Here is a 552,397-nt window from a genome sequence, read left to right as displayed (position 1 = left end):
GGATCTACCGAAAACCATTGATTCTAATTCCTTTTTGGGCGTAACCCGCAGTTTAATCCAGTCAGACAGGCGTGTCTGGGAAGAGCAGAAGGATGAAGCAAAGGCAGGTTTTCATGATTAGGCCCTGATCTTGTGTTGAAATCCATCAACGTATATTATACTGTAAAGCACATTTCAAAATGACCCGAGCAGCACACACGTGTCTCTCGAGGCCTCGACCCGCTGAAACCACCCTATGTGGAATATTTCGGCGGCCTGTCGTGACGGTGACAGGCTGGTGATTTGCACTTTTACCGCGGCTTAATAAGGATGCCTGTTGAACCAGTGGGCGCAGCTTCCCCCTGCTTTTGCTCCAGCGGCTCAGGTTAAGTGGAGGTTAGACAAGATGAGAGCGGGGAGCAGAATTCAAATCGGGCCGCTGCGTCTGAGCTGTAGCCGAAGGAAACGCGCCGCAACCCCACCCCCACAGGGTTCAGACAGGGAGACATGACCGTTCACCGTCACCACGAAGGAACGTACCATCGCGTTCTCATCCTTCCGACAACTGTTGCTATCTGAAGAATCAGAAGGAACCGATGCAGTGGTGCGCAAGTGCAGCGGTGGGCTTCAGGTTCCTGCCCGCCAGCGTGCTGGTCGTAATTAAAATAACCTTCCTCCGGCTGCTGTCCGGGACCACTCTTGTGCTGGGGTGGACAGGTTAGAGTGGGCTAGATTCACCTCACATTTGCCCTTGTAAGACCAGACAGCTTTAAGGTGCTTCCTCAGAGGCTGAAGGTTGATGTTATGCTAATAATGAGGTGCTACTTTATTTCCTGTGGGTCTGGACTATGGACTCCACTTATTGACTGAGTGTAACTGTATCAAAGCAGCGATGGCGCCTGTAATTCAGTGTCCAATTGAAACTTTGTTGAACATCTGGTGATATGGAGTCCAACAGGTGATTGTCAATGGTTCATGTTCGCTGATCAAATCTAGCAGGCGTAATAGTCATCATGGTCTACCTTTACTGTTTTAAATATATACAAACTGGCTGTGACTCTACAGGCTGCTGATGACACGTATTCACTTCCTCATTTAATAAACTAGCGAACCGTGTGCTAGCTGAATGTTTGTCCTCATTTAGTCATTTGGATCAACGTGCAAATTTGCTTTACTGTCCCCGTAGAGGCTAAAATATCCCCCTGAAAAAAGAAAAGCTGGCAAAAATTTGCGCCTCCGTCTCAGCGAAATAAGCATCATACAGGCGTTTACACGCTGGAGGCCACTTTTATGAGCCACGCACTCTGGGCTGGATTACTGGCTCATTTATCACCACAGGACCTTGTGTTCAGCCGCAGCACAGGCCCAGACACACACACACACACACCCACACATACATAGACGCACATACTTTCTGGACTGTTCTTAAACCAGCAGAAGGTCACCCAGAAACAGTCCTTTTAATGAGTGGGGGGGTCAGAGTAAACATGGACATCTACTGAAGGTCTCGGGTCAAGGACTAATCCCAGCTGGGAGAAAAGAGTTTATGCCTGAGAAACCAAAGCACGTCATAGAAATGATCACTCCCGCCTTCCTGAATAAATACCCCAGCAGTGACTTTGAATTCCAGGCCGTTTGTCACAATGTAAATCAGTTCTCTTTGACCCTTTTCTGCCTTCTCGTCTCCCAGAGGGCTGGAAGCCCCTGGAAGTGTGACATCTGCCCTTTGGTGCGGAGAGCAAACAAACCTTCAACCTTTCGGTGTCGACTGAAAACATTTACTGTGATATTCTGTGTTCAGGCAGCTCTCGTGTTTCTGAGACGTTCGCTGGTAAAATCATCCAATCGGCTGCTTCTGTGCAGCTGCCTGGAATTCCAGGTCCCAGTTTTTCCAGTTTGACCCGCAGCTCTATGTCTGTGTCCCGTTCTGCTGTTCTGACAGACATTAAAGTTGAATAAGAGTTCAGCCCGTGGTTGTGTGAAAAAATCTCCTGCTCTGTTAACATTTTTGTGTGTGTGTGTGTGTGTGTGTGTGTGGGGGGGGGGGTGGATCTCTCACGGCAGTCGCAGGCGTGATTTCAGAGCGTCTGGGATCCTGGAGGCGCCACCTGCGGAGAAAATCGAGAATCCAAAGTGCACAGAAACCAAAGTTAAATTGAATGGAGGGCAGCATGTGTGCTATTCTGAAGAGAAGTCTCCTCAAGGCGCATTTTCTGGGGAGTAATTTCAGAGAGCATCAAATTTCCTGCGAACAAGCGTGGGAAATGGGAGCTCTTTACAATTAAGGAAATCACATCAACTCTGAGTCCTGTGTGGTTAAGAGCAATTAGGTGGGGTGTGAGCGGGATTACGACAATTTAACGGGCTTTTTGATTTTCCTTGTTCATTGGTTGACGATGACGCACACATTTCGAGGCAGGAGTCCTCTTGAATATGTAAGGGACATTTTGGTGCTACTGGGGGACTTTATTGAAATCTGCAAATGATTTAATTATAGGCCAAGCTTCAAGTTTGTTTTCACGTGCATGTAGGGAGAGGTTCCACGTGCGTGCTCAACTTGCTGAGCAAAAAGCAGTTTTGTGTTCAGTGAGGCGACTGAAGGAGATCCTTCATCGACTGGGATGAAACATCTAGCAGGCCAATTGTGTCACCTTCTCCAAGAAGAGATGTTAGCATCGTTAGCTGGAGGCTAGCTCTGCGGCCAGTCTGAGATATGAGATTTTGCCTCTTTGTTAAGCCTCTTAAAATGAGGACGACTGAGGGATGAAAGTCGTTCACTGCAGATTTAGTCGGTGCACTTTATCATATTGAGCTAGGAGATGGGTCAGGGTGGGGGGTAGGGAGCCAGAGCCGCTAAAGGAAGTGTTTGTTCACAGGCTAACTCTGTTGGAGAGCGTTTCCTCCCCAGGTTCCTCACACAAGGCAGACGTTGACTCTCTGCAGCGCCGGCTGAGCCCGTGCGGGAGCTGCTCTGTATGCCTGTCAGGGTTCTCTTGCCCCAGATCGGCACAAGGAGCCAAATGAGAGACAGGTGCAGCAGACAGCCTGTGGATAGGGAGCAAAGAGTCAGGCTTTTAATTACAGCCACGTGGGTTATGCAGCAATTTTTCCCCTTTCAGATGATTAAGCTGCTCCCTAGATGCCAATTTAAGATCAGGGTTGAGTTTCACTCTGCTCAGCCACACAGAAACCAAGATGTGCTAATTTATTTATCATTCTTGAAAGCATTAACCTGAACAGTTCATTTTATAAATCCACGCTCACAGACACAAGATTATTCATTTAAACCCCTGTTCACATGTCTTTTAAATCCAAAAGCATGAACAGAAGCATGATGAGGTCCTATTGAAAATGCACCAAGATGGCATTACAAGACTTAAATTTAGCCTTTTAGTTCAGCCCAGGAATGGCCTTAATTCAGCCCTGGAGAAGAACACGATCAACTTGAAAGAGCTTGATTGACGGAACCTGAGGATGAGGATGAAGCTGAGATGAATCTACTGCCGCTCCACTGTTGTTATGACGCCTTGATACCACCTTGATGAATACCTGAAAGTTGTGGAATTACTGCTGCCGCTGATGAGGCATCATTAACTGTCATCGAGACCCTCGGAGCCCAACCGGCTCAAGAATAAACAGCCTCGACGCCATTTAACGGACGGGGGGTTTATGGCTGAAGGAGATAAAAGAATGACACAAAGTAGAATCTAGAAGTCTGAAGCATCGTATGTAAATGTTGCTGAATGAATTTACACTGAACAGAGATAAAATGCTGCTTAGCAACAGGTGGACAATAGTGAGGCTGTGATTAACATTCACAACTGTGGACGTTCACTCAAAAGGAGCTCTACTCCAATCTAAAGAAAGTAGACAAAATTGGATTTTTTTTAATGAAAATCCTTTGATTTGTCTGTTTTGCTCCATCAGAAAGCAAGAAGGGCCTTTATGAAGCACCGTTGTGCCACTTCCTCCTGTCTGTTGTTGCTCTTTTCCTGGTGAAACATTCCTCCTCCAGCTCTAAGCCCCAGAGCTCAGTGTGCAGCTCCCTCTCTTGTGGTACTGATGCCATTCAAAGGCTATCTGTTCCTGGCTTCATTCATGGGAGATAAAAGCTGCACGCATGTGAGCGGGATCTTGTCTTTGCCCGCCCGGCTGCAGTAAAGGTCGGATGATATGCAGGGCGGCAGTCGGGGTGGTTTAATCAGCCAACCATCACGCGGTGGAAGGATCAGTGTCCACAGCAGATGATGGGCTGTCCGGAGGCTCTTCCTGCTGCTGCTGCTGCATCTATGACCAATCTCTTCCTGTTCTCTTCACTAATGTGCTTACTGTCATCTTTGGCCAGTAACCTATCTGTGATATATCATTTCCCTACCCTTGACAAACCAACATCTTTTTTTTTTAGTTTGTTAAACAGTAAAATCCTAAGAACTTAGTCATTTTAGTTTTCCTATCATTGCTGCTGATTTTATAAAACAAACATTCAGATCTTGTAGATCATTGAAAACCTCACTTCAAGCTAAAATATGCATGTAAACAGCAACACATTATTGTCCTGCGGGACTAAATTTGGTTTTAATTCCTGTGTTTTGCCTTCGTAGTTTTGACTGAAGCTAAACGAGATGTTTTCCCTCATTCCAGCACTCGGAAGCTTTCTTCTCTCACCATTAGGCTGGTGCATGTCTGTCTCCTCTGTGAAGTGATGGCTTCCTTTCATATGGACAGCTCATGGTGCAATAGATGTTTCCTGTAGTTCAGAGAGCTTCAGAGGAATGTTTTGAACCGAGGCAGTCTGCCTCATCTTCTAGCCTTAAAGCATTTTTGAGCAATCAGACTGAGGCCACGGCAGCCTTTTTGAGCAGCTGTTTGAAGACTGACGTTCCATCATCGGAAGAAATTGCAGCATTTTTTGCTTCGTTAGAGCGTGGCCTTTCCTACTAGGATACAAGCAGGAACAGCAGGTGATGTCGCTGTTAGCATTTATGAGGTTTTGATGGCTCCTGACAGACACTATCACCCACCTGTCTTCATCGCCACTTATAATCAGGAGAAATTTCCTTTTCACGTTGCTCATCTTGCGGAATATTTTGATTGGCGCCGGTTACGTAGTAAAGCCAAGCATGGAAACACCAGCTGTGTGGGGTAGGACAAGGTGAATGCTGGGAATTTTTCTAAACTTTGGGTAATTGGCTGAGACAGCAGCTAATGGAATCTGCCATTTAATAGATATTTTATTCATGCTGTTGTCACTTGACTGCTGCCCTAGCAAACACATTTGACTACTTTAGCCAAAATATACTTTTAAGGAATTGTTATGTGCTAAATGTCAGTTTTTGCATCCATCGAGAAGAACCAAGTTCAACGGCTGAAAGAATAGATCAAAGCAGGAATCAAAGTAATAGTTAGATGCTTAATTTTCTCAGCAGGCTTAGACATCTTGGATGTCCCGAACACTAAGAACTAAACTGCATCAGTTCTGGTCCTGACATTTATTCCTCACGTTCCTCTCATGTGGTCTGTTGTCAAGATCCCCATGGGGATTGTTGATGGCCATCCTCCAACAGAGCCGTAAAATGATTCTCGGTGGGAATGAACAAACCTGCTGGAGCTCCTCGGCTCACTATAGTCCAGCACAGCAGGAAGAGCGAACGTATGGAGGGATGTGACCAGGATAAGGCTCACCGGGACCACCACTTTGCCGATCATCATGGAAGCAGATGTATCTGTCAGAACACGGCAGCAACATAGACAGATCAAAGGATGGGGAAATATGTTCCTGGCTGTTGGTGGAAGAAAACTGGAAAGATGCTGTAATGATGGAATTTTGGTTTGGATAATTTGGGATGTAATGAAACCATTTTGGAAGATGGATATATATATATATATATATATATATATATATATTTTATTAAAAAAAACATTCCTTGAAGCTTGATGACACCTTGATTTTTTTTATTCTTCCCTTCTATTATTCTCTTTTTCAATTGTGCCTCTCAGGGATTTTTTAGTGGCATACATTTCATCTCATGACGGCTCGGATTAGATGGCCATCAGTGATATTTCATCTTGATTATTTCAAACAGAACGTATCAACTTTTGTCGGGTTGTCTCTGTGTTGGCTCTTGCAACAGCCTTTGGAATGTTTTTGGAATAGTCAACTGTTAATTAGCCATTTTGTTGCAGGCTGCTTGGTTCCCCGTGCATTGCGCAACGTGTCTGGAATAATTAGTGGTCGGGTTGACTGATGTGACAGCCGGGTCTTTTCCTTCACTAAGCCTTGACCTACAGAGTCCTGAAGGACACTCTCCTGATCTCTATCGGGTCCAAGGACCCTGCAAAGTGAAGGGAGGTTTGGTGGCCTAGAGGATGCTCTTTGAGCTGGCAGCGCCACAACTCAGCAATTTAATGGCCACTGTATGGTGCTTACTTGCGTCCTCTCCGTCAGACATGATAATAAAGAGCTTATTTGAACAGCACTCTGCTCAGATGGGCTTGGACAGGAGCCAGCAGAAGCTGTGATCATGGTGCCGGTAACAGAGCTGTAAATTACAACACAGGCCCCCTTACAAATCCATCACAATATGTCAAAATCCAGAATCCAGTCAGGATTCAGTCCTCCCGAAGGCTCTTAGTCTCCCTATAATAGCAGGTGAAACACTTGCTCTGTCATGAACATCTCAACCGTGTTTGCGGGTTTGTGTAGAGTGCAGCTATGCAACCTTCTGTCGTGGCTTTGGTCCAGCTTCTGCTTCTGCAGGAGAAAGCTGCAAAGCCTTACTCCAAAGACTGGACAGCAGTTTAGATCGGTGCTGTAATCAAGTCCCTTTAAATATTTCCAGCTCGCTATTTCATTAATCCCCAGAAAAAAATATTTAGTCGAGGAAAAAAATGACCACACTGAAGAGCAGAATTGGGATCAAAAATTTAAAAAAAAATAGTATATGAATATATCCTGGTAGTCTGTTTTGTGACGCTACAGATGGAACCGGTTCTTATCGTAAATAGGACACAACTGGAGGGCAGATTTCTATTTGACGCAGGCGTCCAGTTTCTGCCTCAGGGCTCTATTCAAACTCAAATTTTGACATAGTGGGACAGGCCATGAAATCAGTTTGTAAGAGAAGAAGAGTTTGTCTGTGTTCCTCTGCAGAACTCCTCTTCTTTCACCAGCACTCCTAAAGCGATCTCTCATGGTTTTGTGCTAGTGATCTCGTGTACTGTCAGTGTGATTGCATCTGTCCTGAGGACAACGTAAAGTCTTTTTTAATTAGTGTGATTGCATGAACAGAGTCAATATAAGAGCAGGAACAGATTATTAAGAGACGATAAACAGCCAAATCAAATCATGCCAGCGGAAGAAATCGACTTGTTCTGCGTCTCGCTGGCATGTTATATTAGCGTGCAGCGTCCAGCGACAGCTGCTGAGAGCCTGAACCCACAGCAGCAGCACCGATCCAGCGCTCTCTGTCCGCACGGCAGACATAATCTGCTGTCGGGCAGATTAACAGAAGACCACAGCAGCATGGAAATGAGGTTAGGCAGCCAGCATTTCCAAGGCTGCTCATAATCTGCAAATCCCTCCATCGAGGTCACCGGGGGGAAATGAAGGACCGATGGCCGCCCCGCGTCCGCAGACGCTGCGTTTCCAACGTCCTCGTTCAGGTGGCACACGTTAGGGGACACGATTATCCCAAAGGTCAAGTGATCCGATGACACGTAAATGAACTTAACATCGTGCTGGAAAGTGCGTCCTGCGGTCGCGTCCAGCTGCTGGACACGTGCGCAAATGCACGTCGGGTTTGCTTTTAGGGGGAATAAGGAAGACGGAGAGAGTGCTATGAATTCCAGGTCTTCCATCACAGATCAGGGCTCCGTTTGTCAGCCCACTCTGACTGCACAAATGCGATCGCCATCTGTTCGCCAAGATTACTCTGTCATCTTCTCTTACTGTCTCTCTCCATTTTCTTTTTAATGCACTTACTTTCCACTTCCGACTTTTAAATATGTATGACAAATAATCCTCAGCTCTCCATGGAAATGAAGAGAACAGACCTTGAAGATACGCTGTCCTCGTGTTGATTGTCTGTCAAACACGGGTGACATCAGCAGATGCTGCTATAGTCAGGCATTTGTGCCCATGTCAATCTTGTAAATACTTAATATACGTCAAATATATATAGAAGAGAAAATTGGATTGATTGTTCAGGTTTTGCAGTGGATCCTGTTAAAAATACCAGTTAAAGTAGATATAATGTCAACTCTGTGTCTGTAGCGTGGTCTGAGGTAAATCACAGCACCAGCTGGACCGTTCTTGATGTGAAACATCCGTTAGGTGTTGCGGTCTCCAGCTAGGAGATGTTCAGGAGATGTTTCTGTCGCCCACCTGCATCTTCACAGCCAACAACAATTTTTGGGACATTTTGAATGTCGATGGGACACATTGAGGACAGGATAAGGAGGCTTCTTGGACTAGTATTTTACAAATGTGACGACGTTCGTGTCTCATTTCTCAATGAGCTGAAAGTGTCCGTCTTTGGGGAATCCTTTTCCTAACAGCGACTTGACTCGTGGCCCGTTTGTCATCAGTTAAAGAGACCACTAAAAGGCTTCATTAACTTTAATGATGAATCACATTTTCAGGTCACGCTAGTTCCACCCCATCTTCTCCTCCTGTCCTACAAGCAGGTTGTGTGTTTGAAATATATATTTTGCTTTGCGTAGAGCGTGGCATCCCAGCGGAGTATTTGCGCTGTGTTTTGAATATTAATAATGCGGAAAATGGCCAAAGCGGAATGTTGGTGTCGGCGTGGAGCCTCAGTTTTCTGATGATGGTGATTAGAGAGGAGAGGGAAGCAGAAGCAGCAGACTGTGTTTGCTGTTGCCTCACTTCCAGCTCTTTAAATGCCTCATCTGGGCTGGCACGTGGCAGCAAGCGTGCGTTTTTACAAGCTAATACAGAGCTTGTGAATACAGCTTTCTCTTAAGTTAAAAGTTCATCTTCCTTCATAGAGTTTGCATTATGAACGTCAAATTACATGCTCAATCTTCTAGAACCAGTTTCTCTTTTAATGTATAATGAGGTAAATGTTTTTATTAGTATAGTAGTATAGTTGTAGTATTAGTTTTATTAGTATAGTATTAAATTTATACCTTTTAATTGGGATTTTTTTTTAAATACTAACACAGCGGTAAGGAGCTCTATCTTTACTGTCGGCCTCAGTAAGTAATTAGGTCATAATTAAGTGAAGTTCGCTGGACAGCCTAGCTGGCATTTTAATTAACGTAACTGTTTCTGTGGAAGCTGAGATGTCAGATTGTCAAAGATTGTGCTGTTTGAATAGAGCAGTTGGTGCATTCTGTCAGCTCGAGAGAGTCAAATGGCTGCTAGAGGAGAGTGTGCTGTGATTTTAAGGCTTTCTTTCATGGATTCCTCTTAGCCCACTTTCATTACACACAAGTGATCGCTTCTCCCATCTGTTTCTCAAGATTATTCCATCATCCTTTCTTAATGTCTCTCTCAATTACTTTCACACACCCACGTTCCGCTTCCGCAAAACCAAACACGAGCGCACATTAGCTGAAAAGTTTTCTCTCCCCTTGTCTTGTTTTTCAAGGTCTTGTTGAGCAGCGAGAAAAGCCCCAGAGGAGTAGCACGGCGATGTGCGCTGCAGTTTTAATCAGGGGGAAATGGGGCGGCACTGTCTTGTTTCTTTTTAGTATAAATTTGCACAGATGGACTGTTGCTGCTTGTCAGGTCCGTGTGTGACAAAGTGCGGATGCCTCCCTGTGAGGGCGACGAAGGCTTCATTACCGCTGCTTTTTACCTTTGACATAATTGAATGGAAAACAGCAAAGGTCTGGACCAGATGGCCGCAAAAATGTTGGCTGGAACAGTAGCTTGTATCCTCACACTCAACAGCAGGATGTGCTTTACATGACTTTGCCATGTTCCTGTAACCGTGTTTGAATAATAATCCTCAGTATTTCATACAGTCATTTAGGACAGTGGGGCCATTTGTATTTAAAGTGTTCCACTAATTGCCTCCTCCCCCTCCAGCTAATTATTTCTCCATTGTGCTGTGATCCTTTAATTCACCATGCAGTCATTGAAAGTCACTCAGCATCTGAAATAACTTAGCGGGAGAAGCTGCCGCGTGTGTGTGCCGAGGTGCAGCCTCCCTGTATGTGTATGGCCACCGCGGAGCCGCTCGTCACAGCATTGATATTCTCCTCACAGGCTCGTCAAGCATGAAATAGAAGAGCACACTTTCTATGGATGAAGTCTCTGCAGAACGCTGTCGGATAGCGAGAGCCTGATGCTCTGGAGAAATCTCTTGTCACTGATGCTGACAGCGTACCGCAGGAAAAAAAAAAACCCAGCCCTGTTGCGTAACAGCTCTGAGGTGCACACCGGTGGTTCTGGGAAAAAGGGCAACAGCTAACAGTTTGCTTCATTATTGCATAACCGCTGCCTGTTTTTGTTCATTGTTATCTGTAAACTCTTACTTGAGCACATTTAGAAAAAGGATTCGTAAGGGTTGAGGTTATATAGCAAGATTTGAATGACAATAGCTGAAATTCCTTTAGCCCACGGAGGTTTGAGGGCGGCTCGGTGTTGCAACGCGGTGTGATTGAGGGTGTTGACCTTAGAAGGGTGTGACCGTTGTTTTTCTTATCATTGTTTAATCATTTATCTTTAACCTGTGATGGGGTTGGCCAAAAGGAAGCTCGAATACATTTAAGACCAGTGGATTTTGTCTTTTTTGCAGGGTTTTCAGAAAACCATGTTCCACTTGACAGGATAATTAAAGATGTAAAGAATAGCTGCTTTTCCAAAAGGCTTAACAGCTTTGTTGCTTGGATACCTTTTTAGATGTTTCATGTAGAAAAGACTTGCAGAGGTTTGTGGTGCTGATATTTTAGGGATGCTGATGAGAGGAACGCTTGCTTGTCAACCTTTTTTTAATATGTGATTACAGGAATATTCTTGGAGTCCCTCCCAGACAATCAAGAGGAACCCTCCTCTGCTTTGTCCTCATGTTGGTTTCTGCTGCTGTCTGTCCTAACAGGGGCTGAACCGGGTGGGGAAGGACTCTCAGGTTGGACATGACGACGTGCGGAGGAGAGACTGGCACGACTATGAAGCAATCAGAAGAGATTTGTCTCGATCCGGTAGGTTCTCATTCTGACACGGTCACCGGCGATAGCTGCATGATGTATGAGCTTTCAGTTGTGAGCGGAGAGGATCCGCACATGCCCAGAATCATATTTCCCTTCCCGGTGCTGTTGCGTTCCAGCTTTCAAATGCAGCTCCGCTGTCATACAGTCAGCTTTCATCTGCTACAATAATCAAGCCAGTTTTATTTTTCCTCAGGAGGCGCGAAAACAGGGCACATTAGTCAAATTTCTTCATCCTTAAAATGAGTTGTTAAAGGCTGACAGTCGTTTTCCACAGTTGTTAACTCAAGGAAGGGAAAATGGATCATTCCTTTTTAATGAAACCTATGAAAAATGAAGGTTGTTTTTGTTCTGTGGGTAGTTACAGGTCCCTGCTTCCTCCGTGATTAATGCCAGCAGTATGAAGCTGCAAAAACCTTCATCTTTTAGAGGCAGTTAAGCCCTTCACCATTTTTTAATCATGGTTCCCTTGATCCAGCTAAACAAATATTGGCTGTAGTTTGCATTGATGTTAGTTCTGCTTTTTGTGCACGGATCAGGAATATGACCCTGGTCTTTCAGTTAGTCTGGAAGTGGTGGAAGTGCTGCTGTGCTCATCAGTTCATCTGTCCGGTGCAGGTAACGGTGAGCAGGGGAAAGCGTTTCCAATGACAGACGCCGACCGGGTCGACCAGGCGTACCGGGAGAATGGCTTCAACATCTATGTCAGCGATCGCATCTCCCTCAACCGCTCCGTCCCGGACATTCGGCATCCCAAGTGAGTCCTGAGATGATTCCAGCGTGCTGGGCGCTCTACCTCTGTCTGACTGGATTTGTGTGATGAGATTTTCTGACCACACCTAAAAAAACAATAATCACATATTTGGATTTTACGAGACGCAAAAAACAACAACAATGGTCCCAAGAACAGTGACTGTCCTGAAAGTTCGCAGTGAAGTTCCCTGATAGGAAAAATGAAAGAAAACAAATGTGGTAAATTTCTCCGAAGTGCTTTGTTTGGAAGACCCTTATATATGGTCAACACATTCCTTTCTTGTGAGCTCGTGACACAATATAGCCAACCAAATGGTATAGAGTCCAGTCTGTTAGACGTGAACCCAAGAGCCTGTGGACCCCCTGAACTCCTTCACAGCAATTCCACTTGGGGAATAACAAGACATTAAATCACGAGCACAGAAAAACATAGATGACAGGACACAGATAGGACATGTTGAGATGGTGCCAGGATGGCTGAAGAAGAAGATAAGATCTCTAAAGCTAAGATCCTCAGAGGTCAAAAGTCAGGATCTGCTAGGGATAAATACACATTCTTCAGACACTACACAAGTCTTTTGCGTGAGCATTTTGCTTTCTTCCTGTTTGCGTGAGCATTTTCATCTGAGTAAAAGGGCAGAGGGAGGCCGTGGAGGACCATGCATCTGCAGGTTATCGCTCCAGCCAAAGAACGCAGCAGGTAATTTTGCAGATTGGCTCTCCATCAACCAGAGAGGAAAAAATGAATCAGTTGGTGCCCTTCTGGTTGGATTGAAAAGCAGCAAACTCCCAACACTTCAAGGCAGAACATTATTTTCCCTCCCAAACTGAAGTTCTCTCTTAGAAAAGAAGGTAGAACTGACGGAGAAATCTTCAGGTTTCTTATTTACTTTTAGGAGATTCAGAAACGTGCTGGTGGGCCGAACAATTAAAACATTGTTTACCTTTTTTTTCCCAACATGCTGGATCCGTCCCAACTCATTATAACAAGCACTGCTTGGAACAATTGTTCCAATTATCAACCTGCCCAGTCTTTTCTCTGGAGGGAGGGCCCTCTACAAAGACTGCAGCAGATTACGCGCCACACAGCACATATGTTCCGATAAACTGTGTTCTTGGAGGCAATTATCAGTGTCATTGTTCCGCTCTGCGTTCAAGTTGTGAAGAAGTGAGACATGCCGGGCTAATTCTACACATCTTCACGTGGGGAAGTGTGATAAGAGTGGAGGTGAATTTTCCTTCACGGTTCATTGCCTTGCGTAACGACCCTGCATTGTCACCATCTTCATTGAATTTCACAATATAAGACGTTTGGGTGGAATAATTCACACACTCGCAGTTCTGTTGCCGCCAGTTGAGTAAAAGTTATTTGGTCATTAAATTCCAATTGCTAAAACTACCGTTGTTCTCCTTTAATCCTGGAACTCCCTTCATGCTTCGTATTAACAGCTAATGTTGCAGCTCCAGTTTTGAAATATGCTGCTCCAGAAATGTTGAATGGATTCTCAAACTTGACCTGAGTGTGGATTCCTATTACCCACCCCACCAAAGGCCGATTTAGAATCATTTACTTTTACATGCGTGTCATCTGTCTTGGCGCACACTCTTCCCACTTCCTGTGTGCGGCATCAACAACGATGATGAATTTCTGCGGTAAGCCAATTTACGCTTCAGTCCTTATCGCTGGGCGGGAAAATTAGATGGCAGCTAAAATTAGTGTCTTTGTCTCCGCGGCAAGAAAAAAAGGCTCTGCCTCAGGCACTGCTGTGTGATTGTGTTGAGGTGGTTGAGGAGAGGAGACCCCGGGGCAGACACAGCACATACTGCAGGCATATGTACGCCTCCTGGCCTGGAAAGACTTTAGCGTTCCCTCGGAGAAAGCTGCAGGATATCGGAGTAGCTACGCTTTCAACCACCCCAGATTAGTAGCACCAAATCAGGCCAGGCCGTGGCCCTAACAGGTGGAGAGCATGAGCCACACGGACCTACAGCTTCACCGAAGACTGGCCGTCTTCCAGCTTTCATGAAATCACAAAATACTGAAAATAAATACGCCAGCAGAAACACATGCAGTCTGCGGCGCTATTCTTTATGTCCGATTCAGATCATGCCAGCTCCTGACCCTGCTCACGTCCCCCAGCTGCTGTCACACTACGATGCAATTGTTGGAAAACATAATCATCAAAATACTTGGCTAAATTTGACGTATTTGTTTAACCTTCAAAGCATTTTAAAAAATGCAAACTGCAGACAAACGCGCGTCTGTGAGACTTTAGAAGACAACCGGAAAAGAAGAAAAACAGGAACTAAAGAACCAAGTTTTTTTTATGTTTAGGTTGGCCTATGCAAAACTTTCTAATATAATGCATCATTAATTTTGGATACTGTGGCTCGGAGACATTTTATCTGTGATTGAAAACAAACAAGGAACGCAAATGCTGAAAATGCACTTTCCTTCTTAAAAAACTCCGCTCTGAAAAATGGAAGAACCAACCTCTCCCATCGAAATGATGTGAAATCCCCCAAACGGCGGGGGGCAGGGAGTCTCTAGAATCTCTTTGTGCACCAATTGTCTACACGAGTGGGCATCTTTGACCGGTCAGAGCGGCGAGTGTCAGGCAGACAGGTGCTCCCCCATTCTGAATGGGGGAGCAGTCAGGAGGGCTGAAGGAATCACACGTAATTACTGTCTAGAGATTCTGAGACAAGAAAAGATGAAGGCCAGGAAAGCACGTGCGGCCTTCCTTTACAGCTCACTAAAAAGTAGCTGAAAGCAGCTCCCTCCAGAACATTCTACATTATAGATTTTTTTTTTTAAATGTAGCCATTTTTTTTCAATTAATCCTTTATTAAAACGTCTGTTTGCTGTTTTGTGTGTAGCTGTAAACAGAAGCTGTACGCAGAGAAGCTGCCCAACACCAGCGTCATCATCCCGTTCCACAACGAGGGCTGGTCGTCCCTGCTCAGGACCGTCCACAGCGTGCTGAACCGCTCCCCCCCGCAGCTCATAGCGGAGGTCATCCTGGTCGACGACTTCAGCGACAAAGGTACGGAGGCCGCTCGGGTGGACGCACACACCTCCAGCGCTGCTCCACTGCACAGATTAGATGCTGATAGTTTCTTCTGAACCCTTTCTTCTGAAGCCACAATTTGCACTTCACATAAAAACAGGATATTGAACCTTATAACAGATCCAAGCAGAATTAGGGTGCGTACAGTTACCATGGCAACATCTCAAACAGGCCTTCTGAGGAATAAAGAGGGGAAAATGTAGCATATATTTGGTCCAGTAGGAACCGTCATCCAGCTTTTTTAACTTCTGTTGTCATCAGCAGAAATGACCCATTTGGTTAATAATAATAATAATAATGATAATAATAATTGTTGTTGTTACTATTACTATTACTATCATCATTATTATATACCCTGCAGGTCTTTGTAGACAGCAAAATGGCATTTGTCCCTCACTCATACAGCTGGTTCAGCCTTAACTTCCCAGTTAATATCCAGCTTTGAGCCCTTTATGGAATAAATCGTGCCACAAGCGTCGATGTTATCATCGGGGAGAGAGCAAGATATTCATCATTAAGCCTGATTCGCAGCCAAAGTGTGAAGCATCATTTCCTCAGTTCAGTTTTCCATCTCCTTCGGTCTTCAATAATGCACAAACATATATATAAAGGGGATAAAAAGGAACTAGATGGAGTACAGCGTGTACATTTTACATGAGGGGCACAGACCTTTAATTATTCTCATCTGAGCGCAGCAGTTCAGCTGTTCAAAAGGAGCCTGGTGAGGATAATAGGGGTGGCAGCCAGTCACACTACTGGTCTCTTTACTGGGAGCTAGCTGGAGCTATTACCTTGATGATTTTGGATGGGAAAGGAGGAAAGTCTACTTGTTTTCTGATATGAATATTGAGGTTAAAGGATTCACATTATCAAATCAAAAGGTTATTTAGGGATTGTGTCATTATGAGCCGGACAGACGGGCAGAGGATTGAGTTGGCAAGTGTGGTGGTGTCGCTCGGACTCTGTAATCGCTGCGCTGACGGCTTCTGATTTGTCTGTGTTATCAGTGCCGCTGCCTTCTGATGCTGCAGGGATTTAATGAGCTGGAGAAAGTTTCCAGAAGCAGCAGCAGCAGATAACAGACTCTTACAGATGCCTGAGACTAATCAGCTCAAGCTTCTGTCCTCAATTAAACATTTTTATTAATGCTGACAATCTCAGATCTTAATGCCATTCAAAATGTCATTCCTTTATTGTTAACATTGCAATTATACTGGTCAGTTTCAGGCTACTGATATGAACAATTCATTCCAAATGGAATATTTGCAACCGGATAGAGGCCAGCTGTAGAGGCAAACATGGATGTTGTAATTAGTAATATTTCTGGATTGTTGTCTAACTGTCAAGGACTTGTCGGATAAAAAGGCAGAAAAAATCTTTTAAAGTTTTGTAATAATACTTCATGACAGTTGATGTTAGTTGATCTCGATTATCCGATAAAAGGAAATTTCCACATTTTCCATGGCAGTTTGTGGATAATTAACCCCATTAGTCATCATATTTATTCAGTATTTTTTGTCATTTTGTCCTCATTTGCTTCCTAACATGGAACTGGAAGTTGCTGCTTGATGTCAAAGTGTGACCGGTAGCATGTGACTCCTGGTTGGAATGAACGGTGGTCAGAAAAATGACTTTCTTGATGCCACCAGACTCAAAGACAAAATCCATTTGAATAGGAAGCGAACGGCTGAGGGAGCCGTCTGTAAATGTTGTTGCACTGTCTCGTTTCATGAACCGCCTCCGTTTCCTTGCTGCTGCCTGACTGCCTGTTTTGTTTTGGCGTCTTGCAGCCAACACAGAGGACATTAACAATGGATGAGGTGCACTTTTACAGCGCAGTTTTATTTTCCGAGGTGTTAATTAGTACCCGGCTCCAAAGTCGAGTAATTAAAGCCTCGCTGCAGAGCTGCATCTGAGGAACAGCCTCCTCTCCCCTTTTTAAAATCATAATTAATGCACATCCTCATGTTTAACTCAAAGGCTACCTGATGAGTTATATTTGACTTTGTGTTTTATTTAAATTTGTCTCTCTGGATTGAAGAAAGCCTCCAGGGAATCACAGTTTACCCTTTCAGGATATCCACACAAACCTGTTTAGCGTGTACTCCTGCTAAATTCCTCGTGTGTTTTAAGTAGAGCAGGCTGTCTCAGTGTAGAGAAGCAGCTTTATTTATGTACTTCCTGCTTTATCCTGCTTAGTTATACATCTGTCGTCAACTATTTTGAGTAGAGACATTGCGCAATGCAAAGCTGTCATTCATTATTACTGTAAGTTGCCCAAACTGCCTCATTTGGTTCGTTTGGAATATTTGGAATATTGAATAATATTGCAGGAAATCAAGACCTCATCGCTGGATGAGGGATATTACTTTAAAATGTGCTTTCAGACACACTGTATGTGACAGAACAGCAGTAATGTGGGTTGTCTGTGTCAGGGTGCGATTACAGAAACCCCTTTTGTGGTTCCACCACGGGAGTTCTCTCCTTTAGCCTGTACAGCATAAATGCACCTAAGAAGAAAACTTTTGTTGTACTCACAGCACAGCAGCATGTAGCCACTCAGCAGAGAAAAAGGCTTTTTTAAAGACGTGATTGTGAAAAAAACCCTCTATTTTTGAGATTGTAGGAGTTGTCTGAATAAAACGGTTTGTCACAGGGTGCTGTAGCAGCTGTGGTGCAGCAGCGTGGCGCCGGGAGGAAACGCTACCTGTAATCAAAGTGATCATTGTAATGTGTGTGAAAAGTATGAAATTGCTTTGAAGAACATTTTCATCTATAATCATCCCTTTTTTTCACCCTCATGGGGCAGTTTCAGCCTGCTGGTCTTCGGGGGGAGTTCATCTTTTTCTGTCTCGCCCACACTCACCGCTGGGATCGTCATGCAGACACGACAGTGACACACAGCCAACGCTAAAGCCTGCTGCTTTTATCTCCCCTTATCTTTTCATTGATCTTTGCATCTGTGAATCCCCTTTTCTTAACCTTTTGTTTCCACCTCTTCCAGCGCTGCTCCTCTGCTCTGTCCTTCCTCTGCCTGCCCTGCTTTTCCCACTTTCACACGACAAACATTACAAATTCCTCCCTTGTGTTGTAAATATTCCTGAAAATACCAGGACGAGGTGCGCGATTCCTCTAACGCGGCTTCATATTTTCCTTTCATATCTCATCCCTGCCGAGTTATTGGGCTCAGACTCCTCATAGCGAGTTTCATTAAAGCGGCAGCAGTGTGGGCCCAGATGTATCCATCACGGTTAACTGTGGTGGCTGACAGGGACGATCCCTCAGCATGGCCGCTGAGGCAGGCCGCAGCCTCCCCTCCTGTGATGGAAACCTGTCACGGCCTCTAGATTGATTGTCTCATTATTCAGTCAGTCACCAGAATCTGATGGGATCAATTAGACAGCTGTCTGGAAATATAGATATGGAGCTATTCCATATGGGTGTTTCAGGGGGATTGATATGGGGGGAAAGCATTCTGGTTTTATTTTTATATGTGAGTCCTTTAGACTCAGTGCTGGTGAGTTATGTTTTCAATGGCAGCTCTCACGAATTGGCAGGAACACGGAGGCTGGTGATCAATTGGCACCCGTAGTAAATGTGGTCACCAAGTGATAAATGAAACAATCAACGTTATTGCAGCAGCATCCGGGGGTGTGGAGCGATGTTAGTTTTTCACCTTTCCACTTCATACCATAACCACAGTGTCTCTGACGTGAATCACTTCTGAGGTACAATTAAAGGTAACAGCTCAACCTAAATATGAGACAAGGCTGGGGCAGGTTTTAAGAGGAATATTTGAATATTTGGAATATTTAAAGTACCAACCGGACTCAACTATAGATACATCGCATGGCTCAGGAAGTAAAGGAGGTATGGAAGAGGTAGATGCTGTGGTACCCCCTCCTGGCACCATGTGGACATGGTGAGATGAGTAATTTCAGTGAAAACTGGTGTAATTTGATTCACTGAAAATGACTAAAAATGGAAAAAAGATGAGGCTGCAGATGGACTTCTAATGCATGTACAGACATACAGCAATTTGGTTTTTCAGTGTCTTTCCCAAGGACGCTTTGACACGAGGACTCCAGGGGTCGGCAGTCAGTGGATGACCGCTGCTCCTCCAGAGCCAGACTCCTGTCTTATAATTTCCAGAGGAAGTAAAACAAACCCACCAGTCAGAGTGAAAGCAGTTACATTTGCTACCCTTGACAGCTACAGTCCATGATGAGCTTCAGCAGAGGGAGACAAGGCAGGAAGGGAGGGAGGTGAAGGAGTGAGGGGAGGTCAGCTCACTCTTCATTAGGTTGTAATTGAATTTCCACAGCCTGCACAGGAAGGATGTTCAGCCCTCACTCTCCCTGCAGGGGAGGTTTGGCTCGCTTCTCTCCGAACCTCCCCGGTAGTTTCAAGGTTAGCTTAGCTAATAGGCTTCTTGCTCTGCAGAATTCTTTACCCACCATCTGTCATCTGCGTGTCTGAATATGTAGGCGCGCATGTATGAAAGTAAGTTGCACGGTGTGTTACGGCAGCAGGCGTCGTGTTTATGACGGGTCTCATGGTTTATGACGCCTGTATCAGATGGAGAACGTGGACGTCAGTTCACCTTCGTGGAGCAGACGGTGGATAATTACAGCAGTCTGACACAAATGATGGAATTAGCATAGTTACGACGTGCTCTGTGTGTGGTACTTTATTGCTGGCTGTAAGCCTTCCACCATACCTGTCACGATGTGACTGTTCAGTGAGCTTTTTTGTTTTTAATAAAGTGAACTTTCCTCACACGTCTGATACTGTTGTGGTCCTCCGCTAAATTTATTTCTTGGAATCGAGCTGTGTTTGTAGTGCCGGGGGTTACAGAGCTGTTGTTCCATAAGGGGGAGCATGAAAGCAGTGGAGCACATTATCATGTTTTAGTGAGTGTTTATTTTTCCCCTCCTTCTCTTTAATTGGAGTGTACTTTAGAGAGCAAAGCTATTCTCCTGGGAGGCTAAATTAATTAGCACCTGTAAGTGTCCAGGCATGTTCCTCCATCGGGGAATGATTGAGAAGCTTGATGTTACTGATGTTGGCTGCTATAAATGCTTCTTTTACTATTCATGAAAGTCCAATGAAGAATCCGTTGTCCGTTCAGCTAACTCGGTCAGTTTTAGTGTTAAAACAATATAATTTGACCCCACCACCTTATTGACCTTGTCACTAGGACCTTATGCTCAGCTCAGCTGCTGATCACTTGTTTATGTGCTCCTGAGGTTTTTACACCTTTCAACATGAGAACACACGTTCACACTCTTTTTCCCTCAACGTCTCATAACACGAGCTTGTGCACAGCGTGTGAGGGAACTTGACCTCGCAGGTCTGAGCTGCACGGCTGCTGCTCTGATAGACAATGACGGGCCCAAGGACTAACAACCCCTCCAGAGATATTTTTACAGCGGTTGACAGCAGCAGTTTGTGGGGCAGCCATTCAACATGACAAGGTTGGGAGACTTAGAGTGAACGCCAAATCGGCGGCGTCATGTTAATGGTGAGTAACAGTGACTCCGGCTGTGTTCCTGTTCTGTCTGCAGGTTAGGCCAACTCTTATTTGTTGTCGCTGCTTCATCTGTTTTCTCTGGGGATAAATATTGGTTCATACACACACACACTCACACTCACAGAATAAATGAGTCATTCCATAACACACTCCCTCAGAATCCTTTTCCTAAATGAAGATTGCAAAAAAAAAGGCAGCCCAAAATTCATCCTGGCTCTCAGGCAAAGAGAGCATATGCGATGGAGTTCACAGGACCGGCTGTAATATTTTGGGGAGTAAATCGCAGCCTGGCTCTTTTGATGCCATGCCATTGTGGCTGGGCTATAACCCAAAACCTGGAAAAATGATCAGATTTGGATCCACTGTAATTTGAGGTTAATTGAATTGAACACACACACACCCTTGCACACACTCACAAAAATAGCTGTGGGGAAACGCTGAACTGAACTAAGCAAAACAGGCAGAATTTATCGGCTTCACATGATTTCAGAAGCAGAGTGAAGCCTGATAATGTTAGAGTGCTGCTGGCCACACTGTTTGTAATTATTTGGGAGATCTGTTGGATTCCTGCAGAGGGGTTTATGGTAAATAGGCTGTGCGGAAATGATCCAGCCGTTGATGATGTCTGAGCCCTCAACATGTCCCAGACTTCACATCCTAATAGTGACTAATGTGTTTGCAGACATCAGCCTGCTCTTGTTGGGGTGATTTATTGCCTCGCCATTGTTCAGAGGAGCCCCTGTTCCAATTTATTCAGGTCAAATTAACCATTCATAATTAGACACAGTAACCTTTCCTGCTCCGATCTCCTCTCGTTGACTGTGCTGTACATGCCATGCAAATGGTCAGTGTTTAATCTTGCCGGCTGTCAGTAGGCAACTCTCTCAGAATCGGCCCGTGTAGGGCAAAAGCCTCGCCTGAATCAATCTCCTAATGGTTACCAGCTAATGGTTTGATTTATTGTCATATTATGAAGGTGATGGCGTGCTCTTCACCTGAGGGGTGGCTAATATCCTCTGCAGCCCTCTGCTCAATGTCAAAGCCCTGCAGCAATAGGAGGAGTTGGTGTATTCAGTTTGGTGTATTAGCTAAAAGCAGATGGTCCTGAGGACTGGTCTCAACAGGACACCCTGTTTTAGATGGTTGACACTGGGAGTATGGGGCTGTCATATGCAAATTAAAAAAAAATAATCAAGATGAGAGAAGAGAGAAAAGTCTGGAGGCCTGCTGGAATTGGTTTGTTGGCTTTGGCTGGAGCTGATGTCTTTGTCTCAGCTGTCCCTTAGGATCAAGAGAGCTTCACCAAGAGGCAGCTGCTGCCAAACAACATAGAAGCAGAGGGATGGGTTGAAATAGGGTGAGGATATGAAGAGAAAGAACAAAAGAGGGATAGAGAGAGACTCGACAAAGCCCCGAAATGAAGACATCTTGTATTCACTTTTGCATATTACATTATCATTTAGAAAGAGAGGCTAAAGAAACTTCTCTGGCCAGTGTAATAAGTTTAAAGTACCGGTACGAGTTTTCAGATCCTTTTTGCAGTCGTCTCGCTAAAAATACAGCTGAGGATCAAATTATCTTCGATTTACACCCCGAAGTATCTCAGATTCAGAGCAGTTACAGAGAGACGGATGGCTCCTCGCGGCTGACGTCTTGGTCTTTTCTCCAGCGCTTCGGTGGGGTTGTGAGTCCTGTCCGAGCAGGGTTGATCTGTCTCGGGGCTTTGCTCCGCGATGGCTGACGGGGCCTGAGTGAGGAGACCTGCTGACAGGGACGGACAGAATGAAACATGGCCTTGAGTCCTGCAGCTTCTTTATTGACCTGTCAGAAGTGACTCTGGGTTTGAGCAGAAAGATTTACAGTCTCCATTTACGGCAAAATTGATTCCTGTCGGTGGTAGCTTGGACAATAAGGACGAAAATGGATCGCTCCGTGTTTGACTGATTCATGTTTTCGCTCATTCTATGATTCATGATTCTTTGTGTATCTGTATGATTTTATGTCCTTATTGGATTTTTTTTTTCCCAGTAAACAACCAGCCAGTTTGTTGATGTGTTGAATTCTTTTAAACAATAAAATAATTGTGTAAAAAATATGCACGAAAACATCATTCTGATCCCAGTTTAGGGTGGTGTGTTGTGATGTGGCGGCCCAGAGGGACAGCTTGGCTCCGTAGCTTGCGGCCCTGGCAGGTGCCTCCTCTCTTTTGATCACCTGTGTGAGCGCTCTGGCAATTTGGCTGCAGTTTTGAAGCAGCGCTTTCATATCAGTGCAGCTGAATTTACCTGATGTTTGCACAGCGACGTCTGTGCTCCTGTGTTTGCCATCAATCGTTACAGCTACTGTTTGTGTCTCCTCAGAGCATCTGAAGGTACCGCTGGACGAGTACATGGTGCGGCTGCCAAAGGTTCGCATTCTGAGGACCAAGAAGAGGGAGGGGCTGATCAGGACCCGCCTGCTGGGCGCCGCCAGGGCCAAAGGAGAAGTCATCACCTTTCTGGACTCTCACTGCGAAGCCAACGTCAACTGGCTTCCTCCGCTGCTGGGTGAGGACACGCGTCAGCATCATCGTGTCCCTCTTCTGTGTGTTTTGCTGCTGATGCTCAATATTTTCAGAAGACAGATTTCATTTTTGCTTCTACCTTCTCTATGCATATATTTTACGCAGATAGAGGCATCCAAACATCTACAGTAATTACTTAAAAGCATAATGGGCATCACGTTTTGTACAATAACTTAAAACCAGTTAAATGGGATATTCAGGGTTTTTTTTTAAAAAAATTAATCAATAATGTTCAGCAGAAAACGGTAAATCAATAAATGCAGTAATGAAGTTAGCTAATTTAATTCTATTTCCACTTCCACACAGAACATCTTAATGTTCCCCTTAAATCACCTTGATGTTCCCCTTAAATCATTGTTTGCTTATCTAAACAAAACCTACCACCAGGATTTCTCTCCCCTCAGCCGTCACATCAGAATTCACTGCACTCGTCTGCACATTCACAGCCATCAGCATAATTATATCTGGGGGGGGGGGCATCTTAGGTTGTAGGGCTGCTTCTGATTGGATGAATATATTGACATATGACATCTAGTTGAAATAATGCCCTGCTGTGTATTCATACGTTGCTCTCAACCTCAGCCTGATCTCCGGGGTGTTTAACTCTGAATGAAGCGTAACGAGAACATCTTTGTGGGGCCCTCAGATGCATGAGAACAAGAGCTGTGCATTGAGGGAAATGTAAAGGAAAGATTTAATCTGCAGGCAGCTAGAGTAAAATATGTAAAGGTCACAGAGAAGGAGCTCGGCATGAAGTACTGCTCTGAGGAGGATCTCTCACACTGCTTGACATGAATGTCTCCTTTATTAGTCTCAAAGGAATCTGATTAATTTACTTAATCAGATGGTTGGGCCTGGAGGGGAGTGACCAGAACGGTGACTTAAACTGACATTTCAGTTGGGCTGTAAACCAGTCAGTGGTCCCCACCCTGGAGGGTATCCACATTTAAAATATATTTACTCCGTCTAAAAAGGCGTCCTTTGCTCACATTTCTCAGGCAGATTCCATCTGCAACGGTAGCTTGAGGCATCATCTGCTGTCTTTAAATGGCCCGCTCTCTGTCTGTCAGACCGAATCGCCCAGAACAGGAAGACCATCGTGTGCCCGATGATCGACGTGATCGACCATGACAACTTTGGTTATGAGACACAGGCAGGAGACGCCATGCGAGGGGCATTTGACTGGGAGATGTACTACAAGCGTATACCCATCCCTCTGGAGCTGCAGAAGGAAGACCCCAGTGAACCCTTTGAGTGAGTTCAGCAGCTCATGACACATCTTTGTGTCGCTTACGCGGGTGGTCCAGTGGGTTCTCTCTGCATCATCTGTGAAACAAATGTCATCAGAAGCGTTCCACCTGTTACTCTTTGGGAAAAGCAACATTTCAATACGATATCAGCTCAACTGCAAACATGACTCAAACACACAGTCCTTGCTCAGTTTGTATTTGCAAACAGATGACAGATTGAAGTGAGTACTAGTGTGACTAAATAACATCCCACACGTGGCTATTCGTAAAGTCACGGACCTCTGCACATGATGCAAGATGTTGTTTTTCTGAGCCTCTCTTCATTTTTTGTTTGGATGCCAAACACTACTTGTGTGTTCCAAGGTATACAGTAAAAATCATCGAACAGGGAGGGTGTGTGTGTGTGTTCTGCTCAGAGATACAGAGGAGAGAATGAGTTGCAGAATCAATCCTCATTTTGTGAATTAGGCCCACTTCTTTCCCAATGAAATGACCTTCATCAGTGTAAATCCAATTTGAGTTGCAAAGATTTTCATTTCCATTCTGATTGACATTACCGCAGCAGCGAATGAGGCGCAGCGGGACGGCAAAATCTATTCTGGAGGTGCATGTGATGTATGTGTGCATCGCGCATGACTTTTTCCTCCCCTGCATCTGTCACTGTCTCTTTCATCAACGTCTTCGCCTCTCTCCGTCCCTTTCCCCGCTCCTCTGCTCTCCACTGTTTCATTTAGCAACGATCACAAGCCTCCACTCATTCTGTCCTCAAGGTCGATAGACTGAAATGGAGAATATCAACTTGAGCATTTCTAATTAAATGTAAATTCCGAGTTAAAATATTCAGAGGTCATTGGGTTGAAACACTTTCCCTGCAGTGGACAGACATTAGCCCAGGACGAGCCACCAAGAAGCCCCGGAGGGTGTGTTCAGCTGCAGGGACTCGTACTGCTGCTGGTGAAGTTATTAAATTCTACGTTGATAAGATCAGGTTGATCATTAGGACCGACTTGTTAGCACGGTAGCTGTCAATCATTAGGAGGACATTAAGAACAGAGCTGGCTTTACAAGGGCTACAAATCAAGAGTCAATCATAACAGTGTAGAACTGGCTTGAAGCACGTACACGAGGCTTTGACCTTGGCTTTTGAACTCCTGATTATCCTTTCAGGATACAAGGAAGCAGAAGTAGTGTCACTGTTAGATCGGCAAATATTAGCAATAGACTTAGAATAAATATGTCAGCGTCACAGCATTTAGTTTTATTTGTTTAGCATTTAGAATTGCCCTCTTTGTTGGTTCAAGTCAACGTTGGAGAAGCTGTTTCTGTTGATCTTGCTTTTTCCTCAGAGTTAATGTTTGACTCCACCTCCCTAAATGCAGGCTGTAAGGCCTGTTTGATACCAGACACACACCCACACACACCACCCTGTGTTGAAATAGCCTCTTTGTGAGCACCTGAATACCAGGTATGTTTGCTTTTGAAACCTGAAATGAATGGCATCCCATCGCACGCATCCATAAATTGAGAGATTAATGAAGGTGGCTGCTGAGTTACTGAGTCACTGAAAGACCTTTGAGGCTCCGTGGCCTCATCCTGTTGGACTAAAATCAGCCAGGAATCGTGATTCCTTCTTGTGTTGGTGCTGTTGTTTTCCAAGATGCAGCACTGCTGTTTTCCACCTTCTGGGTTAGTCACACTAACATGGATGTATTCCCTGTTTGCCCCCCCATCCATGTTAAATGCAGCAGGCAGAGCTCAGCGTGACCCCGGTTCACATCCGAGCAGTTGCTAAAGTTGAGTATCAGACTTGAAAACTTGCCTCAACCTACTTAACGAGAAATAAATAATAAAGAAAAACAACAGATAAGCAACATGAGTTAGAACCCCTCAAGGCAAAGATTCCTGTAATCTAATGGATTATTTTAAGCGTACAGGGTTTACAGGCTGGAATTGCCTCGAGCTTTTAAACCTAAAACGGAATCTTTTGTGTTTAAATGACCCTCGTGTTCCTTCTCCTCTGCAGAGATGTGCGTTATCGGTGTTATCATCTCTGCTGCAGGAAAAGTGAAGCGCGTTTGTGTTTCCGCCTCCAGCCAACAACAGCTAGACATCTCCCTCGACAACGGTGCACGTCTGCCACGCACTCCAGCAGCCGCGCACCGCCTCTGCATGCCGGAACGCACCACTCCTCGCAGCCGCCGTCGTTTGCCTCCCGTCTCCCGTTGCGGTTTTATCCGCTCCAATTCATTTTAGCGGGGGCCAGATGTGGAAGTGGAGCTTTGTGTGTGTGTGTGTGTGTGTGTGAGCTTGTGCTAATTTGAAGGGCAGTGTTTACACCTCTTCTTAGCCCTAATCCAACCACAATGGAGTCAAAGTTTTCTGCAGATTTAAACTGGAATGAGAAGAGGAAGGTCCAATAAATCTAAAAACAAGAGAGTTTGGGACATCTTATGGCTGCAGTCGTCCAGGCAACCTGAACCCAAACTCAGTCAAATGCCAAAGCCGAACAGGCCCCCTTGATTCTGTGGTCAGAACATCGATGCGTTTCTTTTTAGAAATCAATCTGCGTTGCTTTCGTTTCATTTGATGTTTTTGTATTATTAAACTTGCGTAATTTTAATCAAGGGTAAAATTAGATTAATCTACACTCCCCGAGGCATCAGTGCGTGTGATTCCTGGATTAGAATTTGCATTATCTTTTGTTTTCGTGCAACCTGTGTGTGACGTTAAAATGAAGGCATTATAATTGTGTCGTCCCATCTCCAGCTATTCACAGAGGGATTTTGAAAGTGTTTTGTGTCTTCAAGGTCACCGGTGATGGCGGGCGGACTGTTTGCCGTGGACAGGAAGTGGTTCTGGGAACTGGGAGGCTATGACACGGGTCTGGAGATCTGGGGAGGAGAACAGTACGAGATCTCCTTCAAGGTACAAGAATGTTCGGATCATATTCGTTTTTTTGTGTGTCATTTACAAATTAGGCACAATCGTAATTTAGAACAGATTTAGCGCTCAGATGCAGTGGAAATATCTACCTTGACCTGCATTTATTTTAGTCCCTCCTTGTGATGTTCCATTTCTTCATGAGGAACTCTGTAAAGATGTAGCAACTGTCTGTGGAGCATTCCTCATCGTGGTTTCATCTCATGTTTCAGTCATTTGAGCCAAATGGGCTCTGCTGCATGTTAAATGATGCTCTTGTCTGGTACTTCAGTCTCTATTATTCTACAACATCTCCATAACTGCTGCCAGTTGTTCAACATGTGGAAAAACTCTCCCCGTCTCTTCGCTCTGAACAGACGCCAATGACGACCATAATAATTAATTGATCACAGCTTTTTCCTCGTCTCGCTCAATTAAGCAAATGTTGCTGCCGGGAGTGTGATGTGATTGGACATATTGCTGCGGTGGGATGTTAAACAATTCAGATTAGAAAGAAACTTGCAGCAAACTAAATCTTTTAAAAGTATTAAAACGACTCCACCTGCAACTTATTGTAATTGGATTCAGAATTGGATCTGGCTGTTGGGTTAATAAAAGCCCAGGGATGCATCTGTGAGCTCTAAACCTCTGGGGGGGGGGGGGGGGGGGGGCAAAGACCTGGAATTTTCAGTAGTAACTGGAAGCAGAGGCAACTTAAGCTCATCCTATTTTTAAATCATCATAATAATTTTTTTTCCCTGTAGCGTGATGCTGTTCTGCAGGAAAGCATCTGGATTGACTCAGAACTTGAGTTGAGGTGTGTTTAAAACCCGTGAACAGTCACTGGTTAACCTCGGGGCTCTGGACTCCACTTGTTGATCCCTTCGGCAGCAAAGCGCGCCGGTTATTAAGCTCAAGTGTTTCAGTGAGGGATAAAGACGATTGGAAGGGTTCGTCAGAGGCAGGTCAGACGTTCCCTACAGCGAGATGTGGAGGAGGTGGATTCGATCAGTTACCTCCCTCAGACTGTGTTGGTTCCAGCTGGAGTGGCTTCAACAAAGTCGACAAGGAGTAATTGAAAGGAAATAGCAACCAGCTGATCTCCACTGTGGAGGCTCACTTACAGGACATACAGCGTATCACCATAGTGGAAATCATCTGCTCCGTCTGTGGGGAAGGGGGCAACATTTTCTCCTATATTACTTAAACTCAGGCCCCCCTGTGACTGGTGCATGGCTGTCAATCCGAATTAAAGCACCACAGTGAGAAAATGAAATTGTGAAAGTTATTTCCCTACAGTACACCTGAGAGATTCGGGGCTCAACAGGACAGGGAGTCGACTATAAGACCGAGGAGTTCAGAGAGGAGGGTGTGCTGTGAGGTGGCAAGAAGGGTCAAGCAAAGAATGAATAACCCAGCGTGGTTGTCGTGGCACAGTAAGAAGCTTCCTGCATCAGAGTATTTCTCTGGACACTTCTCTAACCTATCTAACACACATAAATACCGCCCTGGGCTCCCCCGTGGTTCAACTAAAACAGGGAATTAGGGCAGACTTCAACTGTGAGTTCGTCTTGAATCTCGGCAGGTTAACCATCACGTTCGTTCGCATATGCCGTCAAAGTCAGCCTTGCAAACAGCAACAAATTGGTAATGATATATTCTTCACATCAACACGCCGCTGACAGAAGTACGCTCAGCCAGTGTAGCCTTGAAAGGTGCCTCTGCTTCCCAAAAGTAGCGTAACAAATCCAATTCGAGTCTTTGTCGTCTAGCTAAGTATGACTGACTCGTACGTGTGTTTGCAGCCTGCAGAGGGAACATCAAAGGGCTTGTGAGGAACCTCAGCCGGAGGTTTTATTAATAGAGATGTAAAAGCTGCAGATGCTAACTGCGCACCTCCACTCTGGCTTTTATTACCACTCATCTTTGTCCGTCCGTGATTACACTCTATCTCAGCCATCCTCTCACTCATTATGTCCGCGGGTTCATGCTCCCTGTCTCTGCTTGTTTGATCCCTGCGTCGCTGCAGGTCTGGATGTGCGGTGGTCGCATGGAGGACACCCCCTGCTCCAGGGTAGGACACATCTACAGGAAGTACGTCCCCTACAAAGTTCCCGGCGGGGTCAGCCTAGCCAGGGTGAGTCCCTAGCACATTTTGTGCTTTTTATGTTGAACACCTCGAGGTCCAACGTGGTCGTGTGTGTGTGTGAGTGTGTTCAGGGAAGACTAAATCAGGGTTGAACAGGGTTCCCATCAGTTGGCATGAATCCGCTTGGTGTGTTCCGTCTGTTGATGCTGTTTGCGCAGAATAAAGAAGAAGGTCAACAGAGGAAATCTCAATGAACTGAGCAGTGAGGGGCGAGCGTGTGTGCGTGCATGCTTGTGCGTGCAGAGCTGCCTCATTTTCAAGTCTGTTTAATATCGCCAGTTCTGAGGTTTGACAGCTCGGGGGGTTAGACCGGGAAGGTTTGGCTATATATACTGTATATATATATGGTATCATCTCTAGACGCGATCAGTTGTGGTTGTGCTTTCTTTGAGGAGAGGAAGATTATTGGATTCCAGAGATTCAAACAGTCATGATTATTTAGGCATTTTTAAACTCAATTCATCGGTTTCCTACTAATAGACTTGAAGTTCCAGGTGCTGCCTATGTAATGGTGCCATGTAATGAATTAGCATGTGTTTATATTATGTTACGCTACAACACCTGCATCAGGTAAAGCTGGTCCAGTCAGCGTGGAAAGAGTTGGCGTCGCTGAGGTTCACTTCACCTGACAGGTGTGCGTTTTGCTGCAGGCAATAATCTCAACCAGACGTGTGTGTGTGTGTGTGTGTGGCTTTGTAGGTGCATAGCTGGAGGGAATTTTCCCTCTACATCTGTACCAATGGCCAGAAGATTTGTATTTCTACTTTACTGGGAGGCTCAGCGCCCCATTTTTTTCTCACTTATTTCCCCATTCATTCCCTCCCAGCTGCTAGCATCTGTATTCTCAGACACGGTGGCTCTTTTTTTCTCCTTCTTTACACCTCACAGACTTTAGATGGATAGATTTCACATTGCTAAAGCGTAAATCTTTTATGTTCGCAATTGTCTGAGGTGAAATAAGCTGTTGAAAAAGGCGCCGGCGCTTCTTTGCTCATTGCTTACACTTTCTTTCTGCCGCTACTCTTTTTCAATCCATTCTGACATGACGTGATTTCACGCAGGCGGAATGAGCCACTCAGGGAAAATGATCGACGCTTTCTTGGGACTGAGGAGTCTCTTGTGCACAAAATCACCCGCTAAACAGGAGTTTGAGGTTTTGTTTTCGTTTTTTGCAGAACACATTTTGCGTTGTCCCCTTTTTTCCCCATTTTTGAAGATTTACTGAAGATAAGAATGACACCAAAATGTGTGACACGGTTGAGAATCAAGTCCTTTCTTCTCCCTGTAGTTTAAAAGGTTCTATCAGTTATGATTAACATGTGAGAGAGCATTACAGAAAGGAACAAGATTCTGAGGAATTTCATCTTTTCTGAAGCCGATCCGTAAATTGAGTTCAGTGTTGTAGCCGCTTCATGATTAGAGACAAGTCACTTCTATTTTTGCTCTCTCTCCCCTTCTGGGAGAGGACGACGGGTCCTGTGTGACTGGCCGCCTTCCTCCAGAGCCGCTTTGATCACTCTGTCATGTCGGATCAGTCAAAACATGAAGAACGGCAGGATGTAGCGACGGTGGCTTCGTCTGTGTTTCAATAAATAGCAGGCAGATCTGCTAACAAGCCGGTTTGACTTGTAAATTTACACTCTTCGCTGCTTCCCCCAGTCGCACAGTGGCGTCTACAAATACTGCTGCCCACAAAATATAAGTGGGCTAATTACCATGTTTAATCGCTCGAGGAAAAACAGGGATCCATAAAAATCAATTTTTACAGTGGACACAAAAAAGGCTCGATGACGTGTGGATGAAATGACTCAGAACAGCATAAGCCGAAGAGGTCGTACAAATGTAAAATAGAAGCTGTGTGTGCGGGTGTGTGTGTGTGTGTGTGATTATTCTTTCATTTTCTTTGATTTTCAGAACCTGAAGCGGGTGGCTGAGGTGTGGATGGACGAATACGCCGAGTACATCTACCAGCGCCGGCCTGAGTACCGCCACCTGGCGGCGGGTGACATGGCCGTCCAGAAGGATCTGAGGAGCCAGCTCAACTGTAAGAGCTTCAAGTGGTTCATGACCAAGGTGGCCTGGGACCTGCCCAAACACTACCCACCGGTGGAGCCTCCCGCCGCAGCCTGGGGAGAGGTACGACCGCCTCCTGGTCATTCTCCACCTCGCTGTTCACAAAGTTCACGGTTCAAAAATCTGATCTTGTAGATCCGTAACGTGGCCAGCGGCATGTGTTTGGAGACCAAACACTTTGCATCAGGAAGTCCCGTTCGGATGGAGAGCTGCCTGAAGGGGCGGGGAGAGGGGGGCTGGAGCCACGGACAGGTGAGCTGGGAAATCTGGCTACTTTGTTGTCTGCAGACTGCTGCATCACCCCTCCTTGGTCTCGTCTCTCCCCCCTCCTCAGGTGTTCACCTTCGGCTGGAGAGAAGACATTCGGGTTGGTGATCCCATGCACACCAAGAAAGTCTGCTTTGACGCCGTCTCCAACAACAGCCCGGTGACTCTGTACGACTGCCACGGCATGAAGGGAAACCAATTCTGGCACTACAGAGAGGTAGGCGACGCCCACAACACTGCTGTTTCCATCACCACTTTGTAGACGTTGGTGACGGGTGTCCTCTCCTGTCCTCTCCTGTCCTCTCCTGTCTCTGCAGGACAAGAGTCTGTATCATCCAGTCAGTAACAGCTGCGTGGACAGCAACCCGAAGGAGGGGCGGGTGTTCATGAACACGTGCAATCCTTCCTCCCCCAGCCAGCAGTGGGTGTTTGAGAGGACCAACGCCACCGTGCTGGAGCACTTCAACCAGGGTGCTCACTAAGGCCCCACAGCCCCTCCCCCACACAATCATAAATACTGTTGATGCCGACGACCTGCTGCTGTGAAATGGCGGTTTTTACATTGACTCGGAGCAGCCCGGAAGACAAACACCTGCCCCTCCAGGGACAGCTGAGCAGGGAGTCAGAGCGAGGCATGATGGGTACCACCGGGGGGAGGCTGGTTAAACATATCAGTCACAGGAAGTAGAGCTTTGATGTGAGGAGACTGTCTTATAACAGCATTTGCTTTGGATGGTGGTGGGTCTGTCTTTGATTTCACCTTTAATTGGAGTAATTCTGCCTCTTTTCCTCAAGCCTCCGTCTCTGCTTTCTGCCCTTCCAGCCCTCGTGTCCCATTTTTGCGTGACTGCGCGTTTGCACACCTTCATTCTCTCTCGTACACCTCTTTTGCCTCTGTCATGCTCCCCCGGGGAAGACAGGAGGTTGGTTCTCCTGCAGATCCGAAAACACGGATTTGAATCTGCTCGTCCGCCTCCTGCCGTTGTGTCTGCTGCTCCGCCCACTCCGAGTTGGAAGGTGACTTAGAAAAAAGGCGACTTCTGGTATTTCCCCATTAAATCCTTCTTTGCTTCAGCTGGGTTGAGGCTTGTTTGTTGTTATGGTGATGCTGCTGCTGGAGGAACTGCTGTCACACCTCTGATGCACCCTCACCTGCTAATCGGTCGCCGGGAACGACCTCGTTGCGCTCGGCCGGGCTGGCGGAGGTCACGTCATGGCAGGAGGCGCCTGGCTTTCCGGCTGTCCGAGGTGACTGATTCACCCCATCTGCCGAGCTGACACGTTGCTTTTAGCAAAGAGCAGGTGGGGGGTGGGGGGGTGGGTCTGTGGGGGTCCGGACACATAAAGTACTTGTAATGATAAACTTGAAATCTGGGTGCCTTGTTGGTAGCTGATATGCGCGTGTGTGAGTGTGTGTTCGTTCCAGTGATCGTTTATTCTTGAAACCTGCTGAACCTCTCTGAAACATCGGCTGAGCCTGACTTTGGTGCAGGACAGTGAAGGCACCACTTACGTGAGCGAACATGTGGACACGCTCAGACCTTGAAGGTTTTTCTCTTTCTTCCTGAATGCACTCCAGCCCTGTGAGCTGATGCTCATGACAACGCTTCTGTCTGTCCTTTTCTTGTTTTGTCCAAAGAGTTTAATAGGAAAGTTTATAGTCTGTCCATTCTGTCCTGTTTTCTTTTGTGTTTTATTGTCAGCGTTCTCGGTTTTAAAGATTACTGGAGAATGTTTTCTGGTTGCAGCTTGTTAAAGGTGACAGTTTGTCTTTTTTTGAACAGGAACCTGAAAAAACAAATACTTTTTTTGTCAGATGTGTTTGTGAAGGTACATGTCAAAGTTTCAACTATTAAGGATAGAGACACCAGTAGCTAATAAACTAAACCTACACAAATGTCCACATTTGCTCATCGCATTCGTAAAATCACACTTTAGTGTCATTCTTGTGGAACGGCAACGTGTTTTTGGCCCTATTATTTCCCAGCTCTCCCTGAGGTCCACTGAGTTTAAGTTTTAGTAGCCAAACAAATGCTACAGAGTTTCTTTATTTGATGAACTCACACAGGCATCAAAACATGGTTTCATTTTTATGGAACCATAGGGTCCAATCCTGATGTGAACCACCTTCAGACCTGTAGCTAGAATAAAAATAGGATCGGCAACCTGACATCAAGAATTTGCATGGATACACACACAATAAATAAAAGCTTGTTAGCTTGGGACGAGATTGTGGACGAGGATTCAGAAACTGAGATGTGTGAAATCACAGAAGGAAATTTCTGAACGCTCATCTTCTGTCCTGCCCTCATTTGTTGAACTGCCAATCAGAATCATCTGTTACTGCCGCTCCCGCTGCCAACCGAACATGTTGAATGAACGGAATTAATTGGTCAAGATGCTGCCAACACACCAGACAAATTAGAGCGGCAGACGCTCCGATGTTCCTGCTAGCCGTTTGTTCCGTCCCAGTCTGTTTAAAATTCAATTTCACAAAACTGGAAGGCCCAAAGAATGGACAAAATGAAATCTCTAAACTAAATTTCTTCATCTTAGCCAAGAGGCGAGCTGAGAAAAGGCAACCAGACATGTTATAGGGATGGTGATGAGGATTAAGCCTTCCTTTTTATGGTTAATCTGGATTTTTTTTCAGGTTGTTGCAAATGTCTTCTGCCCCCAAGTGGTCAAATCGTTATCATCCCTTTTGGGCTCCAGCCTGTCAGATTGCCTGTCTTTAGCATAATAACTATGTTATTGATCTCTCCGCCCCAGATGTCTGCTGGATTTTTAAAGTTAACTCTACATTTTGATGTTCCATTGCCCAGAAGGAACCCCGATGTTGCTCACACACCAACACGTTTCTGTCCTGAGAGCGCTTGTCTGTACAGCAAAGTGTGCAATTTCTTTTTCATAGACATGACATCACACACGTTTGTGCACATGTGAGTTCTGGCGTGCTGAAAAATATGAATTTTGTACCTGAAGCAGAAAAATGCAATTATTTTTTTCTACTGACGTCCAACTGTAAAAGTGTATTTAGATATTTAACAAAGTGTGCAATTCAAATGGAAAGGTGTGATATTTTTGCTGAGACTGTACAAATAAAAGGTTTCTATATTTGGAAGAAACTCCAAAAAGCTCCTGCGTCATCTGTAAACACGTCCCCAAACACATCACAGGGTTCTAAACCTGCTTCAGGCAACAAAATGTTGCAGATCTCCTTCAAACACTGATAAGCCTTCAAAACATGCACCTGTCTGGAGGTCTGAGGGTTACCTCGGCGAGGCCTGGAGGCTGATGCAGGGCTTCTCACCCTGGTGGACCAGACTGATCTCATCCCGTCATCTCTGCTGATCACCACAGCTTTCCAATCTCCTGCTGTTGTCACTTCCTGTTTGCGTCACTGCGCTTTCGAGTTAATCCCGCCCCCATTTGCCCTCCAGCAAAGCTGTTAAAGTCTGAAAGTTTGCACTTTTCCCCAATTTCTTCAACAGTGACCATTTCAGCTTCTCAAACAGAGATGATCAGAGGTTTGTTTATTTCCATGTGTTTATTTCCAGGTAATTGCCAAATAATCAGCATTCTGAGACATGTGAGCTGTAAGTGGGACCAAATTCAGGCTGTTACATTAACTGAAGCTATCCATTAGTTCCTTTAATGACCCCAACTTCATTAAAAAGGAAGAATAAAGCTAATCCAATTGTGTTCCCTCTCTGCCCAATCCGCCCTACAATTACACCACTAAATGGAAGCAGGTCTTAGTGGCGGCACGTCAGCGTGTGTTTAGCTCCGACAGCTGAACTGGTTTGACAGGCTAAGGTGCCTTGGAGGCAAAATTACACGTGCGCCTTTTATTTTGATTCATTTGTTGCATTTCTGCAAGTTTGCAGCAGTCAGACGGGGGCGGGGACGTGACCTTTGACATCACAATGGCGAGAAGCCGCGGTTTATCTTCAGGCTGGAGCTCGTTCTGGCACAGAAATGTTGACCTGCAGTTTAAATCCGCTGAAGCAGAAAACAGAACCTGCAGGATTTGGAGTTGTTGCATGTTCAGTTATGCTGGAGCGCTTCTGCAACATGCAGCGTAGTTCTCCAGAAACCGAGCAGAGTTGGAACAAACTGCAGCTTCTACAAAGAGCTTTCATTTCCACTAAAATCTCAACTACTGCCACTGATACCTGGATCGAGTGGAGACCTTCATGACAGATTTGTGAAGCCAGATTAACTTATTTGGTCTTTTTTATACCTACAGTTTCCACAGATATGCAGTTTGAATACATTAAATACCAGATGTCATGGAGATGATTGACCTGAGGTGTTCTGATCACCTCCTCGGCCACAGGTGTAGAACACCAGGCAGCACAGATGCTTCCGTAACGACCGGGTTGTTCTCAGGACCTCCACCAATTCAGTCATGGTGTTGTGAGAACTCTTATAAGGAGAGGAGGTGATAGGAGGGAAGGACAGAAAGGGTAGAGGCAAAAACATCCCGCACGCATAACCATTATGGTTTTAAAGCAAACATCATTGCAGGATGGACACAACGTGTTAAAGAATTCAAATGAACCTCAAAAGCCGCCTAAACCTGGCTTATGTGTGCAAACACTTCAGTTCATGTCAGCCTCCCAACAGAATTCAGGTGAGGACCTGCTGGCACCCAGATCAAGCCAATTACCTGCAGCTCCACTCATCATAACACACCTCGACCTCCAGAACACACACACACATACAAATGCGGATGCCAGTCAGTGTTTGACCTGCTGTCCTAAGTAACAGAATAGAAAACATGTTAACCGAAAGGTTAAAGCTTAAAGCCTTGCTTATGAAGCGTCCCCTGATCACATCCATCAACACACTGTTGAAGACAGAAGAGCAAACATTCATTGGGTTATACAGGTGACAGACAGAAGCTATTACTGCAGAATGGGGGGGGGGGGGGGGGGGGGGGGGGGGATGAGCGGAGGTGATGAGAGGGGAGATAATAACGAAGAGCTGAGAAAATTAGGTGTGGGAAGAGGAGATGGAGAAGTTGGGCAGCCCGATACGGCGCTACGCACAAACCAAATATGTGAGGAAGAGGAGGAGTGAGGTTTATCTTTAATTACAGGAAAGTGAGAATGTCGTCCAAAACCCGCACGGAAGACGTCAAAACTTTTATTCCAGATTTCGGATGGATCCTGCAATTTCTATTCGTGGTTCAGAGTCATTTACAGTCACGATGTGTCGATTTGCGTAATTCATGATATATTTGTGAAAGCAGCGGCCTCAGTAACACAAAAGGAACCAATAAATAGGAAACCCAGTTTTATGATAATGATCCTCCGTTCCAAATATCTGTCAGCCTTTCTGGCGACAGAACACGGTGAAAGATGATACTTGTCTTCATCTGTTTATCTGGGTTGCCATGGCAACTGTTCAGACAAGCAACAGAAGACCCCTATAATTCCTAATTGTGAGCAGTTTTTTCCACGAGAAGTAGAAAGGGACGACGGCGAGGAAGCTCGACCCTGTTGCCAGCCTGCGTGTGGCGGTCAGACGCTCAAACGCTTCAGCTCCGCTGCCTCAGCTTTATCCACGCTCACCTATATCCACACCTGTCATGTGATGTCCAGAAGAGCCAGTGAAGCTCTGTCGGGGGTCGTTCATCAATAATAAGACGGTTATAATAAGATAATAAGAAGGTTTCAGGTGCGAGTTAAACCCAGACTGGCAGGAAGATCTCCCTGGGCACAACCCAGGAACCACCCTGGTGTTATCGCTCAGAGATGTGGGGGCCACGTGACTCAAACCGCCGCCTGTGACTGATTACCACTGTGGGGAGATCCTGTCAGGTGATTACAGGCCCGGCGCCGCGCTGCTCCCCCTCTGAAGACAGTGATGAGCAAACTGTCAGACGGCTGTCACCCTCATAGCCGTTTGTCTGTCCGCCTGTCAGCCTCAAACCTGCATCTGCCCGACGTTTACGTAAAAATTCACCCGTCTTATCTGTATAAATCATGGGGGGCGCACATCCCTTCACTACTATTAGGGGCAGAGAATAAATACACAAGTCTTCAGATGGCAAAATGGGAGATTCGGATTAAAAACTGAGAGGAAAACAAAGCAGAGAGCAGCAGGTTTTTGGTCTCTCTGGTTAGCTTGGATTACAGTCAAGGAGGAAATAACAGCAGCGATGGTCTCTGTAGATTCTGTCTGAGGATGAGAGGCAAAGTTTTAGGTGAATTTCAGAGAGGGAACATTGGATCGAGCAACTGATTCTGAGCAGAGAGGGAACAAAGATGTCCAGAAAAATGAAAGTTTCTGTTACACCGAGGAAATCCTTTCAATGTCGCTGAAGGTGTTCTGGCTTTTTCTGTCTGTTATCCACAATGCTAAAAATGTGCTGGTCTGAAGAGGTTTGGACACATATTTTCAATATTTTTGCAGCACCAAAATAAATTACTGATCAGACTGATTGAGGCGCCGTACATCCGCTGTTCTGAAGAACGTTCTGCAGCAGACTTTCATCCCACGGACGATGAGATGAGCAGAGAAGAGAGGAGACGGGTGTGGGAAGCAGCGGGATGAAGCGTGCATCTGGAGGAGAGTCAATTCCCCTGGAACATGTTGGTTTGTTCTAGGTGCAGTTTGTGTGCAGGAGGAAGATCTCCCTGTGAGTCGAGTGATGCACGCCCACAGCCGAACCTGACCCGGCCAGCATGAGTCAACGTTGGACCTTCACACCTTCCATGTGAACACCCAACTCGTGGATTCGCCTCTTCTGGCAGCCAGGCGCAGGCGGCCCCGCTCCTGATCCTCATCTGCACCACACTCCAAAGTGAAATCTGAATAAAAGCAACTCATGAATAACAATTTTCTCATTTTCTGTTGTCCCTGGTGTTTTAGGTATGAAAGCTGTGGAAAACTAAGCATGGCTTCAGCCAAAATATTTAAAAAAAACAAGTCCGTGAATGATAATCAGATCGTTGCACCAACGACCATCTGATTGGTTTGATATCCAGCTTTAATTAGATAGAATTTCAAATTCATTATTTATACATTTCTCTCTTTTTTCCCTTTGTAGCTGAGGCCTCTGAAATCTTGATCTGTGAGAGAAGAAGCTTTTTCAAACATCACACGACTGCAGTCGTTTGATGAGTTTGAGGTGTTGAGATCCATGAACAGTCAGTTGAATCAGTGAAAACTGCATAAATCGGGTCCAAATTACGCATTTCTACACAGAAAAAACTGTAGTTGGAGTTTTAACAAAAGAAAATTGAACAAAATAGTGTTCTTTCCTCAGGCAGAGAACAAGTTTTCCAGAACTTTTTTGGCCCTCTCGGCCTCAGAGGAGGCGGCGCGGCTAACCCGCGCCTTCGGCCGCTCGGTCCACTCTGCCAGACGCTTCCTAAACTGATGCATAAGCTGCTAACAGCAACAGAAATAATTAAGGCTTCTGTGTTTCCCACTGTGGCTGTTGGTCTTTGTCCCTCTCAGCTGCCGTTCAGGCCCTAGCACAGCGGGCCGGATGAGCCGGACGCTCCATTATCCTGCATTCAGCTCCTGCCATTATTCACCAGCATTGTCAGCAGCTCCCTGCGTGCTTCCATCCTCCTGAATTATCAGTGTTGACATTGTTGGATTACATTCGGTGGCACAAGTCGGACCCGTCAACATGGAGAAATGATGACCCAAAAGGTAGATTTAAGTGTGTTTTTCAGGGTTCCAGTGCTATCTCTGCTCCACACTCATGTATGAGAAGCAGCTGCAAAGTTTTACGTTAAATATGATTATTTTTTACTGTCTGCGGTTGTTACAGATTTGTACCGATGTTTAAAAGTCCATGTTTAATTTAGAATGAATGAACTTTAAATATTTTTTATTTTAGATAGAAAACACCAGAGGGAATCTTTGAACTGTCTTTATTAATATTTCTGGGATTTTTCTTAGAAAGTCTCAATAATATTGCCTTAATTGCTGCACTTTAGATTTGATATTAATATAATCCACGTATTTCTAAGGTGAAACAAAATGAAACAGCTCTAATTTCCCTCTGATAAGATTTCCACTTAAACAAAAAAATAATACTATCCAGACAAATGCTTTGAATAATAACCAGAAGAACTGAGCAGAAAACACAGGAAATGGTTTGGACGGTTGTATTTTTGTTGCATTAGCGTGAACAATGAGATGAACATTAATCCTCGTGTGCAGCTACCTGTCGTGTCACTGTCGTTGCTACGTTGACAGTGAGATGTGATCAGGTCAGCAGTCAGAAAGAGGAATGATGATAGTGTCAGAAGGTGCCAGATCTGTCAGACACGGGGGAGAAATCAGCGTGGCAGCGCCACCCCGAGGCGGGGAGGGTGAACAACACTCAGTCACAGGTGTAAACAATAACATCAATGGCACGGCATCATTTATTTTATTATCTTGAATATTCCTGACTGTACCAACAGGATTTGAGTTCAGCAAGGAGCTGGATGATGATACTCCACGTGATTCTGTCCATGCATTGATGCTACAATCATAAATTTCAAATAATTTTCTGGAGTCACACAGGCTGCAGCCAGGAAAAACACCTCTGCTTTAGTTTTTTTTTTACATCCCCCTGGCTGAATGCTTCCTGAAAACATTGTACAACTGCTCACTCAGCTGTCAAAATAACAGGGAAACCACAAGCACGTCAACACTGAACAGATTAGACTTCATGTGATTTGTGCTTTCACACTGTGACCATCTAAATTTCCAGGCAGCAGCAGGGTTTACTTCAAGGCACTGCTGCCAGTCACTGGAGGGCAATTTGGACTGCACACAATAAAGTTAATGCCACATTCAGTGTTTTTTTTTTTAAATGAATAAGAAGCCAAAAATGTCTGTTTCTGAATTCTCTTGAATCTAGAGACTTTACGCTTCTAAGAGAAGTCACACAGATGCTTCTTTTATATGCAGTTACTGAGTCCTGTTCTTGAAGAGAAGAATTTATATTTCTATTTAGTTTTCATTTAAACCTATAGTGCAGCCAATGTAAAGCAAAATAAATACCTGCCAGCCGGTCAGTGTGACCGGTGTCATTGCAATACTTTGGTAAATTCCACCATGTGAGGATCATTTAATGCTAGAATTGGTCTTTTGTGTGGAAGAGGTGAGTGGAAGGATGGGTTGTAAAGACAAGGCCAAGGAATTCTTACCAGCAAACCAGTGTAAACGCTGCAGTGTGCCTGTACAAGAATATTGAATTATCTCACATCTGAATCCGAAGGCTGCAGATTTTTGTTTGTTTCCTTTTGCTGTATTTTTGCTTGTAAATCTCTGAAATTTTAACATTAGCTTTCATGGCGCCACAATTATATATTAAGGGGCAACAAAGGCTCTTTTTACGGGTAATAAAAAGAAAAAAATCAAACAGGAGGATGAATTTTTAATCGCCTAATACTTTGGTCATAATCTCATTCGTGGCTCCATCTGGTTTTTCATGTCACACAAACCCTGGAGACAAATTAAGACTTTCATCACCTCATCTGCCTCTCAGGGAGAGCCAGAGGGAACATTTAATGACACAATATGCCACGCAACACCATCTCCTTCAGGCTGCATTCAGGCTGAGAGTAAACCCCAACATCACGCGGCCTGAGTGTGAAGCCTGAAAGTAAAGGTAGAAAATGTTGGTTTTTGCAGTCTCGCAGGGTCTGAGCTACTGCAGTCGTACTCACCGACTCCTCCGCCCGAGACAATGAGAGAATCGATCAAACGCAGCAACAGAGAGCAACAGATCTGAGAGCAGGCTGAGTTTTAAGGCCCATTGCTGCCACGTTTACGTGTTAAAGCTCAGCTGCGGGGTGAACGCCGGACTCCAATCCGTCGATTAAAGATGCCATGCAATTATTTCTGTCACATTCCATAATGTCTCCCACACCGGACAAAAGCACCGCGGTTATTCCAGTTATTCCGCAAGGATTCTGACTCCGTGGATTCGATGGGTTTGTAGCTGTGTGTTTGTGTGTTATTCCGTGAATAGGAGCCTTTTTTGAAGCGGGGTTCCCACCCAGGCAGGTGAGCATGTGTGTGAGCTTGTGACAGCTCACTGCCTGCACTTCAGTCCTGTTGTCTTCAGAATTCTATTGAAGCGCTCCAAACACAGCAGGTGTGAAAGCACCTTGGATCCGCGCTGGAATGGATTAGAACAGTCATTCAGACAGAAACAACGTGACCACACAATGAAAATACCTGCAGGTTTGGGAGACTTCTTTCATTCTGATTAGCTTCTATTGATTCAGAGAACTATAATTTCTTTTTATTAGATTTAGTCTCTGTGTTTATTGGGTCCAGGAGCCTTTTTTTGTTCGAAGGTTTAAAGCTGTCCTGGTTCTTTTTCAATCACATTTTTTGATTGAGTTGTTAAGCTTTTTCTTCTTGTTTAGAGCCCCTAGGCACCTTGCCTTTTTCTTATAAATACATCACAGGAAGGTGGGCTTTTGTTCTTTTAAACTGAGTGAATGAGAGTTTCAATACAAAGCTGAAATGTTGCTGAAAGCAGAGAGAAACTCAGAGATTGTCCGAAGAATTCGCATATGATTGACAGGGTGAATCACAGGCCGGCAAACTGGTTTCCAGTCCATTAATTTGCCTGGAGGGCTGCAGGAAGTGAAAAGAGCAACAACAAAAAAAAAAGAGGCTGTGGAATCATCAGTGTGCTTGGCTGTGTTTTGTGTATTTTTATGACCCACAACCACCCACATTGTTTAGATCATGGACTTTTAAAAACATAGCAGCAGCTATTGTTAATGTTTAATGTATGAGACCTTCCTCTTGATCCCACAGATAGGCCAAGGTCATTTGGAAGGTCAACTACAGCCGACCTAAAGAGAAAAACTAAAAAAAACATTAGCAAATATCAAAAACGTGTTGGTTTTTAAAAGACTATAAATTGTTCAGTTTCCAGCTTCAGGACCACGGACAGCGATCAGAAACCAAAAAGGAAAATTCAAAACTCATCTGGAAACGGAACGAACCATCTGAGTTGGGACCTTGACACAGCCGTTCCTTCATGCTGTCTACATTATCAGAGTCGTCTGAACAATCGTCATCTTCCTCCCGATAATTCACCACCATTTCCATCAAAATATCATAAATGACATTAGGTACTCTTTTCAATTCCACCAAACCCCCTTTCATCAAAATAATGTCATTCATTTCTGATTATTTGGCCGATAAACCAATCCAACAGTTAAACTCCCCTTAGCGCTGCGCTGCAGGAACCCTCGGACAGAGAGGCTGCAGAGCTGGTCTGTCGAACGCGTCCCGGAGGACTTTCCAACCTTCCAAACTGACGGCGAGTGAGTTTAACGAGACGCGGCTCCCGACGAGGATCGTCTCATCTCTGACAGAGAGAGTGGGCTGCAGGTCACGGAGAGTTCAGGTGAGAAAAGAGACATTTAAGTGTGTCTGACAGCACATTTATCTTTTTAACAGCACAGACGATGGCACAATCAGGCACAGATCAGAAGAGGAGTGGGAACGGTCTTAAACTGGGATTGCTTGTCTTGGAATGCGTACTCTCAATGATTAAAAAAAAGGGTGTGGTTGATCGCGATGGTCTAAATTTATGGGATACTTTCTTAGATAATAAAGACAAAAAAAATGGATCGGTCGCAATTGAATAAAAACATGCATGACAAATCACTGGAGGAATCACAGATGTTTTGATTCTGGTCCCTGCACTGTAGAAATAGCAAGCTTAGCTTGACAGGGGGTTTTTGGGGTGTTTTTTTTTAGCTATTTTGTCATATCAAAACTGAGTTTCAACAGGGTGATTTGAACTTGTTCAACAATGTCCTGTTTTAGTTTAAGCAGCCAGATAAACTGAAGTGAGACTCTCATCGTTGTTACATGAGGATAGGCTGAAAACACAAATGTGGAAACATAAAGAACATTTAGCAAAATAAAAATAATAAAATACCACCATATTGGGAGTGGGTGTGAGCAGTTTGCCCTCCTGCCATTTGTGATATTCATATCAGCATCACCACTTTAAAAAACCCTCTGTAAATGAGGCTGATTGAATCTCAGTTAGCTTTGGGATTTGGCTCTTTCCGCTACGATTCAAGTGGGCAGCAGCGTCTCCTCTGAAGCTCCAAACTCCAGTTTTACTGTAACTCCAGCAGTAATGAGGCCGAATCATGAGCCATGAAAATCAATAAGGAGCCCCCGCTGTGGGCCCTGACAAGTTGTTTTTTCTTTTTCATTTAGTGAAAAGTGTCTGCTATCATCATCATTTGGAAGCCGAGGCGGACACAGCAGAGTCTGCGCGTTGTGATGTGATGAATCGCAGTAATAATCTTTGTAAACACTTCTAAACTAACAGCTGTAAAATAGTAATAACAAGGACAGCGTCATCATTCTAACCTTGGGCTACAAGGGAAATAATTCAGCCAGGAGCATCAGAGCTTCCTCACCATGAAGGTTAATGAAGCCCAACTAATGGGCATCTGTGGGGACATAAAAATAAATACAAATAGATTAAAAAAGGCAGAGATGTCACTGTATTGTTTGAGTGATGGCAAAAGGTGATAATGTTCAATGTTTTGAATTGCTTTTTATTTGAGCTGTCCAGCAATTAAATTTCTCCAGTGAGAAATTGAGAAGTTCTTAAATCTTAACTCATATTAATAAAGAGTTTCAGTATACGATGATTGAGCCTGCTGCTTTTAGTTACTTGAAAGCTAAAGAGGGTCTTTATTAAGAAGCCATTCAGCAGCCGCCTCTTAGGTGAGGAGAGAGACGGAGCTCATTGATCCAGTTGTGGAAAACGCCAGAAGGGTTGAACAACCCCAAACAGTTTGTTGGCAGCAGGTAAAACAGGTTCATGAGGTGAAGGAAATGAACATTGCTCATTAAATACAGATCATTAAAGAGCCACTAGCTCATTTTAGACAGTATTGGGATATTTTGTTTTCAATATTTTCATACCTGAACCCGCCTGCAGCTCAGTGTAAAAAACGCCTCTTTAAAGTACCTTCTGACCGTTTTGCTGTTGGATCCAAACAGAATAGAGCTGTGACTTCATATCAAACTGCAGATTGAGGGTTGAAATTGGGTGAAATTGCTGCACTTTCCACTTTGATGTGATATTCAGCCAATACTTACCAAAGTGTGGTGGAGTGTTGGGAGATTTTAAGTTTCTCAAAGCTGAAAAGTGCCTCTGTGGGGGCTCCTGTCTGAAGATTGAAGCCTTTTTAATGCTCCTTCATGGTGTTCTGGCTTTTTTTTTTTATCATGACACTGAATTCACGAGAAAAACCACGTTTAACGGTCATATCTCTGGTTTCTTTGGCTTTATCATCACCAAACAGCCCAGATTTAAGCAGGTACTCCAAATGTCTACAAATAGTTGTATAATAAGTGCATTCGTGCAGAATCGGGACATGGGGGTCATTGTGAAATTGCTTCCTTTAAACATTAAATGACAGCTCGCGGTTGCTGTTTTCCACGAGGAGCTCCAGCGACAGGCTTCCCCTGATCCTGTCAACTATGTCCAGCAGCTGAAAAAGATGAGAAGGACATTGATGAAGGCAGTGCCCCTCCTTTTGTGCAGCGTTGAGCCCATCTGCTTCGCTCTGGGTCTGACTGAAGGAGCGCCATGTGCCCACTGGGACCCAGAAGCCTCTCATGTAACTCCCCACTGAGGGAGAAGGTCTCAAAGAGGAGGGAGATTTAGCTTAGGTTGCATTATCAGTGTACCAGCTCAGTTCAGAGAGGGCTATTTTAGTTCAGTGCCTTTAAGGATTACAGAGAGAGCTGCAAGAATGTCTCCCCTTTTTTCCCTATATTTTAAGCCACTAAAAGAGGAAGAAGAGAGGAATGTTTTTAATGAAAGATAGCGGAGCACGTTCAGGCATAGAGATGAGCTTTGCTTAGAGAGAGGGCAGCCATGGGTTCTCTGCTGTGAATGTTAATGAAAAATAGATTTGCTAGCAGAGAAATCTGATTAAGAGCCTGGAAGAAGGGAAAGAAAGGAAGCAGGAAATAGTAGCCGTGATCGGAAAAACACAGTAATGTTGATTTTTCCGCTTACAAGTCTAACGTTAAAATGATGGAGAGAGAAGGGAGGGATCCAGTTTAGCCAGCAGAAAATTCTAAATTCCACTTGCGACCCCTAGAAGCCCGTGAAAGTGGTGCGAGCGCTGTTGTGTCTGACGAAAGTCCGCAGAGTTGGAAACACGAGGAGGCGATTTGTGCTGCCTTCTCCACCAGTAGGCCAGACATCAAAGACACAAAAGCACAGCAGATGCAGGCACTCGTGCGGACTTTGAGGGTGGAAACGGTGAGTCCCGTTAGTTTCCAAGGAAGCTCCAAGTGAGGCTTGTAGAAAGAGAGACACAACAGAGCTGTGAGTTCAAGCTGATGCACTGAAAGGTGGAAACATCTGACAGTGATTTTAAGATCCAGATATCAAAATTATAATCAGTATAAAATTCCAACAGAGCAAGAAATGGAAGGGAAGATGCTTCTCCTGCAGTAAATCAGCATGAGTTAACTTTCCGAGTTCTCAAAGTCTTCAGATGAGATCTCCGGGAGCATCTGGAGCTCCGGGGACTCAGGCTGCTGCGGAGACGTTAATTGAACCTCGTCTCCGCTTCCTTCTTGTGCAAGATGATCGAGGTCACAGTTACAGCGGAGTCGTGTCACGGGTAGCAAAGGGGCTAATGATGTGGTAATATCACAATTAGCACAACGCTGGAACTAATTGCATTATGATTCACACGCGGACGTGCACGGAGAGGCTTCGTGCAGCTGCCCAGACGTCAGCTCACATCTTGGATGATCCTAATCAGACAGACGATTCCGCTGTGATTGACAGGTGAAAGGGGACCAGCCGTGGTGTCGACACCACACCTGTCAATCGACAGGATGTTTTACATGAGCACAAAGGAAATGTGACCTGGGTTCTCCAAATAGGTCGGTGCTGGTCAGCCCAGGACCCATTAGACAGGCAGGAACTTCAGATAAATGAATATTGATGCCTACCATCACTCTAACCTCAATTTATCTCCTGCTCTGAACAAATTAAGGTAGAGGCGAGGCAAAGATGCAGGTGATACACACCCACTGGAAACAGGAAGATCTGAGCCTGAGCCTTTTGTCTTTTTGTCCCACTTTATTATTTGGGTTTATGATTAATTGAACCCGATTTCCTGTTTGTTGCTGTGAATTTTTCATAAGCTTTTGATTCATTTCACGCGGCTGTTTTTATTTTTATTTTCCTGGCTGGAAAGTTTCAGAGCAGTTTGTCTTCCGCCGAGCCTGCCGACAGCTTTTGTATTTTTAATCATATTTTGATGAACCTTTACACCCCCCCCCCCCCCGCCAAAGATATGTGTTTAAGGAGAAAACAAAAACAGAATCATTTCACCAATGACAATAAACATATTGTAGCTCAAAGGTTTTTATCAGTTTCTTTGCGAACGTTAGAAATCACCCAAATAAACTGAGAGCTCCTTAAACTTTTCTTAAATTCTGAGACGAGTCAGCTGTCGAGGGACCTGACAGCTGATCGTTCTCTTCATGAAAAGAGAATGACCTCGGCTGACCAGTGAATGAAAAATGGTTGATTAAAACAAAACGAAGTAAAATTTTCAACGTTAGCGCATGGCTGATCGAAGGCTCTAATGAGGTGGGACGGACAGATGGACGAGTGTCCTCTCCATAAAAGTCGCTCCTTTGCTAATGAGCCAAAAGTTCTCTTTGGCTAACTGACAGAGGGGACGGAAAAGCAGTTGCGGATCCTTAACCTCTCACACATGAAGGAAACTGCTATAAGACTTCTGAATCTAACCTAAAAGGCAAGTGACCGAGTCAGAAAAAAAAAGCCCACTACTGAATTTAAATAAAACACAAAACAATGAAAGGAAACAAGAAAGCAAAAAGGACAGAGGTTTTACAACAAACAGGTTTTACAGTTTTTACTTCAGAAGTCGTCTTTAACTTTAATCTGGGGTGGGAACGTTTAAGAGCTGATTTCTGTCACTTTGGAGGGAAAGCAGCAAAACCCAGGTGTTTTCTTTTAATCCAGCGAGCACCGTTCCTCTCCCAGGAGCAAAGCTCTCCCAGGCTGTTTGTAAAAGCCTGCTAAACCTCCTTGTTTATACCCATTAAACCTTCATGAGTCACCTTCCTTCGAGGCAGAACCAGACACAACAAGCAGATAAATGCAGAGACGGACAATAAGAAGGAGGGAAATAAAAGGTGGAAAGAGGAGGAGGGATAGAAATGAGCAGACCCGGCGCTCCGGGCGGAGCTCAGCAGAACGCCACAGAACTACAGTAGCTGTTTGAACCCCTGACCCAGAATAATCCCTTCAGTTGCTTGACTGGGTGTGGAAGGAACCTTTCTCCTCCCAGTTTCCCCTCAACAAAAATCTCATATCGGCGTGAATATTAGCGGTTTGTGTTAGCATAAAGTACAGCTTGTCTTCCAGGCATTGGACACTGCAAAGCGCTCATCAATTTTCATGGATTTTAAAGCAACGGCACCCTGAAACGCGGGCTTCACGCAGCTCTGCATAACAAAGGAATAGGCTTCTAGAGAGAAAAGGATGCAAAGATCCTTCCTTTTGCTACAGTCACAGCGAAGTACCGCTGCAGAAGAACATGGCTGAAGGACACAAACTCCCTCAATATTACAAATGTAGAACACACATTATTGGAAAATGGATTCAGTTCAGTGACCTTTTCTCTCTTCTCAGCATCTTTTTTGTCATGTTTTGCTGGGATTTTGGGTCATGTCAACAATCATATGTGGCCTCCAACAGCCTTCAGGCAGTTTTCTGGGCCGGTTCTTCCATCTGCTCACATCATCTATTCTGATCAGTTTTATTCTCAGCATCCTGCGTTTTGGACTGAATTCTTACACCAATAAAATTTTATTGTCACTATAGAATCTTGCAATGCTGCTCATTGGGATCGTCAGTGGAGACTTTCTGCAAATTTCTGGAATGTTTTTGAAAAGTCATTTTCTTCCCGACACGCGCTGCGGGCAGGCTCCCCACGGTGTCTCTGGGTCACCACCCTGCGGAGGACTTTCAGCATTTCCAGCATGGAGGAGAGCCTGAGGCAGGCTGAGAACATGAATGTGTGATGACTTCTGCTCCAGGAAGAGCTGGTGGAATGTTCCCTGCAGGCTTTCTCTACCACAACCAGGACAACTGATTTAGGAAAATGTTTCTCAATTCTTTCTCTCTGTCTTCATTAATTTATCACTGAACCGCCATTTTAGACTGGATGACGATGAATAATTCTGCACAAAAACACATTTGTAGTTTAGTTTCGTAATGAAAATGAAAACATTTCCTTCCTTTAAATGGAAAACAAGCATTATCCAAATGCACGAAGGAATAAAAACAATGGATTGATTGACGAGGTTGTGCCCAGTCTGGGGCCGCATGGGTGATTATTTTCCTGGATAGTTCCCTCAAAGTTTGTTGTCTATGGCACCGATGCGTCCGACCACCTGCTGTGATCACAATGATCTGCCGTCAGCAGGATAATTGCGCAACGACAGAACCATGAAACAGATCTGCAGCTGTTTCCTGCAGCTGTTTGGAGGCAGAAAACATGCGCATTCATTAGCCAATTAAACTTTACCGGTCTCCCGGTAAACAAGTGTTTTTGCATGAAATTAATCTCAAACAAACGGAACAAAACAAGATTTTTTTGGAAAAAAGTATGCCTATCATGCTTTTTTGAGTGATTCATCATCCTTTTTCCAAAAAAAAGGCTGGTTATTTCCTTAATGAGTCTAAAGTGCACCCTACTGTTTGTTTGTTCACATAAAAAAAGCACAAAATACTATCTGAGATGCTGATAATGTACTCCTGGAGTAGAGGAATAGGGATGGTACGCGATTTTCTGCTGCAAACTGAACTTCAGCTTTGTATCCTTCGAAGAAGTTACCATAATTTAAACAAATCTATCCGAAACCAGATGAGAAAACTGGTTTTATAAACAATAACAGCACACAGCAGCAAGCACTGCTGAGAGCACAGGTTGTGGTCTGGGGATTTGTTTGCCCTTGGTAGTTCATAAACTACAAAGCGGCAGCCTGGACACATCAGGCAGGTCGTAATTTGATCAGCTGGAGCCTCAAGCAGCTGTTTTACATGCTGCTTCTCCCCGGCGGCACGAAACACAGCTCCTTCCTATTACTGGAGAGCACATCAAACATGGCAGCCGCACGTTTGTGTGTGTGTGTGTGTGTGTGTGTGTGTGTGTGTGTGTGTGTGTGTGTGTGTGTGTGTGTGTGTGTAGTCTGAGTGCTCCTCCATCGTGTCCTGATGCATTTGTGGTTTTGTTACTGGCACGCTTCCAGACTGAAACAACATTTGACAGCACTGGGGTAAAGTTAAGTGCACACAATCACAATAAATGCAATTACGCTTTATTAACCTTGAGTGAAACACCGTTTGGGCATCAGCGTTTGTTTTTATGCTCTCCCGTCTCTCAGATGTTAAAGACAGCAGCTGCCTGTAATTGAAACATGATAGCATCCAAATAACCAGAGCAAAAATGGTTTTAGTTTTTAAAAGCACTGGACAGTGGACAGTTTGTGCACTCCTGAGCAGATTGATGATTCTGTATTTCCATCCGTATATGTGACAGTGTATAGTATAGATCTGAGTCTCACAACTTCATTCCTGTGACGTTTAAAAAAAAAAAGACAGATATGTTTAAATGGAAGAAATGAAATAATGATAGAGTAAATATTGTCCATCTTATTTCTGTTTGCCGAACACGCTCGTGGGCAGCAGTTTGTGTAGTTTGTGCAGGTGAATTCAGGAGGAGGCTTTTCAAGCACAGATGAGTCTAAGAAGACTGCTTTTAGGGAGCCTCTCTTCATCAGGGGGATTCACGACAAGAATCAGTGCGCGCACACACACGAGTGTGAACAAGGCTTCTCAGCCTGGAGCGGCTGACGTGTCCCGCACAGTCAAAGACGGACGGTGAAATTTGATTTGATGTTTCTGCAGTGACAAGGACATCTTCACAAAGAGTCTCTTCTAAAGAATATATTTGATTGGATGCTTATACTGAGCAGACCTCTTCGGTTTAAATTCAGGGCAAATATCCTGTCTGCTTTCACAGCAAACGTAATTTTCTTTCCGTTTGCTGTGGAGCAATCTGCAAGCTTCTTTCTCGACCTTGTCCTGACAGAGCATTAGCTTTACACAAGCCTGCAAACATATTTCATCAAAAGAAATTCAAACCCCAGATAAATAATTCATGGGCACAAGAGACGTTAGTGTGTTAGACAGCTAAACAAGCTGTAGATAAATTAGGAACCAGCGCTTTTAAAGGGTCAGAGTTACAGGAAAAGGAAACAGGAAGTAGGAGAGTCGAACAGGAACAGGAAGTAGGGGAGTCTAACAGGAAGTCACTGCTGGACCACCATCAGCCAATGAATAAAATCATAATGCAAAGCAAATGCTGAAACTGAAACACTGACTTTTGATTATTGCTCAAATTTTACACCAAAATATATAAATTATACTGTTAATACTGTCTAACATTGGTCAGAATTTATTCATTTTATAAATGTGTCAACAAGTGAGCTGATAACCAAAATCTAGACCATCATTAACATGAGGAAAAAAACACCTCCAAAGGTTTTCCCCCTTCTCATGTGAACAGGAGCTCAGCTCTTGCTGCATCATCCTCTCTGATAAAGCTCTGATACAACAGGAAGGTTTTCTGTAGACATCTGGACCACATCCTGAATGCTTCCAAGGTCATTTTCAGCTTGTTTCAAGCAGAACGTTGACTGGAGGTGCTGGCCAAACACTTAAACTTATATAGATTTCATGTCTGAGTGTCACAGGCTGCAGATCTGTCCAGGAAGGAGATTTTCAGCTGCATTTGCTTGCCTGTGCTTCCATTTTTGTTCCATTCCTCTGCTCTTCAGTGACATCCAACCAGGCTTTTGTGCCAGAGAGGAGAATCAATAACTCAACAGAAGTTGGTTAGGACAAAATGACGTGTCCTGCAGTGCTGGTGCAGCTCAGGTGATTGGATTTGAGTTATTTTCTGACTAAATCTGAACAATTCACCTCTATAAACTGAGCCCAACAAGATAAATTCAGCTAACAGTTGCACCTTACATCAAATTCATTCCTGCAATAAATGTTATCATCTGTTTGGATTGTTTACAACCATAAAATTACCTTGAAAGGCAGAAAACCAAAAACTACATGACCTAATGTAGGCCAGTGGTTCTTCAGTCTGTACTGTGCTGATTCTTGGGATATACAGGGCAGAACAAATAACTGGGCCAGCACCAGCTTAAAGGCTTACCAACACACACCTTTGGTCAAAAAGCAGCTTATTTTAGTTCTGAAAGTAGAGCATGGACAGGTGGTTTAAAATACCTGCCGTAAGCTGGAAAAAGAGCAGAAGACATTTTAAGAATGACATTCAATCTTCCCAAAATATAAAAACAAAAACAGGCTTAACTGTATAAAGCTGTGCTGGGGACAGATTCCCTACCTACAGACACAAATTAGGACATTTAAGAACCCTTAATTAATTGATACGCCTCAGCACTTGTCACTCAGAACAGGGTCGAAGTCTGAGAAGGCTGTGAAGCGTTGATCAGAATCAGAATCAGAATCAGAATCAGATTTATTGCCATTGTTCATGTAATACACAGTATTACACAAGCTAGGAATTTGTCTTGGTGTGACGCTGCGACATTCAACATAAAGAAGACAACAATCTGATCATTTAACAATCTGATCTGGACCAGGATCAAAAATGGAATAAATTAAGGTCCATTTATGCCTCTATGGTGGCCTGTAATGGCGCCTCACAGGGACAGTAGGGAATGTGACCTATAGGATCTATAGGGAATGTGATTAGATGGTGTTGGCGCACCTGTGTCTGGTCTGGTTATTTATTATTTCCTCAGTTAGATGCAAGTTGATCACCTTTATCTAATGCTTCTGTTGTATTATTTAAAGGTAAAACATTATATATATATATGTATATATCGTGTGTGTGCGTGCACTATATATATATTGCCATTAGAGTAATTGTTACTTTGACTTTCGTCACATTCGCATTGAAGTAGCTGGATAGCTCTAAAGCTCACAGAAATGTTTTAGAAACACTTGGCATCGTCTTACAAGAACCTTCAGGTCCTTCGGCATGAAATCCCCAGATGGAGCCTGGTGGTGTAATAAGCTTAAGCCTTTGATTCACACTTGCGTTTCTATGCTATTTATGAAATGCCCGTCGCGCTCACACTGCTGGATGAATCGGTTAAACTTTTAAGGTCCTTGGCTGTGAGTGCAGCTCTGGGGTGATCATTCAGTCTGGCCTCTGACAGCCACAGACGGATCCTTTGATTTTTCACCTGGTTTCATTTCCCTCTGTTCATTTTCCAATTAAGCAGTCCTGGGTCCACCTGCGCTACGGGACAGCAGCTGTAAATTATTTCTGTGGTCTGTCCAATTTATCACAGCAAATGAACACAGTCAGAGAAGAAGGAATTCAAGCACCAGTAACAAAAAAGTGATGAAAAGAGGGATAATAATAGATTTGAGACCTTTCTCAAGTGCCTTACCCCATTTTTAACACAATTGTAGTGCTGGTGAGTGAATCAGACCTAAGGTTTTATGAGTATTGATCCATAATCAAGGTGATCTTGATTGAATAGTAGCTTGAAAAATATTGTTCAGCTTTGTCAAAGCATCAGACCATAAATTAAAAGTTATCTCAGCTTGCCGACTCTAAATCTAAACTAATGAGATTATAAAGATTATGAAGCTTTATATCGTCTATATAAGCTTCTGAATACACAACCACACCTGCTGATTGTCCTCGTGGGTCTTCATTTGACCCAGAGGTATGTTTTAAATGGTTCAAAAACAAGGTGTGTATGCTATGATCATGCTATGTAAATACCTAAGAAGAAGAATCAAGAAAAGCATCTGGCCAGTCAGTACACCGCCATGACAGCTTCACCCAACCTCATTTAGTTTACGGTAATACACCCATGTGTATCTTGTGTGAAGTGGTTAATGAGCTTAGCTGTGTCACACATCTGTTGTATCCACATAAAGAACAGGTTCATCTGTTCCAATGGCCTTTCTTCTATTTTCCTCCACATCTTTTTCTGAGTGAATCTCTTTTAAAGTCAGACATGTGCACATGTAGGTGTCACAGCAGCCATGTGTCAAATGGAGTTATGAGCATTATTCACACAGAGATGGCTCTCACAGATGAAGCAGCCCATCAATGTTGGCATTTCTTCCTTTTTCTTCCGTCAATTATCTCCCGAAATAATTATATTCACTTCCTGGCTTCAGCTTCCCCTCCTCGTGTGTGTAAATGTGGCTGTCTGAGGCGACTCGGGTGCCATCTGCGTAGCAGCCGGCGAGGTGAGATGATTGAGGAAGACCACAGGAGAGGTTTGTAATGAGGCAGAAAAACGGAGCTGGAGCAGAGGTCGAATAAAATGACCCCGAGGAAGGACACTTACAGCGTCCTCCATCTGGAGCCCCTCGAACCATCCTCACCAGTAAAGCTCCATCTGCTGGTGGAGAGTTCAGGATGTGGCAGAACTTCCCTGCATGCACCAACACTGCAGTCACTCATGCACTGATTTGCTTTGACAGCTATTGTCGAGGAAACCATAATTTCAAACAGAGCATTTTTGGCTCTTGAGTCACCTTAAAAGCCCAAAATATGAATTCAGTTTTCTGCATGAGCAGGATAATTTATGTGTATGTGTGGGGTCTAATTCAATGTGAAAGGAAATCAAAGTGATTGTTTTGGAAGCAGATGTTCTAGAAAATGTGTTCCAGCTGGCTTTAACAAGGTGAAAGCAACAAGAGTGTGATTAGAAAAACACGTCATAATGGAGTCCAAACTTCTCCGCGCAAAATAAACTGTTTTCATCCGCTCTGAATGAGTCACAGAATCCTTCAGGAGGCTGGACATGTGTGTCAGGCCAGTAACTGTGCTGATGTCAGTGGAAGCAGCCACATTTGTTGCAATTACATGAAATTCTGAAGATAAACACTGGAAAAACATGTTTTTCTTCAATAAACTCAAAATTTCTCCATGTCCTGTGGTGCTGTGAAACAAACAGTGATGGCTACTGACAATCGATAAAAACAAGTCCCTCCCTCCGTGTCTACTGCAGCAACTAAATCATGTTTGCAGACAAAAGATGTGTGAACACAGGCGATGTGGCCTGGTCACACTGGCAGGAAGTTGTGTGACGAAATTTAGACTTGAGCTGACATTCAAACATGGGGCTAATAGGAGCCCTAGTTACTTTAAAAAAAACAGTGTTTTTTATATCTAGATTTCAAAGAACTGACAGCAACAGCAACCATATAAGGCTGGCATAGCATTTACGCTACAACACCGTCTCTAAAAGATTGAAAATAAATTCAGTGACATCATGGAGCGATCAATTCCATCTCATTCTGGATCAATTACAATGTGATTTATCTCTTGAACTAAATGGTATCAACCCCGTGTCTCTCTGGCTTGGCTGACGACCAGCTGCTTTGCTGAGCCAGTGATGTATCAAAGGGAATTTTGCACATCATTTAGACGGGCCTGGGTGCCAAGGATGCAATTTGTATCTTCAGAAGAATATCTAAATACCTTCTATTCTGGAGATGGAGGGAAAAATACATCGTGTTCATCAGCCTGCCATAACTAAGGGTTCTGGATGCCTGGCATTGATTTCAAAGAGGGATAATAGGATGTGTGCAGACATCAAAATGAGGCTGAGGCACAACCAGAGCGCAAAGAAGAGACAAGTGACTCCAAAACAAGGTCTATGATCAGCAACATGCAAATAACAGATTCATTTCAACTTGTTCAAAATAGCTACAAATGAGATTGAGCCAGACTCAGGACTATTTCATCAGTAAGGAGAGGTTTGCTCGCCCCCAGTCAGAAAATACTGTTGCTTCAGTTGAGGACTCTTAAGGATTCTCAGGATCAGGAGAGGAAAAAAGAGTGACAGATGTGCATGTGGAGCTTCTGCAGTGAGCTGGATGCTATAAACGTCTGCTGTGGCAGGTCGCTAAAGTGCTAAACCAGACCTTTTCGTCTACGTCATTAACTGTCGTTGACTGGAGGTTTGGGTTTGGGTATCGCCTCCTTGGGTATGCCTCCAGGCATGTCGAGCCAGAGGAGGGCAAGAATGCCCCACCAAGTCGAGGACTTTAGGTCCTCTTTAAGATTAGTGCAAGTCATTAAGTCATGGACCAAAACAACTTAATTGCTTTTTAATAATTTACTGTAACAACATAAATGTTTTAACAGCAGCAGTAGAACCCTTTTGGAAGCCATGGCAACACATTGCTTTGGCATTTTGGTGAAGAACATGACTTTAAAAGGTTTATTGATTATAGACTTCCCACAAGTATCTTTCAGAATAAAATTCACCATTTCCTTGTAGAAAATCATTTTCAGGCCTATTACTGGAGAATCTGCTGGACAGAAAAGTGCCCAATCTTTGCTAAGGCACTTACCAAAACAGCAGTCATTGACTTCATAGAACTAGAAAGTGAGCGCTCCACCGGTCATTAGAGCCTCCATTCTGGATGGAACGGACAAACAGTCAGATTGCATTTTCAGCACGAGTGGTGTTGCTATAATGGATACATCTCATTTCTTCTTGTCTTGCATCCCATTTGTTTGCAAGCTGAGTGCGTTCAAGGTTTTTTGAAATCTTGAGCACACTGGCAGCGCTTAAGGCACCGACTGTGCTCATAATAACAAATTAAAACTTCATTAGGAGGAGCTAATTGCAAGAGGAGAACATTTCTTTGACAAGTTGGATGGTTCTGGGACATTAAATGGAAACAGGGCAAGCATATTAAAACACCAAGCTGCCTGCACGTGTCCCCATATGTCAATGTTACACTCAGAAGTGACGTGTATGTTCACACAAATCACTTCTTTGTTTCTTTTTTTCCCCAGACGCACGTATGCAGCAGACCAAACATTTTTTTGACCGAAGAGGCAGGAAAAATTTAAGAATTCAAAACAGGAAATCTTCAGAAAATGCTTAGATTAAATTTGAGCACTGAGCCCACACATGAAGGACATTTAGTGTTTACTTACATGCCTCAGTGTTGCGAAACAGATGATGCAATTAATGCAATCATCTCTGATGGTCTTGTGGAAGAGTGCCCTTCTGGGTGACTGATTCCACCTCTCCTGTATTAATGGGAAGTCAATGTCACTCTATGGAAAATCTCTGCAGTGATTTATATCAATATCCTCCAGCCACGGTCGATAGCACAGAGTCATGTACCAAATGAAATGACACCAACAATGAAATTATGCCACAGTTCAAATTAAGCAGCTTGACATTCAGGAGGACACTTTATTCTTCTCACGCCACGTGGAAAAAGTTTGGAGATGAGACGGGGCAAAGTTGTCCTGCATTGCTGCTCACGAAAAACCAAGCGGCAGGTCCATGGTTAAAAAACACATGAATCAGTCTGCAAATTATATTCCCTAACTGATCACAGACTCCGCTGATGGTTCACATTGTTTTATTTGCATTAAAAAAGGTCGTTTTGCTGACAATTCTGCAATAAGGAGCCAACAAGTGCAGATATCAGGCCCTGCCAGGAGCTGGTGTCAGCCATAGGTGTGAGCGTGCAGATCAATCTTCATGAAGCCTTCACAGGAACGAAAACATTTGACCTGAATGAAAGCCTGCTGCGGCGACACTGCCACCGCCAAGATTTTCCATTATCGCGTGACAGCGAGGCCATTTATAGCACCAAAGCCCTGTGGAGAAGCATGTTAGCTGTAATTATTCAGCTGATAGGTTATGAGGAGAGCAGCAATGCCATAGCTGCTCTCCTGACACCCTGGACCTTGTTGAAGACCGGAGGAGTGTTTAGTCACAGTGACAACAAGCGCTCCTCAGAGTAGAAGAGCTGGAAGAGGAAGGGCGGTATCAGAGCTTCAGAATGAGACACGGCTGCTATTTAATTTGACTGCAGGCTGAACGGCCTGCGTGTTTGTGATAACCAGCCGCACCTTATCTCTCACCTCATTTATTTGACTAATATTTCTATTAAACTAATTTGCTCGTGTAATAATAAACCGCCCCCAAGCATGTTGAAGATGATAGGCTGGACAAAGGCTGACTTTGAGGATGAAAAAGTTTTGTCCTCACATGCAGGACGAAAGCTCCATTATGTTTAATTTCATAGTCACATCTATTGTTCTTTCATTTCTCATGTTATCAAAGCAAATGGCTGTACCTTTGCGGGCTCAGACTATCGCAGTCATTTAGAAAATACAAAAGGACAAAAAGCACAAGTACAAAAGCAGCCACAGAAAAGATAAATTCAATGTAAAACCCCAAAATTGGAAGCATGCATATTGACTTTTGTCATCTGAAACATCTGGGGAACATTTCTGTTGTGTTGCAACGTTAAATGTGTTGGTTAATGGTGATGATTCTAAACTTTCTTGACATCAGAACTTCTTGAACAAAGGATGTCACATTATCAGGTGGGAGCTTGGCTGAAGAGCTCACTGTTCTCTGATATTTTTCTTCGTTACTTGTGTTTGTGGTCAGCTTTTTGACTTTTTGTGGAGCTTTTTTTGGTTGACCTTTTGTCATAAATTCCACCCTTTACATCTCTTTCTTATCTCTTTTGCCCCTCCCCCCTCATAATTGCCTGAAGTCTTCCAGCTGCTCCTCCTTGTCTCACTTTTTTCCTTCTGTGCATCAGCTGTGCTCACCTTCCCAGCTGACCTCCATCTTCTCGTTTCATGTGGCACAAAAGATGTTTCTTTGCATCATTATGTGACAAATGGACAGCATCTTAGTAGTGTGGTAGTATGTGATTGCTTCCTTGCATCAGTTAGCACCGGCTGTAACTCAAGATAAGCAACGTCGCATTTGTCGATTAGCAACTTTTAAACGATCACTTCTGCTCCATTTGTCCTAAATCAAAAGGCTTTGACGAGGACAGCTGCCGGAGGGCTTTGTGACCTGCTGCAGTTCCGTTTTTTTCTATGATGCTGAGTGCAAATGCATGACGGAATAAACTTCTCTGTTAGATGAGAGTAATTACGCTGCCAGTGCTCCCAGCTGTTGCACTTCTCTTGTGGAGACGTGTGGACGATCAATGCTCCCATTATGAGTTCCCTTTAATATCTTTATGAAAAGCTGACATCTGGAACCACAAATGTTAACAAAGCTGCCTTCGTAAACACTTGAGGGTCTTCTAGCACATTGAACAAAATGCTATTTCAGTGCAGTGGCTACATCAAAAATGACAATTATATATATTATATATATATATATATATATATATATATATATATATAACATTCTTACTCCAAAATGTGTTATTCCAGAAAACAAATAAGATTCATCATGCATCACCCTGAAGCAGGTGGGTTTTCAGTGTTTAAAGTATGAATATTGAGATGAAGCCCAAGCAAAATACCAGGGATGAGAGGGGCATTTGACATTTTACTGGCTGTCAAGTCTTCCGACAGTCATCCAGCTGTTATTACTGCAACCACACTGACATTACCCACACGGGAAGTCACGGCAGGTGGATCAGCAACAAATATGTATTCCTCATTATATCTTAGTCAGGAAAATGTGGAAATAGCTCTAAACCCTGATTACCAGTGGCTGGATAAGAATGGATGATGTGGCTGATCTCCAACACGGCGACGCTGCAGACTGTCACAAGGACAAGTGCAACGCTGACAGCTTCTTTAGGCACAGACAATTTCACACATGAAAGATTTACACCCAAGCAATAGGAAAGCAATCCATCTGCAGCCTCTGAGGTGTAGAGGAGTAAAGAAAAGGAGGCTGTCAGCTTCTGAGGTAGCGACGCATGTCTAGGAATACAGATGGCAGCAGCCTTGGAGGCTTTAGGCGGTAGAAGAATGAGAAGGTAGTAAGAGCCTTCCAGGAGAACACAAGTCTGGAGAGGGATAAAGTCCCTGGACACTGTTGACGGCTCCGCAACTTTACTTGGACTGAGCAGCAAAGCTTCACTTGTTCAGCTGATATTAAGGCTAATCAGCAGCAGCATCCACAAATGGAAGATTCTGGAAATATTAAAAAAAAAAAAACACTCTCTTCAAAAGGACATGCAATAATCCAGAATCCAGAAGTGGTAAAACCCAAGTCTACAGTTTTATAACAACCATTGACTTGTTAGCAATGTGCAGAGTCATTAACCTTCAGTTATTCACTCATTAAAGCACGTGTGCTGGTTTTAAACTCTCTAAAATCTTTTAAACTACATGCTGTTTTTGGTTCCACGCAACTGAGTTAGCAGAAGCTGTCACCTGCCTCCACAGATGACATCCCAGTCTTCTCAGAGACCTTGGTGACATCAAAGTTCATGTTTTATCCAGTTGATAACATCCTGGGATTAAAGGAACAAACCCTCTTTGGTTCTTTGCTGCTCCGAGAAGGCATCAAAGCAGACATGTTAACATTTCTGAGAACAACTTCTTGCTGTCACGAAGACTCTGAAGGAGTTTTCAGGTGAAAACAAAAACAGCCTGAAAGCACAGCGATCACTCCTTTTCCATCTGTCCTGGGCTGCACTGATGCTGGGAAATAGGTGAAGCCTTCTGCCAGTCACACCCGCCTCAAGGAAAAGACATTTTTTACAAGAGTTCAGTGAGAAAAAAAAACAAAACTTTTGACTGTCTGGGCTGTTACTCCTCTCACTGCCTCCAATACAGTCTGCTTTAATTTTGCATGGACAACAATGAAAATGCAACTGTTTGTTGTGCTCGGTAAAACTGACCATTTCCATCCCAGTCACGTAATACTCTACAATTATAATTAGAGGTCTGAGCCCACAGGTCACACATGGAGTTTCCCAAGGCTGTTGGTTATCTAATTAAACTTGAACAAAACATGTAACAATGCTCATCCTGACCATATTTTGGACCCAGGGACTCATCAGAATCTGGAAGAAGATCTTTTCTAAATCACTCTCAAAAAAGGGCTGATCATTTCTATTCCTTTATCTTACTAATTCTTATGAAACTAAAGCCCCATAAAAGGAAAATAATCACAAGATTTTGCACGGATCTTTAGAAGTTATTTTACAATTGCGCCACTTAAAGCGCTTGTTGTTTTGATGTTCTATTCATTGAACTCCCATAAATTTCCTTGAGCCTCTATAACCAATTTCCACCAGTGTTGAATTTTTTTTGTTTTAAATAAGTAAATAAACAGAAAACCTGCTTGAGGGGAGGAATACTAAAACTGCTGATCAATACTCTTCTATCTCTGTCAAAAAGACTCAAACTACACCAAATTGGCAATAGCACAAAATGTAGAGAGAAACTATATGTGTGCAAATGTTTAAGACCTGATTATTTTAAAGCCTTCACATTAAATGTTACACTTTCTCACAGAATAATTGAGCTGTCAGTCGTTCACATCCTTCCCCACTATGAGAACTTCAGTTTCTTAAAAATGCTTTTCTGTTATTTCCCAAGAGATGTTCCCTCATTCTCAGCTCTCAGCTTCTGAGGAGATTCTTTCATGACCCCTGAAGAATAACTCTTGTTTCTAGAGCGCTGTGTCAAAAAGTCAGACATCAGAGAATGAGGTGGTGATGGCGGCGCTGAGGCATGAAACAAAAGCTGTAATTTCCTCAACCAAATTTAGCTGCGAGGTTCGCTTCCTATGTAAATAAGGGCGCCTGTATAAATGTTTCATTCAGGCTTAGCTGCAACAAGGGTCCACTGAACATGAAATATACATCACAACTTTGTGCGTGTGAACCCATATAGTGTACGTGCATTCACAGTGAGTTCTAATGAGGGTGACCCAGCAGTGAGGTGATATCAGAGCAGTCCAGCTTTCTTCAAGTCAGGAGGAAACAGATCATTCCAGGTAATGAAGGTGTTCTGAAGCAATGTAACGCAATAACTTATGCTGAGCCAAACCCAGACCTCTCCATCACCATCTGGTGGGAGCCGTTCGTTTTTCCCTCTTCACTCCCTCTCCATTAGTGGTTTGATAATTGTCCCTCATTTTCAACTTTTACCTAGCAGGATTTTAAAGATTTTCAATTGTTAAACCAACACAAACTTGTAACTTTAAAGGTCCACCTTTGCTCCGGCAGCATGACTTACTGGTACTTGTTTTGTATCAGGGCACATCGACATAACGTTTGAATCTAAAACTCTTCGACAACGGCCTTCGCTGCTAATTCAGCATCATTAAATTCCTTATTGACTTATGACCCTTTGTGCTCCTCTGAAATGGGTCTGCTTACAGAGAGGATCACTTTCTGTGACACTGGAAGCACAGACGTCGCACAAGTGCACACGAGAGGCTCAAAGCACAAAGTTTTGCTTTTATGAATACTTTTGACAATAGTTTTACTGACACAAAGGACTATATTTCATCTGGATTCATACTGAGCTAAACTGGCCTCCAGGCGTGCAGCAGTGACCCATCTGCACATCCATCTGATCCCTGCGGCTTGCTTTGCTGCAGAGCGACCGGGATGTGTGTGTGATGCATATGTTTGCAGAAGTGTGTCCTGATGAGAAGCTGCTCGGGCAGGAGCTCCCTCTGCACCCTGAGCCCAACACCATTATGTGGTTCAGCAAAACAGAGCTTGTCACACCAGGCGGAACCACTCAGAATACTACAGAACCAATTAACCCAGCAGCACCAGAGTGCTGGAGTCTCAAATAGTTATAAAGACCAGAGTAGAGGTTAGAGTCTGCAAACATCCCAAGGCTAAATGTAGCTTCTATGTGATGGGCGAGGAAAAACCCGAACAAAGCATTTAAAGTTCATAAAATACTCCAGATGCCGCAGAAACTTTTTTCTATAGCTCTCTTTACTCATCCGCTGGTGCAGCTTTCTCAGTTTTGAACATCCTCTCAAGTGTGACAGACCTAGTTTTGAGCTAGTGATGTTCAAAAAAAGGCTGATTTGGCTGAGTTTAGTTCATGAAACTGGGGACAAAAATCTTCAAGTGCAGCTTGTTTGATATTTGGGTTTCATTTTGGCGCTAATGATTGTGTATATATATAGACTTTTTAATTTGGTCCCTCTGTGGGGAAAGCTGTAGCTTCGGTGGTCAGTGTAGTTGGAGTTCGGACCACTCCGAGTCCTCCTCAAAGGCTTCTGAAGTGTGTTTGAGTTCAGGCGGGTGGCTGTATGAGTGGGAACTCGATAATTTGGCTTTGTTTCCATTTGCCGCTGCTCCGACCCTACATTATGTCACCAGCATAGGATACAAGCACACAGTTGGGGATAGTGTCATAATGTTTTTGGTTAATGTGGAGCTTCCAAAGGCCAGAGCCATAGAGAAAGTAGAGCTACTCCTCAAATGTTCAGATTTACAGATTTACCTGGATTTACTTATAGTAATTTCATGTTAATATTGAATATTGGTTATTGGTTTTCAGGCCCAGCTATGCTTGCAGTCATCAGACATTCTGCTGTAGTTCCACAGAAAATACTGGATTTACAGTAAATGTGACTGAAATCCATGTCCTCCATTAATATTTCAACTCGTGCATCAGTCATTTAGACTAAATAAACTTGCTGGGCTGAGGACTCCTCTCATCCGTCATACTCCAAAACATATTAGCTTACCTCAGTATGAATTATTCAATGAGCTATTCATTATCCTGGACTGGTCCTGTGCACAGAGGACAAGTTCCATCAACAATGAACTCCCTGCTCCTCTCCGAGGACTTGGGAAAGCTCTCAGAATAATTGAACTGTGGTTTGAAGGATTTGGGGCTTCTCCTTCAATCTCACTGTACTGAGACGAATGCAGCTGACCGCAGTGATGGATGCAGACGGAGGGTTTCTTTGTCTGCAGCCAAAGCCTGATCAGGACAAACAAACCAGATCAAAAGATGTAGGGGTTTACTTTAGAAGAGCAGAGTTTTATTGTCATAAATATTATTTTCCTCAGGCGGTGAAAAATAATCAGATGTGCAATGATGAAGGTCATCTTTGCTGGATATGAGAAGCACAATTCATAAAGGCTGATTGTGGTGTTGTGTCGCTCTCCTTGTTTACCGTCTCTAACGGAAGGAGGTGTGTTGATATCTGGCACCGCTCTGGAGCGCTCACAGGAAACCATATCAGAACTGTTCCTTCTTACCCAGCAACCAAGCCTCCAACACAGTTAAATGGAGACAATCAACAGACATTCAACTGCAGCATTAAATCTGTAACCTTTATTTAACGGTAAGGAGACAATGAGACAGAAGGAGGAAGCAGAGGGGAGGACAGTATGTAGAGCTGAGAGATGGTGGACAAAAGCACATTTATTTTATACAACCATTAATGCAGAAAACAGAATGGAGACAGTAAAGCATTGTGTTTAGCAAGAAATGAAGCAGCGCATCATTCTGGGGCACCTTAAACTCCTAAACAGTCATTCATTTCACAACTGAAGGACAGGAACAATAGAGACACGTTTACTGATCCCAGGGAAAAAGCACACGTATTCTGTTTAGGGGCCATTCAAACATAATGAAAATTGAAATAACCTTGAGAAGAGTTTCACATCTTTTCCAGTTGTGCTTTTGTCTGTATCAAATCAAATCAAGTGTTTGTTAGGCCAGAATTTTCTCTGCATGGCTGAAGAAACGTGGGAGAAACGAGGCAAACAACAGAGCAGCCGTCACCATGGACACGCTGCACCTGGCCGCTCGGTCAGAAGGTGAAGTTGTCATTAGAGGTTCCAAACTTTTCTGTCAGAGTTCGACTTTGTGCTGTGATTTGAGCGCCGTCCCTCAAATATCATCTGCTGCTGTGACTGTCTGTCTTTGTGTTAAAGTTGGTTCAGCAGTTCCACAGCGCGACAAACGTCGCCCACGGATGGTTTCATCTGGAAAAATGAAAATATGGAGGTGCCTGGTGTGAAAACTCTTTGGAAACATATGAATGAAATTTGGGCCCTTTTTTGCTTTAATGTTCCCTAAATAAAATGCAGCGTGGATGTAAAGAGGACTGGATTTCAACAATGACTCGTGGTGTTTCCACAGAAGTCGGCTCCTCTGCGTCCTCCACATTCTCCTCTGAGGAGAATGGTGCTCAGCAGCCAGAGGGTACACTCCTACTCAGTGGCAGACTGGGAGAAGAACTCTTCTTCTGGAGCTGCTTTGTTCAAACATAACTCTTCCCCCCCCCCCCCTCTTCGCTCTTATAACTGAATCATCTTCTCGTCGGTGAAAAATAAAACGTCAGTAAGATTTCGATTTTAGATTAGTTTGAGAAATGGTTGAGTGACACGACAAAATGTCCCCAAATTTGAACTTGCGGTCCTGCGCAGGTCCGACCCTGAGAGGTGAAAACAGAGGAATTCTCACATCACAAATTCATTCTGCATGTTAATGAACTAGAAAGGGCACAGTATCAGATGTCACCTCCCACACATCCCTGCAGGTATCCAGTCTGTAAATAACAAGTTCCAAGCCTTTTAGTTTCTAAAAATGAAGAAGCTAAAGGGATTTGATTATCCAAACGGAATTCCAAATATGATTTCCCTCCTAAAACAGGCACGCATTCATAAAATATGCATGATTATTCCAAAGAATCTGACTGATTCTGATTAATGTAGAGAGATTTTAATGAATAAATGTTGCAGTCTGAATCTACTGCCTGTCTTTATTTCCCTTTTAAGCTCTTTATTCAGAAGAACCTGTACCTTTAAGTTTGAGTTTTGTTTGAACCAACTTAAGTTCAAAATAAAGGTCAGAATCACAGGAAAAAAAACATTTAATGCAACAAAAAAGTAAAAAGCTGCCTCGCAAAATCAAATGTATTTATCTGCTCCGAGCTGATTTAAAACAGGCTGCACAGTCACAGTATGGCGGGAATAAGTATATTCCCTCTTATGTCACCCATCAGAAGCACCAATCAAATCACCAGTGGAGATGAAAAAGGACAACATTTTCAGATGGTGAGCTATTGGAAGGAAGGATGGTGGTTCAGGTGTGTGGAAGTTGCTGTCTGCTGAAGGTCAGTGATGGAGCTAATGCTAATGGAGCTAATGGAGCTAACTTTAGTCCCTCAGCAGAACCTTCTGTCCAAAGCGAGACACATTGTGTCCAGAGACACAATCAAGCCACTATGCCTTTGAGATCAGTGTGACTAAAAGACGAGCTAACAGTCTGAAACAAGTCTGGTTCAAGAGCAAGTCCAAACTACCAGAGCAGATCCGTGGAGAGGGAGTGAAGAGGGGCATAAAGAGGAGAGAAGATGAGTGGAGGTGAGCGGAGAGCGGGGTGAGAGGAGGTGAAAGATAAGTGCTCTGAGATGGGGTGCTGCCAGCTGCAGCATTCAAAGCACATCATTTGCTTAAGTTTGTGTGAAGAATCAGCTGAAAAAGTTTAGGAATTCTAGCATTAAAGATCAGGAGTGACTCACTGGGTCATTTCAGTGAGGCTTAAAATGGGGACTGAGAGTGAGAGTGAGTCTCTCTGCAGACAAACGGGCAGAGAAGGGCATAATTACCTTCTGAAGATTCCCTTCAGACGTCTCAGAGACTCCGACTAGGAAGAGGCAGCCAGGAATGAGCTGAAATATATAAAGGAATTAAAGATGAGGAGAGTGAACAAGAATAAGTGAGAGGTGCAGGGAGAGAGACATCAGTGCTAAGTGCCGCGGTGGTTAATTTTCATTACCCGTTATTAAAAGAGCCACATATTATCCAGGTCAGGGCAGGAGAGGCCCCCACACAGCTGGTGCTGAGAGTCCTCTGGGTCCTTTTAAATTTAAATGGTCTTCTGACAGGTGCTGCAGACTGAGCCAAAGAGGGACCGAAGGCGATGAGGTTGAAGGAGCACGAGAGTTTATAACTAATCTGTGGAAATGATGAGGAAAGATTGATGGCTTAGAGGTCAGGGGAGATGGGGAGACTGACAGCAACTAATGCTGCTTGTGAGATGGAGGGAAAAGTTCACTGGCATCTAAAAAATGCAAATATAAAGAAACTGCACAGGCAATGTGGAAGTTCTCATAAGGGCCCCCTAACTGCATCAAATTCAGGTTTTTATGAGTTCTATTTTCAGGTTATTTGCATCCAGACAGAGCTTCCCTGGCTCCACTTGGCTACAATGGGAGGAGGAGGAAACACATTGTCCATGGCACTTAATGTTAATGGTCAACTCCTTTTCTCCTCACACACACACACACACACACAAACACACACAGAGTAAATGGAGCTGTGTCATTAGGCTGAAATCCTCCCTTTTCCATGGAAATAAAAGGTACTTTTAATGGCTCACTTCAGCGATGAACTAATTTAAGAATAATTTGAAAGCAGGATTTAAAACTGAATGGATGCTGATTACAGTAGATTAGCTGCTTTTTGGACCTTAGAGCCGTAATCAGGAGCATTGATTTGCGCTGCTGCTGCAGAGCAACAAGAGAGAGCTGGAGGTAAGAAGGTAAATTACAGACACTGTAGGGTCTCTTCCTGCAGTCTTGTTAAGATTTTCACTCTGGTGCTCGGTGTTATGCCTGGTGGTTACTCTAATTAGTGTTTATGCATACCAAGACCAATTTTACATAAATGGAGGTTGTTTTCTACATTTTAGAGCGTGACCAGGGTATTCAGTGCATGGGCCTAAATGAAGAGTGTTAAAATGACCGAATTCATGTCACTTTAGCTGAACAACAGACAAAATGGTGAGAAGAGAGATTCAAAAAGACACTCAGACTTTAAAATTGTTATAACAAATTTCGAAGGTAACACACCCCCAAAAAAAAAAACAGTTATATGAGTTTAACTGGGTGACTCTGAATGATGAGATCAACACACACGCACACACGCATTTGCTGTGAGACTGCAGCAGCATTTCACTCCATCTGATGAGTTACTTTGACTATAAAGCTGTTGGGACTTTTCTCAGTCACATGTCACCATGTTATCTGATGATGCTGATGAGTAAAAATGAAGATGAATTTAAAAAAGGGGGGGTGAAGTTTTTCTTCATTTTGGAAAGTACCTGTTGGTTCACAGTGGTTGGTTTTCCTTCTCGATCCCATTTCTTGTACTGGGAATGTGCCGCCCATTAGAAAGTGAGTGGAGGTTTCTCACACAGCAGCAGAACAAACAATTTCATTTATCTCCCAGAAAGCTGTCCTAAACACTCACCATTAATAACCAGGGAAGGGAGCCGGACACCACATTAACCCCAAACCACAATGTTGTGTTGACTTACTCCTGTTAGACTTGGACACATTAGTCTCTGTGGTTACAGAGCTAGCCGCTAATGTGCTGCCCTCTGTGTGTTCAGTCTGAGGAAAAGTCAATGTTTTGAGGTTGTTGTCATCCATGAATACACACCAGTGCCTGTGAAATGGGAGGTGACTTTTGATTGGGAATAAACTGGAGTATAGTGTGTTTTATGGAACCAATAGAGAGATGAAATTACATTTTCCATGTTTCTGCATTTCAAACCGTTTTGGTGAACCTGCAGGCTGAACAGAGGAACAGCTCCATGACAAATCAGTCTGTGTCATGTTTTATTCTGATGACACTCTGAGACGCAGACAGGGATTTAAAAAGGAAGATGAAGGCAACAAAGAAGTAAGTGGGTGCTTTAAGACAGAATGTTTCTGCCCAGAATGAAGAGCTCACCACATCCCAATAGACTTTTCAGCTCGATGGCTTAGATATTTGTCTGACCTTGATATTTCTTCAAAACAAGTCAGAAAAAACATCATTGCAGCAATGACAAGCAGATGAGCTATATCCAGGACTGGCTCACAGCCTTATAAGGGTCACGGAGTGATGGACAGATGAATGGTGGGAACTTACAGCGTAAACCATTCAGCATCAGGCACAGATGTTCATTTCTTCAATCTTATAAAGAGGGTTTATGTTGGCACACCAAGGCTAAATAAATGGGAATTGAATGCCTCATTGCGTAGATCCACCACAGACATGCAAACTGAGGCAGTGAGGTGACCAAAGGTTAGACTGCGTGTCTGTAAAGGAAAACTGTTGGGCTGTGTTCCTCAAATTCATCTGCAGCATCTTTTTACTGGCTTAGTTTTCTGTTTGAGATGGTCTAAATTTAGACAGCATGTGCCACCAGAGACAAACGTGTTTATAGTTCTCCTTGAAATATTAGAATGAAAGAAATATTCATACCACCCTTGAAAAGACTCCAGAATAAGAATTTCTGTTTCTTTCCTAAAGTGCATCCTCTTCTTTGTTTTTAAGACTCCCATTGTACCTAGCCTTCACACTTCCCTGACCAAAGACGGGTGGTGGGTCCAGGCCTCGAGGGCCACATTCTAGCTGGGTTTTCTATCCTACCAGGCAGGAAAATGTCTTTCGCCATTGCAAGTGAGAACCCAGATTGAAGAGTTGTCTAGGTCAGAAAACCTTGGTGGATTGCGGCCCTGGAGGCCCGTGTTCCGCCACTACTGCACTCTAGAGACATAATCTGATCTGGTGTTCTGTAAACAGAGCCAGTCAGCACACATGGGCTGCGTGTGGTAGCCACCTAAGTAACAAAAGTGAAGCTACTTGATTTTCTATCTTTTCTATCTAACAACACCAGCAGAATCGAGGTGAGATGTGTAAATTCCCTCTACATTTAAAGGTCGCCGGTTCATTTATGATGATAATAATCATAATAATAATGTAAAATGGAACAGGTCTGTTTTGTTTGTGCATCACTGAGATGAGTGGATCCCCTCAAGTCAATGTATTCAATAAACACTGCTGCATATAGATGAGGAATTTTACTACTGCTGATATGCCATTAACCCTGACCTTTGACCCCTCGATGGAAGAGAATGAGCCACATATGTGCAGGTTCTTAATCCCAAACATGCCTCCTGTAAATCACAGCCTGCTCAAATGAGATTAATTCACAACATTGATATTTGTGTGTCGTTATTTAACCTTCATTTAACCTGGAAAATCCCATTGACATTACAGATGTCAAGGGTGTCAAAGTCAATCAGGTCAGCAGCAACTGTGGAAACAAGAGTTTATTTTCCTTGAGCCTCGTTTACAGATAAATTACGCTCGGATTTATCGCATAGAGAAAAAAAAAACATCGGCCAGGAACCAAAGAAAAGCAACTCTGACCAGATAAAACCAGTGAGGTAACGTTGTGAAAACTCCACTCGAGGCAAGAAACTAGAAAAAAAAACCTTTCTTTACAATAGGAAATGGATGGATTCTTTGCAGCTTGCTGTGGAAATCGCTACAGCAGAATCTTCAGATTCTTAATTTCTATTGAACCTAGTAAAACTGAAGCTTTTCTCCAGGTTGACCTGGAATAATAACCAGAAATGGTGTCAGGAGTCATGCCACCAATGCTGCCTGAGCCATCACTGTACCAATAGAAACATTAGATATAAAAGCATTTTTATATGATTTGTTCACTTGTTAGAGATCAAAAAAGCGGTGGGAGGAGGTTCCAGGGAGACTGGCCAAGATGACTTTTCCAACATCATATTGGTCCTTAATTCACTAAAAGGGCAACATAAATGTGCAGAGTTAAGGGCACAATCATTACATTCTCACACAAAACACACACTTGGTCCCTATTCACTCTTTTTAAAATCTGTGTGTCTGCTATTGGAGTCTAATTTCACCCAGTGGTTTACCTGGGACAGGTGTGTGACAGGCTGCAGAGGGGGTGAAGCATGCGGGACTGGGCCAGACACTGTTGTGTCGTTTTGGTGGAGCAGTTAATCTGAATCAAAGTGCTGCCGTCTCCAAACATCCATGCATTTGCATGTGTGTGTGTGTGTGTGTGTGTGTGTGTGTGTGTGTGTGTGTGTGTGTGTGTGCAGTGTCTGCCTGCATGCTTACCCTTTACAAATGCCACCAAAGGTCAGAAAGTGATAAGTCAACGTAGCACCACGCCTGGCAAGACTACCTGATACTGAGCACTTTGCTAAAACATAACAGGTGCCTTTATCAGAGGGCAAACACAAATGAAATGGATGTGATTTAATCAGAGTTGTTTGGGGTTTTCTTGGCACAGGTTGGATGGAAGAGCTCGGGCCTGTACAGCTTCTGTGACCCGGCATTCTCGAGGCTGTAAACGGGTCACAGGTGTTCAGACGAGTATTGATTCTCCCCTTTGTCCTCGGGTCAATATTTTATTCCTTTGATTGTTTCTCTAAATCAAACTCTGTCTGACATCCTGCAGGTTGGCGAGTGAAAATCTGCTTCTTCTAAACTTGACATTTACGGATGAGTTCTGTCAGTTCTGGCAACAATGGCTTGGAGCACATCTGAAGCATATCTCAGCCAACATCTTCAGAATGTCATTAAAGTTTCTAAAGCATCGAAACTCCATGTTAACATGAACTTTGAGCATCCACTCTCTCAGCATATGAGATCGCACCACTGCAGGTGTAATATTGCAGTAGCAGCGTGTTTTGTTAATTATGTTGCCATGGTGACAGACAGAAGCCCATTACCCCACTTCTGCAACACTGTGTCCACTATGTCTCCATGGAAACTAAAACACATCTGTCATATCTCTCCAACTTTTCCAATCGCCTCTGGAGTGGACTATCAGGACTTTGGTCACTATGGCGACACAGTTGCTCACAAATTTGCACACAATTTCACATCAGATCAACAAGTGTCTGCAGGACATATTTGTGCATCGCTGTTATGCAGATCTCCTCCAGTGTTTTCGCAGTTCCCTGAATTAATCCTGACACATTTTCCTCAGTGCCTGCTGAATTACCTTGGAGTAGATTCACACTTTTTTCTGCTCCCGTCTGAGCAGATCTGTCTTCATAAACGGTGGAATAACTGAGAAAATGGATTAGACCCGCCACGCCAATATTGGTTTCTGTCTGTAATAGTTTTTCTCTCCATTTCACTGCCATCTGCTTGTATTTCTTTCCCTTCTAGACATGGACTTTCTCCGCACACTCTGGTTACATCTGTGTTTGTTTGACATTAAAAATGAACATTTAAACGGCTGCAGTTGTCTCATAAGTGAACATGCTGAATGTAAAACTGCTTTTAGGGCGTCTTTGGACTTGAATTATAGTTCCTTTTTCACTAAATTCTTCACTTCACAAAGGTCCAAGCAGCTCCACAAACAAGCAGACCTACATGAAAAAAAGATGTTTGAAATTGACTAACCCTTCTCAGAACCCCAGTTAGAAAGAGTTTCCACACGTCGCCAGACCTGTTTGTCCTTTCATGTTCTGCGGTGTGTCGGAAAACATGTCAGAGGTGGATATTTTCCATTTGCCTCTTTGACAGGCAAGATAATTGGCTTTCAGTCACACCGAGATGTCGGAGGGTTTGTGTTTTTTTCTCAGGTTTTAGATTTCATGAAGTTCTCAGCTTACAAGGATGCAAATCTACAAATACTTCAAGAACCACAGGAATTAATGGATTAATATGGTTCAAACGAAATTACACAATGTCTTTTCCAAGTTCTTTTTTCAAGTCCTCATCAAACAAGCCAACATGGTGCTGATTAGGCTGATTTCTGTGTTTACACTTGTGTTATTTCTGTGATTAGTGTGTGTAATAGTTAGATGTGTGTGCAGCACCACACATCCCTCATTCTGGTCCTCCCTGGTTTTCCCTGGTGAGAATACGTATAGATTCCCTCTGGGAAATTGTGTTTCTATCAGGGTCTCTTTCCAGTTATGTGTGCCCAGAAAGTCTCCAAAGGGAGACGTCTGCCAGGAAACGTCCTGATGGCTGAACCACCTCGATAGGCCGGTCTGACCTCTGTGACCTCTCTCTAAGGCTAGACCCTCCTCAGAAATCCTGGGTCATCCACTCATGTCCCTGATCTCATTCTTTCAGTCAGTACCCGCTGCTGAGGGCTGCAGGTGAGCGCTGGAACATCATATGATAAATGAAGAGCTTTGCCTCACAGCTCAGTGTCCTCAACACAACGGTTCTGGACAGAATTAGAGCTGATGCTGCATTGTTCATCACTCAGATGCACTTGAACTCTTCGGCTCAGGGAAGCAACTTTCTACAAACTCCGAGGGAACGAGTTTCACCAAGGTTAGCAGGCAGCAGGCCAGTGTCGCGCCCTCTTTTGTGAAACGTAGCACTCCTACGAATATGGTCCTCCATGTTTAACGACTTTAATCGTCTGTGTGAGTGATGGTGCTAAAACACATTTCAAGTAAATGTTAATCTCATAATCATTTCCGCTGACAACACACAAGCTCGGGTAGCTTTTAGCCAGAAGTGATTTATTCATGGATGAAGTCTTATTGCTCCTCGGTGTGGCCCATTTCCTTCGTCTCATGGGATGTCATATAATGCTCAACTTGTCATTCTGGCTGGGTGAGAGAGCTGTGCACAGCAAGTACGAGCACACCGAGGCCACTCCACATGTTATTACTGCTCTGAGGCATCTCATACTTGATGAGAAAAAAACCCAAAGTGTAAATTGTAAAACCTGTTAGTGTTTTGGCACTCTGTCACTTTCCACTTTAAAAGTCAATCTGTCAACATACAATCAGCATTTCCCTGCACTTATGAGCCATGTAGCCATTCTATTTCCACGCTCTACTGTCAGAGATAGCCATTAAAGAGTTTTTATTGGGCCCAGCTCCACTACCAAGAGAAAAAGGTAATGCAATTGTCTTTACTCTAGTTAATATCATTTGATGGTGTCCTCACGTCATTCTCTCCCTGTTGTGTTACACTCTCATCTCGGCTCGACCATTAGTCGGGCATCATGGGCCAGGCAGTTTGCACGTGAGAGCAAGTAACACATTAAACAAATGACAACAAAGAGTATCATTATTCAGGCCACATAATGCAGGCAGCCAGGCATTCGAGTGCTTTTAAAGCTTTCTCATCTGCCTGGCTGCATCCCCAAAATTAAAACTCAGGATGTGGCCAATGCAGCATGTTTCAACAGCCTCCACTGTTGAGTGAGTGTGTATTTAATTTTCAACTTTAGGCAAACTATCCCTTTAATAGATGCACAGTGTATGCACTGGGAGTGCAGGGAGAATGGCCCTGCATTTCTGCATTAGGGAAAGGAAATGTGCACATTCAGATTATGATAAGATATTGTACTTTTTACCGTGATGTCAGGTATTTCAAGTGAAAGTAAACATAATGTCTATTGTTTTCAATAGATTTAAAAAACAAAACACTGGAATAGGAAAAACAGTTGACGGGAAAATTGGTTAAAAAAAATCCTGAAAAGAAATAAGATGAGAAATCCGTTGAAATGAGCTTTGCTGCACTGTTCTGGTTCTTCGTGTCCCACCTTTATTCATTTGTTGGGCTTTGGCTCCCTCGTGTGGTCACAGAAGGAACCATACGTTAACTACGCAAACACAAATGAGAACGATCCTGTTTCATTTAAGCTCGAAATCATTTTTCAGACAGTGTGAAACTTGTTAATATGAGGTTTGTTTGATTTTTTGCCAATGTAACTGTAACACACTGGCAGATCCTATGTTGTATCGTCATGCTGCCAAATAACACGGTCAAACTGTTCAGTGTCAACAGTCGGTAAATGTGAATTTTCTCTAGAATAGGCTGTATCGTGTTACTTTTCCTTCGCGTGCAGTTGCGCAATGCTTTGGCGTTTTATCGTGATTTGAATCCATCGCGTCCAGTGTGCGCTTCGGCGCAGCAATTTAAAAGTACCTTCGACTGACCGCGACGCCACCTTTAACAACTATTCATAGAAGAAAACATGACGCTGAGTAATACAGGAAGAGCCACCAAAAGACTGATGTTTCTTTAAGCCAATAGCAGATCTGCAGTATCTACAGTAGTCCCGCCTTTTGTAAAAACTGACCAATCGCTGTTCGAGATGAGAGCTTCCGCCATAGCGTCGGAGGACGTCCATTGTACGGAGCTTTCTGAAAGAATACCGCGATTGTTAAGGTGCAGGTTGTTAAATGCGAGATTTCTTTAAAGTTCTGGCATTCATTGAAACTTGCTGTCGCAGAATTTAGCTCGGAATAGCACGCCTTTGTTGTTATATCTAGATTTAACAGACACTTGGTGGTTTGTTGCAGGGACCGACAGTGGCGGTATCACCATAGGAATTTGTCCGTTAGCGGCAGCTCAACCACCTTGCGATCCTGTTAGCATTAGGGGCTAGTTGACGTTAGTGCCGGGCGTTTTGTGGCACGAGTCCATGAACGCGTTAATATGCCCTTAAACAAATTGGTTTGCGTTTGGAAGTGAGTCGTTGTCGCCATCAAGTGCTGTGGGTTCGCTAACCCGACACGTAGCCGTGCTAGCTAGTCAAGGCTACCGGATTGTCTTTCACAAAAGGACAGCGCGTGAAGAGAAGTGCTATTTAAGCAAACACGGACTCCGGTGCTTGTTTTACCGTTCGAGTTCAGGCCTCAAAGAGCATTAAGATCGTGCAGAATGAATGGCTTCAGCACAGAGGAAGACAGCCACGACGGACCGCCTGCTCCGCCGTTTTATGGACAGAGCTGTTGCTTGATCGAAGACGGGGAACGCTGCGGACGGTCAGCTGGAAACGCCTCCTTTAGCAAGAGGATCCAGAAAAGCATATCGCAGAAGAAGCTCAAGCTAGACATCGACAAGAGTGTAAGTGTCAGTCATGTGTTTTTGACATGCGATGGCGAGTTCACGCTCTAAGTTTGTCCTGCGGGGCTCTGCAGAAGTTCAGGCTCCGCAGCTGTCAGCTAAAGTGAGTTAGCCGGTGTGTCACGAACCAACAGGTTTCATTTTAAATCCTAGCCTCGTCGATGTTCATGCTACTGCCGAATGTAGCAAAGAAAGTCAGAGTGCTTAACTGTCAGCTTATAGCCAGCCATGGTGCAGGAAACAGAACCAAGAGCTTCGTGCTGCCGCCTCCGCAGTTGACCCTAAAATGGCTGTTGCTAACAGTTGCTAAACACGGTTAAACTGAGCCACCTCCGGCTACCAGGAGTAGGGGCTTGAGTTTACAGATTACTTGTATACAGCTTTGTGCTCTCGATCTGCAAAGGTTTCCCTTATTACCCAAACGATTGATAGTTTTAGTCATAAGTCATCACAAGAAAAGTGAGTCATCTCCAAATAATGACAAAGCAGGAGGTAACAGAGCAAAATGCACCACCGGACAATCACAATATACAGAGAAGCAGCAAAACGCGATCTACAATAAGAATTATCTAGTAGAGAATTTTGCTCAACTCAAAATAATGTCTCTGTTGTCCCAAATGAAACATCAGATTTGGTGGTTTGTCCTCTCCAAACATGTTTTGGGGTCGCGGGGGGAGGGATTCAAATGGATTTTGAAGCTCTGGCAGTATCTTTCCGTGCTTTATGAGAGTCCTGTCAGTATCTGTTCCTTTTACTGGAGTAAATTAACTCACCACAAAGGCTCAGCAGGCTTGGGGGCAGGCTCATTTTCCTGCCATGAGTAATGTACTGTGGACCCATAACTGGGTACTTAAGGCAGCAGGATGCACACACAATGCACAAAGAGGTTAAGGCCTTTCAGCTCAAACAGCCCTGTGGAAAAGGAATCATGAGTATGAGCAGTTTGGGGGCTCTTCTCCAGGATTAGAGATCACACATGACAAGAAAATGGTCCAGAAGGTGCAGCTGGACTCTGCAGTGAAAGGAAGATGTGAAGAAATGATCCCTAGCAGAGCCAAACAAGATTTAGTTTGCTCCATTTCCGAGCTGCTGTGTTTGGATTCTAGCGTTGTTTGCAGTCTTGTCTCTGTAAATATCTGCCTGTATATTTGTCAGAGGACTTGTCCTTAAACTCTCCTGGATTTGTTGACGCTGTAGGTGCGGCATCTCTACATCTGCGACTTCCACAAGAATTTCATTCAGAGTGTCCGCAACAAGAGGAAGAGAAAGACCAGTGATGATGGAGGAGAGTCACCAGACCACGATGTGGAGGTCCCTGAGGTAATGTGGGCTGGAACCTGCTGCTCACCTGTGTGGTGGGCCATTCCTTTGACTCTATCTTTGGCCTTCGTTGCTTTAGGTGGACCTTTTCCAGCTTCAGGTCAACACGTTGAGACGCTACAAGCGACACTACAAGCTGCAGACCAGGCCTGGACTGAACAAGGCCCAGCTGGCAGAGGTGAACACACGCAACAAAGTACAGACAGAAGCCCGTTTGAATTTGGGGAAGCTAAAATATTGTGCAGCACATCCGAAACCCTCTGAGGTCCTGCTTCTCGCACATTTACTCTCAGATATGTAACATTCTCCAATGGTGGGGTTTTATCTCTTGTTGAAGGACCTCTGCTTTTGTATACTTGGTGCAGGTCGGTGATCCCCGGGTTGTCCACCAGGTGGTGCTGTTTGCTAAAAGTTTTCATTCCGTTCAATAAGGGAAATAATACTGATTTAAAACATCTTCCCACAGTGTTTTATTACCTCACCCTAAAACCTCTTATGGGACATAGTCTTGACTGACTGCTGGGATATATGTCTACACCTCCAGTAACCCTAATGGTGAATAAATGGCTGTGAAAATTGAATGGATGGAAGGAACATTGAAGACTATTGAGCGGCCTCTCATTAGGTGTTCCTCTAATGGCAACACACATTGTGCCACAGGCTTAAACCTGTTCTACAGTAATTGGTCTCGGTGAAATTACGAAAGTAATTTGTGAAATCAACAGGTGGACTCGATGCAGCTGGCTCGGGTCTCACGCCGACAAATACCTTGTGTATGTATGTGTGTTGGTTTGTGAAGGGTAGGAGGGACGACCGGATATAACTCCAACAGTCAACTTGGTCTACAAGTTAAATGTTTCCCCAGACTGTGGGGCAGGTACAGGCCCTCCTATTAATGAGACCGCCACGTCATTAATAACAAACCAGTCAACGGCACACAACCAGTTACAGCTGTCCCAGTGTTCAGCTGCCAGGATGTGTGGGTCCCCCCCTCTGCTACATAAATCTAAAAGCCCAATTGATCTTCAGTTAAATCTAGATTAAACTCGTTCCACTGGAAAATAACCTAATTTCAGTGTCTTCTCTGGATTGGCCATTGCTCCCATGAGTCTGTGTGAAGGGCACTGAGCAGCAGCGGCTAGATGTCAACTAGCAGCTGACATTAGAGGTCCTTCTGTGGCTGGATTATAATCAGGACCACATGAAAGTACAGGTGTAAATATATTCAATATTTTGAGGTCATGTTGTGTTCTGTTCTGGCAAACCACTTCTGAGTGCAGTCACATGCACTATAGCTACATTAACCTGCGTGTGACTCTATGGCTGTTTCCGAAACCACCCCTATACCCTACATAGTGCGCTCAAGAGTGTGGACGCCATTTTGAAATAGTGTCCGAATTGTTAGTGAGCATCGCTGTACCCTATCTAGTGCACTCAATGTATCCCACAATGCACTGCGAAAAGTAGTGTACAAGCGAGCACCCTAACTCGGAAAATGCATCCCATCAGCCGTTACGGTATCCGTAAAGGCTGATGGGATACATTTTTTAACGTAATTTCTACTGTGCGGTTTGATATATGACATTTTTGGAAATAAGACATTTTTTTTCAGTAGGGGTCCAATATGATCATCTTAAAATATTACAACATAAATGTGTAAACAAAAAAAATCAATCTTCACTGATCACTTAAAATTGTTCTTCGGAATTGTCTGTTGCTCACCAGGCAACAGAATCTCAGTAAAAGAATATTTTCAAAGATGAAAAGTAGCTCTGGATCCATTTTTTGATTAAGAAATTGCTTTATTAAATGTTTTCACTACAGCAGAATATGACTTGAGAATGTGCCATTGAAAATGTCAAGGGACACTAATTATTTTAGGTATTAAGTAATTATTATAGTATTAATATTGACATTAATATTTCATTTTATTATATAAAGTTAATTATCGGGTAAAATGTTGCATTTCCATAAAATGACCGCTGAATGTATTTCTGATGGGTTAAAATAATTAAATGGACCTGGCCACTTTTCCCGGCGACCGGTTCGTAATTATTATGCGACACCATGACGTCACTTTACGTGTGCCGTAAATGACGCCGTTGTCCGAATACTAGCTTTAAATTGAGTGCGCTACGTAGTTCACTCAATCCATGTCCGCCGTGTAGTGAGTAGTGAACAGGGAACGAGTGTGTGGTTTTGGAAACAGCCGTTATCTGATGCAGGGTGAAAATAAGAGCAGGACTTCACAGGAACTTCACGGTGCTTCTTTTGAGTTTGAACGGAAAATGAACTGAACCTTCAGTTGTAGCAGCGCCTCCTGGTGGCACACTGGTGTTAAATCTGTATTTATGCGTGAGACTGACGCGATGCCCAGAATGTTAGTTTTAAGATCCTTGCAATAGAACAGTAAAGGCTGCATTTAGAGGAGAATAAGACATAATGTTGAGCAATGAGTACAAACAAGCCTATATTAACATTAGCTGTGCTCTCCAGCTCTACATGCAGTATATGATGCATTTTGTGTTGTGATGAGACTGACTTTTCTTCTCTGTTTCAGACGGTGAGTCGCCACTTCAGGAATATCCCTGTCAATGAGAAGGAGACGCTGACCTACTTCATTTACATGGTGAAGAGCAGCAAGAGCCGCCTGGACCAGAAAGGCGACAGCGGCAGCAAACCTCTGGACTAAAGCTCCCGGTATCGCAGTAGCAGTAGTTCAACAGTAACCGCAGAAACTTGGACGTACTAAACAGCAACAGCTCCTCCCACCCCACCCCCACCACCACCCCCACGCCTGCCCACAAACTCCTGTCCTGAGAGGACAGTTATCAACAGAGGAGCAGGACAGGCTGAGAAACCAAACCCAGCTGACTGTCCTCCACCACATTCCCTACAGACTGTTGAGGATTAGGACTCACTCTACGGGTTGAACCTACCGTAACGTCACTTGTCAATATGTACAAAAGAACAGCGCCTGATCTTGAATGAATGCAATGTACAATATATCTGCCTTAAGAGTTAAAGAGAAAACATCTGGTTGTTATTGTTTCTTTGCTGATTTGACTGTTAATACTTTCACCATGTGGAATGCTCGTGCCAAATCTGGAATTGGGACATGAGAAGGTTTTTTTTTTTTTGTTTTTTTTCTAAGTTGGTAACTGAATGTGTTTGGGAAGGAGGAGTCATCAGGACTGGAGAGAGTTCCAGCCAGGGTCGAAGGTGGACGGCGGTGAACAATGTAGCGTCATTCTTATTTTCAGGACATGATTTCATCATTTTATTTGTAACTGCATCTCTTTAGTTCAGCCTTAATTTGTAGCTGATTCATCCTCTGTGTGTGCGAGGGAGCGGGGAGTCAAGAGTAACTATTGGCATCAATTTAAAAAGAGCAAGAAGACTTTATCGGGCCACATGCATTTCATAGGGCTGTCTCAAGGACTCGCAGAACTTTTAAATAATAAAAAGCAGAACCTCTACCATGATTGTCAAAAAAAATCACATTCTAGCAGCTCGTGGTCTTAAAGTTTTAGATGTTCGTTTCAAAATTTCCGAGTTCTGCTCTAAAGCTTCAGCACGGGTCAAATGTGGTGCCCATAAATGGAACATGTGTTCAAAACAGCCCCAATTGTCACTTTTAATTAAAGAGATTGGGAGGTTGTCTGTGTCTTTAGGACCGATTTCAGTGAAGAAGCTCGGGCGTGAATTTTCCAGGTTCTGCTGCGATCTCCTGGAAACTTTTGGGTTTGGCTTTTTTATCAGAAACTCTTAAAACTCCACCTCTGTGCACACAGCGTTTAAATCTGCTCTGTCATGTTTGGTTCAACGCTGTTCTGTGCATTTTTCTTTTTCAACGTCTGTTTCAGTTTTATTTGTAGTTTTTGTTAGTGTCATGTAGATAACACCAAACTTTATTAACATAAAGGACCGACCACATTAACCTAATTGTTTTATGGGTAAAAGTATTTAAATATGGCTGCTTATTGCTCATGATGATAATGATAATAAATGTATTGTACAGGATCATCCGTCTTTTCAGTGGTTGCACACTTTCTACTTCCCTGCACATCCACGGTTTTCACCAAACCCAGAAAGAAGAATATTTTATGATCAGACACTGTCTTGATTGTCTTAATTAGATCTTGCAGTTAGTTTTATTTTTAAAAAAGGAAACACTTAAAAGCACAAGTTGCTTCGAAAATTCTAATCATTAATAGATGCTGAGGTTTTTGCAAATCTCCACCGTTTATCGAGAAACTCTAAAAAAAAAAAAAAAAAAAACTGCGATAACGGTGAATGTTAAATAAGTCGTTAAGAATTTTCACCTCTGAAGATGCCACTTGTACGTGCGTGCACATCTTAACTGTGTCTGGTTCCAAACAGATTATTTAAAGCACTCAAACTTCAGGAAGAAACATGCATCGAAGCAAATTCCTTAACCAGAACTAAACTTTGGGTCAGTTTTATTTATAAAATGTAGATTTTTAATGATTTGAAAAAGTTAGCCTCTTCTATTTTGCGGAGTCAATCAGTGCTCTTGATTAAGTACTTTTTCATTTTACAAGTTTCTTGTTCTTTGGATCAGCTTGGTGAAGTTATAGACAAAAGATGAAAACACAATCTAATGCTGCTTTTATGTACAACACTGGAACTGTCGGAGCTGCAGAATGAAAGTTCGGTCTGATGTGTGAAGCTTTAAAGCCCTCTACGTCCCTTCTGCTATGTTTTTGTAGTAACACAAAGTGACCGACGGGTGTCGCTGTAGCTACCATGTTAGTTTTGGGGCTTTCTAAAACCAGACAAGAAAAAGAAATGACATTATTTTTCTTATTTTGTTTTAAATATTCTAGACCAATCGTGGCACCAGTCAAATGTCCATAAATTTAAGAATTTCAAAAGCCTTTTAATATGCAAAAGATTATAGAATTACCAACATTTGGCAAAAGAAGATAGACGCATAAAAGTAAATCGGACTGCGTGAAAAGTCTGGACGATTTTAAATTTAAAAGTCCGACGCTGGATCACTTTTAAAAGTCTGTATTTTCATGAGGACATCCGTGAATTGAACAAAATAACTGAGGGTACTTTTTGATAAATACGATGGAGTGGAAAATAAATAAATTGATTTGCAGCGTTTCTATGAAAACATTAACGCGAGTAACAATGTAGAATAAACACAAAGATTATATAATTTATTAATCTTAACTATTGTACAGAACTGTTTACACCCATTATATGCTTATAGTCTAATAAGAATTAAAATAACTAAAAGAAAAACAATAAAAACCTTCAACAAATCATAAAATAATTCATTTATTAACGGAACTATATAGAACTTCACAAAGATTACATTTCCATCCACATTTAGCACAGTAAAACACCCCTTGAAATCTTGTTTAATTATTGTTTTCTTTTTAATTATTCTAGTTGTTTTTCTGTTGTTGTTTGTCTGTTTAACATCAAAGATGCGCCTCAACATTCTATTGGGTGTTTTCAGAGCGGACAGTGACAATTAATTCATTTCTTTGAGGTAGATTCAGAAAGAAAATCAATAATTTTCTACAAGAAACAACAACCGGCGCTTTTATTTTACAGTACAGTAGATTAAGCTGAGAAAACGACGCGCCCAACACGGTGGGATGAAACCGAGTCTTGGCTTTTGTTTATTTATAATGTTTATTATGGACTTTAAATTTAAATATCACATTTACCGAAATATTGTTGTTAAAAATGTCAAAACAGATCATTATATTTCTCGGCGCCATTAAACGAATATTTCAAAGCAGCCGAACTGCGTTGCATATTGTCGTGTGATTGGACTAAAACCTGCCAATTAACACCTGGGGAATCAACAATCAAACACGAAGATGTGAAATTGTGTAATTGGGTAACATATAATTTACCAAACACACCAGCGCCCTAAACAAATAACCCATTCTGCACCCTGGTTGTTATCAGAGTTTAAGAAATAACAACAACAAAAAAAAGTTAAACTAGGATTCCTTCATTGAACGTTTCTTCTGATTCATTTTTTTTTTCTGCTCCAGCGCCAATAAATGCATAAAACACCAACTCGAGGACGGATAAGTCGCTTTTTTCCCCCTTCCTTTCTTTTTTAGGGGAGACAGATGTTGTTGGACATTGTGGCAACATCTGGTCGACAGTACTGGAGGACTGGAAACATTAAAAAAGCAGAAACTGCACAAATATCAAACAGTCAGATGTGAAGCTGGAAACCACACCAGAACCACAGGAAGGTCAACCAAGTGTCCGCAGCGCTGCTCTCCTCCGCCGGTTACCTTCACTGCGTCTCCACGGTCCAATCTCTCCAAACATGCGCTCCGTCGCACGGACGCGGCGCTGGGTCCACTTTCACCCAGACAGTGGTTTTTATTCTGATCCCAGTCTCTGTTCTTTCGTTTTAGCTTAGAGAGGAAGCGGGTCACTGGTTGAGCTCCAGAGCCCAGACCTGCTGCGGCCACCCGGTCCGACCCTTCACCTTCTTCTCGGTTCCTAAAGACTCCTGCAGGCCGTCAGTCTGCGATACCAGAAACACACCAAGTTATCATCATCAACAGCAGCAGCAGCAGCAGCAGGAGGCCACAAACAAGCCTCAGTCTGTCTGGACTTTCTCTGCTTATTATTACTACATTTCCTGCTACAGCGCAGGACAAACGAGAGCCGAGCAGGAAAATGTGGTCGACTCACGTGATTTTAGTAAAAGCAGCGATACCGCAGGGTCAAAATAATCTCACACGTAAAATATGACCTCAGCAAAGATCGTAGAGGAGCAGCATCAACACACAGCTGGAGCGGGTTTATTATCCCTTGTTGGCACAATCACTCGCCTTGCGCTGTTTTTATAAACGCATCTTTTTGAATTTGTAGCTGCATTCATCTATAACTAAACGTGTATGAGGTTTTAACCGACGTCTAGGAATAAAAGTGCTAATTTAAATGATCAGAACCCGCCTGAAAACTGTCCGAACGCTGCAGCTTAATGAAATGTGTTTTACATGAAATGGAACAGAATGTTTACCAATTATGCTCTGATACAGAGGCGATGATAATATTATATGGAGCACGTTTTATATTGTGCAACACGCTAATTAGCACTAAATGTGTTGTCTTATATATAGTGATTCAAAAACTATATATATAAATATATGCATGTGTTAAATGTTCTACTGTTTATCGTTTTAACGCGAATAAACTATTTGTGTGTACAAATGGGGTTTTTTTGGAATATTGTGATAAATTTATGAGGCGATGAATATAAACCCGTGTAGCCTTTCTTCTTGATCAAAAAATTTTTTTTGCATATTTATACACATAGATAGATAGATAGATAGATAGATAGATAGATAGATAGATAGATAGATAGATAGATAGATAGATAGATAGATAGATAGATAGATAGATAGATAGATAGATGCATTACTACTATGAAAACTATTGTTATTATATGGTGAGAGTGTATTTTATAAAATTGAACTTTAATTCGTGGGTAACTCTTTGCGTTTTTTCTGGCTTCTTATCGTGAATAACATGAATTATACCCAATTGGAGGCTCCTGTTTTGGTTCTGTACGTTTACAATTTTGTTTCTGGCTGAACTTTAGATATATTTAAATTATAGTTTATATTTGAAGCGTGTTTTCGAATGTTGGAGTTAGAATAATTAAGCAGTTACGTTTTCAACACGTATCTCATTTAGAACTTACCAGCTCTCGTTTTCTTTTTAGATCCCTGTTGTCATATTTCTTAATTTCGGCTTTAAAACCTTCTGTCTCCCCGGAGTCTTTGGCCAACACCTCCATCAGGTAGGCGATGTAACTGGTGGCCAAGCGTAGAGTTTTGATTTTAGACAGTTTTGTGTCGGCCGGGACGTTTGGAATACACTCCCTCAGTTCGGCAAAAGCCGTGTTGATGCTCTCCGTCCGCCGTCGCTCCTTCTTCGGCCCGGAAGTCCGCCTCTTCCCCATCCCCGCCTGCAGTCCCTCCAGCCGGGCGTCGTGCGTCGATCCTGGGGCGCCGAGCTCAGCGGGTGGGTAGGGCGCCTGAATCTGAAAGTCCGGGGGCACCTCGCCGTGGTTAACCACCCAGCTCTGGAAGTAGGGCGCATCCTGGTGACACCGCTGGACGAAAGGGAAGGGTTCGTGCATTAAGTGGTGGTGATGCTGGTATCCCCCGATGAGGTTCATATTGTGCGGAATAATGAACGTGCTCGGTGCCGTGGTGTCCGTCGATCTCCGTCTGTAGCTGCCCCAAAAGGATGTCTGCTACGAGGTCCGCGGGGAGCAGAACTCATTCAAAGCTTCAGCAAGAATCCAAGCACACACTCTCCGCTGAGGTTTACATCGTCGACATTGTGCTGCGGCTGAATTCTGGGTGAAAATCTTTGTAAATCCTGAGCGCAAACCTCGGCCTCTTTTTTTGAGATCGTTCTCCAACTAAGCTGCTTTGATTTGCCTTAGAAATGTGACCCGGATGGAGGTGCGAGGGCCCCCCGGTTTATATGGTTTGGAAGTGAGCGTGGAACAGAGGCAGCCAATAGAGGACGGAGCCCAGAATGGGAGGAGTGTCTGGAGAGCTTCTCAATAACATGTGCCATGGTGCAGCAGAGGTGCGCAAGGAGAAAATACCTGCGCGCCGTTTATTACACAGATGTGCATATAGGACTGGAGAAATCAGGCTTTAAAACCGAATTCACAATAATGCTCGAAGATAAACAGGCAGACCTTTGTTTTGGAGAGAGTTTACGCAAAGACTTTACGCACAGTTGGCGCTTCATCCGCGCCTTTGTTTACGCGCGGAAGTTAATTGGCCACGTTATTTTATTTGTCAGCTCGTGGTCGATCACGTGGACTCTGTCACCAATCTGATTTAAAATCAGCAAATTCAGTTTGAGTTTAGAAGTTGCACCGTCAAACCTGAAGAAGCAAAATAGGGAAAATCGGATCCTCCCAGTAATTGACAGAATAATTCAGGTACGGACGGGATATGACGAGAAACCGAAATGAGATTTTATCTCTGCACTAATCGTCGCATTTAGAGCGCAATCAAGGAGTTTAAAATTCAAATTACGTCTAGATTTGAATTCTGATTTTGAATATTCTAAAACGCAGTTTGTCAAAATTCCACCCTACATAAGCACCTTGCCTCAATTATAAAAATACTGATGATATGATTTAATAATCTGCTCGTTTTTCTTCTCCCCAGAGAAGCTGCTGCATTTCCCAGATTTTCATATTTTCGGCCCATGACGATCTTTATTATTTTGCGCACTATCACACGATTCCAGTTTCCAGCAAAAACATGAGGTCAGCGGGTCGTGGAAAGTGTAAATGAACATTTGGATAAATTATATCGTTGTGGGACAGACGTGGCCTGCTGTCATCATACCTCAGCAATATAAGGATAAAGCCAGTGTGTCTGCTTTAATTCCACATACACACACTGACACACACATATACACACACTAGAACATCATCTTATCTCAATCGCCCCAAAACATTATCCCATTACATTACACGAACTTGACGCTATTTAGGAACCATTTACGGCCGCGTCTTATCTAAATACTGCCATAAATCAGGAGGCGTCACCCTGCAGCGCGCTTACATGATTCCATAAAATCTCTGCTCCTGTCGGGATCACTGCTCACAACACGGCCGCGCACTTCCACCGTCCACCCGCCTCACAGCAGATACCCAAAGATCACATTTATATTCACCAAAATGTCCCTTTAAATTCCCTATTTGTGTTTTTTACACAGCTACAATGCGTTCTGAATTCTGTTAACCAGCTGCATTTATTATACCTAATGAAGTTTCTTGAGCCTCGCGTTACAAAAGAGTTGGAAGGTGGTCGAGTTGATTTTATTAATCTGTTAATCTCTTATTCTATCTGTTACATATAGCTCCCTTATTGTTTTAAAAAATGATGACACTAAATTCAAACGTATTAGGACGGAAGAATTTTTTTCAGCCTTTATTTCTATCCAGTACAATAAATAAAATCAATAAATGTAATAAAGAACGACGCAACCTCTGCGACTACACCGGAATATGCTGAGATATTATAGTTATTAAAGGCTTGTGGTTCTTTCTGATATGTGCTGGCAATATAGAAATCAAAGCTGTTAATATTTCCGCCTTCTTCCTAAACACACACTTGCAAACTTGCCCACTTCTTTTTTTGCCCTAACGCGGATTTCTCTCCCCAGTTTGAGGTCGCAGCCTGGAGCAGCTCCAAGGCTCCAAAATTCTGCTCTCACTTTAATGCGTCATTAATTTCACACTCTGAAGGGAGCCATTAATGAACACTGCGGCGCTGCAGCGCTGCGGGACCGACACCTCAAACCAAAACCCGCTTTCAAAGAGCAGCAATGTGTGAATAAAAAGGGGAAAAAACCCAAGTTGTGCAGCAGTTTTCGGGGGAAGAGGTCAAACGGGAACGTCAGGATGGGCTGCGTGAACACGATTTCACCTTTGCTAAATTTATCACTCAAATTCGGCATGAAGATTCGAAAAAGAACTTAACGAAACGCCAAAATTTCCACATAGTGTGTGCATGTCTTCATATTTATTTATTACACTTCAAATGAATCGAATTTAACACTAAGAACACATGAAGAAATTATAAAAATAATTATAATGTAATTTTATTTTAGAATTCTGTAATTTCATTCGCATTCCGCACTGCACATATTAACTATGCAATTGAGTTTAGAGACTAAACATAATTCTACTCCTTTCCTTATTACAAATACTACAGTATTCTTCTATTCCATTAATTTTTTGTTTGTTTTTAAGAGAATGTATCTCATTACATGGATGTAAAAATATAAATTGGGAGATTTAAATTTATGTGGAAATAAACACTCACACTTGTTTCTTCCCATCTTCCACACAGAGGAGATTTTGAGATGTATACGTGTCCTAAGTATATAAAAGTATAAAAGTAATTTGAGAAGTATATATATATACTTCTCAGAAAAGTGGCTTTATACTGGAACCACATTCCCAATATCATTCCCAATGTCTTTTTCCCCCTCATGTCTCAAAAGAGAGCTGAAAACAAGAGTGGAGCAGCTCCAGTGCGCATGAGCTCACATTATTTCCATATTTTGATGCCCTGCTGTGTCGTTTGCCACTCACTCTGCGCTGTCAGCGTGAAATACACCATGCTGCCTGCAGAAAGAAAACCTGACACTGTCGATTAAGACATCCACTACGCAGAGATGAAATACAATCCTGCACACATCCCCCTCTTCCTTCTTTTCTCTTCCTCTATCACTTTCTGCTCCCTTCTTCCTTTCACGTTGCACCGAACTTTTATCCAGAAACTTTCATCTTTTCCTCGGCATCATTCTTTTACCCCGCTATCGCCGGAGGTGCTGAAAGACCCCAGCCTCCACCAGGAGCCTCATCCTATATTGCTCTCAAGCCCCAATACTTAATCTGTGTCTCCCCACTTTCTTGATGACTTTCCTGGGGCAACATCCAAAATAGGTCATAGTGGCGGCCATCTTGGCCATGTTATGAATTCTCCTCATAATTGTTTGTGTCATCGCATAGATTTTTCAATAGACATTGCTTCCCTCCTCTTCAGAGTGCTTAGGCTCAGCTCCACATTTCCAAACAAATATTCTCCCCCGATTCAAAGCCGAGCACGCTCTGCACGGAAAACGCCGCCGAGCACGCTCGAACCCTCGTGTTTATCATCCGGTTCCCTATTGCTCACATGCATTTATATATATTCACGTCTGGCGTTCATGGACGCAGGCACGCAACGCTAATTAAACCCACTGTGGGTACGATTAAAGCCAGAGGCTCCTCCTCCTTCTGGGAAACGTAGGTCAACTAGGTCATGCCACGGTGGCTCCTGGAGGCCCCAGTGCATTCTGGGAGAAAAGAGCCTTCCTCTCAATTTCCTGATATTCTACTGCATTTACAGCCACACTTAGGCCTCGTCTCACGACATCAACACGTTTAGATATGATTCCCCTACATGTCAGCATGTTTGCAAACCTTTGCCCGACGGTTGCAGCCGGTCAGCTGACTTCCCTCCATGCACACGCAGAACGAGAGAAAAAAGAAGGATTTTTATTTTCAGGTTTTAGATTTGTCTTCATCCCAACTTGAGCTGAATGTGATTTAATGTGCGCAGCCTTCACTCCAGCAGTTGACTTAATGTTAACACTATTGCAACCTTTTTAAACACTATTAAACAGTTTACTAGTGTTTGTGGATTATTCATTTGACAGCACGTTCTGGTTTGTTTTAAAATCCCTCTGAGCACTGAAGTGTTGATATTTCAAAAACAAAAGATACCATGACAAATAAAGCTGCTGTGAGCAGACTGTTCACTGAGCTGCTTCTCCAGACCTCTAGCAGGAACTTTTCGAGGAACTCTGCTCTTTCAGGGGTCTAAATTTAGTTCTGGGGTGGGTTTTTTTTCCCTCTCTCTCCAGAAAAGTCCTTGCTCGGAGATTAATGCTTTCCAAATGTTCCAGGGACTTTGGAAACATTTCTGATTGGCCAGACCTTTCTTTAAGATGAACGAGGAAGTGAGCGGATGGACTGACGAGGTCCAGGCATGGAGGACGATATCTAATGATATCACATCTTCATTATGCCTGCGGCCGCTACATCAGCTCTGATGGCGGCAGCAGCAGCAGGTAATGGCGTGCTGACCCTGCCCTTTGCTAGCCGTGCCACACACTGGGAAGGACTTGGACGGGCTGTGAGATACGTCTGCTGCTACAGCACAGAGGCGATATCAGAGCACCCTTGCTTGGGTTTTGCACGCTGCCATGATGAATGTGCGTCCCTGGGTCTCGGGGTTTGCTTTGGAATAAAATAAGCTTCCTAGAAAGAACTGCTCTTATTTCTTGTTTCTTGGTCAAATGTCCGTCTTGGTCTGCAGGTAGAACACACGAGGTGGCCGTGAGGTCATCAGTCCTGTCTCCTGTTAGCAAACAAATATAAATCTGATTTTCGGGGGGTTTATTTAATATTTTAAGCTCAATATTTCAGGGGGGGGGGGATCTGCCTCTCTTCTCCGAAACTGTACAGACTTCACAGACACTCAGGACATTAAGCAGCTTTACCAGATCATTTACTTTTACAACAGCCACTTCAGGGCACTTTTTACTCCCCCCCACCCCCTGCGCTCCTCCTGTCCTCATTATATGAACACAGAAGTTTCTCTTCCTTGCCTCTTCTTATCTCCTTACATATTTTATTCCGCGCTGCCATGTGTCCTTTGAAAAGTGGCCGTCGTCTCTCCTCTCTGGTCATCTGTGTGTCAGAGTTCCACAAACTGTCCTCCAACTGCAGCAGTTCTGCCCGTCCTCAGCCAATAAAGATAAGAGCAGGACGGCTGGAATGTGGAGCAGAGAGGTGACGGAGACGCGGTGGGCCAACGTAAACCCACATAAAGTCCAACACAACATTTCTGACTCTGTTTATCTCTGTTCATCATCCCGAAGGTCGCGGTTACTCTCCCCGACAATGTCTGCTGCTATTTCCTGAAGACTTTTACCTTTCATTTACATCAATCAGACAGTTTTCGCCTGGTAAATACCAGATTATGGTATTATTGTTATTATTGTGTGTGTGCGTGTGAACAATATTTATTTAGAGATTGTTGATCCTTGAGGACATTTTATTGTTCCTCTTTAATCCGTCAGGAGGTTTTGTATTGATTAAAAGATCATTCTTGTAGGTTACATTTGGTTCAGAATTATGTCAATTCATGAATTAATGCTGCATCAGTCAAATTCAATTTTCAATAAATATCTGAAATACTACACAGCACAAACATAAATAAATACAAACACAACACAGTAATGTTGTTATTAACATCAAATCAGTTTTTACTAGTAAATAATTTTCAATTTATTATCATAGCAAAAATTGATACCATACCATTTACTAATAATATATTTTTACAATGGTGGCATTTTCTTTTGAAACTTTTAGTATTTCTTCATATTTGATTATGTATAAAATAATAAATATTCCAGTATTCTGGTCAAATTTAGATTTTAAACTTTAGTCTTGAGTGTACAGTCTCAACCTTTCACAAGTCATCTCATGGCACATAATTAATCTAGATTAAAAATTTTCAAGGATGAATTATTGATTTGTTTGCCATTAAAGATGAAATTGAATGGAAGAGAATAAAAGATGATGAGAATATTTTTGGATGGTGAATGGCGAAGCAGGAGGAGGATGTAAGTCTCAGTCTCAGCTTCCAGGTTGATCCTCTCTTTATGCTTAGGCTGGGCAGAATCATCAACCAGGCCTCCCCCACACATCCACACACACACACCCACACACACACACACACACTCTCTCTCTCTCTCTCTGAGGGTGCTGTGCCCTGGTGGACCACCGGCGGGCTGGGCTCTAATGATTTCACAGCAGCAAATTTAACAGAGGGCGGCTGCTCTGTGTCAGACGAGCCCAGAGGGTCGAGAGCGGCCCACAGTCAAAACATCGACATAAAGGTTTGACCCTGAGGAAGGTGGAGGTGCAGACGGTTCAGACAGAGACTCCTCTAAAAGCATTTTAACACAGGAGGCTGCAGCCCTCCGCTGGATGAGCCAGTTTGGGATAAATGCGAGAGTCTGACCTGTAAGACATTTATGATCACTTGTATCAATAATTCCTTTTGGTGATTCTTTCCTGGTATTATATTTTAGATTTCTATCACCAGCCTATTCAATTTTCTTCTAAAATATGCAAATAATTCAAAGCTTATATTAGTATGCTTTCAAGGAGTAATGATGGTTGTTATGTTGTCTATATTTATGTGCACAAAGACAGTTTTTAACGAAAGCTGTGTAAATATCACATTATTCCTATATATGAAATCTCCCATTAACAACCTTTGTTACAGGGTGGAAAGTAGTTGAACCCCCAAAAAATCATGTACATCAGACTTTCAATATAACAATTAGCCAACAAACTAGTAATTGACACAAACATTCATGCCAGTTTCTGTTGAACCTACTAGGTTTTGGACTGATGATATAAATTAATTATTAATTAATAAATTAATCTTCTGTGTAAATTTACGTCTTGTTGGTATCTTAGCTTAGCTACCAGGCTGCTAACTCACTATCAATAGTAGTAGTTTCAAAGGTGGAAACAAGATTTTGACCTTTTAAATTCATGTGACAAACTAAATTCAATTAAATTTGTTTGATAATTTATTATATTGATTAATTAATTGACAAATTTCAGTATGATCTGTTTGATATCCTTGTGAACCAGGATTAATGATAACACATTTGAATAAAAATGCACGTGTGTGTCGGTTGTTTATAGAAACATTCTGTCGCTGTGTTTAGGTCATTGTGCTTGCACGTATAATTGGCCCACAGGCTCATAATGACAGAGGCAGCTAGTTAAAGTTCCTGCTTGTCCATTCATACCGGCCTCGCTCTCCAGCTCATTAAACTGCAGAATGGGCCACAGATGTGGAGTCGCCCATTAGTTTTACCTGGAAGGCGCTCTGGGTGAGGTGAAGTTCGGAAGTGAAGGTAAACACCAGGGCGAGGGCTTCGTTTCCCCGCCGTGGCCACCCAAGCTTTGCTCACTCTGCGCTCTGAGTTTGATAAGACGTCGTACTGCAGGTAGGGCACAATAAACACTTCTTATTGGGAAACTTTGCATTGCTTGGGAAGTGACATCATTTATTCCTGCTTGTTAGTCACCAATGTGATCTGAGGTGGTTTAATTCCTAAATTAGCCAGATGTAGATGAGGAGAAGGGCGTGAACGTTTCAAAGCTCTTCTCTGCATCGATCCCGAGTTCACTCCTGCTCCTTTGCTCTTTACTCATCACATCACCTGACGTCTGTTGGTCAGACCTAAAGATGGCGGCAAGACTTTGCACACACATGTCAAACACGCGACAGGCGCGACTTCTGCAGGTCCCCATCCCCGCTGCGGCGGTTCGTCTCAGCTGCGGTCAAACTGCCTCCTATCTGTAAAGGTCCTAAAATAGCCTGCTGGCTCTGTCCCGGCCAGCTCGGGCCTTGGTGATAGTGTCAGATCAGCCTGTGGAATGCAGCCACCGGCTCTCAGACCCTGATTGGATGCTTATCACGACCGTATCCTGTTGTTGGCTGACGGAATGACCTTTACGCTATCAGCGTGGCATGTAGGGCGAGGCAGCAGTAAACGAGACTTTCCCTCGTGCTTTTTTCACACCTTTAGGCTCCTTCTCAGCAAATATAACAAAACATCAGCTCATAAAATGTTTACTTCTTTTTTTTTTTTGGTGACAAGCACACAGATGTGTGGCTTTATTGTTTCTCGTTGATCCAGAAAAACACCTCCGAAGACCATCAGGGGCCATCAGAGACAGGTCCCAGGTGCCGGTCGGGGGGAGCAGAGGGAAATGCATTGCGTGCAACATCACCATGGAACACAAACAGAAGTCATCAAACCCTTTTCCACCACAGTACACACCTGGAGACCAGCTGACAATTAAAAACCCGTAAAAAAAAATCAAGGACACCTAGCACTACTTCATGAAGGCCCATCCAGAAAAATGCATAGATGCCTGATTTATTCCTGGGTGGAAAATGGTGTTCAGCTGTGCTAAATGAATCACAAAGCCTGGAACCGTACGCAGGGTGTGATGGAACATATGGTTCTGTTGGTCCCGTCCAAGTCCCAGGATTTATTCCTGCTCCACTCACCGTGAGGGTCCGGCGGAGCGGTGCCAGACCGACCGTCCTCGCTGCTTCTGTAGCTGCGTTCCTGTTACGGATGCACGCACCGGTTCTGGTATGACGTGTTCTGACCCGTGACAGCTGCGTGTAGACGTACGTGTTGATGTGCGAGCTCACCCTGCTGGAGACGGTGAGTTCCAGCCTGCGCGGGGACCTTCATGGATGCTCCACTCGGGCTTTCTTGCAATCCACATGTTTAATTTTGAGTTTTTGAATGGAGAATCTTGGGTTTGGCCACATCTGTCCCACCTCTTGTTGTGGTTGCGACATGGGCTTTGAGCTGTCTTTTTTTGTATCCCATTTTAGCAGCATGATCTCATCCTGAAGGATGTCTTTTAAGCTGGAAGGTGAATAATTTCAATTCTAATATCTCACTTGTATTTAGTGGGTGTGTAAGTGTGTTTTCAAAATTGTTTTTTCTGTTTATTCTTAAAGAACGTCTACTGACGCCTCACTATCTTTTCCCAAACATCTAATGATTGAATTCCTGATAAGACAGAGATCCCTGGAGAATTGTTGGGTGTAATTCTGAGGTCGGGACATAAATCTGAACATGAATGCTTTGCTGCTGCTCAGGTGGGGCCTCCTGTGGGAAAAATGCCGACGAAGGGCTTGGGGTCAATCTGGGCTAAGCCTCGCCGGTGCCAGTGGACCCCCTGGTTCCCCTGAAGAGCCCGAGACAGTGGTGACGTCAGGCCCAGGTCAAATACCCTGGAAGGAAAGGACATGGTCTTTGTCATCTCAAGAGCTGATGACATCAGGTAAGCTGTCAGAGGGCACAAACTCGCCCGCATTCGGCTCAAATCTGTCGGCGAGATGAATCGAACCCGATGACGTGGGTGCTGCCGTCGTGGCAAAAGAAAAGAGACAAAAACCAAAAAATCACCTGCGATCTGAGCTTTGCACATTGTTAATTTGATCAAAGAGAATCACAAACATACACTTAATCGGCAGGAAGTCATGAAATCGTCCTATTTTATTGAATTTACAGCTTTATGTTTATATTTATTTTGTGCAGTTTTAGAAAATGTGAAGTCTTTCAAAATGTTTTAATTGACCTGCAAACAATTCCTAATAAATGAATAAATACTATTTCCAAGATCTTAACCTGGAAATGTAAACTTTTAATGCAAAGTCAATAATCAGTGTCTTGTCACCAGGTAATTGATACAATTGGAATTTATCCATTGGCTATGGGGGATTTTCCTACTTGATGCTAATGCTAACATGGTGCTGCAGCCGTGAGTGGAGGTTCAGGTTTGGATTTGATCAATCTACAACGACTTTTGATGATCTTCATCCTGTGGTTTTTCTTCGGTGAGCTCGTGAGAGGAGCGATAATTGAAAAATGTCTTGATTTTGACCTCTGCTGCCCAGTTCCAGCACAGTTGGCTCCATCATAACATCTCCTCTCATCCTTCTGCAAGCGCTGACCGTTTGGCAGAGTGGACAATTATGAGTTTCTGTTCTTCTCATAATTGTTGAAAAACACGTGGAAGGTCAACCCCAACTCAACTAATAACTGCAGAAATTGTGAGAACTGGGTCTAGTAAAACTAAGTGCAGGTTTTTGGAGCTCGATTCGAGCGTGCTGCAACCTCTCTCTGCACCACTCTCCCATTTCCCGGCTTTTCCATGTCGACTTCGCTCTGCAGCCTCGTTCCTGAAGAAAAACAGACGCCTCCTCTACCACCGCCCTCCCCCCTCCCCGCCTCCGCCGGCTTTCTTCTACCCCCCTCTGCCCCTTGGGCTTTTTTTATGGCAGGGTTTCTAACACATGACCTCTGCCATGCATTAGACTGCATGTACACATCTATACACAAGCAAATAAAACAAGAACAGATAAAGAACCCAAGGATTTTTAAATAGGCCGATTGTGGCTGAACTCTCTGTGAAGTCGGTCCACCTCAAAATCCTTCTCTCTGTCTATTTTCAGCAACAATAATAACAGCATGAAGATTTACCCCTTCAAACACATTTGCACTGTAATCCAATCAAACAGCAGCAAATCCATCTTTGCCTCATGGAAATACCGATTTGGCTCCGTGACCACAGCGACAGTGTCGCCCTGAGTGGACGAGTGTTTCCTGTGGATCGTCCGCCTCACCGCTGTTATACAGGATGACAAGCTGTAATTCGGAGTGCACGTTTCTACCTCATTTGCATGTGGTGCATTCGTGCCGACCGCCACCAAACGGAGCGAGTTTCAGCAGCGGTTATTCTCAATCTAAATATCGGAGGTTGAATTGTGAGCGATGCTGGGAAGTGAGGCGCTCCGCACCACAGAGCTGCTGAGGCCTCCAGTGACGACGGGTTCGGGACTCTCAGGTGAGTGACATCCATTCTGCCTCCCAAACATCTGCGTCATCGCAAACTGGAACAAGAGAACAAACATCTGAGTTTGTTCTTCATGAGAGAAGTTCCAAAACACTCCGTTATAAAAACAGGAAGGAAACCGGGAAAAAGCATCCTTTGGGTGCGGATAAAAAATGAAAATAAAAAACCTGAAGATTCACTATTTACATAAATTGAAGAAAACACACAAATGTATACAATAATGTAAAAGATGAATATTGTATTTGCAATATATACATTTACTGATTTAGCCTGAGCTTTTAATGCAAAATTCAATCGCTACAGGTGATTATATTATATCTTTTAAAGAAATAAAAAGGTTGATCCCCAGAAGGGAAAAACGGGACAACCAGACGTGCTGGAAATGTAACTGAATTTATAAACTGCTGCTGCTACAGAGTGTCTGGCAACCCAAACTCCTCAAATAAACAATGATTTAAAAAACTGGAAAAGGCACTTCTGCAGGCCTTTTAGTCTGACACAAACAGCTTCTGCGAGGGGAAATTTTATCGGTCTGAGAGATATTAACAAGCATTCGATGCTCCATCAAACGTCTGGCAGAGTGAGGGGACGGCCGGCTGCACGCCACCATTGTGTTGGGCGACCTTAGAGTGGCTAAGTTTTCTTCTTCTCTGGTTGCTCAAATTTGCACCTCAAAGTGTTGCAATAAATTCTCCAGTCAGATTGGATCTTGGTGGCGGTTCATTTTAATGTAGCTACTGCCATCTACAGCACTGCAGCTTACTGCAAACTACAGTTCTGAGGTCATAGCTGCAGCCACAGAAACCCGGAATATTAAAGACTGTCAGAAGCGGACGGGAACTTCCTGGATGACGGCACTGGCGTCTTTCACGTGAGAGGTGGAGGAACGTCCTGGACCGCTTATAGTAGAGAAAAGATCCTAAGATCTTATTGGAAGTTTAGTATTGATCATGATCCTGTATGTAAACAGCAAACTGGGTGGGGGTGGGGCTTATTGCTTATTTACAGCCAGCTCGGTAAAAATGTTAAAAATAGATATTTAATTTTCTTAATTATTAAATTAAAATGAGCAAATGTGCCCACAGCCATACCCCCACTTTGATAATATTTTAGTGTGGTTTGAAGCTCAAATCCACAGTTGTTTTCGTTGTGCCCCCCCCCCCTCCTCAGCGTGCACACCCTGGGACCTCCCATGTCCGTGTGCAGCCCTGCATATAGATCTTGGATTATTTCGCCTGCCAGAGGGCACACGCGAAATGAAGCTCTATGATAAATGAGCCTGCGCTGAAGCTCAAACACACATGTGCCTGGTACACTTGAAATCCAAGCTCAACTCCCCCCACAAGCATTTTTTTTACAAATTAATCCAAGAGCACCATGAAACACAGCAGAGAAAGAAAAACACCAATTTTCACTTCCTGTCACACTCTCATTAACTAATCAGACTAATCATCTTTTCCTATTTGCGCTTTCAAATTCTACCTGATGCTGGTTTTTGTGTTCGTTTGGGAATTTATTGACACTAGAAAAGGTTCATTTATAAGCTGTTACTATAAACAACCACTCTTTTTTCACTCAGTAAATGAACAACATCCACACACACATACAGAGTTTTTAAGAAAATTGAGGTTGAAATAATGGTTTAAAATCAATTTTAAAAACTTTAGTGGTTTGGCTTTGTCCTCTCTTTAATTAAGGTCAAAACATAAGAATTAATGACTGATTCAGGACAAAATTATGGATGTTTCTGTAGGTTTGCACGACAATAATCCCATTTATTACATTAAATCTGAATTGTAATAATTCTTTAAAACCTATTAGGAGACAAATAACAATATAATACTAAATATTAAGCCTTGCTCCTCCCTCTCCCTCCCTCCTGTTGTTTTCTGTTCTTATATTTTTCTTAGCATGTTTTCTTGCATCAGCTCTGGAGTTTCCTCAGTTCTTTGGGATGCTGAGGAAAACGATTAATGGTCACTTTTGCTCTTGAATGTAGAGGCAGTCCAGCATTTGCATTTAGGGTTGTTTGGTTTAGGATTAAGGTTAAGTCGGTGTTTCTTAAACAGTTGTGTGCACAGACATAACTGTGACCTGCTCACGACGTCCACTGGCTGGAAGACAGACGGCCGTCCCTCCGCTCGTCCCCCCAATCTCTACTTTCTCAAATCAGTTTGCTTTCCAGACCTACAGTGAATCTATAAATTGTCCCTCCCTGTGCTCTCTGCCACTCCCGCGTGCTTTTAACCACGATTAAGTGTGAGTTCATGAATCTGATGAATGTGAAGGCAGTAAGCTGCGTTGCTACCTCGCTTCACGCTGTCGATATTTTTCCTGCCGCGGCATTATTTCATTCTGGATTTGGTCTCTCTTACTGCCTGTGATGGAGCGCCGGGACCTCATCTGCGTGTGCAGATGTGGAAGCGACTGTGTGTTTGCCTGACTGCCTGGCTGCATGTGAAAGTGTCTCCTCCCTATAAGCCGCCTCGCGAGGGTTATATATCGTTTATTTGTGAGGAGGATTACAGCGTTTTGGAGCCCATAATCCATTCTCGGTTTTAAACACACCCACGCTCCTCCTCGAGTCTACAGCCTGTCCTCGGGCCTGAACTCTGAACCCGCGGGTTCCCCTTCACTTGTGAGAACTTAGCAACCATCCAACCCCCCAAAATATCTCGACCGCCCCCGCCAGGCAGCAGTGGAGATGGGGTGCGTTGTTTTACGGTGTGATCCGTCTTGTGTGTCCCAGCCAAATCCTATTTTTACGGCTTGCTTATACATTCCTGCCGCAAATGGTTTACATACCAAGGCAGGGAGCCGTTCTAAATCAGCTGGCAGCTCCGCGCAGCTGGGACAAGGTGGAAACCCTGTCATCAGCCAGCCTCACCGGCGATTAATGAACTCCAAATTAAGATAATAACATCTCGGTCTGACCTGGACCAGCGGATTACATCACTTCTACGGAAATTCAATTTCGACTCTTGTCGCTCTCAGTCAGGCGCTGTTTACCCACCTTGTTTTTCACCCCGCCAGTCCTGAGAGCCCATTCATGAAATCGGTGGCATGTTTTTCCCATTCTCATAAGGTCCTTCAGTGCCGAACAAACACCACTGAGTGAAGCCGGAGAGGTTGTATAATGAGGAGAGGAGATGGAGCGTGATGGCCATTCAGAGCCCCCAGCACAATCCACACCAGTGTTTGAGACAGAGACCCTCAAGTGCAACCACACAAATCCTCTGTTACCTACTCAGTTTTAAAACCTTGTTTCATTCATGTTAGCAGCTCATAAATGGGCGCCCACCGCCTCGGCAAAAACATGCTGAGGCCCTCCACTTTCATAAGATGCAATCTGCTGCAGGGCCCTGATCGTTACCCTGGGGTATTTTCTGAATAGTGGACGCTTTGATTTGAGCAGAGCGCTCGGCTGTCAATCATGACATGTCACCCCGTTTTATGGAATCTAATAAATAAAAGCAAACCGATCGGAGACGTGGACACATCCTGTTTCAGCGTGGCTGTGTCCACGCTAATCTGGTTCTGTTCCACCTCAGAATTCATCTCTGTCTGCACGAAGATGCTTGGAAACGCATCCGTCACGCTGGCCGACGAGGCAAATATATGAAGATGATGGCTGATTCCATATAGGGATGGACGTAAAGATGGCCGAAACATTATTAGCGTCCTGTGATTGTGTGCATGAACGAGTTTAGATGTCCAAATGTAGCAAATGGACAACTTTGCCAGCAACATTTGTAGATTTTTTATGCTTTAGGTTAGAAAGAATCACACAGAAAACACCAACCATTCAGGCACAACACCATCATGCCTGTGGACATTCCTGTTTGATTACGCGTGCCACGTAATTCTCATGATCGCGGTGCCGAAAGATAACATAGTTTTCCGATGTGATAATTTTCCAGCCTTGTGAAATCCTGTCTGGGAGTGTTGGAGTCCAGCTTGTGGTGTTCTGCAGGCATCTGATAAGGCTTCAGACACATCATTTCTGACTCCAGCTCAACTTCCTGAGTCAGAGCTCGCTGTTGTGACCCGTTACCTCCAACCTCTCTGATGCGCCAGCTCAGTCTCTGCTGTGGGCGGAGCCTCAATGCGGCATCCACGACGTCCGTGCAGAATCAAAATGGCGTAAGTCGAACCTGCATGTGAGGTTCATCGCATTTGCCTGATTTGCAAATGTAGCGAGCAAAAATGATAAATCCGCCGAGAGAGGAAACTGTTTTACTGTCAGGGTCGATTTCAAATTTTAAGGCCCACACACGTGTTTGACCATAAATCATGCTCGTTTCGACTGAAATGGCTTCTCTTTGGTGAGGTGATATCAGCTTTTTCCAAGAGCCTGTTTTTAAAAAAAAAAATAAAAAAATCTGCTCACAGCTGTATTCAATCTTGGGGATGCAAACATCTGTATGTTGCAAAACATTTTCTTATTCTTTTTAACCTTGTTAAAAGTAGCAACAAGGCTACGTTCACTTTTCCTGGATGATTGTGTTTCGTCAGTTACTGGTGCCTAAATTTGTTCAACCCTGCCGTCTTCTACCTGCTCTCCTGTTGTTGAAACATCAGCAACGATGGAGGAAAGTACAGAAGTCAGATTTGGGATTTCACTGATATTTTAGGAAACGTAACAACTTAGAAGGACGGTGGGTTACATTCAAGACTACAAACGGTCACAACGAGCTGCCTGCAGTTTCAGTGGGACGCCAGAAACACTCTTGTTGTTGCGTTAGCAAGTTGCTGTTTTGAACCGAATCATATCCAGTATAACGCTGCAAAAATGTGGAATGAAGCGGAGTCAAAACAAGCAAATGTAATAATTTATAAGCAAATTTTTATGTAGCTAAGCAGCATAACTCTTTTATGTATAGTTCTTATTTTCTTTAAACCTCTTTTTGATTCTACAAGTTGCCCAGAACCCCACCAGAAAGTGCTGTCAGCAATTTTCCCACGAACTGCAGAGATTTAAAACTGCAAATCATTCCATTCACATAACTGAATATGGCACCGTATATCACGCTGCGATGTTTGCAGTGCTGTTAAATTATTAGCCCATTTTTTCATCCTCCCTCTCACTCCCAAAACTCCCTTCTGACGGAGTTGTTTCAGTGATGTGAACAGAAAAATATGTCAAATTTCTACATTGCGCATCCGAACCTCCCTGGCACACGCACACACACACACACACACACACACACACACACAATCATCCTTTCCTTGCTTCAAAAAATGTTTTTTCTTACATGTGGGAGAAGAAGAAGAAGAAAAAGCTTCTTAAAAGTCTTTAAAAAAAGGATGTTACCTCATTAAAGAAGCAGCCATAAATCTGTCTCCCTCTTCAGCAGCACTGCTCCACATCTGGCCATTCACTGCAGCCACTCATTGTTGCTCATTCTTGCTGAGACCTGGATGGGATTTATGGTTCCTTCTGCTCGTGTCACATGTTGTTTAGTCCTGTTCCTCTGTCAGCGATCTCATGCTGGTACCTTCCCTGCCTCATGTTGGGGATTTGATCCACAGCCCAAAGTTCTCTGTCCCTGAAGCTCCGACAGAGCCGGAGCTGTGAAACATGCTTATTTGGCTCAGCCATGAAGGTGTGAACGTCGGCTGTCTTCGATGATTCTCCCCTGGAGATTAACAGGAAGCATTGGATTAATAATATCTGCAGCAAAGCTAAAGGGTGCTTCCTTTTCTTCCAAAATTTAATTTGAATGATGGTAACATTTCACATGTGGTGATTTCAGTCAAAGTCTTCAAAAACACTCATATAACGTTGTAATAACGCTGAGTTTAAAGGGATTTCCAAATGAGTTGTAGGTCAGGGGGCAAAGTTATTTTTATAGAATGGGTCTAAAAGGCCTGTACCACCTTATTTTATTAAATCTATTTCTGAGGTAAGTTCTTCGTTATAAATATAATTGTTGCCCTTTGGCTAGTTTGTAAAAGTTGCTGCAGAAGCAATAAACAACTTTAGTTCAAGGGAGAAAAAACTGTTTTATTTGTTTAGTTTTAAATTTTATGTTGAAAAATAAGTGAATGCACACGGCCGTACCATCTAAAACATTATTGCATCAATATTCACAGTTGTGTTTCTTTTTTTATTTGGGATGTGGGTACAACTCACATACCTTTAAAACAATATAACATTTAGCTTAGCCTAAATTCTTGCATTTACAAACAACGATGCAAACCTCTATACGTAAATAGAATTACAGTTGCGGCTTCATCGATTAATTATTTTTTAAATGTTACTCGTATGTTGGTTCGACTGCTTCAGAAAAGATTTATTGCCTTTAGCCACCAACAAAATATCTTGGTAATAATTAGCTATACAACTGTTTAGCATTTTTCGGCTAACAATCGCCACATTCTGATTTAAAAATAAATAAAGGAACATTGCAGTAAAACCCAGTCATGTCAGTGTAACAGTATATAATTCCTTTGAAAATACTAAAGAGCAGAAAAGCAATATGAAGGTAATGCTATTATTGTAATATATATGTGTGTGTGTATATATACATATATATGAATTGTTTGATGTTTTCCAAAATGATAAGTGAACACATGTCCTTCAAGCACCTTCACAAATATCTTCATGGTCACTCTGTTACGCAACGGAACACTACCTTATAAGGAGGACAAAGATGCTTGACCAGATTTTGTTGTTTTGTTTTTCCATCTCTGGTTCTACTTTATAACCAAATGTGGAGGATCCTCCTGGGCAGGCAGGCATCCACTGTCTTCTCCCACGGTCCCTCGCAGCCAATAGATCAGTGTAAAAGCAAAGCTGTGACGTCGGGTCATGATATACTATGACTGGTCTTTGAGAGTGCGTACAGGTCGGAATCTCTCTGTACGTGTAGACAGAAGCACTGAGGTCGCGGGCTGACACACACTGCCAGACGCTTCCAATTACATGTGTGTATCTGTCAGGGGGCCCTTCGAGCTTTGCCCTTTATGAAAACAACGAGCGGCACCAGAGCACGCGAGGCCGGCTGCGGTCTGGATGTCACCGGGCTGCCCGGCTCGAACCCAGAGAAGCTTTCTGCACTCATCCAACAGCTTCTCCTTGCATCAGAATCACTGCGATGCAGTAAATCTTCTGAAATTAAAGTGAACATCAGAGAACCCTTCAAAATTAGTATTAAATAGTATTTTCTTTTCAAATCCTTATTTTCTATCATGTATGTTTGAAGGCGATGAGGCAGCATATGGTTCAAACACTGTTTAATGGAATGATGGTGACCCATTAAACAGTTGGAAAGTTAACAGTGTGCTTTTTAAAAGTTTCTCATCTCTTTAAATGATCACGCATCACTTCAGAAATTTGATTTGTCCTCTATTTGGTTCAATTATTTCTGCCACTAACAACACACTAGCTAGCAAAAATGGGTGACTAATAATAAGTGACCTCATGTTCGCCCTCTGGTGGCAGGATGGTGTCATCTGATCCATTAAAACTGGGAACTGGGAACACCGACAGGTGTCCTCAGTTGGTATTAAAGTGTTTGGACTAACTTCATTTTGGAACAAGATTTTAAAGGAATTGGAGGATCTCGTCGCTCCTGCCAGCCCTTCAGCTCTACATCCGCCACAGACTCTGGCTTCAGATGATGTCACCAGGGCAAAATGGCGGCACTCATTTCAACTGATGGAGCGCCATTTTCTGTAAAATGGCAACACATCCTCCAGCTTTCGCCAAATCAATTAGCTCATTGTTGCTCATTTTAAAAAGAATCATGTGGTTTAGCAGAAGCGTGGATGAAATTCAAAATATTTCTTGACATTGTTGGCTAAAGATGCTCTTTTTGGAGGGATTAATTTGACGCGTTCTTGTTCTTCCCCCTTTGTCCCGTCAGATAAATCCCGTGTTCCTACCTCACGAGTCCACGGTGCCATTTGAGCAGCAAATATCCGAACATCTTCCTTCTACTCTCTGGGTTTTAACGGACTGACGGATGATCTCGCTCCCCCTCTTCACGCTCTGACTTTCATAAATCTGAATTACAACCAAATTGACTTTGCATTTGCACCAACATGTTTTTTCCATCACTGCTCAGACTTGGTGCGGCCTGTTGGAGCTTCACAGATCATCATCAACGATGACCTCAGCTCAAATGATTTTTTTAACAACTGAAATCAATTCTTTTTTTTTTCTTTGCTTTGGAAACGTACACACATTTAAATTATGGTTTGCATGACAAGAAATATAAGGATTTTCTTGAATTGCATCCATGCGGTGATTTAGATCTTACCATTTATTGATTTTCCTGGGTTGTGGGGAGGAGTGGGTGTTATCCAGCCTTCTGCAGGAAAACAAAAGAGTTTGATGCTTTTTTCAGGCACATGGTGCCACGGCGGGCTGGACTCCTACCTGCTCAGCATCAGCTCGTAAGCTGGATACCTCATAAACCTAAATAGAAGAGTGAATTCTTGCCAACCTCAGCAGTATTTTCACTGAGGCAGGTCTTGAATCAAAACATGTCTGCTCCGATACACACTGGGGACCATTTTACACTCAGCACACTGACCCGTCATCACAATAAAAACCAGTGCGTCACCAAAGCGTACTTTTGCGGTTTCTTTCATCCACAAAGGTTCCTTTAATCTGCACCACGTGGTTATTATTGTAACCGTGATTCCATTTTTCCATGTCATTCCCCATCTCTCTCATCATTTCCTTTCCATCAAAGTCAAAACATTGCACAAAAAAAATACACAACAAAGATGAAGAGGTCAAATAAAAAGGTGTAACTCACCTCAAATTGTAAAATACAATGAAATAATGGAAAATCAGGCGAACCGATTCAAGATTCCACTTTGAATTTAAGATTGTTTTCAAAATTAGACTAAAGCATAGTCTAAGTCTTGAATAAAGCAAAAATATTTCTGGTTAGCACCATTTTAAAATCAAGGTTTTGTTCTTCTATTTTACAGCAACACACACATATATAAATATATATACATTTCCAGACAAATTAGTCTGCTTTGAAGCAGGTAAAAACAAACAAACTGCAACTAAAGATTGTTCCAGAATGCATAAAGGGTGTCTTTGCATGAACCTATAAAAATGTGTGTGTGTGTGTGTGTGTGTGTGTGGGTGGGTGGGTGGGTGGGTGGGTGTTTGTGTGATTTCCACAAAATGTGACCAGATAAAATAAACACACAATAAATAAATAGAAAACTATGTTCAATCATCACATCAAGAGTAAAGTTTTTAACTCCAAAATGACAAATTTTTAGAACAAAACTTCAACATTCATATTTTACCTCACAAACTACACAGTTTTAAATGAAATAAACTACGTTGGAAGCCATTTACTAATGAGCTTGATCAATTAATAAATTTAAGAATGATTTAGTTTTATCTAAAGATCAGCCTCTCCTGAAGTGACCGCAAACGTGATTTTGGATCCACTCCACCCTGTTTTGGGGTGTCTGACCCTCTTCGTGGAGTCCAGTTGGGCCTTCTAATCACCTGCACCAGGAGCCCTTTGCTTCCTCTCCACGGGGCAGGAATAAACTCCTCGCTGGCTGCAGCTTTAATCACATCACGGCACCTCCGGTTCAAACAGGCCACGCTCGTGCTGTCAGCTGCCGCGCTCTGAGCCCATCAGCCGAGGCTCGGAAAACTGCGACGTGCTGCGGCTTCAAAGCTGCTGCTCGTCTGGCTCACGCCACAACCAGTTACAGTAGTGCAGAGCAGACCGCCGCCGCACAAAGGAAGCTTTGCTTTAATGTTATCAGAGGCTGATCCTCGTCTGTAATGATGCTGTATTTCCCTGCCTGTCTGACAGTGGCCTTATGGCTTCTATAAGCAGGCCCTAATACAACTACACACCATTAGAGAGCCACTTTTATTGTGTTTCCAGCCCAACAGAAGCCCATTCATCTGCTGCGAGATGGATGGCTCTTGTTTTTTCTGATCATCAAGATGAATGAGTTTATGCTTCCCTCTGGCAGCAGGAAAGATGGAGGGCTGAGCATCATTCTGCATCAGGGCAAAATGCAAAAAATCTTTTATCAGAATCGACTTTTTTTTTTCTCTGTCAGGTTGCATTTGCAGGAAAATTTGAACTCTGATCAAATAAACTCTGAAAAAAGACTGGTTTCTTTTATTACGCTTCGCGTTCTCCCTGTTGTCACTCTACCGACCACTGATTCAATACAAATATTCTCTGCCTTCAGTCTTTCTGCTTTGAATTCAGAAACCAGCCAAATAGGTCAGAATTTTCAGCTTTTTACTAGAGGTAAATCCAAAAAATGACAAGTCTTCACCTGCAGACCTGTAGACAATCAGAGCAACATTCAAACCCCAACCTGGAAATTATTATTCCCACTCGCACTGGAAATGTCATAAATCCTGTCAGCTAAACCAAATACTAACCAATAAAAACAGTAATATAAGAAATGGCACATGATTTTATGTGATTCCATGTATGAAATCATAATTTATGTGCTGATACCACTCAAAAGCTCATGGCCAGAACAAGAACCGTGTCAATCTGTTATCACCTAAAAGATTGTGACTAAAATAAAAGTAGATCTCTTCAGCTCACTGTTTTATTAAAAACATATCATACATGGACGTCTGCTTTTGTCAATATTGGTTTGTATTTATGGAACACACCCTGCCTTTGGGGTCATCATATGAAGTCAAAGTTAACATGGAACACGAAGCAGAATCACACGTGGTTTTTCAAACTTGTGAGCTTGAACGCACCCCTGTGAACCCAAGCCACCGTTATATAATCGGAGCAAAAGAAGCCTTCTTTATTTTAATGTCAGGTTGGGATGGAAGGTGTCAGAACGTGTTTTATTATTTCCTTTTTTCCCCTCCATTGCAGGAATAAATAATGTACAGGGGCACGTCCTCATCTGGAGCTCTGATAGTGAAAGTGTTTGCAGTCTGTTCAGCGCTCCCTCACACATCTGAGGACACACACTGACAGTTATGGCATGTAGCTCTTTATCCAGGACTAACAGCTCCGTCTGCTCCCACCGTAAAGTCTTTATCAGGATCATTCGGACATTCCTCTCCCCTCGGCTCGTCGGCTCTTTGGTTTATTTGAAACAAGAGTTGTAAAAATGTTCTGAAGCCGGTCCTGCTGCGGGGTCAGACTGCCTGACGAGGCTTTGATGAACAACTGTAATGGCTGTGCACCACCGCCACCATGCCCCCATCCTCATCCGTATACCCCACCAAGAAAAAAAATCCCTAAATCTAAACGGGGGCTTTGATGTTCCTGGATGGTGCCTGTTGTTATTGTTTGAATCAGGCCTTATCACTGCAGACCCCCACCAACACCACCCACCCGCCCCCGCACCCTCTACCCAGCAGCCCCCCTCACGCCCTCACGGGCACCCAGGACTGTGGGCACAAGTTTGTCAGAGCTGATTTTATTCCTTTGATTTCCATTAAGTAATCCTTTTTGTTGTTCTTTCTTCTTCTTCTACTTCTTCTTCTTCTTCTGTCCGCAGTACAGCCAGGCTCCCTCTGATAAGGATGATGGATGGGGCAGAACTCTGGCTCCAGCCAAGACCGGCAGCTTCCTGGGAGCTGAGAGATACTGAGGGGGAGGTGGGGGAAGGAGGGGTGGGGCTGTGTTGGGTCACGGGCAGGAGGTGGAGGAGGTGAAGGGGGGGGGGCTCCTAATGATGAAGGGGGTTGCTTGCTGACAGTGCTGCTCGTATACTTAAATATTACTTTACATTTTAAAACACAAACAACTGAAAAAAAAATTCATTTTAAGAAGCATTTTGATAGCGCGCGCTTGTGTGTGTGTGTTTGTGTGTGTGTGTGTGTCTGTGTGTGTGCGCGGGATGTGCCATCAGGAGGAATTTAATTTTGTATGTGCATATTTTTTTTGTAAGACGGTAAAAAGTGAGATAAGTTCAGCCTTTTGGGTTCATTTGGACACTTGCTTATAAAACATGTCAGCCAGAGCTTCATAGACAGACAAGATCAACGGTGTATTTAAAATGGAAAATATTTTGGTTTGCAACCTTTTTAGTTCCTAACGGACTCTCCGTATCCAACATTTGCATTCTCCCCCTTTTGTGTCTGTCCAGGAGTCACAGATTGTGGACGACAGTCTCGCATTAGGACGATTTCTGGAAAAATAGGTGGATTCACCAGTGTGGAATTTCCCTTTGATGTTTCTTTGATCATGTGACATCGCCAGTTTTAACCCATTTTTCATGAGCTGAACACGATTATGATTTGAGTGAGAATCTGCATCTAAATTTCACCTTAAAAATCTTCTTCTGTCAGCTTTTTGTGATGGTCCAAAGGTTGTAACATGTTTGTACTTTATAAATCACAACCGGGGGTGGGGGGGGGGGGGGGGGGGGGGGTTGTCATCATCCATCGAAAACAGAAAGGAGCCCCTCTGATGCACAAGGCCTTGATTTTTATTAATATACTGCTCTTGCTGGAAGACCTGTTTCTTTCTTCTGCCATCAGACCTTAAAGCTTCAAAAAGCCGCTTTTATTCCCAGAACAAAAAGTCCAGAGGCGATGACGTCCGACCTCATCAGGAACTTTATTTTAGTGCCTGACTCATGTAGTCCGACCGGAACAAACGCAAGTGCATAAACTATCCTGAAGTTATGTCCTGACTTGCCTTTTTTTAAAGATGAGTGATGTTTGGTTTACTTTGCGCGGCAGAAGCGTCAGGTCACATGGCTTGTTTGTGGAAACTATCCGCTATCTCCTACTGTAACCCTGCGGCCACACGTCTCCAGCCCGCTGGAAAAGTGCGGTAATGATTTGTTTGGATTTTCAAGAGACAGAAGGGCGAAAGCCAAGCAAATATACTGTCGAATTTAAATAAAGTATATCTAACCCCTGTTTGTGTCCCAAGCAAAGACAGGCATTTGTTTTCATTACGACACAGACAAGATAACGTTTCCCACAGAATTTTGGATTTTTCTGAATTTCTCTGCGGCTTCATGTGAAAGCACGCGCTGATCCGTTGTCTCTGACGGAAACCCAGTGGATCCGTCCACACACACCTTACACTTGTCATACAGGGGCTGAAGGACACCTTTTCACTTCCCAGAATTCCTCCATTACCCCATAAGGTGTGCGCTCCCGGCTCATGATGATGATTTAGGGTTGTTTATGTTCGCTCACTTAAACATTTACTTTTCAGCACAAGGTGAAGCTGAGAAGAAAAATGTCTGAGGACGGGATTCAACACCAGCCCCTCGCCTGCTTCCAACACCGCTGACGTTTACAAGACGACCCGTGACGGCACCCGAGGAATCATGGGATATACAGTGGAGTCGGTGGCGTGCGAGCGGGCTTTGTGAGTTCGCTCGCGGAAGTGCAGCGCGCTCCAGTTTGATTGCCGAATTCATGCCTCCATTTTTCATGGCAGCACATTGTTTTGATCCAGTTCCTCTTTTTAATGACCCGTAATACTTTACTGTAAAACGGCTGGACGGAGATCCAAAGACCCCTGCTGGGTGACTTATTATCAGTTTATATTTTAGGATGGAGAACGAATATGCGAGCGTTTCTCTCTGCGCCTTGAACCCTCACCTTTTTATGTGCTTTCCTGAGATTCTTTACTCCTTCTCTGACATTTTATTGCTCCTTTCGACTCTATTTTAAAAGTTCTTTCTTCACTTCTCTTCAAACACCCTCTCTCTCCACACACACACACACACATACACAGGCATGCACACACACACACACACACGCACACACTGCTTCACCTCCTGCACAAGACCAGGGATATTTGCTCCATCATTTCCAAGACTCTGCAGTTTCAGAGAAATGACTCCAGAGGCGCCACGGGGTGTTAGACTGAGTGGACGCCCGACTTTCTGTTGCTCCATTTAGAACCAGGACGTGGGGGTCGCTGGAGGGGATGGGGTCTTAAGTAGGGCCAGATCAGGGTCAAAACTGCAATCAAGTTTCAGTGATTACTTTAAAGTACTTGGAGAGCTGGATGTGCTGGATTAACTGGAGTAAAAAAGTGGAGTTTGAAACATTTTTAGATTCAGAAACCTAAAACAACTTCCAGATTTTAAATGACGCGCGTGCGTGTTTGTGTGTGTGTGTGTGTGTGTGTGTGTGTGTGTGTGTGTGTGTGTGTGTTTGGGGGTTGGGAAGGTCCCAGTAATGACAAAATTTAGCTGAGACACATTAGGACATGTGGAGGGAAATAAGGTCAAGCATGATTAGTGGCCACCTTAATGGTATAATGTCGCCTCTATTTTCAGTGTTCCTGCAGGGGAAGAGTGTGTGTCTGTCTGTCTGTGTGCGTGTGTGTCCTGGGGGTATGCCGACATTGACAACAATGCGTGTGTGCAGCATCAGCCACTGACGCCAATGCTCAGAGATCTTATCATCCTTTATATATATATATCTACAGTAGTGGCTCCTGACTGAACGAAACTTCTGCTGCTTTTGTTGGTCCTGTTCAGCAAAACTGCAGATAAACAGAGAATTTAACACAGTGGAAGAAAACTGGTGGCAATAGGTCTCAATAATCTACAGAATGTAAATTATGTCATCATTTATATTAGGTCTTAAATCTAAATTATTAATTGTTGTTGTTGTTGTTGTTGTTGTTGTTGCTAACATGCTATTAGCTATGTAAGGTATCATCATTTTTTTCACAGGAGGTCCTGATGCAATTAATCTTGACCCTTCTTTTTTCCATCATGGGTTTTATTTTTGTTAATGTTTTGCTTTTCATTTATATTCAGTGTTTAATCACTTATTTAATCAAAGCAAAATTACTGTAATGTACAGTTACTAAATATACAGTATCAGTAAAACCATGTTGCACAAAATACAATGCATTGAAAAGATACTTGCAGCATAAATGTGCAAAAGCTCAAACAAAAAGCAAATGATGCTCCAGAGTTCTTACGTTTGCGTACCGTACTTGTTTTTGCAGGCGTGGCCGTGGCGCTGTGTTTTTGTTTGAGATCTGCTTACCAGATGGACCTACTGGAGACACATTTACGGTTTCGAGCTAATGTGGTTAAGAGCGGTTTGGACAATCAGTCGTCTCTGAGTGCATCTCGGGGGCATTTTCAGCCATATTGGCAAGATTTATCTGATTACACTGCAATCAAAAGGACAATGCTGGACCTATAATTGATGATTGATATATTACTTCAACCCTTCCTCCGCCTCCTCCGCTGTCAGTGCCAGGCTTTCTGTGTGTGTGTGTGTGTGTGTGTGTGTGTGTGTGTGTGTGTGTGTGTGTGTGTGTGTGTGTACGTGTGTGTGACAGACATGGTGTCTGCTGACAGCAGCTTGGTCTTATCTGCACCAAAGGAGTGACGTTAGAGGACCAAAAGGATGAGAGAAAAACAGAGTTAAAGGTATAGGTGCATGTGTGTGTTTCTCTTTTCAACGCACACTTGTCACAGTGTTCACTTGTTCACTTTTCCCTCTCCTCTTCTTTGACACTTTCTGTGACCACTGACACAAATGGCTCTATCTATGTATATGTGTGTATATAGCCAGTATCAGGAGTTCAGTGTTTCTCTGTGTAATTAGCCCCAAAGCAACGATAGCATGACATCACAGGTGGTGATGTCATCTCGGACGCAACAGTGGTGTTTCCATAGCATCTTAATCTAATTCATTTTTAACTAATCTGAACCAAACTTGAGCTCACTGCTGTTGATGACCTTGTGCAGGTCATTCAAGATAAATGACTGGGTTAAATAAGATTCAAACAATTTAATTTAATCAATTATAATCCTAATTTATTGTGCGAAATGATACATTGATTTTTTTTTAAAGTCAATATCATCAGTACTCAAAATGACCACTTTATTTATTACTGTTTACTAAACTTAAACCTTAATTATTTGACCACGGTGTCACCAAGGAGACGGTGGTCAGAGACCTGTAAATCACTCCTGCTATGTTGCGATGAAACACAATCGGCCCTTTCTGAGGTGACAGATTGACCTGGGAAAGAGCCGCCATGGGCCAGAGCAGGACATTTTACATATGTTAGGAACATGGGGAAATAAACATATCATATAAAACTCAAGAAAAATGAAGGTCATTGCTGGGAGACAAGGAGCGAGGAAAGGATGATGGAGGGGTCGACTTTGACGAGAGTTAGTGGAGGTGATTTGAGACGGAGAGATGACAAAGAAGAGGGGTCATGGTGAAGAGAGAAGACAAGGTGAGAGTCGTGGGAAAGAGGAGAGAGGGTGATGTGAGCAGAAGAGTGATTAGAGAATGGAGGGAGTGGCGTCCACGCTCAGCCTCTACAGGTCACAAGGTGCAATTACACCCTCTGTCCTCCTGTGCTCAATGGCGTCAGTCTCATTTTTAGTAAAATGGTAATTCATTCACCTGGAAAGTTTTGGAAAGTCTTTTGAACACTTTAATACCCTGGTGTCCTGCTTGGAAGCTTTTCTGGTTTGTTTGATTGATTAATTGATACATCTGACTTGGTTTAATGAACTTGTAAACTGTTGCAGTATTAGTGTGCCAGCCACTTTCCTTTTCTTTTATTTTGTGATTGAGGTTTTGCATGCAGTATTAGTGTGCCAGCCACTTTCCTTTTCTTTTATTTTGTGATTGAGGTTTTGCATGCAGTCTAGGTTTCACTTCTCATTTCTTCTGGGTGCTAAAGTTCCTGTTTTTTGTTATTCCTTCTCTTTTGCTTCCTGCTCTGTGCTGATCGCCTCAATTCCTGATATCTCACTTCCTGCCCTCATGTATTCTCCCAACATTTTCCCCTCTTTTGTATTACGTCATGTTGACTCTTTGGACCCTGCCTCTGCCTTGAATACCTCTGGCTTGAATTACTTCCATGTATAAGGGCCTCTGCTTTGATTAAAATTGCTGGTTTTTGACATGCCACTTCACAGTATTACTCCACACCTTGGCCTTTACCGGACTCTTTTCTTCTCTTCCACTGCAAATACTTGCTTTTCAGTGTCTTTGCAGGGGCTTATATAAGCTTTTAGCATTGCCTTGGGTCCAGTAAGAGTTCCACTTAAGTGTAGGTGTTTCCTGGAAAATACTGACAGTCCAAAGCACCTCAGCTGTTGCAGGTTAATCCAAACATTGTAATGTTAGCATGCTAGCACTGGCATTTAGGGCAGACGGTAGCAAGGCTGCGCACTCTAAATCTTCCTCATTTGATTCAGCTTCCAAACCTTTATCACGATCACAGATTGGGCTCTTTGTTTAAAGGAAACGATTACAAATACAAGATTTATGAATGAAAAGCAAAAACAGCGAGTCACAGAAAAGCTTTGAGAGCGATAAGTCAGCAGCGAAACATCACCGCTGTCATGGCACTGAGCCATTTTCAACAAACAGTGGAAAAAAGACTAAACATCTGCGCAAATGGCGGTTTTAAAAGAACTGTTTACTCTCGTGAGCGCAACCTTCTCATCCAACATGGAGAGAAAACGGTTCCTACATGAAAATGCTGGCAACAGGTTTTGAGCTCGGTGGTGACAGAGTCATACCAGGACGATGTGCTGATGGCGAGGATGGATTTAAAAGCCGTGTTTACGTGTGCAAAATTTCTTCCGTCTGATCAAAATCACTCAGCAGTCGGCATTTGGAAGGATGCTAACGAAGCGGGTGTGATCATGATGTGATACTGCGCACGATTTACGCTTCTAATCAAGACAGAGCAGAGAGTTTTCAGGAATAACAAAGAAATGCCTTTCATTTCTAAAACGAATCGACTGCTGTGCAGCAATCAAACTACGCTCAAGAGGGACCAGTCTTGATTCTTTAAGCCTGTTTATTTTTATTGGTATTCATAACGGGCTTAGTTTCACCCACATTCTGAGGTTCAGCTGGTTTTCCTGAACCTCCCAGTTCTGCATCGCTTCCACCAGTCCAGCGCTCCACAGCCGCACTGTCATCCCCAACAGACTATAATCCCAGAGGTTTTATTTAGTTTAAAATGAAGATTAATCCGGGCTGATGGTTCCTGGCCGATCGGTGCTCACTGGTGATGTGGAGGACGTCTCGGTGGAGGCAGCTCAACCCGAGTGCCCCCTCTGAGAGGGGCAGCTCCAGCCACTTGTTTCTGTTTACTTCAGTCTGGTGCAGCCCGTCTGATGGGACGGGTATCAAAGAGGGGACGGACGCCTCGGACGGGTTGTTTTTGGATTTCCTCTCATTTGTCATGTTTTTTCTCTTCTTTTTTCTCTTCTTTTTCCTCCGTCTCCATAACACAGGGGGAACATGGAAGCCGTGTGACCCCCCTGGATGATTTATCAAGACATTTTTCTACCCATCACCCCCCCACCCCCACCCCCCTCTTCTCCCCGGGTAAAGTAAATGACTGGTATGTGGAGAGGCCACAGCCACCACTGCACCCCCCCCTCATCTCTTGAGCTATTAGGCCTCCCTTCGCCTCCCCCTGTGGAGAGAGGCAGATAAGGGAAAATTGAAATGAAGAGGGAAAATAGGGAAAGAGACATCACTGCATCCACAGGCGGACTCTTGTTCTCCTCCACTATCTCTGCCTCCCCCCCTTTGAGCTTGATTAGCCGCCGAGCTTAAGAGGCTCGTTATCAACCTTGGAGACGATGGAAGTTCATCGGCCACAGGACTTGACTGATGGAGATGGGGATGGAGGCTTTTTCTGAACGTGTGTGTGTGTGTGTGTGTGTGTGTGTGTGTGGGTGTGGGTGGGTGGGTGTGTGCATTGAGGAAGTGGCGTATATCTTTTTGACTGATGTGGAGCCACAGCAGAATGCCGGCAGTTCACTCGTATCCGAGGCTGCGGGGACTCCAACATGTCTACTGGCTGCTTCTTATTTAGTCACATGGCTCCTGAGAGCTGACCTCTGTTTTTTTTTTAAATAAAATGTTAAATGCTTACTTATAAACAAATATTCCCAAGAATGTTGGAGACAGATGCAAAATTTTCTCTTGAGTGCCGGCTTGTTTTCCTCGCTCCTTGGCATCAGCGAAGGTCTTATCTCATCCACTGGAGAGCTAAAAAGCCCATCCATTCTAAAATTGTATCTCCACAGTGTTGATTGCAGTCGTATGGAGGGTCGGTGGGAGGGGGCTTCTGGGTTTTTAGATCCCCATTATGGTTAGGTTCACAGAACTAAAGCCGGGAGCTTACCAGACATCTGTAGCCGCTCCTTATCTCTGCTGAGCCCAGCAGCTGGAAACTAGAGGGGCTGCTTGTCACATGTAACATCTAAATTCAATAAAAGCAACAATAGCTCTGGTTGTCCTGCCCTGATGCTGAATTCAGTTTTTCTGTTAATTGACAAGGCACTCAGGGTGAAAAGAAAACATCAAAACAACATAATGTGGTCACATGAGGTCACAGCAGCTGTGCTCTGTAGATTATTTCAAATAATCACCACCGAACGACAAATGTATTTTAATTCTATTTACGTCCACTAAAAAGTCCAATCTGGTTCTGCTCAAACCTGTCTCCAATAAATCTCTGTAATATTACCACATTAAATAGATTTGGTTCATCACAAAAGGAAATGGCGATCTGCAGCCATTTGCAAATGTTGTTTCTGTCAGTGTGCCAGTTTCAAGGCGAAACCGTCGGGTTATTCTGAACAACTGGGCCAGTCAGCACCATGATGCTTCTCCTGCTTCTTTCTCCATGTGCAGCTGAGGTTCTGCTGCATTACGGCTCAAGTCCCACCATGTTTTGTTTAACAATGAAGCGGTTTGATGGTTAGTGTACAGATCTGAATCGTGCAGAATTCCTCAGTGGGTAAACGACGGCCTCTTCCAGCACATTTCCAGGGTTCTTCTCTTTGGTTTTAACTGGAAAAGCGGCGCTCTAGATGAAGCCTGGTGTAAACTGAAGCCTGATATAATAGAGAGCTTAAAATAAAGGATGATGCTGCTGCTTTTGCTCTGCGTCGTACAGTATTTCCTTCCAGCTGCTGTCATTTTGCACAGTGTTTTGGTCGTGCAGTAAATCCCTCTATTTAAAGTTCTTTTTGATTAATCTTCTGTCCTGTCGGGTCTGTTTGCAGAACCAGTTCCACTTTCTGATGATCTCAGACTTGCAGTGAATTAAAGGTGGATATCAACAGAGGATGCGAGCCCACCAGTTACTGTTTCAAGCCCTACAAAGGGGGTCTTGTGTGGCTGTTGTCCTCCTTTTGATGAGAATAACTCATAATTGGAACAAAAGGCTTCTGTGGTGGAAACAGCGGGCTGGTGTACAGCGGCTGTTCATGATGCCGATGCCATCTTATGAGAATTCTGTTCCGGCTGAGGAGTCGACGATCGCTGTCTCTCCTCTCTGACTCTTGCCGAGGCCTCAGAAGGGCGACTGTGCCGTGTAAACATTCCCAGCTGAATCTGTCTGTCTGCCGCGGGTGATGCATCTATCCAACCCGTTTGTTTACCTGCTGAAAGAATGTTAAGAACATCGCCCCCATCCCATCTCGTGTCCATGGGCGTGTGCACTTAAACTAGAGCGTGTGATCAAGCCCCCCCGCAGAAAAAAGGGGCGACGGGGTGTTGTCGAGGGTGCCTGGCGATGCAATTTTTGTTTCCCTTTTGTATCGACATAATGTTGTGTAATGATCCAATGGGATGTGGATCTGGTGAATATTGCGCGGTGTTTAGTCTACCAATCACCACGGTGACAAAGAGTCTAGGTTTGGGGGGGGTGGAGGTGGAGGCAGGGGCCGGGGGTCAGAGTAGTTAGCGGCGTCGTAGGTCAGGAGAGAACAGCAGTGAAGAAAAAAAGTATACACGTATAGAAAACGCGTATGCTGAACTGTAACGTGATTATTGATTTGTTGTTTGCTGTTTCCTGCAGAGAGGAAATGAGAAATTCTGAATTATGAAGGCAAAAAAAACCCATCACCACATAGGTGATGATCGAGCACTGCCTGCAGTCAGAGAGAGAGAGAGAGAGAGAGAGAGAGAGAGAGAGAGAGAGAGAGAGAGAGAGAGCTGCCATATGTCAAAGCAAATACTACCATGTGTCGTCTGTAAACTGGAGGTGCTCCAGTCTCAAGTCTGTGGTCTGATATTACGAAAAGTTGCTGAAAACTTGATTTATCAGGGAATTAAAGATCATAGTTGTGTTGAAGAGCAGCCAGCAAAATCTGTTTCTTTAGCAGGAATTTTAAAAAAGATGCACCAAAAAAGCTAGCTTTTGATCATTTCTGCTGGTGCTGACGGTTTTATAAAGCATGAAAGTAAACAAGCTACAACTAAACGGCTGCAAAGTGCCCAAGAGGTGGCGGTCAAACACAGTGACGGTCCAAATAAAGCAGTTTAAGACTAGGAATTCAGCTGTGAATCAAAGATGGCTCCTAAAGTTTTATAGTTACCATCGCATCTTTATAAAGGGAGAAAGGTGTGTTTATGTTTTGCAAAATAAAGAAATAAATTTCTTTCAGGTGGACTTTTCCAGGATGTTGTTATGAAAGTGGACAGGAGTCACCCTCACACACACACACACACACACACACACACACACACACACACACGCACACACACGCAGCTCTGGACAGTTTAAACCTGCTCTGACTGTGAAAGGTCAGCACTCTCACCGTAACATGTTGATTTTCAGGCGTCTGGCGTCGCCGCTGGATGTAACATGTTTACTCTCAGAGCTTCGATCAGGTTTGACCAGCTCCACTTTTTGCATTATTTTATATTTATTTTACCCACAAAGTTGACAGACAGCAATAATTATTCTCTTCCTCCTTTGTTGCAAGGAAAAATACACAATATGTCTCAAATTCTTCAATATCAACTTTGCAAATGCTGAAAACTAAAATGGATTTTTTTTAAAATATTTATGTATAGGACAGAAAAGACCCAGTTGGTCCTAGCATGCACGCCCATGAGTGAGGTGTTTATTGCACCCTGACGATTGTTTGGTTGTTGTGCGTGTTCGGTCACTCCTGCACAACAGCCGAGCAGAAGAGGTGTCCACTCAAGAGTTATAGATCTTATTCACCCTTTAAATGAACCTTGAGATGCACTTAGGGGCTTGTTTCTAGCGGCCGTATATCAAGGCTAACAGCAGAGATCTACTTCGTAGGAGCCCAGCATGAGTCTCCGGTCTGCCCTCTAGAGGACTGAACCTGCTGCTATATGAATTTAAAGTCCATTTTAGAGATCTCAGTGAGTTCCTGTTTACTAAATGAACAGGCTTCAAACATGAAATGCAAAAATGTTTTATTTCTTTCTGGGAAATTCACTTTTTTATTGAACAAAGACTGAAACAATCGTTTATTCGACTGAGGGGGAGACGTAAAGTGAGCCCCCGGCCCGTCAGGCGTGTGTGTTCGGTGTGTTTGCCGGCCGTTCGCTATCTGAATGACAAGGTTCAGTAATCAAAGAATTTGTTGACCCTCCCTCCTTCGTTCACCTCTCCTCTGCTGCCACATCCTCCCGTCTCCGCTCTCATCCGTCTCATTTGTGCGTCGCCAGGCTGCAGCAGAAGAGTCCAGCATTTCTGCTGACGTGTGAACGTCCTGCAAGGCTTTTATTCACGGGCCTTGTCTCCCAACACACTATTTCAGTTATATTTAGGGACTAACAAAGCACCGTTGTTCTGCATGCATGACTTTACACTTTAAATCAGTGGTCTAATTCCCTTAATTGTCCGTCTGTAAAATACTGTATTAGATTCTAACCTATAAAAGCAAGTGAATTTACTCCTTGCTGCTACATCAAGACTATTCAGTGAGTTGAAATTATGCTTATGTTATTCCTTTAAGGATTTTTTAATTTTTAAAACAATAACTTTAAAGTATTACTCGTAGTTTTGCCAATTGAAGTCAACGCATTCATCTGATTCTATTGTTGCTACATTCCAGGACAGATAATGAAGGTCTGGAGCTCAGTGTGAAGTCAGATGGGATTGTTGATGGAGATGTCGGCTCCCACAGGGTATCAGATTTTAGTGGCTCTCTTTCTGATTTTCCAGCTCATCGAGGAATCAGCAACAGCGTCGTCCTGACTTGTTTATGTTTCTGACCCTAAACTCTGGTTGCATTCAGGGCACCAAAAAATGATCAAAAAGGGATCAAATAATCAGCTTACTGGATAAAAGCTGATCTGTTTTGGGAAGCTGAGTTTTCTTTAATAGTCATAAAAGAAAACAGCGAAGGTCTGTTCAGCCAAAACAAAGAAAACTTTTATTTTGGTCCTTGAAACAACCCTCATTTTTAAAGAAAACTACCTTAATAGACAATTAGACAGCATGATTACCAGAGGATCAGATAATTCCTGCCCTGCATGCCCCTTTGGCCCTGCTCTCTGCTCCGCACACACACACACACACACACACACACACACACACACTCTCCTGCACCATCGCCGACCTCCACCTATCCGTCTCTCACTATCAGCTGCTCCCTGCTGCCGTTGTTTTCAGAGGTCAGAGCTGTTTGTTTGCTCTGAGGCCCGCCGTCTGATAGCCGTGTCGGACTACGGCCGCCCCTCCCGTCCAATCTTAACCTCAGCCGTTATCAGCCGACTCGCCGGCAACTCCAACCTTGTCTTTTAAAAGGAACACTTCCCCTGGAAATTATGGAGACACTCTGGAAGATACAGCGTCTCTATCTGTCATGAAGGAGACCTCTGGACAGACAGGATGACAGTCTCAGGGAGTCCTCCAGGTTCAAATGCATCTCATGACCTCTGGTTATCCACACGCAAGTTCTTCACTGTGGTCAAGCCTCATGTTTTCACTTCAAACTTCTCTTTCCAAATGATCGCATGAATGAATTTGTTAGACCGAACCGAATCAATAATAAATGAGCAAAATGGTTTTTATCTTACAAAGGAGATGGCACAAGGAGGACGTTCGATACCAGGATCCCTGGGGTGAATTCCCCAGTACAACATGGCCGTCTGTGCCCTCACTGCGGCGCCACTTTAACTCGAGAACATGGCGGATTTTTTTGAAAGTCAGTGCCCCTCGTTCCCCTGGCTCGTCCCACGCCTTCCATGAGGTCATGATGAGGAGACGGAGGCATGCTAGCAAGTTTCTGATCCCGACAAGTTGTGCGGAGGTTGTGAGTCACATGTGCTGGAGAAACAGAGCAGGAGGTGGTCTTAAATCAACTTCTGATGCTTTTGTTGTAGCTTTTTCTAATCAGCTGCATGACCAACATTCTTTTTGTACATCTCAGTACTGATTTTAAGTCTGTCTGTTGCCTCCTTTGGTCACCTTGACAGATTACACCCTTAAAGACCCATACAATTTATTCTTAAATAACATTTCTTCATAACTTAATGGATCACACCGCTGCCCCACACCTTTATCAGAAGTGTCCCTTTTTTGTGAATGTAATGCCACCAGTTTTAGCCTGGTTGAAATGCTGCAAAATTGCCCTTTAAGCTAATTCAGGCAGATGTATTTGAAGCTAACTCCCCAACAGAGGAAGAGCTAATCATAGAGGACAGAGTATCTGGCTTCTAGAGATTCTTTTCAGGAGTCAAGACCAGTGGTGGAGTCCTCCAACATGAGGTTTATAAAAATAGGGAAGTAATAAGCTAATATTACCTTGTGTTTGGAATATGCTAATTTCTTTAACCGATAATTTGAAAACATATCCAAACTGTAAACGTCTTCACTTCGAACAGCGACGCAGCCTGTCCCGGGCAGGGCTGCAGCGGTCAGACTGACCACAGGCGATGGAGCGCAGCGGGGAGGTGAGTGCCAACCACCTGATTAAGCAACATGGAGGAAATGAGAGAAGCAAAAGGGTTCCATTTTCTTCAGGAAAACCCCAAAAATTAAGAATGGGAGGGGATGGACGAGGGGGGCCCTAGGTGGGATAATCTGTGTACATATGTGTGTGGTGGCAGGGGAGGATGCTGGAGGGTGTGCGGGGTTAAAGTCACAGATTTTAAATCAGTTCTTTGGCCTTTAACGGGCACAACAGAAGCTCAGTATGAGTGAGCAGAACAAAGAGGGCAGCAGTGGCCTCGACCAATTAACATTCCTGCAGCCTTTATGAGCCGCCCGGACCCGCCCCTTCACTCACACCTCATAAAAGTCACCAACATCAGTTCTTGCAAACCATAACTGTCATTATAATCCCATTAAAAACAACCCACTGAGCAATTTACAGTGAACACCAGGGCCAAGTGTGCCAGCAGAAGAGAGAGAACTCCTCAGCTGGAGCACACACCAGCGGGAACATTTATTGGGAGTAATTTGACTGTGATACAACAGTGACTCCATGAGTTTATGTTGCATGATTAGGAGAAAATTAGGTTAAATCTCTCTTCTTCTTCCTGCTTTCCTTATTTAATCTGAATGGCTCAGACATCTCTGACTGCTGAATGCACTTATTAGGTTGCGCCAAAGAATGCCTTGGCCACCAGAGGGCAAACATGGGGGTCGAATAAGAAGCTTTTTATTGTCGTTTCATAATTGTACAACGGATTTTTGTAGGTCAGCTGGAGGGTCAGTCCCGAGCCGCTGCAGTTTCAGCAGTGCCGCCACTGTGGGCCAAAGGAAACCCACCCAGACACAGAGTGAGCATGCTAACTCAACTAACTCAACACAGAAAGGTCTGTTATAGCTGGGGATCGAACCCACGACCTTCAGTTAATTCACCAGTAATTAACTAGGCCAGCCCTAATTGCTAAAAGGATGAATTCCAGTCAGAAACAAGAAGAGGAAGCAGCAGATGAGAGAGAGGAACACACACAACCATGTGATTGTCTTTTAATGGACCCCAGAGTGGCTCCATCTCCATAAAGAAACGAGACTGCAAAACAACATTATGGACTCGTCAAATGGTTGTGCCGTGACCCTGCATGGCCTCGACCGTGTTGGCCTATTTTCAAGAGTGCAGCGCCCTCTAGCGAATATCGTAGGGTTTACATTCATCGTCTAAACTGATTTGCAAGCTTATCAGGTCTTAATAAAAATATCTTTGTGTGAAGTTGCAATTGAATTTAACTTAGGAACCAAAGCGCTAGAATTGGCATATTAAATATTCCAACAACCATCTTTTATATACATGTTTTGCCCTATTTTTTGCCCTAAACCAAAAACGTCATTTTTCAAACTTTCAGAACTCTTTTGGGTTCAAATCAGGCGGGATCCCCTAAAATTATGTTTTCAGTCACATCAGCCATTTCTTCCTCCTGGCTTATTCAGCGTGGTCAGAACATGGCATCCCGGTGGTGACCAATGTGGTCACGAGTTCTTGGCACCGACGAGAAGCACTTGAATGTCCCTCTTCCTCATCTCTCTGGACATCTGGCACCAGGAGCAGGCGATGCAGAAGGTGGCGAACAAACAGTCTCGACAGATGGTGTCCTGCAGCGGACACAAACGTTATGTCATCAATCCCCCAAAAAGTAATAATTAGAGTTCTAGTTTTTTAAACAACTTCAAAATAAATGCCCATTTGTATCACTCGTGGAATGAAGAAGAGAAATGATTTTTCTCTCGCATGGCCTGTAAGTGTCCAGATTGCAAATCCAGGTTTAAGTCCAGTGATAAAGACAGCAGCAGCACTTAAGGCCTTACTTTGATGCCGTAGCGTTCCCGCATGGAGACCCTCATGGCCAAGGTGATGGGGGGAATACAGCCGATGTCCAGCAGGGGGAGACACAGACATTGACCGTACTTCTTGGTGGTTATACAGGCGAAACAAGGTAAGCACCAGAAGGCAAAGCAACCTAAATCAGATATGAGGAAGATACAGCAACAGGTGGAATATGACACCAGAATTATTTAATTAATGTTGAGTTTAAAGCAGACAAATGTCTTATTCTGCAGGTTGAATAAGGTTTTTCATTCACCACTAGCTGTCATGATATGAGGTCCAGGGACTCACACTCAGGTACGTCCTGACGGCAGTCACATATGCCTGACCCCCACTCATCAGACTCCAGGGAACTCATCACCGGCTGAGGCTGCCTGATGACCAGCGTGGAGGACATGGCGGCGCCTGGGAGATATCAGGATGTTACATTCGTGTTTAATTCAGAGCAGAAACATGTGCTGCTTGTTTGTTTCTTAAAGGCACCTCTGTGGTACTCTCTTTTTGTGGGGGATTCTAAAGTATTTTCTCAACACAGGTCCACCAGAATGTGTTGGTGCTTCTTCCTGATTCCTCTCAGTTTACCAATTAAAATGTGCTAGATGAAGCCAATATTAGGTCATAACAGGCCATACGCCTTAGAAAATAAAACATCTCAACCAGGACCTTAAAAGTATTTTAATAGCTATAATTAGGGGCTTTGAACAGATCTGTGGACCATCACCCCAGTGCTCCCAAATGCTTAGATTGAGTTGTCAACTGGGATCAACTGGTGGTGATAATGACACATTTGGATTGGTAAGGACAGAAAATAGCCTGTGTACTTATGATGTAATTAGGTCAAAATATACTTTATAAGCTTTTAATGGTGGTAGGAGTCACTGAAAAGAGAAAATTAATGTCTCTTTTCTAGTCTCACAGAAGGAAATAAAACACTTCTCTTAGTTTGTGACCACTATATAATAGCAATATTGATAATAATGATAATAGAAAACTCACCTGAAATAAATGTGTGACAAATAAAGGGTGAATAAAGCAGTCAGTGCAGCGTCCTCTCTGTTGACGTCTCTCTCTGAAACATTCCCAGATGGCAGAAACACCTTAGAACAAAAGAGAACAAGAACAAAGTGGACCAACAAGTCAGTCCAGAAACAAGTCCATCCTATTAGAGTGGTGATACACTGGAAGCATGTAGGTGCGGTGATGACATCATCATCATTTATTGTGACGTATCTCAAATCTTTTTTTTCATTTTGAAATGACTTTTTATGCTGCAGGACTTGCTAAGTAAGTCTGTTTTAGGCATTTTAGACTATGAGGAGACGGCAGTGCCTCCATGTCCTGCAACACATCCAGTCATTAAGCGAGCAGAACCATTACCAGATGTGTTCTGCTCAATCTGCTCAGCTCGCGGCAAGCGTGCGTTTACACCTGCCATCCAGACGGAACATCCCAGTGTCCCAGACCCTTTCATCCAAACGTGAAGCCAGCAGGCCAAACAGGGAAGTCCTGCCCCTGGGATAGCCCAGGACAGATGAGACACTGGCTTCCTCCCAGGATGTATGCTACCTCACTGGGCTCCTTCATGATGGATCTCCTCACAAGACCTTCAGGGAAGAAACATCCCGATGTCAGACGTCCTCATCTCTGCTCAGTTTTTGGCACCAAGTATCACTGACCTCATACTTATTGCTGTGAGCTGTGATTCTCCAACACCAGCCTCCTGCTGTCCACCCCTCACACTGGTGATGTCATTCCTGGGTCCACTCACTGTCCAACCAAAGTGGACGTTCGCCTCATCTGGGCTGCACCTGGACGTGTAAAACAGGGGCACTTAGTTCTTTAGAATCAGCGTGAATTAAGGAGACTAAACACACATTTAAAGTCAAAGAACTGATGGCAGTTATTGATGTGGACCACCTGTGAGTCTTTCTTTAGGAACAGAAATGCTCATTAAAAGACAACTAGAACAACAAGTCTTTAGCTGCAGTGAAGGGACAGGAAAAGGATTTACTGGGGAATTACTGTCAGATTTACTGACTTGGGACAGGGAAAGGGGTGCGATGGTAGTACTGCTTTAACCTGTTAGACAGGTAATTAAATACCAAGTGAATTATCTGATCAGCATTATCTTTGTGATGCTCGTGGCAGATTCTCTGAAACTGAAGATCACAAACCTAATCTGAACTAAAATGCTGAGAACAGACACAAAAATCTCCTCAACATCTGGACGATAATGTGGTGCAGTTATTTTGATTTCAAATACCAAATGTATGGCACAGATTAATGACACACGTAAGCGGTTTGATTCAAGATTGAAACGTGAGGCTTCGAAAGGCATCTTAATCAGGGTGTGACAATAACTGGAGCATCACCTAAAATCTAAACACACAAGGCAACAAGATACTGCCAAACTTCATGTCACTTGCAGATGTGGCAGGAAGTCCATGACCTTAAATTCAGAGAGGTCATGCTGTCATATCCATGGTTACATGGTTGCAGTCAGTCTATGTGGACTCAGAAGGACATAAATCTGCTGTTCCATCACGTTCTTGTGATGATGATGTTGCAGTTGGCCCCAAACTACAGGATTAAGTTTTTAGGTGAGGAATAAAAATGCCCTGTGGGGTTTGGTTAACTACAAATTCATGATAAATGCCTATTTTGTAGCTTTTTCCTTTGTGCTTTTAATGATTTGGCAACAGCCGGGAATGTGGTTTGCCAGACTGGAGAGTTTTTGCTGCCTGTATTCCAGGAGTTTTCCCATTCCCTTTGACCCAGATTTCTGGCTGACCCAGGTTGCTCCCCCCCTTCTCTGCTAACTTTGTTCCAGGAATCTCAACGAATGAGGAAAGTCCTGCACGTGAGCCTCGGCAGTAAAGCCTCCGTGACCACATGTGTGCAGAGAAATATAGTCGCTCTAACAGCTGTAGAAATAAGTGGTTGTGGCAAACACTTGTGCTTTAAAAATGCAAAAGATGGCGGGAAATCACACACTGTGCAGTGAGGAAATGCTTTGATTTGACACCATAGAGCACAGGGAAAGATTTGTTTGAGGATTTAATTGCGTATAAATTCAGTTTGCTCTGGGGTTGTCCTGCTATTTGCCAAGCCAGATAAAGCCACTGAACTCACTGAAGGTGGTCCAGAGCCTGAGCAGAGCAAACAGACAGCGGTTATGCAGAGGTTACAGTCCAATGTCCTTGGAAATCTGCCTGATCAGAGGTAGTTGAGTTCAGTGGGGGGAAACACATGAGTGGCAGAGGTTGCAAGAAAAAAATGTACATTTGCTTCAAAATATCAGAAGAATTTAGGTGACAAAATCATGTTTTCAGTGTTTTTGTGGCTGCCGTTGATTTCTATGGCGATTAGTTAATAAAAACTGCTGAAAAATAAAGGCTAAAAATAGTTGATTTTAGCAACCACAGAGACAGCACTGAGCCACCAGAGAGACTTGATCCACATTCTGCCCTTCGCTGATTTATAAATTATCGTGTCACAGGTTTGATAGGATGTTATCAACATGCAGCATCAGGAAAACCTCAGAGATCTGTTGGGGCTGAGATACAGTGAGGGGGTGGGGGGGGCTGTGAGTTAGAGGGGGAAACAAAAGAGGGAGAGACGGGGTGAGAGAGGGCAGAGGCAAGGGAGTCCGTCTGCACAGGAGCAACCACAATCTTACTGGAATCTGCGGGACAACCACTTAAATCCACAACTTTGTGAGTTTATTTTATACATTTATGGCCAATTGTTCTGTTTGCACTGCTGTTTTTAACATGTTTGAGATTAGATGACAGCAGAGAATTATCTCTGATACTTTTACAGTAACTAGGACATTTCCAGTGATATATGGAATGGATATCTATGTTTTCCACTTTTTGTTTTCTTGCATTCAAACTTTTCTGTACCTCCAATGGGGTGCTTCAAGATCCATGCAACTGAATTTAAGATTAATTCAGTTTAAGCAAGCAAATGTTTCCACTGAATACTGACCATAATCCATTAAATGTGTGTTTTGCATACACTGGATCTCCATGAAATCATTATATTGTGTGTCCTGTACTCAATAGCAGCATGTATACAGATCCTGTTTAGCTCCAAATCATTTCAGCCATGCACTAAAAGTGATTGCAAATACCTAGTTTCAGTTTCTTCTTGTCCTTATACAACTGACATATCTTCTGGAACACCTCTGAGAAATCACTCCAACTTTTACTGCTACATCCTGCATTTTCTCGTTACTATACACAGCTGATGAGCATAGCTAGGCTCCTGCGACTCGGGTTCACTGAAACGTGACTTCACACCAAAGATTTCAGGGAACAAAAGCTTGTTTGACACGTTTCCTTTCACTGGGGAACGGTATGTCTCCCTCTAGTGGTTATTTTACAGAATGACAAGAGCCTACTTTTTTTTTTTTTTATCTTATCTTAACGTAAAATGTCCGTATAGTTCATATTATTCTAAAATTTGGAATGTTTAAATAAATATCTGAAAGCCAAAACACATTGACATTGTATATTTTCTGTATGATTGATTAGTGACCATTAACATACTGCCTTCTGGTGGTATACTACAGTAAAGTCCCACTTTCTCTAATTTGGTCTGTTCAAGTCTTCTAATTTATTTTTGAGGCCATAAAATCATGACGCTACTGTTTCACAAATATATTGTCCAGGATACTTTAATGCTTTGAATCCAAATTAATCTAATGTGTTTACTTATGATTCACAGGAGCCTTTTCCCTTCAGATGCAGTAGTGGAGAATTCGGACAAGAGCGCAATGGAGGGCAGCAGTAAGACGGAACCTCCCACAAAGATCATGTTTAGGCCTCAGCTATCAGATGGTCTGAAGGACCAAAACAGCCAGACAGACTCTTTCCTCACAGCAGCACGGCTCATTCGGAATGGATGGAACAACAAGAAGAATGGAGGGAGACAATTTCACATTATTGACCGCTCAGTTCATCAGCCAGCTGTCTCCAAGCTGAACCCAATATCTGCTGAGATTATCCTAAAGGCATCCAGTATCAGGCTGGTGGCAAACAGCAGGAAGACAGAAAAGGACCCCTCCCAAATAAATCAGACTTGCAAGAAGGAATTCTCAGCTAAAAAGCAAGGAGAGATACAGATGGGCCAGGCAGGCATTGCTTATTTCCAGGTGTCTGGCTGTCGTGCTGCATGTAGACAGTCCAGAAGGTTCAAGGCTCCATTACTTCCTGTCATTGCTGAGATATAGAGTGAAAGGAAAATAAACCAGCAGAAACTGTGCTCTTGTGCAGGTTGCCCAAATGTGCATGTGGTCTACAACTAGGCTATAAACAGCTTGATTCTCTGTCATATATTGTCTATTTCAGTGCTGCTGTGGCCTCATCCACCATGAGGGAAGTTGCATGTTTAGTTAATAAATGCCCTTCTTTTAAGTGATTATGTTGTTAATAAAGGGTGGTCCCCTCCAATAGTCCAGCGGTGTATGGCACAGGCAGAAGAATCAGTCTCAGACTGCCACAAAATATTTACAATGCGTTACCTTGGGGAAAATGTATTAAGTAGCTAAAATCGTACTACAAATATGTCATAAAACTATCATACTGGGTAAAAACTGCCGAATCCATCGTCTTATTCCTTACATTCCTTTTTATTTACAAAGTAACGTTTTTATTAACTATTGACTGCTTCTCACCTGTTGAGCAAAATAATATATTTTTTGTTCAGTTACATTCGTTACGTCATTTATTTCCGCCTCCTCCTCTTCTTCTACTACTACTACTTCTTCGTCGTCGTCTTCAAAGTCGCACATGCGCAGCATTAAGCTGTTAAGAAATAATGGCTGTTGCGATGCAGATGGAAAATATTCCTGCGGGGCTGGCGGAGGGTATAGTTTATTTATTACTTCAAAGCTTACTATAAAATACCGCTGCTGTGATGCACATGGAATGACCCGGGAACTAGTAGCTTTAAAACACCACTGTCGCCGTTAGCTCACTCTAAGCTAATGTTAGCCGGCGTTGCGATGTGATGGCAACAGTTTATGTGCTAATAGGCTAAATTGGACTAGCTGCAGTCGTTCTGATTCCAAGGTCGACGAGAGCATGTCTAAGTGTGATGCAGAGAAACACTGGTTTGCGTCTCGACTGGTGTGTCTGGGGAGCACTGAAAGCAGAACAGACCGCTTTTAGGTTCGGACAAGCAGGCATGAGCGATTTAGGCGAAACAAGTCCTTTTACTTGGCTGCAACTCAGTCTTAATCCTACTGCAACAATAAGGCATTAAAACCACAGTCTTTTTCTTTTAAAGTTGTACTGTAGTGCTGAGATTAAACTGGACATGAACGTCAATCAGTTTGATTTTGTGTCTTTGTCTTTGCATTTGATCAACTTTGTTTGAGAGCATTATTCTTGTAGCTCTGGATGGATATGATCAAGAACTCATCTTTGGAGCGGAATATCTTTAGTTTCATTGAACTCCATTTACAGTAGACTTTTTAAGTTTTTAAATGTGAAGCATTTGCCATTATTGGTTGCGCTGGTGTGTGAGCCAACACAAACTGGACTCACTGGCTCTCAGCAGGTGGTGCAGGCGAGAAAAGTTAACCAAAAAACACACTTGACTCTAAACCTGCTGGTACATTTGGTACCTTTGTGAGAGGAAATGGCTCCTTACTGACACATTCTCCAGCAGCCATCTATAGTGGCACAGCCTGGTTTCTTTCTTTTTTTTTATTATGGGCTAAAGAACTTTGGGTTTCTGGGTTTGTTCGGATTTCTGGCTGAAATTGAAGAGTTACTCTTTTCAAACTTTCATGCTCGTTCGGTTCGTGAAAGGTCCAAAACCATCACGATGTGATCTCTCAGACCCAAAACACACACCCATCTGTCAGTTTAACACGAAGAGATTATATCGTAAAACAATCACGTTAATGAGATTGTTGGTATTAGACTAGTATTATTGACAGGAGCCTGTTAGGCTTTAGATGAATGTGGAGTCTCCCAGGGGATGTTTTAGAACTGGACTTCACTTGTAACCTTTGGACAAACCTGAATGTTGGCTAATTTAAGTCATCGTTAAATGGCGTCATGGTTCAGCCATGGTTTGTGAAAATTAGAATCTTTTTATGTCGCTGTGGTTTAACATTGTGTTTTCCAAAGAGGGTGACATCTCTCTCTGTCCCTCTGCTTGTGCGCAGTAAATAAGATGATAGAGGAGCACAGCGACCTGTTTTCCGACACGCAGTGTAAAATCTGCAGCGCTGTCCTAATTTCCACGTCTCAGAAGTTGACTCATTATCAGGTCAGTGAGTCCATTCTCCTGTTTCAGTGTCAGGAGACTTCATATTTGATGCTGTTACTATTCTGGGCCATACAGGGGATGTTGCTTAATTAATAATAAGTGCTCTTAATTAGTTGGATGCAGAATTTAAAAGTAATACTATGTTGTGTTTGTTCTTGTGCTTTCAGAGCAAGAAACATGCGAACAAAGTGCGCCGTTATTTTTCCACCCACATCCAGAAGGAGCCTGAGCTCAAAAAGATGAAATTGTCGACAGTCGACAGTGTGAGTAAAGTCCTCCCACCCTGGTTTTTACCCTCGTTACAAAAAGAAGAGTATATGTCTCTTTGCATCCATGGAGGGCTCATTTTGTAAACGGGAGAAGAAATCCTTGTTTTAGTTTGTAAGAAAGTGGCTGAAAAAGCGTACAGCTGAGCCTTGGCAGCAAACCATTGGCTGACCCAACTACAACGTGATCTTGCTCCTCTAGACATTTAAATTTACATTTCTCTGCAAGTGGTGGCAGAGTTTTTCTCACTTTGTACTCCTGATACTGGCTTTTTTTTTTTTTTTAAGTTCAGTATTCACCATAAAGAACTAAAGTCTGTTTGTAATGGGTGAATGGAAAGCATGGTTGCTTCATGGTTTGTGGTTCCAACAGTCAGACTGCAACAACGGAGACACGGACAGATCTAAAGTCTGTCAAGTGTGTAACATGAAGTTCTCCTCTCCTGTGGTGGCCGAGTCGCACTACCAGGGCAAAGTTCACGCCAAGAACCTGAGACTGAAGTCCGTTGGTCCACAAATGCCACGTGTGTACAACCAGTCTCTTTCTGGCATCTTTGTTTCCAGTTTCCCTACAGAAAATCAGAATTTTGAACATTTTCTTGTTATTCTTGGTCTCCAGTAACCGTTCAAACACCAGCAGCCGTTCAGCCCAGGAAGAAACCAGCAGAGGATCCCAGCGGCACAGCGGGCAGCGGCGGCGGCGGCGGCGGCGACGATGACGATAACGACTCCAACCGTTTCTGCTCCATGTGCCAGGCGTCGTTCAACAATCCGCTCATGGCTCAGCAGCACTACGTCGGCAAGAAGCACAGAAAACAGATGACAAAGATGAAGCTGATGGAGACGTACGGGCCGGCCACGGCTCCAGGTCAGAACACACGGCTGCCACACGGAGGTCGCCTTGGCACAATTCCGTATCCTGATTTTCTCCTGTTGTGTGAGCAGCTTCCACTCTGAAGGGCTACCCATGCACCATCTGTAAGATTGAGCTAAACTCTGTGGAGCAGTACCAGTCTCACATCAGTGGGGCCAAACACAATAACCAGTAAGTACACACACGACACAGTATTTGATGTAATCGTCACATTTTGATGCATCTTTATGTCTTTTATTTTTGAAGAGTGAAGAAGTTGAGCCTGAACACTACAGGAAGCCAAAACCCTGCAGAACAATCACAAGGGGGCAACGACCAGTACACCAAAACAGAAGGCCAGTTTGCTTCTGAGGGTAACCAGTACACTAACACAAATAACCAGTACCCAGCTGGGGGGAACCAGTACACCCCTGAGGACACGCGGTACTCAGAGGAGTATCACTTTACCTAAATGCACACTGGGATGGACCTGGAACTAGAAACAGCCCCTTTAAAACGTCCTCATTGACCCCCGTGGATCTGCAGTCTCTTCTCGGAGTGTAAATATTTTCAAACTGGTTTGATATGAAGTCAGACGAGTCACGCCTCTCTCAGCAGCTGCTGTTGGAGACCCCGACGGTGTAGCAGCATCAGGCTTCAACAGGTGGTATTTCTCTGAACATTCCTTTTTTTTCTCCTTTCTTTTACGTCAAATCACTATCATCTGAAAACGTAGCTGACTGCTGCTGAAAAATGTCAGCTTCACAGGTCCGAAATTACAGTCCTAGTCAGAAACCGTTAGTTTTGAAGATGCAAATGGTAGGTACATGTTGCAGGATGACATTTGAAAACAAGTAATACGACACCAGCTTGCAAACCTCCTTTTAGCTCTGGTCACGTCCACTGGGGGAGCGATGCTTAAGTTGTGTAACAAACTGGGTTGAGCTAATAAACAAAGTTACTTGTCTATCTTTTCAGGTTCCACAGGTGAAGGTTTAGAAATGTGCTGCTGTCATGTAATGGTTTTGGTACGATTTACTGCTCTACAGTAGATTTATGTCAAGAAACGAATTAACAAATTAATTAAGGAACAAGCTTAAATTACTTGATACACTACAGTGATCAAACTCCAAGGTGCCCTTAAAATGTAGACTTTATAAAATCTCTACAGTGTGTGACGAAGGGAACCAGGTCTATCAAACTGAAGCCCAACTGCTCTATCTAGCGGCGGCTTCACATTAACACCGTCTGATATCTTGTTTTAATAAAGCGCCTTATTTTAGGCCCGATGAATGAACCAGTATCATTGTGGTGCAGATGTCTGGCATCCGTTATCCTGAAGACCTGAAGAATACTAGAGCGGATCATAATCTAACAAAAAACACTATTCTAAAGTATAAAACTATATTGTTGATGGGAATAATTTCCCAAAAGTGCAGAATGTTATGAGGTCAGTTTTTGTTTGTTTTTATTTTTCGAGTGAAGGTGTGAATAAAGGTTCTGCCCCAATGGATGGTGGCGCTGTAACCAAACTGACCTTTTTTGTTATTTTTAAAAGAATAGATTTCTTATTTATCCGCTGGTGCAACGCTGTGACAGTCGCTCTAACAAGAAGCTGCTAATGACAAACTGTGGACACATCCCACTTGTTTGCATCATAAGAACGTTTAAATTCTAATAAGTTTCCAGTATTACTACAACTATATATCAGTACTAACAGCCAGATGTGAATGAGTCACATATCCAAGTCAGATTTATAGAAAAACAGCAGCCAAGTTCCTGTTAGCAGCTAACCTGAATGTTGTTGTGAATTCAGATTCTAACTTTGACCAGATTGTTTTCTAGGTTATGATGTCATTTTTTTTTAAAGTATTATTTTCAACTTTCAAGCTTTTGGAAAGTGTTACTTCAATGGGAACGACACTAATTTGATTCCCTGGAAATCTGAGCTTTTTTGTACTGGTTAGTTTGTTGAAGAGCTTTTAAACATTTTCAACCCTCTGACATCATGAAAATGGGGCTTTTTAGACTCTAGAGGAGACTTCTAGGAGCTTTCTGTAATTACTGTCAATAAAGATTGTGATGTAAAGTGCAGAGATTTTCAAGATTGATGTCAATATTAAGATATTTGGGTTTTTTTACTTTGTCCTTATAAAAGATTTGGTTGACTATTTTAGGGAGTGAATGTCTGAGCTTCTGAATAAATGAGAGAATTTATTTGGATGTAATTTATAACTCGGTGTAAAATATGAGAAAAGAAAATGGCCTTTTTGTTTTCCCTCTTTATGTGCTTGGTGTTCTGTGAGTTCCTAAGTTGTCTAAAAAAAGATTTTTAAATATGCAGCAATCTGTGCATTCAATAAAACTTTGAAGAGATTGCCTTTTGCCTTTTTGTGAATGTTTGAAAATACAAAGCTGCAATAATATGAACAGATTTATTTTGGTTACCAAGGCCAGTGGGACCCAAACCCAGCTGGATTGCGACCTTTGAGCTCTGGGTTCCGACACCCTTGGTTTAAATCAGCGGTGCCCAGATCCAGTTTTTGAGGCCTGCAGTGTGGCCAGGTTTTCTAACCTATCAGGCAGGCAACATTAAATTATCAACCATCCAACATCCCTGAATTAAACCTTCTACAACTGAACTGAAATATACAGGCTTTGAGACCCAAAAGTAATTTTTCTATTTTCGAGGCCTGATTGCTGGCGTAGCCTCTTGCATGAGCCGAACACCTTCATTAACGACATGTTCAAGCGCATCTAACATGTTCGGTTATAATTTAATATTCAACTGTTATTTTTAAGATGTCTCCTTTAATGGCGTTGGAAATGCATTCCCCTTACTGTCCACCAGAGAGCGGTATCGTTCACGTAATAAAACAGGACACATACTCTGTGATGTTGAAGAAGGAAAAATTACTTTGAAATCACGTTAAACTTAGCAATGTCTTTTGGGTACTGTTTTCCAAAGTGTTAAAACAGCACAAACTCAAATAACCACCACAACGTTACGTTCTTTATCTCACACGCTCACGACGCCCTCAATCGGCGCTACCCTGCCATTACAGTCATAGTGAAGACGCATTGAACGATGGGTTCAGTGACATAAAAACCGGTTTAAGGTCATCTGTCCCGTCGTAGTTAAGGGCTGTAAGGTATGAAAACTTTTCATTTTGGTTTTTTTAACACACTAGATTAAACTAAGAGACATCACAATGCCAACTAGAGTTTATTTCAACAGGGGATTAAACCCCAGGACACAACCTTGTCATCAAATGTGCTCAACCTCTGTTTAGTCCAACGCTCTAGAAGAAAAAAAGAGCCCACAAACAGATGTGCCAGAAGAATTGTTCATGTTTATATATAATGATCAACATTAGAAATACAGGTTTTTTCCAGTAATAAGATTCAAAAAAGAGATTATCTTAACGAAACCTACTGTAATGATTTAAAACTTATAGCTGGAAGAATCCTTGAGCAGAGCCCAGCTCAGAGGGGGATCCATGCATTTCCCTGTGTCATGGCTGCAATTTTAAAATGATTTTAGTCTGCAGAGACGTGCTTCATATAGCACTGGAAATAGATTTTTGTCTCACTCTGTATCACATGAATGTTATTAATCTTGAAAAATGGCTCCTTGGCCAATGACTCACCACAGCCATAGTCAATATGATAATGTGGGATACTTTCCAAGACAAATTTCACATTATTCCCCAAAAGCAGCACATTCAATCAGTGAATATTTAACATGGCTTTAGGAATTTGTGGGAAAGTTAAACATGTCAGCTCGGTGGAGTTTCTTGGCCATGGGGAGGAAGTGTCGTACCGCTCAGCTCTCCGTTACTCTCGTGTCTTCTTCTGTTTCTTCTGTAAGCCACGTGTTCCTGAGATCTAAAGAAGAATCAATCCCATGAAGTCACTGAAGGTTTTTGTGGCGTCTGATCTTTGCCTCATCTGTTCGAAAAGAGTTTCAGGTTCACATCTCAAATGTAGACTAAAAGGAAACATCACAGTGTCGGAATCTGCTTTAATCGGACTGAAAGACAACACTCAGGAAGGAAAGCTCATGTAACATAAGATGCACAGAGGGGGGAAAAAAAGGTCTTTTTTAACAAAATAAAAAGCAGATACCACAATGCTGCTCAAACCTTATATAAACAGGAAACACAGTTCCCAAAGTACTCTTGGATAGAGATGACCTAACAATAACAATGCACAGTGTATGCTACAGTTAGCCTGTAGCTGCGCTTTAATCAGGCAGGACTTTCTGGGGAGTGGATTCTTGTCTTACTGCAGTCAGCCAACAGGGGGCGATGGAGGCCGTTTCACAGGTTGTTGTTTTTTTCATCCATCTTTACAGTTTATTGTGGAAACACAGAAAGAATCTATCTCGTATGTCTTGTCAGACCACAACATTCTGAAATGACAATGCTCTGTTGTCAGATCAAGGACTTTTGTTTTACTGGAACACGCTCGTGTTTCCGCCTGTTTGATGTGGCGAGACGGTTTCCGGTGATCAGCAGTGATGACGCTGCATCTGTTGTTTGATGAGGGAAAAGTCAAATGTGTCTGCTTTTCTTTTTCAAATTAATCTTTGGATTTCTCTTTTTTTGGATTTCATTTTTCCAATAAGTGGAAGACCAAGTCATGGACAGCCAGTTTGATGCTTCATGGAGGCCTTTAAAACCTACAAAAATAAATGCAAAATTTAATTTGCTAAAACAAATATAATTTCAACCATATTCTTATTCTTTTAACCCAATTCAATGATTAGTGTATTTACTCACCAGCATTTCATTGTTTTACCTGCCAGCTGCAACAGTTTAGTTGTGACTTACAGCAGCTCAAAGGTGAGTCCAGCACCAGGTCAGGAACGGTTTCCTGATAACCGGAGGAGCAAAAATCCACACTTAAGGTCACATTTAAATGCTGAGAGGGCTCAAAAGTCAATATTCATGCCTGGTGCTTTCTGCAGGGACAGGACCCAAGGCAGGTGGGCATCTAGGCTTTCAAGAGGCTCATTTCCCATCAGCCATCACTCATTCAGGCACTTTGTTACTGACAGGTGGTCAGAAACACAAACGTCTGCCGTCTGCGCTACCTGATGAACACAAATCTGTGCGCAGTCATCAGGTTTCAGGAGCTGTCGGCTTGAACTTTGAGCTTTCTGCAAAGTAAAAGGATTCAATGAGCTGCATGAAATACCAGCGTACAGGAGTTCGCTGAAATCTGCAGAGAGCAGCAGGTATCTGTGTTTGTTCTGTGTCAACATTCTCTTCATTGTTCCGATGTGGCGTGTCACACACACGCAAACACACACAAGCACAGCAAGAGAGAGAGAGAGAGAGAGCGAGAGAGAGAGAGAGAGAGAGAGAATGGTCTTTTTCTCAACTGCCTGCTGCAGGTGGACAAGTAGTCATATTACAAGTGAAAGTGGTACATGCTCTTGTGCACACACACAAACACACACACATACACACAGTCACACGTTACCACCGTCATTTCTCCATCTGTCATAAGAATTAAAAGTAATCCAAAGGAATTTTCAGATGTCATGGATGAAGATGTGTGTGTGTGTGTTTGTGTGTGTGTGTGTGTGTGTGTGTGTGCGTCTGTGTGTGTGTGCATTAGCAGCTGAGAGCATGAGGTAAAACCTGTAGCTGACCAACCAGCAGGCTGCTGCAACAGTTGGACACCTGTTTAGACCCCCCACCACCACCAGCCCCCACGTCCTCCCCCTCAGACACTTGATATGTGGGAGTCCTGGAAAGGGGGGGTTGGGGGGTGGAAGACAGATATGGGAGGAAGGGTAGAAAGGGAGCAAACAGCTGGATCAACTGAATGTTTCCGTTTTCTCCTTCCCGTCACAGATTTGGTGACCTGCAGTCTTAAAGGGCAACCTGCAACATTTCACCATCTTCTGCAACGTGAACTCATTTATAGGGAAATGTGCTCTGACCATTTCGTTCACATCGTTTCTCATTATTTTGTATTTTTTCCCATCAAAACCAAGCAGCAGCAGTGACTATGATTTGGTTGGCAGCAGATTTAGTGGAAAGCAACAGCCTATTCATGAATATTCAATTGAATTAAAAAATAAAGACTATTTACAGTTATAAACACGCGGCCTGTTCTCGCTAGTCTTTTAGCTTTTTGGATCCATTGATTTAATTCATTTTAGCCACAACGGAATGATTTAGTGAGGTATAATGTCGTGCATACATGGGTCGAGCTGTTTCCTAAGAGTTTTAACTCTAAGAATCTCCCTCAACACGCAGCTGAACTTCATTTTCTGCATGTTAACGAGACTCTTGAGGGAACTCTGCTTTGTTCCGCTGACTGGAGTTCAGCATCACTCTTCAGGATTTATTTGGTGTCAGAATGCTCACGATGAAGCCTCCGACCGCAGCAACGCACCAGCAAAGCTGCAGTCAGACAACAGGTGAGTAGTTACGCTCTCAGGCACGTCTCATTGATATTCTAACCTATTGCACTTTCCCAGAGAAAGGACTCCCCAGTGGAAACATTACTGCCCCCCTCCAGGCTTTGATCCCACTGGCATGAAGCAGATCGCAGCCGAGACATGACGGAGGCAGCTACGAGCGGCAGAGGATCAGACGTGTGGAATTTCTCTGCGTTTGAAGTTCTAATGTTGGACCATGATTTGCTCAGACCTGCAGACAAACAGACCAAAATTCGTACTGTAAAAGCAAGATTGTTTAGACTTTCAGACCAAAAAAACCAAAACAGAGCACAAACCTAGACATAAAATGTTTATCCTGTCACAGAAGTCCTTTTCAGTCACGCGTGCACAGGTGCTTCTTGTGGTCCAGAGGATATTAAAGTCACAGGCATCCCAATACCTGTCCCTGTCCCTGTCCCTGTCCCTGCCCCTGTCCCTGTCTCTCCTCTCCTCTCCTCTCCTCTCCTCTCCTCTCCTCTCCTCTCCTCTCCTCTCCTCTCCTCTCCTCTCCTCTCCTCTCCTCTCCTCTCCTCTCCTCTCCTCTCCTCTCCTCTCCTCTCCTCTCCTCTCCTCTCCTCTCCTCTCCTCCCCTCTCCTCTCCCTACCCAGCCGGCCATCAGCAGGAGGGTCCCCCTACATGAGCCTGGTCCTGCTCAAGGTTTCTTCCTGTTAAAGGGGAGTTTTTCCTTGCCACTGTTGCTTGTCTGGGGTCAGGCCCTGGGATTCTGGAAAGCGCCTTGAAACAATTTTGATTGTAAAAGACGCTATATAAATAAAGACTGATTTGATTTGGGGAAAGGAAGTTCCTGTCAAACTATATAGTGCAACGCACCAAATGTGAGAATATTAAAAACAGAGATGAAAGTGCAGGAGTTGCACCTACCCTTTGTTCAGAAGCACGGCAGCAGAGAGTGAGACGGATAAAAAGAGCGCAATGACTTCCTTTCAGGAGGCTGCAGGTCAGAGCTCAGCTCCCAAAATGGTGCAGCGAAATCAAGCCCTGCCTGAACCCAACACCTCTGTTTTGGTTAACCTCTGCTCATTTAAAGAGGCACGGGTCACTGTCTCCTAGGACGGAGTCACCCCTTTACCTGGTGCTGAGAGGGTTCGCCACTCAAGGAAACATGACGAGGATGCTGGATTACACAATATCTGGAGAAAACACTAAACACGTTTTGCTCAAACGAGAAAGGATCAATGTTCAACTTGACCTGGGAACCATTTGGCTGTTCAGTTATGTTGAAGTAGGAATTAAACTGGCCACATACGACTGGATGTTTCTTTAGAAGCTCAGAACCTTTGGATCACCCTAAGGCAGCGCAAAGAGGCTCCACTCCCTCCTAATTCTAATTCTGATTTGGACAGATGAAGACGGAGCTTGTCCTGGATCCCTACGTCTCCTTCAGAGTGACTCTCAGGACAGCTTTTGTGTTACAAATCAGGAGGGATGAAAGAGGGAGCCTTCAGGGTTTCAAGAACCAAGGGATCTCATGCTTTTGGTGCCAATAATTGTCAACTTCTCAGATTTCCCCTCAGTACAAAACCCTCCTCTCCTGTGGGTTCCCAACATAAATTCATTTTAGCTGAATGAGATTTTTAGCTTTCCTCAAATGTGGTGCACATTTAGTGTCTTTGTTTTGCAGAATGACATCTCTTTTATGGTTTATGAGCTTATTCGTGGCCTGTTGATTAGAGGCCTGTGTCTTCACAAGGAGGAAGTAAAGGATGATGAGATGGGGAGAGGAAGGGATGGCAGGAAGGAGGGAGGAGAGAATCCCTGATGCTACACTCCTCAGGAGATCAGAGGCCTCAGGAAACCAAAAGTGGGAGGATCAGGGAGGAAGACTAGAGGGAGGGAGGTCACATCCTCCACTTAACCACCATTGTTTTTTTTAATTAAACATACAACTAGTGGGACTCAGGAGACAGCATTGTTTGTTCATTGAAATGCATAAATAAAAATTTGATTTTATTTCAGCTCAGCCTGATGTTTTGTGGCAATTTAAGATTGCAGCATGATCTCATTAATTGATCGACGCTGCACAAATTTTCCACGATGGAACTCTGGAGAGCTGCTACCGAGGACGTCATGGACATTCCTGGACAGGACTGAGAAGCAACGGGTGACTCAATGACTCCAGAACTGTATCTCTGGAAATGTGCGCGATCCAAATGTGAAAGTTGTTCCACAAAACCACTACCGACGAGTCACTGAAAATCATTCTAGGAATTAAATCATCTCAAAAACACTTAATGTCACATTAATGCTTAAGCACCCAAAGGTCACGCAACGTTCTCCCCCTCCTTCACTGACCTCAGCTGTATTAGGCTAAACGATCAGATGGAGGTTTGAGATGTCAGACAGGCCGACCGTGTGAGACAGCCAGGCGGTCGGACCATTAGGACGGCAGACAGGCTGGCGGTGGACGTCTCTCAGCTAACGAGGCCTGACAGCTTCCATGCAGGCTCATGCGACAGTGAAAGGGAAGATTGGGTCAGATTTAGGCTGTTTGATGTTAGAGTGGCGTTCGTGTTTGAAGATAGCGCTCGGATTGCCCGTGTTTGCTTTTGTAAGCCCTGGTCGGTCAGCGTGCCTTAGCCACAGAGGCCGTCTGATCTTTCCAATAACTGACGCTGGCCACTTTTCTACTTGTCCGTTTTCTTTTGACATCCCATTAAATGACACCAACACCAGGAGTTTCCAACATGCCCTTCTTTTTGGCAAAAATGTAGTTTTCTAATTCTTTGGGCAGCCAGAAGGTCTGATGATATTTTTTTGTCAAATAAGCCAGGACATCCTGGGTTGGCGTGCTGGCCTGGACGCCGAGTCCATTGTCTGGCCACTCGCTCACTGCTCCCATTGATACTCTTCATCCAGCTGTAAAATCTGGTGTGCTGCTGAAATGTGGGAGTGCATGTGGGTGGAGGTTATGTGGGGGTTTATGCAATCCACTCTGAAAACAAGATGTCCCCCTCCCCAGATGGGTCAGCGTAGGGTAGGAGTGTAGAAGGGCTGGCACTGAAGGGATAAAAAACATGCCGTGTTTGCTTCCTGTGGGCCTCCTCTGTGCTCCGTCCTCCTCCCACTTGCTCTCTGCAGGCCGGAGCTATAGGTTTTCATCACACATCCACCGTGGACGCTGTCCTGCGAGTAACAAGGGGGTCAGATTAGCATAACAGCCTCCACAGGAACACTGTCAGCATTAAAACACACATCCTCTGGAAGTGGTTTTCTGCATAATCTGCCCCCCGAAAAAAAAAAAACATACGAGTAACACCACTCCCACTATTGCCCTTCCAACTCCATCTCTGTTCCAATTAGCAGCAACATCTGGTTTGTGACTGAGAACCAACCATATATGTAAATAAAGGCATTAAAATCAGTGCAGACAATCAGTACAATTCTGTTCCAGCTGGGCCATAATTTACTGTTGAGTCTAAAGTCAGTTTACAGTTCAACTAGCAACCCAACATAAAATAAAATAAAACAGTAGAGAATATTGGAGTAGATCTTATGGGTCTTTTGTCAAATGCTTTCATTACTTTGCTTCCAAGCACAAAGGTTCCTGAACCACTGATAAAGTGATGGTGGACACGTCTGTAGTTTGATTTGGGTGCTGATGATGTCTTTTAGAGGCACATTCTGCACAGCAGTGAATGAAAAGCCAATCTGTGGTGTCTCAGCTGTCAAACATGGTGCAGCACGGAGAAACCGTCACCACAAGAAGGTTCCGAGTTTGTTTCTAGGGAGAATTTATGATTCTTTCGGAATGGAGCGCGATGACTTACTGCAGGAAAGTGAGATTTATGCAGCTTAAACAGAGTGCAGCAGGAGGAAGAGTGTGTTTATGGAATCACTCATCAAAACATAAGAAAACAAAGCAAACAAAACCAGAAAAGAGCTCGTCCTTTGTTCTCTCGCAAAATTTCAGCTCTGCCACATTCCAACACTAAACCCACCCGGACAATACCGAGACCGACGGCTCTGATTAAAAAATGTTTTCATAGAGGAGTCTTCCATATTCTCACGTTCCCACATCCGGATCAGGAAGCAGCACTGAGCACAAGCAACAGGTGGATCCACTGTCCAGACCACTGGAGACGGATACAGCCTGAAATAAATATGTGGACCACTGGAGAGAAAAGGCTTCAGCTTCTGTTTATACCTCCATGTTCTTCATTCTTTTCCTGATTTAGTACTCCATTAAAAATTAAATTACTGAAATTAAATATTTCAGTATATCTGCAAAGATGAGGCCACACTGACTTACATGAACACTCCACATTCGCCATGATATATGATAAAAAAAAAATCTGTATATCTATAATCTCTGATTTAATATTTAAGTTTTTGCCTAAAATTTTCACCTTGATGATAAACTACGATTTATTCATTTTTACGGGTTGATTAGAGATGTCAGGACTGCTATAAAAGATGGAAGCTCCCTGTATTTCAGATAAATCTTTAGTAATTTTTGCTTAATTTAGTGTGATACGTTCTGAGCATTCATCATTATTTCACAGCAGATTTTATTAGATCCATCTCAAGACTAGGTGATTAGCAACAAAAGTAAGGCAACATTAATTACTGACAAAATCAATACAGTATCAAACCTGATACTGTTTTACAATGGTCAGAATTAGGGTTGAATCTTAATTTTCTTAAAGTTTAGGAGGTGGTAAAGGAGAGTAAACTGGTCAATTTGTTGAGTTGAGAGGGCAATACAAGTATTTAAAGAGAAACTCAGAATAAAACTGACAATTTAGTGGAGCACAGTAAGAGCTTACACACAGAGACAAATCACGCATTGTGCCAGAAACTGAGAGGAAACAGATTGGCGAAATGGCCCATTGCATATTTTGGATATCAGATCAGGTTTCAGCCCCTCAGCCCTGCAGCACCGGATAGATTTGATTACGGCAGCAACCACAGGCAAAATCTAATTAGCACATTACTCACAGCAGGATGTCAGTCTTGTGTTTTGGCAAAAACCACCACATTTATACTATTTCATGGTCATCGGAAGGAAGCTTGCGGCCTCTTAGCATCGTGCCTAATAATGTTTGTACTCCCTGAAGAGGCTGTGGGATTTAGAAGTTTCAAGATGTGAATGTTTCTGTATGGCTTTTTTTTAAAGAAGTTACGTCACGATGGGCTGAGCAAAGTCTTTTTACACAGAAATCTGCATGAAAAGTGAATAATAACTGTCAACTGAAAACTGTGTGCATCTGCATTGTTTTAAGCTTGCTTTCAGATCGTTTGGAGACAGCCAGTAACACAATGGTGGACAGAAGCAGGAGACAGAAGCTGGAGGGACAGCACGCTGACTGAAGAGTGCCTAAATTGTCATGACGTCGGCGTGAAGGCAGAGGAAGTGTCTGCAAAGTTGTCACATTTGTTGCTGCAGCACGAGGTTGTGAATGCAGCTTAGATTTAACCCAGCGGGCACAGCGGTGTGGCTTTCCTGCTTGACTTGGCCATATCCTGACTGAAAGGCCGGTCAGAAAGAGAGGCTGTGTCACACAAATGAATCATTTTGAGGATGTTTGAGGGATTTTGTTTTGTTCATTGTTCACTTAGAACCCCATGGCTGGAATTAACTGCTTTGGTTGGACTTGCACACATCCTATGGGTGAAGCTCAAGACCACCCAGACATCCATTAAAATACAAAAGGTAGTCTGATTTATGCTTAAAAAAGTCTCTGCATCAATATTGACATTTCAACACAATTTAAGATCTGATGTGGATGGAGTGGAATGATTCGTGCTAAAAGCTGGTAGCAACTGCAGGAGACCGTTTATCTGGGACATATAAGATGAAAGTCAGTAACATCATACAAGTTACATTTTTTAAATTATTTTTTATTATTATTTAAATATTAAATAGCTTATCGAACTAGAAGTTTTTTGATTATGGGCTCATTAAATGAATTGCCAGTAAGGTTTTGGGTGTATCTGCTTGGATTCCACAATAATAATGGGGCAACAAAAATTAAAAAGTAACACATCAGATTATTTACGTGACAAATTCTACCCAAACCCGTGATGTGCTGATGGCCTGCGGGAACATAACGGTGTGCAGACAAGAATAAATCTTGACGTCTGAGCTTAGCTCACAAGGACATGTGACTTTGTACTCGGGTTCAGGGTCAAAGGTCAGTGTGGCTGACTGATGGGACTGACCTTGTCACTGATGCAGCTCAGGCTAATCTGTCCAACTGGGTCACATGAGGGATTGATGGAAACAACTTTTAAAAATAAGGAGACGATTAGTTTAAACCGGCTCACCTGACACAGAATTAAACAGGTGCAACTGTCATTTATAAAATGTTGTCTTCAGTTTACATACAAGTAAGTTAAAATTTAAACACTGGAGGCAGAACAGGAAGAGAGAAACTATGAAAATCAAACTTGGCTTCTCAGGAGGTCGGTCTGGGTTCAAATCAAGACTATAATTCAGAAAAGGCTAATCCATATTATTTAGAAACATTCTGATGCCAAAGAGAAGGAAGAAAAACATTCAAATAGGAGAAAACTGGAGTCAGTGGAAGGAAAAAGATTTAATTGACATACTGGGAGAAAGGAGCTCATTGGACACAAGTAAAAAGAAAGAAGACACAGGTGGAAGTGATCAAGACAATCAAGAGGGAAACCTGAACAAAGTGGACCGGACTTCTGCAACTAGCATGTCCTCATTTGTACCATATTCTTTATGTTTTTTTTACAGTAACACACATCCATATTGGGGTCAGTAAACTGCTTCTCTTCTGAGGATTTTCCATTTATCTTAAAGCTTATGAAATTTTAGAACAGGTCTGGGCCAAGATGTAAAAAAAAAAAAAAACAGGAAGTTTGCTGAATTAAATGTTGCATGTGTCATTTATGATTAATATCTGATGAAAAATGACTTTTGTGTAAATGAATTGTCTATTACATAAAATCACTAGTCTGTTATTTACATGAAGAACTGGAGGAGAAATGACATTTATAGCCAGGAAGAAATTCTTGCACAACTACAAACGCATGTGGAGGTCAACTCTTGGTCATAGTTCTTCATTTGACCTGATCAGTTCTGGGCCACCGAGGACATTTGACCTGTCAAAAGGTCAAACATACGAAAGTGTCCTAAGCCAACTAAACTGTGTCTCCCTCTGATTAATTGATGACAGAAAATCTTGTGTGTTTTGTGTACTGATATGGGTTTATTCCAAAACCTGAAACCAAGCATAAAAAACACATACATAAATAATACAAGTAAACAAATGCAAAACTGCATGAATGTCCTAAAATTCTCCGACGTCACTTATTTCAGTGTCAATTTCCACCTTTAACTTGAACTTTACATGAACTGATAGTGATATCATTTCAACCTCACTTAAAATAAATAATTCACAAAAACGGAACACAACCTCACTGACTTGGTTATCAACACAGGGATGGTATAGCGTCCTATGGAGTATTCCTTGACATGTCAGGGAAAAAAACTTTTAAACACACTTATTAGATAGAAATGACGAAACAAACAAAAACGCTGTCACCTGTATTGTCCGTGCATATAAGAGGTCCCCCTCGAAACCCTTGCGGACATATAGTTCCGCATCAGTTGTTGGTGTAGTTGCTGTCTTGGGAACCACCTGCAAACACTTACATGAACGGTCCATAAAAGTGTGTAATGGACCTTAAAATGTTTAATGTGTTGGAAATGAGGTGGCCGCTTCAAACATGAATAAAGAGGAATAAATAAATAAATTCACACAAAAATAAATCAGAATTTACAGACAGTGAGGCCAAAACATCACCCTCTGCTGGAAGGCTGCAGGATATAAATCATTTGTTTTAATATTTTAAATCAGAAATTTGCTCTGTGTGTCTGGGAAAAGCAGAAGGTGGGTGTGTGGGTGGGAGCGCTACCACCGTGTCAAAGTGTAACACTGCCCGCTAACTGAGAACACATCGTTGTGCTGTCCTGTACTCTCTGTCATATGATTGAAGGCCTCCCAGCTGCCCTGTGAAATCACGGGCCTCAAGTATGGCTTCCAGGGACATCTGACCTCTCGGTTCAGAGCTCAAGGTTCAGGCAGCCCAGGCTCACCTTTCCTTTCTGATATTGAGGACAAAGCTCATATTGAGTCAAGGTCTTGGAAGCTGAGGGGATCTGAATGTGTCTTTCAGGGTTTAGCGATGTGCTGTCACAGAAGTTCTGCTGTGCGGCTAAAGAAAATATATGTATGTTTTCTGTAAGTACAGAGAGCCTCTATTCATTCATTCGTTCGTTCATTCAGGAATCATTACTCAAAGTAGATGAGGGATGATAATGACCGTCAACCACACAAAGTAAAAGTTTATAATATGAGGATCACAAAGAGAAACATTTACATGCCAACAGTAACAATAAGTGATCACCTTCACAATGACGCCTTTTATCCAGACTAAAGATTTCCCAGGTCCTGTCTGGGGCCTGACCTACGGACCCTCTGTTCACAACCTCCAAAACAACAGCTGGCATTGGCCATTGGTGGGAGATAAGGAAGGGAGGAAAGTAAACCAGTGAAGAGGACGGATGGCCAGAGGAGCTCTGGAGGAGGTGAAGAGGATTCCTTCTGTTAGAGTTATAGATGAGACATGTGGGAAGCAGTGATTCATCCAAAATGAGCACCTTGAATTTGTTGATGCTGCAACATTTAGTAGCACAAGGCTCTAGAGAAGCAAAGCTGGCTCTGCTGTTCTTTATAGGGTTATTCTCATATTTATAACTGCAAAACAACATATGATGTTTAAATATATTTAGGCTATTCTTCTAAATCACAAAACAACACATGGGCAGGGCAACAATATGTTGCTCTCCCCCTTTCTCTCTCTCTTACAAACACACACACACATACACACAGAGAGAGCCATGGTTCAGCTTAAAGATGTCTTCAGCTGTTGCTGCTGGGTGTATAAGTGATTCTTTGTTCCCCAAGAGGTTAAGACTGCCCCCCTGCCCCTTATCCTCCTGTATTACCTCCTATCTACCACCTCTCTATCTCACCCTTCACCTCCCTAAACCTAATCTCCCCCATCCCCCTCCTGAACCCCTCGTCTTCTCCATCATTACTTCCTCTCAAAATAAAACCAGTCCAGCACCGTTTTCCTGCATCTGGGGTGTTTTTTGGTGCTGCATTATTTGGGTGTGAATTTGTTTCCTGGCATAATAATCTTTTATTTAATTCAAATGCAAGTTATCAACATACATATAAATCTATTGTTTAAATGTCACATATTTTTGTCCATAAACCTATAAATAACTTTTGGAATTAAAGACATTTGTGTCAACAGGTTGATGTGTTGTATCCTGTCACATACAGAAGAATTATGGAATATTTTTACACTGTGACAGAGAGAATAGAAGGAAGCTGTTGACAACTTGTAAAAACAGTTGCTATGCAAGTTGTTAGGAATCCACAGAAAGAAACTGAGGTTTGTAGATGTGCAGGACTGCTCCTGACAACACTGGCTCACATTTACAGTTACAAAGACAAAGTCAAATTCTGACAGGCACACATTTTCAACACTTTTTCCCCTGCAAATGCCGACATCAGAGCACACCTCCAGACTACGTGTTGATGTATTCTGATCAGTGTCATCGACACACAGGCACAGAACACTGGTTTTTAAATACATGTAATACATCACACTAATTTCAAACCAAACCCAAACCGCTCCTACTAAAAGTGAAACTGTTGTGGCTGAGGTGACATTCCAACGGGCAAGTTTAAAGAAACCTTAGGCGCACTTGCACATTGGCAGACCTCCAAACTCTTTGTATGACCGTCCGTCTTTCCCTCCAAACCTCCATTGTAGCCTGAGCCAAATGGTGGGCTCGAGGCTGTGCAATCAGATCCTTGGATCCCTCCTGGCCTTTGTTCCCCCAGCTTGTTTTCACTGTCAACACACCACTTGAAAGAATTAAGCGAAGCCAAGTACCTGGAGCTCTGGAGGTAATAAAGTAGTCAGAGCACAATTAAACCTTCAGAGACAAGTTGAGTCAGGCTGATTTCATTTCCATTGGCAACAGAGGCTCACGTCTGAGGGATGCATGTGTGCTGATCAAGGACGTTGTTCTAAATCACACAAGAGCTGCATTTCAAAGGAAATGTTTATTAGTAAAACCCTCAATTCTCCGCTTGTTTAATTCTTTTCCTCCTGCGTAATCGCCTTCATCCGATGTTAAAACTCGCAGGGCAGCTTTCACGCCCCTGTCAGATTCCGTGTGAGGGTGAAAGAGTGACTGTATCTGGGTGGGAATCAGCTCGAACCCCTGGAACCCTCCACCATGAAAGCTGCTTCTGTGCCTGTGGGTGTGTGTAATCTTCTGTGTTCATAAATGGTGCCTTTAAATTCATGACACCTCTGAGAATTTTAAGATATTAATTCACTTAACTTTGATACCTAAATGTTAAAATAAAATAAAACTTGTGGGCTTTATTCTGCTCTATATTGTTAGTATAAAACCCTCTAAGAAAATAGAACCATACCTACACAGCAAAGGGCCCAGCCGGTCAGAAAATGCATCCATTGTAGTTAAATGACACATTTGGAAGTTGACATAAACAATAATCCTAATTCTGAGTTTGTTCAGATCTACTGTAAATAAAGGTGAATATAAGTGATGACGTGTTTTGAAGAGGAAGTTACTTGTTTACTTCTCATGCCAGCAAAACATCACCAGGAGCTTCAAATGTCTCACCACATCATTATGTCTCGCTCTTTTTTTATTCGATCTGTGTCTTACTTGTTGTTTGTGTGTCTTTGTGGTTCTTGAATGGCATGAAAACCTTCGTGCACGTTCCATCCATACCACATTTAGCTTTAAACCGAGGCAAAATTAAATATGCGGAAAAAGGGGAACATAAACAAAACAGTTTATGAGAGCATACATGAAGGAACGCATTTAAAATTGGCTGGATTGATTCAATGTAATGATCTGTTTAGAAAGTTTCATTCAGATAATCCTTTTAAAACACCACTGCGTGGTCATTCCTGATGTCGGAAAACAATGAAATGAGATATTGTAAATATCTGCTAAGTGATGTCTCCGCTGTAATTTGGCAGGAGAGCAAATAAATAATATCTCATATATCACTTTCTGCAGGAGTCAAAGTCAGAAACAAGACGGCTTCTTCATTCTAGAAATATCTGAGGGATGGCGCAGCGAGGAGATCCGACCACAGAGAACATTCGGTGGTCACATGGAGACACTGGATGTTTGTGATGATGAGAGCGAAGCCCAGCCATCCACAGCCTCGGTCTGAAGGACGTGCTGAGAAAACACAGATCTCTGGGTAAGATTATGGGATGCCAATAAATGATATTTTATGAGACAGCTTTTGTTTTGTTTTCAAGCAATCACTGAGCGTACTGATTCTTCCATTCTAATGTAACAGAAACAACATAAACAGTAACAGATGTGGCAAAAATAGACAATAGATCGGTCTTAAAGCTTAAGAAACAAAAGCAAAATTCAGGAGACTGCAGGAGTTGCAGAATCAATGGGTTTACATTTATTTCTGCTTTGTTTTTGCCACAGTATAGAATTTTCATTTCTTATGTTTGCAGTTTTTCCTTCATCTAAAATCTTCTTAAAAGGCTGAATATACAAATTAGTTCATCTTTCTTATACATCTTCTCCACAATAGCATTTTATTACTGTTTTTTTAGTAATTCTGTTTTAGGTAATGCATCAATGCAATAGTATTACTTTAGATCATAAACACAGATACCAGCTGCAAGAATCCAGCCTGCACTGAAAATGGTTCACTATGTATTTTATTTCCTACTAAAGAGAAACAAACATGGGCAGAATCAATGTTTGCAGAGCAGATTCACCAACACATGTGTATGAATGACCACCCTGGTGTTTGCTACCTGCGGATGATATGACGTACGTAACTATAATTCCAAATTTGGTTGGGTGGGTCTCAATATGCATTTAAAGAAAATGCGCCCTCCATTTCCTCTCTAACCTTACGTCGACCTCAGTCGACCTCTGTCAAACGCGGAGAGGAATCCTCTCTCTTCTCGATCCTCTGGCACCAGTCGGAAACTTTAGTGTGAGCTGATTTGTAGCTTCCAGCTGATTGGCTCGTTCTGCTCTGTTCTGCAGTGAAGAAACACCACAGCAACAGGAGCCACCTGTGCTGCCCTGAGGTCATGTGAATTTGTCATTAGATGTGGTCCTTGCTGCCATAAATGGTTTCCATAGAAACATAGTGACGGGACCCTCCCTAGCAAAGCAGGTGTCTTTGACCGTAGAATTGGGGCCTCTATTAATGATGTTATTGATCAATAGCTTGGAAACAAAATTAAGCATGGGGATTTTAAATTGGGAGAAATTAGCAAAATCTTCATTACACAACTAAGAAAATAAGAAAAGGTATCTTCAGCACGCAGTTGTGCGTGGATCCCGCTGCCTCAACTCTCGACCCTCAGTAATGTTTTTTGACGTGTGGTTTTTCTATAATTTGCCGATTAATGCGAGGCAGATGCATGTAATGCTTCTGTGTGCAGAGCTGGCTGACCTCAGAGGCAGCGGGAGTGCTCAGGCTATGAGATAATGCCAGAGAGAGGCCAGCCTGGGACTAACACTGCTGTTGCTGTGTGTGTGTATCTGTGTATGTGTGTGTGTGTGTATGTGTGTGCGTGTGTGTGTGTGTGTGTGCGCGTGTGTTCCGTGTGGTGTGTGGATACACAGTCGCAGTAAACCCCACCAACGGATGTTTAACATCCCCTTTCCGCTCAATTACCGCCTCTCAAGGTCACAGATATCTGTCCAAGATAACTTTGTGTGTTTTCTTGCCTAACTGCAGCCGCAATCGCAAATAATTTTTTAAGTGTTGTTTGGCATCTTGGTATTTCAACAAATATGTGAGTCCCAGGAGACTGTTTGTTTCCTCCCATAAAAGGCCATAATGAGCACCTCTTCCTCCTAATGACGTGGTATGAACCTTAATGCAAAATTGTAAACATTTCTGTGGTGTTCTTGGCTGCAGTCTGAGGGACTCATTGTTTCTTGCCTTTCTCCTCATCGTACTCGCCCCGTGACTTTTTAATTAGATCCACCTTTCGCTGAAGGCCCAGCTGTTTGTGCTATTTGTTTGCTCATGATCACTTAATGGGTTTTAATGGGGATGGAGTGCCTGTGCGCCTCAAAACTCTCTCTTTCTGTGTGCGCACACAAGCACGCGTGTGTGTATGTGTGTGTGTTTGCACGCACACACATTCCACCCTGCATTTCATCCGGCCTCTCCGGATCTCAGCGCAGCGCGTTACTCTAATCCTACCTTCCTGTTTTCCTGCAGAAGAACTGAAGTGGAGAGGAACTACAGATCTGATAATTAGCCTGATAACAGTCACACTCACTTTACCTGAAAAGCAGCATGGAGGAAATAAAGGAGGCTTCAGCACAAACTTTATTTGTGGCAATCTTCCTTTTATCGGTTGTAGACAATGTCATGTGATAAGAGATTACCATCTAATTGGATAATCTACAGACCATCTAATACACTCTGTGCAGCTTTGGAGAGCCCTGCTTCTGTGATATAGTGGAGAGGTTGTGACCTTTCCTTGTGGCGCCTTGCACTTTTATAAGTGAAGCTTTTATTTTTATGTATCTATTGTCTGCCAACAGCTTGTTGGCTGTTGGAAAGACCTTAGAAAATATATAAATGTGTTCAAAACCATGGGACTCTTTGCATTGTAACCCTGGAAACTATTTACATCAGAACTTTAAAAAAAAACACATGTTGATAAAAGTTGGGGGGGAGTGTAGTTGTTCACAGTTCAGACACAGTCATCATCCTACAACCCAAAAGGGTTTAATTTAGTTTACTGCACCTTGTTTGGATTACTAAAAACTTTATAGGTCATAAACCATGACAACTACAAGCTGTTTGCACTCCCCAGAAAGCATTTTTTGTTTGTGGGCAATTTTAGAAAATGATGTGTTGTAAAGTTTGACCCTGTATACTGATAAAACACCACCTTTAGCTTTTGAGTTGTTTTATGCTCCGGCTTCTCTCTTTCTTGCTCATTCTTCTGTTTTTACACTTTTCTCCTAAAGCGTAAAACTTTACGTTTGTGGAAACAGCGGTCATCGGAATGCCTTTGGGATGCCTAGACAGACTAAAATAACTGCAACTATGGTCAAATTTACCACCTTCTCTGGTCCTTGTTGATTCCACAGAGTAAATGAATTTGGAACACAGAGGAGGAAGCCTGCTGTCATCAAAGGCACCATTTCCAGCTGCTGTAGCCTATATCTCTTCAGACATGTTGTCACATTTTTCAGGAAAGGCGTAAGATCCAGTCCGTCATTCCAAGTAGGAAAACACACAAATGTGAGTGCTGTAGCACCTGCTAATTTACCACTTTTTGGGGGGGCTCCAACACATGATTAACATGAGCAAAGTGGAAAAGCAGAAAAGCAGAAGCCAAAATCCAAACTTTGCACATGGAAATGTGCACATTTATTTACAAGCTGTGGAGACAAAAGGTACTATCAAGCTGGTTGCAGGATTCAGGTATTTAACTACTTATTTACCATACTGTCAGATATCCTGCAGCATATCAATACATTAGTGCCAGCAGGTATGTCACTCCTACCACTCCTGCAGGGATGAGATGGGCAGATTATCTCAGATTAAAAGGAACTGTTTCTTCATAAAAATGGAAGCATAGGGCAAAAAAAAATCACTGTAGGGTAGCTGACGCAAGCTTCCATATTTAAGCTGGCACCATAAACTCTTGAACTCATATTAACATTGACAACCTATTTTTTCTGGGCCATCATAATCCCACATTATACGTCCACTGTGGTGAGAGGCTGGGGTGAAAGGCGAGTTTTAGATGGTTTGTTTCTGCTGCTCTGACAGTAATGAAGTGTCTAATGAGGAACTGTCAGCAGCTCAGAGAGACCAGAGACCTCGAGACAGTGTGGAGACACAGTGGGTGCACGCGCACACACACACATGCACACAAACATCCCAAAGACATACAAACACACCCGCACTGTGACGCCGAGGCAATTACCACCCACCGCCAGTTACTGCCGCTCACACATGGCCGCAGCCCTGAAACCTTTCTGCCATGTGTGGATGAAGCTGTGATGTGGTTTCCCAAGCACTAACAGAAAAGAAGCAGAGTTTCTGAAAACTGTGGAGCCAGGGATTTACGATGTTGCGGACTCAAGATTTATTAGGGTCATTTCTGTTTAATGCCAAACTTTAATTTTTGTAATTTCAAGGTTGGATGGACACAGACATTGTGTCGTTAATCCTCTTTTCCCCTCTTTTCCCAAGTTCATCAATAATAGCTGGGATTTTTATATTCAAGGTAAATTTTAATTGCTGTATTCATGAATGCAAATTTAATTTCAAGACTTTAATAACATTGTGCTTACACAGTTTATACCTCCTCAACCACAGTAAGATGTTCTTTAACTTCTTAAGAAACAGAACAGTAGCATCAATGCGTCTTCCAAATCATGTTACATAAGAATAACAGGATGGGAGGAATGAGACAACCCCCCTGTCTGGAGGACATCTGTCATTTACTACACTCCTGAAATATCAGTTTCCTGTTGTTTTTTCCTTATTTGGAATTTTAAAGTGTTATTTGTGTCACACAATGGGCAGATCTGTAGGTGAATGAGTATGACACAATAACCTCGGCCGGGTTATTTATAGCTATTTCTGTTATTTGAAAGGGATTCAGACAGAAGTGGAGAAGCTGGCGACAAACAAAGAGAACCGGCTGAAATTCAGCAGATGATGCGTCTTGTTAGAGAGTCTGACTGTTAAACCAGTTGGCAACCAGATGTCCTAATTGATGCTCTAATTTAAAAACACAGTGTGTTTTATATTACTCCTTAAAGTACTGAAAATGTAAATTCAAAGCTCAGCCACCATGACTGTTACAAGTGGCATTGAATTACTTTAGTGTTTATATCTGCGGCTAAGCAGAGTCAAAACTGCGGCGCCTCACTAGTTCAGCTACAACAAGTATTGCGGAGAAGAACTTGAGATGAACTTTAATCAGATTGCAGCCAAAGCCACACTGAGCTTTTTTGTATTTTCTTTTTCTCAGATGATGTTTTGTCAAACAAACTCATTTGCAGTTGCAATGTTCAGGTGCTGTTGAATACTTTTACTGAACAAAGAGAGAACAAAATTACTTTATGTCTGTGATGTGACATTACACAGCTTTTTTTTGGTTTGTTTGTTTGTTCTTAAAGACATTGGCGTAGCTAAACCAATTCTGTGTTTAAAAGATAAATAAAAGTCGCCTAAAAGATATGGTGGAGATGCCGGGGATTGAACCCGGGGCCTCATACATGCAAAGCATGCGCTCTACCACTGAGCTACATCCCCGGTAGCTGACGTAAAGATTTTAATCATAGTAAATCATTGTACTAAATAGTATTTACTTGAGGTCTGGTAAAGTATCCCAGGTCTTTATTATTAATCATGTAGTTTTCTCTTTATATGGATCAAATTGCACCAGTGCATCCATCTCCAGTTTGTCTCCATTTATTTCCTTTTTTAAAACTGACAGACACGAATGTTAGGTCAGGTTAGACTTTTCTCAGATTTTAATAACTCCGTTGGACTTTGACATTGTTAAACCTTGATTATCTTTATGTGTGGCTCATTCCAGAGGTTAAAAAAATGTTTATATGCACGTATAAAATGCAATAACGAACCTTTTACATGCCCCTGATACTGCACAAAAGCCAAAATATGTTTTCAATGGAGCTTTAGCGGAGGTGTATCCCTTCAAGGGAAGTTCTCTTCCTGGAGGCATGTCATCCTTGTTTGACAGGTAATGAACAGAGGTTGATGACTGAACAACTATCAGTCCTGTTTCTACATCCGTAAATCAGTATTTTAAGGTCTGAAAGAGTGACGACCAGTCGGCCTTGTCACGGGGGTGACCGTCAACGAAGGCCTCTTGTATTTTCTAGTTTTCGAGTGTGTCATTCAGATGTTAATAGACCCCCGCTTGCCATTTGTAGTGTACTATATGAAATAAGTTATTTCTCCATGTTTTAAATCTAATCTACCAATCACTGGATTGTATGTACTGTAAAATTCAGATTTAAGTCAGACAAGAACATTTTACTGTTCTTTAAGGATGACAAAGGCTTTGGAGGGAACATAAAATAGCATATTTGCCTCAAAGCAGAAGGTGGTCATGGTGATGGAGGGAGATTATTGGTCTCCCACCATCCCCTCACTGTCCATCACATCTAAAAGGCAGCCTGAGGTGGGAGGTCTGCAGGGTGTAACACTGTCTCTTGAAAGCCTTCTGTTGACAGACCATCTGCACTGTAGTTCATTGATGCGATTTGCATCGAACAGGCTGATCTCAGTCAGTTAGTGACCTTTACTAAGTGTCGTCTGGGGGATAATTGAATTGAAACCGCATTTTCTGTTCTGTAAGCTCTTAGCAAGGAGCTATAAATTGTTGGAATCTAATGGAGACACAAAGCCACAAGCCAAGTGCTGCTTAGATTAGCCAAAGTATGGCGCTCTGTGTCTCCAATCACGTTCAGTCTCAATTAAAGACATTTCACGTTTCATTTATGTTCAGGCTAAACGTTCTCCAAAACAGACAGAAAATGTGTTTGGCTCTCTCTCTCTTGGAATATGCTTTCCCACAGCTTTCCTGTTTCTTTTCCATTTTCAGTTTAAAAAAAATCTCTGAGTCTGAGTTCAGCCATTCAGTTTCATAGCAGATATTTTGAGTTTATCAAAACTAGCATCTGATTGAGCATCTAAATTAGTTTAAATAAACAAAGTAGCACCGGCAGACCAGTTCCACTGCTGAACAGTAGTAATCTGTCACAGGTATGATACCATCTGCCCTAACTGGAGTGTGAGGGTATAAAAATATATATTTCTGAATTTTCTGGGGGGTAAAATTCATCCAACACCACAAAAGAGTAATATTTTTGCCCTTTTGACACACACATCTACTCCTCTTCAACTACATTACCATCACATTATGTCTTTCTAAAACACATGTTTCATATCTTTTCACTAACACTTTCTTCCGCGCGCACACACACACACACACATACACACACACACAAACACAGACACACACATACTTTCCTCCCTCTTGCCTGACTTCCTTCCTCCCTGCAGCCTGAAAGCTGAGCCAAATCAATTAGTCTGCAGAAATTACAGCGCAATAAATAACGAGGGCCAGTCGGCAGCGGCGGAGACAGGCGAGGGGGGGTTAACCAGAACTATGGGGCCCCTTCTGTCTGCATGTACAGCTCAGGATGGAGGGGCCTCCTAACATTATCACAATATGAGCTCTTTATGTGTTCAGGGCTCAGTGTTTGTTAAATCACCAAACCTGGTCTGAGGAAAGTTGGAGAAGAAATAAATCTTAAATATAGGTTATAGTTGATACTCATATGTGCTCCATATGTCCATCTCTTTGCCCTGCATGGTAATTTTAGATTTTTCTTGGGAGGGGGTTGCAATAGTTTATGGCCAGCCTGATGTTACCTGATCCAATCTGTTGCGAACTATCACAGTCAAATCATCTCCAGCAGATATATAAAATAACCAAAGTTTTAGTGGATCCCATAGATTCTCTTTACAATTACTGGTTAAAAAAAAGAGTTGAAAAATGAAAGAAAGGCAGCAGAGAATTGAAGAATTACTGCTGTAAAGTTGTTGTTGTAGTAGCTCAAATCTGTATTGATTACTTCACTGATATCAGGTGCTGAAATCATATTTAGGGGTGAGTATCTATCCATCTATCTGGGCCATAATGATGTGCTCAGTGGGCTGTGTCAGCACACACCAGTATGGATCCACCACTTGTGTTTTGGCTGCTCTCACTGTGATAATCTGCTTTTGTGTTGTCCCAGTGTTAACTCTACATCCTGTGTACACACTCTCTTCCTGGCCTTATCACTGGCTGTGTGAGCAGTGTGAATCACAAATACTTCCGGAGGTCAGTAGACAAAGTGAGTGACAAACAACACACACACAGACACACACACACACACACTCAGCAGCGGGCCGCTACAGCTGTAATCTGTGCGGATAGTTCAGGGTTCAGGGTGCTGTAACAAAGTGGTTAAACATTACACACACATTAACAGGGAGGTTACTTCATGTCTTTGGTGTCCCATTTCTGTGTACCTCCTGATAAGATATTCAGATGAAAAAATTCCATTGATTTCCAAATGTCCCACGAAGAGAGAGGTCATAAACACTTCTGTTGGTGCCATCTACTAGACAATCAAACCATTAAAATGCAGTTTCTACAAAACTAAATGTACAAAACATATAGAAAAATATCCATAAAAATATAGATTTTTCAATGCTGTTTTTGCCTCTACATCTTTTTTGCTCCACCCATGAGTGTATGTAAGTTTAGCCCTGTCATACAAACAAAGCGCAGAAAATGATGTCATTTACTGTACGGAGAAAAATTTAATATTTAGGCTACTTGCGCTTCTAAAATACCTATGATGTTTTAAAGATTGAGTAGGAGGAAAAACAATGTCAACAGTCCCGTTTATTTCATAACCCCTTATTTTTCCATTGATGCTTTCTTGCTTTTTAGAGGATCAAAGTGTCTAGACGTAGTGCCTTCATAACAAATCTGATCCTTTGATTACTGAAATTTACCAAGTGATGATAACCGCTGTTGATTCAACAAATACAGGATGGAATTTACTGAAAATGTATCTGGAATATGTCTTTCTCTGTTGGTGGCTGCGGATGTGGGTTTAAACCCACAAATAGTCCACTCATGAGCTGCAGTTCAGTCAAACAGGGAGGGTTTTAGCCTTGGATGTTCACCAAAACAGCTCAAATACGTAGATAAAGCCTGACGAAAAACTCAGTTTAACACAAACTCAGAAAGAGACAGAGGAAAAGTAATCAAAAGGCACAATTATGGGTAATCAACTAATCTTTAAATGAAGTGTTTTGTCTTTTACCACTATATTCCAGTGGTATTCACATTCGGATAGATTTTTTTTGCATGAAAATATACCAGTATGACGACTGAAAAGATGTATAAGGTCTATCTTATCTACTTTATTAATATTTACTTTTTTTTTTCTCACTGGTCCAGCTGCTAATTGATGTGAGCTAGTTTGTATCTTGTTGCTCACAGATGACAGCCTGGGTTCAATTCCATGGTACCAGATCTGGTTACTAAAGATAATCCGCAGATCTTGTTATGAGTTTCATGTAGGAACTGTTTCCTTGTTCCATCTGCATCAGGTAATGTAACATAAATTATGTCATTGGTTGGCATTGGCTTTTTGGACTGAAATATAGCATAAAACCAACTGACAGCATCGTGTAATGCATGCTAATGCTAATCATTTGTAAGTTGTTGCAAAAGTGTGACAGTGAGGTTCTGTTTTTGCTGACCCGTTTCCACTCATTACATCTGAAGTCCTCTCTTATGTCTTCAGGATGAGTCCATGTCTCCATACCTCACTTATCTAAACTGTCACTGAACCTGTACTTCAACAGAGTTTACTACTTGCTTTCACGCAGCTCATCTGATTAAATGAGAGCCACATTAGCAATCGTACGCCGCAGACTGGACTCTTGTCTTGACACTGAAATCTAATTACTCAGTCAGGTTACTTCACATGCCACATGGCCGCAGTGCTGCCAGTTCTGTTCCAGCTGGGGATCTTTGCGACATATAATGTTCCCCACCCTCTTCCCCATGTTTCCTGTCTTAGCTGCCAACACTGTCCCCTAAATACAAAGGTCTGTTGATTCAGGATCTGAGCCTTTAAAACAACCAGCTGGAATCTCGAAAACCGGCCACGGAACCGAGTGATTGCACAACAACGGGTCTATTAAGGTTTGGCTCTCAATCAAAGATGAAATAGCAAATGTTATATAATCAGAAATATGACCAATGTGTTCTTTTGTATTAACAATGAACATAAGATTGACTCAAATCTTATCACATTTGTAAGTTCAAGTAACACACACAGACACACACACACTTCTAGACACAAATCCTAGACTGAGACTTTTATTAGGTCAAGCAAGAGAGGCCCTCAGAGAGATTCTGTGGGTGATCAAGATTTATTATACATGGGAGATAAGACAAACACATATGTGAAGAGACCACACACCATGTACACAGAATACACGCGCGCACACACATACACACACAAACAAACTTCAAAAGGCTGGAATGACTGAGATCATCCTGCCCTTCTCCACCCTCCTCTTGACCTTTGACCTCCATCTCTTCTTTCTTGTCTGGTGCACCATGTCTGTCGCCGTCTTTCGTCCTTCTCCTTTTCTCTCCATTGTCATTTTCTCTTATATCTTCAGCACTTCCGGTGTGAATTGCAGTTTGCTCTCTTCAACATGAACCTAACCTTCAGCCTGAACTGATTACACAAACTTCTGCCTTGTTGACATCCTGTTTGTCTGTTTTTGCTGCCCTTCTGAACTTGGATGCTGGTTCCAGGCATCAAATGTGAATTTATTGATTTCAATGACAAATCCTGCATGAATTTTGCTCCAGAATGTTGGGAAACTTCTCAGGTAGACCTGAAGCTCAGTGGGTTGTGGAAACGTTTGCAAAAAATATGTTTGTTTTCTAATTAAGTGTTATCAGTTTTGGCGTCTGCTTGTCTGATTTTTCAATGTGCAGTCAGTGTGACCGAGGAGAAAGCAGGCCACATATCTAATCAGTGTTTTCTGCGCCCATAATAGTTAGCGTGCATTGAGGATAAAAATGCATGCATTGCATGCTCACTGATTTATTTCCACATGAAAGGACAACTCCCCCTTCCTGTTTTGCACATGTATATGTAGGTTTTTCTTGGGTGGAGTTTAGTTCTGGAGCTAAATCACATGTTTGGACAGATGTTTTGATTTCTTCTCAGTCCACATTTAGCTCAAAAACCATTTTAGAAGCAGTGCAGTTGTAGTAGATTCCCAGTTTCAGTCGTTTCTGGGGATCGATTAAAAGTTTAAATGTTAAGGAATGTTGTAAGTTTGCTCTGTTTTGAGTGCACGTTGCCCCAGAGTTTGTATAGGTTCTCTCTGGGCAGTCCAGCACAAAGATTGTAGAGTGTGAAGCTGCTGCAAACAAACAACCTTTCTATTATTTCCATTATGATGAATCAATGAGGATGTATTGCATAAATATGTTGGAATACTCCCAAAGAAATGGAGAAAAAAAAATTCTAATTTCTAAAATGCACTAATCAAGATGATAATTACTGAGACTGAGACTAAGTGGACCTCTCCCTACTTACTAAAGAGACCAAACTGTCCCTTGAGTCTAGATTTGTTCAACCCTGATTAGAATTGCTATTTTTTTTTTTTTACAAATCCACAGCAAGACTGAGCCACACACCATCACATCATTTTAAATTACACTTTATTTCATATAAAACAAACAACAAATAAATTAGAAATTTCTAAAATAATTATCTTGAGGAGATGTGATATTATATCTGGGAGAAAAGCAGGCAGATGGGGTGTGAAGATGCAAATGACTTTGTAAATGTGACAGAGCTTCAGTCCAAAACCAGCAGCACCAACTGGATCATTGTGCTGGTGCTGGAGCCCGCTATCTGCTTGACAGGAGCACAAATATTTATTTTGTATGTGTCGAATATTTGGTCTGGTCAAAATCTGGTCTCACTTGGCATCGTTGCCCTAAATAGAAATTTGGTGCAGCTGGTCCTGGTGGCTATGGATCAGCGCCAAATGTGAATCCAGATTTGTAATTTGAAAGATGGTGGCGACGGGAATAAAGATAGGGACGTTTGGGAGTGAAGAGTAGCCATTATCATAATAAGAGCCTCATAATTTGCACACAAGCTCAAGCTAACCCCCCCTCCAGGAAAAAAAAAGCTCCCTCTGGTCTGTAGTCACACCCTTTACGTCTGCAAGGGCTTCATTGTCCAGCCAGGCTGCAGACCTGAGGACCCCTCACCAACAGATTGGGTTGGGTGAAAGGATACGGCCAGACAAAGGAGGGTCCCTCCCCCTTCTACTCTATTTGAAATCAATCACACCAGCTTTCACATTCAGTATCTCCCCCCAACTCTCCGCCCTCCTCTTCTTGTCAGCAGTGGCAGTGGGCTTGGGCCAGCTCCCCAACAGAGTCCCCTCATGCTGAATTGCCCCCCCCCCAACCCACCACTGAGCCAGTGTCTTTGACAATGCCTTCATGTTAGAAAAGGGCTGAGAGAGTGAAGCTGTTGTTAGAGGAATACCACAAAAATGATGTCTCAGAGTTGTTGTTTTTGGGTGTAAACCTCTGGGACTTGGAACATTCCCTTCAGAAAAGCATTGAATGACTCGAAACATTTTGGTGTTTTTTATCCAACAGTAACAAATCTGGACTCCTAGTATGTAACCGAAAATTGCTGAGTACAACAAATATAACCTTTACAGGCCCCGTTCTTTTTTAACCAGATAAATTTTAGGTTAGATGTGGTCGAAGCGATTGTTTTTTTTTTACAGTAAATTTCTTCTGTAGCTTTTACCATCCTCTAATGTGGTTCTTTGACTTCATAAAAGTGGGATGATGCCATTTTACCTTAACATACAAATGTGAAGAGAGTTCACTTCCTCGTGTGGCTTTTTCCTCAACAGCAGCCAACCATCAGAGGGCAACGAGGCTCTCTTGATTATATATTAATGTTATTGGCTCATAACTTAGACTGAAAACATCTCGAGCATTGTAGATACGACGCACTTGAAACACACAAATATCCCATTCTATTGCCTTCAACAACCTTCATTTCATTTTATGAATCAGTTAGCAACTTATAATTTATTAAAAGGTAATCGTCTGTTCTGCAGTTTGATATGTACATACAATATCTTAATATTCTAATATATTCACAGGAAATCATAAATTCAGGCACTGTCTCTACAGCATCTTTCTAACAGAGAGATCCTGAGATTTAAGACCACTGTTTTCTTTTTAAATAAGTAACACAAAAGTAAAATAATCTTATATAAAGAGATTTATATTTAACAATCAGCTTCTTCTGTTTTAGCATAGCAAAATAAACTTTTAAAAAATGTCTCTCAAGCCCTGTGTTTTGGGTTCAGTCTGTGTGGAGATCATTGTCCATCGCCCTACCAAAGAAAGCATTTTGAAGAGTTTTGGGGTACCAGGGTCTCTTCTGTTGTGTTTAGTGCCGCAGGTTTTTCAGCTGTTCTCAGGCACAGGGCCAGCGCTGATTGTCCGAAGTACCGCATCTTGTTTGTCCTTGTTTCTTTAAATCACAGAAAAAAATGTCCCCATTGCCTGTTGAAGCCCACCAGCCTCAGTGCTCCACGCGAGTACATGTGTGAATAAATGCCCACCTCTAATCTAAATAAGGGCTTTTTTCTGGCACCACGATGAAGGTCAAATGGAAATCTAACTTTAGAAATACAACCATGGACGTCCAATATGGTCCCAGTGGAGGTGTCATGTCAGCCCCATGCAGTCATTTGCCTGTAACATCAGTGTCTTTATGGTGGCCTTTCAGTCTACCGCAGTGCCGTATTAATGTCCATCCGAGAGCGTACGTCGTGGTAGCCCAGCAGGCAGGGCTCGGTGGACAAGGCATCGTGAGTGAAAACGGAATCGTTATCAGATGAGCAGGAGCTGGAGGTGTCCTCGCACGATGGGGAGTATTGCTCGAAGGGAGTTGACAGGTCCAAGTACTGCGTGGGAACAAGGAGTTCAGGAGTTAGAGGAATTTCTGCTATGATTGGTGACACTGATTTACAAAACACTAATTGGAATTAATAAACAAGAGCTATTAGCTGCTGTAAGAGAGGATGGAGGTCTGTAACGGTGGTGATCTTAATGCCACTGTTCACAAACTCTGGTTTCTTCTCACCACCGTTGATGGCAGATCGCACATCTGGATGGCAGATTTTACCCACCAGTAGAAAAATGCGCGCATGCATCCTTATCAGCGGTGAATGAAAGTGTGTGGGACCCACCTCATCAGAGATGGACAGCAGCACTCTGTCCAGCTCTTCCACCAGCTGTTTGAAGGTCGGTCTCTGACTGGGAACAGCATGCCAGCACTCACGCATCATCATGTAGCTAGAAAAGTAAGAAAAATGAGGACATTATTTCTGTCAGCTTTGCAGAGGGTGATTTGTAATATCACCACGCAGACGTTTACTGTGGAGGTTAACGGGCAAATTCCCACATACAGTTCATGTGTGCAGTTAGAGGGTTTGTCCATGCGGTGTCCTTCCTTCAGCAATTTGAAGAGCTCCTCCACGGGGATGCCCGGGTACGGTGAGCCACCCAGCGTAAAGATCTCCCACATGAGAACACCGAACGACCACCTGAGAAGAGATGCAAGTGAATCAATGAGGCTGCTCAAGTCTGCAGTGTAAGTGATGGAAATGTTCTTTCTTCAAGCACACGATAAGCTACACTTACACGTCACTCTGGTGTGTGTAGATTCTGTCAAACAAGGCTTCAGGTGCCATCCATTTCACTGGCAGCCGTCCCTGCAGGGTACACCACACATTAGCCACATCTTCAATCACCACACTCTCAGTTGATGTGTTTTTCAACCAAGTTGTACCTCTCTATGCTGACCCCCACCCCCACCACCTCCCTGTCTGTCTCAACCCTTTTCTAATTAAGTCCCATTAAGAATGCTGCCAATCAGAGAAAATATCAGACATCTGCCTTGAGGAGTTGGTCGGAGCCTGGTAGCTATGAGCTTTAAACAATCATAGACTGAGAAAAAAAACATTCTTTCATCAAATCAGATCACCAAAAATCTACTTTAAGGATACTTTTGGTTCAGTAAAAATAAAATAAAATCATTTCAGTTTTGTTAGTGGGGTTCTAATTAGAGTCAAAAACATCTGAGTGAGAAACAAACACTCACATTAGTAGTTTTCTTGTAATAATCGATTTGATGGACCCCCCTGGCCAGGCCAAAATCAGCGATCTTCATCACGTTGTCCTCTGTTACTAGGACATTTCTTGCAGCTAGATCTCTGTGAATACACTGTAGACAAGACATAAAACAGAGAAAATCAGTTTAAGGTCAACAGCAGGGTTTCCAGATTAGGTTATAATGCAGCAAACTCTTAGATTTATGGAAAGACTGGAATTATTTGAGTCTCCCGTTCCCTCTTTTTCTTTCAAAACTGTCACACGAGCTAGTACATGAGAAGGATAAACATGATTCTTGCATTTTCCCCTGTAAAGTTACCACACAATGAAACAACGAAAACTGAAAGGCCTTTATATAGAAATGCTGAAGGTTTAAGTAAAAACAACATTCTGTGTGGAAAAAAGAAAAGCGCTGTTTCCCCACACTGAATGGATGTCATTATTTTTATTTTGGTTTTCATTTTAAATAGATGTGGGATTTGTGGGGATGCACAGAATGAAGCAGTCTTGGTTTGTGGGTCTCCCTTTAATGAAGGGTTAGACTCAGGCTCCTGCATTCTTTGGAGGCCGTAGAGCCAGAAACCTAATGCCTGCCTACATCCAGACGAGGGCTCTGCTGTCTGTTTGCTAACAGATTTATGGAGGCACTAAAAAGGACAAAGACCTGGGCTGAAGGGATGGACAGATGGATGGAAAAGAGTAAACAGGACTGAAGGGACAGCGGCTAGTTGGCTGAGACACCAACTAGCAGACAAAGAGACGTGGTGATAAGAAGCAGGCAGACAGACTGGATGCTGGGTAAATGAAAGGAACAAAACAGAGTGGGTGGAGAGGGAAAGACAGAGCCAACCAGCAGTGAAACTGGACCAAAATATTCTCCCTGAAGATGATGTGCCCCATGTAAAAATCACACACTAAGCCGTCTTCTTGACGTCAAAGCCAGATTAAAGCAATGTTGATTTTAGTCTGCTAAAAGATTTGAAGATGCTCGCCTTACCCTTTTAGATGCAAGGTACTCCATCCCTCTGGCAACCTGGTAGGCGCAGGAAAGCAGGTCTTTGAAGGTGAGCTGTTCTTCAGGCACCTTGGTGACATCAAAGGTGTAGTCCATGCCCGGGGGTCTCCGTGCCCGCAGGTATTCCCTCAGACTACCTTTAGAGGCATACTCCACCAGAACATAGAGAGGGCCTGAGGGCAGGGAGGAGAACGCAAATTAGACAAGGGGACTGCTACCATCCTGTTTTAGCCTAAAGGTTTGGGACCACCAACTCTGAGACACCAAATTACACTGTTGTTGTGATTCACATTAAAGAGAAGATCCAGGATGGAGTTTAAAGCATTGTTTTGTCACAAAGTAAGGTGCGTAAGAACGTGTGTCAACAAGAAGGAAAACATCCTTTAATCAAAGCATTCCAACTACAGATCAGGAACCTACCATCTTGTGTGCAAACTCCGAGCAAGTTGATGATGTTCTTGTGTTTATCCATCACCTTCATCAGCTCCATTTCTGAGATGAGGTCAGCCAGATCTTTGTCCGTGGCATCATCTATAGGACACAGTTATCTCGTAAAACAAGGTCCCCTGAGCTGACAGTGTTTCTTGTTTATGTGTTGTTTGCCTCCTACCTTTGAGCATCTTAACTGCCACAGTGGTGGCTTGATCAGGGGAGTCCTTGTTGATACCGTAGGCCTCGGCTCTGACCACTTGTCCGAAGCAGCCCTCTCCTAGAGGTTTGCCCAGCGTTAAACTACAGGGAGAATGAGTGAAAATCAGTGAAAATAAAAATGTCTAAATGAAAACTACACAGAACTATAATTTAGGGCTCTTGTTTCTTAAAATACTAGTCGGGGAAGGCAAAAATGGGTTGTGGACTTCTTTCTTTTTACATCCCCACATTATGTGACCCGAACATTAAAATGAACCTACATTGCTAAGGCCAAACCAAGCTCAAAATACTCTCTTTGCAAGGGGCAGGAATTTTAATAATAAGTCAGTCTTGTTGAAGCCCACAATTTCAAAACCCAGCTCTTTCACCAGACAAAATTACTTTCCATCATTTTAAAACGTTGAGTTTCTTAACTGCTGACAACTTACTTCTCCCGGGGGAACTCCCAGTCTGGGTCATAGGGCAATTCAAACTCCAAGACACCAGCCAGCATGGGCGAGCAGCTGGATGAGAGACGGGCCACCCTCATTAGTGACGCACTGGACTTTCCCGATGAGTTGGACTCCACTGAATACTAAAGAAAAGGAAATGATGTTTAGCTCTAGCGCTGGTGTTTTCACTATGTGCTAGTTGCAAACTGGTCCCCTTACCTGTCTGCGAAGGGGAAACTTGGACAGTTTCTGCACTGGCAGAGCATCAAATGGTTCTCTTCTGGGCTGCACTTGCATCCGACACAACACCACAATAATAGTGGCCATAATCAGAGCCAGGAAACCACAAACATAGATGATGATGTCAGTGTACTTGGTTTCCATGGTGTCCATAGAGTCTGCTGCTTCCTCTTCTATTGAAATAAATGTGCATCAGCATCCAGTAAACACCAGGTCATTAAGAATTCAAGCCTACTCTGCACAAAATCCACCCGGATGTTGGTTTTTTACCTGAAATGACAGTGAGCCAGGCAGACTGATGGGCAAATCCAATTGAATTTCCTGCCAGACAGGTGTACTCTCCTGCATCTTCCATGGTGACTTTAGACAGGTAGAGCACCTCCACATCGGACATGTTCAAACTGCCAGTCTATGCAACACAAATTCAGAAGAGACACATGAACCACCAGAGCAACACAAGTGTTTGGCATGTTTCCTGAAGGTTATTATTTTTTTCTGGCTGTGCCCAAAACCAACCTTGAGTATCTGAACATAGGGTGTTCCATCAGGGCTGTAGCGGCTCCCGTTTCGTTCTATGTGTTTGAGCCACTGAATGTGAGGCTGAGCATCGCTGTAGACCTTACAGTGTAACTGGACATCAGTGCCGACCACCGCTGTGGTGTTTGCAGGCAGTCCAGCCTGAAGGATTGGCCGGTGTGGAGAACGTTCTGTAGCAGGAAGAAGGAGGAGATGATTGATCTGTGCCAGGCTGACCTTTACAGTCAAGGATATAAAGGTAATTAATAGACAGAATCATATTTAAAGCCTAAAAGAAGGAAGATATTGAATATAGGACATAATGATCCAGACATTGTCTTCTTGGATTGCTGGCAAACATCGCTGTTGTGCAAACAAACATCTAAAAATGGCAATTGTGCAGGACATTTTTGGGATGAAAATCTGTTCAATTAGTGCATCTCTTTGTCTGCTGCTGAGGGAATTTCCTTTGATCTGTGGCCACTTTCATTCTCTGATCTTATTAACCATCTCGTTAGTCCTCTCCCCCTTTTGACTGGGACGGAAACTGACCTCGCGGTGGACAGACAGTGAACAAATGAACAAACAAACTACATTCTTCTGTCAAACTGAAAACCGGTAACGATGCATGACCATCCACATCTGACTCACTGTCACACTCCCATCTCCTCCCCCACCTATGCCATCTATCATGCTAGATAACATCCAAAAGAGTGTGTATGCACCATTGCATGCATGTGTAAACTGATGATTTAAGCTAATAATTAATCACTTTTACATTAGTCACTTTCCTGCAAAGAATAAATATGACAAGTAGTTATTTAGGTTGAAGAGACCAAAATACAAAAATTACCAAGGACATCGAGGACATAGCTGTGATAGATGGATCCATATTTGTTCTCCACCACGCAGGTGTAGTTTCCTCTGTCTGAAGGTACCACACTCTCCATTACCAAACTCCAATGCTGATGTCTTAGCTTGAGAAAAATGGATAAGCAGGATTGTTAATAGACACAAATATTAATCATCAATTTATCTTCAGAATAAGGCAACAGACTGCTTACCTTGATACCTCCAATGCGATGCTCTCCCCTAAATTCGCGCCCATTTTTGAGCCACCTGATACTCGGCATGGGACTGCCCATTGCCGGACAACGAAACTTGACTGTGTTTCCTGCTGGAACAGCGTACAGCTTCTTCTCCATACGCTGGATATGTGTCCAGTAGGGACCTGTGGACATGCAATATGTGCTCAGCCAAAAGTCTCAGAAGAAGCCGGGAGGATAACTATGTGCTAATTACACATAATGTCAAAGTTATCCTTATTACGGACCTTTGGAGATGTAAACCTGGTCGTTCTCTATTTCTGCCGATGAGTCCTGCAAGTCATTATCCTCATCGTCGTCACCTGACCCCATTGAATCTGGAGATGTAACAAATGATTCATGTGAATAGATTTTAATTAAATTCATCACAATGGAACATTTATGACCAAATCTCCTTTAATTAACTGTGCTTTCCTCACCTGCCACAGTGATGGTGAAGTTTCGATTGGGTTCTTTGTGCCCCCTGAGGACACAAACATAAACTCCAGAGTCCTCGTATGTCACATCTGCGATTTCTATGACAGGACCACGGATCTGAACGCGGGGCGTGGGCAGAACCCGGAGGCCATCCTTGTACCAATTGAAGGCCATGCCGGGTCTGGTGTTGATGTCACAACGCAACTTGAGAACATTCCCCGGCTCCAGCACAAGATGTTCTGAGGTGTCTTCGTTCAGCTCTTCCAGAACATCTGCTGAAACATGGCTGCATTGTGAGCATTTTGACCATTTCAGCTTTGATTAATTTACATTACTACTAGCAAACCAGTTATTCCTTTATCACCCCTTTTAGAAACCCTCTCAACTGTGACCTTCAGTTATTGTCAGAAACCCACCCCCACCAACACACAATGAAATTACCATGGAGACCAGAAAGCCTAACCAACCCTGTCCTCCTCCACACACACCCCCTCAGCTCCTCCTAACATAGCCCTGCCACTCCCCCCACCCCACCCCACTCCAAAAAAGGAGAAAGAACGACTGGAGCTAATGAACATGTTGCAGCGTGACAGTGGACACAGGGTAAATCTGAGAGGCAGTGAAGGTTCACTGAAGATCTAAGTGAGTGAACAGAGGAAATACATTAAATCCAGCATTTGAGCCCCCACAGATGGTCACCATAACATCTTCAAGAGTCTCATTATTGAAATAAATGTGCATCAGCATCCAGTAAACACCAGGTCATTAAGGATTCAAGCCTACTCTGCACAAAATCCACCCGGATGTTGGTTCTTTACCTGAAATGACAGTGAGCCAGGCAGACTGATGGGCAAATCCAATTGAATTTCCTGCCAGACAGGTGTACTCTCCTGCATCCTCCATGGTGACTTTAGACAGGTAGAGCACCTCCACATCGGACGTGTTCAAACTGCCAGTCTATGCAACACAAATTCAGAAGAGACACATGAACCACCAGAGCAACACAAGTGCTCCATGTTCGGCACGTTTCCTGAAGGTTATTATTTTTTTCTGGCTGTGCCCAAAACCAACCTTGAGTATCTGAACATAGGGTGTTCCATCAGGGCTGTCGCGGCTCCCGTTTAGTTCTATGTGTTTGAGCCACTGAATGTGAGGCTGAGCATCGCTGTAGACCTTACAGTGTAACTGGACATCAGTGCCGACCACCGCTGTGGTGTTTGCAGGCAGTCCAGCCTGAAGGATTGGCCGGTGTGGAGAACGTTCTGTAGCAGGAAGAAGGAGGAGATGATTGATCTGTGCCAGGCTGACCTTTACAGTCAAGGATATAAAGGTAATTAATAGACAGAATCATATTTAAAGCCTAAAAGAAGGAAGCTATTGAATATAGGACATAATGATCCAGACATTGTCTTCTTGGATTGCTGGCAAACATCGCTGTTGTGCAAACAAACATCTAAAAATGGCAGTTGTGCAGGAAATTTTTGGGATGAAAATCTGTTCAATTAGTGCATCTCTTTGTCTGCTGCTGAGAGGATTTCCTTTGATCTGTGGCCACTTTCATTCTCTGATCTTATTAACCATCTCGTTAGTCCTCTCCCCCTTTTGACTGGGACGGAAACTGACCTCGTTCTGTCTGACGCAATATGCAGTTAAACCCCTGGATAGTTGGTATTTCAAGTATTAGGGGAGTGTCCCCACAAGTCTCAAGCTCCCACCCATTTCCTTTTCTTAGGACAACTACCTGACAGTTCGACTGATATGAACTATATAGTTGTAACTTGTGACTATATATGACCAAAGGTTACAATGACTGAAAAAAGTACCTGGGGCCCTTTTAAGATCAGCCAGGTCCTTTGTACTGGAAACAACAGTAACTGTGGAAGAGGAGCAATGTGGTTACAATTGCATTCATTTATAAAATAGGGGAAAAAAACACAGTGGGTTCCTCTGTTACATTAGCATCTTAATTAATGTGCATTTGTATGAAAACCCTTTTAAACTTACCAGGCAGAACTTCCAGCCATGCGGACTGCATCGCCTGGCCTGTGGGGTTCTTGGCCATGCAGATGTATTCTCCAGCGTCCTCTGTTGTGACGTTGTGCAGGTGTAGTGTGTACATCTTTGATGCATTGCTCTGCAGAGCCTGCACCAGAGAAATTATTTTAAGGAAGAGTTCCAAATGGGGAAAAGAGAATCAGAAGTGAGAGCTTGCTCACAGTCAGTTCCCGAGGGCGTGGTGGTCCTTCTAGGGTCTGTCCAGACACGCTGTCCTCCTTCTTCAGCCACTGAACCTTGGTGGACAACGGTCGATGGACCTTACACACCAGCTTGGCCTGGCCACCGACCACTGCTGTGGTGTTTTCTGGGAAGCCTGGCACCATCAGGGGCTTGAACACCCTAAGATCTGAGCAAGAAAAATAGATTTTAGCTATTTCTGGAAGGAACATTTATTTATTATTTCGTTTAGAGTAAATAATTCCTTCTACCTCACCACAACTGAGATAGAAATTGTAGGAAAACACCTCCTGGTGGTTTCAGTTTACCTGTGAATGGTTTACTGAGGGAGGTGCACGATGTTCCTCAACAACCGTTGTCTTTTAATGCTACCATGAATGAGTGCCCAGATAACCCAGCAACTATCGTGTCACCATCAGAGACAGTGCCATCCATTCAGTGGGTCACTTGCCCATTCATGTGCTTGCACACTCGCTCACTGGAGCATATGTGTGCCCTGGCCAAGGACCTCACTTACTGTTCAGTCACTCAGAACGAGCAATTTTCCAGGGCAATTTTCTGTCTGATTGCTTCCTACAAGTGGTTACAGAATAGGGAATCTGTCCTGGCTCTGTTTTATTTTTACTGCTGGAGCACATGTAGAGATAAGGTACATAAATGAATACAACGATGATCTTGTCAGAGGAAAAAAACCAAACTGGAGGGGAAAAGGTAAGGGAAGAGGCTAGTGTGACTGTAACCATCTGAATGAATGAAATATGGGCGATCTGAACATCAGTACTAAACCAGTAATGGACCACTGCTAATGAACCTTTGAGGAGTCTGCCCTGGAGATGAACTTGCGGCAGAGTGTGAATTGTCACCCAGAGGCGAGGGGGCAAACAAAACACAACACAACACAAACAGACCACTCAGCCTGTGTGAGCCAACCAGCCAGCATGGCCTGCCATCCGGCCGGGCTGGCAGCTGAGCGGAGGGCTCTGTGAAGAACCGCCAGGATAATGAGCCGCCCCGTATTGTGAATGTGGTGCTGATGCGTGCATCCGAAATAAACCGATTGACTGATCCCATCAAACAGGTGGTATCAACTCAACAGCAGTCGACCGAATCAATCATTTTAGTAGATGCTGGTCCATACACTAACAATTAAGTACAAAAAAGAACAGTTTTAATAATGTGACACTAAATTCAACTGTAGATCTAGTAAGATTAGAAATGTAGTCAGTCTAGGCTGTGAAGTTCAAGGAGATGCTTTTGGACAATGAAACCTTCTCGTCTCTTGCTTCTCAGCATTGGGACAACTGGATAATGACCAGGATTACTCTTGCTATGGGTTGAACTGCTCCATTGTGAGGTCAACTTCAGAGTTTTAAGTTCCGCCAGTGACTGATTTGTATGAACAGTTGGATAAAAGGCCCTCTATTGTGTAATCTATCATTAGCACGATCTTGCATTTATGCTATAGTTTGTTGGCAGTCAGTTAGCTGCTCGAGTCTGACCAGCAGATGCACTCCTTACAAAAATGCTAACCCAGTTATCCAACGCAGAGATCAAAGGAAACAGTGGCATTTATCTGGCACAATGTCAGACTCTGGGACAAACCAATTAACAGTCTTTCTATTTTTGTGACTAAAGATGCTATGAGTTGGTGTCAAAAGGAACAATTAAATGGTCAATAAAAATTGAAATCACAAAACAACAGTCTTTGCTAAAACGTTGCGTCCACAGCTGCGGATGTCACGTTGTGCGACCTTAAGATCTCGATTCTTTGTGTCACCCCGCTGCTCTTCTGCTCTGTAAATAAACCTTAAAAGCCTTTTCTTGCTGAGCCCCAGCAGCAAGCCCTGGCTGGCCTCGCTTGTCCCTACAAAGTGGGGGCCACAGACATAGAAGCAGACAGCTTCTGCGCGCGATGCCTCTGGGGCACCAATCCACATTGTCTTTCATCATTTCACACACGTCCCGAGAAAAAGTGTCCTGCTGACGCCCTTTAATCCGAAACACCAGAGTTTGTTTGTCTAACACCCTGATTGTAATTGACAGTTATGCTGTTTATAACATTTTAACAGAAAGTACAGACAATGGCTGACTTTTTTGCTGTTTGTCTGTTTGTAAAGCGTGGATGAAAAACCCCTCTGGTCCCCCTCTTCATCCTCTACAGCTGGCACGCAGCCCAACAGATTTACACTTCCGAGCCTGGGGGCCTCAGATGGATCAGGTAGCACAATTTACAGCAGCAGAAAACACCGAGAACTTTTTTCTACACTCTGTATTCGGACCACAGAGTCCTTCTTTATGACTGAGCCTAGTTCTAGTTAAGTGCATCTTTTGGGGGAAGTTATAGATGAATCTGATTCACACCAGACGTGCCATACCTTTAGTCCTTCCGTCGGCGATGACACGAGCTGAGATCCTGTCCATCAAACACAGCAGGAGAGCGTAAAATGTGACCCTGGACATCTTCTTCATTTGATGTGTCTTGTGGCTAGAAGGCAGCAGTAGACCCTGGAAGCCTGAGATTGGCCTCACACCCTGGACACAGGCATCGGAAGAGCCCCAATGTCACAAAAGCCTGATCCTGCGGACACCAACAAGGCATTAGAGATGGTTAATTCTGCTGACCACAACCCAGATTTGGAGGTTTGAGCTCAGCCTTTGCAGTTCTGTTGTAAGCCAGGTGGCAAAAAACAAGCAATGGTTGGAAGCAGCTGTCCTGCGAACTGTCCCACTAATGTGCTTTACATTGTCCAGGCTGGTCTGTGTCATGAATAAGAAGCAGGGTTGTTACAGCCTGTTGTTTGTCAATGGACAGTTCTTAATGTGCTCCTGGATAATGGCCACTTAGAAAAACGCTCAAAAACTGCTAGTAAGCTACACAATCTGAAATGTGTCACTATTAATACAAGAACCCTAAAATCCTCAGTTTCGTGAGTTTGTAAACTGACTCCGTCTAACAAACATGTTCATACATAAATGTTACAACGTCCTGTGATTTTAATGTCAGATATATGGCCCGCGACAATCTCAACATTAATTGAATTCCAGGGGAAAACGACCTGTAATTATCAGATCAATCACAAACTTCAAATCCGACCCTTGAGGCCACAGAACAAGAACATTAAAGGAAAAATGTGACGATTTCGCTGCGGTGATTGAGGCCGACAGGCGCCAGAGTCCCGGTGCGTGCGCTCCACGCACGAAGACTGCGCCCTCGCCCACTCACACACACCGTTTAGAGAGACCAGCTCCCTGAATGAAACGTATTCTTTGTCAATTAAGCGCTGAAGGAAAAAGTTTTTTTCTCCTGCTGCTGTTAATTCCGCTGGTGCGCCTCTGCGTTCAGCTGGAGCCAAAACACTTGTACTGTACACCGCTCCTCACCTCAAGGCACACTGGAGCCTTTTCTTTCCAAATCGCTGCACATACTGACACGCAGATAGCACTCCATAAAGACGCCAAAGTTGTTTTTAGTCCAAAACAAGTAAAAGCCAGTCCGAAGCGCGTCTGCTGCCGCGAGTCAATCACCCCGATCGATCCAGTGCTCAATAAAATGTGTGTCGTGTAAAACGTTTGGCATTTGGCAAATGTGATGTTTCGCCCAATGCATATAGTTTTCACAGTAACCTACTGTAATTATTAATCCTTCATCGGGATGATTGAGACGTGGTGTCAGACTAAAATCCGCTCGCACCGCCTCAAACTGTCTTTTAAATAATCATTGTGGAGTTCAATGTCTACAAAGTGTTTTGCTCCTCGTGTTGCAAAATACAACAAAGTTATGCTGTAGTGCCTCTCTGAAAAATCACAATTTTTCCGCGTGTTATAAAAAGTAAATACTCAAAAAACACTTTTAAAATGATTTCATAAAACACTGAAATTAGATTGCAGAGCAATAAAATCCCCCCGACTCATTTTGGGGTTCGGAGTAAATGAATGGGTGAAGCTGAAATTGCGTGAATCTTCCACATTTACCAGCTGTCTCAGTCTGTTTTCACCCACCTTTTCCCTCCTGGTTCGCCCTCGCAGTGGCGACTGGCACCAGGCTGAGAGTTCACACCTTGTCCCGGTCAACGCAAGCGAATCCTGAAATCCTCATTGGAGCTTTGCCACCTTCCAAAACAGTCGTGATCTTCGGTTGTTGTGTGTATCCAACCGAAAGCCTTGTATATCCAAAAACGACACGAACGGCAGCTACCGGGCTCTTTCTGGCTGAAGGCAAGAGCAACTAAACCCCTGCGAGCAAAGTCCACTCCGGCTTTGGAGTGCTAGATCCACGAAGAGAACGAAAACAGATCCAACGTGGCGAGGAAGAAAGAAACAGATTGTGTGAGGCGAAGGCGGGTGGCCCACGACTATTCTTGAAAGTTCTCTTTACGCGCGTCTTTACGCAGCGCTTGTGCCAACTCTCCTCTTTCTCTGGGAGTCCGTCCTGGTGAGATCTGAGCTCTGTCGCTGGAAATGTGAAGCTCAGCCTCTTCTCTCCAGTTCTTTAGCAGAGAGGGAGAGGGGGGCGAAAGAGAGAGAGTGAGTAAGTCCTCCTCCAACACACCGCTGCTCTCCGGACGGCAGTCACAACAACAATGGCCTGAGAGCGGCCAGGGGAGCAGAAGGAGGAGGGAGGCGAGAGGGGAGGGGTGCGCTTCTCTTACCCCCACAAAACACCCCCTCGCCTTAAAAGCTGGCAAATAAACCGAAGACAGTCCGTATGTCCTCCTGTTAAAACACATTTCTGGAATTCGGAGGGGGGATATGAATTAAAGTTATATTGAATCCTTTCCCCAGGGACGTAAATCAGGTTGTCAAAAAGGTTTTATTTATGACGCCCCGATTTGTGGCGGTGTAATAGCCCTTTATGCAAACACAACATCAAGGCTCCTTTAGAGGACGCATTCAATGTTGTTTCAGAGACGTGGCGCAGTGAATTACCGCCACCTTTTAATTGCATCATCGTAAAAAAACAAACCCCATAATCTCATTAACTGAAGCAGAGAATCAAGATTTAACATTTTAAGGCTCCAAGTGGCACTGTCGCGCCCTGAGATCGGCGATTTTCCACATGTGACGGATCGCATCAGGGAACGTGTTCAAAGTTGGCAAACAATACATGCAAAGTACATAAGAATTTGAAGTGTGGTGTAACAGCTGCAGGACAAATAAATGCATCTGAGCCAGGGGGAAGAGATAAAGGCTGATTAACTTTCCTTCCCCAGACATTTGTAAGTAGTCCATCCTCTAAATACCGAAAAGAGGTGGAAATGTGCTTATTTGGGTCTCCAAAGAGGCCTTTGACATTCACCAATCTACATATGTTTTCATTCCTTGGAACTTGATGAACATTGAACAGTTTTACTTTTGGACTAATTTTGGTCATGCATGACATCTGTCTGGATCAAAGTATTAATGGATTAATTATCTGTCTCAAATGTCCTTATCTTTAAAGATTCTGGGAGTAAGGTTTAGCAGGTCCTAAAATGTGTTCGGGTTTTATTTCTTGCTGCTGGACAGAATTTTTACATGAAGAGAGACGGGAAGTTCCGGGAATCAGAGGGGAATCACAACATACAAAGGTCCTGGCCTGGATTCAAACAAGGTTATGTGATACCTGCCTCAGCCAAGTGAGAAAAGACCCCTGCAGAAGTTCACTACTAAAACTGGGCAAATAAACTCCTGCTGCCCAGAAACTAGCCAAAAATAACTTAATAAATCACAGAAATAATCCTTTGGCTTTTATATGCGGGTCAAACTCCTAATGTGGACTTGTTATCGATGAGTTCAGCTGAAATTTATGTGATGAAATAAATTCCAGATTTGACCTTTGACCCTGCACAGTGGTACTTCGCGTCACAGGGCGCTTTACAGCGAAAGTCAAAGTACACAAATAAACGCAGCAGAGCGGAAGTCATAAAGCAGATAAGGACTGAGCCGATGCCAGTCGGCGCTGCGTGAACCGACCACTGACAGATGTGTTTGTGTCATTCTTGGCTACATGTGAGTCGACACTCATTATTGGTGATGTGCATCTAGAATCCTGCAAATTTTACATTCAAAAGTACTTATTAAGCCACTCAAAGTCAGTACGTTGTGGTTTTCCTTAAACAAATGATCTGAAGATTTTTATCCTGCACTGATTGCAGGAAATCTGGAGGAAATTATGGAGCGCTTTAATTTCCCGCATTTTGAATCGCAGCACACTCGTGTATAAAGATGTAACATTTGGACCTGGACATTCTTCTCATTCACAGCTGAACAGCCAGGGAAGACACTAAAAGTATGTGTGTGTGTGTGCGTGTGTGTGTGTGTGTGTGTGTGTGTGTGTGTGTGTTGAAGGTGCCTGATTATGAGATACCTGTGTTTTGGGAGGAGACTGCAGTGTTAATGTTATTGCACTTTGTTGTTGTGCTAATGAGAGCGAGGTGGGATTCCCGGCGCCTCCACTGCTCAACGCAAACACCTATATTCAAAGACCCATTGACACACCCCTCAATTAAGCATTTAAAGTAAATACACTGTTTTTCATAGCAGTTGATCCACTTACCATCGACTTACGTGCCAGAATTAGTGGTGATAAAGAGATCGCTTGACTCCTGTACTTCATGAAAGGCTTCAGTCGACAGTCAGAAGCCGTCGGCTCCATTAGAGACGGGACATTTTCTGACAGCTTAAAACACTTGAAGTGTAAAGAAATGTTCATAAGTAACAGACTTGGAATCAGCTCAGTTCAGTCACATGACAATCTGCAGCAGGGAGAGCAACCAAGAGCTGAAAGATATCCGAAAATTGGACTCTTAAAATGTAAGATAGTGGTCCGTTTCTGGCTTCTCTGCATTGATGATCCTAACTGTAGATTTTTTCTTTGGTCATCAAATCTATAATTTTTCCCTTTCAGCGCTGAGCAGACATGTAATTATTACTATGGACAAAAGACACAGCATATGTGAGATGTCCTCTAATCATAATCTGGATTATTGGAGGCCACTGTTGTTCATTTGAAAGAGGCAGATTAAGAATTTTTTTAATCTCTCACTGGTAAAGCAATAATCTGAAGCTTCCGTCTTAACTTTCGACCCGACATATGACGGGTTTGTTAATTTTATTTCTAAATCAGTTCTGTTTGATGATGTCAAGGCTGAGAATAAGGATCTTATTCCTAATCTTCTTTTAGTCATACCCGACAAGAATAAAGTAAATTTTCCTGAACCCAGCAGAGTTATTCTGTTCTTCCGGAGCAAACTTGTTTCATCTGTGTGCTATGTGACTGATGTGCATTCTTGTCTAATGTAGCCTAATTACATTTTTTTTTCATGGGAGGGGGTGTTTTTTTAATCATCCTTCCCATTTGGGGCTTTTGGGAAGCCAAAAATATTTTATTATTATTCAGTTAAGTGTTTTTTGTTCCTGTCTGCGTGATGGGGCGTGCTGGAGCCCATCCCAGTGAACACACACGTAGCTCGCTCACACACTTATACCTTGGGGTAATTTAGAGTCTCTAATCAACTTAATGGGCACGTTTTTGGACTGTTGGTGGAAAACCAGAGTGCTCGGAGAAAATCCGTGCAGACACAATCAGAACATACAAACTCCTGTTGACGGACACAAATCTAAGAAGAAACCCTGGAACCTTTGGCTCCAGTATCACCATTAAGGCCAGTAAAGATGGTCAAAATGGTGGAGAGTAAGACAACAACGACACAGAGCAATGAAAACAATTCTACTGTACTCTTTGACTGCGAGACCAGGACGAGACCTTCTGTTCCACCTCTTTATCTGATGACATCAGAGATATGGGGGATCCCTCCCGAAGCCCCCAGGGTCCAGATAGCATTGATAGCCTGCTGCATACTGATGTTATTGCAAATGAAGAGAAGCAGGGCTGGTTGGTGCCTGACAGCTGATAACAGATTGGGGAGGAGGGGGGAAGGGCCACGTTGGGGTAAATGATAATCGCCAGGGTGAGGTGAGGTTAGAGGAGGGAAAGTGAGGTGGACTAAAGGTCAGAAGGAATGCGTGAGGCGTGGCTGGTCGCTCATTAGTCAGCCTCACAGTGGGGACACATTTTAGAAACACTGACTTTCATTGATATTGAAATTTTACACAGTTGAACTAACAATTATTTCCAAGAAAAAGACACATGAGCTAATGTGCAAATTTCACCTGAAAGCCCATTTTTTCTTAACTTGCTGTTAATATACATAAACATATAAATCTTTGCCCATTGCTGGGAGCTACAAACTGATATCTGACAGTGAACGATTGCTGGAATTTGGGTAATGTAGAGGTCAGAACTCATGTTTGAGCTTCTGTCAATTTCACACCTGCAGCCAGCCAACGGCTGCGTGGCACGATGCACGTCTCAGGACGCTTGAGTGTGTTTTAACCTACATTTAAACAGTCAACCCTAACAAGAAAGGTTTATTAAGATGATCCCTAATCTACACATGCAAAATGGGCTCCGTCTAGGTTTGCTGTGACCAAATCAACTACAGCTAAGAGTGTGTGTGTGCTCCCACGCTGCTTGGCTGCCGCTCCCATTGTTGTGTGTTTGTGTTAATCATTACCTGTGATGTTTGCAACTCAATGGGACGAGCTGGCAGTGCGGGCTTTGTGATGCGGGGGGGGAGCCATGCTGCCAAAACACGGGGCTAAAAGAGAGACTGAGCCGACAAGGCCAGCGGGGGAAGGAGGGACCAAAGAGGACAGGTTAATGGGGAGGTTCTAAAGATGCTGAATATGTCGGGTTGAATTTACAGGAGCACAGATAAACATGTGGACTCATAAATATGGCCTGATCACAGACAATGTGTAAGGCATAACATAAGATTTGCATTCTGCATCTGTAAATACATTATTTTAAAATGTCTCAAACAATAGAGGAGGTTTATAGCTTTAATATATCTTTAAAGACGCCATTATATGAACACAAAACAATGAAGATTCAAAGCTACATTTAATCACAAACCTCACAAGTCTGAACCAACTGACCCAATCTCACATACGTCAGCACAACTTTCTCAGAGTTGAAGCTCAACTCTTTCCAACTCTTTTGTACCATTTAGAAAAGCTCCCTGGAATCTGTTTTGATTCAGGATGGTGCATCATCTGCACACATTATCTTCACATTGTTTTAGCTGCTCTCCAAATATGTGGACTTCACATTTTACAATTGATTTGTGGTTCATTTTCTGAGCATTTGTCTCTTTTTTACAAGAAGAAGAAGTAAACTGATATGAAATGAAATAACAGTGGAAGAACAGGCAACAGCATCTGTGCAGGGTTTAAATCTTACATGCAGTACTCTTGTAATTTGGGAACCAGGTAGGTGTTTCTGCCTTAGTATAACCTTTCCTTCTTTGTTAATGTGGGACATTAATGCTCATCTTTTCACTAAGACACATACGCACCCTCCTACACACACCTCTACATACCCAGCTGTTTGCATGAAGATGGATATCAATGACAGCCACTGTTTTCTCTCGTACTCTTCTCCCTTTCTTCTCTTTGGTTACATAATCACATCCAGCTGGGGAGTCCCGGGTCCCCCCTGACCAACACACAGAAGGCTGAACCCTGCTTGAACCCCGCTGCTTTAATTAATCTCACTGACTTTGTTAATTATTTGTTTGGCTGGCTGACTGCCTCTCTCTCGCTCTCTCTCTCTCTCTCTCTCTTCCTCTGTCTCTCTCTCCCTCTCACTCACTCTAGGTCTGCATGTGCATGTGTGTGACCGTGCCACCTTCACCTGCCACATGAATGATTAAAACTTTAAAGTAATTATTTTTGATAATATTACTTGTTTTTATATCATTAAAAAACATCCAGAAATCCTTCGCCACATTTAATATGCAAGGCTCTCCTTTAGCCCTGCCCCTCTCGCCCCGTCACACACAATTTGACCTAAACGTTATTCATTTTTAATCCAAACAAAATTTAATTCTGGTCACTTTTATCGAGCAACTTTTGGAGCTACACGAAAACTCCCTGCGTCAGTGAAGCACGTGTTTATAAAAGAATATATTTATTTGGTGTATTGACACATGTGGAGATAGTTGGCTGGCAACAGAAGGTTCCACAGCATAGATACATTCAGGATGTACACGCAGTGTTTGGTTAACCTCAACACTGAGGCTTGAGCGAAGGCAGACCCCCGGCTGCAGTATTCTTGAGGAAATCCGGTAACGTGTTACATATGGAGGGTATTATTCATGATTACAGTTCAATAAACAGAGAGAGAGGATGGAAAGGGATCCGTGCGCTGAATCCTTCCTGACTTCCTCTGTTTTCTCCCATCTTCCTTCCTGTCCTTACCTTTGTTCCAAATATTATAGCACTTATATACAGTGTGTTATTCCTGTTGCAGCCAGTCCTGAAATATGTGAATTCCTCCACGATTCATAAATGTTGACAGAGAAAAAAACTTCAATGTTTTGCTTTTAAACTTAACTCTTTTTTTTTTTTTGGCCTCCATGGCTGCAACATATTCAACTTCAACCACATCTGCGCTGATGGGTGAACCATTACTTTTTCAGTGCAGAGGAAGAGAATCCTTTTTTCCCAGTGGCGCAAAAGGAGGGAGACCCCATCTGGACACCCCAGGTCTCTGGTTGGTCGCTGCTCCGCCCCTGCAGCCTGCTGCTGTGAGGACATCAAAAGATCTGGAGTGTCCACAGTAGCTTCTCCTAATGATCCACCCTCTCTGATGGGACAGGAAGGAGATACCTCCTTTTCACATTAAGAGCCATGCAAAGACAAACCCTCACACACCATGTGGTCTCCTTTTGGCAAATACTAATCCTTCAAAAGAAAAATCAGGGATTTAATTGTTTTATCAAACTTAAAATGTGTAAGAATTGTCTTTAAAAAGCAAAACAAGCAGCCAAATATCCACCAAATTGTTTTAAGAACAGGAGAATCTTTCAGTAAGTTTTCAGTGAGGATGAGGTGAAATAAGTCTATTTCGTGGTCGGTAATTATTTGTTTTATGGTGATGACAAAGATGTCCTTTCTGCAGCATTCACATGTTTCCGGTGTGATTCTCCAGTTGCCGTTTAAACTGCACGACTGACTGGCAACAGGTGGGAAATCACTACATGATACTGCTGGTCGGGTTCACGAAAACACTCAAGAAAAAAGATGAGGAAAGAGTCAATTATTCCATGGATGAATGTGGAAAGGAGATTTCAACTAAATAACATCTGAGTATTGTGATGAAAAAACTGCATGAAAGTTTGATTAACTCGTCACTGATCATCACTTTAGTGTCTTTAGCTTCCTCCCAGTCCAAAGCCATCAGCATTAGATGGATCAGACTGTAATTGTCCCCTTTCGTGAGCACATGTGTGAACGGTCCTGCTTCAACCAAGCCTGCTTAGCTCAGCCTGTGCTCATACTGGCTGTAGGTGTTGCTGACTGGTCAAGAAATCACATGTTGCCTCTGACTTTACTTAAAAGGTTTGACATAAAGGAATGTGTGAATGTGGACCAAGCACAAATCAGGCTCAGTTCTCAATGCAAGCTGAAAAAATGTGTCCAAAGTTTGTGCTCAGATGAGTTACTTTTATCAGGTCCTGAGTTTTCCACTGTAAATTTAAGTGATATCAGGTTTGAGCAGCTAAAAATACTGCAGGCACTGAAATACAAGTACCACATAGCTTTATGTAACCAGACATTTTCTCCCTCTGAAATGAAAATACAGTCTGGGCTTTCAGCGTAATTTCCCCACATAGGTGCGTGGAAAGATGCTATCACATTGCTGAAGCAACGGCTCTTAATGGGGGATGGTAGAATTTGGAGGGGCCTCAGGGTGATGTTCGGGTTAGGAGGTGGGCATACACGGGAGATGAAGGGGGTCTTTAGATGTTGAGATGGTGTGTGGCTCCTTCTCATAATTAAACTGAAAAATAACAACTATAACTGGATAAATTCCCTGATGGGAACCAGAAGAGCAATCATACAGGTCAACGTAAGTTTCTTCAGAACTGAAGAAGCATTATGGATAGAAGGCGAAACGTCTATAAGAGCAGAAAAACAGTCCAGTTGACACAGAAAACCTAAGAGTTCCTCTCCCTCTCTCCCTCAAACTTAAGAGTTTGGATAAGCGTTTGGATATTAAAACCACATTTATGCTTTCGGCCTCTTACAAGTCATTTTCCGTGTTTAATAAATAATGTCTTATTGTCCCCGAAAGCAACTTAATTAAAAAGCAGAAATCATCAGGATAAACACAGCTGGTGGAGTCAGAGACGATGGTCGGTGAAATTAGGAGCTCCATCTGCTGCAGCATCACAAATCAGCAGAGAAAACTTAGCATCTTTCTTAAAGTACACCTTCCCATCAGGTATTTGTTGTTGGTGCCCGGATGCTGGACATAGCATTAGCACCGTGCTAACGTCTACAGTAAAACAAGAACCCGGAGCCATTGATCTGAAAAATGCACTGTTATTTTTTAATTCATTTCACTCACTTACTCCATCCTTCCTCCTTTATCCCCCTCTCCCCTCCTCCAGTGCAAGCAGTCCTTCTCTCCAGGGCAGATCTCTCCCAGTAATCCCTTGGATCAGGCCACCACCTCCCCCACCATTCCCTCCTACTTATTAGATCATGCCCTCTGTCAAAAAGCAGGGATCTGGGGTCTCATTGTTTGGCCCCTGATTAAGAGCTTCTCACATTGGAGGATCAGGCTTTAACTTGGAGCGAAGGAGAAGGAGCAGAGGGAAGAAAAGAGAAGATCTGTCTTTCTTTTTGTCTGGAGGGGTCTTATTGGCGACATTGTTGCAGAGCTCAGCAAAGGCTTCTTTTTAAAGGTGGGTTGGATTTGGAGACAATGGGATGTTAGACGATGAGGATTTTAAAGCTTAACCTCCTTCTTTCGGAGCCCATGGTCGTGCATTTTGTCCTGCAGCTCCAGTCCATCTATAGATGTGGAACCATCTCACTGATCACATCAGGACATCTCAATAAAACGATCAATCCTTTGGAACCATTTCATTCCAAATCCATCCACACTCATCATTTTTAATTTTTGAAGTGTAACGATTAAAAACAAACATTTACATGCTGCTTCGAAAAAATGTTTGGAATTCCTCAAAAGCTTTAAAAGATATCTGCTCAAGATCAACACAACCTATGAAACTTGTATCCAAAAAACACTATAACCATATAGGAATTAAAGGGCACCAATTTCTTTGAAAAGAAAACATACATTTTGTCTATGAATTTATCAGCCTCACAGGAAAAGTAGTCTCACAAAAAAAATCTGCATTTTAAGATAATTAAAATATCCCAGGGTTAAAAAAAAAAGATTAAAGCAAATAGCTGTTTAATAATAGATGACTTAAAATTACCTCTTGCCTATTAGCAACAACAGATGCTAAGAAAGGGACAGGAATTAATATTTAATATACATAAAATGGTTTGGAAAGAGCAGGAGACTCATAAATTCTTTGTTTTTAATAAAGATGTTAGTGTGAAAAGACAGTGATGTGACATTCCAGAGGGATTGAGAGGCCATGTGGGAAAAGCAAACCGAGGTGTTAATAACAACAGAGTAGCTCCGCCCACCCTTCACGTCCCATCATCCTCCAGGAGCTGTGGGGGTGTTCTTAATCCTGCAGCATCAGTTCATTCATTCCATGACATGAGCCATGTCCTATTCACCATCACAAAGGGTTAATTAAAGCTGGTCAAGCTGGAATGGGAGCGACTGGACCCCAGTCTATTAAAACACAGTCTATTGATCACTAAGATAGTCGGATAAATATGGAGGTGGTGCTAAAATGTGTGCAGTAGACTGGACCAGGCAATCTTGGCTAACTTTATGATTCCTAATACGTTTCAGCTCTGATCTGTTGTAGTTATGGAAAAATTCATTTTGTTTTTTGGCCAGAGACAGATATTCAGTTAAAACATTATAACATATTCTGACCACTAGATGCCTCCAAATCTTACACACAGGACCTTCAGACGCTGCAGACCAATATGATGTGGGGCGATGCTGATATATGGTGGCTTAAGGTAAAAATGTAGAAAATAGAAAATCTACACAGGCATCAGGAGAACCTACAAACTCCCCAAAGAACCCAGCAAGTTCTTGTTATGAATCAATCCTGCTGAACCATCCATTTGAAATTGTATGACCACATAGTTCAGGCAAACTTGGGGCAGAACCAAGTCGGCACAGCAGGTGAAACACTGCAATAAGGCTCCTCCCAAATCTGCCCTCTCTTCACGCAACCATCAAAAATATCTCATTTCAGGAGCTGACAGCTCAAGCTTGATTCATTTCCACGCATGTACATATTTGGATTGGTTCCCTGCCCAAAACAATTGCAATGGTGCCCCCCCACCCAGGAGGTCAAACCCCTCCCTCCCTCTTGAGAGGCGTCTGCTGTCAAGACTGCTCGGATGATTTTCTGGAGTTGGGGTGTCCACATCTGTGCCTGATTAGCACAACAATAAAGACCCAGCACCCCCGAATTAATGAGAAAGGCATCTTTGGGCTGAGCTCGAGGACCCCACTGACAAAGACGCTATACAACCACGGCACAAGTGTTTTCCTCCACATCCATTAGGCACCAACCTGCCATCGCTGCAAAAGTACCAATGAAAATGACCAGGCCAGCAGTGATTCTCATATCCAGTCTGTGTTTGTGCGCCCACCTGGGGAAAAAAACTGGAAACTGGAAAATAAAATAAGGCCAGACATGCAACCAGGAGAAAAAGAAAACGTTCACCCGCTGCCAAAATGAGAGGGGGAACCTACAACGAGGTACCAGCGAGCTTCTCATTTAATACTTCAAGATGCAGTTAAAAACTTTCCCATCTGGGCAGACTGTTGTTATGGTGACCTCCCCAAGGCACCGGTTCTTTAACTGTACAATAAAATTACACAGGGGACGCGGTCACAAATATACAGGCGCAAACTGCATGTTTAGGTTCACTGACGCGTACTTTCAGAGCAGCTCAGACAACAATGGCTGTCATTATCCCCCCCGCTTCTGCTCACACAGTATATGTTTCTATCACTGTGAGGACTCCTTCCACCGTTAGCGGCAGTTTAAAAGGTTGAGATTTGGGGATCTGGTCATGGTTGATCCATCTGCATGCTCAGACCTGGATGGTTTAAATCATGGAGTCAGAGATGTTGTTCAGGTTTGCAATCATTCACTTCTCAGAAGGTCCTATATGTGAATATTTATTAGAATACTATTGGAGATTTACTCTGAGATTTCTGTACTAACTCTAACCCTTAACCCTGATGTCATGACGGGGACCAATTCTTTCGCCATCTCCTGACCCAGATTTGCTCCATCACCAGCTAACCTAATGTGTTCCGCAGATTTTATTTTTACATTTTCACAGGGACCTGAATTTCCATGAGTATTTTTATTTTTTCCTGTGTGTTTCACTTTCTATCTGCATGCTATTTTCTAATGTGCTGCTGGGATTTTTAAATTTATCTGAGGGAGTCATCCCAAAGGGATCAGTAAAGTTGAGTTGAAGTTGAAGTTGTTGTTTTATTTGGAATGCTGTTTTTTATCTGTAAACCTCATCAGAGCTACATCAGAACTGATGCTGCAGCTACGGCTCTAAAGTTCCTGAACCTACTCATAACGATGAGAAGCAGAGCTGGTTCCGCTGCCTTCACCTCTCATCTACTCTGTAGTTTCATTTCATCCACTGATTTGCTGTTGCACAGAATCTGCAGCAAAAACAGCACGTGGAGCCTCAAACCATCTTAACAAGCAACGATGTCATAATTTAAAGAGGAGCGAAACCAGTTTGTGCTTCTGATCTCCAGCAATGCACTCAGACCAGCACTGACTTGTATCTGCAGGAACATTTGATCCCATCCAGACAAACAAGTTCTGTGCCTTGAATGGTACATCAACATTACTCGCAGCTCAAATTTTGGGTGCTATAATTATGGTTCTCTAATCAAGGCAGAATTATTAGAATTATTATAATTGTAAATGCATTCTGAGCTCAGCCTTTGAAGTCCACAAAAGAAAGAAGCAGCTTTCTTGTGACGCGGTGCATTTGAACATGAACATCAAGACTGAGGTGAACAGCAGCCCAGTTTACCCAGTCTGCCTCTTCCTCTGTTGTAAATGGTCAGTTAATCTATCTCTTTATTGGTCTTCGTTAGCCAAATGAGCGGCGACTTCTCCTCCCGTTTTGGGCTGTAAACTGGAAAGAAAAGGGTGTTGGAGAATGAGACTTGCTGATTGGCGTTGGCGCCCTGTGTGGCCTTGGAGGAGTGGAGGCAGTTGTGTGGGGGTCGGCCCCTCTGTCAGAGGGGAGTTTTATGAGCCCCTGTAATCACCAGGTGTTAAACTCAACAATTAGGAGCTGCTATTTTGTCGCCATTTTATGGCACGAGGCAGGCACAGTCAGTTGGGGGAGGGGGGTGGTCTGGTGAAGGGCATGGAGGAAACGTCAGGCTCCAACAAGAAGGGAAAACCCTCCAAACAAACATCCATACTTTCCCAGAAGGCTCTGGGGATAAATAACTGTTTCTCAATGTCCTCAAACCTAAACTACCAGCAGCTTCTTGTATACATAGGTTCTTAATTAGACAGCTGTTTCCAGGTGTGCAGCAGGTGAGGGGCGGAGCTTCTACACACAGAAACAGGTGTGGCATTGATTGCCCAAAGCCTTTTTTTAATGGAAATAAGGCAACATAATAAGCTTAAAAATGTGTTAAATATTGATTTATTATTTTTTGTTTAGATTTAATAGTCTAAAGCGGCCTGGTTTTGTGGGCACACGGGTGGTATTTTCCTGTTTTTTATCGTCAAGACTTTAAACTCTTGTCCAGTTTGTTTAGGGTTTGGCAACACAGGTCCTTTGTTAGGTTTATGCAAAAGAAAAATACTGTGTTGCATTCAGGAAAACATTGTGGTTTGGATTGAAAATAGGCTCTCTCATAATGTTTAACATCTGTATCTATAATTTTCCCAGAAAGAAATCTTTGGGAATAAAATAATATGATGGGAAATCTCCTAAACTACCTCCTCAAAATGCTTTGTGCTGCATTCATCAGGTACATTTTGTAATTCTGAGTTTATCTTGTGGTTTTCAGCTCTGCTACACTCTTAGAAATAAGGGCCCCTGTCTTTCCAGATGAAAGATTATCCAAATCACACGCTTGTCTCAGCTAGGTTGAGGTTATCAGGGGTCTGGAAGATCCCTTTATGTACCCCTGACACCCTTGAACTACACAAATGCCCAGAGCAGCCCAGGGAAGTGCACCGCACTCTCGATCTGAGCTGCCAACAGTGTCATTTGCCAGTGCCACAAGTCTCTCATGTGTTGTCTGTGTGGTGACATAAGTGATTCCAGGCCTGCGTGGCGGAGCAGCCAAAGCAACTAGTCAGATTCACTAAGTGGTTCAAGAACGCAGATTTCAAAATAAATACACAAAAAACATTGTGGTCTTTTACTCCTTAGTGGCTTTTGTTGTGTTGATCCATGCTCTCCCCTTTTCCCTTTGAATTGCCATCATTATGTTCATTAATTACCTGTGAAATGGTTTTCAGGCTGAGGCAGACTGGCTGCATTCAGCTGCCAGCAGGCATTTGGGGCTGGCGAGGAGCCACCAGGCCAGACATCTAGAGCACCGCACGTATTCACATTTAGACTTTATCCTTCGGCCAGGGAGCACACAAAGCAGTCAAAGCATATGGTGTGTAAAAGCCTCTCATAATGTGAAATATTTTTTTAAAATAGAAGAAAACTGCAGGAGAAATGCTTAATAGATTATTTAGTCATTATTGTCTTTAATTTGGAATAGTAGAAAAACAGGGAGAAGCAGGAGAACAACGTGAGCACAAGAGTCAGCCTCAGCTCCTCACGTCACATCACCTTCACTGCCTGGGATTAGCATGATAATACAGGCACTGTAATATGGATTATAATGGTGATACTTTGTCTCTGTGCGTGTCTTTTGAGTAGATGGGCCCCTCCCAGCATGCAGTTCATTGAGGCCCCCAGCAGCCAGCATCCTCTCTGTGAAAGAGCGTCCAGGTGGAGAGGCCCATTCACTGCAAACTGACCTTGACAGAGTTTGATTGAAACCCACTTCCTCTTGCCGTTTCCTTCCCTGCTGCCTAGACGGCGGGAGTCTAGTCCCCCCTCCTTCTCCTCCCTCCTTCATTCACAGCCTCAGACTGACACGGCCAATCAGTGTGCTTTTTGTTCCCGCCCTGACAAGTTTCTGTCACTCTTTCGCTCATTCCTCTGTCCATCGTGTTTGTCTCCGCCAGCTTTTCTCTCTCCCTGACCACTTTCTGTTCCAAAAACAGGATGAAGACATTTGTCGTGCTCTGCTGAGCCCCTTTGTCTCCTGTTTGTCTCTTCCTCTCCATTATCACAAAGATGAAGACATCTGTTGTGCAACTGCTTCCTCTCGCGTGTTTTAATCCTTATTTCATCAGATCCATCCTTCAGTCTTCAATTCTAAGATCTTTTGGAAATGTATTATATAGACATCAAAATTTACATCACAACTGTAAAACTCTGCGGAGCACACTGATGGCATCATGTGGAGATGGAAGGTCAGCTCGCCGTGGACCATTTGTCCATCTGTCCACGGCTGTGGTCCATCCCCATGGTTCCTTGTGAAAGTTGCCGAGCTACAAAATAAGCTCATCATATGTATTTTAGATCATCCTGATCCTTGATGACATCCTGGAGAAACCCAGTTCTAAACTCAACCTTAAAACCACATCTTAACCCAAACAGTCCAGCCAAAAGGTCCTCACTTCCTCATAATATTCTCTCATTGCTAGAAGAATAGCGAGTTTGGTACTCAATGTGTAGCCAGTACTAGAACACACACACACACACACACACACACAAACACACACTCTCGTCACTCTTCACGCGGCTAATAGAGCATGAATCCTGAAATGTACGCTGTCGTCAAGAACCTGGAACAGAGTTTCTCTCCTGTCAGCAAATCGGGATACTGAACAGTCAAACACACACACGCACACACACAGACAACCACTTTCATAATATGACTTATATTTGTCCTCTTATCATTAACACATGCTATGAAAACATCCAAGCTAATAAATTATTTCCTACACTGTGTGCCAGCAGCTCCCACTGAATGAGGAATTAGGATGACTTTCTTCTCAATCACAACACATTCGTTGGTAGAAAACCAAGTTATCAACATAGTAACTGGTGTCACCGGCACTGCAAAAACATTGTATTTGGACCTAAAACCTTGCTCACTGATGCAGTTTGAGGAATGTTGGCCTGTTTGCTGAAGTCCTGATGTGAAATCATGTGGTGCTCTAGGAAACTGAGTTTTTGTGCTGTTGCCTCTGTCAGATTGTTTCGCTTTAAGCTCAGTCCTGCGTGATGCTGCTGATGGACTGCAGCTGCAGGAACAGTTATCATGAGAGTCGTGCGCTCCTCTGATGTGGATGGATGCAGGGAGTAGATCTGGACCGTCTTTAGGTGGATTCATTTATCAGAGAATGTGGGAGAAGGAATTTCACAACTAAACCGACTCTTTTAGCTCTGGAAGTCTGAAATCTCTCACTGAGGGTTTAAAGATGTGACACCATCCCAGAGAGGCCGAAGATTAAAAAAATTCAGGCTTGTTTCTGCAGCAGTGGGATAAATAAACAGTTGCATGGCCCGGGCAGAGATACACCCCAAAACAGTGATCTTTGGCTTCTTTGATGCTTTTCACTGTTGTGCTGCAGCTTCCAGACAGTACTAACAGTTTGGACTCTTGTGTAAAAGCTCCAAAGCTCTTTTGGACTGCAAAATATATTCTACAATAAAATCATATATTCATTTCATGAAATATTGAAATATCAAATTGGTTCGTGAGCCAGAGAGTAGAAAAATGGGTTGAACTGTTAAACTAAAGGATTAAATCTTGTGAGCATAGTGTGAGATGCACCAGGAAGAGGCCTGCTACTCAAGAGATAAGCTGTCTCTCACACACATACACGCAAGCACTCACACTCACACACACTCACACATTCGTACGCCCACTCAAATGACTCCCAGCACTGATAAAACCTCACATTTTGATCTGACTCCTGCTGTGGAGGATAAGTGATTGCGGAAGAAAGAGAGTGACTAGGAGAGGGGGAGCAAAAATTAAGATTACAGCAATAGCTTCAGGATTCTGTCTTAACCTAATCCCCCACACACACACACACACACACACACACACTAACACACACACTCCAGTCAAATCTTTATCAGTCGACCTTCATCTTCTTTCCTTTCAATTATTAATAGTTTAGGTACATACAAATGCATCAAATTTATTTTCAACCCAGTGATCTCAGAATAAATCTATTTTCAAGGTGCCCAAAAGGAGTCTTTAAAGGCCGTGAAACTAAGATTTTCTTAGATTATTTGTGATCTTATTTTAAAATCTTACTCCACTTTGAGCTCAAGTTGGTTTTAAACCAGAAATACAGATGTCTTCAAATGTGTGTAAGGACCAAAAACATTTACTTTGCAAACAGAAGTGAAGTTGTCATGTAGTTTATATGGTAACCAAGCCAGGAATATGTCTAAGGCTGACAATATCATAACCTACAAATATGGCATGAAAGCGGTGAGCAGCGTTCGCCTTTGCAAAGGCATTTCTGTGATGTGAGTACATATGTGTGGTCGTGGCATTAAACTCGCAGTCTCACACCCTGGGACCAGAGGGTGAGTCAACACAGTCAGCAGGGTTTCCTAACCCTAAACACCAAAGGGTCGAAGCCCGCTGGAGGCCTGTGTGGTGACAGGAGCTGCTGGACCGGAGTGATTTACTGAGGCTCGGTAAGAACTTTGCTAATATTATGACACAGCAGGCCGGGTAGTAAGCTGACGTAACACAGTTTGCGTGATTTATCGCGTGCAATCAACAAATCTCTTACACACACACACACGCACGCACACACGCACGCACACACACACACAACATCCACACACACTTGTACAGGATGTTATCTGAGAAATTTGAGTATGAGTATGAGAGACAAAGAAGAGGAAGTGAAAGTGTGTGTGTGTGTGTGTATGTGCGTGCGTGCGTGTGTGTGTGTGTGTGTGCGCGCGCACGCGCTCATGCACGCACACACGCACGTGCCCGCTTGTGCTTCCTGTAGGATGTTATGCTGTGACCTCTGTGGCAGAACCTACATGTCTGCAGATTCGTCCTGAGGATTGGAAGCTCTGAAAAAAGCATCTGAAGTGGAAGGAAGTACTTCAGCAGACCCAACTGATAGCTGTCTGTCTGTCTGTCTGTCTGTCTGTCTGTCTGTCTGTCTGTCTGTCTGTCTGTCTGTCTGTCTGTCGAGATCTTGACATTACCTGAACCTTTTATATTGTGGGAGTTATTTGTTGTTTTTTGATGCTTGAGTTGGAATGATGGGAGTAAATCAAGAGTCTGGCACTAATTTTCCACACTGTCCTGCTCCTCCTGTGGCCCCGTCAGCATCTCTGCTGGCAGGAAAAATAAACTTGACCTTTGCTTCCTGATGAGAGGTGACCTCACCACCTTAGCAACTCCTAAACACACACACACACGAAAGTACACACAAAAATTTTCTTTCTTCCTGAAATGATAGATAGATAGATAGATAGATAGATAGATAGATAGATAGATAGATAGATAGATAGATAGATAGATAGACAGACAGACAGACAGACAGACAGACAGACAGACAGACAGACAGACAGACAGACAGACAGACAGACAGACAGACAGACAGACAGCTGGGTCATTTTGGTGACGGTTGGATGTTTGTAGTTCCGGTTGTAGCACCAGCAGACACATTGGAAAACACTCAACAGAACTTCCAGCTGTGCTTGTGGTGACTCAAGCGGATATTTTCTACAAGACAAGGGAAGAGCTTCCAACCACACTGTGGCAACAAATGTCATTTTCAGATAAATAAATCTCTTTTTCATCATAACAAAGTGTTTTCCTGCTAAAACACCAGGATTAATTACAGGGTTGTGGCAACAATAAATTAGAATATAAACACTTTCACTATGGATGACAGGAAGAGGACAAGCAGGGAAGAAGGTTTGGAAACTTGTTGAGCAGTTAGCAGGATGGAGGGGAGGATGACGGGAGGAGGTGGAGGAGAAACACAACAGCAACACATGGTCCCAATTTCACAGTTGTGGAATGGAGGAGTGGCGGCGGATGCGGGGGCTGGAACAGGCCTTCAATCAGGAGACATTAATACCTCAGTAATAGTCACATTCACTTCCACAGCCAGGAAACTACAGCTCCACACCGACTCTGCGCTCATACACATGTACAGCAGTGTACCATTCTGTACTCACACACCCTCTCTTAACCAACTTTCATAGGTTGTTCTGCACACACACACACACACGCAAGCACACACACAAGCACACACACATACACACACACATGGATAGAGCAGACCATAACAACGCAGTAAAAGGCGGCAGGGCAGAGCAGGACACCGAGCGACTCACTTCCTGTGCCTCCTGGTTTTCCTGAGCTCTTAATGAGACCTGTTACAGTAAACCACCACCTGGTCCGGCCATCCCTCCTCTATCTATTCACAAACCCTCCTATGCATAATTTTTCCCCCTCATTCTTTTCCATCATTTCCTCTTCTGGCTTTTACGCTCCAAACTTCTGTTGAAGTATTTAAACATCGTTGAGCATCTGATTCAGTCCCACTAACACTCACACAAAACACAAGGACAAGAGGTCCAGCGTCCAACGTTTTCCACCCTCGCACATTTTCGCTCCATCTAGGTCATTTTAAGAATCCTGTGTTTTTTACGATTAAACATTGCATTTGATAAACATGCAACAAAATCTGCAATGGGAGGAATTGCTGTCCTGTATAAAGCCCTATGTTACCTGATCAGATTTTTGCAAAATCTGTGTCTGAATTTAAGTACAAGGGAGCACAGAAAGGAGACTTTTGGACAGAACTCCTTTAAAAGTTATCAGAGGTAAATCATACAGAAACTAAACATCTCCAGGGACTCAAAACGTCGGATATCAAATGGGTCTTTGTTCGTCACTCGACTCACTTCCCCGTAAACACGCAGACACACACATCGACTCAGTCAACACTCTCGCCACTGTGTGTTTTAACTGCAGCTCCTGGACTTCAGCGGAGGTGTTTCATCACTGTCAGGGCCCGTCTGAAAACGTCCTCTGTCAGGCCACACCGGCCGGGGACTGTTTGAAAAGGGCCACAGACCTGAAGACGTGCTGAAAGAAACCCTTGGTGGGTCAATGGACCGCTCAGAGTGAGAGGGGAGAGATGAAGGGATGGTGCTCGCTGTGAGTAGGAGGGGAGATCACTTTGATAACAGCTTTGAGGGAAAGAAACTGCCTCATTTTCTCCTGCATGAATGTCCACTTGTCTCTACCAGATGAGAAGTAAATGCAACAACTCTTTAGCCAATTTCGGTCCATAAATCTGTGAAATGAAAGCACTCAGTACTGCACAGACGGCCGCCAAAGAGCCCAACAGTCCTCTTAAATTAAAATTCCTGCATTCCTCAACTTTATCCAGGCTGGCACCAACGTTTAGTGGCACCTTCCTGTGCCAGTGCTTAATTTGTACATGTGGACTGACTGTGGTCATTAGACAGTTGTTTATAATCGCGTTTGTCCTAATAAATCCGAGCTCCATCAGCACTGCAAAGACAGCCTCCCTGAAACAGGTCACGGTACCACATCAGCTCGGCCCATATGGCGTCCTGCATGCTCCTAGTACGGACCACAAAGTACACACTGGGCAACAGTTGCTCTGTAATCTCCCTGCCGACACACGTGCACGCTGCTGCGGTTCTGTGTCTGCCTTTAATGATCAAAATAACCCATGAACGTGCTGCAAAGTTCTGCTTTCTCTGGTCCAGAAGTCTACCAGAACAAACATTTACTTTCATGGCACTGATGACTTTCTTGAACATGCGCTGAAACAGCTCCACAGCGTTCTTTATTATCTAGAGCAATAAAAACAGAATCCAAGGCTGCTCAGACCAGTGCAGGAAATAAATCAGCAGTGGAGGACGAGGAACTATGACGTGTGGAAAGAAGCCATTTGAGGTAGTTACTGAATGCTTCCTTGACGCCTCTTTTCCAAGTAGTTCCAGACAGTCACTGTTCAGAGTGGATAATTCATGGAATACCACCAGAAGAATTGGGAAAGCTTTGACCTTGAGTCAGATTAAAGAGCGTGTGTGGTTTCATTAGACAAATAAATTAACATTGGAGAATTGTAAAAATCGACATAAAAATGGAGAGCGAGGTGGAAAAAAAGGACTGAAAATAATGTGCGTGCAGAGGAGGGAGTGATGAGGGGGGCGATGTCTGGGTCGAATTTATGGCGCTAATAAATCCCTCCTCTTTAGCCTCTAACCCCTGAATCAGCCAGTCAGCTCCCTAAAATCTTCATCGCTCCCCCAACGGCCCCCTCCATCTACCCACATGGGGCAGGAGAGAAAGGAAAGAGGGCAAACAGTGGCCATATTATTCTGCTGTAAAAGCCAATGGCGTCCTTGTGATCACCTGACTGCCCCATCAGCCAGTAACACAGCCGCTCATTCATTGAGCTGTGTGGGCTGTCTGGCTGATTGTAGACGCCACAACGGACAATGCTAATGAAATATAACTTGTGTAATTTATGTAGTGTTTGAATGGCTGGTTTTGGGTTTGCCAACTGGATTTCTCCCTTTTCTTTCAGGAAATCAATCCAGAGCATTAAAGTTTCTGTGCTTTGTCTCGTCTCAGTATTGTTTCTATCGTACACACTCTTGCTGGCTGTTTACCTGACTGATGGCGGCTCTGAGCAGACGGCGTCCAGGACCCTGCCCTGTCTGGCCCGCCAGGTCAACCGATCCGTCTGCCGCTGTCAGCTCGGCTCACTGACTGAACTTGCTGACTGGCTGACCGACTGACTTGTTTCCTGGCTGGCAGAGTGGTGTCACAGTAGATTTATGTTGCCGGGCCACTGTGATAACTCAGGGCAGACACACCGAGCTCCCCGCGGGGAGGGGCAGTAAAACCGCTCATTGTGTCAACCTGTTTCCCTGAAACTGGAGAGTTACTGTCAGTCTGTCCATGACTGATGCTTTCATCAAATATCTTATTTTGAAATTAAGCAAAGGTGGATTTTAACCAGTTTAACGGCCTCAGTTTGAGTGTTGCTTTTGTCACAGTTTGGAGACTGAAGCATCAATTCAAGACCTCAGTTCGCATAAGAAAGAACAAACCAAACAGCCACCCTGAATGTGCTGTTATTTTGTTTTCAGGGTCTGATGTTTGGTCTAGTGACTATTATTTGAATGAAATATTGTTTGAGGTGCTGCTTTCTGGTGTTAATTATGTCACCAGCACCTTTCAACACAATTCTTGCACTTAAATTCTTCCTTATTTAATGCCCGTTGGGCATCATGTGCCATAAAGGATACATATCAGCAGGTAGGACACTCTGATTTTGTGCCGTAGAGGAAGTGTTACAATAAAAGCGGAACATTGGGTGAAATGTGGCACCCTTGCTCACTTTGACCTTCTTCATCTGGATCCAGTCCTCCACACTCAAGGACAAAAACACAAAGGATGGATTTTAAGAGCAACGGGTGTCTGAGAAACACTCGTTGGCTCAGACTCCACAGACACTCTTCTGCTCCTGTAAAGACAAAAGGGGACGGCCTCATAAATCACTCTTCTTTGAAACAAAGAAGAAAAAAGCGCTCTCGTCCACGTTTAACGACAATGAGAACCACTTCCGTCAGAGGAACCACATTCAGCAAATAACGAGCCAGGATAAAGATTCTTTAGCCAGTCAGGGAGTTTACCAGACAGCAGCCAGACCAAAACACCACCACACGCTGGGCTCCATGTTTTCATACCATCACATCTCAGCCGTCTTTTTCAGTATGAATTACTGGAACTGGTGTTTAGGTTAGTTTACTGTGACTCACGTACCTAAATTATCTTCCACAGTTTGGAACAGATACAGGTGTGTTGTCGTTGAACGCGGACCAGTCAAACACAGGTGAAAATGAGGCAGAACCAACCCATTACCTGTGCAACATACATCAACATTAACAAGTTACACACGTGCAGGCGAACCAGTCAAAGGTAGCTAAAGGCAGTACAGTAGAAGGCATCAGGGTGGACCCCCTGTTTAAAAGCAGCAGCTTCTTCTAATAAAGTGTCACGTCTTAAACGCCAGGTTGTCGCAGCTCTTATAGGCTCATTTCTCAGCCGATGGGAGCGATTACCATCTGCTGCAGCTGAGCAGGCCTGTAATTGTTCGTGCATGGAGGCCTGAAACGGTGACCGATTAAGTCAAATGTGCGTCAACAGACGCGGAGTGAACTTATTACAGCTCTCCTCCCTCCTGTCCTGACACTGCACCCTCCGCTCACAGAAGAGCTAATGGGCCAGAAGACCCAGCTGGCAGTTTATGCCTCAGAAGATTTAAGCACTTGATTTAAACTGTACGATGCACACGGGGACCTGTTGAACCTGGCATTAAAGCTTTTTGTGACTTGACTGCAAAACACTCAAAGTCCAGTAAACAGAGTGATCTTTAGCAGGCGTGTTGGTCAAACAAGGATTCAGGGGGGCTTTTCTACCCCGCTCCAGCAGGGAGGGAGTGGGAAGCAGCAGCTTCTACGCTGAAGAACAAACAGAATCTCAATAGGAGGTTAATTAAAACACATCAGCAGCTCTGATGTACACACAAATGTGAATAAATCAACACGGCTGAAAAGGCATCACTTTGGTAACAGATGTCTTCTGATACTTTATCGTCTGGTGCACGAGTCAATCCTCCTCAACTTTTAATAGCTAATTTCACCCAATAGCCTTGTTAATTGGGATTTAAATATATGTAAACATGTTTCACTTGGAGTCAAAAACCTCTCATTTATGTTCTCAAGGATAAGGACAGGCGGACCAAAGGTGCCAACTTTTCATTCCATCTGTGCAGCTTCGGCTGAAAGAGGGTGGCTGCAGGACAAGCATGTCACATGTCTTTGGGGAGGAGAAAAGGGTCAAAGTGTGGTATTACAGTGGGGATGGACACATTTTGATAGCATCTGACAGATGTTTGTGACTCTGACCTCTCTGGTATGTCGGTTGTGGTCGTGTTTGTACCACTGATGACAAATCAGCGCCCCCTCCTTCTGTTTGCTGGCCTTTGTTTTGCTTACAACAACAGAACTTCAAGCCGAGACGAGAACCAGCTGTTGTGATCAGGACAGCGGGACGGCGGAGAAAGTGACCCGGAGGTCAACCGTGAGGTTTGTTTTGACATTGTTACATTTTTACGTCATTATTTTTCAGCGCGCAGTCTTAGATGCTCTCAAAAGAAGCAAGAGCATCAACTTCTGATGCTGACTTTTTATGGTATAAACGTTCATCCGTGGCTTTAAGCGGGAGAACCTGGAGGTGACCAGCATGCTGGGGAATATCGCCATGCTCATGATCAGGCTTCTTGGAATCACTGATCATCTCCTACAATCCCTCTACCTGTAAGCAGCAGGTTTGTGTAAAAACTGAATCCTTTTCATCTGTTATTTAGTTATTTCCTGCTCTGGAATCATCATCTGTCACATAGATCCAGTGGCACGCTGAAATGACAACATCGCTGTCCAGCAGGCCGTGACAGTGGCATTCAACAGTTGGTGGCTCTGAAGCGAGCCGTAGGCTGCAGGCACCTGACTGTCTCCTGCGCCATGGGGCTGAGACAGTCTGGCGAGGGCCCCCGGTGACCATGAGGCTCAAACTGTCACCGGAGTCTGACCACACAGCTACGGGTCAGCCTACACAGACCTAATGGGCAGGGTCTCCTCCAGTAATGATCTACAGACAATGAAGTGGGCTTGGGATGAACACTCAGGACCATCATCCTCCGTCTAAGCTAACACAATTACAAGATGGTGATTTATTTACAGGTTGTACTGTGTTTTTCTGCTCTATTGTGAAGAATTTGAGTGTGACGGGCTTTTAAAAAAAAGGGATAAATACAGATTTCTGCTCTCACAGTAAAGTAGCAAGCAGAGCACTACTGAACTACGGTGTAGCTAAAGTTTAAAGATAGTTGGCCGTGGGCGCCTAACCCACAATAGAGCCAAACAGAACAGGTAAGTTCTTCTTTAGCAGAACGAGACCTTTCTTTCTCACTTGTGAGAGGGGGAGCTCGGAATACATCCTGAGAGGATGGCGGCTACACCAAGCTATTAAAGCCCCAAAGTCATGGAAGAGCAGGAAGTAAGGAGCCGAGGTGCCCCCAGCACCCAGAACACTCAGCTCACTGTAACACAAACGCTCACTGTTTCACATGCGCTCCTCCTGTCCTGTTTACTTTTAACCTCTGCTAGAACGGGCAGTGCAGCATTCATTTTTTTGAACAGGTCAAATGCAGTGTAAAAAAATATGGCACGTATTCATACAGAAAAAGGATTTTCTCTTGGAAAATTAGCCTTTCAATTCCCACAGTGTGTTCAAGGATTGAAAGCAACTTTTGTTTCTGACAATGAGATGAATTATCACAAATATTTCCATGTGTCAATAATCAGTTTGAGTTATTAAGAAAACTCCCAGAGAGATGCTGCAAAATTCCTGGATGACACTGAAGTTGGATGATGGGGTTCTTATTAGGAATTCTATCCTGGAATTTAACAGAAGGTAACAGAAGGTCATAAAGGTGCTGCTAGTCTGCTTGCAGTCGTCTCTGTTGATGGTCTGGGGAAGTTTGTAGAGAAAGGAGACAGTGGAGCGTCTCGCAGCCGTTTTTGATGAGGCTAGATGAGACAGTTCACTCACATTCCTGGTCAATCTCCTGGGCTGCAGCTCGCCACATTACTGACTGCAGTACAAACAAGGCAAGTCAGGACACTCTTAAAATTGAGGAATCCTTTTTCACTCCAGTCTTTTTTTCTTCGTTTACTCACAAAAACAAAGTCACTTCACATGATGTGGTTAGTTGTTATTGTCGCTTCAGACTTCGTTGAGCTGGAATCTGTGCGCGCGTGTGAAAGAAGGTTTGTTTCACCGCCACTGACTCGTTTAAACCGACCATTTCACCGGCAAAGCTCCTACAAACCTCTGAGCCGCCGCAGCTCAGTAGCTCAACAACTGTGTCTGTGAGAAGGCTGCAAGTTGCATGGTGTAAAATACATACCTGGAATTGAAGGTCAAAGATAACCAAGGTTTATTTAGGTTGATAAATTCTGCTGGAGTTTCTTCACATGAAATATGTCTGTGTAGATTCTCAATCATCCAGGTCATCGTTATCCAAGGTAGTTTTCATCAAAACAATGGATATAAAACAATGTTTCACATGAAAACAAGCAGATCTCACAGAACAGGTTTTTAGAACCTGATGTGTTTTGATGTGCGAAATAATAGAATTCAAACAAGTTAAAAACATCAAGATTCATTTTACATGGTAATCAGAAATGTTTTTACAGTGCAACACTAAAGGAAATTGTCTGTTTCAAGAAGTAATTTTCCCAATAATGAATAAAGTCTTGGCCTCGGTCTCTTTTTCTTAGTGGCTCGAACACACATTAACTTTCTCCTCATGCAAATCTTCTCCCCTTTGCCTTCCCTGTCATTCACTCCAGCTTTGAATCTCAAATTTGAAGACAGAATTTTACATTTTAAACAAATTGTGGTATTCTCCAACCAGATGGAGGAACTGGACCGTATACTTGTGGTCTGCAAACCTATGAAAATGTCACATTGTTATCATACCCCACACACACCCTTTTACCCAGCCTTTCTGACTGTCTGTTTGATTGTTAGCAGTTTCAACTGCACAAGTCAAATTCATCAATTTTGTTTAAATATCGAAACTGGAAACCTAATTTACAGATGTTATTTTCATATTTTATGGACTATATAACTGCATTAAAGGGCTTTGTCCATCTACCCACAAAGCTTGTTGCCAGTAAAATGTTCTGATGTTCGTTCAGACTTGGGGCTGAAAAGCTTCAACATGGTTGTCAAATTGACATGTAACCTCTGAAATAGAGGAGTGAGTTCATGTGCTTGTGTGTGTTTGTCTGTAGTCTGTGTACCTGCTAAATATTGAGTACCGATATTCCTCCAACTAGCAAAGTGAGGACATTTTGGGGAAGTAAAGACATTTTGACTCGTACTCATAAGTCTTTGAGGTTGAGGCTTAGTTTTAAGATTGAGGTTAGAACTGGGTTTAGGTCAGGGTCAGGGTCAGGGGGTTCACTGGGATGGCGAGAGTTGGGGTGAAGAGCTGGGTAATGCATTATGTCTATGTAGGTCCTCACAAATATAGAAGTACAATGACGTTTGTGTGTGTCTGTGTGTGTGTGTGTGTGTGTGTGTGTGTGTGTGTGTGTGTGTGTGTGTGTGTGTTTTGGACAGAGATGTCAAGTCATCGGTGAAAACAATGCGTCTGGTGCGAAGACAAAGGGATGGTGTGATAGGTGAAAGGACGCGATGGAGTTAAAGGCCAGTGGGCGGAGCTTCGCACCACGCCACCTTTGTTCGCCAGCACTTTGTGAGACACTCTTGAATGGGGGGGGAGATCGAAGACAGGTGCTCAGTTACTGCGGTCTGTATTTAGATCCCTCCATATTTTACAAAATGCTCATTGCTGCATGTAAAGACTGCTTATGATGGCTCCTTATTGTTTACATGTAGCTAAACTGCTCATCAGCTAAACTGCAAGCCAGTGTCCAGCAGCTAGACCATCTGCTGCCGTGGCACCACAGGGTTTGCTACTGGGGACCAGTGGGGGTGTCAGTCAATCCCCTCAGAAGAGAAAAGAGAGGGAGGTAATTTAGCATTAGGTCATCCCCACCCCTCTGGGTCTCTCTGACAGGTCCGATCATACTGGAGACCTGCCGGGCCGATTGACAACTCAATGAGCCGAGCAGCACCGGCCTTTTACAAGCACCATTTCACGCTTCAGTCTTTGAGTGACACCACCGTACCCTCTCCTCCATACAGACCCAGTACAGTCTCTCCCCACAGGCCTTTTATTCTTCACTGCACAGCTCTTCTTCTTCTCACTGCTGTCCTGTGAGGCAGGAAGAGTTCCACTCACAAAGGCTGAAATCACTACTATAACTACAGTATGTCAGGTGTATCATAGCCTTAAATAAATGCTACATTAGAGAAAAATATTTAATTATCTCCTCACTGGACATGTTTGATTAGTGGACGGAGTTGGGTCTATAATTACTTCAATATTAGTCCATATTATTTTGACAAAAAAGAGTTTCAGCTAAGAGTTAGTACCTGTTTGCACAAAAATCCAACTCCAGTGAAGTTTAAAGACAAGTCTTACGGCAATACGACAGTATTTTAGTGCCAACTACATAAATCCTCCCACAAAAGTGCTGTAAAGTGCCCCAAAAAAAAGGAAAGCCGTGTTTTTGGTTAAATAAAGATAAATGTGGGCTGGAGATTTAAAGCAAACTCTGACAGGATGGAGGGAATGGTGCATGTAGCAAAAGGGAGGGGAGAACGTTGGGAAGCATGAGAGGGGAGGAGATGCCGTCACGCTTTGGTGCCTCTCAATTGAAGTCTGAACACCGGCCACAAAAACCCAGCTCGCTCTATATACCTCATCTTTGCATGACAAAACACGGCTCCTTTGTCCCAGGCTAACTGCATATTTAACCTGTCTGGACTGAAAGAAAAGGGAAGTTTCTCTCCAGCGTCCCCCCTCTGACTCGCTCTCATCTTTATAAACCAATTAGCTGGAGACTTCTTCTTCATCATCTGCAGCCAAACAGTCAACAGGCAGCAGCCCAAGAGTGTCTCTGGGCCAGCTTTCCTGCTTGGAAATGACCGAAATATGTCACTTTCATGACTGCATATGAGAGGAATGAGCAGCTCTCGCCTTATTCTTTCACCTAAACCTGGGTTTTCATGTCTTCACCATGGGGGGTCCTATTGGGCTACGCAGAGTGACGTATTTGCATGCTCTTGTGCTGGATTTTAAGCAGGTTTTTTTGCTTAAAAGCCCCCAGCAGGTGCGACTGTCAGCGTGAGTTTAAACGGTCTGTCCCCTGACGCTTCCCAAGGAGCCACGTCCCAGAGAAAGGACGCCGTCTCTGTACCTGCGGAGCCGCCAGAAGCAGCCGCCCAGGGTTTGTTTGTGTCAGAGTTGAGGTGAACCACAGCGAGAGCTCTTTCAGTACCAAGCACGACGCCGCGGCCCTCAAAAGCTCTGAGGTTTCACCAAAGAAGGACGGCTGTTAGAGCGACTCAGCTGGGGTCCAGGGGCCAGTGCCGGCCCCAAAGACCTGGTGCTGGGAGGCCCAAACTGTGTCCTTTCAGCGTCCAGAATATTTACATAGAGACTCAACCGTAACAGCAGTGACTGGTAACGAGATGCAAGGGATCATTTTTGGTGCCGTACAGTTGAGTAACCGAAGCGGTGGTGGGTTGGGGCCGATAGTCTCCGCTTGAAAACCCACCCAGGATTTTAAAACACGTATTTGGCGATTGTCCGGTGTCTTCATTAGCGTCCCGAAGCCCCAGCATGTGAGGGGCAGGTGCAGCTTTACACGGCCCAACATTTTTTCCAGTGAAACCAGGGTGGCAGGTTGTGATCCTACATCTCATATACATAATACAGGAGGGCAGGCGGGCCCCCGCTCTCGTTGAATATGAGGTGGGGGGATCTCTTCGTTCTTCGGGGATGTTTCGGCGCTGAAAGGAAACCCTCAGTGCCAGAGCTACCGGGGGCCCGTGGGCACAGTGAGAAAATGAAGACCTCTGCGCCCCTCTAAATCCCCAGGAATTTCTCATTAAGCGAGGGTCCCGGGCTGCCGAGGGCCCTCAGCCACCCCCTGTGAGGGGTCTCCCTCTCTGGCGAGGAGAATGGAGCTCTCCACTCCACTTTGTGCTGGCTGCCGGCAGCTCGGGCCTGTTATTCACCTTCTGCTTTCTCACCAGCACAACAGCTCTCTCCCAATCATGCTTTCAAAGCCCTCAGGACTTCCTCTCCCATTTATTCACCTTTTTAAGGGTGCACGCACGCGCAAATGTGCACGTGCGATGTCCAATAAGACCAAAAGAGAGGAATAAAAAGGCATAGTTAAATTTGACATTTTTCGATGGTGTCCTGAGATATTTTTGTCTGCCAAAGCCAGGGTGAAGCGGACTCGCATTTCAAAGGATGTTTTTTTTCACACATTGTTCGTGAGTACAAGTAGGATTAAAGAGGATTATGTATATGAGGGGAGGTAATGAGTTTTGATGAGAGTAGAGAGGATATTTAGTGTAAGATTTCAAAACATGGCAGAGAGTCACCAGCTGCTCCTGACTTCTCCAGCATCTCTCTAACGCTCACTTTTTTCTCACATTTTACCCAGAAAATCCTCTTAAATGTAAAAAAAAATAAAATGTAAATGATAAACGCACACTGTACTGAAACTACAGACTGGAAAATAAGGTCTTGTCATTGGATTTTGAGTCCTAAATTTTGGTTTCTTTCAGTGTATGGATGCTAGCTTTCTTTTTCAATCACGCAAATGGTCTGAGTGCAATTTTGATGCTAGATAATATATAAAAGTTATCATTAAGGTATAAATCTGCTGAAGTATGACAAAATAAAGATCACTTAAAATTTTATTTTCACTTAACTATATGAAAAAAACAACAAATGCATAAAGTTTCACAGAAATATCCCATTGCACTATGACGTGGTCATGCAATGTTGTGTCCCAAAGTGTGTGTAAATAGAGGAGAAGCTCTGAATATTGATCCAAAGAGCTTTGGTTCAGGAGAGAAGAGAAAGTTATCCAGGCTGGGACAGCTGACAGCTGGGTTCAGTCAGTGTCAGAGGTCGGGCATTGGCAGCAGTGGGGGAGTGTAGAGGAATCTAAAAACAACAGGAAGACACACACACACACACACACACACACGCATACACACACACACACACATACACAGGAGATGAGTGTGGGCCTCTGAGACTCTGTGACAGTTGACTAAACTTCATTAGTAAACGCTTCCCCTTGCGTGTGCATGCGTGCGTTTGTGCTCCACGGTGCAACAGGCTGCCAGATTGTCCAGATGTGCGGAGCTGATGATCCAGAGTCTAAACATTTCTGTCAAGCATTATTTTAATTTTACACACTGAATTCTCATAGTGTACGTGGATAATTGATTAATCCATAAAGAGTTTACCGCTTGAACCCATGACTGGATAGCAGATGTGACAGTTTCAGAACAGAGAACCGCAACATCAAAATTTACTTCAGAAAACTATAAATGAAGTGCTGGGGACAAAACACAAGATAAGACTTGACAAAAATTCTCTGTTAGCATTTGAGTTATCTGGCTCCACTGGGAATTGAACCCAGGTCCTTCTGCGTGTAAAGCAGACGTGATGACCTCTACACTATGGAACCACGCCAACAAGCCCTCCAAAAGCTGGAAATAGGCTGAAAGGCCTAAAAGAACAGTTATTTTGGAGATTATTTTAAATTCAGTTTACAATATTTGGGTGAAAAAGAGGTAATTCATTCAAGATTGTGATAAGAGACATTTATGACGTTTCAGAAAGGGGAGGTCGTCCTCCCTTCAATAACGAGGGCTCTACTGCCCTCTCGTGGACATATGGGGGTATCGAAAGGTCAGAATGGAGAAGAACGTAAAACACGCTTATCAAAAACTTCCCCGGGCAACAGAATCACCCAAACAGGAATCACATGGCTTCACTGGGAATTGAACCAAGCACCCTCTGTGTTTAAAGCAGACGTGATGAGCACTACACTATAGAACCACAATGACCTTACATTGTGATGTTCTCTTATGTTGAAATTGCTGAGAGTAAAGAGCAGACTTTTTTGTCTCGCATTAGACTGACGTCTGCCATTTATATTTTTAAGGGTGACAAGAAATAAGAAACATGTGCAGTTGGTGTTGAATATGAGCACATGAACCCAGTGATGGTCAAACCACTTGACTGACACTAGAACATAACATCAGTAGAAAGAAAACTAGCTGGATCTAATCAGAATTCATCCAGAACCTTCATCTTTGTATAGGAAATGACCTCTAAACAACTAACAAAGGTCACCGGGACTCTGACAGCTGGAAGCCACTACAACATGCTGCCTGAAAACGTATGTCTTTGTATCCTTTTCAAAATACAATACGGAACTGTTTTTGATGATAAAAATCATATTCATGGTGTTTCAGGTCAGGAGCCGGTCAGTCCACCCCACACTCCCCACCCCAGGAAATATGCTGCCCTCTTGCGGAATTGAGGATTACCTGCAAAGGAAGGTCAAAGTGGAGAGAACAAATCAACTCAGGTTCCGATTCAGATAGACTTTCAGATGTCAACGTTTTAACTTTTAATAAACATTTTTCTCGGGGGGACAGGACATGAATTCTTGTATTGAAAAAAAATGTCAATTCATGAGCTGTTAGAGATCATTTGAACAAACCAAGAAGTATAAAGTGAGCAGCGAGTTCCAAACAAAGTGAGGAGCCGTCCGTTACACCTGTTGCTGAGTAACTGGAATCCTTTCCAGCATCCCCAACAGCCTCAAGTGGGTGAGCTGAAATGGACAACAGTGGCTCTACTGGGGATTGACCTGAGGACCTTCTGCTAGCCAAGCAGATATAATTGGTCCTGCACTAAAGAACCACAAACAGGAGAAAATGGTGTGAAGTCTGTGAATAAAGGCTATTGGACGCCTTATTCAACATTATCAGTGTTCCAACTGGTGTTTGAACCCAAAACCTTCCGCACCAACGTCCTCCCACTCACTTTCCGTTTCAGGTTTTAAAAATCAGAACTCGAGAGAGTCTGCAGAGTGGCACACCAGCACCAACTGTCAGTTGGAAAGTCTGCGTCATTTCGTGGAAACCTGTGCCTGTCAACCTTTGCGCAGAGCTGCCGGGCGGCGGCGCTGTTCTGCGCTCCGCGGACCCGCGGTAGGCCCCGTCCTGTCCGCCCGTCTGTCCGCTCCTTTTCTCCCCCGTCTGCTTCCAAATCTCCCCCCCCCCCCCCCCCCCCCCCTCTCCATTCCGCTCATTTCCCTTCTCGCAACACGTCGCCCGCCAGACTTTCAGTCTGAAAAGCAGAAAAATCCCGAACGAGCCGCGTTCCAGCCAGAACGGAAGCGGCAAACAAGGGCGAAAGTGGCGAGCAGAATGAGCCGAGGAGCTGCTGCACAAAGCTGAGCAGCCGTGTTGCTGTCGTCGCACTTTCGCCTTGCTTTTATGGTTCCTCTCGTCATTAAACCCGTAGCGGATTTTCCAGACGGGGGATGGGGGGGGGGGGGGGGGTCTGGTCACAGTGTCGATCATCTATGTCCTATTTGCGTGTGGGGAGGGAGGGAGGGATTGTTTCACCTGAGACCAATTCTCAGTACAAATGCATCGCCTCGGAATCTGCCCATTTCCTCCCCCCATCAAATCCAGCCCCTCGCGTCTGCTGCTTCCACCATTTCGCTCTTCTGAAAGTAAAACGTCAACCACAACCAGCAGCAGTCGACGCCCGAGCCTGTCAGTGTTCTGGTGTTCAGCTGTGCATTCAGTACGCACACGCACGCACTCAGATGAGCCGGTGACTGCCTCGGTCCCCCCCTGCCGTGGCACAAACATGTGCATAAGACAGTGACTTTGGGAGGCTCAGCGTGTCAAGGGAAATGTTCCTGCCGTGGCTGATCTAAGAGCCGAGAAAGCTGCAGGAACACCTCCAGGACACGGCCGAGGTGCTCTGGGGCTCACTCTCTCCGTGTCTCGGTGAACTTTACATCGGGCATGTATTAACACTTTGTGGCCTGTTTTTTTTTCTCCCCCCCCCTCCTTCTTACAGGCTGGAGGACTCCATTTTGTGGGGACCAGAGTCTGCACAGCAACTCGTTTCTGGAAATAAAGCCCGGCTGCTCCCGCACCGTTCCTCCGCTTCTGATGGGACATATTTGACTCCGTCTTTGCAGATCTGACGTCTCGGCACCAGGCGCGGGTGCGAAAGAAGGCGCCATTTGTTTGGCACAAGTTTATCACGTGACATGTCATTTGTGATGGGTTAATTATTGACGCTCATAATTAAGTGGGGGTGGGTGGGGCGTTTCGTGGAGGTGGCGAGCGCTACGTTTTGGGCTTTTTTTTTTATTTTATTTTTTTTTAATGTGCGCATTTTTATCCTTGAAGATAGATTTACGGCCCCCTTTCTGAGCTCCACGCTGTGGTCCGGCTGGGGAGGGAGACGTCGCTGACGACCGGCAGTGCGCGCAGCACAAGGAGAGGGAGAGGGGGCGAGAGAGGCTGAATTTCAAGGGACAGGAAGACTCTGCAGGCAGGAAACGCCAAATTCAGTAGAGCAACAATCTGGAGGATTTCTAAAGTTGTAATTATCACTGAGGGAAAGTCGGGGAGTGGAGGTGGAGGAGTGCAACAAATTTCTATTCCGAGGGCCGCTGGACCAGGCTTTAGCGCATGTGGAGGGGAGGAGGGAGGGAGGCAGGGGGAGAGTGAGCGAGGGAGTGAGCGAGTGAGTGAGTACATTTCACAGGATCCGGGCCTAGTAGTATTGCTGCCGGGACTCTCCTCATCCGCTTTCAAAAAATCGGAATTTGGCGCATTTAAACGCCAAAATGAGCCAATTGAGCCTCACTTTTATGTTGGCCGACACCGGAATGGTAAGATTCTCGCGATAGATCCCGTGTCATTCGGCGTTTTGTCCGTAGTTTTGCTGTTTGATGCCCGCACACCGCATCTGTCGGGGGGTGGGAGGGGGGGGGTGGGGGTGGAAGTGTGTGTTTGTGTGCATGCCCTCGTATGTGTGTGTTGGCTTGTTTTGACGTTGTGTAGCGTTTGTGTGTCGGCGCCGTTGAGGAGCCACAGCACACGACACTCACATACATGTCTCTGCACACACGTATGTGGGCACACGCACGCGCACGGGCGCTATTTCTTTATTTAATTATTTATTTTCTGATTCACGGCGCCGGCAGGAATTATTTCCATTTATTTTGACTGCATGACGCGCTGGTTTATTCCCAGTAGCCTCGCCGTGTGTAGCCGCTACATGCATGTACGGGTGCCAGCTGAATGGCTGCTGACCTTATCGTACTCGATGTCATTTTCATCCTATCGCGATAATTTTGCGCTTTTCGTGTGCAGCCGTGCTGCGGCGTTTGCGCAAAAGCTCGCAGGCAGAATAAATGTCACATCGGGTCGAGCGGCTGCGCCGAGCGCGATTCTGAAAGGCGCAGTTTTGTTGTGTTTTTTAAGGATTTGATGGCGGGGATTTAAATGATCTCATCAGCTGCTCCGCTTAATGAGAGATAAGCCGCCACAGTCCGGTGACACTTTTTAAAAACACGCAAAGCTAAAGACGAACCTGAAATCTTGGGTTTTATTTTGAAAGACAGAATTAGTGAAAATGTCAAAACATTCTTTTGGTATTTTGTGTTTTTGGGCCACACTGACACCCTCATGTCCATCTTCCAGGGAGGAACCATGCCAGCATGAGTGGGCCTTACACAGGCCCCAACCAGTACAGCTGCCCTTTGACCTCCGGGGCTGACCTCTCTCTCTCCAGATGCCATGACCACAGAACCAGCCTAACCATGTCTGCCGTCACCTCCTCCCTCAAACACCCACCCGTTTATGGCTTCACACCACGGGAGCACTGCTTCTCCTCCTCCTCGTCCTCTTCTTCCTCTTCTTCCTACAGTCCTCTCAGGAGGCTTCAACATCTCACCACCATGGTGAGCCAGCCTGACCTGGTGCTCCCACTGAGGGAGCCAGAGAGGAGCTGGGAGTGGGGGAGCAGTCAGAGGGAAATGGGCCCTGCAGCTGATTGCACCGGCAATGTTTATTCCACCACACAGAATTTAAGGAAGGAGGGGAATTTGGGAAAATCCACCGGTGGACAAAAAGCTGCTGCCGATGGAAAAAGTCAGGACAAGGAGAAAAAGACTGAGGGTGGTTTCTCAGGCCCGTCTAGTCCTGCCTTTTCCCTGGAGAGCAACAGCCCCTTCGCCAATGGCTTCCTGCACTTTGAGTCTTCTTTGTTTGAGGATGAAGACAACAGTCAGGAGCAGGATAGTTCTGGGGAGTCACAGGACAAACAAGAGAACGTCCCTCATTCTCATCTCAGTGTTTCAAATTCGGACTCCAAGACTTCGACCTTCCCAACCACCAAGGTCGTCACTCGGTCCCAGTCCTCGGGGCAGCGGCGGAGGTACTGGGATGGTTCGGACGACGAGTGGGACAGTGATACCGAGCTCTTTCTGCTCAGCGATAGTTACTCAAGGCATTCAATGGCAAGTTTCACCTTTACTATATCATAATAGCTTTTATATTTGTTAAGAAATAAGACCAAAGAACTTGTTGCTTCTAAATACTAAACCTTATACTTCTTGTCACTTTTCAGAATAGTGTTCATAAGCCTTTAGTGCCGTTAGTCCCTCCAACAAAGTGCTCAATGGACAATTTTTTTTTAACCACACCTTATTAATTAGTTGTAAACCTGGAATTAATGCTAACATTGCTTACGGTGTTTTGATGGAAGCTGTGCCACATTGCATAAAAACAGGAAGTTCAATTGTTGCATCTATACCATGATGTGACTGATGCAGACTCCTTTTGTAGCTTTTACTGGTATTCCAGCAAAGAGCTGCTGTTTTTGGTTGTTGTTCTGCCAAACTGGACCCAGCTGAGCAGCAATGCAACGTCTGATAGAGCGTCAACAAAGAAGTTAAAAACCTGGCAGCTGAATTAATCTGAATCCTGCTTTAAGCCCTCCTAATTTATGAAACGTTATGACACAAATTCATCCTTTTGTTTCCAATTAGGTAAATAAACGTTTTAGCATTTGTTGAATTCCACATTTCTGCTGTATTTGCACACACAAATATTTACTGAGTGCCAATCCAGCTGACATGCAGGAAACCTGTCTCTCTGAAGTGTTTCCACCCTGGCCATAACTGAGGTGTGGTTGCTGTAGTTCGGCTGTGATTGCCACAGTTTCCACACGTTCTTCAACCTAAATCTAAAGACAAAAGAGAAACCAGCGCACCCACAGCTCCATCTGAGAGAGTTTGTTGCTTCTTCGTGAGTAGCAAGGACTCAGCATTCTGGATCCTGCTCAGGGATTGTTGCAGAAGGATAAGGAGGCAGCATTTGAGGTTGATTCTGACACAAGAAACCACATTCTGGTCTGAGGTTAGGTTTAAAATCAAAGGCATTTTGGTCGGGGAGACGCTATTTTCAGTTGAATGGGATGAAAAAGTGAAGTAAATGGGTTGTCAGCCAGCATTACCGTACATCTTAAAAAGCTGAAATGCTGTTTACAATATAAAACGCTCCAATTAAGAAAACAAGTGTAATTCATCTGGCTTGCTTTTCCCCATATTTGGAGTTCATTTTAGGAATTTCTCAACCTGAAACCATTAAGATCATCATATAAATGTTCTAACACACTTCAATGTATGCAGATACATTCTAATCACCTGGCTGTAAAAGCTTTCTTCATCACAATCGCAGTCTTCTTCACTGTAGTTGTTTCCTTCTGTTAGCTTAGCACAAAACATCAGTGTCAGGTTAACGTGTCATCCCGGTATATGATGTCACGCACAATATGCCATGATTTTTGCCACGTGTTCCTCACACAAGGTTCATTTTAGAGATATTTGTCCAGTCCTATTTGCAGCACTTGACAACGTACCAGCTATCTGTTTATGCCTACTTGCTTCTACAGCACAGAGCTAAAACAGGAGAATTACAAGGACCCTTCCCTAGGATAAGTAAGACAACTTTGTTGTGAGATTAAATGCTTTTTCTTAAGTCTCACTGCACTTTTTTTGTCGTTTTCTTGTGTTGTTGAGAGCAGAACAGCCCCAAGAAAAAGTCTTTGCCCCCTCTGAAGTTTTTAGAAGGTGAAGTCATTTGGGCAAAGTTCAACCGAAGACCGTGGTGGCCCTGCGAGGTGATCGTTGACCCCGCGCTGGGAAACTATCACAGAGTCAAAGGTGGGCCTGCTGCATTGCTCAGGCACCATGACTACATGGGCTTTTGCATTGGGCTGCAAATGGTTTAATTCAACAGTAGGTTTAGATTTGGTTATGTTCTATCATTTATTTTGATGTGTTTTTGCTGGTGTTTTAGAGCCCAGTGAGCGGCCATGTCGGCTCTACTATGTCAGGACCTTTGGAGAGCCTGTGGAAGTCATGTGGGTGGAGGATAAATCAACTCACACCTTCCATGGAGGCTTTGAACTTGAACATCTCCCCCTGTTGCGCAGGAAGGGAAAGCAGAGGGAGCAGAACTACAGATGCACTGTAATTACACTGTCATTCTGTTTCTACTTGCATGTCTTGTTTCAATGTTGATTTTAAGGCATAAACAGCATTGTGAAGATCAAGAGCGAGTTCTGTAAAACAGTTGAATTCTATTTTTTTTTGTCCTTGTCTAGATCCCAAAGCGTTATCATAACTCCTGGAACTCCAGTGTGGCAGAAGCTGAATCTGTTCTCCAGAAAAGACCCAAAATGGCGTCCTCTGCTCTTTTATCGATAGAAGATGCCTTCCTAGAAAGTTCTGCCCTAGAGGAAGCCAACAAGGACCAAACAACTGTTGCACCATCTTCCCCGCCTGCTGTTCAGGAGACTACGCCCGACACCAACGGATGCATCTCATCTCCAGTACTTTCATCCCCCACAATGACTCCTGCAAAGCCAAGCACTTTAAAGAAATCTGGCAAGAAGAAACCAAATAAATCCTCAAAGCAGCTGAAAAGTAAACACTCTAAAATGACATTCTACAACAGCTTTGACCAGTGTGACAGAGACAGTGAAGAGTGTCCGTATTCTGACCTGGAATCAGTCCCTAAGATTCTGTGTCCTAAAGCCCTTGAACGTCAGCAGAAGATTCCAGCTCCGATTCAGACATCTGTGGCCGCTGTCAAAGAGGTGAAGAAGCAGCCCGAGGTTCAGAGTGGTCTTTGGTTCAGCAAATCAGGCAAAGACAGGCGACCCAAAACAATCAGCCCTGTGCCAGACCGCACCCTCTTTAGTAAGGTCCCCTCCAAGAAAAAGAACTCGCCTGTTGTAAATAAAAAATCACTGGTTCCTGGCAGCTCCTCTGGGCGTGGCGACCTTTCAGGGTTGCCTGACAAGCCTAAAACTCCGGTACCAGCTGAAACAGAACCACCATCTGAACAGGCTGAACACTTGAAGTGCAAAAATGGACCCGCTGCTAGTAGGACCTTTGGTAGAGATAGCGATCCCGCTGAGAAGTCCCCAATTCCCGTTGAAACTGTCAGACCCCCTCACAAGGGTGGTCCCTCAAAGGGACGACACACCATTGGTGACACAACCCACAATGTGACCTGTGCGGCACCCGATAACTCTGACACGGAACAAGCCCTAAAGCCCAACACAGAAGGTATTTTGAACGACGAGTCCAAGATTTCAGAGAGCGTTGAAAGCACCGCTCACACCGAGCAGTCTGAGGCTGCTAAACATACAAAACCAACCGACAGTAATTCCGAGGGTCCTGAAGAATTAGAGGCTGATGACACATCGGGAGACGGTTTAGATGTTAACGCTACTGAGCGAGAGAAGCAGGCGAGACTGAAGGCCAAGTGTCGGATGCCCTTTGTGAAGTTAATACGGAAGGACCTTCAGTTCAAGAACTCCAGTGTAACGGTCAGTTCCAGTGACCACCCTGAATGTACTAAAATTAAAAAAACACTAGATGCAAACGTGGCTGACGCCCCAAAACCATCAGACAGCGTAGACAATATTCCCAGTAGTTCTGTGGGTCAGGAGACCAAATCAGAACCCGCCACAGTGTCGGTCAAGAAGATGAAAGCGAGTGGTGGGACAAGTATTCTCTGTCTCTCGGCAGAACCTGTGAAAATTATCCTTTCCTCTCACATATCAAGGCTGTCTGATGAGACGGGTAGCCCAGAAGAAGAAAGCATCCATTTGAATGTCAGCCCAAACACTGTGGCTCACCCACCTCCTCATCCTTCTCCTCCTCCTCCTCCTTCTCCTGGAAAATCAATCAATTCATCTGAGCGCTCGGACATCTCTGGTCAAACTAGTACAGCTAATGTACCATCTCAGCAGCCTGTGACTTTAGGCTTTACCAATGTCCTGTCTTATGAGAGTTCCAAGGAAGTCATCCACAAGACAAAGCGGGCTTCGGGTAAAGTGGGCAAGCACGTACTCCCCGAGCAGCCTGCCCACCTCCCGGCCAGCAGTCGGTTGATGACCAGAGCTCTGAAAGCCATGCAGGAACAGGAGAAGTCAGGGAAAGCCAGAAAGGCGCACAGGCAACAGGAGGATCTCGTAGTATGCACTTCCAAAACTTCTACTCGGCACCCTGAGACCAAACGGGATCGCCCAGGGAAAATGAGCACTCACAGTAAAAACAATGGCGAGTTGGATGAGGATACTTTTTCCAGCTGCAGCACACCAACTACTCTTTCCTCAGAGACGGCTGACTTTGAGGGTAATGTCAAAAGTGAAGATGAAGATCTCTCAATATCATCAACCCCGCCCATGGACTTCATACCTCTCACCTCCAGGGTCAAATCAAAGAAGGAAGACCATTCTTCTGAAGGGAGCTCTTCATCTTTAAGCTCTTCCCCATTTTCTTTTATGAATGCCTTTAAAAATTTGGAGGAAGTATCATTTCAGTCCCTGGCAAGTGAGGCTGATGGTAAACCAGTCTCCTTCAAAGCAAACAAAAACTACAAGTTTAGCACTTTTCTTATGATGCTAAAGGATTTGCATGACACAAGAGAGCGAGATGGGACCCCGTTAGAACTACAAATTGGGCCAGCAAGTGCACATGTTAAGAAAGAACCCTTGGTGATGCCCGGAGAAGTGCCAACTGCAGGAAAACATGAATTAACTGAGCACATTGGTGACAATAATAATTTGAATCCAAACAAATTGACACAAAATGAAGACAGGACATGGTTGGTGTCCAAAAGGCCATATATCCGTAAGGCAAACTCCAATAGGATCAAAAAGAAAGCCAACCGCAGAGTGCCTTCACAGCCTAGCAGGTCTGGGCCTGGTTTTCCAGGCCTGGAATCCCCACCAGCAGTGGATTCTTCAAGAGTGGGGTCTCATATCCAGTCTGTGTTGGACATAAAGTCAAACAACTGGGAGAGACTGACAGGAAGTCATGAAGCAGTCACGCTAGAAGAAACTGCGAGGTGGAGCAGAGTAACAGAGAATCTGGAGAACATGATGCCTTTGAAGCAGAGGACGTGCAGCTCTGCGCTGGTTCTGGAACAGCCCAATGGGCTTCTTGCGGACTGCAACAAGACCGGTCCATGGTTGATGCGAAATGTTGGAGACGGAGACAAGAGTAGGACAGGTAAGGACGAGTGGTTCAACAGTAGACGGGAGGTAGAGATGATGGTGCACTGAACGCTACCTCCAGGTTGTTTTGGAGATTGGACATCTGATTAAGGAAAGTCCTATCAAAACAGTTTTATTCACATTTTTTCAGGAGCATATTTTGTCACCTTGGAGGATACTCAAAATTGCAAAAGTAACTTTTTATGGCTCAGTTCCTGTGGTTCACTGCCAACAGGAGCAGCAAACAGCCTGTTTCAGGGTCATTAAAACAACTGATTAAGAGGGTGTTTTATTGTTTTATCAGCCCATAAACGTGTGAGAAAACCGAGCAAGAGGCTGATCGAGTGGAGCGAAGAGTATGATCAGATCTTCTCCACGAGGAAGAAAAGCAAAAAGCCTCTACACATGATTGGAAAGGTAAAAGAATCCGTCTGATTTGGCGTCTATATGCGTCATTAGCTGACAGAAAATTTGTTTCCCCCCAGGCCGTTCAGCCCGTTACCACTACGCCCGACCTGTTGGCGATGGACAAGGACACACATGAGCGCCCATCCTTGAAGTTTATCCCTGAGATACAGACGCCCCCTCCTGAAGAAATTACTCCGACCCAGTCTGAGCTAAAAATTCCCTCCACTGAAAACTCCCAAGATGCACCAGTTGACACTGTCGACACACTCACTCCTCCCCCAGAAACAGATGCCTCCCTGCCAGAAGGCTTCATTAAACACCCAGGTAAGGAGGCGCGTCACCTTTAACCTGCCGCCTTCCGTGAACGAGCACTACCATGACATTCGCGTGTTATTTTGCTTGTTACTATGATATGACAGGAAGTGCTCCTTTGCTGGGGCGGAAGCGGAAGAGGAAACCCACACAGAAGATTCTGGAATACTGTCTGGAGGCTGAGGCTTCAGCTGGACCCAAGAAGAAGGTAGAATCTATGTTTATTCAGCAACTGATAAATCTAACAGCATTTGGATTACAGTGATTTATAATTCTTTTCTGAAACCACTTTTTTAAAATAACTTGGAATGCTGCACACACTATGTAATAATCTAATAATGATCATTTCTTCTCCCAGGTCAAAACACTGAAAAGCATTTCAAATCAGTCTCTTGAATCAGGTTTGTGAGTATGTAACATTTTTTTATTTGTGGTTTTTGTCTGATTCATTGTTCTGACTCATCTTTTAGATGCAGATTGTGCACCGCCATCTGTAAAATCAAAGACCAAGCTTCTGGCACCATCCAGCTCCTCACTGACAACCACAGAAGTTTCCAACCTTGGGCCCAGTCAGGCCAACCTGCCCCCTATCTGTCCTGGACCCTCACCTCCAGTACCAGCCACCCCCAAACCTGACCATTTTGAGCTGCCATCAGCAGACATAAATGCTCCTCAAGCAGCAGACGTTAAAGCTCACGTGATCAGAAAGGATGCAGCAGAATCAGAGGTTATTCATCTTTTCTTCGTTTACGTTTAGACATGTTCAAGGTCACTGTTCGAAGAAACAAGGTCATCATACACCCAGGCGCATTTATAGAAAATGAGCAGTTGTATGGAGATGGACTCAGTTAAAGTCAGTTCACATTGACAAACCTTTTGGAGTATGTTGATATCACGCCCGCTATCTTTGACATGCAAAGCAGTCAAACGGCATTTGTGCAACTTCCTCTGTTGAAGCTCTACATTCCAGTGAGGGAAAACTAAAGTTAATCCCAATGTTGTTTCATCCTCAGCAGGGTTGTCACATTTAAGGTGACAGGCAAAGTTTCCCTGTTGTTCCAAGGGTGACCGCTGTTTATCTCCTATAAATATGAGGTCAATGGGCAATATTGACAAGGATGTATAGATTTTACTCTGCACCCTTTATTCTGGATGTTTTACTAAATGTATGGTCTCCTTTGAACCAGCCTGCTCCAGCCTGTACTGGTAGTGAGTGCAGGCTTTAACCCTGCAAGTGAGTTCTGGTTTTCAGCGTGGTTGAAGGGTCGTTGACTCGGGCAGAAAATTGATTTTGTATTTTACTGATGTATTAATGCAATGGCAAATGGGTCATTTGTCATCAGGCACCAGGGCATGGAGCTCAGGACTGGTTGCTTTCTCCAATTTCAAATTTCTAACCATTGCTGTCTGGTCACATTGTCAGCATTGCTCTCCAAAGTGTAGCTTTCTTTCTGTTTGTAGGTAGACTGTTGAGTTCCCCTCTGTAACAGGGTCATCTCAAAGCCTGAAAGAGTGGATCCTGCTGTTCAAACACCTGATTAACCGAGCAGAGATTTTTCTCTGTGAACACCTGATAAATTTGGACCTTGACTTATTGTTCTGTTTTCATAAGGGTGAGCAGTCCAGCTTGGATCACAGCTTTTCCTCCATGAAGGATGAGCTCTTGCTTTGTGATGACACACTTTCACCTTCAAGGAAGATCATAGGAGATCGAGGCGGCCCCGCTTCCATGAAGGAGAACATATGTCAGGTGAGCTTCGCTGCAAGCTCTGTTTAACTGAGAGCTCTTTCCTGGACACTATTTTATATTTTCCAAGCTATGATTTAAATCAGCTTTAATACTTTGTATATGGAATGCGCTTGTTACTGTTGTTCAGGTGTGTGAGAAGACAGGAGAACTTCTTCTGTGTGAGGGTCAGTGCTGCGGAGCTTTCCACCTCGCCTGCATCTCTCTAGCCGAAGCCCCAAAGGGGAAGTTCATCTGTCCTGAGTGTAAATCAGGTGCGTCAGTTTAAATCCGCATTGTAAATGCAATTCAAGATGTTACTACTTACTTTTAACAGTGTCTCTAATGCAATAATGTATAAATAAATTCTACAAGTTCCAAAGGAGTGCAATTGGTTTCCTTTTCTAGGCATCCACACCTGTTTTGTGTGTAAAAAGCGCAGTGAGGATGTGCGTCGCTGCATGATTCCAGTCTGTGGGAAGTTTTACCACGGGGAATGTATCGCTAACTTTGCTCCGACGGTCGCTGTGAATCGAGGCTTCCGCTGCTCGATCCATGTGTGTCTCACCTGCTTCATTGCCAATCCCAACAGCTCCACCATCTCTAAAGGTGAGGCAGGACACATGCACACACTTCTGCATTTCAAGTCTGTGCTTCTTCCACACGCTGACCCTGCGGCTGCCCTTAGGTCGTCTGGTACGATGCGTGCGCTGTCCAATAGCCTATCATGCTACAGACCTGTGCATGGCAGCGGGCTGTGTCATCCTCTCCAACAACAGCATCATCTGTCCCAACCACTTCACTCCTCGTCGGGGTGTTAAGAACCACGAACACGTTAATGTCAGCTGGTGTTTCGTCTGTACCGAAGGTAGGATTCAAAAGCAGAAACTGAGCAACCAGCAAAAGATTCCAAGCAGCAAAACTCTTAAACAGAATAATTAATCTACACTTTTGCTAATAAATGGGGGCGGCATGGTTGTTCTGGAAATGCAATCCTTTTTCAGTCTGCCTACATCACACAACTGTAGGATAACCAGAGCTCCTGTCAACTGTCAAATCTAAGCTGAAACATCTGTGTGTGTCATTTAATACAACTACAGATGTTGCACAGATGCAAAGTTAATCTTCCCAAACATCTTCAGTCTAATAGTCTAACTCCATACAACAAGAATTCAACAACAGAGATATAAACTAAGAAAGTGTCAGGATGTGTCAGGATGGCCGAGCGGTCTAAGGCGCCAGACTCAAGGATAAACTCCTTCCGGTTTAACGGGGCTTCTGGTCTCCAAATGGAGGCGTGGGTTCAAATCCCACTTCTGACATAAATTTCTTAAGTTTAGAGCTGGACCAAACTGCTTTTTTAGTCACTTTCAGTGAAGCTTTCCAGCATTATAGGTTCCTGGCTGTGCCTTTACCTTCACTTAATGAATTAATATGCATCTGTTCTTAAATAAGCTACCTAATTTATTATTTAACAATCACAGAACATTAAGTTAAACTAACAGTTTAAGTTTAAGATGTTAACAGATTAAACTGTTAGTAGTTAGTTAAATACATTTGGGAAGTGGGAATAATGCTGTTCCTCCTCCTCTGCTCCAGGGGGTAGCCTTCTCTGCTGTGAGTCCTGTCCTGCTGCGTTCCACAGAGAATGTCTGAACATAGAAATGCCAAAGGGCAGCTGGTACTGCAACGACTGCAAAGCGGGGAAGAAACCACGCTTCAAGGACATCTTGTGGGTGAAGGTCGGGAGGTACAGGTCAGTACCACCACTGGCAGCTAACCCGCATCCATTATGCTACAGGCAGATCATATTCCACCAACATGAATCAAATCCCACAAGACAGTTCTGCTCCTCACATGGTTCATCCTCTTCTCGTTTGCACAGGTGGTGGCCTGCAGAGGTCAGCCATCCCAAAACAATCCCAGATAATATCCTGCGGATGAGACACGATGTCGGAGAGTTTCCTGTTCACTTCTTCGGATCCAACGACTATCTGTGGACGTACCAGGCCAGAGTCTTTCCCTATATGGACGTGGATGCCAACAGCAAAGAAAAGATGGGAAAAGGTGTTGACGCTACATACAAGAAAGGTAATCACTTTGTCCAGCAGTGTTTTCCTTACAGTTCCAGAAATAAGAGTAGCTCACACTGATTTCTCCCATCAGCTTTAGAAGAAGCTGCTGTACGATTCCGTGAATTACAGGCAGAAAAGGAGCTTCGCCAGCTTCAGGAGGACAAAAAGAACGACAGGAAGCCGCCTCCGTATAAACACATAAAGGTCAAGCAAAAGACTTGTGATGTTTATGATCTTTTTCCACTCTAAATCTTATTAGGATTCTTCAAAAATAGCGTGTATGGTTTAGTAGTGGATGGTTTGTTTCAGAGGAGAGAAGTTTACCTTTCCAGCTATGTGTTCAAACTTTGCAGGTGAATCGACCGATAGGAAAGGTTCAGATCTTCACGGCCGACCTGTCGGAGATCCCGCGCTGTAACTGCAAAGCGACAGATGAGAGCCCCTGTGGGATGGAGTCCGAGTGCATCAACCGAATGTTGTTGTATGAATGCCACCCCCAGGTAAGGAAATCCCTCCATTACACTCCTGCCACTGCATTCACTGGCACCTGAAACAGATTCTAATCTTCCCAACCTGCAGGTTTGTCCAGCAGGTGAGCGTTGCCTCAACCAGGCATTCACCAAACGTCAGTACAGCCAGGTGGAGATCTTCAGGACGCTTTCTCGGGGATGGGGTCTTCGCTGTGTCCACGACATCAAGAAGGTAAACACGCAGCATTCGGTGACAGTGGGCCGCAGCTGGCGATGAAAAATGCTTTTCCCCCTCAGGGTCAGTTTGTGAGCGAGTATGTGGGAGAGGTGATCGATGAGGAGGAGTGCAGGTCGAGGATCAGACACGCTCAGGAGAACGACATCTGTAACTTCTACATGCTGACCCTGGACAAGGTACACATCACAGCCTGTGTGTTAAGTAGTGAGGATATTTTGGCTAGTACTCATAACTTAAAGGTTAGTGGGGTAAGACCTGTATTTAAGGTTCAATTAGGCATTTAGATGTGATGCTTGTGTTAGTGTAAGAGGTGGGGAAATGTATCGTGTTAATGAAAGTCCTCACAATGGTAGAAATACCAGACAAACGGCCTGTTAGACTGACTGACTGACTGAGCAAAAGTTTGTGTCCCATTGTGCAGCCTGATATTATCAGACAGGTTAACTGGTAAGTAAATCAATAAATCATGTAGAAGACCTCTGACCCAAGTACATGTGTGTCAGGATCGAATCATTGACGCCGGGCCGAAAGGGAACGAGGCTCGATTCATGAACCACTGCTGTCAGCCCAACTGTGAGACACAGAAGTGGACGGTGAGCGGAGACACTCGGGTGGGACTGTTCGCTCTTGTTGACATCCCTGCAGGTGAGTGGGCAGTTTTTAACAGTCTTTAAAACCCCCTACTTGTAAGTCGTACTCAGACGGAAGTCAGCCTGAGTCTCTGATGTTGACTTTTTGTGAATAAAGTTCAAAGGACAACATTGGAATTCAGGAGATAAAGTTAAGTCTGTGTTTACAAACTACCATCAGGAACCCAACAGGTCACTCCATCCCAGTCTGAGAATATAATAATGTGTTTTCCTGTTCAGGCACAGAACTCACCTTCAACTACAACTTGGAGTGTTTGGGAAATGGGAAGACCGTTTGTAAGTGTGGCGCGCCAAACTGCAGCGGCTTCCTGGGCGTCAGGCCGAAGGTACTCGCCATCCAGAAGTGGTTGTTGCAGGTTGGAAAGTTACTGTGCTGAAGTTGATGAACTATTGACTGATGAACCTGTATTCCAAATCCAGAATAACCCACCGTCCGAAGACAAAGGTCGTAAGAGGAGGGGCCACGGCAAGAGGAAGAAGAAGGTAGTCGTGACCAAAGAACGAGAAGACGAGTGTTTTAGCTGCGGAGACGGAGGACAAATGGTTTCCTGTAAGAAGCCCGGCTGTCCTAAAGTTTACCATGCCGACTGCCTCAACCTGACCAAGAGGCCTGCAGGTCAGAGTCAGCTTGACTGAGTTTCGAAAAGTCAAAACTCGTATAACAGGTTGACATTTGTGTATTTATCTACAGGCCGTTGGGAATGTCCGTGGCACCAGTGTGATATATGTGGCAAAGAAGCAGCGTCCTTTTGTGAGATGTGCCCCAGTTCCTACTGCAACAAGCACCGTGAAGGCCTGCTCTTCATCTCCAAGCTGGACGGTAAGCTGTGCTGCAGCGAGCATGACCCCTGCGGGCCGGAACCGCTGGAACCTGGGGAGATCCGGGAATACAAACCTGAAACCTCGGGATTGGGCATGGCTGTCATCCAGTCCTGCGCTTCGAATTCTACAGCGAGCAGTGTGATGCCAAAAACCAGGACAGACCGCGAGATCAGCGCCGGCGCTGGCACGTGTGCTCCTGAGTCACTTCCTGCTTTTTCCATCCCTGTTCCTGTCACCGTTCCCGCCGGCACCTCCGCTGGCCCACGTCCCCCCGTCGGCTCGGATTTGCCCAGCAGCCCACACGTGTTTGACCTGCCACACTACTCCCCCATCTCCTCATACGATGAGGAAGAGGAGGAGCTGCTGGCGGAGGTAGAAGACGACGAGGAGTTAGTTGAGGAGGGTCAACAGAAATCGGATGAAGAGGACGAAGAGGCTGTATATCTGGAGGAGGACGAGGAGGAGGAGGACGATGAGGAAGAGGAGTGACACATGGGGGGAAAATGGAGGCAAATGAAGGTGATTACACGTGTAGTCCAGTCTACGGGGGAATTCTTTGGACAAAATTAAATCAACCCATAAATTGAGTAGTTTTCCTTAATTAACATGGAATTGACATCATAATTTAGAGCAGAGCCAGAACGAAACACTGCATCTTTACAGGAAAATGTTAACAAAACTTAGAACAACAAACTGCCACATGTACGACGATGGCATTAATTATTACATTGTGAAGCACCTAAAAATACAGATTTGGCCTTGACTATCCAAAACCGTCTGCTCAGAGAGCAGTTAATTTTAGTTAGTTTTTGTTCTCCCCTCTGAATGTGTTCAGGGTTGCTTTAGTTTTGTCCTCACTGTTCCTAAACCTCTGTACATACGCGCTGTGGACACGGATCGCTGCTGGGAACAAAGCAAATGGGAAAGGAACAATGGCCACGGAACATTGGGGAGTTTCCACCACCTTCCATTGTGACGCGCCCGTGTTCTCCCACTTTGACCAGCTTCACTTCCTGGTTTGCTTTGGGCTGTTTTTCTTTCAGTGTTACACCTGTTACATCTGCAGCACAGGTACAGCTGGATGTCACCGTGACGACTGACAACAGCCGGTAACTCTGGTAACAGTAGTGTCAGCATCTGTCACACATCAGCTGTAACCTCAGGGGTGCACCAATCTGATGGTTTTGACACAGACGATCCCACGCCGTTATTAAAAAAACAGACCGTCCGCTACATTATGGCACTTATTGGAGTTTTATTCCCATAAATATAAATGAGATTTTTATTGATACAAAGGTGTGTATAATGGTATATAGAATGATTATGATTTGATTTTATCCTTCAGATGTTTAACTTTTCTCTCTACAGTATTATTTAACATACAGGTAAAATTGGTAATAAGCACTTTATGCACTGCATACATGTAAATAAATATAACTTATTGCATTTTATTACCTGGAAAAAGTCAAGAACAATGTAAATTTCCTATCAGACACTTTTCCCAAAGGTGACTTCACCTTTTCCTTTACTTGAGTTTTACCTTTTTAAAGTATCATTTTCAAAAGTCTCAGATTAGTGCATCCCTACTGTCTAACAGTGACAGTCAGACACCATCTGCTGCTACTGGAACCCGTTTTAGTTGATTTTTGGATGCATTTTTGTATAGAAGTCTCGTTTTTAAACGTAGTTGTTTCAGATTAAGATCTCAACCTGACGAATTGATTTGATCCTGATTAAGATCTTTCCCTGCCTGAGAAAGTGTTTTTAGCGCAAAGAACTTTGACCAACATGAGTCTGCACTCTCTGATGGACGGTCGGTGCGGATGGGACTACGCTCACATCAGTGTTCCATTCTTTTACTGTTTTGTGACACACAAATGGTGGCGAGGAGATGGACACCTTTACCATCAAACGGATGCCCTGTGCTTAAAATGTCGGACTCACACGAGGCTTGCACCTGCAGTATGTCTTCTTCCCACTTTTCTCTCCGTCTTTAAGCTAAATATTGTCTGTGTTATCTGCCAATGCCTTAGAGCGTGAGGAATGATCGTGGCACCCCGGACTCTCTACTAAAGCCTTTTTACAGATGCCCAACAAGCAGCGCTTCATTCCTGTGTTATCACGATCCGTTAGAGCCCAAATACTGACCCCCTTGGAAAAAAGTCTGCTATATAAATATGTATAAGAAAGAGGAGTTGTGAAATAAGAGTTTGTTCTGTCTCCTTCTTTTCTCATTTTCCAACCATTTTCATGTAGTAGAAAGAAAACGTGGAGCTCATCAGTGACCTGAAGAACCCTTTGAAAGAGACATGATCAGCTTTTAAAAATGGGACTAGGTTTGGGGACCACCTTTGTGAATCTGAGTATTTTGTTTCCTCCAAATTTAAGTCAAAACATCAACTTTGATTCAATGAACTGGTTTGATATTGGAGTTGAAAGGTCATGGTTGCAGCCTCACTGCGCCGTGCTGTAGCGCACCTCTCGGAGTTTCTCATTTCATTTACTGGACTCAAGATGATTGATTTTCAGCAACATGAGATACAGACTGATCACTATAAACCACTTTTAATCGTACAGAGCATGTTTGTACGTCACAACAGTCTTTTGTAAACGTCCCTCCATTAAAAAATATTGTGCGCCAAAATGTCAACACTTGGAACGCCAACACACAAAAGCAGCAGCGTGGAAAAAACCAACATCCCGTCTATTTATTTCCCCACATCTTTGTGGCAGCACAGCTTCAAAATAAAAGGCAATAAATAAGTGATGTCCTTCTCATAAATACAGATGCAGATGCTGTTGCAGTGGGTTTTGTAAGAGATTACAACATTCACAATGTGCTTTCCTGTGTTACTGAAACTTGTTTCTCCACACCAACGGCGCTCTTTGATCATTCCCTGCTCAAAATTGTCAACAGTAAAATTAACGGCCACAATCTCATGGATGGACATTAGATTTTTAAATCACATTCTTAAATAAGAAATTTGGAGTTCCAACACAAGGATGGCCTGAAAACTTAGCCGAGGCTGTGTAAACTACAGATGTGAACTTTTGCCAACACAATAAAATCAGTCAAGTTGTCTGAATTGCAGTGGGAGAAAATCTGATCTGACCAGATCAAGCTCCTCAGTATGATCACTATTAATCCATAAAACACATTCTGACATTTTGGTTTTATGGGGACCATCTGATGTGGAATTATTGATATAGATCCAAGACCAGAACAATAGTGTAGTCAGCTTTTGTTCCAAGTCAGAGAACATTCCTGATTAGTTTTAAAATTAGCAAAGCTTCTTTACACTGAGGGGAAGATGACCAATGTAAATCAGACACCGACAGCAGTCAGCATTCAGCTGACAGCATTTTATCCAGCCCCATTAATTGTACCCATTGTGACCTTCGCATGGCCAAAGTATTGATGATGTCAGAGGATTGTTCTCATTTCAACCCAGATTTCCAAATGATCAGAAAATTCCTTTAACTGGTTTGTTTTGCTCCATCATAGTAGCTTCATATTCGCACTCTCAGCAAGGCTGCAATGAGTTAGAGGTAAATTCAGAACTATTGTAAACAAACCATTCCACCTCAAAGGAGCCGCAGTGCAAGGTTGAGTCAAGGTTTAGGTCTGTTCGCTCCCCTAGTCCAGCTTGGAGGCTCCAGAGGGGAACTAACAGAATATAACTGGGTGAAAATGTGTGTATGACATCAGATCCCTCTTCACCCAGTAAGAACTGCAGAGGATCCTCTTCTGGACAGTCTGGCAGCCTTCACTTCCTTATGGCACAAAAGAAATAAACATATCTGGTAAAGCATCAAGAGTACAGCTTTGACATTTCCTTGGATTGTAGATCCACAGGTGATTTGTCTGACACCCATCCAGCAACATCCAGGTTCTGCTCGAAGTCATGTGACCTGATGTCCCATCCTGCCGCTCAGCATCAGTTGTTGTGGCAACAGGAGTAGAAATATGAGTCTTTCTTCTGGCCCAGGTCGACGCCACTTTCCTCTGTTTGGACAGAGTTTCATATTTTAGGAAACTTCACAAACCATATAACCACACATTTTTTTATTAACCTTTGGTTCTGTGACACTTACATTAATTACAGAAAAATGCATCATCATATCATTTGGATGAATACATTTTAAAATGCAATAATGTTTTTACTATGTTTAAGTCTTGAAACAGTCATATATTTCACATCACTTCAATCAGAGGGCTGAGGCCATCCTTTGTGACATTGTAACCATGGTGTCTCACCTGACATAAACTGGAAGGCAGCATTGTTGTAGTCCTCAGCAACTTTGTGGAACAACTCATCTGTCCAAGAGGGAGGAAGAGAAGTCTGTCAGCTTCTTCAGTCACTTGTCAATAATTCTGTAAATGTGCTAAAATGGACTCCGATCACCTATTTTTTACTCTGTTCTGGGGTTGGATACACTCCTACAGTCTAAACACCATGTATAAATACAGCTGTTTGGGACAGATCGAGTGTTCTGAGCATGACAATGTCTGACTCACCCACATTGTTTCCTGTTTTACTTGAAGTCTCGAAATATTGCGCTCCAATTTCTGTCAGAGAGACAAAAAATACATAAATAACAGTATAGTAACCATATTTAGGGTCTTTCAAGCAATTTACCGTAGTTGGCCGATAACATTCAATGAATAATGGTGACACCTAGAGTTGGGTTAAACCTTTCTTTGTTCAGTAAGACGGGATGATGTGACTACAGTGGAACTAAGGAGATAGAAAACGCACTGCTTGATGGATTAGCAATACCAAATTAACAACACTGACTTGTTTAAAGAAAATTCTTTTGCTAAAGTTGCATTAATCCTCTGTGGATGGATACGGCTTAACGCGAACGGCATGACAGCAATGTACTGCATTACCAAGGTACAATGGTGACTTTGTTCTGTTAGATGGACTTCCTCTACAAACACCAGGGAAGCGGTCATTAGTTGATGTCAGTATAATGACCAGTACAGGCTGAAAATACCTTCTGCAAAGTCCTGGGCGTCGTGGTAGTCGATCTGGCGTAGGCTCCGATCCGCTGTGATGAGGTCGTTCTTGGTGCCGCACAGATAGATTTTACATTGCTGTAACGCAACAAACAATATTGTGTGAAGTCTTGGTCCATTATTAACAGATGACAAAAAAAACCCGACTTTTAAAGTTTCCCATTTTAAAATGTGATAGAGAACATAGAGAACCTGCTCAATCACCTCCTCACAGTTCTGGAGCTCCTTCACCCAGAATCGAGCTCGTTGGAAGCTGCTGCTGTCAGTCAAATCTGAAAACACAAACTCATTCAGCCACCAGCAGCAGGCAGATACACACAGTCACACCGAGCACAACAACACTGAAACTAAAAGAACTCTTCATCCAAAACAGCAAAATCACAAACTATTACAAAAGAAAGTACAAATCTGGAATGAATTTGATGCAAAGAAAAGTTTTCAAAAAAGCTATTTAGAAGACTGGTGCGATTCATTTATTCTATTAGTGACCTTGAACAAACACTTATCCAACATGGCCTGATTACGCAAGTGTTTCTGAACAAATATTTGCATAAACTACAATAAAATAATAATAAAGTAGCAGTCATGTGCTGTGTGACTGAAGCACTGTGAACTAAAGCATGACAGTCAAGCAATGTGAATCATCTCCTGGGAAACGCTTACAGCTATTAACCAAGTTCCCCCTTGAGGACCAAAGAGGTGAAAATTAGTCAGAAATGGTGGCAGGACTGTGAGTAAGGGGATCATGTTTTGTAGCTACTAACAGGATCGCCTGCTGCTGGTGACTCTTCATGTTTAACACCATCGGTCTTGGACACTCCTGTCATTTTTCTCCACCACTGAATGATAAACTTGTTTCTCATCCAATTGATATCCTCATCCGATTGAACAGCATCTACCTGTTGTTGCATGTTTCTTTTCTTACTCTGATGCCGACAATATTTTTTTCATTTACATTATTCAGCACTGAAGAAAAGTTCAAGAAAGAACTACTCCTAAACTAAAGAAGACACAGTCCAGTTGTGTTTTGTTTTAAAATTAGGGCTTTACATGAGCTCACTATTCTAAAATCTAATCCATTTTCTGCTAATTAAAACGTGCATGGCTGCAAGAATGGACTCGGGTAACTGTAATTCCCTCCCCATAAAACTGAGTAAAAACAATTGTACTGTCATACCTTAACTGAACACGAAGTCTAAGTCTAAGCTTACATGAATCCATATACCAGTTAAACACCAATGAGCTGTTAAGTAGAACAAACTGAAAACAAAACATCAAAAATGACGGTAACATACGTTTGCACGTTTGTTTAGCACTGTGTAAGTGTGAATGTCTTACCGTAGCAGACTATGGCTGCTCGTGCTCCTCTGTAGTAGATCCTGCTCATGGCTTCATAACGCTCTGATCCAGCAGTGTCCTGATTGAAAGAGAAGCTGTAAGATCATCTACAAACAATAAAGGCAAACAAAAAGAAAACAGAGGCAACCACAGGACTTACTTCAGTTTCCTGTCTGGCCTTGGAACTCAATAAAAGTAGCATTCCTACAACAACCACCACCACCACTGTATTTCTAGATGTACTACATTTTTCATATGTTCTCCCATCCCCTACATATTGCTCTCTTTGCTATGACTTTGAAAAAATAGTCAAACAAGGGGCATATGGAGTATTTTTACACACTACAAAATTGATGTAAAAAAATGTAACCCCAGTTTGAGTGAAAGGCTAAAGAGAACAAGTCCATGTCATGTTATGTTTGTTTTGAAAGATGCAGTTTCATGGTGACCCATCAACCCACAAAAAGAGTAAAAATTAACCAAATTTTCATTCGGACAGGCACACTCTCAGATTAAGCAACTCACCCATATTCCCAGTGTGACCACTTTCTCTCCCAGCTGGATTGGCTTGGCAACAAATGCAGCACCGATCGTCTATGCAGGGAATTAAAGTCAGTAATGCATCAAACAACCACGAAGCAAATTTGAATAGCCTCATTCAAACCTCTGTCACTTAAAACAACTTTGAAGTTATAAAGTTGTATCATAAGACACAAGAAGCCGGCAATTACTTAAACATGACCATGTTTGTCACACACAACTCATCCTAGACTGGTGTTACCATGACTTTCCTGAGGCTGGGCATTAAAACACCGCCATTCAGGCTGGGGGGAATCAGCTGACACTCACGTTCTGATAGGGGCCGACCAGGAACCGGTGATGGACATATCTCTCGACGAGACTGGTCTTCCCCACACTCTCCTTTCCCAGCATTACAACTTTGGCATCGACTCGGATGGTACTCATGGTCACTGGGTTTGGAAGAGCCCAGGATCAGAAAGCACCAGAGAGGCAGAAGTGGGGGGCAATTTACAAGTTATCTGTGTGGTGAAAAGATAAACAATGAATTTTGCTTTTCTGCCGAAGAAGAGATCGAATCTCAAAAACAACACTCAAATCTTTGTAAAATATCAATCATATCTTCTATAGATCGTATTTTTCATCCTTCGTCATATTCATATAGTCGTTTGATTCTACACTTTGGTTCAATCAAATTTGAATTTAAAGTAATATATACAATCATTAAGAAGCTTTGAATGATAGCGATAAAATAATAAATAAAAAAGAACGTTTACAAGTAAGAAACGATAGGAAAGCTAACACATAATGACATAGGGAAAAACAAGTTGAATGCATGCTAGGTACTGTAAAGAGGTGTTAGCTACAACCAAAACTGTAAAACGCACCTGATAGCGAGCCTGACTTAAGAAGTATTTCTTATCATCTGGTCTTCAAGTGTCGGACAATCTAGAGCTTTCATGCGTGCCTGCCAAAGTCGTTCTTAAAGGAGAACAGCCGAACCGCTTGTCATCTCCGGCCCAACCTTGCTAAACACCGGCTGCTGTTTGGATGCCCAAAACAGACGGCTAGCTAGGAACGTTATTGCCGCCCTTGCGCAATCACCAATCTTACGTGCAATACCTTACAGAAAAAATTCCGTTGTGGTTATACGATTTAACAGGAAAACCGTGGCTGAAAATGTGACCTTAATTCCCATGTAAGTATGGAGCGGTACAATGAGTTTTGGTTGAGAATCAAAGAGGCGTAGTATTCTGTTTTCAATGTCCGGAAGTGTTCGAATTACATGAAGCAACCACCGGATGTATCAGAAGGTAAACAAAACCTTCAAAAAATTAGTTTTGAATGTCTTGTTCAATTTTCGGTCACCTATTGTTTACTATTACATGATCTCGACTGCAAAGATATTGTGAGAAAAGTGATATTCAGATACAAAACGTCCCCATCAAAATATTTAAAAATATGAAAATGCATAACGTTTTGTGTGTACTTGGCAAAAAATTGTACTTTTGGAATTAAAATAAATGAAATGATTAGATATCTTATGCAATTTGTTCTGCAAAAATCATGTTACTTTCTTATAGACAAACAATTTCCTGGGTTATAGCAATTAGCTGACAGTAATATTTAATAAGGACGCGCTGCGATTGGTTCCGGCTACATGGCGCCCTTCAAGTCCCTCCCACTTAGACGCGTGCAAACACACATGCGCGTGCGTAGGGAGAGAGCGAGAGACAAGTCAACATGGCTGAAGCAGAAGCAAGCGAGACAACTTCTGGGGGGATTTTGCAGGAAATTTTCACCTCCCCTCTAAATCTGACTTTGCTCAGTCTCTGCTTGTTTCTCCTCTACAAAATCGTACGCGGGGACAAACAGCCGCACTTCGCAGAAGAGGAAAAACCGCTGCCGAAAATGAAAAAGAGAGATTTTACCATCGCGGAGTTGAAGCCATATGACGGTGCTGAGAACCCGAGGATCCTCATGGCTGTGAACGGGAAGGTGTTCGATGTGACGAGGGGAAAGAAGTTTTACGGGCCAGGTAACGTTCCCATAACTTAATGTTAATCGTTGGTACGACCCTGCCCCCACCACCCTTAATATTACGAAGACAAAGTCGTCATCGGCCGATCCCCTGTTAATAGCTGTGATCGCACCCGTCAATTTGGATGTAAACGCTATTAAATGATATCCTAAAATTTTAACATCCATAAGATCTGTTGCTTTAGAAAGTTCTAACGTTACGCCCCCAGTTTAGTCCCTGATCTCATTTCACAACAGTTCTTTAGCCTTGGATCGAAGATCGTCACTGGACGCAGATGTGTTACTCTGAATATGGAGTTTACTATTATTTAACTCTGGTTATTAGATATTTAATTATCCCTTAAAACGTATTTTGCATTTTTGAAATTCGTTCAAAAATACAAAACTAAAGGACAAAGTTTGAGTGTATATATACAATACAGCGTGTTCTCTTTTTTAATTGTTGGTAACAGATTTTGAATTGAAATTCTATAGGTCATAAAGTACCTATATAAAGTGTTATTTATCTGCACGTTGAGAAGAAAATATGCAAGGTCATTTCAAGATACCAATGTGACAACCATTTGGTTATAGGAAATGGTGTCAGAGGTAGACTTCATTTATTTTAGTCTTATCTCCGACTAACCTGTGGCACCTGTAACCTCTGGCCAATGTGATTGCTCAGTGTTATGTCTCCTTTGATGCAACATTGTTTATTTGATTCAAAGTTTGCCTGTCAAATAATTATTTTGTGGAATAAAAGTGGAAAACAACATATACAATTTTTAAAACACTTACTGGCCATATGCAGGATCGATTTGCTTCTCAAAACATCATATATTTTACTGTAATTATTGATTATAGAATGAGAGTTGAAAAGGCTGGAAGAGACTAGCATTTGTATTGAAACGTTCTAAAAGTAAATAACCATTTCATGCCGACTTGGCATCAGATGGCCCTTACGGGGTGTTTGCTGGCAGAGATGCATCAAGAGGTCTGGCTACATTCTGTCTGGAGAAAGATGCCTTGAAGGATGAACATGATGACCTGTCTGACCTGAACGCTTCCCAGTGGGAGAGCCTGTCTGACTGGGAGGCTCAATTCACCTGTGAGTAGAGATGTAAACTGTAAAAAACCCTCTAAATGGATGGTTTTGATTAATAACCAAAATGTAATAAACATGTAACATGGTAATTATATGAACTAACTGACTTTCAGAGAAAAAAAGACATTTATCCTAAGGACTGTATGTGTTGTTTTTTTAACAGTCAAGTATGACTACATTGGCAAGCTTTTGAAACCTGGAGAGGAGCCTGCGGAGTACACAGATGATGAGGAAGGAAAAGACAAGAAGACGGATTAGGAAATATGCCCTAAAGAAGAAAAAAGATGCCTGAATGATGCCTAATGTTGATACGGCATTCTTGATTTTTTTGGACTCACACAATCTTTTCTTTTGACGACACCTGTGTGTAAATACTGTAATGTTTGAAAAGCATTTACAGTGTTTTTGAGGGTGTGTAGAGCCATTAAATGTATTGAATCAAAACAATACATGCTTTGGAATAATTCCAGTGTTTTACAACCCTATTTATGGTTGTACGTCCCATTGGTTAGGGTTAGTTTGTTCATTTCACTTCCCTGCCAACCTTAGTTGTTGATACATTCCTTGTACACATTCCTTAAATTCAACTTTCAGTTGTGTTCAAAGTTCTTATAAGGAATTATTTTGATAACTCATAAATAAACACTAAGTTGAATTGATTCCATGAATGTACATACTGAGCTGAAGTAATTCCTCAAAAAAAGGGAATGAATAGCTAACACTAAAGATTGCAAGCACTTGAGTTAAAGGTCTGTGTCAGTAACATCTTTAACCTAATTTTGGGATTTGGTGATATTCAATTTTGTGTTTATTTTTTATGATTTAAGTTAATTTGTTTTTGTTTAGGAATGTATTTTAAATCAGCCAATGTTTTGTTTTTTTCATATCGTAGCAACTTCCCATAAAACACGTTTAAAAAGGGAAACCTTTACATATACATGCTTACATAAGCTAAATGTCATTATACTGTTGTAATCTTGAAATAAATCTATTTTAATTCAATAAAGTGAATGTTTAAAAGAGCGTTTGTCACCCTGCCCAATATCTCCTAATACATTTACATAAAAGCTGAAAATTTGTAGGCTTGAAAGCTAGTGTATTGACATTCAGTAAATCCGAATTTAATGCTTTCGAATTCATTGTCGGTTCATTTACAGTATTAGCCTTAGCTCTTTTTTAATAAAACTGTACACGCTTGAAAAGAAAAAAAAAGGTAGTGTCAGAAGTGGGATTCGAACCCACGCCTCCATTCGGAGACCAGAAGCCCCGTTAAACCGGAAGGAGTTTATCCTTGAGTCTGGCGCCTTAGACCACTCGGCCATCCTGACACGATACGTAATGCGGCCCCAATAATAAATTTATTTCTTCATTAATTATTATCTCACGTATGGTGGTGGTTGGTTATTTATAGATTGACTGATGCTCAAAAAATCTGATCGCAGTCAAGTTCAATTTTATTCTCCTGCCTCAAATTCAACTGTCAGTGTAGTTTGACGCATGCGCAGGTCAAACCATCATAACTTCCGCTGTGACTACGTGCGGCGGCCATATCACACTTCCGTTCTTCAAGGGTACCAGAAAGCACTGGAGTAGACAACATGTATCGTTTTGCCAAATCTGCAGTCAATATCTCCAGTAAGTAGTCGGATTGTTTTATCGTATAGGTTCTGTTTCTTTCCACCTCCATAGCACAGTAGAACATTTCATATAAAAATTTGACCGACCTTGCTTGGGGTCCATGACCGACTGTGAGCTGACAGTAGCTTGCTGTTGCTAACATTAGCGAAACCAAAAATGACTGTCAGTTTGACAAATAATACATTTTTTTTACAAACACCACGATTAAGTTGTAGTGGGCTTTTTTTTTTTACTTGCCCAAATTTTCGGTTGAAACCATTTATTAATCTTTACTTGAATCCCAATTAGCATTTTCTCTATCACTGAAGTCATTCACGTCGAGTTTCACAATGATAATTTTGAAGTTCTTTATTGTGGGTGAGAAATTATGTAATGGCTAGTTTTAGATTATCTTCTTGGATAAACTCTACCAGTAATACAGAAAGAATTCTAAAATATTTGCTTTTATTCAGGTCAGGCCGCAAGGCAAGTGAGGCATGGATCCTCTGCCCCGCAGGACTTTCACCACAAGTATGGAACTGGAGTAATGGTCGGTGGCGCTGTCTTCTGCACAGCTATATGGTCATATGTAAGTCAATTTTTAAAATAAGTAGCTGACAAGGATGCTGAAATTATTAAGTTTATAGGCATATATACTTTATGTATCTTGAGATATTATGCACGGTCAGGTTGTTACCCAGATTTGTCTCTTGTCTCACTGTGTGTGATGCTACATGTTCTGCTGATGCTACATTTACAATAATTGACAAACACGCCTGCTAAACAATGAATAGCTTACTATACAAGAGTTTTTCTGTCCCAGATGGAAAGCATCTTTCAATGTTTTCACTGTGTTAACTTTGTAACCTGTGGTCCTTCTTATGGTAAGATTGATTTTATTTTCTTTATTTTTTTTGTGCAGGTTTTGACTCAGACTGGCATCACCTGGAATCTTTCTCCCATTGGGAAGGTCATGCCTAAGCAGTGGAGAGAGGCTGAGGAGTAAAGAGTCGTCATGTGTCCCACCCCATAAACCTTCTGGTTCTACAGATGATCGATGAATATGATCCTCATTCAGACAGTGAGATCCTGTGTTTATTCCAACATGTTGCTTTGTCCAATAAATTAAGTTTAATTCTGGTGATCTTTTTGGAGTTTTATTTTATTGACCATTTTATGTTCAAACAAAATCAGCTATTCAGAATAGTATATGGTGCAAACATGGGCTTATGTCTTTAAAAATGCATTTTTAGGATTATGAATTTGACCAAAATTTTATTAAATGAATCTTATCAAATCTTATAAAATGTGATAAAATGTTTAAAGGTCTGAAAACTACATTCCCACCAGTTTGTTGGAACAGAAGCTGCCTCTTGAATGAGAGGTGAAAAGTCCAGTTATCAAGCCAAGAATTCTCTGCGACCTGGATGACTGACAACATTCATCGGCATTGTCAAAGATGGTGTTTCCATATGCTGATAGCAGTTTTATTAGATTAGATTAGATTCAACTTTATTGTCATTACACATGTCACAAGTACAAGGCAACGAAATGCAGTTAGCATCCAACCAGAAGTGCTTAAGTAGCGAATAAAACTGTGATGGGTATATACAATATATACACACAATGATATATGTTTATGATATCAATCTATATGTTTGTATTTACAGAGTTCACAGATATGTAAAGGATATATAAAAGTCTTTGCAACCAAGATAAATATATATACAGGCTGTAACTATGGTGCTGATGTGCAAAGTATGGAAAGCAGTGCAAGTAACAGATGTAAATAGTGCAAATAACAGATGTAAATAGTGCAATTATTGTAACAGATGTAGTCAGTGCAAATAGCGTGAATGTACAATCAGTCAGTCCAGACGGGGTTATTGTGCCTGAAGGGAGGTATATCAGATACAGTATAAGGTAGTTTGTAATCTGGCATTCATGTATATTTTGATGCCAGCCTGAATACTTCAAGGAATAAAAGTCAGAATTCTAAAAGTAATTGAATCTATTAATCCAGAAGCACATATTTATGAAATCAAGCTAATAGATCCAAAACAATGCCTTGACTAAGCTTAACGAATTCAGCTCCATTGAAGGAAACCAGTGGAAGGGCGTGACCAAGCGGCAGCGAGTGACTGCCATTAGCCAATAGAATGAGAGAATTTCCGCCCGCTGTAGCCAATTATTTGCCGGGGGTATGTTTGACCCCGCCCTCGTTGCTGTCGCTCCGCTCTGCATTAAGGTCACCGCTGTCATTCGGTAGCTAACCAGCCGAAGGAAGCGGAGGAGACCCGGTGAAAAGGAAAGTACAGGGAAGAACCAGACAACCAACCAACCAACCAACATGTCGCTGTCTAACAAACTCACTCTGGACAAAGTGGATGTCAATGGGAAACGCGTCGTCATGAGGTACGCCTCTTGTTTCCACCCGACGCAGTTAATCGGATGTGAGATTTATTTGACGCCTGTTACCTAACTGTCGTGAAGGAGGTGATTCCTCAGACATTTACCAGAAACTTTTATTCCTATAATGCTGACGAGAAGACGTCGAACGTACGGTCAGCAGTGTGTAACCTGGTTGCGAGCACCGACCAGGCTACAGGAAGTGAATTTGTCACGTTTTCATCCATGTTACGTGCCCGAGAGGAGATGCTGCATGGATGCAACGCAATGATGTGGTTTTAATACATTCTAATGTTCCTTTTCCTTTGTGTGGCACCCCATCAATCCTCGGTGAAGTTTCGAAGCTTTACATACTTTATTTTTAATTGATTTAACGGCAAAATCTCAAATTAGGGTTGTCGGGTCTATCTAGATGCGATATGAGTTTAATAAGGTTTTGCTGCATGTAATACCGATCTGCATGGAATCTGTAGGAATCTCTTTATCTGGAGAGATTTTCCGTCTGATCCTAAACTAGGATTCATAAAATAACATGAAATAGCACTGTTGGTTTACTGTAGATAAGTCAATTTTGAAGTTTGATTGCTGCAAGTCTCTTCTTGAAAAACTGCAAAAGTGCACATGAAACTGACACCAAGTGTGGAAATGTCAAAGGGCCATGTTGGTTTGGAGAAGCAATGGCAGCTAGGCAGCACAGGACAAGGTTCACAGGCCTGCAGCATGCACAGCTCAGTTAGCACTGGGGTAGCACACCTATTCAGGCAACAAAATAATCACTTCATGTCACTCCTTGGGCCTGTCGTGGCTTGCTAGCTGCAAGTGTGCGTTGTGTAATTTTAGTATTGGAGAGCTGATTTTGTGAGCTGCAAGACCCGAATTCAAAAGATGGTCGGCAGACTGTTGCTGTAGTGCACCGACACCAGAATAAGTTCAGCAGCTACAGCCAGTAGGGCCCCAATCTGGGAAAAACATGCTGCTCTATTCCTTTGTCACTGTAGCGTGATTAAATGAACCAGACCTTCAGCACATGAAAGTTGATCTGATCTGTATGTTGAGATCCAGGGTTGATGTTATGGCAGCAGGAGCGCTGTGTGTTCTGTCCATGTGCATCAGGTCTTCAGACACCGAGTGCAGTTATGCAACTGGCTGGAGAATGAGGAATGCTGCATATTCTCAGGCAAATGCTCCTGATTTCCTGATGAAGCTATTGGGATAAGTCTAATGGCAGGATTTAAAGGGATTCATTGAGAATTTAAATTCAATGTGTACCTCAACATAAGAGGGTTATATGTTCACTGTATTTGTTTATTTATAGAATCACAACACTTCATTCATGCTGTTTTCCTCTTCTCAGGGTTGATTTTAATGTTCCAATGAAGGACAAGCAGATCACTAACAACCAGAGGTACAGTCTGATGGAATCTTGGTGAATCTTTCTTAGTGAAAAGAAGATGTTTGGACTAAGCATTTAATATTCACCCCCCATCCCCACACACACACACACACACACACACACTTTTTGTAGGGTTAAGGCTGCCATTCCCAGCATCAAACACTGCCTGGACAACGGAGCCAAATCTGTAGTTCTGATGAGCCACCTGGGCCGCCCTGATGGTAACGTCATGCCTGAGAAATATTCCCTGCAACCTGTTGCTGCTGAACTCAAGACCCTCCTGGGAAGGTCAGATATTTGATTTACTTTTGTCTTCTGGCTCATCCTGAGTGATATCCGAGTTTTATAATTGCAGTTCATTCCAACCGAAATTACTGTTTGGTGTTAAATACTTCTATGGACCCCCATAGATCTACTCCTCATAGATCCTCTCTGTCTCTGTAGGGATGTCACCTTCCTGAAAGACTGTGTGGGTCCTGACGTGGAAGCCGCCTGTGCTAATCCTGCCACCGGGTCTGTCATCCTTCTGGAGAACCTCCGCTTCCATGTCGCTGAGGAAGGGAAAGGCAAGGATGCCTCTGGCAACAAGGTGAGTTTTCGCTGTCATTGCATTTAATTAAATTCCCTTTCTTAATATAGTGGTAGTTGATATGTTTTGGATAGTTTTTTCTGTTGAGGGGGGTCAGGACTGTTTAGACTAAGGCATCTGTTGAATTTGCTGAGTCATCTGTAGAATAATGCACCGTCACTCCTGCTGCAGTGTCCTTTTCAAAGGAACGGCCAGGTCACATCCTGATGACATCATAGTCTGTCACATCTCCAATTTCACATTATTGGTTTTTCTCAAAACCTGTTCAGCCATTTGTGTTTGGGGTTGCCACTTGTAGAGTGACCACAGAATTCTGATGAGACTGACTGTAGACCTGACTGTAGTGGGTCAGAACCATTCTTAGGCCCACAGTAGATCAGCAGTTCTGCCCTGCTGGAATTTATCCTGAAGGTCACTGGTTTTCCCAGCTCGATGTTGGCCCAACTGGAATGCAGCCTGTATTTGGTTCCTACTGTACTCTGTCAGACAAGAACCTCTATTTATAGATTATTAGTACACAACATTTTTTGAGTGACAAAACTTAAGAGAGTAAAGCGGAGTGTAGTACAGCAGTAGATGTACATCATATAGAACATGCTATAATTTCAATACAGCACCTTCAAGCTGAAGCTCTAGTCTGCGTGTGGTTGAGGAGGGAAATGGCCAAATGTCATTCGGATATTTCAGCTGCACTCGACACTTCTCTTGACCTTTTCCTGTCTTGCTGTCAAATGGTCACGACCTTTGCTTGTTAAAGTGCAACAGTAACCTGATCTATAATCAATCGCACATTTAAACAAGTCCATCCAGATTTGTGAGTTGCTAAATTTTATGTTATCGTTTGGAAAATGATAAATAATGGCGGAAATAAGGTAAACTTGTTACTGTTGGTCATATTTTACATTTTCCGCTTCAGACTAAGGCCTCTCAAGAGCAGATCGACTCCTTCAGGGCGTCTCTGTCCAAACTGGGAGACGTTTACGTCAACGACGCCTTTGGCACAGCTCACCGAGCCCACAGGTGAGCAGGTATCTGATGTTATGATATTAATCATATATGACCTCTTCTGACCTCTTCTTCCTCCCTGCTTGTCTCCCTCACTCACAGCTCCATGGTGGGAGTAAATCTTCCTCAGAAAGCAGCTGGCTTTCTGATGAAGAAGGAGCTGGATTACTTTGCCATGGCTCTGGAGAAACCTCAGAGGCCCTTCCTGGCCATCCTAGGAGGGTGAGAAATCCGCTTTTCCTCATTAGAAATCAGAAGTGAGTTGGAACAACGGAAGGAGCTCAGTTGGCAGCTAAACTGCAACCCCGGAAATCCAGCTTCAACAGGAACAGCGAACACATCACGATAGACATGCCGGTTTCTGGGGCCAGCAGTGGCCCCTCGAATGAGCCCATCTGTGGTTGTGTACTGTAAGTCTGGCTTTTGTCTGCCACTAGACAAAAGGAAAGCTGACCTGTGCCCAGGCACCATTTCGACGTGTCAGAATAAAAAAAATTCAAACGCATCAAAGTTGGAAGCGTAGCATCTAATCTAAACTAAACAGCAGAGTCATGCAATAGCAGTCAGTGCAGAAACCTGGTCTCACCAGAGAAACATGGCGTTATCACCACACAATGCTCCTTTATAAAACACCAATTTAACCAACCAAGAGTAAGGGCTCTAAGCTTATTATACAACCCAATACTCTTGTGTTTTCAGATTTGTGTAGCGTTTTGGCTTCATGTCAGAGTCCATTTCAGTGTGACGCCACTCTTGCTCGACAACCAACCAGCAGATGGAGAATGCTGACCATTAATATTTAACAATGCTGCCGTGAATGTGGATAAGATTATAGCTGTGTTTGTAGTCCTGGTCGGCAGACTCCAACATGTTCCATCAGTTCATCTACCCTGAACTGTTTGTCATTGCCGTAGTTACTCATCAATAAAATCGCCCTCAAGTATATTTTTGTTGGTTTGATATGGTCAAATGAGACTGAAAGTTCTTGGTGTGTTCACATTGTGTATATCCTTATCAATTACTGATGTTTCTGACTGTTCTCCAGAGCGAAGGTGAAAGATAAGATTCAGCTTATCAATAACATGCTGGACAAGGTGGATGAGATGATCATCGGTGGTGGAATGGCCTTCACCTTCCTGAAAGTCCTCAACAACATGGAGGTGAGGAGGATCAGGATCTCTGGATCAGTCTCACTTCATGGCTGTCACAGCTTTAGACACGGTCAATGTTTTCAGAATGTAATCTTTTCCTATCTCAGGCCAACACTCGAACTCCGTCATCGTGCTCGAGCCGCTCAGATCGCTGTTGAAACAGTTGTGAAACTACTTTTTTCTGTTAGTTTAAAGAAGAAAGTTGAGTTCCTGCCCTCACGTCTGACCTCTGAGACAATTTTTAAAGATAAGCTCATGTTTAAAAAGCCAGTTCACTCAAATACTTATTTCTTCAGTCAACTATGACACTGAGGTGCTCCTGCTTCATTAAGCTCAGACTAGTTTGTGGACTTCCAGATTCCAAAAAAAAGCATCAAGTCTTTATATTCGCTAGAATCATCTTCTTTTTTTTCACAAATTTCTCCTAAAATCAGGAAATCATTGGCATCAGATTTTCTTTCAGCTTTCTGTGGCAACCGTAATTGGAATTAACCTTTCTTTAATCTTATTACATTCATCCAGAGACAGTTGGATATGAGTAGTTTACATCCAAAAACTCCGTCTGGGTAGTTCTGAATGGTTTTATTGGAGCTGTTTCAGTGTGAGTGTTCTGACCCCTTAGAACCACAAACTAATTAGAATTCACCTCTGAATCCAGTGAAAGGAAACATTGACAAATAAAATAAAACCACCTTCCTTCCAGTCAGACAAGACTCTCATGGTGTCTAACCAAAGATAAACAAAATAAACTGAACACAAGTTCAGTTGACTCTGAATTTATTTTGACATGTTTACATTTCTGTTAGATCGGTACGTCGCTGTACGATGAGGAAGGAGCCGGCATTGTCAAGGACCTGATGGCCAAAGCAGAGAAGAACGGTGTAAAGATCACACTGCCCGTGGACTTTGTCACGGCTGACAAGTTTGATGAGCACGCCACCACCGGCACTGCGACCGTGGCCGCTGGCATTCCTGCCGGCTGGATGGTGAGACACTGTTTCAAGCAGAGATGCTGGCCTCATCCAGGCTGTTTATTATAGTGGTCGTTTACACTTCAGGGTTTGGACTGTGGACCAGAGAGTTCCAAGGCCTACGGCGAGGCCGTGACCAGGGCCAAGCAGATTGTGTGGAACGGTCCAGTCGGTGTGTTCGAGTGGGACAACTTCGCCAAAGGGACAAAGAGTCTGATGGACAACGTGGTCGAGGTGACCAAAAAAGGCTGTGTTACAATCATCGGTAAGAAAGGCATTAAATGCGGAGAGGTTGTTTTAATATTAGACGTTTCTTCCATGTGTTACGTGCTAATATTATCAGTACACGTCTAGAGGAATGTGGACCTGTCCTTTAAATAATGGGTGGATATGTTTGTGTCCAGGTGGGGGCGACACGGCCACCTGTTGTGCAAAGTGGAACACAGAAGATAAGGTCAGTCACGTGAGCACTGGAGGTGGTGCCAGCCTGGAGCTGCTGGAGGGTGAGTGGCACAAAGCACACGCGTGGGGAACATTAACGTTTCGCAGTTTTGAAGCTCTGTGGTGACAATGCCACGTCTCTGTGTTCCCAGGTAAAGTGCTGCCAGGCGTGGATGCTCTGAGCAGCATCTAAACTTCCATCAGCTGAAGTGTGTGTGCTTGTGTGGACGTGTGTGTTTGTCACAAGATTCCTGAGAGCTTCTCCAAACGCAGAATGCAGCGGAGCCCTCTGCCTTATCACAACCTGATGATGATTCCACTGATGTGGGGGGAGGTGGACACTGTTTTTCCAGGTTAACCTGCTGACTGGTCACCTGATGGTCCCAACACCTGAAACTGGGTTTGATCTCCGATGTGTTTGAAGTTCTACTGCTCCTTTTAGAATCTTCACTGGCTCGCGTGGGTGGGTGTGTGTGTTTGTGTGAGAATGAGTATTGCTGTGTCACTTATGCATAGTTGTTCCCTGAGTGTCCCTGCACCATCTTGCATACAGTCTGCAAGTATAGAAACGGTTTATGTGATGTATGTAATCGTCTCTGCTTGGCCATCTGCTCTGGTTTTTGCTTCCTTCAGACCTGATGATGTAGGCTCATCTGCGCAGGATAATAAAAACCTCTCCATGTAAACTTTTTTCCTTTTTCTCGCTTGATTGGAAGCATAACATCAGGATGCAACCATGTCCTAAAGTAGACTACAAGCCACCCATCAAGGTTGTGTTCCTTCTTCACTCCTTTAAAAATCTGTGGGCTACAGTCGACTACTCAAATCGAGGTTTGAATGTCATGAATTTCAGAAGCAGAACAACAGGAATGTGAGATTGATGATCAGTGAGGTCTGAGCAACACCACCCATAAAGTCAGGTTTTATTATGTGGGTTGGCCTAAAAAAATGTACCGGTAGCTTTTGAAAAACTTTGAGAATAAACTGACTTGTGTTCACTCAACTCTAGTTCAGGGTCAACCACTGAATTAGATAAATGCCTCTTTATGTTAACGTCAATTCGATTTGTACAAAACACATCGCGTTCTTTTAGGTTCACGTGTAAGTGTATGTTTGACCACTAGATGGCGGCATCATCCCTCACTTATAAACATTTTATTCTCACATATTGAATATCTCCATTTGAACATTACTAGTAACAATAATATTACAATACGGTAATATAAACACAAATTAGAGTGTAATCTTGCTTTCTGGTCATGTCACCAATCCCCGTTTGCATTCACATAATCTGGCTCCTCTGTCAAAAAAGAGAACGGAATTGCATGACTTGCATTACTTGATTAGTTAATATTCAAATTTTGAGATACCGAAAACTAAAATGAAAATTAAAGTTAACTGGTGAGTAACGTCAAGACCAAATTTAAGTGGCCATTTTCATATAACATGTTGAATCTATTTTTATCGGTAAAGACCTCCATTTCTATGAAATGTCCTAAAATAATGTGAGCATGTACCGTTTTCTTGCTTCTCCTCAACTTCATTCAGGTACTCCATGTTCTCGTAGTCCTCGTCTGTTAAAGAAAAAGGACCTGATCCAGATTTCATAAATGTATTGAAATTATCATTCCATTTTTAAACTTACCTTCTTGTGAAGGTGAACATGCAATGTTTCCGTAGACTCCAGGAGTCTGATCCTCCTCTATAAAACAGCATAATAGGACTTAATTGTTCAAAACTCATATTCTAAAGATTACCTTTACGAGGAAAGGGAAATAAAACACCCACCGCTCATCTTTTTAAAATGTTCTTCGTTTCCAGGTGTTATAACAGGCAGCGGTTCACTGCAACACGCACAAATATTTCAGATTTTAATGTTTTCGTGCAAAAACATTTAACTGGGATGATTATTGAATAACGTGACAGTTACATTTTTACATTTATTTTTATTTAATGCAAATGCAAATATGACTAAAAAGTGACATAAGTATTTCTATTGAAAAAAATTAGTTAAAAAAAAAACTCTTACATGTATGCGTGTTCCGTGCTTCCTGTTTGAGCTGCAACAGTAAAAGAGTTTTAGAAACGCAATTTAAAACACACACACACACACACACGTACACACACACACACACACACACAAGGATTAAATGTGAATTGATGATTTGTGCTGAGTGTGTGTAGAATTACCGCTCATTACGTTTTCATAGTCTGACTGGTTCTCTACAGTATCTGAAACTCAGAATTAATAAATTTCAAAGAACATTTTATTCCAATCTGCAACATCAAAATAAATTTGTACTGACTAATATTCAGACAAGATGATTATCCTACCCGTTGAAATATTGAAACAGGGTTCCCTGAAACACACACACACACACACACACACACACACACACACACAGAATATTAGACATTAAAAATAAAAATGAAACTAATTAAGTCATTTTTGTCAAATAAGCTTTAATGTTTATTGTGTATTTAAATGTGGCATGACGGTACCAGAAAGATCACACACACGTGCACGAGGGCAGCTGACCTGTGCTGTGTACTGTACTCACCCAGAAGCGATTTGACTGGCTCTGATGACTGAAAATATATGTTAGAGCAGATCAAAAGTAATGAATTAGCATCAATCCAGCAGCCAGCAGCTGATCTTTTACCTGTTTTTGATCTAGTCACAGCAAATATGCTTCCACCGTGACGGCTTCCGTGATAGGGGGGAAATAAGAACTGATCAAATAAAATGTAACAAAAATGTAGAAGTTTAAGGAACAGGTGCTCACAATGTCCGCGGGGGGTAAATTTGATGATCCTCTTGAACGATCTCTACAAAAACACACGGCAATACCTCTTCAGCCAACTGCAGCATCATATGATTTAACTTGATGTTGTTCCTTCCTCCTCTTATGAGTAAAAACTCTTTGGATGATAACACACGCCTTTAAGTGTATTTAAAAAAAAATAAAGACAACCTGATACTATGGAAATGCATCATACAACATATTATTTTCAACCCCCTATATTCAAATAAACCCACTAATGCTGCATTACACTTCAAATTTTATCATTAAAGAGGCAGAAATGGCAGACCAAACCTTCACAACAACAATCACTGTGAAACATTGCTGTCGGGCTAAAAAAGCAGCCAGAAGCTGCCTGTATCAGCTACATTCCCCATGGTCCAACCTGTAATAGACATACTTACTGGATTTCCTTTTGCACCATAGACAAAGAAGAGACATTAGACTGAAGGTCAAAACCGACATAACAGTCAAGACTGCAGCTGTAAGACCCAAGTTTCCTCTCATGCCTGAAAGACACAGAAGAACTGTGATATTTCAGAGCGGTCCCACAAGGCTGCTGCACAGTGAGCGCCAATAGAGTTTACGATGGTCAACGATAATCAACGTGTGGTTGCCAAGAAAGCCACCTTTGACAGGAAGTGGTCTCTAAAAGCAAAACTGAAACGCTGCCTGTATACATGACATTTAAGAGGACTCGTCAATTGCATATCTGAATGCCAAGGCTGAGAATCATTGAAAGGCAATTTAAATAATCCAATATAAGTTTCTTATAGACACATGCACTTTTTAGTTTACCTTTATTGTGCTTTTCAAAATTGCTAGATTCTTCAGGTTCCACCAGGTAGACATTAATTAAGGGCTCTTTGTGACGTTTGTGGATGCTCTTTCTTGACTGTTGTCTTTTACGGCGTCTCTGATACTAGTTACTGTCATGGATCTTGTGTCGCACGTCTGCTCATGTTAAGGATCCACCTCTCACATTAGGCTGACAATGCTACATCAAGACAGATCAATGTTGGTGCGACGCAGAAAATGTAGGTGATAGCTCACAAACCAGCAGATGCAATAATGTTTGACCTCATTCTCCACCAACATGACAGGGGTTTCATGATGTCTGTCCCACATTGAAGATGGTTGCTGTTGAGATGAAATGCTGAAGCTGACAGGAGAGTGTGGGAACCTTTATCAGAAGACTTCAGCTCAAAGCTAAGATTTAATCACAATTTGAGCTTTTATGATCGTCTACAAGAGGCTTTTGAGGGGTGCCATATACCAAATAATATGTATGTGTAAGATGGTGTCGGCTTGTAACCTTTATGTTTAAACCCACAACCTCCACTGAGATGGTTAGCCACCACGTACTGTGAAAACTCTACCTCCAAAGATGTTAAATGTGATTCTACATAGAAATGGGTTACTCTATAATTATGTCTAAAATCATATTGAAAATCACCCGAGCACCAATTATGCCTCCATTTAATATTCAAAATATCTTTATTCTGCAGCATTCTGTATCATCCTATTAAGCTTCCATATAAATTACATCTTCTTTTTACATGTTTACAACATTCAGTCAGTAGATTTACAATCAAACATATTTTCCACTATTTCCATCAGCTCAAGTGTGCGTGCTTGTGTGGAAGAGTGTGTTTATCACAAGATGTTGTGTTTAAGTAATTTCATGCATCATTCATAATTCCATTTAGAAACTCCAATAATCCTTTTTCCCTCCAATTCATCTTGGACATTTTTTGTTTGTTTTAGTGTCAGCTGTCATGCACCAGATTGTAACCCTTCTTTAAAAGAATAAAAAGAGGGGTGATTAACATATTGAATTTCATGTGTTCATTTATCATTTATTCACTAGTTAAGATTGTTTTTTATACTGCATAATATAAGGTGTACGGGTAGCAGTAGCTCAGTCCGTTGGGAGCTGGGCTGAGATGTGGAGGGTTCAGGCCCCAGTGCAGACAAAACATAGAAAGTGTTTTTGTAGTATGAGAAGTTGCCAGAACACCTTCAGAGCACTGCCAAGGTACCCTTGAGCAAGGTACCGAACCCACAAATACTCACATAGGGCCCTGCAATGAACCGGAGACTCATCCAGAGGTGGACCTGCCTTTGCCCAAATGTGTGCCCTCCCTATGACCCCAAAAGGGATAAAGTAGTCCCAAAGACTGATATAAGGTATAATTATTATCCCTGCAAAAAAAGAAAAAGGAAAAGGAAAACCTTTGGCATTTAATGCAGTAGCTAATGCTTTTAAATGTAAGTGCTGTAGGAAAAATCCCAATGAATTGCTCCTGTTTTTGAGTTCATTTAATAATCTTGATCCTTGTTTATCTGTTTGCATTTTTTAAGCTAGACAATGCATAAGTTAAGCTGTACAACTGATGGTAATTTTCCCAGAAGCCTAAACAGTAATAAGGTAGAAGCCAATATCTGAAAATGATGTGAATTCTTTACCTCCACTGGTCTGGCTGTCTTCATAGTTCTGTTGCATGTTGCTGAATTGTGCTTCCTCTTTTACTATCTCGACATATCCTTCACAACCAGGAAGACTGCGTTAGTGACCATTGTTCCTCTTCTGTTACCCGTGCTCAGTTATAGATATAAATAAATAATCATATCTGACTTGCACAACCTGCTTTTTAACGCATATGTCAAACCACTGCATTTTTGGGAGAGATTTTATATAAGTTTGGTGTAAATTGGTCTAATTTTTTTGTCTGTCATAAAGTTTTATTCACAATAGATTTATGGAAAAATTATTAGACGAACAGAAAGTTGTAATCGCTTTAATATAGATGTTCTGTTATTTAGCATTCTGTAATTTTTTGCTATCTACAGTACTGTGTGATCTTAACGAAATTTACTAATTACTCTGCGTGAAATAAAAAGTTATAAATTATTTACATTTGCGCAGCAAAAGGGTGTAAAATTTTGAGATTTCAATTCTTGGAACCGATTTTAAAGCTCCTGAAAGTATGTTTTGAAATATATATGAAACAATATATAGATTTTGTTATTAGATTAGAATTCGTGACAGTATCTCCATTTATTTTGGCAGCTATGTTTGTCAGACGTCACTATATAGTATTTAAAACTTTTGGATTCAACGCGTCCCTTGACGTGATGACGGCGCGCGCCACACCACTGTCACGTCATAGCACGTATAGCGGACAACCTCACGAGCCAAATCTCAAAGGCGAGCCGATCAATTATACCGAAGTATTCCCCGGTTCCGCGAAGCTTTGGCATTTGTTATAATACTGATAGCGGAAAATAGCTACTTCCGCCTTGTGCTGCACAGTGGGGTGTGTTTCCGGAAGCTGCTGTCGCGCGACCCACGGCTCCTGCTTTGTTGTTGTTCGCTCTAATCGCGCGCTGTGGCTCGTGGCCCGCCGCGCGCATGCAGCAGAATGGCTCGAGCGGTTCGAACAGTTCGGACGGCTCCGGCAGGGAGCGCTTGGCCCTGTCATTCAGCCCGCTGCCAGCTGCCACGACGAGAGTGAGGCGGTTCATCCAGGAGAGACGGTCGCTGCCCCTGCCCAGAGTGATGGTGGTATTCTCGGCCACAGGTGACACCGACAAAGCAAATGATGCCGACGCCATGTCCAGTACGGACCGCGCGGAGGACCACTTACGAAAGCCGGCCTCCCCACCAGCGGGCTCCGCCGTAAGCAAGCCGCTCCGCCCCTCTCTGGACGTCCAGGAGCAGGAGGTAGGCAGATCCAATGCTCTGTTTACTCATCACACACAGGCTAGCAAACAGGAAGATGTGTCAGATTGAAATTCGAGTTATTATTATCGTCGTTGTTGTTGTTTTTATTCTTATTATTATGTGTTTTATTTGAATAAATAGAACAATGTAAAGTTTACTTTACTCATCATATCATAAAGTGTAAAATCCTAGACATATTTAACTATAAGGGTAGATATTCAGTTGATAATCTAAATATATAATTTAGGTTTTACAATAACCTACAGGATTCCTGTTAATATGAGGCAATGCATTTGTTTGGGTTTTTCATTGAAATGTCAATATTTGCTGATTTCTTCACCCTTCTGTCAACTCAATCCGAACTTTGTTACCCAAAGACCAGATGGTGTTGCTGGAATCCCGCTTCAGGTGCTCCTTCCCTTTATATGAAGCTACAACTGAAAAAAACACTGGCCCTGAAGACTAAAAGTCATCACACTACAGAATATAAAAATGTACTGATTGTGTTTTTTGATAATATTCCGTCTTTGGACCTATAGCTCCATAGGATATTGTCTTGTGTTTCCTGTTTACTATCTGAGGCTGAGTTAATACACAGGTGTCAAATGTTGGCCTACAGAGTTGATTACTCATTGGATGGTCAAATGTCACATGATGAACATGTGAGCCTGCAGATGGATGTAGCATGGTACAGCATGGTAATCCTCTTATTGGATCATCTCTGGCAGTGAAGCTGCTCACAGACTTTTCAGAAACTTCTCCAGTGGGGAAAAAAAACACTACAAAACTTTGGAATAAAATGATTAAGTAAGTTAAGTGTAAAAATTAAAAAACGGTTATCAACATTGCTTCTAATAGCCAGGGTAAATATTGACATATCCAAAAATACAGTGAAATTGTATGATTGCAGTTCAGGAGCTCCTAGTAGATCTAGTAGATCTAATCACCCTTCTTGTTCAATGATTGAACTTATAGTTTAATGAAGGTTTGGCCCTCGGACATAGAGAAGCAACACCAAACTAAATTATGTGTAAATATAGTCTCTGAAAAGGCAACCAGCCAGCAGGACCTTCCTGGTCCCTATTAAATTAAGGCAAATTAATCACAAACAAGGTTAAAGCAGTGCAGCACTGGACTTGGGAACATTCCATCTAAGACACGGAGGGCTCTCCCTATGTTATGTAACCCACTCCAGACTTGTATATGTTGTGTTGTAATCTTGTGCCTTTTCATGGAGCCTGAGAAGCTCCACAGAACTACCATTTGCATATTGGCAATTTTTAATAAATACACAGGTCTTAAACATCAAGCAGTCAATTTTAACTGTGTAAATCAAAAATATTGTTGAATATATATATATATATATATATAGAAATTCCAGAGCTGGCTCTAAATGTTTTAGCTGTTTCTTTTTCCGTATATAATTGCTGTTCAGCATTTGCCTCCATTCTCATTTTACAGTTTCCCGAGGTCATCTCTCTAAACGTTGGGGGCATGCACTTTACAACACGCCTGTCCACGCTGAGGCGCTACGAGGACACCATGTTAGCTGCCATGTTCAGCGGACGGCACTACATCCCACGCGATGCGGATGGCCGGTACTTCATCGATCGGGATGGAACATATTTTGGGTGAGCAGCGCTGTGTTATCTGCATGATGACTCAGCGGGATATCTGCTTTTGATTCACTGAGAGCAGCAGTTGCAGTTTTCCATTGGCTGGTGGTTAATTTTATTTCAGTGTTAAACTCACTGGTTTGCGTGTGTGTCATGTTGGATACACTTCCACAGATTACACAATGGCCTTTATTGCAGTGTCATTCGGTGCTGTGGAGGAGTGTAAAGGCCAAGTGGAGAATGATGAGACAAGTCAGTGGAAAGTCACTGAAAAGATAATGAGCCCATTACAAATAATGATCTGTGTGGGCTGCACCTCCATCATGGAACTCAGCAGTTTAACAGAACTCAGCTGACAATCTATGAATATCCTTCACCCAGCACTCAAAGCCCAAAATGCTTATCTGGAAGGTTAAACAAGATGCTTTGTTTTTTGTGCTTTTTTTTTGGTGTTGCCTCCGAGTAAAAATACATCAGTATAGTTGCTTGTGTTTTTAACTGCGGCAGCTTTTCCTCCAGGAGTTTCTCCTCCTCCTTTGTGTTGAAAGTCATTCCAGGTTTTGCTGCAGAGTCAGATGAAAACTCAAAGGCCGATACCATTCTGTGAGTCCTTTGGTCTACCCGCAGTTTAGATATTTTGGCTCAGGTGGGACAGCTTAGGTGGGAAAGTTAGTTTTATAGTTAGATATTGATCCACAGGCCCCAGCAAAACTACCCTTCAGTGTCAGGACAGTGTTTTAAAGCAGAAGGGTTGTGTTTGAGCACACTTTCAATCCTAAAAATCCAGTCAACGAAATGCATTTTAATCTGTCATTTACAGCAGAGTCTTGCCTGGAACACCTGGGTTTTAAACAGATAGTTGTCCCTAAATTAAGCTGTATCAATAATGTTAAAAATGACAGTTTTGTTTCCATCCTGAAGGGACATCCTGAACTTTCTACGAGAAGGTGAGCTTCCTCACAGGGACCGAGTGTGTGCGGTGCACAGGGAGGCTCAGTATTACGCCATCGGCCCACTGCTGGAGAGCCTGGAGGACATTCAGCCACTGACCGGGGAGAAGGTGCGGCAGGCTTTCCTCGACCTGCTGCCCTACTACAGAGGTACCCGGAAACGATCACTGCTTTCACCTTTAGCTCTCAGCATTTGCAAATAGGGAAGAAATATTCTCCAACTTAAAGTTGAATATCTTGATGAACTTAAACGATCTGTGTTTTTCAGACAATCTGGAGCGTATTGTTGAGATTGCCAAGCTGAGGGCCATGCAGAAGAAGGCCAGGTTTGCCAAGCTGAAGGTCTGCGTCTACAAGGAGGAGATGCCTATCACACCCTATGAGCGTCCCCTTTTCAACTCCCTGCGTTTCGAGCGCTCCGAGAGCGAGGTCAAACTCTTCGAGCACCACTGCGAAGTGGACGTCTCCTTCGGACCCTGGGAAGCGGTGGCGGACGTTTACGACCTGCTCCACTGTATCGTGAGCGACCTGGAAGAGCGTGGCATCTCAGCCGAGCAGCAGTGCATCGGTGTCTGCGACAAGCACCTCATCAATCATTATTACTGCAAGAGGCCCATCTACGAGTTTAAAATCACATGGTGGTGAAGCAGGAGGGGCCACCGTCCTGGCTCTACGCACATAGAACAAAAAAAAATTACAGATGCTGCTTCTTTTCTATAAATCAGCTCAAATTGATTTTTATATCAATATTTTTGCGCTGATAGGTTCAAGCGCGACCCTTTAAATTACGCGTCCAATGTGGCATCTGGACCAGAGAAGACTGAAAGTCTCCTCCACTCCAAGGTCTCCTCGGCAGGGTGTGTAAAGAAAAATCTTCGTCGATAGTGGTCGCCCTCTCTTCTCCGCTGTAGCATTACGTAACAGATGAACGACCACGACCACAAAATCTTTCTTTTTATTCTGACAAAAGATCTCAGAACTCTGGGAAAATTTTTAGTGGAAAAATCCCAGAAATCTGTTGTTCTATTTAGATACTTCTGGAAGAGAAACATTGATCTGAGCAGTAACTTTCTGACTGGACACACGATCAGATGTACTAAATATTCAAGTACAAGTTCGATCTGTATTTTTTCAGGAGTGAGGTCTGTTTGAGAGCACAGTTTAATTGTTTAGTTTTGAGAAACATCAGGAATGTGTTTAGATTATGCAACCTCCTGTGGAGTGTTTGGTTAGGGTAGGGTAAACAGTTGATGGTGTCCAGTTAGTCAGTTTGGTAGCAAAATCCCAAATGCAAATTTCCAAATGTTTTGTTAAATCTCTTTATATCTTAACTGTTTGACCTTTTTCTAATGTAATGAAAGGGCCCAAGTCTCAGCTAAGTTATGCATCACCATTTTGGTTGTACCGAATGAGGTCAGCTTGTGAACGTTACCCGTTTGTTTTTTACCTGAAGTGAAAGCTCGCAAATGGCAAAACGGTGCCATTTTATCTTCCCTCACACAGACATTGTGCTTATTTTCACATTTTTATCCAATATTGTCAGAGTGCCATCCAAACACCCCAAACTCATCTAGACAGTTATGTTGAAGTAGCTTTTATAATGTAATTTATCCATTTCTGTTAGCTTCTAGGAAGCTCTAGTTGTACAGTATGTATTATTTTGTAGTGAAAAGATGTCATTTTTAATATTTATGATAAAAATTAAAAACATACTTCTACAATGTTGACTTATTAAAGATGAAGGTTAAAAAAGGATGCTGGTGACTAATGCAATTCAGAAAGCACAAGTAAACAAATTTCCCCAAATTTGCTTTCTGATCACTTAAGATTAAGATATTTGCTTAAATATTTCCTCTGCTTGGGTAATAAAGTAGCTTTAGCAGCATTCTACAGACAACAGGCTTGAATGCAGCTACCATTACTCTGGTAAACTGGAAAGGTCTGAGATGAAAGGCAGAGGAAGAACAGAAGCTTTGATCGGAAAAACCACAATGGCTGAAACTGGGAGATTGGGGAATGTTTCTGATGGAACGTCCGCGTGCGTGTCACTACACCGTCTGACCAGCAGGTGAAAATCAGGCGCTTTATCGGGGCGTTAAATCACCAGTTTAAACTAGTCCCAAAAACAGGCCGTAAATGGGTTAAATCAGCCAACACAGATGAAGCACATTTACCCTCTATTTCCTGGGCATTAAGTATTAAACGATCACTTGATCAAGCTGATGATTGCGTGTGATTGCATCTTTGATTTAATCAAATCAAGTGTAAAATGTGCAAATGGGATTTTATCTAATTGAGGCTATAAATCCTCTACAGAGACCTGCTTTTATATTTTTACATATATATAACTCACAATGCCAGCGGAATCATTTCGATAAAGGGTTTATGAATTAAACAATTATAAATTATAAACAAATATTGCCTAAATGTTAATATCGCTTTTCATCAACGCTCATTTCCCCCTCCTCTCTCTCTCTCTCCCTCTCGCTCTACGTCTCTCTCTCTCTCTCTCTCTCTCTCTCTCTCTCCTTGCAGTCTTCACCTACGTCTCTCGTCCATCTGAGGGGTGGAGGCTGTCGGCTGATGCCTTTTTCAGAGGAGAAGGATGGAGGCAAGAGAGAATTAGGAGCTATATCCTTCCACCGCAGCAGTTTGATGACCACCGGCTGCTCTCTCCGCGGAGCTGTTTCCTTTTTCTTTTTTTCATGGCAGCAAAACGGCTTGAAATGACCCGGAGAGTGAATCTGCCGCACAAGGTGAGCACCTCCGTCTCTCCTCCGCTGATCCCGCCGCAGACGCGGATCTACAGCTGCTCAAAAGCAATCATCTGTTTTACCGGGGGACGGGGGGCGACGGTGGGGGTGGGCAGTTACATAACAGTCAGAGGCGAATAAGACATTAATTGGGAGAAAAGCGCAGTCAGATGTGGGTTCTCCTGGCTGAGCCGTGAGGAAGGAGCTCGGTAGATGGAAGAAGCTGGAAGGGGGAAATGTTACAGGCTGAGGGAGCCTGCAGGCCTCACATCACTGCAGGAGGACCACCACTCAGCGGGGCTGCCAAACGAGCCACCCCGGCGCTAATTATAGACGCAGAAATCCAACGATACCATTAACAGGCTTTTATTATTGTCATTATTGGTCTTATTGTTATTATTGTGATCTGGATCAACCTCCATCTCCATGGAAACGGGAAATCTCTAGCCTGCAGACACAGCTGATCAACAGTACAGTAAGAATGATAAAGTGATAAAATACTAGTTTAGATTATTCATTGGGGGAGAAGACTATCTGAAAATGACTGGTGGAATCAAAGTAAATTAACCCAACAAATTACCAATTACATATTATTTGATAATCTAAAAGAAATGTTTCCAAAATGTCAAAATTTATTTTTGTAATCCATATTCCGAATTAAATTCTAGCTTTGAATTTTCACCAACAGCATGATAATTAAATCAGTGTTTATTTTTCTCTGGTTCTTTTTCCTACCCAAAATGCATTTCTTTTCCCCTTTTTAGTTAAGTCCAGTTTAATTCAGATTTAGCAGAGCTTGAAGTTCCTTCGAAGCTTTTTTACACCTCCTCAGTATGTCTGAAGGCTCGTTGCTGCTGGGCGTCCTGGTCGTAACCATGACGCTGAACTGTACCCGGGTCACTTTTAGAGGATGGACTCAAATGAGGTTTATCTCGGTCAACAGCAGATATCCACACTCAAAAAAACCCAAAAACATCTGTTTGCTCTTCAGACTATATCTGGATACATGAGAGGACACCCACAGGTCTGCTTCACTCATCAAAAAGAAATCTATTAGATGTTAGCGTTGTGATCTAACCCATCATCTGACATATGAGCCAGAATAAAATAGACTGATTATAAGCAACCTTGGATCTCTGCATACCTACATGGAGAGACTGTGTTCATTTTTTACAGCAGGGCAAACGGCAGGTTTTAGCGTTGGATGTGACAACTTGTCATACATGTTTATGAGTGACTGCAGCCAGCCAGCAGGGGGCAGTTGAGTTGCACTTCACATCACTGTTGTTTGTTTATGTTATCTCAGCATTTATGCACTGTGATTTATGTTTTTTGTACAGTGATTTTACCTCATCTTAGATGCCATCATCATCATTATTGAGAGAATGGCTTTATAAAGTGATTTTTTTTTAATTACATTTTTTAATAACATAGTTAAGCCCTTCATAAATGCAAACCTTGGGTGTATACATATACTTTAACATTCATGTTTGCTTGTCTTGTATCTTCTATGTGTTTGTTTTAGCAGAAAATTCCAGTATATTTTATCTAAAAATGTCATTTTTCCAGTTATTATATTCCAATTGTATCAGTGCCAGTTGGCCACTTCTCTGTTATTACCTACCAAAAGTTGCACCACTTTTGAAGTGAGAATCATTTTTGTCGCCTGACCGGGAACAGATAAATGATTTGTGCCATCGTTGCCGTCTGTGCTCAGCTGTCCTTGAGCGTGAAAACAGCATCGCCCTCCCTCGAGACCTCCAGCCAATTTTGACCACATCTGGTTTAAACCCACCTGAAAATCTTCTACCACAAAGTGTGAAAACTGTTCGACAAAGCGAGAAGCAAATGTCCCGCTTTGTTCTTATGCCCTTTACGACCTGAGGCTGGCATATATTTAAAAAAACATATCCAATTATTGTTAAAAATATGAACACTAATATTAAATTATTGTAGGTAAAGGATCTGATTCATTAACTGTCTGTTATGTTTTTAATTCAGATTAATTTTTACATCATCTCTGCCCCCCCAACCCCCCCCAAAAAATGTCTATTTACTGTAGGTGTGCAAAAATATGTCGAGATGTCCGATTTAAGATAACGACAATTACAAACATGTTTGAGGGGCAAAGGTGTGTCAGAGCAACGACCCCCCAGAGGGCCTTTTATTAGATTTTTGTCTTGTAAAGAACACCCTGGAGGGCACTTTATTGCATTTCGTTGACCGGAAGGTCACCCTAGAGGTGTGTGTTCTGGCACAGGTGCTTCCAGTGAAGTACCTCCACAGATTCAGTGCCTTGAGACGGGGGTCTCAAACAAACCGTTTCCTTGAACTGCAATGCAACTTTTTGCAAAATTGTCATTTGCATTTTAAGGACATGGTGAAGAATGGTGCAAGTAACCGCCACATAAACCAGTAAAAACTTTGGTGTCCCAGCAAGAGGCATCGCTAAAGTGCTCTAGTTGACATCAAAAGAAGCCTTTTCAGGAGTTCATCTTTCACAAATATGCAGATGTTGCGTTCCGAAATCCAGCGATGTCGGTTATGATGTTATTCGGCATTAAATTTGTCTTTCATCTTTTATTCCTGCATCGTCTGCTCCATCATCAAAAGCAATAATTGCTGCCTTTCATATTCATGTGTAGAGATAAAAACAAAACTAACAGCTTCTCCCTGAATGACACTTTCATTCACTGAGCATTCGGCACATTGTTCCACCTTAGGCCACCTGAAGCACACAAACGTTATCCAATCCCGTGTGGCATCACACATTCCTGCTATATTGTGAGCACTTGGTGGACTGAGCTGCATGTTGCCGTGGAAACCTGCACTGCACGAGTTCATATTCCCCCATGAATGAAGAGCAGAAGAGCTTTAGCAGATATTTGTTTCAGTGGTAAAACCACAGGACACACAGCATGGACAAGGAAGGATGTTTGTCCACTGCAGTCCCGCCATGACCTTTGACCTCCACGATGATATATCTGGTCTTTACGTTTAAAAAGAAGGACATTGAAGTCATATTTTATAAGGTTCATACTATAGCACATTGGATGATTTCAAATAATCCTCCATCATCATCATTATCAAAGGAACCTCTAACCACAATGTTTAGGCCAGCAACAGTTAGCCTCCCCTCCTCCATTATTTAAATTAGCAGATCCCCCAAAAACATCACAACAGAAATTAGTTGCTTAATTCACATTTAAAGTTTAATTTTGTGTGTTTATATATCTGCACTGGATAAGTTGCCTTACACTTCAGATGCGGTCACATCATATTTTGATTCCCCCCTACCTCCCCCCATCCCTACACACACACACACTCACGCACACACCGGCAAAGCCAGGGCAGCACAGCTTCAGGCTGAGACTATTCATACTGCAGATCTGCATAATGGTCTTTACTCGTGTGGTGGTGGGACAGAACAATGGAAGTAGGAGGTCCATTGTCTCTGATATTATCTGCATTCAGGCCTGTCTTTATTAATCAACCTGACAGAACCTCCACAGGCACCAATTCAGCTCGTATTTGCCCAAACGCTCCAGTGTGTAAATCCAAAATAGGTTTTTGCGTTACAGATTAGAGTAATGGACGAAGTATTGGGACGATGCTCGCAGGATCAAACAGAACTGTCCACCTGCCTGACCAAGATGCTGCACTTCCTGCTCGGAGTGAAAGCAGAAACAGCAGGTCTCCTGATTTGCACTTGCTAGTTATTACTGTTTCCCTGCGTGTTTTCTCTTCCACAGGCTTGAATCCACTCAGAATCGCCCATGGAGCAGGATGTGGAGAGCCCGGCTATCATCAGACAGCCCAAGTTGCCCAAGCAGGCCCGCGAGGACCTGCCTAAGCAGCTTGCAGAAGTGCACAGAGTCAAGAAGATCCAGAGGTATGTCCAGAAAGACGGGAAATGCAACGTCCATCACGGGAACGTTCGGGAGACGTACCGCTATCTGACAGACATTTTCACCACGCTGGTGGATCTCAAGTGGAGGTTCAACCTCTTCATCTTCGTGCTGGTGTACACTGTCACGTGGCTCTTCTTTGGCTTCATGTGGTGGCTTATTGCATATCTTCGGGGCGATCTGGACCATTTAGCAGATGACAAGTGGACTCCATGTGTCAATAACCTAAACGGATTTGTATCAGCCTTTCTGTTCTCCATCGAGACAGAGACCACCATCGGGTATGGATACAGAGTCATCACGGACAAATGCCCCGAGGGGATACTACTGCTTTTAATTCAGTCAGTGCTGGGATCTATTGTGAATGCCTTCATGGTGGGTTGCATGTTTGTTAAAATTTCACAGCCTAAGAAACGAGCTGAGACTTTAGTGTTTTCCACCAACGCGGTGATCTCCATGAGAGATGGGCGGCTGTGCCTGATGTTCAGAGTCGGAGACCTCCGAAACTCGCACATTGTGGAGGCCTCCATCAGGGCCAAGCTCATCAAGTCAAAGCAGACCAAGGAAGGGGAGTTCATCCCTTTGAACCAGACAGACATGAATGTGGGATACAATACAGGAGATGACAGGCTGTTCCTGGTGTCTCCGCTTATTATCTGCCATGAGATAAATGAGATAAGCCCCTTCTGGGACATCTCACAAGCTCACTTGAGCAAGGAAGAGCTGGAGATCGTTGTGATCCTGGAGGGGATGGTGGAGGCCACAGGTGAGTCATCACACCTTTTACTGCAGCTTTGTGGGGATACATTGTAGTGTATTTTGTGTCTTTTGTAAAAGCTGTTTCCACTATAAAAAAAAATCTCTTGATGTCTTCAAGACTGGATGATGGTTTCACAAAGAGGCGGCAGCAGAGTCTAAACTTAAACATGCGCCTCGTCTATATGTAGAAAGAGCCACGCAATCATTTCCCAGCGCTAATAAAGTCAACAAGTCATGACTGAGCCAAATATTTTTTCAGCAGCTGCTGGAGAGCCGCAGAAGGACATTCTGTAGCTGAAGATAAATTTTACACAGAAACAAAGCTCGACTGACAGGGATTAAACTCACCCTTCCCCCTGAAAGAGAAAGATATTGTCAGCAGGCTTTAACTGTAATGTGATTGTCAAATTTGCAGAATTATTACATGACAGCAAGAGAGACCACGAAGGAGGGAGAGAGGGAAGAGAGAACAAGATAGAAAAGAAAGAAGGGTGCAGGTGTTCTGGAAATACAACAGGAAGTCTGTTATTGTAGTGAAGGCCAATCAAAACCTCACACACCTCAATTCAAAGTCCATCCACTGCACACTAAGCTCAGTTACATCTGAACACACACATGATTTCATTATTCCCAGATTTGCAGTGAGCTGCACTTCCTGACAACGTCACCACCTCACATGCATAAAGCAATCTAGTGCATGAAAGTGTCGATTAAATGGTGAACCTGCAAATAAATATGTCCCCATAAATACAGTTTATATTTTACTAACTCTTTACTAATAAAATGAGATATTACTTAGCTTTTTCAACTATGTTAATTAGTTGTAAATTCTTTGAGATTCTTTTGAAATGAACTGTTTTTTGCAGCACATTTCATTGTATGGATGTCAGGACTAATCCATTTCATGCAACTGCAATATTGTATCGCGTCCACAGGCATGACATGCCAGGCCAGAAGTTCCTACGTCAGCAGCGAGATCAAGTGGGGCTATCGATTCACACCAGTCCTGACCCTGGAGGACGGCTTCTACGAGGTGGACTACAACAGCTTCCACGACATCTATGAGACCAACACACCTCCCTACAGTGCCAAAGAGCTTGCTGACATAGCCAACCGCAACCGTTTGCCCCTGACCTGGTCGCTGGGCAGCAAGCTGAGCCAGCAGGGATTGCCCGAGTCCGAGCAGGAGGGACAGGAAACCAAGACAGAGTTGGAGGGCCAGACCCAGAGCCAGCAGACTGAGAGGAATGGGGACATTGCCAATGCAGAGAGCGAGTCCAAGGTGTGAGAGGAGCCAGTTTTAGAGATTACAACTGTGTACTATAGGTCTAATCACATATAGCACAGGTGAACATAAGTGAGAAGAGGACCAAGAGCACAGTACACCAACTCTCCCTGCACCAACAACCCTTTTTTCTCACTTACGTCCCTATAAATGTGGCCCACCGCTGAACTGAGAGCCACCTGTGGCAAGTGCATGTTTCAAATATAATGTGACTCCCTCCTGATGAGATTCCTCTTATTTTTTCTATTAAGATAGGGGCATTTGCATAAGTATTTTTGTATATACTATAAACTGTTTTGAATTCCTTGTTTTCTTGCAGTGTGAATATTTGACAGATGTTTGATACTAATATCTTTAGATTAGTACTGTGTATATATTATCTGCCTTATTCTGTGTATAAAGGTTTCTTTATTTCTTCATTTTTCCAGGACTATATTGGCATGTATAAACATTAACTGCATTTTATTTAGATTGTATTGTGTAAATACAGTTTGAAAATAATGTAACATCTCTTATGGATGCAAACTAGTTTAAACCAATGACAATTACTTCCCAGAACCGTAAATGTTTGTTCAAAGTAGTGCTTACACGATGAAGAAACAATTCCTTGAGAAGCCATGACATGCTGTTGGCAGCTGTGTGACTTCAGACACTGGCCCTTTAAAACTGCTTTTTCTCACTTTTGCACATTAGAGGCCTCTGGTGGAAAAAGTTGTTATTGCAGTCTCCAGAAACCCCTCACATGTCACCTAACAGCATTAGAATTAATAAAATAAAATAAATCACATGTTATCTCCTGGTGTTGATTTTCTGAGTAACATCATACTCATTATGTGATAATATTCTCATATGTTGTGTCTTATTTCAAAATCAGTCAGTACTCATGTAAATTTTAATGTGATCACAGAAGCATAAACCGCTGCAGGGCTTCAGTCAGGGACCATCTTGCCATTTTCCAAGTTTTCTGATGTATCCACAACGCTATATCTATCTATCTATCTATCTATCTATCTATCTATCTATCTATATATTGATTTCTGGCCATATTCTCCAGTCGGTGCATTGCGACATCCACGATTCCTTAAAACAGTGAATCCGTGAAGCTTTTATGTAACATGATATTTTTTATTGAATATCACTAAAAAATGAAAGACAGAATTCAGTCAGTTCTGTCCTGATTGTTTTCACTACTGATGATTCTGAAAACTTGAACAAATACTGCAAACACACACAGGGTCAAAACCAGAGAAAACAAACAGAGCCGTTTCAACCATGATCCTGACGGGTCGCACTCTGTGCCTTCCCTCTCCTGCCACGGTCCAGGAGCTCTTCTTGGTGGCTCGAGATGCCAGCATCCTTCCAGACATCTCCCTAGATCCTGTCCTCACCACCTTCCTGTCTCCGGATTCTTCAGCAGCCCTGCAGCATCAGTACGGCTTCCTGCGGCGGAGCATGAGCAGCGAGCAGCAGGCGGCGTTCAGCCAGAACCTGACTCAGAGGCTGGGAGGCAGCAGGAGGGTCACCTACGGAGGAGTTGGGGTCGTCGCTCTCGCTCTGTCCCTGATTTTTGACCAGGTTTCTCAACAAGTGGGTGAAAGGTGTTTGCACAACAGTAATTCTGCCTTTAATTTGCATTTCTATTTTTTATGTTAAGGCCATCTATGGTGTTTGATTAATCTGGCGATTTAAAGCAACTACATTTACAAAAGTAGATAAAATCCAGTGGGATTTTTTTTTAAATAAAAAGCGACAGGATCAGTGTTTTCAGCTTCAGATGGTGAACTGCTTGAGGGAAAAAAAGATTGTTTTTTTTGTTTGTGGAATCGACTTTATTGGCATCACAAACTGTGTACAAATATTAGATGCTTGTTTTTCTCCTCTTAAACTCAAGATAATTCTCAAGATTACATGATCCATCTATCTGGCATTTCCAACCACTGTAAAGACCAAGTTTTCTTATCTTTACCAGCCAACAGTCAGTTTCAGCAGGATTAAGACTGGATTAAGACTGTCAAATGTTCCATTTCCCACCAGATCCGAGGAATTGACCGTACAACAGGAAGCCCCCAGAGAGCTGAGACTCAGGTTATTTTTGGAATCAGCAGTTCCTCCAGAATTGGCTGGATCATCCACAGATACCTTCAACTCATCCCTGGCTTGGCCAATGATGAAGAGAAGATGGCTGAGACCACAGAAATCTTTGACGAACTGCTGAACTTGGAGCTGCTTGATCATTATGAGAGGATGACTACAAAGAAGAGGATGAGTACAGAAGCCATGCAGCAGTGGTTAACCGGAGCAGCGTTTCATATGCACATGAGAATCCATCAGGTTGGCAATTTTTGACTGGTTGTGTGCGCATTGTTTTCCAAAATATTAGTGAAGCCAAACCACTTTAATCCAGTTTAATTTTACCCCTGATTTTATAACGAACTAAGTCCTATTAGGACAATAAAAACTGGAATAGACGTCATCAAGTTAAGAATCATGCTGTGAATGGTGCATAAATTAAAAATGAAGGTATGATGGAATTCTGTTTTAATAGGTTCGTCTGAATTCCATGCCAGTAGGAGCAGCGGAGTCACTGCGCCGATCTTGCAAGTCAGAGTTAAATCAACTGATCGTGGATTATAAGGTCTATCTCCGCAGAAACATTCGTGAAACTGCAGCTCCAAGGCCTAGAAAACGCAGAAACAGGCAGTCCGGTGTGTTAAGGCAAAGTAGCACATTCAACCAGACCAGCCTGACCTGGTCAGGCCCCAACCTGATCACTGCAAGTACCGCAGCTGGGAAGATCAATGAGCCAACTGCATCAAATGCAGCTGCTAACATTGGCAGAAAGTGTAAAATAGAAGTATTAAGTGACAGTTCTGGAGGGAATGTGACAGAAGTTGATGATAAATCAGCTGTAGGGACAGAAAAGAGAAAGAGGCTCAGCAATTCTTCTGGAATTAATGCTATGGGTCTGTTAGTCATCGAGCCACTGAAGAATGTGAGTCACAGTGTGCAGCATCACCAGTGTGAGTCTCCAGCCATCCAGCACGCTTTAGTGAGCCGCATCATGGATGCTCTGGACATGGAGCAGAACAAACACTTTTTCCAGTACCCTGAAAAAGTCTTGTATAGTCTCCTGAGACAAGAGGATGACTTTGAGCTTTAGACATTAAATTAGCATTTTAAAATTGGTTAACTTTAAGTCTGAAAACCAATCTGTCAATGCACAGTCAACACCAACTGACTGTCACCCTCACGATGACTTGGAACCTTGTGTTGGTCTTATTGTTTAATTCTCTTATTCCATGTGATAGCAATGCTTTACCCTCAGTTTTTTTCAGCTATTCTTTTACTCTGGGGTTATTTCATATTTGCATTAAAAATGCTAATTTGTCAAACACACAGTCACAGATTGGGTGAAATATCTGAACACGAACTGAATACACCAATGGCAATGTAATTGTTTAATCTATACACCAATTTACCTGATTTGACAGTGAATCTATGAGGATGTCTAAACCATGTTCTAGTAAGTATGCAGTGTAAATAGTAAATAGTGATTTATAGCAACATCTATAAATCTATATCTATTTAGATACAGTATCTATACAATCAAAATATATAAAGGCCTGTCCAAACAGCTGATACAACTCCTCTCTGGGAGCCACAGTAAAGGGCCAGTTAATAATTGATCAGATTATGTGCATGTGCACGCATTAGAAAAGAAACCCAAACGTAATCGTCACATCGATCTATCTATCTATCTGTCTGTCTGTCTGTCTGTCTGTCTGTCTGTCTGTCTGTCTGTCTGTCTGTCTGTCTGTCTGTCTGTCTGTCTGCCTGTCACATTCTAACTTTAAACAGCATTGCCTTCGCACTGTTTCATGCCAACTGTTCCTTGATTTTTCCATGCAAATGATGTGTTTATGGTTGACCAGCAGATGTCGCCCTTTTGAGTATGTCAAACAATTTAAAGACAGTTCTTGTTTTGGTGGTTCAGAAAGCTTAGATTTCGCCTTCATTATGAAGCAGCAGTGGTATGATCTGCATCCTTGTAAAATAAATAATAAATAAAACGCAGATGATCTGAAAACAAAATGAAATGGCCGGAACCTGACAGGGCACCGGAAGTGCGTAACGAGTTTCTTTTTCGCACTACATTACCGGAAATACATAAGAGGAATAGATTTTCTAGGCGCCCGAATAGCAAGAATAATATTTTATTGAAAACCCAACAAAGAGTAAGATCCAAAGAAGTCAAAGCTGCCAATAAAGATTCAGTTTCCGCAACGTTAGAGGCTGGTGAGTAACCGTAAGCGCCTTAGTGGCATTCTTAGTTTCCAGTTCTTAGATTCGCTTCATCAAAAACGAGAGTGGCATGTTGAATCCACATCATGAGTAAGTAGATATAGTATTAGCTCAGATTCGCTGAAAAAAATGTGGAGTCTTTAATGTGCCCACAGTGGACGTAAAAGCAGTCCCAGGTATACTTCATATCATAGTCTAAATTGGTACATTTGGAACATTATGAGCCAAACACGGAAGGCCGTGACAAAAGTCTTGGCAAAGTTTCAGTGTGGACGTATGCGAATCAAACTCCCGGAATTCCACTTCTGCTGAAAAACATTGATCGTTGACAGTGATTTATGAAAAATGTTCTTGCAGGTTTAGACAACGTGATGGATTCAGACTCAGATTCTGATCTGGGTGAAAGAGAGAATTGGGTAAGCTAATATTTTCTTTACCGACACTATGAATTGAAATGAAAGGATGATTTGGATCTCTGAGGTGATGACGAGTCCATCTAAACTAACTATATACTAATTATATTCCTCTATATCACGGTTGACATTCAGCAATGGTTGGGCCATCAAAACCTGACCAGTTCCAGATCCAAACATGAAGGTAAGCGACTCTGTTTTGTTTTTAATAACGTATTTTTAAGGACTACTGTTATTTTAATCGTGCATATCATTCTTTTTAAATGCATTTCATAAATTGTTATCTTAAAGACGATAAAAATTGATTGTAATAAACATATAATCAATAAATATATAATAAACAAGCTTGGTTCCAACAGACATTGGACAGTGTGAAGTCTATAGCTATAGCTTATAACTAATAAGTAACTAAATGTTTTAACTCTTTATAGAACTCAATATCAAATATAGGGCCGCACATCGAATGAAAATTTGTTATTTCTGGCTGCCCATTCTTCTGCAACGGGACGAGAGGCACGAAGCTTTTAGATGGGCTTTACACATCAATCTTATTGAAAAAAAGTAAGTGGATATAAAGCCCAGAATTTCTCCACTATTTGCATTGTGTAACAGTTTCCTCCCTTTTGCAGAGAAGATCTAACCATCAAGCATCTTCAAAAGATAGAAACATTGGAAGCAATCTGCAGAGCCTTGGAGAGAGGAATTGTAAGTAAACCCTTCAGTGTCTGAAACTGTAACCAGTTGTAACCCATGTTAGTTTTCTACAAATGTAAAATCAAATGCTGACTTTTGTTCTAATATGCCTGTTTGTGTCTCTGCTACAGTTGGACCCGGAGCAGGCGAAGGGCGTGTTATGGATAAGCAACATGTTTTCCTTGGTGAGTCAGTGAAGTGATTATTGGTACTGATTAGTATAATTTATGAGATAAGGCTTGTGTTGTGTTTCATTTCTGACGTTTGTCCCTGGTGTGATACAAATTCAGTTGTAAAGTCGACTTTGTTAATCATGTGTGGCTGGTGTTAGACCACCTCAGTAAATAAGATTAGAATCTCAGCCTGTCCTTTCACAGTGATAGGTGATCATCCCATTGAAGATGAATGTGTTTACAATATGTCAGTACAGAAAGATGCTTCCTCTTTTAAAAGTTTTATAAAAACTATGCATGCTCTGTGTTTTTCAATAGTCATGAGGTGCAGGGGTGTTGTGAGGTCTTCGTTGGTTATTGAAAACTATTTTCTGTCCACGAGCTTTTAAATACACTTGAATTTGAATCGTCAGGGTTTCCCGATGCTTTTTGCGGATGCGGTGCACTGGTTGACGATTTTTGGAGAGCCGGATATGGCGGATCGGATCAAGATTTTTGGCAGTGAACAAACTTGCTTCATGGTCCTGGACTTTGTCTTCATGCAGTGTAAGCTATAGTTATACAAGCCATCATAGATGCTCCAACATTTTTTTCCCATAATGTTATTCCTGAAGCATCTCTGTGTTATTGATGATTTAAATGGTTCTTGTTCTAAACTAGATGGCTCTTTTATCAAGACCATGTCATCTAATGTGAGTGCGATGTTGGACAGCTTGAAGACTATACCCTCTTCATACAACATGGAGGTAAGAAATAAAAAAAGTGACATTCAGTAATGTTTTCTATCATTCAGGTGTTTTCTGCTTCCTTTTAATTATGTTTTTACTTCATTGAGGGCATCTTTAGGGTCTTTATTTCTTTTCTTTTTTTCTCCTTCAACCAGAAAAGTGAAAAAATGAAGGAAAAAGGAAATGAGTATTTTCGGAAAGAGCAGTATGAAGAAGCTGTCAAGTTTTATACCCAAGCTATTAACAATTGGTAAGTGATGAGCATTGACATTTTCTTCCTTCTTTCATCACTGACATGCATCAATCAAAATAGAATGCTTCTTCAGAATGACCATGCTGTTTCACAATCTTTTTTTTTTCTCCCAGCCCTGACAACCACTTAATATATGGAAACAGGGCCCTCTGCTATATCAAAAGTAAAAAATATCTGTAAGTATTTGTTATGACTCCTAGAATCAGTTTTTGGCACACAGTTTATGCATAAGTTTACACATGAATTTCTCCTTTTTTACTTAAGAGACTTACTGATGCTTAGATGCTGATTAGAATGTTACAACTCAGATGCTTTATTCCTAAATTGAAAATTTCCTTTTGACAGAAAAGCTGTTTGTGATGGAAAACGGGCCATTTTGATAGAACCATTTTGGCCAAAGGTGAGATTTTTTTTCAGATTCCTTTATTTGTCCCACACGGGGAAATTTACAGCGCAACAGCAGCAAAAACACACAGAAGATAATTGAAATAAGAATAGAAAATATATTAAAAAAAGTGTGTGTGTGTGTGTATATATATACACTATATATATATATATATATATATATATATATATATATATATACACACACACACAATATACGTATATATATATATATATATATATAGGTTGAAAGTTACAGTATTGTGTGAGTCCAGTGGTAAATTTAGACATTTATTTATGTCCACTAGTCTGCAGACAGCGGGCATTATGTTTATTGTGCAGTTTGACAACACTGCCTCTTTGCTGCAGTGTTGCAAAAAATTGAATGTGAGGTTTCTTCGCAGGGTCATTACCGCTACTGCGAGGCTCTGTTCTCTTTGGGAGAGGTCCAGATGGCGATCTGTGCCAACAGTCTTGCTATTAATCTTTGTCAAAGTAGCGAAGACGGAATCAAAGACCTGGAGAAGCAGTACCTGAAATTCCATTGTCAAAGTGGAGGCTTCAAAGGTATCGGTCAGATTCCTTCTAAACATGCTGTGTCATGTGTCATTGACCCATAGTGCACATGATCTCATTATCACATGTATCAATCAATAAACCAGTATAACGTGGTGATGACTGACTGCTTTCAATTCACAAGAGTACACACACCCATTTACAGTGTATTGTGTCAGACTGGAGAAAAAAAAAACAGTTCCCTGTTGCTTAGAAATGAAACTAATGTTGTTCTTTCACTTTCAGTTGAACAACCAATGAAATCACAGAAGAAAAGGTAGCTGCGTGCTGCCGCGAACAGTTACTGTTTACTGGTTGGATAAAAAATTTCTCAGCTGTTGTTTTTCTTTGTGATTCTCACCTGATAGGTTAAACAGGGAACACACACCAGAGTCAGGATCAGGAAATGACAACACTTCCAAGAAGGTCACTCCAGCAACGAGCACAGACGCTCCAGCAGCAATGAAAGAGGCTCCAGCAGCAACTGCAGCTCCACAGAAAAAGGTTAGTATCCCAGTTATACCATGTAGTAATTTATACTTATACTGAAATTTAAAATATCCTGATCTATAACTGTAGTTATAATGCTGAAAATAGCTGTTGCTGCTCTTTTGATTGTGACTTTCGAATCACACATTGTCATTTAATATGAAGTTCTTTGGGTTTTTTTTTAGGTCTCGCAGAATAAAATGGGAAAGAAAACAAGTAGGTTTGCCTCTTTACACTTAGCATGAGTGGTTCTATGTTCGGCAAACATGACATTTGAATTTATTACATAATAGCTACTTTTTTGCAAGTTGGCGACCAAGTGCAACATTTTTTCTTCAATCTCTTCAGGAAAGAATGAGAGGGAAGTTCTTGAGGGGAGCAGTTCTAAAGCCTGTGAACCCACAGCAAAGTCAGTAAAACAATCTTTTTGGTTTAGTTTAATTTCAGTTTCAAGTAATTGGGCTGAAACAAAATGAATTTGAAAGTATTTTTGAGGGCATTTTATTTTATTATGATGTTAAACCTTCATTTGAATGCAGTTAAAGGTATTTAAATCTTTAAAGTCTGATTCTTAAAGACCATGCTGTCAAGTTGATTTGATTTTTGAATTTTTAAGTGGGATGACCTCAAAGACTCAGCGGGTGGAAACAGGGAGTCTCGCAGGAGCCAGCAATGCCACAAAGAAGATGCCAAAGGCTAAAAGCTCTGAAAATGAGGTGAGATTAAGTTCAACTTCAGTTTAATCTTCTGTCACATGAATCTTTATTTTTTAACACTGTTGTCAGTGTTACGATCAGTAACCTTAAGAATTGTATTTAAATCTCCATTTTTTTCAATGCATCTGTCTGACCTTCTGTGATGTGTTCTCGATGCAGAAGCAGAAGAAAGGGGATGATAAAGTCAAGCTGTGTGTAGAATTGAGCCGTATGGTGCAGGACGCACATGCAGCTCTGACCGACCTCCGCAGCTACGACGCAGAGCAGGCCTTCCACAAAGCATTGGTCTTACTGGGAACCACCACACCCAAGGTTGTCAAAATTGGTTTGTTGAGAAGCTAAAATTAAAAAATAATAATAAATGCCATGTTTAAATAAACTGATGCTTATAGACATTTAAAATCATGAGGTGGATGAGTGAGAACCTTTATGGAAATCTTGAAAAATAACTTCATGTTTGGTTGAGCTGTTTGTCTTTGTGTTCTCTCAGGATCTGGGTCTTTCTACTCATGACGTGCTGCTTTTACTTTACGGACATGCATCAGCGCTCACAGCTATCGGCAAGCAGGAGGTGACTCATCTACCATTTTTCCTGTCCTTTTAAGAAGGGTTTGTCCTCAAAAATTAGAGGCGGGAGTAACATTTTTTTGCGGCCTGTTTGTTAAACACAGAAACTTGCAGAAGCACAAGGAATTCTGAAAAAGATGGAATCATATGAGGAAAGAATGTTTCAGTGTCTGGTGTTTTATGGCATCGGGAGGGTGTTTGTACGCGAGAACAGGTAAACAGATGTTTTCTATTTTACTGCAACTTCCTGTGTTTATCTTCATGGAATACACGCCTCTACTCTTTGGACAGGTTTGCAGTGGCCCTGCAGCCATTTCTAGACTCTCTTCATATGGTCCAGAATCATATAATGCCAGGTAAACTCACCTGGCCTTTCACAAAAGAGGTTGTCATGGAAACACAGCCAGACTATTTAAAGGTGTGTGGGTCTTTTGTTATGCACATTTGAATTAAAATGTCTACTTTTTTGGAGCATGTGGCCATTTCAAAGTTTTACACTCCTATTGAAAATGTCATTGATTAAGAATACAAATAATTGTAAAAGATAGCACCGTAACACTCATCCTTAGGGTCTTTGTTTTGCTCCCATTCTTGTTATAATTATGTTGTTGCCGTCCAACTAATTTCTCTTGTTTTGTTTTTTTTTTACCTTTTTAAGGGACTTTTGGAGGATGCTATATCTTCGTGCAAGTTTCCTCCTAATCCTGATGCCATTTGTCGGTCTGAGAAGTGCCTCGGGAAACCTGAGATCTACTTAACAGATCCAGATTTTAAGGCAAGCCAGCGATTGCGATAAAGTGTTTTTTTTTATTTAAAATTTTAAAAAAAAACAACCTTTAAAATATATGTGCCTGTTCCTTTAGGGCTTTATTCGGATACGCTGCTGTCAGAAGTGTGTGGTAGAATACCATATGACATGTTGGAAGTCTTATAAGACATTGTCCTCCTGTGAAAAGAATGAAAAGGTTAATTTTAGCTTCACCACACTGCAACTTTATCTCCAAGCATGCCTTCTCTCCCCCTGCCTCCAGTGTAAATTTTCTTTATACCATGACTTTACAGGAGTTCCTCCAAGGACCTTGTTTGACTCCAGATTGCATCGGACAAATCTGCAGTGTGGAAATCTTTGACCACATAGGCAAGGTGAAATGTAAGGTGAGATGATTCTCAGCAGGTGACATGAGATTCTAGAGTGCCTGCTTGCAGCAGAGCTAAAGTCTTTTTCTACAGTTTAAAGAAACCATCCTGAAAGCAGAGAAGCAGAAGAAGCCAAAGTTGACTCAAAAATGTAGCAGTTTGAAGAAGCTGAAGTCTAAGGAAGAGCGTCTGATCAGGAGGAAACAGCATAAGCAGGCGCGTCAAGAATCACAGGTCACCAACAGCGAAGTTCTGCAGCAGGAAGAAGATTCTGCATGTCAGGCTCCAGAGAAAGGTAGCTCACCATACCACGTCCACAGTGTCCACACATGGACTCTAAAGTCTGCAGTTTCTCTGCTCTGGAAGCTGGTACCAGATGGGCAGATTGGTTTTTAAAAGTGAACAATAACAATTTTTCTTTTTGATAAATGGCCTTTTCAGCATGGCTACAGTACAGGGATCGAGTCCTTCTGCAGATCAGCCAGAAAATGGAGCTATTTAGAGAGGAGAAGTCCCTCTGTGTGGCAACATTTGCCAGTGCGCTGAAGCCGTGGCTTAAACTGGACTTGAGCAGGAAGAACCAGCTAGCTTTGAAGCTACTGCATTGGGAGAAGGAACAACTGGAGACCCTTGGACAGTTTGCTGAAGTTCTGCTGGAGAGGAAGAACCGAGTTTGGGCTCGTGTCTTCATTCAAGTCCTTGGTACCTGTGCGGGTATAAATCCAAAACTCTGCAACTGGGCTTGCGCGCTCAATGAAACAGGTTAGCTTGTAGAATTTGCTCTTGGGTTTGTTGCTGTATCTGAGGAAGTTGGATGCTGAAATGATCGTCATTTTTGATCCTTTCTTTAGGTCTAAATGCTGCAAAAAGTTTCCTTGAGCGTTTCTCCAGAGAACTGGAGCAGCTCGACTTAACTGTTTTGCTGAGGTTTGAGCCATTCGAGGACATGATTAAAGAAAAACTCGATGCTAAACCCGAACTCTTCTTAAGTATCGGCTTGAGTGTAGCTGAATACCTAAAGCAAGCCCCACCGCATGATACAAGGCTTTTTATCTGGGCTCTGGAGGAGCACAGGGACCACTATGTCCATTTCCAGTCTATATTGGACGAATATTTTGATGTGATGGGTACGTACAATATATTTCATTACTTTTCTGTCATATAATCTGACTAAAAATACATGATTATATAACAACCTGGTCTTTGTTTTTCAGATGGACGTTATTCGATCATACAAAAAACGAATGAAATTAAAAATGTAAGTTTTGTGCAATGTAACAAAATTAGAATTTAACGAAGCTGTTCAAATTTACATTTAGTTTCCTGGCTATGAGAGTCAACCTGTTATAACAATGAATCATTCCAAAAATGTTCTTCACACTGGACAGAATCTGTAGGTGTTGTAGTTTTGAAATGATTTTTGATGTCTGTCCTGCAAATCCTCATTTCAGAATTCCCCTATTAAAAATCGAGTCCGGAAAAAGAAGCAGAAAGAGCCAAAGATCGTTTTTCCCGTTCAAGGTGCTATGTATCATGGGAGAGGAGGGGTAACGTCACAAGAGGACCATGAGTTTTTAGAAGACGAACCTTTGTAAGTTCCATTAGCTGCGTGAGCGTAGTCACATAAGACCTGTGGTTTTTGACATTTTATGCAAACGCCAACAGGTCTTTTCTTCACTCTAGTGATCCGTTCCATGTACCGAGTCACCTTCAAGAGCAGGTGGCAGATTTTGAGTTGCAGTACAACAGCACCAGGCACCGTGGTCGAAATGATGTTTTGGAGAACATTCGCGATTCAACAGAAGAGGCTTTGTATAAGTATGTGAATGAGAACATCTTTTGTCAAATAGCTGCCTTTTATTGTTTTTAGTGTCTCTATTTATGATACAAATTCAGGGATGACAAAAATGCCATTTTCTCCATCAGCTATTTTGCTCAAATCCTGGAGGCGTCTGGCCCCCTGGACCCCGAGAATCCTCTGCTGGTGGGAGAACTGGACAATTTTCCTCCAGATGCTCAAAACAGCATCAGAGACGCAGGCGGTCTCCAGACTTTCCTCCTGCAGTCCCGTCATTTTATAAGGGTGGGGAGTTGTATCGCTTTGGCCAAGAATGCTGCTACCCTGCAGCAGGCTGAAGGAGGAGCCGGCCTGGACCAACTGGATGATTTTGAATATCACGATATGAATGCAGTGTCTCCTTATACACATGCTTCTGCTTTCACAAGTTATAGTCCTGGTTACTTCTCGGCCACCAATGGATCCGAATGGATTCCAAACACCAGCCATAATTATATGTACCCTCCTGCTCCGCCCCCTGATGTTACCCATTCATTTACTCAACCTGCAGTCACAGAAAGTGGTCTCTCATCTGAGGTGGCAAATATTGACACTCAGCAACTATCTCCTTCCTTGGTATCTGTTGATGAGGAAGTGGATCTTTATTCCTCTGAAGACAACATTGTTGTTGAGGAAAATGGTCCGTCTACATCTTCAGTGGCAGATGAGGAAACTGTTTTGTTTGGACCTACAGCAGTACAGGTCAGTTTCACCATGAGAAACGGCACCAATACCCAGAGGAGAGCTGTGAGGAGCTTTAAGATTGTTTTTATGTTCTTAAGGTTCCACAGGAGACGAGGAGGAGTGTTGCAGTGAATACTGAGCTGCACGAGCGTTTTGAGAAGCAGCTGGTGGGTTTGAATATTCACATGGAATTTTACAAATCTGGAATTCAATTGACAAGTTTTACCCACAATTTTCTCATTTCTAATTCCTCAAGGGTGACATCAATAAAATGCAAAAGAGCATCGGGTCAATGGAGGAGCAGATCGAAAAAATATCAAGTGGCTGTGAAAAAGTCGACGTGGAGGATCTAACTGACCTAAAGGATGAGATTCAGAAGATAACTGCAAATATACAGGTACAGAGCAGTGGCAGTAAAGTGTCTTCATCTAAATAGCAAGTCTTCATCAGTTGCATCTCTTTTCTTTTCTAAGGTTACCAATACAGAGCTGTCCCTGTTCCAGCAGAAGCTGGAGGAAGAGGTGAAGAAGGACCAGAAGGAGAAAAAAGCCAACCAGGAGGTCCTGAAGTCCCTCAAGGTGAAAAGAGAACAATTGATGGAGGAGCAAAAAAGGTACATATCTGTTTAAAGATATATTATCAAACATTTTAATGTAATGAAACCAGTTTTGTCTGGGTTTAGAGACTTACTGGCACTGGGTCCACACTGTACTTTCCATGAAATGAGCTTCATTAAAAGAGCACAACTGTGCCGTTCAGACTTCATTATAGTGAAGCAGAACCTTACATCAATCAAAGGAAATGATAAAACGTTCATTCGTTTTCTGCTTTTGTCTTCTCTTCCATCCACAGTCTTGCCCATAAACTTCGAGAGACGAAGGCCAACTATGACACAGTTTTAAGTGATTTCCTTGGTTCGAGGTGAGTCCTGGGAGATGACGGTGGGATGTCCACTTTAAGGAAAGACACATTTTTCATCAGTTGCCTGTTTTTCCCAGCAATCGGATTGCAGCAGAGAAGAGTAGTCTGGAGGGTAAGATCCAGAGCTGCAAGACCCAGTTGTCATTAGCCACCAGAAGGTCTCACATAGCTCAGGTTGGTGTAGTTTCCTGATTTTTTTTTTTTCACTTATATTGGGTGTTAGTGATGCCACATCACTTTCCAGCCTTTTACATCTGTCTGGAAGCTACAGTATGTTAAGGTACTTGCAGGTCCTGGTTTGGGTTTCTGGAGGAGATTGGGTGTCAACTATAGCACTACAACTCTTAGAAAAGGGCATAATTTCACCTGTTGAACTGTGTGTTGCTTCATGCGTGCCTATTTTCAAAGATCTGAGCTCTATATCTGACCAACTCTCTCGTCCGGAAACCTAAACCAGGACCTGGAAATAGCATAATACTGCTTCAGAGAGAGTGTCAAAGAAACAGAAAAGAAAATCTCTTCTATAGGGTTGCAAGATCACTGAGTACTGATGCTTAATGAAGATTGTCCAAAGATTATTGGAGATTCTCTCTTTGATCCACAGACTTTGTACCAGGAGAATATTGATCAAGAGAAGAGCAGGAGAAGAATCACCGAGCAGCCTTTTTTTGGCACCAACAACCTGCCTGAAGCTCCAGCAGTAAGTTTGTTCATTGAGGATCTTTCAAACTTCTCAGATATGTGTAGGAGAATTGCCATTTGGACAGGAACAGAGAAGTAATTGCATCACATTTGAGGGAACATTTCATTTTTAGTCTATATGATCATGAATGTTTCAGATATGTGGCAGCAGGCTAACCATATGATTTCCCTGTTGTTGCAGCCAAGTGGAACCCGTGGAAACCCTGTGCCTTCATCCTCCCACAGCCCTCCTCTATATGTGCAGCCCTCTGCAGCCGAGGCAGGAGCCACTGCAGCGCTGGTGCAGCACAAGCGTCCAGACAGGAATGTGGAGCACGCAGGCAGCACCGTGTTTGACAAAGTCATGGAGCAACTGACTGCCATGTTCCCCCATCACACAAGGTTCATTTTATTATAAGTCTGTAGCAGTTTGGGGTTGGGTTTTTTTACTAACAATCACACATTCTTTGAGTATTACTTTGAAAATCTGTTTTTTCAGGTCGCATTTGATGAAATTTATTCATGAGTTCCGTTCTTCCAACGGTGGAACACTGACCAGCGTGCCGTCTCAGGAGATGGTCGGAGGAGTGGCACAGCTGATCCTGGAATCTCAGGTGAGTTGGACAGAGTGCAGCATTTTCCCTCGATTTTGATTTTCTTGAATATAATTGATGTTAAAACAGCTGTACAGACCTGAAATGACTTGTTTGGTGAACAGCACCAAGGCAGACAACAGGTTGTTTATATTTGTCCTCTCAGGAGAGGCAGAACTCCACAACATTGACTAGTGTGGGAAGCGTGGCTCAGAGTACTACTCCTCCTCCTCCTGTCTGGCAAAAACCTGAGCTCCAGGAAGCCGTACCGAAAAAAGCTGTAAGTCCAGGCACGCATCTTTGAAAACCACAAGCGAATCCACATCTCAAAATTTCTAGTGATGTTTAATGTTGTGCCAGTGAGGCACAGCCATCAGCTCAGACTTGACTCAGTTTGCTATTTGCAGCTAAACACTGAAGATCCCTGCATCATCTGTCACGAGGATATGGTTCCGCATGAAACGTGCGTGCTGGACTGCAGACACAGCTTCCATAGCCAGGTGAGTAGTTCCCAGTTCAAAACATAGTATTTGGTGAAATGAAATGAAATTGGGTGATTCAACGCCTCTGTTTGTGTTCAGTGTATCAAGCCATGGCTGAAGGGTCACAACACCTGTCCAACCTGCAGAGTTCATATCTTGTTGCAAGAGGATTTTCCTGCACTGTCTACCAAAAGACGCAAGGCTCCATAACGTCTCTGTACTCATTCATTTTAGTTTGATATTTTACTGCCTTTTCGCTTCAAATCACACGAGGCCTGACCTTGACATTTTCCTGCACTGTCTACCAAAAGACGCAAGGCTCCATGACGTCTCTGTACTCATTCATTTTAGTTTGATATTTTACTGCCTTTTCGCTTCAAATCACACGAGGCCTGACCTTGACTTTAAGATTTTTACTAGTTAGTTTTAATAAAGAGTTTGTGTTTGAACCCATCTGTGTTACTGAGAATTAACATGCAGACACTTTCAATGTGAAACCACAGCCTTGATTGTCTTTAACAGTTCAGGACTTTTCAGTTCTCCACCAGTGATCTATTATGAAAACCAATGAGGATTTAAACCCATTTGTGTGGAACAGTGGGTTAGCAGTCCACCACAGTCCTCTGGTGAAATCTACAATTAAGAAGAATGATCATTTCTGAGACTCATCAGGTGATGATTATTGTGAATCCTAAAGACAAAACCCTAATGAGGCTAGGATTTGAGCTCACAATTGTAGAAGCACAGCAGATTAGCAGTTCACTACCTTAACCTCTCAGCCACCTCAGCTTTTATTTGAAGTGTAAGATCATCCCCAACACACACACACCATGACATTTTTGGTGTTTCTTCTTTATAAATACAATTTAACTACCTGGGGCAGCAGTAGCTCAGCCTGTTGGGGACTGTGCTGAGAAGCAGAGGGTCACTTGTTCAAGGCCCCAGCATCAAAACATCATGGAAGGTGTTCTGGTTGGTGCAGAAAGGCTTCACATTTTGCTGGAGGTTTCACCATCTGCCTTGAAGACCATCAACAACTTGATTGTGTTAACACTGGTGCCCTCATAGAGCACTACCAAGATACCCTTGAGCAAGGCACCCAAATCCACTTAACGGTGTGCAATAACCTGGCATCTCATCCAGGTGTTCACACCCCCACCAAAAGGGGACAGAGCAGCCAAGCTGAAACTTCTGTGTTCAAATAAAAAAGTAATGTGAACACCACAGTTGAGCTGGAACTAGGACATTTATGCACCCCCACATACACAAAAATCTCTTTATTTTGAGCCACAGACCCTAGAGCATCTTTCAGTGATCTGACCTAGTTCAACTTGATACAGGGAATCAAATCATTCCTACAAAAAACTTTATTTTCAAAGATGCAGCACAGCTGGTGGTGCAGGAGACCCACTTCCAAATTCAGATTCTGCACAGCTTCAGAGGAAAGTTCTCCGTGATCAGATGATCATCCTGGAGCACAATGACAATGTTGACTTCAAATTCTGAAAACGGCAAACATCAACACATGATCACAACATGAGTAAACAAATTACTTTTACTTCTTAGATTTATTAACTTTGTTGACAACTTCACTGACCAACTTTGAAGTTGGTTGTCTCTAACGTAGGACAGGTGAAGAGCCTTGGGAACACCATGTAGATGGGAATAGGGAGGCTGCGGCAGACATCACCTTCAGCTATCTGGATGTTCTGGATCTCTGTGGCATCTCTGGCATATCCTTCAGCACAACCTGAACATGAAAAGCAGGACTGTGAAACTCTGCGCACCTGCTCTTCTGATCCTCTTGCAGCAGGTGCTCACCACAAGTCTCCACTCGCACCAGCTGCAGTTCAATGCTCTTGATGGGCACGTCTGAGTTTTCCACCTGTAGCTCTCCGGTCAGCGGCTGGGTGATCACGCAGTTTGTGGCATCTAAATGTCCTCTAACAAGAAACTTTGGCAGCGAACTTCTCTGGACACATGCAGAAATGTTTCCACTGTGAGAGCAGCTTTGAACAAAAAACAGAACTCTCTCGCCGATTGCGTTTCTCACCTCCCGGACATTTTGCATGGTATCTGGTGTGATGCTGAAGTTGACTGGCATGGGGACAACTTTAGCTTTCTGTGGCTGGATATTAAAAGGGACACATCAGTGTAAGAATATATCTTATATTACAAACAAGTCTGCATTTCTAACAGGATGATAATTTGCTCACCTGACAATGCACAATAAACTCGCAGTTCTTACTCAGATCTTTGGTCAGCAGGGAGCGTTTCAGGTCACAGCGGAGGGTGTACTGAGGAGAAAACATAAAAGACCTAAAACTGATTAACAATGAAGCTTTCTGTATGTATACCAGAAGCCCAGGAGTTTCTGTGCCACATTTAGATGATAAACCAAAATGGTTTTAAAAGACATAAACCACCTATGATGCATAGTAAGAATTCTTACAGTCGTGGACATTTGTCTTGCTCACCTGAATGTTAACAAAGACGCCATGGTAGGTTTCATAGAGCACTTTGTTGCTTTTGGTGTTCAGAGGGAATTCAAATGGGATCTCGGTCTTGCCTGGTGGAACTTTTCCTGCCTTGGCCACCTCAATATTACTGCTGATTAGCTGGATGGGCTGTAACATGGGGCAGAAGTGTTGGCTCATTGTTCTCAGGCTAAAAATGAGACATGACTGTTCTGATGTTCTCATGACTTTAACCTTGACAGAGTTGTAGAAAGCCTCAAAAACACCAACACTCTTGGAGCTCAGCTGCAGGTTCACCAGTCCTTCCATGCTCAGAAAAATGCCGTGATGCTGCACAGCTTCCTTACAAACCATTACAATCACACCAGAAACTACCTCCTGTACATAAACAGCAAATAACAAGACATGATATGATATGACATGACAAGACATGATATAACAACATCTACTACCTATATTGGGTCTGGAATCACTGATACCGCAGTAACCGCTAAATAATATCATTAAATGCAGTGGCTAAGAGTGTTACTGCATGGCAAAGATAGGCAATATTACATTTTTGGGATGTTAATACATAGTTGATCCACAGGCCACCTAGCAGCAGTGACCCTGGCCTTGTAACCACATCAACAGCCATCTGATCAGCTGATGGTCATGTGCACAGAGGCCGGCACCTCCTACCTTAGCTTATGCATTCATAAAAAAACATTTTAATGAGAGCTATGATCGAATATTCCGCAAATATGCACCCACACAATAATGAACGCACCGTTAATTGATGACATACTTACGCCTTCATGGTAAACTTTGTTTGCTCTTTTCAATCTTATGTCCAAATTGACGCTCATGATTGCTGGTTGCAGGTGGGATAAATGAATTTAAAACCGGTCTTCGAGAATTTCCAGCTGACACAAAGAAATAAGGCGATATACACCCACATTTACTCCGAAATTTCGTTTTGTTCGCTCGGACGCCTGAGAGCTGATTTCCGGTTCACTTAGAATAAAAGTGAGGTTAAAGGCAGCATTTCACTTGTGTTGCTCTCTTTTGCTTCTCAATGTTTGTAACGCTTTCTTATTAATTCACCAGTTACAATTATTGTCCTCAAATAGTTCAAATTCAACACATCAGAGTCATTTTAAGGAGCTATGCCCGTCTTCTTCCCTCCTGCCAACGGGCAGCTGTTGGTGCAGCACTGCCCCCTCTTGCTTCGGAAGATTTATCCAAGCCTGTCATCATTATATTTAAAAGCTTTTTAATGTTTTAGTTTCGAACGTTGAACAATATTTTATCTTGCTGAAAATGTTCCACTAGTCTATTTATCACCTTTATGTTAAAACTTTTTTAAAAGTGGCTTTGGGTACCAGTTCATCCATGGTGACATTCCTATATGCCAAAAAAAGAGCGTGACATTGACTCCCTGATTCACCTCAGCAGGATCTACAGCAAAGATATCGGGATGGCATTGGGACTAGATAAATATGGGCGGATGATATCTAGAAAAGGAAAGGTGATCACAACTGATGGGGTTGAACTATCTGAAGGGAACATTACGGATGTGCAGGACAGTTACAAATACCTCGAGATCCCACAGGAAAATGCTGACCACGAGGAGGTAGCTAGGAGGTCAGCAACAGCCAAATACATACAGAGGTTAAGAGTACATAAGGAGGATGGCCCTCACTGACCAACTGCTGAGTGAATGCCTCAGGCAACACAAGCCCACCAAGGAGGAGGAGCCTGGGGGGCTATCATGGAATGATAAACCCCTGCATGGTATTGTGAGGGTGAAGTTTTGATCACCCGTGCTGTTCGTTCACCAGACTCAGATCAACCACGCAAACAACAGGAGTTCCTTGCAAGGGAGAGCTGAGCAGCAGTTCAAGCTTCCTCTCTCAACTCCGCTCGTCTGCTGCTCACTCACCTCTTTTATTTGGTGCACACAAGATTCATGTCAATCTGACCTCACGATTCCTTCTCTTCCTATCTTTACGACTTTCTCGTGTCCTTGAACATGGTACCTCTAAGTGCTGGGTACATAACAGCTCCAATACTTGATTCAAACACTCATACATTCCTTTTCTTAAACACTCCTTAAACACTCTAAATCTACTCACTATAGCATTGAAACGATAATAGTAATAACAACAATAATTCTTCTCACAGTATGTACCACTGACAAATTGAGGAAGTGGCTGATATCAATAAAACATACCAGTGGCTGGAAAAGGACAGCCTAAAGGCAGCACAGAGGCACTAGTCATGGCCGCACAAGAACAGGCCCTGAGCACCAGAGCAATAGAGGCCAGGGTCTACCATACCAGACAAGACCCCAGGTGCAGACTGTGTGGAGATGCCCCTGAGACAGTCCAGCACATCACAGCAGGGTGCAAGATGCTGGCAGGCAAGGCATTCATGGAGCGGCATAACCAGGTGGCTGGCATAGTGTACAGGAACATCTGCACTGAGTATGGGCTGGAGGTCCCAGAAACCAGGTGGGAGCCACCTCCGAAAGTGGTGGAGAACGAGCAGGCCAAGCAGGATCAAGCAGGAAGGCCTGTGGGACTTCCAGATCCAGACTGACAAGATGGTGGTGGATAAACACCGGAAGACAGTGGTGGTGATAGATGTAGCAATCCCGAGTGATAGCAACATCAGGAAGAAGGAACACGAGAAGCTGGAGAAGTACCAAGGGCTTAAGGAGGAGATGGAGAGAATGTGGGGCATGAAGGCAACATAAATATATATATATATATATATATATATATATATATATGCATATATACATACACATACGCACACTCGCATATACTGGAAAACATTTTTTAAGAAGAGTCTTAAGTCTGAATACATGGTAATGCTTTAACAGTTTATTGACATGTGGTTCAATGTCGGAATCATTTACAATGGGGGTCATAATAATGATGCTTAAAATGTTTAATTTCATAAGATGCTCTTATTACCCTTTCCATGGATTATTTATTCTTTGCAACAGTTTATTGGGGACAATACCACACACGATATTCATTTTTCACTTTTTAAATGGGGAAATTTCACAGCCTCAATGAAATAAAGATGGACAGTCGGTTCATCAAAGCACATTTACATATTCCTGCATTAGCATATAGAGAAAACATAGTGACAAATACAACCCAAAGAGCTTCTGTTGTATAAACAGACCTTCATTCTGGGGTAATATCAAAATATTCTGATTAGCTACAGAAACCATCACGGTACTGAACTGTTCTACTGGACCTCTGAGTCTTAATGCACAGAGCACAACGAAAGTCAACACCTAACACAGCCTGGGTGTTTACCTTGTGGAATTTTGGTCCTATGAGATCTGCTCACTTACTACTTAGACTGGCTGGGTGTTGGCAATGTCATGAAATATCACACAAAATCAAATATGGCATCAGTCAGTGATGGCATTTAAAGCACCTTGACTGAACCTAGTGGACAAACAAGGAAGCAGGCAGAGGTAGACAAACAGTAAAGAGGAATGAATTCTAAGGTTAATGGAGCTGCATGTAACAAAGCTGCAGTGATCAGGCCAATGAAAAACAATTTTAATCTGCAATCACCTTTTTTAAAGGACAATGATGAACACCAGCATGTTAACAATTAGCAGGTGCTGGTTGGAGAAGTATTGGGTCAAGATTTAAAAGTCTGAATAAGACAGTACCAAGAAGAAGGAAATTTCATATTTTTAACAATTGTTCTGTATTCTTGTCAGTGCTGATGGTACTCCAGAATCACCCAAAACTGAGCTGTTTAATGACCTTCAACTCACAAAAATAGCCGTGCAAAAACATTTTCGATTAAGCTACAGCGAAAGTCAATCAAAACAACAGGTTTTAACCATCTGCTGTAAAAAATTACTGCCTTTTAAAGTCAGAGCTGGGAGTGGACACAGATTTACAACATTGAGAGACTATGATGGGGATGGAATGGAAGCAAAAAGCAAAACTTAAGCCAAAATCCAGATCTGAGGGGGAATTAGAGGACTGATAAATGTCTTTATCTGCCAAAATGGAGAAAAACCAGACTCCTCAACACATTTATAAACTGACATTTTTCTTTATGAGAGAAAAAACTGGCCAAGTAGTCGAAAGCATCTCATTCCTGTTTGGATTCTCTGGTTTTGGCAGTTGGCTGCAGGTAGTAGATGATAAAACGCTGCTGTCAGGTTGAAGCAGAGATGTTCAGCGTGTGAGCAGGTTCAGTTCTTCAGCACAGAGTCGTACATCTGATAGATGTACTGGGAAACCTCAGGGGCCCGACATTTGAGCGACAGCTGAGGAGAGGGACAGTTAGAGGTTACATTCCTATTAGCCTGTACAGGATAGATTAACAATGACCATAAAGGTGTTTCTGCAGAATAATGAAGTCATAGTCTGCCTTTTTTAAAGGACTATACCGTATAGTTGGGATTCCCCGGCTGAATACGGAGCTCAGCTAAGATCCAAATGCCGTTGGTCAACTTGAGGGACTGATAGAGCATATCCTGACCTTCTACGTTCCTCTTGGCAATGGTGTAGATGTTGTTATTCTGTAGCTTCCCTGACACTGTGTCTGTAAGTACAGAATCTAAATTAATTAAAGAACTGATTTTTTCATACTGAAAACACACACATACGCACAAAAACAGGTTTGTAACCTAAAATCACGTTCTAGTCAACAGCCAAAGCCAACTCAGAGAGACAAGCTCAAGTGGGTAATCTGAAACACTGGAACCAACTAATAACAACCAACAACAGCGCAAACATTTGCTGCTTCTACAAGCAAAGGTGCAGCAGGTGTCCAACAGATAGAGATGGAGGAGTAATGATGAGGTGTCCAGAGACGAGCATGCAGGCAGAGGGAGAGAACAGACAAGTGTAAGAGCTTTGATTTCATCATTCTGGAGTGATGCTTGTGTCAGAGGAACACAAAAATTCATTCAGGTATCAGAGAAGTACTGTAAGAGGAGAGCTGAGAGAAGGGTGAGCCAGTTCTACACAGATATGTGAAGGTATGGAAACTTTCCAAAATAAAAAAAGAATGACTCCAATCACAAAGACATGACAATGATAAACAAATTCAGTTGATATTTAACAATCAACCAGTAAGATTTTAAAACTGATACTGACCTGCGTTTAAGTGGCAATCTTTGATCTGGTACTGCAGCTCATTCTCATTGGGAATGTCTTTCCAGGTAGCCAGAAACACCTGACGCTCTGAAACACGCCAAAAACACAGACGGTCACACAAGAGGAAGCAAATAGAGACCAGTCTGGCCCTTTGAAAGAGTCACTGTTCTTCTCTATAATCCATTAAAATCATTTCTCAAACATTTGTGCTCAGTCCTAATAATTGGGGCTGATAAAGAAACCTGTTTAGACACTTTACAGAAACAGCTTTACTTTCATTGAATGGTGCTGTTAGTTATTATTCTTTAGTAATCAACAATCATCTTACCCATTTTTCCATCTTCAACAAAGAAAATATTGAGCGGAATGAGAACGCTGAAGTAGAAGACGTCAATGCTGTTCTTGACAGCCACCTGTGTACAAGTCAACAGAGGGGACGGAAAACTGAATAAAGTTCAAGTCTTTTTTAAACTAAAAAATCATTTTGCAAAACATGAAGCATCTTTAAATACTGTTAAAAACCTTATTTAATTACACAAAAGACTAAACTGCTCTTGGTTGTCAAAGAATAAGTTCGCTGCATAAGAAAATTTTCTTAATGAAAGAGAAAAACAACAAGACAGCACCAGCCAGAGTAAAGTTTAAATGATAAATGCTGGTCTTGGATGGTCTGGTGAGTGTTTCAGCACCTGCAGGTTGTTCAGTGGGTCCATCTTCATGACAGGACCAATCGTGTTGAGAGGCAGAGAGACCTCAATACTCTGGTTGGGCATTAGTGGGGTGTGAACGGGCAGAGGGCTGGTTGGAATCATCCCAAAACTGATGAATACAAGATACAGCTGGTCAGATTGCACAGCCAATATCTAAAACTTTTTAACTTTTTAATTTACTCTTTTAAAAACTCTTTAATTACTAACCTGTTCTTGTTGAACTGGACAGCAAAGTCAGTCATGTGCTGCAGAGCCTTGTTGGTGAAGGTCATGTCCATGTACATGTGACCTTGGCGGCGAGAGAAGGTGCCAGAGATTTCCAGGCCCTTTGCTTTCACTGCCGGAAGCCACACCTGATAAGAACACGATGTGTAATCAGAACTGCACACATTTCAATCCATCTCTAATCTCTGTTGAGACAATAATGGATAATTAAGAGTCTTCAAACCAGCATAAACAATATTCACATATTCCAGAATCACTCTAATAATTTCTAATCTGCAAATGAACACCACATTCATATTTTCTGCCTCTGCTCAATTCATCTGGGTAATGTGCTCAGAGAAAATTCTGCGTGGGCTCACTGCTTTTGGGGGCACGTATCCCCCGGTGGTGATGGCCATGCCTGTGGAGAGCTCAAACAAGTCGTTCAGGCCGCTGCTGGCAGCCGGGGGTGCTGGTGTCGGTGACGGAGCAAAAGTGCTTGGAACAGATGACGGGATGAAATTCTGACCCACCTAAAACAATCACAGTCAAACCACCCGGTCAATGTTAGGAAGTAGCTTTGACCAGCTGGTAAACTGTATGAACCTACAGAGAACCACACAGGAAATCTGAAGTCATGCCAAAGAAAGAAAAGAATGATTATGAGGACACACAACTTTAAAATACAACAAATACACTTAGCATAGCAAGCTATAAGACAGCCAAGCCCTCAGCAGAGAGTGTGTGGACATGCTCGGAAGTGACATGAATTTAAAAATCAACCCAAGCCTGGAGTTTTGTGAGTTTTAGCCCATTAACTGCAAGACAATCAAAGTCCTTCAGGTTTCAATTTTGCTCCAAATTGTGTACTATCGAGACTGTCTGGAATGGCCTTTTCCAGACCAGGAAATGGGCTAAAACATGCATGTTCTAACTGAAAAAAACAATGAGCTCAACACAGAGAAAGCGGATGTAAAAACGGCGTGAAAAACGTAGAATTTGAGGCGTGCAAAGTTAAATTCATGAAGCATGCAGACAGAGACACTGCCAAAGAGAAGGACTTGACTTACTGCTGGACTTCCCCCAACACCTCCGCCCAGGTCTCCCCCCAACTACAGGAGAGAGGAGATGCCCCCACAGACACCATCCAAACATCGCAGACAGATTAAACACACAAACACAGAGAACAGACACGTTCTTAGAGACCGCATCCCATCCCGACGACCCCACATTTTCTCAGAAAATCGCAACATCCTGCGGTACATGACACATTTAAAGGATAGAAATCTCAGCAGCAGCATAAAAATGACCATAGATACCACATTTACCACACGTGTAATCTATAATCCTGCAAACATATTCAGACATATATTTCATATGAAGCCAACAATGTGACAGTGAGTGCGTGTGTGTCTGTGTGTGCTTTCAAGCTCACCAGACTGTCCAGGCCGCCACCCAGAAGATCCACGGCACCCATCTGCATGGAGGAGACCTGGGGCACATTGACCGGAGGACCCAAATCCAGGTTGAGCAGGTCACCGAGCAGGTCACCCTGGCTGGGGATCACGTGATGTTGGTCAGTGGCAGCTGCCGGGGCACTGCTCACTGGACTCTCTCCGGTATCGATACTGTTATGGAAGGAAACGTTGCTGCATCACTTTGACGCCACCTTCTCTCTTGATTACTTCAATTTAAGATTGCAAAACTTGGAAGTTTGTAATTATTAAACACGACTTGATAAATTTAGGGGGGGATGCTCAGAAAACAGACCTGCTGTGCTGCACCGGAAGGTGTTTCCGATGTATTCCATGGCTGCCTTCCACAAAGGCACTGGGGGGTTTGTGATAGACGGACGCCAGCGAGCCGATGTGGCAGATGAGCTCATCCAGCAGGGTGGGCTCAATCAGGTCCGTCTCCTCTGAGATCAGCGGCTTTTCTGACAACACCACCTCCTTGGCGGTCACAGGGTCAGTGGACAACAAGCGCCAGTAAATGTATCCCCTGTCACGCAGGTCTGGGTTATCAGAGTCCTGCAGAGGAGCAAGAGTGAGAATTAGCTGGTGATTGAATTTTAACAGCTTCAGAATCCCAAAAATAACATTCACCTGAGTGGCCAGACTGAGGACCTGCTGCACCAACTCCTGCGTCTCTGACGGTTTCTTGAGGAAAAGCTTGACGATGGCAGTCAGCAGAGTGAGCTGAACCTGAAAAACAAAGCGGAACTTTCTATATGACCATGTTGTCCCTGCGCAGTATTCCTGCCGGCATGCCGCCCCCACCTGTGTGCTCTCATCATGGAAGCCCTCAAGAAAACTCTCCAGCAGCTCATCAGCGTTGTCAATCCTCTCGGCGTATTCCCCGACAATCCAGATCATGGCGGCACGCGCGTCAGGTTCATCCAGAGAGTCGAGATTCTCACACAGTGTAGCAATGATGCTTTCATACCTGAAGTACACCCAGATCATCAAAATCACACTTTACACACAAACCCAGTATAATGTATCACAGCCGTCTGTTGGTACATGAAGCAAAACACCTGCTGAGCAGCTCTCACACGTTCGGGAGGAAACCTACTTGTTGGGGTACTTGCGGAAGATGTCCCTGATGACCACAATAGCCTCCTGGACCACATAGTTGACCTTGGTCTGGATCAGATCCAGCAGGGTGCTGACACAGCGCTCAGCCGATTGCTAAAGAAGGTGGACAGCGTCAACCAAAGCAAAGAAAAAAAAACACATTTACTAAAGTAGGATTATACTTAATTTATGTTGTTTTTTTGTTTACCTCCACTTTGATGGCACAGCGTCCTATGGCTCTCACAGCCTTCCGCACAAAGTCAACATCCACCTCTGTGGCATATTCTTTCAGCTCTGCCAACACCTGAGTGACACACATCAGTTCATCACACCCAGCATACATGTCTGGATCGAGTCCTCAATGTTGAGGACCAATCTAATACAGCAGCACAAGAGCATGAGCCCCCCAGGATCTACTAGTCAGTACCTGGGCGATGTTGGCCTGAGAGGCCAGGCGGATCATGATGTCCAGTTTCTCCAGTTTCACATAAATTGGGTCATTGTACTTGACAAAAAACACTTTGATCTCCTGCTTGAGGATCTCAGGCCTGAACAAAAACAGTTCCATGTGTTTACCAAGAGACTCAGAAGGTCCATTACATATGAATAAAATCATATTGGAAGGTAGTGAGATCACTATATAAAACAAACAAATATACACCTTTTCTGGACGATGAGGTTGATGTTCCTCAGAGCCACATACTGGACCTCAGGCTCTCCTGACAGTAAGGTGACCAGCGGTGGGGACAGCTTTTTCAGCAGGGTGTTGTAGTAGTCTGAATCTTTGGGCAGCAGTTCCAGAAACTTCATCAGCACTTTAACAGCAGACAGCACCACGGCTGAGTTGGCGTGGGACAGCCGGGGGGTGACGCGCTCACAGATGCTGCAAGAGGAAAATGAGTAACAGAGAAAGAAAACGTCAATGAGAACCAAGATGGCCTACCAAACAATCAATCGCTGTTATGAGAGTCAATCAGGAGCTCGATCAATACCTTTGGGCCTCTCTGTCGTCCTTGGGGTTGTAGTTGGACAGGCAGTCCAGGATGAAGATCTGCCCCCACTCTGTGCACTCATTGAGTGCCGTGAGCAGCTTGTTGATGTTCTGTGGATTCAGGTCCAGGAGGTTGCTGTTGGGGTGCGACTCACTGATTTCAGACAGAGCAGCGACTGCATTGGCCACAACCTGTAAGACAGTCGTTATGTTGCATGTGAATAAACCGCTGAAAGAGGTTAAACATACTGGACTCTTGTACAGAGGATATTTGTTCTAAATCAGGTGAAAAAGACATGAAACCCACCATTGGGTTGGAATCAGCAATGAGATCTCTGAGAGAGTCCAGGAAGCCCTGGTCTTCCACCATCTGGGCATTGATGTCATGAAGTTTAGCCACACATACGGCTGCCGTCTTCCTCACGTAAGGATCCTCGTCTTTCAGGCATTTCCTCAGTGGCTCACATAAATACTCTGTGATCTTGTCCACCCGGATGCAGCCCATTGTGCGGACTGCCAGAGCTCGGATCAGAGGGTTGGGGTCCTCGCAGTCCTGGAGGGAAAAATGATTCCTAAATGATCTAAAAAGCTTTTGTTTCCAAAAACTATGGATTCTTGTTCATTGCTCTGCCCTTACAGCAGTTCTTTAGCATTAGTTCAGGTGCCCTAAAGGAACTTGGACTTGCCTTGACGAAGCTGTTGACAGCCATGATTGCCATGTCAGGCTGGCTCTTGGCATAGTTCATCAAGTAGAGATAGACCAACTTCTTCAGCTCCAGGTTATCAGTCTGCATACAATTAACCACATCTGGAAAAAGGGAGCTGAGAGAAGACACAGGCAGACATTTTGTAATCAGGCCTCACATCATTTTTTATAAGCATTTACATGATTTGATGTACAAATCTAGTTAGAACTGTTGGTTACCAGCCATCAAAACAAGCAGTTACAAAAATCCTATTTTTGAAGCTTAAGGACAGTTTCCTGATGTGATTTGCAATGTCTCCTCAAAATTGCACACCCTGTTTAGAAGGGCATCATATTTTCCGTGCAAAAGTTCCCATATTTTAAAGCTTACCTGACATCTTTGCCTACAGTCATGGCAGCGATGACTTTTTTCACTGCCTCTTTCCTCTTCTCCTTCTTCTCATTGTTCAGCTCTGCCTTCAGCTCAAAGATCTCCCCTAAAACATGATTGATAGGTGTAAAGTATGATCACACCATCAGTGTCATTAATGTTAAAAGAGATGCAAAGTTTAAAGCTTTGCTGCACTACAACTACAGCCTTATTCACCTTTTTTGTTAGTTGTGAAGTACTTGGAGTCCGTCATGATGACGCAGGTACCTTAAATCTGCACAGTGGGGGAAAAAAAATTCTTTCATGATTGGTGAATAACACAATGCTGGTTAGGGCAAATATATAGCACAAACAATGACATATTAAGCGCTTCTCGATCATACTTTTGTGCTCGTACTTTATTGTCTTGTATTTTATATAAAGCTGTTCACGCTTGCCCATTTTTGCACCACATAAAATAAACCCATCAAAAGTGACAGCAACAGGAATGTTACAAGACATAGACTGGGGACAAACCTGACCTACTCAATTTGAAATAATCCAACACCTTTTCATGTTGCTAGTTTGTGTCACCTATTCGGTTTGTGATGCGCTGTAACAGCTGATCTAACGCGATTCCTGGCGATCTCACTTTAGCGCAAACGCACCAGCAAACATCTGCAGAACGGGCTCAATCATTGAAGCAATTTCGAGCCTTAAAGGTCAACCTAATAAAATGTATTGCTTTCACGGGTGTTCATATGATTACGGAACACAGAGATTAACAGTGGGGAGATAACAGCTAATTTCAAATTGGCTACGGTAAAATGAACTGGAATCACAGCAATGTCAGTTGGCTAACGTTGGCTAACTACATGCTAATCGGCCAAATAAATCCCGCTAACGCTACATCGAGCTGGCTAACAAACGCCTGCGCCCCGAAAAGCTACGTTGCTGTTCAACATTAGCAAGATTTCCATGTCTAGTGTCAATGTACAGGTATTATTTCGATCCTAACATCAAAACAGAAGAGCGATCAGGGGCCCAGTTTTTGCTGCTGAGGACAGGAGTTGCCTTTGCTGGTTACTAGCTGCACAGCACAGCTGATGAATTATCGAGCTCACTGAACCCAGTAGACCCGTGACATTATAAGAGTTTAAACTGTAAAATATCTCAGATACCTGGGTGAGTGTATGTTAGCGGGAAAATAACAGCGGCTTCCCGATGCAGGATGGAGCCTTGCCTAGTTTGAGGAAGATGGATGAAAATGGATCATAATGGTACGTTCATGGTCAGCGGAATCTGAAATACTTCTTAGGTACAAGAAATTCCAACCAATTAAAACCATAAATGTCAGTATGATAGTGAATTCAGATTTATGACAAGTCGATTTTTTTTTCAATATGCGAGAATGCTTTTAATTTTCACGATTTGGGTTTTACTGGTCATACGATTTTTGGCGTGACTGAAAGGTGTCCTACACTTTTGGAGTACTTGAATGCCACAGAATAGGAAAGCGAGGTGAGTCGAGGAAGAGATAAGAATCACGAACATCAACACGAGTCTTGGCCAACTTCTGTTGCCCACTGACGCAACTGCCACTACACAACTTCCAGCATAGTCTTCTACATTTAGGTTTGCAGCAGACGGCTTATTCCTGGTTGTATTGTGGATAAAATAACCATTGGTTGGTCATTCCCAGAACTGAAAACGCTTGAAAGGTGTGAAGTGAAGGTCCCCACTGGACACAATCTTCAACGTTTCTATTCTGCTGCCATCAATGCCAACACTAAACTGATGTTACTAACAAAAGTCAATGTGCAAATGTAGGTTTGAGAACAATGAGCTGGATTTGATCAGCCACCGAGGAATTAAGTTTAAGGCACAAAAGACAGTGAACACATAACTTTCCATCCTGAGACCGCCTCAACAGAATAAAGTTTACATTTGCTTTCATTTATTTTGTGTGAAAATTTCTGGACTGTACTGGGAACAATCTCTTTTCCTACATAATAATTGGTCAGATACAGAGTAATAATGGCCCCATCCCTCCTGATATTTTTCAGCAAGAAATGATTTGAGGCTAAATGACTAAATCAGTTCGACTTCCCTTTTTGCATGCCCTTTCCAGTCCTCAACAGCTTTAAATATGAACATTTTAGGCATTTTATTTCACATTGTTTCACAAAAAGAAATGATACATTCATGGTTAAAACATGTATTTAATGTCAATGTCCAAAAATACTTTTTTACCAAAATACAATATATAGATATAATCCTAAATTGGAAAGCATAAATAACAAAAAGCTTTTTTTGTTTACATTTTATTCCCACATTATGACCACAGGTGGTCATATTGTCTTCAACTGTGAGGAGAGCTCGATCTGGAGTTGAGAGGTGCTGCTAATGAGATCTTTGGGAAGATTTTCCTGGGCTTCTTGCATCTTTTTTCTGGCCTTCTGGAAGGCCTCTGAGAGATAAAACACATATTAGCATTTTGTTTTAAAACTACAATGATATGTACACCTTAGAAGATGGTAAACTACATCTGCTTCTGAGTAATGATCAGACTTCAGTATAGTGGTGTTTGGATGTGATGGCTTTACTTGCTACAACAGGAGTTTGATTATTTGATCATTAACAAAGTCTCTTTGGTCTCAGGTCTTTACCCTGGACGGAGGAAACTGCTCCCTGCTGACTGAATCCCCCCAGCTGATTTAATACTCTCTGCCTCTTTTTCCTCAGCATGTTGGCATCCACAAAGGATCTAAAACAAACAGAACAAGGATGGACCATTACTCACACCATAGTAAATCAGTCAGGGGGTCAACAGTCTCCTACCTGGCTTGTTGCATGCAGTGCAGGTTAAAGGTGACATTTCCTGTGGTCTCACTGCAAAAACCAAATCGACTCAACCTTTCCCCCTGCAGAAATAGAAAAAAAACCTTTATTGTCATTATTGAAGTTTACCTAAACTCAGAAGCTACCACGTGGGAGTTCAAACAGGTGCTTCTTTGCATCTTTTTCTGAAACAGATGACAGGCCCAAAATGTTGAGGATTACCTTGAATGTTCCAGGTATTCTGACATAGCTGATGTCTTCGAGCTCAGGGGAACCTCCAATAAAGAAGCGCCTCAGTGCAGAAACTGTCCCTGTCTGAAGAGGCCTCCATGTATGGCACGTTATGGTATGTTTACCTTGATACATATTATAACATAATTATGGCAAATTAGGCCACTGAACACCTATGCTTATCACAAGGTATTTTTTAAAATCTGGATGAACTATTATTGAGTTTTTGGGATTGCCATAATTCTTTTATGGTATATTGAGGCACACATAGTTTACCAGGTATGGCAGGAAAAAGCAGATATCCGTAGCCTTCTGTTCGACAGCGCTGCCATGAGTCCAAAGACAGAACCTTGAAGTACAGCACCGGCCACTGTAAAAGTGTTCCTGCAACACAGAAAAAAAAAAAAGGTTTATCCATGAACCTGCAGCGTATGCGTGAACCACAGCTCCGTGCTGAAACTTACCTTCGCTCTCTTTGTCACATGTGTAGGAGGCCTCACAGCTGAAAAGGTGACTGAAGAAAGCAACGTCCTCCTGTTGGCAGCCAATCAGTGGAAAGTTTACAAGAGAACTAAGCTCTAAAGTTGTTCACTACTTTTACTCACCTTTCCCATTGGTTTGGTCCGGCAGGTGTGAGTAACACCTGAGAGACTCTGATTAGGGGAGCCTGACCAATCTGAAAAAACAAAACAGACAAAACAAAACAAGTTTTGTATTAATTTATGTAGGCTGGTGGGTACAACATCATTAAAATATCTTATGTGACTCACTGGTGGGCAGTTCGATTGTGAAGTGGATGTATAAGTTATCGTATTCAAAGCCTTTGGCAGAGACTGGAGGAGCAGAAGCATTAAGAGGGAGATTTAAGATACCAATGATCATTTTACAGTGATGATAACAGGTGTCCTGCTCACCTATTTCACCGTTCAACAAGTAACGCAGAACCCCGACAGGAGGCTGAATGAGACATGTATCAGATTAAAACACTGATAAAAACTGAGCAATTCCACAGGTGTGACTGTGCCACTGCCACTGGCTGATTAAGGCACATGTTGTTTACATGCGCATCTTTAGTTTTGAATATCTGACCTTGTTGAATTTTGGATTTCTTTCCATAGGCGCTGACTGGTTGAAGTTAATCAAAGCCAGCAATATAGAGGGCAGTTGTGATGCCATGTTCATAGCTCTAAAAAATATATTGCTTTGAATCAGAGGGTCGTTGACCTTTGATCATTAAACATCAAATGTAAAAGCTTCTTTGATCCTTAGACTGTTCGATCTCAAAGATTAACTCCTTGTCTCCCACATATAAAAATGACATGTGCAGGTTCCACGTCCACCTCAAGTCTCCAAAGATAGAGTATTTTGTGCAAAATGACTCACCATTTCAAAATCCTGCCCCACAAGGCTATTCAAGTAGTCCATGTGTTGAGTGTATAGCTACAAACAGAAAGGAAACATCCATTATGATAGTGAATGTTAAATACTTCATATAGACTATGAGCACAGAGAGAAAATGTCACAGGCGAACTCACATCTCTGTAAATGTTTTGCTCCCTGTCTTTCTGCTCTGGTTTCATCACTGTGGACGCATTCTCCACAGTGAGGCGCCAAACCTCTTTCTTTTCTCCTGTCACAATCCTGCGGAACCACCCCACCCAATAACTAGCTTCATTTTTGCAGATTTGAAACAAGAAAATCAATCTGACATGATGAAACACTAATTAAATGCAGAGCTGAAGTCAGAGTAGTGAACCCACCTGTAGGGCTCTCTGCCTTTGTTGAAGTCAGGTTTTACGATGACTGTTCCGCTGCCGTCTGTCTTTATGGTGACCAGCAAACATTCGTTCTCTTTCTGGCCAAGTCTGAAAAAGCAAAAGCACAAAAAAAGGCAAATGAGCCATAGTTTGGCCCTAAAGTGAAACATACTATTAACACTGTTGAAATTCATTAATGAGATGTGCGATACTATATACCACATTTATTCACTTAAGAAATTGCCACATTCACCCAGCAGACACATATGCAGATCTAAAATAGATTCTGTGGGAATGCTCATACTTTTCAGGGGGACCCAGATCTGCCATGATGTGCATTGTCTGCATGACGTTATTCACCACATGAGTGTTCCTCACAAACTCTTCTGTGGGCTCCCAGTTGATGATCTTTGCCTTCGGGACACCACAATCTCTGCAACAAATACCAGACGGTTCGTGATAAAAACATACAGAAATTACAGGTGACACCAGTAAATGCTTAAATTGCAATCTGAAGAACTCTGTAAGATTAAACTGACTTTATATCACCTACATCTTTTGTTGGTCTTGTCCTCTCTGTCTTAGGCTGGTCATCCTCTCAGCCAGGAATGTGGGCCATGATTTGCTTGTGTTCAGTAATATAGATGAGTACTGCTTTAATGGGGGGATGAAGATATGAATTGTAAATCACTTTCCACATGTGAAACACTGGCAGATAAATGAATGGGTGAACTTACCAGTTGGTTAAATGGAAGAGAGTTGGTATAACGATCGTGGTCAGTGTAGGTGAAAATCCTGCGATTACGCCGGCCCCTTGCCTTCTTCAAGGCCTTGACTTCAAGATGGTACTGACGTTCAAGAGGGGTCTGACATGATGCCTCGTTCTCAAATAATTCCATCTCATACTGGGAGGACACACACACAGGGACATGCTGAACAAGTGCGATTAATACAAAACAAAGTGGTTGGTTTTTAAAAAAAATACTTTTATATTTTGTTAAATATGAACCACACAAGGATAAGGTATTTGCAATGATCACATGGATTTAGATTAAAGAATGAAGTTTGTACCTGACTGAAGAGCTTCTCCTGCCATCCAACCACCAGCTCCTCCTCATTATCACCTGGTGAGAATATAGATAAAATATGCGTTATATACTTACTCCTTTCAGTCCTGCTGTGTAATAGTAATAGTACTTTCAGTTGGATGAAATGACACATAAATGGACTTTGTTCTAATAGCTTCAGAAACAGCTTCTTCCCCACTGCTGTCTCCCTGCTGAACTCCGACCCCTCTCACTTTACCTCCCTTCAGGCACAATAACCCCCTCTGGACTGACTGATTGTACATTCACGCTATTTGCACTGATTATATCTGTTACAAGAATTGCACTATTTACATCCGGTTATTTGCACTGCTTTCCATACTTTGCACATTTTACCATATTTTATCACTATTGTATAGTTAAAACATTGATCCTGTAGGAAATTCAGCACCATAGTTACAGCCTGTATATATATTTATCTTGGTTGCAATGACTTTTATATACCCTTTACATATCTGTAAACTCTGTAAATACAAACATATAGATTGATATCATAAACATATATCATTTTGTGTATATATTGTATATACCCATCACAGTTTTATTTGCTACTTAAGCACTTCTGGTTAGATGCTAACCGCATTTCGTTGCCTTGTACTTGTGACATGTGTAATGACAATAAAGTTGAATCTAATCTAATCTAATCTAATCTAATCTAATCTAATCTAATCTAATCTAATCTAATCTAATCTATACTGACCAGAAAATGGGTTTAAAATCACTTATAATTGCGAGGAAATTTAGAGGTTCTAATATGCATGAATACCTTTATGCCCTTGTGAGGTCAGGGTCTGTAGTTCAATAGCCCCTCCGTCCTGCTGCTGAGACAGGACCTGGTGCTGGAGGTGCTGAGACAGGGCAGCTGTGGAGGTCACTTTCTCAACACGGACCCTAAAGTGGACACAAAAATAGGACCTGTCACTGAAAACACAATTCAAATGTGCAAACCCGACACTTTCAGGTTTTAAAATAATAGCCAATAGTTACTTTATCCTCAAGTTTTTGACCATGTCCCGGGTGCGAAACACAGCTTCCCCGTTGTCTGTATTCCAACAGTCTGTCATTATTATTGTCTAATGTTCAAACAGTCACGAATCGAATTAGTTAGCCAGTACAAATGGAACCAATGTAAGGGAAGACACGTCGGTGAAATAGGTTAAACAAACGCGTACGAATAAATCCAAAAACGAAACATCTTGTGAGTTGCCATAGAAATCAAGCAGCTTATTTTTCAGTTTTACTTCCTATTTAGGTTTCGTGACCCTTCTGGAAAGCAGCCGTCGTCACGCGCTACCGCCCCCTGCTGGCCGGGAAATGCGTTGAATGGGAAACTTGTGGGAGAAAACTCTCCCAAACCATTTTAATAATTTATGCCATGACGTGTGTTTTACTCGTGTTAGTGAGGAAATAAAATGCAATGTGACATTTGATGGTACTCCAGGGGTATAATGCACCAATTAGTCACTAACTATAAAACGGGGAAGAAGACGGTGGCGATGTGGGAGTAGTCTAACTTCGATTCCTCTCGTAGCCAATCGGGCAGCCTGGCGGGTTTTGGTTGTTGATGCTGACCTGCCACATCTTTCTTCAAACGTGAGAATATACCTTGCCTTATGGCATCGTTTGTGACCGAAGTGCTTGCCAGTTCTGGCAAACTGGAAAAAGAGGATCTGTCCGGAAAAATAAGCAAGATGTCACGGAAGGTGGAGGAAACTAAGGTACTGTAAACAACTAGCTATCATAGCATTAGCTGCTTTTAGGAAAGTTTGAACTAGCATTAGCCGTTAGCGTTAACAATTTCAAAAGGCAGAAAACCTTTTAGAACATTGGTTTTATTTTTAAACTGCTCACCGATCTAGCTTTTAAGCACATCTATATAACCTCAGCCACACCATTAGCAAATGCACCGTGCAGCCGTTGATAAACACAGGCATGTTAGCAAACTCTTGGCTAGTCCAAAGTGGTGACACTTGACTACGTGGCTCCGTTATTTGGACGATTTAAAAGCACATTTAGAGCGTCTATGAACACACACAACAGGTTTATACTGCATGTAACTCGGCAAGCGCTTTGGGACAAAATGACGGACTTAAGTTTCTGTGTTGAGTGACCTGAAATTATTAAATGTTGGTCAGGGATTTTTAACATTAGTAACAGAATTGAACCTCAATGCAGTTGGACACTAAAGTCATTGGAAGCCATATAGGTAAAGACATGCAGCTGGACAACAAATAGAATTCATATATGGTATGGAGATGCATGTATTGGTTGTATGTAATCTTGCTGTCACGATTTAGATTTAGCCTATGTCTCTTTAGCATTAACCTCTTTGCTTTCAAATACTGTTTAATTTTGTATAGGAGGAGCTATATGAAATGATAAACAAGAGGTATGCTGACTTCCTACCTAGTCTCCAAGGCTCAGAGGAGCTAATGATACAGGTTGATGAGGTTTCCAAAGAAATGGATGCGTTGAAAAACTGCATTGAGAATGAGGTATGATTGCACTTGGAACCCACAAGCAAATATTTACTGTAGTGCTTATTTTGTTTGTAATGTCTTTGTGTTTGTGCATGCGGATGTAGGTACAGCAAAATATCCAGGTGGCAGTGACTGAGTATGCAAAGCTGAAGCAGCAGCTTGAAAAAAATACTGTCATTATAGAAGTGCTTGGACACCTTAAAGAGGTACAAAACATGACCAAATACTAGTATGTCATGTTAAATTTAATATGATCTGAATTCTTTATAAATTAAAGTATTTCTTCAGGTATTTTTGCAGATTAACCAAGGAGTAAATATGTAATTTTGTGACGAGTTTTTTTTTTTTAATAGTTTCATAATGCAATGGAGGAGTTCAACAAAGCTTTACCAAACAAGAATTATGTTGAGGCAGCCAACATGCTTAAACAGGTAAGAGCACTTGGATCATGTCAATATGAAGCCTGAACTGGGAATGAGCATATCACATTCAGTAAATTTCGCTCTGAGTCGTGCATATATGGTAAATGAGATCAACAAACATCTCAATCTGCAATAAACCAATTATTATCTGTGATGCTCATTATTCATTTAGTGCTTTTGTCCGGTGGGTCGTTGTTGTAGGCAAGGGCCAGCGTGGATTCACTTAAAGTGTGGAAGCTCTCCCAGGTGCCGCTGCTCGGTGCTCTGAGCTCAGAATTAACAGTGCAGAGAGAAAATTTGATTCATCACCTGGGAGATGAATGGAAGCGCCTCGTCATCTGGAGATTGCCACCTTCAAATGGTACGATGACATCAGAAACCCAGCTGAATTATTCTTTTCAAATTTAGCCAAGTTTACAGAGCCATCATGTAGATTTAAATGGAATGCAGAATGTGAAGAGGTTTATTCATTGAATGGAGTTTGGAGGGTACAAGTCATGCTTTTTAAAAACAACTGATGTTCTGTTGGGCTGCCCAATCAGATCCTGCAGGTCCGAAATCTTTCCTGAAGGTGGAGTTAAACCTGAGTCGTGCTTGCAGTAAGGACATCGAACCAACACCAAGTGCTCTCCTGTGTTGCGTCTTGCAAGCTTTGGCCATTCAGGGAGAGCTTCAGAACAAGATCAAACTCTTCAGTAAGTGCACATACTCATTAATTTGATCAATTATTAAATCTCCAGGACCACAGGTAATTCGCCTCATCCTTTTTTTTTGAGAATTTCAACGGGCAGATAAACTGAGCAGCAGAATGACGCATGAAACTGGTGTACCTGTATAAGATCATGTTTGTTTTACCCATAAACAAGAGCCCTCAGATGTTTTCTGCTTTTATCGTGCAGGTCAGGTGCTCGTGAAATTCATGCTGAAGCCAGTAGTCATGTATCCGTTCATCTCAGTGACTGTGGCTGAGCAGCAGGAAGAGGGAATCATCTTGGCTTTACAGGGGTTGGAGAAGAGCCATGACGAGAGATCCACTCCTTCACAGGTCTACAGCAAACTGCTGATGGTTCTAAAGACGCTGCACAAACATCTGCTAGGTACAGTGTTGATGGAGTAGTGGCCAGAGATGTCCATATCATACTGGGAGGCTGTTGTCTTTAGTTCAGACATGACCTAGTACTCCTGAGAAAAGCGTGTCACATGTCTGGTTTTTTTTAGATGTTTCGATCGGTGACAAAAAGCTTTCGGCCATTTTGGGAGAGCTGATTTGGGAGGAAATGTCCCGCTGTATCATCCACGAGTGTCTGGTGCACTCCATCCCCAACAACAGCAGCCAGCTGGAGAACTACAGCACTGTATGGCCCGAACAGTGTTTCCACTGTATTAATACAGTTTATATTCTGTGAACAGTTTTAGATGGATAATGATTGGTGGAGATTCCTGTTTTTATTGTCTTGTTTCAGTCTCGGTAAACTATAAAGTTGCATATTCCAGGTCATCAAGCAAACGGAGGAGTTTGAAAAGTCACTGAAGGAGATGGAGTTTCTGCAGCGTGACTCCACAGATCTCCTCAAGTATGCTAGAGATGTCAACTGTCACTTCGCCAGCAAGAAGTGCAAAGATGTCATCGTAGCAGCACGCAAGCTCATGACATCCAAGATGCACAACACAGTCAAAGTAAGTTGCCCTCAGACGTTTTTAGCTTTGAATCTACATCATTATTTCTGCCACTCTAAATTCTTTGAAGTTGTCATCCATTCAATTTCTGCTTGGAATGAACTGGCTCTCCACAGGAGTGTAAGAGATGGATTTAAAGCCACCTAATAGTCCTTCCATTTCCTTCTGTTAGATCACACCAGACTACAAAGTGCATCTTCCTAATCTGCCTATGCCAGGTCAGGAGGTGAGGGCAAAGCAAGAGGTCACAAAAGAAGTACTGACTTTGGAAAATGCAAAGCAGCTCTCGGCGTGGAGCCTGTGTCTGCCTGCATGTCGGATTAGTGAGTCGGTGCAACAGCTGATGGATCTCGCCATCAACACCCTGTGTGAAGCTATCGGAAGCTCCACGTATTGGTACGTTCTGGTGCTGAGAACTCTGATCTACAGTGTTGATACTGACCACGTGACCTCCGAGTCAAAACATCAGGTTTACTTAATAAAGCATTTTAATGTGTGTTAGAGATGGATGCATAGCAAATGACTAAACAATGGCCTCTTACTCTCTGCAGTGCATTACAGCTCTTCTTCACTGTGAGGAACATCTTCCAGCTCTTCTATGATGTTGTTCCAACATATCACAAGTAAGCTTTTATTATTGTTGTCATTATTATGTGAGATGTTTTGTGATGTGAATTTAACACAGCTCCTCAATGTTAAAAAATTTTTTGGTTTCTTTGTCATCCAGAGAAAATTTGCTCAAGTTCCCACATCTGGCGGCTATACAGCACAACAACTGCATGTACCTGGCGCATCACCTGCTCACTCTGGGCCACCATTTCAAAGCTCACCTGCCGCAGCCCCACAGTGAGGGCATTGCCACATTTGTTGACATGGTGCCAGGATTCAGGAGGCTAGGTAAATGAAGACTTGATCTATTTGATGGTAGAAAACATATATTCTGGTCAGCCATTTGATACTCAGGTTTTAGGCTAACATTTCCACTTCCCCACCCAATTCTGAGCCCTTGGTTTTATTTTATTTGTTTGTTTTTTTTTCTTAAATTCTAGGTGCTCGGTGCTTCTTGGCACAGATGAATGTGCAGAGAGCTGAACTCTTGGAGAGGCTGTCTACTGCTCATAATTTCTGCAACCTGGATGATGAAGACAACTACATAGCAGCCAGCAAAGCAGTTCGGCAGGTACACGAGGCATTCAAACCCAGAGTTTTATTTTTTCATACATACACTGCTTCTGACAGTGTTCTGTCTTGTTGGACTTCAGGTCATCCATCAGCTGAAGCAGTTGGCCACAGTGTGGCAAGATGTCCTTCCAGTCAGCATCTATTGTAAAGCTATGGGCAACCTCCTCAACACAGCCATCACTGAAGTCATAGCCAAAATTATGATGCTTGAGGTTTGTCACTGTTCATGAAGTTACACAGAGCTGTACGAGTTGATGTAGATACGTCCTTGTGCAGAAAATATTACAAGACTCTAGAGAAAAGGATGTGAAGTGATCATCCTTTCTTTTAATTACCGTAGTTTCTGGACTACAGAGTGCACCTGATTAAAAGCCTCATAATCTAATTTTAGAAAGAAAATCAATTTTGTACTTATACAAAGCGCACCGGATTTTAAGCCGCAGGTATCCCACGTAGTACCGTAATTTCCGGACTATAAGCCCCTACTTTTTTCCTACACTTTAAACACTGCGGCTTATTTATGTTTTTTTTTTTCGTGGCCCACTATCACAACTATTGTGAATCAGTCATTTTTACTGACCCTCATCCACATGGAAAATACCAGAAGAAAAGCATATGATGCGGTTTTTAAGTTAACAGCGATCACTCTGGCGGTTGAAGAAGGAAATTGAGCTGGCGCACGTAATCTTGGCATACATTACGGTAATCAATGGGGAGAAGGTGGAGACACCCGCCTGAAGAACTGATCCAAAGCAAAAAGACAACAAAAGCTTTTAGACGTAAACATCGCAGGTGGCCCAAGCTTAAACTTTCTGGAAGACTGGGTCAACACACAGAGCAGGCGGCCGCGGTGTTTCCGCTGTACAAGACTGAAGGCAAAAGCAATCGACACCGCGATGAAAATAGAAGATTTTAGAGGTGGGCCATCGAGGAGTTTTAAATTGTTTATTGTTTGAGCAAAAAAAAAAGGCATAAACAATGTAATTTGTGTGTAGCTGACACAAACCTATATATCAAGGTAGCTGCATTACAGACAGTTAGAAAAAAAAAAAAAAAGCATTTACCGGTAGAATATATTTGTTTATGTTGCTAAACGGATTAAATTAAAAGAAATCTTGACATGATAAAAATTGGATTTAAGGTCTGTATAAACATACAAGTGAAAAGAGTGGCTGTTGTTTCTTACCTGGCTGTTTGTCACTCGTCAGTGACTCGTCTCTTACGGTAATAAAAACATATACCTGTACTGAATGTTGCTTGTGCCACGAAAAAAACCCATAAATAAGCCGCACCGTAGAATAAGCCGCAGTGTTTAAAGTGTAGGGAAAAAAAGTAGCGGCTTATAGTCCGGAAATTACGGTACTCATTCAAGGCATCCTATGGAAAAAAGGAAACAACACTCAGAAGCTGCACTTTGGTCTTTAGAAGCTCCAGACAAGTTTTACTCAAATCCTGCCCCATTTTTACCCCTATTATGCCTGAGGGCAAAACATTCTTCACGGGGTTCTCGGCTTTAAGTGTTGCGTAATTCATATTAACTCAGTCTGTGAAGGTAAGAATGTTGAAACTCAAAATTCAGCACTAATCTTAAAAATATGTACATAATAATACATAAAAATACATTGCTGATAATGTAAATTATTAAATGCATTATGAGCTCTCTAGCAAGCATATTTAGGGAACTCCTGGACTACCTCCTGTATTGAGACCAATGATTACATCATTAGATTCGTTTAAATTATTTTAATTAAATTCCAGGATATGTGCTGGTAAAAGATGCTGCCAAATGTGGGATTATCCATACAAATAAGACAGTTCTGCAACTTATGGTCTTTGCTTTACATGTGTTGGTCCACAGGACATTTCCTCTGAGGGTGGCGAGCACCTGCACACCCTGTGCCAAACCATCATCGAGGAGGGTCCGCTCGTCTTCACTCCCCTGGCTGAAGAAAACAAGAATAAGAAATATCAGGAGGAAGTGCCTCTCTATGTGAAGAAGTGGGGGACCTTTAAGGAGCTGGTCATCGTGTTAAGGGCCAACCTGCAGGAAATAGTGGACAGGTAAGAAATTGCTGCAAGCTTCTCTTACATTTTTTTTTTTTTACCTGCTTTCTTTCATTTTGGTTTCCTCTCATCAGATGGACCGATGGCAAAGGTCCACTGGCCGTGGAATTCTCTAGTACGGAGATCAAGAATCTCATCCGGGCCTTGTTTCAGAATACAGAGAGGAGGGCTGTGGCTCTGACTAAAATCAAATAAATTTGAAAGCTCTTCTACTTGATTGGGGAAAATAAAAAGATTACTGCCTTTGTTTATTTCCATGTTTTGTCTGTTGTCAGTACCATTACTGCAGCCACAAGCTGGTTGGAATCAGTCTGTGGGATACCTTCTTCCTCAGGCTGCAATTACTCTCGCAGAAGATTGCATTTAGATTTCTTTTAATGGTGGTTTTACACCCTGCTGATGTTGTATAAGCAGCTTCCTGCCATCTGTTAACGCGTGATGATGAATCCAGGGATAACTTCACTAGTGGTGGTGGTTAGCTAGTGGAGTTCAAACTTCTCTACTTTATATTTCAGCAAGAGAGAACTACATCTGGATGACCGTGCAAACTCAGTCACACAATCTGTGGCCTCGGCAAATTCTGCAAAATATTTCTAACACTTGTACACACAATTGGACTGAACTCCTGTATGGTGTATTTATTGCCTCTTTAAAAAAATAAAGAATGACCCTCTCCTTTCATAACTTTGAAATCGGTGCCCGTCTCTTTGAAAATGTGTGTGAGGAACTGACTGTTGGCTCAAAGTTGTCCCAGCAGCAGAGTCGTGGGGAGGAGTCTGCACAGCTGGACACATCAGCTCCTCAGACCTCATCTGATCCAACTTTACCAAGGACCTGATGTTCTTCTGTCTTGTGTCCTATTCACTGAGGTATGTGACTTCATTTCTAAAAACTTGAAATCGAGCAATAAAATCACTTAAATCATTACAGTTTAGTTGTATCTCACTGCATAATTGTTTTTTTTAAATAATTCCTTCCAAATATATTTTTCTTTGCACTGAGCAGCCCAGAGAGTCAGGAGGCTCCAAATTTAGAGGGAACATAAAAGTGTGAAAGTTCTCACTTAAAAATATATTTCATTGAGTCAGTCTTTAGGAGGAATTTTTTTTTTCTAAACCGAGGATGAATATTGATGCAGTTTTTTGTTTTTTTTTAGGTAACCTCTGTTTCATCTAATAGATAATTGGTAGATACAGAGAAATAACCAGAAATATCTTTGAATTGATCTACCCGCCAGCGTGGTAGCTTCACTTGTGGCTGGATGTGTTTACTGTATCAGACACAGACAAGGATTCCCTTAAAACCTCTGACAAAGACGTTCAGTAATCTCTTCAAATCCACCATCTTCCTTCATGTATCTCCACCGATTAATTTCAGGGATTACTGATAATCCCCGAGTTTCTGATGAACTGGTGGTGGCCACAATTCTGATCAGCACGTTTGACACTGTCCAAACAGCAAGTCATGAGGATGAGAGGGGCCCATTTAACACACCACTAAGGGATCTATAAATGACAGAAGTTCTCCAGAAATCTCCAAGAGGATCAAATAGATTTTTATTGGCTGTACAATTGTCAGCGCAGAAATTGAACTCTTCCAAAAGGAAGGTGGTCGTTCAGTTGGGTCTTTAGTTAAACATATTTTTAATGGCTTGCAACAAAAAAATAACACAAACCCAAAACCTCAACCTTCTGACAAACCGCCCTTAAAAAAGAAATAAAACAAATTAATCTTAATTTCACTGAGTTGCAAAAACTTTAATGAGAAGAGCAAGGAATGGACTGTTATCAAATCAATATCATGGAGGATAATTTACTAAAGATTAATAAGATTGTAGGTCCCCATCAAGAGACCTGAGTATTATTTACATCCTCTGTAAATTTAAACCTTGTGTCAGTGCGTAGAAGACCCAATTTAATTATTTACTCCACTCATATTCATCCAGATTAACTAATTTAGTTGACATGACCTTGACATCGAAACACCTTCTGTTGTCTCAGGCTGAACATGTCACAACTTTCAACAAAACTCATTTCACCTCTTGCTGATGTTATTTTCAGGTTACAGCTAAAGGCATTGATGTTTCTATGATGGAGTCAGAGGGAAGCTACAATGGTTCTCTTCCACCTTCTCTGGAGGCCACTTCCTCCCTGGTCGGGGACCCCCACAAGCAGCCCTCTCAGCATCTGACAATGGCCAAACAAGAGCAACACAGCATCCAAGTGGCTCCCCTGGAGCCAGTGGAGGAGAACCCAAGGCCTCAGCGCTCACATCGCAGCAGAAACTTCAAGCGTTTCAGCTCCAGATGGCAATCCAGAGGCTCCAGTGGGAGCTGCAACATTCACTTTTCTGGCATGGAGAAAATGCATATTGGAAAAAGCCACAAAAAGCGCTGTAAACTGCTTGGCGATGAAAGCTCTCCGCACATCATGGCCAGCAATCAGCGTCAGCGATACGTCACCAAGGAGGGCAAATGCCGGGTCAATCTTGGACCCATTGAAGACAAGAGCCGTTTTCTATCAGACATATTTACTACATTGGTGGACCTGAAATATCGCTGGTTCCTTCTTGTGTTCAGCATGGGCTACATTCTGACGTGGGTGGCTTTTGGTGGAATCTACTATTTTGGCGCGTGGTTGCGTGACGACATTGCTCATGTTGATGACCCATTATGGCAACCATGCTATGAAAATGTAGATGGCTTCCTTTCAGCCTTGTTACTGTCTTTGGAAAGCCAAAGGACAATTGGTTATGGATTCAGGATGGTGACAGCTAGCTGCCCAGAGGGACCAGTTCTCCTGATGATGCAGTCCATCCTTGGCTCCATTATTGACGCTCTGCTGGTCGGCTGCATGTTTGTAAAAATCTCTCGCCCACAGCAGAGGGCCCAGACTCTGATCTTCAGCAAGCAGTGTGTCATATGTGAACGAGATGAGATGCTGTGCATGCTCTTCCGTATTGGAGATCTGAGGGAGAGTCATATGGTTGATGCTAAGATCCGAGCAAAGCTGATCAAGTCCAGACAGACCCAGGAGGGTGAGTTCATTCCACTGGAGCAGTCAGAAATCAACCTGGGCTATGACACTGGGGGAGATAGGCTGCTCTTGGTGGAACCTCAGACCATTACCCATGTTATCAATAAAAGGAGCCCCTTCTGGGAAGTGGGATTCGACCGTTTAAAGAGGGAGAGCTTCGAGATCATTGTCATCCTTGAGGGCATAGTCGAAGCATCAGGTTTGTAGACAAATATTTTTGTTCTCCTGCTATACTGAGTTTGATTTTCATTGTAAATTAAACCGTAAGAAAGCGTGCAATGACCTACAGATTTTCAAAGATATATATCAGTGCTGTGTTGATATTTTCTTGTTGTTCCACTGAGCTTTTGTTGTGTTGCAGGAATGACCTGCCAGGCAAGAACCTCATACACTGAGGATGAAGTCCTCTGGGGACACAGATTTGAGTCCTGCATTTCCTTAGAGAAAGAAGCATTCCGTGTGGACTACAGCGCATTTCATAAGGTCTTTGAGGTGCAAATGTCCTCCCTCAGTGCAAAAGACAGGAATGCAGCAAAGGAAAAGAAGGAAATATTTTAAAAGTTGCATTTAACATCCGACAAAGCTATTTAAAAAAAATTATTTTGAACATTAAATATACTAAAGTTTCATGTGGTTTCAGGGCACTGTAATTTATTGTTATATTGTGGTGGGGATGCAGGTACCTCTCACCCAGGTGGATTATGGGTTGGGGTGGCGTGTTCTGTTTTCGGCGCACTGTTAGCATTTAGTCAGTTGAGTTTTTAGGTTTATAAAGAAAACAAGGAAAAACTGTTCTGAGTCTTTCTTCGTCTTGCCACAAATTAAGTTTTGTTGGAAATTTTAGTCTGCGTTTGTATTGTATTCCATGAATGGTTTTATATTGTGTTCATGTATTCAAAAAATAAAATCATCAAAGTATTTCAGTTGTGTTTCTGTGTATACCGGTAATGGCAAGAGGTTTTTAAATCTATTTTAAGTTGCCCACATTTCTCCGGCCCACAAGATGGCGCTAATACACGCAAATGCAAAATAAATATTCAAACCTTGAAAAGAGAAGAAGTATTGTCAGAAGCGCGGCATGATGGGATATCAAAGTCCTCCGGCGGCGCGTTACCGCCATGTCGCCTAGAGAAAAGCATTTAGCCATCCTCTCTGCTTTAGGCCTCGTTACTTTAGCGTTTTATTATATTCCAGTGTTTCTCTATCTTATTTTATTTCTCATAGTTTGTTGCATTTTGTGGTATTATCACAACGGTGAACTACTTCCAGCCAGGTTGGGCCTTTATCCGCGGGTGAAATTAAACGTCCCATTTGGGATCCGGCGCTGGCTGGGGGGTTGGGGGGCAACCGGCGTGTCGGTTGCACAGCGGAAAAGAAGTAAGAGTAGCAAAAACAAGACCGCGGTCCGGGAGCCAGAGAGTAACTTTGGAGTAACTGGGGTCTACCGGAGAGAATCGGAGACTGAATCATTTATTTTCAGCCCTCGGGATTTTCTCATGGGGAGTTACATCGGTAAACCCGAAAGTCCTCCCGCTGCCTCCGGGAGGCCGAGAGTGATGAGAAATCCCCGAGAACAGCTCCGGGAAAAGCTGTCCAGACCGAACCATGCAGTTTATACTCCAAACCGGAGACTGTCATTTGCTGGGTACGTACTCATTCACTCAATCAGTAACGTTTCCAACACGAGTCCCAGACCCGCGATAGCTTCATGTGGCGGACAACGTTCGGTTTCCGAGCGGGGTTTAATAAGAAAATGTGAATTTTATAGATTTATAACATACTGCTACATGTTCTCGGACCTACACAACACAATAATCGAAGAGTCAACACCTAAAGTTGTGTTTGGTTTTTAAGGGTTTTCGTGTAGTTTCCTTTGTAGTGTTTTGGTTCCGTAGAGCAACAAGTGGACTATTGTCTGCTATAGAATCTGATGCTTCTGCTAAAATGTGAACAGAAATTCGATTTTGTACAAACGACGCCAGAAGTCAAATAAGTTTCGTTCAATTTTTCTTAGTTTTGCTGAAAAGCACATGTTCAATGTCAATATTATTATATGACTAAGAAGTCCAAGCGGATCCCTGCTTGAACTTCTTAGTCATATAATAATATTGTAATAATATTGTTTGGTCTCCGTTAGGTTTCTATTGTATATTTACTGTGGGTGAAAAAAGAACTTGGATCTAATATTTTAGATTATTCCAATGTAATGCAACATTAATATAGGTTTTGGTGTGTTTTTTATAAGCCTAATTTAACAAAAAGAACCAGTTGAAATATGTAAACAGGTGTGGGATAATAACTGAAGAATTATTAATATATGCAAGAATTATGCGCCCTCACATTGCATGTCTTCTTGCAGGGAGCCTCCTGGAGTGCCAGCTAGGTTCACCATCACCCCACAGCGTCACTACCCCTTGCAGCAGCCGGGTATCTCATCAGTGGGTGTACTACCGCCTGTAAAATGGGATGGCTTCAGGAAGAAGAGCATCCTCAGTCCTCGCAACTCTATGGGTATCCTCAGCCCTGTCACAGTGAAGATTGCAAGGCCTGACCACCACAGTAGCCCCAGGTCTATAAATGTTGACTTTTTATTTGGCTTTAGGCATTTTAATGTTCAGAATCCCGCAAAGCTACATTTTTGCCCCATTAAAATGTGTCTTTGCAGCTTGAGTTACAAAACTGTTTTGTTTCCATCTCTGCATGTAGTGTAGACCATTTGAGTTGTGCCGGACTCCCGAAGAGCCCCGTGGACCCTTGCTCAAGAGAAAGCGTCCTTAAGGTGTTAAAGGAAAGTCGTAAGAGAAACGTAGAGGATGAAGACAGAAGCTTTACAACTGAGCAGAGGAACAAAAGAAGGTATTGGTTTCAAAGGGATGATGAGAACCGACAAAATTCCCATATCGAGATTACTTTTTTGTATTGTAATCCTGATTGTATATCATAATTAGTGTGTTGCTGTCAGTAGTTCGATCATATGTTTGGTTTTACATTTGATTATATTTTCTTAGGCGTAATGACAGTGGTGGGAGTGCACACTCTGCTTTTGAACCTCTCTTACCCAATGGAACACCATCACAGCTGGTTCCCAAGTGAGTTTATCTTAAATTAATACACAGTTAAATCTACGTGTTGATCTTTGCGTGTAAGATTTTCCTTCCTTGCTTTAGACCAGGAAGCCTAAAAAGAGGAATGACCTCCCTGATGGAGGAGTCCATTATGAAGAGGTCTCGCACATCCTCTATTAGTTCTGGCACTGGATTCCATGCACCAAGAGGAACCCCAGGCACCACACGAAACCCCATCCACAGCTCTTACAGCTCTACATTGGGGCTCAGCCAGGTATAACTTTGCTCTTAGCACCTTTGTTTGGCCTTGCTTAAGTTAGATTAAGATCTCACACTTTATTCAATTTTTCAGAGGAAGAAAAGGTCAGCACCCAGTCCCACGATGTCCAGCCCTGGATCATCTCGCTCACAGACTCCTGAGGGAGCCTCAAAAAGATCCAGGTACATTGCTGTAGTTTCCTAATGATAATCTAAGTAAAACCTAATGTATCTTTTTAAACTTCTGATCTCATTAATAGAGAGGAAGAAGGACAGTCTCCCAGTTCAGCATCTTCTATGAAGTCAGACCAGGCAGCCTCTGAGAAAGCAGCTGTAACTTGTAAGACACATTTTATTAAAAGAAAACATTCACTTACTTGAATTGAAGCCTGTTCTACGATACAAAGTTTAAAAACAAAACAAAAAACATTCTTATCTTTATAATTGCTGTTGCAGCTGACCTGACCCCGGTCCCCAAGGTCCCAGTCACTACCTCAATCAACTCAACGGGTAGTGGCGGGAAAAGGAAACGGAGGATCCAGTTGATATCCAGCCACAGAGATGATAACATATCTTTGGTAAGGAGTTGTACACAGTCATAGACGTGTTGATATAGTAGATTTCACTAATATTCATTGTGTTTGTTCTTTTGCAGCCCCCACCTCCGGAACTGGGCTATACCATCACTGTGAAGGACCTTGATGATGAGAAGAAGGCTGCCATCAACAAGATCCAGAAGATCCTGGAGACACCTGGTGGGTATCAACAGTGGTGCTGTGGTCGATTCCCAACTGTGACATATGACACGTGCGATTTTTATTTGATTTTTCCAACACCAGAGCCAGAGAAGTCTGTCTCTCCTTCCGATACCGCCCTTTCCCAGTGGCCTTCTACTAACTCGACCACTACAACCATTCTGAGCAGTCTGCTAGCAGCTCCATTGCCCACAACCTCTGCTGCTGCCATCCCAGTCATCAATCTAAACCCAAGCCCCGTGACGAGCGTGGCTACATCCCCAGCAGCCTCTAGCCCACTGCTTGAGGCTCTGAAAATGAAGAGCAGCACTCCTATTAGTTCTCTATCGACTGTCAACTCAACTACAGGTACATTAGTGAACCAAAGATGCTTCCACAAAACTATCTGCAAACAGTAGAGCTAATGAGATCACTGTTGAATAATTATTTGATTTTCTTCTCCTTAATTTGATCATTTCTGCAGTTGTGACACCACCCTCACTGGCTAAACCCATTGGCTTAAAGCTGAATGTTTCTTCAGTGACTCCACAGTTGACACCTGTGTCCCAGCCTCAGTCCTCCTCTGTTGGTGTCTCGATTCCCTCTGCCTTTACTCAGCTGCCAAGCCAGGTGTCTGTGGCGCCCAGCACTGCTCCGAATGCTGGAAAACCTGGACTTTTTGGGTTGTTGGGCCAGAGTAGCACCCACACCTCTGCTTCCAGTCCCACCTCTACTGTTGCCTCTACCAACAGCAACTCTGCTTCAGTCACTAGCAACCCTCTGTTGGCTTCAGGGTTCAAGCCCATCTTCGCCGTCACGCCAACAGCGACCTCATCAACTATGTCGACCCCGGAGATCAAACCTGTCCAAACATTCAAACCCATCTTTGGCGCCACCACTGCAGGACCTGGGTTTCAGTCTTCTCCCATTACAGCTACAAACCCAGCTTCTACACTTTCTTCCAACATTACATCGTCTTTGTTTGGCTCCATAAGCAGCACCACAGTTGCTCCATCCATGTTCTCGAGCATGAGCAGCACCGTCACTGGCACAACCTCCGCTAACTCTGTCGCCGCCACCCAAAACGCAAACCAGCCAGCTTTGAAGTCACTCTTTGGAAACTGGACCGCACCAACTGCAGCAAGCACCAGTTCAGTTCCAGCGCTGGTCCCTAATGCTGGAAGCACCTTTCAGTTTGGGGCCACTACCACCACCGCCAACCCGGCTGCAGCAGCAGCAACAGCGCCCGCCCCCGCCCCCGCCCCCAGTGCTGCTACCACAAGCTCTAGCAATGGCTCCTTTACATTTGGAGCTACACAACCAGACCCTCAAGCTGCAAAACAAAAGGTATTTGCATTTGGCCAGGTGGCGCCAAGCCAGAATACAACTGGTGCATCTTTTGGGGGGTTTGGCACAGTGAGCACAGCTGTGACCACAGCTCCCACCACTGCTCAGCCTGCTTTCAGCTTCGGAAAGTCGTCATTTCAAGCACCAACCACACAGTCAGTGTTTGGCTCGTCATTGACACAGGCAACATTTGGCTCTTCACCGTCACAACCTCCCAAACCGTTCCCGTTTGGAGGCGGCGGCACGTCATCCACGACTGCCTCAAATCCTGCTCCATCCCCATTCACCTTTGGAGCAGCTGCTGTCACCACGACAACCAGCTTTGTGACCCCGACTAAACCAGCGTTTGGGGCCAACTCTACTGGCTTTGCATTTGGCACCAGTGCAGCAGCAGCGGCTCCTGCTGCACCGAGCTTTGGTGCGTCATCTCAGACTCAGAGTGCCACCTCTGGCACATTCTCATTTGGTGGAGCCCCTCCTCAGCAGACGCCCTCTGCCCCTGCTCCGGCAACACCCAGTGGATTTAACTTTGGCGCTGCAGTAACTCAGTTTGGGACCCCAGTTTCTAATAATGCTGCACCGCAGATGGGAAGCTTCAACTTTGGGGCGGCTGCTGCTACTGATAAGCCAGCATTTGGTAAGAGAATTATTAGAGAATATTAGAATTGTTTCATATCATTCTTTATGCTTACATTGACATAAGGGCCACCGTTTAATGTCTTTCTTTAAAAATCAGAGCTTTTGTTGCTTTTTTTTCCAGGCACACCTACACCAACCTTCGGCCAAAGTGCTGCCCAAGGTCCAATACCCTTTGGAACTCCAGCTCAAGGTTTCAATTCTGTACCTTTTGGTAAGTCATTTAGATTATGTGTATTATGTATGAAAATTCCTGGTTTTATCACCTGTTAAGCCCAATTTAAATGTAATTATTCTCTGCTGTCAGCCTTTAGGCTAAACAACTAGATTCAATCAATCAATCTTTATTTATATAGCATCTGTTAAAATCCAAATTGTTTCTATGCACTTTACACAAACCCAGGCCTGACCCCAACAAGCAAGAGTAGCAACCTCGCCTTTAACAAGAAGAAACCTTGAGCAGGACCAGGCTCGTATAGGTGGAGCGTCCTGCTGATGGCCGGCTGGGTAGAGAGAGAGGACAAGGGGGAGGACAGGTAGAGGAGAGAATAGGGAGAGATCAATGAAATACATTAATTATGTTCATTATAATAAACTGCCGGTAGAATTGAATGGGTCAGAGGTCAGTAGGTCAGCATACACCTATGAAGGCCGAGATATCAGGCATGTCAAACTCAGTCCTCGAGGGCCACGATCCTGCCGGGTTTTCTATCCCACTGAATGCATTTTCAGCCTGGTAGGACAGAAAACCCGGCAGGATCGTGGCCTTCAAGGACTGAGTTTGACACATGTGCTGTAGATGAATACGGGGGGGCAGAAATGGAGAGGCGAGGCAGCTGTGACCCCTGCAGGGTGACAGAGTTCTTTTTCAGGTGATCATGTTTCTGGACCCCGGCAGCCTCGGCCTATAGCAGCATAGCTAAGATGTTAAACTAATGATTAGACGACCCCCTAAGTATGATAATTTGTCTGTCTATGATAATAACTGGAACAACAGAATTAGTAACTAAGCTTTTTCAAAGAGGTATTTTTTTTAAATCTGATCTTAAAAGTAGCGATGGAGTCAGCCTCCTGTACCTGGACAGGGAGCTGGTTCCATAGCAGGGGGGCCTGATAGCTAAATGCTCGGCTAAATGTCTCTACTCCTAGAGACTCTGGGAACCACAAGTAGACCAGCATTCTGAGAGCGGAGCGGTCTATTTTGATTACGATATAAGGTGTCACTAGCTCCTCCAGGTAGGAGGGAGCTAGGCCTCTGAGGACCTTGTAGGTCAAAAGAAGAATTTTAAAAATGATTGTAGCTTGATGTCTCCAGACCTATTTAAGATTTGAAAGAATTTCAAATTGAATGTGTTTGCTTGGGTCAGTCAGTACTTCACAATTAAAGGTGTGATGCAACAAGCTGAGAGCAAAAGACCCACCTGAAAAGTTTGGCTATGTGATTATCATCCCTTCTCTCTGTCACAGGAGCTTCACCAACTCCCTCTTTCTCCATTGGAGCTGGATCAAAACCCTCTGGGGCAAGACAGAGGCTGCAGGCACGGCGACAGCACAACAGGAAGAAGTGATCAGCTCCATTTGTCCAGTGGGGCTTTTAGGAGAACTTGGCTATAGTAGCTGTGGTTAATCTGGCTAACATTGCTCTATTCTAAGCCCAACACCCCCCCCAATGAACCGTGCTCTCTGCTTCCTTCCCCTCCTCCTGTGGGTTGTGCTAGACGGAACGTGGTGTTTGCAGAGGAGTTGGAAATGACACACCAAATAGCTGAGTTCATGCTGCCTGGATGAGTGTAGGACTCAAAGAGGGAATGTAGCAGTGAGGGGGAAGAACAATGTGCTAATAAAAGTGAGAAAAAGACAGTTGAGTGTGATTGCGAGCAAAAGCATATCCAAAGTTTTCTTTCTTTTTACAGTATGTGGATATTGTTCTGGGTTTGTCTTAAAGCGGAAGTTGATGTGTGGTGAAGATGGAGCATTTGCTCACATTTATTTTTGTACATGGAGTGTTTCCTGGTTTGTACATTACCCAATATTTGAGTACAGTACCCGAATGAATGCTAGTCAGATGAGGTACACAACACTGCAAATGTAAAGCTTTGCAATGTTTGCATTTTAAATTATTTTTTTAATTGGCTCTGTGACCCTGTAAATGAGATGTTTCTGCACTTAAAGGTCAAAGTAAAGTACATCTTAATATAGGTAGTGCATACCTTTTATGTTCTTGTTTCTTCAGACAATGCAAGCATTCCCAGAGTCCTGTGGACAGCCTTTTACTTTTCTTTTTTGTAACTGTGAATGCCAACACTGATGTAATTATCTGGTCAGTATATGTTTAGGAGGAATTCCTAAATTGTGCTGAAGAACCAAAGCCTAATCTTCATTTCATGTTTGTTAATAGAACCTTTGATCTTTATCCTCAAAACTTGGGTGGTTTTTTTTTTCTTTCTCGGCCTCTTTTTAAGACGGCAAAATCAATATTGATTTGGCCCTAAAGTACTATTGGCAAAAAAATTAGCAAAATTTCAAAAATTTAAACATTGTCACTTTGTTTTCTCTAAAATCACTTTTTTTTAACAGATATTCTCACCGATGATTATCAGTTCTTATGGAAAATTGAACATATGCAGTTTTTGATGGTTAATTTTTTTTAATTATTAAAAACCTAATCCTTTCAAGAATCCAGCCAGAAGATAACATTCCTAAGTTCCATTCTAGTTTTTATTGTGGCAACAAAGCAACCTTTTTAAGTCGGGTGACCATGCACGCTGGACTGACAGGATCTACTCAATGTGTACCATAGATTTATTTGCTAATAAATGAGGTCACTTTTAAACCACTAGAATAAATTTGCTACCACAGAAAGAACATTTATTGTATATTTATTACGGGCACCTGTTAGCTTAAAGGTATTTTCCTTACAAGCAAGTACCTTTAAGATTACAGGTGCCGTCGTGTAAAGATCTGGGTGAAGCGTCTCTTTGCCTTCAACCTCCACTCCATTAGGGAGCAGTCGTGGTGTTTACGTTCCTTGAGTAAGTCACAGAAGAAGAGGTTTGAGCACGCGCAGTCCTCCAGCGTCGAAGAAGACGCTAGCAGTGCAACCTACGTGGCGCTAAGATTTCGATATGGAGTTTGCAGCTCTGGTTGCCTTGTCTTTGTTACTGGGTGTTCTGGTAATTTTGGTTGCATTTGCGGTGGGCAGACGGAAAGAAGAACTAAATGAAGAGATAAAGCAGGCGGAGGAGTTTTCCGGTAATAGCCGCACAAGCTAATGTAATTGTAGCCGGAGTGGTGAGTCACCAACTCACCGCTGGTCTTTGACACACGAGTTCATTCATAACCGTTGACAGACATAAAGGTGCATTAAATCTCATTCTACGTTAGTTATGCACACTCCTATCATTAAAGGCTAAAGTTCCATTGCAAAATATTTTCTTATTCTGCTGAGCATAATAATCCTCATGCTTAATGAGCATGTGAAAAAACTGTTATTTTTCCAATCACTAGAAAATGAAATCAAATCTTTTTCAAGTTATTAGTGAAGATGAAGTGTTTGTATTTTACAAGTCAGTTTTCAGACATTAGACACTGTGATATATTTCAGGTGCAGTAGAAGTTTGTGCAACTGGTTTTAACCTCAGTATTGTCATTGCAATCGAAACGTTTGTGTGTTTTCTGTTCCATATTTGAATTCCAGTCACCTTTAGTTGTTATTTTGTCTTAGCTGAAGGCACTGCTGTGAAAGGCCCTGCATCTAAGAAACAGAGACAAGAGAAGCATCGCAACCGCAAGGAAAAAGGATCACAGCACACTTTCACTCATCAGCTGTTGGCGAGCACACTGAAGGTATTGTGCAACAGGACGACCATGATCCCATTTGTGAAATGCTACATTAGGATTTTTGTGTGTTTTTGCATCTTGAACAGATGCTGACTGGTTTGACTTTCCTCCGCTTACCTTTCAGAGCCACAGTGGAAATGTGACATGCGTTGACTTTAGCAGTAATGGGAAGTACCTGGCATCGTGTGCCGATGACCGCACTGTCCGAATCTGGAGCACCAAAGACTTCTTGGAGCGGGAACACAAGTGTCTCAGAGCGAATGTGGAACTGGATCACGCCATACTAGTTCGTTTCAGTCCAGACTCCAGGTCTGCCCTCCACCGAACAAGAACTGATATGTTTGGTTTACTATCTTATCCAAACAAATATTTTGACTTGGCTTTGTATTTTAAAATTAGAGATTAAATTAAACTTTAAGATAACAATTTCACCTAACTTGTTGCTGCAGGGCATTTATCATATGGCTGGCAAATGGAGACGCCATTCGGGTCTTTAAAATGATTAAAAAGGAGGACGGCACCTTCAGCTTTAAAGCTGCGACTGAGGACTTTCCACAGAAACACAAGGCTCCCATCCTCAACATAGGAATTGCAGAGACAGGTACACAGTTCCCAAAAGTGTTGAACTCATACTTTTGTTGGTCTACTTGTTGAACTTATTCTCATGTCTTTTATAACCACTGTGTTGGTCTTCTGCAGGAAAGTTCATCATGAGTGCCTCCACTGACACCACCATTCTTATCTGGGACCTGAAAGGGGAAATACTCTCCTCGATTAACACTAACCAGATAGTTAATTCTTATGCTGCCATCTCACCATGTGGCAGGTCAGTTCCATTCCTCCATCCCTACAAACCTTTCACTTAAAACAAGTTTCTCATGGATCGATTTTAAATTGGTTATTGGGCTCTTTTCTGAGCAACGAGGACATCTAATGGCGGACAGATAGTACTGCAACAGTCAGTTGGGTTTTTTTTTTTGCTTATTGATTAGACTCAGTTTTTTAACGTTAATGAGAATGAAAACTATTTTTGCAGTTCTTCATTTTGTGCTAAGAATATTCTGTGTAAAATACAGGTGTGTCATCTTTATTCAGGTTTGTTGGATCGTGTGGCTTCACCCCTGATGTGAAGGTGTGGGAGGTTTGCTTTGGGAAGACTGGCGATTTCAAAGAAGTGACACGAGCTTTTGAGTTGAAGGGCCACTCTGCGGGAGTTCACGCATTTGCCTTTTCTAACGATTCTCACAGGTATGCTCTGTCATGGTGGCAGCAGATTTTAATGTGAGGTTAGCGTGGTGTTCTTGGAGTCGTCGTCAAGGAAACACTGCACTGAACTATTTTCTTACCTCTTATCCATTAGAATGGTCACTGTCTCCAAGGATGGAACATGGAAGCTGTGGAAAACAGATGTGGAGTACAAAAAGCAGCAGGATCCCTACCTCCTCAAGACGGTCCCCTGTGCTTCCTCTGATGGTACCCGGGTGGCCTTGTCTCCAGATGGCCGGGTGGTGGCCATCAGCGATGGCTCTAATGTGGCTATGTACAACACTGCAAATGGCCAGTTGGAAGAGGAGCTGCATGGTGTTCACAGCGGGGAGATCACGGACCTTAGATTTGATATTAATGGCCGCTTCTTAGTGTGCAGTGGTGACAGAGCAATCCGAGTGTTTCACAATGCGCCAGGCTATCGGGCAGCTATCAGCGACATGCAGGACATGCTGAAAAAGGCCCAGAATGAGGGCATGAAGCAGAGACTGCAACAGCAAATCAAAGAGGCTCAGAGCGCTCTGGACACTGTTCTAGCAGGTTCTGTCAGTAAAAGAACATAAAGATCTGTGCTCTAATCTGGATTTTTGACAAACTGAATGTCTACCAGCATCCTCTCCCGCGCTGCTCCTAAAACTGATTAGTAAAAATGAAATGTGCATGCAGTTTTAATAAAGAATCTTTTTATGCAAGTCCAAAATGTTTGAGTCTGTATGTTTTCTGGCCAGTAATGCTGTGGTTATGTTGTTATTTTATTTCTCAGTCTCCTTCAAACCAAATAGGTTTTTTAGCATTAGAGCTTTATTTTCCAGATTCATCATTTCAAAATCACAACTTTCTCACTCTTTTAAAACCAAAAATTTCAGAGCCATCTGGTGAATTTATTATTTAATTGTATGTAACAAAATAGATATAAATAAAATCCACATATTATTATTCTTTTACCTGACAAGCTGCTACTCAGTTAGTGACCACAAGGTGGTGGCGTTTACCAGTACACAACATTGGAAGAAGAAATGCCGGAAGTCTTGACCCGGAAGCAGTAGCTACAGGGCTACGCACGTTTTCCTCCTGAACAGCATGGACATCAGTTGTGGTTGTTACAGGAGATGTCTGTAAAAATGGTTGAAATGTCCACGAAAACAGTGGGACCGGTCCGGTCGGCCGGGATACTGCAGCAAAACCGTGTCTTCCTCGACTTCTTCTGGGATTTGGCGAAACCGGATCAGGAGGTTCGTCTGAAGGCGATAGAAGACCTGATTCAGTATCTGAAAGCCAACAACAAGGCAAGTCTACACTGTCACAGAAAAGTTCTGTAACACATATGAAATCAGTGAAATAAATACAATGTGATGTCTTCAAATATTTAAATAACGGTATTCTCTCTATAAATGTCTTGTTGTAGTGTCGTCCTACTTGGTATGATTTATATTAGCTCAGTAATGTTACTGGTAGAACCCTGTTTAAATTACAATAAAATAAAAATGTAAATTGTGGCTGCCTTGTATATACTGCAGGCAGATGAGTTGGAGTATACCTTTAAAAGGCTGGTGGATGGGCTTGCTCACAGCCGAGAGGCTGCAAGACCTGGGTTCAGCTTGGCTCTGGGACAGGTGAGCAGATATCAGAAGGCTGTCTGCTGATCTCTGATCTGCGTTTGGCTCTAATCATTCTTTCCATACTCATGTTTTCAGTGCTAATAGCTACATGTGCTTATCTTTATCAACTGGACTGTTTTATGTACAAAGTATAACAATTTGAACCAAAATCTACCAATTACTTAAAAGTGCCTTTCTTTGGCAGGTGTTAAATGCCTTTGAAGACGTGACTCTGCAGAGCACACTTAACAGAATCAAACAAAAGCACAATCTGCAGACAGTGAAAAAGGTGAGTTGCTTCATCAGGCTGATTGATATCTATTCAAGTATATTATTTCAGAGGTGTTTGTTAGCAGTTTAATAACCCCAACTTAACCTAATACCGGTCTGAAAACAGTGATTCAACTCTGGTCACTCTGATTGACCCCAAATTGTTAGCCCTATCCAGGAAATAAAAATCTTATTTTCATTTGTTTTTCTAATAAGTTTAGACACTTAAATGTTTTTCTTTCCTGCAGAACCTGATCAGAAATGCTTTGTTTGGGAACTTTTTTGGTGTACTAGCCCTACAACAGTCTGGCCGTCTCTCTAAAGTGAGTGTTCATCATAATTTATGTATGTGCTGTATCCAAATAGTTCAGAACTGTGACTGTTTTTTGATAAAGCGACACTTTTGTTGGCTGAGCTGCTGCAAAGTGCTGAAGAAAAGTGATTTAATGTTATGCCTATGTTATTTACTGTTTTGCAAGCTGCATCATTGGTCTCTGAGTTATTTGCTTCTGTTCCTCCAGGAACCACAGGTAGTATTGGGATGTGTGCAGCTCCTTCAGAGTCTCAGTCAGCACAGACAGCACCTGAGGGACCTGCCCAATAAAACCATGATGGACATCCTCAATGAGGTATCTTTAGCTGTTCAGCCACAGCTTTAAATACATTTAGACAGTTGTTCACTTAAAATGTTTGAGTTTGTCACTTTAATGATTCTTCAGTTTCATATATCCATAAGTTTCCTCTGTTCTTTCAAATCTGCACTTCAGATATCGGAGGAGGTATTTGAGGAGGTACTGCTCAGTGCTCTTCAGGCTGACCTGGCTGCAGCCTTCAGGACCCCAGAGCAGCTGCAGCTGCTGCTGGTGGCGCTGCAGCGCTTCCCACAAACACTCAAACCCCAGAAGCTCAAGAAGCTTCTGGGCTCCTCAACCATCATCAACACTGACAACATCCCCAAGTATGATCACTGTCATTGCTTCTGGCTTTGTCTCTCTACATTTTAGTAGAGTGCTGTTATCTGTTGTGTTTGCCTGGACTAGGAGACCATATGAATTAAAATGATATGATGCCCCACACTGGAACGGTCAGACATCACGTCTAAAACATAAAGAAAAGTGTAAAATTTTTCTGATGTTTGACAGGTTGACCCAAATGTTGAACACGGCTGCCCAATCATCAAAGAAGGACCACGTTCTTCCGGCGGTGGCTCTGGACCTCCTCAAGCTTTCCCTGAAGGAAGGCAGCTTCCAGCTCTTCTGGAACCATACGATTGTTAAGGGCATGTTAAAGGAGCAGCAGGGTCCTGCACAGTGAGTCCCGACAGACAATCACGGGCTGTGATGATGTTGTTAGCAACTTGCTGATGAAATGTTCAGTAAACCAGGTTCTGTTAGCACAGTCCTCCACAGATATTTTCCTGTATTTCCAGTTACCTGTGCTTCCGTCTGCTGGGCAGCTCCCTGCCTTACCTGTCTATAGCCCAGCTGAAAGAGGTGCTGAGAGGCGAAGTGATGATGCACTATGGCGAGCACGTGGTGTCTGCACAGGTCAGAGCTCTGATCCAAGACCGTCCTTGTACTCATTTTAACAACACACTATAATGTTTGCTTAAAATCACCTTAAAAACCAGAATGGTGACAAGAAATTTACAGATATATTAGAAAGGCTTGTTGATTTAATCTCATATTCCTGACATGTACGAGCTGTCCTCTTTAAAATCTTGGATTTTCTGCCCATTTGTGCCGCATTATTACCGGTATTACTAATATACTAGTTTTTACTTTATTATTGATGATTTATCAGTTGTCCCCATTATGTTTTCAACCATTATCTTGTGCTGTTACAGCAGTTGTTCTGTCCCATCTTCAATTATTTTCTTTTTTCCCCCTATGTAGAACCTTGATCATGTTGTATTCCAGTGATTATTCACTGGAATCCAACTATTATTATCCACTATTATTGAATCCACACATTGTTTTTGTCTCTCAGAAACCCGACAGGTTCAAGCTGGCCCCGGAGATGGAGGTGTATGTATCAGACTTCTTGCAGGGCTGCCAGGACCCTGACAAACAGCTGGCTGTGATGGTCAGCTTCTCCTCACTCACCAACCAGGGTTATCCTGTGGTACCATCAGTGTGGCGGGTGGTGCAGCACCTTCAGCCTGTGGCCCTGCAGCAGTACGTGGCCTGGTTGAAGAAGATGTTCCTGCAACCTCAGCAGGATGAGCTTCTGGACATCAGCACTCACAAGCAGAAAGGCAATCAGGAAGGAAAGGAGCAGTGAGTGTACATGTCTGCTGTGTTGGGTGTAATACCATGTTGGGTGATGAGCAAGATACTTGAATGGAAAACAATAGAAAATACAATTTACTTTACAATCTACTTACGAACGTCTCTACATGCGAAGGTTACGTCTCAACGGAAAACATTTCCTCTTGTTACGAAAGAAGTTTCAGGATACGAAAGGCAAAAATACGCTACCGCTGCTATTCGCAGCTCGCGGAGTTTAGCGAACGCAAACATGCTTGTAGCTGCTTTGCCATTGGCTATCGCCTAGCATCTTCCTGTAATCCCATTGGCTAGGAGGGACGTCAATATGTACATGTTTGTGTGTATCCCAGCGTCGTCTTCGGGATTTATTGTGGGTATATTCGTATGTTTGTCCATTAGATGGCGGTGTTACCACAAGTGTTAACGTTCGTTGCTAGTAATGACGGCTAATGTAAGATTAGCCTGTAATAAAGTTCATTTTGTTCCTGGAGAAGCCTTGCACTGAATTCCTACATTTATTGTGCGGTAATCTAATCATAACATGTATTTGTTACATGTTTTGATGCATTTTTATGATTTATAAAAAAAATTATGTCCGAATTTTTGGGTGCTTGGAACGGATTAGGGCATTTACATGGAAAACGCATCTCTACTTACATAATTTTCAGGTTGCGAAACAACTTTTAATTTCGTAAGTAGAGGTCCCACTGTACATGTATCCTTTTTTTTTTCAGGAAAGAAAACTCTGTATTCCGGCTGAGGAAGTGGCTCGTTGCTCGCCTCTCCTCAATTATCGACAACTACCAAGTGAAGCGGCAGGAGGATCTCATCATGGATGTGGCCAGGTGAGTCCCACCTGCGGCTTAGTGATGATTAAAAAAAAATGTCCAAATGAATGATGTCACCTTCCAATCTACTGTTACTGTTTCAGGTTTGTCTTTTTTCATGCCTTCTTTACAACCAAAAAGCCCTCAGCGGACATCCCAGAGACGAACAACAAGCTTTCTGTCCCACTGGATGATGGAACCAGAGGAGTGTTGATCAATTCCTTCTTTGGGTGAGTGTCTCATAACCATCAGCAACTAAATTGTGGTTTATTTTTGTTAAGCCTCTTTTAAAAAAAATGTACAAAGTATTGTTGGATGTAAATAATTTAGTTGTAAAGAAAAGTTATTTGTTTCCTCCTGCTCCTCCCAGCCTCCTGTTGTCCATGCACCACATGCCTTTGGCCGAGGAAGTGGGCGAAGGTGCATCTGTAAACAGTAAGCGAGTGCTGGGAGTTACAGCCGATGGGACCATGTGGATCTACCACCTGGTTCAATATGCTCAAGTCCTGCTTAAGCAGCCGAAGCACGTTGAGTGCAGCCAGCCCTTCAGCCCGGAGCAGCGGCAGGCCTGGGACAGGTGGGGCTGACTGTCTGACAGGATACAGATTAACGGTTCATTCAAAGACAGAAGACTTTATGTTTAATTTATGTTCTTTTCAACTAAAATCCACACTCTAACTCTAGATTTAGTTTGTGCAGTCCTGCATTGATTCATTCACCAGTTAAATTAGATCTGAAGGTAAGATTTGTGGTCTTACAGCATGCTGGAGTCAGTCGCAAACTTAAAGAAAAAAGCCAAGAAGGCATCAACTGCAGAGAACTCTGCCTTCCAGCAACTCTTCCTGTTAGTCGGCATGCATCTTTTCAAGGTATGTATGCTGTTATTGTCCAGTCATTATAAATGTGTCCTGCTGGCAACAAGACTAATAACCTGTGTCTCCTGAAGGCCCCTGAAGAGCTCCTGGATATCATGAAGGACCTGCAGAGCTGCGTGGACAAAGCTCAGGAGAAGAAAGCCAAGAAGAAAAAGAAGCAAAGTGAGTTGGAGTTCATGATAAATGCAAAATAAGTTGCATTATACATTTGAGAATGCCGTAACAGAGGTTCAGACACCAAATTAGGAAGAACTCACAACTTTCAGAATGAGACATTAGGTTGACAAACAAAATACACCTACTTCTGCAGCCGCGGCCCAGCAGGAAGAGGAGCCTGAGTGGGTGGAGGTGATGGTGGACATCTTGTTGTCCCTGCTGTCTCAACCAAGCAGACATATCAGACAGGTCTGCAAGACGGTCTTCTCCTCCATCTGCCCTAATGTTACCCCGGCGGCTCTCAACGCCATCTTGGATGTAAGTGAAAGGCTGTCTGTCTCCGCAGGTTCTACAATAAAACTTGGAAATATCTTTTTATTCGTGGGCCAATACGGATTCTAAACAAAAATACACTCATTTAAGATCGTGCATGTTTTGCTCTAAGTTCCAATTGTTTGCGTAGGTTCTGGATCCTGAGAAAGATGATGAAGAAAACAGTGCTGTGGTGATCACAGATGACACCAAATCTCTAAAGAAAGAAGATGAAGATGATGAGGAGATGGAGGTCAGGTTTTATGGGCACTTATCTACATTCGCTGTTAATTCGGTGTCTACAAACCACATCTGTGACCGTCCAGGTTGATGATTCTGACGCGTCTGATGATGATGACGACGACGACGATGATGATAATGAGGAGGAGGAGGAGGATGACGATGATGCAATGGAGGACGATGAGGAGGAAGAATTGGAAGAGGGAGTAGTTGACCAGAATTTCCGTCTGGAGCTGATGAAGGTGCTGCAGCAGCAGAACGCTCTGGTGGGTTTTGAAAATGAAGCCTAAATATAACCTCAATGTCCAAAAAATTATATAGTGTAATACAGTAACTGCTGCAAGTAGATGTTGCAGAGAAGAAGCCTTCTGGTGTTTGTAACACTCGAGGTCATGTGCCTTTCTCAGGCAGAGGACGCCAGCAGTGATGAAGATCTGGATGATGAAGCCATGATGGAGCTGGATAAGAACCTGGCAGCAGTGTTCTTAGAGCAGAAGAAGAAGACCCAGGCAAAGAAAGATGAGAAGACAAAAATCATGAAGGAGAAGACGCTGGTCCGGGACTTTAAGATTAAGGTGCCTTATTCATGTGTGCTCATGTTTAGCTTTGGTAAAAAGACAGGAAGATGACTTTGATAAGCTTTGGTTACTTTGTGTGACTGCACTAAAGGTGTTGGACTTCGTGGAGGTATTGGTGGGCAGGCAGGCCGGCAGTCCTCTGGTGTTAAGTTTGGTGGAGCCTCTGCTCCACATCATCGAGAGGGGAATGAGCTCCGACAGCCAGCAGCAGGAGCAGGACTTCCTCCGCCGTGCTGCGGATATCTTCAGGTGACACCCCTTTTACATACAGGTTTCTGAGCCTGGACGTGTTCTGTTTAATTACTTTATTTAATTCTCTATTTGTTCATTTTGCAATGATTTGTTAAGGAACATTCTTATTTGAATACAAACCTGAACTTCTACCATCTGTTCCTGGAGCACATTAATCATGGTATTATTAGCCACACGGGATAATTCAAGCATCTACAAACACAAGTCCTGGATCTGTACATTGTATTTTATCCAGAGTGAGATTTGCATTCTTTCTTGGACCAGTTCCCATCTTCACAACCAGTTATTTTAAAATAACACAAGCCATTTTTGCACAATACAACTGAGAGTTGGGAGTAATGGGGTGTTGCAGCTCCATCACATCTCCCTGCCGTGTTCAGTTTTGGGTTGTAATCATTTTTCTGTGGGATGTTTCAGGAACCAGCTGTGTAGATCGAAAGTTTACTGCAAGACCGTTGGAGACAGACAGGGGGCGCTCCACGACATGCTGGAAAAACTGATGAGTAAAACCCAGAAACTGGCCGACTCCTCTGTTTCCCTCTATTACTTCAGGTACAGGTTAATTTTTGAAAGCACATAAAAAAATTGAACTACATATTTACTTGTTCTTTTCAGAATTATTTTTCAAGCACCAGTTTCAAATTTCTCATTCAATTGCTCAAATAATCCTGTTGAAAATATTGTTTAATGGGATGATCTCACTGCAGCTAACACGAGAGATTTTTTCTGCTTAGAAAGGAGTTTAAATGTATAAGTCTAAAGCTGCTGATTCTCCTAATGCTCAGTTTGATGTGATTCCTCAGTTCTTATCAAATCTTTAGTTCTTACCAGGACATCTTTAACAAAAGAATGGGAAGAATGAAGCTCCACCACTCATTCTCATGCTAGCATAATAAGTAACCTGTCATTCTTGACGTTAATGCATTGTGCCCGTAGGCTTTCCTTATCGCCATGATGACGTGTGCGTGAAGTGCATTTATATTATTTCCGCTGGATGATTCATTCCTTCTAACCGTTTCCTTGACTACATGATGTTGCACTGTTGGTAAGGTTGATAGGAAAAGGAGGTAGAGGTCAAATACAGCCAAAAAGTATATCAATAAAGTACTCTTGAATTATCAGATGAGAGTGTGCACGTGGACGCCATCTGGTGGCTGAGTGCAGGAATATAAGTAGCCATTCCTCCCCTCATTATTTTTAGACAGTACTGTTGAAGAGGTGAGTGTAAAAATATCTGATTTGAGCAGTTTCCTGTCTGGTCAGTTGTGTCTCATTCATTAAATAATGGCTTCTGTTGGTTTCAGTGCATCTCTGTATGTGGTAAAAGTGTTGAGAGGAGCACCACCTGCTGGCACCCAACAAGAGAATTCGACAACTGCCGCTGACGTAAGTTCACACGCATTCCTGTCTCAACTGTAAATGAGAAAACCTTCCTTGGGACCAAGTTTTGTGTAGTGGACAGATGATTATTTATACAATTTGAAAAGAGGCTTGTGTGTTTGTTTAGATCACTGATCAGCATCAGCCTGTGTGTCCGTGTGTGTATCTGTGGGTGTCTGTGTGTAATATACCGATACTAGAGATGGTACCAAACAAAATCATATCTACACATCCAAAACCATGAAACCAGATGGATTCAACCAATTTATGATGTCTTGTGGTCTAATCCCTGGTGTCTGCGTACGCAGTTGAGGTTTACGGGCAGCTTGGATATGGACCGGGTCACTGCCATCTTCAGAGAGGCTCTGAACTCCTTCATGAGCAAGAGGAAAAGCCCACTGACCACTCAGATGTTCACAGACTTGTTCAACAGGTTCCCAGTGAGTGCAGAATTGAGAAGGCGATTTCAGATCAGCGTGAGATGGAAGCCACCTCAGTAATGCCGCCTTTTGGATTATTTCCAGGTTTTGGGTGTGAATCTCTTGGATGCAGCCGTGCAGCACATCAAATCTGGGGTCAGGGTCCATCAGCAGGTAGAGACGTGACTTGTGACACAGATAGGATATCTGCAAATGTTATCCTGTTAAGATCCACTCATTGATGTGAAACAATGATTAGATTATTATGACTCAGAAAAAAAAGACTACAGTTCTCCAGCACAGGGTGAAAGATTAAATGGGTTTGATGTGTATTTCAATCACTTTCTGCTCTTTAATCTGCTGGGAAGCATCTGTTCAATCAAAGATTTAATGAAGGAAAAAATGCTTTCAGATGATGATTTAAATATAATAATTAGGTGGCATATTAGGATACCTGCTAATCAGGTGAAACTGCTGTACTTTCCTATGTTTGTGTTCAGGGCCAAGCATGTGTCCTGGTGTTACGGGCGATGCAGAGCAGAGAGATTCAGCAGCTGCTGGGCGGCCCAGCGTGGACGGATCTCTGTACCAAGGTCACGGCTCAGCTGGCAGCGGTAGGTCTGCGTGGCTGTACATCATCACATCACCTCACTTGTCACGCTCTCCCCCAGCATCTGATAAAGAGCCGTTACAGTGCAATAAAATGGGAGACGGTAATTTGGGAGCAGTAGGGATAATTAGCTCATCTACTACAGCTCAGGTTGGAACAATCCTGCAGTTTCACACACTCAACGACTGCCTGTGAAAGAAAATGTGCAGCCAGCTCTGATTTCTAAAGGAAATGAGGGATTCATGTGAACCGTTTGAGCGGGTGAAGACGTCGGGTTCACGTTTATTAAAAATCTTTATATGGAACACATCTCGAGTCCAAATTCAACCAGGGACTTTGTTGTTTCCCTAGCAACAGGCCTGCTCTAAAAGTAGATCAGAGAAAGTGACTTTAAGGTTAAAAAATACCCCACAAGAATACAAAAAAATTGAAGTAACGCAGTGACAAATTCCATTGTTTCTTCTGTCAAAGATCCAGCGTGAAAGATTTTTAATAAACTCCATAAATCAAATCCAGTGACCATGCGCGTGACGCAAGCGCACAGATGACTGTAGTTTCAAGTAGAGAGACCCTTCATGGTCTCACGGTTGCTCACTCTCGACCTTTAACACACACCAAACATACCTTATCATATAGTACTTGGCTTCAAAGTACTTATAACACATTTGTCAGGTTCTAAACTAGGGTTAGAAAATTTACAACAGGAATAATCATTATAATCTAGTGATAAGTGCTGGACTACAGAGAAACTAAAACAATTAAAAAAAGACAACTGCGATTATTTGAGTTTGAGTAACTAACAGCACATTAAAAGGATGTAAACATGCTTGTCACGTCTTCTGAGCTTATTAACCGTCACGTTTTATGCACAAGGTCGTAACTGTACCTCCATTCTTTAAGTCATCCTGTTTATTCACCAGCCTCCTATAGGCTCGTGCACACTTTAATGACGTCGTTCACGGAGGCTTGTTAAATCGCAGCATTCGGTGATAAATGACTGTGAGAATCGATGCAGCACTCGCCGTCATCCACGTGTCGGCTCAGGGTAAAGGCATGCATAGGGGTAATTTCATGCTTCTGCAGTCTTTCACAGAAACACTTCGGCTCTGCGCTGCTCCATTTTTGTAGCTGCTCTCGAAACAAGCGGAGCTGCTGGAGCACAGAACTCCTCTCTTAGTTAATAATACCTTATCACGGAGCTCATTTTCGAGCTCTGCTGAGCACAATAACGGCTCGGATCGCGCCGGGCTTCTTTATTCCTTTGTGACGAAAGCTGCCGCTGTGCTGGAGAAATGGTGTGTGTTTGTGAGATTGCTGAATCACTGTTAGATCGTGTGGTGAAAAGCTGAAAAGACTCGTGCAGATCATAACAAACCTCTGATGGCCTGAGGGTAGCTCAGTGTCTTGATGGATGCTTGAGTAAAACTAGTTTTGCTTGGATTTATATTGAGAGGGGGACGATATACAACCACAGATGCCTCATTTTATGACTCTGTTCTAATAGCAGCTCAGAGCTACTGGGGATAAAAGAGATTAGCAGACTGGCTCGGTCAAGAATATAAAGTCTGATTATTCATCAGCAAATTTAAGCTGATTTCTGTCCCATCTGCATAGCAGCAGTAAAAAAAAAAGTGTAACGGAGTTCATAAAGCTGCTCTTTAATGATAAGTTTGTAACCATAATTATGTTTTATTGTATATTTTTTTCAAGAGTCTTCAGCAGGTCGATCAATTAGACAACAAGCTGGTAAAGGAGAAGGTGGTGAAAACTCTGGAGCTCTGTCAGTTCCTGGTCAAGCAGGTTCACCAGCAGGTAGGTGTGTGGAGGGAACGGCTGTTGCCAGGCGAGACCACAGTCCCCCTCACGATTGTGCTGCTGTCACTTGCAGAAGCTCTCCGTTGACTTGGAGCCCCTTAAGAAGGCCCTTGAGGCCCTCCCTAATGCCATCACTTTCAACAAGACGGGCAAGCTGGAGGACACCTACTGGGCTGTGGTGAAACACTTTGGAGTCACGTGAGTTGCCGTGTCATCCGTGAGAAAGTGGCACCTAGTGGTCAGGATGCAGAGTGTGTCCAACTGAGGAGGGCTCCTCTATCATCTTGTACCCTGAGTCTGAACCTGTTAGAATGATTATATTTGGATATTTACAATGTGTTTTTGCTTCAGTAGAAGCTACGGGGGCTCATATCTCCTTTTGTTTGTCCGCGTTCCACCAAATACAATAAAAATCAGTCAGTAGTTTGCATACTTTTAATTACACCACTGTGTCTCCTGCTGTGCTGCCATCTAATTTTAAAGTTGTTAGATTTATCAGCTCATATAAATTTGCTACAGAGCCTTTAACTCAGGCATGTATCTTATGCATTCTGAATCATGAAAGTAATAAGTAAGAGGAACCCTATGAGGTTTAAATGATATTGAATATTCAGTTATGCTACTGTAGCAATATGATGGACCCAAAAAGGTATTTAAAGTTGTCACCTTTTTTCATCTATGCATGGCTTTAAATAGCCTCCACACCCTGGTCCAGTGATTGAATAGGCCAGACTTTGTCTTCTACCTGCCGTTCAACTGCAGTTCACAGACAGAAACCTTCTCAAATCCAGCAAATTATGTAAAATGTTCTGTCAGCATTTGAAACGAATCATCATATAACTTGGCAGGCTAATGTTGGCTAACATTATCTAGCATGCTGCAGATTTATTTGGACACGGTCAGCGGATAAAACCCAAGGAGAATTAGCACGCCGTCCGGCCAACACGTTGGCTGCGGCATGCCTCATCATCCAACATGAACAGATTAGCTTGCAGAATATGTTTTTGGCTTAAGGGTTCCATGAATAATGGCTGATTTATGATTCCTCAGCACGATCTTTGTTTGTATATCATAAACAGCAGTTTGTGTTTTCTTAAATTATTATTTTGGCTGAAAAGAAAATGAATAAATAAAACCAATGTTGGCTTTGAAAGCTCAACGATTTCGACTAAACATGCCTCCGCCGTGGGTTTCATAATGAATTTAGCTGCCTGCCAAAAACAGATAAACAGCTGCACCTGGCTTCTCTCCGTCACTGCTACACTGCAGTCCCAAGTCACCGGCAGCTTATGTTGTCTTAGCACAGGAACGAATGCCACAAAAGCATTAACGACAAGGTTAGAATGTCTTTCAGCTGACAGAAACAGAACGCTTGTTACTCTCGTTAGTGTTCAGTCACTAATTAGCTCATGAAAAATACACAAATATGCCAGTAGAATCCTGGAATATCCATCATCCCGATCCCCTGAGGTGATGATTATGCAGTGTTTACTAAGTAAAAGCAAAATAATTTAGATCCTCTTAAAGGCAGTCTTAGTTGTTGCATTAGCTTCCCCCAAACCCCGACATATGTTGTTAGGTGTATTTGGTGTATTGAACGCCCTGCAGATCCCACTTATTTTTGCTCCAGTCTCGACAGAGACGAAGTCCCAGGATCACTCCTGCATGACCTTTGTGTTCTTGTTCACTTAACAGGAAACCTAAAGTCGAAAAGATGAAACCTGACAAGGAGGCAGAGCCGCAACCAGCCCAGAAGAAGAAAAAGGGTTTCCTGCCAGAAACAAAAAAGCGTCAAAAGCGCATGAAACCGGTTCTCGAGCCTGCGGGAGAAAAGCCGACCTCCGTGGATAACGCGGGAGCAGAGGGGGAACATGCAAAAAAGAAAAAGGACAAGAAAACAAAGCGGAAACCAGCGACAGGGGAGGCGAATGACGCTCAGCCGGGCTCAGCCAAGAAGAGGAAGAAGCAGTCTTCAGCCCAAAGGAGCAAAACACCGTCTGACAGTAATCCAGCCAAGAAGAAGAAACCCAAACAGAAGAAAGAGAAAGCATGAGAAAAGTAACACAAACCCTGCTGTTAAACTGTTTTTTTAACAATTGTTTGTTAATGTCCACATTCTGGACAAAACCTTGTTCCAATATGAGACTTGAAATGAATTAATAGACTGTTGAGCACCAAATAAATATTCTTTTCATGTGTCATTTGACCGTTCGCAGAATTGAATCTTTCCAGCTCATTTGATTATCCCAAGTGAAGGATTTTGCTCTTAACTTTGCGCCTCAAGTGATGCAGTGTTCTACAAATGGATCACTGTACAAAACCTGAATCTGTGCCGCCATAAATCTGCAGGAGTGCCAGTTGGGCGGCAGCCTCATCCCTCAGGTTATCCTCTGCAAGAGCCTTAGCGTGTTACCGGGGCCGTTTGTTCCAATAACACTTAAGTGTTGATTCTGCAGTTCCAAGAAATCAGATTTCCCCCTGAAAGCAACCGTTGTTACTTCTATCGTGTTGATCAGAATGGCTGCTGAAAACATTTTCCTGTTAGTCCTGCTTCTGTGTTCTGCTGCTTCCTTTGACAGAGCTGAGGTGATGGTTGCAACCACGCATCAGCTGTTGCCACCAGCCCAGGACCAGTACCGGCCAGGAAGGAGCTCCAGCAGGCTGCAGGTTCACTTCTGTCTTGCAACTTAATCTGCACCCTGAGGTTTTGAGAGCACATTTATTTATTGAGTATGTTTATATGTATCTGGGTGTTTTCCACCAGTGTCTGAAAAACATTTTATCCAGGACAAATGAGGTAACTCAGTGGGTCCTGCTGCTGGAGGGGAAGACATTTGTAACGTGTCCTTTAAACACACTAAAGTACAACCTGGTTACAGCTGAGAGGGTCACTTTTGCAGGTCATCGCAGTCCCGTTTTTTCCTGCAGCAGCTATTTTCAGAACATAAAAATTGTGATGTGTATGTTCAGCAACATCAGGCAGAGATTAGTTGCTGGGCTGTGATGATGCCAGATATGTTCTTACCGCAGTTAATATGCCAAAAAGCAATTAAAATCTTGGTGTGTAATTACCGGTATGTGGTCCAAACAAGTCCACCCGGGCAGCTTTTCTGAAGGGCTCAGGTTATCTTTCAGAAAATACAACATTCATTCTCGTTCTTTACTTGTGTGTTTGTCAAATTTCACCCCAATTTTTAAATTCTAGAAAGGTGTTCAAACCACATCATTTCTTTTCCGTCTAACCGATCATGAGAACAGCGATGAGTGTAAACGTAGTCGCAGTCTGAACCTGCAGCAATAGACGCTGTAAACAGACACTGAAGGTGACAAATCCTTCACCTCCAACCCTGACAGCAGGGGTGACGGCAGGAGCGGCGGCATCACCTCATCCTGACAGTCAACTGTCACTTGTCAGTTGAGTTATAGAGCCTGGAACCAATCTGCTAATGCAGCTCAGAGGAATAAGTGGGGGTGTTGAGGGTGAGGTCTTGAGCATATGTTAATCCTCATACTGTAACAAAGCATTCTGTTTTTTGCTGTCTGGTTGATGCAAGATGTTTGTGCTTTTTGCTCATCTCAGATTAAAATTTTATTCCTCCAGTAATCAACACCTTATGATGGGTGGATTTAAAGGTATCACACACCATGTGATCAAAATTAAGGATCAATATCGGGGTCAGACTCATAGAGTCCATAGAAAACTATAATAAGAAACCTCAGAGGACCGAAGGAAGCCGGCTCCTGTCTGAGGATCAGGACTGCTGGGACAGCAAAACCCCGTTAACTGGCCTCATTAATTCTAAATTAGGCTAAACACAATAAGTAGGCTATTCCCAGAGCAGACTTCCATCCCACCATTTTCATAAACTGCCTGGTTTGTCAACACAGATAACTGACCGCTTGGAAAGAATTTCTGAACGACTCCTGACTGCCAGTGCGGAAAAAAGATTCATTTAATCCTGAATTTCCTCTGTTGACCTCCATCTATTCCAAACTCGCTGCATCTGTTCCTAACCGATGACAATGTTCATTTAATTATTTTTTTTTTGATGTACCTCCATTCTGAGCTGCTGACCTTCATATTTTCTGCAACTGCCCATGATTCATTTCCACAGATCCTGGGGATCCTGTGTTTACACCGACTCTGTAGGTTAACTAAAGGATTTATGGTAGTTGCTATTCTGTCCCCAGAGAAGCAAAAGTCTATTTTAAACCATTAAATCCAGACTCAGGGATGATCTGCTCTGGGCTCGAGTTTTGAAAAAAGCTATTATTTTTTATGACATATTTTCCTTTTCCCGGCCACCCACTTTCACAGGATTTTTAGCTGACAAAACCTCTAATATAAGCTGCCACCACCCTGTTTATTCCTTGGTTTGACCTTGTTTGAGGCTTCTGATTCCTTGAATGCATTCTCCTGCACAAGCATCCTTGAATTTAAAACACTGATCCATTCTTTGCTACCCACTTTCAAGCACTTAAGCCTCCCTCCTTCCTCATCTAGACGTTAAGTTACATCTGCTAGTCCATTCTTCAACACTAACTTCCATTTATTCATCACTAATGAGCACCACCGAGCCTCCATCCTCTCCTTGCCACTTAAATCTATCCGCTCCTCACTCCCGACCTCCACCTGCTCATTCATCTCTAAATGCCGATATCTGTCTATTGGTCTTTGACCTCCATCCTGCCAGATCCGTTCTTTACCACTGACAGCCACTCAGGTTCATCCCTCCTGCCCCGCTGCCACAATAGAACTGAGCTTCGCATCTTTGTTTTCTCATCGGAATAGAAGGATTGTGAAATTCCCTTTACGTTTTTGTAATTATTTGTGTCACAGCTGCTCTGAGTTTCATCAGGCAAAGACATTTATGGGATTTTTTTTTTTGTGAAGGTTCTCCTACTGATACTGTTTTTGCTGAAGTTACAGCACCTGGGTACACTCTGTCACTCTGCCTGCCATCCACCTCTAGTTTGAAGGAATAACTCCCCCAAAAGGCCTTTAATATGGAAGCCAGATTATTAAATTTCCTTCCTAATTGCAGAAATCACGTGATGTTGAGTCTCTGTGGATAAATTGTTTGGACAGATGTGATTGGATGTAGAATGCATTAGTCATCCTTCATTGGCTCAGTTTCCATTGGTAAATAAATCGTTTCATTGTGTTGCACTTATGCCAATGAGATAAAAGAGCGGAGCGTTCTTTCAGTGCTTCTTTCAGGGCTGGACCCTTGCCAGACTGCTTCATATTCCTGAGCATTTCTTGCTGGGGACAATTAGGAACATGGTGTCCTGGTACCTGGCCAAAGCATCCACTGATGCTGATTCACTTCAGCTGACCTCCAGCAGGAGGGAGGAACCATTACAGGGAGACGCCGAGACGAGGACCAATCGCTGACGTCCGTGCCAGTAAAACCCAGCGTAAGATTGATGGGGTCTGTGCAGCAGATGCAAGTTGTGGATCTGTTTGTGTATTCACACATGATCATTCACATTCGTCATAGCTTTGGGTAAATGCCGGTGGCTGGACCTCCTCGGAGGTCATTTCTGTATATTTAATCCACTGTGCTGTAAAACAACCTTAAATACTACACTCAAAACCCAGTAAGCTACAATATGTTGCACAATAGGTCTAGAAGGTCACTGACACTGTCAAAGGATGAACATAATGCATTTATTTATAAACTTTGAATATTACACATTTCCCTCTCGTATAAGGCAGATTATATGAACTCCAGAAAGATGATGTTACGGCAAAACATTCCAGCTCTCAACATTTACAGCAAACTCATGAAATGGATTACAATTTACTATATACTATGATGGAGAGAGATCAAAAATACTTGTTTGAATGGACAGTTTCTACTGGAAGATACAAGTCAGTTTCTATTACATTATAAATACTCCAAAATGAAAATACTCTAGTAGCGCTAAAACTTACGAAACAATCTTGTGTGCATAAATACAGCAAAAGAGTCTCAACATCCCGTCAGGTTATTGAGCTACCTACAGATGTCTTGACGTTGGAGGACAGTATTTAATGCAAATACGCTAAGTCACTTAATTCAAGGAAAAAATACTACGCATACAAATAAGCCATTTTCTACAGCCTATTTTGCAGTTTTGCACTGCCTAAGAGCACCACAACATCCATTATAGTCTAACTACATACTGGTAGTGTGTCAGAGGACATGCCAGGGAAGATCAGCGAGCCATTATTGTCTGTGTGTTGTCACCAAGTCTTAATAATTCATCACAACCATGTGTCACATCCCAGGGTGGATTTAAAGTTTAAACATGTTTTAAGTTTAAACACAGCTGAGGAAGAGAGAGAGGTCCAAAAGTCAAAGCAGGCATTTATACTTTATACAGTATACTAGAATACTAGTGTACTAGGAAGATGTGTCCACATGGCTAATCCATGTCACACTGGAGATCTAAAGGCTATTCTGCTCAGTATTCTGCCTTTTTCCTACTGTTTCTACGTGAACTACAAGCAGCAGATGTAGGTATGGGAGTTCTTTGTGCCTTATTGCTTTTCCTGTTTATTCCATAGTCTCATTCCCTGAAGTTGCACTAACAGTCGACATCAACTGTCTGCTGCGGCTCCTGGTGGCCGCGTGCCACTCCGCTGACCACAGCGCCGCTCCTCACGCCGTCGCGCGGCTCTTTCACGTCGCATTTCACCGGCCGGACGATGACGCACGGCCTCGAGGGCTCGCCGCTCGCCCCGGCGCGCGCGGGGCTGCGACTGTCGCGTTCGTATTCCTCCTGCGCGCGCTGGATCTTCCTGTTCCGGAGCTTCCTCTTGTGGAAGTGAAACGTTGCCAGGGAAACGAAGACGATCCCCACGAGCACGGCCACCAGCACGAGGAGCGCGAGGGTGGAGGAGAACGGCGGGAAGAGGCTCAGGTGCTCCGCGCAGGTGTCGTTGATGTGGGCGCCGTAACAGCGGTGCGGCGGGGGCACCGGCACCGACGGTCCAGAGGCCTCAGAGGTGGTTCTGGTTTCCATTCGGTCCATCTGTCGTAGTGCTCTCCGGGCTCAGCGCGGTGACACCGGGCCGCGCATGTGGTTTACCTGCACCACGAAGGAAGCACATGAGAGAAGAGCTTAACCAGGGAAGCAATACCCCGCCCACCTGCACTCATTAACGTGCTCAGGCACATTAAAAAGATCGATTTAGGACGATTATCTCAGTGCAAATAAAACAACCCCAGTGCGTAATGGTACCATATGAACAATGGTATCATATGAAACCGACAATGGATACTAAGCAGAAGCCGAGACAATAGATGATTCTAATTAAAGGCCTCCGTGATTTATCCCCATCTACTCTCACATTTACCCTCATCTCTTCCCGCACTGCACGCATCAGCAGCATTTTACCCAAAACACAACAACCTACCGATTGTGCCGTTAATTAACGCCGCAGGCGCTTGCGTTTGCAGTTAAGCGTAAAAAGCATTCCTTACCGGATGGTCAGTGCGCGGAACAGTCCGTGCGTGGAGAGCCGAGAGGTGCAAATGGGAAAACCGGATCACGGTGACGCATTTCATGCAATGTGATGCTGCTGAGCTCCGATCACCCAGGACGCTTTGACTGCCGCAATCCTCTCAGCCTTCAACCAGCACACACCCCCATTCAGATAGAGCACGGTAAAGCGACAGTAAATTCCTTCAGGGTTTATGTGCAGGTTGTTTTTTGTGGTTGTGATAGAAATGCGGGAGGTTTTCCCTGAAAAGCGTCCCTCCTCCGGCCATCCGCTCCTCCGCTCAACATCTGAATGAAGAGCTGCAGCTGCATTAAAGGTCCCGTATACCAGTCAGCCGGCTGCTTTTCCTTTTTTCTTCTTGTTCCTCGTCGTCGTTTTCTCCAAATCAACCATCACATTGTTTAAATTTCTCATCACCCAAGGAATCTTTGCCACTTCGTTCTTATGAATAATTCTTGAGGGTGCGGTCTCGGTTTAAATGCTTCAGGTCCTAAACCTTTATCTTATATGAGACGTCTCAGATTATGAGAGTTTTATGTCACACACAAAAGACAAATAGAGACGTCAGTCAAATTTCCCACAGAACAAAAGTAAATTAAATGAAAATAATTCATCTTGTATTACCCTAGTTTATCACACGAAATCTAATTTTTAGGTCTTTTAAACCTTATATGGCCCCTTTTGGATTTGTAAATCCTCCTATTTTTTAAACTAATTCAGGGAGCGTCGTGAATTCTTACCTGAATGATCACAAAAGTCTGCTGTTGGACTGAGGAAAACTGTGTTAAGCACTCATTTACTCATTAAAATTGAATAATATATCGTGCAGGCTCTTGCGTTTGGCAAGAACGATTATATCTTTTATTTAAAATGTTTGTGTTAAAAAAATACCCAAAACATTAATTTAGACCATTTAAGTAGTTCATCTCCTTCCAGACAAGAAGATGCAGGCTGGGTGACAAGAACTCCAAATATAGACCATTGAAGGAGAATGAAGGATACTTTAACCATGAGGCCAGACCTGACCTACAAGGCTCCAAACACCGCCGAGACACCTGAACGTGATCTACGTTTGCCTAAGAGAGATGGGATTTAAATGAATACAATTAATGTAATAAAGAAATTCTTGTCAAAGGCCAACTGCTGTTCCCTTAGCTTCCCTGAAGGATTCTCTTCATCTCCAGCTACTCCTGGGTAGCACATCTGTGCATGTGGCTGCAGAAAGGTTGGCTTGGTCTCCCAGCACAGCGTCTAGAACATTACGGAAATAAAGCAGCGGCTACACAAGGAGAGCTTGACAGGACATGCATGTATGCATGTACTTCTCAAGGCCTCACAATTCCCTTCTGGGCCATGCCCTTCCACACATGGAGTCAAAAACTTCTCATTTCCATTTGAAATGCTTCAGTCAAGCGTGGCTTCTCCCTGAGGTTTGTTTTGACAACAACTCTTTAGCGGAGAACGTTTTGATGCATCGGAATTCCCCCTAAATATTTCCATATTTGAACCCACGTTGTTTGCTGTGAGGTTTAAAAGTTCACAGGTACAATAATAGTTTCATGCTTTTGATGCTGTCAATGTTATCTCCATATTCATACGTTTTCACAGCGGTTCTGTAGATTGCCATCCTGTCACTTGTGTAAAACACCCTACATAGAGCACCGACTAACCAAAACAAAAGGAGCTGTTTCACCAGATAAAAATCTCTATGATTTGTCTCCCACAGCCCTCCTGATTCTCATGGTAATTTCCCCATCCCGCTCATGGATGGGCTTCATCACCGGCTGGGTCCCATGAAAAATGGATGCCCTTGGAGGAAGTGCAGGTCCCTGGGTGATGAACTGTAGATGAGTGCATGTTGAAAGATTCATACAACTATTCATGCACAGTTTAAGGCTTGGCATATGTTAGAGAGTTTAATGGAGAGTGATTATTGTGCCAAATATTCATGAGAGACCCCCCTTTCCCTTTAGCCTGGCTGGTCAAACTGACCCACATTACAACATAGACAGTCAGAGAGGGCAGCTGTCATCTTTCATAACTTGTAAAATCCATGAAACGGAATGTAATGTTGTAAGAAGGAGATTTTGATACATGCCTACATGAATGTGCTCTAATTTATTCCCCTGCCTCCAGAGCCTTTTGTGTACCTTTGCTGTCACAGGGTGACAAACCGTCCAATTGGAAATAACGGTGCGCACCATCCATCTTTGACAGGCCTCTGTGGCTTTGTACTTGACTGTAGTTGTATGAGGAATGGCAAAAAGGGAGAAGTTGAAACCCCAATCCAATTTCACACCTCTGCACCCTGTAAACTACCTGCACGACACCGAACTGCAGCTGCATTACTGGTGCTTTGTTGTTGCTGTCTGCTGAGGCTGGAGACAGTGCTGAGGAGAGGAAGAGGAAAACTCTGGTCCCTTTAGATCTACTGGAGAACAATATCCTGTAAAAATATCTCATCCTCTGAGAGTTTGATTTATGATATCACCAGCAAAAATCAATGCTTAAACAATCCCATTGTTATGGCTCCATATGATTAAAACAATTTTTGGTAGGAGTAGTTTTCGTAACTTGACATTTAAACAAAACTATTAATTTATCATATTCATATGTATTTAAACAGTAAAACACATTTGATAGTAAATTGTCATCAATTTGTTCTGAAGGAAACTGGAGGATAGAATTGCAGGGTCTTATTACTTTCTCATCACTGTCAGTTTCATTCTAACCCCAAAACTAAGACAGGAAGTATACTTTCCTCTTTCTGATTGACACTGTTCATTATGTGGTAGATAATTATTGAGTCACATGGCCAGAGGAACTGTAATGAGGTGTGTGTATGTGTGTGTGTGTGCGCGCGTGTGTGTGTGTGTGTGTGTAGAGAGAGAGGCATTGTGCATCTCCAACTGATATCTTGAAAGCTGCAGGCCATCTCCGTTCAGGAGAATCCTCTCGACATTCCCTCCACGCTCACACATTTGCTGAGAGTCTCTGTCAGCAGAATTTTAAATGAATCGCACAAAAGCCGATTTATCATGCGTGCACTCGTGCATGCACTCATATACAGGTGTGCATGTGTGCATGCGTGCCCCAAACTGTCACCTCCATCTTTGCTGTTGTGCACCACAGCATTGTCTAAAATCAGGTAAGTAGGTGGGAAACATCTCTCCTAAATTGATTAATGTCTTTCTTTCTTAATGGTTATGGTGTTGCACCACCATGCGCGCATTTATTCCAGGAGACCTTTGCATTTCTGTACGTAAAGTGAAGCTGCATATTTAGAAGGCTCTTCTTGGATTGTGGTGGATGGTACTGTAGCAGAGTCAGAGATGCAGATGAAATATGCAATGAAAACAGCAACCATTGATTAGAATATGATCCTCAGACTGTGCTGAAGTGCTCCATTAGTGAACCCACTCACCCACACCTGTTTGTAGTCTGAACGCATCCATCCTGAATTTGTGGTCTGGCTCACTTGAAGCTAAACTGAGAAGAAGCTACTGAGGAAAACGCTGAACCGGTGCAGGTGAGAGCTGCCGTTGCAGCTGGGTCAGTGAGGTGCTGATTAGACAGTTGAAACGTGCAGCTCAAATATGCTGCAAACAATCACCATGGAAACAAATTAATAAATAACAAAAGGAAGTTGCAGTTTTATAGATGTGTTTTAAAGGAGGAGCCCTGTCTTTACTCTCCTGACACTGTTCCAAATATGTTATTACACTACTCAGCTTCCTTTTTAGATTTTCTGGAAAGACTCTGCTGTGGTGTCATGTCACTGCAGGAAGGTTCCAGGTTTAAATTTTTCCAGGGCCAGGGACTCTTCTGCATATTTTCCCACATATCTGCTTAGGTTCTCGCCTTCAGTTCAGCTAGTGGCTCTAAATCAGGCATGGGCAAACTACGGCCCGGGGGCCACACGCGGCCCGTTAAACGTTTTAATCCGGCCTGCCAAAGATTTTATGACTTCATATAAAAGGATTGTGACAAAAACATATTGTGAAGCCTGAATAATGTCAAACCATGTTTAAAAAATTGCATCACGACCTTTTAAATAGCCTCTATGGATCATTTCTGCTCCATTCTGATAACCGAACATTTACGAAATCCGTCTCATGTCATTAGCTCTCGGTCTGCTTATATGAGATTACAAATCAGGGCCGACTCCTGGGGCTTCCAGCCTTGATGTTAGTGCTGTTCTATCGTGAGCTCAGTTCACTGGACTTTCCACCACATACCGATGCCCTTTTATGCGTCTCGTTCCAGTCAAATGATTTACTATTTTTACTTTATTTTTTCAGTTGTTAAGCTTGATTTCTGCAACACTCAGCTAAACTCTTTGCTTATTTAGAAATCTCTGCCTGTAAATAACCAAGAGTAGAAATAACCAAGAAACTCAGACTGGTCATAGCCAATTTACTCAGCTTTACATAAGTGAGACAAAACTCTAGTTATTAATAATTCAAAGATTGCGTTTTTTCAGCTGTCATTTTAAAAAAAAAAGAAAAAAAGTTGTGTTTTCTACAACAGTCCATGTACCATGTACCACCCTATTTCCCTTTTATTATTATTATGAGAATTATTATGGTCTTATTGGCCCGCTTTTCCTTCAGAACGCTCTTGAAGACTCAGCTCGCCTAAACGGTCCTGTCCTAACAGAACTTTTACCTCCTCTCTCCTCCTCTCCTCTTTACTCCCTGCATCTGTTAAATGACTAAAATGTAATTGTTTTGTTTATTGGATCTCAAAAATGTATTAAATAGTTGATCTTCATGCCACCTCCAGAACTTCTCTGACGACTCCGCTGCTGTCGGCCTCATCACTGATGGGGATGATACGGAGTACAGAGGACTTATTCAGGACTTTGTGGACTGGAGCCTGCGGAACAACCTCCAGATCAACGCTGGCAAAACCAAGGAGCTGGTGGTGGATTTCCGCAGGCGTAACAACCCCCCGCCTGCACCAGTGAACATCCTGGGAACGGACGATGACGTTCAAGATTTCAAGATTCAAGATTCAAGAGTACTTTATTGATCCCTTTAGGGGGTGTCCACCAGGGAAATTAGCATCTCCAAAGATCTACAGCATCTACAAAATTTCCCACCACCATTTCACCCCATCAAACCTATTAAAGATAATAAAAATATAATAAAATAAGAAATAAAATAGAATAAATTAAAAATAGAATATGAATATAAATATAAAACTATAAAAATGTTCCAGTTCTCCTGTTGCCCCCCCCCGTGAGGAGTTGAACAGCCTGATGGCTCGGGGGATGAATGAGTTCCCCAGTCTGTTGGTCCTGTACTTGGGGAGGCGCAGCCTCTGGCTGATCAGGCTTCTCTGGCTGTGGATGACAGTGTGCAGAGGGTGGCGGTCATTGTCCATGATGCTCCGCAGCTTGTCAATAGTTCTCCTCTCTGCCACTGTCGCCAGAGGTTTCAGTTTCATCCCCACCACCGAGCTGGCCCGCCTGATCAGCTTCTCCAGCCTGGAGAGGTCCGCTTTTGTCGCACTCCCCCCCCAGCACACCACAGCGTAGGACAGGACGCTGGCGACCACAGACTGATAGAACATCCAGAGGAGTTTCCTGCAGATGTTGAAATAGGACGTTGTGAAGTCCTATGATTACCTGGGTGTTCACTTAAACAATAACCTGGACTGGACACACAACACAGAAACCCTTGTCAAGAAGGGCAATAGCAGACTGTTCCTGTTCAGGAGGCTGAAGTCTTTTGGAGTGCAGGAACCACTCCTCGGAGGACTCGGTGGAGGTGGTGGGAAACGGGAGGTTGATGGCTAAGCTGTCATCCATGTTGAACAACACATCCCACCCCCTACAGGACACCCTGACAGCACTGGGCAGCTCCTTCACTGAGTGGCTGCTCCACCCTCGCTGTGTGAAGGAGAGGTATTGCAGATCTTTCCTGCCAGCTGCTGTCAGACTGCACAATAAACATAATGCCTGCTAGCACAATCTGAATATTACATATTCTGATATGTATATTGTATTCACCCTCTGTACTATGTACAGGTATACAGGGGCCGAGTATCCATTTATCTGGATTACTGTAAATATACATCCTCTTTGTGTATGTATATGTATATATTTATATAATCATGGCTGCACAAGAACAGGCCCTGAGCACCAGAGCAATAGAGGCCAGGGTCTACCATACCAGACAAGACCCCAGGTGCAGACTGTGTGGAGATGCCCCTGAGACAGTCCAGCACATCACAGCAGGGTGCAAGATGTTAGCAGGCAAGGCATGGAGCGGGCATAACCAGGTGGCTGGCATAATGTACAGGAACATCTGCACTGAGTATGGACTGGAGGTCCCAGAAACCAGGTGGGAGACACCCCCGAAAGTGGTGGAGAACGAGCAGGCCAAGATCCTGTGGGACTTCCAGATCCAGACTGACAAGATGGTGGTGGCCAACCAGCCTGACATAGTGGTGGTGGATAAACACCGGAAGACAGTAGTGGTGATAGATGTAGCAATCCCAAGTGATAGCAGCATCAGGAAGAAGGAACACGAGAAGCTGGAGAAGTACCAAGGGCTGAAGGAGGAGATGGAGAGAATGTGGGGCATGAAGACAACAGTGGTCCCAGTGATTGGGACACTAGGGGTAGTAACACCCAAGATGAGTAGATGGCTCCAACAGATACCAGGAACCACACCAGAGATCTCTATCCAGAAGAGCGCAGTCCTAGGAACAGCTAAGATCCTGTGCAGAACTTTCAGACTCCCAGGCCTCTGGTAGAGGACCCAAGTCTGAAGGAAGGAGGCACCGCCCAGGAGGGCGAGGAAGAGATTTTTATTATTTTTTTATTTTTTTTATATTTGTATATTCCGAATTCTATTCTATTCTATTTTATTTTTATCTTAATTGTTTCTGCGTGCTCTTGCTGTTGTTGCGCTGTAAATTTCCCCGTCTGGGACAATAAAGGACCTGAATCTGAATCTGAATTAGGTGAAAAATTGCAAATGCAAAAGGTGACATATCTAAATTTCTGGAACAAAGGCTTTAAGGAAATTTACTTTCTAAATTTACCTTGACTAAAATCTCTCAAATTTTATAACACTAAAACATTCGCATCAAGGCGTCTAAATAAATTGTTCAAACTGAAATAACTTCCAGCTGGAAAGAACATTTAAAAATATTACAGACAAACCACATGTACAGTCATTGTTCTATTGATATTTTCTTGAGCTGGCGGATTTTACATCACCAGCAGTTCACCTTGGTCACCTGCCTTCAGGCAGCATGAACATGATATGGGCCCTGCTACAGCATTTGCACGCGGGTTCATGTGATTAAACCCACACCATGCACAGAAGTGATCACACCCCCATGTTGATGAACAATTCTGTTCCTTAGCAACTGGGCCCCTCTGTGCAGGATCTGTGTGTTTCCTGTGAGTCTGCGTGGGAATCCATCGGGTGCGCCACTTCCCTCCCACAGTCCACAGACATGCAGTTCAGCCTGGGGTGATCACTTGAAATTACCCTTGTGTATAAATGTGAGTGTGAGTAGGTGGTCTGATAGGATGGGCTGTGTGTGTGTGTGTGAGTGTGTGTGTGTGTGTGTGTGTGTGTGATTTTTGCAAGTGGAGGCATAAAGTTCACTCAGATTCTGAATTAAATGGTTTATTTTTCTGGTTTTCGAACACATGTCTTCTTAAAATGTAACAAAGTACATTTATTCAAGTACTCTTTCCTGAGTGCTTCTGATCTCTGCTACTTTACACTCATTAAATATTGGGTGAATATGAAATCTGTCTCGTCCAGGCCTAGCAGGATTTTCAGAGGGGCTGTACTCTTAAAGGGAGTCTTTATAATTGTTCTCCTGTCTGATAACCAACCATATGAACATGCCAAGTTGAGCTCATGATCCAGACGCTCGGTTGGTTGATTGATCAGTATCACCTGTTCTGAAACAAACTTGTTTGTTTCCTGTTCTCTCTTTAATAGTCGCTCCATCTGCTTGTCCTGTACTTTTTGTACTGTTGTTGATGCCACCTTCTTTTGTCTTGAGCTTGAAGGCTTTACTACTCTTGGTAGGCTGCTATAGGTCCCACTCTTTCTCCCTCCTGCTACTATCAATTATCTTAACAGCAGCCGGGAGCCTCCTGTAAGCATGTTGCTCTATTTTCTGACAGCAAACCTTTCTGCTGTTACTTTATGACCTCTTGGAGCATTATCACGCTGCACTGGTAATCTCTATTCTACTCCAGGCTTTGCTCTGCTGTCCAATTTGTATCTTAGACATTTTCTGGTGACAATGAAGTATTTTTATGGTCGTGCTGATGTCATCACATCTCTGTTTGTCCCTCATCTCCTGGGGCAGAGCTTACAGGAAAATGAATTATACAACACAAAGGACAGGGTGGATGTTTTGCAGTCAATATGAGGCCAATTTGCCTGGACAGGACTTGGCTGGTGCTTCCAAATAACTTTACAACTGCAGGGATGGGCTGCCAGCATCTTTTAACAATAATGTTTTCCTACTTTCTTTCCATCTTGTTAATTATTTACAATGTCTTGACGGTTGTGGGGTCATGTGACATTTCAAGCTTTCCCTGATTGGCATAAAGGCCCCCAAAAAACATGGCGGGGAATCATCATTATTCATATTCAAAGCTCTGTGGTCGTATAAGCGCACGCCATGTGAATACACTGGTGAGGCTTAAATCATTCATTGATTTAAGTGAACAGCTCAGGCAGAAATACATTAGACAGGCAGCACTTGTGCATGCAGCTGAAGGCCTTGAGCTTCCCACAGGGACGGTCAGGAGGAGCCAATTATATTGCACTTCCTTGTTTGTTTGAGCAGAACACCTAAATACACCAGTTGTGTCAGATTTTATCAATATTAGAATGAATAACTAGTTAATAGCCATGTCTCTTGCCTTTGTAATGACCCATAATATCACGACAAATTAAATCATATTTAATTATATATTTTATTTCAAAACTGAACTTAAAAATAATCAGCTAAACACAAGTCCATGCCATGGTTGGCGTAGTAATTTTTCCCTTGATAAGGTATTTTATTGAAATAACAGCAAGTTATAGACAGATTTTCTGTAATTGTTTTGCCTGAAATCAAAACTTTTATTCTGAAGGACACGAATATGTGCTTTTATTTAATAGTCTGCTGCCGGCGGATATGACGTGTGTCTGTCACGCTTAGCTTTGATTCAGATAAAACTTTCGCTTTACTCTGCAACTTTAATGGCAACCTTTTTCGGAGAGGTTTTGTCGGTTTTTTCTCGGGCTGTTGAGGAAGATGAAGATGATCTCAGTGATAACGAAGAAGATGAACAAATCCGAAGAGAACTGGAAGAAAAGAGGTAAAAAAAAAAGCACGGATAGCAACGAAGACAGCCAGGATTACTAAAACGTGGGCTATTTAATTAAATGCTATAGGTTCTAACTTTGTTTATCCTCATCTTGATCTTTAATTGTAGCGGTAACGTCACGCCACGCATTGGTGTATTGATGCTTGCTGGGGCTTTTGCGTTAGCTAGCTAACGTGACACATGATAATAAGCTTTAAAGTCAATCTGGTAACGTGTAATTGCACGAGTCACTATTTTTTTTTAGTAATAAAACACAAATCATAATAGTAAAAGGTATTTTCTTATTTAGTTTTTAAATTAAAGTAGAAAAGCTGGGTAATTTTAATTCTAATTGCGTTTTATTTGGTTCTACGGCGATCCTCAGTGCCCAAACTTCATTGGTTTTAATGTGCGCAATTTTAAAACGAGGAAGTTCCTACTATAAACCTCAGGATAGATTTAAAAAAAAAAAAAAAAACTTATAATGTTTCTATACAAAATTGATAGTATTGTAGTACTAAACTACTGGCCAAATGTACGACATACTTTGAAATTTTAAAAATTCAGTCACGAGTACACATGAAGAGAGTGAATACTACAGCAAATGCACACTACAGTACTTGCAAGGATGGACGTTTATTAATGAGATAAAATAAATGTCATCCTAAATAAGTAAATTATATGTATGTGTGTATGCCTGTATGTATATATGTTTATACCACAACAAATCAGTTTATAGCTACTATGCTAAGTATGTGTATGAATGCATTAGCATAAAATATTGTTCCACATTATTTTAGTATTTCAATTGCCATATTCCATATTTATACAATTGTAACTCTTGGCCTTCTTCATTAGGGTCGTGCATCTGCACTGGAACCCCGAAGTAACCGAGTGTCTGAAATCTGGAAACAAATTAAAGTGTTCAGACTTCATCCTCGCTGTGGGACCCAACGCTGCTCGTAAGTTGCTCCAGGCTGAGCCAGCTTCCACAGTCACCTTGTTTGTTTGTTTTTGTTTTCTTTCAGCTGTTCACAAGTATCAAAAATTGAAAGATCTCATTAGGTTTTTTAACAACAGTGTTTTTACCAGCATCAAATATTATACTTTACCCACAATAAGTAAAATAAATATTGAGAATCATAACATCCCAGCCAAATTTATGCACCAACACTCTGGTGTCAGGCAACCTATTTTGAGAACTGAAAAGCAATAAATACAATAGACATGTTCTTAACCGTCCACCCAGGGTTTTTGTCTGTGCACGCTCTCACCTCTGCAAACTGGGACACAGTTGGACATTCATCATTGTGGAATGAGAGGAACCAGACTACCACTGGACAAACATCTGTGGAGCCAGCATGCGTTTTCCACAGACAGAAGGACAACCCCTCCGTGAGTGACACAGAATGGTGATATACAGGACTGCAGTAATCTCCAGGTCAAGGATGGTCATTCTGAGTGTATCATTTCATAAAACTTTAGTGAGTGGTAAAACAGCAGTGAAAGTATCTCTCGTTCTTAGGCAGTCAGTGAAGGTGATATTCTAGTTATAAACTCATCCATCCTGTCATCAGAACAGTCAAACCTATATGAGCACTTCTTTAATGAGCCATTTATTTTCTTTTGTGTGCAGGTTTTGATTTGTCAGGTGACTTGCTACATTGCTGAAGACCAGCTCTTTCAGTGGACAGAAAAGGTAGATTATATAAAAAATCAAATGAATATTTGTTCAAGTTGTTTGATGTGATATTGTGCACTTTAATATGAGCTGACAGTGGATCCAATTCTACCTTGCTGGCTGACTTTACTCCTTGGTCTGATGCAGGTATTTGACTGTCTGCAGCACAGACAACTTAACGTCACTGTGCTGTCAGACAGCTCTGTGGCTGAATACAAGGCAGCAGACTATCTGCACTGTAGCTCTGCTCCCTTCCTACGTTCTCTTCATAGCAGCACTTACAATGGAAAGTCTGTCTGCCCGTCACTGGAGCAGCCCAATATATTCACAGGTCTTCCAGCTGCCGGTAATGATTGTGCATGTAAGAATTTCTCTAATGCATACATCAAAACTAGCTTTGTGACATGTCCTTTGTGTTATTTTTGTTAGTATTGAGCCACTGTGAGGTGCACCGTATTCCTGCAGTTGTTTACCAGTGTTACAGCGACGTCCTTGGTGCAGACTCTGTGACCATGGAGACATACAACCCTGTGCTCACAAGTCTTGGCAAGTCCATACAGGTGAGCAGCTTTTAATATCTATGAAAACTTTAGAAAGGTCAGCGCAGCCATAAAAATGATGCTCTGCTCACAAAGTTCGTCAAGCTTTATTTAAAGTGTATGCAGGAAATTGGATCTTAGGTTTTCAACCACAGAGAGGCTTGAAATGTACTTTTAAGCCCTTGCCAAAATGGCTTAGAAAATGCTGATGAAGCAAATAGTAGTGGCATCTTTATATATGTAAGGTCTCTGGTTGTACCCAATGTATTTACATTTGTTTTTGAGTCTTGGCCAATGATTCTGTAGCAGAAGCCAGTTGGCAACAGAGCAAATTTATACTACATATGATCCAAAATTGAGCAGTATATTCACCTTTCTCCTTTCATGCAGGCTGGTAAGAAGGAATAAAGAAGAACTTAAAATTTCTGCAAGATCTTCTAACTTCCAACATTTTAATCTCCTGGGTTTTTATTTTCAGTTGGACCCAGCTCCCAGCACGGATGTCCTGCGCAAGTTTTCCAGAACCTCCAACATTCAGAGTAATCTTTATATCTGAACATTCCCATCTTGCATGCAGTGCAGGATAATTAGTATTTCACTCTGGTAAAATATTAACATTTTTAAAATAAATAAGATTTAAAAAAATATACAAATGGCATGAGTTTTTTTTGTCTGCAGCCAGTCTGGTAAATTCTACTTTCCCTGAAACTTTGGCTATTTTATAGTAACTAATTCCATCCAGTCCTTCCCTCTTCTTCGACATTTCTTCCAGGTAAATCCTAAAGTGCGCTGCCCCCCCCCAAAAAAAAACCTCACCTGGGAAGTGAGGAGATATCTTGATTAGATGCCTGTGCCACCTCATCTGGCTCTCTTATGAGGCAGAGGAGCAGTAGTTCTCCTTTGAGTTCCTCCTCGGTGATTACGCTTCTTTCCCATTTCTAAAGGAGAGCCTGCACACCTAGCAAAGGCATCTTAATTACCAATGTTCTTGTTCTCAGTCATTACTCTTAGTTGGACTATAGTTGGGCTATAGTTAGATTAGTTCCTGTTTTACCAACCTTGCACCAATAAATCTGCATTGCTGCGATGCTGCACGGATCTGCCTGTCCATCTCCCACATTCTTCCCTCACTCGTGACTACCAACCAGCTGCTACACCAGCAAAAGCAACAAGTCAGCATGTCAATAGCAATAGTTGCCTTTGTTCTGCTCTTATTTGCTGTAAATTTTCCAACAGTGTAATTATTTTTAGTTACAGATTAATACCTTGTAATAAAGAACAATGGTAATGGTAGATCATTCTGTAGGGGACTGGCCTGAGAAGCGGAGGGTTCTCTGTTAAAGTCCCAGTGTGGATAAACCTTGGGAGGTGTTCTGGTAGCAGGGAGGCAGTGCCTTCAAAGCTCTGCTGAGGTACCCGTGAGCAAGATACTAAACCCCAAATACTTTCATAGGCCCGTGGATGAGCTGGCAACTCATTCAGGGTGGACCTGCCTTCACCTGTGTGCATAAGCAGCTGGAATAAGCTCCAGCATCCTCCCCATAACCCTAAAAGGGTCAAGAAAAAAAATACCAATCACAACAGTGTTGAGGAAAATTTCTCTCAATTTGTTTCAAGCAAGGTCTTGGTTTGTCTTGAAGTTTGTTTAAGTTTAACGGACTGTTCATCCTAGTCTCTTCACCTTGTGAACTGGGACACCGCTTTCCTTGTGATGAGTTTGCGGTGAGGTTGGTATTTCACATTTAAGTTCCCTAAAGAGTTAAGCCAAAAGTGTAATCTTGAGCATTGACCATTTTTAGTCGAATTATACCATGTGTATTGTTTGGCATTGGGATTCTCATCAGTCAATTAAATTTCCTTTAGAAATACATTCAGTGAATTTGTGCCCAAGGAAAACAATCTATCCAGGTCAGGGACTAAATTACATTGTCAGTTGTATAGGTCACGTTTTGATATAAATAAAGACAGGTGGATCCAGTCAAAAAATATCAGCAAACATGCGCATGCGCAGAAGTGACCTTCCGGTCCAGCACTGATATGCGCATGCGCAGAAGTGGTGTAGCAAATGGCAATTCAAAACAGCTATTTCGTTCCGTGATTCTTTTCCCCAAATATTAGCTAAATTAGCTCTTATAATAGTATCACGGCAACAAAATCGCCATTACTTCATATCTTATATTATATCACTGAGAAGATCAGGCAAACGCTTTCTTAATAAACTTGGTTGACGTTACAATGAATCTGAGGCGACATTTAACTCCGACAATTGGCTGGTGCAAATCATCCTCAGGTGGAAAACAGGAACACAGGTCTTCCAGATCCACTAAGGTGCTCGCCGAGAGGAACCAGGCGGTGGTACCGGTGGGAGCCTGGGTGGAGGTTGAGCATGATTTTCTGGAGAATCCCGCTGTGAGTGTTGGGCGGCAGCAATGTTTCCTCTGTCGCCAGGGTGTTCTGAAGGAGTCCGTTAATAACAATTTGAGTAAAAATGTGTCCCTATATTAGGAGTGTAGTATTTAAGGTTGCATATCAATGTGGGAAAAAAAGTTGTTGACTGTTTTGTGTAAGGAAGAGTAATTGAGAAAATACGGTATTGGAGATTTTTCTATCTCAGTGAGTGAGTACTGGACTTTCATGTTTCTTTTTCTTTTTCAAGTCAAAGTGTTTCTAAAATAGTTGCAACATAATTGAGTTCATTATTCTGCGAATACCTTGCCATTAAACCCCCCTGTATAAAATCATTGTTTCCATGGTGTAGGATGCTGCTTTGCTGGCTGAGGAGATCCAGACTGAAAGGATGAGAGAAACTGAAGAGAACCTTCGACGGTTTCAACGAAAAGTGCGCCACCGTGTGGCACAACACGCGCAACTCACCAGGAAGAGACATGTAATTGTAGACATAAGTGTTAATTAGTTAAGGACAGTTCTGTTGGGTAAAATTGTCGACAGAAAAGTTCCCTTACAAATTAATTAAATATAAAATCACTCCCTCTAATTTTGTATACCTAAAATTATGGAACTATTAGAAATTGTAAGTCATCAATTACTATTTTTTTCCATTGCCTTAGAACCAAACCCAATTATATTATCTTGATTTTGACCGTTTGTGATAGTGGTTCAACCATGATTAAGCTTTCTCCTTTTTCAAACTGCTAAAATTAAACATATATTATGTTTCAGCTGAGTCCAGAGGGCCTAATTCACCATGAACAAGTCTGGACCCAGCACGTTTGGGCTGGTGAGACTCTGCTCTCTGCAGGACATGCTGCTCAACACAGTTTGAATGACATCCAGGAGGTGAGTGTGTATCACATTACATTACATTTAACTAAATATACTTGCGTCTTTTGATTTAATCAGTAAAAGTGTGTTTTTCTTCTTGGTTTAAGTGTGGGTGTGGGGGAGCAGCCTTAAATGATATGGCTTAGATCAGTTATCTACACCTTATTTCTAACAACAAATGTTGTAATAGTATTATTGTTGTTATATTGATATTGTTATATTTGAAAAAGACATAATAATGTGATAAAATTGAGCTGTTATTAATCTAGAAAGTTATTCATCTCCATGGTTTTCCAGTCAGGTGAGGACATGAGACAGGTCAGACTCAGACTGGCTGCATGTCGGGTAACTCCCTGTGAGGAGAAGGCGTCTCAGCCTCCCGGAGAGAAAAGGAACATCGCTTCCAGTAAACACGTGAGTGTCTGTGGCTCACACTTCCTCTTTACAGTAGGCTTCTTTGTTTCGCTGCTGGAGATCAATCAAAATGCTTTACCCCTCTGTATATCACAGAAATCTGCTTCATATATAAATGACGAAGATGAAGAGGGAGGAGAAGATGTTCAATCCCTCACCACTCACCATGACTGTCTTCTCGTTAAGCAGAAGGTTGCTCAACACAGCTCGCATGACAGAAATGACGCTACTCTATGTGTCTATAATGCACAAGAGAAACTCACCTAATCCAAATAATAATAACAATATGACAAGTTTTAATTTCTTTCTTAAACAGACATTAATTTACTCGTAACTTAAACCTGAAACCTGAAGCCTGATAGTTTAACTTAATATCTGGTCACATTTAAGTATTAATGAAAATCAGTTATTTGTTGTATAAGTTCAACAGAACAGGTCTAAATTTGTAATTTGAGAGATTTAAAGATTTGTCAGATTTGACCTGACAGCTTGAAGGTCACTGTGGTGTCAGGCCTCTCAAGCATGATCTCTCCTTTAAGAATTTTCCTCAGTAAACCAGAGCTGTGATGGAAAGTTTATTATAACATTTATCTCAACTATTTCAGGTAATGAAAATGAACACCATCCTAACCATTCTCTTATTAATTTTCATTTCCTTGACCAACTAAAGTCTTTGGTCATCCTGGAGAAAACAAACACATCACACATCATGGGCTGCTGGACTTTATCAAATAAACGTTATGACCTTTAAACTGTTGACAGACTCTAGCAGGGCTCTGTACTGGTTCACTGGACCACATCAGTTGATGATGCTTTTTGTTTCTACAGTGGTAATGAATTTGTGACACTATCATATCTATGTGACACAGATTTCAGGACTGACCTTGAAACACTGCCTCTTTCTGTTTCAGCTACCTGGACAGACGTTGTGGGACTCAACAGCACAGTCTAAACAGGAGTCTGATCCCAGTTCTCAGTCTTGCATGAGCACAACAAAGGTCCTTTGGCCTCTGACTGACCATGAAAAAGAACTGAAGAAACAGGTAGGACCCAAATTGTTCCCAGCCCTATTTGTGGTCACGTGACCTGTTTGTGTCTCTGCAGCGTCAGTCTCATTTCCAGATGCACCGCCGGCTGTGCATGAATGTTGAGAGGAGGCAAGTGAAAGAGAACGAACAGCACAAGAAACATATGAAAAGGACGGCGAGGTGACCACATAATTTTCTTTTTATCACTTCCTCTCTTTGGTGACAGGTTCCTTATATGCAAATTCCCATTTCAAGTATGAAATAATTTTGTTCTCAGTTGTAATAAAGGATGTTATGTGTTATAATGTATTAGTGACCAGTAGGAAACACAAATAATGTTGATTTTGGTCTTACCTAAAGCATCAAAGCAGAGAAGGAACGACTTCGTCTGGAGGAAGAGAGGAGGTTGGAGAGGGATCTGCAGCTGGGGGCAGAGAGAAAGAAGCTGCAGGAGAGAGAGCAGCTAATTCTGGAGAGATTGAGGCTGGAGGAGGAGGAGAGAGCTGCAGAGCTGCAGAGGAGGAAGCAGGAAAAAGAGAAAGTAGATGCAAGGTAGCTTTGAAATATACTCTTTGGCTCTCTTTTTGCTTTCTGGGTCACTCTCCTGTCTCGTCCAAGAGCTTTCTGACCTTTATCTTCTACTCAACAAATTGTACATTATATGAGATTGCTCAAGAGTGTCTTAAAGCACAAATAATCAAAATTACACAACATACAACACAAACAAACATTTCCATTGCATATTATATAGTGTGTTTTAAAATATATACTTTACCAGAGCTGTGTATATGTTGGTGTTTCGGTGGTTTACACCTGCCTTGGTGTGTTCTATCCTCTGGAGGTTCATCCAGGCTCTAAAGGCTCGGCTGAAGGAGCGACTGTCTCAGGTCCACATCGAGCTCCCCCCTCTCTGCTTCTGTGCTGCTTCTTTCTGGGACACTCACCCTGAAACCTGCGCTAACAACTGTGTCTTCCACAACAACCACAAAGGTAAAGACGGCACATTCAGTCACTGTAGAAGGATAAAAGATGATTAACAGCAGCCTCTCATCTCTTCCACAGCGTACGCTAAAGCGTTGCATTCAACGATGCTGAGTTTTGATTTGCAGTGAAGCAGGAGGACAAACAGGCCTGGCTGAAATGAGCATCTCGCTGCCTGTGAAAGGGACAATCCAGGGATTTTAAACACACCAGATCAGCTTTTTTAGGATGGGATTATTGTGAATTTTCTTCAGTCTGAACTACCTCTGCAGCAGTTATGACAGCTTAAGCGGCAGTGACTTACTGGTCTTTTTTACTGGTGTACCACAAACAGGTTCCACTCATGCTGAAATGTTCTCCGAAAACCAGATCAAAAAGCTCACTGAAATTATTTCTTAGATAGTCTCAGTTTCATATGGCTCCCAATTACAGATCTTGTTGTCACACATTCAGACCCGAAAGAGGAACCTGTGTTTTTCCACAGCAGCGTTCTGTCCTGATTATATCTCACACACATTGGGTGTTGAATCACAGCTGAGTCATGTTACGATCTACAGGAGTGTGATGTCTTTCAAAAGCCGGCTCTCATTTAAATATTATTTAAGAGCTGTTGGAGTGGCACCATATTCTGGTGATGCTCCCTCAACGATAACACTGAATTTTTCAAGCTTTATAAGTTATTTTTCACAAATCTTTGTCAAACATTTGCAGTTCTGTTATAAAACAATTTCCCCAACTCATAAACCTAAATGTTATCTGCTTTATTGAATGATCTAACAATATACAGTATACATACTATCCAAACACTAAGTTATTGTTGGTTAATTCTGATTATAAAGATATTTAGCTTCATTTCAAAGGAAGTAGCAGTGTGCTTAAAATATCCTGGAAAAACAGCATTTTTGTTGTAGGTGCTTCTAAACTATAAACTCTACCCACCATTCATTTGCATTCATGTTTTTGTGCATAAATAACAAGGTGTGATATTTATACTGGGGCTTCTTAAAGTCATCTTTGTTTTGCATTTTTGTATCCCAACAATTGGTGAAATCCTTGATTTGTTCTTACATAAAAAGCTGTTTTTTTTTGCTCAAAAATGCATTTCCTGTACTTATTAAGAGCATTTTCGCTACTTTTTGACTATGCTGTGCATAAAAACAAATGAACCAACGTATATTTACGGTGGTAAACAAACGTGCTCCACCCTTTTTCAACAAGTGATGCGCAATTATCTGGACATTTAGTCCAAAATGCCCGGCCTCACTCATCAAATTATTATTTGTCTGCCCCCCCCCCCCCCCCCAGTTTCAGGGATCAGCTGTTTCTGACCGCTGCTTCCTGTTGCCGTGACGTCACCCAGACGGTCACGTGGACACCTGGAAGCGCTGGAAAATCTTGGGAATAACTCGTAGTCTAATTATAATACGTTTTTCCTTCCTCCTGCGCGGCAACTTCCGTGCGTGTATGCAGCTCGGCGGAGGCTGGTCGGACCGTCGGATCGCTGATATAAAGTCGCCCACAATGGCTCGGATGTTCACGCGCTGTGTCTCCCAGCAGGAGGCTACCCGCTGGCGGTTTCGATCTTTTAGCAGCTAGCGGTTGTTTTAGTTTTAATGCTTCCCTTCTTCAGACGTTCTCTTTTATTCGCTGCCTTCCTCACGGTACCGTAGGGCGTTTTTTTTTTTTTTTTGCTGTCATGCGTTTTTTGGCTCCCGCTGCTCTTAAGCAGTAGCCGGTTATATGTTCCCGTTCCATTGTAATAAGTTAGCTAATAACCTAGCCTTTGTAGTCCGATAAGAGGGGAATGTGTCGATCAAGACTCTGAGCGTTTATCAGTTTCCTCCTGATTTTTCCCCCCATAATTACACAAAAAATGAAATCACCGCTGGCTCCTGGGGTGCGTTTTCTCACGTCGTTTTCACGAGATTCTTGGTAAGTTGGTGGCCTGTTTGTCCTGTTTTCCATTCCTGTTAATAACACCCTTATTACAACCGCAGCCAGCTGTTATCACCATTTGTAAATGATTGGCTTAACCTCACCGATAATCTACACGCTGTTGATTTGAATACTTGTGAGCGATCGTGTTTGTTCCACAGGGCAGAGCTGCAGCCTGGATCCGGCTCTGCGACCCCCAACATGGGGCAGATGAACAGTCACTTTAGCGACTCCTGACACATCATTGACCTTGATCGAATCGATCTCAGTATTCAAGGAATTTCCTTTAAGAAAAGGTGGACTTTATATCTATAACTGCATCTCTGATGTTGGAGAATTGCAAGCTGACAAAAGTCCATCTGCAAAAAAGATAAACCTATAAATCATTGCATAATTTCTTGTAAGGTTATTTGGCCTGTTTTTAATGCCTGTAGTTCATTTTGAGTGGCGCAATTACTTCATTATAACTTCCTGTAAACTTGTAGCTGAACATAATTTAATGTTAATGTGGTTCTTTTGTCATATCTATTCGTGTCTCTAATGTTCTGAATAGCTGAAAGACTTTTTAAACGGAATTTGTGACGTTCTGCATTTATTTCCTGATAATTAAATTGCACGTCACCTGATTATTTTCTGATATTGTTATATTTCCCAATTAGTGAACAGCCTCCTGAAATCCTTACTTTGAGTGATGGAACATGAAAGCAGGTATCCATTGTTGTGTCCCGCAGGTATCGAGGTTCCATTCTGCTGCTGACCTTCCTCTTCTACACATCCTACCACCTCTCACGGAAGCCCATCAGCATTGTGAAGGTGATTGGAACAGTGTCTGTTGGCTTCCCACGAGCATTTGATGTTGAAAACTGATAATAATTTGTTTTGATTGGTTTTTCTGTATTTGAATGAATACTTCACACTTATTAGAAAATGTTTTCTAGTCTTTTCTAGACCATCTCCTGGGATGGTTCCACTCTGGTGTAGAAACATTAGCATCTTTAAACTGTATCTTTAACTGTGCTTAACTGTGAGTTGTTTCTGTTTTTCCCTGATAATCAGAGTCAACTGCACAGGAACTGCTCTGAACTTATTCCTCCAGCAGGACTGAACATATCTGACAATGAAACCTGGTGTGACTGGGTCCCCTTTGGTACGTTTCTGTATCTTAAACCTTTCTAAAAATTGAAAGTGTAGCCACAAGTCTAGAAGGAGTTTATTTTATTTTCATGATTAAGCAGAGAAAGGAGGCCGATCTGGACATCAGAACTCCTAGAGATGAATATTTATACAAAATATCAGTCGGCCGTATCAGGAACAAATAGTTCTACAAATCTACATAACTGAAATAGTGATTTTCTTTTTGGTGTCTCCTCTGTAGATCAAAGCAATTATAAGACCCTCTTTGGCATTTTGGATAACTGCTTTCTGGTGGCTTATGCTATTGGCATGTTCTTCAGGTATGCTTTTCACATTTTTACCCGGTTGTTTGCTTGTTTCTGGAGAATTAAAAAAAGAATGACCTGTTTTAACAGTGGGATCTTTGGCGAGCGTCTCCCTCTGCGCTATTACCTGAGCTTTGGAATGTTAATGAGTGGACTGTTCACTTGTCTGTTTGGCCTGGGCTACTACTGGGAAATCCACTCCTTGCTGTTCTACGCCTTCATCCAGGTAGAGATACACCTTTAAAATGGACTCCTTCAGCATGTCTTTGTCCCCAGGCGTGTGTTGTTTTAAAACAAGTTGCATCTTGTGCAGAAAAGACTCTAACGTCTCATCTTTGCAGCAATTTTACTGTTTTTAAAAGGAAATATGCTGTAAATTCAGATATTTTCGGTCTGGACAGTCACAAAACCGATCCTAAATCCTGAACAATAAAGGATTTATCAGTGAAGGTCTAAGACAAGAAGAGTGAGATAAGAGTGATACAACAAAGTAGGTCAATGTGAAAACCATTATGTTGGCTGGCTGCCAGACCTTTTAGTTGAATTCAATGTTAGAAAGTATCAATAACAGAGCAGTACAGTGACAACCCAGAGCCTTTGAGGAGACCTTGAGTGGTATTTTCAGGAGGCTGTTATGTACTTCAAACCCACATTCTTCAGCTCATATTCACCTTTTACCAAACCAAAGATTAAAAACAGAAGTTCAAGTGTCAGCAGCATCAAGCAAACCTCTGCGGTCTTCGCAAATGTTCTCATTATCTTGTATGAACTTGTCTCAGCTGTAGCACAGCAGCAACATCCCATCAATAGTGTTATCGCCGCGTGTCGTCCAACTTTAGAAATTGCACTGCATCAGCAATACGAGGCCCTCACATGGATTTCGATCGGCAGTGAAAGTTGTTTGTCAGATTGACTTTTTCATCGTGGCAGGAGTTGCTGGTTCTAAATCCACAGCAGTGTAGAGCTGGCTGAGGCTCGGAGAGGTGATGGGAAACAGTCTCCCACCCACTTTGACAGACCAGGATTTTTTTTTTTTTGCAGACAGGAAGTGCAGAGACCAGAGACCTATTGCTGATTCACCAACAATTGCTGATTCACCAACAACAGCAGCAAAATTCAATGTTTCACTTCTGTTTTATCCCGTAGGCCAGTAAGAAGTGCAGATCCAATCTGAGAAACCAGTCATACCCACTAGGTTACATCACTGTAGATTTGTTCCGTGGGGATGAATAGAGTTTTATAAAACATTTGTATATCCTGTAATTTAAAATTGATAAATAAACCACAAGTATTTGCTTAAAAATGCAAAAAACAGGGCTCATTGAACAGGTTTTCCATCACAGTCTTTGTTCCACCTCCTTCCTTCTGAGATCTCACACTAATTTAGTCAGACTTTCCTCAAGCATCACATGACTCACAGCTGGCTCACAAGACTGCGTGACTGGATCTGGGATTATATAGAATTGATTGTGTGGGAATTATTTAGGAATGTCCAGAGTCAATGTGCACAGCTCTGGGTCTCACCACCCTTTCATGGTCTTAGGTGGTGTTTTGGTAACACCGGCTCTCTCTCTGTCCCTTCTGTTTGCACTTTTCCTGCAGGTCATGAACGGGCTGATGCAGACCACTGGTTGGCCAGCAGTGGTGGCTTGTGTTGGCAACTGGTTTGGAAAGGGGAAGTGAGTAGCTCATGGTGCAGGAATAGATTATTTTTGTTATTGGTCGTCTAATGCATCTCATACCGGTTAGACGAGGGTTTGATTCATGTCAGCCATGTGACCAAAGGACAAACTGTAAACATGAAACACAGACACACGCACCCACTGAATATTTGTGTTTGATGTAGATGGCTAGGATACTTTTATTTTGAGTATTTCAATAAGAAATTGTTTGACTGTCTAATAGTCTATGTAGTTTGCATTAGTCTGTCTCCTGGCTGTCAGCCAGGCTCAGAACACATGACACTGGTATGCTCATCTCATCATGAGACAGACTTATACAACACGCTTTAATCCATAAATCTGCAGCTGTTCTTAAACCTTTATAATCAATACAAGCTGCTTCTGTGGCAGAAAAGACTCACTTACCTGACTCTTTTTCTAAAATTTCTAGAACTTGCGTTGTTTTTAAAGCAACAGACATGAAGCAAAAGATGATGAATTTCCTCCAACTGCTCAGTAGGGTTAGAAGAGCACGTACGTGATGGCCCTTCTGTCCGTGTGTGTCTGCTTAGGCGCGGGTTCATCATGGGCGTTTGGAACTCCCACACCTCAGTGGGAAACATCTTAGGATCGCTAATTGCAGGAGTTTACGTCTCCTCCGCCTGGGGGATGTCCTTCATCGTTCCCGGACTAATCATTGCTGCCACTGGGGTCATCTGCTTCTTCTTCCTGGTTGAAAGTAGGTAAAATGTCAACGTTTCAGTCACAACAGTTGATCAAGCCTCGAACAGCTGCTGAAGAGTAGTTTGTTGATGGTGTTAGGTTGGACCATCTTGTTAAATTCCAGCTCATATAAACTCCAGTTTGGTCTTGTGGATGTTCCTCCTTAATATAAAGTTGTCTTTTACTTCTCAGTTCTGTAACTTTTGCTGGTTCTCTTGTTTCCTGTCTGTCCTTCAGAACCCGAGGATGTCAACTGCTCTCCTCCTCAGCACGTGAGTAAAGCAGTCATTTGTTTTCTTGGTTACACCTGTTAAAAAGGCTGCTCAAAATCATGAAGTTTTAGTTTATAGAGTGATCAAAAGCATAGTGAGACGGAACCTCTTTTGCAGAACCTGCGCAGTAATGAAGGAATGATTAACGGCTCCGTCACCACTGAGTCTGCGGAGGTGATTGAGGAGCACGCTGAAGCCATCAGTTTTGTTGGAGCACTCTGTATACCTGTGAGTGAAATCATCATAAACCCATTAATTGTATGATCTATGGTGAGACAGAATTATAATAATACTTTTGACTTGGTCTGTTGGAACAAAGACAAAATGTGAGCGTCATTAGGTAATGCACATTTGATTCATGTTTTCACACATTTAGAGAATCTTATAACTCACCAAAGGCAAATTATTTAACAGACATTCATTGTAAGAAATACCAGAATGAGGAATGTTGATTTTGATTAATTAATGCCCCAATGAATCTAGGTTTATAAAACCTCTTTAGTGCCATCTAGCGACTATAGCGGGAATTTCACTTTAAAAGCTCATCAGTGTTTTACACCATTATAAACAGTGTAGTTTTTAAACTCCAGGAAAGCACGTGTAGTATTGTGCATGGACAGTCAGCAAATATCTGGTCATGTCTTATTAACATAATAGACCCTGTAATATTGTAACATCCAACCTAGCTGCAAACAAGGAGCTAACACTTCGCAAACACCAGGATGTTATGGATGATATGGAGTGCTGAATTGCCCGACAGAAACGGTGTGTGATGTCTCTCACAGGGAGTGGTCGAGTTCTCCCTCTGCCTGCTCTTCGCTAAGCTGGTCAGCTACACATTCCTCTACTGGCTTCCTCTTTACATCTCAAATGTTGGTCAGTCTTCACACATGCAGACAAAGCGTCACACTTGAGATGCTGATACAGATACTTTAACACTCCTCTTGTTTCCCATTAACAGTACATTTCGACGCAAAAGATGCAGGAGATCTTTCAACACTGTTTGATGTAGGTGGAATTGTCGGTAAGTTTGAGGCATCAGCTGGTCAGATTTTATTTTAGAATCCCCTTTCAGTCTAGTTTTAGTTCAGTAGATTTAAAAATACAACACATTGAGCTGATTCGCAGTTCTATTGGTTGTATTCTGCACTATACTTATTATCTGTACCGGTAGTCTGCAGCAGACTCTGCTATCTGTCTAACGCCATCTGAGCTCCACAGAACAGCATCTTTCGCATATTTTGCAAGTTCAGTTGTAAGTTTGAAGTGATAAATAGCTACAAATTAATTGTGTTCTAATCTATAAACTGAAACTTTGTAGAAGTTAAGGTTTAATTTGGTAAAACGCTGCCCTCCAGCGGATTGGAGGCCTCGCTGTTTTTTCCTTGGTCAGCCCAATTAATCTGTCAGTTTCCATTGCCCATAATTAGATTAGATTAGATTAGATTCAACTTTATTGTTATTGCACATGTACAGGTACAGAGCAACAAAATGCAGTTTAGCATCTAACCAGAAGTGCAAAAGAAGCAGCAAGTGAGGATAATAACTTAATAAATACAGTATGTGCGGTTATTTTTACAATCGTTTACCAGGTTGTGCTATAAACATATTTTACAGATGGTGTTTACATTAAATGCCTTAGACTATAAGTGCAGGAGCTATTTAGCTATTTACATAAGATAGAGGAGATGTGCAAATTATAAATTACGTGTATACAGATACAGATGATAAAGTGCATGAGTGCGCAGGACAGGTTTAAACAGTAGCTACATTGGTTACTAAGCTAGTGAGTTGTTGTGTAAACTGCTGTAGTGTAGTGAGGTGTGGAGTATGTAAGGGTCAGCAGGAGTTCAACAGGGACACCGCTCTGGGGAAGAAGCTGTTCCTCAGTCTACTGGTCCGAGTCCTGAGGGTTCTGTAGCGCCTCCCAGAGGGCAGGAGGGAAAATAGTCTGTGGGCGGGGTGGGAGGAGTCCTTGAGTATGCTGCGTGCTCGATGCAGGCAGCGCTTCCTCTGGACATCTCCGATGGCAGGGAGTGTAGTCCTTGTGATGCGTTGGGCAGTTTTCACCACCCTCTGCAAGGCCTTGTGCTCAGCGATAGTGCAGCTTCCATACCAGACTGACACGCAGTTGGTCAGGATGCTTTCTATCGCACAGCGATAGAAGTTCACCAGGACAGCCGAGGATAGCTGGTTCTTCCTCAGTGTCCTCAGGAAGAAGAGGCGCTGGTGAGCCTTCTTGATGATGCTGGAGGTGTTTGTGGTCCAGGACAGGTCCTCTGAGATGTGGGTCCCCAGGAACTTGAAGCTGGAGACACGCTCGACGGCCATCCCGTTGATGTGGATGGGGTCCTGTGTGCCTCCTCTTGCCTTCCTGAAGTCCACGATGAGCTCCTTGGTCTTGCTGGTGTTGAGGACCAAGTTATTGTTAGCGCACCATGTGGTCAGGCGCTCTACCTCCTCTCTGTAGGCTGTCTCGTCGTTGTTGCTGATGAGACCGATCACCGTTGTGTCGTCTGCAAACTTGATGATGGAGTTGGATCCATGTACAGGTCTGCAGTCGTAGGTGAATAGAGAGTAGAGGAACGGGCTCAGCACACAGCCTTGTGGCACACCGGTGCTGAGTGTGATGGTGGTGGAGCGGCTGTGACCTGACCTAACATGCTGTGGTCTGTCGGTCAGGAAGTCCAGAGTCCAGTTGCAGAGGGAGGGGTTGATGCCCAGGTCTCCAAGTTTGGTGATCAGCTTGGAGGGGACGACGGTGTCGAAAGCTGAGCTGAAGTCAGCAAACAGCAATCGTGCATAAGTGTTTGTGTTGTCCAGGTGTGTGAGCACAGAGTGCAGTGCTATGGAGACTGCATCATCTATGCTCCTGTTGCTGCGGTAGGCAAACTGGTGTGGATCGAGTGTGGTTGGGAGGCAGTCCTTCAGGTGAGCCAGGACCAGCCGCTCGAAGCACTTCATGATGATGGGGGTGAGTGCTACCGGGCGGTAGTCATTGAGGCAGGTTGGTCTGGAATGCTTCGGAACTGGGACGATAGTTGTGGCCTTGAAGCAAGACGGGACCACTGCGTGGGCGAGGGACAGATTGAAGATGTCCGTAAAAATCCCGGCGAGCTGTTCTGCGCATGCCCTGAGCACACGTCCAGGGATGCCATCAGGACCAGCAGCCTTGCGTGGGTTGATCCGGCTGAGGGCTGTGTAGACGGCGGTAGATGATAGTGTGATGGGTTGGTGGTCTGCTGGGAGAGGGGTCCTAGTGGCAGTGTCCTTGTCGTCCTTTTCGAAGCGAGCATAGAAGGTATTAAGCTCGTTCAGGAAGGTGGTGTCCATGACTGTGGGGCTGGAGTTGTTGGGTTTGTAGTCGGTGATGGCCTGGATGCCTTGCCACATACGCCTGGGGTCAGAGCTGGAAAAGTGACCCTCAATCTTGCGTTTGTAGGTGTGCTTGGCCTTTTTGATGCCCCTCCTCAGGTTAGCCCTGGCTGTGCTGTAGGCCTGGGCTTCTCCTGATCTGAAGGCAGTGTTGCGCGCCTTCAGCAGGAGCCGCACCTCCTTGTTCATCCATGGCTTCTGATTGGGGTATGTGGTGATCCGCTTCGTGGTGGTTATGCTGTCGATGGTGGTGGTGATGTGGTCCAGGACAGTGGAGGTGAAATTGTCAATGTCGGTGTGTGTGTGTGAGCCACAGCTGCCCCGGGGTGTAAACATACTCCAGTCCGTGTGTTGAAACCTGTCCTGGAGTACGGAGTCTGCTCCCGCCGGCCACACCTTGATGGTCTTCATCAACCTGACACGGACTTCATCAACCTGACGCGGTTGATGAGGGGTGAATACTTGGGGGTGAGGAACAAAGAAAGGTGGTCTGATTGTCCTAGGTGGGGGAGGGGTGTTGCCGTATAGGCACCAGCCATGTTTGTGTAGACATGGTCCAGAGTTTTGTTTCCTCTTGTATTGCAGGAAACATGTTGGTGGAATTTTGGAAGCACAGTTTTTAAGTTTGAATGATTGAAGTAATATCCATAATATTTATCTCTGAAATTAAAATATTGACCTTTATCAATTTACATCCTTCAGTGATTGTTTTAATGATTGTGAATGCGTCCTGTTTATATAGGAGGCATCCTGGCAGGCCTTGTTTCGGACTACACTGGCGGGAGAGCAACAACCTGCTGTGTCATGTTACTTTTTGCGGCCCCTATGGTGAGCTGTGGGCCACGTTAAAAAATGTTTTCTTTGGTTCTGACATGCTGATTACTGTGACCAGTCTCAATTATACACATTTTATACTTCAAAACCAGAAATATAATGCGAATTAAAATAAATTATTGCTAAACGTTCCAGCTTTTCCTCTATAATTACATTGGACATAGGAGCCTCGGGACTACAATAGGTAAGACTTATTCATTTATATGTATTGTTCCTATTTAAAGGAGGAAAAAAGATGATTTTGAAACTAACCTCTAAATTGATTTAATCTTGAAGAAGCTGTATTTATTTTCATTAAGGATTGTTTTTCATGAACCCTTTGTCCCACATGCAGGTATGCTGCTGTTGTGTGGAGGTCTTGTAAATGGACCATACGCCCTCATCACCACTGCTGTGTCTGCTGACCTGGTAAGAACAGAATCCTCCTGGGAAGCCAGTGGGTGCAGATTAAAGCGCATTCTATCACTTTACACCAACAGGGAACACACGAGAGCCTCCGCGGTAACTCCAGAGCATTGTCAACGGTGACGGCCATTATTGACGGGACTGGTTCAATTGGTGTGTATGGAACATCTGAAATTGATTTGTTTTGCTTTCATAACTCACAAAAGAACCATTCAGCTAAAAAAACACTGGTATGCCAAATTACAGTTGTACCAGAAATGGACAATCTGTAATTAATATAAGTAGCGATAGAGGGTGCTGTTCGTCATTACGCGTGAGAAAGAAAATAGACCTCTCATATTTATTTTTGTTTTGTTTTAGAACTAAAGTGATTAATTTGTTTGATGTTTAAAAGGTTAATAAAAGCATTTAAAACTGTGAGGTTAGAGATTTGTAGTGTAAACATGCAGTTTCTGTTCACTGAGGTTGATGCCTTTGCTGCAGGGGCTGCGTTGGGGCCTCTCTTTGCTGGTTTGATCTCCCCATCTGGCTGGAACAATGTTTTCTACATGCTCATTTCTGCTGACATCTTAGCCTGCCTGGTCAGACACTACTTTATTAGACTTTATTAACCATCAGCCTTACCGTCGATGGCAGCCTCACCAAGTTGAAGATTCAACTCATTGTTTTGTTTTTGTCCAGTTTCTGTCCAGGCTTGTCTTCAAAGAGGTTCAGGGTTGGTGCAGAAGCTGTGTCCCCCAAAGCAGAGGGTAAGCATCACCTGTTGTAGGTTGTAATCCAGACATAAAAAAATCTTTACCCTGATTTTTAAAATGATGATTTCTTTTCCCCCCACAGGTTCAGAGAGTTTTGAAACTAGCAATCACACAAAAAAATGGGTATCAGTTCGACAGGTGACCTCATTGTACAGAAGACAAACTTCAGTTTCAGCTGAATGGAAACAAGATTTATTGAACTATATGATAAATGTCTTCTTATTGTAAAAATGATTGTTCAGAGATCATGCTTTTTTATGACTAATCTCCATATTCTCTTTTAGTATTCTTTTATCATTAAAGTGTATATACAGTCCATTTTCCCAGATCTTGTTGTTTTCTGTTTCTCAAGTCTTCACGGTTGATGTTTGTGAATATGAAATTCATGAATGTTCAATGTCCCAACAGTAAATACAAAAATATGCAGTTTAGCCTGCTGGCTAATGCTAACAACCTGAAAAGACATCGATGACATGTTATTTTATTAAAGAAAATATGGGGTAAACTATTACTGTACACAAAGATATTTCAACAGTTGTGAATGCAAATAAATTAATATATATTCTTAAACCACGTGCAAGATTTTCATGCCTACAGTAATGAGATCTGTCGGGGTCAAGGGTCAAGGTCTATGAATTTTTCTGTGAAATCTTTTAACTTTTATTTTTGGTGATGAAGGGGACAAATTCATGCTGTCATTACAATTGAATAGTAAAGAGCTGCATTATGACAGGTTCTTATATAAAATGCATTTTCATGGATTTAATTTTTAATAAGCAAAAGTGCTTTAGTATTTAACAGCAAATTCTACATAAAGACATCAGAATCATCTTCAGGAAATCATTCCAGATTTCCAGATTTGACATCATTTCTAAATATTTGCTGCTAAAAAGAATATTTTTCAGCATTTAAACTTTTGGATAAACTCTCAGATTGAGTTTGAAATCGTTAAGGTGAGTGAAAAACAATATAGTTGAACCATTTCAATGAATTCCACCTTAAAGAAACATTTTCCTGTCTTAAATCTTCGCAAACCAGCAATAACACGCTTTCAATTACAAAGACCAGAAATTGAATAATTTCTTTATTTAAGAAAGTACCTGCTGTAGTAGCATGAGATGGCATCATTTTAAGTCCCTTTGGATAATGTTTTTATCACTGCAAAACAAGTCTCCAAACGAGCATACAACATAAATCAGTCACACGTTAAATTATCTTTTAAAAACCTACCAAAACAGCTATTGATAATAAAAAATATGAGTATTATAATGAGAGGTCTTGGGGGGAGATTTAGAACATAAGTGACAAAATAAAGAGTAGAAACTCCACAATAGAGAAGGTGTGCAGATCTTGTGTATATGTAAAGGACATATTTTAATGGCATTTGTTGACACAATGTCCTTTACTGAGACAAAACTAGACTTCTTTTATTTTTTTTATTTTTTTACATTTTTTAAATAAATGCAAACATTATGCAGTAAATACAGATGAACAATTGACCTGAAACTTGCCAGGTAATGTTTAATGTTCTCTCACTACACTGACTAACCAGAAAAAAAGTTTTCCTTTATTTAAAAACCAATCTTGTTATCTTTTTGCTTTTCCTTAAAAATGACTTCCAGTGAGTAAAAGGTCTTCATGGGTCAAAAACAGTTACAATCAGTCACATTAAACTTTCAATGTCACATGAAAAACACCAGTTTTTGGAGGTGACACAGAGCCAAAGTATGTTTGAGCCCCCCCGGTCCCCCCCCCCCCCCCCATCCCACCCAACCCACTATGAACCAGGGAAGGGAAGTCAAGGACTGAAAATATCCAAAATCAAAGTCAAAAGTGTAAAGAAATGGTCTATTTTTTATTTGTTTTTAGCTTTTAGCATTTTTTTTAGTTTTTCAGGAGAAATGTCAGACTGTTCCAACGACACAAGCAGACAGGATGTAAACAAACCCTGCAGCCACTCAAAGCCGACTTTAGGAGAGGAAATAAAAGTGGGTTTAAAATGATTAACCAAAGTGTTCACAGTTTACGGACAGGCTGAGTTTAATGTAGACATACTTACCACAAAGTTATCATACACATTGAGGCATAGCTGGTTTTGCAACCTAATTAAATTATCTCAATAATAAGCACAAGCTGTTCAAAGCGAAGGTCAAAGCTTATGTACAGTCATGAAACGGCAGGAGGAGAGGTTTATACCTTCTGCTGTTACACCCACAGGCGTATGAATGTGCCATTCCTGTGACACAAATCTCACTAAACTACAGACATGAAGATATACAATAATAACAAGGTGGGAGAGTGTAAAGGAAGTGGGGTGTCATCCATAAAACAGGTCTGCTTTAATGGCTAGAAAGTGCTACTGAATGAGACCAAAGGTCTGAGCCTGAATCCTTCACAATTCAAAAGAGGTTTTTTGGGTTTTATCACGTAAATTATATAATAAAAAGGAAAAGTTCCATCACATCACACTTCAGCTGTTTTTCTTTCCTATCCCATTTTATCATGTTTGCCTTCTGTGTGCGTGTGGATTCTTCATTTTTTTCAGATGATATTTCACAAAGTAAAGAGTCACATGCAAATCCAGCAGCTGGAGGCTGTTGACAGGCGCTCAGATAATTTCAGCTGCTCTGCAGTCTTCGAAAGGTTTGGCCCCTTCCATAAAGCTGCACAAACACAAATATTTGGACCCCTCGCAAAAATATGTAAAATAAAAAACTTCCTCCGATACAGTTTGTTTGAGGTCTCAGTGATGATATGCAGCAGAGTTCCACGTGCGATACCAGGACCTGAAGGACAATATTGTTGTTACTAAAGACAAACATCACAGAACTTTTATTTTAAGACGTTAACTGAAACTGAAGATATGCAAAGTATGATGGCTGTAATGTCCCTCTGTGCTTAGATTTGGAAATGATGCAAATAGAGACACACTTACCCCGCTGTGTTGTAGGAGGCTGGGTTGATCTGAGATGTTAAAGAGGAGGAGATGGCCGATAGGGTGTTGGGCGAAGCTTCACGACTGATGTTGTTCGGAGAGGAACTGGAAGAAACTGAAAGGAAACGGTAAAAAGGTGTCACTCATGCTTCCCTGCAACGGGAATTCAGAGGAAACTGCTGTTGAAAGGTTGGGGTTGAGAGGGATCGTGACTCACCTCCACCTGGAGCCATCGGGCTGTATGGTCGCGATGCCGAGGCCTGAAACAAAGAGGACATGAAGCCAAACTCGCACTAGAACTGCAGAATTTATGTGTGAGTTCATCTGCAGCACATTCAAAACTTGTAAAATCACAATCCGATTCTGGATGAGCTCTGATGACGAATCAAATCATCAAATGATGAAGAGGAAACAAGTCTGCAAGGGCGATGCTGGAGTTAGCTCACCATCCTGGAGTTGTAGTTGTGGGATTTGACCGACAGACTGGTCACTGGGCAGTAGATCCTCTTCTCCTTCTGACGCCGATTACAGAACCAAACTCGAACCACCTCCTTTTCCATGGAGAGCTGCTCAGAGATGAGCGTGATCTCCTCAGAGTTGGGTTTCGGGTTCTGGAAAACAAAACGGTTGTAGTCTAAGTTGCATTTATGTATCTTTAAAATTGAGAATGTTGTGATAAATAGAGTCTTAAGCATCCAAGTGTATGACAGTCAGGTTAGTTCTTCAGAATTATTTCCTATCATCACTGTATTAGACTGCCAGTGATGAACTGCTAGCATGCTAATGTTTACTTTCTAGCAGATAGAATAGGAATCACCATTCTATTCATATGAATAATTTAAATCATAACCTCTAGCTTTGAATTTGTAAATTAATATCCTAAAGTCCTCTGAAATCCTCCGTTTTTTTGGACACCACTATCAATACAATTGTTTAACTTTTTCCTAAGGGGACAATTTGTTTTTGAATAATGAGAAATTTTGCCTGCAGTTGTTGGTGCATTATTGTAAAGTGGGTATCGGCACACACTCACACACACACACACAGACACACAGACACACACCAATACACCGCCTGCCAACACAGCAGTATTAATAGTAAGAATAGAGAGTCTTGAACCTACATCAAGGAATCGTTTCTCCAGCGTCAGCTTGATGTTCGTCTCAATACTCGTCCTCTTTTTCCGTTTGCGCCCGTAGCCCTCAATGAGAGGCGGCATTGTGGTCGGGTTGCTCATGGAGTCAGACGGTGAGTTTTCTAATGTGACATCAAGGGAGAAATCAGCAGGAGGAGAGCGGCTGCCTCAGAAGCAGCACCACCCTACTCACCTGCATCACTCAGCCATTTCTCCAGCAGAGGTTTGAGCTTGCACATGTTCTTGAAACTGAGGTTGAGCGCTTCGAATCGAGAGATCGTCGTCTGGCTGAAGTCATTCCCGTATAGTTTCCCCATGGCAAGGCCCACATCTCCCTGCAGAAACACACCGTAAACACATGGATAGGTTCTTGGCTAACCCTGCAGGGTATCTTTTAGCTTTGCAATGAATGAATGCTCCTCCTAATTGGTCATTGGCTTGTGTGCTTTGTCACCTGGGTGAATCCCAGTTTGATGCGCCTTTGCTTGAATGCTTTAGCGAACTGCTCCAGCTCTTCCAGATCGCTGGGCTCCTCTTGGGGCGGTACTGACATGTGCTTGGGCATCTGCAGGTGGGACATGTCCATGTGGTTCTCCATAGGTGGTCCGGCCAGACCATTTCGACTCATAGCCTGAACCATGCAAGAATATAAAAATGATTCATTATTTATTATTATAAATTAGTCCAACATGCAATTTTTAAATGCAATTTTGGCAAATTTCTTATTGGTGAGGTTTCTACAATGTGCTTTTAGTTAATTGTCTCATTTTTTAACCATTAAAAAATGTAAACTTTCTAATCTTTAGCGACCGCCGAAGTAGCAAAGGAGAAAGACATGACCTTGGCTTCATCCTTTCACTCAGGGGCCTATAAAAGGTGATCTAATAGAAGGTCAGAAAGTACCTGTGGGGTCAGAGCCAGGCCAGGCTGGTGCTGATGAAGGAGTCCAGATTGACTCTGGCCAGGAATGGAGAGCAAATTTTGCTGTAGAAGAGCTGTATATAAAAACAAATGTGTGTTTTCATTAGATAATTCAGTCTGAATAAAGATTCCTGGTGTAAAGACACTTTGGTGAGACCCAGAGGGACACATAGAAACTTCTTTAAGGACCATAGAGCAACATAAAATGAATTAAAGAGACTTAAAATCCCCTCGTAAAAAACTCTATAAATTCAAATTTACAACATCTATAACACACACGTCTTTTTCCTACAGCTGCAAGGCGCCTTGTGTGGATTCCCATTAAAATCTTTTGCACATGTTTGTTTTTAAGTGAACTGAAACTACTAGATGTTGAAAATGCCTTTGACTTTTAAATGTTTTTCTCTCATCTACCCAGTCTGACGTCAGCGCAGACAGAAAAACCTGATTAGGCATATCTTCAATGTCAGACCGAAACGGGGAAGCCTCATTTGAAACAGTCTCTCGTGAATATTCCACACTAGACCCGTCCCAATACTAATGAGCTGCCATTTCAGCAGAGTTTGAGCGGACCTTGGTGGCTGCTGGGGCTCTGGGAGAGCAAGAACGGGGAGGGAGACGACAGGTGAGATGGCGGCATCAGAACCAGCTGCTGCATGGTGTGGAGAGAGCTGAGCTCCTGGAACCACAAACACAAACATGGTTAGTTCTGGACCGTCCAGGACCAGCTACAACTACAGAAGTATCCATTTCACATGGCCCACCGATTCTGAATCCATAATGTTTTTTAAACTTAACTTTTGAGTGTTTTTTTTTTGTTTTTTTTTGCTGCTAAATCTAAAATATTAAAATAGAAATAGCCAAACCGATGTTTTGTTTTGGTTAAACAAAACCCAAAACATCTAATCATTTACTCATATGTATGTTTGTTTTTCTCATTTATGAAATTAAATCCATTTTGAGTCCCTAATTTGGGTCCCATTAGTTTGGCTCAGGGAAAGAAAATGCAGTTTTTTAGAGTTGAAGCGAGAGCTCGGCCCTGCGTCAGCAGCTTACGACCACTTTGATTTGTGCTCAGCTCTTGCGGTCATTTAAGAAAGTCTGCGTTAGTGTTTTACCCCGGTCAGCTGACCTCCAGGCATGGGTGCGCTTTGTGTCATGTGACATGTCTTCAGGGAGGCGCTGGAGTGATGCGAGTCGTGGATGTCCTCTGTCTTTATCTACAAAAGCAGGCGGTTATTGCTCCTGCTTCTGATGAAGGCATGAAAGTACACGTTTGCCCATATTGTCAGTAGTGCATAATTTTTAGGAATGGGAGAGCGTGTACACACACACACACACACACCCACACACACACACACACACACACTCACACACTCACGCATTTACAGACTTATTTGCACTCCAGGACCAGTTTAGTCACTAAACACGACACAAAGGCTGATAGACTCCCTCGCTTCCCTTGGGTGAGCCATTATTCAAATACCGCCTCCCTCCTCCTCCTCTTCCTCCATCGGGACACACACACACACAGACACACACACCGCCCCCCCAACCCCCGAGAGCTTTGTCACTTCCTAAAAGCACAAGCACAAGGCGAGATGTCGGCCCATGCCAGAATGAATGTTTGGACAAGTATCTAAATAGCCGGTGGCTGTTTGAGGAGTTTCCTGGAGATGGCAGCCTTTGTTGACATCATCAGGGAGAGCAGGTAGTTTATCCCCAGGATGTTAGCCATTTAAAAGTCAGTTGAATCTTTTGTCCCAGGTTAAGTTTTAGTGGCATGCACATGCCTGCAGGGTGTTTGTATTTCACTTTCCAACTGAGCTCCACAGTCTTCTTTTTTTTTTTGACAGACTTGAGGTTATCTTATGAAAACCTGCGGAATTGATGCCCCTTGTTTCGGTGCCGTTGTTGCACCTCAGATGTTATCCCAAAAACATTTATCTAAACACACACTGGCATTTACATGTGGATACGTGTGAATGAAAATACACACTCAAGAAGAAAATGAGCATTACTCTGCGCTAAAAATAGTACCAAACTATAGTGCTGCAGATGAACCAACAACCCTCTGAGCAGCATCATGATCATTATTTCCTCATTTGTGTCTGTAAAGATTGTTGCTGTAACTGCAGAAAAGAAACTGCAGCAGTCAGTAAGAGACCCTGGACTCCTCCATCGTGCACATTCCTGCAGCTGCGACAACAACAACGTAATTTCCCACAGTCCAAATGTGCTGCAAACTTTTGGAAACCCCCATTTAGTAGAAACGTGGCTTCAGACAGAATGACGAAGATGATCAGATGAGATCAGATCCTGTTGGATTCGTCATGTTTATAGGAATAAAGGGTTACTTTAAATTCCCTGATCTGACTTGCATTTCCATCTCAGGGTGTGTAGAAGGTACAGTCACCATGTCCCAGTAAACCCAGTGACTACACTGGTCATGCAAAGCTGATGATTCTCTCGACCAATCAGATTGCAACATGTCTAACATTTTTTGGAATTAGGTCACACATGAAGGTCATAAGGTTACTACTTACATGTCGATTGAAGTCAATTCCGTTATGACCTAAACACCAGAAGAGAGAAATTAGAAAGGTTTCAGAGGGTTGCTGTGACCCCCCAGCTATGATGAACACAATGAATCAAGTGAAGTTACGCCTCTTTCAGATTCACCTTTCATTAACGTTTAGACTAGGTCTTCATCTTGAGGATTTTTAAGATAAAAACGTATATAAAAGAGGAAAGTTCACAAAATATTAACAGCATTTTATATAATATGAAATGTGACAAAAACACAAAAATTTTACAAAATTGGGCCAACATAAAACAAGTCACTCATCATAAAACTGCACAAGATTCCACTGAACATGTCAGAAAACCAAAGGTTTCAGGCAACAGCCGTCACAAAACATTGGACACAGCTGCATTTTTACAAACCATAACTTCACCAAAACACAGAAAGGTTAGTGTGCTGCAGACAGACTGAAGACAGAATGTTTGAAATAAGACTGTTTGTTCCCAGGAGGGCAGTTTGACAGCAGCATCATTCAGTGCTGCACACATGGGAAGAGGAGGAGAGCTCAGAGATGTGCAGGATAAGATCCTGAAATTTGAATGTCAAATCAAGCTCTTAGGTCTGTGTGTGTGTGTGTGTGTGTGTGTGTGTGTGGAGAAAGAGAGAGAGAGAACAACACAATGAGCAACTAGAATCACACCATGCAAATACTCCCAATATAACACAATAACACATAGACACACACACACACACAGATACACACACACGTACACACACATGCCCGCACACCTTCTCCAACCCTCCCAACACAACCAGCTTCATGGCCATACTTCCAGTATGGAAATGACCAAGACATGCAAATCAACTCTGAGGGCAGGAAGCCTGAGCTCAGGCTACACCCCCCTACACACACACACACACACACACACATATAAGTTACAGAAAGAAAAAGTTACGACATAATTTTAACCAGATGTTTTTCCCTGAGGTAAACATCCACCCAAAAATAATGAAATATTGCCTGCTTAAGTTGTGAATGATCTCAACAATCTATTGTTCCCTTTTTTATATGTATATCATCATATCATGTTTTACCCAGTTAAGATACTCTTTCATTTTTTTAAATGTCATTTTCTTCACCTCTTTATCCCTGTCAGGTTCATGGGGAGCATGCGTGGCCCCTGGATGAGTGGCCAGTTCATCACAGTGCAATATGTGAGCTATTGTGCGTTTAGGTACCTTGCTTAAGAGTACCCCGGCATTGCTATGAAGATGTTCTGGCACCTTCCCCTACTACCAGAACACCTACCATGGTTTAGATGCACCAGACACACACACAGACACACACAGACGCACAGACACACACACACACACACACACACACACACACACACACACACACACACACACACACACACACACCACACACACACACACACACACACACACACACACACACACACGCAGACAGGCAGACACAGACACAGACACATACACATACACAGACACATACACAGACACATAGACACAGACACACAGACACACACAGACACAGACACATACACACAGACAAACACAGATACAGACACAGACACACACGTTCAGGCGTTTGGTGTGTGGGAGGAACCGGGCGGACGGACAGATGTCCACGCTGCCACCTCGCTGTCGCACCTGAAGCTGAATTTCTCCTGACCAGTATGTTTCACTGGTGAGGTCGTTGCCGCCCCCAGTCTGAGGGTGGCTGCTGACTGTTAATATTACCACCTTTAAGTGGTAAAGGTGCAGCGTGAATATTCCTGTTCACCATTTAGATCCTTAAATCTGGCCTCTGTTTGCCTTCAAGTGCAACATGTAAAGCTCAAAAACAGCCCACGTGTGTTTTAATGTGTTCCAGGATGTTGGATGAAAATCCTTTTTTTGGCAAAATACTCTCTAAGCTATACTCACTGCTGTTTATTAGTGTTTAGGGGAGAATAAAATATTCTGGGAATATAACATGTTATGCAAAGCAGCTGCTGTTTTTGAAACTGGCAGCAGTAATATAACCAATCCCAGAAATATAGTCTGATAAGGAATTCTCCAGCTTCCTGTTCTATGTTAAGTTTATCATATAGACAACAACAAGTGCTTGGCTATTTAAGAGAATGTCGATGTCACAAGGCTCAGTTACTGGGGGAATACATGAAACGGTCAACAGGAGCTTGGAAAATGGACCCTGCATGTTTGGCAGCCAGACAAGAATAGTTCCCCAATCAGGCTGGGAATGCCACCATTTTAGGGGAGCTCAATGTGGTATATATGCTGTCTGAATTTTCCCTTTGTCGAGGCACTTTTCTGACGTACACCTGTTCTGGAGTTTTGCTGTCTCCATATTGTGCAATATAAACTTACTTCCCGATCAGTGTTTTGTGGCTTTTCATTTAAAAACGTATCCAGAGTGCTTTTTGGACAAACTTTTCCATAACATGTCTTAGGTATTAAACATCACAAAGGGAGAAAAAAATCAGTCCATATTTGAGTTTCCATGAGTGGTCTACAACCTGAAGAGCCCTTTTCCCCATATAGACAAAGATATCCTTCCTGCTCTTGTTAAACTGTAAATGAGGACTAAGACCAGCAAGATGTGAGAACAATGTAACTCTCTCTGAGACAGAAATTAAACTGCTAATTAAGAGAGACTCAACCTCTCTGAGGAGGGAACTAAAACATGCTCACTTTAACGTTGCAGTTTAATAATCACCTATCTAATTTCTCATTAAAATAAGGCCAAAACAACAAAATTTCCTGTCTTCTGTGAGCAATGACGTGTCAACACACTGAGTGGCTATGCAATGAAAATAGTGTTGTGGTTTCTTGTTAATGTAACTAAACATCCCTATTTGTTCTTTCTCAGTAGACAGGACAAATAAAACCAAAGCTATCTCTGTGCAGCAGCTAACAGGAGAATTAAGAATTATTCAAGCTGTTATGTAGAATCGACCTTGTTTCTGGACCAAACGTTGTCCATCTGATGTACTTGTGAGAGCAAAAGTGAGGAATTTAGTGCTGTCACTTCTCTCACACAACAATGATCACCAGAAAAGTTCCACTTTTCTCTGTTGTTGCTTCCTGCTTTTGCTCCGTCGCTGGTTGCTTTCCTGAACTCTGAAGCAGCCCAACATTTTACAGCAAACAGCCTCAGGGGCATCCTGGTATGGTAACCAACTGCCACATTGTCTCTCTCTCTCTCTCTCTCTCTCGCTCTCTCTCTCTCTCTCTCTCTCTCTCTCTCTCTCTCTGTCTCTCTCTGTCTCTCTCTCTCTCTCTCTCACTCACACACACACACACACACACAAACACGCGCGCGTGTCGCCTTGCAATTTTCTTGTTGTTCACATTTTAATTGAGTTTAATTAGTAAGCGGTTTGGTTTACTAAAATAATCCATATGTTCAACAGGTGTCAGAGCTGTGAAAATAGACATTTAGTCTCAAGGTATTTTTTTTTTTAAATCTGGCAACTGGTAGCAGTTCATTCAAGACATTGTTGGGAAAAAAAACCCTGCTAATAAACTCATCTCCAACACTTTCTCATAAAATCCAGAAACTCAACCAAACCTACTATAATAAATGCAGGAAAATGAATACTTTGACAGGTGAAACTCTTGTCTAAAATCTAAAGAAACTCTCCTTTTGGACACCCAGCACAAGCAGAATCAACAGTTTTACGAACTTGCCTCTGTTGAGCCGTTGGTTAGTTTTCTGTGTGTAGAGACGGTTTTGACAGCATTCATACGCATAGTTAAAAGGAGAATTATCCTTACCTGCCTGTTCAGCTTGAGGATCTGACTGCTCCACCGTGTCTGTGCTCATCTTAATATCTGTAATGATAAATATAGCTGATTTTCCTAAAGTATTGTAACTTTCACCAGGACAATGATGCACTCAGGCCACCCAGGAAAATGATCTTGAGTTTATTCTAATTTGCCCTCCCCTTCACACCACCACTAACTGTACACTCTCTTCTCTGAGCCCTAGTTGTAATATTCATAAGTCAGTCAGATGAACTCCCTGCGGTCTGAGCTCCTGAAGTCCATCCTGTGATATAAGATTATAAAAGCCAGTTATAAAAGCCAGTGTAAGAGTCACTCACCTCAGGAGATTCACTCTTGGATCTGTCTCAAACTGCTGAGCTAAAAAGTTTAAGGAATCTGCAGCTACTTATCAGCATTTTCCCAAGTGGAGAAACGTTCACCTCTTCAGTATATCCTGCACTGCCTGATAGGCTTATTTGCATATGCCTCAGTGCGTCCTATCCAGCTTCAGACTGTTTGCATAAAACAACAATGAGGTTACTGCAAATTACAGCATGAATTGTGATGGGGGAGTAAAGCATCGTATGACATCTCCTCTGGCTGCCTTCAAAATTAAAATCATCCACTAAGAGCATCAAATTTAACACAGATGCAATGTTAGATTACCCAACATCAGGAGTTGACATAAATTAAACTCAAAAACCAAATTTTGAAGTTGTTAGACTTGAAAAACATTTAAAATAAATAAAATAAATCTCACGGCCACCAAATTAGGCAAAAACAATTTCAATGCTGAATATGGATGAGAAAAATAATAATAATTTGAGGCACAAATCCCCCCACCCCCCCAGACAGTCTTCGTATGATCACAAATTGTAGTTTTATTCAGTTTATAAACATATATAAATGAATTAAACTTGTGATTATTCAAGCACATATAACCTTGTGTAGATATTTGAGATATATTAGATAACAATGTATGAGGCCAAAGTACAGTTTAACAGATTACTCTATAATTGAGTTGTAGATAAAATAAATTCCCATCTCTACAAGGGATTTATGAATATTCCTGTCCAGGTCACTCAGCTGCCTGTGCTCTGGCAAAATTTGCAGCTTCTTTGTAATGTGGTCTCGCCTCTCACTTGGCAGCAGTCATTTTTCTTCTTTTTAAATTCTGACAAAGTGGTGAGAAGGCTGGAAAAGGAGTAAAACACGTCAGATCCAACAATGCAGCATACTAAATTATTTGAGATTGCGTGTGTAACCACATAAAAAGATTAAGATTGGATTTTTTTTACAGAAATCATAATACAAATTTAGCAGGTAAACCCCCTAAAATTTAAAATCACATCTGCTCTAATAGTGGACCTGGGTCTGATTCCCAAATTAGGGATTTTCAGAAACCCATTAAATGTCCACCAAAAAGGCATATTAATCTGATTTTTCTTTTTTCTTCATGCATTGTTGTATTGTTGTTAAACCCTGTTTTCATGTTAACATTTTGCCTTTTCTACAGTTTTGTGCCTTGCACCCTGGATCAAAAACACACACTACCCAAGGACATACTACCAAGCACAGAATTAGCGTTATAAGTTGTGACATGATTGTGAAAACATCTATTCATTTGAATACTAGTATTCCTCATTGAATACTAAAAATATGACAGGAAGTTGCAGGTATGGCAGGTCCGCATGCACAATGACATTTGAGTAAAGTTCCTTGTAATAGTGTCCCTCAATTATGTAAAATCTACCAAGAAATTAATTAATATTTATAGTTTTCTTTTATTATTATTTAATTAATTAATTATTATTATTCTGAACCGCTTTATTGCAATCGAGGGCATAATGGGCCAATCCACGAGATGGCGGTAATACGTCTCAATCTCTCAGACAGACCAGGAGAAAATAAATCAAGAGAAGAAGAAACGGAGCTATTTGATTGGTGGATAGAGCGACTTCTTTAGAGCAACTGCAGCTGCTACTTCATTAATTTGATGCTTAACCTTTTTGTTGTTGTTGTTGAGACACAAACGTTTTGCGCTAATTAGAGCATTATAGCTTGACATATATAAATATTAAAACACTGATAGATAAGCGCTGACACCTCCCGTGGGCTATTGTAAATAATGTAGCTTCGCGGCGTTTTAGCCGTTTGTCAGGTGTGTCAGACGAAGACGAGTGTCTGCAGAGGTAAAAGCCGTGCAGCAAATTAACCATTCTGTAGAACATCTTTTCTTTTTATGTCGTTGACGTCCGTGTGCTAATTATTGTTATCTAAGACGCTCTCCATCATATGTAGCTATTGTTCCGTTTTGCCCCCGGGGGTTGGTTGTTATCTAGTAACTGTTGGGCCTTTAATTTTGACGCTACTGCTGTTACAGAGAAAGCTAGAAAACTGCTCAAGTTGTATTATCTGGGGTGCAATTCGACAAATATAAATGCCAGTTATACACGTTTATTCTTAAGGTAACAGCTTTATCCAATACAACCCCCTTTGCAATCCCAGGAAAATGTTTAAAACTACTACAAAAATAGAAATGGTGCATTCACAAAACAAGAAATGGGACAATGAAATAAAAGTCCTTTTTGGCAAGATGTGAGCATTTAAGTTCTGCATAATAACCATGACTTCTATGTTTCTCATCGAAAGACATCTATTCTGAGATGAAAACCCAGGTCAAGATAAATGATGGAAACCCTAGAATAGTATAAAATGACCCACTCTGTGAAGCAATTGCCTAGAAAAACACTTTATTTTGAAAAAGCTTGGACATTCAGTATAAGTAGACATTTTTAGGGTCAGTTAGAAATAATAGATTTTTCCAGTTCTCTTCTCCAAGCCGGATGTGAAATGCAAGCAAACATACAGACGTCTGTGTCTTCTTGGATTGTTAATTCAACATTTGTCTTTCTTTTTTAGACCTCTGGCTACTGCTGCTGATTATATTCTGGATAACAAACTCAAACTGGCTGAAATGGATGAACAAAGTGTTGAGGTACTGACAGCAGTACAGTTGGTGAAGGGTCAAAGGCTGATCTTTCACCAACTGAGTGTTACTGAGTTCTCTGCTGATGAAAGCAGGGCCGTTGTGCTTGCAGCAAAATTTAAGTTTAATGAGGCTGTGGAATATTGAACTGGGCAAAAAGGTTAACTGATAAGAGGTGACAACATACACTTAAGTTCAAGTTTGCCTTTGTTCATAGGCAAAGACACACAGAAATCTGAAGAATGTTACTACATTAGCATGTTTTTTTAGGTTTGTAAATCATCATTGTTTGAGGATGTTCATGTTTGTGCAGTGCAACAGTGGACCAAATTGTGCTATTATATAAAATTAAAAGTCATCAGGTCATCTTCCGTTCCTGTGCAGAGTATTGCTGAGGTGTTTCGCTGCTTCATCTGCATGGAGAAACTGAGGGATGCCCGTCTTTGCCCTCACTGTTCGAAGCTTTGCTGCTTCAGCTGCATAAGAGTGAGTCTCCCTATTAGGCAGGGATGATATTGTTCAGATCCTGTAAATAAAATGCTGTCTGTCTGTCTGTCTTTGACAGCGTTGGTTGACAGAGCAGAGGGCCCAGTGTCCACACTGTCGGTAAGTACATGCAAACTAATATCTGTAGCTTTAATCCTACAAGCTATTCGGCGTTCATTAATTTAATTTGAAAATATATCCAGCGGAGTAGTTACTTGTCAGTGAGCGTGTCGATGAATGTTTAGCAGGTTTCTGTCCTTTTTTTCTGTGTGCAGAGTGTATTGTATGTAGCATTAACGTAATGTTGCCGTCAATATTCAGGGCACCGCTGCAGCTGAGGGAGCTGGTTAACTGTCGATGGGCTGAAGAAGTCACCCAGCAGCTGGACACCCTGCAGCTCTGCAGTCTCACCAAGCATGAGGACAATGACAAAGACAAGTGAGGACCTGCTCCTGCTCTATTTTGTTGATTTCTCTTGTTTTGTTCAACACAGTGTCGCTGCTGAAGTTCAGGAGAGTTTTTGCTGTGCTGCTGGACAGGCATACATACACCGAGGTGGCGGTTCCATGTTGCTCTAAAGGAAATGGGCTGTATTTGTGGTTTTTAAAAACAGCATTTAAAGACCGTTCCAAAAGCTCTGCCAACATGTAGGACAACCACCAGAATACAGGAACGTGAGCTTTTGCTCCCACTGTGTCAAACAAATGTTCTCAATGGAAAAACCTTAGTTAAGGTTCGCTGAAAGGCTGCATGACCTTGAATGGAATTTCACTTGGGTTACTGTTGTGGTCCATCGCAGATGTGAGACCCACCATGAGAAGCTGAGTGTTTTCTGCTGGACATGTAAGAAGTGCATCTGTCACCAGTGTGCTCTTTGGGGCGGCATGGTAACGTCTCTCTTCAGGTTTTTCATGAATATTGGTTAGAACTGAATTTAGTAATAAGGAATTTGTCATAGCCTCTTTTTGAGATGTGTTGAACAGAAATATACTCTTCATATCTTGGCTCGACATAAACGAATATATTTGGTGTTTTGTGTATCCAGCATGGAGGACATACTTTCAAGCCTTTGGTGGAGATCTATGAGCAGCACGTGACCAAAGTGAAGGAGGAGGTCGCTAAGTTGCGTCGACGCCTAATGGAGCTCATCAGTCTGGTGCAGGAAGTGGTGAGGACTGCGTGCTGTGTTCATGAAACGCATATTTTAAATGACCACAGCCATAATTTGTTCTGTTTACATTCATCAAAGTATAACATCCTTCTCATTTAGATGTCTCCAAACGTTCTTGGAGGGCCACTTTCGTGCTAAATACCCGCAAACTCGGTTGAGTTCAACATTACATGATAATTTAGGAAACTTTTCTTCCTCTGCAAACATGAAGCTCTGTTTTTGAGCCATATGCTAAAATATTAATGGTATTTTATAAAATGTGCCTCTATCCTGTTTTTGAGGCAGCCGATATTATTTATCTTTGTTACATTTACACATGAACAAAAAAACATTTGTTGTTACCAACCAGGTTCAGCAACAAGTAGTTAAACACATAAATAAACTAAAATAAAACTATACTACACCCAAGTCATCAAATTCGAGGCAGGTAAGACTTTAGCCTAAGAGAGAAGTATATTTCTGCAGAACTAGTAAGGCCGCAGCCGTGTGTAAACATCTCTGCCGTGGGGGGGCATTAATGAGTTGGAGCCTCTCGCCAGCCTCTGGGAAGAAGCTATGGATCAGCCTCATACTGGAGGGGGGCAGCTCCAGCAGTTTGTTGCTGCCTGGGTGGGTGATGTCCTTCACGAGGTGTTTCAGGCTGCTGCTGTTTTCTGAGCAGTTTGCTCCGCTCTGTGACAAGAGGGTGAAGATACGCTTGAGCTACGTTGTCATTCCTTCTGTGTTATTATGCATTGTTTGTACACTCCCCAGTAGTCACAATGCCCCCGCACTGTCACGCGCTACTATTATTGTGGCAGATTGTTTCATTGTCCAGCATGGGCCTTTAGAACATTTTTGTTATCAGTTCAGCTCTAAGATCCTTCCAGATGGAAGAAATTGTGTTGAACCATTACACTTCTTTACACTTTAAAGAATGCTTCAATAGACACAGGACATCAAAGTAATACTGAAATTATATTTATTAGATTTGTAACTAAAGTATTGAAACTATGACATCCACTAGATGGCACTGACGAGCCTCTTCCTGCTGCAGTGATGTTTTGGTTCATCTGGTGTGTGTTATGTCATGTTTCAGGAGAGAAATGTGGAGGCCGTCAGGGGTGCGAAGGACGAGAGGGTCAGAGAGATTCGAAACGCCGTGGAAATGATGATCGCTCGTCTGGACAACCAGCTGAAGAACAAACTCATCACACTCATGGGTAAAATCCACCACTGCATCACTTTCACGGTTTAATGGGGTTAAACAATTTTTCACTCTGCTGCCTTTGTTTTAATACTCTTTTTCCATCTAAGTTTGTGTTTTCTTTGGAAACTGGTGTTTCCTCTTTCTCTCAAGTGCCAGCAACACTCTAAATAGTGACGATAAATCATTGAAGATGTAGCAAACTTCAATCGATAAAAATCACTCTGGTGTTTAAGATACTTTATGACGCAGGAATTCTTTAATTACTAGAGTAAACACCTTTTTTTGGTAATATCCCTAGTTTTTAATGTCTTGTTCATAAGTGGAATTCCTAAAGGTCATCTAATGTCTGACAGCTTTTTGAAACACCCTGCATCTGGAAATGCACTGGACAGATGAGTTTTCTCTCAAATTTAAGAGCCTGAACTCAAAATACACACATAGATTGGTCTTTTATATATCTATTTGTAATATTGGGTATGAAAAATTTATCTGGCCTAAGTGGTTGGATGCACTTAGAACTCACATGCTGCACAAACATCCACTTCAGGGCTGATATTCAGTACAAGTAATCTGAAAATAGAAATGTTCTTCTCACCAGGCCAGAAAACGTCCTTGACCCAGGAAACGGAGCTACTGGAATCTCTCCTGCAGGAAGTGGAGCATCAGGTTGGTGAACCTAAATTAGTCTTGAGTCAATACTTCTCTGGTGATGTTCTCATGTTCGCCACTTGTAAAAGTGTTAATTGTATTTTTTTCATAAAAAGACATGGCAATTGCTTTATTTAGGCAAATACAATTTGATATTTCGGTAATTTGTTGTGTCTGACGGGTTTTTTGTGTTTTGTTGGTGTAAAACAGCTTCACTCCTGCAGCAAGAGTGAACTGATTTCAAAGAGTCCGGAGATCCTGCTCATGTTCCAGCAGGTCCATCGGAAACCCATGCAGTCGTTTGTTACTACACCAGTCCCACCAGACTTCACCAGGTAACCACAGCTCATTATGTAAAAGCATTATTTCGACCTCCAGATTTCAAGCAATGAGCAATGCAAGTTGACCATCGTCTGTGAAGGCCGTGAAGGTCACTGATGACCTCTGGCTTAAGACTTTATACCACTTGCTTGAAAGATTGCCTGATGCATAGATTTGCTCATAATGTATGTTAGTTTAAGGCTGTCTGTATGGATGGAGCAGTAGCTACAAGCTGCTCACTAGCTAAAGACCAGTTTGTTTCCATGTGTGAAACCAGTCCTCTTTATGATCCCAGTGAACTGGTTCCAGCTTACGACTCCAGCACATTTGTTCTGGTCAACTTCAGGTAATTTCTTTTTTAGTTACTTTTGAAGTTCAGTAACACCTTTTTGAGTGAACTGTCCTTTCAAAGGATTGCTTAACCCTTGTGTGGTGTTCGGGTCTGTGGGAGCCGTTTTCAAAATTAATTAATTTTATCATTTTTCTTCATTTTTCTTTTAATAAAAAGTGAAAACGGGTCCCACAGACCCGAACACCACACAAGGGGTAATTGAATGAACAATTATTGGTTTTAATGTTTTCATTGAAGCTGTGACAGCAGTTTTTAGAGTGTGTCTCCACGTGTGTGTTTGTAGCACTCTACGCCAACGGGCTGACCCAGTATATAGTCCTCCTCTACAAATATCTGGGCTGTGCTGGAGGCTCAAAGTTTACCCGGTGAGTTTAATTTACCAATGTGTTCAAGGCTTTCCACTTGCAGCTAAACTAATTGTGTTTTACTTTTTTCTAGGATGGGAATGGGGTGGTACGGGGGAACTACCTGTCTGTCTTCCTGGAATTGTCTGCAGGTCTCCCTGAAACATCAAAGTATAAGATTGTTTTTTTCCGTTTTGTTTTTTGCTCAAAGTTAGAGAAGTCTGATTTCAGTGTCCAAAAGCCATATTTATTAAATGCACCCACTTATCTGTTAGTCAAGTATTATAAACGTTTCCACTGTTATCTCCTCACATATTAAACATCATGTAACCCTCGTCCTCAGTTGTCGACTCGCCTGTTGTTGTTTATCTGATGATGTTCTTCTGGTTCAGGTATGAATACCGTGTGGAGATGGTCCATCAAGCCTCCAGCGATCCTACAAAGAACATCATTCGGGAGTTTGCCTCTGACTTTGAAGTTGGCGAATGTTGGGGTTACAACCGATTCTTCAGATTGGACCTTTTGGCCAGTGAAGGTTACCTGAACATGCAGACTGACACGCTGGTTCTCCGGTGCGTTGACACAGATCAACATTGTTGTACATCCTCATCCACAAACGTCAATGTAGAGTCTTGAGTTTAATAGCATTTCTCATGTTTATGTGCAGCTACCAGGTTCGCTCCCCTACTTTTTTCCAGAAGTGCAGAGATCAGTACTGGTACATCAGCCAGCTGGAGTCGGCCCAGAGTGGCTACATCCAGCAGATCAACAACCTGAAAGAGGTACTGTGAGCATTTAGGTTGCTCTATAGCAAGATGTGATCAGTGTTCTGAACCTTTTTGTATCACTGATTTCAGAGGTTGGCCATAGAGCTCTTTCGCCGTCAGACATCACGGAGCTCCTCGCCTCCTGACCTGAAGCTGGCTGCAGGAAACACTTCCTCAGAAAGAGATCCTCGCACGATGAAGTGTGATGACGACAGCCAGACCACGATGAGCAACACTAAAAAAGGCGAAGAAGAAGAAAGGACGCAACTGGATGACTCTAATGTAAGACTGGCCATCTAGAGGTTTATGTCAGTTCTGTCACTGCAGAGCCTGTAGAGGGGCCTGGTGTGCTCTCCTGGAATATCAGTTTCATATTGATTGACAGGGAAAAAGCAAATGTTGGCTGATTCAACAGATTGATGTATGAATTTCTGTGATTGGGTCATCACTTTTTGTTTAGGAACTGTCTGATGGTGATTTGGACTGTCTGACGGAGGAGGAAGTGAACCCGCTGGATGGCAGCAGCACATCAGGCAGCTCCACTGCAACCAGTAACACAGAGGAGAACGACATTGATGAGGAGACGATGTGAGCAGAGCTGCAGCATAGCTAATCATCATTTTCAGTCTTTACAGTAGTCTGGGTGGCCTATGGTATTCCCATATCTTCACGTAGGTCTGGAGAGAATGATGTAGACTTCATTGGCAACCTGGAGACAGAAGAGGGAGAGCTTCTTGATGACCTGGCTGGGGCAACAGGTAAATCAAGCATACCCCCAACTTAGTTTCCATGATTTCCATTAGGAATGTACCTAGAAAATAATAGTAAATTCTAACAAATTAAAAAAGCTTGGCTGCACTCAGTCAGGTGACTTCACTACACCACACTAGGGTGTTTGCACTACTACTAGTGATCTAGTGGTGGGCCGCAGCAGCCCCTTCAGCATGTTTCAGTGTGTTGGTGTTGAAAGGCATGAAGAGGATGAGTCAGTTTTGGTGTGCTGATATAGAAACACTTGGTGTCTGTATGTGTGGGGGGTTTGTGTGTGTGTTTGTGTGTATTCACTGTGGAAGCCAGAAAAATGGTTCTTTGCTCTATTTGCTTTTTGGTCCAAGAGACATTTGGTATTCTGAAGAAAATATTAGGCTGACTCAAACAAAAAACTTCTTCAGGTGGATCCAGTATTCGTTGTTTACATCGCAGCGCTGGAAGCGGCGCGGCCGGTGGCGCTATCGGTCCCAGTAACAGCAGCCTTCTCGATATTGACCCGGTCATCCTGATCCAGTTGCTCGACCTGAAGGAGCGTAGCAGTGTGGAGTCTCTGTGGGGTCTTCAGCCTCGGCCCCCCGTTTCTCTGCTGCATGGCCAAGGTATGTTGACACCTGCACCAACCTAAACAATAACCTGGACTGGACACACAACACAGACGCCCTTGTCAAGAAGGGCAATAGCAGACTGTTCCTGCTCAGGAGACTGAGGTCTTTCTATGACTCTGTGGTGGGATCAGCCATCTTTTATGGGATAGCCTGCTGGTCCAGCAGCATCATGGACAGGGACAGTTGGAGGATGGACAGACTGCTAAGGAGGGCCAGCTCTGTCCTGGGATGTCCCCTGGACTCAGTGGAGGTGGTGGGAAACGGGAGGTTGATGGCTAAGCTGTCATCCATGTTGAACAACACATCCCACCCCCTACAGGACACCCTGACAGCACTGGGCAGCTCCTTCAGTGAGTGGCTGCTCCACCCTCGCTGTGTGAAGGAGAGGTATCGCACATCTTTCCTGCCGGCTGCTGTCAGACTGCACAACAAACATAATGGCCGCTAGTCTGCAGACTAGTGGACATAAATAAATGTCTAAATTGTATACACTCTCTGTACTATGTACAGGGATACAAAAGGCTGATTATCCATTTATCTTGGATTTATATATATATATACTGTATATATACACTGTATAGATCTTTTTTATATATTTTCTATTACTATTTAATTTTTTTTCTCTGCATGTTTTTGCTGCTGCTGTGCTGTAACTTTCCCTGTTGTGGGGCAAATAAAGGAATCTGAATATAAACAGCTCATAGTAAATCTATGCAGCAGATTTAAATATCCTCAAATAGAGAGAGGCCCATTCTCTGTGAAATCAAGCTTTGTCTTTTCAGCTTTGTCTTCTCAATTTTCCCCAGCCCACTCACACTCTCGAAAAGAGCGAGAGCGGCGGCCTCAAGTGGTGAGGCGGTCTGTTCCGGACTCGGGGGTGTTAATCCGCCTCAAAGCTCAGATGGCTGAAGTCCGCAGCAAGATGTCCACTGTAAAAAGTCAAGTGATGGAGGTCCGGGGGCCTGATGAGCCCAGGCCGGGCCCATCACGGGGCTTCGCTGTGGGGGAGGTACCCTCTCATCATGCCGATTCAGAGCTGTCAGCTTGTCATAAGCCCAGCGAGCTGGACCTGCTGGGGAGAGCAGCTACAGCCCGGTCCAGGCCCTGCTGCCCCGGTGAGCACTCCTTCACTCTGGACACACTGGGGTCTTTATTCACCCTCAGCTGCCCTTGTTGACACCATCTGAGGCCTGTCACTAACAAGCTCCGTCCCCATTCAACACACTACCTGATCATTAATAACTCTCTTTGAACGAAATGATTAAATAATTTACCCTCCTAGGGAATTACTCCTGGTCCCTCGGATATTTGGAGTGACTGACAAATATACAGTTTGTAATATTTGACTGCAGTTTCAGACTTTAACGGGAATTTCTGTGTTCAGCCAGGAAATCTTTGTCCCCCGTCCTGGACAGCAGTGGTTCTGTGGTTAAGAAGCGACGGAATCCAGAAGAGATGGAGATGGAGCTTAGAGGAGATGTGACCACAGAGCTCAGTCTCCCTCTGAAAGAGGGAAGAGGAGGAGATGGTCAGTCATTTTGCTGTTCTTGTACCTCCTGTGACTCGGCTAATTGTATTAGATTGAAAGTTTTCTCGTCATAATTAAAATAATTTTAAAATGTGGAGTACTTGAGGGTTCCAGTTTGAGATCACCCATATTGTTGCTAACGGTAGTTAGGTTTGTTGTTTTTGTAAAACACTCTTGCCTCATCTCTGCTTCAGCAATTTTGAAGGCCGACAGCACGCAGCTCCAACTTTTATCTCTTGGGAGTTCCTCGTCAGAACAGGCCTCCACCTCCAGTCAGCAGATCCCTGTTGACCAGCCATCCTATGGAGCTTCGGGAACCAGGGAGAGCATCTTCTCCCTGGCGGGACCGGGCTACGTGACACCCAGGCAGAACTGCAGCAGTCGCTCGCTTGGGTGCGTCTCAGATTAAAACTGTATGTTTTTGCCTCTCTGCTTCCACTCACGTGCACTTTCTTCCTGTCGCAGGGCGGCCATGTTGGACTGTGAATCTGATAACTCTGGAAACTCCCATCAGTCTTTGCTGGAAGGAGCTTCTGTGCAGGCACAAATAATTGAAGGTGAGTTTATTCAGTGCACCCAACTGCGCTATGAAAGCTCGTTTGCTACTTTAATTGTAATTGAAAGGAATAAATGAGCTAATTCATCATCTCTTGACATTAGATCCGTCGCCATCTGTCCTGGTGGCAGCAACAAGCAGTGACAGTGACAGTGATGATGAAGCTCTGCGCAGCAACAACTCTCGCTATGATAACCAGACTCCCCCATGCACAGGTAAGACCCCTCTCACACACCCATCTGAGGGGCAAATGTTTAAACTGAAGATTGATTCGTCCTATAAATGTTGAGCCCAGGTCAACGTGGGGAAATGGCTCTTTTTAATCTTTTTCATTAATGAATATATTTTACTTTGCATGATTTACAAGTCATTTGATAAAGGAAGGACGAAATCTGCTCAATGTGCTTCACGGATAACAGTGACAACAAATCTCTGACAGATATTTGGGACATGTATTTTCAGCCTGATGATAAAGTTCAGAAACAGCAGGTGAGTTTTTCTCCTTTTCGTTCTTGCAGGGGAGCAGCTCCTGTCTGACGACATGAGTCTGCCAGCCGACAGGTGATTCCCATCCGGATTCTGAAAGGCTGCCACATGGTCAGAGGTGTCACTGAGACTGAGTCTGTGGATGAGGTCAAGGAAATGTGTGTCTGCTCAGAAGACCATCAGCCAAACATTCCCCGTTTACACATTTTCTCACTTTCTCTGCGTAAACTGCTCTTGCAAATCTAATTTAACACAAAGCTGAACTGTACATACTCTTTTATATCAGCTTGCTTGCTGTGTAAGTCAGCCTTGTTCTGGGCTCTCCTTTTTCACAGCGACTCACATTTCTTCATTTAGCTCCCAGAATTGGTGCTAAAATTTCTCTTCAGCCATCTTCAGTGCAGCTTGTTGCATGGAATCCGCTGTGTTGATATATAGGAGCTTTTCTTCTCAATATCTTCTTTCCCCTCTGTGGATCGTCTTCTGAAACTGTTCTTGCATGCAAACTTGGTTGCACATTGCAGATATCATTCTGGTCATTTGTCCAAACAGGTCTGGATATAGAGCTACCTCATTGCACTTAATGCACCACAAAACAGGAATTCAGCCATTGTTCTGTTAATAAAAAACCCAGTTATCTCAGCCAAGAGACTGGTAATGATGAGTAAAATAAACAGGCTCACCTGTGGAGATGCTGTTAACAAATCTTTCTGCTCTAGTTTAAAAAGAAAAAAACTTGTTCACAACAGCAATCTCTCCGCTGATTGGGTGACGATCTCACCATTCTTCAGCAGCTTTCAGTGTCTGGCTTGTCCACACACAAATTGTCAGCAGTTCCTCGAGTTTCAAGACCGGAGAAATTGTTGTAATATTTGGAATCCTAAGCAGCGGATTTGCGTTTGGCACTTTTCCTTTTGGTGTGTTTTATGGATGGAGTCTCATCACTGGGAGAAAAAAAGATGTTATATTATATTTGCTACTTGAAAACCAACGATTTGATCTTGGTCTGATGTTTGCACGTGATTCATAGATGACCCCGAAGAGTGATGTTGTAGGAATCTCAATTCTAGTGTGTTTAAATAATTGTCTGATTTTACACAAGATCATTCAATAGTAATGTGATTTAGCAAACTGTCCCTCTCACTGTCGTCATGGCGACCAGCTTGACGAACTTCTCACAACTTTTCCTTTTTAAAAAAATCTCAACGGGGAGTTTTTACTAATCTGTTAATGTCGTTGATTTTTCTTTCCTTTGACTGAATCAGCTGAAATTTGGACGCTGCTTTGTTTCGTTTGAGAATCGACATTCCTTAATTAGCATTTTTAATCTTTTGTTGGGTCTACTTGACTTTTGGATCAATGAATCATTTTACATTTAAATGTGTTCTTTTGTTAATATTTAATTTTACAATGGGTAATTTCACTGTGCATGTCTGAACGTGCACGGTGATGGAGGCACACGTTGGGCTCGGCCAGAGTCTGGCTGACTTAAATTTGTGCTTGTGTCAAAAAGCTGCTTTTATTTTAAGTGTTGATGCACTGTCATTACTTGATGTCACGGTTACTTCTAGAATAAATAATCCTGAAAACATTCTGTTTTTTGTCTTGATTCATTCTGATGAAGATTCAAGGAAAATTGTCCTCATTGACTTGTCCAACATGGATTAGATTTGAGTTTTAGTGAAGCTGCAGATCAGCTGCCATAATGGTATGAAAAGAAAATTAAAAATCATAAATTTTGTATTCATGTTTTTTCCTAATTGTATCTTCCACATCAACTTCAGAGGAACTTTTTCAGTTATCTGTAATTAGGTAAGCAACTCCAATCACATGTGCTATTTTTTAAGTATTGTAAACTGACATTTAATCAGAAATGTGGCAGATTGAGGACCCAAGTAAATATTGTTCATCAGTAAGTTTCAGTGCATCAAAATGGACAAAACATTTTTAAATGTTTAATCTACAGATCATCCGGTCGGGACTGGTTCTGATAAGATCAGTTAGCATATGTGAATATTGTGGTATTAAAGCACCAGACTGGTGAGAAATGTTCATATTTTGACTCCTGAGGCTGCCACTGGGAACTTGTCAGTTTATGTTGAAGCTTGTGTCCATTTGTCCTTCACTGTGACCTTCATCTCCTCTCAGGCAGGAAGAGCCCCGCTCAAGGATCCATCTTGGGTGTTTCTTCTGGTCTCACAGTTCCACCAGCCTGTAGACCAGTCAGATGGTCCTCCCCTCCGGCTGCTTGAAGCCATATTATGAAATAAACGTGACGGGATGATCTTTTTATAGAAAAACTAGAGCACTGCTCAATTTTTGCAAAGCTGTTTGTCACCGTTGCCGACCGAGCAGCAGTTCCAGCATCGCCGCTCAGCCTGAGTGACGTCTGACACTTCTCACCCCTTCACGACTGTTTCCACTTCTCCCAAACCCTGTCTTCATACCTGGTCAGTGATCCAACCTTTGCTCTCCATTTCCAGCCAAACTCCAGTCACACCAGTTTCTTCAGAAAGTTCATCTATTTAAGCATCTGTTAATGCTTCTGCTCTTCAGCCCAACTCTCCTCCTCTGCTCACTTTCTTCAACAACCGTAAATAAAAGCCAACAGTCGAGGGGTTTGGTATCATCTTTATATACATGATAATTAGTCACCAGTTACCATACACATATTTATATACTACAAGAACACAGATAATACAGGTACTCAAGTGTATTTTCCTTTTAACCTAACCTGCATGTCAGCAGAGGAGCCAGTCGTGGGGTTTGTCTTCCAACCCGGACCCATCGCAGCTTTTTCCAGCCACAAACATTTTCTTTAAAAAGTCCTACAGAAGAAAAGGTTCACACCGTTTCCCCTTGAACAATATTTGTCCTAGAACTCCTCCCAGCAGGTGCAATAAATGTGGATTTCCTCAGAGGACGGATTAAGAGTCATAACCCGCCGTCTGAGGAGAAAGAAACAGCCGAATCTGCAAACTTCCAAGAGCTTCTGAGTGGACTTGGCAGAAGACAAACCCTCAGAGAGCTTTTTTTTTTTATTTTAAAAAAAGCAACGTTATTATTGCTTACAGAGAGAGAAAAAAAAGCTGTTTGTGTACATCGACACAGTGCAGATTCACAGAGGGCCCTACTGAGGTGGTGATTTCATCATGGGGAGGGGAACGTCACACTTGGAGACCTTCGGGGGGGGGGGGGGGGGGGGTGAAGATGTGGGCCTGTTAAGCTTAGATAGAAGAATTTTCACAAAGGCTCGATGGCTTTAAACACTTGTGGGTGAAGGTTGGTTGAGTGATACTGCATTAACTCACTGAATGTTGGTGAATGGAGACGAAGGGGAGCTGAGTGCCATCCAGAATGTTGAATGCTGGGGGGGGGGGGGGGACTACCGATGGTACAGGAAGCACCAAATACGGGTTCTTAGCTTCTAACATGATTGCAGTAGTTCTCTGAAGATAATCGGCTTCAGAATCGTACAGATTTGACACCATCTCCTCTCGTTGGAAACTTCCGATTTTGTTTTACAGATGTAACAGGGACGTCTGAGATTGAAGCCTCTTTGACTTCATTCTTTATTGCCCCATGAAAACTCTCCAACACTGTACTTCCTTTGGCCTGATCTTAGTTTCCACGGAGACTTCACACAACACCAGGCCCATTTGATCCAACTGCCAAAGTTCAGCTCTGACAAACCTACAAACTAGTGGTACAATCTGGTTGGCAAAATGTTTTGTTAAGGCTGGTGCAGTTTAAAAATATTGAATCGGAGCTTTGGATTGGAAACTATGTATTTTAAAGCTGCTTGTCAGCATCTTTGTATGTTTTCCCCCCAGATTTCTCACACTGGTCCAGTTTGTGTTTGATCCTCCATTTCAGTCCAGTGGTGGGAGATTTGGTTGAGTCCAACATGTTTAAGGTCAGCTAAGGTCGTGCTGGAGCCAATGGTTTCTTAATCGGGATTATTTTATCTATACTCCCCCAGCTCTCCTCTCATCCACTCACAGGTGGAATGTACAAACACGTCTGTGCCTGAAAGTGTCTGAGTTCCTGTTTCCTTTTCTTCAGGGGATATTCCACAGAGAGCGTTGGAGTTTGTTTAGCGTCTCGACAGCAACGTTCCTCATAGATGCCACCTCTGGGAACAGAAACCGGCTCCCGGTGACCCACTTCAGCGAGTCTCTGAGGAGGTTCTGGGACAGGAGGTACATTCTGCTCCACTGACAGCATGACACTCTTCATTACTGAGTCCGCAGGGGTGTCACGGCAACCATGACATAATGGAGCCAGAGCTAAACTCAGATCAAAACAATAAGAGGCAAACAAACCCCACTGGATGTAATTGATTAAGATTCAACAATAACAAATTTATCATCCATCTATATAAACAAGTGTGCCATAAACTCTGCCCTTAAAGAGGAATCGTCAGGTGAAAGGCTGTAGGGTGACACCACTTGGCAAAAAACAAAAATTAATTTGTGATAATGAGTCTGATTATATTTGCTAGTAATTATAATACTGTACATTTGTGTCCAAGTATATTCTCTTAATTGATTCAAAATGTTTTTTGTACATTAGTCAATGGTTTTCAAAGTTCAAATAAAAAAGCTGATAAAACAATAGAGTTGGGTTTGCTGTGATAGAGTATAGAACTATCCAAATAGTGCGGAGCTAATGTTGATTAAATACATAAGTGGGATCGATACTACAATATCGGCTGTTGCCTCGGCAACGGTGATCAAACGTGTTAATCTGCTGCTGGTCACTATTTTTATTTTGGGGAGGGTGGACTGGCTCAAGAACTGACCCAAACTTTGAAAGTGGAAATGTTTTATCTTCTAGATTATATTAGATATTATATTATATTATCTAGATTTCTGCATTCTCCAAAAATGTGTTTTCATATAAGGTGCTGCATAAATCAGTAAATACATAATATATTAAATACAGTTTTGATTACAATAGAATATTTGGTGTTGGACAAATGGGATCAATAACTGGCTTTCTTAGTGAAGGCTTATGAAAACAAATAAAAATGGGGAGTTGAGCTGAGGGGGTTGGCTTTACTGGATTACAGTGGGTGGGGGGGTATAATATCAAGAGTGCACGTGTGCTGTGTTGTAGTGTCAAGTCCACACCAACACGATAAGATAAAAAATATATTCTCAAGGAAAATATTCCAAATCTGAGGCTATTGCAGTACAAGCAGTTAGCTTAGCATAAAAACTAGAGTGGAAGGCAAATGTCAAAGTGGATAAATGGTAGTTTAGACTTCCTGTCACCCAACAGTATCGCGATGTGTTCCTGTTTTATTTTGATGACTTTGACTAAATGATTGTTTTTCCAGATCCATTTCAGTTGAAATTAGCCTCAGAGGTGCACAAAGACCTTTTGAGGTAGGAAATTATTTGGATGAGGGAACATGATGTGAACTGGGAGCTGTCAAGCTGTGCTTCCACCGTGATCTGTTTCTATCTAATGCATTCTTAGATTGTTATAAACATCACCCGACACACATTAGTCTGTTTATCGTGCTGATGTGATACTGGAGCTATTTGATTAGCCTTTAGCATCATCTCGTGGTGAAGTGGACCGTCCCACTGGGTGGGGACAAATCGACTTCACGTTACTGAACACCACGGATTAACTGATATTTTGCAGTTGTGTAATTAATTGTAATTTTTATAAGATCTTGCCACTGTGTGAGTCTGGGACTTCACTTTGTACTGTAACTAGGCTTTAGTAAAATAAGCAAAAGGCACGTGTTCTGTTGCTCACAATAACTCTGGCCCAGAATTTGAAGGTTTTGCACATCTGTTTCATGTGAAGAGAAAATAAATACACTTGTGGTTTTTCCTGGTTTAACTAAATATCATTCCTGCAGTTTACCAACATCTGGACCACATAAAGCATTTATTCAGTTAAGCAACTGCTAATCTTATATAATCCTGTGTTAAATGCTTTTATCTGTGGACAAATTGTGGCTGATAATGGCAAGTTCACCAACTGGATGGGAGGGGACTGAGCGGCCTCTTCTTCGGCCCGATGAGGAGGGCAATGAGGCAAAGAGTGCCATTAGGGCTTAATGTAATGCTCAGGCGCTCAGCGTAAAAAGGCGATATGCATCACCTCAACCTGGATTTATACCGAGCTACGTCTAATGGAAGGAAGAGGATGACAAAGTGGAGCGGACGCATGACCTCTTTCGCTGTGCTGGTGTCTGGTACATCTCTTGGATGCATAGAAAAGGGTGTAAGAGAATGGGCTCCGTTTATTCCGATTTTTTTTAAGCCAATCACAGATTACGGCAAATTTGTCAAGAGAATATAAACCATCAGTGTCGGAGACGTGACAGCAGTAGAATTTAAACGAACCTGTCTACAGAGACTAAACATTCGTGTGATTCCTGATTGAGGGTTCTTTTTTGACTCGTTGGGGGGTCTTTTGACTATCAACCAGCAGTGTCGGCATTTATGTCCATCCAGGTCATGTGACCAGCAGCTTACATTTAAAGCAGCAGCTTTGGTGATGTGGACAACTGAGAGGACACATTTTTGCACTCGTCCACTGTTTGTATGTGATAGACCAGCGTTTGGAAACATGAGGACCGACGACGCCACTCGTCCAACAAAGTCCCAATAATCACTGCTGGGGCCATAACTAGCCTATGATCAAAGAAAAGATGAGCAGTTGAAGGCAGAGCTGGAGGGTGTGTGTGTGGGGGGTGGGGGTGAGGGCGGGGTTGACTGAATGAGATGCGTGGGCTGGGGTCACCTCCTCAGATGGTGGAATCGTGACACAGGTGAGGCACTGCCACACCGGGCCTCTGGTTGGAGTCACGCTCGTGCTGTGGTGCCAAGTGGTCAAATGGCAACAGGCCCAGCAGTTGCTTGGATGTACCCGGCCACCTCCGACCCCAACGGCGACGACAGTAACCACGCCTAAGGCCCTGTGTCACCGACTGACCTAAGAGCATGGCTGTCAGGGGCCACTGTGGGTCCGTGATGCTGGGGTGCTGAAAAGGAATACAAGACCTGCGCCTGAAGCGGCGTTCTCGTTTAATACGAGCGGTGGTGAACAGATCAGGGCTAAAATTAGAACATGGCTGCCAAGAACGCTGGGTCAGAGAGATGCGGCCCTCCAGCGTGGGCCCTAAACTGAGGCTGGTTCTGTCTGTCAACGAGTCCTTTCGGTCTTCGTAGCTGAGGTCAGCGGGAGCCGAGCACTGCTGCAGGGGCCACCCTCCGCGGCTTTTACCCCCGACATCCGCTGTGCTTCCCCCCTCGCCGCCGCCACGCTCTGCCCTGACCGTCTCATCTTCCTGCTCCTCTTCCTCCTCCTCTTCCTGCTCCGCCTCCTCAACTTCCACCACCTCCTCCTCCTCGACCTCTCCCTCCACCACGGCCTCGTCTTCATCATCTGCGCCGGTGGGGAGCGGGGAGCGTGGGTCCCGTAGAAAGACCACAATAACGGTGATGTTGTCACTGGAACCTGCATCACGGGCTGAGGCCACCAGCTTGTGGGCCACCATTGTTGTGTCTCCACTGTTCTCCTGGAGGTGGTCGCTGACCACTCGCACTGCCTCATCTGGAATCACGGTGTCCCAGAAGCCATCGCAGGCCAGAATCAGATAGTCTTCTGAGCCGTCCAATGGGAAGACATTATGATCTGCGTCGCCACAGATGTAGGGTTTGTGCTCAGAGTCGCCTGTGAAAATAGGTTTGTGTGTAAGAGCCAGAACGTTGTGTTTAACCTCAATGACTTGTGTTACCTATCGCTCTGGATACGGAGAGGCTGCCATTAACCCTCCATGTGCCGAACCAGATTACACAACCTCCCAAAGCCTCGATCCGCTGCTTCTCATCCTACACACACACACACACACACACACAGGCACACTCACATGAACAGCTATAATGATGTCTGTTAAACTGTGTCACACATTTTTGCATTCTGTAGACAAGCACCAATATTCAGAAGCTTTTGAACATGTTACCTCTCTGTCTGGCTTGTGTGGTTTCATCAGCTCCACAACCTGTCCTCTCCGGACCAGGATGACCTGGGAGTCTCCCAGCCAGGCGACGTACAACGTCCGACCCCGCAGGAAGGTCACCACACCCGTTGTGCCACAGCGCAGGTGCTGGGGATGCATTTGAAATGAATATTCATGAAGCCGAGGTAGAGAGGGCTATGTAACTGCGTGGGGTTCGGGGACGTTCGAATATGCTGTATTTACCTCTCGCCTGGCCTTTTTCACAAAGCCCTCGTCGGTAAGCTTGAATGCCCTGCAGAGGGCCTCACTGGGGTCGTGGCTGAAGGATTCCTGCCGTACAAGATTCACATGGAGGTGGTTGGCAGCATAAATGGCGGCGTCCACGCCACCGTGACCATCAAACACGGCAAAATAGGCCTGTTCGTCCTGATCCTGCCGGATGACACCAGTCACATGACCAACCCTCATGAACAGGTATTTCTTCAGACTTGTATATGCAGAAAAAAAACTTTTGCTTTTACCCTTGATGGGGTTTTTTAAAAATCGGAATATCAATGAATACTTGCCGAGAAAAGCTCTGAATCATCCAGTCTGCCCTAAATTCTGCCGTGTGGCCGTCATATCTACCTGAAGATTGAAGAGTGTGTTGAAGTCAGGGATGATGATGTGTTTGTCCTCCATCTTCCGCCTCATGTTCTTGATGGCGTGGATCGATGTTTCATAGTATGGCTGTGGTCGGCGGCGGAAGGGCAACTCTTTCATCCACAGGCAGCATATCTCAAAGAGCCTGTTGAACACCAGCCGGGCCAGCTTCACCGACTCCAACTCTAACACACACAAACACACAGGTTTCTTTAACTTACTCTGTGGTACAACTCAGTCTGTCTACCTCTATTTTCCCCTCCCACTACCCTACCTCTACCCAAACTACCCCTACCATCCCCTCTATAGCTGGTACTTTTAGAATAAGGCCAAGGTAGCAACCTGTTTTATTTTATTCTACTACAAAAATCAGCTTTTATTTAATTAATAAATTATATTTTAAAAATTTGGATTTTTTTAAAATTGATATCAAGTATAACTGTTCAGAAATAAATGGAAAACATTTTTTTCTGCCAAAAAAGGTGTAAATAATGCTTTTATTGGTGCCTATCAATAAAAACGTATCAATAAAAATGTAAAAATGTTTGGCATGAAAGACTCCTCAAACTTGAGTGTTCGTGGATTCTTTGTTTTTTAATGATCCTCACATCTTAATTAAATGAGCAATGTCGTGACTACTGGCTTTTCTGAGTCCACCTGCCGCCCTCTAGTGGTCAAATACGGTTTAACGCAGTTTTGTCAAGAAGAAATGGGTCAAAACCCTGGTGGTTATACGTCTGCATGTGTGTGTTGGATGATGTGTGTCTGCGAAAAAAGACCTAATTTGAGAGGGGGGGGGGGGCTCGAGGATCCCTGAGGACTCACGTGGTATTGGGTCAGCTCCATCTTCTACAGTCTTATTGAGGTGGTGGATGGAGAGATCGGTCTGAAGGATGCTGTCAGCTGTGGCTCTGGCCAAGGCTGCAGCCAGGGAGCACGGGCAGTTACTGCGGGGAGGGGGGACAGACACAGTTATGAATGGGTCAGGGTCACAGAATCCTCTGTAAATGTCAACAGGCTTCTGAGACACAGTGACAGCATCATATGGAGCTGCAGAGCAAATGAAAGGCAACAGCAAGGTTATTTCTATGGGTAAGAGGAGGTCGGGAGACTCATATGAACACAGGAGGGCAACATAGATGCAGGTAACCATGGAAACGCATCACAATCTTACGTGTTTAGATCTAACATAATATTATGATAATTGGACTCTTTTCTCAGGTTCAGTGAAGAATCAGATTTGAATTTGTGAAACTGATCAGCTGTCAGCTCAGATCGATAAAGTCAGTAAGTTTAAAAACATTTTCTGCTTCCATGACTTGCACATCAAATATCATTTTAAAAGTTAACCTTTAAAGTCACAAACTGAAAAAAAGTGGAAAAACAAGTATAAAAGAGGAAACTGGAATGAATCACGCTCGTGTACTTGCCGGATGATGCATTCAAGGGACGTTAGTAAGGTCTGTTCTCCCGGACTCACCTGAAGTTTAACATCACCACACAACTGCCTAAATGCTCTAATATTAAACTTTACCATGAGCTCGCTACAGAAGTAATAAAAAACCTTTCACACACAATCCTGCAACACAGCAGATCAATACAAACAAGCAAGATGATCAAGATTCAGATCCCACGCAGCAAAAAAGAGCTTTGGCCAACAAAATCCACCAAATTTGATACAACCCCACCAAACACTTTAAAACTCCAGATCATGTGACTTTGTAGGGAGACACTGATCTTTTCAGCCATCTGGGCCCAGCTTGCTGCTCGCCTCCCCTCCAGATTACCTAAGCAACAGGCTACAAACGTCAAACAGTGATAATGTGCACGCTCATTTGTGGACGTTTGCAGTGGTTCTCCACTCATTTAATCCCAAAACCCCTCCACGTGGCAGAGCGTGGAGAAGAGGTGCCGTTTACTTTAGTGTCCACACATTTGTCCCCTGAATGCAACACTCAACACAACCACCGCTGCGTCTTGCTGGTTTAATTAATTTGGCAACGTAAGTGAATCCTCTAAAGAGACACTCGAGGTTGCTTGTTCGGACTGATCACTGCTTGGCTAAATTAATCTAAATGAATTACCTCAGGCCAGCTGAGAAGATAGCAGGGAGACATTTCTAATCAAACGCTAGCTCGACAGTTTTAGGACCTCTGGAGCTCTTCCGTTGAACAGCACCTGTGCAGTCAGTGACCGCTTGAGCCTGTCTGGTCCTTTATTAACGTGCAAAATACATTTGTTAAAACTGTAAAATACAAACAGAGCTCCTCATTGTTTCTATTTTGCTTTCATCAACCGTCTCAGCGACTAAAGAGACAAAAACGTATAATCAGGAAAACAAATTCATTATGGCCGCATAATAACAATAAAGACATTCTAAAAGGTAAAAGGATCTTTTTGGCCTCACACCTGTTCCTCATTAGCGTTACTATTATTATTATTATATGGACTGGTAAAAAGCTGATCTCCATATGAACGGATCTACACTTCCTGTCTGCTCTTCATCTGCCAGCTGGTTTCTTGCTCTGATGTGACTAAAGGATAAACTCTCGTCTGGGCCAGACCACAATATACTGGAGTTTTTCCTAGTTAGCTGGAATTTTCAGCATCAAAAACCAGGTTATCCGGAACGGAGACACCATCGTTCACGCTGTAATCCCCCCTCCGTTTTCACCAGGTCCTGATTTTGCTTCCAAACTAGGTCAAGGGCTGGAAACATCCAAGCAGTTTAAGGATGTTCCCACATGGACGCAGCCATGAGACACATAACCAGCTACCAGTTGTGCTGGTTGTTGTGGTGATTGGCAGCATCGACCATGAACTGTTCTGATGTTGGACAGAAAAACTTTGGCCAGGCTACATGATGACATAAATTCAGATAAATTAATTTCCCCGTGACGCCGTTAAGGGATGGATGGAAACTGATTATGATGCACAGACCTATAATAACAATAATAAAATAAAGGCAGAACATCATTCTTTTCACGCCATCTTTTGCAGGTTTGTATTATGTTGAGGATATGTTATGGATCACAGCAGCATTTCAGACTCCAGCTGGTAACAACTGTGTTTCCGGCAGAATAAACATTGAACACACAGAAAATCAAAGCTAAACCAAAGAGAAAATTAGGCACATCCTTGTTTTTTGTAGGGTGGAACCGGTAAATATTTGACGACTGAGCATCAGCGCCCCGGTTTGTGTCCTCTCCTCCGTGTTTCCATTCATAGAAGCATTTCCCTCCTTCTCCCACTAGTTCCACCACTGGCTGCCCTGTGGGGGAGGATGCTGAGAACAGCAGCTCCGATTGGCTGTGGTTCACACCGGAGAACGCGGCAGGCAGCCAATGAGGGCCCGCGACTGCTCGTGCATCACAGTGAGGTCATGTGGAGCGGAGGAGGATTAAAGAGGAGCTTAATCTCAGTTCACACCATCACGCTGGCAACAACCCACTGGATAAAAACCAGCACTGGTACAAACTGGTCACAATAGTCAGAGTCCTACCCTGTGACGTGCTTTGATGCTTTCCATTTCTCTTTCTTCTGAAAATCTGAGAAAAGGAAACAAGTTCCACTGGATATGCACTAAAGGTTCAAGCAGATCTTTGATAAAAACCGAGGTGGGGTCGATCACAGGGAGTGTCATATGCAGCCGACCTCCCCTGTCGTGGTCCCACTGTCACCAGGGTAACCTTTGTGAAAGGCAGACTGAGTGTTTGTGTGCGAAATACAACTGGATGGTAAACAGTGTTGAGATGTTCTGCACCAATGTGAAGCATTCATTTCCCAGAGTGCATTTAGCTTTGATCCATTAAAGATGTGGAGAATATAAAAGATAAATAAAAACGGTTCAGCTAGTGTGATCTAATCGACTTTAACCTGCCACCACCTGCTTTGCAATTTCCCTTCATACTTCCTGCAAATTTATGGAAGCCAGGAAACAATTTAATGGATTAGAGTTATGAAAAAGACAGATTGGGGTTGTGTCATTACGGGAGTGACTGAGGCGGACGTTCATAGCAAACCTGCCCGATAGTTCGTCATCGCCTACGATCACAAAGTTCCTCGCACAGGTAAATCTGGGATGCGTTAGAAAATTTCTTCTAATTCCACAATCCAAAATCCCCAAATTCAAACGGTAGCCGGACTGGACCATCATGAGTGCCTGTTACTGTTAACAAGCCGTGAATTTTATTTCAGATTCAGGCCATCTGGGATAAAATGTGTCGCTACTTCCTCCAACTGCACAAAGAGGAAGCCAAACTTTCCCAGGACGCTGGCGCTGCCGCCTGATCGGCGACGTCATCCACAGCCGGTGTTTATGACCATCCCTCCTCTTTCTGTCATCTGTGGACGCAGGTTCTGATGCCGCCGTCATGGCTGGTGCGCTTGGCGGCCGTCTCCCACCGCAGCCACTCAGGGAGCTCTGGGAGATGCTGAATCTGGAGATTGTGCGCGTTAGCAGATGACTCATGCATGCAGCCATATTCTCGTTTATTTATTTATTTGTTTTTTTCTTTTTACACCATTGCTTCCTGCACGGTTTCCTCCAGAATTAGCCCCATACGGTGCAACAAGGTTGTTTCCATGGCAACAGAGAAGCAAGTGACTGACAGTCAATGGTGTCACCCGTCCTCCTGCCAAGCGCTCAGAACTCTCTCCCACCTTTTTATTCTAAATATTGAGGCTTTTCTGAGCCAAGCGGAGGTGAGAGGGTAGATCCACTGGAACACTTCCAGCCTTTCCGTTTGTTTGGCTCATAAAAACGTGTTACCGTCTCTGCCTCTACGGAGCTAATGAAGAAAACTCGGCGCGCACACGTGTGTGTAACGTACCGTTACGTGAACGCAGTATTCTCAACAGGGCAACTCCGGATTACATAACGCGCTAGCAGCCCCTAAATCACATCTCTGCACTGCTTTTCCCTTAAGATGGATTTCAAGTGGCTCTGATGAATTCATCTGTCTCCTAACGCACACGCACACACACGCGCACACACCATGTGGCATTGTAGTCTGTTGCTCAGATTTCTGGCATCCAATGGCGAGTGACAGAAATCCATCGCCATCGCTCTTCCTCTTCCATTCAATCTTTCTGCGCCTTCACATGCAAAATCTAAAGGCCAATTGATTATTTGTAGGTCGGGTAGACAAAAAGCTTTCATCCAGGTTTATGGGTGATTACTGTTAACAGCTGATGACTTTTATGATTTCAATTACTTTACTATAATCCTATTTTTAAACCTGCCAGGTTTCTAATTTGGATGGAATAAGCTCTCAAATTAGCAGATTTCCTTCGCCACCTCTGCAGGACTTTGACAACAAGGTCTGTTTTTTCTACTGGCCTGACTCATTATGAAGTGGATGCATCTGTGTGAATTATTGATTATTACCCACCTTATTGTAAATCAGCTCTGTGCTTTGAATGTTCCACTGCCTTTCAAACCAAACTCAAGTATTTCCTGGGTGCTCTGTGAATTATATAACATTAGATCTGACCACGACACTCCAGCTCTTCCAGTCCGTGTGCAGGCATCTAAATTTCACTGACATCCAGCTATAATTGAGTCTCTGAACAGAACACTGAACGGCTACAAGAGACACAGCACACCACAGAATGTGACGATGTGTTTCACCTGCGTCTGAAACACTTATACTCTGATGACAATGGTGCATCACATTGTCCCAAGAAGCTTGACTGAATCCAGAATCTGACAAAAGCTAGAAAAAGTCTTAACAGGAAGAAACCTCGAGCAGGACCCAGCTCTTGCAGGGAGGACAAAAACAAAAGCATCAAGAACCCACCCAAAACTGGTTTATTGGGGAAAAGAAATTATTTGAAGACTGACTCAGCGCTCCTGTGTACAGGAAACAGTTAAAGGTGCAGATCACGTTGGACCAACAGCAGATGTCAACGGTTGGCTCTCAGCACTTCTACCTCTTCAGTCCGCTCCACCTCTGGATGACAGAGCTGCGCTGACGTAACACGCTGCACCTCACACAGGGTGGAAGTGACAGAGCAACTGTGACGGTGGGCGTCACGGGCTGCTGCCCACGTTTAAGCTGCCCTGTTATGACGTGCACGGTGTGTGCGGCAGAGAGGCGTGTATAATCCGCCATAAAACTTGAAAAGCCTCCACGGACCGAATAAAGGAGCCAGCGCTAACAGTTAAAGCTTCAACAAGACATGATGGGAGCTTGAGAGATGACACGCGGCAGGTGAAGCGAGGCATAAAGATGCGCACGTGGCGCGTCGGTATGGGAGCGAATGCTTACGTGCCGGAGCTACATGCAGTCAGTTTCACAGCCTCTGCCGACAGTCTGAGGAGTTTGCGTGTAACACCCGCTAAGGTTTTTGAGCAGACTGCAGAGAACCTGGAGGCTGAATTACATAATCTACCAGCTGGATTATTACTGGACTGGTAAGCGTCTACTGGGAGCTCCGTTCTCTCCTGACCTGAAGGTCACATCAATAACACTCATTAGATTTAAACATATCCACTCCTCAACCAGTTTAACGACCTAAAAAGCTAAATGACGTATCCTCCTTCCTATAATTAATGTGACTATATGGGTTTAAATGGATTTAAAGAGGTTTTAGTGTGACAGAGTATTTGTCTAAAAATACGGTCATTTAAGGTCATTCCAGCAACCTTTAGCAGCCACACGGGGAGCAGACCCAAAACTGTCAACAGTCTATATCGGAATATCTCTGCAGAAGGTAGAGGATATTTTAACTATTATTATGGGTTGTTCTGGTGATTCATTGCAGGACTGGCTGAGAGTTGTTTTTACTCCAGGCAGACAACCATGAAATATTTACCCTGATGAAGAACAAGTGCAGGACTGTTGTTTTTGACCTTGGTCCTGGGTGCATTATTTCCATCGGATGCTCAGGCAGATCCGGCTAAATTAGTGACCGCGAGCCAACTGGAGTTGGAGTCTAGGCTCAGGGCACCAGCACCTCTCTCCTCTCCTCACTTCAAGGTCAGACAGGTTGGATTGTGGGTTATAAACTGCTTTGCATTCAGCTCAGGAACTGCAAAGCTGCAGTGTGTAACACCAGCCTGCAGGCTCTTTGGGGTCACAGCAGGCTGAAATGCTTCTACGCAAGTAGATCCATAATGCCGTAGGAGGCAAAAGGAGGACACTGCACACTTTTGAAGGTCACTGCACTTCCAAAAATGGGGCCTCTCCAGAGCTGACATTAATTAAAGAGCCTGTTTTAGAGACATCAGAGCGAGACTCTTGATTCTTCAGTTTCTCAGTCCTGCCAATGCTTTCCCCCGAGCTAAACATACTAAACAAATATTTTCGCATGGACAGCACATGATGTAAAAATCCCCGTCAGCAGAGAAGGATGATACATCTAGAACAAAACACTGGTGCTTCTGTTTGCAGACGTTTTGTGTGTTTGATCTTTGCATGTTTATCCCTATTTGCATAGTTTGTCTTCCTCGAAAAACCAGTGTGGCCAACAGACTCGTGACGGTGGCGTCCCAGAACACGCTGGATTACAGGAGGTTCAAGCACGTCCACCTTTACCGACACAAACAGGAAGGAACTCCTAATGATGTGTTAAACTGCATTTGCTGTATCTTTTAAAGTGAAAGCTCTCTTGTGTTTTAATCCATTAGGACCTGATGAAGCATTGGATCACATAAACTGCACTCATCAGAAGTTCTATTTTATGCCTGACTTTGATTTTAACCATTGTTGTGATGAGGCCAACCTCTCATTCACTGGATCCCATTAAGGTCCACTTATTCCAGCTGAGTCACTTTTCTATGGCTCAATATTAATTTAGCTCCAAAAAGAAAAAACACTAATGGATGGTTTTCATTTTAAACTATCCAAACAGATACAACAGAACCATTCCTCACTGTCCAAACAAAGGGCCTATGTTACCCATAATGCAATTTAATGGCAGACACATCAGACATCCCAGCAGGTTAGCAAGAGACGTAGTCTCCAGCCACGAGGTGGGCAGCAACAGATAACGACTACCATATTTATATTTAGTGTAGTTTGTCATCATACTGGAGAAGGAAAAGAAAGTGATACAGATCTAAATCTCATCTTGTTCAGTTTTGGTGCCATGGAACAAAGCTGCTAACTTCCTAATTCTGCCTGCTATAAATGGTATCTGGTTGCTGTTCGAATCCACTGCGGGGATCGCCAGTGGTGGTGGTGGTGGTGATGGCAGGTGGGGCAATAACCACAACTGCCCTCTGTGGTAATCCCAGCGAGACGCTCTGATTAAGGGATTACCACTGCGACTAATTTCAAAGGCTGGGACAGTCCAGGCGACAGCCAGGGGGGCAAAAGGGGAGAGGAAGCCGGTCAATGGCTGGAGTGAGAGAAAAGCTGCCAAAGCAAGGATAGGACTGGATGGAGCCAAGCGCCAGTGATAAAGATAAACAAACTCATGATGTGTCCATACCGAGCCAGAGACGAGACGTCTAAAAGCCACAGAAAAGCCCCAACAGCCTTTCAGAGGGGCTCTAGAAAGCCACCCAGTCACTTCCCAGAAGCCTCAGGATGTTCCTCTCTGGAGAGGGACCAAATCTCTTACTTCATGGTGCTCTGATTAAACAGTGAAAGGGCAGCAGACAGACAGATGGCAGCGTAGAAAACTGGGACTTAAAAAAAAAAAAAGAAATCAATGCACATGCACTCTGAGCCAGGTGTTGCGTCACCTGTAAGTTAAGGCTGGAGTGCTAACAAAGATGCTGCATCACAGGGAGAGGCAGCAATCACAGGAGTGATGCCAGATGCAAGTTTTAGCCTCACCAAATACAATCAGGGCGGCGGCAAAACTGGTTCAGCTCAAAAGGGGGTCACTTCTTTCTGAGACGGTACATGTGGGACCTCACCGATAGCTCTAAAGTGACAATTCATCCAGCATTTGCTCGAAAAACAATTATCTCTGGAGTGCAGCTTTATTCTGAAACGCTGGAACATTTATTCCTCCATTAGTCATAATCCATTTCAAAAGCGTCACGGTAACTCTAATAATATTTCATTACCGTGATTACAATTTCCATGTCCAGAGAGTATTTATTTTTCAGTGGATGCATTTAGAAAATCAAAGTTATGTGTTTTAGCAGAAAATTAGCCAGATTTCCTGCTTGGCATCTGCGGGTCACTGAAGTGACCTGAATCTGACTGGATCACAAGTTTCACTGTGAAACTTTAATAATTGCTTAGGTCAAAATGTGCTCATTTATTGTTAGAATGTCTTTGTTTTTTGCAGATTGCTCCCCAAATGAAACGGCCACCGGCTCCGAAATACAGCAGCTACATGAGAATACAGCCGCTGGAGTGTGGGAGTGATGAGAGTTGGTAAGTGTGGGCAGCTGGACGTTAATGCGGCCTCACACTTCTGCATTGCCAGTATTTCCTCCCTCATCCTACTTCTGCTGGATGGCCTGAGGGAAGTCCTGATTACTGAAGCCCCTGAGGGGTTCGCTTGTTCCAAACTAAATAAACTCAACCTTGAACAAGAGGATTGGACTATTAAATGTTTAAAAATGTCGGCTTAGAGAGTGGCTTTAAGTGTGTAAATCACTGTGGTGGCTGGCTGCACCAACTTACACAACTGTTAGCTTGATTTTAATGGCAACAGCAGGTATAAGAGAAAAACAACACCCAAACAAGTCAAAAATACAGTTAAGTAGAACTTAAGATTGTGATCGAGTAATCTGATTGATTTCTCATCAGAATCTAAAAGAAAGAAATACAGTAACTGTAACAAAAAGGTCACATTTTAATTCTATTAAATTACCATTTTTAAAAAAGCCTCTTTGATTATCAATGTTTCAAAAACTATAGTATGTTGGGGGAAAGACTGTTGCTTTAAAGAAACACTCATCAAAATATCAGAAAACACCAGCTACCCTCCAGCTTTAGTCTGTGCTCATCCTTCGATAAATCTGTCACCAGCAGCTCCTGTTTCACCACCTACTCTTCTAATTGTTTGTGTGTGTGTGCGCGTGCGCATGTGTGTGCGAGAGGAAGTCAGATCTGCCCCCTACATCTTTACAGCTGCAGGAGACATTTCTGTTTAATGAGGTCTGGACCCCCCTACAGTATATCCAAGTGTGTGCTCTTCTATGCTACATTACCAGAATATGTATTTTGCCAAGAACGTGGGGACATTTTCACTGGACCTCATATCTTTCGAGGGCTGTGTGAGGGTTGAGACTCTGTTAAGGTGAGAATTGGATTTAGGTTGAGGTTAGAATGGGGGAAGTCAGTGTGAGTCCTCACAAAGATAGAAGTACATTATTATCTTCATATCTTGCTCTCTTTTCATCAGCAGGCAGTTTGTTCCAGTGAAAACAAACCAAAAGACCTCCTGTGGAGCATCAAGCAGAGCTCAGTGTAACATGACACATGAGTCCATTTGGCTCTTGGTCCCATTATTCAAGTCTTGTGATTGAAATAATTGAGCATTTTCATCGGCGGCTAAAGGAGAACAGCAACACGTTGTTGATTGGCAAGCCTGGCGAACAGCACAGCTATGAATCATCATTTCTGTTCTGTTGAAACTGAGAAGTTTCCTGTAAGTTCTGACCTGCGCAAATAGAGCCATCATCGCTGCACTTCTGTCTGCAACACGAAGTTGTGTGTGTTTGTCTTGAGCAGCAAGTAAACCCTCAACACTCAAGTCAGCGTTCAGGGGCATCAACTCGCTCTTCAGAAGTGATTCCCAGCTGCCTGGAGAGCAAAAACCAAACTAGCATAATTTCAGCACGTACAACACACACACACACACACGCGCGCTACTTCCACAACACTTTAGTCCCTGTAGAACACCAAGTGTTCCACCCGCCCCCCATTAACACACACAGAGGGGATCTCTCGTCTTGCAGAAGTCTATTATTAGCTGTTCAACCCAGAGACAAACTAATGACACGTTGGGATGAATCACCAGAGCTGCTGCCTCCAACTATCATTACACTCAGCGGCTGCAGCAGACAGCCGTGTAGGATGCTCGGCCACCTCACCAACTCACGCACACACTCAGCCGAGCCGTCAGTCTGCTTCAAGGACTGCAGGAAAAGTTCTTGTCTGTTAGGAAACCAAGGCGTCGCCATCGTCAACGTCCGGGCTTTACGCCGTCCCTGGCAACCATCTGGTACAAGGTCAGCTAAAGCAACATCAGGTCAATTGTTGGTCCTGTGAGAACATTCCTGAGAGAATCTTCCTGTGTATTTATGAAATTCCTCCAGTCTGTTGCCAATTTGTGTGTCTGTCCTGGGGATGATTTGTACAAATCCTAACCTGTTGGGTGATCATCTAACTCCAGTATTCAGGTTAACAAAGTAATTAGAAAATAATTACATCAAATGATTTCATTAAACTGCCTTTCTGCTATTGTCTCTACAGAGGCTGTGGAGCACCATTATAACACTTTTCAAGGGCGCCTGGGTTGTTGTTACTATGACAACTCATGTGTATGACGCAACCTTGATGTCAGTAAATACTGACTGTAGACCAGTCTGCTGTATATGTTGAGAGCTTTAAGCATCAGCCACAACTGTTAATGGGGGCATGAGTGATAGATTAACCTGAGCCTCAGCTGCAGGACTGATCCTGGCACAGCTCATTACGCACTTCAAACTCAACAGCACTGAAATCTGTGGCCACGATGACAATAAATCCCTGTTTTTACAGGTTCATTTGTGTTTGAGTAATCAAGTAGAGCTCAAGCTGTGGTTAAAAAACAACCAGCCATACTGGGTCAGACTTTTAACGTCAGCTTTGCTATCAGATCCCATTGTTTAGCTATTTGAGATCATAAAACCTGGAAGAAACTCCAGCTGAGCCTGTGCATCATTCCCAGACCTTCCAGTAGAAAACCAGTAGAGCCAGCTTCTGGTCCGATCTCTAAACAAAGTCAGACCATCCTGAAGCGAGACACCGGCTAATGGTTCGGTGAAGAGCCGCAGTCATTTTGGCTGATAATTGTTTCCACAGAGCCAAACTGGGCAGACATTTAAACGGAACTAGAGCAGCCGGCCAAACACCGTCATTAAGAATCACAAGCACCATCAAACTGCTTCTCTTTGGAGAGTTTCCACTGAAAATTAACATGTCCATTTTATTTCAAACTAAAACCTTGTAGTCATCAGGGAGACAAAAACAAAAAACTTGTTTCTTTAATTAAAGAAAGGGGAAATTAAATATACTCTGATTTAAGTAATTAAAAAAGGCAAAAAACTAATTTCCATCATACAACAGCTAGAGTAGTCTGATGTTACGGAGTTAGAATATTTCCTAATTAGATATGTTGGCACGCTGCATTTCCTCTAAACACTGTTTGAAGAAGTTTGACAGAAAATGGGAAATTCCAGTGCAAGTAGCACATAAGATTTTTACCAGTAAAAAGAGGATGTGGCTTCTATTTGAAATGTTCATGTTTCTGCAACTGTCTGAAGGTAGAAGACAAAATAAAACTGCCTTTACTGAAGATAATAATAACAACAATCGGAGCAACTTCAGCTCCAGAGAGTATTAGAAAGGAAGAACATCAGCTGCTGGGAGGTTCAGCAAATTGTATCGTCAGTCAGGTCCCTGTTCAGCAGCAGAGTGGGAGGAAGAATCCAGTCGGGTCGTGACTGGATGCGCTCCAGCTCGCTGGCACAGAGCGTCAGACACTCTTCTGGAATAACCAGATTACACTAAAGTTACTGTATCTGCCCACAAAAGCTGGACACTATGAGTAGATATGTGAACTCAGGAAACAGGAAACACAAGTGCAGCAGTAGTGGTGGGAGATTATTTCACACTTTCCAGAGAAGTTAATCATTGGATCACTGAGAAAAACTGATCACTTCAGGGGATTTGAAGCAGAACTGGTAGCAAATTAGCTCTTCAATTACAGATTGGAGGTTGTTATCTAGCATTTGACAGTAGAATAGTTGAATAGTAGAAAGTGCAATTTGAAGACAGCAATTTAGATGTAAGTGGACGTTAGATTTTGTTCTGGAGCTGACAAAAGGTGAACGCCTCCTCATTTAATATTTAACAGCTGCTGCAGCTCTACGAAGGAACGCCACAAAAAAAAAAAAAAAAGCTGTCGGGAGGAATATACTAAATCAGCTGTTCAACAAATAATGTATGTGTGTGTTAGAAGGTTTGGAATTAGTTGGAAGGTGGAGAGGATTGAATGCTCAAGGCCCCCACAGTCACCAGTCAACCCTGGACTCTGGGGTAAAGTCCCTAGAAATGTGTAGATCCGGATCAGCTTTAGGAGGGTTTATTCAGAAGAGTTTGAAAAGAGAAACACCTGACAGCTCTGCTGTCTGCATGTGATCCATCCTGTCACCTGCAGATGCTCCCCGTCTCTGCTGGATGGACATAATGTGCCCAAACAGTCTGCCTGCACACTGGCTGGTGAAAGCCTCTCTCTTAAGCAGCCCCCTCACCGCTCCATGCCCTACATGAGTCCTTCTACCCTTTTCTTCCCAGCACAGTTTCTGCACCTATTTTGGAACCCAAAACCAGGCCATGCAGCAGAGCTCCCTTTTTCTTCAGATTGTCCAACACTCCATCAGTTCATAGGCAGGCAGATTATGAATATGGAAAATGGGTGTTCATGTCATATCAAAGCACAAAAACAGCTGTAAAGTGTATGATGTACGCAGGTCGACTGATTTGGAGAGTTACCATTGAATAAACCAACATTACGGACTAGTTTATGTTGGTTTTTTTTTTCTCAGCTCATTCTACAGACGTGAAGCTAATAACGTAAGCGGCGAGGTTATTTTTAGCCTACAGAAAGACGTGAAGAGCAGCGATGGCGGTGTCCTCTCCCTCCTACACCATGCTGACGTCGCGACGTTACGCAAATCCTGGGGTTCACCTCTTGCAGACCCCCTGTTTTATCACCGTTGGCGTCATTTTTGGCAGCAAAAAGGAGCGAAACGCAAATTGCGTGGGAGATAAGTAACCCGCAGCGGCAGCAAGGTTAGATTAGGGCTTTGTTTTAAGCGTTAATGCCGTCTGATGTTTCCTTGAAAAACGCTTGGAAACTTGGCGTTGGACACACCCAGCAGGTAGCTGCGAGCCATGCCGGGCTCTGTGATGAGGACCCGGCCGCAGTTCTGCACAATTGAACTGATCCATGAGGCTGGAAAACACGCTGACATTTACACCGCCTGCCCCGCCGAGTAACTGACAAACATTAAAGACAAATAAAAGGGTTGAGGAAAAGTGTTCACTTAACTATTTGTAGAGGTGCTGGAGACACAGGTCAAGGCATTCCCCCTCCACCTCGTCCTCCGTCACCAGGTCCGACAATGGGCGCATCGGCACCGGGTCGCTCTCCTGCAGAGGCATTCTCATCTCCCGGTGGAAGAGCTCCAGGAACCGGCGGAAGGTTTTCTCCTCTGCTGCAGAACCAGCCATCATTTCTCATTCCTGGACAGACAGAGACAGCTCCGACGGTCACAACAGCAACTTGCCGAGTTACGGGGGGATAGTGTCAGCGGACCACACTGACGGAGCTAGCGGAGCTGTTGGAGCGCTGCCGGGCTACAGCGGTGCCGGAGGAGCGAGCTCGTTGACTGGGAGACCAGACGGGGTAAGCGGGATGGTGGTGATGTCTTACGGCTGCACGACCGGAGCTGGACTGATCCCCATTCACAGCTGAGCGAGAGCGCGCCTCGCCTTATCGGAGGATTTCAGGCGATCAAAGGGCGGTGACGTCACGGGGAGCGCGCACGCTTCAGGGACGTCCTCTGAAGACTAAACCAAATTCAGCAATGGAATGTAAATACCTTTTCCTTATTTTAGTTGTACGGTTACAAAGTCTGGATGCATTGTTTTAAACTCTCACTTCAAATGTTTCACGAAATAAGAACTTCAAATGGGAACAGAATTTTAATGTGGGGATTTGGGGGTGTTGTTAAAGGCGTCATTTAGTAGTAATCACAATTATAATTCCTTCCATCCTAGCTTTCAAGCAGATGGGTTCGCCCATAAGGGTTGTGTTCTGCTCAAAGTTTGTTCCTGTTAAAAGAGAGTTGTTTATCTTTAGTTTTTTGTTTGTTTGTTTGTTTTTTGGGGGTGTTCAGACTATTGTTATTGTCGCAATTTAGGCTATGCCTGAGGAAAATGTAAAAAGGTGACATTATTGTTCATATTTACAGTATGTCAGTAATGGTTTATTAAAATGGGACTCGTGATGGAGTTATTGTTAAAGAAAGTACGTAAATGTTGCGTAAGTGTTATATTGTACTGAATAAAGTATATTGTCCTTTCTGACTCCTGAAAAGCATTTTCTGGTAGTCTATGAATACTGTTCCCCTTTGTTATATTCAGGAACCCATAAGGCTATTTTTTTACTTGAACCTGGACCTTGGATTTCTTCATTATGGATATCTACAAAAAATCTATCTACAAAATTAAATCAAGAACAAATGAGTAAACTGAAAAACGACGTTGTTCCTATCCGGACGTTTAGCTTTAAGAACCCGGAAATATGACCGGAAATGTGTGCGTCGTTGTGTTCATTCCTCCAGAATTCGTCATGAAGGGAGCGAACATGTCTTTTGCTGTCAGTATCGGTTCTTTGCTTCGGACAGAGACCCAGGATGATACTACTCACCGGGATGATGATATATGTGTTGTGGGTGTTTTCGGTAAAAGCAACATGCAGTCTGCTGCGGCCAAAGAGTCTCTTATTAACATTCTGGCGGACAAACACGTATTCTCGCTGTTTAGCGAAGCAGACGACGGTGGCGCCCCGGAGAGTCAAATACAGGCATTTTATAACCAGGAGAGTCGGGTACTATATCTATTACTTTCCTCCGTTTGCGACAGTCGACAACTACTGCGGGCCTGTCAGTCTCTAAGTGCGGGCATCGTCCACTCCGACGCGCACGACTTCTGGAAAGGTTTGGAGAGGCAACAATGCCTCCACTTGCTCTACATGTTCTCTGTGTGCCATGTTCTCCTCCTTGTCCACCCAAATCAGACATTTGACGTCTCTTACGACCGGCTCTTCAGGGCCCTTGACGCCCTGCGACAAAAAGTTTTGCCTCTGATCCGAGCTGCCATCAAAGACTGTCCGGTGTCCAAAGAGTGGAAGGTGAACTGTCGGCCCTGTCCGCCTCGCCTGCTCTTCGTGTTCCACATGAACGGATCACTGAAGGTATTCACCTACCAGTAGGACCTTTTCCTATTGACAAACAGCGGGTCAAACAGGCAACTAAAAAATATGCAGAACTGAATATTAAGATGGCAAATGTTTTTCTTTTGACTTGATAAATAGTACATGAATACTTTTGCCAGAAACTGTACATTTAAAGGGATTCAAAAATAGTTCAAAGTATTGTCAGTCCCAATAAGCAGCTTGTCTTTTAAATTTGTTACCTTTTCCTTATTTTTATTACTGATAGGTGTCTGGAAATGGTCCCGACTCTGCAGGAAACCCTGACAAGGCCAAAAAGCACTCTCCCAGGAGAAGGCTTCAACATGCCCTGGAGGACCAAATATACCGCATTTTTCGTAAAAGCAGGGTCCTGACCAACCAAAGCAGTAACTGCTTGTTTACCGTGCCTGCCAACCAAGCATTTGTGTACGTGATACCAACAGCAGATGAAGATCCTGTGGGGGTTTTACTTGGTCAGCTGCGTTCCAACTGCACCCTGTACGAGCAGGACTCTACCATGACAGTGTCTGGGCCAAGGCGCTACCAGCAGATGAGACGTTCAACTCGACAAGTCAGCTTCAGTGGGGACTCGGGTACAATGTTGATGGGCAGTCAGCTGTTAGACTGCAGCCTGAAGGAGTTCCTTTGGCAACACATAGATCTGGTTCTCACAAAAAAGGGGTTTGATGACAGTGTTGGCCGCAACCCGCAGCCTTCACACTTTGAGCTGCCATCCTACTCCAAATGGGTCCAGGTGGCCTCCAGACTCCACCAAGTACTAATCAGCAACACAGAAGAAGAGCTGGCAGAGTTGGCCACAAAAGTGCAAGGTCAGCTAAAAGTGTTGGAGGGATTCCTCGAGGCTGACACCAAATTCTCAGAGAACAGGTGCCAGAAAGCTTTGCCACTGGCTCACAGTGCCTACCAGTCCAACCTGCCTCATAACTACACCACAACCGTGCACAAAAACCAGCTGGCCCAGGCACTGCGGGTGTACAGCCAGCATGCTCGTGGTGTGGCTTTCCAGCGCTATGCTCTGCAGCTTCATGAGGACTGCTACAAATTCTGGAGCAATGGCCACCAGCTGTGTGAGGAACGAAGCCTGACTGACCAACATTGTGTCCACAAGTTCCACCTGCTGCCTCAATCAGGTGAGTACAGCCTTCATCATGCTGGATTTGAATGCATGGATTTCCTTTTTTCTTGTTGTACAATACAGTAAATAATTCGAGAAATGTGCCATCAATTTGGGCAGGAGAGAAGCCCGACATGGACCATAACCCTCCCATTATGAACCACAACAGCAGGGGGCGCTCCACCAGCTCCTGCAACTGTGGCAAGAAACAGGCTCCTCGTGATGACCCTTTTGACATCAAGGCTGCCAATTATGATTTCTACCAGGTCAGAATGAACCAATGTGCTTAGCTGGCAAAAATAGTGTTTCCTAATGTTGGTAAATGAATCTCACAACGTTGCCCCACTGCTTCCCCTGGCTCAGATCTAGTCCTCATTTTTCCAGGTCGGTCATAACAGTTTTCTCCTCCCGAATAGATCCTGGAGGAGAAATGCTGTGAGAAACTGGAGAGGATAGAGTTTCCAGTGTTCCAGCCCAGCACTCCCGACCCAGCCCCAGCCACCAACCAAGACCAGTGTCATCCGTGCGAGGCTTCAGGCTCCGGTGATGCAGAGCGGCAAAAGGAGCCCAGCACGGCTCAAAGCCACACACCAGGAGAGCCAAGCCTCAGCCTGGCTCTCAGCCTAGGCCACTCCACAGACAGCCTGGGGGCCTATGAGGAAGGGGATGGCACTGAAGCGCAAGATCAGCAAAAGAGGCCGAGCCTTGTGGACCGCCAGCCCTCCACTGTGGAGTACCTGCCAGGTATGATGCACTCTGGCTGTCCCAAGGGCCTTCTTCCCAAGTTCTCCAGCTGGTCACTGGTCAAACTGGGTCCAGCCAAGTCCTACAACTGTCACACTGGCCTGGAACAGCCAAGTTTCCTCCCTGGCTCCTCCTTCCTTTTGCCTTGGGACATAGTGATTCGCTCTCGCTCAGAAGAGGACGCGGGACTGATGGATAGTTTGGATGGAGGCACGTCCTCGTGGCCTGCCCCCAACAAAACCCTGATGGGAAAGCGAGGTAGCACCGGAGGGCTTGGCCGGAATCGAAGGAGGGATGACATGGCCCGGGTCTTTGTGGGCTTCGAGTATGAAGACAGCAGAGGAAGACGCTTCATTAGCTCAGGGCCTGATAAAATCGTCAAGGTTCTGGGGCCAGGCGGCACCAAAGATCCTGCCACCAAGGTGTTGAATGCCGACATGCCACTTTACATCCCCTCCCCTTCTCAGGGCCGTGGCCTGAAGCCCCACTTTGCCCAGTTGCTTCGTTTGTTTGTTGTGGTGCCGGATGCCCCCCTGGAGGTTACGCTCAACCCACAGGTAAACACGCCTCACAAGGTCTCACTGTGTATGAATATTTAAAGATTTACAGTGGTGTGGCGGCTAAAACATCACTGAGCAGACGTGTCGAAATTTGTGCATTTGCATTTTACCTTAAAATCTTGTTTAAGGACCCTTAGGAAACGAGTTATTACTCATTGATTTATTGAGCCGAGTCAGCTTAAATCGACCAATAACCGTGGGATTTATTCTTCAAATGCACTGACTGAGCCGTTCTTGCGCCCTGTTAATTACACTGACCTTCTGTTTTGACATGAACGGATGAGCAAATGTTTGGTTTTACTAAAACTGCATCTCTATTTTCAGGTCCAGCCTGGTCCTCCTCCCTGTCCACTCTTCCATCCTGAACAGACAGATATCATGTTGCCACCTGATAGTTTTTGGGTCCTGCGCTTCCCTTATTCCTACTCAACAGATCACGGCCCCTGTTACCCCCCCAAAGAGAACCAGCCACTCAACAACTACAAGGTGCTGCGAGGGATCTTGAAGGCCACCACTGCCATCCCTCCACCATAGCAGTAGCTGCACGCCTGCTGGGAACCAGGCTTCTTTACACCTCCTGCTACAGGATGAGTAAAGTTTCCCACCCTCATCAGGCAGTGACGGCACCATGTTTTCTCCTGAGAGGAGCATAGTGGCAGTGTTGGATGTGATGAGAGAGGCTGGGAAAGAGGCAAACATCTCCCTCACATTCTTAATGGGACTCTTGATCAAGTGGTCAGACTGAGCTGTGTTGGAGGTAAAAGACATAATGTAGGAGTGACAAAGTGAAAATGGTTTTAAAACATATAGCCACCGGTGCAGCAGCATAGTTGTCCCCAGCAGTGGCTCCATGACTTTCTGTTACTACCTATCAAGCATGGTGTGATCAGAGTTTCAATAAACAGTTTTGTTTCACATTGAGAGTTTCAGCTTCAGATGTGAATCATAGTCAGATAAAAAAATAATCCATTGAGTAAAAAGCTGTCACTGTGTTGCTGGTGATATAAGTGATGTTTATCATCGATGGGGGAAAAATGATTTAATGAAAATAAAGACTGAGCTATCAAATAGGATGGTTTTGTTAACTTTGTTGGAGGGAAGAGTCCAAATGAATGAGTTTCGCTTCTTGTTCACTAGAGGGGGCTAATTTCTACCCGTGGGTCGACACAATTAATGCCTTTGGGAGGTTCCTTCAGGGAAATTAAGGAATAAAGTAACGACACAGCTAATTATCGCGCCCGAGGACCTTCAAGCTAACCCTACTGCAATTGTTAAATGATTTCATTATTTCACGGTAAAAGCTTTAATCAAACCAACAGATACTTTTAAAATTTGTTTTACTCCCTGGTCTATGTCCATTATGTAAAGTTATTATTTTATTATTTATTTTGTTGTTTTATTACAATTGAATAAAGTCTAATCCAACTTTTAGTCTTAAGGTTGGTGATAACATCTTTTACTGCTGGACACAGAGTCAATCATTCATAGTTTATATATACACACACACACACACACACACAGTCTCCAGGAATGTGGAAAGTAAGAATTAGGTTAATACCAAAGCTGAGGACTGTTGTTCAAGGTCAGAAAGTTAAATAAGCTCCGTTAGGACATAAAGAAACAAACAAACATAAGGACTCAAAAATGTGTTTCTGTCACCAGTCAAACGTTAATATAAATGTATTCGGACTCATCTCATGTAGCCCGTCCAGTTCGTCCTTCATGAAAGCCTTGGACACTTGAGCAGTAAATCTGGGCATGTATGTAAAGCAACAACAGCCATAAAAGGAACACAACAAAGCTCAAGTGCTGCTGTTCCCACCTGCTGACAGGTAAAATGAGGCGGGGGAACAAGAGCCAGCCTACAAGCAGATCCAAGCTCCTGGCTCAACTCACTACTGTCAACGTTCCACTCTCACAGGCTGGAACAATAGAAGACACTGAACTGGATGTTCTGTCCCAGAATCAGATGACAGAACACCCAGACAACCAAAGGAAGAACACCTGAGACAGTGAGTAGAACTGGAACAGAATTGGTCTTTTCATTTTACTAGCCTTCTATAAGTTAGCTTCCAGACTGCTGCAAATCTTTAACTAGTATTAACTTGCAGTTTCTGCCATTGCTTAAACAGAAGTGAAGTGCGGCTACGGTGTACGATTAACCCGAAGGATTTAACTTTTAGACATTACAACCAAATTTGAGGTCTTTCTCAGAATCTATACCATTCTTAAACATGAAAATATTTTTTTAAAGAATTAAAATACTGTATTCAGGTGGACTATTTAGGGTTAAATAATCGCAGTATTGTACTTGTCTGGTTTAAACGGTTTTAGGATAATAAGGCCTACTTGTAATTTTACTCTTTTTTTAAAAGAATTTTAGCTGAATTCTTAATGCAATGATCATTGAGAACATTCATTAATGTCAGCACACATTTTCATGTCTTTAAAGCTCGGACAGAACATTTAGACATGGTGCAACATGATGGAAATGGTGATTTTTTTTCAGTTTTACCTGTTTTTTTTTTAGTTTTTACTGTTACTGCAGTCAGCCACCAGGTGGTTCAGCTTTGCTTCAGCGGCTGTTTCATGTCATCCATCTTCATATAAACATGTGATTGCGTGATGAACAGGTAGTTAAATAAACAGGAGCTGTTAAAAAATAGTTTTCAGCTCTGAAATCACAGTTTTGCTCAAAACATTTCCACAATGAAGTTTGTAGCTGCTCTACCGGCAGTTACCGGCACACCATAATACTGGAAAGCCAAGTAAGACAGCTCATATCATATTCCACCAACCTCTGTTGTCAAAAGGTGGAGTCAAAGAAGAGAAACCAGGAAGGTTCCAGCTTTGACTCCAGCTCAGGCCTCCTGGGTCTCTGGTTAATTCTGGTTTCCTAAGAACATGTTGTGTGGAAAGACCTTTTGACTATATCAAGATTATGATGTCAGTCCAGCATCCTCTGTTTTTGTCTTTTTTTTGACAGTTTCTGATCCATTTTGAGACCCACCTCTCTATTTAATTGACCAAGAACATCATGGTCAGGTCCACGGCTGAGCGGAGGATCGTGTCCAAAGACGGCCACAACAATGTGCGAATCGACAACGTGGAAGGCATGGTCAAGTTGTACCTGCATGACATCTGGACCACCGTGGTGGACATGAAGTGGCGCTACAAACTTACTCTTTTCGCCTCCACCTTTGTCATGACTTGGTTTATCTTTGGGGTCATCTTCTACTTCATCGGCATGGGCAACGGAGACTTTGAGGCTGGTTTGAATTCCACCCACACGCCCTGTGTGATGAACGTAGGGACGCTCACTGGAGCCTTCCTCTTCTCCCTGGAGTCCCAGACCACCATCGGCTATGGTTTTCGCTACATCTCAGAGGAGTGTCCACTGGCCATCTTCACTCTGGTGGCACAGCTCGTCATCACAGGCCTCGCTGAGATCTTCGTCACCGGTGCCTTCCTCGCCAAACTGGCTCGGCCCAAGAAGCGATCGGAGACCATCAAGTTCAGCCAGGTGGCGGTGATCTGTCGACGCCAGGGTAAGCTGTGTCTGATGGTGAGGGTGGCCAACATGAGGAAGAGTCTCCTGATCCAGTGCCAGGTAACAGGGAAGCTCCTCCACCCCAACGTTACACAGGAAGGTGAGAAGACCCTGGTCAACCAAAGCCCTGTGGATTTTTACATGGACTCCAGCGGCGACTGCCCTTTCCTCATCCTCCCGCTCACCTTCTACCACGTCCTGGATGAGCACAGCCCGCTGGCAGGTCTGAACGCTGAAAACCTGCGCAGGCGTGATTTTGAGCTGCTGGTCACCCTCAATGCCACCATGGAGTCCACCGCAGCCACGTGCCAGAGTCGCACCTCTTACATCCCTCAGGAGATCCTCTGGGGATACGAGTTCAAGCCGGTGCTGTTCAGCACCACGGGGGGTCGCTACGTGGCGGATTTCAACTTCTTTGATAAGGTGCAGTTGAGCAGCAACGCCGGCTTTCATAGTAATGACCAAGAGAAGCTAAAATTGGAGGAGGACTATAAGAAAGAGTAGAAGAAATGCAGCGCTGTTGGGAGTTTAAGGCCTGACACTCGTTTGCTGATGTCTGACGTCAATTTCAAGTTGATCTACATGTGGAACCATATCATTTCATTTTAGGTTTTAGTGAATTACTAAACTGACGTATTCATGTTATAGTTTCATTGTTGGTCTCACACATTTTACAACATTTCTAACTGAAGGATGAAGGCCCATTTTCTTACTTGAAAAAAGTTTCTAAAGTTTGGAACTAGCTTATATCGAGCATCTACATTAAGATTAAACAAACATTAGTTGAACCCTGATTGTGTTAACCGAGCAATGTCAAACAGATGAAATATGTGGATATTGGATATAATACAGGATTAAAGGCTGTATAAATGTGTTTGAAGGATAAAACCGGTTCCGTTTCATGGTCTCATGTTTTGAGCTTCTGTTGTAGCAACAATGAAGATGAGTAAACGGCTGCTGGAGCTGCAGGCAACTGTATCGGGTCAAAACAGCCTTTCACTCCAAAACACAAGTGAACTTTTTCTGCCAGAAACTTCTTTGTTATCAGAGACAAATTATGGGTTTTAGACAAATATCAGTCCTCCTGCTGGACCTCCCTGATTTCCATACCAAATGGGTTACTTTTTATCTGTTGCCAGAAATGACTAAGATTATCAACTGAAGGACTTAGACACATCTGGCACACATATCCTTTCCTGGCCAAACCAAACTCTAAACACCCAAGTATACAATTTTAAATAAACTTCAGACTTTTACTACAACATGCAGCCAGCAACCTGTGTCACCTGTCAGATTTACGGGTGCTTGATTATTTGTACAGCGGGAAAAAGGTTATTACGATATTTTGTGTAAAAGTGGTAAATATAGGTCAGGTGAAACTGACTGTATTGTGTAGGAGGCCGCCCTCAGCTTCACTCTTCAACTACATGGTTAACGTGACTTTTGCACCCACTGTCTTAAAAAACAAGCAAATGATGCTTTGAGTCCAAGAATGATTCACCTTGTCTTGACACAACTTTGACAAATGGAGACACAGACAATGTTTCAGATATTTAATGTGTACTGCTGAGTCTTTTACTGAGTGTGCAATAATAATAAAGAATATCACTGGTCTAATTTTCAGCTTCAACAAGCAGCTCACATTTTACAACTTACGCACATATAGATCAACTAAACGGTGGACTTAAACACACCAGTACATCAGTGTCACCTCTCACGTCAGGCAATAGACACACTTGTATGTTACCTGTCAATCAACAGAAATTCAACAATGTAAGAGACAACATAAATAGAAGAATAAATATTTTGGTCAGTAGGTGGCGACAGCCAGATCCTAAAATCAGTGAAGGACTGCGAAGGAAATTCTCTCTTTCACTTCCTGTCTCGACTCATCGACTCATCACAGGGGTTCACGTTCTTGTGCGTGTGTGACTACCTGCTTGCTTGTCTTTCTCATCACTACTGTGTCTGTCTGTCAGTGAAAGACTGTCTGTCTCCAGCGTTTGTCAGGTGTGAAGGGCCACAGACTGTCAACAATTGCAGAGGTAAACGGTCGTGGCTCCACACTGAGGTTCAGCAGCTCCAGACGAGAACAATTCAACTGACTGTTCAAGGGCCGAAGAGTTGATGCGGCCGGCTGTTCTGTCAGCTGCAGAGAGACACACAGGTGTATAAAATACTACCACCAACAACATCTCCATCAATTTCTTGACAAATCTCTGTATCAATATTTACAGGTATGAGGTGGTTGGACGGCAAGTTAAAGGCCTGAGCGATCGCAATGGCCATCTCATATTTGGTCATCTGCTCTTTAGCTGAAAAATGAAAGATTCCTCTGATAGATGGATCCTGTACGATAAAGAGAAGTGGTCAGATGTGTGGACTAAGAGATAATGACAGATGGTAGAGACAGAAGAGGTGAGAGAGACACTGAGTGATGCAAGAGAAACAGGCAGAGGGTGAGGCAGACCAATAATCTGTCAGGTGAATCGGTCAGACAGCCTATTTAGATACCTGTCTCGCTCTCTCTGACAACTTCCTGCAGACGGCTGCCACATCCCGGGTGTCTGTGGGGAACCTCTGCTGACAGTGATCCAGAGTACTGCCCTCGGTAGCCTCCTGGACCCGCAGCCACAGACACGTCACCGCACTTTCAGACACTGTCTCCACCTCCCCAAACAACACGGGCACTCGCAGGACTACCGCCCCTGATACAGAGCATGATATGCGCAACTTGAATGTGAGGAGAGAGAGAGAAAGCTGAGAAACAGACAGGTACCTGGACAGTGTCTGAGTGTCTCTCTCTCTCCCTCCAGTTTGCTGCGTCCATAAACATTAAGAGGATTTGGGGTGTCGTCTTCACCATATGGAGGATTCCTCCCATCAAACACGTAGTCCGTACTGATGTATAGGAAGAAGGCCCCACAAGCAGCTGCACACATGGGCGCACATTTAAATTTGGTTTTAATGGACCATAAACAGCAGTCTGATTAGGCCATCACCCACCTGCCTCCTTTGCAAGTGTGCTCGTGGTGTGCACATTGAGATTTACAGCCGCTTCAGTGTGCCTCTCCACCACATCTGGACGTCTCTCTGCAGCACAGTGGATGATCACATCAGGCTGAAACAGACATGTTTGAAACTAGATATGAGTACTTACTGAATTACATTAACGCATAATACTTCCTGTTCTGGATGTTGTAATTCATAATGTGCAAAATGTTCTCGAACATGCATGGTACCTTATAATCTTGTAGCAGTCCTCTGACAGCTTCCTCATCGGTCAGGTCACAGCGCAGTATTCCAGATCTGGCTCTCCTGAATCCGATTCCAAGAACTGCCCAGCTGTTGTTCTGAAACTCCCTGCAGACGGCTCGACCCAGTAGACCCGTTGCCCCGGTCACCAGAACCTTGGGAGCCTGGTCCATAGTCTCCTCCTGTCCAGTCAAAGTACTACATTAATACTACCAGTACTACTACAATCGTCTACTTCATCATATAAACCAATCAAACAATCGATTGCTAACATGAAACTAAATCTATGCGTCTCAACACTCGGTCGGCGGATCAGACTCGAGCTACAAGTAATATCTGATTGAAAACAACTGTGGAAGAGTTTCCCAGGAACTATTATGTGGTAACACATATTTGATCAATCACGTTATAGAAATAAAAACGTCAACGAAAAACACATTTCTGTCAACCAATACCAGTTTTAATGAAGCGTAAAAGACTCCCAGAGCCTGCAGTAGATAAACCTCGTCTATGTTGTTACCTATTAGCAGAGTTAGCCTTTAACAGGTGCGACTCTACCTGGACCAGCTGCACTCGGCCTGGACTGAACATAATCCTCAAATCAGCACGACTCATTTCTTCTATATAATGTTGGTCGAATTTATAATCGGTTATGACGGCCGCCTCTAATTTTCTGATACGCAGTTTTTCCGCTGCAGCTCTTCCGCTTCCGACTTCAGACCGATCAGCTGTTGGTCGTAAAGCAGTTGTCGTGGTGTGACAGAGGACGCTAGCCGACGAGCTAAAAGATGATGATTGAGATTAATAGACGAGAGGGAAACGCCGTTAAAGCCTTCAAAACGGGACTGTGCTGTTGGTTGAGCAGGACAACAGATCTCCTCATAAAAATATTCGTCAACAAATGTTTATATTCACCTGCGAACCTCCGAACTCAGACCCAGGCATCTGTACAGAAGAGTAGCTCACAGACGAGCAGACACCAGAACGAAAATAAAACAAGGAGATAGGTATTCGAAAATGAATACACGGTTAAGAGTTGTTTCTCCCTTTCTTCTTCCTGGTCCCGGCCTTGTTCTTCTTCTTCTTTTTTTTCTTCTACCTATTCATCTCTGAGACTCTCTTCCGCCACCCCTGGTCAGGAGATGTATTATTTCCCCCAACCATTTAGTCTTGCACTGTATGTTTTACGCGGCATTCTCTAGTATCATTTAAATGCTTAAATGCTTGTTAACTTTTCGAGTAAGCTTCAGTATACACTGTCTGAACATGCTGTATTTTGTCGTTGTTTTTCTTTTATTGAAATTGGTGAAGGTTTTAGATAAAGAGAGCAAATGTTATTGAGAATGTCTATTGTTTAAAATGTTTATATTAAAATATATCACACATTTTGGTTTAGAAAAATTAGAAAATATAGGTCTTTGTTGATGCATCTATGACTGTATAGTTTCCTTCTTGCAGTACATTACTGTTGCAGGTCACTCCGCAGTCCACAGGTGTCTCTCACTCAAGTCCATAATTTCTACAATTTTTCAATGCAATTAAATGTTGAGTCGGGTGTGAGATTTCAAAACTAACTAACTCAACATATGTGCTGGTTAAACAGACTATAAAATGAATGCAGTTCCTACTAGCTAACAAGCTTGTTTGGCTTGAGAAATTAGAGAGATTTGTAGTTTTTAAAGATGACTGTATAAAGATGCTCTTTGGTGAAACCTTGGATATGAGGCTCTTAATTGGTGTCTTGATTCAAATGATTAGTATTGAATGTTTTGATGTTTAATGACTGATGGTTTAATGTTTGTAGATTCACTTGGAGTGATTTAAAGACAGTATCTGAATTTGTTAACCTCTATATAGTTCTGTCAGGTGGAAACAGCTTATTAGCCCTCAGCAGTAACCAGCAATATTTGAAGGCGTAAAATATTCAGGAGGTATGTTATGCTAGTTATGTTATGTTCTGCTTCCCCTACATAACGAAACTGTGTGCACTCATGCTCTGACACCCAGGGAGGTGGAGGGGTTCAAGTCGCAGCCTCGTCTGTCAGTCACCTCCAAAAATAGTCGGCTGCACTCTGATACTGAGTCTGTCTGTTTACTTCTATGTCTCTTTCGGTGTCTCTCGCCCGCCCTCTCTCTCTTTCTTTAAGCCTGTGCTCTGTCATCAACACTTCCCTGGAGGCTCTTGGGCACCCCAACACCGCGCGCCACTCAGCACAGAACAACGGAACCAGTTGAATTTGAATCACTGGAGCGACTGCAAAGAAAGATTCCCCCGACCTGAACCTGAACCTGGACCCTGAACGTTGGAACCAAAACCAGGATCAGCCTTCAGAGGTGAGACTCAATCAGATTTCTTAACCAAGAATGTGAAAATCCTACATTCCAATAATTTTCTTTAACTGCATAAGTGCAGAAAAAGTAGGAAACTCCAGCAGGTTGAACAAGTCAGCCATAAATGACTGAAAATCAAAAAGAGGAGAAAACGTGTTTAAGGCCACCTGAACAGTCGTGTTGCCACGACAACAGCCTGTGAGGCATGGATTGTCTCTTTTTAATGATTACTGTTGTCTTTGTTTGATGTGTTACGATGGGAGCTGCACGTTAAACTCATCTGACGCTGGTTGCGTGTGTTCTCATCCCAGTTCTGCAGATGGTTTTGTTTTCCGTTGCCGAGTTGCCATCAACATTTCCCTCTGTGCTCATTGTGTCAATGGCTCAATTCGCAATTAAATGTTTTTATTTCCTCTTTGAAAGAAGGATTCTACCATATATTTACCAACATCCTTGTTCATCTTATTTGTTTGGAAGATTATGTGATTTTATGTTTCTATTTTCATCTCGAACTAAAGCCGATAAATACAACCGTCTCATTTTCACTGGTCTTTGGGAGGAACTTTAGGAGGAACCTTAGACTAATAGGAGAGGTCTTACTCATTGTGACAGACATAAAAGATGTAGACAGGTGGAACACTGACAGGTGTTGTTACTGTAAACTGCAGAGGATGATGAAGCAACTGGCACGGAAATGTTCACAGGAGATGAGCTGGTGGAGCTGAACATGCATTTACAAGAGAGGCAATGCCAACAACAATGGGCTACATGCAGGAGAAGTTCCAGGAACTATTTATAGCAAGCACACTGATGCTGCCATGAGTCAGTGTGCAATTTCATATTTAACCATATTGATTTTCTTCAGAAACAGAAGCAGTCAAAAACCCAACAAATTAAACCATGAACAGCAAACCAGATGGAGGAGGAGGAAGACGAAACGAGAAGGAGGTCTTCCTCAGTGCTCATCGCTGCCCTGAAGTTGATCTCCTGCCTCATCATGAATCTGAGCCAGGAATTGTTCCTCCAGGTTCTGTGTCAGCTAATGTTAAACAGGCCCAGGTCACCAGCACAGGTCAGTCCGAGTCAAACTACCTGGATGTGTCCTCCACCCCTCACTGTGACGAAGATGAAGATGGAACTATCAGTGACTGGTCGGAAGAAGATCTTTCCCTCCACTTCTCTCCCTCTGTCATCATCTCATCAGATGATGAAGAGTGCACCTTTGAGTGTGTGGATATCACCATGGAAACACTGGTGAGCTGCATGAAAAATGAAACCTCACATTTCGCTTGTGGTTTTTGCTGATCATCATCATCATCATCATCATCATCATCATCATCATCATCATCACTGTCATTCAGGTAAACAGTCAGGAGGGGGAGGGGCCAAAGATGGTCCCAAAAAGACAGATTCAACTGAAGAAGAAAGAGGAAGAAAACTTTGTCAAGGAGAAGAAGTTACAGGTAAGATACCAAACTGTTCATCTGTCCACCCCTGTTTCTCTCTACCCGTCTGTCTGTCTCTCTACCTTTCTGTCTGCCTACCTGTCTGCCTATAAAGGTGAGGAGTGACCCTGCTGAGGGCAAAGATGGCAGCAGTGAGTTGTCAGCATACAACACGCCCTCACCCAGTACACACCAGCGGCCAGATCTTTTGCTACGTCAGCACAGTATGCCCGCCTCTACCACCAGCGGTGATGCTGACAGCTACAGAGTCTACAGGGGCCTGATTGCAGGGGCCAATCAAGGTAATATCTGTTTTTTGCCTTTCATGTGACAAAAACATTTTATTTGAAATTAATGTCAGAATTATATTACAATTACAATAATAAGATATCAAGAGGAATTTACTTGAGCAATTTTTTATGGACGACTTCCATTTTATCCAAACAACTCATCCACTTAACTGCTTTTTCCCTCTGGGGGTCATGGGGAGGAGAAAACATATGGGTGAAGGCAGGGTTCACCCCTGGGAGGGTTATCAGTTCATCGCAGGGCCCTATGTGAGCATTTGTGGCTTTGGTACTTTGCTCAAGGGTACCCCAGCAGTGCTCTGAAGGTGTTCTGGCACCTTTCCCTGCCACGAAACACCTTCCATGTTTTGGGCACACCGGGTCTTGAACCCTCCACTTCTCAGCCCAGTCCCCAAAACAACTTATTTGAGCCAAAGGAAAGAATTTGAAATAAAATGAAAGGTTCAATTCTTACCTAATGTCATTTCCTATTTCTTGTTTTCAGGGTTGCATGTTGGAGCAAACTCAAAACAGAGACTGCAGAAGTCTTTTTCTTTAGATGAAAGTAAAACAAAGATGGCGTCCTGCATCATTAAGAACGTTCTATCTAAAAAGATGCAGGCAGAGCAGAACCACTCCAAAACCCCTCATGGGAAGATTAAACCCACCATGGTACCCAACCTCCCCCAGCCTGTAGAGCAACCGAGGGTGAGCGAGGGAGCAGGAGGTGAGACAGGTTGGGGTGTAACTAAAGCTCCAATTCATGTGGTAAGAGACATGAGGAGCTTGGTTAAAAACACATACAGCCACACCATGTCTACTTCACATAACAGTAAGCCATTAGGCTTTAAGCTAGTTGGTCAGGGCGGAAGCCCACCCCCCACCTACCAGCAGGCGGTGGGGGTCAAAAGTCACGATCACTCCAAGAATTCTTTAGGAGGAACTGTCAAGCAAGTCACTGCGTCTCTCATGCAGTCACAGAAAAGGAATCAGAGCAACAGACCCAATCATCGAATCACACAGCAGAGAAGAGGCAGCGAGCCGATCGTAACCAGGAGTCAACGGGACGATGTCCTCGGCCCTGCTGGGGTAGCTTTGTCCACTATGTCACCCAATCTTAATACCCCATCAAACAGCATTAGTCCAGAGAGAGCTGGCGACGTGAGTCACAAGACACAGCGCTCACTGCCCCCCTCCGAGGTCACCCACCCTCCAGTTTGTCCCTCCGCCTCCAGACACCCTGAAGTGACCCATCCTCTGGTCTCCAGCCAAGAACAGAGCACCATCCTGGGTTTGCCCTCTCAGTTTGTCCCAGGAAACTCTCAGCAGATCTTCCAACCCTGCTTCTACACTTCAGCTGCCCTGCCTCCCTTCGCCCCCACCATGGTTCGCCACATGGGGAAGGTGAGCTACGTGCAAGGTCCTCTGAACTACATCCAAACTCACCTGCAACCCAACCTCCATCTTCTGAGAAAACCTGAAGAGAATCAGAATGATTTGACAGGAAACTACCCTAATCAGCAAGAGCTGCGCTCACCTCACTTGATGACGGAAGACCAGAAGAGTCACAGTAACACAGCAACAACTGCGACGCAGGAGAAACCCCAGCTACAGGCAGAGGAGCAGCCATTTCTAACTGGAGTTCAGGGTTTCCTTGCTGTTAACGGTGCCTCAAATTCTGCTGGATCGACATCTGGGGGACTTTCGAATGTTCCCACACCCAGTCACATGTTAGACCCCAAAACCCCCCTCCAATGCTTCTATGTGGATATACCCCCACAGTCTCAAAGGAAGATGCTTCTGGATCCAGAAACTGGTCAGTATGTACAGGTTTTCCTACCTGCATCCAGTCCCACTTCTAAGTGCAGTGCATTTCCTGTGGGCTTTGGAAACCCCACCCCCTTTGCTCCTGCTGGGATGAAACCCACTCCAGCGATCCTGTCAGTCATGCAGTTTCAGCCAACAATTGCCGTGTCCCCACTGTATGCCCCCCCTTTTCTACCTTTCCCCCTAAACGCACCATCCATTAATTTCTCACACACACCACTGTGATGACATCACAGTCCATCCAGTGATGATGATGATGATGATGATGAGGAGGAGGAGGAGGAGGAGGACAACATCGTGCCACCTTTTCGTGCAAATTACCATCATTTTCTGTGCGTGTTGCTGCCTTGGCATTAATTTCCAGGAAGACTATTAAAATCATTAAACCTCATACAAGTTACCATGGAAACACACTGTCACCATATGTCTACAGATGATTTTTATGATATTTATGTATTGTTTGCAATCACGCCTCACTTTTACATTTTTTTTATCTCACTTTGAAGAAGTTTGATTTGTTTTTGTACACAGTTTTGCACAAAAGTTGCTCGTTTTACAAGTGACACAGGTTTACAAGATGAGTCTGTAGAATGCATGAAAAGCAGAAACTTAGTAATTAGATAAGTTTAAAACCTTCTGAGACACTTCAGAGGCACAAGGGCAACATTTTTTTTTTATAAAGAAGATAACATCAGTTAGAAATAAGATGTTTCCAGTAATTTATCTTTACTGTGTATGTTTAGAGTTTTGATCATATCTGACATTTTTAATTAGCCCTGATAATTCTGGGTGTATTTAAGATTTTTTAAAAAGTGATTTGAACTGGATGGAAATGCTCTATAACTTACCTCAGCTCAATCAAGTCAAGCAGGTTTCTTTATAGGTTCACAACAAAGGTTGTTTTTATGGCACTTTATTTGTAGAGAAGGTCTTGACCGTAAAGATAGATGAGGAGGTGTAAAAAAATTAAGTTGGAGAGTTCCAGGACAAAGATGTACATGGATACGTTGCAGAGGTCTGGAAATAGTTGCAGAGGACTGAGCTTGAGTTTCAAAGGACTGTGAGTGAGGTGCAGAGGTATGGGTGGAGATCATCTCTGGGGTCTGGTTTTGGGTTTTAGCCAGTTCAATGCAACAGAGGTGACTCTTTTAAAACAGAGATGTGTGAGACTCATGAACGTGCTGCTATTTTGCATGTCAGTTGAAACATTTTGCTACTTTTTGCACATCATTTCCTGAGACAGTTTGGACTTTTATAAAGCGTTTTCTGAAAGGCAAAAACACCTTTTGTAAGCTCTGATGTTATAAATAAAAATGGATTAAATGTAAATGTGCAGTTCTCTGATTATTAAGCTGCTTCTTGGAATTATAAATAAAACAAAGTAAGACTTTTTCATCATTCTGTCATCTTGTCTTTTCAGGGTTTAATCAAATAGGCCCTGAAAATGTTAATTCTTTTCAGTTCCGGACTCTGTGTGTCAGCAGAATTACAGGATTCCCGACATTTTCTAAGACACGATCGCGCTTTGGTCAAATGATTTGACCTATATAGAGAGCAGCGTCATCTAATGTCATGTGACATAAAAAAAGACAAATTCACAACAGTGTCTCTGACTTGTCTAATTAGTAATAAATGCAGCCTCGGCTGGTCAAGAAATAAATAGCACGTCTCTCATACAACAGTTGTGACTTGATTAAAACATTAAGTCACAGGGTTTTGGCTTCGGCACTTTTTTTTTTTTTTTTTTTATCATACTTTGGTGCTGGCAAGTGTGATGTCTGCACCCTCCACCTCTTCCTCCTTGACTGCTGGTGGGTTGTTAGAGGCCTGAAAACCTGTGAACGTGGGGCTGATGGGAAACCACCTGAGCCAGCGAGCTCGCCTGACCACACTCATTCCCAAAGGAAAATCATAGGAGGAAGAGGAAGAAGAGGAAGAAGTCCTCCAATGGACTAAACCTCGTTCCTCTCGAGTACCTGAAACACACGATCATTTGTCTTTATTTCTATCATTAAGCAGCGTCTGACTGTGCACGCCTTACCTGGGATCGTATTATCGAGGCAAAAAGCAAGAAAACCTCCAACAAACATCTCAGTGGAAAGAAGAACCGTCAGGATCTGATCCAGCTCGGCAACACCTGAACACACAGTTGTGATCAGTAGACAAGTCTGTGTAAATGTTGTCTACAATCATAAATTAGGAGGCCTTTGTTTTGACATGAAACATAAATAAAGTTTGGATTAAAGCCAAGTCACGAAACAGCAGGACACAGACGTCATCTGCTACTGGTAATTTGTAGCGCAGTAGCCTGCTCCTTCTTACTGCTAATGGAGCATTTTAGCTCATTTACATTTAAAACCTTTGCAATATTCCACCAGTATCTTCTCTTGTAAGAAGCACTTGTGTTCTCAACTTTAATTAGACTTTATGGGACTGTCATACACTCACACAGTCTCACCTGTGTTAATAGATTTGGGATGTGCATCAAGGTATGCTGGCAAAGTCAGACCGAAAAATATGGAAAAGCCAAGGACAAAAAGATTTCTGGAGGAGTTCAAATCCACCAGCTGCAGGTTTGATAGGCCGACAGCTGTGATCATACCTGAAACAGCAACACACCTGAGTTGTCATTATGGTGCCAACACATCTGTAGCTGCATTTAACCCAGGTGTGACTCACCAAACAGAGTGCAGAACATTCCACCGAGGATGGGGTCCGGCAGGGAGGCGAACAGAGCCGTGAACTTCCCGACAGCCCCCAACAGAAACATGATGCCTGCTCCATACTGCACCACGCGCCGACTGCCAACCTGCACACAAACATAAACACCTGTCATGTGACTTGATGCCAGAAAAGTCCAGTTTGAGGTCACGTGTTCTCATTCCAGTCTTCCTCCTTGTTGCTTAGCTGTACTGGTGTCCTACTTCTACTTGTTTAGATCTGCAATCATTTCCATTTGGCACGTGCACCCTGCAGAGGGAGCTGGAGCTCACTTAGGCTTTATCATGATAAATGTACTGAATGAACTGTTATCACTCAGATAATAAAAGGCACCAACAAAATGCAATTATTTAGTTGTAATTGTGTCTCTAAGTAGCTGCTCTGTGTTGCTGGACATCACCAGTATGTCAGTTGCAGAGGCCTTCAGTTACCTTTGTGATTCCCAGAACGCCTATATTTGGACTGGAAGACGTGGAGCCGTTTCCTGTCCCTAACAGTCCCGCGATGATACAGCATACGCCCTCAGTGAAGATTCCCCTGAAAAGAACAAAACCGTTTCACAGATTCATGAGGAGACTGTTAAGAAAACAAAAAATCTCATCTCACCTGTTGATGGCATGTACTGGAGGGGCTGCAGCCCCAGATAGACGAGCGCAGGCGTAATAATCGCCAATGGACTCCACAATACCTGCCATGGTTGCACTCAGCATTCCCAACACCCCAGCAACGGTTACCACTGGCAACCCCCACTGGCCTATCAGGGACAGAAAGGGAAAAACGTGATACGAAATGCTGAACTTTTTAATGAGCGGTCGAGCCTCCATTGGGAGCTAAGAAGCCCACCAATGGCTGACCTCAGGTGACTTACAAGGGTAGGGCATTCTAAACCAGGGTGCTGAAGTCATAATGTCACCACGGGCATCCGTGCGAGCCTTGTATCCATAGCGACTGGGATCACTCGGCAAAAGGTTGGTCAGAGTAAAGATGTAGCAAACGAGCCAAACCACCATGATGGCGAGGATGATCTGAAAGGGGTGTGGTTTATTCAAATGGCCTGATCACCTGACACTTCACCTGGTTTCTGTTGTCGTTATACTTACTGGAAACATTTTGAATATCTGCACTCTGGTGGAGGTCAGGCCCTTCTCCCTGCTGTAAAATGGAACAGGAATTGATGTCTCTCTCAGGTACTGAGCAAAGAGCACGATGAGAAAGATACACCTGTGTACAGGAAAGAAAGAAAGAAAGAGAGAGAGAGAGAGAGAGAGAGAGAGAGAGAGAGAGAGAGAGAGAGAGAGAGAGAGAGTCTGTTTATCTATTAACATGCAACATAGTAGTTAATGAGTGTTTAGTTTCTTAGAGCTGGAAATAGGCAGGTCAAAGATCTCCGGTAGGACAGCACACGGCCTTCAGGCACAAAGAGCCACTCCACGCAGAAACATAATCTCTTTTGACATGGACGAGGGTAAAACAATAAAACATGGCTCGCCAATTTAATGCATTAAAAGAAGGCCAAGATGACATTCTGTATCTAAAAAACCCCGTGGGCAGCTTAGCCTTACAGCGCCGTCAGCCCCCAGTGAGAGCCGGCTCGTTCTCCGGCTGTGGTGAAAACAGAAAGTCCAATTAGGGTGACGGTTGGAGTGATGGTGAGAGGGCCGATGTACTCCAGCAGCAAACCCGGCAGCCCGCAGAACCCAATCACAACCTCTATGGTGCTGGAGACAATGATGGCCCCTTGGATCTGAAAACATGAGCAAAGTTATCAGTTGTTCCTATGAAGCTGTGCTAAAATTCAAAGACATCCCTCACCTCTCTGATGCGGGGATGCCAAACATGAGCCGTGTCCAGCGGGGCACTCCAGTTTCCATAAATCTCCTCTGCAGAAAAACAAACAGGAAATCACTTCATGACCTCCAACACTCCGCCATCTTACATGATTAACAGGGCAGCCGTATCACCCTCGCTTGGACAGCTCCAGCGATCCAGACTAAGGATGGCTTGGGCCGGAATGAGGAACGCAAAGGCGCTGGCCTGGAACAGAGGGAGTCTAAACGGCACAAAGGCAACCCCATCAGCATCAGAGGCCAGCTCACGTATCTCCTCCTGATGCCAGCAGACTCACCTGATGCCCACAGTGGACTGGATTAGCGTTGTGATTCCCACTGTGGTAAAAATGGTTCCAATCAGCTGACTGACGGTGTTCTGATCCCGTCCGACACACATGGCCTCAGCCAGGAGAAACGGCACTGCTACGGTGCCACTGAAGCATGTGAGGTAATGCTGCGGGCAGAACAGAAGAGTATGTCACCCGGAACCTGGAGAAACACGTCGTCCTCTTCCAGGCATCTGCCCAACATTCTACAAATCTTTGGTCAAAAGAGAATCAGTGGAGCTTTATTATACCTGCAGTCCTAACAGAATACACAGGTACCAGGGAGGGACGTCCTCAATGGTGTAGATCATGTCAGACTCTGCCTTCACTGCACCGGCGGGCTGTTTGTTCTCCTTCTGGACTCCTGGTTGTACCTTGGAGACAGGATCCTCTGCCAGACCATTGTGACCCTGCTTGAAAAGATGCACACACCCGTTATACATTTACCGTGGAGAGGAAACACACAGAGACAACAGTAGGAGACATTTGACAGAATTTACTGGTTAGTTCCCCGACAAGTTAAAATGATGATGATTCGCTTGGGAGTTATTTAAAGATCTTCACAGAACATCCCTCAAAATAAAACATCCCAGAAGCCAAGTGAGGCTGAGCTAACTCAGGCAGAAGTATTATTGTGGTGATTTCCCACAGTATTAAACATCACAACAAGATGATTCCTTAGTTGCAATGTATTTACAGCCAGAGAGGAGTGACAAAATGACTGTTGGCATCAGCAAAATCAAGTGTAATACTGAGTTAGTAAAGCAGCAATTTTATAATAGCGAGAAGATTAAATTTGGAGTTGGTCACAAACAATATTGATAACAATAATAACAAATGTATCATGTTGTCTGAAAAAAATCTAAATATGCATTTTTATTTTATTTTTACATGCAGATTAATAATTAAAGGTTGGACATGCAGCCCATCTGTACCATTGAATAATTCAGAAAAACTTTACCTTACAGCACTCTGCCATTTCACCTGCGACTTCCTGGAGGGTTAAACACTGAATAAAAGAGAGTGAGAGAGGGATGAAAGTCCACTGAGATTAAGAACAGATTAACGTTACCATCACACACACATGAAAGGGTATCAGATGAGCAGCAGTTAGTCACCTGTTCTCTTTTGTTCCTTTCCCTTCTGAGAACATGTGTGCTGATACAGCAGTGAGTGATCAATTACTGATTAGCCCGAGGTTAATGCCTGAAGCCACCCAGCCCCCGAACAGAAGGCTTCAGTGTCCAGTGTGAGAGCAGATAATCTGAGTTTTCTTCTGCTGCTGCAATAAAGTTAATTAGTATTTCACCCATATCCCCACTGTTGGAAGCTGTTTTAAAGTCAATAACTGCTCACCTGTTGGAAGAAGACAGCGTCCAGAGATCATTTACGTCCTCCAGGTCATCCAACCCCACACATGCTTTCAGACCCCACCCTGTTTGGATCTGGTGCTGCAGATTTCAGGGTGAACCTTAATGTGTGAATCCTCTGCAGGGTGATAGAAAGGTTGCGTAATCACAGGATTGAACTGTGATTGTAAAAACGCTGAGCTCATGTGACTTAATTAATGATATTATGGTCATGATGTAAACAAGAGTTATAGTAAGATCTTAGGAATGTCATGTTATTGGTATGTGAATTACCATTACTTAGATTTATCAATTACAAACCGGAACTCATCCAATAATAAAAAAAAAATCCAGTTTTACACATGCAGCTATTTTTTTATTGCATTCATCAGCTGGATTTTATGCACAATATTACAATTTTGCCATCATATATTTGCATCATTTTCATAACACATATATTAATAAAGTCTATAAATGTGAACATATAACGCAACCCACATAGAAATACCCTTCAGATCACCAGTTCTGAAGAGTTGCAGTTACTTAGTGGAGAAGTGCGACCAGAAAAAAGTGACCAGTGTCAACCTACATCTGCCAACGTCATGTTACTGGTGTGTGAGTAACCTCAGCGGTGAGCTACAGGTAGTCATGGTCACAACACAGGTTGTCCCAGATTGACAGGTGGCCTCTTCTGTCAGATTCATGAAAATATTACATAAATAATTCAATAAATGCTTTGCACTATGGGATAATCCCGGGTACTGTGGCTGAAGCAAATCACCATGGAAACAAGTGGTGCACATCTCAACTGGGTTAAAAACTCTTACATGTGATGACATGAGGCCTGAGCTAAGAACAATCTCCTGCCCATCATGGATTCCTTCTTAAATGATGTAGAATGTACGAAAACAGGCAGAAATAATAAATCCTTCGACTGAATATGGATAAGATGAAGGTTGATGAAGTGGCATTCGCTTAAAGAATATATCGCAGCACGTTCCCAGCATTGTCTCATTTACAGAAGAATGCTAAAGCAAATACTAGCAAATGCCACCAATTCAGCACTATCCACTGTACGATTTATTACATGATCATAACAGATGGAACTTCATTCACATGATTAGTTCTTTTAAAATAAAAGCCAAAACCGCTCCCATCATCATGTATCTGTATGAATGGAGCTCTTATTGTAGCAAATCTAAACGTGTGATACAATCTGCAAATGCATCGTGACATTTTTAAATAGTTGTAAAAGCACACACGCTGGTGCCCATCGATGTGCATGTGCAGTGTTTGGGTCTGAGCTATCCTTGAGTTGCTTTGGTGTTTGTGTATCTGTGGCCTCTCTACACATTTGCAGGTGGCTGGACATGCTGACCAAAGTGCAGCAAAAGTCACATGTAAAAAGAGCAATCAAAAGCTGCCGACCTGTAAATGACATTTAACTGCAGATATGTCCACATGTGCACATGCACACTTCCCAGTCCTGAGCACACCTGCACCCTGTTGGCAAATCTGTATCATAAATCAAACTAAACCTTTGCAGATTGTGTCACTCATGAGTTTTGCTTTAATAAGGTTCTATTTCTTTTTCAAAAATAAAATAAAAACAGACTTGTAAATGAAGTTGGACAGTTGGAAGCCTACTCTGGGAGAAGTTCCTGACAAATGCAAGTATGATTCAAGTGTAATCTTAAATTATTTCGTAAGTACACCTTAATTCAATGTTAAACCACCTGTCAATCAGACGGAGTCTAGCAGGCTACCTCAGATACCAGTCATTGTGCTAAGCTAACTGGTTCTTACCTTTCCCACATTGATAGTCATTAAATAACTGACCTGATTGATAAATCTCCTACTTGCTGATTGGCGGACGCAATTAAATCCTGTGTCCGTGGGAACCCTCAACCATGGATAAACTTCTCTTTATAAATATAAACTCTTCACTTAAATAATCATGTCCTTGTCACCAGGTGCTCAGATGCTGCACAGCCGCTCAGCCAATGACAAGCCAGGATTCTCAGCATCAGCAGCTCTTCAGAGTGGCGCTGCAGAGACAGAGAGGGACAGGGGTCACCGAGATCGGCACACACAGGTCAAAGGTGTCAGCAGCTGTCAGGCAGGGGCGTTACTCCTTTCACTTTAGCATCTTTGGCTCTAAAATATTTGGATTTCAGTCATTTTGTTGATTCTCAGAGTTGATGTCGTAGCTGTTATGTTTTTATACACCACTGGAACATGGTGCATATCACAAACGGAAGCCAACACAGAAAAGGTAGATTTTAACTTGAGCTGTAAGTTATGACCTGAGCTTGCAGCTGCTGACAGATGATTATGGGCATTTCTTACTATTAGAATGCTGCTACTGGTATTTTCCCACTCTGATAAACAGAAACGTTTTAACCTAAAATCAGAAATTTCACAGTAACATCATCCATATTTGAGGCAGTCATATCAAATCCGGCATTTCACCATCGCGGTGCATGCTGAAACGTGGAGGTTAGGAACATAGTTTCAGCATTTTTTTTGCTGATTTCTGGTAAAAAACGTTTCTGGAGACTCATTTACTAAACATCTGTTTGCAGGTGAGAAAATCTGAGACATGAAGCCAAAGTGCCAGGAGCAAGGCACCGCCCTGCCTGGAGTCAAATCCCCACAGAAGAAGAATGAAGTGACGACGATTCAAAGTGTGACAGGTTTTTTTTTAATAGATTTAAACATCAGAACAAAACAAGTACACAGATAGACTCAGACGGATTCTTTTATTCTCATTTTTGTCCGTGTTTCAGGGGGTTTTTCTCCCAAAAGTTTCTGGTTCAGTATCTCTGATCTGCAAACAGACGGTAAAGAGTCTGACAGCTAAAAGTACAAACAGCAGAGAGGGAAAATCCACCTTCTATCTATCATCATCATCATCGTCAGGAGAGCAGAACATCTATCCTCTTTAACAGTCAGTGTGTCCTACCTGTCCGTCTGTCAGTCTAAGGTTGTTTAACTGAGGCTCCTGGGTCTCAAACAGAACCATCCGGTCAGCAGACACAAGACAAGACTGAAGAGACTTGCCCCAACTACAGGGACCCGGTCTGACATCACCAGATCTATAGGACATTATATGACTTGCTTGAGTTTCCGTGAGGTTCGGAAATGTGTGTGAATGACAACGAACGCTAATAAATATCTCAAGCTCAGTGACTCAGATCCAGGCCCCGTTTGGGCCCCCGAGCCTCAGTTTGGACAACGGTGTTTCACAGTTTAAAGTAGAAAGGTCAGAAAATGAACGCATTAAGAACGCACACATTTCTCAGCAGAAGTGGAACGAACACAGAAAACTAACAGATCGAGGAGTGACATGTCAGAGTGTCACAGCGTTTCACACTAGCGTGCCCAGAAGACCCGAGGGAGCGCACCATTGACGCGCACCGAATGGGAACCAGATGAACTAATGCATGTGCAACTATGGCTCTGGACGAAAAAAAAAACAAAAAATAAAAATAAAATAAAAACCACGGTTCGCATTAGCATCATTAGTCTACCCCGAAATCTGGTTACATCACTGATCTGATGTTTGTAAATGTGTGACAGCAGCACAGGCGCATTTCCACTGCAGGAGCTCAGCTCAGCGCTGAGTGGGACCCCCTGAAGTTCCTGCAGTGGAAATGATCCCACTGCTCCTTTTACGCCATCAGCCAAAATCAGACCCAACGCACTACACACTAACGCAGGTGCAGTAGCACCACAAATGCTTGGTGGGCCAGTGGAAACGCTGCTGCTGCTGACTGACAACTGTCTGTTGAGAGATGACGGGAAAGAAAAATAAAAAAAAAATCACCCCAGAAACAAAACACAGCTCCCTCCCTCCTCTAAACAGGAAGAACGGGACATAGTAACATAAACACTGTCTATTGGTCTGCTTCGTGCTAACAGACAGACAGGCATAAGTCTCAGAAAAGGGGGGCGGGGGTTGGGGTGGGTACGCTCCTCCCATCTTTCTGTACTGGCAGCAGTTAGAGAATTGCAGGTTGGGGTGAGGGATAGGGATAGGATCAGCTGTCGTAGCTGATGCTACGTTTCAAATTGTGTGAGAAGTGCACGGACTTCAGGCGTTAACTGCTTGGCAGCACTGGCAGCCTCAGCAATGGCGCGGCGGTACGGCCCCTTTCTCTTTCTGTCAAAGCGGGACTGGAAGCTCTCCAGGAAGGGGGAAAGTTGGGTCAGTGCCAAGAAAGAAGTGGTCGGGGAGCCAAACCAGGAGACCCGTGCCTCCTGCCGCACTGCCAGCCCGGTATCACCACGCCGCGACACCGTGATGCCAAGCACGCGTGCTGGCCACCAGGGGAACCCATAGATCTTCGCCCAGACGATGTCCCCCACACACACCGTCCGCCCGTCAGGGAGCAGACACTTGGACACCAACTTTGAGAAAACAGAGGAGGACGAGGAAGATGAGGAGGAAGAGGAGGATGTGGAAGACTTGCGACGCCTCTTTAGTTCAACCCCCTCTTCCTCCTCCTCCTCGCCAACCACCTGCACTTCCTTGCCTTCAGCTTTAGAGGCTGGAGTGCTGGGAGCAGAAACAGAGGGGCACCTTGGCCCTAAGGCGGACACAGAGGAGGAAGAAGGGGGAATTTGGGGAGAAAGAGAAGAGGATGGGGGTACTTCATGGGGGGCATCAAAAATTTCTCCAGAGCTCCACTCTGAGTTACAGGAGTCCTGAGAAGAGGAGTGAGAAGGATTTAATACCTGCCCCTGATCTCCTCCCCCTATTTGCTTGGCTCCATCCTCATGTGCAACCTCCTGTGTTTCCGTGGAAACATTAACTGCAAAGGTGCTGTCCTCCGGAGGTGGAGGTGTGACTGGAGGAGGGGGAGCGGGTGTGGGCGTGTCTGTGTTAGAGGGAGGTGAGGGGTCAGGGTCTAAAACGGGTTTGGGAGGTGACGCGTGAGTACTCTGTTTTGTTGGGGGCGGGGAGGAGGAGCAGGACACCTGGCTATCGTCGGTACGATACCTTTGTGGTTTGAGGCGAACTCTGGGAGGAAGAGGTGTGTGAGAGGTCGAGCTGACGTTGGTGCCGCTGAGGCGGCGCGTAAAATGGATCTTCTGGTTGTGGCTCTTCATGGAGGCAGCCCGGGTTACAGCCTTGTTCTGGTCCTGTTTATGGCTTGGACCCTGTTTTTGATTCTGGTCTTTGGGTCGGCGATGTGGTGGAGAAGGCTGCGACCCCCTGGATAGCTTCTTGAGAACCTGCTGTGCTTTGGATCGATCAACTGCAGAACCTTTGGCCAGAGCCTTCTTCAGACAAATGCGGCTGGATGAAGATGCGGATGAGGATGAAGACACCCCCCTCAGGACACGACGAGAGGAAGTTCCCGTTGATGATGATGATGATGACGCCACGCGTATACTGGATGAGGAGCGTCTGTCTGTTGTAGTGCGCGCAGCTTTGTCATCGTTCCTTAGCCGTTTTAACTCTGAGGGTATCGGTGCTTCAGGTGGTCGCCGCCGCCGGGAAGCTTCTTCCGCTCTCAGATCTACCGGACCCCTTCGAGCCTCTCTGTGGCCCCCTGATGCCACCACACCTTTGCACTTGTCACAAAGCACCTGGCGGGGCCGGAGCTTGATAGCGTTCATGATGGAAGTCGGTTCCTCATAGCGGTACCGACGTTTTGGCCGTTTGATCTTGCGTGGCATTGGCTGAGGTAAGGCTTGGTTGTAGGTGTCCCTGATAAACAAAGGAGGGGGGTAAGGTGCTCCCTCCTGGAACAGCGGTGGTGGTTTTGAGTTCCAGGAATTGGGTGATGCGGGACCAATGGTCACCTCTTCCTGTTTTGTGGAATCAGCATCATCAGCAGTAACTGGCTGAGACTGCACGGACACCGGAGGCCGAGTCCTGTCGTCCCGTCTGGGAAACACTGTGATAGGAATTCCATACGGTCCAAACCTAAAAACAAAGTGTAAATGGTTTTAGCAAGTAAAACCCAAGTTTGCAGGGAATCGATTCATGTTCAACGAATGAATCATAACTAAATCGGGGTAAGGGGGGGATTTTAGAGGTCAAAGAAAAATTATGAGACCAGTGAAGCAGAGCTTGACAACAATCATGACAGTTTAATTAAAAGATAAAGCAAAAATCAGAAAAGGTAATCAGGGCTGCTGTGAGTGAGGATGGATAATGATTCAAAACTATGTCAAAATGATGGCTAGATTAAAAACTAAACTATTTTAAGACGTCTAATACGGGGAAAAGGCATGAAATACAGGGCAACACATGCAAGTTTTATATACTGTTACCGTCTCCAGATGGAACAAAGTGTTTGTATTCGTGGCATCAAGAGTGAAACTTATGTTTGAGCTTCACATACTGCGTAAGCATGTAAGATGACATATCTGCAGGAGATGCTGGTGGAGCTGCAAACATGGAAGAACGTCGCAGGAAAAAGCGCGATAGTGGAACACACACGACAGTTCTCACCTTTTAGAAACATCCATCAACACCCCGGAAAATACCTTCTCCCCAACACAGAACGATACCACCAGCGCGTCATCGATGACGTGGTCCAGGGACACCCGGACCTCGGTCCCGGGACTCAAGTCTTGCACAGAAACGACGGACTGAGCACTGTGATCGGGATCAGGTCCAGTTTCGGGTCGAAAACAGTCTTCCGTAGTAGGGCTTTCATGTTTAACAGTGTCCGACACCAGCCGCCTCTTTGGTGATCTACAGGGCGGAGACGAGTCCCTTAAACCGCGACTTTGCAACTCCTCCGTCCCCGATGCCTTCTTGCAGAACCCAGAGTCCGGATCAAGGTTGTCTGCCACCAACACTCGCTCCGAGTTACTGTCGAACATGGCGTCTTTCGCGAGGCCAGGCCTCAGTTCTGACTGGCTCAGAGCCGTGTAGCCTCGATCTCGATCTGCAGTATCGGCCCGGTTCGTCGTCACGTTGGTTGTCGGTTCGGCCGGTTCCGCCAAAGATAGTCCAGCCTCGGTCACGGCGGGTGGAGCCGGGAAGGAGTGTAAGAATACGGCCGAAGGCTGCGAGTCCGACAGGATGCTGCGGTACGCCGCCTGAACAGAGACATTGCCGCCACCCTCTGGGTCACCTGGTACACCCGGGGAGAACCGGTCCAGACTTATCCGATCCGCTGGATAACTGTTGACTAGTTCATCTGGAACGGCTGTATCAGGGAAGGCTTTTCCCGCCGATGGCTCCAGCTCCGGCCTGACATGGCGGCGTTCCTCCCCTTCTCCACCATCCTCCATGCGCGATACGACTAATTCCACAGACGAACTGTACTCCCGCAGCTCGCTGGTCTCCTGTTGGGTTCCTGTGAGAGCTGAGACGGTTTGGCCCGAATCTGATGGACCCTCGCTGTCCGTCGCCGCTGTTATTGTTGTTGTCGGGACCGCCGCAGTTCCTGGCTCTGCAGCCACGGCCGCCATTTTCTTCCGCTATGCTGCTGAGCGGCGGCTTGCCCCGCCCTCCCACCGCTCTGCCCCGCCCTCCCACCGCTCTGCCCCGCCCTCCCACCGCTCTGCCAGCTGCGCAGATCACTACAATTGGTGAAAATCCCTGTCACTCAAATAACAGGAGGCCCGGCCTTGATTCTGATTGGTGGATTCTTTAAGAGACTGGAAAGGTGTGAGGTCGCTGCCAATGGTCCTTTTCTATACCACACACAAATAAATTTGGAGCAAATGATCCTTCGAAATCAATAAAGGTTAATCCACCTTTTATAGTCTACCTGACTAAGCAATGTAATTTTATTCAGTTTGAACATTTGTCAAAGATGTGGGGGGAAAATGTGTAAAATATCACAATAAGGAGATAAGATGCACTAAACAGAAGGAAAAAAGTCACTTTTCTGAATTTGAGACATCCAGCCATCTTCTAATGCTATATTGCTTAATGGGCTCCCTTGAATTCATTTAACCGAAATTGTTGTTGTATTCTTTTGGACATCAATCTTCTGCCTAATTGTCTTGGCAGTGGTAATGACTTGACCGTTATTATTGTTGGTCATTCGAGTTGCTCCGATATCAGGCGGACAGTAAAAAGTGATTCAATTATAACTGCAGTATAAATACTGCTCTACTGTGGCTGTCTAATTCTCCTGGTTAGATTAAACTGTAATGCTCTCACAGACAACAGTAACTTAGGATCAGTTATTTTATTAATGTGTTACAGCCACTTATTGATTATTGAGTTACAGAAGCTTTCACACATCCACACAATATGGCTTCACCAACATCAAATCAACACATCTATGAAGACTCAGCAAAAGATTATCTTTTTTTAGAACATGTTTTTTTCTTGGACACAAACTTGAACTTAAAATTGTGCCACTCAGGTCATTAATGATTTGAGCCTCCTGATTAACTGATTTGTCTTTCCAGTCCGATTGTTTGAACTTCATCCCCACTGACTGATTCTGGCTGCTGCTCTCTGATTGGTCACAGAGCATTGAGCCCAGTCCCTTCAACATCCTTCAGTTCTTTTAAAGGTACACCTGAGACCTGGTCTCCGTGCTCACATACTCCACCTTCTCGTAATGAGACATCTTCCTGATGATGGGGAGTGGATTTTCTTCCAGACCTGCAGTTTACACTCATTGGTCATCACATCACTCATTGAGCCAACAATCCTAATAGGCTAACAGTACTAAAACCCTAGTTCGAGCAAACTAAAATTGCTAATTACTGCTCACTACTTGCTTACCATTTCTCTTCCACATCATTGATGGTGTCAGGCAATTCCACATTTAATGTTTCTGGCAAAAAACAGGCAAAAAAGCCAGCTAGAACGGCCGCCCCACCATACACTATGCTGGGCAAAGCGGGGAATACCTGGGAGATGAAAATGCAGTCAGTAAGATAATAATAGTAATAATAGTGATACAATAATAAATAGAGTAACAGTGAATGGTAAATAGAAATGTTTTGTACAACAGCTACTGGTATTTGTGTAGACAGAAAATTAATCAAACGTTTGCACGCAATCTTATGCAGTCTTTTTGATCTGTTATGTCACCTCATCCAGGATGAGGACGGCAGGGGCTGCCATGCTGCCGGTTCTTGCCATGGTGGAGACGAAGCCCATACCAGTTTGTCTACAAGAAACATACATAATGAGGAAACGGTGCCAACTGGCAGGAGTACAGGCAGAAAGATTTCACTTTTTATTTTGTTATGTTGCAGCTGAACACAAAATCAAATATTTTCTCATCAGGCTACACTCACAACCCCAGAATGAGAAAGAAGAAAAATTTTAGAATTTATTACAAATGTGTTATAAGTATTACAAAAAGAAAATGTAAAACCTATTGGTTTGTTTTTAACTGTGATTTTATCATCTGTAAGACCTCATATAGATAGACTTGTTTAGATTTCCACATCATGTCCAATCAGTTGAATACATCACATTACATAGGCTTATCTAAACACGCCTGGTTTACAAACTACCTATACAATAGTCCAATGTGTTCAGTGGCTGGAACTCTTCTTTTCTGGACATTACCAAAGGTGCCCCAAGGATCAGAGCTGGGACTCATTTTATTTTCAATCTACATAAACAATCTCTGTAATAACTTATCAAATGCAATGTATAATTTATATGCAGATGACCCTATTATTTATTGCTGTTCAACCCCAGTTACTCAGGCCTTTGAGTTTTTACAGGCTGCATTTAATGTTACCCAGTCTCGTTTACATGATCTTCAACTTATTTTAAACACATAAAATCAAGTTAATGGTTTTCTCTCATACAAAGGTGCAACTACAGAACATTACAAATATTGTAATATCCAAGGACAACTTATGGTGGCTCCACCACCATCACACTCAGCACCGGTGTGCCACAAGGCTGTGTGCTGAGCCCGTTCCTCTACTCTCTATTCACCTACGACTGCAGACCTGTACACGGATCCAACTCCATCATCAAGTTTGCAGACGACACAACGGTGATCGGTCTCATCAGCAACAACGACGAGACAGCCTACAGAGAGGAGGTAGAGCGGCTGACTACATGGTGCGCTAACAATAACTTGGTCCTCAACACCAGCAAGACCAAGGAGCTCATCGTGGACTTCAGGAAGGCAAGAGGAGGCACACAGGACCCCATCCACATCAACGGGATGGCCGTCGAGCGTGTCTCCAGCTTCAAGTTCCTGGGGACCCACATCTCAGAGGACCTGTCCTGGACCACAAACACCTCCAGCATCATCAAGAAGGCTCACCAGCGCCTCTTCTTCCTGAGGACACTGAGGAAGAACCAGCTATCCTCGGCTGTCCTGGTGAACTTCTATCGCTGTGCGATAGAAAGCATCCTGACCAACTGCGTGTCAGTCTGGTATGGAAGCTGCACTATCGCTGAGCACGAGGCCTTGCAGAGGGTGGTGAAAACTGCCCAATGCATCACAAGGACTACACTCCCTGCCATCGGAGATGTCCAGAGGAAGCGCTGCCTGCATCGAGCACGCAGCATACTCAAGGACTCCTCCCACCCCGCCCACAGACTATTTTCCCTCCTGCCCTCTGGGAGGCGCTACAGAACCCTCAGGACTCGGACCAGTAGACTGAGGAACATCTTCTTCCCCAGAGCGGTGTCCCTGTTGAACTCCTGCTGACCCTTACATACTCCACACCTCACTACACTACAGCAGTTTACACAACAACTCACTAGCTTAGTAACCAATGTAGCTACTGTTTAAACCTGTCCTGCGCACTCATGCACTTTATCATCTGTATCTGTATACACGTAATTTATAATTTGCACATCTCCTCTATCTTATGTAAATAGCTAAATAGCTCCTGCACTTATAGTCTAAGGCATTTAATGTAAACACCATCTGTAAAATATGTTTATAGCACAACCTGGTAAACGATTGTAAAAAATAACCGCACATACTGTATTTATTAAGTTATTATCCTCACTTGCTGCTTCTTTTGCACTTCTGGTTAGATGCTAAACTGCATTTTGTTGCTCTGTACCTGTACCTGTACATGTGCAATAACAATAAAGTTGAATCTAATCTAATCTAATCTTATAGAATGTGTTTTAAATTACAGGTACCGGTACTTGGGTTTCATCCTAGATGAGGAAATTTATTTTAAAGAGCATATTAATAATTTACTCACTAAACTTTGGGTGAAGCTTGCATTCTTTTTCAAAAATAGAACCTGCTTCTCTCTCAGGGTCAGACAAAAATTAACGACAGCAACTTGCCCACTCTTGACTATGGGGGTGTGCCAGTCTTTGGACACTGTGTTTTTCTCTTGGCACTGAGATTTGTCACTGACTGTAGTCGTCTCTTGTAAATTGTACATGAACTAAAATTTGCCTTCTCTGAGTGCACGCAGGTAAACACATTGGTAACTTTTTAATTGATGTTTGTTGTTTTGTCACAGCTCCCACACTTTTTATTCTAAACCAACATTGCATCTTTGCAATTGTATGTTTTGGCCTATTCTATCACTTTCTTTTGAATGTTCCTATGACATGTGCAGCTGATCTCTAGGCCAGGTCACCCTTGTGAAAGAGATCCCGATCTGAAAAGGGTTATATCTGGTTAACAAAGGTTAATAAAAAAAAATTACCACAGATGGCCTTTGATCAAGGTGTAGAAACCAAAGTGCCCCCAAAGTGGGCCTAAAGTCTGCAGTCTTACCTGATAACAGTAGGGTAAAGCTCTCCAGTGTACAGGTAGACCACAGTGAAACTGGATGAGGTGAAGCCTTTACCAAGACATGCCAACACAGTCCTGAGCACCTGCATATCTGTGGGGAAATCACAGCCTGAGTGCCCGCTGATCTGTGTCCATCTGAGCTAAGTTGGGATCCATTTGGTAATGTGTTGTTAACTTAAAAAACGTATTCTAAAAAACTTAACACCTTACAAGGGCCTGAGCCTCAATTTTGATGTAAATTGTCACCTTGTAAGTGCTGTGTGAGGACCTGCTCATTAGAGGTATGACTTTATTTTGTGTGATTGTGCATAGGTCACCTGGAGGGATGAAGATGTTGGCAAAGATGACGAGGGCTGACATGAAGAGACAAGTTGCCTGAGAATACCTCCTTCCCAGGTAAGTTAACGCGGCAAGTGCTAATAGTTTGGAAGGAATGTCGACGGCTCCAAAGATGATTTGCATCACGTAAATACTCACCTGGAACACACAAAAGGAGCAAAGCTCAGCATGACAAAGGCAAAATGAGGTAATGGAAGATCTGACAACAAAAACATTTATCCCCTCAAAGTCAACAATCCAAATGACCTGTGAGCCTTCCTTCCATTATCTCCCAACTGTGGCACAAATGATCACAGTTAAACCACAGTTGAAGTTTAATAGAGAAACAGTATTAAAGCACCCAATGTGTTGTTTGAGGACATTGTTAGAGGATTACCCAAAGAACGTGACCTATAAACTGATACTTAGGATTCAATTCTCATAAATAGTTCTGTCTGGTCAGATCAGATCTCTGGTGACTCTTGTTACAATTAAGCTATGAGAATTATGAGTTGAGTGATAGACAAACAATGCCAGATGTCCTGAGTGGTCCATTGCAGGTTAATGTTCCAAACCCTTTGATGTCACAGCCACAGAAGTCATCATGTTGACTGCCATCACGCTGTGTGACCAAAACTTCCAGTGACAGGTGGGCAGTGAGATATTATTGCAGCTGTAGTTAGCTTCAACACTCAGGAAGTGACTCACCCCGAACTTCTGCAGATCCATCACCAAACCGTAGTACGCAAAACTGGTGGCAAACCTGCAGAAGAGGACAGCTGCTGATGTTGGACCTCGACACACGTGATGGAGTAAACCCCAGACAGGGGAACAGAAAGATATTTAAGCAAGACAACAGCACATCTACTGGGCAGGTGGGAAGATAGAGAGGAAAACAGACAGATAAGTAAATGGGATACGAGATAGAGATAAACACAAATAATGGATTGAAACACAACTGGACAGGTGGACAAAAAGACAGGTGGACAGGTAGAAGCAGCATGAGTTATCTAACCAGACAGCCATCAGACAGATGGAGATGCGTCTCATCCCTCTGGTCTTCACAAGGTCGTACGCTGTCAACGTGGACTGGCAAGAATCAATCTCCTTTTTCATGTGGGAGTGTAGAACCTGCATCACATGGAACTCATATAAGTCTTTGACAGGTTATCACATATGGTCACATATGACAGTGAGCACAAAGGAGACCTCTAGCGTTAACTGGTTGATTGGTTTCCCGTTGATCCGAGCGACTCTGTGAAGATTCTTTAATGCTTTATCAGACCGACGGTTCAGAACCAACCACCGAGCTGACTCTGCAAACCACCTGATCAGTGACAAAGCAGATAAATGACACCTGATCAAGAGCAAATTAGAGGCTGATTCTCAAAAGTTTCCACTGACCAGCTGTAGGCGAAGAACAGGAAGTGAGGTACACAGACAACCACCTGCAGCTTCCTCCAATCTCTTAACCAGTAGGCAAGCCCTGCAAGGATCAGCTGGCCAAAGGTGAAGAAGAAGGATGTGAGCGTCCCCACTAAAGTCCTCTCTTTGGTTGGGATCCACTCCACCTCTGCAAACAGCGTAGAAAAGAAAGCAGACAGAAAGAAAATCATTGAGAATAAAATAAAAATGAATCTGCACTTCATGAGTAACACAAAAGTTGGCCTTTACTCAGTGAGACGCCATTAATGATGATTCCAGACACAGCCATCCCACAAAGAAACCTGAAAATGCAATAAACGGAGTATGTTGGAGAAAGGGCAGCGCTACATCCCAGTATGGCCAGCTGCAGGTAGGACCAGATCAGAACAGACCGTCTCCCAAACCTGAAAAGAATAGCAGACTCTGGTTGATTGGACATGGGATACACTGTTATGATAAAGATGCTGAGCAGGAACATCAGTTCACAGCATGTCACCTGTCTGAAAGGCCACCAAAGATAATGGCTCCTGTTAAAACTCCACCCATATAGATTGTCTGAATCATCTGCTTCAGAGGACGCAGAGAGCACACCAGGTCCCACTGAGAGAAAGAAATTATGAGGATTATCATGAAGAATCTAAATGATGTCAGTAGAAAAGATCTACAATTATCCCTTCAACACCCTAAAGATTCTCTTACTGTATATGCAAGGCTAAAGCACATTTTAGCCTCCTAAGGAACCACTTCCAAGACAACAACTACATTTCCAAGAACTATTTTAGTTTCCTAGTAACAACCGGCAACAACTACAACATGTGAATGAACTATGATGTCTCTGTACGGAAAAACAAAAAAACACAGCATGGACCGAAGAGAAGAGATTTATGCCATCTAGCCAGTATTAAAACACCGAATGGCCATAAGAGCTAGAACTCTTTGAGTGTCAGTGGCATCCCATAAATTTTGTGGGGGTACCAAATAAAGTAATTTGTCACCTTAAGGGTGGTGGCTACATGGTGTAGTCCGATTGGTTTTTGGGGGGGGGGGGTTTCTGTACCTCTGAGATGGTGGTGGCCAGGAATTCAGAATGGTCAAATGTCCATCCATCTAGGCATTCCTCTGTCTTTAGGTGGCTAACGTTAGCCGAGCCATTAGTCACTAATAAGTGCCATTGTGGTTCCACATACCTGAGAAACAGAGGAGACAGGAAGTGATGTCAGTAAGCGAGAGCTGAGAGGAAATGGGCAAAAACTCTTACCTCCGGCAGCGGTCTAATCTATTTCCTGAAGGGTCCAGAGGGATGAATGCTTTCACCAGCTGCTTCTCATCAATCTGAAGAAAACAATCGTGTTCATCTAACTAAACCATTCAAATCGATGCTTCGCAGGAGCCGAAGGTTACCTGGTAATCTGGTAAACTGTAATTGGCCGGCAGGCTGCAGTGGTGGGTGGGTACACCTGAGACAAAGTTGTTCAGAAGGTTTTGACTGGCCAACAGCAAACCTGGTAAACTGATGAGAGTCACATGCATCCACTGGAACCTGCCGAAGCCTCCCGCCTCACCATGACAACCATGTTGAACGAGAAGCAGTTACATATCTGCATCACTGCTTTCAAAGATGTTTTCAGCTAATATCACTCACCTCCTGCAGCAGATCGCTGAAGCCCATCTTTCCAATTTAAATGTAACAAAATATTTTAAAAACTTCTAAAAAGGATTTCTCATATTCTCAGTTGCTCCACCAAACCATGAAGCTTTTGTTTGCAGATTTTAAGTTTAATTCTGAGTGAACCTGCAACTTTCCTGTTAAAAAGAAGAAGAAATACAAATAGTAACTATTATTAGTAGAAAATAATAATAAACTGTTCTATATCTCAGTAAAACAGCACTAAATATTCACCAACCTATCAAAATGTTGGTGGAGACACTGAGCGAAGCTTGAACATTGTAGATTACGGCTAAATTACATTTATTAATAACTTGATAAAGTTATCAGCAACTCTGAAAATGTAACCTATTTGTTTGCAGTCTGGTGATCGTTATTAAAGGCTTACTAGAGCTGCAAGAGCGTAAAATGGAATGAAAAGAGGATAAAATGTACTTACAGTCTGCAGACTGGGGGATGACTGCAGCGCTGGGGTTGTGCAGAGAGCTCAGTAGTTGGGCGGAGAGAAGGAGGGAGGGCAGCATATGGACATTTGAAAATGAATAAGTAACTTGCAACATGAAAGTTAATACACACTGCTTGTCTGTCTACCTGTTTGAATCTTAATTGGAGCCATAAACACTTAGTTGTGTGTTTTGTTGCCAGCGCTTACGTTTCCCTTCTGGGGCAAAATGTCTCAGCCATCTTCTGTAGATTAAAAACAACATAATAATTAAAAAATAAAAAAAAAGCACAGGTTAGCCTGACGTGTCTTGACTGTCATCTGGTGGCAGGCTGCAGTAAAGACAAGGTCTGTCTCCCCACTGTTGGGAGTCCTGTCTCTGTGCATCCTGTTTGTTTTCTTGTTCTCACATCTCGCTGAGCGTCTGAAGTTTTCCTGTCCTGGAATTCATCCGACTGAGCTTCGGTCAACAAACCACTCAGCAGGTTTCAACCCCATAAACAAGGACCAGGGGGACAAACTGGACAGACATGTGTCCAACACGTGATGATGTAAAAGACAGCATCCTCACAAAAACATCCTTTGTAAACACACAATAGATTTATTCAGAAAAGGGTGAAATATGAAAGAACGCGCAGACAACGGCATCATCTGCTCGACTGGCTGAATCCTGCTGCACGAGGGGTTGAACAATTAAGCTACATATTTACATTGTTCAGATGTAATCTGTAAAGAGTCGGTGGCCTGCATGTGTACACAACGGACGGCCGTCACATAAACATTAACGTGTGTTAGATGTACGTGACAGAGGTCATGCCACATCACTCTTGGACCCACGGATACCCTTTGACCCTTATCTTAAAGGAGAACTTAAACCCTGAGAATTCAGAGTAACTTTGCTTTGCAAGTCCTCTAAATTCAGAAATAGAACAGTCTTGACAGGTGTTACAGATTCAAAGGTCTGACTGGGATCTAAAGATTGATTATTGACTGATGATCAATGATGGGACGATGGGTTAACGAAAGGGTTTTAAATGTACTGAAGGCTCAAAACAAAATGAGAATGAGGAACTATGGAACAGATGAAACAAAGAAAAGCTCCAGCCAAAGTTCAAAAGATTTACTTTCCAAGAAATTATTCAAAACACACACACAAGGAAAATGTTCAGATGACGCTTGTACAACTATTACAGCTCGAGGACCAAAGTTTCTGCCCCTCAAAAGGTTCCTGCTTCCAGATGATGTCAAGTAAACCCAGTTAAAGGTTCAGGTAGTGGGTTTCAGATGTCTAGGCTGCGGGAAACCTAGGATGCTTCTACAACTACTAAACAGGTTAAAGAGAAGACACACGACAAAAAGTTCAGCTCCTATAATGTTTTTCAAGTGCAATCTTCTGGGATCATCCCTTCTTCTGTTGAGTCATTGCAAATTAAATCAAAAGAAAGAGGAAGACTTTAATGTAGCCAGTCATCTTCATCAGACATCCAGTCTAAATGTAGTGTCCCCCCCATCATTGATGAAAGACAATAAATGTTTAAGGACTTCAACGGTTTGCATGGAATATGCCAAGTCATGCAGAACCATCACCTTTAACTGTGGAACATTAACACCAAAAAGTTTAAGGTTTTCAATGATTGTCAGCTGCGGTGTCAGCGTGTTACTGCAAGCTGCATGACATCAAACTGATGTGTTAAACCAATGTCACTGTAACATTGTGTACTTTGTTCTAGCTTACCTAACACCAGTTACACACAATTTACTGAATATAGTAATAAAAAAAGTAATAATTAGCCTTTTAAATTCAAAGACATGATGTATCAGGACAAACTAGCATCAACAATGAAGAATAAACAATGTTCACAATCACAATCATGCATCTCTTGTGACTGAATCAAGCTGTAGTAAATACGGTATATAAAACACATTTATAAATTACATTTAAAACACAGTTCATCAGATGAATCCACAGGCTGCTGTGACAGATGATCTTTCTACAACGTGGTGAGAAACTCTTTGACCTGAAGGACAAAATGATCCAGATTAGCAGAGTCAAGTGAAACAGGAAACAAGCGTGAAGAGTGATGCAGAACCTCGTGGATGATGGCTTCCTGTTTGAGCCGATCGCTCTGGAAGTCGGTGTCAATGTCAAGAACGAGAACAGGAAGGTCGTTCAGGTAGTTAAAGTCCAGCCTAAACACGCACACGCGTGCACACGCACACACAGTAATGTTCTTTTACTTTGACTAGTGAAATATAACCTGATTATCATAACCAGACTATACTGTGCTTACTAAAAAATATGGTTATTATCCATGTACTTTATGGTTCCCTTTTTTTTTTTTTTTTTTTTTTTACATTGATTGAAATGACCGAGCCTAACACGCAAACTGGAATTTAAAAATGTGATCTCAATAGGACTTTCCATCATATAATATGCTGATGCATGTGTGCGTGGTGAGTGTGCTCAGTACCCTCCATACCTCATGTTCCTGTTGTAGAGCCAGGACTCGTGTTTGAAGTGAAGCTGTTCCAGATACTCCAGAGGGATCCCCTGCTCCTCCTCCCTGCCCCGGTGGAGCAGGCGCTGCATGCAGCGCTGCAAACACAGTGATGTCCAGCCTGAAGGCTTTGCCTCAAAACTCATTTCCTTTAATGGATCGTGAAGACATGCAGCAAAACTGACACTGCTGCAATGATTACAAAAAAGAAAATTTTCCTGTATTGAGATGATCTCAGACTTGATACAGGCTCTCTACGCTTTTATGGCATTAACACAGGACTATGGTCTCTTCTTTATATGTGGATTTAAATCTAGCTCTCAGCAGTTCAACTCTGCGGATCAGCTGCTCCCCGGCACTAAATAGGGAGCTCACGTTCCACCAGGTCTATCCTTCCTGCACTGTCATCCTATCTGCTCCAGGACAAACACATTTTTTTTGTCTCCAAGGTTTTGAATGGGATTTTCTTCAGTGTATCCTGCTGACCCAAAACTGAGGAAGGACCTACCGAATGGTATTAGATCCAGCTCCATCGTGTACAGCATCTTGGTCAATGCTGAGCATTTTAAAACACACTTATAAATAACTGTGAGAGTGACATCTGCATCCCGCAGTGGCTGCAGATGTAGTGTTAATAACAGTAGGGGCAGTACCTGTGGCTGAGCACGCAGGTAAATGATGCCATCGAGAGCAATATCAGGTTCAAACACCTTTAGGATTCACCTGCGCCAGTCCTGATAAATGTTCCACTCTGTTTCTGTCAGGTCGCCATGTCCAAACAGGTTGGATGCAAACACGTACCTATAAACAGTGGGGATGACACCCGGGATGATCGTAATCCCCTAAATCCGAGCGTGTATTTAGGCCATCTCAGGTGTGTGTCATTACCTGTCTGAGTAAACGGAACGCTCGTAGAACTGAATGGGATTTTTAGCATCTTGGAGTTTACCTGATGGGCACTGAAGCTGTGAACGAACTCTGCTGAGACAGGCGTAACTCTGGCAGACAGGAGTACAGGCAGGCAGACAGGTTAGTTGTCACAAAATCACTAAATCCTCAACATATATTCAATATATTCCGGTGCTTTTACTTGAAAAGGTGTAGGCCCAGCGGCTCGGTTTGTCGTACAACATCTGAAGGAGGTTTCCTCCACTCTTCTGAGAGGAGCTCAACTCCTACAGAGATAAAGACAAAGTTAAGCAGCTCCATTAAACCAAGAGTCGTTTACTCTTTAAACAAAAAAATTCTAGAACGTAACGTAACGTAACCGCTGGCTCATTTATACCCGTGTCTTATAAATTTACCTGGTAAATGTCATCACCATCTTTCTTCACGTTACACCATTTTCCTATAGGTTCAGGAATCACCTCCCATTCCTCTGATGCTCCCTGAAGAAGTTGCACAAAAGTAGACTTTCCTGCAGCTGTGAGACACACGTGCACACATCGGAAGCATCTTAATGCATGTAGACATGGTCAAAATAACTTTGATCTGAAAAATGTTTCCAACACTGTGTTAAATGTGGTATACCAGGAAGACTTAAGACAATTCTGAAGGCAAAAGCGGATTCCACCTTTTACCATAAATGACAACCCAATAAAGTTTCCAACGATCTGGCTACAGTCGTGAACTACTGAATCCCACTATGACTCAATCAGTGTGTCAAACTCACCGATGTTTCCCTCGATTGAGACCACTTCTTCTGACCTCTGCGAGAGACGCCGCCGTTCCAACGAATTCTCTTCGGTAGTGTCGACATTTTTGAAAGAATCCCTCGGTTCAGTCCTGATAGATGCTTATTTGGTTGGGCTCCGCGTGAAAACTGTTTGCTAACAAAGTTTAAATACCGCGCCGTGTGTTGCCAGTGGGCGGGGCTATATCTGACAAACCAATAGAAACGCCCCGTTCCACTCCAGCGTTCAAAGATTTGAAAACATGATGCTCCACTCCGCTATCATTTCAATTTTTCACGTTTTTAATATAAAAGATAAAAAACGACTCTCTTTTTGATTCAAGGAATCATACTAAGATGTCTCATATATTATTTTCAGGACCAAAATCCAAGACCTCACTCATTTTGATTTCAGATATCCAATCTTGTCTGACTCTTATAACTGGAATAAAACAAGATGCTCCACTTTGTTCTTGATTACAGAGATTATAACTGCCCGTGACGACAGCGAAAGTAATAATGGTTTAGCCAACAATACGTCAGTCTAATTTTCATCAAATTGACCGCGTTGTCATTTTTATTTTAACGTGCATTACTATTACACATCTCGCATCTAAGACCTCTAACGCATTGTACATGTATATTAATAGGAAAATGCATGTTTAACTATTAACTGTTCTTATTTATTGCATATCTCTCACGTTTGTTTTTATTTGCGCTTTCATAAGGACAATAACAATGATCAATCAAAAAACCCCGCTACAGCAGATGGCGCTGTGGGCTGCGCATGCAGAAAGAACACGAGCGCCGACGAAGTGACCGGCGCATGCGCAGTGTCTAGGCAGCGTCCACCCTTTGGTAAAAATGGCAGCAACCATAGACGAGGAGCTCAAAAAGGTAGCGAATTGTGTCCATAACAGTGTTTATGCGTTCTCACGACATTTACTGCGATGTTCTGTCTTTATGAATATATAAACTAAGGCGAAGTTATATTTAGTTATATATATATATTACTATAAGTAGTAATTTAGTTGTGCCATACCAAAAATACATTAACACGTGAAGCTAACATCGCTCATAGGCACTTAGGAGTTGAACATAAAGAACACAAGCTGTCAACTATTAAAATATATGTTGACGTGTTTACCCGTTTCAGTGAGCCTGATGCCCGCTCATTGTTTCTGTTTTATGTCCAGCAAGGCTGCGACAGGGTAGCTTTGACAACAAAGAGTGAGCTTATTTATTATTGAACTTGAACTTATAATATTATTATTATTGTCAAAATTCAAGCATTACGTTTTTGAAATTTGAATAAATTACGTACGAATACAGCGTTACTCAAAATAAGAGAAAGTTTCAACTCATCTCGTTATTCTAATCAACGTGATATGTTTTCCTGCAGGCTTTCACTGAGCTGCAGGCAAAGGTGATTGACACGCAGCAGAAAGCAAGACTGGCAGACCTGCAGATCGATCAGTTAACTAAAGTTCAGAAACATGCTCGTCTCACTCAAACGGAAATGACCTCTCTGCCTGACAACACAAGGCTGTACGAAGGAGTTGGCCGCATGTGAGTCTCCAACACAACTAACATAGTTGTCATCGTATCTCGATGAATACAACTGAAAATTACATTGTGTGTTTTCAGGTTCATTCTTAGGTCAAAGGAGGAAATCGAGAATAACCTCACAGACGCACAAAAGACAGCCAATGAGAAAATTAAAGAACTGGAGGTATTATTACAATAATATAGCTAGCATGCTGCTTAGTGGTGTCCATCAGGTGACAATATCTTTGTTTTCCAGCAAAAGAAGGTCTACCTTGAACGCAGTGTGAAGGAAGCAGAAGACAACATCAGAGAGATGCTGATGGCAAGGAGATCTCAGTGATCTCATTATTTGTAATGTAATATATTCATAGGTGCTTTTGTTCAGATTAAAATGTTGAACCAAGTGTCCATTTTATTTATTTTGCACAACAAAACAAAAAGACCAAGTGAAGATTCCAGAGGCTGGGTTCTGATTAATTTATTTTAATGCAGATCTAGAAGTAAACATAAATTTGATTTTGGCATTTAGGCATGAAAACAGGTCAGTGCTGTGAGGGAAGTGGAAGCAAATGACAATCTTCCCTTCAGAAGTCTTGGGGATGCAGACAGTTTTAAAATTACTATGACAGAAGTACTGAGGCAGGATGTTTTTCAGTGTTTGCTAGAATTTATTCACAAATATGTCTTAAAGACATTCACTAGATGTACATGATCAGAGGCTCCAAAGTAAATCCAGCAGCTTTTAATTTCCTCACTGAGCTTCTTCCTCTGTGATGTCACCTTTTGGTGTTGGGATTCTGGACAAAGTTGATGGAGTAGGAACCTGTCCCGGCATCCTGCTTCACCTGGAAGTTGTTTGTTGAAAGTCCAAAGGGTCTGAGGACGAGGTTCCCCAGGTCCTTCAGCTTACCTGTAATGTGTCAGACAAATGCTTTACTTTCCTTTACATCAATGGTGCATCTTAATATAAAAATTCATAAACGGAAAACAATTATTTGCCACTTACTGAGCATCTCCTCTTTTAATTTTTCATTTCTCTCATTAATCTGCTGAGGTAACCTCTGAGAAAAAGACAGGTCAGAAGTCACTATTTCTAAGAAATAATTTAGAACAAGTTATTGTTGGCTTAAAAAAATATAAGGCCTCCAATTCATGCTGCCCCCAACAGAAAAAAAAACCTGAGCCGCTTCAGCCATGCAGTCAATGAACTCACCATGCAGGCCTCTCTGGCACTAGCCTGATTTGGGTCATGATCTAGAACCTTCTTGTAGTCTTCAAGGGCCTCATCCAGCTTCTCTGTCTGCTCATAAAGTTCTGCCCTCCTCAGCAATGCACGGACATAGTCTGGATTGAGCTCTATTGCTAGAAAAAAAAATCAATCATTAGAGACATTATTAATGTTTTACTGCTGTGCAGCTAAATAATGATGATCACCCACCTCTGGAGCAGTCAGCAATGGCCTGATCTTTCAAGTCCTGACAGAGAGACAGGTACTGTTAGTATATTGACAGCTTTACCAAGTTATCCTAAATAGTACCACGTGGTATCTTTAGGATTTTAATAAGAAAATATTACTTAGTTGTTTGCATGCTACTAGTAGTTTATTACCAGATGCAATCTGGCAGCTGCTCTGTTGGAGAACAACACAGCTCTCTCTTTGCTGAAACAAACTGGACATAAAACCAATGCTTCCTTGTAGCTCTGCTCTGCCTCCAGCCACTCTGCCAAAAGACAAACTAGTTTAGTAGCCTGTACTGGTTTATATACTGACATGGTGCAATGATAATTTCACTTACTCCCATCTTTAAAATGGCTATTTCCCTTTTCCTTCAGAGTTAAACTTTGCTGGCGTCGACTCTGAAACAGAAGACAGAAGCCTGATGTCAATATTTTATTCTGGTTTATATATTTATTGCCTCTTTTTCTGGTCTATTCACCCAGACAGATTAATAGGTTAGCGGGCAAGCAATGGTGGTACTGTTACCTCCTTTTCTTCTTCGGTAAGCTCCTTTTCTACTTCCCTCAGGTAGTCATCATCAAACTCAACCTCCTTGCTGTTTTCTTTCAGTTCAGTATCTAAATCATCCAGCAGTGCGTTGTCTTGATCATCCTGCTGCAGCTTGTTGACTGGCTCATCCTCGTCCTGCAGCTTGTTGACTGGCTCATCCTCGTCCTGCAGCTTGTTGACTGGCTCATCCTTGTCCTGCAGCTTGTTGACTGGCTTGTCCTCGTCCTGCAGCTTGTTGACTGGCTTGTCCTCGTCCTGCAGGTCCTCCTGCAACCCATTCACCTGCTCCTCTCCCTGCGTGCTGACTCTTACATCAGTCAGTCTGTGTGTAGTACTCTTCAAGTCCTCCAAACTGCCTGCTTTTTCTTGTTTTCCACTCTCCCCTCCACTTCCATCTGGAATTTCTATAATCTCTTGGCAGTCATAGAAGTTTTCTTCTTCCTTTTCCTGTTCTGTTGATATATGTTTACCTCCTTGACTGGTCATACTATAATTCTGCAACACAAGTTTAAGTCAGCACTACTGAGGCTCTCATGGTTTTTCCCACCATATAATCACATATTTAAAATATTTTTATTTAGATGACAAGTTACAATCCTGACCGTCAATGAGTAGGGCACACTTGCATGGAGCCGGATATCAAAAATGTTAGTATTTATATAGTTCCTGCTGTAATTTAGTTCAAAGATTTGGTTAAAGTGAAACCAGGATTTCTTGAATCGTGACTTTTACTGTAAAAGGGCGTCATGAATCGGTGTAGAGGGATAACAACTGAGCTAACCCCTGGCTCTGTTTTTCAGGCACCTTGTCAACCACCTGACGTCACACATCGCGGAGATATCGTAAGTAAAGTTTTGGGGAGGGTGTGATAAAAAATGACATAAAAAATATAACTAGAAAATGTTAATATAAAGTGATTTTTGTTCTTACCTGCTCAAGAAGCTAGCTAACGAAGCGCTTCATAAACAACCTATAATTCGTTACGCCACCACTTCCGGAGATTTTCTTCTTCTTTGCGTTTATATGTCGGCTGTAAATGATAACAGTGCATAACTTCCACCCTGTGGTCAGGGGTCGTAACTGCAACGGCTTACAGTCTAATGTTTAGATAATTGCCTCAAATTTACTGTAATCCAACGTTGTTGAGAGACCAGATCAGTTTACTGGGTCGAGCATTTCGAGGTGTAATAATCCTGCGTATTATTTATCTCTTTATTAACAGATTGATTTCGATTACATTTAGCGGGAAAGAGATCATTATGTTAGAAAAAGATGAAATAACTATAGAATCTTTTAGAGGTTGTGAAGTTAAAGTTCATTGTATTTAGAGCCCCAAATTACAACGGTTGTTGCCTTGGTGGGCTCTACAAGCTGCACAATTGTGACATCCTCTGTCCTTAGACCCTCAAACTGGGTCGGGAAAAACTTAAAACCCTTTTAGGGAAAAGAAGAAACCTGAAGAAGAGCCACAGATGAGGGATGGACCAACGTGCAGTAGATGCCACCAGTACCGAGAACATCAACAGTAATATCAGTAATATACAGAGTGTATTGAAATAAGTCTAGGACTTGATGGACCATATCCTGGCTCAGTAAAACTATAAAAAGAAAAAGCAAGACAGGCTAATTTTCTAAGGCTAGGGGAAGTGGAGGAAGAGGAAGAGTTGTTGTGTATTATAGAAGCACCAGTAGTCTGAGCCTTAGTCTGGTAACAGAACAGTTCTGTGATCACCCTGATTAACAGCCCTATCAAAAAGAATGACACTGTATCTGCCTCCTAGATCCAGGCTGGGGGCTGATTCTAGAGAAATGGGGTTCGGTAGCTGACAATTCCTATCCATTAAAATCTCCAACAAACAGAACAATCAGACAAATGTATAAAGAGATTTCCTAGCCTTGGCTGTAATTCTTTAATTCCATAGCTTATGTCTTCTCAAGGACATTATATGCGTGTTAAGATCCAAGTACTGTAATAAATATTCCCTGTTGCCCTGACAGCTAAGGAAATGCACTTTAAAATTCTAAATTTTGAGTGAACATTTACATCAACCACTTGGATTTGAAAAATTTAGTAACCTGCAAGCCGTTTTCTTTCCAGCTCCCCTCAAAATACTCGAGTAGGTAAATTTTTGCCAGCTTGCAGCTGTTAATGTTCACTGGTAAAACAAAATGAATGGTTTGATTTCTTTTTAATAAAGGGAGACGGTACTTGCATAAATACGCAGAAAAATGTTACATGGGAATTCATGTAAATGGGATTGAAAGTGACAATCATTCATATTTCTCCTGCCTCAAAACGATGACCTCAAAATGAACAGGGTGAACAGGTCAAACATGGGAAAATGTTAGTGGGTCAGAAAAAAAAATACATTCAAGTAACTTGTGGAGTTAAATTCCAAATCAAAACCAGGACAAATGTAGAGGTACAAAAATGAAAGAAAAAGTATATTTCAGTTCTAGTATCCAGTCTCAAGCATCTAGTTCCACAGAGTGAAAATATTATTAAAAGAAACAGCTGCAGCATAAAAATCCTCTCAGAGACCAAGTGGATGGAACATAAACACAAAAAACACTCTTGAAGTGAAGATTTTACACAAATGCACGGTGACAGCTGAAGGTGGCAGAATGCAAATACAGAGGGAAATTGTTCTAGATTTTCTTTTCCCTTCTAAATTATTGATACAATTCTGGCATAAAACACAAGTATTTCCTCCTGGGTCCTCCACAGAAGTCACTCGGCCCTTTACAGGAGGAAGTTCTAGCTGGGGTCTGGATCTAAAACCTCAGACAACAGATATTCCAAAAGTTCTATTTTAACACTTTTAAAGTCAAATGATTTGGATATAATTATTTGTATTTGCTGAAATACTCAATTATTCACATTTGCATATTTTCCTAAATAAGCATTGGTGATTATTTGCAGCTAATTTATATTTCAACCAAGCAATTATTCCTTAGCATTTATGGAGCAACAACACAAAATCTAATAAAATGACCAATGACCAAACCTTTTTTTTTAATTTTTTTTACATTAGGAGGAATTTACATGTCCATCACCAAGATTCTGTTCCAGGTTGAAGTGTGTTGCTGTGGTTTGGTGGCTACCAAGTGCTTTTCAAAGTGCTTTTCAAGTTACAACAATTGAGCAGTAAAAACAGGAACCAGGCTGCAGTAAACATGCTGCAACCCAACAGAAAACAGCTGCCATGCTCAACACCAAAGGAAAAGTGGAAGAAAATTACAGTATTTACATTTCAAATGGCCTCAGAACTTTTGACTCAGTTTCAGTCTTATGTTTGTTAATATTGTATGTTGAGAGTGAAGGATCTCACTTCTCAATAGTTTATTATCTGAGTAAATTTTTTAGATTGTTTTCCTCACGTATTCATGTTTGGATACGTATAAGAAACTGGATGACAAGTTTTTCTTCTGTTTTTGTCATACAAGAAATTGATGGAAACCTGCAAATCTTTAAGCAGACATTTCTGCTTTTAAAATAAAGTAAAACAATTTCTCCCTGTAGATTTATTCCTTAATTTAATATCTGAGTTGTTACAGCAATGGACTGTACTTTTTTTTGCCATCATAATTACCACATTAGTTCTTTGAGAACATATTAGTCTATTTTTAAATTAATAAAAATTTGAGCCTATGGGAAAGCAAAATGAGCTGAAACCATTTATTTTGCTGTTTCTGGATTAAGGAAGGTTTTTTCCTTGGTTTGGTCTTTTAAAGGTTTTTCTGGTTGTACGGGCAAACAGCAGACAGATTTACTAATGTGTTAATCTCTAGTGTGTTCCAATGTTTACAGACTATAATATAGACTCTTGTAATACTTATATGGAATGGCACCAGCATTTGATGGATGGCTTTTCATGCAGCACTCCCCATCCTTTTGTTTTCCATGCAGGGAACAGTGTTGTGTCAGTGTCTCATGTCCACAAGTGCACCTCCAGCATCGCCAGTGCAGTTTAGTGTGTTGAACCCAGGCAGGGTGATGCGTCCGTGGGTGTAGATGTCGCGTTCGGGCCCTTGGTTCATCCTCTTGACCAGGTTTTTCTCGTACAGCAGTGGGTGGTAGGCCCCCAGGGTGCAGGCGGCATCGAAGAAACGCTGGTAGTAATGGCAGAGCTCTGTCTTTCTGCGAGAAGGCAGGAACTCATAGACGTGTACCACCTCACACAGTGACATCATCATGACGGTTCCTAGACCAGAAGAGCAGAGAGAACACTGAAATCACACGTGAAGCACATCTCTGCACTACAGAACACTACTCTAAACTAAAGGGAGGTTCTACTGGACTCTACTGGCTCGAATAAATCCTTACGGAGTCCACTGCCTGGCTAAAGAGTTGAACTCTTACACACCGAGCAGGCCGGAGGAAGGTGGGTTCTTCTGAATGGGCTCAGCCATGTTGTCTTGTATTCGCTGCCAGACCTGCCACTCAAAGCGGGGATGCAGGATGTAGAATGGCTGCATGGGATGAAGCATCCTGTATCTCTGATACTGAGTAAAAATTGGGTAGTCTGTCCGGTTGAACCACTGCAATGAGGCAAACGCAGAAATAATAGCAAAGGATGAATGTAGCACAAGATGCAGGTAGGAGGGTTTTGCAGTCTAACCAAAGGTCACCTGGGTCAGGTCTGCAGAGAAGGGGGCAGGGTCCCAGGCCACCAGAGTGCCAGAGCTGTAAAGAGAACTTGACAGGAATCGGTGGGCCTCAGATGCCATCACCTAGAAGGTAGCAATCACCAACACAATGAGTCTTTCGTTTTAAAAGTGCGTCTTTAAAAAAAGCCAGGTTGCAGCTGTTGTATCTAAGTGCAGTGTTTACCTGTGAGTTAACCAGGCGAATTGTGGTTTTGGAACCAACATCATTCTCGTAACCGGAGGTAGGCGCAGCATTGAAACGCAGCACAGCATCATGAGAATCTTTAAAGGTGAGAAAACATGTTAAGAGGAAGTGAAGCACAAAAACAAGAAATCAAACAGCTCAGTGTTGTGAAACTACAGTTGCAGCTGCTTCGGTTTGGTGTTGCAGCAGTGGAACACGAAAAAGACTGAAATCCGAGGCGGTCTTGCGAATTGGGCAGACAGAAATGAACGCCAATTGGACCAGATCGGTGTTTATAAAGGTCAAACAACAATCAGCCCACCTATCTCTTTGCCCAGGCCCGAGGAGCGCATCGACCCTGCAGATGTCACCACAGCACAGCTTTTGTACGGCCCGAGGTTGGAGGTCAGCTGCTTTAAGGGCAACTGAGAGGCCCAGGGCAGCGAGGAGAACGGCTGGAAGTCAGAGGTCAAAGTTGAGACGTCCACCTGGATCTTCATTTGGCAGAGAAGCTTTGGACCACTCAGCTTGGGCCTGCTGGACACCCCACCTGGTCCGGAAACCTTGACTCCGTACTTATTCATCGCCTGCCAGGAAGAATTCAAGAGACAAACTGAAAATGTTTCAGAGTACTTGATCATAAAATAATCAAGAATTTACAATTGTAAAATAAGTCCTGACCTGATAATTCTGCACCACCTTCTTAAGCCTGTTTCCCAGCATGCTACTGGACATCTCGTCATCCCACACCTCCCCTAGAATCCCTCGAGGACCGAACAGCGCTGCATCACCCCCTCTGCCACTCAGCTCCCCCTTCCTACGGCCCCCAAACAGGGTCTCCAGAGCGCGCGTGAAAGGACGCGGAAGCAGATGAGAGAAGAACCCGGAGGGTGTCCGCTCTTTGGGCTTTGGCTTCGCTGGTGGGTCCCAGGATTCCAGGGTGTGGTTTAGGGAAGACAGGACAGGGATGGGACGATGGGGGTCCCCTGGAATGATACCTGGAAGCTTCTGAGGGTCAATGTACATGGGCTTGGCTCCACCGCGCAGGACCTGTAGGTTAATACAGGGTGTCTCAGAGGCCTTTTTGGTGTTTTATGTGCTGAAGAAATCCCTTTATAGAGATCACACTGCACAGCAAAATGCTTTATGATGAGACATTCGTTACAATCACGCTACAATACTGTGGATTATCGAGTACATGACAGTGAAGTCAGAACATGTGTGTATAAGGCCTGTCTGTATGTTTGGGTTGTGTGTGTGACCGTAGACCTTGATGACAGAGTGAGCGCGAGGCTGAGCCCTGGTCCTTGCCCGGACCCCAAAGATGGCGTCTGTGACTGGCACGCTGTTTTCAGCACAGATGGCATAGAGCAGAGCCATGGAGATGCAGAAAAACGCCATGCAGAGCACACCGCGGCGAGCCCGACGCCTCAGCCGCCACACAAGGCTGACTCTGTCCATGGTCGCCCCGGAGATCTGGAGAGGACACAAAGATTTCCATTTCATTCTACTGCCCAGAAGAGGATGTCATGCAGATGTACTGTATGTGAGTCAGTTCAGTTTAATGCGGCAGTTCTGAGCAGTGGGAAAAGTCTAAATGAGGAACAATAACACAGGAAAGGAGCTCCAACATGAAGAATGCAGAGCTCCCCTCTGCTCCTCCCCTTTCCTCCTCTCCTCTTCTCCATTGTCTAAATGAACAACTCCTTAAAAGAGCTCAATTTCCTGCGTAGCCGCTGAATTGAAACAAAGTCTCTGAAGTCTGAACATGGCTGGAATCTTTAGAAACACACGTTTCCTTTGTTTAAAGACAGAAAAGACTTTCCCACTTACCCCCACATCAGTGTGGAACAACACACCTTTGTATAAATGTCTGACTTTGATGACCATTTTAGCATTAGCATTAACCTTCAAAGTCGACACTTTGAACTGGTCTCCACAGACACAATGTGCTTGATGTGGTTCTTCTTCCCATTATTTCATACATGAAATCAAACATTTCTATTGCTCCTTGTGAAGTATCTGCATAAATGTGCCTCAATTTAGGTTTCTTCTTTGAAAAAAAAAAAAACGCATTTCAGGCTCACAAGTAACAGCTAAAAGTGGCACAGACAAAATTTGCTTCAACTGTTACCAAACACTCATTACCAAACACTTGCAAGTACCTCTCTCCGGTTTCTTCCTGGTTTTAGTGTTCAAATAGTCTCACTGCTTATTCTCCTCCTGAAAATGACGACACCTAAGACGAGATGTGGATTTCAATTCCCAGAGGCTGGGAGGCTGCAGGCAGTGGGGCATTTTGCTGTAAGGCCCACAGTCATTTCAAGTGTTTCTGTTAACCAAAATTTGCACCAAATCACATAGACAGGGGTGTGAGAGAGCTCACCCAAGCATTAAACATTTATATTTATAGGTTAGCTATGAACCGTTTCACTTTGTGATTAAATTCCGGCTGCACCACTCAACATCCTGCTTCCCACAGGGAGGCCTAAAATGGATTATCACAGGCAAAAGCAGCAAATATTCACTTAAACTGTTTGAAATCTCTATTTCTGCATAGCTGGCAGGGGTACAGTGGTTCTCCAGGGGTGCCTGGAGAAAAAAGAAATCAAAGCAAATCCCCATTTTCTGATGGCAGCCTTTAAAACCATAATGGACCAAAACATCTGCCACAGAATTGGGAATTTTAGGCTGGATGAGGATGGATCCAGCTGGATTTACATACTTTATTCCAAGTTCGGAGAGGAAACTTCAGCGTTAGATTACAGAGACGATGAAATTATAGATGCTAACCTAATGATAAACAGTGAATGAACAAAGTGTAGGTATGCTTGGGGATCAGAGGCCCCCCTGGCTTTGGTCACCCACCCCCCACAGCGTCACCAGGCTGCAGCTGGAAGAGCTTTCGTACAATTAGCATTTACTTTATTAATTCAACTTTAGATGTAGTAGCAACCCCATGAACTGATACTACAGGCGAGAACCACTCTGGCCCCACACATGGAGCTGATTTTGGAGCTGGTTTTACCTTGTAGCCCATGATGTCCGGTTCTGAACGCTGCGTTGTCACTGTTGCTTGGAAACTGACTGCTGGATCCACGCTTCTGCTCAACACATCTGTAGATGGAAGGATGAATGTACACACCATCAGCTTTTTTCACACACTTTATAGTTGAATCAAGTGATTTTAGCCATATAATCATTAGAACAAATGGGACTGGATAAAAGAGAGCAAATGCCATGACATCAGATGCAGAAGATGTAGGTTCTTGTTTTAATGCAATGGTTCATCTTCATGATATATCCTTTTTTTTATTATTTATTTTGAAAATGTGCAGACTGAAATGATCTAAATAAATAGTGTAGCATAAAGGTAGAGAAAAAGAACATACTATAATATAGTAACAAATATACTAATAGATAGATAGATAGATAGATAGATAGATAGATAGATAGATAGATAGATAGATAGATAGATAGATAGATAGATAGATAGATAGATAGATAGATAGATAGATAGATAGATAGATAGATAGATAGATAGATAGATAGATAGATAGATGGATGGATGGATGACCTGGATAAACGGATGGTTCTCCGTTAGCCCATCAGATGAATCGCCGTTGCGGTTGTTGTTGCCGCCATGTTACCGGAGGGTGTCCGAAGTCGATGCTGATGTCCATCCGAGGCCGTTGGAGGCATTTGGAGATGCACGAATATGTAAAATCCTCTCCGCAACCGTGCAGCATCCGCCTGCAGCACAGACCGCCAAGCTAGCATAGAAATTAAATTTCTATTCTTCGCGGATTTCAGATTAAGAGCTGTCCGAATTGATAACGGCGCATTACTGGCCTTGACTGGAAACGGTAAAGCATATATTTCATCTGCTAGGCCTGACCTACTAGGTCCATGGAAAATGTAAAAAAAAAATCTTATTTCTTATTTAAACGTTCAAGCATCGACGTTATGTTATTTTATGCTATTTGTAGCTTCCGTTATAATTAAGACGTAGACAAAATACGTTCCCTGACCGGGAATCGAACCCGGGCCGCGGCGGTGAGAGCGCCGAATCCTGACCACTAGACCACCAGGGAGATGCGCAGTGTTACTTAAGGTGTCAGTAAACAGCCACTTCACAGACGCATGGCCCAACACCGGAGAGCTAGTTCCTCTGGACACGATTCATCCATCCATACATCTAAAAGATGGACACTCATTTGGCAGTAATGTATTAATAATTAAATTAAAAATAAACATATTCATGTTTTAGCCGGAAAAGAAAGGCGGTCTGAAAGGAGAGTAAAAGAAGCATCTTTGTTAAACTGTAGAAACCTTCACTGAACAGAGGAGGCTTAGACGTAGACGAGGTTTAGTTTTATTTTGAAAATAAACTGTTTCCCCTTCGATATGTGGAAATGACGAAGCTCTGCAGAGAAGCGATGCAGGCATGGCGGCGTTTTAACCCTATATTATTCCAGTTTACTATCAATACAGATCCTAATGGTGCAAGTATACTCACGATCTACCGTTGTTATCATCATTGCATAAAAGATTTCGAATAAATTTATAGACATTAAAAGAGTTCCCTGACAGGGAATCGAACCCGGGCCGCGAGAGCGCCGAATCCTAACCACAAGACCACCAGGAAAAATATCGTTGATGTTAATTTTTCGAAATTGTACAGTGATGTCATACAGTTCTAGGTTGGTTTATCTATAATATGTCTGGCAGGTATAGTCCGAGACCTCGTGGCGCAACGGTAGCGCGTCTGACTCCAGATCAGAAGGTTGCGTGTTCAAATCACGTCGGGGTCAAGTTTTTTTCTTAATCTTGGTGAAGAAGCATATTTCAGGCATTACAGAAAAAACAAGCAGGTAATAGTTATGATAGCTTTATTCAAAACAAATAAATATTACATTCAGTTGTAGATCTCTATTTTGAATAAGATCTATAAAATGTACATGAGTGTGTCATTTAAATATTGAGACATCTTACTCATGTCTGACCTCTTTCAGGCACATTTTCCCCAACGTCCTTTCTGTAATCTATCTTTTAAGGGTTCTTGTATAGCATGGTATACCACAGCTAAAAGCATTACTTCATTTGCAACAGAGACATGTTTGCGTATTTATCCACTTCATAATCATATTATGATGATGAAGTATACTTCAAAAGATATAAAATCTTGATGATTTTAAAATATCAAGCTTGTCCAGGCTTGCTGGTGGATGCAGAGCTTGACTTGTGGATGCTTATTTTTTTACGGGTGTTGTCACTGCAACGCTGCAGGATGAGCTCAGGGCTGGGCCGGGGAGGAATGACTGGAGCCTCCCTTTTCCCCTCATTCTCGGAAATGGTGCTAGACTCTTCGGGAATGTTACCTGTTGGTTACAAAAATAAAATCGTGGATTCAAACAAATAAAATTCTGACCTACAGGATATTGTATATGTATACAGGTGTGTGTGTGTGTGTGTGTGCGTGTGTGTGTGTGTGTGTGTGTGTGTGTGTGTGTGTATCATATATATATGATCTAAAAAGTGTGTGTTGATGGGTTTCTTTTCACCTTGGTTTCTCCTCTCCCGTAGGGGTGATTTTGCAACATTTCTTGGGTAGGGGTCCGGTTTGACAAGCTGGCCACCCTTTTGCTGGAGGTAACGTCTGCTGTTCCTGCGGTAGGTGTCCTGGCTGAGCCGCTGGCGAGACTTGTTGTGAATGCTCTTGGCATTTCGGATGGTTGATCTTTAAAAAAAATGAGAAGGCAAATTTCTACTTTAAGTTCACATTTATGCGAACACATTTCACATTTATGCACACAAAAGCATAGGATATAAAATTTCAACCTTGTAAATTCGTATTACCATAATGCTTAAATCTGTATTTTAAGTCTATCAAACCTGCGAGGTGGTGGTTTATGTCCCTGAACATTTGCCCTGGATGATTCGGACTGCTCTCTCTTGTTGGCCTTCTGCAAGAACATGGAGGGGAAATAACCCATCTGTTCTCCTTTTCTGAAAATGCAGTTTGAAACAGTTGTGATTATTTCTCTCACTGTAAGTCATTTTGGACAAAAGTGTCTGCTAAATGACTGAACTGTAAACATGTTAAGTTAAATGTTGAGTTTGGAAACTTTGGACAGTTGTTGTTGCATTCACGTTCCATAGTGTCACAATGCACAAACAAAACACAACTACAATGCAAATACTACTTTGGGACACTAGGAGAGCTATTCTCCAGAACAAATAAACTCAAAAAACTGGCTGAAGTAACTTCTTGTGTATTTTTAACTGAAAAAGTCCATTTATACATGAGCTTACCTTACGACCCACCATCCATCCAGCAGTTTGTGGATGACCTCGATGCTCTCTCCTAAATCTAGAGTGATCTCATCCTCCTGCTCTGCCTTGTATGCTTTAATAGTGATATAAAGTTCACCTATAGAAACAGACCAAAACACTGAGATGCATATCCATCGGTTGAATAAAGAAAACAAGGAGAGCAGCTTGCCTCCGTAGTCTGGTTCAGCTTCTTCTGACTCCTCTGGGCCGTCCAGAGGTTCCAGGTAAGATGCAGGAACCCATCCTCGTTTTGAGTCACACTGGCAGAACCACCAACCTGAGCAGCAGACACAAAACAGTTCTCATTTGCTCTCATGGGTCAAAATTGCTGGCTGAAATTGTCTCACCGTTCTGGTTCTTCTCCACAATTTCCACCTGGTCTCCAGCATGCAAATTAATTTCATATTTGGTTGTCTTGGTATAGTCAGCAATCGCTCTGTACATGTCCAGTATGATGGGGCCAGAAATTTCTGAGCAGTTAAACAAGTGAATATCTTTAGTATTAATTTCCAAATGGAATATAGCAAAATTGAATGAATTTCGAATGGCTCCCACCTGACACGTTGCCTCTAGCCAGGTCCTTTGACACCACAAAGGTCTCGTTTCTTTTCAGTCTGAGCAGAAAACCATAACAAATTTGTTAATACAGAATGTAGCCTTTGGATTTACATCTACAAGATAAAAACATTGAAACTGATCAATTTGCATGTACACCCCATCCTTTGTCCATCTCCCCCTTTAACCATTATTAAGAGGAAGTAGCTAAAGCAGAACCCGTAGAACCTGCTCCCGCTTCAGGTTACTTCCTGTTTAAAGGGAGTTTTTCAAGCGTGAACCCATGAGGATGTTTTAGCTGTTCTGCAGTTTCCCACTAATTGGTTTTATTTTTTAATAATGATGACAGACGGGTGTGTGTTGAGCACTGACATGTTTGGGGAAGGCGGGTTTTCGTCCTCTGGCCTGACTGTGAAGAAGCCGGTCAGGTGTGTGCAGCGGGAGATGTGAGGCGGCAGGTTGACCAGCGAGTGACAGTAGTCTGACAAGGTGGTCTGCCTCGTTTCTGTTGACTTCTGGCTGTCCAGCCACGGAGGCGCTGGGAACAAAAGCAACTTTGACTCAGAGAAGAGTAGAAAACAGCCCTGTCGCCAGTACCTCTGACCGTCCACGTAATTTAAATCATTTTTAAAAATTACTTTAAATTTACAGTGAAAGAGCATCGGCAGCTGCACTGACAAATGTGACACAAGCAACTGTTGCATTAGGATCACTTCTGTTTCTTTCTGGAGTGACAGGTTTTGTTTTGTTTTGCTGTTAGGGTAGATTAAAAATACATTAATGGGGAAAGTTGAAGGGGAACAGAAACCCGCGGTTCTAAACACCTGCAAATATAACAGAAACTGAAGCTGCTCAGCGATGCCCATCCAGTTCAGCTTAAATCTATCTCACAGCACATTTGTGCATCTGTATGTTTTCTCCATTTCGCTCTGTTTTTGTAAAACAGATCATTCTCATTCCTGCTGATTTGTTTTTATGACTTATTCATTTATTTAAATATTTTTCCACAATTTGAACTCCAGTAAATTTGGATAGTATAATCTTCCTCAGGCAAGAATGCAGAACACATTTCACCCACCAACAGTAGCACTGGTTATTGAAACATAATAGCTAATGGTTCATAATTAAATAAAGACAGATTTTACCTGATAGAGAAGGAATAATTCTGTCTCTCTTCTCTATTTTTCCAGCCTCAATGGGAAACATCTCCTTCAGTGATTTCTGTCACAAAACACAGCAATATTAGTCCAGTTAAAATGACCATCAGTTAAAGCTGGTGGCAAACGTTTGTCGGTAAGCAGAGATTTTTATGGTCTACTGGAACCAACATGGAACGTGTAGATCTCTGGATACGTCCTGTAAATCAGCTTCTCGGTGAGGTCACTCCATTTCACCAACAGCATGTAGACCTGTAGAGACAAACTTTTTATGATCAGGAAAACTGACAAATGGCAACATTTTGATATGCGTGCTCTGTGTGTGTGTGTGTGTGTGTAAGTGTTGAGGCTTACGTAGTGTTGACTCGGGAAGAATCGTTTTTCAAATCCCAGCAGCTGCACATGCCTGACGTACGTCTCAGCCATCATGAGAGGAGCAAGCTCACATCCATCTGAGTGGAAAGACAGCTTGTGCAGTTTTTATAGTGTGTGTGTGTGTGTGTGTGTGTGGGGGGGGGGGGGGGGTGGAGGGTGTGTGTATGTGTTAAGAAACGGAATTTAGTTCCTCTTTCTATTACTGAAAGTTAAAATGCGACTTTAGAAAGATAAAATACTGTTGATTACCTGGTAATAAAATAGTTACTTTACTTGAATAAAAAAGAAAAATTGCAAACTGACATAAAGCGACTTTATGTCATTGTTTCTTTATAAAAAAGAAAAGTGTAAAGAAACAACATATTTTTGGAAGTGATAGAAATTGAAGCTTGTTGTGAAGCAAGTTTTGTTGTCTCTTTGTTGCCCCAATGTTTCCGTGGTAGATAAAACAGCATCAAGGGTCCCCCTGGCTCTTTAAGGTTCCCTGGGCCCTCTAGGGTTCCCCAGGGCCTGTAGGGTTCCCCAGGCCTTCTAGGGTGGCCCAGTGGCCTTGGCCCTCTAGGGTTCCCATGCCCTCTAGGGTGCCCCTGGGCCTCTAGGGTGCCCTGGGCTGTTCTTGGCTCCCTGGTCCCTCTAGGGTACCCCTGGGCCCTCTAGGGTACCCCTGAGCCATCTAGGGTGCCCCGGGCCATCTATGGTTCCCTCAGCCCTCTTGGGTTCCCCAGGCCCTCTAGGGTGCTCCTGGCCCTCTAGGGTTCCCTGGGCCCTCCAGGGTTCACCGGGCCCTCTAGGGTGCCCCGGGTCCCTTGGCTAATTACCGCAATTTTACCCTTTCCTTTTTTTCAATAGCAGCTGCTGACAAGTTAAATCAATCATGTTGTTTTAAATTTCATAGTTTCATGTACTAGTTGTGAAAGAGTTGATTAATCAGAATCATTGTGTGTACTATGTTTATCAAATTGTTTAAGAGGGTGTTGGTTGCAAAAACGAAACTGAAAGCATTGAAAATTGTTAGGGGGTCATATCTGAGAGGAATAAGACCAACTATTGAAAAGCGGGTGAACACAATGAAGTGTATCCATGGAAGTAGCCGACCCCCAGGTAGTGATATGATGGTAGTGATATGATGGGTGTATGATCAGGGCTCTTCCTCATGAACTTAACTTAAACGAACCCTGTGAGGAACTTCTTAGTAAAGAAAGTTTCCTCAACACAGCAATATTCGAATTGTCTGACTCAAATGCAGAACATGGTAAATCTAAAAGAAATTTTGAAATGGCAGCTTTTCCCTCAGAGCTGTTGCTTAACATTTCAGAAGGGGAACCACAATGTTCTTGTGTGTGTGTGTGCATGCGCGTGTGCGCGCGAGAGAGATGTTCAATCGCCTTTTTGCAATCAGAAAAGGGGAAGTAACACAAGTTGCAATCGAACCAACAAGAGACTAGTTTTTAAAAAAAGAAAAAGCAGCCAGAAACGTCGTGATTCGCAACCCGTTTCCGTAGTGTAGTGGTTATCACGTTCGCCTCACACGCGAAAGGTCCCCGGTTCGAAACCGGGCGGAAACACACTTTTCTTACATCAGAGTGCAACTACAACAGTGGTAACTATCACGTTTGGCACTATATATGATAAGGATTGTAGCAGAATTTATATATATATAGTATTTATATATATTTCTCAACGATTACCATACTAATGCTGACTCGGTCTGGTCGTTCCTCGTTAGTATAGTGGTGAGTATCCCCGCCTGTCACGCGGGAGACCGGGGTTCGATTCCCCGACGGGGAGACTAGATTTTTAATATTTTATTGCTGGCTATCTATCTTGTCAGTGAAGTTTCTCAGTCATCTAGGTAATGGTCATTGCTTTGGTTGAATCATAGCAACTGGACTGTTTGAGTTCCATGATGTCTCACCTCTCATCCAAGAGGCTTCATCAGTTCTGACTGTTTGGGGGTTCCAGATACTTCTACTCTTCAGGAGCCATTAGCACATTTGCAGCTTCAGACACCCGGATTTTGGTTGGTCCACCCTCATTATATAGGTCCTTGAAACTTCCCTTGGCACAAGGGGGTTCTTTAGTGGCCACGTGTGAATGGCCTCTTCTCCTGGGGATGTTTTTCAAAACTGTTTTTAAACAGGTGAGAGGTGATCTCTCAGACCCCTACTTCTGTTTAATTATAGTTTTTCCAGTTTGCCATAGATGGCTCCTCTCTTGAACCATCTATCTTACCTAGCTTTTGTTCCACTGGGTGGTGGGAGTAACAAAGAAGGTATTGATCTGTGTGGGTGGGTTTTCTGTAGATCTTGATGTTCAGGCTCCCGTCTCCACAGTCCAAAGAGGCCAGACCTGATCCTCTGACAGTGCTGGTCAGGTGGGGGTTTTGACATCAGGGGCACTCTAATACTAATGCACCTTAGCCACTTTGAATTAGCGCTGTTAGATTTAAAAATTTAAAATCCTAATTTAGGCATCAGGGTGCTGTCTTCATTTTATCAATCATAGCTGACCAGGTAAGCAGCAAACGGACAGTTTGCCAACCAGAGACAAAACAGCCGCAGGTGAAATTCAGAAATGTTTGTTTATCACACCTTTAATTGCTGACTGATTTATTGTGGGGATTGAACAGTAAATTGCTGCGCCTGTCCCTACTAACATTCTAAATTTTCTACAAGTAAGAAAAGAAACGATATTGATCCACAGCGGAGAAATTCAAAAGACTTATTAATTTAAATGCACAAGAAGGTCCCAGCGACTGATGTACATGTTTGCTGAGACCAGCAGGTGGCGCCACTGCCATTAATTACTGTTGATTCAGTTCCTGGCTGGTACTGCTGCACTGATGGCGCCACTGGTACTTCATCAGCATTGCTGTGGTATTATTACTCCGTGGGGCTACTTGTACAGCTGTCAGATGACAGACAAGTGTGGCCCCACTCACTCACCTATGTGACGACAGGCTGACAGAAAAATCCGTCTCCCCGGCAACATCGTTGTCACCTCTCCTCCAGCTGCTCTCACTCTGATTCATAATCTGCTCACAGACTCACCGCAGAGCTGCGCCATAATCCAGCGGAACCGTGTGTGCAGCGTGTCCAAATATTTAACACTTGATCGGCTCAGAGGTGGCGGCTCCTATGCTGCTACCTGCATGTTCAGCTACAGCCATTAAAGATTCACCCCTACAATCCGCATAGCTCTCACATCTTTACCACTACTCAGGATAGCTCACTAGCTTGCTGACTAGGTAACTATTAATTAAGGACTGGGAGGCGTGATACTGTTGAGGTTTGTATGATGAGAAGTTCAGCACTGCTCTGTTTGGCTTTCGAACAACAGTTGAAAGGCAAGATGAAATTGTTAGCATGTCATATTCTGCACATGTGTTGTTTACGGTGGTCTGAGGCAATTAGTTGGTTTAGTTACTAGATTATTAGGCCACTGGAATACCGTCCTGTCCAGATGTGGACAGGCAAAGGTCAGATGTCGCAGCATTTTCCTCTGTTCTGTCTAAAATGTAAAACAAAGACAAAAAATGAATGACAGATGACAGATGAAAGTCAGAGGAGTGAGTTAGTCCGCTGAGAGGAGGAATGATGTTAAATGAGTGTAAGCGCAGAGGCGGCTTCTTCATGATCAGAGAGGAAAAGAGAGCTGAACCAAATATTCCTCATCTGAGGCTCTAGCTCATTAAATCTGTGGTTCACTGTCCTCCGGCTGCTGGTTACCCCGGTTACCACTGGTTAGCCGATCGTTTTAAAGGAATATCAATCCAACATTATGTGTTAGCCCCGCTGGTCTGGTGCTCCCTAGGTGGGCTGGACTTTGGGTTCAGAACAAAAGCAGGACTTCTCTGAAGATGAGTCAATTAATTATTAAGTCAATTAATCAACCTCTGTGGGCTTCTGGTCATCCCACACTCTACCCCTGGCTCTGTGGCCCTGCTCCGCCAGCATTGGGATCAGACGATCTTCCCCTCTGGAACAACTCAGTGTAAAAGTCTTTCAGATGTTTAGAACTTCTGGATCGGCTCTCCAGCACACAAACTACCATTACAGGTTACAATTCTGGATCATTTAAACACTTTTGTTCAAAACACGCCAATAAAACCAGCTGTGATAGAAGATTGCATTCACAAATCTGTGATTGAGAAGAAAAAAAGTAAGTGTGTGTGTGGGTGAGTGTGTGTGTGTGTGTGTGTGTGTGTGTGTGTGTTTGTGTATGTCAGGTACTGGTCCAGTTATCAGGTCTGTCCAGCTGCTTCACGCTCCGTAAGCGCTTTAACATTAACACACAAACAAACACACGCCCACGCCCACACACACACACACACACACACACACACACACTGAGGGTCATAAATGTTGTAAACTAACTTGCAGATTTTTGTGTCAGCAGAAAAGGGAGTGAGCTGTGGAGGAAAATAGAGGAAAAAGAGCAGAATAACAGATGAAAGAGAGAAAATAAGTCTCAAAGAGGAAAGAAAAACAGAGAAAACAGGGAGAAGAACAAAGCCGTCTCTCCTGGAACATCAGTGACCCTTCATGCCCTTTGGTGGTTAACGCTCTGTCTGACAGGAAGTCGTCGTGAAATTCTTGTTCTCCATTCCTGGAAATCTTTTCTCCCTAATGCGGAGAGTTTCTGTCTCATTTTTCCTGAAAGCAGCAGCCAAATTAACTTGTGACCCGAATGTGGACGGACGTGAGCCGGTGGATCGCGGCGTCCGCAGGTTAGCTGAAGGCTAATCAGTAAATTCAAAGTGACTGGAGCAGGAAGACTGCTCATCAGAACACATGACCTTAATGTTGCTGCGGCGTTTACATCAGCGATCTTTGCTCAGCAACACCTGATCAATAGTCAGTCACAGGCGACCGATGGTGCTTGTTCAGGGTTCCGGATGACATCATTAGACCAGGATGTGGAGCTTTAGGCTCCCATATAAAGGTCACATCATGAGCTCTCAATCACAGTTCACCCCATTTCTGTTTACATTTGGGTAAAATCTCCATTTAAACGTGGAGAAAATGAACACACAATAAATTGTTATTTAAAATTAGAGTCCCAAAAACATTTCAATAAAAAAAAAAAAAATTACATTTTCAACAACGTTTACCTGTTTGAGGGCTTTAACGTGTTTGACTCATAACGATCGGTGACCAGAGTTCAAAGGTCATCACACTTAATTACTCCACAGCTGCACAGCCACAGGCAGCCAAGAGGGCGGCGATGCGTCAGAAAAACAGAAAGGGATTGTGGGGATGACTGCAGAACATGTAGGACCTCAGGGTAGAAAAGAAGGGATTGAACTACAAAGATGAAGACGGATGACAGGAGGAGAGAAAATGAGAAGAAAAACGAGTTTGAGTCCAGCTGAATTCACTTCATTAATCCAGAGGATCTGAAGTCACAACCTGAGGCCATCAGCAGAGAGAGAGAGAGAGAGAGAAAGAGAGAGAGAGAGAGTGTGTATGTGTGTGTGTGTGTGTGGGACTGTTCAAATGCAATTTTTTTCACATCATATTGCTGTGATCTTTCTTCCTAATGAAATAAGTCTGAACAAGAAGTCCTGGTTTTGACAGGAAAATATTTTTTATTTCCAACAGGAACTAGTTAAGATATTATTTTAAATGTTAAAGATGTCTTCACTGAAGTGGGGCCATCTAGTGCTAAATGTTTCTATGGTAACACACAGTAGCACACAGTTAAATTGTGACATCTTTTTGCGCAGCAGCGTGTTTGAATAAATTTGTCTTGGGTTTTGTCCTACAGTGGGAAAGGTTGGGACAGCGCCCGGATGGGGCGGGGCCTGTGGGCGGGGCTTAGATGGGCGGGGTTTAAAGATCACGAAATACGCTAAGCTTAAGAATTCTTTATTTTATGAATTATGAAAGTGTTTGAACAGCTACATGAGCACATTTATAACGGGTCCTTAAGCTTTGATCGTGGGAGCCTAAAAATGTGTTTTCTTTGAATGTCAAACTTGCTTTGATGTTTTTACAGCGTTTTATTTCACATTTCCAAACATTGCTATGTGTGTTTCTGAACACATCTTTCCTTCAGCTCAATAAAAATGGATTCAGTGTGTGTGTGTGTGTGTGTGTGTGTGCGTGTGTGTGTGTGTGTGTGTGTGTGTGTGTGTAAATGCTAACCACCACAGGGGGTTAGCATTTGTGGTGAAAACTCCACCGGAGGGAAAAGCTTCATGGATGATGTTTGATATGAGACAACTGGGGACAGCGAACCATGTGACCCAGTTTAGAGTTCTTGAATTCCATTCATCTGTCCCGCTCCTGCACCCTTCACCCCCCACACACCCCCAACCCCCACCGGGCCCACTGGTGGGGAAGCTGGAGCGCTGGAGCCAGTGGACAGATTGGACTCAACAGGAGTCAAATGAGCAGAGACTTGTGGGTAATTTAGCAGGATGATGTGATTAAATGCACGTCTGACACTGTTGAAAGAGACGATTGTCTTTCTGCGGACGACTCGATGGAAAAAGAAGGAGCGGGATGAGTTCTGGACAGACGATGCCAGGACATAACATACAGGGAGGTGCATCTTCTGGGAACACGTATCACTCCTAAAATAGAGACGGCATAAATGTAAAGTGCAGGATGTGACAGAAGTGGATATGCTGTCACAAGCGAGGGCGCAGCAGAGAGAGAAGGTTGTTGTTCTTCTCCCTCCCGGCTGCTTTGAATCCATCAAAGATGGGTTTTTTTTTTCCAAGTGGAGGCAAAAATCAATTTTGCTGATTGGAGATATCAGACATCGTTTGTTCCTTCTCTCAATTTGCCGCCACTTCATTAGCTTCAGCAGGAAGTGGATTTACATGCTTCCTGATTGTGGCGCTCAGACAAAAGATAGATTTCCAGGATAGTGCTAATTAGTCTAATACTTAGTGTTTTTGTTTCTATTCTGGTTCTTTTGGCCAAGACGTGAACCTTTTTTAATGAGCACGTCACACTTTGAGGGTAGCTCTGCCTCTTCTTCCTGTGTCTGCACGCAAAGAGGCCAGAAAAACCAACACCATCCCTACCATCCTGGTGTTCACTGCAAATGAGGAGTAATGAGAGCTGTTCTGATCAGCAGTCAATCAGATGAGTGAGACTCTGCATTCAGACGCTAAACTAAGCTAAGCTAAGTAGTTAAGCTAGCAGGTAAAATGAGCGTAGGAGGCCACACCCACATATTAGAAGAGATTCCAAAAAGAAGAGGTAATTGCACAACTTGTGCATTTTAAAAATCTTTATGTGAAGCAGAAAATTAAATGTCAGCGAGTCAGTACTTGAAACATTTAAAATGTTGCTGAATCATTTACCACAGAAGACTAAAATGTAGACCAGTGACTAGATTAGAGGGAAAATGATTCAGTAAGGAGCAAATGTGAGATAATTTTAGGATTTTAGGAAAAAAAAAAACACATTTTCCAGCAGTTGCCTCAACAGACATGATGAAACTTTCTACTGTAGCTTCTTTGATTCAACTGCAGCTGCTTCAAATGAAGTGAAGAAGAAGAACCTGCAGGGTGGTGAGAAGTGGCCTGTGTGAAGGAAACTGCAGGAGTCTGTTAGTGTGAGTCAGAGTGTTGCTAACTCCTTTAGCTCCTCATCTCTGACATTTTTAGGTCATTCCCTTATAACACGGCTTCCCTGACACACACGCACGCACGCACACGCACTCACTCACACACACAGTTTTCTACTTGTCTAAATTTCACCTGTCACGCCTGTGAAGGACAGAAATGGATAATACAAAAAGGGTTTTACCCTTTTTGTTTTCTCCAGAAAAGTTCCGTCAGTTTCATCCAATCAGATTTCACCCTCAAATAAACATCAGCTATTGATCTGTGACCATTATTGACAGATGATCTTTCATTTCTGAAGGAGCCAAAGGGTGTGCCGACTGACTTGTGACTGGTTTTGCTGGGAATTTCCTTCCATTCCTGCTGACATGAAAACACACTTTAAAAAATGGAGAAATCAACATTCATGCTTGTGTTCCTGTGCTAGTTAGCATCGATCGTAAGTGTGCGGCCTTCCGTTGTATTGTCACCAGATTACTGTGCGTGTTGCTCTTTTGGAGGGAGTGTGTGTTAGTGGAGGGGCACTTGAAAGTTTATTGTGCTCGGATGCTGAAATCAGCAGAAAACAGGAAAAGAGTTTCGCTCCCATTTGTGGCTGCTTTCGCTGCACATTTTCCCTCCATAACAGCCGAGACGCACGCAGGCAAGCGGCCGTAATTGGGCCACACTTCCACATAAATTCGCAGGTGACAGGTCAACAAAGCTGTCACGGTGACGGGCCGCAGCCGGTTAAAGTGGTCAGCTGACTCCTGGAACCAGCCGACGCTCCGAGCTGGATTAGACCTCCGCAGGGGGAAGCTAATGAAATATTTAGTGTTGCTGCATGTTAAGCACACCGGAGGGTTCTGGCCCAATTACTGGAGGTGGTCCGTCGTACATGATTTCAGCTCCCGTGAGTCTTAGCAGGTCGTTTATTTGTTGTAGCAAGTGGGTGCATCCTATTTTCATATTAATAAGCCGTTCCCAGGACTCGCCGGCGACTTCTGCTAAGTGCTGACATTAGCATACTAATATGTTCGCATTGGCCACGTTTGAAATGCGATAATTATTGCTACGGCTAGCTAATGTTCCCTCAGAGCTGCTTGTCGTTTGCTGAAATCGGCCAGCGTTACAGACGCTACGAGTGTTTGGTGATAAATTAAGTAACATTATGAGTTCAATCTAAACCCGAAGCGCTCGGGTTGTAAACCGTAATCCATAACCGGCGACGCCGCTTCCATTATTACTGCTGGATATTGACCTTCTGGGAGCAGTCGATGGTTCTCTTTTATTAGCAAACACTTTAATGTCTTTCTGGCAATTAAAAACCATGTAGGACCTGTGGAGTCTGTTTATGGAACCTCTCGCTCTGAAGGATGCCAGTGACCTTTCACCCACGACCTTCGACAGGGCTGGGATGTATTTGCTGTCAAGGCGTGATTTGGACCACATTTATTGTTGTTTTACACCCTAAACTCTCCGTCGTGACTCAAACACGTGTGTGTTTGTCTGCTGCAGGTTAATATTTCATCAGTCCCGGCGGCCCTGTGACTTCAAACACCACATCCATTATTCAGCGTTCTGATCAATAAACCAAAACAAATTCATCAGGATCAAAACTGGTCACTTATTCAGAGCCAAACTCAAACGCCCACATGCTGACTGGTGCAGAAACACACAATAGAATGTGTTTTTGTGTGAATAATTCAGTCTGAGTGGAAAACTAGCGCTCACACACACACAGAATCACAAACACACAGAGAGAAAGAGAGAGCGAGAGAGAGCGAAATCAATTTTAATGCACACACAATTGAATGATTTATAACCATGACAATAAAAGTTTAGTTTTCTGTTCGTGTGCATTATAGATGGACGACACGTGTTGGGAAGCTAAACAATCTAAGCCAGCCGTCTCGAGTCCGCGGCAGACGCGACGGCAAGCCGTCGAAGTATTTGTCAGTCCTGCTTAAGGTTTCTTCCTGTTAAAGGGCGAAACCTTTAACAAAACCGGCCCAAAATACGCCAAACTAGATATCGAGGTAGATTTTATGTGTGGCCAACCTGGCTGTTCTACGCACGTTTGCTACGTTCTTCCTCAGAGGTGTGAAACCGTCTGCCGTGCCGCCCTTCCGCCACGGCAGAGTGTAAAGTAGGGCAGCTAAAAGACAGAACAAAGCACGTCGAACGCCTGGATAACTTTTCCTTTAAAAATGGATGAGGCATCGGCCGCCACTCCCCTCCTATCAAACATTAAGGAGCAGCGCAAAAGACGCACACATGCGTGATCGCCGCACTCGACGCATGAAGACACGCATGATGGCGAGAGCTCTGCGTTAACCTTCTTTAATCTTCTGCTCTTTTAAAACATCTGTAAACAAAGGAGCTTGAATCATCAATGCTGGTTGTATTTCATATGCTGCCCCCTGCTGGTACGTTTGGTTATTACCTCACATGCCGTTGCTAACTGACGGCTTTGGTAATAAATGATGTCACTCACCCCAAAACTTCAGTTTAAATAAAAATGTATTTAAAAAGCGATTGTTTTACAACTGGTATTTTCTGAGCTAGAAGCATTAGCTTTAGCATTAGCGGTGTGAACAGGTGCTCAAGCATAACATCATCCATCCATCCATCCATCCATTCTCTGCCGCTTATCCGGGGTCGGGTCGCGGGGGCAGCAGCCTAAGGAGAGAATCCCAGACTTCCCTCTCCCCAGCTACTTCCTCTAGCTCATCCGGAGGGATCCCCAGGCGTTCCCAGGCCAGTCGAGAGACATAGTCTCTCCAACGTGTCCTGGGTCTCCCCGGGGGTCTCTTACCGGAGGGACATGCCCTGAACACCTCACCAGGGAGGCGTCCAGGGGGCATCCTGACTAGATGCCCAAGCCACCCCATCTGGCTCCTCTCAACACGGAGGAGCAGCGACTCTACTCCGAGCTCCTCCCGGATGGCAGAGCTTCTCACCCTATCTCTAAGGGAGAGCCCAGCCACCCTACGGAGGAAGCTCATTTCAGCCGCTTGTACCCGGGATCTTGTTCTTTCGGTCATGACCCAAAGCTCATGACCATAGGTGAGGGTAGGAACGAAGATCGACCGGTAAATCGAGAGCTTCGCCTTTCGGCTCAGCTCTCTCTTCACCACAACGGACCGGTGCAGAGCCCGCATTACTGTGGACGCCGCACCGATCCGCCTGTCGATCTCCCGCTCCATTCTTCCCCCACTCGTGAACAAGACCCCGAGGTACTTAAACTCCTCCACTTGGGGCAGGATCTCCTCCTTTACCCGGAGAAGGCACTCCACCTTTTTCCGGTTGAGAACCATGGCCTCGGATTTGGAGGTGCTGATTCTCATCCCAGCCGCTTCACAGGCGGCGGCGAACCGATCCAGTGATAGTTGGAGGTCACGGGCCGATGAAGCCAACAGGACCACATCATCCGCAAAAAGCAGAGACGCGATCCTGAGGTCACCAAACCGGATCCCCTCAACACCATGACTGCACCTAGAAATTCTGTCCATAAAAATTATGAACAGAATCGGTGACAAAGGGCAGCCCTGGCGGAGGCCAACCCTCACCGGAAACGAGTTCGACTTACTGCCAGCAATTCGGACCAAACTCTGGCACCGATCGTACAGGGAGCGGACAGCCCGTATCAACGGGCCCGACACCCCATACTCTCGGAGGACCCCCCACAGGACCCCCCGGGGGACACGGTCGAATGCTTTCTCCAAGTCCACAAAACACATGTGGACTGGTTGGGCAAACTCCCATGTACCCTCGAAGACCCTGCTGAGGGTGTAGAGCTGGTCCACTGTTCCACGCCCAGGACGAAAACCACATTGCTCCTCCTGAATCCGAGGTTCGACTATCCGGCGGACCCTCCTCTCCAGTACCCCTGAATAGACCTTGCCAGGGAGGCTGAGGAGTGTGATCCCCCTATAGTTGGAACACACCCTCCGGTCCCCCTTCTTAAAAAGAGGGACTACCACCCCGGTCTGCCAATCCAGCGGCACTGCCCCCGATGTCCACGCGATGTTGCAGAGTCGAGTCAACCACGACAGCCCTACAACATCCAGAGCCTTAAGGGACTCTGGGCGGATCTCATCCACCCCCGGGGCCTTGCCACCGAGGAGTTTTTTAACTACCTCGGCAACTTCAGCCCCGGAGATACGAGAGCCCATCTCCAGGTCCCCGGGCCCTACTTCCTCACTGGAAGGCGTGTTGGTGGGATTGAGGAGGTCCTCGAAGTATTCCTTCCACCGATCCACAACATCCCGAGTTGAGGTCAGCAGCACACCATCACCACTATACACAGTGTTGACAGTGCACTGCTTCCCCCTCCTCAGACGCCGGATGGTGGTCCAGAACCTTTTCGAGGCCGTCCGAAAGTCGTTCTCCATGGCCTCACCGAACTCTTCCCATGCCCGAGTCTTTGCCTCGGCAACCGCCGTAGCTGCACTCCGCTTGGCACGCCGGTACCCATCTGCTGCCTCAGGAGTCCCACAGGCCAGTAAGGCCCGATACGACTCCTTCTTCAGCTTGACGGCATCCCTCACCGCTGGTGTCCACCAGCGGGTTCGGGCATTGCCGCCACGACAGGCACCAACCACCTTGCGGCCACAGCACCGGTCAGCTGCCTCGACAATGGAGGCACGGAACATGGTCCACTCGGACTCAATGTCCCCCGCCTCCCCCGGGACATGGTCAAAGCATAACATCAGTGATCTGAAAACTTCTTGCTTATGTGAAGGTGGACTATCGCAGACAAGCGGGATCTGCAGGAATGCTGGAATATCGACTTGCCACAACAACCAGGAAATCGCTGAACGCACATTGGCGCTGATGGCGCCTGTTGCTTCTCGCGAAGCTAACATGATTTCAGCCGTCTGAGTGATTCGTTCCCTGAGGTGTCCTGCGACTCAAATCTCTGGTGAAAGTCAGTATCATATGTTGTACGTGCTGCTCCTCAGGCATATGGTGACGTTTCCACGCTGCTCGTGTCACGGAGAGGAGTGAGAACGCCGCTGATAGGCTGACACAAGGTCAATGCGAAGTGGATTTTCATGTAAACAAGGTCTGGAAGAGGATTTCTCTGTACGAGCTGTTTAAATATGGTTTGAGGTTCTGCGGTTAGAAGACGAACCAGCTCTGCCTCCGTGTTTTCACACCGTGTTTAAAGTTCGGCGTCTCGACAGGGCGGATGATTCTTCCATGAGGCTGAATCATAAATGAATGAATCCTTTTTGACATTCAAACCTGTGAGATGGGAAAATTAAGATTTCTGGAGGGAATTTATTGTCACCCACATGTTGATCTGGACATTTTACAAATAAAGTCTCAGCAGGAGGTCAAGTACTGACCCAACAGTCACAGTTAGCTTAGCTTAGCTCTGTTTAGATTAGCTCCAACTCCTCTTGAGGAGGGTTTTACCATCTACCAGGTGTGAGCAGCTACATAAACTCGATTGGGGTCAGTGAACGCACCACGGTCGTGATCGGATTCTTGTTACTCTTGGATTCACATGCTGTGGTGAGCATGCACAAAGCGTCACGGTGTGACCCGTTGTTCTGGTGTGTGATGAAGCCAAGATGCGCCGCTACATCACGCTGTCAGACGGAAATGAAAGTTAAGGATCAGCCAGAGGACACAGCTGTCGCACCGAGTGTGCGTGTGTGTGTTTGTGTGTGTGTGTGGGGGTTCTGTCAGTATAAATTAGGTGTGTGCGACGTTGGGTGTTTACTGTCAGCGCTGATATATCGACAGCTGTGAGCTTTTCATTACGCTGAAGAGCCAGAAGGAAGAAAACATCTCCAGAAACTCTTCATAGGTTTCCTGTATTTCCACGTAAGCAACACTTCACAGTTTGTCTCCTCTTTTCCAGGATTCTCTGCATCATTAGTGAAGTCAAAAACCATCAACAAGCAACAGTTTCATCAAGTTCTGATTTGGTAGCTGATGACAAGCTGACAAAGATGTGGCTAATACACACACACACACACACACACACACACACAGAGAAACGGACGCAGACACACGCGCACACACACACACACACACACACACACACACACACAACTGCATAATGTGCAGTTCTTCTGGTTGTCGGAGAACACTCGTCAACTCCACTGACTGACATCATTTTTCTTCATCAGCGCTTTGAAACGTCACTCGTGAATGATGCAGATCAACACTGTGACGTCACTTCCTGTTGGGCTTTTTCCCCACTGAGGCTGATTTTAATGAGAGAAGTGAGGAACTGAAACACTTGTGGAAAACCTTCTCATCTGTATTTTCACAGTTTGGAGCTGAGTGAAGCTAAAGTTCTGTTCAATGAAGGAAACGATCACCAACGGAAACAACAGTAAAAACTCCAAACCGGGAAGCTTTAATGAGCCACAGAAAAGCTGCTGAGGAATGGAAATTAAAGCGAAGCCGCTGGAGATGTTATGTGGGCCACGTGGAGTCTGGAGCCTAATCTAATTACACACAAAGGGGAGGGGGGGCGCTTCCTGTCGCTGACTTTCTTTGATGTCCTCAGGACACCATTCACCGCTGGACAAAGGCTGCGCATCACACTAACCTCATTTTCATAGAACAGAGAGCGGGAGCGGTAACCCATCGCCACGGCAACGGTGGCCAGGAGCCGTAGCATCGGCTGAGATGCAGGAACTGCATATCTTCAGCATTGTTTAATCAGGGTTATCATGTTAACTTCCGTTGTCACAGCCCCATTCCCCCAGTTCCCTCCTGTCCCGGTAATTTTCCACTCCACCTGCCAGCCACTCCCGCCCCGTCGTTACCACGGTCCAGTTTTCCAGAGTGCTGCTTTTGGGTCCTAATTGCACCCGTCACATGACTGGAACTATTGGAGGAATGATGAGATGTGGACTTCCGTCAAACTCTTTCCATGACGTCACCCTCAGCCCTGAAAGGAAGTGAGGTTGTCCCTCGTGTTTGGAGGATGTTTATATTGTGGTGGTGTCGCAGGCTCAGAACTTCTGCAGGACCCTCTGGGGCTGACCTCAGCCCCCCCAAAACCTTCTTTGACCCTGTTTGTAGTTTCCAGACCTTGTTTTGTTGCCTGAAGTGATGCTCTTATAAGATGTGTTCCAGGTGAGGTCATGTTTGTTTCTCGGTCTCATTATTGCAAAGGCTCTTCGTCTTCCTCGTTTCCTTTCAGCAGAATTTCTCTCCTGGGCCACTAATGACAGGAGAAAGCCGGGAATGTCCTCAAGGCTTCGGGCGAACGTTGCGTTCTGAGGTGGCTCCGTCCTGGAGCTCCTCACACACTCCTCATATTTGCCTCCTGCCTGGCTGTAAAAGTGAAGGTTCTGCTGCAACATGGAGGATTTCATGCATATGCAGTAGTTTGTTGCTGTTTTTGAAACCCTCAAAGCTTTTTTTAACAAGGTTTTCTTACTTTTCAAAGTTCTCAAACAGTCCCGCGGACAAGATGCTCGTCACGCTGTTTTTAATAAAAATTCTTACATTTGAGCCATCTTTCCCGAGGCTGTCAGCCGTCATAATCCTGGGTTCTGATTGGCCCACTTTGATTCAGATTAACATACAGATCTGAGAGCAGCTGCCAGCTCCTCTGATCAGCAGGATTAATTCAAATCCCTGAAAACAATTCAGGGAAGGTTGACTCTTGAGGCTGGATGGATAACTTGTCCTCAGACCTGTCCTGGGCTTCAGTTTGAAGCGTTGATGGTCCAGTTTCTGGAAAACTTTTCTGTCTACTTTTCCTGTCAGGCTGTTTTAATCAGCTGTTAAAATAGAGGAACCGATCGTGACCAAACAGACAAGCGCAGGTTGCGATTATCTGGCCCGCCATGTGTTTTCAGCCTGTTTTGGATCTGCCCGTCTCTGGATTCATGTCCTCAGCGCGAAACCTGCCGCAGACCCGTTTAAGGGCTGAGGTAATTAGGCGGCAGCAACAGAAAGCTGTCTTTGTTAACACAGATATTTTTAGTAGCTTAATCTGGAGAATGAAAGCCGGTTTCCTGCTCCGCCGAATGGTTCTGAAACGTTGAGTTCGGCTTCATCACCTTCACTGTCAGGCAGAATCACAACGGCTCTTTTTTCCCCTAAATTTCTCTTCAGCCATTTTAACGCTGCACGGCGCTGCAGAACCTTTTCAATTAGCTTCTCCTCCACCGGTGAGGCTAAAAGTGAGGTTGTCAGGCAGGGAGGATTTCTTCCTCTGCGGCGTCCTCGCGGATGACAGCCGTTATTATGTAGCGGACAATAATGCAACCGTCAGCGCTCCTGAACGCTGCCTAATATAGCTGCTGTTACAGGAGGGGAGGAAGAGGAGGATGAGGAATGACAGGAAGCAGCAGCTGAAATCACAGAGGAGGAGCGGTGATGGGCCGAGGCCGCACCACGCTGCCGCTGACTGGATTAAGATTAAATCATTAACAGAAGGATTATCCCCTGGATGTGTCAACACGCTGCTTTTAATCTGAGCAGATCGCAGCTGAGAATCAATCATCAGGGAAGTTTTGAAGAGATCAGCATCGTGTTTCTGAGCAGATTCACCTGCTTTTAATCTGCCATCATCATCAACCTGACATTTAGCTCCTCCTCTTTCCTGTGACAGGTTAAAATCCATCCGAATATGGTCGTTTTTAAATTCACCTTTGTGTGTTTTTATCATTACAGACAGAATTGGATTTGTTGACCACCCAAAAGTGCCTCTAATCTAATTCTCATGGCTTTTTTCATGTAATCTCATTTCATTCGAACCGTTTCTCATTTCATTTTGTATATTTTGGATTTCCTTCTCATCTTTTTCCAAACTCGTCCTTTCATGTCAGATATTTTTGGTAGCTTTATGTAAGAAATTAACTTTTTCTGCCCCTTATTAACAGAGTATTATGGTGATAATAAGACTTATTAATAGTGTATTAATACGGGCACCTGCCTCGGTGTCTGGGCAACGCTTCCCATCCTTCCTGAGTGAAGGAGGATTAAATCCTGAACAGGCTTCTTGCCATCCTTCAGGCACTTCATTAACCCTCGTTAGCCATTTCTCTCCAAGATGGTATCAGGGCTAAACCTAAGCACCGAGCACACACTTGGTGTGTTTGTGTATCTGAGGCAATGTGATACTCTGAACTTTACATTTAGCGTGTTTTTATATATACATATACTGTATATGTGTGTGTATATATAAATGTATATACATATGTACTGCGGATATTTGAATCCTGGGAGTCTGAGGGTTCTGCGCAGGATCTTAGCTGTTCCTAGGACTGCGCTCTTCTGGACAGAGATCTCTGGTGTGGTTCCTGGTATCTGTTGGAGCCATTTACTCAGGTTGGGTGTTACTGCCCCTAGTGTCCCGATCACCACTGGGACCACTGTTGCCTTCATGCCCCACATTCTCTCCATCTCCTCCTTCAGCCCTTGGTACTTCTCCACCTTCTCGTGTTCCTTCTTCCTGATGCTGCTATCACTTGGGATTGCTACATCTATCACCACCACTGTCTTCCGGTGTTCATCCACCACCACTATGTCAGGCTGGTTGGCCACCACCATCTTGGCCTGCTTGTTCTCTAGCACTTTCAGGGATGTCTCCCACCTGGACCCTGGGACCTCCAGTCCATACTCAGAGCAGATGTTCCTGTACACTATGCTTATATAAACAGTCTCAGTTTTAGTTCAATGTCACGTGTTAGATATAAGTTAGGCAGCAACTGGCTCATCTGTCCATCGGTGGCCCGGGGCCGTGCAGAAGTGGCCCTGCTACCAGGCCCTTGGGCAGGACAGATGACGACTGATGCTGAAATCACACCAATATCGCCGCAGCATGACCGCACGGATGAACACTCCATCTCTCCATCCTTGAACCTCCATCACGCTGCAGGGAGGCAGCCATTCAATCTGCTTTTCAACCTTTGACCCAGAACGAGATAATCTGGAGGGCTGGAATTGGAGAGATGCTGAGATGCAGAAACCCGAGTCAGTGAAAATAGAAATCCACAGTGGGTCTGGTATGTGTGTTTCTGGTTCACTTCCTGGTTGCTCCACAGCTAATATCAGCTAGTCCCAATCTGCTGCTATTGCTTCCGAACTTGATTAGCCTAGCATGCTAATGTTGGGTTAAATTTTAGAGATTTTCAGATTTTTCTTTTAGTGTTTTCAACTGTGAATGTGTTTCTTTGCTCTGTTAAGAAAATCCCCTCAGATTTGCTCTAAAAGGCTTCATGATTCAACATTAATGATTCTCTGGGGAGGAGGAATATCCTCATTAAATATCACAGGAGTCTATATTTTATTCAGCCGGTTTGGTGCTCACTCAGTGCTGACGCAGACTCAGCGGTTTAGGCTGTTTTTTGTTGTTTTTAACAATTATCAGAGGTCAAGTCCCATTAACCCGTGCGCTAACACAGCCCTCGGAGGACGGAGGTCGACGCTGCTGCATCAGGAAACCCGACAATCACACTGCCGCTCCATGAGCGGCCACACAGCGGTTTTTCAGAAAGAATGTGCAACAAATGAACTGTCTTTTTTTTTTTTTTAACCAAAATTACACTGAGAAATATCCTTGTGCTTAAAACAGCTGTAACAGGATCGTAGGGATCAGAGAAGACTGGTGAATTGGAAAATGGGATAATCTGTGGCAGATGCTCGCCTCTTTGTGTATGTCTGTGTGTGTGTGTTTGTGTGTGTGTATGTCTGTGTGTGTGTGTGTGTGTTTGTGTTTGTGTGTGTGCAAGAGCTTGGAATTAAAAGGCTAAGTGAGTATTCACACATGTGTGATTTGATCTGAGGTGTGAAAGAGGAAACATCAGCACTGACGTGTTAACAGGAGAAGAGACATTAGCTCAATTCACAGCAAACCGACGAAGCTGCGTTTATTTTTAAACAGAACCGTCGATTCTCTTTTATGTATATTTTTGGATTCATTCTGGCTGTTTTGGAGACAATAATGATGCCCAGAGTGTTGTGAGAATGAGCAGCATCAGCCAGCAGACCTACTGTCTGCCTCAGTGTGGCCACACACACACACGCACACACACACACGCACACACGCAAAGGTCTTCTGATTTCTAAATCAAGCTCATTTTCAAAGACTTTCTTTGCTAAAATAAGAAAAACACATCTGTTGTGCTCTTGACACTTTAAGAAGAGCTGTTTTTTTAAATATTTGACATTGAAACTTATATCTGTACTTGTAGTTTCACCCTGTATCCACTCCAAAACAACAGATTTAAAATCTTTGACTCATGAAAAACAAAAATAATTCTGTTACATCAACTTTCAGTGATGAGGTTGTCTCTAGTGGTTCTTTCCACCTGTGACTTGTGATTAATTATGATAAATAATACTAAAAACAACATCAGATATTAAATATTAAAATAAGTTACTAAAAACACATTAAGACCAGCAAAACAACTTTTATGGATGGATGGATGGATGGATGATGGCTGGATGGATGGAGGATGGATAGGTGAGTGGGTGGGTACATATATGGATGGATGGATGGATGGATGGATGGATGGATGGATGGATGGATGGATGGATGGATGGATGGATGGATGGATGAGTGGGTGGGTGATTGGGTGGATGGATGGAAGGATGGATGGGTGGATGGATGGATGGATAGATGGATGAGTGGGTGGGTGATTGGGTGGATGGATGGAAGGATGGATGGGTGGATGGATGGATGGGTGAGTGGGTGGGTGGGTACATATATGGATGTATGGATGATGATGGATGGATGGATGGATGTATAGGTGGGTGGATGGATGCTGGATGGATAGATGGATGGATAGATGGATGGATGGATGGATGGATGGATGGATGGATGGATGGATGGAATGATGGATGGATGGATGGATAAAGGGTGGGTGGGTGGGTACATATATGGATGGATGGATGATAATGGATGGATGGATGGGTGGATGGATGGATGGATGGATGGATGCATGGGTGAGTGGGTGGGTACATATATGGGTGGATGAATGAGATACAGAAAAAGACAAACTGCAGGAACAAAGAAAGAGGAGGATCAGCCACGGGAGGGTAGATGAGTGCAGCAGTTGTTGTAAACTGAAGCAGGTTAATGAGGACGACATGAAAGAGAATAACAGAGCGAGGACACTAATTAGCACGGTTCTGCTGACCTGAGAGCAGCAGGTGGACGCTAACGATTACATCACAGGCAGGTGTGAAACTTCAGAAACTCCTGGAAACACCAGAAACTCCTGGTGAGAACCAGAACTGATACAGCTGACTCAACAACCAGGCCTGATACAGGTGAACCAAGAACCTGGTCTGATACAGGTGAACCAAGAACCTGGTCTGATACAGGTGAACCAAGAACCTGGTCTGATACAGGTTAGCTGGAAACCATGTGTCGTACAGGTGAACAGTGGTGTTGAAAGGTTCTTACAGAGGTGAGAACTCTGGTCTCCAAATGTTCTGAGAAGGTTGGGCCTCTGAGACACCAGTGGTGAACTTTGGCCATCGACATCACAGGAAACGTCATGAACATTCCAGGTTGTGACTTCAGATGATGCTCGTCATTATCGTTTTTAGCACCGTTTTTCGTGCCGGTGGGCATTGAACGGGCCGCAGAACACTTGTTGAAAGGACGAACTTCAGTCGTCTTCTCGGATTATTCTGAAATTCATTTTTAACCCCCCCCAAAAGCCCTTGAAGCCTTTGAGCTGTCAGATTTCCATGATGGTTTGAACTCCCACGCGACCTGAACGCCACAGAGATCTGTCGCCCCTGGCAGCTCAGGCCCTCCCTCCTCTGTTATGGCTTTTCTTGTTTGAATCTTTACATTTTTTATATCTGTCATGACCACGTTCTCCTATGATGAGGTTGGACTTGAGTTCACATTTAGAACAGCGGAAAAAGCCATTGTTAATTAAGGTACCTGAACACACATGATCAATCTGCTTTAATGCTTAAATAGATGAGTGTCATAAATCTATCATTATGATTGTTATTATTGTTGTTTGGCATCTCTGGGCTCGTCTTGTCAGGTCTTCCTCATTTGCATATTTGGGTTTCTTTGTAATTTTTACTTGTTTCTCGTTGGCCGCGTGTCTCCATTGGGCTCCATTTATTGGTGGGTTTTCCTCTCGTGTTTATGTTTTCTGACTGTTTTTCTTCCTTTCTAAGCCTTCATGTTGTGTCTCTGGGTTGTTTTTGTGTCCCATTTTGTGGTCTGTCGCCATGACTCATTTCGCTTTGCTGAATCTCCGAAAGTCCCACTAACGGGCTCTTCATCGCTCCTTCATTAAGTCGTCTGTTCTCCCAGCAAATCAAACCCTGAAATTTTGAGTGAAATCTCTTTTGTTTCTGAGCTTTTTTTGCTGACCTGGAATCATTCATGGGTGATACGTTGGGGAAAAGGTGCGTCCCAGTAGGAATGTTCCTGTAGCGGGAGCGGGGCCCTGCGTGGGCTGAGGCACGCTGGGACACACGGCTGATTAAGCTTTCCAAGCGTGTGGAGCTGCACTCTGATGGCTGCTCCGTCCATTAGGACTGAGAAGTTAAATCAGGCATACACCGCTGTTCCTCTGCTCACCTCCTATTAGAGCTGCACCAGACGCTAACGGACCGCATGAATATGCAAACTGCACGGAAGCTAGTTCAGGGCAGCTCTCGTCTTTCTGAGGAGAGAAAAGCACAATAATGGAGTCGGGAGCCACATCACACCTGTCTGAGCATGTCTTTATACCCCAGCTACTTATGTTTTACTTGTTTGGCAGAGTTTTTTTGCTCCAAACTCCTCTGTCCGAATCCCTGTATCTAGCATCCGCTCACTGTAGTTTAATTGGCAACTCTGCTGACGAGAACACGAAAAGATGCTGATGAGATTTCCTTTCTTCAAGCGCTCCTCCAGTTATAAAGGTTCTTTCTCCGTGATGGATGAGCAGAAGAATGACAGTGAGGGTTAGTGTAACCTCTGGCTCCACTATGAGTTTATCATCAACATCTGCTCCTGGTTTGTGCCTCTGAACGTAACTCTGCTGTCAGCAGGTCAGGTTCCATCAAAGCTTCAACGTTATCAGCGCAAATGTTGACTGAACTCTTCTGCCACAGAGCCTCTCTGAGCGGCTCTTTGAACTCTGCTGAGCACTTCAGATTTCCGTTCACGTCTATTTTTACCTGCAGAGAACAATGTCAGCCGCCATGTCTCTCCACCGCGTTGGAATTCACAGCACCAGGAGCTTCGGGACTGAGGTGCATACCAGCAGGAAGCTGCGGGGCACTTTTTTCCAATTAAAGGTTAGAAAGAAGTTTTCTGTTCAGAGCAGCATCCCCCACAGGCCTCTAATTTATTAGAAGGTTCAGTTTCTAGGACTGCGGCCACATTATTTCACTTCATTTGACTTCATGTGTTCACTTTGGCTCAAGTATTTGTTGCTTCTCCAGCTTAATGATATTTATGCGGTGTTAGTAACAGACTGAGCCCCCCCCACAAACAAACCACCTCCTCCACTAAGTCAAAGACAGAAAGAAACCTGAAGTAGAACCCAGGAGGAGAATGCGTGGCTATCAGTGGGATGGATAAATGTTCTGTTTTTGCTCCAAAAAACTACAAAACCACTCTCATTAAGACAACAATAATCGAAGCTTCTTGCGTTCTCTTGCCCTGAGACTCTGAGTTCTGCTGTGTTAGATTTGGTTTTTGTTGTCTTTTGTCTGACAGATTTGCCTTCGTTATCAGGTCTTGATTTGCATGACTTTAATCCTCCAGCATCTCAGCCTGCCAGGCAGCAGCTTTGTGAGCGGCTCAGTCAAAAGTCGTGAATCCTTCAGCAGTCCCACGTCCTCCTGATCTCCCCCACTGAGGGCTGCAGCCCCGCCGGGGGCCCAGTTTAGGCCCCATCCCCCATCCTGTAAAGAACACCAGTTGTTGTCGCTTGTGGCTGCTCATCTGAAGTTTGCAGAATCTGAAGTTGACAGAAGAAAACAGCCAAAATTAGCCAACATTTCATTTAGCTCCGACTTTGTCGAACTGGTCCGACTTCACTCATTAAAATCATTGTTTTCCTCACTTTTACTGGATATTTGACTCTCCCAAAGCAGGTGATATGAGACTTCCTGGGAAAACTGCGAGCCTGACAGGAACGCTGTCGCTCCACGATGCTTCTATTTTGGTTGAAAGTCTGAAGATTCTTTTGTTTCAAAGTTGAATGAGTCGATGTGTTTCCTGATCTGCTTTCAGCAGCAGCTGAGCAGAGCTGAAAGGCCAGCCTGTCCTCAGCAGCAGTGGCACAAGAAGCGTCTTCAGCAGGAGGATGAAGAATGAGATGCAGGGCCCTGAGCTCCTCCTCCTCATCTTCCTCCTCCTCCTTCTCCTTAGGCTTATTCTGTAGTTTTACCACCAGTATCAGAATGGAGGCTTGGGTTATATTGGTGTGCAATGCGACACATAAGCCGGGATCACTTCTGGGATAACTCACATCCAATCGGCGTTATTTGATGGTGCGTGATGAAGCCATTTGTGAATTATGCAGTTATATCTGCGTCCTCTCACTTTGTGTATGGTCATGCCACTAAAGGTTTCTTAATTAACATCAGTGGAATAAAAGACGAGCTTCTTTTCCACTGCTCATCAGTCCAACTGCAGGCTTTTTCTTTCACTCTACTTTATTGACCAACTTGACTCCCTTCATGCATTTTTAAAGATTCTGAATAATTTCCTCATTCACATGTTTTTCCTCTCAAACCTCCTGTCTGCCAAAAACTTCCCTCCCATCAGAACACCAAGTGGATGGGTTTGATCAGTTTTAACTCCGTCAGGCCCCTAATCTCCATCAGCTTCTGGGTTTCATCCCAGGTACGCCCGTGCACTGAGGCAGCTTCGCTGACGCTGATGATGGGGATTGAACCTGTGATCTTTCGGTCGTTGCTTTCCCTCAGTTCTTCCAGCTCAGATTTGAAGGTTAAAACACTCCTGCCTGCAGCTGCCTACTTCTGTGCCAGCTCTGTGTGCATGTGTGTGTCTGTGTGGATTAAATTGTCGAATCATCACTGCTGCACTTCTCAGGCCAAGAAGGTTTCTAGAAGATGTCAAAATGCTTCAAAGAGTAGTCTGTCTGTCATGAAAACTGTCACAAAGAGCAATTAGAAAAAGCTTTAAAAGACAATTGGCCACTAATGGCTCAACGAGACAGAACATATGGCTGAGGATGTAATGTGTTGTGCTGATGGAGCTCTGAGTGTATTTCCTGTCCACCGGTCCAGATCTTCAGTTGGTTTCAGACGTTATCAGACATGATGACGGTGATTATGGTGACCGTGCGGCTTTGTGACCGTGCATTTGTTCTGGCAGGAAGTGTTTATTCCAGTAGCATGGTTTCAGGAGTTTACCAGACAGAATGTCCTCTGAACTCCTGCTAAACTGTATATTAGTTTTATTTGATGATCATCCCTTGTCTGAGCAGCATTTGATGGAGATGTGTGTTCCTGAACATCAACCTGCTGTTTAGAGGACCTCACAAAAAACAAAATTACTGTTTGGCCCGACAGTCAGATCAATGTAGTATGTGTGATGTGTGCGTTGTCTAATAAATACCATCAAAGATTTTTCCATTTCTGCAAAACACCCCGAGGATGCTATTCTAACGTTCCTTCTGCTGGTATCTCCTGCTGCTACCCAGAAAAAAGTTAGGCATGTTCTTGATGTTTTGAGGGAGTGGTGGCTGCAGACATGGATCTTTCATCTTTCAAAGATCCATTAGAAACACAACAACCGTGTTAGGTTGTGTCTGCGTCCGCAGTGAGAGAGGACAGGGACTAGGTTTACGGCTCAGTGAAAAAACCACCGAAGCTGAACTGCAACTGAAAACACCAGAAATGCAACTTTCACAATGACATGAGCTCCTCCGAAAAACAGCAGCCTGGAAGGAAGAAAACTGGAACCAGTGGCTCCAGTTTATAAGACTGAAGATGCATTGGGGCATTTAGCCTAGCAAAGAAGAACATTTATGGTCTTAAATGTGGTTTTAATGGTGACATGAAAATAAACGAATGCAAAAAATTCGTACTGCAGTTCCTAACAAGCATCACTGAACTGATGTTCTCCCAAGTGACTTGGTTTAGTCAGACATTTTCTTCTGTCAAACTGCCAATAGTCCATCTTTGGACAACACACACAACGTTTAAATGCACCATCCAAAAGGAGGACAAATATGTGTCCAGCGTGATGCTGCTCCGGATGGCAGACAGAACTTCCATCTCCAGAAGCTGGATGCAGGTGAGGAGGAGGGCTTTGGGAGCTCTGGAATTGTTGTTGGCTTCATCTTTAGAAGCTTTTTTTCTTCTGCTTCTTTGATACTTGAAGCTACAGAAAAGAGAGATGTGTGATTTCACTGAACATCATCTGAAATCTTCTGGAAGAGGAAGAAAGGCGAAAGAATCTTACCTCAAGTTGGAGGATCGCTTCAGAGAGCCTATGGATCTCCTCTTTGTTCTCCTCCTCCTCTTGCTTCAAACATTGGCTCTTCTGGCTCTTGTGCTCCAGTTCTTCCTTCTTCTGGACCCATTTCTGAGCTGTGCTCTTCCACTGCTGATAAACATCAGCCAGCATCTTGTTAAACTTCTCTTCTTTAGCCAACAGCTGCTGCTTCATTGACTCTTCTTTTTCCAAGATCTTCTCATTATATTTGTGTTGCACTTGATCAAGCAGTTTTTTTGAACTTTTCTTCTTGTAGATAGAGCTGCTGCCTCAAGGCCTCTTTCTCTTCATTAAACCTTTGCTTCACTTCCTCCAGCTTCCTCTCAAATTCCTCCTTGATCACAATGAGCTTGTGCCTCCTTGGTTCATTCTTAAGACCTTCCTCCTGCTCCATCCATCCTTTAGCTGAAGGTTCTACTATCTGAGCTGAAGGTTCTACTGTCTGAGCTGAGGGTCCTGTTCCTTCAGCTGAAGGTTCTACTGTCTCAGCTGAGGGTTGTGTTCCTTCAACTGAAGGTTCTACTGTCTGAGCTGAAAGTTCTACTGTCTGAGCCGAGGGTTCTATTGCCTCAGCTGAAGATTCTACTGTCTCAGCTGAGAGTTCTGTTCCCTCAGCTGAAGATTCTACTGGCTCAGCTGAGGTTTCTGTTCCCTCAGCTGAAGGTTCTACTGGCTCAGCAGAGGGTTCTGTTCCCTCAGCTGAGGGTTCTACTGGCTCAGCTGAGGGTTCTGTTTGCTTTCTAAGCAACCATCACTGGCTGATGCAACAACCCCACAGAGGAGCAGTAAGAAGACCAAAAGGTGTTCCGGTGTGATCGGGAGGGGGACAGTGCTGCTAAGCCACATTCTAACATTCACGTGGACAGTGGGTGCTCGGTGTCCTCCTGATGATGAGCAACATGAATAAATGAGGTGATTCTCTGCTGAGGACTTCCTGGTTTTCTCCTCCGTCTCACTGAACCGAGACAAACGAGGAGGAAATTAATTTGACTTTCATTAGACAGAGATGCTGCAACGAGGTGATAATAAGCAGCTTTTGTTTTTTGCAAGCGCGATGAGACGAGTTTAAATCAGGAAAGAACAGCCGAGCAGCTGATAATTAATGCTCCGGTTGGAACTTGACCCAAATTTAAAAGCCTGCTTTTCAGTTTGTGTTTGCTGGATGGATTAAAGATTGTTTGTGACATTTTTTCTTATTGTTTCCTCTTTAGTTTCAATTTTTTTTTTCACCATTTGATTGTGAGGTTCTTTGCATTATTTTTTTTAAATTCATCCTTTTATTGTTATATTTAGTAGTAGGTACTTACTTATTTAGTAAGTAAGTAAATTGCCTTCACTCTGCAAATTTCAAAAACGTGTTTTTTCTGTTATTTTTTTTTTTACACCAAAATAGTCTTGAAACAGATGTAAGCTTCTTAGCTCATCAGCCACAATAACAGCTGGGTAACAATAACAAGCAAGCGTCCTGATCAATAGAAGCAATCGATCATTCTTCCTCTTTAGTTTCGTGTGTGTGTGAGAGACGGTTGAGTAGATTTCTCAAGAGGAATGAAAAAGAATAAACAAAGGTGCAGACGTGGGAAACGCTCGTCTCCGATTTGCTGATCTGGCTCATAAGTAATTAAATGTTTTTTGTATTTTAAAGGATTTATGACCTGCTGCCGTGTCAGTTGCTCCTTTTGTGTCTTTAGTCCTGTTCATAAATCAAATAGAGCAAAACAATATAAATGAAGTTATGTTTCAGCATCACTCCGATGAAGTTTTCTTCTCACTGTCTTCGATTTGACCTAAATTCTCCCACATTATTCAATGCTGACAGCTTCACAGGCTCCCAATTCTGTTCCTGGATCCAAATCTGCAGTGATCCTCCAGGCCATTATGATGATTCGTGTTTTACACATAAGATGAGAAACGGCAAAAGTAGATGGCCCCTAACTGAAGGTTAGGTTATTTAATTTTTGTCAAATTTAATCATTTAAAAAAAAAAAATATATATATATATATATATATCAATATATACAGTATATATATATATATATATATATATATTGATTAATAATAAAAAAAAGTTTTTTTATTTTTTATTTAAAAAGGGAAACAGCAGCAGTCCTCAAAGGGAACTGTGTGGTGTTCCTTTATGTTTTGGGCACTGAGCTAACAGAGCAGTCGTAACAATGTTTGAGCTGTTACCATGGTAACCAGGGGCAGTTATGGGAAGATCACCCTTGTGGATTTAAAACTGTATAAAAACAGTGGAATAATGACAGGAATGTGGTCAACATGAATATGGGCTGATTAAGTCATTCCACTAGTGTCTGATGGGAGTAGACGTTAGACAGCACATCAACAGCAGCAAATCAGCTCTACCGATGCATCACTGTGAGCTAATTTCTGTTGCAAAATCTTTTCTTTGGGTCACAGGACTGTGTGATTGAGCAAAAAGAGCTCTACAAAGATGGAGACTGTTAATTTGCTGGACCGTATCTTTTAATTAGGTAGTTTTTGTTCCATCTGACTGGTACAGTCTTTGACCTTTTCCTGCCACTGAAGGAAACCTCCACTGCCTTTGAGCAAACTCTTTATGCTAGCACAAAGACCCTCAGCTTTTTCTGCTGATGTAGGCAAGTTGGAGTCACTGTTGTGCCACAGCCAGGCACATCCTACATGTTTGCAGCGGCTGTTCATTCGTTATCCTGTTTGTTGGGTTCAGGTAAATTAATTAGGCATCAATGGTGACAAAAGACAGTGATTACTGCTTTCCTGCTTCTTGCTTTCTTGCCAGCAAATTAAAGAGGATTATCAGCATTAACATGTTCCATGTGTGGGAGGGCGAACATGTTGTGGAGCTCCACATATTCACACAGCGTGTGTTTTCTGAATGAGGCATTCCCAGTGGGTTCAGTGTACTCTTGACGAACTGGGGAAACGTTCTGTTTGGTGGATTTCAGAGTCCAAATTCCAATTTGTTTCTCTTAACGTTTTTACCCACCAGAACAAAGGTCCCTGGATGAATCATACACACACGCTTACAACACGCACGCGCGCGCGCACACACACACCTTTTTAGTCTTATAGTCCAACAAACTCTCAATATTGTGAGACCCCTCAAAGAAGGAACAACTCCCAGGAAAGCATGGTAAGCAGGAAAGCAAGCAAGCAACAGCAAAATTGAACTCCATTAAAACAAACTGCATTTACATTAACTTTTACAGATTGTGCTTGATATTTGATGTATAACATTGTAATGACAGATTATATTTGATGTTTCTACAATATGTGTTACACTGGCAGTTAAAATATGTGGGCAATCAGAGAAAAGGGTTTGTCATACTGATGAAGCAGATATCAGTGAGGCCCCTGGAGGGCCAACAGTCTTCCAACCCCATCTCAGGTAGAGTGAGGGGGAGGAGGATTCTCTTTAATACATTAATGCATTCATGGTAAACTGTTACAGAATAAAAGGAAAAAAAGCATCTGCAGTAAAGGTGGTGCCTTCAGATTCTCTCTGACTGGTTCCTCTGCAGCTGCTGGTTTATGCTAGATTTTTAATCTTTGACATAATGACTGTCACTGTTGGAGATTATCATATATTTTTAGTCCAACATTTTAATCTCCAGAATAAACAGATGTCATAATTTGTCAAAAACAAATCGTGGAGCAGAAGTCTGAATTCGCATAAGGTCATTTTTTTCCACCCAAACATAAGCACATTTCACCATAAAATAAGAGAGGGAAGGGGAGTGGATAAAGAGAGAGGCAGAGGGAGGGAGGGTGAGGTAGTTAGATACAGAGAGAGTGAACAAACACTCTGACACAGTCGCTGCAGCAGCAGAGCTCTGGATGTTTGCAGAGAGGGAAGCCCTCAGAGGGACGGCACAGAGACCCAGTCAGTGCCACCAGTGGATGTGCCAGTCTGTGCCTGGGCTGTGCCGGATCACTGCTGGCCCCGGTGTGAATGGGATTACGCAGGTTGCTCCACGTTTCCTGTCAGTGCTACTGCTGCTGCTGCTGCTGGAGGAAACATGCGGCTCCCCTCAGTCTTCCTCCTCCTGATGCTACTTGGGCTCTGCAGCGGCACAAGTTTCCCAAGTAACATCAACATCGGTGAGTGAGCAACTGGAAGACCAAACAGTGTCTCGTTATTACTGGTAGCTTTGGTATTTCCTGCATGCAAGGTTGCATTAAGTGGAGCCTAGATAAATCCCAAGCCGTCCCCTAACATAAAACTAAAACGCTCCAATTTATTTTATCCAAATAATATCACAGCTGCTAAAGAAAATACATTAGAGTGTTCTGAGTACTGTTACCCTGGCTGGATTCTTGCTAATGGGCTTATTTCAAAAACAGAAAATAAACACGTTTATTTATTTTATAGCCTAACTGAAGGTGTGTTCAGCTACTAAAAATATAGTTGCATGTTTGTCACTCCAGACGGGTCAGAGTCATATTTTAGAATGAGCACTGTGGAAAAATCTTAAGAATTCCCAAACTACTGTACCTCCCTAATCTGCCCTACTGTAAAAATTAGAACTGTGGACAGTTACAGCAACGTATTGAAGATCAGCACCATGGACAGAGCCAGTGGAATACTGTAGCAATCAGTACTATAGACAGAGTTACTCTGATACTATAATAGTAACTATGAAGCACAGAGTTGCTGTAGTACTGTAATATTTTAAATTTAAGACCTTAATACAATAGAGTTTGTAACTGTAATGTTTTTTTTTATTTATTGTTGTTTTTTTCTCCACCAAGATTAAAAGCTTACATTAGTTTGGGTTGGATCAGGTAGCTGTGGGCTGTAGGAGTGTTCTGCTGTTTGTTTCACATGCTTACTCATGTGCACTTTTGCTCCTCAATCATCTCCAGTTTGATGCCGATGTTCCATCACATTAACTGAGCTGAATTACTGAAATAAACGTATTGCTGCGGTACACATTCCAACCCGACAGTCTTGGTAATTTTTCTCTGCATCCATTTGGTGAGTCTGTCTGTCAGAACAGATGGACTGCTTCCAGCGCTGCTACATATGGTGAATAGATTATCCGCTATTCCAGACATATTCATCGAAAGATTCCTACATTTGGGTATCATCACTGAAAATCTCATGATGGCATCAACATCTAGTTTCCTGATTTTTATTGCAGAAGGAAATTTTGATCTTACTGGTCATTTTTATTTTTATTTATTCCTTTAATCATTTAGTTCTCATCATTTTAAAAGCAAAAGGTGCATTTAAGTTATCAGTGCTCTACACATGAAAAATACTAAAGTAAAATTACATATACTTGTGGACAATTTATTTGAGTAATTTCAAACTCAACCTCTCAGAAAATGTTGCTTTTATTCCACTACATTTGGCTGATAACCTCCTTACCACATTCCCCCTGAAAATATGTTTAAATGAGCTCCATCTGTACTGACTACAGCAGTGAAATGAGGCGTCCAGATAATCTAAAATGACGTCAAAACAGGAAGGTTCGCACCAAAAGCTTTGCTCTCAAAGAGCATCAAAAGTACTTTCCATCCTTGTCTACTATTGCTCATGAAATATTGAATTTAGTACATTTTACATGTTGTCTATTAAAACACCATTTGTATTAGAAGTCATTAGAAGTCAGCCAAATAGGAAACACAACAATATAAGTAACACTGAATGTATACAGCAAAAAAATAATATATGTGTAAAACGTCATGGTTTAGTATAACTGCAATACAGTACTGAAATAATGTTTTGCATTTTATTTTGAAAGGAAATACATTTTAATGCAGTACTCATTAAAAAATAGCTGTTAAGTAATTGATTTAAAATTCCATAACTTGTTAACATCTTTTATTTAAGTTTGTGTTCTTGAAGTATTTAGAATAAATTTCCCAAATTTCAATTTTTTTTACCTCAGTTTTGTCCTAATTTCAAGACTTTTTGCATTTATATCGTACGTTTGTTTAAGTCTAAGAAGGTTGTGGCTTAAGTAAAAAGTTTAACGTAGAAAGCATCAACCTACACCGCATCATTTTTCATTTGTATTTAAAATATAGTGTTTCTTGCTGTACTTTGAAAGTACATCACGTTTTGCCCCGACTGACTTTCCTCTCTTAACTTTGCTACGCAGATTAGCTGATATTGTCACTCCCAAATGTCCAATTTCTTATTTTAGAGAGCTGTTGAGCCTCTCCGCTTGTTAGGTGTTCATGACGTCAGCGGATTTGTTGACACACGTGAGCAGGATCCAGTTCAGCTCCAGTGAAACGGTGACAGGTTCCAGCAAACACTGGGCTCCCACTGTATCCTGCATACAGAAAGTGTGTTTGGCGTCGGACCAGCTTTTATTTCTGCATTTGCAGCGACACGTCTGTGTAGATCTCTAATACTTTTGGTGCAAAGCTGTCAGTGTCGGGGGAGTCTGGGGGAAATGCTGAGCACACATTCTGGCTTGGTTTGACTTTATAACTGTTCTTCTGTTGGTTTGTAGAACTTTAATATCTGCAGCATGATTGCAAATGTTGGTGGTCTGTTTTAAATGGCCTTTAGGCACTCGGGGCTTCATCATGCTGGTACCTGTCCTTTTCTCATCAGTTTGCCATCAGCAGCTGATGGACAGTCCAGTGTGATCCTGCCTGTCTTTAGTCTTTTGTCTGTTTCATTCTCACCTCTGTGGTCTGAAACACTCACCTGTCAGAGTGGAAGTGGGCAGAAATGTTTTAAGCAGTTGCTAAGTAAAGTCAGTTTCACTAGAATTGACTCAAATGTGTGTTTCTGTGTCCAACAGGAGGCCTTTTCCCCACCGGCTCCCATGAGTACGAGGTCTTTCGTTTCGCTCTGTCCCAACACCAAGATGTTCCCAAACTTGTACCACAGGTGGACATGGTGGACACGGCCAGCAGCTTCTCCATGACCTACGCATGTGAGTGAAGTCCAATCTGTGTTGTTGACTCCAGAGACCTCACTGTATAGGTGTTAGCTGAATGGTAGCAGAAGACACACTACTTCAGTTCTGTTTGCTTTCACAAGTCTGTTGTCTTTAAAATTATGGGTTTGCTCATCATCCTTCTACAATCTGGACATGGTTGTGGAGAAGCTGGTGTGAAACACTACAGTCAAACACAGGTGGAGGCTTTAGAAGAGCAGGCAGCAGCAGTACATGGACAGAGAGCAGAGGGAGCTGAGCACTAAATGGAGTCTGGCTCCTGGGAACGTTCAGTACAGTAGGTCTGGAGAATGTGCTGACCTTGTTTTGTTCTGCCCAAAGCTGTCGCACTTATTACACCTTTAATTCTGCAGATAGAATAAGTCTGGGCAGCTATGACACAGGAGGTAGAGCCAGTGGTCTACACTCTCCAAACAGGGCCAACGCTTCAGTCATCGTTCTACTTCTGTCTTCCCAGGTGCCCTGAGGCAAAACATCCCCCGGCCTCTGGAAATGCACCAGCTAGTGTATTTTAGCATTCCAGTATCAGCAGACAAAGATGCAGATCAACATGATCTAAACATGTTCTCGCACATCATCATAAACTGGCCTGCCCTTTGAAATGCCTGTTTTCATTTACTACCATAACTGTTGGCATGAGTGTCATTTTGACCATTTCTATCGTAAACATGGTGTTAATTGAAAGAGTGATTTAAAGAAAAGCCTTTCATCCCTCTCCTCTGTCTCCCCCCAGCTTCTGTCTCCCCCGTCTGCTGTTCCATCCCCAGTCTGTTGTGTGAAATGTAAAGCAGACTGAGCTCAGATGCCTCCTGTGAGACAGACTCAACAGTCAAACTCCGGCTGCGTTTGAGGTGCAAAAGCAAATATTTCTACAAAAACAGAGTCTTTCAGAGCTGCTATAGCTGAGACTTCCAGGTTGTGTTCGGACTTGGCCTCAGTGAGGACCAGGAGACATGAGCTCAGCCTTCCAGCTCTCTGGACTCCTGCAAGTGGAACACGTTTTTTGGTTATCGCACGAATGCTACATTAACTGGCTCCATTTGTAGTCATGGAAACAGCTTTGCCGTGTTTTTCCATGCAAGGTCATTAAGATTGCCTCGTGTGAAATCCTCCAAGTGCAGTACAAGTTATTTCTTTTGGTTGGTTTTTTTAATTTATTAATGGTCATTGTCGTGGTCATAATGGTTGTAACTGGCTGCTGCTCCGGTGAGGTTCCTCTGCACCCTGAACGGCGCTGCGCCCTTTAGCGGTACGGCAGGAAGTGAATACACGGGTGAAGGTGGGCTGAATGGAATGTGGAGTGACAGGAAGGAGGAGAGATGATCTCTAACCTCAGTTTGACCCTGGATGATGTCACACCCTGCTGCACACTCCAAACTTGGCATGGGACGGTCCCCAAAGAGTTTTGCTCGCCGTCTGAAGTCAGAGGTTTTCTTCTGAGCATCAAAACGTCCTCCTGACAGCAGAACTGTGGAACCAACTACAGTCCATAATGTGAAGCTTTGGAGACCCCCTTCTTTAAACGTAACCCGTGTCCCCTACCACATTAGAGGGGTTGAGATGAATCCATGATGAGGAAAAGTGAGAGCGTCTCTTATCTGGAGCCTACAGAGTGAGATGAGTGAAGACTGGGCTCCCCTGCTGTAAAAATTTAAAATCTATAAATGATTTTAGTGTTAAGATTTTGGCAGGAGGCTCCAGTGGAGGGAGACCCAGAAACAGAGCTGATTCTGTTCTGCTGGCGACATTTTGCCCTTGAGGATTCACTTGTAGTTACACGCTCAGTTGAATGCCTGAAATCAGGATAAAGTGCAGAGCTGCGCAGGCTGCCCAGAACGGCGTTTATCTATGACAACGTAACATGGCAAATAATGACAAAGTGCTGGTTCTCAGACAGGGGAGGCGGCAGCGCAGAGAACCGGATTATCTTTAATTAATCATTTTAAATTTCCTGTCATACTAAACTCAAACAAGATCAGATGTCTCAGATAGGAGAGGAGGGATTAAAAAAGAGAGAGGAAAACAGCCAAGAGGCCCCAGACGAACAGTCTGTTTGGATCCAATTCCTCCTAGATGTTGTTGTCTTGCTCATGGACCCTTCAGTAGGGCAGAGGCTAAACTCGTTTTCAGCTAATGGGTCATTTTTATCATCCACTGAAATGTTGAAACTTTATCTGAATGACACCAGGTTGTACATTAACCTTTCTAATTACACCAATTAATAGGTACAATATTGAAAATACAACTCACTGACAACTAACTCTTTATCTGAACTTCTGGGTTGACTGTTGGCATGGCGATGCTGCCGTTTATCCATATAAAAGCATGAGAATACTGCATTACTCACAAATCCAAAATGAAAGAGTTTCCTGGCAGGTTTTTACAGTTAATTAAAGCAACTTTTTTAAGCGGGGATGTATTTCATCCTGAACGCTGAAAAGCCAGACGGCAGCTTGCAGTGCTCGTGGAAGCAGCCTCCCAAGGGGAGGAAGCGATGTTGTGTCGCTTAATACGACCAATTATTTAAGCTTGTGTAAAACTTTTATGTGATGGAACAGCGGCACTTCCTGCCAGCGAGCTGCGAGCTCTCCAGAGATGCTCCAACGTTCAATCTCGCGGAGGATCTGCTGGAGCTACAGCATGATCCTTCTGGATTTCAGCCAAGGTGCTGTTTACCATCCATAAAACACACAGAAGCTGCAGCTTTTCAGGTTTTTAAACTTAAATTCCAAATGTTAATGATCAGAGTAGCTGATTTTTATATTCTATGTTTTGTTAACAGCAATGGTAAAATCATATTGACTTGTATTGTTGTTGTTACTGGCATGCGGTCATCCTGGAGTTGGGGGGGGGGGCAGTTGTTTCAGCAACGAGGCCTCTTTGTCAACTTTGGAGGGAATTGAGGATAAACCTCTGTGGACAACCTGAGTGTAGAGGTGGAGGCAATTGAGATAGATGAAGCTACAACTAGAAGGAAAAGAACCTCCAACTCTTTGTGTGTGTGTGTGTGTGTGTGTGTGTGTGTGTGTGTGTCAGAGCTGCATGCTCAGCAGGAGATTATTGCATTGATGCCTGAGAGGCAGCAGCTGCCTAAATGAGTTTAGACCCCTTGTGTTTCTGTTTGTATGTGTGTGTGACTGTGATTGGGCATTTTGTGTGCACGTGCGTGTGTGACTGGTGTATCACCCCGAGGAATGCAGCCATTTAATCTTTTATTCTGTGTTGCTGTTAAACACATTAATTAGAGCCAAAGGTTCAGATGGCTGCGGTGTTTTCTGTAAAAATTCAAGAGTCCAGCTGTTTGATTCCTCATCGTTGCTCCTCATACTTGCAAAAAAAACCTTTCTGTTTTCTAGAACCGGTTCAGTTCCCTCAGGGTGCCCCGTCAAGTGTTTGTAGCTGGAACTGCGATTAATCATGTCTCTGAGCTGGAAAATGACAGAAATCCAGAATGACGGAGTGAAAGCGTGACCTGATTGCTGGGTGACGCATGTCTCCAGGCTGTCCTGTTGCATCTTTTCAGGACAGAGAGTGTAAATAGTGAGTAGAGCCAGCGGAGCAGCATGACGGTGATTACCTGCCAGCCCCACAATCTTCCCCCCTCATTCTAGTTTACTGTGAGGCCACACTGAGATGGACAGATGCAGGAGGGAGGGCTGCTCTGCCTAGACGCGGTCTCAGCTGTGGGCCCCCTGGTGCTTGGCATCGTCTCTAGGCTGTGTTTAAATAAAGCTCCATCTGAAAGCCTCAGGTGGTGATGAGCGAGATGTCTGAGTGGAAGAGCGTCTGCTTTGGTCCTGTGGTTGATGTGATGATGAGTGTCCTCGTTATGAGACACGTCTGATCTGTTGTCGCTCATCACGGTAATAACAGAAGGTGTGATCTCATTGATTGCTGACATAAATTGCACCCCAAGGGGCCCAGATCTTATTTTATCATCACAGTTAATTATTTGTCAATCAATGATGAAAAATATGAGGATTTTTGTGTAAAATAAGTTCATTCAGACAGTGTTGATGATGCACAAGTAGTTCCATTGGTTTCCTGTGAATTCTAGTTCTAAAGACTGTTTTAAAGACTTCACTTGCAACAGGTTTACTCCCAACTTCTTCACATTTTTTCCCGTGTTAATGACATAAATTAAACATCAGTTGGCGCTTCATTCTGTTGGTCGTACACCTGAACCCAGGTCCCTTCTCATATGTGTGACTTCCTCACACTGTCTGACGAATGACTGGCCAGTTGTTTGAGCGCGGTGGCAGTGCTAATGCTAGGAGACAGATACCTCGTTAGCATGATTGCAGTCAGCCAAAGGCAAAGGTCTATTGTTAGCATGATAGCATACCTCCAGAGGGACCTGTTATTTCCAGCTCAAGCTTAATGGGAAGGGTTGGTTTTAGTATCTTATAACTACTGAATTAAAAACACAAATAAGAATGGTTATTTTCTACCCATCTAGGGATGAAACCATCAGCAATCTTTATATTCTCAAACCAGAACCATCCAGAACTATCTGATTGATGGAGCCAAAGCTCTCACAGAGGTGTAAGGGGAGGCCAGCCCATTTAAAGCTTTAAAAACAAGTAATAAAGTCTTAAAATTGATCCAAACTAAACAGGAAGTGAGTGCAGTAGGGCCAAAACTGGAGCGACATGTTCACACTCTTTAGTGCCCCGTAGCAGATGCACCGCTGCATTTAACTGTAGACGCTGAACTAATGATTCATTGATACTATGGAAATAAATCATATGCATCTTAAAAATGAACCCTGAAGCCAACTGAAAAGAATCACTGTCCCCAAATAAACACTTGAATTCCACAGCAGGGGCAGGTGACAATGTTGGAAACTGTAACAGTGATGAAGGTGAGATAAGAGCGATGTGTTGCCGACTGCATCAGCAGCAGTACTAAAGCACTGAAAAAGCCGAGTTCTTCCAGGTCAATAAACTCCTGATAAGTGCTGCGTGTAGAAACCCCCCATCTTCAGGAGGGGGAGGAGGGGGACACTGTTAAGATTTTTTTAAATGAGCAGGACTTTGTGCTTTTGAGGTGTTTGTTCGATTGACGGGCCCTCTTATCATAATTAACTGCGCTGGATGTCCTTTTGTTATCCTGTACCTCCTGCTCTTTATGCTTAAATCAGTGTTATGAGGAGAGGATACAGATAATAAGGAGTATTTTTCATGGTCTGAATGTGCGGCTGTGAAATGCTGCATTATTCATTCGTCGTACCTCAGCAGTGAGAATTATTGTCTTAGCAACTTGATTCCAGGCTGTAAAGGAGCTCTGCATGAATAGTAATTTGATTACAGCCATTGTGTCTGAGGGGATTTACAATATGGAGGTCTTTTGTGTGAAAATTTGCAAGCTACACAGCAAGAGATAAGAAATAATGTTAGTCTATCATGCAGATAAGAGCTTTATCATCTCTTAGCATGGACCCATGTGGAGAATTTGCTTTTTTTGCAGATTAGAAACTAAATAACATCATATTAAGTCATGAAGTCACCTGTCCAATGATGGCATGCAGGTTTTAAAGGTGCTAAAGAAAATTGGACCATGTAGAGCAATAAGGCTTAAAGCAGAAATGTTCAGATATCTTTTAATTTCTCATCTTCTGTTTCTGTCCCAGTCTGTTCTCAGTTCTCAAAGGGCGTGTACGCCATCATGGGTCTGTATGATCGCAAGACGGTCAACATGCTCATGTCCTTCTGCGGCTCCCTCCACGTCTGCTTCATCACCCCATCCTTTCCTGTTCAGACCAACAACCAGTTTGTTCTGCAGCTGCGGCCCCAAATCCAGGAGCCCCTCATGGCCCTGCTGGATCACTTCTCCTGGACCAGGTTTGTCTACATGTACAGCACCGACTCAGGTGAGGAACCTTGCTGCAGATTGTCAGATGGTCTCATCTTTATAGAAAAATTGATTCAAAATTCAAATGAGTCCACTAGGTTTGTGCAGACAGGTAGTTTAACCCTAAAATTAGATGTGTCATAGTTTAAGACTTCCAAACTGCCGTTTACAGACAAACTAGCTGTGCAGCACTGAGTCAAACGAACAAAACAAAGAAACTTGAAGGATTAGCAGAAGGCATCCCGAGCCTGGTGTCCCTGCAGCCATTGGTCTGATGTTATAGTCCATTTGACAGTTGGTGGCACACTCCGTCTGATCTCATTGAGTTTAACGTCAGCCCAGGAACCATCAGTACAAGTCAATCTGGTGTAATAGTGGGTAACTGTTGTGTCCCAGCGGTAAACTCTGTCTCATGTTATTGCATCTCAACATCTGCCGAGGAGACTGAGGTACCAGCGGGAGGCTGAGGGGATTTCCTGAGGCTGGCAGCCTCCAAAAGAGGCCTCCTGCGCGTCATCACACGGAGGCCCCAGTGACCATTAAAAATGGGATCATCTGTAGTACACACAGAGAACATCCCGCCTCCTCTCCTCTGTGTGTGTGTGTGTGTGTGTGTGTGTGTGTGTGTGTGTGTGTGTGTGTGTGTGTGTGTGTGTGTGTGTGTGTGTGTGTGAGCTATTTATTATGTAACTAATGTCTACGCTCGCTTTGACACACATTTATGAACACATATAAAAGTGATGAATCACCTAGTAATTATCCATCCGGTTGTCCTGGATGCAACCACTAAAACATTGTAAAACAGTTTTCTTCTCACTGTTCCCCCTTTGAACCATCCAGAGGCCTGAAAAAGCTTTTATGTGTTCTCCTCCTGCTGCTGCTGTCTGGCTTAAAATGAGCTATTTAATCTCAAGAGGACAAGGTGATGGAAATGGACAATGTGATGCTCACTCAGGCCTCCCATGTTAAACAAAAAGAGCACAGACAGACAGACAGACAGCAGCTGGCATGAACATAACCCAGATGAAGCAAAGCTGTGTATAATTGGACATGAAACAGATTTTGTCTGACTGCTCACTCAACCATTAAACTCACTCTTTTCAGTATGTCAAAGAAAGAACCTTCCTATTCTGCTTCATCTACATGTTCGTCTTTGGCCTTGAATTAAACTAAATTAATCTTTATTGGTTGTACAGAGGGAAAAAAAACAGTTTGAGTACAGCCTGGGGGCTTTTAAGTTGGCCCTTTGTTGACCCTAGATTTGCCTTTTATAGACCATTTATATTTAAAACTATGGAGAACCAGAGATGTTTTCTCCTGTGGTGTCAGACATTTATAGTGTGATTGGTCAGAAACTTAAAATGGGGAGTTGAAAGCAGCTGGTCAGACGGCATGTACCCACACAAGAATGGGACCTCTGTTCCTCGTCCACAATCTCGAGAAACCTGTCAAATTTCAGGATTCACGCAGAGTAACAGTAAATTGCCAGCTGGTCCTCCGTTAGTTGTCACTTAGCCCTCCGTTAGCCTTCGCTGGGATCTCACTTGGTCTGTTGGCCCAGAATCAAGCAGACAGAGTTTTTTTAATGAGTCTGAGGACAGATGGAGACTGATGCTGTAATTTTCTGTAAGAGCTCTACGGGGAAAAGAGTGAGCTTAAGAACAAGATGAAACACTGCTGATGAGGCTCTTCCTCCCCTCACTGCTTCTCCCATCTCCCCGTTTCTGCCTTTGATAAACAAGTTCCGTCATCACTCTCTTGACTTTTTGCGTGCGTCCATCTCTCAGCTACTACTACAGCAGCTAATCAGTAGTTAAGGATGGCATTTCATCTTCTTTTAATTCCAATTCAATTAAAATTCAGGATCATTTGATTTGACAGTGACAACCTTTTCCAGCAGACACACTTTTTTTATAATATCACCTCTTTTTTAGACTCCGCCTCCTGAGGGGCATACAACGCTTCTGCCGACTGCTGCACTGCCATCATTTATCTGACTGGTTTTTACAATTTAAAATCAGCCACCTTTTATCTCCATTCACTGCAAATAGAGCAGCGGTAGTGAAAGTCTTGTGTAATTTGACTCTGGGAGTGAAGGCCACCCAGACACACACACACACACACACACACACACACACACACACACACACACACACACACTAATGTGTGTGTCAGTATCTTTGAACCTCCTCTTCCACTGTGTCTCTCTGTTCATCTCTCTTTGAAGTCTGTCTGAATTGTGCTGACTTGTCTTTTTGACACGGGAGTGTGTGTGTGTGTGTGTGTGAGTGCACATGTGTGTGTGCGCATGTGTGTGTGTTAGGACTGTAAATGCTGATGTGATTACTCTGTGTGTGGCCTCAGTTTTAAAGCAGAATCTGTATTTGTGGAAACATCAGCATTTTTCCTGCATGAATGCATTTTTATTAACACACTCAATAATAGAAATAGATGATAAATATTCAAACCGTCTCAGTAAATGTTCCATCAGAAGCTATGGTATCGTTAGTTTGTCAGTGCTGAAACGTGAGAGCTGTGTGCAGGGGTGCTGGTTTTGGATTTCCCTGTATCCGGTCTTCTCAGTTATCGGCAGGTTGGTGCTGGTGTGATTGTGCTGACAGGCGGAGGTTAGAGTTTTCTGCTAAATAATGGGTAACTGATAAAAGACTCAAGACCCAGCTATTGTCATCACTGTCTTAGAGAAGTCATGATCGATAAATTGATGGTCTAAACAGGCCACGTTGGTCCCATCACAAGACTGAGATGATTCTTGAGAGTTCAACTGGAGGCAGATGGCAAACTTCCTATTTCAGATCCAAGAAAACAGGTTCTATTGAGTCGGACACTCTGTCTCTTTACATCTTCAGTGTTAACGTCCACAAGTACATGTTAACCTTACCCTCTGTGAACACGGGGAGTAGCATAAGGGCCAACAGTCAGTGCATCAGACGTGAGGAAGGTGCATCTGTCCTGTGACTCAACACTCAAAGCCTTCTTCTTATTTTAGCTCAGTGCTTTACTGCACGTCACTGCCTCTCACAGATGAGCGTCTTCAGGGACATCACACTTAAAAAGGCCAGACAAGCTGTAGTTGTGCTTTATACAGAGTATCTATTATTTGAGTCCTTCCTTTGAGTGTGCTGCAGATTTCATGCAGTGTGATGTTCTCTAATGTGACTTCTGAGCTGTTATCCAGTAGGTACAGATGCTTTCTGTCACTCAGGGTTGGCGGTACTGCAGAAGATCTTGGACACAGCAGCAGAACGAAACTGGCAGGTTACCTCCGTTAATCTGGACAGTCTGACTGAGACCACCTTCATCAAGCTGCTGATTGACCTGGATTACAAGGATGAATTTCAGATCATCATTGACTGTGAGATGGAACGGCTCAACTCCATCATCAACCTGGTAAAACACTGCAAGTCAAACTGCCCAGGCAAAGCGTTGGAGCACCGGCACCGACTCAAAAACCAGAGTTCTTCTTTCACACAGACCCATTGAGATTAGTGCTTTTTACATTAGCAGTCTTTAGCATAAACGTCACTTGGACGAGACAGATATTCCATTCCAAAGTTCCATTTTACAACTCCAGTATCGACGTTTGCTCCCAGCTAAGATATAATTGTTTTCAGTGAATGCTGGCGCTATGTCGCAATATTTTCTGAAATTGAATGAAAATGATGATGATTGTTAAAGTGGAAGAAACAAAAGGTGGTGGTTTAACCTGGATGTCATATTTGATAAAGTATTTATTTCAAAGATGTTAAAAAAACAAAACAATATAAAATCAAAAATTAATTAAAATACAAAATCTATACAGTCGTGTGTTTAAGCAAAAGAGGCAACACTGGGGAGACCACATGGATCAACCAGCGTGTTGAAAAGAGTAGGATGAAATATTCACTTACTTGATTGATCATAGAACAGTAAAAGGGAGTGCAGAGTGTGTGGAGTTGGGTAGTTGATGGAACTCTCTCAGCCAGGCTTTTTCATGTTTTGGCCAGCTGGAGTAGAGAGTAAGAGGCAAAGTGTGAGTTCTGGCTCAAAACCAGCCTTCGCATGAGAAGGTTGTTCTGATGCTCAACTCCAGCTGGCTGATGGAGGCTAAAGTATCAGGTGCTGTTTGGATGTGTGAAATGAAGCTAATGGCTTCAGCCAACCTCTCATCTTTATGTTAGCTCCACATGATTCTGTCTGAACTCCAGTAGACTGACCAGAAGAACTTTGGAAAAATGTTTCCACTTGTTATGAGTCAAATATTAGCTTAGCACAGTCATTTTATCATTTTGTGTTAGAGTAGCTCTGATCTGCTGCAAAGCAAAGTAAAGGTGGAGCAGGAGATGATGGGATGAGGGGATGAGGCAGGAAGAGTGTTGCTAAACAGCTTCTTCTCTGCCTGGGATGAAGTGTGTACTAGCTGGCGCTCAGTAGAAGCTGGATGGAACACCTGCTTCCTCCTCTTCTCTTCCCCTCATTGCTGGTTTTCCCCCCTCTTCTTGCATCTCTCTATTTTCTCGCTCTCTTACGCTTTTCCTTCTCCTCCTCTTGGTGATCAGATGCAATTATATACCTAAAAGATGATTTTGAGTCTTCCAATTAGCAGCTGTTTGAAAGGAAACACACATGCACATAGATAAGTGTGATGAATGTTTAATAGTGCTTTTTATCATCATTAAAAACATCAGAGAAATGTAATTAGCATCTCATTTCCCCTCCTCAGATTGCTGCTCAGAGGAGGAACTTGAAGAATTACCATTACATTCTGGCTAATCTGGTAAGTCTGACTGGTTAACTGGACAAATGTGGAAACTCCGTCAGCATCAGGAGTGAATCAGGGTGTATGTGTGTGTGTGTGTGTGTTTGTGTGTGTGTGTGTGTGTCAGGGTTTTATGGACCTCAACCTGACAGAGTTTCAGAAGCTCAAGCCAAATGTGACAGGCTTCCAGCTGGTGAACTGGTCCAATCCATCAACGGAGAAGATCAACCAGGACTGGCTGGAGTTTGACAATAAAGATCTGAAACTGGCCCGCAGGAGGCTCCGGGTACAGACTCTGGACTGTGCTGGTCCTTCAAAGTACTTGGAGTAATTTACAGAAACAAAAATGGGGTTGTCTCTTTCAGTACACAGGAGCTCTGACCTTTGATGGAGTCAGTGTCATGGCGGCGGCTTTCCACAACCTACGTCAACAACGAATCGATATCTCTCGCCGAGGCAACGCAGGGGAGTGCCTGGCCAACCCACCTGCTCCCTGGGGCCAGGGCATTGACATACAGAGAGCACTGCAGCAGGTTCACAAACAGTCACACAGGAGGCAGATTTTCACACTGACAGGCACTGTGAAAATGGATGTCTGTGTTCAGGTGCGTTTGGATGGACTGACGGGCCGCGTCCAGTTTGACGAGCGAGGACATCGGACCAACTACACTGTGACGGTGATGGAACTCAGCCTCAAGGGGCCCAGGAAGGTGCTGCTGTTGTGTTTCAGTTTAAAAAGAGGTTTGGTGTTTTCACCACGTCAGCTTCTCTCAGTAATTAGCTCCCCCTCCTCTGATTAAAGGAACAATCTTCAGTCCAATCAGCTGCTGCAGCTCTTGAATAAATAAAAGTAAAAAATTGTGTCTCAGCGTAAACTTCATCACAAACACGTTGGCACGCATCTCTAGTGGAATAGCGTGTGTTGTCCTCAGTGAGACCTTTTAAAGAAAGCAAAGTTGCAGCAGGGACGTAAAGGGAAGAGAGCCATGCTGAAGCTGTCAGGGATGATGCATTCAGCAGTTGGTTTCTTGTTTTAGTAACAGCAGTTATTTTTAAAGAAGTTTTCTTGTTTGAACCTCTGAGTTGGGACACCATTCTTGAGACCGGTCTGTGACCGTCCGAATGCTCACTGAAACATGTTTGATCTTTCAGATTGGCTACTGGAATGAGAGAAGGGGCTATGTGCACACTGCCATCTACAGGCCGTCAATGGAGGAGTTCCAACCCATCCAGAACAGGACATATGTTATCACTACTATACTGGTGAGACTTGGAAGACCTTCAGCTTGCTGTTGTTTGAAAACTGAAATGGCAGCAACATTTGACATCTGCAGGAAGCTCCCTACATGATGCTGAAGAAGAACCATGAGCAGCTTGAAGGGAACGACAGGTACGAAGGGTACTGCGCTGAACTGGCCTCGGAGATCGCCAAACATGTGGGCTTCAACTACAAGCTCGAGCTGGTTGGGGATGGAAAGTACGGAGCCAGAGACTCTGAAACCAAGATGTGGAACGGCATGGTGGGCGAACTGGTGTACGGGGTGCGTGTGCGGAAAGAATCAAATTCCCAAAATTCTCTTCTGGCTTGAGAGCTTTCAGCCTTCACTATCTTTTTTCCTCAGAAAGCCGACGTGGCGGTCGCCCCGCTCACCATCACTCTGGTGCGAGAACAGGTGATCGACTTCACCAAACCTTTCATGTCTCTGGGAATCTCCATCATGATCAAAAAGCCCACCAAGTCCAAACCGGGTGTCTTTTCTTTTCTGGACCCTCTGGCCTACGAGATCTGGATGTGCATTGTGTTTGCCTACATCGGGGTCAGCGTGGTGCTCTTCTTGGTGAGGGGTGTGTGCGTGTGTGTGTGTGTGTGTGTGTGTGTGTGTGTGTTTGCGGTTATGCAATGGAAAACTTCTTTTCTGCTGATGTTTGAACCCTCAACTTGTCTCTGCGTCAGGTCAGTCGTTTTAGTCCTTATGAATGGAAGGCTGAAGATTCTGATGAAGATGAAACTCTTCCTTCTTCTACCTCTCAACGTGCTTTTCCGTCCTCTGAGCTGCCTCATTCTGCAGGTCTCAAATTATCTACACCATCAAGTCTCATCATTTTCACTGTTGTAATAGGACTTTCATCCATTTGGGTTTTCTGTTCTGTCACTCAGGGTTCTCCCAGGGCCAAAACCACAACCAGCAGAAAGAAAAAGATTCTCCAGAACACACCAATGACTTTGGGATCTTTAACTCACTCTGGTTCTCACTGGGGGCGTTCATGCAGCAGGGCTGTGACATCTCCCCGAGGTAACAGTGGACAGTAAGAAAAGTACTGATGACTAATTTAAGTACTGTAGTTTATCATCTCTCAAACTTCATCTGGATTTCTCTATAAACCTAGAAAGAACTCCACAAAGTGCCTTCGGTCTTTACGGTAGACTTCCCTGATCATTTCCACAGAACAACACTGAAAGCAAACCAAGCTATTAATTTCTCACTGTCTCTCTCTCTCTCTCACACACACACACACCTGCATGGATGCTACAGTCATACAATGATTGTGACATGCTGCAGGGTTGTACATTTCACTTGTGTAGAGACCTCAGGGAGTTGCTATTCTGGATCTGCTGCTGTGTCTGCCAGCATTTTAAACTCTGCGTACTGTATATGCACATTTATACTCATAAACTAGAGCTAATCAGCATCACTTTGTTCCTTTATGGCCAGTACTCATATTTTTATGTATAAGTATAATTTCTTGATACACTCAGACATTAATCTGACTTCTCCTCCAGGCTGACACCAAGTATTGTTGCTCAAAGATTCACATCCCTCTTGATGTGTTCATAAATACATCACATGGGGTCACCTTGATATGAGTTAGGCAGGACCGCAGGGCTCAACATTATTGGAAAGGGTGTGAGAGAGGCAGGCAGGGAGGGGGATAGAGGGGAGCTGTAGTTGTGATTCTGATGTGAGATATGGCTGCTGTATCGGTGTGTTCCTGAGGGCACAGTCATTTCTGCTGTATTTTACACACTTAAGCCACAGCTGTCAAACCTGCTGCAGAAAAAAAGTCTTCCTTCATACAAATCAGCAGGTGAAAAAGTAGTTTTGTAATAATTTAGTTTGTGAATAACCAAGAGTGGTGTTGGGGGTAATTACCAAACCTGTGGTCTCGCTCCTCTCCTGCAGGTCTCTGTCAGGGAGGATCGTCGGTGGGGTTTGGTGGTTTTTCACCCTCATCATCATCTCCTCATATACCGCCAACCTGGCAGCCTTCCTCACTGTGGAGAGGATGGTCTCCCCCATCGAGAGTGCGGAGGACCTGGCCAAGCAGACGGAGATCGCCTATGGTACCCTGGATGGAGGTTCCACCAAAGAGTTTTTCAGAGTGAGGACATGCTGGACATTAAATAATGACTTCATCTAACCTAATGAATTAAATGTCTTCAGATGAGACTCCTCAAGCAGTGTGTCCTTCAACCTCCATGACACCATGCTATCCAACTTTGTCTCTGTTGTCTCTTTCATGTGATCAAAGCGATCAAAGATAGCTGTTTTCGAGAAGATGTGGTCATATATGCGGGGTGCAGATCCATCCGTATTTGTGAAGAGCACCTCAGAGGGCGTGAGCAGAGTTCGAAAATCAAAAGGCAAATACGCCTACCTGCTCGAGTCCACCATGAATGAGTACATCGAGCAGAGGAAACCCTGTGACACCATGAAGGTCGGAAGCAACCTGGACTCTAAAGGCTATGGAGTGGCCACACCCAAACTATCCCCCCTCAGGTATCCTCTACAAATATTCCTTTGAAAGTGCATGTTAGCTGACCTTGAGCTGTTATTATCATGCTTTCACACTCAAGTATTTAGACCTTCTGGAGATGAAAAATGAGCTTAACCATAAAGAACTGGTGAATCCAACACTTAGATGTAAATGTGCAGCTGAACTCTTTTATACTGTCAGTATTCTGCTGCTCCAGAATCAGCCTCACTGAACTGCAGATGTGTGGACCATGGACAAATGTAAGGATTAGCAATATATCCGACCAAACCTGTCAGGTATGCTGGTATTGAGAGAGGAATCTTGTCTTGATGGGGAAAAAGGGAAACCTGGCCTGAACCTATGGACCAGTGCCCTCGTCCAGACACTGCAGAGCACTGAGCGCTGGTTCAAACACAATCACACAAACTTCAGATATGGGAACGAAGCTCACGGGCCTCAAGCAGAAAAACAGAGCAGCTCTGTGGCTGTTTGTCTGTCCATTTGTCTGTCTGAATGTCAGTCTAATAGGGTGCTTTCACATTAGGGGCCTAGACCCAGCCCAGAGTTTTCCTGTCCCCAAACTTTCAGTTCATTTGCTCGAGCTTGTTGGTGTTTCTGTTGAATCCCTGGGATCCTTTTAGACTAGGGTTAGGGTGAGGGGGTTAAGGTTGGAATGGGGTTAGAAGTTTATGCTCCTCGGTCAGACTGGGTCCAGACACACAAACACAGTTCTGCTATAATGTGAAGGCAGCGTGGGGGGATTGGGGGGGTGTGGGTGGTGAGCGCGGTACGACTTGAGCGTGCCTAATGTGAAAAACCCTTAATCTGTCTCTCTGTGTGTCTTCTCTTTGTCTCTCTCTCCTGTTGTTCTTCAGTTTGTGTCAGTGGGTCTGTCTGTTTCCTGTCCTCTGTCGTGTCTCGTGATGCCTGTCTGACTGCCGGCTTGCCTATCTGTCCGTCTGCACTGCTGCTGTCAGATAAAAAAATGTCCCACCTTTTCGGATTTTTATAAAGGATTTGTCTCTTCCTTTGAACCCGACAAGATACTTTCATGCAGAAACAAGAAAGAGACACACAAACTTTGGGTGTGATGTGAAGTGGCTTCGTCAGCTGAAGAATTCTATACTGTACATGGCTCCATTCATCACTTTGTGCATTTATACATAGATTACCTCAGATTTCGCAGTAGTTTAGATTAAAACTACAATGGTGGGACGCTGCCTCTGGAAGTAATTTCCTTCATTTGTTCTTTTTACCTGGCAGCAGCAGTTATAGAGTCACGTTCTCAGATCTCTGCGTCCATGTTTTTCATTCTGTCATCCCTGATAGATCTCAGTCTCATTCTCTCCGCTCCATGTTTCAGCCCACCCAGAGCCGGGAAAAGGAAATAACTGCAGAGATGAGATTAATACATGGCCGGTAGAATTTGAGTTCCATAATATGAATCCATTCACGCCGGCAAATACATTAATGGAATTTGTTCTGCTCTGTCCTCCTGTGAGAGATTTGAAGCTGCAGCAAATACAGACATAATTCAGCAATTCTGAACACAAGTATCCTATTTTGTGATCAGTTGCCTAGCAACAATTTTGTGTTAAACCATTAGAGCCCATGAAGGTTCAATGCTGTCGTTCCAGTTCAGCAGATTCTTTCTTCTGTCTCTGGGTGGAGTCAAACCTCTGCATAGTTCTCACCCATCAGCAGAGTTGTTGCTGTTGTTGTTGCCATTACCACAGTAACTGTTTAAAGCGCATCATTCCTAATAGGCTGTTACAAAGTCTAATGGACTGGATAATCTGGTAATATTGTCAGTTGTTTTCTAAAGCAGACCTTTACTAAGAGAATCAACCAAATGAAGAATTGCAGAATGGAGCCAGGCCAAGGAATCACCTATAGTTTCATTTGGTAATTTATGGTCATATCACGTTCAGATATTGGTCAGACTGATGTTTAACAGCAGAACTGGGACAGTTAGGTATGAAAACAAAGCTAAGCATCAGCATCCAAAAAAAATACAGAGAATCCAAACTCAGTTTCTGAAACAATGCTCATTCGTGCACTTTAACTGCTGTCATTTCCTCTTCAGTCCCATCACAAGTCTGTCTTATCATTGATTAGTAATCATGGCTGATTTATCAGTGTGACTTAACCAGCAACAAACACACCGCTGCCATTTGATCTTGACTGGTTTATAAAGGCGAACAACATTCGGCAGGAACAAGATTAAAAGAAATTGAAGGTCTCTGATTTTGGATGAACTTCAGCCAAAATATGTGATTTTGTTAAATGACTGATGTTCCACCTTTATTGATCAATTATCATTGTTGTTTATCAACCCAGGCTGGACACAAATGTTCTTTTCCTTCACTGGAACTCCTCACAGATGTGCCAGTGTGATGGTGTAGTAAACCGCTAACTTCCCCAGCCGGGTCTGATAGACATTGTTCCGCTGATTTTACAGCATCCCTGTAACCTGTGCACCATAGCTGGCAAGAACAGCGAGTTGCTAATATTGAAGCAGCCAGGTGTTTTTAGCTGGAAAATAACACTTTTTCCCAGTCTGGGTTGAGAAGCAGCCAGTTCTTTAGCAGCCGTTTGTTGAGTGATGATGTTGACATGAAGATGCCTGTCATGATTGGATATACTGATGTTGCTGCTGTCTTCACTGGCCCTGCACATTAACTCTTAGTTCCCTTTTATCCCTCATTATTATCATCCCCGTAGAAACCCCGTTAACTTGGCAGTATTAAAACTGAACGAGCAGGGCCTGTTGGACAAATTGAAAAACAGATGGTGGTATGACAAGGGAGAGTGCGGCATCGGGGGAGGGGACTCCAAGGTCAGATCACCATGACCCCCCAACGGGTAACGACAGGCAATGGTACACCAGGGTAACCGGCAACCATCCACATACCAAATATGGAATAGTAAACACTCCAGGTGCCTTCAATCTGACTACACTTAATCTCAGAATCTTCTTCTGTTGGCCCTGGAGGTATTTAACTGATCACATTTATTAAGTTATCGTGAAGAGCCTCTTTCTTTCAATCCCAAAATAATGATCTAGACTGTACAGTATATAATCTAATCTGCAGTAGGGCGAGGATATCCATTTTCTTAATCCTGATAATCATCTCTGCGACAGGATGATAATCACTGTTTCTGGTGAATAATCCTTCACTCTTGGCCCCCTTCAGAAATGGGACTTTTAATCCTTGAAAGCTGGAATGTTTTCAGCTCTTTGCCGGTTACCCAAAGTGATATAATAATACACATCTCGCACGTAGGGAGTCAGGCCAAACCCAGCTAGATGGAGTATTAACACATATCACTTTTGAAGACTGTTTTATAAATGATTGTGCTTTTTTTATTTATCGTTTTCTTTCTGTTATGGAGATTTTCTCTGTAGCATACAGAAGTCTGTATAGCATATTGCTAAAATGGCTGCCGTTGCCACAGCAGCCCGGATGCTGCACAGCTGAACAATAACATAATATAACATGGAGGTGCATAATGTTATTTATGTTATTCCCAACCCCTTCCCCCTCCTTTGCTGTCATGGTTCTTTGAAGAATCCCAGTAAACCTAGCAGTACTGAAGCTCAATGAACAAGCCATCTTAGACAAGTTGAAAAACAGGTGGTGGTATGACAAGGGAGAGTGTGAACACAAGGACTCCGGCAGAAAGGTCAGTTCTGGAGGTCGCTCCACCTGGTCCCGACATCATGTGTTGATTCCCCCCCCCCCCCCCAATCAGACCCACACCTTCAACGGTTTAACCCATCAGATACACTCTGAAAAGAAGTCTCCTTCCCAAATGAATTGATCCATTTGTCATCTTCCAACTTACAAAATAAATCTGTTTCTGTCTCTATGCAACAGTGATCCTGTAAACGTGTAAACTATAAATAACACTAAAGGATCACGTCACGGTAGATCACCCTGATTTCTGTCCACAGGTAGTGAGTGATCCTGCATATTCTGGACCAGTAACTCCAGTCATCTAGTGCAAACCAACTGAGCTCTCAGTACCTGTGGTACAAAAATCAGCCCATTGTCCTTTGACAGAGGAGGGGTTTTGTTTTCAGAGTGCATCACTGCTGCTGATCTGACTATTCTGAAGAGCTGCAGGAAAAAACATATTTAATTTATGGTGCAATGAAGGGAAAACTTGGTCACTCTAGTTTTCCTTGAGCCGAAGAAACTGTAACGTCTGTGAAACTTTGGCTTAACTCCGCTGATAATTGAATGCGGATTGATGAGAAAAGAGTCAAACTTGAGCCGATTCTGAAGAAGCAGACTGTGTGAGATAAGAGGTTTTCATGTCTGCAGATCAGTAGATTTCTTTGGAGGCTTCCTTCTGTTCTCCAGAATATTCTGTGGTCAGCAAGTTCAAGCTGGAAGCCGCCACAGACAGACAGACAGACAGACAGACGAGGGACCAAAAATGTGACTTTTTACATCCCTTTTAATCCCAGCTGCTTTTGATTTATTTATCACTTTAAACATTTAAGTAGTTTTAGGAGAGATGGAGACTTTCAGAGCTAAAGAAGAGATTAACTGCTTTTTTAAGAAAAAGTTTCGACATTCAGTTAAATCAGATGTAAAAAGTCACATTTTCAAAAGTTGACTTTCTCTCTCTCTCTCTCTCTCTCTCTCTCTCCCTCTCTTCCTCTCTCTCTGTCACACTATGACTCTCGGCCTTCGTCACTCGCTCTGTTAGTGGCTGCTGAGGCAGTTTACCAACCCTGACACACACACACACGCACACAGATGCTTTGGTCTCCAATCTGTCATGTGCCTCATCGTCCCCCCAACTAGCCCCGACTGTGATTTACTAATGGGAGAAAGAAGTGACATGCGACAGAAAATGCGGCGGTTTGTGATGTTTGATAGCAGATAATCACCTAAAAATTTGCTGCAGTTTATTGTGAGCCTCAGGAAGGAAACATAGTTACATGTAATTTACATTGAATTTGCATCTCTTTGATTGTGGAGCTTCGATTTAAACATGGTTAAACATCTTTGATGAGCGTTTGCGCCTGGTCACGTGATCAGAGAATAACTCTCTTGCTCTAGTGTTTTTATTTCTAGCTTTAAATTGATGAAAACCATAAGAGTGATGTTATAGAAAGAGAAATGTAAGTCCAACTCCGGTTTCCCAGGCTGTGATTGGTTGAGGGGAACATGACAGTTTGAAGAGGAAAGCCATCTGATTGGCTCCAAACCCTCACGACCCGCCCCGATGAAGATAAGCCCCGCCCCGTTTGACGTTTTCCTCTCGTTTTTTTAACATAGGCTTGCATGCATCTCTACAGGACGGCTAAGCCCCGCCCACTCAAAAGTGTCACGTGATGCATGTCACTACAGACGCACAAACACAGATGTCATGACAACAGATTTGTCAGTTGGATCTCAAATAAGAGACCGATAAAACAGACAGATGTTTTTACTTATTTGTTTTCTTCTGATTTAGAGAAGCTTTTTAATCTCAGGAGTCTTCACTTGTTTACTGTGCATGCATTTGCATGCACTGGCTGTCAAAGGCTGTGAGTTCAGGCAGTTCAGCTTGAGCCGTTCAGACCCAGCTCTGGTAGATGTACCTGGGGGTGAGTGTTCAGCTTCGCGGATGAACTGGACTTTCGCAGCCTTTGACAGGTTTATTAGACTTCATGTCCACCGTAACTGATGACGTCATGACCCTCTTTCATCCATCGGACACAGGACAAGACGAGCGCACTCAGTCTGAGCAACGTGGCGGGGGTGTTCTACATCCTGATCGGTGGGCTGGGGCTCGCCATGCTGGTAGCTTTGGTGGAGTTCTGCTACAAGTCACGCATTGAGTCAAGGAGAATGAAGGTGATTTCGGCCACTGGTTCTGATCCATGTACTCGACCAGCCGACCATAAATTGTCATGAAAAGTCTCTTTTGCAAGTCTGCACCAGAGATGGAGTAAATCTCGGGTGTGTTGGATGCTGGGGCAGGATGGCGACGTCTTTATTTAGCTGAAACAGTTCCCTCTGAGGTGCCGACGCTGCTCTGCTAAATGAATAAACCTGGGATTTATTTGCACCAATCTTTGTTATGACCGCTGACACCAGGCGGTTCGCAGAGAGTGAGCGTGGGAGCCGCAGAGGCCGACACAGGATATTAACTCTGGAGCCACATCATTAGTTTCACAGAGAGAGAGAGAGAGAGAACATCAAAAACAACTTTATTGCTCCGACTACTGGTGATGATTCACAGTCACGGCTCCAAACTCCTTTGATAATTTCATTAAAAACCTGAAACAGACTGATTGGCTGCATATTTAAAGGTTGAAGGATACAGAACAATGTCCATTTATTAACTGTTGCCGATGTGAACATTAATGCTGAGCTGTAACATGAGCTGCTAACCTGTCGTCCATGACAATAGCATGCAGAAGCTCCACGCTGTTTTGCACTGGAGGGCTGTCATCTCTCTGAACAGCATTAAACTGCTCCCGGCGAGGCTGTTTTTCACTGTACAGCTGCCTTCACGAGATCCCCCTGTGGTCGCTCATTACTCTGATATGCTCTAATATTGCAATTGTATCATTAACACAACTTTTAGCATTTAGAGTTATGACCCCGCCGAGGGAGCTGCAGCCCAGCATGATCAGTGACTGCTTTTTTTCTGTCTTAAATTGTTGTCTTGGTGCTGTACTGGAGAGTGAAGACAAGTAGTGGACAGGAAGTCCCTTGTGTGTTCTTGATGTGTCCCAGGTCAGGTCAGACTGGTTGCTACAATCATTTTTAGGCTCTTTGTTTCCTCCGTCTGCAGGAGCTCATTGATGCTGCCATGCTGAGCACCAGCCTCGGTGGGATGGTGGCTGGAGGAGGGGCGGCGGCGGTTGGTTATGGAGGAGGCGTGGGAGGATCTTTGGGGATCGGAGGGGAGAATGGCCGCGTGGTGACGCACGATTTCCCAAAAGCTGGACCTCAAGGTTTTCCCTGCATGAGCAAAGCTGCCAGCCTGGGTCTGTCCTCCACAGGCATGTGACTGAAACGGAGCCCTCTGATTGGACGTAACTCTCCTGTCCACCTGTTTGTAGGTAAGAGGAGGAAGGAAAGGTTAGAGGGAGAGTCCTGCACAGGTCTGGGTGTCCAGAGTCACTCCAGTCAAAAACTGTGGGTATGTTTTTACTAGATCATCAGACAAGAGTTAAGGGGTTATGTAGATTATGTAGAGATTCTGTTGGCTTTTAAACAATATAACTGAACTTGTATTTTATTTATTCAAAACCTGATGCCTGTATTGAGAGCAAAACTTTAAACAAAAATGAATTTTTGGAATTTTGTTGGTGTCAGACTTGACAAAGCACGGAGACACAGGAAGAGGAGCTTCATGGAGGTATGTTAGCTGACAAACAGGGGGACGTTCACTGTCACTGTGCCGTACTCGACAGGACAGCAGCTGAACACAACAGCTGAGCTAAACGTAAACTGCCAACGAACTGAATGAAAATGGGAACTGCAACCAAACCAGGAAATTTTGTACCGGTGTGGTTTTAAACTCCAGCGGTTCCTCCTGGGCAAAGACTATGGGAAAGAGGAGGGATCTGGAATTTTTTAGAACTTTTTAACAAATGCATCACATTTTGAAACATCAGAAGAAGTTGAGCATGTTAGACACACACGAGGATGATGGTGGTGATGACCTGAGGAAGCATGAGCAGAGTTTTCCTCACAGACACCTTCTGTTCAGTGTTTGTGGTTAAAGTACGTTTGGAGCTTTTTTTTTAAAAAACAAAACAAAAAACGTTTGCATCAGCCTTCACCACAGAGAACACACTCAGTGAGGTTTTAATGTCTTCTGGGGTTTATTTTAACCATTAGAGACGATCCAGAGCGACTCTTGTTCACACAACACAGCACAATTCTGTTTTATATAACGTTAGCCATGTTGACTTTGGGTGGCTTTTGCTGCGTCAGCATATCAAGGCCAGACTCTTAATGAAACACAACAGTTAGGCTTTAGATGACATGAAATTAAAGCTGCATTTAAAAAATATATGTATAACCTGAATTGTAAAGGCTCCTCCGGGAGCACAGGGGGCGGCATTTCACTCCTCATCAGCGGAGTTCGACATCGTGAGTTTTATTTCATTTATTTCGTGTTTGATGAGTTCATAATGTGATTGAGATTATTTCGATTTGTAAATGGGGCGTTATTTTTCTTTTGAATGATGAAAATATCTGTATAAGTCTTGTTTTCTGATAGACTGCGCTTGAATCGGTCTATTTCAAAGTGTCATCGGCTAACTGGTTAGCATGCTAAGATGCGTAAGTGCTGCTTCTTATTTTGTCAATGTTGGTTAATCAGAAAGGGAATAAAATGAGTCATATTTTACGGATTGCACCTTTAAACGTTTCAAGTATTTACTAAATTTAAATTATATAAATGTACGTTTGCTTTGAATAAAAATCAACCTGGGAGTTAATCCAAATTTACTGGTGAAAGTTGTATTTTTGTTGCTGAACGCATCCGGACACGTTGCTGTTTCGCCGTGATGCGTTCAGGAAACCACAGACACGTTCGGTAGTTTGGGACCACAAACGTGCAACTTTTGTTACATTTTAACTGAACAAAAATACACGTCTGTGTATTTCAGTTGTTTTTCTGTTAAATTCAAGGCAGACAGTCTGTGAATAAAACTGGTAATTTAATCGAGTCCGTTGTAGTTTCTGTCTTGAAACTGATGAATGGATGATGGGTAGGTGGATGTCCTTCATTGATCCCAAGCAGGGAAATTACAACTACAAAATATAGAATCGAATCATTAGAAGCTTCTGTCCACTTATACAACATATGTGTCAAATCATTTGTGAGAGAACTGTACATTAGATCTTCAAGGTCAAAGACTTCTACATTAAATAACTTTTATTAGTAAAGACGGAAGTTTTTGCTGTTACTGTCTCAGCTGCGGCTTGTCTCTTTCATATATTCTCCTCATCCGTCATCTTATAAAACCTTTTGAAATTTTGAGGGCAGGCTCTTGAGCCGTGGGGCAATACCAGATTGGAGGTTAAATCAGATTTTAGCTCCCATTTCCAACTCGCTGTGAGGCACTTTATGACTTTACACGCGGAAAACGTGACTGGAGGATCAGTCTGTCCAACCCCGCCCCCAATTTAATGAACCAATCAGCAGAGACTTCCACAGGGAGACCTAACATTTATGGGGAAATCGGCAAAATCACCGAAGTGCGGTTTTCCCGACAACAATGTTGAAATTAAGTTTAATGGCCTCCAGGACAATGCACTGTCCTAAAGTTTGTTCCTCTCTTATTGATCCATCTGATGGCGCAATCTTAATTCCCACCTTTACCTGAACCTTTAAATCCCATATCATAGTTAAAGCTGGGCTCTGGTCTCCACTCGTTTGTCTCCATTAGCTTTTGTTCGTTCCAGATCTCCTGAGATCCTCTGAGTGGATGGTTTGGTGTGGAGGAGAGCGCCCCATCAGCCAACGCCTCATTACTCTCCCATCTGAGAGGAAGGATGGAGACAGATGGGACCAAAACAAAGCTGACAATTACCTCAGAAAGGCCCTGATTAGGAGTTTGTGTCCTCTCTAGCCTGCACCACTCCCCCTCCTCCTCTGGAGCAAAGAGGAGGAGACATGAATGGATCGCCGTGGTGGTGCTTCTGGTCAAACCCCACAGAGGTCAACATAAGTCAGTGTTTGTGACTGTTTCTGGTGAAAAACTTTTGTGAGATAGAAAAATTTTGAAATCTGCACCTCCCACAAATAACACATGGATCAACAAACTGGCTGTAAAATCAGGTCAAATGTCTTCAGATTTAGACAACAGAGAATCACAAGTTCACAAATGGTTCCCTGGTTGCAACAACACAATCTGAGGCTCCTGATGATGCAACAGGACTCCACTGAAGAGTGGAGCCAAAAGGAAAAATCACCTTTTTCTGCATTGTGTGGCTCCAAGTGTCTGTGAAACGACGCCTACAGCAGAACGATGGGCAGCGGTTTGTGTGGAAGGATTAGAGCCATCACACGACAGGAGGACGAGCAGCAGAAGCAGATTTGTGAATCTGTTGAAAAGTGAGCGAGCGGCTTTTGTATTCGCGTCCACAAGTCGACCGCTTCCGCCTCTCAGAGAGGATTATGGGGCTTTAAAGTGACCATCAAACTCAGGATGTGGATCAGGGCCAGGGAGCTGAGCTGATTGGCTGTCAGGGAATTAGAAAAAAGCCAATCAAAGCATGCAAAATGTAATTACGTCTTTAGATTTGAGATGACATGTTGGGGGGTGGGGGGTGTTATCTGCAGCTGCAGATAGAACTGCGATTATTCTGGGGAAAAAGTGGAATAACTGAAAGATGATGGGAGGAGCTGGAGGATACATGCTGCAGTCTTTACTGTCAGATGTCATCGTACCATCCAGATGTGTTTTTGTCAGTTTAGCAGTCTTTCAAGAATGATGATAATTTCAGTGGGATTTTAGTTCTAGCTGTTAGCACAAGCAGCGTCATAGGGTGCCTCAAATCTTTTGAACTTGGTCTAAAATTAGACAATGAGCCAGAATTCAGGTTCTTGGGTTTCTGGCGTTATAGTGACACCTCGTGGCCACATACACTACTACAAGCAGAATCAGAAGCTTTTTTTTTTATTTCAGTGACCTTTTGGTTTTCAAAACGACCAGCAAATCCGAACATTATAGGTTAATGGTTGACGTAAGATGAAGATTTATTGTTAAATAATTATTAATGATCATTTTCTTCATGATTGCTTAGTTTTAAAGGTTTGTTGGTTGGCAGAATTCTGAAAGGTTTAACTGATGGAATTCTGTGAATGAGCTCTTGTCCATGAGAGATGATGATGAAGAGCACTGATCTAATTAACTGTGGAAATTCTTCTGCAGTTGCCCTGAGTGAAGGTTTGAGGCAGGAAGACCAGTCAGATGATTCTGTTGCTCCATAATTGGTCCACGGAGAATCCTGAAAAAACACATCTGTCCTCTGAGACACAGTTTCCGTGAGCGGAACATGGAGCGATGGAAAGCAAATAAAGAAAAGAACAGCAGAACAAACGGATCGCATCTCTGCTGAAACAAATAACTCGGGTCACATGAGTCTAGGTGTGAATGCTGCTAAAGCTACACACCAGGAACCAAGTTCCTGTGATCCCTGTCTTGTTTCCACGGTAACCTGAAGCCCACTCTACTTCCTTGTTGCTGCATAAATAACCCTGAGCTCCTTTCGGTTCACTCTTCATCCACCCACCTTCAGAAAAAATGGCATTGATACTCAACGATGCAACCGAGTCAATTATTATTTAGTCACCTGAGCTTCATGAACAGAAGTCTTCAGCTGCAGACAAACACAAAATGCTCTTTTAACAATCCAAAAGATAAATTAGATGAAAACAAAGTTTGTGTCATCTGACAGCGCCATTGACGTCAGTCCTCAGCACAGATGTCCCACCCGGATCTGGTTTCCTGACACCACATTAAGACAGCTTCTGGTTTCTAGACTGATATTAATCGCCACTATAAAATTATTGATAATGTATGAACACATTAGAAATAATTCCCTTTAATCAACAACAATAAATATTTTTTTATGATTAAATATAATAAAGTGCTGTGAAATTATACTGTTTTGTTCTTTTCATTATAGAATCAAGATATATCTTTTTTGTTGCAATTAACTAATCAATGAACCTAATCAATAATGTGTACTTGTTGGCAGCGGCAACCATGTCAAGATGAACTCTGACCTACTGACCTTTGACTCCCTGTAAAGGTCACTCAGCATCCTGTATCATTGTAGTTTTGAAAATATCTTGGTCTCCTTCACAGTGTATTAAAATAAGCTTTGCATAAGGTTGTCGGGCGTAAACAGGCTCAGGAATGTGATTTGGAAGCTGCTCTGGATCTTCTGGACCAAAACCAGACAGAAACTCCTCCTCTCAACTAATGATGAAGACTCTCGGTCCTTCTTCTCTCATTGGAGGAAGACTCTCAATGACCATATTGTCCATCAGTCCATGTTTGTCTTCTTTTTTCTTCCTCCTCCTTCCTTCCGCCTGTTGGGTGGGTGGAGCCTCCTGGTTGAGCTGGGGCCCCGCCCCCGGCGCAGACAGCTGGTGGGTCAGCTCCACCATCGTCATCTGCCACACCAAAGAGTAAATACAGTCACATGATTCAGCTACAGGATGGGTGCTGAATGTCCTCTGCAGTCCTCTAAGTACATGTCCATTGTGTGTGGTGGTTTTTGATCTGTGTCTTGTTTATGTTCTATTCTTTCCAAAAGCATGTTTGCGTATTAGCATTAAGCTCACAGAGTCAATGTTGACTTGGGCATCTGCCGTCTTTGACTGTTAATGAAGTGTAAACCAACCTGCATCTCTCTGAAGAGGTGTAGCATGGCCACGCCCACCACAATGACCACAAAGGCTCCCAGCGTGGTGACGACATCCACGGCCGCCATGCTCCTCCACTCCTGGAAGAGGATGATGGAGGTGGACAGAACGACGGAGGTGAAGAGGACGTAGTAGATGGGGTAGACAAGCAGGGTGTTGAAGGTGTCCAGAGACTTGTTCAGGTAATTCACCTGTAACACACACGTTAGGAATCTTACAACATTACAGTATCTGGGTGTGAACTAGAGCTCACCTGTGTTACCACGGAGACGATGAGAGTCAGCAGCAGGATCCATGTGAGAGGGTTAGCAAGCACGGAAACATCGTACAACACTGGACAGGCAGGAAAAGATGATATCTTACATTACCCAGAATGCAACTCAACCACAGATAGCTTGCTGAATGTGTGTTTATGTTACTAAGGTAATGTGACCTGGTGGAGGTCAGCTGACACTTACCGGTGTCGATGGCGATGGCGAGGCCCTTCACAGAGGACACGGTGAAGGCGCCGAGCAGAGAGCAGATGCTGATGTAGATCAGAATGTTGGACTGGCCAAGACGAGGACATAAATACAGAACCAGAACCCCACACAGAACCAGCACCACCGACATGTAGACCAGAAAACCTGACACACACCAATCCAGAAAGGGACCAAAATAAAGAAGCAGTGTTTTCACTCTCAATGCATTTCAATGCTATGCTAATCTGCTCCCCAGGTTAGAAGTAATGGTTAGTGTTCAGGAGCTAACTGAATCAGAATGCTGCTGCTATAGCAACACAAATCATAAAGGATGGAGGCACCACTGGATTTTACACTTCAGTGAACACACCCTAATTCACCAGCAATTTATTTCAAACTTCTTGTTTGTTCAAATAATCAAGAGATACCGGGCTCCAGCAGCTTATTGGTCATGTCCTGCAGTGATGTCACTTCCTGCTCCTGGGGGGCGTGAATGACCAGTAAGATGCTTCCCAAAAGGCACAGCAGGCAGCCGAGCTTCCCCATGATGTTCAACGTCTCCCCCAACAGGTAGGAGGACAGAACTGCACTGAAGCACAAGCAGACGGGCTGAAATCATCCTTCTGAGTTTAATCAAAAAGGATCCTTTAATGTTACTGTGACAAGTACCTAATGAGGACGCTCAGAGCACCCAGAGGAGTGACCAGCGTGGCTGGGGCAAACATATAGGCAGCAAAGTTGCATGCCTCTCCTGCTCCCACTGCAGAGGACAGGACAGACTCGGGAGGCTTCATATGTCCAGATATGTGTGACATGGTTTAATGGCCAGGGAAACAGGTCGGTAACAAGGAACAAATCTTACTGGTTAACAAGCCTCCCCACCACAGCCAGTCCTTCAGGTATCCATGACCTCCATCACCTACACACACAGAAATAGACACACACATAATATTGCAAACACAGAACTTGCACCAGTTAAAAATTGAAAAAAAAAACCCAAAGTTCGGGGTGGTGATGTTGATGCAGATCACCTGCTCTGGTGTGACCAGAAGTGGCCAATCGCAGCAGAGCTTTCTTCTTCAGGATGACGCTTCCACCAATCAAGAAGGCCGACAGCAGAGCCAGAGTCAGTCCAAGCCAAAGTTTGTAGCTTCGGGTGGTCTGCAGCTCTGAGAACAACCACTCGGGGGGGTAAGAATCATTTCATCCACACACAACAGATCAGCACGTGTGTGTGTACCTGTTGTCTGAGTGTTGTTGTTCAGGGAGCTGTAGACCACAGTTTCTCCAGTGATCACACACACTGTAGACTGGGAGCCACACCACAGTCGGACCACAGACCCTGCAGACAGTCACGTCCTGCCCTCAATGTTCTGTCAGCTTTGTTGACAAGTTAGTTTGGAAACTACGTGGCCATGGTGACGTATGATGTTTACTGTGTTCACTCATTGACTGGAAGTAAAGACACACGGTGATGCCCTCGGGAACCAGCGCGGACCCCTCGGGCAGAATCAAAGCCCATATTTCTCCTGATGTGCTTGACAGCTGAGGACAGCTGTGAGGACACTTTGACATTTGACCAGATACTCAAGCCAAACTATAATCTTTGACAACAGATAACATTCTAACAATTAGGAGGCTCTATCAGCTCCAAGAACCCTTCCACCATAGTGAGTGTACAAGAGGAAAGGTATATTAGGTATATTCTGCATTGTTAATGTTTCCTTTGTAATGAAGCTGATCCTCCAAATCTGCTCTCACTGTTCAATGCAAATAAAGTTTATTAAAACAGAGATGATTTTGACAAGCCAAGTGCCCGTGTCAAAGACCTCAGGCCTATTTTTAGGTCAGGCTCCACTAGATATATGCAAAAACCACCAGTTTTCTCTCCATCCAGGAATGTAGAATGTTTGTATCTGCTGCCTTCCACAGATAAAAATACTTTACATCCAGGAAGGAATGTAGAGTGTTTGTATCTGTGGAAGGCAGCAGATTTCTGCGAACAACCTGCTGATTTTCAGTGTATTTGTCCTCTTTAAAGCAATTCCTGCAGACGAGCTGAATAATACTGGTTTGACCGCTGTGCCGATTAGAGTAACCCGAGGAGAGGAGGTAATTTCAATATTTACACTGTCAACAAAGAGGCCTCAGAATTACCCTGGCTGCACGGAGGACAAAAAGAGGATATATTATGAGACACAATGATTCTATAGTGACAGCATGCTGATTATATATATATATATATATACACACCTATATATATATATACACACACCTATATATATATATACACACACCTATATATATATATATATATATATATACACACACCTATATATATACACACCTATATATATATATACCTGCAGCCTGTCTGTCATGTATGCACTATAATGTATATACAAACCTGAACTTTAATTCCTCATTGTATAGTATAAAATGAGTATTGAATTAATCATGCACACTCGAGGACCCAAAACGTTATGTGAAAAATGTAAAAGAAACTAAAACAAATTCTAAAAGAGGACCAATCTCTTCGACGGGAATTTAAAAAAAACGCCCCAACTTGATTAAATATATATATATATATGTTATTCCATTAGTGTATTAATAGAACCCTCCTCCTATATAGTAAAATCGCGTGTGTTCTTACCGTTAACGCACGTCTCATTGTGGAGCTGAACATCCCGCATCGTGTTGCTCAGGTGAGAAAAACAAGCGACAGAAACGTCCAGTCGAAACTTGTCGGGAATAAAGGAAAAGATCTACCGGCCGAAGGGCGGGTAGTCCCGCTACATTTGCCCGGCTGCTGACGATTATTCCCCGGGCAGGTAGAATGACGCTCCGGCGACTGAGACAGACTTTAAAGAACACAGATGGAGAACACACGCCGCGGAGGTGCGGGTAAGGTAAACACACACCTGACTCCACCTAGACCCGCCCCGCCCTGCCGGGATAAACCGGGTCTCGCAGCAGGTGTGTCACCTTTCCCGCCCATTGACACTAACCGGAAGTGGGTAAAAATGTACATGCCAGGTTAATGATATTTAAGCATCTTGGATTGATTATTAAACCTGAGTGAATTAACTTTATATTATAAAGTTACTGTAAATATATAGGCGCAAAGGTTGAATAAAATTACGATAAATAGATTAAATAAATAGTGGCTCAATGTCAGCCATCACAATTATGTTTCTCTATTAGCAGGATAGCATAAAACACCTAGAAAGGTCTTGCATTAAAATTAAACTTTTATTTTATGGTTAGTCATATTAGGGAAAAGGGCCCATTCTCTGAACCTTTTTCTTTTTGGTAACTGTAATAGTGTATATCCTGAGTGTGGCCACACATGTTGTAACATTAATTAAAGGTGTTTGATCCGTTTATTTTATAATAATAAACTAATCCATGGACCATGCTATAAAATAATAGAAATATTCTGAATTCATAAAATTTTATTTTCTAGGAAAAAATGTTTACTTTTTTTTCAGCACTTCATTTGACAGCAGTTAATTTTTCAGAGACAGCTTTAATACCATACTTCTGAGGCAACAATTTAGCCAGGAAGCAAAGCTATGCTAAGCTAAACCAGGCTAAACAAAGCGGCGCTGAAATTTGGTCAGTTGCAGTAGTTCTGCAGGTCGAGGAGGTTGCAGGGCCTGAGGCAGCACTGTTCCACAATGCCTCGCTTCACCATCATCTCCATCTGGTCTTTGAACGCGTATTCAGCCACCTCATTATCGACGCCTGCTGCTCCGCCTGCCTTTGGAGGGAGAAATCCTGAACACAAACAGGTGAACACGTCAAGTTTATCTGAATAATCTGGGATTTACCCAGACTCAGGCTGCAGAATCTCACCCATCATGGAGTCCACGTCTCTCTTGGGGTTGTAGAAGAATCCTCTGTCACCACACACCAGGTAAAGGGCATCGACCAGGTGAGATCCACACAGGTGCTGTGGAGGAGCCATGGCCTGAGAGCCCGGTGACGATACAACCATTAAGAGCAGCAGAGAGACAGACTGGAGCCAGAGAGCCGCCATACTAGAGGACAGATAACAAATATCGGGGTAAACACGTGAATTCATGAAATCTTCACTCTAAACACACCTCAGACCTTAAATGTGAAATTGGAGAAAGAACAGTGGAGATAGCTTTGATCAGAAAACTGTTCTCCTTTTCACAGATTGCTCTTGCAACTACAGAACTGCAGAGAAAATTTAGTGTATTAAAGTTTAATTTTGGCCAGAGGGAAACACATTAGCTAGACCTCACTGATGAAGACCAAAAAGTAAAATCGGATATTAATTATTTATTTTGACTTTATGCCTCGGTTTTGTCTTTAAAATCTTGATGTCAGTGTCCAGTTAAACCTAAAAATACCAAAAAAAGGATGAAAAACAAAAAGAGCAAGGAGAGGAGGAGATGCAGCCCTTCGGTTCAGAGGAGATAAAGGAGGAGGCTGGTGAGGATGAGGAGCATAACTCCCTCTGAGTTGGACGAAGAGGAAGATGGGAGAAGAGAAGAAGCACTCACCTGTAGAGGAGGAGTAGACAGACAACAGGTCTGTGATGAAGAGGAGTGGATTATTAGAGAGCTGAAAGGTGTGAGGAAAAACTGAAGATCTGCTTCCCATTTATAGTCTATCACCACCTGGACACACCCACTGTGTGTGTGTGTGTCCATGAACACTTCCTTTACTTCTGATTGACTGCTCACAGCACTTAGTAAAACAAACAGAGCTTAATGAGGTGACATAATCTGATCACCTCTGATAGACAAATATTGATCACCAATATCGTCCTGCTGTGCTGAGGTCAGCGGCGGTCCAACAGGTGAACTCGCGTGACTTCTGATGGTCCTCCCAGATTCACCTGATCAGTGGATCAGGTATCAGCACAGAAATTATATATTTTAAACATTATAAAACTGATTTAACAGAGAAAACTGACCTGAACTTCAAAAAATGCCACCATGAACTCTCTGGAGGTCAAAAGGTCACTTGCAGCAGACCCAGCCTGTGCTAACGGGCGCTTTGGTCCTTTAGCATTTTTCACTATCAAGTCTTTATATTCAGAAACTGTCAGCAGCTGAAATTTAGCAGCCTTTGAATGTTCTAAACACGGATCGTAGTTATAGGCTAGTCCTTGTAGCTGTTTAGTTAGCATGTAGCACCATATTTCAGCACTTGTCTTTTCCTTGACAAGGTTCTAAATATACATTGATTCCTCCTGGTAATTGAATTTGCACACAAAACATGAAATCCATTGTGATTTTGCTATAACAGCTGCTCGATGTTACGCTTAATAACAGTGCTGCTGGTGTAGTTGCACACTTCCTGCTGGCGGTGTGAATGGTTCCAGAAAAAACACCCTAATTGGTTTCTCAAGAGAATTAAGACACAAAAGGAGGTTGGGGAATCCTATAAAACAATCCCTACAACCCAGATGGAGATGTTGCAGTGAAAACTATCAAATAGAAACAGAAATGTTCTCATCCAAATTGCATTATTTTGGGTGATTTTCCAAAGAGGGAAACAGCTTGAGTTCTCAGAAACCTGGATGGTTCCAACGCTCGCTCAGGGTGTTAATAGCTGTCATGCTGATGAAGCGTGCTTGACGTGGGCTCAACTGACCGTGATGAGAGTCTCCACGATGACGGAGGAGTAACAGATGTTTCGGAGAGCTTCCCAGCACCGTGCAGAAGATGCAGCTTCAATCAGCAGCTGAGGGACAGCAAAACATTTATATGGACACTTGGGCTCTGTAACCTATTTCATATTAGTTTTTCATCAACAAAAGTTTCACTTTTATATTTTACTATCTCAGGTTTTTAAAAAAAAATTATTTACATAATACAGTTCTTTCGTCCTAAAAAATATGCTTTATCGTGAAAATTTCTGCAACACTGAACGTAATCATCATTTAAACTGGAGCTTCACACACAAAATAAACACGTTGCGTAGAATTTAGCCTGTGACATATTAAACAAATAACTGTAGATATAGGGATGGCTTTTCTATAAACAGTCCATCCAAATCCATCCATATATAGTATAATATATAGTTGAAAGTTCTGTCACAACTTTATTTATACAGACTTCTAAACAGGCAGGTGAAGGCATGAAGACCCAAATGATGAGGTATTCAAATAATGGCAATGCAGATATTGGATTAAAGTCCTGGCTCATCGTCTCCCCCTTCTGGTATCAAAGAGGAATTACACATTCACTCCTGGCACATTTTAAATTTAAATTTAAATTTAAAAAAATGAAGGCAGATACAATTAAAGTCAGTGAGTTTTCTGTGTTTCAAAAGAAAAGCCTCAAAACCTCAAAAGGCTGGCTTTTCATTTGAAACAGGAAATGCTGGTTTTAAAGTTTAAAATTGAAATAAAGTCCAAAACAGTCTGGTGAAGATCGATAATCAACGTATGTAGATTTGAAAGCTTTCCTGTTTTTTTTTAAGTTTACATCAAACATTTAAGAGGTAAATGTATTAATACTGACAGGTTGCTGATTAAATTAAACAGCAGATTCTGAATATTTGGTCTTTTCTGTTTCTTCCAGACTTTCGTTTCTGCTCTGTCAGAGGAACACCTCCATGCTCTGTGTGATCGGCTGCCTGCACAGCGGGCAACAGTGATGCTGGGCATCTCTGTTGTGGTTCAGCCGGTCAGTGCAGCGGCGGCACAGGCAGAGGTGACGGCAGGGCAGCAGCAGAACTGTTTTGCTTCGGTCCTGACAAATGACACACTTCTTCCTCTCCTCGTGCTCTTTTAGCAGGATTAACAGTTCTTCCTGGTAGGCAGGACTCCTGTCCTGAGTCCTCGTGCCTAAATCATCAGCATCCTGAGACACACTGCTGTGTATCAGTGTTGTCTGTGCACCACTCTCCCCCTGCAGCATGTTGACCAGTCGAGCTGTCAGAACAGTAAACCAGCACTTCAGTAACTGCAGCACCAGGACAAGGACCAAACTCAGGAACAGGAAGTATGTGTCTGCCGTACAAACACTGAAGAAGACGCGACTCAGAGTTCCAAGAAGGTCCAGAAGGAGCTGACAGGGTGTCCACAGCAGCATGGATGCACCAAGCACACAGTGGTAGACGAAGGTCAGCAGAGTCAGCAGCAGCTGCAGCACAGTGTTCACTGGGTCGGCCAGCGCCTGCCAGGCACATGCCAGCACCGATAGACAGTTTTGGATGCCCATCAGGAGCCCAGTGTGGAAGTGTTCCCACATGTGCTGGAGGACGCAGCTGCTGGAAATAAGCCTGCGCTGCAGTATGTCCTTGGAGCGCCACGCCACATGACGCATGAGGTGTCCGACCATTTTGAAACTCTCAAACACTCCTTCCATCGCCCGCTGCCACCCCTCTGCAACTCGCAGGGTTCCATAAAGGGCAGCTGCGATGGCCTCAGTGGTGGAGAGGAAGGACAAAGCAGAAAGGTTACAGTATTCCACCAAAGTGTCTCCACTGGGGATGGGCAGCGTGGCGGACAGGAAGCGAAGCAGATGACTGAGTGTTCCAACTAGGAGGTCCACCAGCAGGCAAGAGGCATCGACAAATTTCCCAAAGGTGAGGAGGACAACGTTCACATCATCCATGTTAGCCTGCAGAGGCAGAGTTATAAATGACGGAAACAGATTTAGTTTATGAATGAATGCAGCGTCTATTATAGGATGCAGCTGCAGCTCCTTGTGAAATAATCTACAGTACATTCTTATACAAGTATCATATGGGTGTTTAAGATTATAAATGTTTACTTATAACCATTAGAAACCGTGAACGGAGATGAAAACAAACAGAAAGAGCTCATTAGTCTTTGGTCATTCATTGTGGCCAGATGTGGCAATAACAGAGAAGCAAATTACTTGTGTCTGCTAAACTCTCACCTGCCCGTTGTTGCTTGAATCGGGATAAAACTAATCGTGAAGAAAGTTTCACATTGTTTTGACATTGGTGCGATGGCGTTATATGAAAATTAACGGATTTGTAAATGGAGTTGGGACAATCCATTTACAATGGTGTCTGTCCCGGCTGTGGTTTACTGGAAAAACAAAGGAACTTTTAAAAACAGACAGTATCCAAACGCCACACTTTTAAAAGAATCAAATGAAACGTCTGATTCATTAACGTCGACTAACGTTGTTGACAATGGCAGACCACACCCATTAGCATTAGCAGACTAGATAGGAAGATATGAAGAACCAAAACCACTTTTCGGCTCTAAATTAGGCTAAAAGTGATGAATGACTCACCGGAGCAACATGGTTGGGAAATGTTTACTCACGACCGGGACCGAACATTTAGACTGATTCTGTTGCCTCGCTGCAAAACGAAACATGTTAAATGTTTTTAGCCGCTTCTTCTTCTGCGGTTGTTAGGCTGTAAACTCGCTACACGTCGCCCCCTGCTGGCTGGAGACAGCAGAGACGCGTCGGAAGCTGCCACTTGTACATCAGAAACTCAAAAATTCATCTTTAAATTGATCTTAATAACGTATTAATATAATTTAATTTAACCAGTAGAAACACAGAATCGTAAAAAAAATCCTAAATTCATATAAATTAAAATTGAAATAGAAGTGACTATTTAGATCATATGTTAGTAGCATTTAACTGATAATTTATATTTGGATCACAATCCTGCTAATAAATAGATGTGTATACTATTAGGACACAATATATTTATTTTTTAATACTGATTTTCTGTATTAAATAATATTGAACACCAGGGGGCAGAAGAATATGGCCTGAGAATATTCAGGTTCAGTCAGAAGTACTGTAATCCAATACGTTTGTACTTAATGTTCAAATCAAAATGATTAATACTCAGATCTATTTAATACCTTAAACACAGTGAATTATTGTGCATGTTGTGCAAAGAAATTAATTTTAGTTAAAAGAGGGTGATGAAATTTTAGGTAACATACTGTATTTCTGGTTTATGTAGTGAGTGATGTCATTTTTTTATTATATCCTTTTATATATTATATCCTATTTATTTTATATCCTTTAATTTTATTTTTCGTTTTCTGCTGAAAAAGACCCTGTGATAGTGGTCTTATTGAGTGATCTACGAAACTAAATGGGCCAACAACAACAATAATAACAAAAATAATGACAGTAATAATAAAGCTTATATTTATATTTTGGAGCCGTGTAGAACCTTTTCTTGGTTCTGACTGTGTCAAGGTGAGCAGCATCAGCAAGTGAGGCAATAAAAGGCTTCAGTGTTTATGACCCCCTTCAGTACACACACACACACACCACCACCACCACCACCACCATCATTAAACTTTCCATAAAGTGGAGTTTTATGGCTCTTAGCTTGTTAATGGTTTACCTGAAGACAGGTGACAGGGGGAAACAGAAAAAAGATGGACACCCAGTTCACACACGCGCGCGCACGCACACACACACACACACACACCTTTATCTTGTCTGCTCTGTCCTTCATCTTTATTGTTCTTTTCTTTTTTAACCTCATTTATTTGGAAGGAAATTAAACTAAACTGAACTAAAAGTCAGAATCAGGGTGATCAGGACTCTTTTTAATGTGTGTATAAATACTTCTGTATACAAATACCTCTGTTTTTATTAATGTCATTTGTACTATTAAAAATATTATTTGAAATTATGAGAGCATTTTCAGATATATTTGACTCCTGTTTTGACCTTTTTTTAAGTAAAAAACAAATGTCTTTATATCAGTGGATAAATGATCCCATTCTACTGTTTTTATTTTCAATAGTTTTATTATTTATCAGTCAACATTCATCATTTTTAAAAAGAATTATTATAAACAATAATCCTAATATTCTCTAACAGGTATTGTTCTGGCAAAATGAAATTCTAATTCAAAAGTTACATTTGAAGGAAATGAATGGTGATGCTGTGTTGGCCCTCAGGGTCAGCAGAGGTCATCTCCTGTCTGACCCCCTTCACATGCTGCAGGAGGAGAAAAACACACAAAGGTCACAAATACTTCCCGTGTAAAGTTGAAATGAAATATACTTAATCAAATGTGAATTTTCTAATAATTTAAAATGACCTCCAGGAAATGACTTGTTTTAACCTGTAATGGTGTAAATGATGTTTGTGGCTCCACGACTGAGCGATTAAAAGACTTTATTAAACTAGTGATGAATGAAAAAATCACCGTCATGATGAAGAAGAGAGGCGGTTGCTACGGTAGCCACTCGCATTATGCAACATCAATCCAACGTCTATTAAACTCTTGAAAACACAAATACTCGTATGTTTAATGAGAATTATTGTGGCTTTTATGTGATTTTACGGCAGCAGACTAAACGAAATACTCATCAGTGTAAAACAATAAATCTACCATAAATCCATAAAGATGCAGATAATTCCTCTTCAGGAGGGCCCGAGGGGGAACGACGGTCGTGGCTTCACAGCCGGGATGCTGGTTTAAAACCCCGCAGCACTTTGTGGAGGACGTTTCAACTGGCAAAAACATTCATTAGGGCTTTCCCATATTCGGATGAGCTAGCATTAGCATTAGCACACTGAGCAGCAGCTCTTCAAACTTAGTTCCACTAAGATCAAATATTTTTTTAAAAATTTTTTATATGTACATTAATGACTACTAATAAATGCAAAAATGTAAAAACAAACATTTCTATATAAACAAAATGAAAACTTTTTAAACCTTAATTTGTAGTTTTGTAAATGGATCGTATTTGATGTGTTTTTGATCATATTTGGGCAGCTTGTCTTCCGGGTTGGCCCCTGACCTGACACCTTCAGCTTTCGCTCAGCCGAAGCCTTGCGGAGGAGCTCCTCGCCACACAGCTCACCCGTGATGGCGTCCGTGTATTTACCTGCAGCGTTTATGGACACTTTCACACACATCTGCACCATAAAACCATGAGAACGTCCACACCTCGACCACTGTACGCCACCGCGTGTGTTTTAAGATGATTAACCTTTACAGCCTGTTAGCCTCCTTTAGCTCGTCTCTTTGGCCATTAACAACGACAGCATTTCTGTCACTAGACTCTAAAAATGGCTCAAAAATCAGTTTGAGTGGGCGTTCAAAAGTTAGTCGTAATCAGATGTCACAGTGTTGTTCATCAATAAGATACAATTTCCCTTAACATTGTAATTGTTAGCATTTTTAGTTTTAGAATCTAGTTCCTTTATTCATGTGATTACATTTTTAAATTCACATTTGCAGAAGTGCTCACAGAAGATCAGCCCAAATGAACAGTCAAGAAACTATGAGGGGAAAAGTCATGAACCCACTTCCTCTTAAAAATGTTTTATTTTATTCTTCTCAATTGTGAAAATAGTCATTTTAAATGTCTGTAACATAAAAGAAACTAGTCAAACATAAACATTTGAAGTACGAGAAGAACAAATGAAAATTGGTGTTCGGCCACCATAAAAGAGCAGTCTTTAAAAGGCCCTTAAAAAACACTTAATCACGAGTGTTTGATCAAAACTGGCAACATGCTGCACACACACTCATCTGATCATTTCTGAGCATCAGTTTAAACATCAATCACCAAAAATCATGAATCAAATATGGAAAATGCTCATCAAAAACAGAAATATTGGTGTCTGGCATTAATCCAGTGTAAAGTTGATAAGAGCTTTAAAAGCCAGAGCCCTCATCTAAACGTGTCACTCGTAGAATCTTTTGTCCTTTTTCTCTTTCCTCTCTGTTTTCATCATCTTCCTCTGTCTCTTCTCTTCTCCTCCTCCTGGTGTCAAAAGTCACAGGTGCATGTCTGGGTAAACAATGGCGGGAACCAGCAGCCAGGAAGAGACGGCCCGGCTGTCCCACCATCATTAGCATGCTTTAGGAGAATTAGCATTTTTAGCATGCTCAGGGGCAGAGGTGCTAGTGCTCGTCGGTCATTTCTGGGTCACGACCCCGGGCTGCGGCGAGCGCAGGACTTTAGTGTGACACAGGTTAACCAGCTCGTTAAAATGTCACCAAATCTGTGTTTGTGAAATTATCAGATTATTCCAGGGTAAACAGTGACGATCTTCCAGATTAGAGCAAAATCTGAGGAACGGCAACAGCTTTGAAGTGTGTGTGTGTGTGTGTGTGTGTGTGCGTGTGTGTGTGTGTGTGTGTGTGTGTGTGTGTGTGTGTGTCTTGAACTTTAGCTTCCCCACCTGCAGATCTTTTTGTGTTATGATGAAGGTTATTCAGATTAACTGAAATAAATGCTAGCTAATCTCACCAAAACAACACACTGGCAATTTATTTTCCTCACACCGACGTCAGAGACTCGTATCACTGCAGCTAGCAGCAGGCTCTGCTCCTCCACAACATCAAATGTTTCTGATCTTAGTGGCAGTAAAAAAAAAAAAGGCGGCGAAACACCATTGTCGGTTGGGTTCAGCTCAGGGTGGAGGGGGCGGGACTTCAGCAGACTCAAGGTTCCGATCTCAGCGGAACCTGCTGACGTGAACATCGTACGAGCCGCAGGGTTGTCAGGGGGCAACATCAGCTGTTACCGCACATGCTGTAAAATGCTGTCAAACTGAACAGAAACGAAAACTCAAAAGAATGAACAGGACAAACATCTCTTAAATCATCTGAAACAAGTGGGGTGGGGACAGCAAGGTCACCAAAGGTCACGGGGCATTTTATTTTCATTGGCTAACGATTGACTCCAATAAGAAGAGGAGCACGGGAGCACATCAGGAACGTATGAATCGTTAGTAGCATTTAAAATGAGCAAAACCTTATTTTTGACCAACAAGAACTTGAGACGGAGCCGAGATCATTTCGAAACCGTTGGCAGGATAACAGGACGAAGGTTAATGAGGGCCAAGGTCGCCCATGCATGCAAAAATCTTTATTTCATACAGCGTGATGAAAAATGGGAGAGGAACTTATTTGATCAAAACAGGTGGATCTTTGTCCTTAACATAGTATTCTGAAACCAACTGGAACCATTAAAAGAATCAATCAAATTTGACAACAGAATATTTTCCAGATTATTTCAGAATATTTTAAGATTTCTGTATTTAATAACTGGAGTTATTCACTGTTCCCATGTATACAGTGTTTATTACTGCAGGTTGGGGACAGATGACCCGACGGCAAAGTGCATCATGGGTAAAAACCTGAATTAATCTGATGGTATTTTTAGCCAGAAGAAATTATTAAATCTGATATTTAATATTTCATATTTCTTGATTAAAGATTTATCCAAAAATTTGACCGTGAATTTTTTCTAATTTCCCCAAATTGCAATGTTGAATCTGATGCAGCAGAAAGAGAATCATAAAAGTTGATGCTGTAGTATTAATAGTGTGTTTGAGCGTGTGTATGTGTGTGTTGTCTATATAGGTTAATGGCTCTGCAGCACTCACTATATGATGAGCTGTAATCGGACAATTGTTGATTGTAAAAGTGTTTGAAAGCTTCTGGTTTCCCCTGAACACACACACACACACGCACGCACACACACACATATACACACACACACACACACACACCAGCAGAACCATCTCTGACGGGCAGCGACCCTCTGGTAGAGCCTGCTGGGCTGTTGTGGGGGAATACCAGTAGTCCCAGTAGTGACTTCATTATTATCTGCCGTTTACAGCGTTCTACCGTTCCAGCACTGCTTCTTTACAGCTGCTGTGTTTATCCACAATCAATGCGGCCAATACAGGGGCGTATTAGGGCAGTTAGTCTATTGTAAATGAAAGTTTATGGTAAAAAGGCCCATAAACAAGTGGCTGTATAAGTGTGGATGAGCTGCTGTGGGAGATGATTCCCTCTGTGTTTATGGATGCTGGTGAGAGTTATTTGCTCTCTTTGTTGTCTTTTCCTTTTATTTGCTCCAATTATCGTCGCTGTTGATGAGATGAGACGTCTCTGAGTATTGTGGACTGAAAAAGCGCCGTTCCGGCCGCGATGTGGAGTAATTTCGTCCCGCTGGAGGCCTGAGCAATGCACAATTTGCAATCTGGTGTCAACCATTTTGTTTTGGGCAGGTGAAATGTGCCATAAAATGGCCGCCACCCTGCAGGTTTGTGCACGTACGCGTGTGTGTGTTTTCTCGGAAAGACAAACTGATAAGCTGACATTGATACTATTCGGATTGATTACTTTTCCCTTTATGATTGCTGTCAAAGCCCACAATTGAAAGGTGAAATGGTGATAATTCATGACCAGATGAAGCGGCTAGCCAACGCTAACATGCTGTCTGAAGCGGGAAAAAATTGTCGCTCTCTTGCACTTCACTGTCTGCCAACTGAATATTTGACCTCGGTGATAACAACCGACCAGGTTGTTCCTCTTTAACCCAATTAGCTTTACTGAATCTGAGTTTTTCTGTGGATGTTAGCGCAATAAAGGATGTTAGCAGGTGCTCTGATATGGATAACATTTTTTTTTAAAGCATTGTGACAGAAGAGGTGAGATTATTAGGTAAGTTCTTTCCTTCATCTGTACTGAGCTCATATTCTGTTTACTAGTTTGTTTCCTGTCTTCTAAAATTAAGCTAACTAATAACACTACATGTTACATAGTAAAATAAAATCCCAAACAATTACTCCATTCCTTACAATGAGCCAATGGTGTTATTACTGCAACCAGCCACTAGGGGAAACAAGTTCCAGTTTAACCTTTAAAGTGTTTATGATCAGTGTCTGGACCATTAATGAGCTAGCAGCTAATGTGTTCTGTCTCTTGAAGCAGAAAACAGCCAATGGGTAAATCAACAGTTTAAGTACAATTTGATGACGTTAAAACTTTTGGGGTTAAATTTTAACAGTTTCATTCTCAGAGAGATAATAATTCAAATTTTCTTATGATAGTTTTCAGCCTTTGATTTTTCTTAAGTGTATAACAAATCTGGAGTCTGAGTGCAGCTGTAGAAGAGAGAATCGGACTCCTGCGGTGGTCGTCCACCGCCACTATCACAGCTCGTCACGCCTCCTCAACAAACATTTCTACGTCTCTGTGGTGAAACCTTTTTTACTGCTTCCACCCCTCAATAAACTTTATGGTGGCTAAGAAGCGAAGCTCTGCTCTCATTACGCTCTGTTTACCCAAAAATGAGGCGCTAGCTCTGACGTTGCTACTCGCTGTACTCGTGTCGCCTCACTTTTATCCTCCTGGTTGAACCTTTGAGCCCATTTTGTCCTTCAAGCCAACCAAAACTGTCCAACTTCCTCCATTACACCAGCAACAAGTATCAAATTAGACAACACGAGGGTACAGATCACCTGTCCTGGACCAGTGTGGTCCTCTCAGGCCTCCAGTAGTTCTTGATCCATATGAGCTTTAGTGTTTCTTGAAGAGACCCTCGACTGGACATCGAAGGTGACCATAGAAGAAAAATGGACTCAAAGTGAATTTGAATCTGACGTTAGCTAGTGAGTTTGGCAAAGCTAACTCATATTTACCCTCAACCCTGTCAGGGAAGAAGATGCAGGTTAGCAGCTCAAACATTTAACAAACAAACAAACAATAATTAGAACAGAAAAGTCAGATCTTTCACATTTTTGCTCTTTCTCTCACAGAAGTGAAGGTCTCAAGTTCAAGATTGTTGAACAGGTTTCTCTTCACCCACACACACCCACACACACACACACAGACACACACCCTATACTGATAGTGTATATCAGCATTGGGTAGGACTGATAGGACTGTTGTTGGAGGCAAAATGGACCCAGAAGGACAAAGGTCTCAGTGAGGACACATGAACACATGCCTTTCCAATAGGACATGCATGCGCGCTCACACACGCACGCACGCACACACACACACACACACACACACACACATACACACACACACACACACACATTGTAGCAGATAGCAGGATCTTGTGCTCTGTTTGCAGAGTGTTCCTCTTTGCCCTTTGGACGCCACACCTTAACCGCTACATCAATTAGCAAATATGCTTGTTCTTGTGTTGTGTTGCGTTTGAGTTGTTCCCTTACAAATAACAAAATTAGTTTCAACTCAATCCACTTTCATTTTTCATTTTTCACTCAGCTGAAAATGTCTGATACTCATTCATGGTGAACATGGTGCCATGTAACATCAAAGCTGACTTCCCATCACGTATTGTTGGAGAGAACAGAAGTAAGCGCAACATTCAGTTTTCAGGTGAAACAGTTCCAGGTGTGAAATGGGTGGGGCTAGTCAGAGCCTTCCTGCACCTGGAACCAGATATTGTTGGCGCAGTAACCTCAAAGGGTGTCCATGTGGGGACGACGACTGGACATCAGAACAGAGACGATCAACATCGTGACCACACAGACTGATTTGACAATGTTAGCTTGTGTGAAATAAAGGATTTGCAGCAGCATCGTCGGGCAGTAACATCCCCACTATTGAGATTATGCTCTTTTGTTTGTTATAGTCGCCTCAGATTCGTCGCTTTCATCAGACATAAAAAGGTTTCCTCTCATCTCTCTCGTCTGATATCTGCTGCAGCAGAACATTTACACAGCATCATATTTCTGTCAAATATGGGAGGTTGTAAAATTGTCTGGTGACATTTATTCCCTTGTGATTTATTCAACGTTTGAAAAGGCTACCAGGTTAGTCCTGATTTGCAGAGTGACACATTTATTTACAGTGGATAATCAATGCGCACAAGAAAATATCACAGACTTTTGGTCAATCATGTTGCTGCTTTTAGCTAATGCGAAGGGTAACATACATCAGGAACGTGATAATATTGGGTTTGGCTTGAGCTGAGCTGTAGCTGATCAGGTTATAAAACAGTCCCTGTTTCTCAATTTGCGTACTTGTCCAATGGATGTAACTCCAAGTACCTCCCGCAAAAGCTTACAAGTCTGTGCCTGTGTAATTCTAGGCTTAATCGGGATGGGCGTTGTCCCCCGAGGGGCGTGGTTATGTGGGCGTGGTCAAAGTGAAGCCAGGAATTGATCAGAGAATGCTACATTTATTAGAAAATATTGACAGAATATCAGATCAGAGTTTATGAAGAAAACAGTTTACAATAAACTTTGAATCAGTTACAGTCAGTTAATCTTAGAATCTGTCCCAGAAATCAAGTCAATTTTCCTTCTGTCCTCAGTAACTTTACTTTTTTGTTATATCTTTTCATTAGGTTGGAGACAACATGGATCCTGTCTTATGGTGAACTAAACGATTCCATTTGGATCTCTGAACAACCAGTCACTCATCACATACTGGGAAAAGATAATTTACTGCAGAAAAATTATAGTCCCAATAACATGACAACAGCATATAAGTTATTTATTAATGTGTCATCATCACTCTGAAGACTGACTGGACTTAAGCCTAAAAATCTGGGTTTGCCGAGATAAAAACATGTTCCTCTCTGACAGGATTAAACTCCTTCCAGCGAGTGGAGACGTGTCCTCGGCGTTTCCGCCGCAGCTGGTGATGTTGGACCGGTGACAGAAGTGATGCGTACAGCCGCTGAATCAGCGTTCAGAAGGTCGAATGTCACCTGAGATTCTCGTGAAGTCCAGATCTTCCTTTATGGGATCACTTACAACAGCATGATGCAAATAAAAAGTCTTCAGTTTATCGAGAAGATTTGTGTAGTCCACCCCCCCCAAGGTCAGTACTCCTCTTTGATGTTCAAAGGAAGGGAGGAAGGAGAAACCAGCCCGTTACTGCCGCTGCTGCTTGTCACCATGGCGACGCTGCTGCCACCGTTTCCGTGGAGGCTGGCACCGGTGCTGGTGGGAGGCGTGGGCGTGGTCGTGGAGGAGGCGGGCTGCTGGAGCTTCTTCTTGTTGATTTTGCGCTCTTTGGCCCGGCGATTCTGGAACCAGATCTTCACCTGGAGATGAGGAAAAGGTGTTTTTACCTGAGCCGTTGTTGTTTACACTGAAGTGCAGGACTGAGACAAACGTGCTGAGATTTTAAGATGTGGCTGCTGGGTGGCGCCGGCGGCCTGTTACCTGTCGCTCTGATAGGCTGAGGGCTGTGGCCAGCTCCGATTTCCTCCTGATGGTGATGTACTTGCTGTAGTGAAACTCCTTTTCCAGCTCCAGCCGCTGGTGGTCGGTGTAAACCACCCGGTACTTGTCTTTAGTCCGCGTTTTTCCATCTGTGAAGCACAAACACACGGACTAAATCAAGCTTATTGCTAACAACATGGCCTCAGCTTGGGTTTCTTAGACACTAATGATTTCTTTTGTCACCCTCATTCACTGGGATGCTGATGCAGTGTTATTGTTACTTCTGGGGCTTTTAAAAACAAATTTATTGTCCAACAGATATGGTTGAGTAATCTTGTGAACTGACCCAAATAGCAACAGTCAGGTAAAAGCAGATAAGGCTCAAATGAATCTAGAGCACCGACTTGAGATTAACTAAAATGCATCAACATAAGATAATGACCCTAGCCGCTGCTATTGATATATAACAAATAATGATATGTTGACCCTAATAATGGCAACACCTAATGCCGTACCAAATCCAAATAAACACGTCAGGTAAAGACATTGTGTATTTGTAAACACAACAAATAGGCCATGAACACAGGTTTATGACCTGCAGCAAAATAAGGACAGGAAAAAACAAAACATGCGATTGTATGTATAAATTTGTATTATTTGCTCCAATGAAGTCAGGAAACTGTAGCACACAATGAAGAAAACTTTACTATTTACACTAAAACCAGCTCAGGAAACACAATACAATGAGAAGTTGCCAATCGGAGTCTTTTTTATCTTCACCTCAAAACTTTATATTTTAGTTTGTCTTCCAGCCTCTTTCAGTCCCAACATGAAATATATATTTAAAAATCACAACAGCCAGTAAAAAAGCCTTTCAATGGACTTCATGTGTCCTATGCCATAAAGTTCTGTTATAAACTAATGTCAGCGTCTGGACAGGTGTGACTTTCCAACCATGTCCTCTGTATTCAAATGGTGGATTTGCATGAATGGCTATCTTGTTTTTTTTTCTTTTATCCGTTCCTGCAGGGCCACTGAGCCACAGCGCCCGTCTCTGTAATCTGGGAACATGCATGCCAGAGTCATGGAGAAGGTTTCAACATGGTGATCTAATGGTTATAACACGCTGAAGAATCTGACTGGTTCTCTGATGTGGTGAAATGTCAACATCTGTTGTTTTAACTGCTACAGAGCCACAGAACCTGACTGATCTCAGTTATGACCAACTAGACACGCACAGCAACAATATGACAGAACTGTCCTCATATTAACATATAGACATACATACATCAGCATAGAACTCGTGCACCAGCCCTCCTCCTAGAGGAACCTAGAATTTTTCATTATTTTCTATATGTTTTCCTCGGACATCAAAGATTTCTGTCAATTTTATGGATCCTCGAGCCCAAAGCTCATCATGTTGCAGTAACATCTTTATCTGAGAGGGACGCCAACAAAATGCTTTTTCACATATGAATCACGGTAAAGGCTGACATTTGCTGAAGTTTTGTAACAAAAAAAATCCTATTTCCTTGTTAGAAGATGAAAAATGTTCAAAGGTAGAAATGATGTCAACTTCAACCTCCAAAGAGACGCTAATCTACACCAGCACCCACCACTTCCCTCATTCCTTCCTCCATGATGCTGTCACATGACTCTTTCACCCATAGCGAAGGTCACCACCAGCGCCACATCCAGTAAATACACACTAAACACACAATAAGAGGTTTAAACAGGCAGGAACTAAAGTCAGCCTTTATTCAAGCCAACTTTATTTATAAAGCACCTGTTACAATGCTGAGAGGGTTTGATTAAAAGGGCATCAGCTCTCGTTAACACGCTCTGATTCAGCATTAGCGCTTAAACACACAAGAGTTAAATAGTGTCTCTAAACACAGCCGCCGTCTGTCCTGGAACATCTGTCCACAGAGCGCAGACCTTCTGCTCCATTTGTCCCAAAGTAAAAATCACACAGTTCGGCTGAGGGACGTTAATGAAGGAGTGTAAATCAAAAAGATCTTCAGCCTGTCGGAGAGGAGACAGAAGAGGAGATAGAGGAGGACACAGAGGAGGAGGGGGAGGAGGAGACAGAAGAGGAGAGAGAAGAGGAGACAGAGGAGTAGACAGAGGAGGAGAGGGAAGAGGAGACAGAGGAGGAGAGAGGAGACAGAAGACGAGACAGAGGAGGAGAGAGATGAGGAGACAGAAGAAGGAGACAGACGAGGGGACAAGGGAGGAGAGAGAAGAGGAGACAGAAGAAGGAGACAGAAGCAGGACACAGGAGACAGAAGAAGGACAAGAGGAGATAGAGGAGGACACAGACGAGAAGGAAGAGGAGACAGAGCAGGAGAGAGAAGAGGAGACAGAAGAGGAGACAGAGGAGGAGACAGAAGAGGAGACAGAAGAGGAGACAAGAAAGCAGACAGAAGAGGAGACAAATGCAGGACAGAGCATGAGGAGACAAAAGGAGACAAGCAGGAGATACAAGGAGAAGACAAGGAAGAAAACAGGAAATTGAGGCAGGGGACAAAAGGAGGAGACAAAGGATGTGACAGAAGCATAAGACAGAGGAGACAGAAGCAGAACACAGAGGAAACAGAAGAAGGAGACAGAAGCAGGAGGCAGAGGACCAAATCATGATTTTAAGGACATTCATGTTCAGAGGTTCATTGTAGTTTCAATCAGCTAAAGTTCTGGACTTGTGGAATAAACCCACCATCAGAGACTTTTTGGACAAGGACACAAAGACCCTGAAACCAAACTTGGATCACTTTTCCTGTAGTCAGAAAGTTTATTACTCAAAACATCTGAATGGTGGGTGAAATGACCTGGAATCACTGTCCTCACACGAAGGAGCCCAGAAGAGGCAATAATGTAAGAAGAAGAGATTTATCTCTGTTTGTTGCCAGGAAGTCTGTTTTATGAGCAGGAAATGGTGGTTGTTCCTGAAAGAGTGTGACTTCAACCAATCAAAGTCCAGTTATGGCAACAGAAAAATTGTGTCCTTTAAAATAAGGGCAGGGAACTATTTTCAGTTGCGGATTAATCCAGCTGTTTTAAATTAAACCCTGTTTATTTGGCGAATTGTGTCATTAGTGTTCAATCTAACATCTTATTTGTAATTGAAGAAATATAACATTTTGTTTTGTTGAAACATGAAACAATGATTCTGCTTAGAACAAGTTTCGATTTTTTTCTCCCCTCCATCTGAATCTTTTAAAAGTTGTTTCTCAAAATTAGGAAAAATTTTAAAAAAAATTTAGAAAACAGCATAATATTGTTGATTATTTAAATAACCATACATTTAGAGAATATGGGATCTGATGTTCGGTTTCTCCGATTTTAGACGAAAATACAAAAAAAAGAGGTGTTTTACGTGATTAGATTAGATAGAACATAATTTCTTCCGTTATTAATCTTTTGTGACTATTTCTAAATATTTTAAAACAACTAACTTATCTTGTTAGTTATAGATCAGATTTACTCAACTGATGCTTATTATCAATATTCGGGTACTTTTTGAGTACTTTTTCTGTTACTTCTGCAGCGTGTAGGACTCTCTCTCTCTCTCTCTCTCTCACACACACACACACACACACACACACGCACACACACACACACACAGACACACACAAACACAGACACACACACACACACAGGTCACACTTCACACACTTCAAAGTGGGAACTTTCTTGTAAACTCCGCCCGGAGACAAGCGGCGGACAAAGGCCCCTCTGGGCCGCCCGGAGTCACCTCCAGCGGGGGGACATTTACATGACAACGGCTTCAAACCGGCTTCACACGTTTGAATCGCGACCAGACGACACAGAACCTGGTGGGAACAACTCGGGCCTGCTTCCAGGCTCACTTCACACCAGACGAATTTAGTTTCAACTAATACAAAACACACAAATCTGTCAGCAGAGGCAGAAATGAATCAAGTCCAAAAAAATCCAATCCCGTCAAATTTGAAGGGATTTAAAATTAATTACGAGGCTGATATTTTGAAATCGAACAATGATAAAATAAGTTGTTGATAATTTCAGGGCCTATTTATTGAAAATAAGTCAATTGTATGTAATAAGTGGAACCAGTCGAACGAAACTAAACTGCTCAAATGTTCATTTTAAACCTTAAATATCTTCCGATCAGATCGATTTTTGATGAGCTAAATGCAGTTTGTAAAAAAATAAGGAAAATGCAACAAATCGAAAAAACACGCCTTACGTTACAGCAAAAAAAACAAAACTATTTAAATCTCAAATTGCAATTATTTTATTAAATTTCCTTTTACAGAAATTTCCAATATTTAGATTTGAAATCTTTTCGTAATCTATCACCATGCGACAATAAAAGTTGCCCCATTTCTGCAATAAATAATTTATATTTAGCCTTTCGGAGAAAACTACTACTTTGACAGAACATCACAAGTGTGTCTTACTGGGGTTGCAGGGGGGTGCGGAGCTGCGTCGTATCCAGTCATAAGCGTTTCTCCTCTGCGGGGATCCGGGTGACAGCTGCCCCGCTGAAGCGTTCAGCAGCGCGGGCGGCTGCCCGGGGAACTCGGGGGGGCTGAAACCCAAAGTGGGCCCCACCGCGCCGGGCATGGTGGATTGGGCGGAAGGGCCCCCAGCAGCGGCGGCTGCGGCCGCGGCCACGTAGTGATGGGGCGACCACTCGTCCCGGGTAGGCGGCGGAGGAGGCGGGTAGGCTGGGTTCCATCCCCCGGAGCCGGGCCCGGCCTGCTGAGCCGGATGCAGCTCGTTGCTGATGCCGTGGTGGTGGTAGCCGGCGAAGTCCGTGTACTGCGGTGGGGGCGGAACCCCGAAGTTCTGCGGACTGAGACTCAGCCCTGGGTGTCGGGTCACAGCGTTTTGGTGTGGATACATGGTGGGGTCCTTGTCCAGCTGTAGGTAACTCACGTACATCTTTGCAGGTGAGGGAGCTCCCTCAGCATAGTGCGGATCCAGCCTGTCTCTCTGACCACTCCACGGCTCACCTCTGCAGGTAAAGGGAGTCTCTCTCTCTGGTCCTCTCTCCCTGTCCACACCTCCACCTGTACTCTCTCTCTCTCGCTCCCTCTCTCTCTCTCAGGGATGGCTTCATCAGCTGCACGTTAAAAACCGCGACAGTCACATGGTCACTTTTATTGCTCTTAATCTCTCTCCCTCTCCCTCCCCCTCTCTTCCTCTCTCTCATTTCTCCTCTGGCTTTCTTTCCTCCGCACTGACGTCCTCCTCCTCACATATCAAACCAAACTGACCAAGATGTTAGATATTCAGCACATTAAACCAAAACAGAAAAGCCGCAACATCAGCAGGTTGTCTCCTGCACGGCTGCTCCATCACTCTCTTCACCGGCCTCTTCCCGCCTCCTCCGGCCTTCTCCGGCCTCTCCCGGCCTCCCCCGGTCTACAGTCTCCCCCCTCAGCCCTCATTTGCATGACTGACAGGCCGCTCCTGCACTTCAAAGGCCACCATCAAAGTAACACACCAGAGTTACAAACGACGGAAAAAGACTAATAACATGCGATCCGTCAGAGAGACGGCGGGTCATCCATCCATCCATCCATTCATTCATTCATCCATTCATTCATTCATTCTGACTCCACTTTTCATTCAGTGTTTTGTTTCAAACACGAAAATGGCCCTAAAACCAGCAGGTCCATTACTGAGAGTCGCCTGCCTCTTTCTCTCTCTCTCAAACACACACACACACACACACACATACACACACACACACGTGCGCGCAGGAAACAGGAGGTCATCTGAAGGTGACAGAAGAGACTCTGGATCAGCGGTCACCAACCTTTTTAAAGCTGAGGGCTACCTTAAGATTCCCAAAAAACGGCCTTAGGGGTTACCAGCTCAAAACATATGTATAAACAAATCAAGAAATCAAAAGCATACAATATTCACACACAAAAAAACAACAATCATAACTTAAGGACAAGTACTTGTAAATGAATGTATTTGTGTTTCATTGTCATTTATTTAACATTTATTTTTTTGCAAATGAACGTGTCACAATTTCATTCAACAAAAAACAGAACTCAAATTGTTTTTTCCAATACAGTACATGAGATTGTGTCAACTTCAACTTTGAATTTAATTTAATCAATAAACAATGATCAATTGACCAGGTGACATGGAGTTTTACTAAAACACTGTTCAGTCTTGTCTGTCAGTTAGTGAGAAACCTGGCATTCCATGTTGTCCACTAGTTTGCTGTATTCTGGTGTGTAGTTTGTCACTGCCACTCTCAGTGACTCCTGTAGATGGGAATCAGTTAGGCTTGATCGGTTTATTTTTTATAAAGTTCATATTGGAAAAGGCTGATTCACAGATATATGTGGATCCAAAAAGACAAGCAACCTTCATAGCTGCTGTGCAGTTAGATTTGTACTTTTCCATGTCCACTGTTCCAAAAGTTTAGGCTACTCCGATGTGCTTTAAGGTTCAGGTCATTTTGCAAAGTTATTATTTCCATTTCCACCTGCCCTGGATCCAAGGTGAAGGTTGTACTTAGGTTCTCAGCTTTGCCTGTAATGTCCACTGACATAAAGGGATTTGAAATGAATG

At 43.2% G+C, this 552,397-nt stretch overlaps 45 protein-coding genes, 5 long non-coding RNA genes, 8 other non-coding genes and 1 pseudogene across 100 annotated transcripts in view; 33 read left to right on the top strand and 26 right to left on the bottom strand.

Moving 5' to 3' along the window:
* Positions 1-34,872, top strand: part of LOC101068080 (polypeptide N-acetylgalactosaminyltransferase 10) — a 36,309-nt gene extending 1,437 nt beyond the window's left edge. The window contains exons 2-12 of the mRNA XM_003970821.3: positions 11,049-11,151; positions 11,776-11,914; positions 14,791-14,957; positions 22,875-23,060; positions 24,148-24,331; positions 27,135-27,252; positions 29,276-29,383; positions 31,310-31,531; positions 31,604-31,720; positions 31,803-31,952; positions 32,053-34,872. Of these exons, the coding sequence (XP_003970870.3) occupies positions 11,049-11,151; positions 11,776-11,914; positions 14,791-14,957; positions 22,875-23,060; positions 24,148-24,331; positions 27,135-27,252; positions 29,276-29,383; positions 31,310-31,531; positions 31,604-31,720; positions 31,803-31,952; positions 32,053-32,217 (1,659 nt within the window). The 3' untranslated portion in view covers positions 32,218-34,872. The remainder of the gene's footprint in view (positions 1-11,048; positions 11,152-11,775; positions 11,915-14,790; positions 14,958-22,874; positions 23,061-24,147; positions 24,332-27,134; positions 27,253-29,275; positions 29,384-31,309; positions 31,532-31,603; positions 31,721-31,802; positions 31,953-32,052) is intronic.
* Positions 34,873-41,812: 6,940 nt separating this feature from the next.
* Positions 41,813-43,222, top strand: LOC115252676 (uncharacterized). Its single transcript, XR_003891004.1, has 3 exons — positions 41,813-41,947; positions 42,650-42,855; positions 42,942-43,222. It is a non-coding gene; the product is annotated as an uncharacterized lncRNA (long non-coding RNA).
* Positions 43,223-74,573: 31,351 nt separating this feature from the next.
* On the top strand, positions 74,574-80,660 carry sap30l (sap30-like). The gene is made up of 4 exons (XM_003970807.3): positions 74,574-75,317; positions 76,515-76,637; positions 76,717-76,815; positions 79,198-80,660. Exons 1-4 carry the CDS (start codon positions 75,132-75,134, stop codon positions 79,327-79,329), a joined length of 540 nt encoding a protein of 179 aa, XP_003970856.1. The 5' UTR covers positions 74,574-75,131; the 3' UTR covers positions 79,330-80,660.
* A 1,143-nt stretch (positions 80,661-81,803) lies between these two features.
* hand2 (heart and neural crest derivatives expressed 2) lies at positions 81,804-85,148 on the bottom strand. The gene is made up of 2 exons (XM_003970808.3): positions 84,361-85,148; positions 81,804-83,175 (listed from the first exon to the last, which is right to left on the bottom strand). The coding sequence occupies exons 1-2, from the start codon at positions 84,838-84,840 to the stop codon at positions 83,080-83,082; spliced, it is 576 nt and encodes a 191-aa protein (XP_003970857.1). The 5' UTR covers positions 84,841-85,148; the 3' UTR covers positions 81,804-83,079.
* Positions 85,149-89,902: 4,754 nt separating this feature from the next.
* LOC115252816 (uncharacterized) lies at positions 89,903-101,171 on the bottom strand. 3 transcript variants are annotated; one of them, XR_003891148.1, is made up of 4 exons: positions 101,045-101,171; positions 95,675-95,767; positions 92,156-94,105; positions 89,903-91,282 (listed from the first exon to the last, which is right to left on the bottom strand). It is a non-coding gene; the product is annotated as an uncharacterized lncRNA (long non-coding RNA). The 3 variants fall into 3 exon arrangements; XR_003891149.1 differs by lacking the exon at positions 95,675-95,767 and having other exon boundaries at positions 92,156-92,282; positions 92,370-94,105; positions 101,045-101,163; XR_003891147.1 differs by lacking the exon at positions 95,675-95,767 and having other exon boundaries at positions 101,045-101,163.
* Positions 101,172-107,069: 5,898 nt separating this feature from the next.
* LOC115252817 (uncharacterized) lies at positions 107,070-107,947 on the top strand. Its single transcript, XR_003891150.1, has 3 exons — positions 107,070-107,129; positions 107,224-107,323; positions 107,815-107,947. It is a non-coding gene; the product is annotated as an uncharacterized lncRNA (long non-coding RNA).
* Positions 107,948-121,084: 13,137 nt separating this feature from the next.
* LOC101065826 (cornifelin homolog B-like) lies at positions 121,085-126,925 on the bottom strand. 2 transcript variants are annotated; one of them, XM_029848414.1, is made up of 7 exons: positions 126,383-126,925; positions 123,924-124,055; positions 123,625-123,851; positions 123,244-123,344; positions 122,539-122,652; positions 122,229-122,380; positions 121,085-122,015 (listed from the first exon to the last, which is right to left on the bottom strand). In XM_029848414.1, exons 5-7 carry the CDS (start codon positions 122,642-122,644, stop codon positions 121,893-121,895), a joined length of 381 nt encoding a protein of 126 aa, XP_029704274.1. In that variant the 5' UTR covers positions 122,645-122,652; positions 123,244-123,344; positions 123,625-123,851; positions 123,924-124,055; positions 126,383-126,925; the 3' UTR covers positions 121,085-121,892. The 2 variants fall into 2 exon arrangements, with proteins under 2 accessions (XP_029704274.1, XP_029704275.1); XM_029848415.1 differs by having other exon boundaries at positions 123,931-124,055.
* Positions 125,807-127,668, top strand: LOC115252643 (uncharacterized). Its single transcript, XR_003890969.1, has 2 exons — positions 125,807-125,963; positions 126,979-127,668. It is a non-coding gene; the product is annotated as an uncharacterized lncRNA (long non-coding RNA).
* A 134-nt stretch (positions 127,669-127,802) lies between these two features.
* znf346 (zinc finger protein 346) lies at positions 127,803-133,030 on the top strand. The gene is made up of 7 exons (XM_029848413.1): positions 127,803-128,119; positions 129,431-129,534; positions 129,702-129,797; positions 130,174-130,324; positions 130,420-130,668; positions 130,746-130,845; positions 130,921-133,030. Exons 1-7 carry the CDS (start codon positions 128,071-128,073, stop codon positions 131,123-131,125), a joined length of 954 nt encoding a protein of 317 aa, XP_029704273.1. The 5' UTR covers positions 127,803-128,070; the 3' UTR covers positions 131,126-133,030.
* A 20,421-nt stretch (positions 133,031-153,451) lies between these two features.
* Positions 153,452-153,523, bottom strand: trnaa-ugc (transfer RNA alanine (anticodon UGC)). Its single transcript has one exon. It is a non-coding gene; the product is annotated as a tRNA-Ala (tRNA).
* Positions 153,524-159,543: 6,020 nt separating this feature from the next.
* On the bottom strand, positions 159,544-174,243 carry fgfr4 (fibroblast growth factor receptor 4). 2 transcript variants are annotated; one of them, XM_011611153.2, is made up of 23 exons: positions 173,675-174,243; positions 172,051-172,253; positions 169,657-169,844; positions 169,445-169,583; positions 169,264-169,314; positions 168,512-168,702; positions 168,259-168,397; positions 167,443-167,715; positions 167,251-167,340; positions 166,982-167,148; positions 166,771-166,894; positions 165,918-166,108; positions 165,672-165,810; positions 165,381-165,574; positions 165,159-165,304; positions 164,690-164,811; positions 164,500-164,610; positions 164,062-164,252; positions 163,054-163,176; positions 162,594-162,664; positions 162,359-162,496; positions 162,140-162,245; positions 159,544-161,854 (listed from the first exon to the last, which is right to left on the bottom strand). In XM_011611153.2, the coding sequence occupies exons 2-23, from the start codon at positions 172,142-172,144 to the stop codon at positions 161,678-161,680; spliced, it is 3,165 nt and encodes a 1,054-aa protein (XP_011609455.1). In that variant the 5' UTR covers positions 172,145-172,253; positions 173,675-174,243; the 3' UTR covers positions 159,544-161,677. The 2 variants fall into 2 exon arrangements, with proteins under 2 accessions (XP_011609455.1, XP_011609456.1); XM_011611154.2 differs by having other exon boundaries at positions 160,920-161,854; positions 167,443-167,712.
* On the top strand, positions 164,070-168,247 carry LOC115252645 (uncharacterized). Its single transcript, XR_003890972.1, has 4 exons — positions 164,070-164,128; positions 166,070-166,176; positions 167,548-167,733; positions 167,814-168,247. It is a non-coding gene; the product is annotated as an uncharacterized lncRNA (long non-coding RNA).
* A 29,757-nt stretch (positions 174,244-204,000) lies between the features above and the next one.
* Positions 204,001-204,073, bottom strand: trnav-uac (transfer RNA valine (anticodon UAC)). The gene has a single exon. It is a non-coding gene; the product is annotated as a tRNA-Val (tRNA).
* A 2,160-nt stretch (positions 204,074-206,233) lies between these two features.
* Positions 206,234-223,468, top strand: nsd1b (nuclear receptor binding SET domain protein 1b). Of its 2 annotated transcripts, XM_029847850.1 has the most exons (25): positions 206,234-206,392; positions 206,497-206,646; positions 208,137-208,954; positions 210,523-210,661; positions 210,798-210,970; positions 211,105-214,027; positions 214,316-214,428; positions 214,497-214,743; positions 214,839-214,939; positions 215,090-215,132; positions 215,202-215,458; positions 216,344-216,481; positions 216,609-216,732; positions 216,866-217,066; positions 217,146-217,325; positions 218,057-218,213; positions 218,343-218,548; positions 218,624-218,736; positions 218,886-219,032; positions 219,112-219,234; positions 219,300-219,416; positions 219,744-219,885; positions 220,110-220,216; positions 220,311-220,506; positions 220,582-223,468. In XM_029847850.1, the coding sequence occupies exons 3-25, from the start codon at positions 208,154-208,156 to the stop codon at positions 221,199-221,201; spliced, it is 7,368 nt and encodes a 2,455-aa protein (XP_029703710.1). In that variant the 5' UTR covers positions 206,234-206,392; positions 206,497-206,646; positions 208,137-208,153; the 3' UTR covers positions 221,202-223,468. The 2 variants fall into 2 exon arrangements, with proteins under 2 accessions (XP_029703710.1, XP_011609459.2); XM_011611157.2 differs by lacking the exons at positions 206,234-206,392; positions 206,497-206,646 and adding an exon at positions 206,782-207,322.
* trnal-caa (transfer RNA leucine (anticodon CAA)) lies at positions 217,669-217,779 on the top strand. Its single transcript has 2 exons — positions 217,669-217,706; positions 217,734-217,779. It is a non-coding gene; the product is annotated as a tRNA-Leu (tRNA).
* Positions 223,262-229,082, bottom strand: rab24 (RAB24, member RAS oncogene family). Of its 2 annotated transcripts, none has more exons than XM_011611156.2 (9): positions 228,480-229,082; positions 227,923-228,113; positions 227,599-227,667; positions 227,074-227,152; positions 225,928-226,007; positions 225,714-225,813; positions 225,232-225,282; positions 224,971-225,030; positions 223,262-224,718 (listed from the first exon to the last, which is right to left on the bottom strand). In XM_011611156.2, exons 2-9 carry the CDS (start codon positions 228,037-228,039, stop codon positions 224,651-224,653), a joined length of 624 nt encoding a protein of 207 aa, XP_011609458.1. In that variant the 5' UTR covers positions 228,040-228,113; positions 228,480-229,082; the 3' UTR covers positions 223,262-224,650. The 2 variants fall into 2 exon arrangements, with proteins under 2 accessions (XP_011609458.1, XP_003970874.1); XM_003970825.3 differs by having other exon boundaries at positions 225,940-226,007; positions 228,480-228,975.
* A 209-nt stretch (positions 229,083-229,291) lies between these two features.
* On the top strand, positions 229,292-231,739 carry pgrmc1 (progesterone receptor membrane component 1). Its single transcript, XM_003970811.3, has 3 exons — positions 229,292-229,630; positions 230,564-230,719; positions 230,880-231,739. The coding sequence occupies exons 1-3, from the start codon at positions 229,336-229,338 to the stop codon at positions 230,972-230,974; spliced, it is 546 nt and encodes a 181-aa protein (XP_003970860.1). The 5' UTR covers positions 229,292-229,335; the 3' UTR covers positions 230,975-231,739.
* A 194-nt stretch (positions 231,740-231,933) lies between these two features.
* trnal-caa (transfer RNA leucine (anticodon CAA)) lies at positions 231,934-232,044 on the bottom strand. Its single transcript has 2 exons — positions 232,007-232,044; positions 231,934-231,979 (listed from the first exon to the last, which is right to left on the bottom strand). It is a non-coding gene; the product is annotated as a tRNA-Leu (tRNA).
* A 162-nt stretch (positions 232,045-232,206) lies between these two features.
* cox7b (cytochrome c oxidase subunit 7B) lies at positions 232,207-233,477 on the top strand. The gene is made up of 3 exons (XM_003970812.3): positions 232,207-232,351; positions 232,807-232,922; positions 233,256-233,477. Exons 1-3 carry the CDS (start codon positions 232,315-232,317, stop codon positions 233,337-233,339), a joined length of 237 nt encoding a protein of 78 aa, XP_003970861.1. The 5' UTR covers positions 232,207-232,314; the 3' UTR covers positions 233,340-233,477.
* A 1,080-nt stretch (positions 233,478-234,557) lies between these two features.
* On the top strand, positions 234,558-240,978 carry pgk1 (phosphoglycerate kinase 1). Its single transcript, XM_003970813.3, has 11 exons — positions 234,558-234,748; positions 236,097-236,147; positions 236,268-236,423; positions 236,580-236,724; positions 237,641-237,744; positions 237,832-237,951; positions 238,775-238,889; positions 239,687-239,866; positions 239,939-240,116; positions 240,256-240,354; positions 240,445-240,978. The coding sequence occupies exons 1-11, from the start codon at positions 234,684-234,686 to the stop codon at positions 240,483-240,485; spliced, it is 1,254 nt and encodes a 417-aa protein (XP_003970862.1). The 5' UTR covers positions 234,558-234,683; the 3' UTR covers positions 240,486-240,978.
* Positions 240,761-246,822, bottom strand: LOC105417444 (uncharacterized). The gene is made up of 14 exons (XM_011611160.2): positions 246,747-246,822; positions 245,566-245,643; positions 245,173-245,301; positions 243,501-243,605; positions 243,079-243,121; positions 242,956-242,999; positions 242,854-242,881; positions 242,627-242,652; positions 242,483-242,530; positions 242,322-242,352; positions 242,081-242,136; positions 241,938-241,994; positions 241,810-241,866; positions 240,761-241,592 (listed from the first exon to the last, which is right to left on the bottom strand). Exons 2-14 carry the CDS (start codon positions 245,600-245,602, stop codon positions 241,555-241,557), a joined length of 699 nt encoding a protein of 232 aa, XP_011609462.2. The 5' UTR covers positions 245,603-245,643; positions 246,747-246,822; the 3' UTR covers positions 240,761-241,554.
* On the top strand, positions 246,264-251,107 carry kctd7 (potassium channel tetramerization domain containing 7). 4 transcript variants are annotated; one of them, XM_029848497.1, is made up of 6 exons: positions 246,264-246,823; positions 247,201-247,317; positions 248,285-248,454; positions 248,959-249,042; positions 249,361-249,539; positions 249,658-251,107. In XM_029848497.1, exons 1-6 carry the CDS (start codon positions 246,512-246,514, stop codon positions 250,032-250,034), a joined length of 1,239 nt encoding a protein of 412 aa, XP_029704357.1. In that variant the 5' UTR covers positions 246,264-246,511; the 3' UTR covers positions 250,035-251,107. The 4 variants fall into 4 exon arrangements, with proteins under 4 accessions (XP_029704357.1, XP_029704359.1, XP_029704358.1 ...); XM_029848499.1 differs by lacking the exon at positions 247,201-247,317; XM_029848498.1 differs by lacking the exon at positions 248,959-249,042.
* Positions 251,108-251,245: 138 nt separating this feature from the next.
* Positions 251,246-258,881, top strand: LOC101069451 (G protein-activated inward rectifier potassium channel 2-like). Its single transcript, XM_011611162.2, has 3 exons — positions 251,246-252,145; positions 255,895-256,816; positions 257,745-258,881. The coding sequence occupies exons 2-3, from the start codon at positions 255,919-255,921 to the stop codon at positions 258,095-258,097; spliced, it is 1,251 nt and encodes a 416-aa protein (XP_011609464.1). The 5' UTR covers positions 251,246-252,145; positions 255,895-255,918; the 3' UTR covers positions 258,098-258,881.
* Positions 258,882-259,258: 377 nt separating this feature from the next.
* On the top strand, positions 259,259-262,152 carry LOC105417447 (uncharacterized). Its single transcript, XM_011611179.2, has 3 exons — positions 259,259-259,681; positions 260,129-260,425; positions 260,640-262,152. The coding sequence occupies exons 1-3, from the start codon at positions 259,367-259,369 to the stop codon at positions 261,252-261,254; spliced, it is 1,227 nt and encodes a 408-aa protein (XP_011609481.2). The 5' UTR covers positions 259,259-259,366; the 3' UTR covers positions 261,255-262,152.
* On the top strand, positions 260,640-274,151 carry ttc3 (tetratricopeptide repeat domain 3). 5 transcript variants are annotated; one of them, XM_029848495.1, is made up of 42 exons: positions 260,640-260,729; positions 262,754-262,812; positions 262,945-262,993; positions 263,241-263,370; positions 263,439-263,514; positions 263,634-263,687; positions 264,089-264,221; positions 264,336-264,421; positions 264,559-264,653; positions 264,770-264,832; positions 265,002-265,056; positions 265,445-265,607; positions 265,842-265,872; positions 265,964-266,099; positions 266,270-266,300; positions 266,433-266,493; positions 266,701-266,800; positions 266,960-267,112; positions 267,291-267,371; positions 267,472-267,581; positions 267,659-267,785; positions 268,026-268,142; positions 268,231-268,332; positions 268,430-268,522; positions 268,598-268,799; positions 268,946-269,266; positions 269,356-269,631; positions 269,719-269,762; positions 269,956-270,095; positions 270,170-270,322; positions 270,431-271,043; positions 271,124-271,192; positions 271,282-271,422; positions 271,499-271,638; positions 271,878-271,946; positions 272,024-272,120; positions 272,551-272,646; positions 272,830-273,029; positions 273,127-273,241; positions 273,387-273,500; positions 273,628-273,720; positions 273,802-274,151. In XM_029848495.1, exons 2-42 carry the CDS (start codon positions 262,768-262,770, stop codon positions 273,910-273,912), a joined length of 5,085 nt encoding a protein of 1,694 aa, XP_029704355.1. In that variant the 5' UTR covers positions 260,640-260,729; positions 262,754-262,767; the 3' UTR covers positions 273,913-274,151. The 5 variants fall into 5 exon arrangements, 4 of the variants coding, with proteins under 4 accessions (XP_029704355.1, XP_011609465.2, XP_029704354.1 ...); XM_011611163.2 differs by lacking the exon at positions 260,640-260,729 and adding an exon at positions 261,334-262,390; XM_029848494.1 differs by lacking the exon at positions 260,640-260,729 and adding an exon at positions 261,335-262,390 and having other exon boundaries at positions 270,188-270,322.
* An 813-nt stretch (positions 274,152-274,964) lies between these two features.
* Positions 274,965-277,385, bottom strand: vps26c (VPS26 endosomal protein sorting factor C). The gene is made up of 8 exons (XM_003970814.3): positions 276,971-277,385; positions 276,414-276,557; positions 276,180-276,329; positions 275,919-275,999; positions 275,756-275,830; positions 275,524-275,674; positions 275,300-275,452; positions 274,965-275,204 (listed from the first exon to the last, which is right to left on the bottom strand). The coding sequence occupies exons 1-8, from the start codon at positions 277,025-277,027 to the stop codon at positions 275,122-275,124; spliced, it is 894 nt and encodes a 297-aa protein (XP_003970863.1). The 5' UTR covers positions 277,028-277,385; the 3' UTR covers positions 274,965-275,121.
* Positions 277,386-279,027: 1,642 nt separating this feature from the next.
* On the bottom strand, positions 279,028-288,131 carry ap2b1 (adaptor related protein complex 2 subunit beta 1). Its single transcript, XM_003970815.3, has 22 exons — positions 288,029-288,131; positions 287,085-287,142; positions 286,869-286,974; positions 286,479-286,614; positions 286,100-286,345; positions 285,794-285,984; positions 285,463-285,684; positions 285,229-285,349; positions 285,010-285,105; positions 284,800-284,915; positions 284,505-284,670; positions 284,331-284,429; positions 283,996-284,255; positions 283,661-283,853; positions 283,296-283,337; positions 282,606-282,758; positions 282,229-282,374; positions 282,001-282,130; positions 281,640-281,724; positions 281,312-281,398; positions 280,600-280,754; positions 279,028-280,476 (listed from the first exon to the last, which is right to left on the bottom strand). Exons 2-22 carry the CDS (start codon positions 287,119-287,121, stop codon positions 280,402-280,404), a joined length of 2,862 nt encoding a protein of 953 aa, XP_003970864.1. The 5' UTR covers positions 287,122-287,142; positions 288,029-288,131; the 3' UTR covers positions 279,028-280,401.
* A 918-nt stretch (positions 288,132-289,049) lies between these two features.
* mks1 (MKS transition zone complex subunit 1) lies at positions 289,050-294,014 on the bottom strand. Of its 2 annotated transcripts, none has more exons than XM_011611165.2 (18): positions 293,770-294,014; positions 293,549-293,673; positions 292,748-292,800; positions 292,414-292,581; positions 292,230-292,330; positions 291,981-292,109; positions 291,680-291,784; positions 291,455-291,560; positions 291,303-291,359; positions 290,834-290,876; positions 290,690-290,752; positions 290,525-290,595; positions 290,384-290,453; positions 290,196-290,303; positions 289,911-290,044; positions 289,689-289,771; positions 289,517-289,614; positions 289,050-289,317 (listed from the first exon to the last, which is right to left on the bottom strand). In XM_011611165.2, the coding sequence occupies exons 1-18, from the start codon at positions 293,844-293,846 to the stop codon at positions 289,199-289,201; spliced, it is 1,710 nt and encodes a 569-aa protein (XP_011609467.2). In that variant the 5' UTR covers positions 293,847-294,014; the 3' UTR covers positions 289,050-289,198. The 2 variants fall into 2 exon arrangements, with proteins under 2 accessions (XP_011609467.2, XP_011609468.2); XM_011611166.2 differs by having other exon boundaries at positions 292,230-292,327.
* Positions 294,015-294,171: 157 nt separating this feature from the next.
* On the top strand, positions 294,172-300,858 carry zw10 (zw10 kinetochore protein). Its single transcript, XM_003970819.3, has 16 exons — positions 294,172-294,500; positions 295,143-295,277; positions 295,367-295,468; positions 295,616-295,693; positions 295,886-296,045; positions 296,227-296,379; positions 296,584-296,781; positions 296,903-297,039; positions 297,179-297,361; positions 297,534-297,757; positions 297,913-297,984; positions 298,089-298,258; positions 298,411-298,541; positions 298,624-298,755; positions 300,402-300,604; positions 300,682-300,858. Exons 1-16 carry the CDS (start codon positions 294,396-294,398, stop codon positions 300,800-300,802), a joined length of 2,304 nt encoding a protein of 767 aa, XP_003970868.2. The 5' UTR covers positions 294,172-294,395; the 3' UTR covers positions 300,803-300,858.
* Positions 300,859-302,570: 1,712 nt separating this feature from the next.
* On the top strand, positions 302,571-304,545 carry LOC101069911 (G protein-activated inward rectifier potassium channel 3-like). The gene is made up of 2 exons (XM_003970829.2): positions 302,571-303,841; positions 304,004-304,545. Exons 1-2 carry the CDS (start codon positions 302,695-302,697, stop codon positions 304,198-304,200), a joined length of 1,344 nt encoding a protein of 447 aa, XP_003970878.2. The 5' UTR covers positions 302,571-302,694; the 3' UTR covers positions 304,201-304,545.
* Positions 304,546-304,716: 171 nt separating this feature from the next.
* pom121 (POM121 transmembrane nucleoporin) lies at positions 304,717-312,544 on the top strand. Its single transcript, XM_003970830.3, has 13 exons — positions 304,717-305,287; positions 306,002-306,211; positions 306,349-306,498; positions 306,651-306,731; positions 306,810-306,981; positions 307,060-307,148; positions 307,226-307,305; positions 307,422-307,543; positions 307,621-307,720; positions 307,805-308,068; positions 308,184-309,683; positions 309,807-309,896; positions 311,150-312,544. Exons 1-13 carry the CDS (start codon positions 304,761-304,763, stop codon positions 311,248-311,250), a joined length of 3,486 nt encoding a protein of 1,161 aa, XP_003970879.3. The 5' UTR covers positions 304,717-304,760; the 3' UTR covers positions 311,251-312,544.
* A 172-nt stretch (positions 312,545-312,716) lies between these two features.
* tbl2 (transducin beta like 2) lies at positions 312,717-315,488 on the top strand. Its single transcript, XM_011611167.2, has 7 exons — positions 312,717-312,934; positions 313,407-313,528; positions 313,647-313,831; positions 313,972-314,123; positions 314,222-314,348; positions 314,618-314,770; positions 314,883-315,488. The coding sequence occupies exons 1-7, from the start codon at positions 312,808-312,810 to the stop codon at positions 315,349-315,351; spliced, it is 1,335 nt and encodes a 444-aa protein (XP_011609469.1). The 5' UTR covers positions 312,717-312,807; the 3' UTR covers positions 315,352-315,488.
* A 314-nt stretch (positions 315,489-315,802) lies between these two features.
* On the top strand, positions 315,803-328,596 carry mybbp1a (MYB binding protein (P160) 1a). The gene is made up of 27 exons (XM_011611168.2): positions 315,803-316,074; positions 316,306-316,401; positions 316,592-316,675; positions 316,905-316,979; positions 317,178-317,285; positions 317,424-317,614; positions 317,799-317,966; positions 318,086-318,203; positions 318,646-318,935; positions 319,661-319,771; positions 319,858-319,983; positions 320,124-320,330; positions 320,514-320,622; positions 320,700-320,790; positions 320,939-321,102; positions 321,248-321,349; positions 321,423-321,602; positions 321,744-321,911; positions 322,006-322,163; positions 322,584-322,718; positions 323,471-323,552; positions 323,855-323,986; positions 324,071-324,139; positions 324,466-324,579; positions 326,286-326,387; positions 326,464-326,588; positions 328,086-328,596. The coding sequence occupies exons 1-27, from the start codon at positions 315,898-315,900 to the stop codon at positions 328,441-328,443; spliced, it is 3,840 nt and encodes a 1,279-aa protein (XP_011609470.2). The 5' UTR covers positions 315,803-315,897; the 3' UTR covers positions 328,444-328,596.
* A 14,438-nt stretch (positions 328,597-343,034) lies between these two features.
* Positions 343,035-346,100, top strand: psmg1 (proteasome (prosome, macropain) assembly chaperone 1). The gene is made up of 7 exons (XM_003978954.3): positions 343,035-343,243; positions 344,090-344,193; positions 344,481-344,626; positions 344,868-344,930; positions 345,060-345,258; positions 345,342-345,472; positions 345,930-346,100. Exons 1-7 carry the CDS (start codon positions 343,125-343,127, stop codon positions 346,005-346,007), a joined length of 840 nt encoding a protein of 279 aa, XP_003979003.1. The 5' UTR covers positions 343,035-343,124; the 3' UTR covers positions 346,008-346,100.
* Positions 346,101-347,395: 1,295 nt separating this feature from the next.
* On the top strand, positions 347,396-351,901 carry ccdc15 (coiled-coil domain containing 15). 2 transcript variants are annotated; one of them, XM_029848831.1, is made up of 10 exons: positions 347,396-347,860; positions 348,210-348,338; positions 348,632-348,748; positions 349,031-349,147; positions 349,244-349,339; positions 350,059-350,190; positions 350,270-350,355; positions 350,536-350,727; positions 351,017-351,165; positions 351,238-351,901. In XM_029848831.1, the coding sequence occupies exons 1-10, from the start codon at positions 347,687-347,689 to the stop codon at positions 351,285-351,287; spliced, it is 1,242 nt and encodes a 413-aa protein (XP_029704691.1). In that variant the 5' UTR covers positions 347,396-347,686; the 3' UTR covers positions 351,288-351,901. The 2 variants fall into 2 exon arrangements, with proteins under 2 accessions (XP_029704691.1, XP_029704690.1); XM_029848830.1 differs by having other exon boundaries at positions 347,409-347,860; positions 350,252-350,355.
* A 597-nt stretch (positions 351,902-352,498) lies between these two features.
* On the top strand, positions 352,499-362,873 carry slc37a2 (solute carrier family 37 member 2). The gene is made up of 18 exons (XM_029848799.1): positions 352,499-353,088; positions 353,823-353,904; positions 354,148-354,238; positions 354,467-354,545; positions 354,621-354,756; positions 356,133-356,209; positions 356,764-356,930; positions 357,152-357,186; positions 357,304-357,414; positions 357,972-358,062; positions 358,148-358,210; positions 361,304-361,389; positions 361,531-361,579; positions 361,730-361,803; positions 361,875-361,953; positions 362,284-362,381; positions 362,482-362,549; positions 362,638-362,873. Exons 1-18 carry the CDS (start codon positions 353,030-353,032, stop codon positions 362,651-362,653), a joined length of 1,461 nt encoding a protein of 486 aa, XP_029704659.1. The 5' UTR covers positions 352,499-353,029; the 3' UTR covers positions 362,654-362,873.
* Positions 362,874-364,433: 1,560 nt separating this feature from the next.
* Positions 364,434-374,334, bottom strand: pou2f3 (POU class 2 homeobox 3). 4 transcript variants are annotated; one of them, XM_029848933.1, is made up of 13 exons: positions 374,201-374,334; positions 373,872-373,928; positions 370,093-370,121; positions 368,665-368,766; positions 368,120-368,225; positions 367,529-367,620; positions 367,080-367,256; positions 366,819-366,960; positions 366,614-366,747; positions 365,937-366,101; positions 365,708-365,750; positions 365,491-365,605; positions 364,434-365,341 (listed from the first exon to the last, which is right to left on the bottom strand). In XM_029848933.1, exons 2-13 carry the CDS (start codon positions 373,918-373,920, stop codon positions 365,299-365,301), a joined length of 1,197 nt encoding a protein of 398 aa, XP_029704793.1. In that variant the 5' UTR covers positions 373,921-373,928; positions 374,201-374,334; the 3' UTR covers positions 364,434-365,298. The 4 variants fall into 4 exon arrangements, with proteins under 4 accessions (XP_029704793.1, XP_029704794.1, XP_029704795.1 ...); XM_029848934.1 differs by lacking the exon at positions 368,665-368,766 and having other exon boundaries at positions 365,299-365,341; XM_029848935.1 differs by lacking the exon at positions 374,201-374,334 and having other exon boundaries at positions 365,299-365,341; positions 373,876-373,897.
* Positions 374,335-375,800: 1,466 nt separating this feature from the next.
* Positions 375,801-387,666, top strand: trim37 (tripartite motif containing 37). Of its 2 annotated transcripts, none has more exons than XM_011611171.2 (25): positions 375,801-376,054; positions 376,785-376,860; positions 377,236-377,337; positions 377,417-377,457; positions 377,659-377,775; positions 378,137-378,224; positions 378,383-378,505; positions 379,587-379,710; positions 380,296-380,363; positions 380,556-380,680; positions 380,962-381,012; positions 381,302-381,383; positions 381,457-381,533; positions 381,755-381,934; positions 382,030-382,144; positions 382,220-382,411; positions 382,590-382,717; positions 382,805-382,887; positions 383,302-383,499; positions 384,312-384,620; positions 384,890-385,033; positions 385,228-385,426; positions 385,499-385,590; positions 385,694-385,804; positions 386,108-387,666. In XM_011611171.2, the coding sequence occupies exons 2-25, from the start codon at positions 376,840-376,842 to the stop codon at positions 386,152-386,154; spliced, it is 2,817 nt and encodes a 938-aa protein (XP_011609473.2). In that variant the 5' UTR covers positions 375,801-376,054; positions 376,785-376,839; the 3' UTR covers positions 386,155-387,666. The 2 variants fall into 2 exon arrangements, with proteins under 2 accessions (XP_011609473.2, XP_029704476.1); XM_029848616.1 differs by having other exon boundaries at positions 386,052-387,666.
* Positions 387,667-388,686: 1,020 nt separating this feature from the next.
* ppm1e (protein phosphatase, Mg2+/Mn2+ dependent, 1E) lies at positions 388,687-409,355 on the bottom strand. 2 transcript variants are annotated; one of them, XM_003970835.3, is made up of 8 exons: positions 409,216-409,355; positions 408,940-409,133; positions 395,533-395,654; positions 394,693-394,892; positions 394,309-394,497; positions 394,069-394,212; positions 393,844-393,937; positions 388,687-393,779 (listed from the first exon to the last, which is right to left on the bottom strand). In XM_003970835.3, the coding sequence occupies exons 2-8, from the start codon at positions 409,122-409,124 to the stop codon at positions 392,851-392,853; spliced, it is 1,863 nt and encodes a 620-aa protein (XP_003970884.3). In that variant the 5' UTR covers positions 409,125-409,133; positions 409,216-409,355; the 3' UTR covers positions 388,687-392,850. The 2 variants fall into 2 exon arrangements, with proteins under 2 accessions (XP_003970884.3, XP_029703739.1); XM_029847879.1 differs by having other exon boundaries at positions 408,940-409,355.
* An 826-nt stretch (positions 409,356-410,181) lies between these two features.
* Positions 410,182-414,702, top strand: smg8 (SMG8 nonsense mediated mRNA decay factor). Its single transcript, XM_003970836.3, has 5 exons — positions 410,182-410,868; positions 411,116-412,019; positions 412,124-412,269; positions 412,420-413,304; positions 413,632-414,702. The coding sequence occupies exons 1-5, from the start codon at positions 410,197-410,199 to the stop codon at positions 413,839-413,841; spliced, it is 2,817 nt and encodes a 938-aa protein (XP_003970885.3). The 5' UTR covers positions 410,182-410,196; the 3' UTR covers positions 413,842-414,702.
* Positions 414,703-415,134: 432 nt separating this feature from the next.
* Positions 415,135-417,757, top strand: kcnj15 (potassium inwardly rectifying channel subfamily J member 15). Its single transcript, XM_003970837.3, has 2 exons — positions 415,135-415,319; positions 416,294-417,757. Exon 2 carries the CDS (start codon positions 416,345-416,347, stop codon positions 417,359-417,361), a length of 1,017 nt encoding a protein of 338 aa, XP_003970886.2. The 5' UTR covers positions 415,135-415,319; positions 416,294-416,344; the 3' UTR covers positions 417,362-417,757.
* A 638-nt stretch (positions 417,758-418,395) lies between these two features.
* mat2b (methionine adenosyltransferase 2 non-catalytic beta subunit methionine) lies at positions 418,396-421,209 on the bottom strand. 3 transcript variants are annotated; one of them, XM_011611172.2, is made up of 7 exons: positions 421,028-421,209; positions 420,100-420,294; positions 419,864-419,978; positions 419,637-419,789; positions 419,372-419,565; positions 419,093-419,206; positions 418,396-419,006 (listed from the first exon to the last, which is right to left on the bottom strand). In XM_011611172.2, the coding sequence occupies exons 1-7, from the start codon at positions 421,055-421,057 to the stop codon at positions 418,833-418,835; spliced, it is 975 nt and encodes a 324-aa protein (XP_011609474.2). In that variant the 5' UTR covers positions 421,058-421,209; the 3' UTR covers positions 418,396-418,832. The 3 variants fall into 3 exon arrangements, with proteins under 3 accessions (XP_011609474.2, XP_003970887.3, XP_011609475.2); XM_003970838.3 differs by lacking the exon at positions 421,028-421,209 and adding an exon at positions 420,671-420,967; XM_011611173.2 differs by lacking the exon at positions 421,028-421,209 and adding an exon at positions 420,633-420,789.
* A 617-nt stretch (positions 421,210-421,826) lies between these two features.
* On the top strand, positions 421,827-427,331 carry LOC105417446 (uncharacterized). 3 transcript variants are annotated; one of them, XM_029848066.1, is made up of 6 exons: positions 421,827-422,043; positions 422,260-422,446; positions 423,309-423,697; positions 423,805-423,906; positions 424,004-424,190; positions 424,681-427,331. In XM_029848066.1, exons 3-6 carry the CDS (start codon positions 423,344-423,346, stop codon positions 426,225-426,227), a joined length of 2,190 nt encoding a protein of 729 aa, XP_029703926.1. In that variant the 5' UTR covers positions 421,827-422,043; positions 422,260-422,446; positions 423,309-423,343; the 3' UTR covers positions 426,228-427,331. The 3 variants fall into 3 exon arrangements, with proteins under 3 accessions (XP_029703926.1, XP_029703929.1, XP_029703927.1); XM_029848069.1 differs by lacking the exon at positions 421,827-422,043 and having other exon boundaries at positions 422,150-422,446; positions 423,315-423,697; XM_029848067.1 differs by lacking the exons at positions 421,827-422,043; positions 422,260-422,446 and having other exon boundaries at positions 423,012-423,697.
* A 274-nt stretch (positions 427,332-427,605) lies between these two features.
* slc23a1 (solute carrier family 23 member 1) lies at positions 427,606-434,256 on the bottom strand. 4 transcript variants are annotated; one of them, XM_029848070.1, is made up of 16 exons: positions 432,235-434,256; positions 431,997-432,160; positions 431,840-431,887; positions 431,130-431,291; positions 430,849-431,006; positions 430,685-430,773; positions 430,536-430,603; positions 430,286-430,467; positions 429,824-429,944; positions 429,592-429,748; positions 429,330-429,477; positions 429,155-429,260; positions 428,682-428,811; positions 428,461-428,604; positions 428,044-428,139; positions 427,606-427,978 (listed from the first exon to the last, which is right to left on the bottom strand). In XM_029848070.1, exons 3-16 carry the CDS (start codon positions 431,855-431,857, stop codon positions 427,752-427,754), a joined length of 1,806 nt encoding a protein of 601 aa, XP_029703930.1. In that variant the 5' UTR covers positions 431,858-431,887; positions 431,997-432,160; positions 432,235-434,256; the 3' UTR covers positions 427,606-427,751. The 4 variants fall into 4 exon arrangements, with proteins under 4 accessions (XP_029703930.1, XP_029703932.1, XP_029703934.1 ...); XM_029848072.1 differs by having other exon boundaries at positions 431,130-431,288; XM_029848074.1 differs by lacking the exon at positions 431,997-432,160 and having other exon boundaries at positions 431,130-431,288.
* Positions 434,257-434,908: 652 nt separating this feature from the next.
* On the bottom strand, positions 434,909-439,888 carry pwwp2a (PWWP domain containing 2A). Its single transcript, XM_029848065.1, has 3 exons — positions 439,749-439,888; positions 438,697-439,706; positions 434,909-438,165 (listed from the first exon to the last, which is right to left on the bottom strand). The coding sequence occupies exons 2-3, from the start codon at positions 439,665-439,667 to the stop codon at positions 436,290-436,292; spliced, it is 2,847 nt and encodes a 948-aa protein (XP_029703925.1). The 5' UTR covers positions 439,668-439,706; positions 439,749-439,888; the 3' UTR covers positions 434,909-436,289.
* A 492-nt stretch (positions 439,889-440,380) lies between these two features.
* Positions 440,381-447,903, bottom strand: oatx (organic anion transporter X). The gene is made up of 16 exons (XM_029848075.1): positions 447,757-447,903; positions 447,294-447,454; positions 447,053-447,208; positions 446,910-446,983; positions 446,709-446,838; positions 446,148-446,251; positions 445,901-446,055; positions 445,631-445,799; positions 445,436-445,553; positions 445,242-445,357; positions 444,935-444,989; positions 444,226-444,385; positions 443,891-443,999; positions 441,256-441,334; positions 440,944-441,071; positions 440,381-440,820 (listed from the first exon to the last, which is right to left on the bottom strand). The coding sequence occupies exons 2-16, from the start codon at positions 447,318-447,320 to the stop codon at positions 440,679-440,681; spliced, it is 1,722 nt and encodes a 573-aa protein (XP_029703935.1). The 5' UTR covers positions 447,321-447,454; positions 447,757-447,903; the 3' UTR covers positions 440,381-440,678.
* Positions 447,904-448,865: 962 nt separating this feature from the next.
* On the bottom strand, positions 448,866-452,333 carry LOC101077602 (deoxycytidine kinase-like; annotated as a pseudogene).
* Positions 452,334-452,674: 341 nt separating this feature from the next.
* pfdn1 (prefoldin subunit 1) lies at positions 452,675-453,880 on the top strand. The gene is made up of 4 exons (XM_003978250.3): positions 452,675-452,826; positions 453,332-453,498; positions 453,577-453,661; positions 453,734-453,880. Exons 1-4 carry the CDS (start codon positions 452,794-452,796, stop codon positions 453,815-453,817), a joined length of 369 nt encoding a protein of 122 aa, XP_003978299.1. The 5' UTR covers positions 452,675-452,793; the 3' UTR covers positions 453,818-453,880.
* A 66-nt stretch (positions 453,881-453,946) lies between these two features.
* ttc1 (tetratricopeptide repeat domain 1) lies at positions 453,947-456,509 on the bottom strand. Of its 3 annotated transcripts, none has more exons than XM_029848618.1 (9): positions 456,416-456,509; positions 455,681-455,980; positions 455,462-455,650; positions 455,274-455,334; positions 455,086-455,198; positions 454,916-454,952; positions 454,691-454,839; positions 454,484-454,538; positions 453,947-454,387 (listed from the first exon to the last, which is right to left on the bottom strand). In XM_029848618.1, the coding sequence occupies exons 2-9, from the start codon at positions 455,969-455,971 to the stop codon at positions 454,254-454,256; spliced, it is 1,029 nt and encodes a 342-aa protein (XP_029704478.1). In that variant the 5' UTR covers positions 455,972-455,980; positions 456,416-456,509; the 3' UTR covers positions 453,947-454,253. The 3 variants fall into 3 exon arrangements, with proteins under 3 accessions (XP_029704478.1, XP_011617888.2, XP_029704477.1); XM_011619586.2 differs by having other exon boundaries at positions 455,462-455,710; positions 455,741-455,980; XM_029848617.1 differs by having other exon boundaries at positions 455,462-455,980.
* A 1,975-nt stretch (positions 456,510-458,484) lies between these two features.
* st6gal1 (ST6 beta-galactosamide alpha-2,6-sialyltranferase 1) lies at positions 458,485-464,408 on the bottom strand. Of its 3 annotated transcripts, none has more exons than XM_029847843.1 (9): positions 463,897-464,408; positions 463,348-463,436; positions 461,589-461,795; positions 461,001-461,369; positions 460,642-460,906; positions 460,320-460,417; positions 460,118-460,219; positions 459,853-460,027; positions 458,485-459,690 (listed from the first exon to the last, which is right to left on the bottom strand). In XM_029847843.1, exons 2-9 carry the CDS (start codon positions 463,357-463,359, stop codon positions 459,410-459,412), a joined length of 1,509 nt encoding a protein of 502 aa, XP_029703703.1. In that variant the 5' UTR covers positions 463,360-463,436; positions 463,897-464,408; the 3' UTR covers positions 458,485-459,409.
* Positions 464,342-464,413, bottom strand: trnae-cuc (transfer RNA glutamic acid (anticodon CUC)). Its single transcript has one exon. It is a non-coding gene; the product is annotated as a tRNA-Glu (tRNA).
* Positions 464,414-465,061: 648 nt separating this feature from the next.
* trnaw-cca (transfer RNA tryptophan (anticodon CCA)) lies at positions 465,062-465,133 on the top strand. Its single transcript has one exon. It is a non-coding gene; the product is annotated as a tRNA-Trp (tRNA).
* Positions 465,134-465,194: 61 nt separating this feature from the next.
* ncf1 (neutrophil cytosolic factor 1) lies at positions 465,195-468,821 on the bottom strand. Of its 3 annotated transcripts, none has more exons than XM_029847841.1 (11): positions 468,722-468,819; positions 468,539-468,619; positions 468,356-468,431; positions 467,583-467,748; positions 467,211-467,269; positions 467,003-467,125; positions 466,825-466,932; positions 466,635-466,752; positions 466,215-466,285; positions 465,884-466,059; positions 465,195-465,700 (listed from the first exon to the last, which is right to left on the bottom strand). In XM_029847841.1, exons 1-11 carry the CDS (start codon positions 468,794-468,796, stop codon positions 465,572-465,574), a joined length of 1,182 nt encoding a protein of 393 aa, XP_029703701.1. In that variant the 5' UTR covers positions 468,797-468,819; the 3' UTR covers positions 465,195-465,571.
* Positions 468,822-470,234: 1,413 nt separating this feature from the next.
* Positions 470,235-470,307, top strand: trnav-cac (transfer RNA valine (anticodon CAC)). Its single transcript has one exon. It is a non-coding gene; the product is annotated as a tRNA-Val (tRNA).
* Positions 470,308-470,458: 151 nt separating this feature from the next.
* On the top strand, positions 470,459-470,530 carry trnad-guc (transfer RNA aspartic acid (anticodon GUC)). The gene has a single exon. It is a non-coding gene; the product is annotated as a tRNA-Asp (tRNA).
* A 26,980-nt stretch (positions 470,531-497,510) lies between these two features.
* LOC101078054 (glutamate receptor 1-like) lies at positions 497,511-524,225 on the top strand. Of its 6 annotated transcripts, none has more exons than XM_029848370.1 (18): positions 497,511-497,841; positions 500,508-500,642; positions 506,299-506,538; positions 509,743-509,927; positions 511,240-511,293; positions 511,403-511,561; positions 511,641-511,808; positions 511,881-511,985; positions 512,428-512,538; positions 512,610-512,816; positions 512,898-513,113; positions 513,230-513,344; positions 513,434-513,569; positions 514,458-514,656; positions 514,807-515,054; positions 518,604-518,718; positions 520,755-520,889; positions 521,836-524,225. In XM_029848370.1, exons 1-18 carry the CDS (start codon positions 497,760-497,762, stop codon positions 522,052-522,054), a joined length of 2,829 nt encoding a protein of 942 aa, XP_029704230.1. In that variant the 5' UTR covers positions 497,511-497,759; the 3' UTR covers positions 522,055-524,225. The 6 variants fall into 6 exon arrangements, 5 of the variants coding, with proteins under 5 accessions (XP_029704230.1, XP_029704231.1, XP_029704229.1 ...); XM_029848371.1 differs by lacking the exon at positions 518,604-518,718 and adding an exon at positions 517,756-517,870 and having other exon boundaries at positions 511,881-511,952; positions 521,836-524,223; XM_029848369.1 differs by lacking the exon at positions 518,604-518,718 and adding an exon at positions 517,756-517,870 and having other exon boundaries at positions 521,836-524,222.
* Positions 524,226-525,680: 1,455 nt separating this feature from the next.
* nipal4 (NIPA like domain containing 4) lies at positions 525,681-530,834 on the bottom strand. The gene is made up of 10 exons (XM_003978258.3): positions 530,554-530,834; positions 529,141-529,242; positions 528,932-529,069; positions 528,763-528,819; positions 528,570-528,660; positions 528,329-528,489; positions 527,898-528,065; positions 527,693-527,772; positions 527,418-527,630; positions 525,681-527,187 (listed from the first exon to the last, which is right to left on the bottom strand). Exons 1-10 carry the CDS (start codon positions 530,591-530,593, stop codon positions 526,987-526,989), a joined length of 1,251 nt encoding a protein of 416 aa, XP_003978307.2. The 5' UTR covers positions 530,594-530,834; the 3' UTR covers positions 525,681-526,986.
* Positions 530,835-531,339: 505 nt separating this feature from the next.
* Positions 531,340-536,294, bottom strand: ins (preproinsulin). 5 transcript variants are annotated; one of them, XM_029848810.1, is made up of 4 exons: positions 536,159-536,283; positions 533,535-535,510; positions 531,759-531,943; positions 531,398-531,680 (listed from the first exon to the last, which is right to left on the bottom strand). In XM_029848810.1, the coding sequence occupies exons 3-4, from the start codon at positions 531,940-531,942 to the stop codon at positions 531,520-531,522; spliced, it is 345 nt and encodes a 114-aa protein (XP_029704670.1). In that variant the 5' UTR covers position 531,943; positions 533,535-535,510; positions 536,159-536,283; the 3' UTR covers positions 531,398-531,519. The 5 variants fall into 5 exon arrangements, 4 of the variants coding, with proteins under 4 accessions (XP_029704669.1, XP_029704670.1, XP_011617882.1 ...); XM_029848809.1 differs by lacking the exons at positions 533,535-535,510; positions 536,159-536,283 and adding an exon at positions 532,436-532,684 and having other exon boundaries at positions 531,340-531,680; XR_003891079.1 differs by lacking the exons at positions 531,398-531,680; positions 531,759-531,943 and having other exon boundaries at positions 533,535-533,624; positions 534,407-535,510.
* Positions 536,295-544,803: 8,509 nt separating this feature from the next.
* Positions 544,804-551,233, bottom strand: cdx1b (caudal type homeobox 1 b). The gene is made up of 3 exons (XM_003978252.3): positions 550,258-551,233; positions 545,816-545,964; positions 544,804-545,694 (listed from the first exon to the last, which is right to left on the bottom strand). The coding sequence occupies exons 1-3, from the start codon at positions 550,742-550,744 to the stop codon at positions 545,470-545,472; spliced, it is 861 nt and encodes a 286-aa protein (XP_003978301.2). The 5' UTR covers positions 550,745-551,233; the 3' UTR covers positions 544,804-545,469.
* Between the last annotated feature and the right edge of the window lie 1,164 nt (positions 551,234-552,397).

The sequence above is a fragment of the Takifugu rubripes genome, chromosome 15 (genome assembly GCF_901000725.2).
Source record: "Takifugu rubripes chromosome 15, fTakRub1.2, whole genome shotgun sequence".
NCBI classification, from domain to species: Eukaryota; Metazoa; Chordata; class Actinopteri; order Tetraodontiformes; family Tetraodontidae; genus Takifugu; species Takifugu rubripes.
This window is presented reverse-complemented; position numbering and strand designations above follow the sequence as displayed.

What these genes read in the sequence shown, in the direction of transcription:
- sap30l (XM_003970807.3), top strand. Translation starts at nt 75,132, where the DNA reads ATGAATGGCTTCAGCACAGAGGAAGACAGCCACGACGGACCGCCTGCT. An exon ending in AGCTAGACATCGACAAGAGT is followed by an intron (nt 75,318 to 76,514) that starts GTAAGTGTCAGT and finishes TTGACGCTGTAG; the next exon opens with GTGCGGCATCTCTACATCTG. An exon ending in ACGATGTGGAGGTCCCTGAG is followed by an intron (nt 76,638 to 76,716) that starts GTAATGTGGGCT and finishes TCGTTGCTTTAG; the next exon opens with GTGGACCTTTTCCAGCTTCA.
- hand2 (XM_003970808.3), bottom strand. Translation starts at nt 84,840, where the DNA reads ATGAACCTCATCGGGGGATACCAGCATCACCACCACTTAATGCACGAA. An exon ending in TAAAAAGAAAACGAGAGCTG is followed by an intron (nt 83,176 to 84,360) that starts GTAAGTTCTAAA and finishes CTGGTATCGCAG; the next exon opens with ACTGACGGCCTGCAGGAGTC.
- LOC101065826 (XM_029848414.1), bottom strand. Translation starts at nt 122,644, where the DNA reads ATGTCCTCCACGCTGGTCATCAGGCAGCCTCAGCCGGTGATGAGTTCC. An exon ending in CCGTCAGGACGTACCTGAGT is followed by an intron (nt 122,381 to 122,538) that starts GTGAGTCCCTGG and finishes TATCTGATTTAG; the next exon opens with GTTGCTTTGCCTTCTGGTGC. An exon ending in GGGAACGCTACGGCATCAAA is followed by an intron (nt 122,016 to 122,228) that starts GTAAGGCCTTAA and finishes TGTCCGCTGCAG; the next exon opens with GACACCATCTGTCGAGACTG.
- znf346 (XM_029848413.1), top strand. Translation starts at nt 128,071, where the DNA reads ATGGCTGTTGCGATGCAGATGGAAAATATTCCTGCGGGGCTGGCGGAG. An exon ending in TCCTGCGGGGCTGGCGGAGG is followed by an intron (nt 128,120 to 129,430) that starts GTATAGTTTATT and finishes GCTTGTGCGCAG; the next exon opens with TAAATAAGATGATAGAGGAG. An exon ending in CGTTGGTCCACAAATGCCAC is followed by an intron (nt 130,325 to 130,419) that starts GTGTGTACAACC and finishes CTTGGTCTCCAG; the next exon opens with TAACCGTTCAAACACCAGCA.
- fgfr4 (XM_011611153.2), bottom strand. Translation starts at nt 172,144, where the DNA reads ATGAAGAAGATGTCCAGGGTCACATTTTACGCTCTCCTGCTGTGTTTG. An exon ending in TACACACACCAGAGTGACGT is followed by an intron (nt 162,497 to 162,593) that starts GTAAGTGTAGCT and finishes ATCTCTTCTCAG; the next exon opens with GTGGTCGTTCGGTGTTCTCA. An exon ending in TGCTGTCCATCTCTGATGAG is followed by an intron (nt 161,855 to 162,139) that starts GTGGGTCCCACA and finishes GTTCCCACGCAG; the next exon opens with TACTTGGACCTGTCAACTCC.
- nsd1b (XM_029847850.1), top strand. Translation starts at nt 208,154, where the DNA reads ATGAGTGGGCCTTACACAGGCCCCAACCAGTACAGCTGCCCTTTGACC. An exon ending in CTCCGTATAAACACATAAAG is followed by an intron (nt 218,737 to 218,885) that starts GTCAAGCAAAAG and finishes CAAACTTTGCAG; the next exon opens with GTGAATCGACCGATAGGAAA. An exon ending in ACATGCTGACCCTGGACAAG is followed by an intron (nt 219,417 to 219,743) that starts GTACACATCACA and finishes CATGTGTGTCAG; the next exon opens with GATCGAATCATTGACGCCGG.
- rab24 (XM_011611156.2), bottom strand. Translation starts at nt 228,039, where the DNA reads ATGAGTACCATCCGAGTCGATGCCAAAGTTGTAATGCTGGGAAAGGAG. An exon ending in AGCAGCCATAGTCTGCTACG is followed by an intron (nt 226,008 to 227,073) that starts GTAAGACATTCA and finishes TTGTGTTTTCAG; the next exon opens with ATTTGACTGACAGCAGCAGC. An exon ending in TAAAACAGGAAACAATGTGG is followed by an intron (nt 225,031 to 225,231) that starts GTGAGTCAGACA and finishes CCTCTTGGACAG; the next exon opens with ATGAGTTGTTCCACAAAGTT.
- pgrmc1 (XM_003970811.3), top strand. Translation starts at nt 229,336, where the DNA reads ATGGCTGAAGCAGAAGCAAGCGAGACAACTTCTGGGGGGATTTTGCAG. An exon ending in AAAGAAGTTTTACGGGCCAG is followed by an intron (nt 229,631 to 230,563) that starts GTAACGTTCCCA and finishes ACTTGGCATCAG; the next exon opens with ATGGCCCTTACGGGGTGTTT. An exon ending in CTGGGAGGCTCAATTCACCT is followed by an intron (nt 230,720 to 230,879) that starts GTGAGTAGAGAT and finishes TTTTTTTAACAG; the next exon opens with TCAAGTATGACTACATTGGC.
- cox7b (XM_003970812.3), top strand. Translation starts at nt 232,315, where the DNA reads ATGTATCGTTTTGCCAAATCTGCAGTCAATATCTCCA. An exon ending in ATCTGCAGTCAATATCTCCA is followed by an intron (nt 232,352 to 232,806) that starts GTAAGTAGTCGG and finishes GCTTTTATTCAG; the next exon opens with GTCAGGCCGCAAGGCAAGTG. An exon ending in GCACAGCTATATGGTCATAT is followed by an intron (nt 232,923 to 233,255) that starts GTAAGTCAATTT and finishes TTTTTTGTGCAG; the next exon opens with GTTTTGACTCAGACTGGCAT.
- pgk1 (XM_003970813.3), top strand. Translation starts at nt 234,684, where the DNA reads ATGTCGCTGTCTAACAAACTCACTCTGGACAAAGTGGATGTCAATGGG. An exon ending in AAGTCCTCAACAACATGGAG is followed by an intron (nt 238,890 to 239,686) that starts GTGAGGAGGATC and finishes CATTTCTGTTAG; the next exon opens with ATCGGTACGTCGCTGTACGA. An exon ending in GCATTCCTGCCGGCTGGATG is followed by an intron (nt 239,867 to 239,938) that starts GTGAGACACTGT and finishes TTTACACTTCAG; the next exon opens with GGTTTGGACTGTGGACCAGA.
- LOC105417444 (XM_011611160.2), bottom strand. Translation starts at nt 245,602, where the DNA reads ATGCAACAGAACTATGAAGACAGCCAGACCAGTGGAG. An exon ending in TGTGACTAGATCAAAAACAG is followed by an intron (nt 242,882 to 242,955) that starts GTAAAAGATCAG and finishes ATATATTTTCAG; the next exon opens with TCATCAGAGCCAGTCAAATC. An exon ending in ACATTTTAAAAAGATGAGCG is followed by an intron (nt 241,995 to 242,080) that starts GTGGGTGTTTTA and finishes GCTGTTTTATAG; the next exon opens with AGGAGGATCAGACTCCTGGA.
- kctd7 (XM_029848497.1), top strand. Translation starts at nt 246,512, where the DNA reads ATGCAGCAGAATGGCTCGAGCGGTTCGAACAGTTCGGACGGCTCCGGC. An exon ending in CGGGATGGAACATATTTTGG is followed by an intron (nt 248,455 to 248,958) that starts GTGAGCAGCGCT and finishes CTTTTCCTCCAG; the next exon opens with GAGTTTCTCCTCCTCCTTTG. An exon ending in TCAAAGGCCGATACCATTCT is followed by an intron (nt 249,043 to 249,360) that starts GTGAGTCCTTTG and finishes TCCATCCTGAAG; the next exon opens with GGACATCCTGAACTTTCTAC.
- LOC101069451 (XM_011611162.2), top strand. Translation starts at nt 255,919, where the DNA reads ATGGAGCAGGATGTGGAGAGCCCGGCTATCATCAGACAGCCCAAGTTG. An exon ending in GGGGATGGTGGAGGCCACAG is followed by an intron (nt 256,817 to 257,744) that starts GTGAGTCATCAC and finishes TCGCGTCCACAG; the next exon opens with GCATGACATGCCAGGCCAGA.
- LOC105417447 (XM_011611179.2), top strand. Translation starts at nt 259,367, where the DNA reads ATGATCCTGACGGGTCGCACTCTGTGCCTTCCCTCTCCTGCCACGGTC. An exon ending in TTGACCAGGTTTCTCAACAA is followed by an intron (nt 259,682 to 260,128) that starts GTGGGTGAAAGG and finishes ATTTCCCACCAG; the next exon opens with ATCCGAGGAATTGACCGTAC. An exon ending in TGCACATGAGAATCCATCAG is followed by an intron (nt 260,426 to 260,639) that starts GTTGGCAATTTT and finishes CTGTTTTAATAG; the next exon opens with GTTCGTCTGAATTCCATGCC.
- ttc3 (XM_011611163.2), top strand. Translation starts at nt 262,186, where the DNA reads ATGAAATGGCCGGAACCTGACAGGGCACCGGAAGTGCGTAACGAGTTT. An exon ending in CTGCAGCTCCACAGAAAAAG is followed by an intron (nt 266,100 to 266,269) that starts GTTAGTATCCCA and finishes GTTTTTTTTTAG; the next exon opens with GTCTCGCAGAATAAAATGGG. An exon ending in ATGTCAGGCTCCAGAGAAAG is followed by an intron (nt 268,800 to 268,945) that starts GTAGCTCACCAT and finishes TGGCCTTTTCAG; the next exon opens with CATGGCTACAGTACAGGGAT.
- vps26c (XM_003970814.3), bottom strand. Translation starts at nt 277,027, where the DNA reads ATGAGCGTCAATTTGGACATAAGATTGAAAAGAGCAAACAAAGTTTAC. An exon ending in ACAAAGTTTACCATGAAGGC is followed by an intron (nt 276,558 to 276,970) that starts GTAAGTATGTCA and finishes GTTTATGTACAG; the next exon opens with GAGGTAGTTTCTGGTGTGAT. An exon ending in CTTTCTACAACTCTGTCAAG is followed by an intron (nt 276,330 to 276,413) that starts GTTAAAGTCATG and finishes CCCATGTTACAG; the next exon opens with CCCATCCAGCTAATCAGCAG.
- ap2b1 (XM_003970815.3), bottom strand. Translation starts at nt 287,121, where the DNA reads ATGACGGACTCCAAGTACTTCACAACTAACAAAAAAG. An exon ending in TTGCTGATTCCAACCCAATG is followed by an intron (nt 285,985 to 286,099) that starts GTGGGTTTCATG and finishes ACTGTCTTACAG; the next exon opens with GTTGTGGCCAATGCAGTCGC. An exon ending in AACCTCATCGTCCAGAAAAG is followed by an intron (nt 285,350 to 285,462) that starts GTGTATATTTGT and finishes GTTTTTGTTCAG; the next exon opens with GCCTGAGATCCTCAAGCAGG.
- mks1 (XM_011611165.2), bottom strand. Translation starts at nt 293,846, where the DNA reads ATGACAGACTGTTGGAATACAGACAACGGGGAAGCTGTGTTTCGCACC. An exon ending in TGGGGCAGGATTTTGAAATG is followed by an intron (nt 290,877 to 291,302) that starts GTGAGTCATTTT and finishes TGTCTCATTCAG; the next exon opens with CCTCCTGTCGGGGTTCTGCG. An exon ending in GCTTTTTCCTGCCATACCTG is followed by an intron (nt 290,045 to 290,195) that starts GTAAACTATGTG and finishes ATATGTATCAAG; the next exon opens with GTAAACATACCATAACGTGC.
- zw10 (XM_003970819.3), top strand. Translation starts at nt 294,396, where the DNA reads ATGGCATCGTTTGTGACCGAAGTGCTTGCCAGTTCTGGCAAACTGGAA. An exon ending in GGAAGGTGGAGGAAACTAAG is followed by an intron (nt 294,501 to 295,142) that starts GTACTGTAAACA and finishes AATTTTGTATAG; the next exon opens with GAGGAGCTATATGAAATGAT. An exon ending in CAGCCAACATGCTTAAACAG is followed by an intron (nt 295,694 to 295,885) that starts GTAAGAGCACTT and finishes TCGTTGTTGTAG; the next exon opens with GCAAGGGCCAGCGTGGATTC.
- LOC101069911 (XM_003970829.2), top strand. Translation starts at nt 302,695, where the DNA reads ATGATGGAGTCAGAGGGAAGCTACAATGGTTCTCTTCCACCTTCTCTG. An exon ending in GGGCATAGTCGAAGCATCAG is followed by an intron (nt 303,842 to 304,003) that starts GTTTGTAGACAA and finishes GTTGTGTTGCAG; the next exon opens with GAATGACCTGCCAGGCAAGA.
- pom121 (XM_003970830.3), top strand. Translation starts at nt 304,761, where the DNA reads ATGTCGCCTAGAGAAAAGCATTTAGCCATCCTCTCTGCTTTAGGCCTC. An exon ending in CGGAGACTGTCATTTGCTGG is followed by an intron (nt 305,288 to 306,001) that starts GTACGTACTCAT and finishes GTCTTCTTGCAG; the next exon opens with GGAGCCTCCTGGAGTGCCAG. An exon ending in GACTGTCAACTCAACTACAG is followed by an intron (nt 308,069 to 308,183) that starts GTACATTAGTGA and finishes TCATTTCTGCAG; the next exon opens with TTGTGACACCACCCTCACTG.
- tbl2 (XM_011611167.2), top strand. Translation starts at nt 312,808, where the DNA reads ATGGAGTTTGCAGCTCTGGTTGCCTTGTCTTTGTTACTGGGTGTTCTG. An exon ending in TGTTGGCGAGCACACTGAAG is followed by an intron (nt 313,529 to 313,646) that starts GTATTGTGCAAC and finishes CTTACCTTTCAG; the next exon opens with AGCCACAGTGGAAATGTGAC. An exon ending in TTTTCTAACGATTCTCACAG is followed by an intron (nt 314,771 to 314,882) that starts GTATGCTCTGTC and finishes CTTATCCATTAG; the next exon opens with AATGGTCACTGTCTCCAAGG.
- mybbp1a (XM_011611168.2), top strand. Translation starts at nt 315,898, where the DNA reads ATGTCTGTAAAAATGGTTGAAATGTCCACGAAAACAGTGGGACCGGTC. An exon ending in TCAGCTTGGCTCTGGGACAG is followed by an intron (nt 316,402 to 316,591) that starts GTGAGCAGATAT and finishes TTTCTTTGGCAG; the next exon opens with GTGTTAAATGCCTTTGAAGA. An exon ending in AAGATGATGAGGAGATGGAG is followed by an intron (nt 321,350 to 321,422) that starts GTCAGGTTTTAT and finishes GTGACCGTCCAG; the next exon opens with GTTGATGATTCTGACGCGTC.
- psmg1 (XM_003978954.3), top strand. Translation starts at nt 343,125, where the DNA reads ATGGCAACCTTTTTCGGAGAGGTTTTGTCGGTTTTTTCTCGGGCTGTT. An exon ending in AGAGAACTGGAAGAAAAGAG is followed by an intron (nt 343,244 to 344,089) that starts GTAAAAAAAAAA and finishes CTTCTTCATTAG; the next exon opens with GGTCGTGCATCTGCACTGGA. An exon ending in TGTGGGACCCAACGCTGCTC is followed by an intron (nt 344,194 to 344,480) that starts GTAAGTTGCTCC and finishes CCGTCCACCCAG; the next exon opens with GGTTTTTGTCTGTGCACGCT.
- ccdc15 (XM_029848830.1), top strand. Translation starts at nt 347,687, where the DNA reads ATGAATCTGAGGCGACATTTAACTCCGACAATTGGCTGGTGCAAATCA. An exon ending in ACATCGCTTCCAGTAAACAC is followed by an intron (nt 349,148 to 349,243) that starts GTGAGTGTCTGT and finishes TGTATATCACAG; the next exon opens with AAATCTGCTTCATATATAAA. An exon ending in GTCTTCTCGTTAAGCAGAAG is followed by an intron (nt 349,340 to 350,058) that starts GTTGCTCAACAC and finishes TTTCTGTTTCAG; the next exon opens with CTACCTGGACAGACGTTGTG.
- slc37a2 (XM_029848799.1), top strand. Translation starts at nt 353,030, where the DNA reads ATGAAATCACCGCTGGCTCCTGGGGTGCGTTTTCTCACGTCGTTTTCA. An exon ending in TTGGAGCACTCTGTATACCT is followed by an intron (nt 357,415 to 357,971) that starts GTGAGTGAAATC and finishes TGTCTCTCACAG; the next exon opens with GGAGTGGTCGAGTTCTCCCT. An exon ending in TGACGGGACTGGTTCAATTG is followed by an intron (nt 361,954 to 362,283) that starts GTGTGTATGGAA and finishes CCTTTGCTGCAG; the next exon opens with GGGCTGCGTTGGGGCCTCTC.
- pou2f3 (XM_029848933.1), bottom strand. Translation starts at nt 373,920, where the DNA reads ATGAGCACAGACACGGTGGAGCAGTCAGATCCTCAAGCTGAACAGGCA. An exon ending in TCCTCAAGCTGAACAGGCAG is followed by an intron (nt 370,122 to 373,871) that starts GTAAGGATAATT and finishes TCTGGTGTTTAG; the next exon opens with GTCATAACGGAATTGACTTC. An exon ending in GAAATGGCTGAGTGATGCAG is followed by an intron (nt 366,748 to 366,818) that starts GTGAGTAGGGTG and finishes ATGTCACATTAG; the next exon opens with AAAACTCACCGTCTGACTCC.
- trim37 (XM_011611171.2), top strand. Translation starts at nt 376,840, where the DNA reads ATGGATGAACAAAGTGTTGAG. An exon ending in GCTGCTTCAGCTGCATAAGA is followed by an intron (nt 377,338 to 377,416) that starts GTGAGTCTCCCT and finishes TGTCTTTGACAG; the next exon opens with CGTTGGTTGACAGAGCAGAG. An exon ending in GAGGACAATGACAAAGACAA is followed by an intron (nt 377,776 to 378,136) that starts GTGAGGACCTGC and finishes GGTCCATCGCAG; the next exon opens with ATGTGAGACCCACCATGAGA.
- ppm1e (XM_029847879.1), bottom strand. Translation starts at nt 409,124, where the DNA reads ATGATGGCTGGTTCTGCAGCAGAGGAGAAAACCTTCCGCCGGTTCCTG. An exon ending in TGAAAAAGGCCAGGCGAGAG is followed by an intron (nt 394,213 to 394,308) that starts GTAAATACAGCA and finishes ATGCATCCCCAG; the next exon opens with CACCTGCGCTGTGGCACAAC. An exon ending in CTCCGTATCCAGAGCGATAG is followed by an intron (nt 393,780 to 393,843) that starts GTAACACAAGTC and finishes CTATTTTCACAG; the next exon opens with GCGACTCTGAGCACAAACCC.
- smg8 (XM_003970836.3), top strand. Translation starts at nt 410,197, where the DNA reads ATGACCGGAAATGTGTGCGTCGTTGTGTTCATTCCTCCAGAATTCGTC. An exon ending in CCACCTGCTGCCTCAATCAG is followed by an intron (nt 412,020 to 412,123) that starts GTGAGTACAGCC and finishes CAATTTGGGCAG; the next exon opens with GAGAGAAGCCCGACATGGAC. An exon ending in CCAATTATGATTTCTACCAG is followed by an intron (nt 412,270 to 412,419) that starts GTCAGAATGAAC and finishes CCTCCCGAATAG; the next exon opens with ATCCTGGAGGAGAAATGCTG.
- kcnj15 (XM_003970837.3), top strand. Translation starts at nt 416,345, where the DNA reads ATGGTCAGGTCCACGGCTGAGCGGAGGATCGTGTCCAAAGACGGCCAC.
- mat2b (XM_003970838.3), bottom strand. Translation starts at nt 420,727, where the DNA reads ATGAGTCGTGCTGATTTGAGGATTATGTTCAGTCCAGGCCGAGTGCAG. An exon ending in GCCGAGTGCAGCTGGTCCAG is followed by an intron (nt 420,295 to 420,670) that starts GTAGAGTCGCAC and finishes TTGACTGGACAG; the next exon opens with GAGGAGACTATGGACCAGGC. An exon ending in CACACTTGCAAAGGAGGCAG is followed by an intron (nt 419,790 to 419,863) that starts GTGGGTGATGGC and finishes CCATGTGTGCAG; the next exon opens with CTGCTTGTGGGGCCTTCTTC.
- LOC105417446 (XM_029848066.1), top strand. Translation starts at nt 423,344, where the DNA reads ATGAACAGCAAACCAGATGGAGGAGGAGGAAGACGAAACGAGAAGGAG. An exon ending in TCAAGGAGAAGAAGTTACAG is followed by an intron (nt 423,907 to 424,003) that starts GTAAGATACCAA and finishes CTGCCTATAAAG; the next exon opens with GTGAGGAGTGACCCTGCTGA. An exon ending in GATTGCAGGGGCCAATCAAG is followed by an intron (nt 424,191 to 424,680) that starts GTAATATCTGTT and finishes TCTTGTTTTCAG; the next exon opens with GGTTGCATGTTGGAGCAAAC.
- slc23a1 (XM_029848070.1), bottom strand. An exon ending in CACTGGGGGCTGACGGCGCT is followed by an intron (nt 429,945 to 430,285) that starts GTAAGGCTAAGC and finishes TCCTGTACACAG; the next exon opens with GTGTATCTTTCTCATCGTGC. An exon ending in AGATATTCAAAATGTTTCCA is followed by an intron (nt 429,749 to 429,823) that starts GTAAGTATAACG and finishes CACCCCTTTCAG; the next exon opens with ATCATCCTCGCCATCATGGT.
- pwwp2a (XM_029848065.1), bottom strand. Translation starts at nt 439,667, where the DNA reads ATGGCGGCCGTGGCTGCAGAGCCAGGAACTGCGGCGGTCCCGACAACA. An exon ending in TTGATGGATGTTTCTAAAAG is followed by an intron (nt 438,166 to 438,696) that starts GTGAGAACTGTC and finishes CTTTGTTTTTAG; the next exon opens with GTTTGGACCGTATGGAATTC.
- oatx (XM_029848075.1), bottom strand. Translation starts at nt 447,320, where the DNA reads ATGGGCTTCAGCGATCTGCTGCAGGAG. An exon ending in TTTGGTGGCCTTTCAGACAG is followed by an intron (nt 446,056 to 446,147) that starts GTGACATGCTGT and finishes TATTCTTTTCAG; the next exon opens with GTTTGGGAGACGGTCTGTTC. An exon ending in CATTAATGGCGTCTCACTGA is followed by an intron (nt 445,800 to 445,900) that starts GTAAAGGCCAAC and finishes CGCTGTTTGCAG; the next exon opens with AGGTGGAGTGGATCCCAACC.
- pfdn1 (XM_003978250.3), top strand. Translation starts at nt 452,794, where the DNA reads ATGGCAGCAACCATAGACGAGGAGCTCAAAAAG. An exon ending in TAGACGAGGAGCTCAAAAAG is followed by an intron (nt 452,827 to 453,331) that starts GTAGCGAATTGT and finishes GTTTTCCTGCAG; the next exon opens with GCTTTCACTGAGCTGCAGGC. An exon ending in AGAAAATTAAAGAACTGGAG is followed by an intron (nt 453,662 to 453,733) that starts GTATTATTACAA and finishes TTTGTTTTCCAG; the next exon opens with CAAAAGAAGGTCTACCTTGA.
- ttc1 (XM_029848617.1), bottom strand. Translation starts at nt 455,971, where the DNA reads ATGACCAGTCAAGGAGGTAAACATATATCAACAGAACAGGAAAAGGAA. An exon ending in TAGCCATTTTAAAGATGGGA is followed by an intron (nt 455,199 to 455,273) that starts GTAAGTGAAATT and finishes GTCTTTTGGCAG; the next exon opens with AGTGGCTGGAGGCAGAGCAG. An exon ending in GTGCCAGAGAGGCCTGCATG is followed by an intron (nt 454,539 to 454,690) that starts GTGAGTTCATTG and finishes TCTTTTTCTCAG; the next exon opens with AGGTTACCTCAGCAGATTAA.
- st6gal1 (XM_029847843.1), bottom strand. An exon ending in GCGCTCACTCTGTCATCAAG is followed by an intron (nt 461,370 to 461,588) that starts GTCTACGGTCAC and finishes ATTAACCTACAG; the next exon opens with GTCCTGCGCGGTGGAGCCAA. An exon ending in TTCGCCTGGTTAACTCACAG is followed by an intron (nt 460,220 to 460,319) that starts GTAAACACTGCA and finishes GCTACCTTCTAG; the next exon opens with GTGATGGCATCTGAGGCCCA.
- ncf1 (XM_029847840.1), bottom strand. Translation starts at nt 468,796, where the DNA reads ATGATGGCTGAGACGTACGTCAGGCATGTGCAGCTGCTGGGATTTGAA. An exon ending in AACCCGCCTTCCCCAAACAT is followed by an intron (nt 467,270 to 467,582) that starts GTCAGTGCTCAA and finishes TTTTCTGCTCAG; the next exon opens with ACTGAAAAGAAACGAGACCT. An exon ending in CATAAACCACCACCTCGCAG is followed by an intron (nt 466,060 to 466,214) that starts GTTTGATAGACT and finishes TTTTTTTTAAAG; the next exon opens with ATCAACCATCCGAAATGCCA.
- LOC101078054 (XM_029848370.1), top strand. Translation starts at nt 497,760, where the DNA reads ATGCGGCTCCCCTCAGTCTTCCTCCTCCTGATGCTACTTGGGCTCTGC. An exon ending in TGGCCCGCAGGAGGCTCCGG is followed by an intron (nt 511,562 to 511,640) that starts GTACAGACTCTG and finishes TGTCTCTTTCAG; the next exon opens with TACACAGGAGCTCTGACCTT. An exon ending in TACAGAGAGCACTGCAGCAG is followed by an intron (nt 511,809 to 511,880) that starts GTTCACAAACAG and finishes GTCTGTGTTCAG; the next exon opens with GTGCGTTTGGATGGACTGAC.
- nipal4 (XM_003978258.3), bottom strand. Translation starts at nt 530,593, where the DNA reads ATGCGGGATGTTCAGCTCCACAATGAGACGTGCGTTAACG. An exon ending in CAACAACACTCAGACAACAG is followed by an intron (nt 529,070 to 529,140) that starts GTACACACACAC and finishes GGTTGTTCTCAG; the next exon opens with AGCTGCAGACCACCCGAAGC. An exon ending in GTGGGGAGGCTTGTTAACCA is followed by an intron (nt 528,661 to 528,762) that starts GTAAGATTTGTT and finishes TGTCCTCTGCAG; the next exon opens with TGGGAGCAGGAGAGGCATGC.
- ins (XM_011619580.2), bottom strand. Translation starts at nt 535,504, where the DNA reads ATGGATGATGTGAACGTTGTCCTCCTCACCTTTGGGAAATTTGTCGAT.
- cdx1b (XM_003978252.3), bottom strand. Translation starts at nt 550,744, where the DNA reads ATGTACGTGAGTTACCTACAGCTGGACAAGGACCCCACCATGTATCCA. An exon ending in CGCACCCCCCTGCAACCCCA is followed by an intron (nt 545,965 to 550,257) that starts GTAAGACACACT and finishes TGTGCTTCACAG; the next exon opens with ATGGAAAAACGCGGACTAAA. An exon ending in TCAGCCTATCAGAGCGACAG is followed by an intron (nt 545,695 to 545,815) that starts GTAACAGGCCGC and finishes CCTCATCTCCAG; the next exon opens with GTGAAGATCTGGTTCCAGAA.